At 28.7% G+C, this 576,716-nt stretch overlaps 13 protein-coding genes, 2 long non-coding RNA genes and 2 pseudogenes across 28 annotated transcripts in view; 9 read left to right on the top strand and 8 right to left on the bottom strand.

Annotated features, from left to right (window-relative positions):
* The first annotated feature begins 23,862 nt into the window (after positions 1-23,862).
* On the top strand, positions 23,863-77,691 carry pot (zona pellucida domain protein papillote). Its single transcript, XM_015519638.2, has 6 exons — positions 23,863-24,302; positions 70,938-71,194; positions 71,338-71,475; positions 71,570-71,709; positions 72,418-74,187; positions 75,475-77,691. Exons 2-6 carry the CDS (start codon positions 70,946-70,948, stop codon positions 75,962-75,964), a joined length of 2,787 nt encoding a protein of 928 aa, XP_015375124.2. The 5' UTR covers positions 23,863-24,302; positions 70,938-70,945; the 3' UTR covers positions 75,965-77,691.
* Positions 77,692-80,542: 2,851 nt separating this feature from the next.
* Positions 80,543-91,447, bottom strand: LOC149057702 (uncharacterized). Of its 2 annotated transcripts, none has more exons than XR_016190812.1 (4): positions 91,345-91,447; positions 83,299-83,398; positions 82,437-82,539; positions 80,543-80,647 (listed from the first exon to the last, which is right to left on the bottom strand). It is a non-coding gene; the product is annotated as an uncharacterized LOC149057702 (long non-coding RNA). The 2 variants fall into 2 exon arrangements; XR_016190811.1 differs by having other exon boundaries at positions 83,234-83,398.
* On the top strand, positions 89,739-460,566 carry LOC107166611 (GTPase-activating Rap/Ran-GAP domain-like protein 3). Of its 3 annotated transcripts, none has more exons than XM_089222594.1 (23): positions 89,739-90,115; positions 131,296-131,601; positions 346,865-346,934; positions 359,421-359,507; positions 369,433-369,514; positions 369,719-369,837; positions 373,672-373,736; positions 403,333-403,399; positions 403,468-403,570; positions 416,145-416,243; positions 416,456-416,559; positions 416,758-416,869; positions 418,426-418,578; positions 420,113-420,231; positions 426,957-427,254; positions 441,806-441,904; positions 442,056-442,216; positions 444,754-444,867; positions 447,604-447,838; positions 450,063-450,146; positions 450,813-450,931; positions 451,060-451,177; positions 454,617-460,566. In XM_089222594.1, the coding sequence occupies exons 2-23, from the start codon at positions 131,348-131,350 to the stop codon at positions 454,850-454,852; spliced, it is 2,898 nt and encodes a 965-aa protein (XP_089078720.1). In that variant the 5' UTR covers positions 89,739-90,115; positions 131,296-131,347; the 3' UTR covers positions 454,853-460,566. The 3 variants fall into 3 exon arrangements, with proteins under 3 accessions (XP_089078720.1, XP_089078721.1, XP_089078719.1); XM_089222593.1 differs by lacking the exons at positions 89,739-90,115; positions 131,296-131,601 and adding exons at positions 326,662-326,995; positions 339,174-339,733; XM_089222595.1 differs by lacking the exons at positions 89,739-90,115; positions 131,296-131,601 and adding an exon at positions 222,188-222,600.
* On the top strand, positions 123,621-128,885 carry LOC149057703 (uncharacterized). The gene has a single exon (XM_089223477.1). It carries the CDS (start codon positions 123,621-123,623, stop codon positions 128,883-128,885), a length of 5,265 nt encoding a protein of 1,754 aa, XP_089079603.1.
* On the top strand, positions 181,559-182,001 carry LOC149057704 (large ribosomal subunit protein eL34 pseudogene; annotated as a pseudogene).
* Positions 266,750-272,285, bottom strand: LOC107169619 (homeodomain-interacting protein kinase 2-like). The gene is made up of 3 exons (XM_089222046.1): positions 271,874-272,285; positions 269,377-269,783; positions 266,750-267,047 (listed from the first exon to the last, which is right to left on the bottom strand). The coding sequence occupies exons 1-3, from the start codon at positions 272,283-272,285 to the stop codon at positions 266,817-266,819; spliced, it is 1,050 nt and encodes a 349-aa protein (XP_089078172.1). The 3' UTR covers positions 266,750-266,816.
* Positions 460,567-462,359: 1,793 nt separating the features above from the next.
* On the bottom strand, positions 462,360-469,074 carry LOC107166610 (uncharacterized). Of its 5 annotated transcripts, none has more exons than XM_089222638.1 (7): positions 468,365-468,558; positions 468,091-468,288; positions 467,326-467,470; positions 467,100-467,255; positions 466,219-466,359; positions 465,648-466,133; positions 462,360-463,271 (listed from the first exon to the last, which is right to left on the bottom strand). In XM_089222638.1, exons 3-7 carry the CDS (start codon positions 467,452-467,454, stop codon positions 462,717-462,719), a joined length of 1,467 nt encoding a protein of 488 aa, XP_089078764.1. In that variant the 5' UTR covers positions 467,455-467,470; positions 468,091-468,288; positions 468,365-468,558; the 3' UTR covers positions 462,360-462,716. The 5 variants fall into 5 exon arrangements, with proteins under 5 accessions (XP_089078764.1, XP_089078762.1, XP_089078761.1 ...); XM_089222636.1 differs by having other exon boundaries at positions 467,326-467,703; positions 468,365-468,557; XM_089222635.1 differs by lacking the exons at positions 468,091-468,288; positions 468,365-468,558 and adding an exon at positions 468,643-469,074 and having other exon boundaries at positions 467,326-467,703.
* A 107-nt stretch (positions 469,075-469,181) lies between these two features.
* Positions 469,182-475,663, top strand: LOC107166609 (nonsense-mediated mRNA decay factor SMG7-like). 2 transcript variants are annotated; one of them, XM_089222633.1, is made up of 18 exons: positions 469,182-469,387; positions 469,452-469,647; positions 469,725-469,809; positions 469,871-469,999; positions 470,121-470,242; positions 470,327-470,491; positions 471,272-471,454; positions 471,561-471,750; positions 471,814-471,988; positions 472,101-472,235; positions 472,576-472,651; positions 472,717-472,827; positions 472,894-473,018; positions 473,114-473,235; positions 473,316-473,647; positions 473,797-473,914; positions 473,979-474,137; positions 474,204-475,663. In XM_089222633.1, exons 2-18 carry the CDS (start codon positions 469,616-469,618, stop codon positions 474,288-474,290), a joined length of 2,346 nt encoding a protein of 781 aa, XP_089078759.1. In that variant the 5' UTR covers positions 469,182-469,387; positions 469,452-469,615; the 3' UTR covers positions 474,291-475,663. The 2 variants fall into 2 exon arrangements, with proteins under 2 accessions (XP_089078759.1, XP_089078760.1); XM_089222634.1 differs by having other exon boundaries at positions 469,182-469,368.
* A 4,196-nt stretch (positions 475,664-479,859) lies between these two features.
* LOC107171335 (paired mesoderm homeobox protein 1-like) lies at positions 479,860-494,096 on the top strand. Its single transcript, XM_089224670.1, has 5 exons — positions 479,860-480,332; positions 486,338-486,513; positions 490,317-490,491; positions 491,537-491,662; positions 493,840-494,096. Exons 1-5 carry the CDS (start codon positions 480,125-480,127, stop codon positions 494,001-494,003), a joined length of 849 nt encoding a protein of 282 aa, XP_089080796.1. The 5' UTR covers positions 479,860-480,124; the 3' UTR covers positions 494,004-494,096.
* A 977-nt stretch (positions 494,097-495,073) lies between these two features.
* Positions 495,074-498,826, bottom strand: S2P (membrane-bound transcription factor site-2 protease). Its single transcript, XM_015515371.2, has 6 exons — positions 498,412-498,826; positions 497,934-498,227; positions 497,763-497,866; positions 497,424-497,664; positions 496,550-496,730; positions 495,074-496,433 (listed from the first exon to the last, which is right to left on the bottom strand). The coding sequence occupies exons 1-6, from the start codon at positions 498,484-498,486 to the stop codon at positions 495,838-495,840; spliced, it is 1,491 nt and encodes a 496-aa protein (XP_015370857.2). The 5' UTR covers positions 498,487-498,826; the 3' UTR covers positions 495,074-495,837.
* A 159-nt stretch (positions 498,827-498,985) lies between these two features.
* On the top strand, positions 498,986-506,249 carry Snx3 (sorting nexin 3). 2 transcript variants are annotated; one of them, XM_015515380.2, is made up of 5 exons: positions 498,986-499,337; positions 499,438-499,745; positions 499,818-499,913; positions 505,337-505,461; positions 505,688-506,249. In XM_015515380.2, the coding sequence occupies exons 2-5, from the start codon at positions 499,584-499,586 to the stop codon at positions 505,791-505,793; spliced, it is 489 nt and encodes a 162-aa protein (XP_015370866.1). In that variant the 5' UTR covers positions 498,986-499,337; positions 499,438-499,583; the 3' UTR covers positions 505,794-506,249. The 2 variants fall into 2 exon arrangements, with proteins under 2 accessions (XP_015370866.1, XP_015370867.1); XM_015515381.2 differs by having other exon boundaries at positions 498,986-499,175.
* Positions 502,157-504,872, bottom strand: ida (anaphase promoting complex subunit 5 ida). The gene is made up of 2 exons (XM_015515375.2): positions 504,060-504,872; positions 502,157-504,000 (listed from the first exon to the last, which is right to left on the bottom strand). Exons 1-2 carry the CDS (start codon positions 504,609-504,611, stop codon positions 502,270-502,272), a joined length of 2,283 nt encoding a protein of 760 aa, XP_015370861.2. The 5' UTR covers positions 504,612-504,872; the 3' UTR covers positions 502,157-502,269.
* Positions 506,250-508,338: 2,089 nt separating the features above from the next.
* Positions 508,339-537,142, top strand: Naam (Nicotinamide amidase). Of its 3 annotated transcripts, XM_015515377.2 has the most exons (12): positions 508,339-508,595; positions 514,173-514,318; positions 523,433-523,667; positions 523,756-524,073; positions 530,382-530,511; positions 530,577-530,633; positions 531,086-531,190; positions 531,282-531,416; positions 531,478-531,606; positions 532,030-532,198; positions 533,417-533,559; positions 536,201-537,142. In XM_015515377.2, the coding sequence occupies exons 4-12, from the start codon at positions 524,039-524,041 to the stop codon at positions 536,297-536,299; spliced, it is 1,002 nt and encodes a 333-aa protein (XP_015370863.1). In that variant the 5' UTR covers positions 508,339-508,595; positions 514,173-514,318; positions 523,433-523,667; positions 523,756-524,038; the 3' UTR covers positions 536,300-537,142. The 3 variants fall into 3 exon arrangements, with proteins under 3 accessions (XP_015370863.1, XP_015370862.1, XP_089080732.1); XM_015515376.2 differs by lacking the exon at positions 514,173-514,318; XM_089224606.1 differs by lacking the exons at positions 514,173-514,318; positions 523,433-523,667; positions 523,756-524,073 and having other exon boundaries at positions 508,340-508,595.
* Positions 536,552-539,344, bottom strand: LOC149057705 (uncharacterized). Its single transcript, XR_016191160.1, has 2 exons — positions 539,073-539,344; positions 536,552-536,905 (listed from the first exon to the last, which is right to left on the bottom strand). It is a non-coding gene; the product is annotated as an uncharacterized LOC149057705 (long non-coding RNA).
* Positions 539,345-547,397: 8,053 nt separating this feature from the next.
* Positions 547,398-547,871, top strand: LOC149057706 (52 kDa repressor of the inhibitor of the protein kinase-like; annotated as a pseudogene). The gene is made up of 2 exons (XR_016190916.1): positions 547,398-547,703; positions 547,770-547,871. The product of XR_016190916.1 is annotated as a 52 kDa repressor of the inhibitor of the protein kinase-like (transcript).
* Positions 547,872-548,896: 1,025 nt separating this feature from the next.
* On the bottom strand, positions 548,897-562,540 carry LOC107166612 (annexin B9-like). Its single transcript, XM_015515354.2, has 7 exons — positions 562,297-562,540; positions 559,314-559,490; positions 559,002-559,206; positions 553,739-553,818; positions 550,255-550,504; positions 549,875-550,056; positions 548,897-549,790 (listed from the first exon to the last, which is right to left on the bottom strand). The coding sequence occupies exons 1-7, from the start codon at positions 562,318-562,320 to the stop codon at positions 549,740-549,742; spliced, it is 969 nt and encodes a 322-aa protein (XP_015370840.1). The 5' UTR covers positions 562,321-562,540; the 3' UTR covers positions 548,897-549,739.
* A 10,667-nt stretch (positions 562,541-573,207) lies between these two features.
* The window catches only part of LOC107166615 (putative E3 ubiquitin-protein ligase RNF144A), a 19,665-nt gene continuing 16,156 nt past the window's right edge, over positions 573,208-576,716 (bottom strand). For both annotated transcript variants that reach the window (XM_015515360.2, XM_015515359.2), the window contains exons 4-5: positions 576,036-576,355; positions 573,208-575,961 (exon numbers count right to left, since the gene is read on the bottom strand). In XM_015515360.2, the coding sequence (XP_015370846.1) occupies positions 575,713-575,961; positions 576,036-576,355 (569 nt within the window). In that variant the 3' untranslated portion in view covers positions 573,208-575,712. The remainder of the gene's footprint in view (positions 575,962-576,035; positions 576,356-576,716) is intronic.

The raw sequence follows: 576,716 nt of genomic DNA on the forward strand, positions 1-576,716 counted from the left end.
GGAAATTTTACGCACACTCATTTTTCGACAAAATCTTTTGATGTAACTTTAAAACAAATGACCATAGATACATGAAATTTTCACCGAATGTTTATATAAGTATATTCTATCCACCATGCAATTTTCAAAAATTTTTGACTTAAGTTGAACTATTCATAGGCATTTGAAATTTTTGATCATTATTAGTTTTTTTAAAATTAATATCGATAAAAATTTATTTGTTGGACAGAAAAGCTTGAAAATTTAATACAAGGCTCTTAACATAATATTGCTACAATAGCAATTGAAAAATAAAATAAATTCATAGTCACAATTTTTTTATAAGCATTAAAAGTTTGAATTTTGACAAAATACGTAAAAATCACAAAAATTCGCAAATTATTTTAAGCTAGAAATTCATTAAAAATTTTCATTTTAAATCTAAGATTTGAAAATTTTTAATAATCTATAATATATCCTAGACAGATAAACCTCCTTCGCTCAGAATCGTTTTTCGTATACAATGATATAATATCATTGGATTCAAATTTAATTCCATCCATCACAGTATTGTAACCTACTGTACAGCAGAGCGACATCCACGACTTACCCGCCTTGTTTGTTTTAATAATATTTACGGATGGACAATAATAATAATAAAAACAATAATAAAATTACATTTCAAGTTATTCGATTGAAAAAAATTCAATCGACAAGGACGCTGTTCTGTATACAAATATAATATATATTATATTATATTATAATATATATTATATATATATTATATTATAATTTATATTTATATTTTATTATAATATATATTATATATCTTCAATATACCTATCACATAAAAATATAAAATTATGATATTTTATTAATATATAATAACCCGGTATATCCTGACGAAATATCGTCGTCACTGTTGATTACGTTACGAAATCTGTGAGTTGATTTGTTTTTTTTTTTTGGCAAAACTTAATTTTCTTTATCTCACCACGAAGATTTCTCTTTAAAATGGGTAATTTTTTATTGTTGTTGCCCGGATTGCAAAGATCTATCGATTTCCGTCACCACCAGCCCGCGCCACGCCGTTCACGACTGTCGCCTCCTACGCCGCCCACCAGAGTTTCTCTGTGATCGTGTCACGTCCACGCCGTACGTAATACCATACAGCATATACCTAACCCGGATCTGATGTTGTTTCGCCGGGTGTTTGGGTGCGTCATAATATTTTGTTCATTTCGGATTTGACTCCGCGAATTTTTCTATTTTCAAAATAAAAATAAATCGCAACTCCGACAAACGTTTTTACTTTTTAGTCAAATCGTCGCCTTTTGACTTTAATATTATTTTCGATTTATAGACAGTGGTGCTCGGGGTGGTTAATTTCATAAAACAATACGAGTCTAGACATGAATATAACATCGCATTTATATTGTGTCCATCCAGAATTACGATCGATTCCCAAGATAATAGACGTTCTCTCTTTTAGTTCTCTCATAAATACATTATTTTCTATAGGTACTACCTATAGGTTCGTGATTTCCCGTACATTATGCTATAGATCAGTTTATTTTATAAATTATTGTTGATAGAGCCTAAACCATAATATTATATTATTACACCTCGTCTTACATACAAAAGGGCGTTAACTACATTTTTCATATAAAAGAAAATATTATACATTATGATGTCTCATATAATGTCTAATTGTGTATTAAAGTAGGTAGTATAGGTACATATTTTATATATCAAATAAAACTTATGAAACTGTAAGTATACTTAATGGAAATTAATAATTTAACTCATAATGCCTCTGGATATTTCAGTACCTCCTGGTATGAAAATAAACAAATACAATTATTTTTTATATGAACATAATGTTACTAATATTATACTAACCATTATACCATTATAGCTATAGCTGTTCTATATCGTTAAGTAATTTTATTTTTCATAAAAGTAAACTCTCGGCTCTAGTTATCATTGGGCGATATTGATAAGACTAAACTACGAGGTATAACGATGCAAAAATCATAATAAGAGTATTTCTAAAATATTAGATGATACGTCGGGAAAAGTAGAATAATCTTATTTATTAGATTGGAGGTGATGATAAATTTTTTGAAGCGGTCGAGTGATGCTGTTAGTGATTTCGGGAACATAGAAGGTTCTTTGTCTTGGGCGTATGTATAGGTACTGCAATCAGTGAAAATATTATTATGTACCTATTATTGTGACATATAATTGAATAACCTTACAATATTATAATACAGTTATACGCAGTAAGTTTTGTCCCCCTCGAGGATGCCTGGGCCAAAGAATTTAATTTTTAATAAATAAATATTCTGTAAAAATACTCTATGTGCCATATTAATTCTTTTGATAATAATATTATAATGGTGATAATATAATATGACGTAACCAATGGCAACCATTTAGATTCCATTCAAGATTTTTCTTTTATCGTAAGTCGAAAATATATCATGATCAAGCTACCTTTTAGCCACCTATAGGAGTTGTAAAAATAAGCTATAAACACCTTTCAAGTTTAATTGAACTTAATTGAAAACGGCTCAGTACTTTTTGAAATTATTAACTTTGGACGAGCCAACATTTTCTTTTAATTGTGTAATCCAACTTCGCTTGTACAAAAATAAAAAAGTATAACATATAGCGCTATAATATATAGATGTATTTGGGCTTCGGTGTACCTCAGTTCATGGGCAAATTTGCGTCGGTATATCTCGCACTGTGAACTAATTTGGCGGAGATGAATAGTTCATCTATTGGATATAGGTAGCACTTGAAATAAATCGAACTTAGTTAAAACTAAAACTTTTCTGATATCTCCAAAAATGGTTTGACATTTTCACAAAGTCAGTTAATTACTGTTTGAGTATCTATATATGCTACAAGCATACAATCAACTATCTTATTTGTTAATCTATTCATTTATTAACATTTGTTTAGAATAGTGACCATTTATAAACAAAAAAATTTTCAATTTCCACTACCAATCTAAAATACCTTATTTGAGCATCACCCCGGGGGTTGGGCCTAAAAATCATCTCTTGGAGAAGATCAGTGACGTACAGAAACAAAGAAGAATGGTGTGTATAAAGATTGTACTCTGTTGAACATTTATATTAATATATTATATATGTATGACGTAGTATACACTACGAAAATATTAAAGAATAGATGAATCCGTAAAATTTGAAATTTATTTTTAAACTGTTTTAAAAATGTATTAACAGTATGGATACGTACATAAATATACATTAGGTATAATTGATTTTATTAAAACATTTTGACATGTTGAGCCCACAGTGATACCATTTTAAAAACTTGAAAATCCTTCGTTTAGATAAATTCAAAGTTAAACACATTTTGGGGTGACTCGTAATAGATGTTATAGGTACGAAACTCAAAAAAAAAATTAATTAAAAAATAAAATAAATAAACTCAAACCCTAACTTCTTGTCAGGTGGCACTGCTGGGAGCCTTCCTTTTCTGTAACTAATGTTATTTTTTTTTCTTTTTAAGTCACCACACTTACTTATTATACACTGTATGTATAGATTGTAAATAAACTTTTATCGTCAATAAAAAAAAAAAAAAAAAAAAAGGTACGAAACTCATGGTTTTAAATTATGACTGTAACTAACCTAACTTAACCATAGGGGGCTCCAAGAAAAATCTCTAAGAAAAATCCTGGTTACTTCACTTAATTATGATGTAAAAATGTAACTAATTTAATGTATATTATCATTTATTTATGATAATCCCAAACCATTGAATTATTTTACCATGCATTACATTTCAGGCAAGTTTTCTTTAATTTTGATATCGTTGATTAAAATACTATTTTATTAATACAATTTTTTTTTTTAATAATGAATGAATTTTAAGTACCTACAGCATTTCTCTGTTTCTCATGTCAAATTAATAAATGTATTCTGAACTTTCATTACAGTTACTATATACATATATATATATAATATTCAATTCAAAGCTGTTAAAATGTAAATAAATTCGTATTTTAAATGACTCAATTTTTTTTTTAATTTCCGGTTGGTGAATTATATTTTGCGTGATAAATGCGAACAATAATTAAGCTTAGTTTTTAAATTTCCCAAGTTTATAAAATGTTAGTATAGATGAACTTTTTCTCATTCACAAATTACTTTTGAGTAAGACAAGCATTTTAACCTAACAGTTATTTGATGTAGCATCTGCAAGTTAAAATTAATGCTCTCTAAGTTTTAATTTCTATGTATAGTGATGAAAAAAAATCAGCTTATTTCAACATAATAACGTTAAGCTGCAATATTATGAGCATACTTTATATTTTTTTATGTATATAAATTATTTAAGTAGTATAGTATAGATTTGTTTGAAGAATTCGTTTTTTTTTTTTTTTGTAATTAATTGATTACGTCATAATATTATGTTCTATAAATATATAACAGCACAACAGTTCATAATATTATTATAAATAAACAATATCGAACAATAAGTTTTGTTCATAAATAATATTTCAATTTAAAAGCTTCATAAATATCAAAGAAAAAATATTTTGTAAAAAATTGAACTCAATTAATTTTTAATACGTAATCTACTTAAACTCACGTGGTATTATAATATTAATGGATAGTTTATGCTCATTTTCTAAAATATAAAAAAATAATGAAAAGCTATGTAATATGTATGTTACGGTCTTATCGAGAATAATAGAGTTCATTTTTATTAGCAACTACTTAGTTTTAACGTTTTAGACTTGATTAATTTAGTTTTTTAACAGTTTTATGATTAAATCGTGTTATTAAAAATGTTATACTTATTCATCAAATAGCAATGTAATACACGATACATAATTGGCACTTGAACTACAAATTTATAAATATCTATACGAGTATTAAGTACAACATTTAGGTACAAAATTATGAATAATAAAATAATGTGAGTCAATAAAAAATTCTAATTAGTAATAAATTGTTTTACTATTAATAGCATTTATTTAAACTAAAACTTTTCCACTGATATTATTTATTTCATAAACTTATTTACTATATTATATTATAATAGTTAAAATGATCAAAATTTCATCTTTAACATTATTTCAAAATTAAATAATCAAAATATTTCAATCGACTATACAATTTATGAACGTTTTCACAGTTATTAATATAATAATACAGCATACTTAAGAAAGTTTTTGAAAATTAAAAATTCCAGATCATATAATACATTTACATTTTAATGGGGTTGCCCATTGCAATTTAATACGTGAAAATGTAAAATACAAACCAACCATTCATTGTTGTTATGAGATGAATAATACATAATTTCACGTCTTAAATCTCTACACTTGGACTTAAAAGTTTAAGCAGTCTTAGGAGAAGGAACCTACAAACTATTTCAAAACTTTAAAAAAAAAACTTAAGTGTTTTTATTACAAAAATAATAATATAATAGCAAAGAATAATCAATTATATACTTAATATAAATAATTCTTACATTAATAATTAATGTAAGTGATCAATCTTAGAAATTGTAATAATAATAATAATGAATTAATAAATAAATACATGGTTATATTGAAAAAAAAATATTTTACAGACTTGATAGTTTTTTTTTTTTTTTTTTTTTTTATTGATCAAATAAAAACTCGGCAACTACATGGCCATTAGTTACAGTTGTGGTATGTTTACATGGTTTAAGATTTTTACAACATTTTTTTTTTTTTTAAATGGGATTACAATATTAAAGATAAGTTATAACAGTATGGTTTCTAAGTATTTATATAAGAAAGAAAAAAACAAATGTGAATCATTAAATTAAATTGTAAAGACCTGTTGACTTCAAAAAAAGGATCATCTTATTGTTCTCCACAGCATTGGGTCCCAATGCGATGTCGAGGGTCGTGTCCAATCCGGTGTTTTGACGTTCTTGCTGGTATTTTAGGCATTCTGTTATTATGTGTTTCACTGATATTTGGACACCACATACTTACTTGATAGTTTATATCAGTGTGAAATGTAAATCGTTTGTACTGATTTATGTGCTTGATGTACCATAAAAACGGGAAAAAATAATCTGAGAGTAAATAATAATTCTCTGTTATCGAATGTATTATATATTATTAAATATTAATTACAGCATTTATAATTTTACTAATTATTGAATTTATACTTTATCTTCATTGAATAGCGTTTAATTATATATTATTTAACCATTTATATAGAATTTGTGATTAAAGTTAAACAATTTGTCAGTGAATATTTATCTAAAATATCATTGAGATTATAAATATGAAATTGTAGTTTCTTATTATATATTATATACTGTATAGAAAATTTAAATTATTATTATATATTATAATATTTATGATTGAAAGTAATACGAAGGTAATTTAAAATTCAGTTACTTTCATATTACTAATTATTATTATTTTACCTACTTACTATTCCTTACACATTCGCACATTCTTGAGTTAATCGAAAATTACGTTTTATTATTGAACTGTAATGCATTTAATTGTAAATTATATAAATGTCCTATAATTATTTATTATACCGAAGAAAAAATGTATTTTAAATAATCACCTCTGTTATTATTATACCATCATTTCTTATAGTTTAATATCGTTCATCTTGCAAATCATTCATATACGCATTGATCCTTGCTCTTGACTCCGACAATATCCCTAGAAATCTTTTGAGAAAGCGTTATAAAAAGAAGCTGATTATACAGAAACTTATATTAAATAGCTTTAATAATAGAATAAATACATTTAAAAGAAAATTACGTACCTAAACAGAGTTAGGTAATACTGGGTAATTCTCATTGGCTCGTCTTTAATGTTCGCATAAATCACATAGGTAACTACACATATTTATTTTGAATATATAAACAGTTTTAAAAAAGAACTATTTATACATTTTACATGTAGTATTGAATAAATATTTAAGTAAAAAATAATTCTTAAATATGTATATCATTTTGTATCCGATATTATAGCATAAAACTAGGATTAATGGTAGGTAGATATATTATAATACGTGTTTAAAAAAAGGCATGTTCTTAATAATACTAACAATAAAATAAATTATAGGTACCTATACTATATGTATATAAATATATTTAGATCTATGTAATATTTTTATATTATTATAAACTGTAATTTTTTTCATTCTTCCTAGACAGCCATAATAACATATATCACTATATATATATATAAATATAAGTAGGTACACGTAACAATTTTTAAATAGCACATACCTACTGACTTTAGTAGAAGGGGCTTTTTATTTGTATATTTATCATTTTGCATTTAAACTATAATATTATATTATAATAATATATTTTATAATGCTTCAATAATGCGTAGGAATGTTGCTCTTTAAATGCCTACAAAATAATAACACGTAGAAACGGGCAAATTAACACTCATAACTAACTCTATTGACAGTTCGAATTATAAAAAAAATAAAATAAAGATATTTTTATTAGTATCGTGTAATACTGTAATATATATAATATATTATTGTAAATAACATGAATGTTCTATTATTTTATGAAAGTACGTTTTATTTAATTGCCCATAATAACTTTTGTATCCCGTTCACTTAATATATTACATAATTATCATTATGCTTTATAAATTATAATAAGTTAAATTTGGATGATATATTATTTTTTTTGCATTGAATTTGGCTCTGAAATTGTTTTTGTCAACCTATCCATTCTTATAGGTACAGTGCGTGTATCCCAATACCATTATCATAATCCATCGAATAATATTTTTGTTTATTTCAAATTTATATATTTAATGCATCAGTTAAACACTAAAGAATTAAAAAAAACTTAATACCTAGGCACCTATCCAATGAAAAAAAAAATGATAAAGGTGAAATAATTTAAAATTTAAAAAAAAGTGTTCAACCTTAAGAAAAAATAGTTTTCAACTTAAAGGGAAAAAAGTTGAATTTTTTGTTGGTGCAACCGCTTATTTAATAAAACCACACGTTTATCCTTTTTTTAAATTCGATTTATCTATATATAAATCTAAGACGAAGAAATAATTATGATTCACTCGGTGTATTGGGTAGACGAAAATGTATAAGATGTCCACTATTCTTTTAATTGTGTCCAGAAAAGACTGGACTCCTAAGAAGGAATACCCAAAAGTCATATTCAGATATTGCAGATGATATAATATACTTACATAATAATGATGATAAAGATAATAACACTGCAGTGTTGGCGCGGAATGTATCGCGTCATGCATTTACGCTGACCATTAGTAGCAACGAACGTATCGAATTATAATATATTACACTCGTTTAATGTAATACATAAATCGTATCGTAATATTTGCAACAGCAGTCGACGATCGGAGACTTGCACTGTGCAATGAGTTTATCGCGCGCGGCCCTGTGGAAGTCGATGTGCGTGAAGTTGGCCCCCCCACCTTTGCAAATTTCTGTGAAAATTATGTAATCATTTTGCAAATAATTTGCAAATATTTGCAAATTGGTTTTCAGAATTTGCAAATAAATTCCCCACACACAATAAAAAAAATAAGATAGGGGGGGCCAACTTCACGCAGCCCCCCCTATATGTAGATAGTGGATCCAAGATACTACCAACATTTTGCAAATCATTTGCAAATATTTGCAAATTGGTTTTCAGAATTTGCAAATAAATTCCCCGCCCGGTATAAAAAAAATAAGATGGGGGGGCCAACTTCACGCAGCCCCCCCTTTTGAGCAACGAACTTCAAAATGCTACCAACATTTTGCAAATCATTTGCAAATATTTGCAAATTGGTTTTCAGAATTTGCAAATAAATTCCCCGCCCGGTATAAAAAAAATAAGATGGGGGGGCCAACTTCACGCAGCCCCCCCCTTTTGAGCAACGAACTTCAAAATGCTACCAACATTTTGCAAATCATTTGCAAATATTTGCAAATTGGTTTTCAGAATTTGCAAATAAATTCCCCGCCCGGTATAAAAAAAATAAGATGGGGGGGCCAACTTCACGCAGCCCCCCCTTTTGAGCAACAAACTTCAAAATGCTACCAACATTTTGCAAATCATTTGCAAATATTTGCAAATTGGTTTTCAGAATTTGCAAATAAATTCCCCGCCCGGTATAAAAAAAATAAGATGGGGGGGCCAACTTCACGCAGCCCCCCCCTTTTGAGCAACGAACTTCAAAATGCTACCAACATTTTGCAAATCATTTGCAAATATTTGCAAATTGGTTTTCAGAATTTGCAAATAAATTCCCCGCCCGGTATAAAAAAAATAAGATGGCAGCTACGAATTGTGCTGACATTTTGTAAACAGCCCGCTAACTTTTTTATAATTTCGAGTTCAAACTCATACCAATCGTTGGTGTTTATACGTATGTATAGTTTATAGTATAGTATAAAATTATATTATATAATACACAATTGAAATAATATACTAGGTACTTATAGAAGTATTTTACATAATAATATATCGGGCTACTATTTAATATAAGTTTAATAAATTGAGCATAAACATAAAAGTAATTGTTTCTTACCTACCCTTATAGTCTTAATACATGATACTATTATAACATTAAATATATATATTAATTAATTATGACATTTTTCAGATCTACATCCTATCTACCTACCTATAAAATAACAAAACGAATCAACCACAAATTTTAAAGAGTATTAATAATTTAATATTTTTAAATCAATAAATTATGCTTATCAGATCTTCAAATTTTATTCATTTTAAATTTAGGTTGTTAATTTTTAATTATTGAAGTTAGAAAACGTTGTTCCTAGTTTTTGCCATTTATTATAAAACGTCAGGTCCATACATCAAAACAAATTAACACCACCGGCAATTTTCTCATTTTGATGCAGGATCCTGGAGTCATGTCACTATCATAGAATTGGTAAAAGGAAAATTAAAAAAAGACAATTGTTTTAATAGTTTGTTGATTCGTATTACTTTTATTTATCTTGTAACAAACTCATAATATAAATTTAAAATTATTAAAATATAACCATTTTGTCTTTTTGTTTTATAAAAAAAAAAAAAAATAAGCTTCTCTTATTACTATAGTTGACTTTTGTACCTATAAACATAACTTTTTTTTACTCTTTCACATATAAAATTATATGTGGTTTTATTTTTGTTGAAAATGGGGTACTTTTTATTTTTTTTGCCAAATCATTGTGTATCTCCCATCTATTTACGCGGCGTACATACGCTACATAATGATCATGTCCATAAGATACTGCTCCGGATAATATATATCTAAAAATTATTCAAAACAATTAATTAAATAATATATTATTTTAAAATAATTATAGTTATAATTTAGTATTTGCCTATAATAATTGTATTTAATGCTCGGACCACACGATTCGTTATTGCAGCATGCTGCATTGGGTTTTCTTGCGGACCGTTTAGTTTTAAATATAACAGGTTGTTAAGGGGATCGCAGCAGACGTATTTTTCATACGTTTCAGACCAATAAGCGGTGGTAAATTACACATACTTCGAAATGTCCGATTTTCATTTTTTATACATGTATGAACATTGACAAATAATCTAGGCTTCTTAGGAAGTCGATTTTCAATTTTCAATTTAAAAGGACCTTAAAATAACGATTTTTTAATGAGAAATCTCATGAAATAATTGCATTACATTTGTATTTATTTTGAGCACATCTGATTTTAAATCAAAAAAGTGATTCCTAAGAAGCATAATTTAGAAGTTTATAAATTCAACTATTTTTTCAAAATTACAATCGAACATTGGGAAGTATGTTTAATTTACTACCGCTTTTAGTAGTTTTTATAGTCATGCAAACAAGAATATATTTCATTATTCGCGATGAATTGACATGTGCGTGTGCGTGTGAGAGTTTCTTCCGGCGACCGGCGCGGTTGCCCGAATCGGCGTGACAGTGATTCTTGGAAACAATTAGCAGATAAGGATTACTGGAGAGGTATAGAAGAATAAAGCTAATGGGTGAAAAAAATAATCAATAATAATAATATTTTTCCAAAATTAATTAAATTTCACTACATGTTTATATTCTCATTTTCTATACACCATATAATTTTGAAAATATTTTAATTTGTTTTGAGCTGTTTACACACTTTCAGTTTTAAATATTTTTAGTTTTTTTTTTCTATTAATATCAATAAAACTTTATTTGGTGTGCCAAAATGTGTGAAAAATTAATACAAGGCTCCTGTTATATTGTTTCAATAGCAGTTGAAAAATATTAAAAATACATAGGCACATTTTTTTTTATAAACTTTTAAAGTTCGAATTTTGACAAAATTTATCAAAACCTCGAAAATCATCAATCATTGCAATTAAAAAATTATAAAATGCTCAGTTTTTATAACTAAGGATTGATAATTTAAAACAAAGATTCTCATAAATAGTTCAGACCGTAATCAAAAAATCTAAAAAATAAATAATAAGAAATTTAAAAAATATTTTAAAAAATGATTTTTATAATTTTTTTTTAAATTCTTTACTTAGTTTCATTTTTTATGATTACAGTTTTTTTTACAAAATTTTCGATTTCTTATCAAATATTGATTTTTTATTGAATTAATATAATAAATACATTTTTTATCAAGTATAAATGTTTTTATTTAATATATATTTTTTAGCAATTTTATAAAAATGGAATATTTTTTATTCATCTTTAACCTTCAATATATACCTTGTAAAAAATTAACTGAATAAAAAATCAAGATTTGATAAGAAATCAAAAATGTTGTAAAAAACACTGTTATAATAAAAAATGAAACTAAATAAAGAATTTAAAAAAAATTATAAATTATAAATTTTTTATTAAATATATTTTTTTATAATTTGCATTATTTATTAAAAAATCGATTTTTATAAATATTTTTTTTTTATATATTTTTTATGAAATTGAATAACTATATGGTGGGAGGAGGACAGGCTCCAACAAATTCCAACAAATGTTCAACAAGTCCGTTTGAACATTGTTGGAAGGTTTTTGAACGATTTCAATAAAAATGTAATGCTAGGGGTGAAGTTGGCAGTACAAAATACATGGTGGGATAGCTGAAAAGTGGGGGTCCAACAAATTCCAACAAGTTTCCAACAATGTCCAACAAGTCCATTTGAACATTGTTGAAAGGTTAGTTCTGCTAACATTGTAATGCTAACTTCACATAGGTAAAGGATCATGCCACGCGGACTAATGAATAGTGATTAATTAAATTAAATAAATTTAAAACAATTAAATTACTAATACCTTTTAAAATTTGTGATAGGTTCATATTTTTATCTAGGGACACCTATCGTGTAATAACAAAACCTATTAATAATTAAGTAAAAAAATTGTCTTTTTAATTTTCCTTTTACCAATTCTATGATAGTGACATGACTCCAGGATCCTGCATCAAAATGAGAAAATTGCCGGTGGTGTTAATTTGTTTTGATGTATGGACCTGACGTTTTATAATAAATGGCAAAAACTAGGAACAACGTTTTCTAACTTCAATAATTAAAAATTAACAACCTAAATTTAAAATGAATAAAATTTGAAGATCTGATAAGCATAATTTATTGATTTAAAAATATTAAATTATTAATACTCTTTAAAATTTGTGGTTGATTCGTTTTGTTATTTTATAGGTAGGTAGATAGGATGTAGATCTGAAAAATGTCATAATTAATTAATATATATATTTAATGTTATAATAGTATCATGTATTAAGACTATAAGGGTATGTAAGAAACAATTACTTTTATGTTTATGCTCAATTTATTAAACTTATATTAAATAGTAGCCCGATATATTATTATGTAAAATACTTCTATAAGTACCTAGTATATTATTTCAATTGTGTATTATATAATATAATTTTATACTATACTATAAACTATACATACGTATAAACACCAACGATTGGTATGAGTTTGAACTCGAAATTATAAAAAAGTTAGCGGGCTGTTTACAAAATGTCAGCACAATTCGTAGCTGCCATCTTATTTTTTTTATACCGGGCGGGGAATTTATTTGCAAATTCTGAAAACCAATTTGCAAATATTTGCAAATGATTTGCAAAATGTTGGTAGCATTTTGAAGTTCGTTGCTCAAAAGGGGGGGCTGCGTGAAGTTGGCCCCCCCATCTTATTTTTTTTATACCGGGCGGGGAATTTATTTGCAAATTCTGAAAACCAATTTGCAAATATTTGCAAATGATTTGCAAAATGTTGGTAGCATTTTGAAGTTTGTTGCTCAAAAGGGGGGGCTGCGTGAAGTTGGCCCCCCCATCTTATTTTTTTTATACCGGGCGGGGAATTTATTTGCAAATTCTGAAAACCAATTTGCAAATATTTGCAAATTATTTGCAAAATGATTACATAATTTTCACAGAAATTTGCAAAGGTGGGGGGGCCAACTTCACGCACGTGTGGAGTCGAGCGAAAAATGTCGTTTACCCACTCGCTTGCTGGATGCTCGCCGCCGACCCGATTTCATAATCCCCATTTAATAATAGGTATATGGGTACAGCTGAAAATGCGCTAAAAATTAATAGGCGTTTCGACCGCATTTTATACGAGAATGTATAATATCGTGTGTGTGTTTGATATCATTATGATGTGCCTGTCGCTGCTGCAGGTGCAGTGTAATATTTTATTTTACGTTGTAAATTGTAATTATCGCGCGGTACACGCTGCGCACAATCAACTGTGTATGGTTTTTAATGATATTCACGACGTGTTATGTGTATACAGCAATCGCGAGTTGTGTTGCAAAGTGAATGGATCCATAATGCACTCGGTAGATAGAAATAGATGTAATAACTCGCGGATTTACGCTGCAGCGAATAAATCGTCTCCCCGCTCGTAATTATAATAATATTATAATTTATATTACACGCATTCGGTCGTGTCGGAATAATATAATTTTACGGTGTAGCGTTACGAGTGCGTGGAGTGTTGTATTTATTATATTACTATAATATAGTTAATATAGGTACTCTAATTAATAATAACCACGTGTGTATAGAAACGTGGTTTTAGGAGTAATAGGTGACAACATTTGTGATGCGTATGATAGGGGATGTACAAATTTTGACATAATAATGATTTGGCAGTTGTTTCAAAATGAAAATGTGTTATGTGTGTATTTTTCATAGTAAATTAAAAATTATTAGATTATTGTTGTGTGACTGTATAAACGAACCTCGGTTATACAGGCCAAAGCGACCTGTTATATTAGCGTAATCGGTTTTCAATTTAATAGTCCATACACTTGCACCAACATGTATAGGGAATATGCTGAAATCCAAATAAGATTGGCTACCAAAATTATTGTACTGATTACTAATTAAGTAAAAATTACATAATATAATCCGCTAAGAACAAAACTGATATGTGTAGATGCAGATTTGAAGTGGAACTGCAAAAAAAAAAAAACAAGCTTTATTGCACTAAAAAGTTGAATTATCATACACTTAAAAATTTTAATGGATAAGTATTTTTTTATATTAAAAGAAAAAAAATGTTTAAATTTGCTTGTAATTTTACGGAGAACAGGTATGGTACATAATACTTGTTATAATGGCTATATTCAAGTGAATGAGAAAAAAAAAATTAAAAACATAATTTATTCCTCATTAATTAGATACCATTATGGTTATATATACTTTATATGTTGACCGATAAAACGTGTAAAGAGTTCATAAAGCGAATGACGATTGTCTGGATAAAAATAGTTACAAGAACGGCTCAAAAAGCTTTTACATTTAAATAATTTACATATTATTATAATATTATACGGCAAATGTGCTCATTATTCACGCGGTATACCTAATGAATGTTAAACGAGTACATAATATGTACATGTATATTTATATACAATAATATTTCATATACGTGGTGTTACAGGTTAGAGGTAAGTATATGGTGTAAAATGTTTTCACAGTTTATTATAATTTGTTAATTAACCGTACAAAGTCATAAAACACAATAAGCCATCATCGATTAAATGGCAAGAGAATATAAACACAACACACTATAATAAAAATTCCAAGCGCATGTTTGAAAATCACCTGTAATAAATCAATATAGGTGGGCACTGCTTTGAATAAGGTGATTTCTCACTCCGTCGTGATAACGTGAACGGTGATTATTAAAGTATAATTTAGAAACTGTGATTCACTGAATCTGCCAGTTATATAGTAATAGTGGTATACCACAATATTATCATAATCAAATATAATACATATAACATTCCATATATGCCTACCAGAGAATAGAATCCAATCCTATATACTCAAGGCATGTGTTAAACCTACAGCAGTTACTACCTACTTACCATTTACTATTTAGTTAATCAGTACATTATGTCATATAAACATGCTTGAATAACTACACAAACAAATTGATTTGACAAAAATTATGGAGTTTAAAATAATTATTTCCCAGCATTAACGGTCCCCGTTGTCATGGTACAGTGTGAAGTCACCTTAATAATGTGTTAACATGACTATATGACATAAAAGCGCTGAAAATGCGTAGACTACCTATTAATTAATTTACAAATTATCGTGACTTAGATGAAATCGGGTGAATATCCATTGTCGTAAAAAATTGAACTTCAAACGTTCATAAAAAAGTTAACTTTCCTATTACCTATCTTTTTTTCGTTAATATTAGGAAAACTTATGATCGCTCTTATAATAACTTATGAAATCTTAAACATATAAACAGAATGTTTTAATCAATTTCTAAACTTTTGAGGAATTAGATTAACTTTCCTTCCAGAAAAGATGTTGTAGTAGTAAAATATCCAATAATTTTTACTGACACAAAAGGTAATAATCGGGGGATACGCAGACAAAAAAATATCACACATCATTGTAAAATCAATGAATTCACCACTCCATTGAGAATTTAAAATGTATAAAATGTACAACGTGCAAAATCGTAAATCATTTTTTATAAATTTATCATTTAATAGGAAATAGGAGCTACGTAAAATTAGTAACAACGCTAACTTATATCAATGTTATAATAATTTTATATGAATATAATAAACTACTTGGTTAAGATATAGGCACCGAACGTTCAGCCTATTATTTGATTGTTTTATTTCTTATCTCGTTTTGGCGGTATCGTTGATAGTGTTAACCACCGATACATTATTATACAGCCCTATGAATACTTACCTATATATAATTCGCTGTTAGCAATGTACTGATAATAATATTAATAACGTCGGTAACAGCAGGAATGTTATATTATAAATTATAATAATACATATGCATAAAGTGTTATAATACCAATAGCAGTAAATCCACCTATAATACTTACAGTTGCATATTATTATAGGCGTCTAGTAATAATAACAATATGTAACAACGTAAGGGCTCTGTTTTCGTCGCCGTTACATATAATAATAATCCGACAATCGATACGATAATATGATAATATTACGATGCCTATTATACGACCTATCGTGTGTACCAATAGAAAACGCGTCTATCTCGGCCAAACAAAATAATAATATATTATGATTGTCGCCGCCTGTCAGTTATTGATTAATGTTCGAGAGACAAGTCGGACTGAACAGCAATTAAGCCTACGCAAGACTTCGTAGGGCAATGAGTACCTACCCTATCAATGCGTATTATAATATAGGTAAACCGCTCGACGTCGGAGCCGGTGCATCCGCGATGATTACGGCGGGCATCGAGATCTCAAAAGACGAACAATTATTATTTTATACACGCACTATTCTTAATATTACATATAATACAGCGTATTGCGTATGGTCCGCTTTACGAGCCTCGGTCACCTCATTGACTTACAAGTTACAACCAAAAGCATTTCTTCAATGACTCGACGAGTTTTCAAATCGTTAAATTACACGCGAGTGTGCTGCTGTATAAAGGAGACCCATTCCGCGTGGGTATCTGCCCATGTACCTCTATTATTATTATTATAAATTATTATGAATAATATTATGTATAGTAATATAAACAAACGGTGTGACGGTCAAACCATTTGATTGGATAACGTTAACCATACAACGACGGTTTTAATGATTTGCCTACCGTGTTATTACAGTGCTTTATATACCTAAATGATGCGTACCTATACAATACAATACATTCATATACTCATAAATCCACTTGTCGCGTGAAATCGATTATTCATCGTTATACAATTATATTGTTGGTACCTATACATATACTACCTACCTTCGTTGTATATAAGTAGAAGCATATTATTTGTTTATAGTTTTTGGACATCGCAATGTCATAGGGAATTATATAAAGCCGTGTTTATGACTTGTGGGACGAATAAAAATGTATGGTCCAATATGATTGTAGATTAGTTCAGACGAAATATAAAAATATACGATGTGGTGTATAGATTAAAAATTAAAATCTTGTATAATTACCAATTAGTAATAACCTAGCTAGTTGTTACCTAAATGTTATATTATGACAAAATTTAACTAATTTAAGTAATTTAACCTTTTATCAGCATGAAAAACAGTAACCTTAATCTAATCATAAAATAATTATAGTGTACAAATATTGTATTATTGTTCTATAATTTATTGTGTCTCCAAATTGATCTATGATTTTCAAATTTATAGGGAAATATAATATCTAGGCCTTAAATAGGATTTTTCAATGTTTAACTTTTTAAATAAATATATGTGCATTTTAAAATATTGTTAATTTATATTATAGGTTGAATATCGGATGATGATTTTATGATCATTAATAAGTGTTATAGAATATGATCAGATATTAATTTAACAAATTTTTATAAGTAATACAACATTTAAAAATTTTTATTCGATGTTTGATTGCCAACCTTTAATCGATTCGTGACACATGATATTATCTAGCTCCCTTTAAATTATTTAATAAGACATCGGAAAAACTTTTTAAATTAATTATTAAACGTATATTGCATTAGGGCTTAGAAAATAAATGACACGCATCTTATCAAATATTCAAATTCCACGAATCTATACTGAACCTATTCTATATGGTGAATTATTTAGATTATATTATATTATGTAAATTTCTAGGATTTTTTGTGATAAATATATTAGGTAAAAAAACGATGAATATTGATACATATAAAAGTTAATCTACAGTATAAACACATTATGATCCATAGTCCAAGGATAATGGACCTGCCTAACTACTAATTAAGTGACATTAATAATTATAAATAATATATATACACACATTGACACATTTAGCGTTACCTTGTACCTACAATTTGTAAATTAATGCGTTTTAAATGTCAAAAAAAGGTATGCATATAAAGTCGTTGTAGCATTTAATAGAATTAAAGTAGATGCTCAATATTTAAATCTATATAATACTCCTAAAATACCTTGTTGGTGAAATGTCTGCGTATTTCAGTATATTATTACTAAAATTATACTATTAGGTTTTCGGAATTTATAATATAATAGTGTTATGTCTTTAGAGATTGCAGATCAGACTGTTTTGTAATCACCATAAAGTTCTGTGATGTAAAATTAGAATAATCCTTTTATATACAATATAATTATATGTGTTACATATTATAATTATTGTATATATTGTGGCACATACACATATACCGTTGAACAGTACAATGTTATTTAATCCATTCAAAATTATTTCAATCAATTTAACAGAATACAATGACATTTAAACTAGTTCTGAACAATTAAATTAAATGTATATAAATGTACTTCATTCAAACTATCGTACGCAGTTCAATAATGATTTCAAAAATACTACTCATCATTATCGTGGTTTAAAATTGTTTTATAAACGAATATACGTAAGATATTCACACTAACACTTCTCTAAAATACATTCACGGTGAGTCCATCTACTTAATAAATATTTGCAGTTGCCTACGTGCAAATAATATCCGTTTACTTATTTTCAGGAACAAAAATATTAATATTTTATCAAGAGGATGTCAATGCAATATTTGTTTTCTCTCTCAGATCCACACCAACATAGATAAAATGATTTCACTTAAAATCTTTTTTTTATAAGTTTTGAGTAACCCTAGAGTAAAGTCATCTATTAAAAAAAATATTGAGGTTTTTTAAAGGTATGATATATCAGTTTTATATTTTATTATTATTTGACTATGTATTCGACTTTAATTTAAATGATGTTTAAATTGTTTTGAGACAATATTTAGATAAATCGATGTGTTATTCTCTCAAGTATATTATTCACTTTTGATTTTGTAACTAAAAAATAATAATTCTACTTAAATTCGTATTGTCTATTTTGTGCATGGATCAGAGACAAAAAACATTGTGTCACTCTCTTAATATAAAAATCTGCATGATTAAAAATATATTGGTCGTTAGAAGAAAGTTATGTGACAGTTTGCATTAAGAGGACGCCACACCCGCATGTGTTGTCTCCGTTCTACAAACGTATAACATAGAAAAATCTGTTTAGCGCGGGACAACTGTTCTCCCTCAATATTTATAATAGATTTTTCAAAATTTCACAACGCATAGTTAAGAACTTTATCTGTACCATAGCGTCGTTTTTTTTTTTTTTGATAATATAAATATAATTAAAGTTATAAGCTTAAGAAAATACATTTATTTTTTCATTAAATTACTTAAAATTATTGGTTTGTGCTATCAAAAAAATAACGACGCTATGACACAGATAAAGTTCTTACCTATGCGTTGTGAAATTTAGAAAATTCTATTAAAAATATTGAGTGAGAACAGTTGTCCCGCGCTAAACAGATTTTCGATGTTACGCACTTGTAAGACGGAGACAACACATGCGGGTGTAGCGTCCTCTTAATGAATTATTATAAGTAATAATGTAGAATGTAAACTATCAAAATATAAATATTGTTTTCAAATGTAAGTATAAAATATTATGTTATTATAATAAACATGTCCTTAATGTTTTACAATGTTACAAATAATATTATATAGGTACTTGTGGACGTTATCATAATCTTTATGATTATAGTTTATACATAATGTTTATTGGAAAAAAAAATAGAGAAATTTGCTTATAAGCATTAAACTGTCTGGTTGGTCTTCATGGTATAGTCCCCACATATTCCAAATCTGTTATCATAAACGATAATCCTATTATCCTTAGTAGGCACACTGAGTTAAAACACTGAAAAACTACTCGTTCAAATTTTGACTTTGATACGTCGAAATATTCGGGCAAATTATCCGCTAGATAATTTAAAATATAAAAGGAGGTTTTTTATTCGCAAAACAAAGGTTTGCATCACTCCACGTAATTCGTTATTAAGTAAGGCAGTAGGTATTTACACAAAATCTCAAGAGTATGAAAATTTGATCTTTAAGAATATTTAAAATGTACTAAAATCTTATTTTAAATAACTGCATTAAAGAAGAAAATTTGGGGGTGACGGGTGATCATGTATAATGGATCACACTGTATACCTAGTACCTACATTAAATTGTATAAGGGTAAATAATGATGGAGACTGTAGTACCTATTATTATTCTTTGTTGTCAATGTGTCCGAACGAATTTATTACGTCTGCGGACATAGGAAACGTTTCAATGCAAAAAAAAAAAAATAATAAACAGCCGACGGCGAATATCATATTATTATTATTGTTGATGCTGTTTCTGTTTGTATATGCAGTCGTTATATCACGTTGAATCCGTGTACATGTATTGGGTACCTACTACACACGACTGGGCGATATTATATTATATTATGTGCTTACAACCTACTATATGCGCGTTGGACGGAGGAAACGCCCTGATACAACCCGCGCGTATATTATGCATACGTAATAATCTTTACGGATCCGAGTGCAGTGCTCTGAGCGAGAACTGTATAATGTTGAAAAAAATATTTATATATATATATATAATATACATAATATTAGTGTACTTAGAATAATATATTATATATATAGGCCTCCTCCACAGACGTATTACGGGGCTGTGAACTCGACGGTATTTTGCATATATACCAACCGATTTGTATCGGAAATCGCAATTATACAGAACAGCTGATGATAGATACGAATCTGGTTCGTGTATCAGTTCGTTCTAAATATGAAATGTTTTCTGTTTTGCACGTTTATCAGACGCAATAACGTGCTGCGCGTTATATAAACGCATGTGCCCAACTGTTTTTTTTATTATTAATATATTACCATTATTGTTGTTGCATATTTTGTAAAAAGTAAACGAGAAAAAGTTATTGAATTGTGCCAACTGCACGGCGGGACACATGCATGTCATATATCTTATCCCATGGTATATTTAATATCATATTATATGTGCATATTATATTATAATATAATAATATATGGATGGAATATCATAATCGTTAATTTGTAAAAAAATATTATGTAGAATAAACAATCTTATATTGCACTATTTTATCAATTTTCAACGTATAATAATTTTAGTGTACCTACATAATACAATATATTGAACAATTTCTCAAGTCATTAAATTGCTCTACAAACATACTGCAGCGCTGCATATATACCGAATGTTTTAAATGACGTATCGCAAAAATAGTGGGAATTGGGTCAAGTTATTATTTTAAATTTAAAATATCATTCAAGTTGTACTTTTCACCTTTCAAGTAAAAGAAAAAAAATGTATACTTAAAAAATATAACTATGAGCTTATTTGCATTTCCGTTACCAAACAATTACCCATTTCTTAAATTAATAATTAAAATAATTCGAAAATTGCTAAACTATACATAGAATACCTTAGGTTTATATATATATATAGTATCTAGATAGGTTCTTGTATGAGCTATGGTTTATAGTTTCGGTCACAAATTACTTGTATCGAGTAGGTATTGGAGACAACGTTCTAAACTAAAAATATAGAAAATCAATAATATTCTAATGTAATGTGATTATGTGAATTGCTTTAGAATGTATGTAGTGGTAAAATTAAATATTTGTTTTATTTTTGATGGTAATATACTCGAAACGAGATTTTTATATTAAATTGATTAAACGTCGTAGGTTAATTTGTAAATGGATACGTATGTAGAGAATTTTATCAATATAGAAATTAGTGTTGCAGTGTGGACTTTTCAGTTTCCTTAAATCGTCATTAGAATTTTAGGAATAAAAAATTTAAAGGGCGAGAACATCATACCACACGTTTATTACAGTAAATCTTATATTAAATATGCAGAACATAGTAGATAAATATTTCGAGTTAGAAACGGGTGTCGTAAATTTTCTGAGTGTTTTGATTTTGTTTTTGTTTGTTGTTGACTTATAATTTAAATTTTTTTAATGAAATAAAATATGCTTAGCGCAAACAATAATTAAATATTATAATGTTATACATTACAATGTATTTGTTCGCAGACTGCAATTCATGGGATATAATGTGGCGATTACACTGGATGCAGTTGAAGGTGGAGAGACTCCATTGTATAACTTTACATTGTATATTATATTATTATATTATTGTATGTATATTATATTGCGTTATTGCACATTAATTAAAAAACCGTAAGAATCGTAAAAATACATCTCACAGTTGTGTAATTTTCATACTTGATTTCCCCGACTGTAACTAAATGTTTTCAAGATAAATTAAACAGCTGTGTGTTGAATGCAAATTGTTAGATAGGTATTCGTTACCTACCTTGAATGCGTTTCGATAGAATGTTTAGATAAAAGTTTAAAAGAAAAATTCATAACCACGATAATCATTATGCGTAATGTGGATTAACGTAATTGATACTGTTAATTAATTAATGAGTTTTGAAATATGGTGTATATGAAAATAAAATCAACAAAATATTATATTAGTGATATAATTTGTATTTTATAAGTATACCTAAAATACCTGTTATTCACTTTTAACTCATAAAATTTAAGTATATTCCAAAAAATTGAATTTTTAGTAACATGTTTTAAACTTTGATTCAGATTTTGTATATTTTTAGAAAATTTTAGATTTGTATGACAGCCATTATACTATTATTTATTTACATATAAAAAAAAATCGAAATAAACGATAATTTAAGTGATAAAATGAGTGGATGTTTGTGTAGTTATTATGACACTTGAAAATAATAAAAAGTTTACTTGTATAACATTTAATACTCAATGATGCATAGCTGTATCGAAAAACTGTCTCGACAATCATAAAGAATTTGCTTGCAGGTGCTTTTCGAAGTCGTATTTTGAAATGTACAAGTAACGTTCTGATTCTACAGTAAATATCTCAGGAAGCTGCAGTACATTGTGTAAAATATAAAAAGTACCAATTATAAAATTTTCCGAAAAATATTTTTTTTAACTCATCTAATTTATGCATAGGTATATGTATGTATATTCTATGTATCTATTAGTGTGTAAAAGTGTTTACTTGCTTTGAATATATACTAGAGTGTGGAAATATTAGTAGAGGCATTTTTGGGTATTTGATAATAATATACATATACAAAGAAATGTCCCATATTATCGCCAAAAAATAAGACCAACAAATTTGTCGATCGCGCGTGGAGAGTTGAACGAATGTCCAATATATGTATTATTCAGTTAGGTGACAGCAAGTCCGTTGATATATTGTTATAAAATCTGCCAATCCATAATGACGATACGGTAGCCCTCGTAATTTGTGGCAGTGACGAAATGCGTGATAACGTGGTCATAAAAACACGGTTATACCTGCAGTAAGCTTGTACCTGATACTGGGAGCGCGCGCGCGGCAGACATACGGTCTGCGGCGAGAGGCCAGGTGAACCGGTGGCAACGGCGGCGGAGATTCACGGTGGGGGGTTCGCCGCCGTGGTATCAAAGAGTCCGCCGCAATACTGCACGCAGTACTACCCGTGACGTTGCGCCCGTCGGACACGCGTGTTTTACGGTTTTATTTTTTGAACCCATCCCTTCATCACGACCACCCCCCGTCGGATGCACTTGGTCTAGGTCTAATCGGCCAGTTCCGCCGCCGGCGGGTAATTTCTCCCAACAGTGCATCGCGATAGTGTTGTAAAAAAACAAAAAAAGCGAAATTTTGTTCGATCGTCAAAAAATTACGTAAATCCCTAGTATTATAAATTGTACTGCATCGATTTTCGTTTGGTCGCGTTTTCGTGGTACAGCAAGTAATGATTCAGATTTGGCGGCCGACCGTGGATTGTTGACGACCGCCGCCACCAATCCATATAATATTACCGTAACCGCGGGTGTGCATCGCAGCTATTTCTAATCCCGCCAGGGACTTATTGAGGATCAACGTCGCTCAGGTAGGTTTTAGTTTTCGCTCATGATAACGTGCCCTTCGAGGGTGGTTTATAATATACTAGTATGTAATATATATATTATAGATATTCACTTCGATATATATAGGAATATTATATTATACACGTTCGGATAAGAAGTCCATCCCTAGTCATAGAACACACCCCAATGTCAGCGGATGATGATTTCGCGTCTGAGTATACAAACGTGTAATATATTATACATAATCCTCCCGTGGGTGTATGTATAATAATCGAATCAATATGAATACTATACTTTAGTATATTATGCACGTTTATGATCATTCTGATATATAATATGGTGTTATGGTATTATGCTGTTTTATATTAATACAAATAATAATTTTATCTTATAAGAATATCATATAATATTCACTGCGTAGTATTTTATTACGTGTATACGCCTTTAAATTTACCAATTCATTGTCAATATTGTATTTCGATATTGGTTCTTTAATACCTATTTCATAGTCCTGATACAGTTATACGTCTAAGTTTTAAGTTATAATGATAAAAGAAAAAAAAAAATGTTTACTTTTCGGAAATATCGTTATCTTTGTTTGGAAAAGAGCGCATGTCTCGCTATATATTGTATACACCTACAATTCTGTCACATGTCTGCATACTCCAAAGAGTTTACGTAAGTCTTTTGATAAGATATTAAATAAGAATCACTTTTTTTTTTTAAATTAAAGTTTGGCTATTGTATTTACACATGTTTTTCTACAAACTCAATTTTACTGTTAAGAATATACCATTTTAAAAACCTATTAATTTGTGGGTATACCTAGAATAAAATTATCATTTAAACTAAAAGGTATGAAAATATGTTACCAGGAAAAGTAAATATATTAATTCCGGTTGAAATGTGTTAAATATATAATATTATACAAAAAAACATATTAATCATTCATGTAAAATACAAAATTTAATCGTTTTACTAAATTTACACGAGTTGGTGTATGGTATTTTAGTGATATGAAAATCTATATACCTAATCACATTGACCCTAAATATATTTCGATAAATGTTTTTTTATTATTATTATTAAATACTGACACAGTTGTTCCTCAGGGCTTTCGGATTATTATCCACACGATAAAACGTGACGTTATTTTTACCTCCTTTTATTTCATCTGTGAACAAGTTACTGACCCCCGCAGACAGTATGTGATTAGGTTTTATCAAGACACGAACGAATATTTATATAGTTGAAGTGTACGAAAAATGGTTAGCAACAAATTGCTAATAAAAAAGCATTAAATTAGTAAATTAAAAAAAATGTTTACGTTTCAACTGTTTAATATAATATTATAATATCAGCGTCTATATTAGATGTATGTTATTATATAACCAAATGACTACAACTGCATGTTGGAATATATTATTTATCGATTGTTTAAACAGTTTGAATGTCTGGGATTTGGATATTAATAATAATAATGTAATATTGCTTTAAAAAAATGGCAATTAAATTTTATGAATACCATTTTTTTTTTCTAAAACACTAACACACACTGAAATCACATTTCTGAAATGTATAGGTCTTGCGTAAATAATTAACGCTAAAAAATTATAATACATTTGTTATATAAAATATTGATATCGATTTTTGTTAAATTGTCTTATTGTACGCACATTTATCGATCAACACGAATTTTACGCAATAAAAAACGTTGCTTCGTTACGAAAAATAAAACCCTCAGACATCTATATCAATAATACGATCTACTTAATATTTGACAAAACGATTTCAATAGTGACACGCACAATATTCTCGACGGTAGGATAAACGCAAGTATTATATACCTATGTATTTTGTATCGCAAAGCTCGTTAGTCACAAGATACACAATATTATTACAATAGTCGAGAAACGCGACACAATCGAGATAGGTGGGCCACTATTATATGCGTGGCGCCTTTAAATGGTCGATGAATCGTATGGTTCGCGTTCCAAATATTACGTTATCGGTGTGCCGGAAAACGACAAAGATAAGAAAATGGGTGCGATCTTTTGGCATATGACGTTCTTTTTGGTTTTTTCACAAAAATTACCAATTTTAAGCCCGATAACTGCGTTCTTTCGATCCAGTTAGATCTACGACGAATGGGAGAGACTTCTTCAATTTTTAATTCTTACTACCTAAGCGTTTTTTCTTTCTTTCTTTTTTCTGAATTCCCGCAACGCGTATACGATTTCCCTATTAGTTTTATGTTTAAAACTTAATAATATGATGTATAGGTTCGTAGTGAAACATTTCCCGCCGAAATCGGGAGACACGGACCGTCCTTTTCTCGTTCCCACGGTAAGGTCAGCGTCGCGCGACCGGTCCGAACGGGGGCGGTTACGACGGCGATGTACCTGTACGGCCTACGCTGCAATTACATAACGGCGGTGGCCATTTGCGTTTAATTTTATCGCATGTATATGTAATAAATATATGATGTACTGTCGCCTACAGGAGCCGTCTCGACGACCGACGGGTATTATCGTTATTATTATTATTGTTACCGCGGTAGTACCTATATAGTAAGGGCATAGTGCGCACCAGCAATTTATAGTAGCAGTATCAAAGTGATATAGCTATAACAATAATATTAGAGTAATAATAATAATAAAAATAATAATAATACCTACGACAGAGTACATAATATACAGTAATATTATGGTGTTGGTACGGAGAAGACGACGTGCGGGGTAACTCTGGCCCTATATGTAGGTATATACACCGATGTATATTCCGGCTGTTCGTTTGGATCGTGTCTGCTGTCTAGTGACTATACAGAAGGACGGTGGAATAAAGTATGGAAAAAAAAAGATTACATAGGTACTGTCCGACAATAACATAATAATAATAATAATAATAACACTGTCGTAACGTGGCCAATATCACAGTGTGGTAGACGGGGGAGGGTCGGTCGTTAGGAGAAAAAAAACGTATATAATAAAATAAATACGGGGTGCGGTCGAAATGGTAACGATCTGACACGCCGGGCGTGTGGTCTTCTTCGTCTCTATCATTATATAAATACGCATATTATGATATAGCGGTACACACGTCCATATACTGATATATATGTATATGAATATAATATCATTATGTATATAATATATAGGCGCAACTGCTGTGAAAAGTTAGTCAAATAACACTATACAACTATAAGATAAGACTATTCGCGGTTGTACCTATTACGGATTTTTATGGATTGGTTTTTTACGATTGCTCAATTTTTAAGTGAGTTGTGAATGATGTATATATAGTATGACCGATTTATTCGTTACGATTTAAAAACTCTAAATTCTCTTAAAAATCAAAATATCATATAAAACTGATTTTCAAACTCGGATAAGTACCTATATTGTTTTTACCTATAGACATAATGTCACAATATATATTTTTAATTTACGAAAATTGGTTCGACTGAACGCAAATTTGCCACACTGAACGTGTGCAAGGCAGTGCGAATGCAAAACGGAATAGTTCGAATAAGCGTGCAAACGTAAAACAATTTCTTCATATCGATCATTAACTATAAAAGGCGCCAATCATATTATTCGTGGGTTCTATGGCAATGTGTTGTTTAAACTTGTATTAAAGACGAAATTAAGTATTTTTGATGATAGGTATAGAGATATGTGAGCAGATCGTCAGCTCTTAAACCTAAAATTACGAAGCATATTAATTTAGACCATATTATATACATTAGATAATTAGTTTTTACTTTAAATCAATATGTACTGAACAATTATATTAAATAATATGTTATATTTATACGTGAGATGGGAAGGGGATAGACGCACAATGCTTAATCCCTGGTCATAAGACTTTATAACTAAACAATTAACAAATTGTGGGCTTTTTTTAAAAAGCACCCCTATTTTTCTTTGAAATAATTGTTGACGATATTCCGATTTTGACATTTCAAATTATATTTTATTCTTCTATTAGGTACTTCGAAGACGATTGGTCGAAAAAATACATCGTATAATATTATAATGTACAACCTACCTAGTACAACCATACATCTACGGACAATGAGCTGTTGGTACATTTTAGTTTACTGCACAATTACCGATCTAAATTTGTCACTTATGATAAGTTATAACTTATAATTATTAAATAATATGTACACATAAAGCTATAATAGTTGGTAAACAGAAATGTATCTATTGACGGCAGTGTGTACTTAATATAATATAATATGATACACGTAATTTATATTAGGTATCATTATTATTTCTCGTAGATTTCCGATGCCCCTGTCTTACAGTACTATGGATCTTTATTCTCTCTCTCTCACTCTCTCAATATATGTATAATATATTATAGTCTCGGCTCGCCGGACCGGACGGGAAATCTAGGGGCGTGGTTGAAGGTCGGAATTGTAATATTGAAAAACCGTACCTGCATTTATAATAGCGTTTCAAGCATAATATATACATAGTATACCTACATTAAATTGTTACGTTAGCGCCTAGTTTTGTGCGAAATCACAGGATGTTCGATTAAGGGCTTTAATGGTTTTCGAGGTCTGCAAACGTCAAGTATTTGTAATCACTTTTTGAGATTTAATTTGAATCAGTGTAAAATCACACACGTTAAAATAATTATTTGACACAATATTGGTATAATATGGTACGGTACAGATCTTCTCTAGTTAACTACTATTGAAAATTACGACGCGCCGGAAACGACGAACCAGAAACATATTATATGTATACATAAACGTTTTGACTAATAAAAAGTACTCGAAGACGAAATAAGTATAATCTAAAAATCTGACGCACATATACTATAAAGATAAAAGAAGAGAGGTCTAGCGATTATTTTTGTAACATTTTATACGATATCACGATAAATATTGTTATATTATAATCTCCCGATGTTACGATTTCCGGATAATTCTTCCATTACGGTTTTTTTAATTTTTATTTTACTAGGAAAATGTATGACTTTCGCGTTTGGTTTTTTTCGTATATATTATTATGAAGGTCACCGGACACACTATATTATATACACAAAATCTTCATTTCCGCAAAAAAATATAACATACTGTTTTTACATAATACTCACATTTTGTAGTTTAATGTGTATTGTTAGACGCATTTTTTTTATTATGTATATCAATATAATTTGTACGTGTCCTCGTTGCTCTATATTATTATTATTATTACCTACCCATAATGATGAACACGCGATCGATTTATTTATTTGATTACATAACATCGATACGATTTTACGTGAGCTGTCTACTGTATGACCGTCAACAATTATATATTATTATTATTCTTTCCGTCAATATCTGCCGTAAGCACTTTTTTTACGACGACCTTGCCGCCGTTGAGTCACTCGGAGTCTCGGACAGTATATTTTAATGATCATATTATATGCACATGTATAAAATTGGACCAAATACGTGGAAGTTCAATTTGTGATTTATAATATGACGTTTAAACGACTGTTGCATGCATTGCGGTTGAAACCGACTCGTCAACATTATTTCAATTTGGCTTTTACGCATATCATTATTTTAATATCGTGTGTGGTGTATCTTCACTCGTAGTTCGTATAATAAGTATTACGTGTCGAAGCTTCGTTATAAACAGTTGAGTATATGAAAATGGAATATTGTCGTATTACTTTTTATTCGTCAAAAAACGAGACAAAACGCTAGACTCGAACCGCGTGTTTTTACATATAGTTTAAGACGTCACCTGATGACGTCTTTTTGCTTTTCGCTTCCAACCAGCAATACACCTTACATTTATAGAATAATAAAATATTATTTATGTTTATCACAAGATCACGCCCGAATTCCGTCGAAACGGGATGGCACGCGTACGACTGGAAACGGCACCGAAAAAAAAAAAAAGAGTTAATAAAATAAACCGAATTGTGTATACACTTTTTTTCTGGTTCACCATACGGCAAAAAAACAATATAACATCACGGAGCAGTGTGACGATAACGTTTTTATGCGTTTCTGAACTATTCTAAACAGGTGGCTGGTGTGTAATTTATAATAGTACCTACATACATAATATTATTATCATTATGTATATATATATTATACTGGTAGCCGACGGTACGTCTATATTATTATAATATACGACTATAGCGCCGCGACATTTTGTTTTCACTGCGGCGTTGGTCAATGTATTACATACCTATACATAATATTAATATACGTGTTGTACACACTTATACAACAGCACATCAACAGGTGTGGTCCGGTTGACTGTGGTCACGGGCGACATACAAACAGGCAATAAGATATTAAATGTCGGACACGCGGCTTTGTGCATCGCGTGATGGCTGTGCGGATACGTCATCGCACGGTGATGTCAACCTTACGTTGAATATTAGTAGGTCACAGTTTTTATTTTTTGTTCTACACCAGTTTCAGTGTTGTGGTCCGCGATGTCCTGAACCTGAATTCTATTTGCTGGATGAATGGGGTGGGTTGGAGGGTAGGTTTGGGTTCTAGCAGTGCAACTCTTTCTCTACAACAATGCGTGTAGCGTGTCGGTATATACAATTGTACAAATCTAGTGATTTGTGACCTGTGTTTTATTATTTCATTGTATATTTTATACGCGTTGATTATAACTGAAATAATATATTGACTATTGAATTTCTTAAAAAAAAAAAAACACGAAACATCGATAACAGAGACTTGACACATTTCTCTCGTCTAAAAGGTTGTTCACCAAAAAATTAAAACTGTATTATATTAACTATTAAGCATGTTAAAAATTTGAATGTTTGCGTCGTGTCCACAAGGACGTGTTTTCGGGACTATTTGCGCGTTTGACTGACCTGCACCCTATATTAACGATCTGTACGACGCATCTATATATACGGTTATCCTATGTACCATTGTACCAGTTATTATATTTATTTCGACGATCGATTACGTTGCCACAATTCGATATTGTCTCGACAGTGAAATATTATGCTCACACGCGAATAATACAACACAAATAAACTACACTGGTAAATGATTCCGACTTTCATGGTGTGCGTGGTACGTGAACATAACAATCATGAAATACGAGTAAAACTACACACTATAGCAGCAGCCCTGCATTACTGCAAGTATTCAAGGTACAATAATACAACATACACATATATATAATATATATACAATATACATGGAATATCGCGTTAACGTGTTCATGTCGTGTTGAAATGATAACGGGAAGTGTATTGATCGTCTGACAATTATTATTAATCATCAACAACGAAAAGTGAGAATGCCGAATTTAATGATTTTGCATATCGATCGGTTTAAATAGGAGTACCTGTGTCATGCAGAAATGGTAATTTATTATTATCTAACTGCTCATCATGATAGACAGACAACATATAAATTACAAATTTGATTCACATTACAACCATCCCAATTACGATATTTTATTGAACATTTTTTATACGTATACATCATCATAATATATATTATATATGTATACATCTCAATAATACATACAATTTCAATTATTCTACTGCGATATATTGTTAAAACCTATAAAAATTTACCAACATGGTTGTGCGCAGCGTATTGGTGTGTATACATTACCTACAAATAGTAAGTTAGACATGCGAATGATTTTAGGAATTTTAACATTTTTTCAACTATTTGAAATTGTTTTGACTTTTTTTTATATAATTGATGATTTTATTATAATGTGTATATAGAAGGTATGTGCGCGTGATGATCAATATTAATATACTCATGATGATCTACAATTTTAAAACTTCTCCCAACCAAAAATTTAATTTATTCTACATCAATTGGAGAAAGGGTAAAATAAAAAAATAACGCTAATACGAGCACAAACTATAATTTATTATTTATGATGTGTACTCTTGATCAACAATATCGTATATACATATATATATTATGTAATATTAAGTACATCGAATAAACTTATTAAATTTTTTTTTTCGTCGAACGAGTTGAATATTTTTTCGAAACGCGTGGTCGTATACCAAGTATGGACTCTATACGACATCATGTTATTATTTTTCAGACGTTATAATATTATTATTATATCGATATACTGGATATCACGCCTGTCTGGCGCTGAGGTGGTCGTTTCTCATGCATATATATTCATTTACCTATTCACATTTGTGCATATATATCCATTAGGTACAGTTCTCGATATATTATGTTACAAAGTGTATCCTTCACAGAGTATATATACGACGATGACGGCGGTAATAACACTAACAAATAAAATAATAATAGTTTTTATTATTATTGTCTTTATTACTGTAGCCGTATAATATCGGACATCGCGTAAAACATATCGTGTTGTCTTGTACGGCAGCCGCGTACAAGATCTACGATAAAATGGCCTCCGACCGTCCAGCCCGACGGATAATGATAATAAAATGTATGTTACGTGCGCATAGCGCATACCTATTAGAATAATATACGATGTGATGTGTACCTACGGGCTATACGGAAAACGCGGTCTCGACAATTTTCCGATCGGCCGGACGATTAATATGCCATATTATAAATTATAATATTACACAGATGCATCACGTGCAGGCAGCATGCCTATCTGTTGTGGTGCAGCCGATAAAAGAGTATTTCGATTAATCCGGCGGCGACCGAGACGGACGGCGTAATTCGTTTATTAATTTTTATTCGTCTAGAAAAAAAAAAAAAAAATGAAAAAAACCAAACGTCACGATCTCACGATTTTTGGGTGCTCCGGCTGCAGGGAACCGATACTGTTATATTGTGTTATTATACACGCCCGGTCCGGTGATTTACCCGAAGGTCTCCGACCAGCCCAAGTATACGAAACCTCCGCGTCACCCTGAATAATATCGTAGTTATTATACAAATATGCCGCGACGAAGACGACGGATCTCTACCACGGAATACAATATTATGTGGTGATGAACCGGAGGAGACGAAGACCAGCTGCATATTTGAAGCACACATTCAAGTCTTGGAAGTCCTGAACTCTGAAGTCACCGCCTCACGTATATATATACTATAGCTCACTACCGAGTACCTACTATACCTACCCATGTAACTGTTATACATATATATATATATATATATATATGGTAAAAATCGTCTTTATAATATGTGCGCGCACTGCATGCAGGGCCGATGAACCGCGAGTTGGTTGAACTTTGATCTTTGCTATGGTGATTGTTGTTGTGGGGAGGGGATCTACGCCACCGTAATACTATTAATATTATTATTGTCGCGTATAATACGAACGTCGCCGCGTTTTTATATTTTATATTATATTATTATACAAAGTCACCGGAGTCCGTATCCTACATAGTTTTATGCACACATATTATAGAGGATACCGCGTGGCGAATATAAAATTTTTTTACTTATATACGTAATATATATATATTATAATATATGTGCTGCACTATAATATTGTACCGCGGTATGCGACAGCGATTGCGCTCGGTTCTATTATTTTATATTTATTATATATATATACCTATAATATAAGGTACCTGATCAAATCCAAAGGGGGTGGGGGATCGAAGGTATAAAAAAAAATAAGGAGCACGTCGTAATAACAATATTATACGCATATCTCCTCCTCGGTGCACCGTGCAGCTCTGCGGTCGGGTGGGAACATCGGGGCGTGTGTGTAAACCGAGATAAAATATCTGGTTAGATAATGCGCTAAATCAACCAGTCCCGACCATGTTTGGTCATACCGAACTAGTCTCCTCCGGCTCCATATTATACGCTCGCCACAGCATATTATAAAGGACAACCACTATACCAATACGTATATGTAATATGTGGGTTTTTGTTTTATATATTTTTTCGATTGCGCGCATGGTAGTGCAACACCGTTTGGCTGACACACGGCCGAAAACCTGTATGTTACTTAATATTTCTTTATGTTTATGTTTATTTTTTTGAAATAGTGCGCGACGTTTATATGTAATAAAAAAAGATAACAATAAATCCCAAACAAAACGCGTCGCGCTCCTGCGAAATCCTATTATTCATAAGTAGTATACATATAGATAGGTACCATTATATAATATATATGGCTGACACGGCAATTACATTGGTTGTCGCGTCGCGTACTCATTTTCCCGATTATCGCAGCGATCCTCCTATACCATAATATTATGTCCTAACATAACAATCACAATCCGTATACCTACGCTTTTTGTTGTATATTGATATGTCAAAATATCCAAAGTCTTTGACGTGGACGTGCCCACCATGTGGTCGAGCCCATTAAAGTTATTCTGCGCAGAACTCGATAGTGGCTAACTCTTGAAATATTTACAGTTTACACTTTAATACTTTATAAAAAGCGCATCGTTATTATACACATATATTTTATAGCTGCTGAAAATATTCAAAATACGATGATTTGCTTAACCTATTGGATGTGAAGACTGTTTATTTTGAGTGTTCAGTTTCAAAAAAATTGATTATTCTGATCGAAAAACTTTCAAAGATCTGGTGAAGAATAAAGTCACTGTAAGGAGTATCCCACAAAATCTCCATAGTCTCCTCAGGAAATTGAAATATGGTCTGAGTATAATATTTTGAAACCTTCTTATACTATAATAGTGATCAGCTTACCTAAATGTTACACAGCTAATTGATAATGAAACATATCCACTGCAGTCGTATTCACTTTATATGCTTGTATATTGAACAAAAATATTTCTAAAACAAGTAGAATCATTATGTAGGTAGTCAATTTTCAGTTGTTTCCTTAAAACATAGTTGGGTAATTGCATAATGATTATAAAATGTTATTTTATACTTGGAAAAAATTCAATGCTTCTCGAAATAATTGAGTGTGTAGTGTGCACTGTTAAAATTAACTTGGTGTATATTTATAAGCAGTATAATGATGGTTTCGCTTACTCACGAGTTCCCGGTAAATGGAATGACTCGAATATTATTATGACGTGTTATGTGCGGTGCACCTATATAACAACATAATGTAGGTGCGTCTGTAGCTCTGTACGCCATAGTGCCATACGAGTCGAAATCGCACTTCATATTATAAACGATACACATATTTGCAGTTAAATCGACTACCGATAAACTCACCACATATAATATAATATTTTAAACTTGCACAAAAAGATAAAAAAAATAATTCGATTAAAATTATCGGAAATTTAAACACGTTATACATGTTTAAATAATTTTGAAGTTGAAAGCATGTCTCTCGCGATATGCCAATGTGTACACCTTTAACTCCAGTGTTTTCCGATTCTTAGTAGATTTACTCAGAGTATATTGGTGCTACGATTCTAGTATATCTAGCTATAAGTGAACGCTCGTTTTCTTCCATTCGTAGATTGATTTACGTGACAAAACTGGCGAAGAAAGATTAAATGGATTAACATCGTTAATAATTGTGCATATAGAAAATTTGATTTAATATTGAAATTGTTTGGTTACATAAATGTTTATATAAAAAAATCGTATGTTTATTAAAAAAAGTTCTACTTTTCAATAATTGATTTGCAAAAACCCCCAAAAACTTTTTTCCGGGCACGTCACTAGTTTACTGTATAACTTATAAGTTATCTCTAATATGTCCTGAATATATCCTTAATATACAATATTGTTTGATAATAATATTAAATACGTATGAGGATCTTGGAGAAGACTGGTTAGGTACTGTTTAATTTTTTTGTATTATTTAACTATCAATCATCATCATCATCATCATCATCATAAAAATGTATACACGAGAGTAGCTGGTTAGATACTCTTTTCGTCAGTAGCTATATATAGTGAAGACTGTGAATCAGAAGTCGGACTCGTCGAAATCCATCGATGAACTTCTATAAAATATATCCATGAGAGTTGGAGTATTTGACGTTTTAAAACTGAAATTACACCGTCACACACATACACACACAGGTACCGTGCAGGATGCGCACCGCACATATGCACATGTTCGTACTATTTAAGTCAATCAGTAACGTTTGCCATGTACCGTATACGACATACGTATAGATATTATATTATTATGCATTATTGTCGGCGGCGCCCTAAGAGACGACCACTGCGCGGAATGATACGAACGGATCTCATCATCAAAAGTCGGAGGATATGACGGTCGGTAATGGTTGCCTGAGTGTATCAGTCAGCTGTCATTATATATATTAAAATAATAACATGCAACATATTAAAATAATAATTATAATGATATATACGTAATTATTGCGGACCACTGCAGTTCGCTGGTGTAACAGACGGGTCATTCCTTGTTCGTGAAATGACTTGCGAGTCCTGCACCGGAGATTGACGGCTGCGACGAGCGTATTATATTCAAACATAATTATAATATCTAATAATGATAGTGATAATGGTATGTTGTCAATTATTATTAAAAACGTAAATCACATTGTAGGTACTTAACACGACGACCGGGTTAGACGTCTTCCGGCAACGCGTATGTACCGTATGAAATACGTCAAACACATAATATAGAGTATAGACGACCTGCAGATAACAACAACCGATCGGCGTCGGCTCGGTGTGACACGCGGGCGCGGTCGGGTTATTATATTAATATTATAAATAATTAGCGTTATCGCGTCATGTGATCTGCGCGCGTGTGCCGTATTAGCGCACTCACCATGTAAAAATTATCATATAATTATGATGTAATAAGCATAATAATAAATATTATAATATTGTACCATTGTCGGCGACGACTTCAAAAGTGACACATTTCTCTCGGCCGGAAAACCGACGACGGCGTTCAATTATACCTATAATATTTTACGGTTGTTGTCATCGTCTTTCGTGTAAAACGGGACTAAAATATTATAACTGTACAATCACCCTGCACTGCTTCAACACGAGAATGGTACCCGAAATCACAAAAACAAGACACACGACATAATTATTATATTCTGCAACGCGTAGTGTATACCTCTGTTGGGTCTCATAAAAAAAAAATTAGGAATCTATTTTTTAATATTTTTATTTTGACACGTTATGACATTTTTAGAACGTTTGTACATGAGATTGCAGTAGATTTTTTTTTGGAGAGATTTTACGATTTTACTACGAAATTTAAGTTTAAATGATGCCTATATACTTACGATGAGTTACTATATATTACCTATATTATTATTCGACTTAACCGGTCTTGTTCCGTTTTGCAGGTGGTTCAGCAAACTTTGAACTGGGATTTATTACGATATGTATATCATATTATTATTTTGAATGGTATACTATTATGATGATAATATTTTTTTTTTTACGCCCACCTATAATAATAATATATTATATTATATATATATAAAATTAATATTCGATATTATTGTTGTAACCAGCTGGTTAGGTATATTACATATTATATAGGTATTGGTATCTCCTACTACCTACGTATTATTATTATTATTACGAGTTTCGCGACATTGGTAAAAAAAAAAAAAACAAACAGAAGACTTTTTAATAACGAGGTAAAAATTAAATCACAAGTCAAGGTCGGTTAAAATATCGACGCGCGGACTCGACAACATAATGCTGCACATTATGTTATATATATGTGATATACCTATAGGTATAGTTATTCCAGGTCGTCGCGTGTAACGCAAATAGCCACCAGTCTCATGGTCAACCCTTTTATGCGGCGGCGCTGGTTGATTACGTATACTGTACCTGTATATTATATACAGCTGGATTCTGTTCAGCTTTGACGACGAACAGATTGATTTTTTATTGGGCTTTTTTTTCTTCCTCCGGCGCAGTAATCCGTGCGAAATCTTTGTAGGAAGTCTGCACCGGTGAGATGCGTTTACACAAAACGCCAAGGATATAACATACCTCGTCATCATCATCATCATCGTCAGCCATTGTTCTGTCGTTGCCGGGAAAACACCGCACATAGACACGTTTTTATAAAATAATAATAACAATATAAAATACATATTATAATACATTATAGGAAGTGTCGGCGGTATAATCATCAGTGTGCTGTAAATAATATTATATATAAATTATTGTTGTTTATACAATGTGCATATTATATTGTATTTGTATATAGCAGTCGCGTATTAAAACGCGTGGTGCGGAATAAAAACAGGAGTTGAACCGAAAAAAAATAGTTAGTTCGGGTGAAAAACAAAAACACCTGACACGATTTCTGAATTAAAGTGGCCTTTATGGTATTACAAATTAGGTATATTATACGTGCGTATGCAATAATAATGCAGTGTGATTCGTTTAACTCAAACAATTCATTCAGTGGTATATAAAAATCTTATATTATACTTCATCGACAATGTAAAAATCCATTTCTGTTGATTTACAATTTGGAATGTTTTAAATGTATGCCTGATATATAATTTTTGATGTTTTTATATATACCAGGTTTATATAGGTATATTATACCTATAAACGAAATCTATAATTTCCGTTATGATAGTACTGTTTCTTTTGTCATGATGGTTATTATTGGTGTAGGCACTGCTTACCTTTAAGTTGAATTATTTATTTATCTGTATAAAAAGTTTTTGATTTTGGATATTTCATCGTTTAAGCTGCAAGTGTATCGTTGGATTTTAAACGCATTAGTATTTCTGCTAATCACTAAAAAATGCACAGTACTCCAAAGCACCCCTGGACGTTGGTCCTTAAACATTATTGTTGGCGAATTGCCTGCAATGATCTATTTATGCCATTGAACTCATTTCAGAACGATATTATGTCGTTGACATCATTTTTGTTTTACTATTATCAAATGGCGTTTTATAGGGAACGCTCATTCAAAATGAATTAATCATATTGATATCATATACAAAGACAATAAGACAATGCATTTTATTGTGTGTGTTTGTGAATACCTACCAACAAATATCTGCCGAAAAAAGCTTATATTATTTCTGTTTCGCGAGCACGCGCTGCGTCGATATCGATATAATATAACGAAGTGATGAGCCGGCTTAAAATGTTCCGCACAAGTATGATTATATTATGTATATTGAACACCGTCTAAGTCTGCGTGGCGAGAGCAGGAGGTCTATTATTATTATTAATTATATATTATCGATCTCATTAATCGACGGTCTATTGTTTCGGCGCGACCGCGTGCAGAACCGAAATGAAAATATTATTATTGCGTTTCTCCGCCAACTCCCTCTTCTTCCTTCTCGGGTTCTTCCTCCAGTCGACCATAGGGGTGATTATACGCTTGCGGCGACCATAGTAGGATACATTATTATAAGTGACACGGCTCATTGTGCTCGAACGTGTGTATGATATTATTATTATAATAATATGAACACTGTTCTATGATATTGTTATTATATTATACATGTATACTCACTCATCGTTATATATAGACGACGAAGACGACCTGAGCCGTCGACCCAATGCAACGCGTGCACGACCTGCGTACGACCGACACGTCACGTGATTAGAAAATAAAAATTCTTTTATGTCCTACATGTGGGTATATCTACGTCAAACAGCTTCAGGATGAACGAGTGTATGGTTTTTGTTTGGGGATTCTTTTAGAGAGGACTTCGCCGTCGCAAACTTTGATTGGACTCCAACGGGCGAGCAGGCGCTCGTTATTCCTCACCGCATGCGCCAGTAATTATTATTATCATTATAATATGATGTAATATTAAAGTCAGCCTGCAGGTGTACTTGTTGTCGTCGTCGTCAGATCTCAGAGGAGCATAATACTACTGCAGGTTTTAGATCCTATTTTATACCACATGACCTGCATTATTATATTGTGGTCCTCACACGCGTATAATAGACAAATATTGTTATAATACAATATAATTATATGGTGATATCAATATGGTGTCTATGGTTTTTAAAATGTACGAAATAATATTGCTTTTGATTTGTATAATGAGCATCTTGTGGTTTCTGTCACTGTGGAATGCGGCCAATCGAACGGGTACAATAATGGATAGTAAGTTATTGGATTTAGAATATTCGTAATTTTGTAGACAGTTAGGAATTATGTGTAGTAATTCAAACCGTATTATAATAGCATTATAGGTAATACAATATAATAATATAATGTGTTATAATTTATAATATGGCGTCCGCTAGATGGAAAATAGTACAATTGTCGCTGGAATGTCACTCGCTCTTGTCGTTGGCACAATAAGACAATTAATATATTTATATTATGTATCAAGTTTACGCGATCGTTTAGATATAGTAGGTATATAAATTGCATAGGTAATGATATATATTATTATTATATGTATAATGTACCTATATACTAAATTTATGATACTGGAAATGATTGTAAATAAATGTAAAAATAGTACAATATACCGCAGTTACACATTACCATAATATTATGATCGATGTATCGGATTGCATTTAATATATTCATTTATAGGTAGGTACTCACATAATATTATATTATGGTCACTACATGTTGTAGGTGATGGTAAACACTTACGGCCGAAGAAAATACGGCTGTCGGTGATGGTTTTGCTCGAGTACCTATAGAATATACAATCATCACGAATAAATGTCGCTATTACGATTTTTCAGAGGGTCAACAACATTTTTGAAACGTTCACTTTTACCGAATGTGTGCCGCCGATTGGGAGCAGTTCCTTGTAAGGACAAATCGCAATAACGTCGCATTACTATTATAGGTACACGCGTACAAATAGCGTTGCAGCTAATATATAATATAGCTAGTTGTCACAATTAAAATCGGTCGTATACGTTCAAAAAACCTCGAGAAACACGAATCCGTGAGGGCACGTGAATAACTTAGGTATATATACGTATCTATACATTATTATATAAACGCGAAAAAGCACGCGCAATGGAACGGATGCAACGCGTTGCGACCATAATATGTAGGTATATAAATAAACGCATTACAATAACTTTAAGTGTACTAAATTAAGGTGGCCTGCCGTTTTGCAATATTATGTCATAACTTATGACAGTTGTATTTTATAAGTACACCCGGTGTTCGGGTAATAATATCATTTAAAGTCGGTCAAAATATATATAGTGTAGGTAATGGTCTCGTTAGCACACAGAAATATTGGAGAACGTGTATGGATTTTATTTCGAATTGTATAGTTGGTATAGGATTTCGGTAAAAATGGTTCTTCTGTAGTCGTAGATTATAATCTATAATAGACAATTTTCGGAGCTGCACGCAGGTATGTACTATATATATAAATATATATGCTTAGCTATATGTTCGTAACTCTACGCGCCGTGATAGGAGGAAAAACGCAATTACATAAGTGGAAATCCATGAGTTTATTTGCTGTAGGGTTTATTTTCCGTCGGGAAGTGAAACACATTATGTATGTAATTCCTACAAACGAGAGTTTCTATCGTCGTGAGACGGCAACGATAGTTTCTATATGTATATAAAACATGTGCACGCATCACGGATCAGTACTTCCCTCGTTATTCAATTGAGCGGCTATATTGTATATGTTATATACGTAGGTATGTATATTGTGTACAAACACACATTATTTTATTATATGCCTACACAATTATTGTTTTCTCTGCTTTCTTCGTCGCGCCCGTCCAGGAAATTTGCGGGAATCCGAAAATGATTTTGCCGTTTTATTATCCGATGACGCGTTTTTCGGTTTCGGTTGTGACTACGGCCTCCACGACGGTGACGAACGCTGGCGAACAGTCCAACATAAATCGCAACTGTATAATAATGTTTTAATATTATATAAGATAATGTTAAGGTTTTTTGTATTTGTCCTTTCGTCACTTTATCCGCTATCATCACGAGTGCAAAACCTGCTAATAAATTATTGCAGCGCCGCGCGTCGTCGGTCGTGTTGAAGTCACTTGATTTTTATCGATCAAGATCTAGGGAGAGGAAACGATACACATAAACAAACGGACACCAGACACGTCCAATTTGTATGCGTCTTGCAATCGGCTGCATGTTGCACGCACCCCTGACCGATGCACCTGCAAGGTTGTTGTTAAATACACACACGCACGTAAATATATATGATGTAGTCCGAGAGACGTTGTATTATTATTATTATTATTATTTGTATTATTGCGTCGTACGTCTTAGGTACAGTATTGTCGTCGTCCTCGTAAGTTATGCGCCATCCGATGCGATGGAATCCGAGAAAAATTGTACATAATAATATATAGCACCGAGCATAGAATGAAATATAATAGGTATGCCGGACACACGTCGTGGAGTTGGGAGAGATAAAAATATGTAAAAGAACGAAATAACAGTTTACGTCCAACACAACGACAGATTTAATATACAAGTACGTAACCGTAATATTAAAATGGTACGCTCATTATATTATATTATTATTTGTGTAGTGTGTGTGTGTTTTACAGAAATGTAGTCTGACGTTGGTTATATATTCGTATATAGTGGCATAGTGTGGCGTGTTTAACAAAATATGAAAATCCATACTCGCGCTGTACTTGAGTATTGAAGATAAGAATTTAACTGATTTTTCTAAAATATAACTGCCTCTAATTAAAAGATAAAATAATAAATATTAAGTAAAATATTTTTATATTTTAAATATAAAATGTATCAACATTTGGCAATGTTATTCCAAGTTTGATAATTTTAGAAAATATATTATTGATACTAATGTAATATATTATTTTTTTTCTCATTATAATTGAGGCTTCAACTACTAAAGTCATTAGTCTGATGTCATCTGATAGGACTAGGAATATGTATCTACGCGTATTATGTCAGCTGAAGTTGTAAGTGTTTATAATCTTTGTTATGGTCCTTTATTTTGACTCCTTTATTTGGATGCGAAATTTTCTCTATTTAGACGAGGTGGCCGAGTGGTCTAACACGTCGGCTGTGGCTTAGCCGGACCGGGTTCAATCCTCGACCATCGGGTGGCATTTTTCTCCGGGCAAGTCATGGTGTCCGTAGAACAAGTGCCACCATCCCCTACTCCGGGGTAAACCTACGGGTGCCCCAATAGAAATTCTGCCAAACAGGCGTCCGAACTAGGCCTTCAGGCCTACTCCCGGACATGGCGCCATACGAAAAAAAAAAAAAATTGAGAACTCATTACATAATGTGATTTTTGATTGTTTTTAGGACATGCTTTTATATATGCATTAATAACATGTTTTTTAAACAAATTTTTTTGAAATCATAAAGATCCTAACCCTATAACTACTGCTCCATATAGTATTATAATATATATATATATAACTATTTAATAAATACATAATTAAAATATAAACATACAAAAATGATTATGGGTATTTTATTTTACCACTTGTAAATGCGTGACTTCCACCCTAAAAATTGTCACATAATTTACATTGATATTATCGTATTGAAATTTGAAACATGACTGTAAACACGCTGTATCAGCGCATCAACAGAAACATCAGCTCTGTAAGAATTTGTAGATAATATAACATTTTAATAAGATTATTCATTGGATACGTTAATGCTGCAGGACTCTGTGCTCTCCGAGTTTTCTTAACACGCTTGTGCACTGACCACAACACCGCCTTTTTGTGTGTTTACTTGCATAATAATGTTTCATTAAAATTGTTATCTTTCCGTCCATCGAAAACAGACGCGTCTATAATATATCTTAATACATCATAATATTATTATATATATACACGTGTACCTTCATTTTTGGTACCTAGTTATATATTTTCGACACAGTGACGTTTTTAATCTGTCATAATTATACAGTGCCTGCACTATGATTTTTTTCAGCCGAAAAGATCTCTGGTGTGATGTAAGAACGCTGGAATTGGAGTTTCGGTACGTGATTTGCGTAGCCCAATAATTTACGATTTAAATTAATATTTTATGAAAATATATGCTATAATATTTAAAATTGTATTCATATATTTCTGTTCTGCAGATATAGAACGATTATTTTTTCACATTTTTCAGTTATTCAGTTCTTAGATTCGCTATCTGTACAATTTTGTATTATTTAGTTTTTTTCTTTTTAAATAAGACGACAGTTTTTATTACCTAATATATTATTTTATGTATTAAGCGTAAATAGATTCTTACATTCGATGTGATTATAGCATGTTCAAGTTTCACAAAACGTTTGCCAAGGCCGTATTTGGGTGATTTTAAAATTAATATAAAATATTCTATATATAGTTTCGGAATCACAGTGATCTCTGTATACAATCCATTTTAATTAATAACACAAAGGAAGGTCAATGATTATCAAATAGAAATGATTGTATAGGTACATTGAATCTTTATTAGTTCATACACTTATAATATATAGTATATACCTATATATAGTTGTGGATTAACACTACTTACCACATTATGTATAGATTGGTCGAGCGTCGGTGTTCTGTGGCTTTTAATAACGTGGAATAATAATAAAGTTGCTGATTTTCAGATGAAATTACCGGTCGTTAAAAAAAAAAAAATGTATATTTACCGAAGTAATCTTTGGTCATCAATTTTCTGTGAACCATTTCGTTTCAACTTTTAAACCGTTTGCTATATACATTTAATATAATGACGTATATATAAATTGTAAGTATCGTCTAACGTTTGCCTACAGTCCAGCGTATATGTATAATAACCCGTTGGAATGTTATACCTATTTCACATCGTCTCATTACTTGTAGTAAACATCGTAGGTAGGCATATATAATAGGTTCGTTCTAATAGCCATTGTTACTTAACTACTTGTTAAGGAATTCTGATTTTATACGGAGCAGGATTCAAATCGATGTGATTATCGTGTTTATCCTTATTCTGTTTATTGACGTTTTCGTATTCATTTAGTGACCGATTGGCCAATATGTTTTTCCCCATGATAAATACTTTTGTATATTAAAATTATATTATTATTAATAGTAGATTGTTCTTTAAAAAATTTAAAATGTACCTATATTTTATAATATACTTCTACGTATGCAGATATATTATTTACTCAAGTTTATGCTCAATATGAATTCATACAATTGTGCAGATGTCCTTTTATGCCATAAATTAGACATGCTTATGCTAAGTATATCGAGTTTTCGTAGAGTGTCTCATAAATATAAAAATAAAAACCTATAAGGAAATCGTAACTACGTTTTTAATTCGAATGGGACGTAAACCGCGCACGGGCGTCCATAATTATTATTGTGAACGGTTTATTGTCGTTGATTTAGGCGAAGTAATGGAGACGAACATTGAACTGTGGTTGAATATTATAATAATAATAAAATAATATGCAACAAGAATGAAAATAAAAATAATAATGTAACATTTATTACGTTATTATATTTTATTGTATGGCTGGTGACGAATATATTATAAATCAGATGAGCGTATACAAATGACGGAAGATAGCTCTATGCAGTGCCATGATAGTTTATATTTGCCGAAATCTCTTGAGATCTAAACGATAATTATTTAAGAAAATAATATAAATATATATATTTTTATATAATTTTGTTTTCGTGCAAATTTACAAGGACCCAAAGTAGGATCGTGTGCCATAACCGCCAACGACGTCTCCGGGGTTTGATGACCTCTCCAGTGACGCGATTTTAGAGGCGTGGGTCGTAGTCGGAGATCGGCAAGGATTTTTCGGCCTACGCTGCTGTTACACGCGTATATTATACGAATATAATATAGTAATAATAATAATAATGTGCATTTATTTCACGAAACACCACACTACTTCTTTTTCACAATAATAATAATAATATATTATCTCGAGTGTCTCCGGGACGTTGTTTAGCATAAACGTTATTATAATAGTACTTAAATGCTTGTACCTATATTATTGCCCACGTACGATACCCGCCGATGCCATTTGCAGTCCGTTGTCCCCCCACGTGCGGTAATATTATTACGAAGGTTTTCGTTGAGATTTTTTTCTTCTTTAATTTCATTTATTCGCACGTGGGTCGTGGCCGCGCTTGGCTGCCGCTCCGGCGATTATTGTTTCAATGTACTTGGCGAGGATCGAAAACATATGTTACATACATAGGTATTATATACCTGCAATATATAGGAAGATACATTGTACATACGGGCGAAACGGGTTTCTAATTTACTAGAAACAATGGACGGCCGCCACTTGGAAATTAATCGCGTATTTACATGTTGCGTTCGTACATATTATACAATTGTGTATTATTTATTTATTTAATACTACTTCGATTTTACTCCTAAATGATAACAAAATATAATAATGTGATTAGCGTATACTATAAGTGTTGTGTAATTATAGGTTTCCATCCCTTTTAAACAGATAAGTACGTTAATTTATGAATGCTAAAATATGTATAAATTGGCACTCCAGTAGGAAAAAGTCCTGCAATAGCATGACCAATATGACCAATGACTTGAACAATATTGAAATCGAACCATGGATATATGACTATATAGTTATTGTTTGTAAGTTGTATACTAGACATAAGCAATAAATTAAGCAAAAAGAAAACAATTGGTAGAAAGTGCGCTTTTGTTTACATGTTAAAAGCCTATCGAAATTTAAAATCGTTTTAGTGGAATGATTTGCTGTCGAATAACTTCTTCGTTTGTTTTTCAACAATAGTAACAAACATGTCGGTAAATTATAACTTATTAATAGTTATTATACAGATAAAAACAATGTTTATTTTCTCATCATATAATAATTGTAAACATATTTTATCGGGTTATATTATATTATGTTAAATAGTGTCCATATACATTGTCGCCAAAACGGAAAATTGTTGTTGAAATTTTGTTCGGTGTAGGATATAGGATATTTTGGTCTGAAACTGCGGTAAATATTCTGTGATTTTTATACTGTTATATACTTGGATTTTTTAATATATATTCATCACTATACAAAATAATAAAACTGTAATTTAATTCGCAAGGAATTTTATTCAAATTTCTTAGACATTTCAAATACCAATAATAGTAGGTATATCGGAATTCGATAAAAAAAAAAAACAAATACCAACCACACTATATAACGAGTGTTTATAAAATAGTGTGAACGTTTTGACGTTTTGACGTTTTTATATTATATTATAATATTATTGAATTATATTATAATTTAAAATATAAAATGCGTTGGTTTAGTTAAATTTTTCAAATAAATTCCTCTATGAAAAAATCCTACATCTATACCGTGGATACTATTATAAGTTATAATAAGGTATCGATTTCAAGTTGAAACTTTCAACAAAAAAACACTCGAAAAATATTATCAAAACAATAAACAGATAATGCGCAGATTATAATAATAATACTATTAAATTAAAATTATAAAATTGTATATTCAACGCTTAAATTTTAATAAAAATAGGTTTTTTTTTTTACTTAACTCGGTTAACTTGTTCGGTTTTTCAATGTCTATATACTACTGGCGGCACCGATACATATCGTCATCGATATCGGTGTATAATAATATAATATTGGTACCTATTATAAATCGGCTGCTATTACAACAGGCAAATATGGCCGAGTAATAAAATTCTGCAAAATTCCTTTGACGTTCATATTTTTCAACGTAAAAAATGTGTATCTCATCGCTCTAAGGGCTAACGAGCTGTATGTACAATATTTTATTATTGTTATATGCTAAAGCACTCGTATCGTATCGTTTATGTATGTACCTAATATTAATAACAATTATTTTACAGCATACAATATGATATTATAATATGTGGCTTGGTGAGGCGCGGTCGTACGTTCAATCAGTGAAAACGCACTGAGCGTACGTACCGGCCGTAGTTGCTAGCTCTCGGATGGGTGACCACTGACTACCCGAGATTTTCAGTAACCTATCCTAGCCACACTTACACAAATAATAATTTTTACAATCCTACCGACATAAAAACCTACAAACAAAAATATAAAAAAAACAACCCCCACCGTACCACTCAACATGCAATGGCCTATGTAGCCCCACGGGTTCCCCCTAATAAAAAAATAAAAATGTTATAACATACTGCTATAATAATAATAATAATAATAATTATAATAATTATTATTATGATGGTCCGTCACCGACGTTGTTTTCATCACGCGTATAATATACCATAAATAATAATATTAAAATGTAAAACATAAAAACGCAATATTTGTATATAATTTTATTATATTGATAAAATGTATGCGGTTTCAAAATTATACCGTGGAAACGAAAAATATCTGCATCGGTCCGTTTGTACATCAACGTTGTTATTATTATAAAATGTGTTTGTATCGTATACACAGAGACTAGCGTATAGAACACCACCTGAGGTAAACGTATATTCTGTATATATATGTATAATGCGTAAATATTGTACGTTCTCGCGGGTGTACATATTATTATATTATTATTGAGGAAGAACGGCGGCCGCGGCGGCGCGAGCGTTGCATAAGTAGGTCGCTGCAATTAGCAATACAGGCGGCGGCAGCAGCGTTGGTTGTAGGAAAAAAATAAAAAGTGAAAGTGAAACAAAGGATGAAGATAATACGGACTATACACGGGCGCGTATATTAAGCATAACGTGTGTGTGTATGTGTGTAATTTTTACGATTTTTTTCACGACGTGTATGAATGGGTTTTATTAGTTTTTTTTTTCAATAATATTCGTCCTTGAACGGTTATTACAAATTTGCCGGTAATCTCTGTAAAACGTACCGTTTCCAATAAAAATAATGTTAGCCACGTGAGCGTCGTGTTATACGATGATGTTATTCGGAGGTATTCGCAAGTAGGTACATCGATTTACCAGCTGCTGTAAAGTACACACGCACATCGCATCACACTATAAAACTACATAAATTCATGTTTTTTTTTGTCTACTATGAATTACGATCAAAAAGGTTCGAGTAGTTGACTTTTATTATTATTATTGATTTCCTATAATAAATGCACGTCATGACAAAAGCCACATATTATTATATAGCCACAAATATAAATAATGTATTATGCACGATGCAGAAAATGTTAATCGTATATGTGCTCTGAGACAACGTGCATAATTAATACCCACATAGGTATAAACTATTATTGTAGTCGTGGGTACAAGACCCAGTAGGATTATATAAAAGCGTTTTGTGATGACCCAACCAACCGGTCGAATTCATCATAACACCCACAAATCGTATTATTTAATATTATTAAATATTATTACTATACTTACTAGAATAGAATTATTGCGGCAGTTAGACCGCCAGCTAGACTCAAGATGGTTTTGCCACATCGATAAAAATTTTGTTTTTCACTATTTTGCCTATACACACCGTACAGACACTACAGTCATTGTAAAAGGTAAAACCCGACCAGCTTACGTCATGTACCTACCTCTACTCGCTAGTCGCAATACTCGCATTTTTATAATAATATTACAATTACATTGAGTACTCATAGTTCTTCCAGTTGAAGGATTTTTCATCCTGGGAAACAATAAGTATTTATCCTTTTAATAATATTGTCTTTACACTCTACAGTTTATAGGTATCACATTAACTTATTGTTTTAATTCACGGTGTAATTCTCCAAGCATACAATCCTACAAAGTTCTGTCGTTTATACCTATATCAAATTCTTATTGTTTCTTATTGTTTATTTTATAGTATTCTGTGGTGTGATAATCTTTTTTTTATTTTCTAATGAAAACAACCTTTTTTATTGTAATAATTGTGAATAGGATAATTTCTTAAAAACTTTGATCTAAATAAAAATTCAAATGATCGGTATTTTTAAGTTTTAAACTTTAAAAGTACGTATCGAGGGAGGATAATGTGTATAATAGTTTTACATAAGATAGGTATATTAAAAATATGTGATATTTAGTCTAACACTTCTTAAACTCTGAAAACTGTACGAATTATAAAATTATATACTATAATATTGTAATGAGATCTTCTAAACCTGTTATCATTGACTATTATTCTCAGTAGGTACTTTAAGTTAAATAACTTAGAAACTAGTTGTTCAAATTTTGATTGAATTTACTCACTTACAATAAAAAAAAATTATATCAATAATAATTTACAAAAAAAAAGGTGGTTTTCATTGAAAATAAAGAAGTTTTTATTGTTACTAGACAATTCTTAAGCTGGGAATTTAGATTAAATCCAATTATTATTAGAATAATTTGAGATTGTGAACATATCAATACTTTATATAGGAATCATGTAACATATTGTAAAACAAAAAAAAATTTAAATTTAAAATTAAAAAAATATTATTACCATGAACATTTTGGAATTTCATATTGTTATATACCGACGTGATAATAATATTGATATAATAAATATTTACAATGACAACATTGGTAATAACTAAGGAATGATTATAATAACTATATATCGCTGAGTTGAGTGTGTTTGTCATCAGTATAGTGTTCGTAATAATAAACCTTAAACGAGATATTGCATAATAAATATATAATTTATTTTTTAAATTCAAATAGTATTTATTTAGCTTTAGTTTATGTATATTTTTTTTTCACATACAAATGGTACCTAACCTGTCGTTTATCTATCCGCGTAAGGAAATGTTGACGAGCGTGGGCCGTTGCATATATTAATATAATATCGGCGGCCGGCCCTCGACGGCATGTACATTAGTAGGAGGTCGTCCTCGAGCGGACCGAACAGATGGCCAGAGACGTCCGTCTCGTTCACACAATAAACAACATGCTAGCTGACACATTCGCACACGCACACTGTGATGCTTGCGAAAGTTAAGGCTGTATTACTGCTTATTATAATATCGTATATGAGTAAATATATACTATAAATTATCATACTATTTGAATGGGTACTCGGTAAGTAGGTACACAAATTTCGAATTGATGACCGCGAAATGTGGAAAAGAATTCAGTTCGAACAGACTGCGACGTGGATATCAAATCAATATTACGTGGTGTCGGTTTGGAGTAAAATCAGAAAAGTCGTGGGGTATGGTAAAAATAAAAATAAAATACCTATGTATACGATAATTCTGCTCTTTCGCCACCATCCGCACAAATGAGCAACAGGTATAATACGCCACCCATTTACAACTTATCACGGCTTACTTTCGTCATGTTTACGAGAGTATTTACATTGTAATTATATAATATGCTGTGATTTATTATGTATTTATTTGGGTTCCAAAGCGGCAAAGCGGTATATCTATTAGGTTCTATACACCGGAAAAGTCGATAATACTGACCATATTGCAGCAAACTGTGGTTTTCGTACGGCCATGTCTTGTGCATCATAGTATTATTATTATTATTATTATTACGGTTTTCACAAAAACCCAAAAAACTATGTAGATTGCACCACACAGTATTATGAATACGAAATAAATGTCGGAAAGCATATTAAGAGTATTTTTTTGTACGCGTGTCACCGTAATTAATATTGTTTTTTCTCCAATTAATATTTTCTAAAAGTTATTATACATTGGAAGTAATGGTCACATTAATCAAGTTTTTTTTTGGATTATTTTCCATTTATTATTCAAGTACGTATTAGTTAAATGTAAATTTTGAAACATAGGCTGGAAGTGCAGGAGACAAGACTGTGCGAAAATGTAGTATTATTTATAGTTGTTATAGGTCGGTGGACATATAATATTAAAGATATATCAGATTCAATGTACTGCGTGCAATAAAATAAAATGTTGCTATAATAATAATAATAATAATTTTAACTCATTATATATTTCAACGTATTCAAGTTACGCAATATGTAGGTACACTTATATTACATACCTATTTTATATCATAATTTTTGAAAGGTTTAGAAGTGGTTTCGACTTTGTTATTAGTCAATAAATAATAATTAATGATAATGTAAGAGCAACACCCCTTCAATTACGCCAAATTAATGTTTTCTATAAGCTCACAGTACTAATAATAATAACAATAATAAAATATAACGTCTAATAATAATAATAATAATAACAACAACAATAATAAAATATAACGTCAAATACGTAATAATAATTTAAAAATCACATCATATAATACATGCGTATTTTACAAATTATTTATCACTTGTTATTTTATAAAACTGATAATTTTGCAATATGAAATGCAAATTTCACTAACCTTTTTTGCCAGACTTGTAAGAATGTGGCTAAAAAAATACATTAGGCAAGAAAGTTTTATTATTATTATTAAAAGATAAAAAAAAAACACAACCTTATTATTATTATTATTATACTCATATAATTTAGGCATTTATTGTTATTGTTATTGTTATTAAACCTTTTCTGTTATTATTATGTAACACCTTTTATAAAAAAAATTTAAAATTATTGGGACACAATATTCTTCGTGGATGATTAATAAAAATATTATCAAAAATTCTTATTATTAATCAAAAATTGAATTTTTTCCGAAATAAAAAATATTTCATAAATTTGTCACCGCATAATATAACATTTTTTTTTAATTCGACACTGCGTCATAAATTGAAATCGCACTACGATTTAGAACTTGCCCCGATTTTCGGTATCTATAATAATATATATTATGTTTGTATGCCGTCTCGCGGTGTTAATGTGTCACAATGCGATCGTGCTTGCACGTCTTTCATATACATGTAATGGTATTGTGCGATTTTATTTTATATTTGTCCCCAGCGATCATTGTTTTGGGTGCAGTGTTACGGTTTTTTGTTTACTATTATCAGTTTTTTTTTGTACGATTGAAATTCGATATCATTGCCTCCTCCCTTCAAGCAGCTATTGAAATAACACCATTTATGCCGTTATAACATAAAAAACACGTTTTTTCCGATTTTTTTCTTCCATCCAACAACGCATGTATGGGTCACTTTTCGAACTGATTGAAGTATTTAAACGCACAAATACCAACGCATATATAAAGATAATGCGAATATGATACAATATTTGCTTCAATTACAGTTGGTTTGAGCCTTCATGGACAGATTTATAGCTGAAAATTATAATTGTAGGCCTATCTTAAAACATTATAAAACCATTTATTTGAATAATTTACAACTTTTGGCAATAAAATGATATGTTGCGTTAAAAAATGTATAGATTGCTCCAGAGATTTCTTAGTTGAGGCTTGATATCAAAAATAATAATATTATGTACCTTTATTTATACATTGTGACATTAAATCATTTGTTAATGGCAATTATAAAAATTACCACATAAATATCTATGTATAAACAATATTAATTAGATAAAAATTAAAAAGAATTATCTTGGCTAGTAATTTTCATAATTTAATTATTATAGGTACAAATTAAAAATAGAGAGTTATTAAATCATTATAATATAATATGATTTATTTTATTTTCAACTTTCCGGAACCATTAAGGATATGGCCTGAACAATAATGAATACGTGAAATTGTACTTATATGACGTTTAACGAAATCTATGTTTAATGTTTTTATTTTAATGATACAAAAACACGACGTATAATATATAGATTGTTTCACTGACGCATTCAACTAACTTCATCCAAACCCCAATAATTCGTCTTCTTTTTATTATTTCTTTTTCGACTTAAATTTTGAAATACCTACTCTTGCAGTTGTTCGTGTTCGGAATACCATTTAACAATCGTTTGCTGACGTACCCGATTATGACGTGATGAAAATTATTTAATGCAACAAACGTCAAATAATGTATATTGTATAATGAGTGGTTGATATATTGTATTTACGAGTCACACGATGGGATTGTTAGATATGCATATATGCATATGAATATTTTAACTTTGGTACTTGAATAACTACATTTACAATTTTCAACAAAATATAATTAGCACTGTACACTTGCTCGAAAACTAGGTAATGTATAGTATCATAATCGTATATGTTAATTAATTGACATATTAATTTTGTGCGTCGAATAATATTATAGAACAAATTATTATGCAACGTAGTGTGAAGAGTATAGGTAGTCTGACAATGAGCAAATTAATTATAATATTCCCGGTTTTTGTGATGATGTGTTCAATTTATAGATAATATGTATATATATTATCTGCAGTGATTCAATTTTTTATGTACGTTATACAGTGTCTTCACCCATCAACCATATTTAATTAATATAATATATTATACATAAGTAAGTTGCCAAAAATCGAAAGTGGTCAAACTCGATTCTCGCGCTGATTGACATAACCACTTTCGCAGCGGCTAGTGCAGTGTTGGTATATGGTCATATACACACGATGTGTGCGAATATGAGACGGACAAAATAGCCGCGTTTTTTAAAAATAATCACGTGTTTCGAGCTTTCAAGATTTATATCTTAAGAATAATGGCGCGTTAGGCGTTTATGGTTTGGTGTGGCCGGGGGTGAGTTAATAAGACAAGGGTGAGGACGTTGATCAGAGTAAAGGATGTCCGGAATTCGTGGAAACAACAAATAAATTATAGTTGGAGAGAAAAATACCATTTATATTATACATTATTACTATTATTAGTATTGTCGTCATTGGCACAAGCCGACTTTCTCACGGTCCACTGGTTGCGTTCATACACTATCGTTGATGTCACGTATGTGTGCAACAAAAGCGAGGGGAACATGCCGGTGAAACATCTTTTTTTTTAATACGGCTATTTAAATTCCCGGTTAGGTTTTTTTTAAAAATAATTTTTAGAAAAAAATGTAAAAAAAAATAATAATAAAACGCTTGAGCGAACGGAATGTATCTCGGCACCGTCGATCATCGTATATAAAGGCACAAACGAGCATACCGTTCAAACGGAATGCTTCAATAAAATAATAATTAATAATAACCATAATCGAAGTTACGTTTCGCACCTATATTATGCATGAGTGACGTCTTGGATATTATTATCGTATATTATTGTATAGTAAGTACACATAATATGTACTTGTCATTTATGTATGTAATATATTTTCACACGTGAAATAAATAATTAATATTGTTTTTTTTAAATGTATATGAAAAATTAAATTGCAATTATTGTACACATATTATAATATACCATCAGGTGATTAAAATAGTAATCGATTTTGAATACAGAAAACACCAGCGAATACGATAAATATACGCTCTACCCATGTGGCCATGTGTCCAAATATTTAGTGTTATTGTGTATTATCACCAAATAATATTATCTTACTCATCGCTGTATTTAGTCAAAATTGATTTTGTTTGAAATTGTATTATTGTTTTATGTTAATGAAACGCAGAAAGTAGCTCATATATTATTTGTGTATGTATTATGTAGCGAATGAAAAATAAAAAACTAATAATACATTTTCATCACAATAATATTATTTAATTCCTTATAAAAGCCTTTCATTTATACTTAGATTAAGACTAAGTACGTCTTAAAGGATTTTCTTTTAATGAGGATTTTTGTGAATATTTTTCAAAACTTAACAGGTGGTATAGCACTTGGTGTATAAGTGGTTGGAAGCCATGGCTGATCTATGACTTAACGTAATACGCCGTATTAAAGTACTGTATAAGTACTAACTTCTAATAATATGATTTTGTATACTATATAATATAGTTAATAAACGACGATCGCGATTCGCAGTGTTTATAAAAATGACTAATAATCTGGTTTTCGTCTTGTTATCTCTGGGTACCTTTCTGCAAAAATAAAATTTATTCATATTATATTAACGCGTAATTACCATAACAACAGCTACCGATTATAAAATCATGAATTCATGAATAACTCGTTTTTGTTTAAAAAATAGTCCAGCCGCGGGTGGCGTTAACGAGCGTGGTTGTTAAAAAGTGCGTTACACCCGAAAACAATATTACTATTATTAATATAATTAAAATGCGCGTTTAATACGAGATTATTTATAAACGTCTCGCTCGTCGACGTCGATCTGAATACATAATATTATTATACTTACCTATATTATATATAATAATTATGTTTACACGTATGGCGGCGCTGTACTCATTTTAACTAGGTACCTAATGCATATTGTATAAATTATTTTAACCGACCAGAACAAAAACATCGGCAACTGTGGCTGCGCGGAGTACCTTTCTGCAGGAAAACACAACGTCCCGTGGCCAATCTTTACGCCTACGGTTTTTGCACACACACATAAAATACTCTTTTAAATACACACGACATGAGGTGTGGCACAGATTCTCAATATATAATATCCGCGCAACAACAACAAGGTCGATAGACTTTTTACACGACACACACACACACACACTGCACACTGCACACTTGTATTATATTATTATTTTTTTTTTTTACAAGTATTATCACGGGTTCGCCGACTTCCTGGTGTCGAGAGACGACGGTGCAGTGGCGGCTCGCATTTATCACGCATTGATGTATTATATAGGCATACTTATATTATAATATATATAGATACGATTGTGATATTATGCTCGACAGACGCGCGTACCTCTATTATATACATAATAATATTATAAATCGTATTATAACGCGCGCGCTGGTTATTATAATATTTATATATTATTATAGTAGGTAATATTATTTACGTCCGCGCTATGGGCGAAACATCGTGTTATGTAAAAAAAAAGAAGCGCCGTTTTGCTCGGGTTCTCCCGCAACGGCGCTGACGAACTTTCACCTATCCCCCCTCCCCCCATCGCACCGACGAGTTTTGCCGTCACGCGCGTTTGTTGTGCGTACTATTTGTGGTGGTCCGTGACGGTTCGCTGTTCCTTACGTGTGTACGATATAATAACTCACAGCGCACACTGTACTTATACTGTGAAATAATAATAGTAATAACAATATTTATAACGTTTCGAGCACACACCTGATGATATGACGGCACGTGCTCGCGTGAGTGTGAGCGAGTGTGTGCGCGATATGATTTACGAAAATAGGATTGGAATAATGTTTTATGATATTGATCTGATGTAGGCCGAAGACTCGCGGAAGACTTCAACGCATTTAACGCATATAATATAATATACGGTCGCGTGTATCGAAGCTTTGATAGTTTTCCACGTGACGACACTACTATGGCATGGGCGTTGCACCAACGCAGTGGTTTTCTCGGAACGATATTGAATTGCACGAACGATAATCGCGACCAAGAAACACTAGACTTTCATAGTATTATTATTGTGTTTGTTGGCGGGTGGATTGGCGGGTAAGTAAGGAAATAGCCACAAACCGCAATACTCAGCAGTAGGTATGTATATATATATATATATATATATATATATATATATATTATACAGAGGTATACGTCACAATATAGGTACATATTATTAGTATGTATATATAGCCGATTATGCAAACGATATAATATTATAATATATACATAGCTAGTCTCCCGGGATGCTACAGCCATGGTTATGAGCACCGAAAGTCGGAAAGTCCTTCAAGACACAAAGCAGTTTACGATATTGTTATCATAATAATATCGTTTGCGTAAATCGCTCCCACGTTGTATCGGACTACAGATGGGAGTTTACACTGTTTTCACGTAATATATATAATTATAGTAATAACAAATAGATTATAAGTGATTTATTTTGTAGCGCAAATGTAAATCTTACAGCAAGGATATAGTATAGATGATATCCAGTTCAAAATATGAAATCTTATATATATAATTCATACGAAGAAAACACCGAGTAATATTTTGGATTCTAGTGATGTCGAAGTTTACAGATATTATAGTATAAAGTTAGTTAGGAATAAACGGCGCGTAGTCATTCCACGTGATATTGTCAAAAATGTTCTACTTTAGGCGGTTTTTGATCCATTAAATGTGTTAACATTGTTATTGAAAAAACAATATTAAGTTCGTTGTAAATAATAATAAAACATTGTACGGTTATGGAACGGCGTGCGGCTGCACGTGCATCATATGTTTTAATGCATCGTATACAATATAATAATATAGTATACGCCTCTCCGTCCTGACACGAGTCAGGAATTTTTCTGAAGGGTTACGACATCATTCAATCGTATCAAATGTATAAAAACTATATAATCCCAACTCTTGACTCTGCTGTTTCTTTTGTTTTAGTGCTGCGATGGATTGCAGTAAATACAGTGACGAGGTTCGATATTGTAGTTATACCTGTAATAGTTCGACCGCATACCAATAAAACACAAATATTATATAACTGTCGAGATCGATCGTTGAAAACGAGGTAAACGATCGTGAGGTCGACTCCACCGAAAAAAAAATATAATAAAACAACGGATAATACCCCACTATTATCTATAAAACAAGAAAAGAATGCGGTTTTTCATTCCCCCCCCCAACACTCCTTTTCCATGAGTTTACGTTTTGTTCGTAATATCCGAGTCCGGAGGCGGCGCCGAGTTGACACTATTTATATGGCGTTGTGTTTCTAGGTACCTGCTGCTGCCTCACAGTTGAGCAACTCTAAGTGCATAGGTATTATTACACCGTTCAGTTGACGTTTCGTCACAAGACGTCGCCGAAGATCACAACTTTTCGGCGGCAGCGCGTTTTCGGGATGAGGTCATATACATAAATTTTATTATCGTCGAGTCTCAGTGTAAATATGCCGGACGACATTTGCATGACAAACACATACACACACACAAACATAAGAGTTATTATTATAATAATACTATAATAGCCATCGGGCGTGTTGTACACATACATACGAACGGAATGACTAATGAACTATGTATAGTGCTCGCGCTCGAAAATTGACTTGTGTTAAACCGAATGACTCGACGACGTCATCGTAAGTCACTTACAACACCCAACCCCCTCCTACCGAGATCGGAGCCGAAATAATACTTTAATAATATAATGATTTCGGTCGTTTTGTTTTCCGTATATAAGATACGGTTTGGGACATTGAAAGCAACAAATTAAGGTTTCAATATAACGGTTTTTTTGGTTCATACCATTACGGATAGTATTTTAATACCGATTCATAATCCATTTTTTAAGAGTTAGAAAAAATATATTAGGTATACCATAACTATTATACTTGAAAGGTGATATAATAATTTATTCGTTGTAATATTATAATGTTAAGTCTGTATTTTATTTTTATTATACCTTTAGCGTGCAGCTGTGTACATATCATATGTACCTATATAAATTATAAACGTACTGAAATCATGTGAATTGTCATTCAATTTTAATTTCATATCGTTGAGAAGCGGCTGAAGTGAACAAATATATTGATTTAAAAAAAATATCTACCCCATAATCAACCTATAATATTATTAGGTATAACTATTAATCATATTATTATTAATTATGAGTACAGCTCGCACGTGGCTGCGACTGTAGCTGGTTGCAGCAGGTATACAGAAATACCTACTCCCCGCTGAAACTCTGTCGATTAATATTGTTCATAAAAAATAATAACAAATACATATCGTTTATAATAATAATCGGCGATTACCGTTTACAATAATTATTTATTGTATATCGTTCAATAACGTCGAGAGCGGTTCGGTCATTCACCGAGCCCATAATATTCTAAATAGCGTTATTATACCACATTTATCCCATTAAATATTATACCTATTAAATTTTTATATGTTTTACCACCATATACCGGGACACCGGGTAGTTATAACCACCAAAAACGAAAAAAATTGTAACAAATATGAAAACAAACAAGGCGTTTTCGTGACATTGTATTATCGTTCAAGCATATACAGGCGTGGTTGTGTGATCCAAAAATGTGTGCGTAGGAGTTTGATCATAATATTATAATTTATTAAAGGCGTTTGCAGAAACACACACCTATGAAGTCACGTCAGCCCCCCACCGACTAAGGTTTTCTCCAAACCTTCACCAATATTTTGCAAAATCATTTTTAGAATATCACCAACAATTTAAATTTTTCTTATTTAAGCGAGTGTCAATTTAATAGACGTGTCACGCGTCATGACCGTTTTAAATTGCATATTATAATTTTTTGACGTTCATGATATTATTATAATCTTTCCGATTTCTTTTTTCAATAATGCACCTGAACCCGAAATTGACGATATCATGGACTGAGATTTTATACTTACATACTCGTATAGTCGTCGTTGTTTGGATCGATTAGTCAAAATGTCCGTTGTTTTAATGATTTAAAAAATATTGTCTCATATAATATTATGTCGTTGAAGGAACGAAACAGTAATGGATAGACTATATTCAATATTCTGGAATATCCTTACCTAATTTCTGCATAATACTATTACATCCTGTTACAATTAATAGCATATTGGTGACCACTGACCAAACACCCACTACGTTTGCAGCAGTTTCACCCTGTATTGTCATATAGGTATGTTGTACACCACTACAGGAGATCAGGACAGGGTAACGACTAACGATGAAAATAATATATTCTATACATTTTATTACACGTTGTTATATATCATTAATAATATTTAATGTATTTTATTTCTGGCTTACGACAATATTATACTGGTTTGAGTCTTTGTTGTTTAGTGTTTACCCATCAATGATCAATTCATCACGAATTCCTATCTCCACATATCCGAAGATAAATAGAACTCAATTATAATTCGAAAGAAGAATGCTTCCACGTCATAATATATACGTGGGTTTATTATTACTCTGTATTATGTAATTTTATCATTATCATTATTATTTTTTTTATTCATAATTTTTGATTTATGTATCTACACTACATATTATACACAGTGCCTCAGTGATTCGTGAATGTTAAATATATTTCATATAGTCACGTTATTTAGATGATGTTACTTCTTACTCGTATATAATGTCAGATCTACACTGAATACAATCATCAATAATATCTTTGTATACAAACGGTAAAAAATATAACTCAATATATAAATATATGTATGTTGCATGGCTATCAACACATAATCGGATAAGCATCACATCGCACATTGTAAAGGGGTAAATATGTGATACGCGTAGTATTTGAAATGAGATATTTTTATCTTATTTTACTGTTTTCCGCGTGACACGCGACTGATTTATCGAGAAAAAGCTTGTGCGACCGTATGTTAGAGTGCATTATATCCGTCGAACGAATCGCGTTGTAAAATTTATATATTCAAGAAGACATTTCGAGGTTATTCGTATATACCTTTATACAATCACATGTAGTTGAGATATAGGTATAGTAATAAAATACGATGTGTAAATTGTTTGCGTTTCGAATTTAAATCCGAATGAATTGTAAACAGAGACGACGTGTTGCATATTTTACATGTCCATGCAGCAGTATTGTTATGTGTTAATTGCGGTTAAAGGATATTTATTTTTCATAACGCGTGTTTAACAAAGAGAAATAAATGTAATTGCATCCGTACTTAAAACTCGCGAAACATTCAACCTCCAAGTTGTCGCAAGTGGGTGAAAAGTTTTGGAGGGAAATGTCTGAAGCAACAATTTTGATGATGATATTATATTTGAATAAAATATTATCTACAATTGAATTTCATTACGATATAGTATAAAGGTTCGCATAATACATAAACGTAATTATATATGTACAATGCATTCATAACGTATAATCTATTAGGTATATTAATATAATCTTATGATTGTTTTATGATTCGACGAACCGCGACGATCGGATTCGTTTAATCTATGCGATAGAATAACATATTACAAGCAGCCCTTGTCTATGAGAAGGATAAATAATATATCCAACTTATAGCTATGTGATCGATTACGTGAGCACGCCTGCCGCTGGATGTGCACATCATCTGCACCGCACGTACTGCATATTATATAGTGCGCCGTAATAAGCGTAGGTCGCGGGCGAACGATCTTTGAACCGCCCGACTGTGCCGTGTGGACGTGTCGACCGGCGGAGACTTTAATGCACGCTGCGATGCTGCAATGTTGCTGGCTTGCTGCAGCAGCTGTAGTCAAGTATAATATAATAATATTATTTTATCACAAGCACTCATACTGCTGCAGGGTATTCATCTTGTTTGTACTCGTTTGCCTTCTTTCTATATATGTATATGGATATGTATAGGTAATACAATATGCACACTTTCAATCTGCGGCTCCTGACCTGCCTAAAACATTTAAAATAGCATTAATATTATTACTTATCTATTATTCAATTATTATACTTATTAGGTATTTATTATTTTTTATTACATTTACATGTTTAAATTTTAACTTAAATTTATTATCACCTCTTTAAATCATATTGTCTTAGATTTTCTATACTAATATTGCGAGACATCCTGTATAGTGTATATTGTTATTTTAATATTACGAGTAGGTATATCAGCACATATTAGGCGCAGCAACCTTGGATTGTATACATAATAATATTATATTAGCGTAAGTTTGTATATATTTTAGCTTTACTCTTGCTGTTCAATATAACATTAATTTATGGCACCAAAGAGTTTTATGAAAGCCCATATAAAAATCATTAATACTATATAACTGCTTATTATAAATCGTTTTTTTTTTTTACTTTATACAAACAGATATGACTGCTATACCTAGGCCTACCTATTTAGGTATTTAAATTATTCTTTAACCACTATTTTAAAGTAGTAATTATTTCTTGTTAAATTATAATTTATAAATTTTTCATTAAGTTCAAATATTGAAATATACCTACGCAGCTGCAGGGTTTTAATTGATTAACTTTATATATAATATAATAATATGATTTAATATAATAAGATACGAAATTCTCTTGTATATAAGTTGTTTACATTTGAGACAACCGCGAGTGTATAGTATTTAATGGGAATACCCACGTATAATATATCTAATATTGTTTGATATTATAGTATTTTATACACACTATAACTACCTATCGTTTATTGTATCATAGTGATAAATTGTTAATATACACACCCTGCTTTGCACTTAATAGTTTTAAACTAATTAAAGTCGTCCACCGCCTCGGGCGTTACTCTTTTAGAGACCATTCATCACTACCCACTGGTCGCAATATAAAAGTCTAAATTTCTCAAATTATTCTCTTATCGTCGTAAAATAGTTACCGGCGGTGTTCACAACACCGCTGCACTATTGAGTCTTTATTTTAACTCCGATGGCACGGTGTGTATATATTATTCTCCAATTATATCCGTCCGGAAGTGACACTTGCAGATTTAAAAATAGTATTGAATATTAATGTATAATATAATATATGCATTATATTAATATTTTATCGGTACAATGGTTAGGTAGGTTAATTGATTCGTGACCGCAACTCCCCCGCGCACTACCCGAGAAACGTTTTTCCGTAATAATTCTTCTCTTCGTTCTATACATTAATGTCGATCGTGCAGCACAACGAGAGCTGAAATAATAATATCCTCCCGTGTAAAACATGTAACCGAGACCAATCGTTGTTTCCTCCCGTTCATCCGATGGTTGTTATTTTGGGGTCAAAAGCCCGTGCCGCCGCGTAGAGGTCTCGTTGCAGGTGAAACAGGATGATCGTCGTTTGCTTGCGTCACTAAATATTTTATAAGATGTAATAGGTGATGTACAGGGTGTCTGTCTGTTTAGTTTATCTTCAGATTGCAGTTACAATTGTGCCTACTGTAAAGCGCATATATATAGCTACGCCTATGTCTATAAATGTAAATCACCGACCTGCAGCAATCAAAACTTTAAAAATTACATAATTAAAAGAATACTTAATATACATACGCTCAATATCTTATTTAATTAAAATGTTTACAATATATACGTACTGTATTATAGTTCTAATTATGATTGCGAAAGAAAAAACGTATTGTCTATATTATTTTATTACGAACTTGTAAATAATGTAAACTACAGTAATAATATGGTGATATATCATATATACTGTTTTCCGAAATATTAATTGGAAAAAAAGTTGTTGATGAGCATATAGACGTGGTGGGACACCCTGTTTATTATGCTGCAGTCAATACCGACTATTATTATTATATAATTAAAAAAAAAAACGTATAACGAATACGCGTTTCGTTATTTTATATATATATATATATATATATATATATTATATTATACTCGTTGCACGGCCGGAAATTCGCGCACCGGCGAGACGAAAAAACCGTCGGCGCGCGACATACGTATTATTATTATTTTATTCGTCGTGTTTGGGGACGTGTCTTTTTATCTCGGTGGAAATAACTCGTCGCTGTCGTATGGCATATTGCAGGCAATATAATATTTTAATATTATACTGTAACATACCCGCGCGACGTGATGAGAAAACCGTTTAATACAATTATATTATACGAAATGTAATCGTATTATTAAATATTATATGGACGTTGTCATCGTCGCGCGAGTCCTGCGAAGCAACTGAACACGTACAATATAATAATTTGTAAATGAGTCGTGGTTTTTTTTTTATGTGGCATCGTACACCATAGTACCTATACATTTGCACTGCACTTAGTACGATATAATATTAATAATAAGTACAACATGATGTTATTTTCAACAGTTTCCTCAGAATATAATATATATAGGTACGTACGTGAATTGCTATAATAATATTCCCTCTGTCCCACTCTCGACATCCAATTTCGATAAAACACCGAGATGATATAACTCTCATTCGAAAGGTGTTGTACCAATGTGTAAATTATTATCATTACCTACTATGTATGCATCGACGTTTAATTTTTTTTTCCTAAATGCACACAATGATAATATTACATTGTCATCATTATACAAAATTCGTTCAGTCGGGTATAATAATGTACGACGTCACGATGTCAACTCTGACGACGCACGAATCGAATAAATCATATTATAGGTAGAGCAGACAGAGCAGTATTATTAAATTATAATCGTTGAAACATTGCATAACGCGAGTTTATTGGAAGCAAGAACGAGGAAAAGAATGACGGTACCTATATGCATATAATATTATTGTGACCGAAGAGTATAATAGGTAACAGGCAAATGCTTATATATATGCGAACAATACAAATATTGTGTCCACAAGACCTGCAGCAGTTCCTGTATAATATATAATAATATAATGCGCTTGTAAGCAATCGATTGTCCGTCGTAAATCAATCGAGCGTAGTAGGTATACATAATATTATTATCATTATATGCCTCCAAGTTTATGTTCCAGCTTACAGGAGTAAAGTACAAACGACATTATTACACGACCCGGGGAGGAAAAACTGTAATAATATATTATTATAATTATTACATTGACTATTGTCGTATCACGAACAATGAACATAATAATATATTTTGTTATATAATATAATATAACACCGCGATTTTCTCGAGCTAACATCATCACATAATATTGTACGCGTATAGCAAAGGTGTATATATTGTAATAAAATACTATTAATTATAATCATTGAAAATGGGAACTTGTATTTGTGTCTCAAAATTTCGTTTACCTAAATCGTAAGTAATATGATGGGAAATATTGTTTTTGACAATTGATTTTTTATTAAAATAGGTCATAAGTGTGGTTTTTTTCGGGCTAATGAAACATTAATTTTTCAAAATCGTTTTCGTACCTAATCTATAAGTATAATTATAATGATCGATTTATAAAAATATTTTTAAAACACCATATTATATAATACACTAATATAAATTTAATATGTTCGAACTTCGAATTGGTATATAATAAAATGGTTCATAAATTAGATAGACATTATTAATTGATGTATCACATTATATACACTTGTGATGACATTTTAAATTTCTGATCTTCTTTTAAGCCATAATCGATCGACTGTTAAACGTTTGTCCATCCATGACCTATGATAGCATGTAATATGTAATAACTAATGATGTTATTTATACCATAAGGTGCATGTGTAGAAACGGAATTTACCGTAATAATACAACGCGTTACGTATCCTCAAGGACGTTTTCAGGGTCACCTCATCTGCACGGTTTCGTTGCAGTATTGAGTATTCGTAATATTATGCATATAATATGAGTAAAGTAACATGTTGCATGATACGCACGATATTGACAGATTTTTGATATTATTCGTGTAATAATAATTATCGTGAGCACGTCTATTCATAACGTAAAATCGTCTCGTCTGAATATAATAGGTTAGGTATACCTATATATAGGATTTGACTACAACTCTATATGAATCACGGTACAGTAACGATCGACCCTAGCCACGGTTCATACAGAAATCCTATAGCTGTGTAAAACATCATGTAAAACGTGGCAAGATGGCTTGTTTTACCATATAGTCTTTTCCCGTTTTAATTTTTAAATTAAAACGCACAAACGACGTAGGTACCTATAGTGTGATTATAATATCGTATTATAAATGTATTTAATGTTGTGCGATACGCTAAAAAGAATTAGTGATGGACAACGTTTAGTTTGTCATATACTCATATCATATTTAAACGAGTTTGTACTGCATCGATTACATCATAATTTAGTAAATTTACCCGTAAAATAGTGGCTCATTTTTTTATTTTTATTATCAATCGAATTTCAATCGAAAATTCGAGTTGAGGAAGAAGGTGGCTTTTTTATCCGATACACGAATACTTTGAGTATATATTTCTAATGTGCAGAGATTATAATTACTATGGATAGATGAAAGGATGGATAATGCACGGAATCGATTTTTAGAGTTTAAAACAGTGATTGCGTTGTTTTAGGTAAGGGAATAAATGCTTTATTTGAGAATCAGAATATGAGACCATATTATGTAGGACGTAGGTATAGTAATTAGTTATTAGTCATTATAAAATATATTATGTACCCCATGTTCGGGAAGTGCCTCGATTCGACTGACTGAGTGACTTAAAAATAGCAGAGAGAATTTATAGCCAAATATAGGAAATAATGAATAATAATAACCTAAAGGTTCGGACGAAACTGAACCGGCCAAGACTAGCCGCGAACAATTGCGTAAGTGTGGTAAAATTGAATTAGAGAGTTCCATTTTATGGGCCGGTCACGCTTCGATTTATGATAACTGTTTACCCATATTATTATACTTATAGTGAGAATATGCATGTATATATTATATATATGTATGTATAGTATGCAGATTTATTAGATAAGACAGTGCAAGTTATTTAAACGGTTACAGCATCAATATCGCTATATAACATTTCGTTTATAATATATTTAATCATTCAGTGTATGTACCATTATTATTATTATTATTAAGTATATTATACGAACACCTTTACACTTTAATAGAATGATTATTGTTTTTATATTACGTTTGGCCCCTATATAGGATACAGCGAAATATATTTTAATGTGCAACATACGAAACGAAATTATACTCGATTAGTGCAGTATAAACAACTGACGAAACCACGAATGTCGATAAACAAAGATCGAGTAATCGCTGTAAGACCTGCGTTTAGGTAAATCGAACGTTTTACACGCTGTCGCCGCTTATTATTTAGTTGTTGTGTAATCGCCATATAAGAAGGTCGTAGGACCACGCGACCACATTTGACTAGAATTTATTATTTCCTACAACCACCCAGTTATATTTTCTTCTCGTAATAATAATTTATCGTAATACCTACTTATGTATGTGATGTGTACAAAATATAAAATACAAAAGTTTATTTGTCACTGTCATGGATGAAATTTGCTCCGCGACGAAGCTTCGAGGTCGTAGGTCAGGTCAGACAGAGGTTGGTCCTTTTTTAAATTAAAATCGGCGAAAAGATCTACACGAAAATCGATATTATATACACAAATGTCTACCTCTGTAATAGGCTTCGTCGGTGAGCCATCACAAAGTGATATGGTAGACGGTTGTATAGGTACATGGACGAACATAATGATTATGTTCTATACAATTATTCAATAGGATATTATAATTCGTATTAAATTATTACGCGTTATAAATGTTAAATTACTACCGGTTACTAGAATTAAATTTGTGTTGAATTTATTGAATCGTTGAAATACGGCTAACAATAATATTACTCATACCTAATTTGTTCGAGCGTTGGCTGGTGGACAGAATTCGAGCTATAAACTTTGATCCTTTCCCGCTACAGGTTCTATCGTTTACGACGAAATTACTAATAATTATTAGTACAAAAAATAGTATATAATTATTGTCGTAATATAGGAGGTCGTTATTTTATAAACGTACATTATGCACTTCGATGTTCGCATCACTAAAACTACATGATATAATATAGGTACTAAAACTGCACGTTATACAATAACAACAATATAATAATATTATTATTATATCTCGATCGTAATAATGTTGTGTAATTATATGGGATACACAGACGGACGACCGTTTAACTGCAGCACCGAAGCTTCGTCGTCGGTGGCGGAACCGAAATTTAATAGTATTACACTACTCACGGCGACCGTGGCAATGACAATAACAATACATTATGGGCATTAATGCAATAGCGTAATAATAACATGTGTGCAGAAGAATAGGACGGGACGTCGCCGTAAAAAAAAAAAAAAACATACACACGAGTATAATTTCTTTCCTACAATTATCATTACCATTATGAATCGTACGTGCGTATCCAACATGAATTAGTCGTGAACGATGTGCCTTTTGACTCGTTGTGTACGTAGCTGATCGTCGCGTGTATAGTTGGATTTTGCGGATAGGTGAGCGGCTGGGTGGAAAGTGGAGGCGCTTGGACGTGGCGCCCGCGAAATAATGTATATCGCTCGGTCGATATCATATAATTATAATATTATAATTTAGTTAATATGCGGTTTTTAGCGAAATTTTTTTTACCATTTTCGGAACCTTGTTTTTATGCGTATTATAATATATAACTATGGCACACCGCGCCACTTCTTGATCTTGTGGTGCAGTCGATGATATGCGTTATCAAACCATCAAAGCAAAATACAGTAAAGGTAGCGCATATTATATATTGACATAACTTATTTTTTCTCATACCCAACAAGTTTCAGATAGTTATCATACCTCTGGCCTTAACCATAATTTGTGTCATCCCCCCTCCACCTGAAACAAGCATAGCTGGTAAATATAATAATATTTTAAGAATTGTCCTGCAAATGAGATTATAATTATCTCTCGGTGACTATGTATGTATTCGATGAGAAAATGCGTTGCGTGATGATGTATCGTCAAAACAGTCATCGCGGAAGATTTTCATGAGCATAACGACGACGGTAAAAATCGCGCGTTTTTTTTCCCATTATTTTCTCGTATATTATATAATCACATCGGAACTGTCGTTATAGTTGTGTGAGGTATAAGAAATGAAGAACTTTGGTGTTTAAACGTCATACTCAGAAATCTATATAACCGTTTGAATAATTTTCCTCGTAAAATCGTCGATTGTTGTAGTAATGTCTTATTGTGATATAAATATACATGTATATATACCTAGGTATTATATTAATACTATACAAGTATCATATAGTTATATGTGGTATCACTGTAATGTCATAATTAGGTCGAAAAATTCTATTTTATGCGTCTTAAAAACAGTACTAAACGATTCACAATCGATTTAACTTATACGCTGTGTTGTAGGTATATACAAACAATAATGTTATCTAATATTAATGTGATTATGGCACTATTTTGTCCATAAAAAATGTTATTTTTTGATACAGCGGCGGCGGACTAGTATTATAATTTGACGGATTGAGGTACCATTTACACCTGCACGACACCGATTGCAACGAGTAACGATTACATCGGCATATTGTGTTTAAAATAAAAATAAAAATAACCAAATTATATGTGGTGTCAAGTACTCGATAGTTCGCAATAATTGATGAATATATAGGTTTCAACTTCAAAGCTTTAAGAATGCATTAGTTCTACAAGTAAAAATCAAAAATATGCACTATAAAAACACCATTTATATACGAAAAAATCGTAAAAGTTATAAAATGTGCCCTTGAAATCGAAAAATTTCTGACCACAAAAATATATTACCTTAAAACGTTATTGATATTTAATTTGTAAAGTCGGGAAATTAATTTACAGCTTACTTCTCGGTAATTAATCTTTTAAGTCGTACGTAAAACAAAAAACAAAAAACTTGCAAATGTAAAAATTAATATAGTTCACACGCGATCACTACCAAATAGTAGCATACACGCCCACTATAATACAATATAAAAATGATATAGTTGTGATATAATATTTCAACGTCCAACACATTTTTTTTTGGAAGATTCGTTTTCGTGATCGCGTCGTCCTCCTCGAAAGAGCGTTGATGGCACCTCTGCACAGCAGTATCGTATAATACTATCTCTCGGATGTGTAGTCAAATTGCTGATAACTGTGTGTGTTATCGTAAGTTCGTGTGTGTGTGCAAGGATATACTAGAACAGTTGGCACGAAATCGCGTGTACACATAGACACGTATTTTTAACTGCGGGAGCCTGCGGGCGTGCGCGGGGTGTTGTGCAATGTCGCGGCGGTATATGCTCCAGTGAATGGTAAAAAGCATGATGTACATATATATGTATATGGTATACAGTAATCTGCCCTTGACAAGATAGACGTTTCACTTTCGACTTGTGCCGGTCGCTGTGTTTATCACTGCGGTTCGACGACGGTATAGGCAGGAGCGTTCGCGCGAATAAAACAATCTTAACGCACCAGGCGTGTAAATAATATTATAATGATGTAGCGTCGTCTCTAGAATCGAAAATTTGAGTTTGTTTATAAACATATCTCAACTAATAATCACGAATCAGTTACCTATAGAAATACTACCTCAACCCGTTTATAATAATATTTTTGTTTTCCAGAACTGAAAATGTCTAAAAGCGGCGGCGTGTCACTGTCACTGCGGCTGTTGCTGCTGTCGTCGGCCTTGGCGACGGTGGCCGTAGCCCAGTCGAACTATGATCAAGTCGAAAACAGCATCGAATTCCCTAGTCCAGACCGGGGCTTGCCCGAGTCCACGGTGCTGGACGGCAAGGTCACCAAGCTGGACGAATTATCGCCAGTGATATTTCTGAACAGGACCAAAGCGGCGTTAAACTGTGCCGCTGGATTTATGCAGGTTAGCCAGGCATATCATCTGACATATAGTATTATGTTAATAAATAATTAACACATACATAATTATTAAGCGTTAATAGTGATAGGTTTTGTGGTTATTGTATTGGTATGCGTGATTTACATTGGACCGTGTTTCATTTTCAGATTGAACTCAAATTTGAAGAACCTTTTTACGGTAGGGCTTATGCGGACTTCGACCGGAGTAGCGCATGCATGGTGACTGGCAAAGGTAACAACACGGCCAGGATCGATTTGCCGCTAAAAGGATGTGGTACAAGACAAGTACGCGAGAGAAAATCCAATTTAATTATTAAATATATTATTTTTTCCACTTGTTATTTAAACAAATGTTTTGTCTTGTATTTTATTGATTCAGGATCCACAAAGAGTTTTTACCAACAACATTGTAGTGAGATTCCACCCCTTCCTAGAAATGGATGGGGACGAAGTGGTAACTATAGTGTGCAGGTATCCACCACCCATTGCTCCACCACCAGCTGGTATTCCTAACAAAATGTAAGTGCATATTATATATAAGCGTCAAATGTATTTTTTGTGTAAAAAACAAGTTCTTATATTTTATTCTTTATAATCTATTCTAAAATTATAAATACTTATACGAATTAATAACATAATAGATACATATTAGTATTACCATTGAAAACAGGCAGATACTTTATATTTAATAATAGTTAAGTTAAATATTGATCAAGGTTACATGACAATACCTCATTTATAATACAGATAGTTAATACAACTGACTCGACATTATTTTTATTTAAATCATTGATCTTTATAAACTAAAAATGCATTGAAATGCAACAGAAACTAATTAAGTACCAATACAAAAATAATTTATGTATTTTGTTTTATCTAAAATAATCAAAATTACCAGGCCGAATACTTATATTCATTATTCACTGATAATAATTATTATAAGCTTAAATTTAGTTTTTTTTTTGTGTCCAAGGATTTATATAAAAATGTAGCTACAAAATGAAAGGTTAGATGCAACGTGCATTATATTATAACGTATATATTTTAATGATGTGAAATACATAGTAAATGTATTTAAATTCGGATCTTTCAAGGATCCAAATGATAAATGTATTTAACGATTAATAATGCTCCCCACGTAGACAACGTTTAGACATACAGCGTGTACAGTGTGTACATTTATCCGAATTAAAATATCTAACTTAAAATTTTTTTCTTATGTAATAGTATCGATTTACCATCGACGCCACTGGAACCACCACTGAAGGGATTCCAGATCCTGTTGATCGTGTGTGGTATCTTGTTCTTGTCACTGGTCTTGCTGGGTCTCGGTTGTTCGTACTACTGCCTGCGCAACCAGCAAGTGCAGGTGGTCCGTCGACACCCACTGTCGACCATCGGCTCTGACAAATTGTCTGACTCTAGCCTGTCCATGTTTGATGGGCTGAAGATACCGCGTGCTCGAGCCCCAACCCTGGACAGTTCTTCCGGTTCAGAAATGGCTTTGGTCAGTGCTGGTGACACGTTGCCCAGCGACTACCCGTCCGAATCACCCAGTTCCGGGCACTCGGAAGCGGAAGACGTTGATGGCCGTAGTTTGAGACGATCACCGAGTTCTGGTGGATCGTACGAAAATCGGGCGTTCCAGCAAGAGTACTACGGAGAACGGTACCAACATTTGCCGGCGCCGACCATTACGCCACCACCACCACCAGTACAACCTAAGTTTGACGTTCAACTTCGAGTGAAACGCGCCCCACCCCCCACACCCAGTCCTACTCCACCACCATCCGAGTCAGAGGCGAGCGTGGCAGCGTTGGAACGGAACCTAACTACTATTCTAGAAAAGGACGAGACGATGTCGACAACTACGACAACAGCAGCGGCTGAAGAACGGTATCGGCCGGTGTACTCGACGGTGGTGCGTAAAGACAGAGATGAGACCGAATGGTATAGGACGGAAGAGAACGTGATGACTACGGATGCTGATATAAGAAGGCCAACACCACCACCTCCACCAACGGTGCAACTGCATACTACGGACAACAGCCATCGCTATGCCACCACATCCAAGTACACGACCGAGATGCAAGTAGACGTCATCGAACCGCCAGTGGTGCCGACTAAACGGCCGGAAATCACGTCACACACGGTTGATGACGTGTTCCTAAAGACAATTACCGAAAAGAAAACAATCGAAGATATCGAACGGCATCGCCGCGAGGTGGTCGAGTACAAGCCGCGACCAGTGCCGCCGCCGGCCAACTGGGACGTGACCATCAAAAACTATCCAAACCCAGATGCGTTGTATCCGCAATCAGGCGAAGACACGGCCACGGACTGGGATAGTTACTCCGAGGCGTCGTCGGTGACCGGTTATCCACCAACCGGCGTCGATCGCCAGTCCAGGATTCAGTCGTACAATAGTAACGTAATGTCATCAGCCACTTCCGAAGAGAATAACATCAGGTACCTGAGCACCATGGACGTGCCGGTGCCCAGACCAGACAACTGGGAATCGTTGGTCCGAGTTCTGGAACCGGAACCGGAGCTGGAACCCAACGCCAGGTACAGGGTCGAGCAAACACTGACACTGGAAGACAAACGTAAGTGGAGGCAGATCATCACCACCGAGTCGACACTCCGACAACTTATCACCGAAGCCACCGTTCGGGAAGACTTTGAGCGCATCCGCAGCGATCCCAAGTACGAGAGAATATTTGAACCGGAAAAATGGGACGTTATTATCCGTGTGATCGCACCACCACAGCACTACGATCAGAAGGTCACTGGTTCGTCTAACAGGTACACCAAGAAAAAGACCGAGTTTGAAGGTGCCAGGACTAGAAGAAACTCGCTGCCCACCGTTTACGAGTATGATTCTGATGGTGGGTCTAGCGTGAGGACGTTGACGGCGGTCGACGACCATGGTCCGATGGGACCAGCCCGATCCAGGAGAACGTCCAGGTCGAGTTTTAAATCCGACATGGATGTAAGGTAAGATATTGAGTTAATAGTCAGGTATACCTACACCTCCACACTGAGTGATAATGGTATTTGAAAGTGTGGTTATATTTTTTGGAGAATTAGTCCAGTTCAAAATCACGAGATTATTATTACATTAAATTCTTGATTTAGCTATTTTTTTTTTTTAACGTCATGAGAAATCGAACAATATTCTATATTACATTGTTCTATTGGACAGTATGTGAGATATAATTAATTCAGCAAAATTTTACGGTCAAGTTTTGTGATTAGGAGTGATTTATTTGTGAATGATCTGCTTTTCCAACTCGTGGTCATATCCTGAGGCTAATTCAGAATGGTTAATCATTAAAAAAGAAGGAGGATAGTTTATGTGTGAATTTATTGGCAAAATAAACTATAGCACATGAATGATTTATAAAAATGAATACACATCAATACGTTAGAACCTGTCACGAACACATTATCATTATAAATTATAAATACATTTAAGATGCATTTAACGCGGGTGTATAAAAAATAAAATTGACTGCTCTACATTTAGATTTACACATCAGACATTATAGTGATGGTATATTATTATTATTTTGTTAATTTGAATGAAACCTTTACATACATTGAAAAACGGATGCTGATGGATACTTATAAGTTATAACGTCATATAATATATAGTTTGCCGAATGTGTTATAGTAGTCATCATAAATAATAATCATAATATAATTTAAGCTTATGGGGTAATTTATACTTATCACGCGAACATTATATAATATCAAACAACGCGTGTCATTATCTCGGTAATGGAAAAATTCCAATCTGCTCACATTTCTTAATCTCCAAATCCTTCTTAGAGGGTTGTTTTGACAATAATTATTGTTCAATGGGTTTGACTTGAAAAGAGGATAATTTTTGTATTTTTTGATAAAAAATATATGTTTAATCACTTAGAAAGGTTATAGTAGGTAGCTTATAATTATTTTTTTTAAAAGTAAGACAATCAATGTTATTAAATACCTATTGAGTATCATAGAGTTTAGGTTATCAATGAAAAATCTTTGCTGAAACAATTTAGAACACGATTAATAATACTATATCGTAATCGCGAATAGGAATAATATATACTTAATATTTATACCACACAGGTTCATTTACAAAGTTTATGTTTTATCTAAAGTGGTAAGTGTGAAGATGAGAGATAGAGAGAGAGAGAGAAAGAGATAAAGAGAATGTTCCCGAAATGTATAATATAATACTACAAAATCAAGTAATTTTTGGTTTGTTTTTTATTTTCACGTTCGCAGGTCGATGAGTGAAATGACGGTGGACTTCCGGCGACCGGAAATGCCGGACAACTACAGCGACGTAAGCTCGGCATACAACTACAATTACCAGCAGAATCAGCACCAGTACCAGTACCGTCGGGGTGGTTCTTCTTATTACGCTGACGATGACGGCGGCAGTCTTGTCCGGTCGCTCAGCCAACCGTCGCTTGCCCGGTCCGCGTCCGAGTTTACCGAAAACAACTGGGGACTTCGGATCCGGTCGTACGAGGACGGTGACGACCTGAGCAGTCCAGATCGCACGCCGAGGTCTTCGTTCAGATCGACTCACGGTCCGCAGCAACAGCAGCAACAGCAGTCGTATTCCACCGAGACGGAGTTTGACGGAACTCGTGCTACCACCACGAGCACGCATGCCACTAGTGGCCGGAGGAGGATGTTCGGTGGCCGTACAGTGTCCGCGGCAGAGTGGTTCCATGACTCGGACGAAAACGATGCCACGTACAGATGAACGAAACCCACCCGCCAGCTGCAGACCACATAATGTATATTATATATATATAATTTTAAATAGCGAGAATTTACCCTCTGCTGTGCTCGCATATATATATATATAAATTATATGAATACTAAATAATGTGTACCTCATGCATATTCTACATCCCCTTCCCCCCTCCCCCCCTAACACTCTGTTCCCGAAAGTCGTTTTTTACTTCTTTTTCGATTTTCGTTTTTTTACGATTATTAATTTTATGATTATTATTATTCTATAACTTTACATATTATTATTATTATTGTTGTTATTATTTCGACGGGGCACATTGTTTAGCGTGTGTCCCAGCTGGCCAGGTGCAATAATACACGTACTATATGTCATATAATAAATTATGTCGATCGAAACCTCCCTAATCTGTCCCCACTCCCGTACGAAGCTCATTATATATACATGTATATGTATTATGTATAATCATAGATATATTTTTATATAACTTACACTCAACTCGCGCGACATATATTATTATTATGATTGTCATTATATTGATTAATTGTTTTATTAATTTTTACTAACTATATTATATAAATTCATCATAATATTATATACTTACTATACGATAGATAATGCATTGAACGCGTAAAACAGACTAAATATCGATGATATATTTCATCGTTTCATCGTCGCGTCGTCAATATGACGGAAGTTTATCGATATTATGATACAATTATTATAATTTTTTTTTTCTTAACAAAGTTAGGTTTACAATCAGGATACCACGCGATCCGCAATGTGCCAAACTAATTAATATTATTATAATAATATATTTAAGCCGTTGGATTCACACACGTTTCGTTTACCCTTATTCTACACACGCGCAACAGTCTTATGCCGGTTTTTTTTTTATCGTGAGCAGAGCCATTTCGATATCGGAGGAAATCGTTTTTGAAATAATTATTTCATAGATTTTTTACATTTTCTTAGACATTGACTGGTTTACGAACGCCCTTATAGAGGTATAATATTTTAAATACAATATTCGAGTGTGTTTTTATACGTTTAACGTTGACATTTTTTTGGTCTTTTTCTTTATGTACATTACACTCATTGATTTTGCTGCGATGAATCGTTTCGTGTTCCTAGCCATACTATATAAAATAGACGAATATTGTGTTAAACCGATTTTTTATTTTCAAACTAAACTGTGATAGTGTGGGCCTAATCGTCTAATCAAAATCGAAACGCGAATGGCCCATGTCCGTGTACATCCTTCAAAACGTCTACACAACAATAAATCATAATTTTAATAAACTATTAACCATTATATATATATATATATAATAAATAATAATATTGTGCTTTGTTTAGCTCTTTTATATTCAACGAGGATTCTATACTTTACGCTTTGTACCTATTATACGAGTCGGTTGTTGACTTGTTCTATTATGTAACAAGTACCTCCTATTAAATACAAAAGTGTCTTAAAAGTCATATTATTATTACAGTTAATAACTTATTAACGATTAGGTTGTAAGTTTAATGACATTTAAAAAAAGTTCAATAAGAAATTTCATTGTTCACTTGTACTAATTTTTTGTTTGTATTTTTTTTTTTTAAAGTGAAAACTGGAAACTCTTAATTGACTATCAACAGTGCATAGACTATTAATTATTATACATTGTTAATAATATTGTAATATTTATAATGATATGCAAAATAATAAATCAAAATATTTATCATTGTGAGATGATCTTCTGTATTATTTTAATTTTATCTAACCTTTTTTTAAACAAATAACTTAATAACTTATGTAATTCAAATGTATAAGTAATATAATTTTTAAATTGACATTACCTATCTATAATTTGATTCATATAATATTATGATAAACATAAAATTCACATAACAAAAAAAAAATCATAATGATTAATAATAAAGAAATATTATTGTTGTATTATTTTATGATTGTCACTGACAGAGTGTGTTATGAAAATACATAATAATTAATAGTAATTTAATTACGAGTTACGACTATAACAATACCATGTGGTTAAAACCACCATGACGTAACCCAATTTTGAATCCCTTTCAATAATATTTTCCTTTACTGAATTGTTCATAATTCTCAAGTTAATTATCTAGTTAACGTTTTAATTATACAGTGGTCAAAAAGTACATAAATACGAAATTGGTTTTAGTGCACTAGTTGTGTAAAAAATTGATAATATTGTTGTAAGCTGTTGGAAATTATATTACGTAATAATTATTATTTATAATGATGTACTGTGATTTTTAAAATCTTGAATTTTATGAAATGTTTTTTTAAGTACTACAGTATTCAAATGACGAATAGGTGAAGATTGGGCAAACGAGGCACATCGTTTATATAACAAATAAAAAACTAAATAAAACAGCACTAAATAAATTAAAAAGTGGATAGTTGTTGAATTTGACCAGTGGATTTTTTTGTAAAGCGAGTTAATTAAATTACGGTTTGAACTGCGAATTCTTAAAATTAATTGTATTCAATAAACGTTCACGGCGTGAAATTAAATCACGAACATCAAACGATAGATCGATTATAAATATTTTGATAAAATATATTTAGCCTTTCACAGAGTATCTTGTTTCAGTGGATGTATATTTTATTGCGGTACCTATACCTAAGTTTAAAAACGTATTGCTTGCTCAATTCAGGTGAAAAAAATGCGTAACGTGTTATATGTAGTTGTACTACGTCCAACTATTTAGTATACATATGCATAAATCATTATTATACTATACCTATCACTACAACCATTCTTAGAGTTCAGACTTAAACCTCCTCGCTCTAAAGTGGATACCAACTGCATTTATCTATGTTTCTGGTAGAACACTTTAAACTAGCTCGATAAAAATAAAATTTATTTAACGTACCTATTGTTTAACGCTATTCAGTTTCTTGAATACTGTGTAATAGCGTAACGGTAGTATGATATTACTGCTACTATATAAGTAAGCGATTTCGACATCTAAGCACGTCAAGTCTGAGGGTCATCACCTAAAAGTTTTAGAAGATAAACTTTTATGAAATTTTTACTATTACTTGTTAAAAAGAAACCCGGTAAAAAGTTTTTGGTTTTTTAATACTAAGTGTCAAATTAATGTCCCCGCAATTGGATCGTATTGGATCAAAATACGAGAACGTAGAAATTGATACATAATTTATTTAAAAATTTTATATCAATCTCAAATTGTATCAAGAAAAATAGTTTATAAAAATGTTTCAAAAACGAGCCACGTTCAAAATCGATGAAAACTTTTCTTATTTATTTATTTATTTTTTTTGGTCTTGAGCCCTAAAACTATGGCCATTAGTTGTTAAAGAAAGGATTAAAGAGTGGTTAGTATGGTTGGTATGGTAGATTGGCAAAACGTGTGTAAGTATGGCATATTTTTCGCCACTATGAACCCGGGTGGTCACCCATCCGAAAATAAGTGACAGCGGGATGTGCTTACTTCCAATCATTCAATTATTGCATTGTGTAACTAATTGCAGCTACAATGTCAAGACGTTCTTTTGTTCAATTGTCACACTATATTATTTTTCTCTGTCGGACTTAATTATCTATACTAAAATTGTTATTTTTTGCTCCTTACATTATTATAATAAGGAAAGGAAAAATAATCTGCATTTAGTTATATTTATTGCCTATCGACGACGCCTTGAAGTTTAAAGTGCATACAGTATATATTATAATTTCGTATCAATTATTTCTTCCCGCAAGTCTACGACAAAAATATTAATTTTATGTTACAAGAAATAATCGATTCAAAATGAGTTATCTAATATGTAACTTAAAAAGGCACTTTAATTAATTACAAATAATTGTTGTAAATATTAATTATAGATTGCAAAGATGCAAATTGCAAAAAGTCAAAATCTACACATTTTGTATTTAAATCAAAATTCACTCTAGACGTGTGTGAAGTATCTAGGTAATAATTACATTCAAATTCTAAAACATCGTTAACGCAACAATATAATATTATGTTTAGATAAATAAAAAAAAATATTTAGCATAGAGATATTTATCTCTTTGAGACTAAAGTAATATGTATCTATAAGTGCATTGTATTTTTTATTTAACATTTTAAGTAAACTTGAAAATACTTTTCCATAGAACCATAAATAGTCTACGTTATAAGTAGGTAGTTTTTGTCAGATATCAGTAGACTCAAAAAATAATTGTTTTTCCTTGTCCATTAAAATTTGCCGAGATTCAAAATACACCAAATTAATCTATTTATTATTTCTAATGAATACGCCTATAACATATCAATATTTTTACAAGGTGTTAGAATCATAAATTACTTTAAGTTAAACTCTCCGATCATTTCAAAGATTAGAAAAGAAAAAAAACTATTTTTTCAATATTTTGTTTTCATGCTTCAATCTGTTGTTATGAATACATGACAGCAAATGTTTTACAGAATAACCTTTTAAATATAAAAAACTTTTTTGAAAATTATTATGTTATAGTTTTATTTTGGATATCATATACTTATCTTATAAGATAAGCATTTAACAAACAAAAAAGTAATTAAGTTGAAAGTCTTCGGTTTCACGATCCAGTTCATTGTAACATACGCTGATATTTACAAAAAGGTTATCACCGTCACATGAACCAACATTTTTATCTTGTTCTGAGCCCAAAAAATCTGTAAGCATTTGAATTTTTATCGTTTTAAGCATAACTCATAGTAGGTTTGCCATTTTAAAAACTTTAAAATGATAATTATTTTACAAATTCGCATTTATATTAAAATAGTTTTTAAAAAGCCTAAGCCCTAGTTCTAAATGCATGCCGGGATCAAAAGACCTCTTGGCTCTTGGGTTCCACATGAATATAGATATTGAATTTTAATCTACCAATACTGTATGATTTGTCCTTTGCATACGTGAACCCTAGGAACGTGGCCTCTAGCTGTGCACCCGTAATCCGTTCTTGCCCGAATGTATAACCAACAAATATTAATATCAATCGGCCATAATATAATTTATAATTGATTATGGTTTTCCGACCAAATGGAGAAATATATATTTTTTTTTTCAATCACCTCTGTGACAGTACAGTGAATAATGAATGTTAGCGATAATCGTTTGCTCGAGTTCATGTCACTGTTTTATACATAACGTCCAACTATTTTAAACCTATATAAAATATACCGCGTGTTTATGGAAACAGGATACTTTTAATCACTCATCACCCTGGAAATATTTTTCAATTCTGGTTGCGATATAACGTCATACAATTTTATAGCTGGACTAACGAATCGTAAATTTCTATCAATTTTTTAACTATTGCATGCGCATGCGCAACACAATTTATTATTTACTATTTATGAGTTATTTTATTATTTTGTTTTTTAACGTTATTAAATTATATAATTTTTCATGAAAACAGATATTTTCAAAAAAGGCTTATAATTAGCAATTATTCGTTATTAATCTAATAAAGAAAGTGCTTGTAATAGGGTGTAATACAAATTATAATATTTTACATACTTATAACTCATTCAAAGATCAAAATATAAAAAACGTTTAACAGAACTAAAATATTTTTTTTAAATAAAAATTTGAAAATAAGTCAATTTACACATCACCATTAAAAATGGTAAATGAAAATTTAGTATTTCGTATTAAAAACAATATGACTATAATATTTACAATATTTTTTGTAAGGTTTAAACATTTTTTTGCTTTTAAGTAAAGATTTTTTAGGATAATATTTTATTCTATCAATTTTAATTAAAAATATACATTTAAAATTCCATTAATTTTGAGGTTATTCAGAAAAGTAAATAAAATTGTTTTTATTTCAGTATTTGTGAATCAAATGTAATATTATAAAACTTGATTTTTGTTGATTTTGTTCACTCAATATTTATTGGACGTATGTAAAAACATTTCCGGATTTACAATAAACTGACTCTATAAATAATAACGACCTTTCGTTATTTCCGTTATGATAAAGTTGTTGGTCTCGTCTGCAAAAATAGTCATCCAATAATGTTCTTATGCATTATTGAAAAGTTCAAAATACACATTCCAGCCGCTATGAAGCAACAATATTTATAGCTAAAAGTTCTACATTTATGGTAAAATAAGTTAATAGGTAATATAGTTATTAGTTTATATTAAATTATTTACATTAGATTAGTCTATAATTAATTAATTAATAAGTATAAGTATTGATTTTGTTATAAGAAAGTAGATTATTTGCATTCAAAAAGAAACTCTTTATAGATTTTTGGTATAGAACATTTCTTTCTGGTATTCTGGAATAGTAATATTGGCTCTAATATTTGAATAGTGGACAATTTTATTGTATTTAATTGTTGATTGTACGTTATAATTCGGGCTGGGAATTCATGCCCTTAAAAACCTTATTTATGCTCTAAAGAATCAATAAATATGCTATTAAAATATACTAAAAAAAATTATTACCTTCACTGGACGGTTTCTTCTCTCAAGACATTCAAGCTATTGCACTTAATTAAACATACATTATGCTTATTGTACTTTTTTTGTGGTATAGATTGTATAAATTCTAGATTAAAAAAAAAAAAAAAAAAAAAATTATACTTGTTATAAATTACAATTAATTAAATAAAAAAATGTAATTATTAATAAATAATAACACTATTTTTTAGATATTATGATCTGAGATAATTGTTTTCTTTTATTCAGATTTGTTTTAATCTTATGTTGAGTTTTTATCTAAAATTTTTCTCAGCACTAACCCTATTGTCATATATTTTAAAATACAAAACGGATTTATCTGACGAAAATATTGTTTCACCGAACTCTTTTACAAAATCGTTAAGCCGATCGTAAGGTTTTGGTTTAGGTCCAGGTATTTTTTAATTAATTTTAGAATGGGTTCACTCGAAAGAAAAAACACGGAACGAAAACTAAGTACGCGCAACGTCAACTGTCAACTTTTACTATTCACAGCCCACGAGACCGTCTGGCATCTATCTACAACTGGTCATCATAGTCTATAAAATGTTATTTTAGTATCATTATTAGCTATTGGGAATCACGCGTGTGCTGTACCGATAAGTAACAATTCAATTATAATTTATAGAGATCGGTGAGAAAAACAAAAACACACATTTTAAAACATCTGGTCCAGGAGATCGATTTAAAATTCAGTTTTTTTTATAAAATTAGAAAAATTTACTTCTTCATATAAATAATTTAATTCATATAATTCATATAAATGATTTTTAAAGACATACTTTAAAGTTTGAGATTAAAATATTGTAAAACTGAATTCAGTATGATCTGTAGAATATTACCATACATCAAATTTTAAAGAATGATCAAATTATTTGGTTGATTATTATGCAGTGTAGGATCATTATTCCCGTAGAGTGTATTTTGTAGACAAAATTGTATTGACGCTGGATGTTTTAGTAGATGTAGACATGTACATTTCACATGAAAAAAAAACACATTAACATTATTTAACAAATATTATGTAGCGCTTAAATTTTAACACTGTGATTAATATTGTGTAAACAATGTTATACAGTGCCGGCCTAATTAATTTTTACGGCTTATAAATACTAGTTGAGGCGATAATACTGTTAAATAATCATTTTCGTTTGACCGATGGACTAAACAACTTGACGAATGACGTAGCACCTACCCTAACCGCACACTTAAATATTTTATAACCATCCAAGTGGATAAATAATTTATTATACGCTTGCGTGTTGAATGCGGAATATTATAGTATGAATCGACAAAAGATAAATTAAGCAACACAATTAAAGGTGTAATAATATTAAGTAATATTTCACTATACTATAGCTAAATTATATAACTATTAAATAATAAAAAGCGGGTAAGTGGGTATCGCTCTTCTGTACATTAGGGGGTGGGGTAGACCTCTGACTGGGGTAGGTTAAATTTGAATGATAGGTACATTGTATACGAAAAACGATTCAGAACGGAGACTGTTTATCTGTCTAGGATATATTATAGATTATTAAACATTTTCAAATCTTAGATTTAAAAAGAAAATTTTTTATAAATTTCTAGCTTAAAAATAATTTGCGAATTTTCGTGATTTTCGTGATTTTTACAAAATATGTTGTTAAAATTAAAATTTTAAATACTTGTCAAAAAAAATTGTGCCAATATATTTCTTTTATATTTCACCTGCTATTGTAAAAATATGATAAGAGCCATGTATTAAATTTTCAAATCTTAGATATAAAAGTAAAATTTTTTATGAATTTCTAGCATAAAATAATTTGAACATTGCCGTAATTTTTACGTATTTAGTCAAAATTTGAACTTCAAAATGCTAATAAAAAAAATTGTGAGTATGTATTCTTATAATTTTTTAATAACTATAAGAATATCTTATGAGGAACTTTGTATTAAATTTTCAAGTATTTTGATTGGGCCAAAAAAATTAATTTTATCGAAATTTCAAAAAAAAATTTCAGATAAATTGAAAATTTCAGTCGTCTATAAATATCTCAAAAAACGTCAAAATATTTTGAAAATTAAATCATGTAAAGAAAATGCCAATATAAATATCTGATAAAATTTTCAAGTATCTACGACTTTTACTTTTTGAATAATAACAAATATTTAAAACCGTTTGAGGATAAATCGTTATCGTTACGCACTTAAAATTTTTCCTATAATGATGCTTCGAGTTTTCTCTATGGCTACTTGAAGGAAAACTTATGGAAAACTTAGTGTTGTATTTTTAATCTTTAGTTATAAACACAAAAAATTTTATAATTTTTCAACTTCAAAATTACTTGCAAATATTCGCGTTTTCGAAAGATTTCGTAAAAATTTGAACTATAAACGCTTATGAAAAAAATTGTGATTAACGATTTTTAATTTTTTTTAGCTACAATAAGAACAACTCATAAGGAACCTTGTATTAAATTTTCAAGTTTTTTTGGTCATCCAACATTTTTTTATTGATACTTCAAAAAAAAAATTCTTAAAAAATCGAAAACTTCAGTGGTTTATAAATAACTCAAAAAAAGTCAAAATTTTTTGAAAATTAAACTGTATATAGATAACACTAATTTAAACATTTGGTGAAAATTTCAAGTATTTACAGTGATTAGTTTTTGAATTACAACCATATAAAAAAACTGTTGGAGAATTTTAACTTTTGACCTCTATAATGCACCAAGGATAATCACTTTTACATGCGAAACCACCCCCAAAGTTTGAAATTGAAGCATTATTTCGACTAGTTATGCTGTACACAGACACACAAAAAAAAAAACACACACACATCATTGTAAAATCAATACATTCATCACAGAATCTAAAATAAATAATTGTATTTTAACGATGAAAGACGAAAGTTCTATACGCTACGAGATGTATGACTTAAGTACATATATATGCAATTATATGATGCAGTGAATCACAGAATTCATTTGGTCACCTTAATATTAAATGACGCAGTGAACCTGTTACAGAAACACACAATGGAGTGATTTACATTTACGATGAGAATATGAGACAAGTAATACGCAATATATTTACATACATTATACAATATATTAAAGGAGTACAAAAGCACAAAAAACAAGTTTCAAATTTGAAAGAATGTTATTTCCACCAAAAATGGTATTGCTTCAATATTTCTACTAGCATCAAAGCTTCAATTACCAGAATAAAACATTAAAAAAATAAAGTACAGATATACATATCTGCAAGTCTTAAATCTGAGAAGGAAATAATAAAAAGTTTTAATTGAATCCGAAATATTGACTTAATGTACATTAATGTTTTAATCATAGTTTACCATAAATATATCTTTCGCGGATATAGTATTAATATCAACAAATCATAATGAATTATTATTAATATTATTATAGCGATGAACCTCCCACGCGTGCGCTTCGCTATTGTGACATTTGATAGATAATTCATATTACAATATATTAATATTAATAATAATAGGAATAATATGAGATCTCAATGTAATATACAATTCGTAGTGCGAATGGATTATGTTTTAATATTCAACCCTAAGACGAGCCAAAGACGAGGACTGGATAATATGCCATATTATTAAACGAACGGATGCCCAAACATCGGATTAAAGTTTGTAAGGTTGTGCTGTGTATATATTGGTAATCAAGCAGAAATCCTCGGCTAATCCTGCACTATTGTATTCCCAATAGAGGGCTGAATCTATATTATAATAACGCAATGATATTAACGAAAATCATAATATGTACCTCATATGAACTTCTTTCTCGATCCCTCTTCATATTATTATGCAGTAGAAACATAAATCCGTAGCGGCGGATTACACTATCGGGCAATATAGTATTATTTTGTAGGTATTATATTATGGTATAATATATCTAACAACGAAAAAAATGAAAAAAATAATTCATGTTCCTTACTTTGGCATTAAACGGTATAATAAAGTAATATATTAATATCATTTATTTATGCAGTGTACATTTTAAGCGATAATAAAACTATGAAATTATAATAATAATTTGCATAATATGTTTCTCATCGTGAAAAATATTTAATGTTTGGTCAATACCAACCTGTTTACTAATTGTTAATATTAATACCAACAAAATTATATTTTATGATTGTAGTAACAACTATATAAGTATATTTTGTTTTGCTATTTTTGATTGATGATTTATAATTTTTCTTTGATTTTATCTTAATTATTTATATGAATATAAGACATTATTTTTCTAACTAAAATTTTCGTATTTTTTATATTGGTTACAAATTACAATATATTTTTTATTTATATTTATTTGTTTATGTTATCTCTTTGCAAAACAGAATTTATTTTTAAACTAATTTCATTTTTTATTCTTTTGAATGATAATATATATATTTAAACTCCACGATGGGTTGATTATCTGATAATAATTGTTAAGTATAAAATTCTATTTTTTAACAAATAATGTGGCCGGGTTAAATGTATTTAAGTTTAGATGAACGGAGCAGTAGACTAACTCTAAAAAACAAGTAACAAGCAAGTAACCAAACAAGTAACCAAACAAAAAATATCTATTGAATTAAATTAATTATTTTAATCTAAAAATAATTCAATTCGAAAACTCACTCAGCTGCAGTGATAGAAAGAACATACCTTCTTTACGATTTAAAAACATAAATATAAAATGTAGGTACCTATACCAAATAAGATATCAAATCAATCTACACTATTTAAATTGCTAACAATATATTATTTTTGTCAAATGTTTAGGTAAGAAAAAATGTCTATATTGATAGGTATATAACAGTAGTACAAAAGTACAATACACTATAACACTGTGAAATCGAAATTCACGTCCATTATTGTCGTTGGCGATTTTTGCACTACTTTTTATAATATAATCGTAAATCGTCCATTGTTGATTGTTGTATTATAATAAGTACCTACCTAAAGAGTATTTTTAACGAGTTTTTTTTAATGTATTTACATAGTTGATACAACAAACAATTATTATTATTATCATATTAAAATGTATGAAATTAATATTATTCGATCACTAAATTACACCATGTAGTATGTCAATATTAACGTGAATAATATTAATTATATTTTGAGTGCATTAAAAAAAATTCTGTACGCTTCAAAAATATTTATTTATTTTTTAAATTCAGATGAGCATCAAAGCAAATATTATATTTTGCTAAAATTTAAAATTTATCGGAGCTTCTGGTTAGGTAAATAAACATATTTTTTTCGAATACTGATGGTAATAATTATGGTGCATATGTTTCCGTGTTACATTCGAATCAGATCTACCATACCTATTATAAGGTGCTAGAGTACGTTATAAGTTAATTCGTACACTCATATTATAATGTATTATGAATGTTGTAGTTATGTTTTTTTTTTTATAACTCAATTTTTAATATTGCTGGTTTTATTGAAGAACACCGGATACGTCTTAATATGCTTTATTAGATGTTTCAGTGTTCTTGGAACTGCGTCGCGTCGTAAAGTAGCATTGTTAACTATTAGAGACACATCCTTACGGAAAGTCAGTGGCAGCATCACAGCATTGAAGACAGTAATATGTCGTTTTGCTAAATTCGTTTTCTTGGTATTGTACTAAGCTACCAAGTTATGATTATAAATTATAATATTAATGCTCCAAATTTAATATAAATATACATTTATTTTATTCCAATCTTGAGATAATCATACACGAATGCAGTTACACAATTATGAAAGTATGTTTTTCCAGTAACTAGTAATTACTATCATATTTTTTTAAGTATAATTAGTATAATATTTCAATAAATAAGATCGCATGGCATTGTACTTATAAAGACCATTACAGTAACTGGTATGATTTTTCAAAAATTTCATAAATATTGTGATATTTTCTACGTATAGATAAATCTTAAAATAGTGATTTTTTGATTTTTTATTAGCAGGTAAAATAGAAATATTAATATATTATATTATGTTAAAATGTATAAAATAAATTCAATTTTTAGTAACTTATAGTCCTATTAAATTGTATATAGTTGACATGTGATTTATATAATATGATAGGTAACATTAATTCAATAATTTTATTACTAAAAATTCTGTATTTTTAAAGTTTTTTTTTTTTCATTAGATTAAAAAAAAAATTGTATAGTATTGTATAGTTTAATAGATTTATTTTATTATTTACATTCGGATTTATGCCCTTTGGATTAATACAATGTTCCGCATGTATATATCATTCATTGTCAATATGCAGTATGTGTCTTATAGTTTATCACAGCGTGTCTTAAACTTTTTTATCCGTGGAACCCTTTTTGATGTCCACTTTTGTTGTGGAACCCCTACTGTTTTTAGGATTATTTGAAAATATATTATAATATTAAGTAGAAGCATAGATTATTGAATATAGAGTTAGTTGATAGATTATGGATTATTCCATATGGCTTATATATCATTATTTAATATACAAGTATTTTTTTTCCATAGTGGATATTTTAAAGTAATTTTCTTGAACATTTTTATAAAATGACTTAATAGCTTCGCGGAACCCTAGGGTTCCGCGGAACACAATTTAAGAAACGCTGGTTTATCACATTGTTTATACTCGTACTGAAGCGGCGTTTTTCGTATTTAAGTAAAAAAATGCTGAAACCTTATATATATAATATGTCAGTACAAACAGGTTATAAATACCTTTATAACACTTAATGTGGGGTCTGGAATCGTAGTTTTTTTTTTAGTTTCTGGTGCCAAGGCGATATGCATTTGCGTTCATTATGCATAATATAGGTAAAACACACACTCTTAAAATGGTGACTTTCTGAATTTTTCCAAACGAACGATAATAATAATGACTATAATAAAAATAATAGTTATACACGTAGTATAGTTCGCATCGTTCCCGAGCGCGTATTTGACGACGACCGCCTGCGGCATATCTACATAATATATAATAAAATTTTGATTATATCACATTTTTCAACCATCCGACCGCCAGTCACCAAGCTGTAGCCGGTCGCATAGTTTCGGGAACGGTCGGTTGTCGAGGGTTGTGTGTATGCTTGTGTCGGGCGGATGAGCGGTGGTGAATAGGAGTCTTGACGATGGGAAGGTGTGATCGACCAGGTGGGAAAGTACGTTCGGCAATCGCGGGGGTGCGGGATGGAGGGGTCGCTGCCGATTCCGCCGCTACCTGTTACACCGAAGTCGTTTCCGAAAGGATTTCGTTTCAGTAGCGCCGAATTAACGGTGTGGATCGCGTTGCGCGCCGCGTCGTACGCGTAGACGATTATCATAATAATATTTGGTCGTAGTCATACAATCGTCGTCGTCGTTTCTCGTACAATTATTATAAGCTATCAGTTTTGAGGTTTGACCTACCCATATTATAAGTGTTTTAAATGATCGTTTCATATTCGAGCAAGTGTACGAAAACAATATTAATCGTTCGGTCCGGGGACCGGGGGGGTCACGTTGACTGTAGAAAATAAAAAATAAAAACGACTTTCGATAAACTGCGTTGTGAAAAATTTTATAACATAGTATTTTATTTACAATAAAATAATATATGACGTATAAAGTGTGTGACTTCGTGATATCTGACTTTTACACCGAAAAAAGACATAGGCGACACCAGGTTAGTACCAAGAAGCAGCTATTGTTTTGTATTTAATAATGGGTAATTTATAAATATTATAATATTTTATGTAGGAAAGAGTGATTTCTTATTTTTATAAGGCTCGGTCAGCATAGTTTTTCAAATATTTTCAAATTTCAATTTAGTTAGTATTGCAGCTATGTTTTGTGTCTACTCTGTAGGTATGCGTGCGATCGTTTGATAATGTACATTCCGAAAATGAATGTAATTTAATGTGTAGTAATAATATAATGTATTGTACTGTTTACTAAACCATTTATACTAATTGTTATGCCATGTACCTTAGCACAATATAAATGCGGGCGTATAATTACAATTCCAGATCGCATGATGCATTACAACTATTACTATATAAGGTTATACCATACGATATTCCTAAAAAATAAAACCTGATTGGGAAACCGTTATAATAATATGACGATGGTGGATTATTTTTGTTTAGTATACATCTAATATATAAAATAATATTATTATATTTCTTTTAAATTATGTGTAAAGCAATGAATGTATTGATTTTACGACGATGTGTGTGTTTTTTGTTTCTTTTTTGTGTACCTGGATACACTTTTTACTGTAGAAAAATGCTTTGGTTTTCAACTTCAGCATCTCTTCTGGTGGCAAAATAGATTTAGCTGTTAGTTTAGGAACTCAAAAGTAAACAATTATTGGGAAGAATAAAAGTAAAATCAGGAAACAATCGGAATTTTCATCTAAAAAAGTTTTTGAAAAAATCAATTTAAAATTTTTTTTTACTAATTTAAGATAAAAATTCCTACTTTCACAAACCATGGTTTCACATAATAAGCTTTTATTAGCAGAATTAAAAAAAAAAGTTGAGCTTTATTCTATAAATATTTGTTATATGCGCCTGAAGTTGACGTCAAAATCGCGAATATTTGTAAATTTGTTTGTAGTTAAAAGTGCATTACATTTTGAATATTCAAAGCACTACATGTCTACATATGAAAATTGAATTCAATGTTCTTCGTGAGATTTAAATACAGTGTTTCTCGTGAGATGCTATTGTTGGAATTCGACACTAATGTTCAATATTATATTATAATCACATAATCACACAATGGTATTTTTTCAAATTCAATGTTTTCCGCAAACACTACTTTAACATAACGAATTACTGTTATAATAGTAAATTAAATTATTTTGATATGGATTTAAATATTATATAATAAAATGTAATATTGGCTTACGGACCGCCGTATTCGACCAAATTCCGTTCAGAAGTTTTTATCGTACGCCATGATTGATCTCTGAATTATTGAATTATAATTTAACACAATATACATTGCAAAATGACTTACTTATTGACTACTACATTCACCCGACATCTACAGTATAGCAGAGTGGTTTATATCCTCTCCCTCTCTCTTTTTTTTTTTTTTACATTGAAATTAAACGCGTCGGAAAACAATTTAGTATCTGAACGTGAGACGTGTGCGTACACGCAAAATATGTAAATACGAGAGCGATCCAAGCACACCTGGGATCAACATTTAAAAACCAATTTGTCCGTCGGTGCAGTTAGCATGTCATGTTCTATACCTACATGTCTATTATAGGTATTGTGGTCGTGCGCTTACGTACGCATTTGGCATATGTGCGTTTTATCGTGACCTCAGTTGCGATCGTGTATGTGCGTGTCATTTTGTTTCTAAATAATTATTATAGAATAGAGGTATTACGAATTGTAATTTGTACAGGTAAATGTGTGTAGTGCCGATTGTTATACACGAGTCGGAAAAAAAAATAAACCATTTGACGAGTTATGATGCAGGTGTAGCTATGGAAGATTTTTTTTTCAAACAATCGATTACATAAAACACCGACTACCGATTCTGAAATAATGTTATACGTGACAATATATTGTGCATTATAAATTATGTTATAATATTTACCATGTGTAGTTTTAAAAACCGTATTTACGCATCGCATCGAATTAAACAATTTTTCGTATGGTGCAGATCTTTGACGCGTCGAAATCGTATATTTCCGTTTCCCGATTTGTCCGATGTATTATCTGCCGATTATGATCAAATTAAATAGTTTGTTACACCTAAACCACATACGACCGACATGTTTTGTACACATCGCAAAGTCCTAAACGCTGTACACGACATCTTTGGACACTCGTGGGATTGGGGTGGGGATGATTCGCAGGTAATTATAACAATAATTATGTTTTCGTAGCGAAAAATCAGACTCAGCATGCGTCATTAAAAAAATATCCTTACCCATAGGTACCCCATGTGTTATGGCCTGCAGTGTAAACCGAACACTGTTATAAAATAGTTTATACCATAGTTACGCTCAGGTGGTACGAAAATAATTGATAAACCATGACTACGTATATATTTATTTAAATTTTCCACCTCCGATCCGCCATAGGGTTTCATACATATGTTATTATGTACATATTCATATACGTATATATATATATATACTGTTCATATTTTATGTCGAGCACTCAACCACGCCATGTTGCCCGTTCCGTTCCAAGTACGTGACTATGGCTCACATATTGGATTTTTCCCAGAACCATCTCGCCATCGACTGTTTAGTCGATCTTCCACACCGCGAGAATGTGGACCAAAAACGGAAATACGTTAGGTGTTTTTTTTTTCAGTGTGTGGTGATAAATAATCCAAAACTAAACACGCATCATGCCCTTCAAACGTATTCGAAACGAACAACGTAATTTATTAATTATCATATTATTATTATTTTTTTTTTTTTTATTTAAATAAGGCTTCAACTCCTGAGGTTTATCATATTATTATATGATATAATATCGCGAGGGACGAATTCGATGACATCACGTGAAATCTCTAGGATATGATTTCTAACATTATAATAGCATGTGACGCTATGGTGTCCACGCTTAGTTTGATAATAATATATCGGTGTTATATACATATATAATGTGAATATCTGGTTTCATGGCGGTCACTATATAATCGTCATAGAAATAATACACTAGGAACGTTGAGGTGAAAGAAAATCTGACAATGATTTGCATATTAGACGAATATTGAAGAAAACGATAATACGTTATTTGATATTTCGGATTATTATTATTATTGTTATTATATTAAAATCCGCGACCCGAGCTATATCTCGATTGCCGTAGTCAAATTGCCTACACAACGCGCCGTTCAATAACGAGGAATGGTTTTTCAACTGTAACCGAATACGTGGATATCGCTTGGTAGGTCACATATACACCCTAAAATCGTAAAAATCATTACTTTTTCAATACCCATTCTGGAATATTGGATGATCTGAGTCAGCAAGGCACTTCTCTGGAACCCATTTGCACCTCGCGTTGATTTTGGGAATTTGCACATACATGGTATTGTACCTAATAAAATATTATGGGACATTATATATATAGATAAATATAATATTATCAACAATTCTAGTCACTTGCGATTTTGGTTTAAAGTAGATGGCTTCATTTTTACTTTATATTATGATTATAAGTTCCAACAACTATTTCTATTTTCCACGTTTTTTTTTAAACTATATTTTTCTTTACAAAACGTGTTAATTATAATTGATAAAAATATGTAATAAATTTAGAACTATTAGATGTTTTTCGTTTGAGTAATTTAATCTATGACAAAATTAGTACTTTGTGTATCTCAAATATATAAATAATAAAATAAATATGACGAATACTGTCATGCAATAAATTTAAAGTCATATACTTCTATTATGTTGGTATTTTCATTATTATACTATACTTAAGTATATATTAGAATACCAGAAATAGATTTAAACTTTGCTACCCTTGGCATTTTTTTTGTCGCTCCTATTAAATACTTTTTCTATCCATGAATATATTTTTAGGATCTTTCATATACTTATGTTATATTTTTATTGTACTTACCCACTTAACATAAATATTTGAAAAATACATTATGTCTTATTCGTAATTGTTTAGGTTAATACTTCATAAATAATTTTTATCACGAACATTAGATATTTATTCAATAGTACAATATAATACGAGTATTTCGTTATAGTTTCAGCGTTGTTTTTGAAAAAAAAAAAAAACAAATGCTAATACATGCATTATGAGTAAGTATTCGTAGTACATAATATACACTAGGTAGACATGAAAATATAATTTTAATATTAAATAATTGTGCTTATTGTAAAAACATTTTACATAAATTGTACAAATTAAAATAAATATGACAAAACAAAAGTTCGGTGACGCATCGGGTTTCTATCTATGAATCCTTATTAATATATTAATTTTTAATATTAATATTAATCCTATATTAATCGATCAAAAGAAATTGATTATTAATTACACTTAATTATTTAAAAAAATTTACGGCAGAAGAATCTATGTAACATTGTACATTGTATGAAACTTTAATTGCGAGTAAAATTATTTAGTAAATTGAATTAATTTTATATGTGGAAATGAGTTGAAATAATTAATTAGATTTTAAAAACTTGCGACCGTCGACTGAAGGTGACATAATATATTTATATAATATGTTTCAACGCGTGAGGTAGAGAATATAATATAATAATTATAACATCATCCACGTAGAAAACAACAATTTAAATGGATCAATTCTCTTCTGCGGTCCTGCGAATCTCCAATATTATAATGTTAATATTGCACGCACTGATGACAATTATTATTGCATTTACTGTCGGGTGGCAATTCAATGAACGTGGAATTGATTGTCTATACTCTATTGGCTGCTTATTTACTCGTTTATAATAATATGTAAATTGAACATTCACGTGCAGGTATACAGATATGAGAAATTGTGCGTCTCGGTTAAATTCAAACGGAACGCGTGCGCCTAGTTTCGATTAGTGTTACAAAACATGCTATGAAAGTGTGCGCAGTCTGTATTGGAAAAAAACGGCGTTGGTGATCATACGATTTCCACAAAATATTTTTTTTTTTTCTAATAGTGATTTATAGGTTATCTAATATTCATGCTAAACAAACCGATTGTCTTGTAGTACTATATTATAATCATGTATGTGAATACGCTGTAAAGGTAATGGGACACTGCATTTTTAATATTTTAATATTTGTAGTCCTGCAATGAGTAATGTTACCTACAGTAATATCATCCTTCCGTACGTTATATTAGAAATAAAATGTAAAATGCCAAAGTAGTCTGTACTAAATATCCATGGTCAATAAGTCAAACGGATCAAACGAATAATTCAAGTAACGAAAAAATGAACAGCTTAAAAAATATTTATTTTTTTTTTCCGTTTTAACCGACGACGCCGCGGGATCTGCTTTCGCATTGCTTCCACGGCGCAGATTAAAAAATATTTATAACAATAAATAATAATTATTTTTATATAAATGTGAAATGAAAATAAAGATCTCGGGAACTATTCATTCGATATAGTTATATGGTTTATTTTTTCATGATAAAGTGTATCGTGGATAAGGTTCTAAGCGTATTTCAATCCCTATATGTATCAAAAGTGTAGTTTACACAGGATTTTTTTCAGTTCACGAAAAAGTAAAATTTACCATTTTACACAGTGTGATTATTGTAGACTGTAGTGAGTATTGCGTTGAAAAGTGTATAATGTATATTAACTGTATTCGTTTTACTTATTTTAGTATAATGGAGTAAAGTATTTATAATCAAATATGTTTTAATGTAATTTATACTTACTTGAATAATATTAATGCTTATTTATGTTTTATTATTATGCATACCTAAGTCATAATTTATAATATAATGTTATTAGTATTTGACTGTCATACTCATGTAAGCTATTTATTATTTTTATGTTATTATATCTATTAAAAATGAATTATTATTATATTGTTTATATACATTATATTTTTTTATTTATATACTTTTTTTTCATTAGTTAGTTTTTGTTACCCTGAATTTGTATTCTTTGGATAGAATATTTTGACCTAAATTAGTTCAGTAAATATCTTAATATAGGGGTTTCATTATAATTTAATAAACCATTAATTAACTCGTATAAATGAAAACGAATAAATGTATGTTATGAAATAATAAAACATTGAAATTATTTGGTTGAATAATATTGCTAACTACTGTTTCATCAGAAAAAACCTTATGACCTGTTAGCTTTTATCACATTTTCTTACTGTGTCTAGTTTAATTGATACAGATTTTTTTTTATTTGTTGAGTGATAATACAATAATACGATGAATTAGTGTTATTTAATTTGTTCGGAAAGCAAAAAGGACTATAGATGTTGGTACGTGAAAGCACAGAACAGCAGGCGTTATAGAAGTATTATCAATGCAATTATAGATAGGTGACACGCCAAATAAAAAGTTTCTATAAATATATGGCAGTCGAAACTCGATAGAAATATGAATAATTTTTTAGTAGATTCAAATTAATTTTTTATTCCTCCAATAGTAGAGTTTTCTCAAAAAATAAATATTATTTGTGTTATTGAAATTTCAATAATTTATTATAATAGTTAATTGGATAATAATATTTTTTACACCTACTTTTATAAGTGTTGTACTTTTATATAATGAATATTATTTTGTAATGATATTAAAAATATTATGATTTTAGATTTATGATTACAAATATTCACTGAGTCAACTCATATATAATTCAAAAATTATAATAATAATATTATTAATAATAATTTAATAAAATATATTATATTTTGTGGTATCAATCTTAGGTAGGGAACTCAAATAAAAGATCATTTTTTAAATTATAGCTGGCCAGAGCACAGTGAGCAAAAAAAAAAATAAAAATATATTAACAATAAATAATTATAATTTTAATTTATTTTGTATAGTTTGTAAGAATTATATAAAAACTATCAGTAATAAATAATGGATTGATTTATAGATCATAATATCATAGTTAGTCATTATGCGTGACTACAAATAATATACCTAACCGTAATATGTTTTGAGATAACCTTCAATAAAAATTTGTTTTCAGGTTCTAAATTAAGTGACAAAGACGTATATGTATTTATAAATTATAAACATATAAATAAAACTGATAATTAGTTTTCAAGTCATTGGTGCTTTTTGAAAATCATGCTCTTTGAAGGATAATAAAACAGAATAACTTTCACAATTTTTCAAGTTTTTGGTGGGTTTTGTAATTATTTAGAAATCTAAAAAATTTCAATCTGGTAGCTGATTTCTTGATGATTTAGGAAAAACCACGAAAAATTAACTCGATGAAGTAGTCGACGTTAGCTAGCAGCTGCTTCTAGGGATGTCCAGTTTTTTCAGGATATATAGATTGAAGAATATCTACAAAAATTTCATTTATGTACACATTTTGAATCTAGATGATTAATATTTATGAACTTCTAATTTAAATGTCACCAGTTTTATTGATATACGGTCCAAGTGGTCAGATTAGAACCTGTTGTTTGAAAAAAAAAAAGAAAATGTTTCTAGTCATAATACGAAGCTAACCTGAGGGTGAATAATATACAAAGTATTCGTATTTCAAATAAAATCCGATAAGTTTCACGGATTATTCGGACAAGAAAATAATGCCAAGATATGATTGTTTATTGTGTGTGTGTTTGTGTGTGTGTGTGCGCGCGCGCGCGTGTTAGATATTTAATAATGGAATGTGAAAAACTCTATTTTAATGTAAAATTGTAAATATTATTGCAGTAGGTGCATGTTATGAACCTCGAGGGGTATTTTAATTTAAGATCATATAATCGTTATTATACTACGGAAGTCCAATGAGGCTAAAACAATCATCTCTATCTGTCTCTCTCTCTATCTCTCACCCAGTTTAACTGCCATACGCATTTCTATGATATTTTTTAATACGATCCATTAACGCACTGTACCTACATACTGTAGTGTACTTAAATGAGAAACATAAAAACCAGGAGTTGCACTTTTGTATTCGTAGTGGATGCTATAATAGGTATATAAATTTATTAGACGTGGACTCGGGTCAGGCACGTGGAGACGAACACGTGGGGACAGATTTCACGGTGGGTTATAAAAATGCGTATGACGACGTAAAAATCATTTTTATTTATGTGATCGTAATTGTTTTTTTTTTTTTTATCTTCTGGAATTTTCGCTAGAGAGTATTATAGATCACATAATAGACGGAGAAAAAAATAACGACCTACGATTGAAAAATCAATAAAATCTGTCATCTTTAAGATCATTGTGGTGGCATAGTGTACCTTAAGTACTTAATCTCTCGAATAAAACATCAATTCCATGTTGAAAAAAAAATTTGTTTCGTTGAATCGGAGAAAGTAGTTAAAAAGAAAACTATAATCATACACTCATCATAAGCTAGTTGAAATTAAAAAAAAAAAAACTTGTTGAAATTAGTCTTATTAGATAATGACAAATTTTGATGTAGTTAAATATTATATATAATTTTTGTAACATCTACACACCTACGTAATTGTTATACATACTAAATTTAGATTCGGTTGATTGTTAGAAAATAATTTGAACTTGTAAAACGTCCAGTTTAGCATATTATATACATAAGAGGGTTATGGTTATACTATTTCTTAGAATGATTTTTTTTTTTAAGTTTTTATAAGTTTAATCCCGTAATAACGAATATTTGAGAATGAATGTTGAAAATGTATTAATTTAATTAGCTCGCGTGCTATACGGAGTTCTGAAGTTACGACATAAAATCATTTAAATTTGTTCTAAAGCAAACAGTTTGTATTTTAAAAGTATAAATTATAAAATTATCTTTATCTATACAATAACGCTGTAGGTAATGAAAGAACCAATAGTTTTTTAAATAATTTGTTACGTAGGTATTACAGTAAAAAAAATCAAGGGAAACGTGTCAGTAAAACGTTTTTATAAAACTCTCGTAATTTAAAAAATAAACATAGTTTACGGAGCAGAAACGGTGTGCAGCTTTTTTTTTTTTTAAACACAATTATGATATATTGATAAAGTAATATAACTATAATATCTATATTATATTATTTAAAACACAATTTTATAGTGAGTGTATCTAATAAATATCCTATAAATGTGATGATTCTAATAAAATAAATTAAAATAACGATGGATAAAATATCTATTGTATTGTAAAATATTAAACATAATTCATCGATTAACAAGTCGATTTTTTAACATTAAGCACTCATTATCGGTAAAAAGAAGTTATACACATATTCGAATATTATAGTGCAACATAAGCAGTATAATAATAATTACAGACTAATGACCTCAGTTGTCGAAGCCCTAACCATAAAAAAAAAAGCGGTTAAGTCGTGGATGTCGCTCTGCTGTACAGTAGGTTACTGTAATGGATGGGATTAAATTTGAATGCAATGATAGGTATCATTGTATACGAAAAACGATTCTGAACGGAGATGATTTGTCAGTCTAGGATATATTATATTTCAATATTGTCATATATTCTATTTTGAAACAAATATTTTATTTTTCAATTAAGACGCATTTTGCATAAGGCACGGTTAATTAATTAGTGTAGTTATCATAATTCATAATACCTTATATTATCATAGATATACGAATACCTGGTTTGAGGATAAATCGTTATCATTACGCGATTTCATAAAAATTTAAAACTGAAACGCTCAAAACATTTTTCCTATAATGACACTTCAAATTTTCTTTATAGCTATTTGAAGCAAAACTTATGGAAAACTTGGTGTTAAATTGTATAACCTTAGATATAAATACAAACAATATTATGAATTTTGAACTACAAAATAATTTGCAAATATTCATGGTTTTGACGAATTTTTGTCAATATTTGAAATTCAAATGCTAATAAAAATTTAATTTGAATTTCCGATGGACATTTTTTTTGTGATAAAGATTGAAAAACTTGTAAGGAGCCTTGTATTAAATTTTCAAATCTTAGGTATAAAAGGAAAATTTTTTATGAATTTATAGAATAAAATAATTTACGAATTTTCGTGATTTTTACGTATGTTGTCAAAATTAAAATTTGAATGCATGTAAAAAAAAAATGTAGCTATATATTTCTTTTATTTTTCAACTGATATTGCAAAAGTATATTATGAGCCTTGTATTAAATTCTCAAATCTTAGAATTAAAAAGAAAAACTTTTATGAATTTCGATCTAACATAATTTGAACATTGCCGTAATTTTTATGTATTTGGTCAAAATTTGAACTGTAAAATCTTATAAAAAAAATTTGTGACAATATATTTCTTTTATTTTTCAACTGCAATTGTAAAAATATATTATGAGCCTTGTATTAAATTCTCAAATCTTAGAATTAAAAAGAAAAACTTTTATGAATTTCTATCTAAGATAATTTGAACATTGCCGTAATTTTTATATATTTAGTCAAAATTTGAACTGTGAAATCTTATAAAAAAAATTTGTGACAATATATTTCTTTTATTTTTCAACTGCTATTGTAAAAATATGATAGGAACCTTGTATTAAATTCACAAATCTTAGATTTAAAAAGAAAAACTTTTATGAATTTCTATCTAAGATAATTTGAACATTGCCCTAATTTTTACGTATTTAGTCAAAATTTGAATTTTAAATGCTTATAAAAAAAATTTGTGACTACGCATTTCTTTTATTATTCAACTGCTATTGTAAAAATATGATAGGAGCCTTGTATTAAATTTTCAAATCTTAGATCAAAAAAGAAAAATTTTTATGAATTTCTATCTAAGATAATTTGAACATTGCCGTAATTTTTACGTATTAAGTCAATATTTGAACTTCAAATGCTAATAAAAAAAATTGTGCCTATGTATTTTTATAATTTTTTGATTACTATAAGAATAACTTATGAGGAACTTTGTATTCAATTTTCAAGTATTTTGATAGGGCCAAAAAAATTTTATCGACCCTTCCAAAAAAATTTTCAGAAATATTGAAAATTTCAGTTGTCTATAAATATCTCAAAAAAAGTCAAAGTATTTTGAAAATTAAATCATGTAAAGAAAATGCCAACCTTAATAACTGGTAAAATTTTCAAGTATCTAGGACTCATATTTTTTGAATAATAACAAATATTTAAAATCGTTTCAGGATAAATCGTTATCGTTACGCTATTTCGTAAAAATTTAAAATTCAAACGCAATTAAAATTTTTCCTATAATGACGCTTCGAGTTTTCTCTATAGCTACTTGAAGTAAAACTTATGGAAAACTTAGTGATGTATTCTTAATCTTTAGTTATAAACACAAAAAATTTTATGATTTTTCAGCTTCAAAATTACTTGCAAATTTTCGCGTTTTCGACAGATTTCATAAAAATTTGAACTATAAACGCTTATAAAAAAAAATTGTGCCTATGTATTCTTATAATTTTTTAATCACTTTAAGAATAACTTATGAGGAACTTTGTATTAAATTTTCAAGTATTTTGATAGGGGCAAAAAAATTTTATCGACACTTCAAAAAAAAATTTTCAGACAAATTGAAAATTTCAGTCGTCTATAAATATCTCAAAAAAAGTCAAAATATTTTGAAAATTTAATCATGTAAAGAAAATACCAATCCTAATAACTGGTAAAATTTTCAAGTATCTAGGACTAATACTTTTTCAATAATAACAAATATTTAAAATCGTTTCAGGATAAATCGTTATCGTTACGCTATTTCGTAAAAATTTAAAATTCAAACGCACTTAAAATTTTTTCTATAATGATACTTCGAGTTTTCTCTATAGCTACTTGAAGGAAAACTCATGGAGAACTTAGTGTTGTATTTTTATTCCTTAGTTATAAACGCAAAAAATTTTATGATTTTTCAACTTCAAAATTACTTGCAAATTTTCGCGTTTTCGACAGATTTCGTAAAATTTTGAACTATAAAAGCTTATTAAAAAAAATTGTGACTTACGATTTTTAATTTATTTTAGCTACAATAAGAAAAACTCATAAGGAACCTTGTATTAAATTTTCAAGTTTTTTTGGTCGTCCAACATTTTTTTACCGACACTTCAAAAAAAAATTCTCAAAAAAAGTGTAAATTTCAGTGGTCTATAAATAACTCAAAAAAAGTCAAAAATTTTTGAAAATCAAACTGTATATATATAACACTAACATAAACATTTGGTGAAAATTTCAAGTATTTAAAGTGATTATTTTTTGAATTACAACCATATAAAAAAATCGATTTGGTCGAAAACTGATTTTGCGTAAAATTTCTCGTTTTACTGTCATTTTTTTTTTGTTTATCTCGATTTTTTTGAAAACTGTTGGAAAATGTTTACTTTTGACCTCTATAATGCACCAAGGATCTTCAATTTTACATCGGAAACCACCCCCAAAGTTTGAAATCGAAGCATTATTTCGACTAGTTATGCTGTACACAGACACAAAAAAAAAAAAAAAAAAAAAAAAAAAACACATCATTGTAAAATCAATACATTCATCACTTCGTTCAGAATCTAAAAATAATAATTAATTGTAATATTTTTGCCATGTAAACTTACCATTTTTACATCAAAATGAATCGATTTATAACTGTATTTAAAGGTATGATTGATGAATATAATATAAACAGAATTACACATATTGCCGGTAACATAAACATATCGTGATTTACTGATATCAATATAACCGAGTCATTTAAGTTTTCAGGGTTTTGTAAGGTCATTAAAATTCAAACTTTGGAAAGTTGTTATTTTAAAAAAAGTCGAAGTTGCATAATCATTGAGTATGACTTAAAAAATAAAAATAATTTATTTCAACTAGATAAAGTTATTAGGAATTAAAGTTTTTACATAACATTGAATTGACCAACTCAATTTAATTTTGTTTTCGTATTTTAGCCCACAAAAATCTATCCAAATATTATTATTATTTTTTTTTTTTTTTTTTTTTTTTTTATCGTTCTAAATATAAAACTATCAACGTTACCATAAAACTTTTCAATGAATGATCAATAATTCTTAGTGTGTGTTTATATCGTAGATATTTTCCAGTGTGCCACAGAGTCCTATACTCCTGTGCAGCGATTATTAATGTTTGTTTTTTTCTCTTACCTCTTTTCTTAATGAGATGACTACCATCAAGCGCATATAGCATACACACAAAACAAAACAGGATGGTTCTTATATCATAAGTAAGGGCAATTTTAGTCTTAGTTTATAGTTTATAAAAAGAAACAGAAAAAAAAGAAATAAAATGGTATGTACAAATTCACTATAAATCCCAAAATATTTTTGGCTCTTGAAAAAATAATCAATTTTACGGTTCGTTCGCAAATATGACTGCAAAGAAGCAAATATAATAATTATAATAATATAATGTATAATGGTACATAATAATATCTAGTTGTTGCCTTGTTGGTTTTAAATATTTTTTTCCGTCCTAACTTACAAACGTAATATAATTATGTTTATTTCGTGCAATTTCCAATTTCACTAATTAAAGTAGATAGATACAAATCAAATAATATTTGATAAAATTGCGTGAATTCTGCGAGTATTTGACAAAATAAATTTCAATTAAATAATATTTACTAATATACTACTACTATATACATATAATAATACATATACCTAAACTGAAACGGGAAACATTGTAAATATACTTAAAAATTAAATCCCTGAGTTTAATTTATGGAAAATAAATATATTATTGGTTGTAATGAATCATATAGATTATTTACAATCTGCTAAAATTTTATTTTTTATTTACAAATTATACTTCTATTTTTAGTTTTAAAATAAGAAAATTTGATCAAAAAAGAAAAAAATAATTACATGAAGTTCATATAATCATATAAAATATCCATTGATATAACTCCAAAAATATATCTAACATAATATAATAATATAGGCAATAATACAATTATTATAATAAGTTATTGAGATATCTGAATTCTAGTATTTTATAAGATTCTAAGTGGAGTGATGATGTATTGATTTTAAAATGATGTGTTTTTTTATCTATCAGTTTTTTATCTTTCGCGGTAGAAAAATTAATAGATTTTCAATTTTAACCTACCTAGCAGAATACTACAAGGAAAATAAACAAATTATTTGTTAAATACATATTACAAAAAAAAAAAAAAAAAAATATTAATCGTCTTGTCAGATGGCACTGATGAGAGCATTAATATTTAGTTGGTTTATTAGTAACCTAACCAAAATTTTTATTAATGCATGGTATGGATCGTTGATATATATATATATTTTTTTTTTTAATAAAAAAAATAATATCATACTGATATTTTGTGTAGCTATCAATATAATGACGTGTCTATAGTACCTATCCGTGAAATCGTCTGTAACATAATTGACACAGACTTTAATAACATAGTATTATTAGGAACAATGTGTATATCATAACCTATATATATCATAACAAGTACTATACTTTTCACAAACAGCTTGGATGAAACCACCTATTACACTACGAATATGTTAAGGTTTACACAGGCTATCTAGACAAACACGTGATTGTTTGCTTATTAAATTAAACCAAAACAGAGGTTTGTTTTTATTCCAAATATATACAGATATATATTATATAGATAATTTTATAATGACGACATGCAATGGAATAATTTTGTGTGTTAAAAATTATACTTTCCACTCTCAAATGTTTACCTCAATCTTATTAGAATTTCTTTTCTATATTTTATTACATTATTTTTATGTATAAATGACGTATTGAAACAGGTGCTCAATAATGTTTCAACATTTCGTGTTTCCGAGTGAATTAGTTTTGTGTGACAATGGCAAGAGACATTATGAAGTAATAGAGTAGTATTCAATATATTGGTGTCGTCTACGCGATGGGTTATAAAACTTTATTCATTACTCAGTGGCATTTGTATTTTATACCTCCCCCCCCTTAAAAAAAATTAACAGGAATAACTAGAAAAAAATAATTTACTGTTTGTAAATGTGTTTAATCAAATGGCATTTTGAATAATTTTTTTCATGAAAATTGAAAAATCAGTAAATTCTAGTTTTTCTTTGTTTACACTGAAATAGGTAAATTTATAATGCGGATATTTATTATTTTCTATTTGACGACCCTCACCCACATAGATCATTAGGTGTGTACTGGTTAGTATGGACGAAACACTTAGTTATATGAAGGGCGAAGATTCATTGTCAAGAACCCAATAGTGGTCACTGATCTGGGAGCCAGCGAAACCAAACGATGCTTGGCCGAAATACAGATTAGTGATTACGGCCAACTATCATTATGCATATTCAATGATATGTTTTTATTTCAATATAATAATTGTTAAGAATGTCAATAAGTTATTATTGATATACAAATTAACTATTTTAATTAAGTATATTGACCACGAAACATGAATATTATTTATATGAAATGATTAATGTTTATGCTAGATTTTGCATCGCAGTATATTTACAGTGTTAGTATTCAATTATTCAAATTATTGTTAATTCATTGAATAATTTATCATAATTTTATTGCATATTTGAGTATTTGATTTAATATAATTGCCTAAAACCTAGGTTTAATTATAATACATTTATACATCAAAGCGCTAAACGCTAATCATATTATTACAAATAAATACCTACAATGGTGTAAGGTGTTTGTTTGACAAACAATCATTGGTACAAATGTTTCATGTTTGACTTAACTCAGATATTCGATCAACATAATATTATTATAATACAAATATGTATACTGTTAAGATGCACATATGCTCCATGATATATCTTGCTCCGAATACAGCAAACTAAACTGAAGCTGAAATAACAATATTATATACATAATGATTCACCAAGCATACTCACTTTTTTTTCTTCAATAATGTAATTTTTCAAAATCTGATTTTTTGGAATATTAAAAAAAATTTAAATACCTCATTTCCAATTTTTAAGATATTTTGTACTTGTATATTATCTTCTTTTCAAATGAAAACTCTCCTTTTCTACTGTAAATATTATTCCGTCGATAATTTTTCTGAAAATTTGACGTATTAGAAAATAAATTCGTACCAGTAGTTTTTGAGTTATTTAAATTTGTGTTCTAAAAATAAAATGTTCATGACCTATAGTGATTTGAACATTTTAGTCATTAATATTTATCTATTGATATCGAGTATTTGTAAAAACGATTCAAGTATTATTATCCTTAGTATAAACATTTTGATTCCCAAAAAATTATCATTTTAATTTTGAATTAAGTATATCTAAATTTTTTTTTTAAAACATACAGTTAATAGTTTAGATCAAAAAAGAGGGTTCTCATTTGAAAAATAGAGTTTGTATCGTCACAAGACATTTCTTTAGTAGAACAAAAAAATCAAGAATTTATAAAAATTATCTTGGAAAAGCTGCTTACGAACTGAGTACCAGTATAAACTTTTATGACAAATTGAGTCCCGCGTTGTTTTAGGATATATCTCAATTGAGTCCAGTTAAATTTTAGCTATAATACTAAAATACTAATTGAGTCCATGTTTTAATACGAATTTAGTCCTGCCAAATTTAAGAATAAAAAAGCGGGTAAGTCGTGGATGTCACTCTGCTGTACAGTAGGTTACAAGTGGGTTACCTACTGTAATGGATGAAATTAAATTTGAATCCAATGATATTATATCATTGTATACGAAAAGCGATTCTGAGCGGAGATGGTTTATCTGTCTAGGTTATAATATAGATTATTAAACATTTTCAAATCTTGGATTTAAAAAGAACATTTTTTATGCATTTCTAGCTTAAAATAATTTACAAATTATCATGATTTTTACGTATGTTGTCAAAATTCAAATTTGAATGCTTTTAAAAAAATATTGTGACTATAATATTTCTTTTATTTTTCAACTGTTATTGTATAAATATGCTAGGTGCCTTGTATTTAATTTTCAAATCTTAGATCTAAAAAGAAAAACTTTTATGAATTTCTATCTAAGATAATTTGAACATTGCCGTAATTTTTACGTATTAAGTCAATATTTGAACTTCAAATGCTAATAAAAAAAAATTGTGCCTATGTATTCTTATAATTTTTTAATATATTTAATATTAAACTACTTATTTAATATTAGAATAACTTATGAGGAACTTTGTATTAAATTTTCAAGTATTTTGATTGGGCCAAAAAAATTAATTTTATCGAAACTTCAAAAAAAAAAATTTCAGATAAATTGAAAATTTCAGTCGTCTATAAATATCTCAAAAAACGTCAAAATATTTTGTAAATTAAATCATGTAAAGAAAATTTCAATCTAAATAACTGGTAAAATTGTCAAGTATCTACGACTTATACTTTTTGAATAATAACAAATGTTTAAAATCGTTTGAGGATAAATCGTTATCGTTACGCTATTTCATAAAAATTTAAAATTCAAACGCACTTAAAATTTTTCCTATAATGATGCTTCGAGTTTTCTCTATAGCTACTTGAATGAAAATTTATGGAAAATTTAGTTCTGTATTTTTAATCCTTAGTTATAAACAAAAAAAAAATTATGATTTTTCAACTTCAAAATTACTTGCAAATGTTTGCGTTTTCGACAGATTTCGTAAAAATTTGAACTATAAACGCTTATAAAAAAAAATGGAGTAATGATGGAATTTTATGATGTAAAATTAGGAAAAATGGGCTGTGAACATGTTGAATGAAATACTCTGTATCTTGATATGTATATAAGCTATTATACAAGGCACATCAATACAACGCACTGCAGGTATCTACTTACTTGGTTTTGAATTATTACGATTCCAAATCATTGCTGTTCAAACATTATTTGAATTCAAACGACCCAGTCAGCAATATGAATGATATTATAATATAACCATTTTCATTGCATTCAGTAGGTGTATAATGTATATAATGTATATGAATTGTACATAGCAGAAGGTATTATAGACGCCTTACCATCACTGTACGTATGCAGGTGACGTGTATTATATAACATTTAATTTAACAGTGTGTATCATATTAAAACATTACTATATTTTAATAAATTTTACAAGTCTTATATTTTTCATATGTAATTTTTATACTCGCTTATGTGAGTTGAAATTACTAGATATTGTCGATATTGAAATAAAAAGTACATATAATTATGTACACAATTATACAAAAACTGTTAACTTATGTCATGTAATATAATTCATTATAATATTTTTATATTATTGATAACGCATTTTAAAAAATAATGTACCTATTATTTAGAAATCAGTAACCAATTTTATTCTTCTCGATGTAAATGTTGTATGTTTTATTCAGTTAAATTCACTGTTTTAAATTCTGAGCAGAGTTATGAATTTATTGATTTTACAATGATGCGTTGTTTTTTTCTATTTTTTATTTTACTCTAGTGCAGTAAAAATGAATGGATTTACTTCTCCATCATCTTTTATGGTAATAAAGTGAATCAGTAAGTACATCGTGAAGTCAAAAATAAAAATTCCAGAATTTTTTTAATTATTAAAAAATTTAGAATTTTAACGCCAAAAAAGTTTTTTACAACATAAATTTTCATATTTTTTATAACTCAAGAATTCATAACCGTCAATCAGCCCATTATTATAAAAATAAATTATTTTTATGTTTTTTTTTTTTTTTTATTAAGAATAAAGGCTTCAACAGCTAGGTCAGTAGCCTGCGATTGTATTTACATTTAGGATAGTTTAGCTGTGATTAGTGATTACCTACATAATTATGGTGTTAGTAGTTTTTACAGAATTATATATTTACATTTATGATGGTTGTACAGTTTTCACTTAATAATACATTTTTGAGTCGATTTCAATGGATTTGAATAAGCTATTGATCAGGTATGTGTTGTGTTTTCCAAGTGTTTCGTCCTTCAATGAAGGTTGGCGGAGTATGATTCTTGTGTTCAAGAATAATTATGTATTTTATTTTCAATGTTTTTGACCTTGTATACTATATTTTATCGGAACTTAAATAAAAAAAAAAATTAAATGTCTAATTTCGCTTAAAATGTGTTAAATTATTTCTAAAAAAAATGTATTATGTCTAGAAAATGATAACATAAGCATATTATTATAGTATTAATACATCCATTAATGTTTTTCACTTAAAATATAATAATTATTTAACCTAGGTTAGGTTAGGTTAGGTGTTATTTAAGTCTTATTCATTAAAAAAAAAAATATATTTTAAAAGTATTTAATGAGGGTTTATTTAATGTTTTGGGTCTACATTATATTTTGAATAATGTGTCTGATGGATTTTGATTGATGCTGTGAATATTACATTTTATTATATACCTATTATATTGGTTTCTATGTTTATATTAATTGTATGTTCAGTTACAAATTATTCATTATTATATAAGAATGAAAAAAACTCTTAACTGGAGAATGTCCTCATAAAGAACACAACGGCATTCGTGCACCTGGATTTTGGATAGTCGAGGGTCAGCTTGTGCTCGTTCCAAGGGACACAATTAAACTATTGCACTAACGTGGTAAATACCTGTATCAAATTTCCTGCTGCTGCTGATTTCACCTCGACTGTCAACGCTGCATACATCTCATCATCTTTACATTTGTCTGTTTCGTCTGAAGCAATGCCGACATTCAACACTTACAAACTTGACACATACATCACATTTCATCACACTCATGCTTGATGACTGCTACTGTGTCCATGCGTGGATTGACTAACGTCAATGAGTCAGTAATTATTGACAACTATTTCGTTATTTTCATCTTTGCAGGGGACTTTAATTTTTGAAAAATTTTTTTTTACTAACGTTATTTGTATATTCATCGTACAATAACAATGTTTATGTTCGTCTATACATATTGAGTCACCACAGAGAAATAGCTGGCATTGATAAGTTTACCGATCACTGTATACCTAACCCAATGGTAACACCTCCTTTAGTCCTTTACTAATTTAATAGGTCTCTACACCATTTTCGCTTTAGTCTGCGTGGTGGATTTTTTGGGAGGGTGAGGGAGGACATGTGTGATATTCAAGTATTGTTATGAGTGCTTAAATGTTGGTGAAAACGTTTATACATTGTTTTGGCTAGTTCAGTGGTAGTTAATATTTTTAAGTCATTGTGTAAGGTAGAGTTTGAAACGTACCAGGGGGCTTTGGTTTCTAACCTTAGCGCAATTGATTGAAAAGCCTGAATTGGTCTGATGTTCGAGGGCTTGGCTGGGCCCCAGATTGCTATTCCATAAGACCAGACTGGTCTTATGATTGACTTATATATAATAAGTTTGTTTTGGAGTGGTATTTTGGTGTTGAGGAGTGGTCGGAGGAGGTGAAGTCCATTGTTCGCTGATTTTCTTTTTTCTTTTAGGTGGGGGCCCCAGGTAAGTCCGACTTATTAAACTTAAAAAACATTAATCACTTTTTTAACTTGATGACAGTTTTCTAATTCAAACTTTTTTTTTTGGAGCGTAAAATGCAGAAAAATTAGCAACGAAATTATGCCGCATCATGAAATTCCATGACAATAGAATGTAAATAAAATTCAAATCATATAAATTCAATTGTTATTATTAATTTTATGTATTTATATATTTAATAATAATTATAGCGTGGAATAGTGAGACGGAGTGTCATTTTAATACACACTGTAATCCAATTCAATTTTTAATTATTATGTAATAACCATGTATTTAAAAATAGGTAGTTTTAAATATCAAAATGATTGAAGAACGTAATGATATAGGTATTATATTGTTATATTTTCAATACACTTACAAGTACAACAACAAATAATTTAAAAGGTTATTTGATTGCAACTTGAATCTTTAATAAAAATATTATCTCTAAAATTAATCTGATTCTGATCTAAAATTAATATGAAAGTAAATAAAATAAATAGAATAAATAAAAATAATTAAACAACAATTTATTAGTTTTTTTATCATGAACCTTAAATAGTATCATGCAAATCTCCATGAATCAACATTTAGAAATAAGAAATATTTTTATTAGTTATAATCAGTCATTATTTGCATATCACGTGCTGGGGAATCTAGTAATGATGTCACTTTGTCGAACGTTTTACGAATATTACATACGCAGGTACTTTGAATTTTTTGTATGCGACGAGTGATGATGCATACATAGGTAATATACGAAATACGCGTTTGAATTATTTAAATAACATAAAGGTTTACTATTGAACCAAAACGTTTGGACTGAAATTCAAACGACTAGTTTTCGAGTGTGTGCGAATGAAAATAAAAGAAATAAACAAAATAGTTAGCAAATAAAAAGTGACTGTAGGTAACTAAAAAATAACATGCTATTTCGTGTTTTGCTCGACGACCCGTCAGATATATAAAAATATTAAAAACATATACTATTGTTGGAGTCGTTAATTTTTCGTTTTGATGGTACATTTTATTTATTATATTATAAACAAAACCTATTTAAAATCAATTATAGTGAGAATATTTAAAAAGAAAGCATATTGAACATGCGTTCAATATTGTAATATAATTTATAATTTATGTTATTTTCTCTAATACCCGTGAACAATTATTAATGTTTACAATATAATTTTAATGATGTGCAACAGTTTTGTAAAGTATTTTATTTGTTCATAATATTAAATGTGTAATGCTATTTTAATATGCTTAATTATTATTATCGTATCCACTTAACATGAAGACATAAAACGTCCTATATTATTATAACTTAGTATTTATAATCAACGATAATACGTATATTCGTCTGATCAGAAAATCATCCATTATCCTTGTTTTCTTTTTTAAATACGTTCTCCGTCATTTCTTCTTATTGCAAAATCAATATTTAGCATAATTACCTATCTAACTATATTATTACAGCAAAAATTTTTATACTCAATCTCTCACGTGTTACCAAGATAATTTGTTTATATCTCGCTGTTCATCAAAGTCAACTGTGGATTAACCTTTATTATGGTAATGACATAATTACGTTATTGATTTCATCGTTTTTTTTTTTCGGAAATCAGCTACGCTTGTTTATATAATAAGAGTACCGATAAAAATAATAAATGTGATAGCCACAATAGCTGTTGGCAACAATTTATGACTGGCCGTTTTTATAAAATCGAATTTACACGATTTTTAAGAATTACTCATTTACCACAATTATTATTTCTGGCATTATCAGTAAACCAGACGGACACACATTTTGCTTGACCCATGCTTCGAATTCGTGACGATTTCAATTAAATAAATAAATTTTAAAAAAACAACAGGAAACTAATAGAGCTGTTAAAATAATACGAAAAGATCAAATACGCGTAACAATAAGATGATCTTATTATTATTATTAAGGTATTATTAAAACACGCAGTTACTTTTCTTTCTTAGGTTTGCGTTCTCTGTTACCCGATTTTATTCCGTATATATTTTAATTTACCACTCAACTAAATGACAGATAAAAAACTGAAATAAAACAGTCTTTTTGAGTATTGTAAAATGTATATATTATGTTTCTTATGTCTTTTATACTTTTTTTATGATTTACTGTTTTATTATAGACTTTTTTTTTTCTCAAAACAATCGTTTTTCATTAAGATTTTATAATTTGTGTTTTAGTTTTTACAATAGGTATTTTTTCAGTCGATTTCATTATTCATAGTAAGTAAGTACTTAGCATAAAAGCGACGTATAACAATAATAAAACTTATAAAACAATACTACAAAGAAATATAAAAAATACATGCCCTATGGTGAAAATGTGATTCTCCAATTGGTTTCAATTATATTATAATAGTTCTTGATAAATGTTTCTAATAATATGTTTTCCATAGCTTATAGAAGTTTAATACATGGGAACGAAGTTTGATGACATAATTCTTCATTGAGCTCAAAAATAAATAAAATAAATAGGTACCGTAAAAACTTTGCAACGTCAATTCTGGGTAAAAAGTGCATATTTCTCTTTACTCGACGATCATTCAAATTATATTATAATGTATACTTGTATAAGCTATAAGTGTTGGTACAATGTACATTATTTATAAAATCGATTAAAGATAATACATATATTTTTTATAACTTTAAGGTACTATAAAATAATGTTTATGTAGGATTGGATTAAAAAAGAAAAATGTTCAAACATGGGCACAGATAAATCAAAGCCAACGTAGTTTTTCCTGTTGTTTAAACGTTTAAATCACGATTAATATCTCAAAAAACTATTTTAGGTGAAATCCATAATAATAATTATTATTTTAACAACACTTAGCGTTAGCGTGTTTATTGAACGTTTTTCAAATGTAAAGTGTGCATAGTAAAATAAATGTGTTAATACTTTTAAAAATTTAAATGCATTAAATAATAATATTGAATTGAATCGTATAAATACATTTATGTAATAATATTAATTTCAATCTATAATTATTTTTTTGTATTAAATATCAAAATGTATGCGAACATCTAACGTACTCGACAGTAATTGGGGCGATTGTAAACTCTCCCGATTTTAATGGCATGTAAACTCTCCCGATGGTAAACTCTCCCGTGTTTAGTCCAATACTACCTGACGGGAACATGTAAACTCTCCCGGGTCTAGTTCAGTACTACCTGAAGAGAACATGTAAACAATGTAAACTCTCTCAGGTCTACTTCAGTACTACTAAGCTAGCTGGGGAGCATGGGGTATTATTCGTTTTACACAGTTAGAATTGGTTGAGCCATTATAGTCGATATCGTTTTAAATATTTAAATTAAAAATACTCTAACGGTAATTAAATATTTAAATGACAAATACAGCTTAACACAAGATAAATACAGATTAAATACGGTAATACAATTCATAATAAAAACTGTAATCACAATCTCTGCAGTGTAGCCAACTCATAGAGTAGCAATAACATTTAAAATAACTCGGGAGAGTTTGCACATTTATTTCAGGTAAACATAATATTTTTTTTTTCCGTTTGAACCGACAGCAGGGGAGGATCTGTGTAGGTAAACATAATATTTACTCGGGAGAGTTTACCATCGGGAGAGTTTAGTGTATATAGTTTACTAGTTTTAATAATCGGGAGATTTTACCATACAATCGGGAGAGTTTACCACCGCCCAGTAATTGTATAGTGGAAAAAGAAAAACAATTTTAAGGTGTGCTATAAAATAAAAAAATCTTCATTGATCATCATAATATTGTTTTACACACACCACAAAATAGTTCTTAACTCCCGCTTGTATAATAGTCTCACACTCATTCGCAGGTTCACAACAAGATTAAACAAAAGCATTTGTATAGTTTTATGTTATAATGTATAATGTACAATTGTGCAGAGACTGGAATTTATAATGATGAAGTCCTTTGATGATCATTTTTTACTTAGAATCTAATGACGGTTTCTGCAAAAACGTATTTAAATTTAAATAATAAAATAAAAGTTTTAGTCGTAAACTAAATATAGGTATTAAAACACAGGAGAACTCTTAATATTATATACGACACAAAATAAAGCAGTTATAAATTATAATTATTATAAGAGGACGTAAACGTCACACTATTTTTTTTCTCTCCATATGCAATATATTAATGTAGAAAAAAACGCAAAATGTTTTTTTTATTTTTTTAATAGTTTTTGATTAAAGTTGAACTATAAGTATTAATAAGCAATAAACTATTACAAACATTTTAGAAATAACATAATCGAGTGTTTGATTTACAATTTTATCTAAATGTTGTCTCAAAAAAAATAAAAATAATTTCTATTTCAATGTATAAAGTTCATTTTTTTAAAAAGGTTTAGACAAAGAATAATAATGGATTAAATACAAAAATATTACAATCTATGTTTTTTAAACTAATAATTACTAATTTTACTGTATATTACTAAAACTCAAAAACCATAAAAAATGTATGTTTATGACAAAGCATTTTTTTTTCGGTTCTCTCTCAGAGAAAAAAAGCAATTAGTAAACTAGCAACGTTCTTTCAAAGAAACATTGTTGAAAGCTAAGTTTTTATTAATATAGAAGATTATATTATTAATAATGATGAAACTGTAACATTATTCTTTCGTGTCGTTCCATCAAAACCGTTTAAATTTAAATGTATTCATTAATATTTTTTTTTCATTAAAACGTATAATTTTGTTATTAAATAGAGGTGTTTTTAACTCTAATTATATGGAAATAATTCACATGATATGCGAATAAATTTTCATATTAATTCAGTTAAACGGGATATAATATGTCTTGATAAAAATAATTTGTTCATGCCAAGTTATACGTGGTTTGTTGTACACAATCAAGTCTTAAGTCATCGTTTCCGTTAGTGATGATCAAAATTGGTTTTGCGGTCTCGTATAATTTCTGGAAGTCATTTGATTGGAAATACGTTTTTATTTTCGTTCGTTGCTTATGTGACTTTTTAGTACTTCGGTTTTATCTTAGAAGTCGTAACAAATAACCTAAAAAAATCTATGTCAGGTATTCAATTTTTCTTACATATTTTGTGGAAATAGAAAGAGTTTTGCAAGAGTCTTGTAAGAATCTTATGCAAGAACAAGATCAAGACTAAGACGTTTACAAGATTAATACCAAGACCAATACAAACGTGTATACCCAAGACCAATATTTCATGATTTTGAAATTCTTGGTCTTGTTTTGATCATCATTATTTTTGGTTGTATAATACAAGACACAAGACACGTATCTCCTTATTTCCATCTGCACTGGATTGAAATATTATTAATCTCATTATTATAATATATATTTACGATCGAAAACCCACAATATCTACATAGATTCACCACCATAAAAACAATATGTTTGCTATTAAGCTTTGGTCCTTTTCTGATGGCGACACGAGCGTATGTAATCGATTATACCAACTATACCTACCGTACATCATTATAATGTGACTGGGTAAACGACACGTACATATTTAATGATAAAAAGTTTTAATTTTTTAAAAAATACCATACGGGTACAACAAAATATTATTATGAAGGTACATTGTAATGTCAAAAATCCATAATAATATACTATACCATTATATACCTATATATGTATACGCGCATTACAATAGTCACGGCCGGAGGGACTACTATAAGCTTGGGAAAAAAAAAAATGTTTTTCGATAATATTTGTCTAAACTTATGATATTCGGATTCTATTATGAGGTCTCCGAAATCGAACAGGCATAGTATGATAGTATATTATGTATATACACTGATTATATTTTTAAATCTAAGCATTATGTCATAAAACCATTTATAATAAATTTACATTCACCCGGATTTGCAACAAAGCATTTCCAAAAAAATTACTACCCGTAAAATTATATTACATGAATATTATTAATACAATTAGGTATATTATTTTAATTTTCCATCTCTTGTTTTGAGCAATCGATTCACGTTTGTCAAACTTCTTGAATTCCTATAATAATCAATATAATATTTTTTATCACTTTTAAATTGTTCGGTTAAAAATAGTACCTACTTATAAATTATTAACATTATAAATCAATTATTCTCTATGAATCTTTAGTTTGTTATTATAGGTTCAAGACTCTGAGTATAATATTGTATTAGTATATATTATATATTATATACTATATACTATATAATATAAAATGATACGCTGTTGTTCTTATGGTCTTATTAAAAATAATAAAACGAATAATAAACATTTGTGTATATCATATATTTTTACTTCTTTCATCATAATATAGCTAGAAAGTAGAAATAAAATTACGAATTTTTATATTTTACAAAAGGATCGATGAGATATTCATGAATTGCATAGTACATATCGAGTAGCATGTTTGAAAACATTCAATATTGAATGAGTCGAATGAAAGATTTAAAATAAAAAGAGTAGGTACTTTAAAATATGTCTGTTTAGGAGATTAATAGGCTTACATAGCGTCTCGTGTTATAAATATACAGGATGTCCCATGAGGATTTACCCATTGAGATATCTCACGAAATAATGGAGATATAAAAATTCTGGTTTCTTAATAAGATTCACAGAGATAAGAACTACTATTATTTCATTTTTTAATTTATTTTAATGTTTTTGTAAAATTTTTTGAGCGGAGCGAGGAATGTATTGATTTTACAATGATGTATGTGTTTTTTTTGTGTCTGTCATCAAGTTTTGGGGCAGTAAAAATGCTTCGATATTAGACTTCAGTACCTCGTTCGATCAGAAAGTGAATGTAGTTGGTACATTGGGGGGAGGGGGGGGGGGTTTAAAGTAAAAAAATCTCAATATTTTTCTAAATAATTAGGATTAACAAACTAAAAATTAAGGAAAAAACGGGAATATTTACGCACAATCAGTTTTTGACAAAATCGATTTTGGTTTTAGATGTAACATTAAAACAAAGGACCATGATGACATAGATCCATGAAATTTCCACCGAAAGTTTGTATAAGTATATTCTATACACCATGCAATTTTTAACAAATTTCGACTTGAGTTATTTATAATAGGCACATATGCAATTTTCGATCATTATTGGTTTTTTTAAAATTAATATTGATAAAAAATTATTTGTTGGGTAGAAGAAGTGTTGAGAATAGATAACGAAAATTCCATCTAGATAAGATACAAATAATTACATATAAATTTAACTAGATACAGATAAAGATGAATAAATTTTAAATTTATCTAGATAAGATAAAGATAATCTAACTTTTATCTAGATAATATTCTAGATAAAAGTAATTTTTAATATATTTAAATAAATAAATATACTTATTTCTTTACCCGAGTGCATAAGCGTACGCATACGTATTCAGGGTAGGCAGTTGATTACTCTGTAAACATATTTTAGTTATACTGTATTATGTATTCTATAAAGATAGGGACTAAAAACTGATTGAATGTGTTAGTGATTGTTACTGTTTAGTGCAGGTTAAAAAAATTACACCCCTCACACAATGTCATTAGAATAGAACTTAAGTATATATTTGAATACTTATGTTTATGTATAGGTAGTAATATTATTTATGACTACCCTGCGGATCATATAGACGCACATTGGTATGAAATTCAGGGGCTGATAATTTTATTATTTTATTTATAACTCATATTATATTTTATCCAAACTAATGAACCACAATAATTTACATATGATTAGTGAAATAAATTGGGGTTACTTAGGTGCCTTCTCTATGTGCACCTATGCTGTGGATAATGTCTGAGCACGCTTATGCCTATGTGGACATACAATCATAAGAGTGCGCAGATATTACTGGCTTGGTAGTCATACATACCACATTGACATATAACATTAACAAAAAATTTGGATACGGTAAACTCATTTAACTGAATTTACCATAGTATGAAAGTTTACAAAGTAGTCAAGTACCTACCCTAACTAGTTTTTATTTATCTAGATAAGTAAATATGTCATCTAAGATAACCAATAGATAAAAGTACTCAATAGTTATCTATATGAGATAATAGATGAGCAATTTTTTACCTAGATAAGTCTCAACACTGGATAGAAGAGCTTGAAAATTTAATAGAAGGCTCATAACATATTGTTACAATAGCAGTTGAAAAATAAAAAAAATACATAGCCATAATATTTTTAGATTCAAAGTTTGAATTTTGACAAAATACGTAAAAATCATGAAAATTTGCAAATTATTTTAAGTTAGGAATTCTTAAAACATTTTCTTTTAAATCTAAGATTTGAAAATTTTTAATAATCTATAATATATCCTAGACAAATAAACTGTCTCCACTCAGAATCGTTTTTCGTATACAATAATATTATAATATTATTGAATTCAAATTTAATTGATTATTAGTTTAGAAATAATTAAATAAAAATAGGCGGGTAAGTCGTGGATGTCGCTCTGCTGTACAGTAGGTTACAAGTGGGTTACTGTAATGGATGGAATTAAATTTGAATCCAATGATATTATATCATTGTATACGAAAAACGATTCTGATCGAAGACAGTTTATCTGTCTAGGATATATTATAGATTATTAAAAATTTTCAAATCTTAGATTTAAAAAGAAAATTTTTTATGAATTTCTAGTTTGAAATAATTTGCGAATATTCGTGATTTTCGTGATTTTTACATATGTTATCAAAATTCAAACTTTGAATGCTTGTAAATAAAAATTGTGACTACGCATTTCTTTTATTTTTCAATTGCTATTATAAAAATATGATAGGAGCTATGTATTAAATTTTCAAATCTTAGATATAAAAGGAAAATTTTTTAAGAATTTCTAGCATAAAATAATTTATGAATTTTCGTGATTTTTACGTATGTTGTCAAAATTCAAACTTTGAATCCTTGTAAAAAAAAATTGTGACCATGAATTTATTTTATTTTTCAACTGCTATTGTTAAAATGTGTTAGAAGCCTTGTACTAAATTTTCAAGTTTTTCTACCGAACAAATAAATTTTTATCGATATTTATAGAAAAAAAAAAACAAAAAAAGTTGAAAAATTAAAATGTCAGTAAACAGCTCAAAACAAATCTAACATTCTAAATATAAAAACGGGTTATCTGTCTAGTATATATTATAGATTATAAAAAATTTTCAAATCTTAGATTTAAAAAGAAAAAAAATTATGAATTTCTAGCATAAAATAATTTGCAAATTTTCGTGATTTTTACGGATGTTGTCAACATTAAAATTTGAATGCTTTTAAAGAAAATTGTGACTATGAATTTCTTTTATTTTTCAACTGCTATTGTAACAATATGTTAAGAGCCTTGTATTAAATTTTCAAGCTTTTCTGCCTAACAAATAAATTTTTATCGATATTAATAAAAAAAAAACTAATAATGATCGAAAATTTCAAATGCCTATGAATAGTTCAACTTAAGCCGAAATTTTTTGAAAATTGCTTGGTGGATAGAATATACTTATATAAACATTCGGTGAAAATTTCATGTACCTATGGTCAGTTGTTTTAAAATTACATCAAAAACCAAAATCGATTTTGTCGAAAAATGAGTGTTAGTAAAATTTCCCGTTTTTTCCCTTAATTTTTAGTTTGTTTTTCTTGATTATTTAGAAAAGTATTAAGAACTTTTCACTTTTGACCCCCCAAAGTACCAACTAGATTCACTTTCTGATCGAACGAGGTACTGAAGTAAAAAATCGAAGCATTTTTACTGCCCCAAAACGTGATGACAGACACAAAAAAAAAATTAAAATAAAAACACACATCATGGTAAAATCAATACATTCATCGCTCCGCTCAGAATATAAAATATGTTTTTTAACTTTTTTACCAAAACATTATAATATGAAATAATTGTGGTTCTTATTCCTGTGAGTCTTATTACAAAACCAGAATTTCGATATCATCATTATTTCGGGAGATATCGCAATGGGTAAATCCTCACGGGACACCATGTATGTCTGTAAATATTGATCCCATTACTAATGTGCAAAGGACACTGTTATCGATATTAAATTTTATTAAGCCTAGTTTACACGATGCTAGTTTACTAGCGACTAGTGAAACACCATACTATCTTACTATCTCACTAGTATATAGTAAAATAGTTATTTCATATACACGATATTCAAATACTAGTAGTTACTAGTAGTTAAAGTACCACTAGTACCAGTAGTCAGTACAGCCTCATGACTGGTCATCGTGAAGTACCCACTGTTGTTTGATTTAATTTGTTTATGATATATTCAACAAGAAAATTAACAGAAACAATAAATAATTAAAACTTATTATAATATCTGAATAATGAATATTCGGTATCGACGTATCGTTTTTAGTGTTTTCACAAACTCACTGCTGTTGTTTTCACACACACTACCGGGGAAATACAAGCTACTAGTTCAAAATAAACAACTATTTCCCAATTACATGATACTATTTTTACTCGCATCGGATAAAATAGCGTGCTTATTTGCTAGTAAAGTTGAAATATTTTAACTTAACTCGCAAACTAGTTTAGTATCAAAATAGTTTGCTAGTTTACTAGCACGCTCAACTAGACAATGCTTTTTTACTATCAGATAGTGAACTAGCTTACTAGTCGCTAGTAAACTAGCATCGTGTAAACTAGGCTTTATACATTGGTACAAAGATTATTATTTCTTTCCTTCAAACAGTGCGTGGCTGTTAGTTAGAATTTCAACAAATTTTTACGATATCGAACGAAAGGACAATATGTACAGAACAATAGAACATAGGTATATAACATTTATATTATTGTCTTAACACTTTGCGGTATCGTGGTCGTATCTGCAGTGTTAAAACTGCAATTAAAACAATTTACTTTATTTCGATTGAAATCGTCTTTGGAAGGTGATAAATGATCGTACAGCACTTTCAATGCAATTATATGTTTCAACCCTCTCACGTTTTATTAATTTTATCGACGAAGATACTGTTCTTTTGTTAAATACTCCACATGGGTCATTGACCCAGTATTATATTTTAATTACGGTTGTTTTTAATGTTTTATTCTCGGCCCAGCTTCACATAACATAATAATATACATATATAATGTATGCATATACCTACAGTGAGTTGTTACTCTACGCCAACTCTCATTGTTAGTTAGATTTATTGCATAGAACATAATATTATTATTTCATGTGTTTTCTCTTATCGTATATCACACATTATAGTGTGGCTAAATTCAAAGAATCCACAAAAAAAAAAAAAAAAATTGCTGTATTAAATCTTATACAGCCGTTATATAAACTTCGATGTTAAAGCATATTCAGAACTTACCAAGATAGATTTTAATATTTTCCAATACGTCTAGAGTTATATAATCGACTTGACGAGTACATAGTTTTATTTATACGTGATTCGTTTTTTGTAAACATTATTGTTTCACTTGAAAATATTTATTTTACTCTTGAAAACAATTTTCTAAAGAAATGTATAGCTATTCTAAGTCCTTGTGTAGTTCGGAAGCACGATAAGGGTAGGTACTGTTTATTGACCCACGTATAACGTATATATTATACAGAGTGATTCACATAGCATGCTTACATTTCTTTTCTTATTTAACAATAATTAATGTATTCAAATTTGATATTTTGTCATTTTTAAGTTTGTATCTACTTAATGACCTTATTTTCAAATGCTCAGATTTAAGTCGATAAAATAGCTGTTGGGTACACAATCAATTTTTTGTATTTTTGCGCGATTGTGTGCGATACGTCCATATCGCAATGTTGTCACCCTGCAGCTCCGCCGCCGGACACTGTGCAAGCGGACTTTGTACCCCCGGGGAGGGGACGGTACCGTCGCGGTCTAGCCGTCGGTCACCGGCACCAGCCGATACTCTCGATAGTTGATATACGTTCGTTATTGTCGCGAAGTCGTGTCGTCATTTTTTTGTGCCTTTCAGGCCAGTCGTAAAACCACATGGTTTACTGTCGCGAGCAACGCGAAACCGATGTGCTGTCGCCGTACGCCATCAGTGTTTTAGTCTAATACACCTGAGCCTCGCTGCTCATTAACCCGTCGCGCACGTTTTGTGTTCAGCGATTCGGGTTTGTCGGTCACCCGTGCCGATACCACGACTTATTGTCGTCGTCGCCCGCGCGTCATATATACGCCGTGCGATTAAGCCGTGTTCCCCACGTGTTCGCGCGCTTTGTCGTTTCCGTCCGTCGTATTCGTCCATCGAATCCTGTCGGATCCGTCGTTGTGTGCGTCGTGTTTACGCCGCGCCGCCACCGAAGTACCTTGTACGGTCCCGCGATCAGATCATCGCTACCGTCTCTCGTCAGCTCGCCTAGCTGCGCAGTACGAGAAGTCAAGTTAAGTCCATATCCGTGATACCGGACGTTTATACGCGTCGGCTCGCAACATTACGCGGTCGTCGTCAGTTTTTCGATCTCGCGTTGTTAAAATCGCCAACCACGCCGTTCATCACGCGGTAAGTCACGGGGTCGTTGGCCAACGGTCGAAATCGCCCAAATCGACGTTCGATGTTTCGTCGCAGTCCGTTTGTAATCTCCGTCAGCTGATTGCCGTTCCGGGCCAGCAGTATCAACCCGCCGTCTCATCTCTAATCAGGTCCATTATCAGGTCGTACACCACCTTTTGTTATTGTTCTTTTTTTGTTATCATTCGCAACACGCGAAACGTTATTATTAATTGTTGTCGAATTATACATTAGTTTATTGATCTGCCGATCGTATTGTGATCGCGCATTATTATTTTACTAACCCTAGCTGTTAAGCCGTATTATCTGCAGAACGTCACAAATAAATTGTTCTGCCACTATTTGTATAAATATTATTGCTGTCGTAAGTCATAATCTTTCACCCTTCATACCTAAACTCAAATACTAGAACCAACCCAATATACAGTCCACTCTCTCCCTCCTACAGGGTTCCCGACGGTACGAGGTAAGTATTCACACGACCGACGCGTGTCGTGTTTGGCCGCCGCCAGGGCGCACACACACACAGACGCACACGCGTCACCCGGCTAGATGTGCAGCCGCATCGCACATTGTTTGGTCCATCGGGCCGGATAGTGTTTTTGTGTGTTTACTTCATTGCTATCATTCACTATTAAAAGCTCACACATTTGTTTTGTATTGCTGTCGTCATGCCACCAAAAAAGGAGGAGGATCCAGAAATTGCTTTGACACGAGCTCGCGCCAAACGCGATGTCGTATTGAAAGCAATTAAACGTATGCACGCTACAGCATTAGAGGCACGCGCTGATTGCGACAAAGTACCATCACTTATTACTCACGCCGATGAGTTGGGTAATCTTGTCAAACAATTTCAACATCAACAAGATGTTATTATTGATGCATTACTCAGCCTGGACCGTTTTAACGAATTTGAACAGGATGACTCGGTTTTTACGTTTATGGATTCCATGCGTCTTGAAATCAAAACAATTGTCGCGAGTGCCGCGAGTGCCGCTCCCGCGAGTGTTTCCGGAATAAAATCGTCGTTCTTCGCGCCCTCGCCACAACAATTCGTTCCGTTACCGAAAATCCAGTTACCTACCTTCGCTGGTAGTTTATTGGAGTGGCGATCGTTTCGCGACATCTACGTGTCTCTCGTACACGACAACACGAACATCGGCGACGCGGAACGATTTCATTATTTATTGTCGTGCTTGTCGGGTGACGCTCTCGCTGTTGTCAAATCAATACCGTTGTCCGCAAATAACTATGCACTCGCTTGGGAAGCATTGTCCGCGCGGTTTGATAATAAGCGCTTGTTAGCTTCGGCACATTTAGACAAATTATTTGCATTCAAACCTATTGCTCATCAGTCTTTACCAGCTTTGACATCGTTTATTAATACGTTCAAAGAAAATGTAGCTGTAATCAAGGCGCTCGGTGTCAATGACCTCTCAAGTTTTTTATTGTTCCATATGGGTTCCCGTGTTCTCGATCCGACGACAATTCAATTATTCGAATCTAATGCGTCGAGTTCTATTATTCCGACATTTGAGGAGTTACTAAATTTTGTACAACAGCGGTGCAGAGTATTAGAAAACATAAAAAATTCTAGTAAACCTGACAGTACCGTAAAACCGTATGAAAAATCTAAGCTGCCGTTTCACAAGACGGTTGTACCAAGAAAATCAGTTTTTGCCGCTACCACGTCTACGTCGACCAAGTCAAGATCGAAAAATTGCCTGTCATGCAATAAAACTGACCACAGTATTTATCAATGTCCAAGGTTTCTCGAGATGACCGTTGAGAAGCGACGAGAATTCGTTTTGTCGCGAAAATTATGTTTCGCGTGCATGAGTCCGAATCACGTGTTGGACACGTGTCCGTCGACAAAGGGGTGCCGCATCTGTAGTAACAAGCGTCATAATTCCTTACTACATCTTAACCACGATCAAACATCGGCCGCGGTCAAAGCCATTCAAGGTAGCAAGGCGGTTGCCAGCTCAGGCCCTTCCGTCGACCAATCGAGTTCGTTTGCGGGTGCTGCGCGCACCAACTCCACAGTCGTACTCGGTACGGCTATAGTTCATATCAGGGACGCTTGGGATCAAGTTCATTCTGTTCGAGTGCTACTCGACAGTGGTTCCCAAATTTCGGCCATGACAACCGACTGTTTCGCTCGGCTAGGGTTACCCAAACGTCAGTTTAAATCCAATATTGTGGGTCTTGCTCAAAGTCCAGTTGCTCAAGTACAAGGTGTCACAAATTGTCAATTTTCATCGCATTTTAAGCATGATTTATTCCCGTCGGTTGACTTAGTCATTCTCACCCAGATCACCGCTGCCATGCCATCTACACGGTTGCCGGCGAGCGTACGCGAAAGGTACCGACACCTTTGTCTCGCCGACAATGATTTTGACATTCCGTCGCGCGTTGACGTGTTATTCGGCGCCGATATCTTACCAAGTCTTGTTCGCCCGCACGCGGGCATCGAACATCACCCCGGCCTACCATCGGCATTAGAAACTCAACTTGGTTGGATAGTCTTCGGATCATTTGCTACACCAAACTCGTCATCTGTATCCGCGTTGACCACCACCGTCAGTCCGCCGTCCATTGCGGAATTATTACAAAGGTTTTGGTTGGTCGAAGAACCCACCGCACCATCGTTGCCCACTACGGAGGACCAATGGTGTGAAGAATATTTCAAGGATACTACCACTCGCGATTCGACAGGTCGATTTTGTGTCGCTCTACCATTTCGTCATTTATTTACCGACTCAACTCCAGGTCAAGATACATTATGTCACGGTCTCGGAGATTCGCGCTCCATAGCGTTGAAACGATTTTACAATCTGGAACAACGGTTGGCCAAGGATTCCGTTTTGTACTCGGCTTATCGAAAGTTCATGTCCACATATCAATCGTTAGGACATATGGTTCCAGCCCCGGCACCTGGCACATATTTCATCCCGCATCACGCCGTGCTCAAGGCCGACGGTGACATGTCCAAAATACGCGTCGTGTTCGACGCTTCGTCTGCGTCGTCATCCGGTCGCTCCTTGAACGATGTATTGTGCACCGGACCGAAGTTACAAGTTGATTTACGCGATATCTTACTTCGTTGCCGCATGCACAGGTACATTTTGTCCGCTGACATTGTCAAAATGTATCGACAAATTTTAATTCGTCCACAAGATCGGACATATCAACATATATTTTGGCGTAACTCGCCTAGCGACGAACTCGTCGAGTTTCAATTATGCACCGTCACGTACGGTCTCAATTGCGCGCCCTATCTAGCCATACGCTGTCTGCACGAGCTCGACAGCCAGGACGGTCATTGTTTTCCGCTAGCAAAACATGTCCTCACTCGAGCCACTTATGTCGACGACATCGTTATTGGCGCCGACACAGAAGAACTCCTGTTACGTCGAAAAGGGGACATCGTCGGATTACTGCACAGCGGCGCTTGTGCACTCAGCAAGTGGACTAGCAACAGTGCAACCGTCCTCGAATCTGTTCCCACCGAGGACCGTGTACAGTCCATGTCATTCGATCCGCGTGAGGAACACGGCGTCAAGGTGCTCGGCTTGCATTGGGACACAGACACAGACCAATTCGTATATCATACCAGTATACAACAAATCTCGTCCACGAAACGGCAGGTGTTGTCCATCATCGCGCGTTTGTTCGATCCCATCGGTGCTCTGGGCCCGATGTTGTTGTGGGCAAAGTGCTTCATGCAGTCCTTGTGGTGCAATAAACTCGGATGGGACGATGTTATGTCTGACGAGCTGCGAACTATGTGGCAACAGTTCTGCACGGAGTTGCCTCTTCTGTTCGATTTAAGTCTACCGCGTCACATCGACGCCACCAGTTATCAGGACATCCAGCTGATTGGCTTCGCGGATGCATCCGTCAAAGGATACGCGGCTACCATTTATCTCCGTTTTGTCCACGCGCCCGACGACATAGCCGTTAAGTTCGTCACTTGTAAGACCAAAGTTGCCCCGTTAAAAGGTTCCACCGTCAACGAGGAGCTTTCCATACCCCGACTGGAGTTGTGCGGGGCTCTGCTATTGGCCCAGACGCTCAACCACATACACTCCGTGTTGTCATGTGAAATTTCGATATCCCGTTTGCGAGCATGGTCAGACTCATCGGTTGTTTTGTCATGGTTGACGTCGGATCAAAAACGTTTTAAGATTTTTGTAACCAACCGGGTCGCCAAAATACATCATCTGCTACCGGACTGTGTTTGGAACTACGTAGCAACGAGCGACAATCCTGCAGATCCAGCTTCCCGTGGGCTTTTGCCAAAATCAATGCTGTCATCATCTATCTACTGGAACGGTCCTGACTTCTTACGACTTCCTGAAGATCAGTGGCCCCAATCGAAATTTGTTCCGCTCGCTCCGGAACAGCTGCCAGAGACCCGGCCGAATGTCATCACGACGTTGGTCGTCAATGTTTGTCCACCATCGCTAGAATTTATTGCTCGATTTTCGTCGTTCGCCAAAATGCTGCGCGTATTGTCTTACATTTCGCGCTATTTGTGTCATCGTTTACGTCGGGAACCTGTTCGTGTCGGTCCAATTACGTTTGCCGAACGGGAAAATGCTTTATCAATCGCCGTGCAACGCACGCAACAACATTACCTTGCGGACTTATTCAAGATGTTAAAAACCAAATCCATAATTTCACCGCCGTCCCTGGCGCAATTGGCACCCTACGTCGACGAAAAGGGTATCATCCGAGTCGGAGGCCGTCTGCGTTACTCCAATGTCAGTCATGACGCCAAACATCCGATTTTGTTGCCGCGGTCTTCGCATTTAACCGACCTGATCATTCGTCATTACCACCTGTCGTTTTTGCACGGTGGCTCAAAAATGATATTGTCCATGTTACGTCAAAAATATTGGATTTTATCGGGTCGCGTGGCAGTTCGTCGTGTCATTTTTTCATGTGTGCCGTGCACACGCCATAAGGCTGTCCGCCCTCAACCAACGATGGCTGACTTACCATCCTACCGGGTCCAGCCCCATCGACCGTTTTCACATGTCGGAACGGATTACGGAGGACCGTTCCTCGTAAAAGAACACCGTCGTCGAAACGCGCAGTCGGTCAAGGTCTACCTCGCGCTATTCATTTGCATGTCTGTTAAGGCGGTCCACCTTGAAATCGTGTCGGACCTCAGTACTGAAGCCTTCCTCGCCGCCTTAGACCGTTTTGTCGCAAGGCGAGGGATTCCATCCCACATGTACTCGGACTGCGGCACCAACTACGTCGGGGCCGCGCGCCAGCTAAAAACGTTGTTATGTGACGCCAAGGCCCGAGACCGTCTGTCGTCGCATTTAGCTTGCACGTGGCATTTCAATCCGCCTGCAGCGCCACACTTCGGCGGAATTTGGGAGGCTGGCATCAAAAGTGTTAAGTTCCACCTCAAACATGTCATTGGTCATCAGGTGTTGACATACGAAGAATTCTATACATTGATCACACGCATTGAGGGTATTTTAAACTCGCGTCCGATCACGCCGATCTCATCCGACCCCCATGACTTGACCGCATTAACGCCAGGACATTTTTTGATTGGACAGCCGATTCACGCCATGCCCGAACCAGACATCACCGATGTCAAGATCAACCGGCTGAACAGATGGCAACTCATCCGTCAGTGCCATCAATCGTACTGGAGGAGGTGGTCACGCGAATATCTGTCCACGCTACAAGGCCGCCAAAAATGGTTCAAGACGTCCACAAACCTCTCAATCGGCGACATGGTCATCGTCGAAGCCCCAACCCGTCCACCTACCGAGTGGCGTCTCGGCCGTGTCACAGATGTCCATCCAGGTGCCGACGATGTCGTTCGCGTGGTGTCGGTTCGTACTCAGGACGGCGTGTACAAACGCCCGGTCGTGAAACTCGTGCGTCTACCGGTCGGGCCCTGAATCCCGTCCTTATGTCCTTATATTCTATGCCCTCATTGTGTAAATTATTTATTTATTTATTTTTATTTTTTTTTTTGTTGTTATGTCTATTATTATTTTTTTGCGCCTCAGTAGCTCTCTGGCCTATTTTATTCATGTTAATCATTTAGTTGGGCAGATGTTAACGTGCTAAGCCTTTTGTATTATTCCGATATGTACTTTGTTTTGTATTCATATTTTTTTTTTTTTTTTTTTTTTTATTATAATGTACGATCTGATTGGTCTGCTACGTCGATCTTCATGTGATGGTTTCTTGAAAGACACCTGGGTCTTTCAACGCGGGGAGGAAATGTTGGGTACACAATCAATTTTTTGTATTTTTGCGCGATTGTGTGCGATACGTCCATATCGCAATGTTGTCACCCTGCAGCTCCGCCGCCGGACACTGTGCAAGCGGACTTTGTACCCCCGGGGAGGGGACGGTACCGTCGCGGTCTAGCCGTCGGTCACCGGCACCAGCCGATACTCTCGATAGTTGATATACGTTCGTTATTGTCGCGAAGTCGTGTCGTCATTTTTTTGTGCCTTTCAGGCCAGTCGTAAAACCACATGGTTTACTGTCGCGAGCAACGCGAAACCGATGTGCTGTCGCCGTACGCCATCAGTGTTTTAGTCTAATACACCTGAGCCTCGCTGCTCATTAACCCGTCGCGCACGTTTTGTGTTCAGCGATTCGGGTTTGTCGGTCACCCGTGCCGATACCACGACTTATTGTCGTCGTCGCCCGCGCGTCATATATACGCCGTGCGATTAAGCCGTGTTCCCCACGTGTTCGCGCGCTTTGTCGTTTCCGTCCGTCGTATTCGTCCATCGAATCCTGTCGGATCCGTCGTTGTGTGCGTCGTGTTTACGCCGCGCCGCCACCGAAGTACCTTGTACGGTCCCGCGATCAGATCATCGCTACCGTCTCTCGTCAGCTCGCCTAGCTGCGCAGTACGAGAAGTCAAGTTAAGTCCATATCCGTGATACCGGACGTTTATACGCGTCGGCTCGCAACATTACGCGGTCGTCGTCAGTTTTTCGATCTCGCGTTGTTAAAATCGCCAACCACGCCGTTCATCACGCGGTAAGTCACGGGGTCGTTGGCCAACGGTCGAAATCGCCCAAATCGACGTTCGATGTTTCGTCGCAGTCCGTTTGTAATCTCCGTCAGCTGATTGCCGTTCCGGGCCAGCAGTATCAACCCGCCGTCTCATCTCTAATCAGGTCCATTATCAGGTCGTACACCACCTTTTGTTATTGTTCTTTTTTTGTTATCATTCGCAACACGCGAAACGTTATTATTAATTGTTGTCGAATTATACATTAGTTTATTGATCTGCCGATCGTATTGTGATCGCGCATTATTATTTTACTAACCCTAGCTGTTAAGCCGTATTATCTGCAGAACGTCACAAATAAATTGTTCTGCCACTATTTGTATAAATATTATTGCTGTCGTAAGTCATAATCTTTCACCCTTCATACCTAAACTCAAATACTAGAACCAACCCAATATACAGTCCACTCTCTCCCTCCTACAGGGTTCCCGACGGTACGAGGTAAGTATTCACACGACCGACGCGTGTCGTGTTTGGCCGCCGCCAGGGCGCACACACACACAGACGCACACGCGTCACCCGGCTAGATGTGCAGCCGCATCGCACATAGCAACTAAACAATTTTTCAAATCATATGGGTACCTTTTATAATTTATGTTTATATAATAATATAGAAATTATAACATATTTTTATTTAGTGTCTCAGGTGTGTTAAGAAATCCAGAGCGAATAAAAATAAAAATAAAACTACTTTCGATAAAGATCTCATCTTAAACGTGCTCTTCACATGACATGATTAAGCGATTGCATATTATTTACAATGTTTGTTCTTCTGTTTGTTTGATTGTCGTGGTGATTTAGGGATTAACAAAGTAAGTACACTAAAAATATAAGTCGCAGATTAATTCTGTTTTCCGCCTCTTTGAATATCATACTTGTGTTGAACCCGCAGATTTCCGATAAATCATCTTTATAAAAGAAATTTATCCTATTCAATTTAGGTTCCATCTTACGTCGTCGCTACGCTAATGAATCTAACTTCACGTTTTCAATGCTTTTAAAAACATTTATCAAATCTATGTTATATGCTCGTCAATATAAAATCTTTGGCTTTAATGATATGCATAATATATATATATATATATATGAGTTTCATCATAAATCGTGATATAATCAAAGTTTTGTGATACACACAGATCGCTAAAACATTTCTCACTCTATCCTTGAAAAACAAATTTTGAAAATTCAGGAACTCTGTCTTATCCGTAATTTTTTTCACCCTTGATGTCTGTAAAATAATATTCAACTATTACTATACTGGCTCTTTACAGGATGCAATCGTAATAATAATATAACGACGACCGTAGCAGAGTCAGGGACGCAATGTCCGGTGGCAGCACCAGTGGCGGTGGAAACAGTCAGCAACACAGGTTGGACACGATGACTATGTTGCGTCGGAGAAACCGCGGTAACCGTGGTCGGTTGGTCCGTTGGGAACGCGTATCCGAGTGGACCGGAACCGCACACGTCACCGCCTGGGACGTGATCGTCCGAGATTCATTGCTACACATCGCTTGGCCTATGTCGTTGGGATCCGAGCCGGTCGGACCTCCGCTGGACCAGTTGTACATTACCGGGTAAGTGCACCAAAATTATAATCACAATATAATATAATATTAGAATCCGACGATTTTGCATCGAAATCAGACGCGCACCAAGGATCGGGTGACCTCTGCGAGTGTTTTCTCGTCAGTCATGGGGTTAGGTGCATTTTGTATTACATGTTTCTGTAGAGTGTGCCATCGGAATTGAGATTCATGACGCCAGTGATATTGTGAACAAATAATTATGAAATTGATGATATGAATTTGTACCACATCACCGTTTTTGATTCGAGGAGGTGTTTGGATACAATAATAATTGTGCTTCATACATTTCAGTAACTACTTATTATTCGATTTGTAGTTATTTTAGTACCAAAATTATAAGTCATCATCCATTACTTTAAGTCTCAAATGTATCAATTTGGTAGCTGCTGATTCCTCGGTTGTTCTCAGCAGAACGCAATAATTTATTTTCGTACAACTACTAAATATTTTCCCTATATAATTTTTCATATAATCGAAAGTTAGTTAGATAATTTTCTAAAAAAAAAAAAAAAAACACTTTTAAAAAGTTTCATTATGAATAATTTATAACCACTTGCTTATTAAATACATCATGATAGTTAATTTCAATAGCAATATTCTTTGAGTATATTGGTGCGTACCAGACAATATAAGTAATATGTGGTTGTCATTATAACATAATTTCATAAGATACTTTATTTCTATACGTGTAATAGCGTTAAGTTTTTTAGTTTTCTATGATTTGATAAAGCATTACTTTATTAATTTATTCAATAGGTACTCATAAAAATATTTGTTTTCCGTTAAATAGTTTGGTTTTAAAAACATATAAGTGAATACGGTAAAAATTTTCTAATTTATTATTCTTGAAGATATTATTTGCTCACAGCTTTTTTTTTTTTTTAAATATTTCTATAATATATTATACCATTTATACCTAACATGAATTACCATCAATACCTGTTAAATATATACAGTCTGCCATCATGGTTAGACCGGAGATTGATATTATTAGGAATATTTTTGGACATACTTGGGTACTCAATAGAAAACCTCAATGGTTAGATAAATTAAGCTTTTTTCCCCTACTAAAGATCAAAGATTTTATTATAAAACACATTACCCTCATCAATCATCATCCTATTATACTTTTTGTGTAGGATTATATTATAAATCTTATCGAATAGTTAATTAGTTTGGTATATATACCTACTATAAAATACTATATATATATATAGGTAACCAAGTGGCTACTTCATAAATATAGGTACTGCAGTGTCAATGTTTTGAAAGATAATCATCAAAGAGTAAACAAACATCCTAAAATGATTAAAGGCATAACAAAAAAAAAAAAAAGGGTTATAAAATGTACTCCAGTATTAAAGAAGATTTTGAAATCGTTAAAGTAATTAACGTTTTGTGGAAAGTTTATGATGATTTTATAATAAGTGACCAATATTTTTTTTATGCGCTATAAATATTATATTATATGCCTATACAGTTATATATTATGTTATTATAAATCATAAATGAGAACTACATGGCATTAAGTTGCCACGCTGCAGCTGGTTCATAAAAAATATCATACAGTAAATTATCACCATTATCTAATATCTTATTTGGTATAGGTTTTTTCCTCAATATAGTTTATTTGTTTGTATTATAATTTTTAATTTTTATACTATCAAATAAATTATTTAAAAAAAAACCTAATAAAATTATAAAATATTAAACTTGCCTGTTCTATTACCAAGTACGGTTTTGAGATGTAGCAAATAAGCGGATATAAAATATTGTTATTGAATAACATTTTATATTATACCAACTAAATAATATTTATCAAATCTATATGATATGATATTAAATGATTGTATGGAGAAAAAAAATTAGATCAGCCTTTATCAGAAAGTATTTTTTAAATATTAATAAAGCCACTAGGTGTCTCTAATGAGAGATTTCCTAACATGGTATCTTTAGTTTATAGTTTTTCTTTCTTTTCACCATAATTATTACTTATTGTACATCCCTGTATAGATCGTAATATTTCACAATAAATTCATATTTAAAAAAAAAAAAAAAAAATATTAATAAAAATATCGTAATCCCTTACCTATATATATATATAAATATTAATTATTTTTTTGTTAACATAATAATGGTAGATGCTATTTATCCACGTAATATACGAAATAATATATGAATAATTAAAAATAATTAAAACACAAATACATTAAAATCGTTGTTGTTGAAAAAATTGATAAATAAATAACTGATCAAATTTTTAATCTCATAGAATTCAGTGGAATAAAAATATGAAACGGAATGTTATATGATTTATATTGAATTATTATGTCAGCCCTGAATAATCAACAATCAATAACTGAAATGTGTGACTTGACCCAACAAGTAAGTGATACCTAATCACAAAAATAATTCTGTACAAATCGAGAAAAACATATTAAGGAGATCCTCAGAAGTAATTTATAATTATAACTAAATAAAAACTGATCGTGTTCTGAGAATTCGTGTGTTTCAAGTTTCAAGTTTTAAATTTATTTATTTTTATTACCTATAGTTAAAATATCTCACTAAAAATGGGAAACGAGTCCATTGCCCATAATCTTAAAATATAGGTAGGTAACGGCTTATTAAAATTATAAACCATCTTATTTAGCATAGTACTTTTATTTTTATTTTTTTGACCATTAAAGGTGTGATTGTAATATATCTTAATACATATCTGCATTAAGTATAATATGTATATTATTGAGTGAACACGATTTGGCGGTTAATCATTCTATGAACTTTAACACACAGTGTTAAATTCAAATGTAGCTCACTTGTTTGAAAAGGTTGGCGAACCTAACCTAATCTAAGGATCTTAAGATCTTGGACTCAACTTGGATAAGCGCCTCACTTGGAATAGCCATATCCGTATAAAAAGACTTGCCTTAAATGCCCGTCTTCGCACACTACGAACGCTACTCACAAATAACAAACACTCCAGTTTAAAAATAAAAGTTCTTATGTATAAAACATTACTCAAACCTCTATGGACATATGGTCTTCAACTATGGGGTACAGCAAAAGCGTCCAATACTAAAAAATTCAACAATTTCAGAATATTGCTCTTCGGAAAATTACTAATGCTCCACCCTTTGTTTCGAATTACACTATACATAATGACCTGTCAATTAAAACCGTGACAGAAGAAGCTATACGTTTCTACAAAATCTTTCATGCCCGGCTGCAAACACACCAAAACCCACTCATTAAAAACCTATCCATCCTAACATTACCTGGCAACCGTGACTTGCTAGGGAACTAATATCAAAAATAAAAATAAAATAAAAAATCAGTATATATAAACATAGCTAGTTTTATTCAACCTCCAGTCAAGTGCCATTAGTGGGTGGCTTCTTACTCTGCATAATTGTACAGATTGTATATATTATTGAGTAAATAAAAAAAAAAAAAAAAAATGTTTTAGAGTGACCATTTATGAAATATTGGTGGAAGAATTATTAATTAATATTGGCCATTGTATTCGAAAATGAAATAAATATTAGTTGTAATTATATTTTATATTATTGATAACAAATTGTATTAGTGTTTTAGTATTATAAATTTTAAACTCAATGACCCATAAATCAAACCGGACTTTTTTCCATATAATCATTTTCTGGTCGGACTTTGTTTTCCCATATTGACATTATATACACACTGCATGGAAATATTAATGTGGACTATTTCAATGTCTACCTATGTTATTTTATCGAGTTATCTGTGTCAGCTTATAACAAATTAGATATACAAATCAACTTACACCAAAATTATGCTACATAACAATATTGTGCAATAGGCTTATAATTTATAAAGTTTAATGTGAATTTTAATTTAAATTCGGATTGATACACATTTTTTAATTATTGCCATTTTTACTTGTGATATTATATACGTTTTGTTAGTACACCTTTAAAAATAAAAATAATTTAAGTATGAATTAGTGGTATTAAAATTATTTAATTATAAACATTTTCAAAACATATATTGTTTCATTTAATTATTTATATTTAATTTAAATCGCTTTTATTATTTTAATTTTATAATTTATACATTTAGGGTAGGTTCAATTTGATTTTTATTAGTTGACGTAGAACTTCCGATTTATTGATTATTATTATTATTTTTAAATAGTGAATGTAGTATTGTAAAAATTGTTTAACCGATGATTAGTTAGGTTTTCTTTGTTATATTTATTGTATTTAAATATTGATAATTAATGGTAGATAGCGATTAGTGTCTCGTGCGATTGTTGATGATTATAAAATAGTTACAATGTTTTTGTTTTATTGGGATTTTAGGTTATCCGATTATTATTTGTCGTTGATAATATCTGTATGATGTTTTTTCCGTTTTTTTTTTTTTTTTTACATAGCATACAGTATGGTAAAGCACATAGTCGGAAGAGAATAAATAAAATATCGGAACGTTATTGGACACGTCATGTGTTACAACTTACAGATAACAGCGTTAGGGCAACTTTAATATATAATCAGAATTAAATTATCGTAGATATTCTCTCTTCAAGCAAAAACCGATAAATAGAAGTCGCTTAAAGGCATGATGAAAATTTCAAAAGACAAAACCAATTATGTATTTGAAGTTTGAACGATGAAAGGCTCTAAGAAAAAACAAACAAAAAAAAATCAAAAAAGTTCAACATAATAATAATTATAATATAGTCAAAAATGTTTTTTATTTATATTTAAAATATTATGCACTATAAGATAAGGTAAAAAAATTAAAACATATAGCTTTAATAATAGGTATATAATATTATTACTTGTTTTATAATTTATACTTACTAAATTTTCCATGTTTTGATCAATCAAAATCTGATCCAAACATACTTATAATTAAAATGTAATTTTAGAATAAAAAAATTAAATATTTTTTAATTACCCATTTAAATATTTATAAAATAGCAATACAATATTAAATTTGAATTATTATATTTATGGGTAGTGGCCAGTGGGTATATGTAAAAATTGTCATTACATAGTTATTCAACCACAAAAACATAATATTTAACTATGAAGAATTATGTTAAAAATATAAGTAAATACTTATTATGTAGTGTAAAAATATTTTTTTATCAATATTTTTGAGTGTTTTTTATGATAATATTCTAATTAATACATTAGCTACGAACGTGTGACATAATATGAAATATTTATGGATATCTATGGGTATGTCCTCGAAACACTGGTTCGACGAGTTTTTAGTTATTTTATTATTAATACGGTTATTTTTATTATTATTATTTAAGGTCGTTATCCTCATATCCAACGGTGCACCAAAGCGTTAGGTCGTAAAAATAAATTGCCAGATAAAGGCGTGCTACTATAAATTGCATTGGGTCAACATATTTTATGTAAAACCCACAATATCCTCGTTCCACCGAGTACCTACTATACGTATGACATTTTCAAACGTTATGGTGATGATTGTTCAAAAATGGACTTTGGATTGGAGCAAGATGATCATTGAGTGAGTAGGTGAATGCAAATATAATTTTATATAACAATTCCATAATCGAACCACGTGGAATTTAATAATTTTGATAAGTCATATCGGCGCTGAACATTTAAACTCAATATATTTGATTTGATTAGTGCATAATATTATATTAACGATGAGACTAAATCAATCGAAGATAAAAATGACATAAAAGATAAAACTATTATTGTATGTTGCACAGTTACACGTATATTCAGCACACAATACTACACTAGAAATTTTTTTTAAAGCAATGTGTCTTTATAATTTATTAAATGAAACTGATACAAATATAATTAAACTATAGCTTGTAACTCGACAATTTATACAATATTATGTTTAATATTTAATGAAAAATAAACGTATTTAAATTGTGTTTTTTAAGTTTCTATTACTAAGAAAATAAAATAAAAAAAGTTTTTTCTATAAAGATATCAAGGCTGGGCATTAACGAGTTAATAAGTTAAAAGTTAAGTTAATTTTAACTTATCAACTTAACTTAATAGTTTGCTGTTTTAATTAACATAACTTTAACTTAACTCATTTATATCTTATTAACTTAAAATCAACTTCAATTTTTTTTAATATTACCAGTTAAGTTAATTTTGAATTTTTGTTTTATCTAGAATATATTTTAGTCTATAACGGTTCGTTTTATTATTATTAACTTAACTTATTAATTTAAGTTAAGTTAACAAAAATTTGTGAACTTAACTTTAAACTTAATTGATATATTAAAAAAATTAATTAACTTAACTTTTAATTTAATTGAACAAAAAATTTTTAACTTAACTTAACTGAGTTACAAAAAATCATTAACTTGCCCAGCCTTGAAAGATAAAGTATTTTTCTTCTGAAAAACAATGCCTAATTCATCCAAGTTCAATTTTCTTGCAGAAAACTTTATGACTGATATATCGTTTTATTAAGCCATTATAATAACATTAAAAAGATAATTTGATTTAAGAAAGAATATTATAAGTTCAACTGAATACCTTATTAAGATAGTGACTCTCTCTAATAATATAAAGTGTAGGTTTTTAAAAATCACATTTAGAATAAATATATATATCAATTAGGTTTTCCCTAATCAAAGGTTTATATAATATGTTCATAGTTTGCAATGGTGTATTCAGATTTTTTTCTGAGGAGGGAGGTGGAAGGTACAAATATTTTTGTTATGAGAATTTTGAACAATTTTTGAGAGGTGGGTACAGCTCCCTAAACTTCCAAGATACGTTACTGATCGTTGGTGAAGGGCAATGTTACTGTAAATTGTGTAAGCATCTTAAAGTGTAGAAGAAAATTATTCTATTATTCTGTTGAGGTTTAAAATTGGTACCTACGGATTACTTTAAAAGCGAAAACACTTTTTATCTTGATGCTTATCAACATAATTTTTGGAAATACATATTTACATTATTTGAAGAATTATTATAAGATAAAATTAAAAAAAAAAAACATTACTTAACTACTATTTTCTATAGTTAGATTTTTTTTTTAGTTTTTAGTTTTCTTATGGCAACATACATAATATTTAATTTCATAATCCTTAACAAATTATTGTCTATGCTCTATACATTTACAATTTATTTGATTATTTGGCTGACAAAAATCTAAAAACACGCTTACTAAAATATAATTATATTAAAATATGACCGATTTTGATTCAAAACAGTTAAAAATCCAAAATAACCACTAAAAACTAAAAAATTACAAAATATGCTAAAAATAGCAAACACAATTTTTAATTTGACTTTTCTATATCATGAAACACATTTTAAGCTTACTCTGCTATCTTTTAAGCATCTCCTAAGAAATATACATATGATATTAGATCCCAACCAAGTATTTTTTGTTAGTATGAGTCAATTTGAGAGACACAGAGGTGTCCTAAAAAATGCTTATCTGCTTCTCCCTTCTAGGGTTAAAAATTTAATGAATTACAATCAATTAACTCTTTAATATTTTCAAAAGTTAAATCTTTTGATAAAATAAGCATAACTTGCAAAAGATTCACCAAATGTATTGGTACATCATTATATCATCAACTAGTAAATTTTTTAAATTTTTAACAACTAGTTACAGTTAGTATAATAACTTAATTAACACTGTAAGATGATCAATAAATATCATAAGCATAATCTTATTGAATATTTATTTATTCAATAATGAATACGTTACGAAAAAAATATGCACATTACATTTAAATCATGATTTAGCAAATTTATAAGGTAAATTAATGAGAATATTAATAAAATAAACTGTTTAATTTACTCTATTTAACTTTACTATCTATTTACCATCTTTTTTTTATGAAACAGATCGATTAAAAACTTATTAACAAAAAAAAAAAATACTCTATGATTTAATATAAAAATAAATACATTAACAGTTTTTTTTTCATAAAATATTTGTTGTTAGGTTACCTATATATAAAAATATTACTAGAAATATTATTAATGTGTAACGTGTGGAAATTTTATAAAAAATTATCACGCTTTTTTCTTCATAAGCACTTTACTGTTAACTTTTAGAGCTGTATACGCGTTGTTCGTAATTTTTAACCTACAACTTCACGTGCTGATCTTTACATACTTATAATTTTTTCATCGAATTTGATCATTTCGATCGTATGCAGCGGGCACTCTATAAAAAAAATGTTTTGTTAATAAACTGTTTTTATTGTGTGAACAACACATTAAGTCACCGTCGCTTTACGTAATAACAAAATGTCAATACAACGCGTAGGTGTGTATGTACAATAATATATACTGTATTGACGTATCGCGATCGGTGTTCAATTTTTGTTGTTTTTATTTTTTTGTATTTTATTTTTTTTTTTTACAACGACCGTAGCGTGAGATTCCTGCAGCGATGCGATTAGAGTGTATCGGAAGCGTTGTGCGTCAATGTCACAAGAGAACTTTTTGAATGTTTTTCACCAACGTCGTCTATATTGTGCGCGTTATATTCACAATATATTATATAATGTTATGTACCAACTATACTGTGCTTTTATTTTATATTTTTTTAATCGTTTCTCGAAAAAACTAGACGATCGTGATAAATCATAATATTATTATTAGGTACTTATGTATGTACCATTAAACCTTGAATGAATAATAACTTCACTGCGGTCGGTTTGCTTCAATGATTTTCTCTGGAAAAATATGCTTTTAAAAACATAATTACTGTGAAATATCTATAATATTATTAATATTTGATTTAATACGTGTAACATCATTATAAATTAGGGAACCGATTTTATCATAATAAAAAAATCAAAATTTGTACTTATTTTTATTTAAATATGTAAAACAAAATATATGTAATAATCGCTTAACAGAAAAGATAAGTATCAAAAGTAAGTATACAATTAGTATATCTCTTATCTAATTATTAAAACAATGCGAAACTAGTAACTAAATATTCTCTAAGATTTAAAAATGTAAAATGGTGGCGATTCGGTCGTAAAATGTTTTTGTATTGACTGAATGAATGTTCCACATCAACTGTCTTAATGATAGCATACTTCATATTTTACTATATCAAGTGGAGTGGGTTCAACATCCAATAATTCTGTTGGATTTAGTCCTTGGTGTATATCTCTAATTATTTTTAAATTTTTTAGTCCTTGATTTTTTTCTATCACATATTTACATTTTTCTCTTACTACATTTCCTATGCGACCGTGATATTTTTCTAATTTGTTTTGTTATTCTTCAATAATGCATTAACTTACTGATAAGGACATATTTCGAGTTTCCAGTATGTATTATGAATCAAAAAACCAAGATTAGCAGAAATGTATGTTAAATTATTATTTTCCAACAAAAATATATAGTATTAAGTACGTAAGTCCATTTAGAGAACGTAAATAATGTTTATCGTCATTGAAAGTTACAAATATTATTATTTTAGGCTTTCATTGACAGCGTATAAATAGACTATAGGGTATGTTAATGCCATTCAGATAAGGCAAATAATCTTTGATGTCATTGTAAATTGATGAAAAAAACCAAAAATACCCAAATATTTACGAAATATTCAGTTATTTACAAAATATGTGAATATATGTATTTTTACCCAAATATGTAAAATAAAATTGTGCTTATTTTAATAAGAATTGTCTGAATCGTGCACATTTTTTATCAGATTTTTAATATCTCATTCCAATAAAAATATGTATTTACAATAAAATCCGTTCCCTAATTATAATAATACATAAACACACAAACAAGTGCTGACAAATGGAATTTGTGTGCGTTACAATGATATATTAACGGTGTTAATATTTTTAACTGCGATTTACGCCGATTTCCATGAAATATATTTTAAACGACAAACTCAATAAGTAATTACTTATGGTCAGTCATGTTTCTTTACCGTAACAAGAAACTTTATAAATATTTCACTAGAGCATATTATGTTGAAGATTAATATTGTGAAATATTCAGATAATTATTTCTTATCGTTTATCGTGATTTATATATTATACTAAATTGTAGGTATCTAATCGTAATTTGGGTGGTTCCAAATAAATACTTTATTTCTTTTAAAAATTGTAATAGGAATTAAATATTTAAATTTAAATCGAGTATGTAAATGGAACTTACAAAATAAAAACATATCAAATTATCTATACATATATTATAAGATGAACTTAGATTCATTCAAATTATTTTTACATATTGAAATATGATAGCAAAAATTAAAACAAGTTAAACTTGTCTCAAATCTTTCAAGAATTATAATACTATCAACAGTTACAAAACACTTTAGACAAAGGACTCGGATCCGATTTTGACACTACCATATGCATTTAAAAAAAAACAAACTGAATTGTGTAATCAAATATAACATACACACAGGGCCGTAATTAGGGGGGAGCTACAGGGTACTGTTGTCCCGGGCGTCTGAGTAGGAGAAGGCGGCTAATTTTTTTATAATTTAAATTTGTATTTTGAATACTGATTAATGAGGAGTATTTTTTTTGTTGCCCCTTGCTGTCAAATTCCTAAATACGGCCCTAGTTAGATCCGAGATCGTGACGTGTCGTCGTTACCAATTTTTTTTTATTTAATATAAAATATTTTTTTTTGTCTAATTTCTAATTTTGCGTAGACAGAAACCCAAATATATTTATTAATTATTAATTATTTTATACTCTTAAACTTATTTAAAGTTATATAATATTTACTTAATTTTTTTAATTTATTAATTAATTTATAATATTAGCTATATTTTTGTATTATTAGCGATTTTAATTGTTTCAAGTATGTACCTAATGATAAAAAATATACACTTATAATTTTATAGGTAAACATAAATTTGGAAATGTATTCTATATTTAGATAAAATTAGACAACAGAAAGAATAAAAAATTGCATATTAAATTACGAATAATTTAGTTTTATTAAATAGAAATTATTTTTATATAAAATGTTAAGAGGAAGATGTCCTACTATTGTCTTACTATTGTCATGCTATTATATCGAAATGCATGGGAAAAGAAAACCGGTATTATCATTGAGTATGGTATTATTTTGAATATTTGATTAGGAATTCTCGAGTTAAATTTGTGTATATGGTAGAGAGAGAGAGAAAGTGATGGTAGAGTTTTAACGTTTTAAGATATTCATTATTTTTTTTTAAAGAGCTCAAAAAATTAAAACTAAATATTCCAGATGATGTAGAACTGTCCAATTTAACATCAAACCTTTTCGTATTTCTTTTTATTTGGGCAAATAAAATCTAGTCACAAAATGAATAATGTAGTAAATCACTCTAAGATGATTATTTTATATACCTTATATCGTACAATGTGAGACATATTATACCTTTTAATGATTTTTAGTCATTAACATTTGATTTACACACTTAACAATACGAAAAAAAGAAGAAACTAAAATTGCTTGTGTATACAAAAATTATCTTTTATTAATTTAACAAATTTATAATCAATTACAAAATTCAAATATTATAACAATTGATCGAACAGTTACATATTATGTATAAATTTATATAGGTACATGTTTCAAATAAAAAAAAAATGAACATTCAGTTTTGAAAAAATATTTTATAGCAGTAAAAAAACATAGCAAAGTTGCTATTATCATAAGGAAAACATTTTTGAAGATACAATATGTATACATTTTTATTAATTAGCACAAAATGGCTAAATTATTACAGTTTTACAAGTAAAAGATTTTCAAAGTCAAAAAAGGGGTAGGAGGAATGCTCATGGTCCAAATACAAAAAGGGGAAACATTTAAAAAAAAAAGAGAAAAAATAGTACAAAATGACTATAATTTAAATATTGCATGTACAAGATTTAGTCGAAAAGGGGGGGAGACAAACAATGTAGAAGAATCTATAAACAACAACAGTATATACACAAAAAAAAGTTATAAAATTAAATAAAAAAAAAAATACGTCAGTCAGGAGACACAAAAACAAGGAGGGGAGGATACGGGATGGCGATTGGGTGCGGATTTGTAACAGTTTTGGCCACTGGTCACCTCCACAACGTTCCACGACCGGTCCCACGGGTAGACGAGTGTCACGGGCGCGTTTGCTCGGACGCGTGACGACCTTGCCCAGCCGGCGAGGCCAGACCGAGACGGCCGCGGGAGCGATGGTCGACGGCGACAAGCAACGGCGGCTAGTGCGCGATGTTAGCGCTTTGATGGTTGACGGCGAGACGACTCTAGCGACAGACTTGCGGCGGATACCGTTGGAAACGAAGCGAGAGAATCGAGATTTGGCGCATGCGGAGTGGACGGTGATCGCTATGCGGACAAGCGACCCGGCCGATGTGGGCTTACCGCGGGACGAAAAGGCGAGAGCCATCGGACCACCGCACGAGCGACGTGCCGCGATCCTTGACAATCGGTAATTTTCGTCCTGGCGTCGTACCTTCAGCCGCGTCTTTGTCCTGCAATGACCGTCGCCACGAAGTCTCACGCCACCGGACCCTGAAACGTTCATAGTTTCCTCGGGTCCGGTGCCGCTGACGTCCGTGTTCCTAGCGCATAAATCTCTATACCACTTACCCCGTGCCAAGGTGTCCGCCACTGCCATCGTAACGAGTCGCCATCGCCGTCGTCATCATCGTAGGTACGGTCGGGGCGGAATCGTTGCCCTCGCCGTTGCCTCAACTAACCACCGTGCCGTCGACATCGTCGTCCGTCGATCCACGCGACCGTAACTGCCGGGCGCTCGCCAAGCCGCCAGAGGGTCTCGCGCGTCAACGACGACCGAGCGCGCTACGCTCGTGAACCCGTCGCTACGTGGGTGGTCGGGAAACGCGTTCGGGTGACTTACCGTCGTGCACCTTCCGTGCTCTTTCCCGTATCCTCCCCTCCTATACGTCGCCGTCTTCCTGACGACATCTTCGGCCCTTAGGGGACCGCCAGACTTAACGTGGGTCGCGGACGGTTTCTCTTCGCCAGCAACATAGACGTCGGAAAATCCGCCTGACGCCTTTCCAGCACGAGGTCTTGTACCTCCGTGGCTGGTCGGATTTTCCGGTTGTTGCTGGCGGGTCCAGCCTACCTACGACCTCACCGCTGTCTGGCTCTTCAATGCCCTGAGCCGGCTCAATTTCGTTCTCAGCTTCATACGTCTTCTTCACCGTATCGTCGAGTGGGCCGTCCTCGGTAATCGGAGTGGGTTCGACAGGCCCCAAATCCAAGGACGGCGCGTCGCCACTCGACAATATTGCACTTCTGCCGACCTTGTCATTGGTGTCATTAGTAAATTCTGCGTCGTGCGTTACGTCTTTGAGGACCACAGTGGACTCCACGGGTTCCGACTCTTGCAACAGCTCGACAAGTTTCGATATGGTGTCTTGGTCGATAGAATTCAGAAAAGTAAGGAGCCAGGTGTGCATGTTGTAGTGTTCGTCATACAATCCGTCCATGAAGCCCACAACTATTTCATGCAGGATATGGACTAGTTCGACTTGTATTTCGTGTGTGTTACGGTAATGAGTAGCCATTTTTTAAATGTGCGTATGTAGTCGCTGGTCGAATTGAGAATTGCAAATGAACTAAAAACGTCCATTTCAACACAGAGACCGATAAATTTAAAAATCTCCTAGACGAAAACGTTTGTTACTAGCCAGCGAGTACGATAGGTAATCGTTCTTATCGGCCAGCAACATTAGAATTCCGAGCGCGTTATTTTCCTAAACTTTCTGCAATATTAGCGATTTAAAGGTACCTTAAAGGTAACTTATACTATTATATAGGCTTAGCTATGAAAACCAAAATACAGAAAAAAATGTATAATGTTTATAAAAAGAATAAATAAATTAATGTTTATACTATACTATTATAACATGATGTGTAGGTATAGAAATTTTTCTTAACTAAATCTTTAAAGGGATATGGATAAAAAATTAAACCGATCTGGTACATCAATGTTATAAGACATATGCATATAACTATATTATATTAAATATATATTTTAAGAAAGAAAACTTTGAAATCTCCAATTTATTACCATGATATGGAGAGTTATGTACAAAAAAGAAATTATGCATTTTGAATAACTGTGACTTTAAGTTTGAGCGCACCTATAATACATAATGTATTGTAGTACATAAAGTTTATATATACAATATTTATTTTTATATAAAAGAGTCTATAGAATACTTATTTACTTAAATACGATGTTTTTATTTAAAAAAATATAATAAATTAAAAATATATGTATTAATATTTAATATTTGTGTTATTACTAACGGTACTGGGGCTTAGATTATATACCAACTATGGATTACGCCAAAACGTATTATTCCAATATAAAAGATTAAAGCCGATATTAGCGACGAGTCACCGAATTAGGTGTTCAATATGTGCATGCATGATGTAATTCGTCACTTATTTATCCACATGTTATATTGTTATATTTTGACCTTGGGTACTGCCTATAGATAATTATGTGACGAAATGAATCACGCATCCCCATATCGAACACTTAATTCAGAGACTTGTCTCTAATATTGGTTTCAAAATAATACGCTGTAGCTCTATCCATACTCCATAGTATGTGATCTAAGGTACCGGGTCTCGCTACCTACACTAGATCGGTAATTGGTATTCGAAATGTAGCAGCTATAGATTATTTGACTGTAAATGTTTATAGTGCTTATACATTTACAATATTGATTTAAATGTAATAAATCATGTTTGACTTCCAAGTAGTAGGGTAGTAGTACTAATATAACTGTTATTACTTATATCTGACTAACAATCGATATATTGTATTAACTCAAAATAATATCGAAAACGTAAAGCGCAATTGTTCTTTAATATTTAGTAAATTTTAATAATTTTTTGAAAACAAATATTATTATACTAAATGATTATTTTGAAAATTCCAAAAATTGAAACTGCTTAGAAATGTGTTATTTATTTTCAAATTTACGCCATCAAATTGAATTTTATTATAGTTTGCTGTTTTCCGTAGAAATTTGAATTGATTCATCAATAAATTAATAAAGAAATATATAATAAATAATATTAATAAAAACATTTTTATAATAAAATATCATAACTATAAATATATAGTTATACAATTATAATTTATAACCTATTATGAATAATAGGAACATAATACAAATGTTCACAAAGTCTATGCACGACCTTTTCAAAACATAACACCACCATTCAATATAAATAACTTAATGTATAGTAAAATCCACATATAGTCCTTAATAACCTAGATTTTTAGGGCGAATTCAGTACCTACTAACTTTTGAATTGTGGAGAAGGGCTTATTTAGAATTTAGAGATACTAAGTCCCCTAAAGCCAACTTCTATTTGAGACAATGGTCAAGTTTTTTAACTTGTTTAAGATAAACTTAATAGTGATTTGTAAGTACAGCCAATATATACATTGCTCACAATTATTATTCTATATAGGCAGTCTATACATAACATATATTAAAGGTTCTAAAAATAGTGTTGTATCTATATTTATTGTATTCTAATATATTGTCCTGAGTTGTCCATTCTTTACCGTTATTTTATTTTTTTTGTCCCATGTAGGTATTTACGTAAATATTATTATGGTTTTTAATTTTTATAGAGGAAAATTTTTTGGAATTCAAAATCACGTTTTTAGTGCACAATGATGTCATCAAAACCAACGGTGTTGTTAATACGTGATGATTTTCCAAAAAAAGCGATTTTATATCGATTTATTACGTACAAGGTATTTAGATTAATTTTTAATTTTAATTTTTGCGATGAAATGTAACTTTATTATGGTAATTATTATTCATAATATTTATAAATAGTCAAAATGTACAATAATTTTATGTTTGATCTTTTAAGTGAAACATTTAAATATTATAAGTTTATTGGATTTTTATACGTAGAAATAGTAAGTTTACAAAAATGGAACGTTAATTTATTAGTGAAATAAATTAAAATATGGGAATTAGAACGCTTCAGTTTGGTAATAGTACAATGTGATTTAAAAATGTATGAAAAGTGAACATTGTTTATTTTATCGTTTATGCCGAATATAATTTCAAATAGCTAGTGTGTTTTGATGTGGTTTAAAAATTAAAGAATTATATTGTTTGGTAATTATTTTATCAAGGAAATATTCGTTTTGTACATTGCACTGTAGTTGTCAATTTGTCATGAAACGTCATAAAGTCAATCACTAAAATCTAACAATGCGTCTAATGGATTTACGTCATTTTTACTATAAAAATGAATACTATGGAATATCTCAATAAATGTTAATATTTATGTTTTTGGAAACGAGTATGTTCAAATTGTTACCCTTAATATTCGATCAAGTTGACTTGACGTCCATGAATAAATATGGTGTATGTTTGAGAAATATGGCGATCATTTTGATAGAAATGGTAGCTGAAATCGCTGTGAACCTTAACACAATAGTTTTTCAAAGCAAACTGCGATGTTAAAACGTAAGTGACTTAATCGTTTTTTGATTTTGAGTAAATATTGCTTTTTATATTTTTGTTAATATATTGAATTTTAAAATCGTTTAAAAACATACACTGTTTTCAATTAACAAATAGACAAAAGACGTGAAAGCGACCTTAAGAAAAGTGTGTAAAAACTAAAAACTAAAAGAATACACCGGTAACCGTGAAATTTTTTGTAAATTGATGATAAATGACCACGGTTATAATTACTACTTTAAAATGATTAATAAAAAAAATCAAATAAATATGAATCTATAAATCAATCCTTTTATTTGGTTTTATAAAATTATGTTGGATCCAGGGCCGTAATTAGGGGGGGAGCTTCAGGGTACTGTTGCCCCGGGCGTCTGAGTAGGAGAAGGCGGCTAATTTTTTTATAATTTAAATTTGTATTTTGAATAATGATTAATGAGACGTATTTTTTTTGTTGCCCCTTGCTGTCAAATTCCTAAATACGGCCCTGCATACACAATGTGTTCACCGATTTAGGGAACACTGAATTTTTCGGCAGGATTTGTTTGGAATAAATCGATTTTTTTTTACAAACTGGTGGTATACGAATACACATTTTTTGATACATTTCAAAATTTTTTGAGAATTTGGTCTGCGCATTTTTTTTTTAAATAGCAACACCTATTTTTAACACCATATTCGCATAGGCCTATTTTTTTTAAAGTAATTTTCATGTATCAACTATGGCTCTTAGTTCAATATTGACTGAATAAGAGCCATGTCAATTTTATTAAATAATACATTTTTAAACATTTTTAAACATTTATAAAATCATTTATAATTAATTCTTATTGGTTACTTTTTGAATATTTGTACGTATTTTTTTTTTCTAGAAATTTTATAAACAAGACTAACATAATATGGATACAACATTATTTATTAAAAATCGAATAGGTACAAATGAACAATAGTCATTTTCTAATTATACAATAAATTAAATAAATTGTTCGCTGACCAAATTCTCAAAAAATGTTGAAATGTATCAAAAAACGGGTATTCATATACAACCAGTTTGTAAAAAAAATAATCTATTTATTCCAAACAAATCTGGCCGAGAAATTCAGCGTTCCCTAAATCGGCGAACACACTGTATAGTGTATATAATATATATATATATATATAACTCATGACCATTGGCGTTTATATTAATCATTTATTTATAACAATAAATGAATAAATAAAATAATAATTACAATTTTTTAAGAAAATTGAGGTATAATCCTAGTCCTAGCAATGTAGTCATGCTGCTGCTATAACAAGAGATGAGATAGAGTGAGGTATTTAACATAAAATATTATAAATGCGTACATAGGCAAGTGGATATTTTTTAGAGTGGTTTTGATTATATCAAATTTAAACATAGCTTAATTTGTCTCGTATGCATAACCACATGTAAGTTATTTAGAATTTAAATTATAACGAAATATAGTGACAGTAATATTTTAAAACTTCAAGGTATATAAGATACATAAAATATTTAAATCAATACATATCAAGATGTGTAGGTAAGTAACATTTTATATACGTGGCTCATCTAAAATTTATAAAATCAGAAATAGCGTTTTTATTAAAATAAATTATTTTAAAAGCAAAAGCAAAAATAAAAGTTTGAAATTGTACAAATAAACGTGATTTGCGTATATGAATAATAATGTTATATATATATAGATATATGTATTCATAAGTTGAATTTTTTAAATGTAATCAAGTCGATTGATGTGTATTTTATAGAATATGTAATAACGTAATATAAAACTATAGAGATTAAATGTAGAATTTAATCGGCTTGTATACGTAAAATGATGAAGTACGTTAAAATATGTAACACATTGACAGCATGTATATGTTTACTCTTAAGGTATAACATCATAGAAGTTCTCATAAATAGCTTATACTAAACTTACTTGATAGTTGAAATATCATAAGTGTCAGGAAAATAGTATTAGATAATCATATTAACCTCTCGCTGAAAATTACATAAGGTGACAGTACGATTTAAAACTATTAAATTATAGAATCATAATTGATTTCTGATAATGATGAGAATTGAGAGAGACTATATGAAAACTATGCATTTCTGACAGCAAAAATAATTTATTATTCATAGAATAATATTCGGCAAAAGATTGCGAAAATCAATATTCATCAATTGGGTATATTATAGGTTTTGGGGAACACTTGTAGAACTTATACAAATATGTAATATCATATCATATTTATGAAAAAATCTAATAAATAATATAATATGTTAAGAAAAATGAATTCATAATTTTAGTTATAGCGGGATAGCGTAAATCATCATACTTTAAATAATTTAACAAATTCATCACCTAGTTATCCGATAAAATTCATGTAAATATCAGCAGATTATCGATTCGATTTGGCAACGTTGCAAAAAATCAAATAAAAAAATCGATCGTCCTCGATCATTTTACCAAAACTTACATTCTTAATCGTATTTTACCACTTGTACTTTGGTTCTTTGGTTCATAGTGAAGTCTAAGGTTCAATTGAAATATGTGTCATACTGTGTTTGATTTCATAGGTAGTAGTAGTTAAAACCTACAGCTTTTTAAAAATGTAAACACAGCTCATTAAATCCACAAATTATAGCGGAAATAATGCATATGTACGCATTAATATGTTATAAGTAGCCAATGCCACTTTTTGGGCTCCGTTATAATACAATATACAATATACATATAGTTACTGTTTATTTTAGGACTAGGAGCTACTTAGAATAATAATTTAACATATATTGAACTGTTTTTATTACCTATACTTATGTAGTTATGTATGTATGTATAATTAATTATACCTCTTCTTAATTATAAAGTGTGTTCAGAGGCGCTTTCTATAATTTTCAGGTAGTTATCTCAAAATCTTTCACCTGATACACGACTACACTCCTGTTCTACATACGCTATGTTTAAATTCCTTAGCTGATAGGAGAGCTAATATAAATAAAAAATTTCTCCTGAGAATTATTCACGGCACTTATGATGCGCCGTCTCCTATCTTGTGTTCAATTTCGAATTCCCCGACATTCCACTCGCTCCAATGATCCATTTGTCGTCCCTTTACGTACCTCCAATTAAAGTCTCGATCGCCCCATCGACCGTCTAATGCGTTTGACAAAATGAGTCCACCCCCTTTCTAGTTATGTCTACCCCAAAGCACCAACAATGTTAGTCCAAATTATATTATGTTCTGTGTATTATTTTGTAAACAATTATATGTTATCTGTATTATAATAATAATATTTTATGTATGTTTCTTTTGTAAATCTACCTTTGTAAAATTTCCCTAACGGGCGTTAATTAATAATAAATAAATAACATAATTATAATCTGACGTGAAATTCACTTTTATTGTAGGTAATGAAAACTGATCAAATTATGGAAAACGAACCAAAGTTTGCTCATCCGTTATTTTATAATAATACGTTCAACACTAAAAAAATACATCGACACAATATGCGAAAACGGTGTAGATGATAAAAAATATGTATAGTCAAATTCTCGTTCAACGCGGTTTGTGTGAACATGTTGACTGTGTATATTTTAAATCCACATTGAATGAATATGACACAGAGTTCAAATTGATTCAATGGAAAGAACTTGCAACAAAATTATAAACAATGGCCGAATTAAATTCCTTCGGTTTTATTATTCACATACTCAAACAGTGTTTTAAATTTTAATATAAAGAGTAGTCAGATACCAAACTCTAATCCTCGTTAATCCGAACCGTATTATGAAAATTATTTGATAATAATATAAGTACGCTTTAATATGATCATGCCTGCAGGGATGGCTAACCAACCTACGGCGTTTGTGTCATTTTTTATATGAATAAAAATCATCATAAATAGAATAATATTTTGAGCAGGGTTTTAAATTGGAATTTATTTTTCACAGAATTAATTATTTTTTACCATTCCCCATAGTCTGTAACCGGAACTACATACATTAGCACTGAGGATAATATGTATGAATGTTTATACTCTTATGTATGAAAAAAGTTTCTCTCGAATGAGTTTATTATAATAACAAACACTGCAATTGCAGCAGAACAAATCTAACACATTAAAATTTAAAAGATTTAATGTTCTTGCATTCTGATACTCTTCAACCTATACCTTAGGTGTCATATATATTATAATATTTGGAAAGAAAATTAATGTAAGCGTACTTATGTATATGTATAAAAAAAAAAACTAACAAAAATTTTCTTTTTTGTATATAATACTTTTTTAGTATACTTTTTGTATGAAATGTATTTTAAACAAGAAATGATCCTTGTATAAAATATGTGCACAATTTTCATTTTATTTATTATATTTAAATTATAAACTGAATGTGGGATATTCTCGTCAAATTTATAATTTATTCTATTTAAATTTTGCATATTTAATATCATTAAAAAAAAAAAAATAAATAAATACAAAAGAGGAAACATGTTAACCTTTACTTAAATATTACGATTATACAGTTATATACATCTGCCGTTGACGAGCTTACTATGTATGTATGTATAACTGTATAAGTAGATAAAAATATTATATATAAACTTGTAATTTACCAAAATATGTTTTTTTTTATCACGAACAATAATCTTTTATTTGTATTATATACCAAATATAGATGAGTAAAAAACAAAAATCAATACAACTGTTTCTATAAAACCGAGATACTAAATTAAAATACTATACTGAGTTATAAAATAACATAATCTTTCTACTCTTATAAGTTCATTTATAAATGTAGGTATGTATGCTGAATTTTACTAAAGTATTAATTAACGTTTAGTGGTAAATAATAATAATTGTTAAATGTTAAAAATCATATTCTGTGATATATGAATAAAGTTTAAATCTCAAACATAATATTCGATGTCTATGTCAATAATCTATATAATGATTATTATTATTTTCTATTTATTTATTTATAAACCCATTGCGAACAACTATCGTTGATGTTTACAATAAATAAATATAGCTATGTGGATAAAGGACCAATGACACATTATTGATATTAAGTATCGGGTATCCATGTTAAAGAAATTATACCTACCTCTCAATATGTAATCATTATTGTAAAAAAATAATAATAATAATAAGTAAAATATATAAATTTAATAAACATTTGGAGTCGTTTGTAGTTAGTTTTGTGAGAGCAGGTAGGTTAGAACATTTGTTCTAGATTGTTAGAAATTTTTTAAGTTATATATTGTATGACTTAGTAGTTAGTATCATAAATTCATGTTCAACTATATTTTTTTATGTTGATTCATACTAATTATACTTAATTATTATTTGTGTTTGCAGACACAGAACAGCTAGTAATAAAAATATTTAATAATAATAGATGTATAATTATTAATTTGACTTAATTTTCATAAAAAATATTGTGGTCGGGAATGGTAAATGTTTTCTTCGATTTATGAATAAAATACAACATTAAAATAGAAACAATTGATAATTATACTGTTTATAATGATATGTTTACAATTACTTTTTTTCGGATTTAAAAAAAGACTTTGAATTTATGATAACAACACTGAAAATGTATGCTTATTATACAATAATCGTTATATAGTATAATACACAAAATACTGTGTTAATTTTTTTGCAGCGTATAGTATACCTTCAACTATGTATTTATTTCATGAACCTATTGAGACTTATTATGTATTGTACTATAAAGCCTACCATGCGTCATATTTCTATAACCTAATTAAGACTAATTGATGGAAATCAAATAACAATAAAAACACTTAGGTACTTTTTGACGAGACAATATAAAAGGTTTACGCACTACCTGACACGGTATTCCACGGTTATGTTGCGTGCTTTAAAAAAAAAGAATGCCTTGTGAGTAATTTTGGACCATACCGATGAACGTTTATCCAACTGAAAGACTGACACCCATTTATTATTCTCGTTAAAATGAATAAGAACCATTTGACCGAGTTTGAAATCTTTTGGAAACTCAACTCGAAAAGCAGGAGCTTCATTCTGAGAACTCACCTGTTTTAGAGCAAAAAAACAAACAAACAAATATAAACGAACCATCATAATCCACCAATTTTAATCATACAGTTAATCACTTCATCATTACAAAATGTGGTAGATAATAAATAACCAATGTTATTTACGAAATGTATATTTTTCCAATAATTTCCTTACGCACTTATTACTTAATTTTAATATTTGTTGAAAACACATCAAATACCGTGATTAAAATTTTGAATTTCAAAATACTATATAAAAATAAGCAATTAACAAACCGAAATATTTCCTAAAAATCTCATAATATACAATTATTCAACCAGTGATCAAAATAATAATAATAGGATTTATTTTTAAACGAAACATATAATTACATATTATTATGACAGACGTCAATTTATATTATCACATCATTCCTTAATGACATACCCGTATAGAACTATTTAAATTAACTTCGTTATTGAATGAAAACGTTAAAGGCCTTAACGGTCGTATTTTTAAAATTAATTGTCGTATAATGTAGTTCACATTCCGTCAATCGAAAAATGTAATACTGCAATTAAATATGCAATATATTTGATATAAATGTTTTTCCGAGAATGTATGACTTTTTTAATATCATATCATGTATTGTCGAACCCAACGCAACGCTGCTAAAAATGACTACAACATAATTAAATGTAGGTACTGACGTCAAACATCATCTCCTGTTAAATAAATGTACAATTAATTTTTTTTTAATTCATAAAAAATGTTTATCTAGGATATTTAATATAATATTTAAGATATTTTATATCAACGTCGTAATTTACTATTTAATTAGGTTTAGGATAGCTTAATTTAGACATTTTTTCACGTTTATGTTATATTTACTGGTAGGTATATGTATTAATTCGTGACTATTGATGAGATTACTATCTATATATTTTGTTTTGTTAAGAATTTTTTATAGTGAAAATATTGGGAGTTTCAATAGTGCATCCAGACTACGGTATTACTAAAGTGTGTTGAAAAAGGTCATATTTTTTCAAGTAGGTACCTCGACAGAGTGGGTCCTAATTATTTCATTTTTTGGGCGATTGTAAACTCCGCCAGAATACCGGTCAAGATGAAAAGGTAATAATAGGTCTATGGTAAACTCCGCCAGTTTTTTTTTTACCTGGTCAGAGCTCACATTGCCACGTGCCTTCTCACATTGTCAACATTAGATCGATTCATTAATAATTTTATCTTCATATTATCTAAAATCAGGATTTCTAATGATAATATGGGCAGTAGGTAAGGAATACGTAAAGACATATAGGTACTTTGACGTATACTTTTTTTACTATGATTAGTATGATTTAAATATTTAATGTGAACGATATGATATTATACTATATTAAAATTTTTTTTTTTTTATAACATCATATAATATATTGATTTTATACTAGTATTTTATACTACTATTTGATTTTCTTCACTGGTGGAGTTTACATGAACTCAATTTTACCTGATTTTTTTAGTGACGGAGTTTACATGAACCCAATTTTACCTATTTTTTTTTCTGGCGGAGTTTACAATAAAAAAGGTACTTATGGCGGAGTTTACATGCGCCCAGTTATTTAAGAGTTACACAGCGTGCATTACGGTGAAATCAACTGGCTTTCACCCCAAACATAATTGGTTATACAAGTTATAATTATTTATATATTCTGGTTTATATTCATTTTTAAGCGTTTGGGTTCTTATATATTATTTAAAATTCAACTAGAATATTCAATTGTTGAGCCTGTATTTTAATTTTTTTAAGCCGATTAGTTTATCTTAAATAGAAAGCTATAGCTGTGGACTGAGGTCAAACTAACCAATTGAATATAATTTGTCTATAACAATGAAAGCTATGAAAAATGAAAAAAATATAAAAACTCAAAAATACGTTCCCGTTTAATTGTCATAACTTAGTTTATTTATTACGGATATCGGTGATAGTTGACCTCTCACCATCGATATTGTTTGTATTCTAAATTATTAATACTTAAATGGCTCCGTCAGATCATGTCTTAGGTGAATTCTTTACAATAAATACATTTAAAATTCAGGTAATATAGAATTATTGTATTCTCTTGTGTTTATTCGTTTTTCGTTCTTCCAATAAATCAGAGGATTCATTTGCGCAACCGAATTAATACTAATGGTATACATCGTAGTGGTTTATACAATAAAGTAATTTATTATAATATTGTTTCAATATTATCAATATAGCTTTGTCAACTTTGTGGTGACATTAGTTCTTGATGAATAAATCAACGTACGCGAATATTATTATGTAATTTGTACACATTGTGTCGGCTCACATCGTTTGATATTAATTCAATTTCACATAAGAATCATGGTATCTAGGTAGGTCGTAGGTATAATAAAGTATTATCATTAAACTTTTCAACGGCGTTGTTGTATTTCCTAATTACACGATTAATTATGTATAATATAAGACGTATCCAGATTTTTTTAGAGAGGACAGTTAAAAATTAGTTTAAAAAAAATTTTATGTAAAAATTAATGAATTTTTTTCAATTAACAACAATTTAGGTTACTACTACCTAATCACCACCTGCCTTGGATACACTACTGCATTTACATTTTATAATAATATTTTTATATACATATATTAAAAATATTTTAATATATCATATATTAAAAATATTTTAATATATCATATTTAATCCTTTTTGTAAATTCTGTGATTACATTGTTAAAATAATATTATCTGCTACTTCCCCTGGGACTGTTGCATTGCGCCGGATGTCATTTTTGAATTCACGCGTTTCAATTAAATCGTCTTCCGGCGCACTCGTAATAATAATAATAATAATAATAATCTATATGTTGTATAGTATAGGTGTTAAGTATATGTTGAATATTCCAAACGAGATTTCGTTCACCTAAAGAGGAGGAAATTAATCGTTATTACCGATGAGGGCGCACCAGCGGTGGTTTAGCATGCGTCTGAAGATTTTTATACGCAATAATGATATAACTTTATACACAAATAATAAATAATAATAATATATAGAACAATAATATTGTACAACGTTTTGGATATTCCTTGTATAGACAATAAGGATTATTCTTCAAAATATACGACGTTCTATTTTTGATTACCGAACAAAATAAGGAGTTGGTAGTTTTGTATTTCGGTTTGATTCCGTTCAAATCCACAACCCAGATTCAATTAACGATACCGATGATAAACCGAAAATAGTAAGTTTATACACTAATCTAAAGTTAATTTTATTTAATCGTTTTTGATACTACCTATATAATTGATTATTAACATTACTAACTGTTGTAGTCTTACGGATTACAAATCCCTGGCTTTACAATTTTACTAATTTCGTGTATTTAAACAACAATAAAATTATAATATAACTAATGAAAACTAATTTTCTTTTTTTGTGAACATATTGCGCTTCAAAAAATATTAATTTTGCCTATCTTACTACGATTGTTATTAAAAATTATGTGCTTCCGTTTTTAAGTAGAAATCATGTTTTACCAATGACGTCTTAAAATCACAACGACAGATCGTCATTAAAATACATGCGTGGAAAAAATCTTCGTACGATTAAAATAATCAAAACAATCTATTCATTGTATGTATTTTATTTTTATTTTATATATCTTAGTGTGAGATTTTTTATACATTAATTTTAGTTACCTATTAATATTACATATTCATTTTATCTCTTATACGTCATAACTTTTAAAAACGAATTACTTGAAACTTTAAATTACAAAGTATAACATTATATTTATCTTTGCTATTTTGTAAATTTCCATTTTGAATCGTTCTTACAAACTACCCTAAAACAATTCTTAATATTATAAAAATAATACGAACATATAATGATAAAATATAAAATAATCCTTTTATAAATATGCTTTTATAACTTAAATTTCAACTAATCATTTTAATCGTACGAAGTATAAATAACTCGCTTGAAGCTTATATAAACGGGTCGTAAGATGCCGTGATTTTATAACGTCATGTGTAGAACGCGACTAATATTTACACAAGTAATAATAATTGTGAAACAACAGTTTGTTTTTTGAACACTAAAGTTATTCTTACTTGAAGCACTTTATCTTCAAACTATAAAAAAAAAATCAATTTTCTATTAATTATTATTCAAGTATTCTAGAATATTTTTTAGTTGTACAGTATTAACTATACATTAATTAATACTCTACTGAGTCTACTGTATTGTTCCAAAAAAAATTGTGTCTATGATGAGAAATGAAAATACAACATATTTTTAAATACGAACATTATCACAACAAATCCCTTTCTGAATTCTCATTAATAATAATGTTCCTGGTGGTCGGGCGTCAATTGATGAACAACGTAATATTTTTTTTCGAATTTAGCATTTTGACTCTTGCAATTCTTAATATTTGTCGCAGGAACAGAGCCGATTCTTAAATTTAAAGTCAACGGGGTTTGCGAAAAAAAAAATCGAAATAAATAGGTTTGGCGTGCAGTGTCATAACGATCCGATACAATATATAAGCTGCTGCCGAATATCCGGTATCTCTATTTTATTTATTTTTTCTTTTTACTTCCACGGGAATTGCCTTCAGATAATTGAACGTGTTCTGCCCGATTTTTCTCGCTATTCTTTATTAACGTACGTCATCACGTGCGCACACACCCGTCGAATGAATCTTATATAATATTGTATCGACCTTTCGCTAAACCGCAAACAACTTTTTGTGGCAACCCAAGTGATAACCAAATGTGTTTTTTCATCATAATTTTTTACCGATCTGTATGTACAATTTATAAATAATTGCAATTATATAAAAAACATGTTTTATAGTAAATATAAATATGTATAGAGTATAAATAGGCACTTCATCACACGCGTTATTGAAGCCGTACTAAGTCTGCAAAATAAATACATGAATCTATGATGGTGTATATTTTTTGTATTCTTTCGGTTTTCAAATATTTGTCAGAAATAACTACAAGCTTTTTCTTTAGCTACATTGTCAAATACTTGGTATTTCCATACATTGATTTTTTAGGCAATTTTTTTAAACATACACATAAACAATTCAAAAATATAATCATAATACTGTTTCATTTTTCTAGGTCAGTCGTTGTTTAATTTAATTTTACAGCACTAATGTATACAAATTCTAATTTAAACTTTTTGTGAGAATTTAATTTTTCTATAGTTATTGTTTTTTAGAGTTGCATCAAAAACTGAGTTTAAAAAATATTTTCCACAACAATTAAAACTATTTTATTTTTTCTACATTTATTTTGCCTACTTTTTTTCGAAGGAATTAAATAATTTCATGCAAAATCGTCTTTTATTTTAAAATGACACTATATTATAGTATTATACATACGTATAATAACCTACCTAAGTGCATGGCACACGCATTCCGGTTTTGAGGAGATAATATTATTATAACGAGGATGGTCTATTATTATAACCGTTTTAAAATGTATTACAATGTATATCAACCATCATACTACCAACATATTATTATAATGTTAATATTATACCACCTCAATACGATTATTTGATTAATGTTTGCCTATTTTATGAATGCAGTTCGTTATATGTACAACCATATGTAACGACGGCATGAAATGATGATTTAAAATAATGCGATATGAACGACATTTGTTGTTGTTCAACGAAACTATTCGACTTATATAGGTACTCCATTCAAATGATAGGTTCATTTTTTTTTTTGAGTGTCGTTACGAATCAAAACTCACGATTTATTTCCCTGAGATTTTGCGTTCAACTGTACATAATTTCAATGTAAAAACTTAACATTTCACACAATAAATCACAGTTTTTTGTCCGCACATTATATTCCATTGAAGTGTTCCGTATTATACATATATTTTACGTAACTCTGAAATGTAATTTACATTACGTGATAGTAAATGTAAGCACACTGAAATATATTATTATAATGAGTGATAGTTTTTCGTTTTTATAAACGACAAAGATTTCATTCCAAAGACGAACAGGAAGACGGGGTTTGTAATATAAATTAAAATATATTGTCGTGTATGGAAATAAGTAAATCGGGATCGACCTGGTTAGAGAGATTAATGGGTTTGTGGACGTGGTTGTGTCAGTGTTTTCCGGAAAATTTTTGTCAATACGCGTGCCCGGAGCACCTACACAAAGTTCCAACATTTTTTGAGGTCACGACACTGCCGCAAGTGGTACATATTATTTTATAGCAAACGTTATACAGCATAGATAGGTTAGGTATGTACCATAATTATTTGATTATTATAAATCATTTGTGAAGATACGAAGTTTTTTATTGAATATATTGTTATTGGAATTGAAATTGTAAGCATTTTTTTTTTTTTTTTTTAACAGAATCCAAATTTGTTTGCGTTTATAACAATTATATATTTATTATGCTTATGCAACATAACTCTGGACAAAATTAAAGAATAATTAGATTAATTTATTTTTTTAGCTATGTGAAAAAATTTTTTCGATACGAATACATCGTTTTTCAAACATTTATTTGTTTATTATTTTAACTGTATACGAATGTTTAAATGTAGTTATCATCATTGTAATTATTATATAGTTTCAATTATACCACTCGTAATATAACGAAACATACTAATTAACACGCCGACAGGAAAGCAATTTAATCATAATAATTAGGCATTTATATTATAAATTTCTACAGTAGCAAAGGATGCAATGCATGTTTAATATTAATAATAATAATATGTCATAGATGATGTCAATAGATGATTTCCAAATATGATATTAAATTTTATCAAAACGCTTATAATTGGTTTTCTAATTTTCATACCTAATTGATGATCATTAATAATTAATTGGCAATCTCCAAATGGGACGCGAGTCCTGATTCCACGTCGAGAACCATTGCTCTGCCTTATACACATTTTCAATTTATTTTTTTTTAAATAAATATATATATATTTAAGTAATATAAAACAATATGCACAAGTCATGTGAAACAGGAAATTTTGTAGTATTTTCTGAGATCTTTGATGTATCGATGGCACTCTGTTAAAGATATGTTTTACTGTAAGCGTAAACCCACAATATAAGCACTTAGGAGTTTTATTTAATGTTATATTATAAAATAAAATAATATTATTGTTTGGCTAGTCGCTGGAAACTTTTATTTTATGTGTTAAATCGCATGCTTCCTTCGCACCGAGTGGTTTAGAAACTCATGTTTGAGACTGCTTATGGAGTATTACACCTTTTTTATGCAATTATAAAATATAAATAAGAATAAAACATTAAAATAATATTTAAGTAGAAAAATACAGTCTTCGTAAAATTAATAACATTATTACGTTATATTTGTGCGTGTGGGGTAGGGAAGGAGGTGAGATTTATGTTGGTTACGCTAGACTATAATTATTTCTTAATTCCGTGACTTCAAACAAACTGCACCTGCAAAATACAAGCCCCTTTTCTGTGATCTGCGTTTGTTATTGTATCAAATTTTTTTATACTTAACTTCGAGATTATATTAATCTTTGAGAATATATCGATAAACTAGTATTCTATTACTATTTACTATTTAATACCAAAGGACGAGAAACAATTCCGACAAATATATTAGTGGTGTACCGTCAATACTGTGTACCAACTGGTCATGAATAAAAATAAAAATATGTATTATGATTTTCAAATTTCTTTGACTATGCAAAATTACTTTTCAAATAGCTGTGGTAACCCTATTTTATTCCAACAAGTAGTGCTAGCTAGGGATTTTTTCTGTATTTTCGTTGGTTTGATAAAATCATTATAACGTTCCATTACGAAAGTTTTGACTAAATATACCGTAAAAACCTCATACGAACATTTTATAATTTATATAATATATTTTGTATAATTTATCGTTTATAAATATTTCACTAATATTTACTAATATTATTTCGTATATATTACAATATTATAACGATTCCTTGAAACACGAGTGTTAAAACGGTATTAATATTTTGTCAGATAAATAATTAATAAACAAACACACGGGTAGTATACATACTTAACTACCACCTACCTTCACGTATGTATACTTCATATGTATACATATATATATAATATTATATATATGGCGTATGGCCATACGGGTGGTATTAAGCTTACAAATTCACACACATTCCTGTGAGAAAACCCGTTAGGTATGACACATTATATTATATAACCTAGATTACTGAATGTGCCAAGATTTCTGCATTGAGTAAGATCAATAAAAGTAAGGTATACAAATGATCGCAAATTGTACCTATTTCTTGTGTTTTTTTTTCATTTATTTAATTCCAAATGTATTTTAAAAAAAACTCTTCGTATTTCGAATACCATTGCAAACTACCGATGAAAAGGTTCTCACGAATCATACAGTTTGGAATACTCGAAGGAAAATAAAACTACATACGTATATTTCTTATCAACTCTCTTGCCTAGTGGAGTAATTGACCAGACCTAATATTTTTGATTTCGTCATGTTTTTAAACTATTGAATTTGACACGATACTATAGGTATCACTTGAGGGGAGAGGGAAGATGAAATCTGAAAATTAATACTGAAAACATAATATTAGGTATTATTTTTTTGATAATTTCAAATACGTTTCTGTATTATTTATACATAGTTGTTATGTAAACCATGATAGTTTATAGTCATTATTCGTCACCACCTAAATAATAACACATATTCGATTTTGTATTACAGGCGGTATTTTTGTTTATATTTTCTTAAAACTAATATTTATCATTAAAACGCAGCGTTGAATGCTTTGCGTAATAGAAATCATATTACCGACTACCGTAATAATAATTAGTGAAATTAATATAATATTAGGCAGTACACTATTCAAATATTGAAATATCACACCCAGTATTATGTTCGGGACTTCGGTCATAGCAGCCATATGGATGATAATAGTTTTTAATAGTAAAATACACTATACTGTATCGGAATTTAATACATTTTTTCTTAAATAATCTGAAAATGTTTCAGTATACCTATAACATTTTCTTTAAAGCTATATTATTAACAACCCATTTTGTATTGTATTTATTATTTAACTGTTTAATTTTTAATGACAAAAGGTACACGTTATTCATTTTATATTCCAAAACCGAATGATTTTCTAGATATATATTCCAAACCCGAAAATCTCATCACTCTCATGCAATACTCTTTCTGAAAACCCTATACGTCGGTCGAAACGAAAATGGGGTATGAAATAAATCCCTAATAAAATAATTCACGTTGGGTTCTATCAATGGATGGCCTTCCTCCTCATATTAATCATGTCTCATCTGTAAATTTATCATCATATTTACTTATTGTGCACCACTAGCATAGATTGTTTATTTTTAAATAAAAAAAAGATATATATATATATATATATTGAGAAACTATAATATCATATTTTTATAAATCAATAAACCATCTGTATCGAATATGATCAGTGGCAGGGTGAACATTTTTTTCCTATGAAACAATGACCTTAAACCCACCGACCAATTTTTACATACTTTTTACTCTAATTTACACTAATTTTAAACGCAGGCATTTTTATGTGCAGACTATAATTATGAGCTAGTTTATCTATAGGTCTTGAAGACTACAAGAGTCATTGGGATAACCACCACCCCCAATATTTTTCATAACGCAGCCGTTTAATAAAATATTTATTCACGCCATTACAACTGAATATGATTAGCGACGTTGGTTATCAGATCGAAAATACACATAACAAAATGAATGATATACCTTTTACAAAAAAAAATTGTGATAACGGGGGGATTATGTTATAGTATCATTATGCCATGACAAATCTATAATGGGTGAAATCATGTCAGAGATTACGCGTCGGGAGTTACGTTGGTCACTATAACAGAAGATAACACGATATTGCTATGTATCATAAGGCTGATGTACGCGTCCGTTTTTTAGCACTCTGGCTCCGAAAGTTGTTGAATGCAAAGAATGCAAAAAAACGGACGTGTGCATCGGCCTAAAATGGTCGTTTAAAATCGTTCGTGCAGAACTTACATTAAGTGTGTGGTTATCGCGTATATGATATGAAAATAATATTACGTGATTATATATAATAGGTACGGACTACATATTGTGGCACGTGTGTATAATTGTATCGTTGTGATAAATTGCCACTACTGGAACAGAACTGATAAGACGTTACTGAATGATATTCAGCTGCATTATGCGTGCGCCATGACTAGGTATAAATACTAGAAACTCGGCGACTGCCATCAATCAATGAACGATAAATTGCAGTAACCGAATTAATGCAAAGTCGTTAAATATGCGCTTTAAATGTACGTTTTAAAATTGTATACACTGTAATGGATAAGAATATACAGTGGATTTCGCTTAATGTGGGCACTGATTAATATGGGCATCCACTTATTGTGGGAAAACATATCTGGTTCCAATACAAATGTGTATTAACAATTTTAAATAAAACCACGTAATATAGACACTCGGTTCGGTTTATGTGGGCAATATTATTTTATCATAGCGTTAGAATATACTCATAATTATTTAAAAAACGGCTAATTGTATTTAATACATTACATTAGTTTTATTTACATACCTAGTAATGATATAACTTTTTTTTCAATTACATATATGATAATACAAATAAAAACTTTTTTGTTATAATTTTTTTAAACTAATTTTGGTTTTTATGGGCAATCACTTTATGTGGTCAAACAGAGCTGGTCCCGAAGGGCCCACATTAAGCGGAATCCACTTTAATACAATTATTATATTCATGCAAGACCAGTAAATAATAGTGACGGAAGATAACTATTATATTAAACATACTTATAAATAGTGGGAAGAAATCATAATATAATTATGATATTAAGCAGTAATAATATAAAATTCGTGGAACAAGAAAAAATCAAGGGACAAAATTAATAAAATAAAGAAAATAATAAATTATTAAAATGTCTTTGAATGTGAACAATATTATAATTAAAATCATATTATATACTTATTTTAAAAAAAGGTAGAAGAAATAATTAAACCAAGTTACAATTTCTTTAAAAAACCATTATCTATTCCACTAATTGGAAAGCTATTGTTCTTTGACGAAAAATAAATACAGAGTGATCCATCTAAGAGGGTACACTAATTATCTCGAAAAGTATTAACTTTTTTGAATTTTTTTTAAACTTTTACGTTTATGTTTTTCTTAAACCGTAAAATATGTTATTTTTTTTCACCATTATATTTATTGGTGAAACCACTATCAACTTTTGATTTTCAAATCGTCACATTAATAAAAATATCATAAAATGATAAAACCATTTTTATCATGAATTTACGCGTTAAAATTTTTATTTTTTGTTGATTGCTTTTTGAGATACAACTCTTCAAAGTATTGGTAGTTGAATGAGGTGTTATAGTCGGTAACCATGGCATTATTAATACTATTTTTTCATTTGTAAAGACTAGGAGCTATAAACTGATAAATTCGATACCGTTTGACCTAATAGGTAACAATATTGATAACTGTTGTAGTTTGTACTCATTAATTGAATGTCCTATTATACCCATACGCCAATTTGACCATTAAAGCTACGTCTTGTTGACCTTGGCTGTTGCGGTCGTATCGGATACCCTCCATTGTCTTCACTACATGCCAATATTATGAAATCATTACAACACACATACCTATATATTTATATATTTATAGGTATACTGAAAAAAAGAAGAGAAATAATAATTTGTATTTGATCGTAAAATTATTTTTTTCCTTTAAAAAATGCAATACAAAGACATGAATACAATAATAATAATTATAAGCCGTTTAAATTTTTTCTTCATATGACCTATTTGGCAGAATTTCTAGTGGGCACCCGTAGGTTTCTACTATGCTCGGGTGAGGGCGGAAGCCTCTCTTTCCAAACAGCGTGAACTGTCCGGAAAGCGATAACGCCCGTGATCAGGATTCGAACCGGCTACGGTGCGTGTCGCAATCGACGCCTTAATTCGTCTAACTACTACACCCCCCGTATCGTTTAAATGATTGAATACTTCAACGGAGATTGGAAGTTCCACGCATGTCGAAATAGTCATATTATAGTCACATAAAAAATAAATAAAATTTTAAAATTTTTATTATAAGAAAAAAATTAATTACTATAAAATGTAGTACCGGTACATCAATTTTGCTATCCTCTGCAGCTAAGTACCAGTTTTGCCTATATAATGCGCCGTGTTAAAATATTTGAAGCGACATTGTCATATTGGACAGTGTACATACTACACAGTTAATCTGTTTAGGGTTCAGACCAGTGATACCCAACTTATTTTGTTCAGCGTGACACTTTGGTAAACAATCATCTTTAAGTTAGCCACCAAATATATATATTTTTTTATTTAATTATTATCATTATAAAATAAATAAATATAATTTTACTTTTTATATGATATTTTGTTTTATTTAAAAACTTGGAACGGGCCACACAGAATACCTTCGTGGACCGATGGTTGAGAATCACTGATTTAGACGAAAAATACGTATATTAAAACGTATAGCTATTCGTTTTATTAATAAATCAAATTTCCCAGTTCAAATATGCATTAATATGAGTCGTTTAAATCAAAAATTGCCTTATTATCTCACTGCAACATTTATAATTATTGCTGTGTATAGAATTAGAACTGTAATGCCTGCATCTATATATATAGGGTAAAGAAAAAATGTGTTGGTAGGTTAAACAAATAATCGAATATATCTATAGTAAATTTTCTTTAATCAGATTTAAAATTCAAATTAACCTATACCCACAATATATTACACTCAGTAGAAGACTTTACTTCTAATTAAATTAACAGTTGATTATAAATGTTTTACTGGATATTTAATATTTTTTTCTTTACAATGAAATGCTAATTAATAATTTGTTTTAAAATGTATCGATATTAATTTGTTTATAAAATATACAAGATTTTGATATCATATCATTCATGTATATTTTTGTTTTTAGTATTTCATTTATTTTAATGATTTCATACAGTATAATAATCAATATATTATATTTAGTACTTTATTTTTTAAAGTTTAATAATGTCGTATAACCGTATAAATCATAAATAAATGTATAACAAAAACAACTATATTCTTTTCATATCATCACATTGATACAAAAAAATTATTCACAGAAAACCAAAGTTTATTTTATCTTCAAACTTGGTCTTATATAATTTATTTTACCATCTTCCTATTATAATATTTAATTTATTAAAAGAGTACTTTTTTTATTTCGTGGATAATTCGTGAAAAAGTTGGTGAGATTTTGCAACTTAGCAAAATATATTTTGCCATACTTAGTTTGAATCTAATACGGCACATCTAAGTTCATCGTATTTTAATGGAAATTAAATTTATTCGAAAGTCTAATATAATAATTTAAATTAAACACTCATAAAAATAATACAAAACTGCTGGCGAATTGTTAATTCAGATAAAACCTGATGCATTACAGCCGCAAATAAAACGATTATTTCTCTTTATGAGGCCACCCTGAGAATAATTAATATCTATAAGTTTATTTTATAAATACAATATGTATATTATAATGTTGGTCATTATTATGATTTTTTTTTCTCAGTGAAGAATTAAAAAAAAGCAGATTGCTGAAGACTTAAGGACAAATAATATAATATATTATGTAAAGTGCTATTTAATTATTGCCATGTAGTATATAATTAATTTCGTATGAGTGATATTAGTATCCGAAAGAATATTAGCATCATATGCCATTAAAAAAAGTATCACCAGAAATTTCAATAAAAATTCATATTTTAAAGTTTAAAAAATGTATAACAAGTTCATTAAACTTTTTCATCCAAAAGAAATGTTGTCTTGTATTAAAGTTACTTTTCAGATTAAATGTTTACATAAATAATATGTATATTCATGTTTCATATTATTTTAAAGTTTTTAACTATACTTCACTTTAGTTTTTGCAGAATATTTAATAATCATATCATATTTACATTAATATTTATAGATATTTTTTTTATTTGTCTGAAAACTTCATCACGTTAAGCCTTTTAACGAGTTTTTGTCATTTAACTTTGGGTAAACATTAAATTTAAAATCTTTATTTCAAAAAGAATATTAATATTTTTCGTTGTTAGAAAAAAAAACAATTTATATTTATTTAAACATATACTATATAGATAGTACATTAATATATGTGTAAATTTATATTTGAAAATGAATTATTTATGTATGTTTGTACTGGTTCTCGAAGAGTAATTGGTATTAGTGATTTGTAATAATAAATGTTATTTATTGCTTTTTTAGTGTCTAACGTCATTTTTAGTACCAGTAAAAGTACTTCATTCTTCATCTTCATGAGTGGTTTCTGGTAGAAAATAAAATCTAGTTGGTATTTTGGGTTAGTAGAAAGTAAAACTTAAAAGACTTTTAAAGATTTATAGGAAAAAAAGAACAAACAAAAATGGAATTTGGAATTTTCACGCATTACCTGATTTAAACAAAATTAATTGTTTTTGATTGCTATTTCAAAATTAGCAAATGGAATATTCTCCACCAGATATTTATTTATATTGAAATTTTCTAGTCTTATCATTTAAAAAATAATTTGTCTTTTTGTACCTACTGTTTATTCGAATTTCATATATTTAACATTGTTATTTTTTTTTCAAAAATATTAATGCACAAAAGGCTTGAAACATAATATAATAACATTTTTTATAAATTTTTATCTAGAAATTTAATAGAGAGATCAAACATGTACATTTATATAATTGATTGAAGGTCAAGTTTAGTTTAAAAAAAATATACTCTATAGTATATTCGAACTTAGAAAAAATTTTTATTCTCTAATTATTTATGTCATTTTGATATTGATTAAGAATATTAATACTATTTCCATAATTACAATATTACTTAATTATGTATAGAGCTTAATTTTTAAAATATTTAGACTAATTTAAACTATTTATAGGCTTTTCATTGAAAAAAAAACGTGTATTCATATTTAATTAATTTTAAATATTCAAAATATCTACATTATCATTTTTTTTTTAACTTTTAAAACGACGAAACTTTTAAAAATCAACAAAATTATCAAAAAGATACATAGCAATTTATATTTTCATACATTTTATGTTCAAGTGTCAACAAAATAAGATATTTAAATTTTAAATGAACCATAACAATTTAAAAATATTTGGAATAATATTCAGTTATTCTTTCTACACACTAGAAAATAGTATTGCAATAATGTTTTAATTACAAAATATATGATATATAATTTTGGAAAATAAGAAGTTTCAAACTTTAACTTAACTTATTGTATTAATATATTATCATATAAATATAGAATTAAATGTCATTAGATATTACTCAAGATAATATAAAGAAAGACCGTATTTGTTAAGAGTTATTTCACAATAATTTATCACTAAATTCTAATTGATTATACCCATTACTATTAAAATTGCGTGATCTATGAATAGGTGGATAAAAGGCTGAACACCTTCTTTTCTGCATAGACTTTCCCAAATTCTTAAACCGCCTTAGTTGATTGAAATATTTTCAAGTGATTATTTTCTCATGTGTTTCAAATATATGTATTTACACACATATTATGAATAATAAAAAAGCGGGTAAGTCGTAGATGTCGCTCTGCTGTACAAAAGGTTATAAGTGGGTTACTGTAATGGATGGAATTAAATTTGAATTCAATGATATTATATCATTGAATACGAAAAACGATTCTGAGCGGAAACGGGTTATCTGTCTAGTATATATTATAGATTATAAAAAATTTTCAAATCTTAGATTTAAAAAGAAAAATTTTTATGAATTTCTAGCATAAAATAATTTGCAAATTTTCGTGATTTTTACGGATGTTGTCAACATTAAAATTTGAAAGCTTTTAAAGAAAATTGTGACTATGTTTTATTTTTCAACTGCTATTGTAAAAATATGTTAAGAGCCTTGTATTAAATTTTCAAGCTTTTCTGCCTAACAAATAAACTAATAATGATCGAAAATTGCATACGCCTATAAATAGTTCAAATTCAATCGAAAATTTTTGAAAATTGCACGGTGGATAGAATATACTTATATAAACATTCGGTGAAAATTTCATGTACCTAAGGTCATTTGTTTTAAAGTTACATCAAAAACCAAAATCGGTTTAGTCGAAAACTGATTGTGCGTAAAATGTTCCGTTTCCCCCGTAATTTTTAGTTTGTTTTTCTCGATTATTTAGAAAAGTATTGAGAATTATATATTAATAACTAGATTCACTTTCTGATCGAACGGGGTACTGAAGTCGAAAATCGAAGCACTTTTACTGCCCCAAAACGTGATGACAGACAAAAAAAAAAAAACACACACACACATCATGGTAAAATCAATACATTCATCGGAGCGGAGCGCTCAGAATCTAAAATACATAAATACACAGTTTTTATCATACAAATTAAACGGTAAAAATCTATCTTCATTTATTTTAAATTTCATTGGCTAATCAAATATTAAAACAATAAAATATTTTTTAATAAAAATAAATATAATTTTGTGTTATTCAATAATTGTACATGCAGACATCAGTCGTTCTTAGAATTTGCAATACGCATTATGTAAAATGTTATCTATAAATACAAACTAGTTAAATTTGTGAGCATAACATAAATAATCACTTGTTGGTAGATAAATACTTCTATGATTACCTAGAATTGTATTTCATGGCTACAACACGATTCCACATTTATCTCAAAATATGGTTTTACATATTTTACTCATGAAGATATAATTATTCTGCATAATATTTTTTGAACTTTAATTACATAGTATAAGTAATATTGCATCATGAATCAACACAATACTATTAAGGACTATTGTAATGTTTAATTTTCTGCACGATAATAAATATGAGAACTTATCTATATAATTGTACTGTAATATATAAAATAATTATAACAATAATATCTATATACTCCAAATTTAATTAAGTACTTACCAGAGAGAAATATGTAGAGGGAAAGTGACAGAGCGAGAGTGAATTCATAAGAGTGAGTGATGGAGAGAGAACATCTACGCACCTATACACCACATTTGCCTACACAAAGCGCCGTCACTAAAATTATTTTGTTAATACTATTATTATTATTATTGTAGATAATTTTGTGAGAATTTAATTTATAATTTTTTCCCCTAATTTAAGTATAGAATATTATTTTTTTTTTTTTTAATTTTTTTTTTACAAGTAATATACAATCTGTATCATTAATACATAATACAATAAGAATATATGCTAAGAGTAATATGACAGGAAAATAATTTGATGAAAAGAGCCACCCATTGATGACACTTTCTGATATAGAATATTATAAGAAAAACATTTTACATAAATAAGTACTTATGTAGCGTAAGATACATGATTTACAAACAAAGATAAACCGAATGAAACGAAATAATTTATTGGCTGTGACAAAATGGTTTTACACCTCATTAATTGATCACATATTAAACTTTTCAGTAAGTCTGTCATTATTAAATTGTATTATTATTATTATTATTAATTATTATTTAGAAAAAGAACAAAATGAAAAACATAAAATCATCCTCTATTATTCTGATTGAGTGTTATTTAGTTAACAGTGAAAGTTATCAAAAGAAAATAATGCACGTCACCATTGTGGCATTACAGATTATCCTTATTTCATTTCCATCCAGAGAACAATACATGTAAGTTATTGACTTAACTATGATTAAAATAATATATTTTAATCATATGTATATAAGTTTTAGTATTTATTTTAATTAAATACATGAATTCAAGACTAAAACTATGACGTACATTATTTAAATTTTTATAAATAATAAAAATAAATTATTAAAATAAAAGTTGTCACAGTCTTATGTCCACAAAACTCTGCATAATAGTTTTTTCAAAGTGCTTTGTATGAAAACTTTACACGTAAAAATATAATTTAAAGCATTAAACCATCAAAATAATACAAAATATTCGAAATAACGGTTGACCTCGAATAATCTGATTTATATTCCCATAACCATAGACTCACGTATTCACATAATACGTTCCAATTTTTTTATTCGATTTAATCCAAATTGGGTCATTCGAATGCATATATATTATTATAACTGCAGACAATACTTTGAGGACGTTGAAATAGTACTGTATGAGTCAGTTATTCACGAAAAAATAAATATTTCATAATTATAATAACAATATGGCAGGTACATTATTATATTATCATTATAATGGTTATGATATTATTTTATTATGTTTTGATTGCACCAAACAAAAATAATCAAAAAAGTATTGTTTTTATAATATTGTCTGTTTTTTTTTTCGTGTGTATATTACATCATATTATAGAGCAACACAAATGCTGGAACGTATTCAACATTGAAGAAAATTTTACAAAAGTCAAATCTAGTTGATACCTTGAATAATTTTAAGTTGAAAACATTCTATTTTTTAATTATTTTGAAAAATTGACAACAAATATCGAGAAAACGGTAATAACGCTACATCTTTATTTATTATTATTATCTTTTCAATGTTTTATTTTTTATGTATTTTTTGATAAATAAATAAGAACCACCCAGGACATTTTTAGTTAATTATTTAAATCAGAGTTTTAAAATTTAAATATGTCATGAAACAAGTTTAATTTTAAAGATGTTTTCGTTCTTGCATCATAATATTATTATTAGATAATGATTATAATATAGCATCATTAGATCCCCGATTCTCAAAAAAAAAAAAAACAATTTATCACATCGGTACGAGGTATGAAAACCTCCATAACCTCAGTTGTAGAGGGGAAGTTGTATCTACGGTCGTTTGAAATCCTAGGAAAACATAACTTTAAGCCTAGGCGCACATCAACTTGTTGTTCATATTTTAATATACATATCATTAAGTAGACGATTTTGAATATTATACATAAAATACAATCTATGTCATAAACAAATAAGTGATACATATACGTAATACTAAAATACATTTTATTAAAAACAAAAAAAAAGATTAACGGAACAAAATTAAATAATTTGCTTATGTTATAATATTTTGCTGCAATACATAAAGTCTGTCGTTGTTAAAAATATTGTATTATTGCTATCAGTGAAGGAAACAGTCATCCGAGAATGTTGTTCGTCATGATAATAGGTATACCTATATATTTCATGATTACAATAGATTGGTTTTAAACGACGCGTATGTTGTATACAATATATTATAATGCATATACTATGATGGTATATAGTTATTCGTATGTATATAGTATATTTTACCTTTATATAAGAAATGTCTGGATAATATTTTGAGGTTAAATCCAAATTGTGTTATTGAACTCAATAAACAGTCAGTGTATTACATAATACAGTTATTTGAAGATTCAATAGATGAAGAATCTATTAAGATATATCATATTATCACAGTATATAAGGATTACAGTTCTCCAATAAATCCAAAATCCAAATAATCTCGAGTCAATACGATCGCACGGGTATGACCTATTTTATGTTCACAAAAGCAATTTAAACCGTTTCCATTATTATGTACGTATATTTTGTTATTGTTATTGGTACAAACTGTGCTATGTTATTTATGACACCACGAGTTCGAGACCCATCGTCCCCAGATTTTATATATTACCAATCGGCATCACCCAGTTCGATCGTCAGACTGAATAGCAATATTTTTGATGAGCGATTGTTGACTACATTCTATTTATATTTTGATGTATTATTATAACCATGACAGTCTACGCAAACTTCCATCGATATTCGAATATTTTAATACTTGCTATGCCTAACTTGTTGAAATTTCGTATATGTGTGAGTTCAAATGCGAATACTCGTTTTCCGACGAATTAAAAACTTAGTTAACTGAAGAATCATAATAATATTATTGTTGAATAGATTTTCTGATACAGCTCTCATTATTTCTATCCGCATGAGACTTAACTGAAGCATTCTCGGCACGCCAATAGATGGCGTACCATATTTATACCCACTACCTTATTGATGCTTTAATAGTATTCTTTTTTTTTAACAAATTCGACATCGAGTTCGCTCTTAGATCTGGTCGAGTGGTATTTTTCTCTGCTATTATAACATTTAGTTACAAATCTATATCAGCACATGCTGATTTGATCATCTGTTTGATTCGTTAATCCATTACGTAAGGCTATAAAATTCATATTTTAAATTGTTTTACACTTAATCTGTATTCCAAAATATCGTTTTTTGAGTAAACAATAAATATTATTTATTTTTATACAGCAGCTATCTTAGTTGTACTCGAACAATGCCTATGTCCAGATACTATAGAACACGAGTATAATTGAGTCACACTAAAAGGTATTCTTTGATTAGTAGTATAACAATAAAATAAATAATCATACTTACCTACTAATTGTATTGATCATTGATAATTATCATCTAATTAGTGGAATATTTAAGAGTTCATTACACAATAATAATACAAGCGCATTGAATAAATTTTCATATGACTAAAGAGGCACAAAACGTAGTCCCTGATCAATGTGCTACTATTATTCCAACAAGGAAATTTTGTGGTTATGATAACGATTTACCTAAAAAATATGCACATGATTACAGATAATAATTACAAAATACAAGCAACAATAGTATAAAGGTTATAAAGCATGCGTGGATTCCTATTGATAATATATTATTGACTAATAAACTATATAAATTGTGGATTGATAAAATAATTAAAATATTAATTAGCCAAATACCTACATAACAACATAAGGTCATTAATATACCACAAATCTCCTACCATTTTTCATTATTGTGCGAAACATGTTCGGATCAAACAGCAAGCACCCAATAAACAGTCACAAATTTGCCAAAAAAAAATAAAAATACTATACTCAGAGACTCAGAACGTATTTTGTCACACATGCGGTGTACAGGTTCTACTCCGTTAGCTTTTCTTAGTTGATCGTCACTATTTTTGTATTAAGATATTTCTGTAGGCCGATCGGAGATGAGGTACGTTTTATTTCATGCAGAGTTTAATACTGATTGACCATGGTAATACAGAAAATATAATAATATTTAGTTTATCGATAACATTTGAAAGTGGAGCCAAAATTATAGGAGTGAAAAACCACAAACTATGATTTAAAAATACCATACATCGTGAATTAGCTTCAAATTATTATTATATGGGTATTAAAAATTAATTACAATTAAGTGAAAAAGTGTTATTTTTATACCGTGCATCGTAATCACGGAGTACACGTTGTCTGTTCAGGATATTAAGATTTACTTATTTTTTTTACTTTTTCTCGTATAATATAATATAATTTATCTTTATTATATAAAGTAGTAATTAGAGCTTGGAATTAAATATGAATAATTCCGACTGTCTGCGGCAGTTCCCCTTTGTATAATTCGGCAAACGAAATGCACGTAAGTACGCCCATATATATAGCGTTTGAATTGAAGAGATATTTATTTGTCGAAATCCTCAGTAGTCTTCGAGAGATAATCTCCGAGGGTGGTACGAGAAATATATGAGAAGAAAATGCGAAACTCTGTATAGAATAAGGATCACGTAATGAAAATTTGTGAACGGGAAAAGATTAACTTAGAAATTAAAACCCAGCCCATCTGGTTTCCCGTTGCACCTATAAATAATATTATATTCCATTATACGAGTGTGCAGTTTACATGCTTCCATACATTCACACTAACCGACTTCCGTATATTGTAGATAGTAATTTTAATGACATATATTTATTTTTTCGTTTTCATTAGAGCACACGCTGTTGTATAAAAAATCGTATGGTTCATTCATCGGGTCTAAACACGAAATACGTCAATGATAATTTGAAAATAAAGATCCTGATGTTATTGCAGTTCGAATTATTTATATGAATCGACACCGTTCTCAACGAGGCATTTGTAATTTATTACATTAATACAATTTCATATTATACATATTTTTACATTGTATAAAATTAGAACGATCATAGACTATTATAATAATACCTGTCACTTTCAGAAATATTAAACAACAATCCTCAATCCATTACCAACATCATACAATTCATCACAGCCGCCAATCTTCTAACCAAAATTTAGTATAATTTAGATATAGATATAATTCATGTAATTTTTTTATATATATTTCTCACTTTAAACCCAATGGCCCATGTTGCCGAGGGTATTATTAATGAAAAAAAAAAAAATAATAATAATACCTGTGTGTGTGTGTGTGTGTTCAAGTGCACCGCAATATTACAATATTATAAAATATTTGCTCTGAACTTTATACATTTATACGTATAGAATGTCCATTGTGTAAGTCACGTTTTAAATTTTATGCGGAAACGAAAAAAGAAAAGATAATAAAAAAAATAATAAATAAATAGATTTTGTAGGTTTTGTGGGGGATTAATCTTTTATACGCCGTTCGTTGTTCATTTGACTGTTTTATTTCAACGGGTTTTTAAATACCTACCCAAGTGCCTATCCCGGGTAGAACGATAAACTAAAATTAAAATTTCTTACTCTGAGCGGCACTATTTCTTAATTATCGTTCTCGCTTAAGCAATAACCTTAGTGTAAAGGTTGTGTATAATTACTTTTGTTCAAATTATCTTCCTTTTGTTTCGTTTTAATAAATCTCTTATAATATTGTATACACAAAACCCTACTACTATACTGCATGTACATGTCAATATAATTTCGATAAAAATAAAAAATCCCTTAATCTGTTGTGTTATCCAAGAAATTCAAAATTATTGATAAATATAAAATGTCTGTTTTTTTATCATATACTTCTACATATGTATATTAAATAAATTAAACAGATTTAAAAGTGGATATACGCATCAATAATTCAATAATTTTAATTTATCATAATAATAATATATTATCTCAAGCTTTCTTAAAAATCGAATTTCTGTAAGTTTGTCCTCAATTCCTCATACTAAACATATTATGTTTGTGTAGTGAATGCATTACTAATAATATTGAGAATCGCTCTAATACAAATATTTTATCTATGTATATGTTTTATTAATATTTATATTATAAAAACATTATTAACGTCCGATGTGTGACATTTATTGTGTAAAGAGTTACTGCCCCGATGTATTCAAGTTATATTATTATTATCATATTATACACAATGAAGTACTTTCACTGAAAGATCTCTTCATTCTGTTATTTCCATATCATTATTTTTATGTAACATAATTTATCACCAAATAAGTATATGGATGAATTTCCCCCCCAATTAGTCCAACTGCATTCGAAATACTACTAATTAATTGTAAAATAATAGCAAATGTTTGCAAATTGAGTTTCGCTAATTGCAAATTGGATAATCAATTTAATTAATTCCAAACAAGCATATTGTTCAACTTTGTAACAGGTTACCTGTTAGAAAGAATTTTGAGGAAAACACAAATCTTCTTGTTTTACACAACTTTATCCTTTAGACAAAAAAAAAAAAAAAAAAACACAAATGAAAGTATATAATAATATAGTTCTGTGTTTATCTATTCGACAAATACACCGCTTTGTGAACAAATCAAAATGAGATGAACAATTCTTTGGGGTTTTTAACGTAATTATATTTTTAATAAGACATTTTTTTGCTCATGACAATCAGATTTTAAATAATATTGGCTAACCATTATAATTATCTTCTGTGTTACCAATTGAAACCAGAAATATATATAAATAAATCAACTGATTGAAAGATTAACCAACACAACCAGACGCTTCAATTTGATTTGTATCTATGTAAGTATGTGTGTGTCTGTGTTTATAGATTATACATGGATGGAACTATAATATTTTATTATGTATATCATAATATTATAATACAGTCATAAAACGTGGTACGATTATACTAAATAATGACCAGTAAAGAAAAATTACGTAGGTACACGCACTTGGACGCATATAGGTCGTTTGGAGAACTCGGGGTGTTATAAACCATTTTATGACAAGTAATAGTAACGAAATGACATGTTGACATAATAAAATATATCATTATATTATACTGCACTTAAGTAAACAAAAACGTTTTAAAGATTTTCCGATTTCTCTTAGCCTTGGTCATTCCAAGATATGAAAGAACGGCAGTTATAAAATGTATGATTTATTCATATTTTTACGTTTAAAAAATAGAATATAATTTTGAATGTACTCTCAAACATGTGGTGAAAGGGTATAGTGGTATTCAATAGCCACTAACCCATCATATTATGATAAAATTACTCCTATTTGTGTCAAACAATAATAAAAAATAATAATAAAAAAAAAAAATATGTAACGGAAATACTACTATTATGTCAAATGTATGTAATACGTCAAATCATGATCCGTCACTCGTCAGCTGTTTTCTGATTGGTCAGTTGTATTGCATATAATATGACATATATTTATACATTTGTGAATTTTATAACTCATCGTTACGTTTGGTTTATATTGATTACTCCACGTCTCTACCATATATATTTTGTTGTCAGAGTTTAAGTTCCAAAGACAAGCAACTGGAGACCAAAAAAATTACCACCTCGTTAAGACTCTATAACATTATGAAGTTGCGTTGATTAAGAATAAAATCATCAGTACATGACAATAACTAAATTCATAGTACAATATAATAGCAGGTCAAATTTTACTTTAGCATCAGGACAATTCTTTAAATTGGCGTAATTGCTCAGTTACAATATAACGACTATACGTACAGATTTATAATCATTATTTTGTTTAAGCATCGATATAGAAGATTAAATCCATAATCAAATACAGATTAGACCATTATATTTTAAATTACTTTCATAACTTACTTTGTGTATGCCTACAAAATCATGGTCTCTTTTTATGCAAACTCAACGCAAGTACCAATAAACGTCACGTACTCAAGTCATTATAAAAACACATCAATCTGAATCTGAAATAAGTTATAAATATTAGTATGACTGTTTGCAGTTCTGAAATAATTACGTTATTACTCTACTGTAGTAAATCAAATTTGTGATAAAATAATCAGTAAAAATTTAATATTTGCTCTTAGTATCAAATTTTACCTAAGTGTGTTTAATGAGAATTTGATATTTTCGTCAACTCTACAAATAAATAAATACTCATCATCTAGACACAATTTGGTAAAAACATAGGATTACGATGTATTTGAAAAAAATTACTATGCATAAACGGTATGATACATCGCAGTAGGTACAAAGAGATTTGTATTATTTTTTCACACAATTACACTTTATCGCTTTGTGATAAAATCATATTATAATTTCTAATAAAACAAAGATAATTCAATTAGGTACTCAGGAATATTTAAACATGAGTATCATATCACTTCTACCTACACGGGCAATAAAATTACACTCTAACACAGAGCATAATATATATATCACTTTATACATATTAAAAGCAAAACTATGCACAATTTTTTTTTTAAATTTAGTACATTCATTACCAGAAGACTACCAGGATTACACCATGATTCACACCGATGGATTTCAAACTGAAGCAGGTGTAAGAACATCGTTAACTTCAACAACACTATAACAATTACCAAATGCTCTGATTTCTGTTCTATCTACACAGCAGAAACCTATGTTATCTATCGTGCACTCGAAGTAGTTAAACAACTCAAAATATACAAAGCAGTCATACTGAGTGATTCTGTAAGCGCTCTAAACAATATTCGCAATATAAATCAACTCAACACCATATCCAGAATAATACATAATCAGATTTCACTACAAAAAATGAAAATTGAGGGAAATTGCGCCTTATACATATTTCATAATAATATGTAGGCACATAAAAATACATTCATTAGTTTTATAACTTCACTGTTCCTTTTTTATAACACCGAGTTTGATTATTAATTATTATTATAGTTCATAAAAGTATATCGTACTTGATTACTTAATGAACTTGGACAAGCGTAAAGATTTTTTTATAATGACTTATTTTTACCATGACCATCACAATGTCATACTCATCTATTATTTTTATATTTTTTATATAAAGATAATATAATAAAAATATTTAATTGATATACATTACAAGAAAATATAAATTGTAATAGGTTATATATTATTATAAATATTATACTATTCACACGTTTTTTGAATTGTTAGATAATAATTATGCATGTGAAAAACTTATTACAAACATATACACACCTACCTGAAGTGACACGGTAGTTGGCTGCAGTGACTAACCTGCTGAGGTCAAGCATCGGCTATAATTACTAGTTCTCAGATGGATAACTACCTGGGTTTTATAGTGGTGAATCCTTGAACCACATAAACATGTTCAATCGTATCCCACTCCACAGTAAAAAAAACAGACTTATAAGTTAATAACCATTACCCAATGGCTTATGTTGCAGCATGTTAAAATAAATAATAATTAAATATATACCTAATGGCTTTTTGGGCCTATAGAATTGTATTAAATGATTTGTGTGCGTTTTTGAAGAAGGCTGCATTTAAAAAAGTTTGACTTCTTGACTCATAGCAACTATCCAATGTAAAAATGGTTATCAACAATACAAGAAATTTTAATCTCAAAAAAGTTATACTCAATAATATGATTACTTTACAATTAAAAAATTTAAAAATCAATTATTCTTACTAAAAAATAGATATGAATCTACTTAAACTTAAATAGTTAAATACGATCAAAAATAAAAAAACCAAATAAATCTAAAATTAATTTTAATAAACGATATTATACTAATAATTATGACTATAAATTGTAGACAGTATTTATTTCCATAAAATAAATAGTTAAATGTATCAACGTTACTTAAGCCTAGCCACATCTAGACGATATATTAACTTTGATAACCCACATACCCGACTTATAGGTTATTTTAAATAATATATCGACATGTACTACATCCACATAAATTTTAACTTAAAAAACTTTCCTTCAAATACTTTTCTTATAGAGAAAGGTGGTTGGTGATTACATACACAACTTAATTTATGCCAATATGAACTTACACAATACAACTCTAGGTTAGATTATCTAAACACTTGAAAATAATAAAAAATCCTTCCAATTCAAACGTCTCTGTCGAACAACTAGACCCCCTTTTATATCTCAAATAATTCTGCATTAACATTTGATATTCTAACTGTAAAAATGTAGCCAAAACCTTCTACGTACAATTGCACTCCAACCTCCACAATTATCGCAATCTTCTCATCTTCGAACTATTAAATCTTTAGAAGACAATTAAATCAAAATTACTTTCATTACTTTTCTCCGTCACTGGCACAATAAAGGACCAACCGTGGGTCAAAGTGTAATATTTAGGAGGCGGCTTTCGTACAATACCAAGAGTAACAGGAGGCGTATGGTACGCACTTCCAGTGGGTGGTTAGTATATCAATTGGTACTTGAAGAAGCCAAAGCGTGTACCCAAGTGTGGCTAACTGTAAAATAAAGTTACATGGTATCAAGCCGGCTAGGGCCATCGAGAAGAGTCGTATGTGCAAGCGTAAGAAGACAGTAAAACGAGCATACGGTGGAGTTTTATGTCATAGTTGTGTCCGTGAAAAGATCCTCAGAGCATTTTTGGTCGAAAAACAGAAAATTGTTGTTAAAGTTTTACGATCCCAGAAGAGTTCAACTAAAACAAGTTGAAGACTAAATGAGTAATTTTACTTAACCAATTTTCAAAATAAATGTTAATTTTATAACAGACTATAATTTAATTTTTATCTATTGAATTATTTTTTCCTATGCTCTATTCTGATATTAAATGCCATTGAGCATAAACATATGGGCATCCAAAAAAAAAAAAAATGACGAGTTATATGAGTATAGTTAGCAAACAATATGTTAAACTAAAAAATGTATAGCTAATATGAAATAAATAGTTATTTATTCACAAAAAAAAAAAAAAAAAAAAATTGACACTGTGAAATCCTAATTGACCAAATTGATACATTCCGTGATGTTTTGTTAATGGCTTCACTTTTCAGACAGCGTGAAGTGCCCGGAGCTTTTGTTTATTGTAAACATATTAACTTACAGATTGTGAAATAAATTTATAATAAAATAATGTTGATAACCTACTGCAGTAATAATATAAATAATTGTATATAATTAAAAGTATATAAATGCATAATGCAAATGTTAACTAATAATAATTTCACATACAATTCGCATAAGCAAAATTAATTGGATTTAGATAAATTTAAAAACTTCTCTAGTTATATAATTATAAAAAATTGAAGCATAATTTATTCCAAGATACACGTCTTTATCGTGGTGTGCCTTTAATTTCTGTAGTTCAGTACCATTATAATATATAATCACGATTAATAGTATATAATATATAATTCTTATTTTACTGTGTAAAAACTTTTTACAACTTTTCGTAATAACATTAAATTTTCGTCACACGAACAAATTATTTAATTTACGAGATTCCTGACGAATAACTGAATACAATATTTAGTATCGAATAATATACTAAAATTTACAAACTATGTAGTTATATGTTTGTTAAATCCTGTATGATATTGAAAAGCTGGAACGGACATCTTTGTACTCATATTGGTTTTAAAAGCAAATACTAGAAAAAAAAAATTAAGGGCTCCTACTAAAACTTTAATAATGTAAACCAAAGTGTAAAATAATTAGGTATAACATTTTTTTCCTTTCATATCATGCGCTGTGGAAACTATTGATGATAGAATAAGACATTATACTATAATTTTAAATAATATATCAATATCTACTAAAAACTTCAATATACCATATGTCCAACTATTGTAGTTATGTGACTTTAACTACTTTTTTACATATTAAATGTTGATAGAAACTCTAACCAAAATTACATCATGTTATCCAAATAAATCGTTTCGCATTTTCGTATTTCAATCAAACAGAAATGTACAAGAATTTTAAACAATTATATATGTAAACATAAATGATAAAGTAATAAAATCTAGAGATAGCAAAGAATTGCCAGGACAACAAGTTCATTATATAATTTGAATGTATAGGTGTAAAGTATTTGATAAACCATTATTTTCTCCTTATTATTAAAAAACTGTCTTGTAGTGGTACATCTGAAAAATGATAGCCGCAGTATGAGCTTACTAAATAAAACCATACTCTATGCTTCAGAAGTTCTGAACTAATTTTGTCGATATTGCCATTATGAAATATTTTTAATCTGAAATAAAATGTCACCTACAATATTAAATACTTGGTATAAAAAATTTAATACATTCATGTTAAGTCCATTTGCATAACTATAAGGTTTTAATGTGTATAATATTATGTATCCGAAACCGTGGTCAGTGAACATTACCGTAAAAAGTAAACTTGTTTAAACCACACGTGACTTTGGTAACGTAGCCTAAAAGTTTGAAATGATGAACTTTTGGATTTAAAAATTGTTAAGTACATAATAATATATTTTCTAAACGTGTACGAACATAATTTACCTAAAACTCAAACGTCAAAAATTGACAAATTAACGAATACTAGTAAATGCATTATGATAACATAATAGTAAATACCTGACTCGATTAATATATGCACTAAAATATGCACACTCATTAATAGTCGCACTAAGACTATATGATATAATAAAATATTATCTAATCCATAATAAGCGATAAAATATATTTAAATAATAAATTCAAAATTTATAATAATGCATCCGGCTTTTGATTCGCGTTAGATATTATAATCACCATTATTATTTTGGCGTTGAAATTTGAAATCAATGGTTTTGTGAATAAATGTATCTAGGTATATATAACCCAAGTCCTAAAATCAGATAAATTTTCTTATTAAATTATTTAAACATATGTATGTATGTTTTGTTTGTGAAATAGTTCTCTACCATCCCAGCCTTCATCAACTATAGCATTAAAAGGGGAATCGTAAGTTCCTACACGAGAGTAACAGGTAGACAATTACATACCTTAATTCCTACATATGTGATGTATAAGTTCCTACACGGAAAAAAAAAAGGTACGTATGTTAGTTCCTACACGGTGGAAGACAGGTACTTATGTTAGTTCCTACACGACGAAAAACAGGTACATGTGTAAGTTCCTACACAGTAAAAAAAGGTACACGTGTAAGTTCCTACACTAGGAATATTATAAGTTATCAATCTAATAACAGTTATATCATTATTTTTAAAATTATTAAATATTATATAGAATGGATAATTTATATTTTTATTTTTTTCAATAAATGACGAATTATTATTAGATTATTACAATTATTATTTTTAAAATTATTAAATTGATAATATTTATAAGGTAAATTATTAAATATTATAAAGAATTATATATTATATAGAATAAAGGGTTAATATGTATGACAGTATTATAATATGATATATCATTATAACTAATATCATATCGATAACTTATAATATACTTAGTGTAGGAACTTACACATGTACCTATTTTTTACTGTGTAGGAACTTGCACATGTACCTGCTTTTTACTGTGTAGGAACTTACATATGTACCTTATTTTATCGTATAGGAACTAACATATGTATCTTGTTTACCTGCTAGGTCTCGTTTAGGAACTTACATTCGCCCCATTAAAATCTTCCATGACAATTACATTATCATGCGGTTTAGTATGTTTCAATAGCTTTATACAATGCCTACATACAATTCTTCCATTTACAATTCTCACTCTATATATACGTACTTATATAAACTTGTATAATTGCAAGGTTTTTGTTGTTGATTCCATTTTGACCAAATATTGTCTACTATTATAGGTCATCACGTTTGAACTCTCGTACCCCACTTCTTATTGAGAGCAATTCCAACACCGGTTTGTCCTTTTGTACTGTTTGTATGAATAACTCTGATATCGTCCGAACAAAAATCATTTTGCACAACCCTGCTAATATGCCTATATCTAGTTTTTTTATTTATATTTTTATATTTTCCAGCTTTCCTGTTTTCAGAATTGTTCATATATTCCACATTTCTATTCTCTGTATTTTGTTCTAATCACATGTATCCTGTAGGGTAGCTCCCACTCGGAAATCCTAATGGGGAGCTATTTTACGTCCAGACAAAATTTTTACACTGCGAAAATCCATTTTAGAAGAAAAAATATTAGTTGCCTAACCAGGGATGTTAATGTGGTGATTTCCCCTTGTCTTACTCATTGCAGTCAAACCCCTATTTTAGGGATTTTTGGGCAAGTATAGATAAATCTCGTTCATCTACACTAAGTATTAGAGGCGCTGCTACCCACTCCTGAGGGTAAATTAAAAAAAAGGTAACCACATTTTGTGAAACACTGTATAAAAAAATCATTATATCAATTTATTCGTTGTATTCAGGACACTACCGATTCAAAGGAGCTGCAAATAATTAGATGAATTTACTTGTTTGTTATTTTGATATTTATTGTTTTCAAACAATACGTATCTTTTAGTGATTATATATAACTTTTCTTCATTTTACGTATCCGAAGATCATTATTTCTCACAGAATTGATTGGATTTTTTCTTTTTCGAGACGATATTTTTGTTTTTTTTTTTTTTATATATCCAATCAACTAACCCTAAAATATTCTCAGAAATTTGCCAACACTAACGAAAGTCGTATGATGTAATTATAATACAATATACAAAACTCGATAGTTGAAATGTTAATTGTATATACTATATAACATCTTACTATATATATGTCGGCTCTTTGTGATGGATCGAGATGGATAATATTTATTTAATATAAAATCTCAGTATAAATGTATAGTGAAAAAAAATAAAAATAAATTTGATATACTACGAAGTAATTTATTGTTATGATAACATACATTTTTTTTATACTTTATACAGTATTATGGCTTCCCAAATGTTTTTAGATTTTAAATGAAGTGATGAATGTATTGATTTTACAATGATGTGTTTTTTTTTGTGTGTGTCTGTGTACAGCATAACTAGTCGAAATAATGCTTTGGGGGGTGGTTTCCGATGTAAAAGTGAATATCCATTGTGCATTATAGAGGTAAAAAGTAAACATTTGATTTTAATTACCACAATGACTAGAATTATAAACTAAATTATAATTTTACTCTAAATATGTACATTAATTGATGTAGGTATAATTAGTAGTTTAAACAATATCATGACATTTGTACAGTAAAATTAGTACACGATCAGTAAGTTAAGATGATTGAATAAAACGTGGTTTTGAGAGAACTGATGAGTATAAAGACTATGATGCAGACTGCTAAATATAGTAAAAAAATATTTTTTTTGTACTTGTCTGGTGAACCTTACAGAATGCATTGTGTTATCAAAAATAAAATAAAAATGTTTTAGTATTTCCTCCATAACATAAAATAGTTTACTCATATCTTAATTAGTATACTAATGAGTATATTATTTTGGTATACCTACACCTACATACAACACAAGATTTATTTTAATGATATTTAAGAATATTTAGAACCTAGTATAAAACCTTCGAGTAGGTTGTATATTTATTATAAATTATGATGATTAATCATCAGTATATTGTATTTGAAAATTAAATTAATTCAAACTTATGCAATATTTCAAATGCGTTAAATATTTCAGTATTTTGATATATTCTTCTTCTTGGCCTATTAATAGGGGCGATTAAGGTCTTTTGCAACTTCCACAATCCTTTTACATTCCGTAACCATCATGTCGATGTTAAAGATGTTGTTTACTTTGGACAGGTCTCTCTTCACCTAATCGAACCATCTCTGGCGTGGTCTCCCCAGAGATCTCTTTCCAGTCGGGTTCCCTTCTTTATGAGGCATCCATTTACCCGCTACATAAAGCCTGCCCATTCTATTCTCTTAATTGAATGAATTGGTATATACTTTGATTATTATAAAATCTTTGTAAGTCGTCATTCCTTCTTCTTTCAAATATCTAAGAACCCACTGTCCCATATATTTGTCTCAAGATTTTCCTCTCGAAATTTGAGACTTGTAAATGTTATAAAAATATTATACTATAATATATATATTATATATATATATTTAAATAAGTCTTAGTTTTACGTATAATTTTTATAATTTGTCTTTTATAATTTCATGCTATTATAGAAAAAAATCACCACGCATAAATGAAGGATTTTTTGGTTAAATTATTGATAAAATAATCAACATTAATATTTGTATAAGAAAACAATTTTATGTTTCACGTTTTTGTCAAAAAAAAATGAAAAATGAAATATTTCATACTTCAAACACTATCAATAACATGATTACCTTTCAAAAACAGTTGATTTTTTTTTTGTATTACATAGTATTATACACGTTTATATTATAAACTTTGTACTATGGTTTAATGTCATTTTATATAACGTAAACATGCGTTAGTGTTTTCTATTAGTAAATTACCAAGTGCCATTGGAGACAAAAAAAAAAAAAAAAAAAAAACGATCAAGTCAATTGACATTGATTTATCACGTATATAGTTATCAAATTGTATAAGGCGATCGAATAACATCACCTGTGGTAGGTATATTATACTTTTCAGTCTAAACAGACGAGCAAACCATCGCCTGTATATAGATTAAGTATGCCGAACTCTTATTATAATATGACTAAATATTAAATCGAGAAGAATCAAGTCGATCGAATTCGTCGGTAATGATGTCAAGTGTATTGTGTGGATAGTGGATGGAGGCGGATAAGGAGCTTGAAGAGAATATAGTCATTTGATTGGGTGTGTAAACAGTATTAATATTATATTATGCATACGCATTATTCAGTATTCAACCAACTGTTCGATTCTATAGTGTGACTCACAATTAATGATAACGTCTTAAATAATGAATTTATTCAAATTCAAATTTTTTAACAAAAATAACCAAAAGGTATAAAATATATGTAATAATTATATTTTTATTCAGAAAAAATTTATAAATTAATAGAATAATATTAATTACTTTAACTATCAAACCGTTATTATAACCCCATATCTTTTAAACTCGCTAGATATCAATAGTTCACAAAGTTAAATAACTAAAAAACCATTCGTTCACATTTTTTATTAAGATACATCGAAAGTTTTAAAAAGACGTCTGCTCATAAATATTAATAGAAAAAAGATCAATTCTCGTTTAAACAAAAAAAAGTTAGTATTGCTGCAAGATACTACTTAAATGGCATAAAAAATCAAAATACTCGAAATAGAGGTCCCTTTATTTGAGGTATCTACTTAAAAATTCTGAAAATCAGAATAAATGGGGATGTGTATGCTTGGTAAATCACCCTGTATAATATAATATGTACATAGTGTATTAGTACCTATACATAATATGCTACTGATAAATACACTACCTACCAGCTGCATATACGACGTACATCAGAGCAAAGGTCTTAGATATTAAGTGTCAAATTTCCATACATAAATAATGTATTGTAATGCGCATTAATATGTATAATTATTAACACTATGTATTGAATTGAAAATACCGGAACCGACATTTATACAAAATATATAATTTTATTCAGAAATTAATCAAAGTTAAAATTATTTACACAATACTAACAACATGAAATCTTACAGATTACAATTGATGGATTTCAGATATTATATTGAGGTGAATCACAGATTCGAGATAACTTTTCACCACAAAATAAATATATATTTTATTATAACATGTTTATATACTATATATTATGTGCTTTATACTATCTTATACTCTGGTTTAAACATCAACTCAGAACAATTATTTGTGTAGCCAATAAACAAAAATAAATGTAATGATGTAACTGCACTGCTAAAATTTTTTTGTATTTGATGTAAGTGGCAAGCTGACAATGGGTCTGTAACAAGTTACCATTTGTTTTCCAACGAAGAAAACAAAATTATAATAGTGTATAAAGAACTATATTTTTATACCGGTTTACTGCTTTGATTTATCATAATTTATAATAATATTACCAACGATGTTTTATAAATTATAATTCATCTCTAAAATTGTATACAATTTCTGATTAAATATTACATTAATTATTGTTTCTACTACTAATACACACAAATTACAAATGTCCCTGGGTTAATAATTTACAATTGGATGAGGTTCGAACCAGAAAATAATTTTTATAAGTTAAAATTCCCTTCAGTATAATCTGATAGGCTTTTGTGAACAGTGAATAAAATCAACTGTGTATATTATCATCATTGGTATAAAAATAATAATAAAGTTTTAATATTTCATGCAAAAATGTTATGAAGCAATAAAAATTACTTTAATCAATAAACAAAATTATCAAATTCATTTAAACTTTATCGGGAAAATGACTTAACTACTAAATCATTATGAAAAAATTAGCTTGTACAATGCATATAATACGTAATAAGAGCTGCGTTGTAATATATAGTTTTTGTGAAGAAAATATTTTTTTTATTATTGTTTTTGTTATTGTTGTTATTGCCATTCTACTCGGCCGGTGGGAACAGTTAACTGTATTACTATTCTCCGAGTGTTTTCATTAACAAATTACTTATATACGTCGTGTGTGCGTACATAATATTGTATTTCTGTGGAAAACTTTTGTTTTTTTCTTTCGTTTGTTTCTCTTTTTCGTCGTTTTCCACCATACGCACCGTCGTCTCCCGGTCGCGACCGTAAACCGGAGCTCCGGTAAATCAATACGACGGCGGCGATGACGGCGGTAGTGGCGGCAACAGCGATTCCGGCCGAGACGCTTGGAAATCTACTACTCAGTGATGGGTTACCATCTCCAGATCTCTAAGAGATATATATATATTTATAAAGAGAGAGAGAGAGAGAGTGAGTAAAAGAGAACTATTTGCAGAGTACCTTAAAAATATACATAGGGAGTATAGAAACCGTTTAAGTATATATATTTTGATTTGAAAATCATTGTAAAGTTATTTTATGGGGGAAAGGGGTGGGTAAAAATTCGAGCGAAGACCAGTTTTGGACCCGTCTTTATGATTTTTTTGAACACGATCAAGTTGTCGGTTGGTTTATGACACTGCACAATTCATAACTGTTATGAATTACATAGGTACGCAATTGTGGACCACTAAAAAGATGTTTTCCAAAAAATATTTATTTATAAATAGTCGTATCTATGCTATTCATACAACGGTCTTTGAAGTTCGTAGTGCATAAAAAACGAGTTTATATGTTACATATGTTTCACACCCGTATCATTGAATTTTAGCAGACCAAGATAGAAATACTCGTACATCTTATACATTAACAAGTTTAAAAATTTAAATTTGAAATTAATATTTTGTTAATTTTAGAAAAAAAAATGAATACGCCTACTTTTTAATCTATATATGTATATAATATACGAGTCAATTATCACTTAACAACTCATTCAATCACTGACATATTCATCAATTCTTCTCAAAAACGTATACATTTTACATTTGAAATAGTTCCTCTAACGATATAGATGTTCAATAAGAAAGGTTTTCTCGATATTGGTATTTTAAAGAGGTACTTAGTCAAATGGGGATTTTGAGATTCACGGTGAAATTTGAATTTTTGAATTTTTTTTTCGTACCCCTACAATTTGTTTAGGTACTTTAGCAGATCATGTACAAGTATATGCATAAAATTATGGCACCAATGCCTCGTCTAAAAAAAAAAAAATCTATAACCTATAAAAAAATTTATGTGTGTAGCTTACAATATATTTACCCAAAAACTACTCATTTTAATTCGAAAAATCTCAGAGATGATAGAAAAGTTTAGAGAGTAAGTATTTTAAGCCCACTTTAAAAAAACAAACCAAGTACTAAATCCGACCCGACTTTCGGTCGTCTATCTAGGTTGAATAATTTCACAAAGCTAGGTAGACTGACGCCGTATTGTCCATCAACTGAGGTACACTAAAATTGAGATTCTTTCAAACCGAGATATATATACTTATATAATATATATATTTTATATATATACTTATATAATATATATATTTTATATATATACTTATATAATATATATATTTTATATATATACTTATATAATATATATATTTTATATATATACTTATATAATATATATATTTTATATATATACTTATATTCTATATAGGATTAGTAATAAAAAAAAAAAAAAAAACAGTACACAGGTGAACACAAAGCCGGGATATTCAGCTACTTAGTTTTTATACATTAATTGCATATGAATATTTAATAATTTCTACCTAAAATGAATAATTTTATTATATTACATAACATGTGTATTGTATCATACGAAATTATTGAATGTATGTATTTTCTTTTTCTAAAAACTTTTGTAAAATATAATTTTTCACTATAAAAAAAGTTTTTGATTACCTATTATTCCCTGTTTTTGTTACGTGCGGCCATTGTGCTTTCTCAACAACAGCGAATTATTTTTTTTGTTTAACTTGTTTAAACTTAATTTCATCAATACCACAGTGTTCTGCAGATGGAAATGGTCCCAGCTTACTATATCCAGTGATGTGCGTCTAGTGAAAGCGATAATATTAAATTACGTGCAAGAAAGTAGTTGAAATATTCTACAATTCTTCTAAGAGGACAAATTCAATTTTAATTTTTTGTCGCATATGTCAATTTCTTCTTACAACAGTTACAACTGATAGCGACCAGTGAGTTCAACATCTTTGAATTCACCGATACGGTATTTGTTTAGTTATACACAACTTCAGACTATAATACTTGTGAATTATAATGTTTGATAGTATAAGCTTACAGATCGGATGCGTATAAAAATGCTGAAAAATTGTGTGAAAACAGAATTCAGCGGTGACTTTGGTCATGAATAATATAATAATAGAATAATATCAACTCATTCAACTCTGACGAACAGAGACTGCAAAATGACCGTGACGTCACGATGAACAGTTGAAAAATATATAAATGCTGCAAAAGCACTATCAATCGGTAGTTTAAAAACTGCACCGCTCGCTCGATAAGTTTGGTTTTTAGATTTATTGCTGCAGAGTGGCTGCAAGCGAGATTGATTTATTCATGAGTTAATCAACGCAATTTACCTGCCAGCTAAGGTCCATTTGACGTTACATATAAAAACCTTGAAAACGGCCGTCGTGCTTTCGACGAAGGGATCAGCGTCATTTTTTTCATTTTTTAACTCTTGGCCGAACACCATGATTCAATTTTTGTCAGATATCAATCAAGATTGCCGTTCAAAAACACAATAATACACTTACTCTTATAATTACATCACACTTGAACGATTGTACCCATACCTGCACGCATGCCCATTATACAATTATTAAACCTAACATCATAGACAATTATTATATACATATATATTTACTAAATGGACAGAAAAATGTCAAAGAAATATTATTGCAAGCGTGAGAGATATAAAATATATATGAATACAATTAAAATTATTGTTTTAAAAGAAGAAAAGGTGTCACATGATTTGGCCATGATATATTTACCATTGCGAAGTTGTGAACATAATTATTTTAGTTTTAATAGCCATAAGGCTTAAACCTAAGTATCATATTATACTGCGCATCATATACCTACTAAATTATAATGTTACATGTGATGAAGTATGATCATAATTTATTTAAACTTTATAAATAAGTAATGGATTATTCCAACTGTGTTATTGATTTATTTTATATTTTAGAAATGTATCCCGAAAAGTTTATAATTCGTGTATAATGTATACCATATTATTATATGTAATTAACAAAATCTAAATATTGGTTCAGAGTATATATAGTAATACTATAATCGATAGATCAACAAACATTTAACAATTTATAGGTATTACATACTAAAAACAAACAGTTATGTTGATTCAACCTGTTTATGTTTGTGGAGTACGTATATTTTTTGATTGGTACCTTTATTATACTCAAGCGTGTTATGCTCTCAAACATCGAATTCGCTCAATAAACGAACGACAGACAAGATGACGATGTAAGCTGCTGGTATAATGTAAACATATTCAATTAACTATGTCTGGACATAATATGTGTTAAGTGATTGGAAAAATTTAAAAAAAGAAAAAAAAACGCGATAAATATTGTATCAAATAAGTAGAAAGGATTTTTAATTTAAACAATAATCTATTACTATTATTGCTATAATATATTATCTTTCCAGAATAATTCGGTATAATTTTAACGACTGAGTTATAATAAACAATACTGTAACAACACTATCTTACACGATTACTTCAATGAATTTATAACAAACACATTTTTAACACATTAATTTGAGTGGTTTTGATCAAATACTAAGTATAGGTCTAAAATTATGTATATTAATAATAAATATTTTATTTCATGTTATTGTCATTGTTAACCAGTGGAAACTATATAGATAAAAATTCAAGTAAGTGGATGTCGCTCTGCTGTACATTAAGGGGTGGGGTGGACCTACTGACTAGGGTATGTTAAATTTGAATGCAATGATAGGTATCAGTGTATACAAAAAACGATTTTAAACGGAGATGATTTGTCAGTCTAGGATATATTATATTTAAATATTGTCATATATTCTATTTTGTAACAAATATTTTATGTTTCAATTATAACGCATTTTTCCAAAAAACATTTCATGTAGTTATCATACCTGGTTTGGGGATAAATCGTTATCGTTACGTGATTTCATAAAAATTTAAAACTCAAACACTCAAAACATTTTTCCTATAATGACGCTTCAAATTTTCTCTATAGCTATTTGAAGCAAACTTATGGAAAACTTAGTGTTGAATTTTTTAACCTTAGATATAAATACAAACAATTTTATGAATTTTGGACTACAAAATAATTCGCAAATATTCATGGTTTTGCGAATTTTTGTCAATATTTGAAATTCAAATAATAATAAAAAAAAATTGTGCCTATGTATTCTTATAGATTTTCAATCACTATAAGAAGAACTTATGAAGAACTTTGTATTAAATTTTCAAGGATTTTGATTGGGCCAAAAAAATGTTATCGACACTTCAAACAAAATTTCAGTTGTCTATAAATACCTAAAAACAAGTCAGAATATTTTGAAAATTAAATCATATAAAGAAAATGTTAATCTAAATAACTGGTAAAATTTTCAAGTATCTACGACTTATACTTTTTGATTAATAAATATTTAAAATCGTTTAAGGATAAATCGTTATCGTTACAGTATTTCGTAAAAATTTAAAATTCAAACGCACTTAAAATTTTTCCTATAATGATGCTTTGAGTTTTATCTGTAACTACTTGAAGAAAAACTTACGGTAACACTAACATAAACATTTGGTGAAAATTTCAAGTATTTACAGTGATTAGTTTTTGAGTTACAACCATATAAAAAAATCGATTTGGTCGAAAACTGGTTTTGCGTAAAAATTCCCGTTTTTCTGTCACTTTTTTTTTTGTTTTTCTCGACTTTTTTGATAACTCTAGGCAAATGTTTACGTTTGACTTGTATAATGCACCAAGGATATTCACTTTTCCATCGGAAACCACCCACAAAGTTAGAAATTGAAGCATTATTTCGACTAGTTATGCTGCACACAGACACACAAAAAAAAAAGAAACACACACATCATTGTAAAATCAATACATTCAGAATTTAAAAAGACAAATTCGATTTTTATGAGTCATCAAATCTGTGTGTAAGCCTATCTTAGAGATGTGAATTTTGAAAATTAGATTCTAAGTTTTTCGTTATCCACTTGTACATGATAACTTAATGATAATGTGTACTACATTTTACACAGAATTATTAGTGAAATAAACCTATAAAAATTTTATTTTATTAAAATACATTTTAATTATTTTGAAGCAATACATAGTTAGGCTGTTTGTCTATGTGGATATACATATTATAATATAAAAGATAGACACACACGAAATTCTGTTGAAATTGGATAAAAAAAGTTTATTTCTATCATCGATTAAAATTATTGTTTAAACAGCGATAGGAACATTATCAATATATTATGACCAGTTAGTTGAATCGTAAAACATCAAAACAAATAGCTACTTAATTATAGTTAAATAAATAATAATGTTTAACAACAACTATCTTTTATACTTAAACAATCATTCACATTATTAATAATAAAAATACTTACAACTCAGTTCGGTGTATTATTTATGTACAATAATTTCCTACAAATGTTAAATATGCACTTTTCTAAGCAATCACTTAAATAAACATAAATCATTCATCTTTTTAAGCTCATAATACGCTTAATGGCCCTATAAATGATTAAAAAAAATTATAAAATAAGTTGCATAATATTATAATTATAACACTGATGACAAATCATTCAACTTCCGAGTATATAGACACAATAATAGTCATCTAAAAACTTAAACCGTTATTTCTGACAATGATTGACGATAACATATTGCAGGTACTAATTTTATTTAACCATGAAATATTTAATTTTCATCACATCCAATCAAAGAAAACCACACAATGGCCTCCAAAAGTGATTGACAATAACTTTTACTAAGAACGCAAACGCAAATATAATTTGTTCTCCTGCGATTAATTATTATACGTTTACAGATCAACTAAACACCTACGTATAATATGCGTAACTTATAAAGCATAGTAATATAAAAGAAAGAATAAAACGATAATAATAATGATATTAAATCATACACTTAACAAATACTATTTAAAACTTTAATTTTACATGGTATTTAGGTTTTTATTTAATTTGATTTAATATCTTCGTGGTAGCAATATGCATGAGGTCAGATTAACCCACTTCCTATATTTTACAACTAATCAATGTTTGTTCTCTTAATTGTTTTTTTTTTCAATTCGATGTATGCCTGTGATAAATTAGTACATAACATAATGTTGAATATAATTAAAGACCGGATTTTTATTTTATTACAAATTTTTACTGAGAGTATGCAGCTCCAATCGGATAAGATTTCTCGACGATTCATTTACTTATGAACTGATATACAAAAATTTTTAGCGCATAAAAAAGAATATTTTGTACAAAAAACACGTTTTAAGAATATATTGGCATATTGGGGCTTAATTTGAATGTTTTTTAAAAATATAAAGGCTTATAAAAAAAATCTAAAAAAAATTGTATTATATTATATTTATCTTGACGAAGTGATGCAAAGCAATATTGATAAGAACATAGAATTGATAAGAAAATTAACTATAAATTATACTCTAGATATATTAAAAAGAAGACTAATTCATTGTTAACTCAGCAATCAATTTTTACTAACCAATTAAATGAAAAAAAAACATGGTGTTAACGTCTTATGAAATCTCATTTTTGTTAGCCAAGTGTGGAAAACCTTATTCTGATGGCGAAATCATTAAAAAAAGTTTCGATATTTTTGCAAAAAATGCAAATGATTCAAACATTTCTACGTACGTAAATGACATTTCTTTATTACGTAATACAATTATGAGAAGAATTGACGAAATATCCTCAGATATTTTAAAACAAATTTCGTGTAGTACCACTAATTCTAAATATTTTTCTCTTGCGATTGATGAAAGCTGTGATATTACGGACAATCAGCAATTAAGTATATTTATTCGAAGTGTGAATTCTAAGTTTGAAGTGACGGAAGAACTTTTAGGACTTGAAGTACTCGAAACATCGACAAAAGGTACAGATATTTTTAATAAACTAAAATGTTGTGTTGAAACTTTGTTGTTAAAAAGTGACGATTTAATCTGGTCAAAACTTGAAAGTGTATGCACAGACGGTGCTCCATGTATGATAGGTAAAAATATTGGTTGTGTAACACTATTTTTCTGAGTGGAGACACACGATCTCCAAAAATATAACCCTAATATGCAATTGGAAATTATTGAACTTCAAAGTTCAACAGTTTTAAAATGCAAATATAAAGAGTCATCTGAGATAATAGAATTTTGGAAATGCCTACCCGAGGAAGATTTTCCAGAATTACATAATGTAGCGTTGAAATTGGTTTGCAGATTCGGCTCTACATATATATGTGAGAAAAGTTTTTCGCGGATCACTTTCATTAAAAATAAGTATAGAACCAAACTAACAAATTCTCATTTGAAAAATTTAATGCTTCTATCTTCAACTAAACTTAAACCAAATTATGAAGAGATAATATTCATTAAGCAAATTCAACATACCTAATCATTAAAAAAAGCATTGCAATTGAACTGTAATAAAAATAGTACCTATGAAAAAAATCTAAAATTTATATTTATGTAAACTTTGTAAACTGCAAATAAATAAATATTTTTTAAGGCACATTCTCAATTTTGTATACATTATTTGGCACAATATAAAAAAAGGTTGGCCACCCCTGCTCTAGATCTCTTATCTTATAGGCTGAGTATGGTTTGTAGTTTATACCCAGTTTATTAGTACATATTATTATTTTCTTTTTCAAATTCATAAATCTGAATTGTAGGTATGTGCTATCACACGTCTAAAATACAATTAAACAGTATAGGTAAGATACCAATATATTATCATATTATGGATTAAATATGACTGGTTGAATAATTAGGATTAATTTAAATACAGTGAAACCTCCTTTAACGGACACCTTCCAATAGCGGATACCTCCAAATCGATGTTGTACGATTGAGAACGTTTTAACTTTTTAGCAACACGATTGAGAACGATTGTCGGCAGATCAAAGAAACAATATTTTGTACCTTAAAATCAAACGATTGAGAACGATTTTTCGAGCGACGTTGTAATTTATCTTAAATTTTAGTAATAATTTCTAGGGCTGGGATTTTGATCCAAGGACATATTTTTCTTGGTGTTTTGAAATGTTGCTGATTAAAACTGATTTTTTGTATTTTTTTTTTTTTTGTATTTCTTGACAAAATTCACCTTAAATTTTTTTATAAAATGAACGACTTTGAAAAGTCTAATGATATAAATATAATCAACCATTATAAATAATGGAATAAAAGATAATGAAAAGACTTTCGGCATGTTTTCTTTTGATTTTTGATTTTTTTTCAAATTTTTAATCTTAAACTGACAAATAAAAATATAAATAGGTTGTAAATAAATATTATTTTTTTAAATTTTGATCTTAAAAAAATGCCTTAAGCTGACAAATAAGTAATAAATGTATTGATTTTACAATGATGTGGGTGTTTATTTTTATTTATCAAATTTAATTCCACGTAAACTTATTCTGTAACCAAAAACTCAAAGAAATATAGTAAATTAGAGATGTTACGAATCATAATATTTAAGGTCAATCCGAACCCGAACCGAACTTTTCTTTACTATTAGTAATCGATATTTATCATATAATATATTGTATATTTTATATTTTTAATTAATGTGGCAACGTTGCATAAAAGTTAGCTGCAGGTAATAACGTTCTCAATCATGTTATTAAAAAGGGTACAGCCGATAAAGACCGTTTTCAATCGTGTTCTACCCGACGGACAGAATTTTGGGAACGATGAAATGTGTACTCACTGTATTTCCTCTCTTAATAGCTAGACCACACATTCAAAAAACGTACGACATTTAAGCGACCGAGAGTGTCTGGTATTTAGAGATTTCACTGTATCTTTTTTTGATTTTTTTAGTACATATTTATTAAATTTTTACGAAAAATAACATTTTTCATTAAAAAATTATTTTGATGAAATTATAGGGAAACATCTTATTTTAAAGATTTTAAATCCAGTCTCTAATTATAATACTAAGTTTTTGGTAGGTATCTAACTGTTATGTAATTACATCATCGGTTTTTTGTAACTAACGGCGATTAGGTAATATTATATAAATATCTAGTTTCTTCCAAGAATAATATTTCTCAACTGTAGTGAAAACAGATAAAACATGACATGTGTATAGGAACAAATTAATATGTATAGCTGTAAACCATTGTAACCTTATTTAATTTATTATATTCCTCTGACATAATGTAGAAATGTATTGATTAAACAATATTTCAAAATAAAATGTGCAGATATCTTTACAGTGGAAACGGGATACAGGATGACTATGCATTTTTACACGTCAATAACTTAAAATTGTAAACTGTCCCCATCGCGTAGACTTATCTTTAAAAAAATTCCTGACAATTGATCATTATGAATGTAACTAAGAAGTCAATGGTCACAAATCACGATACGCTTTTAAAACAGAAGATGAATATAAGTCATAAAATATGTTTTGTTAGGATAAGTGGATTTATTGATATAATATACGTCAGTCACATATTGCACAAAGTGGTGTGTTTAGGGTGTATATACCATATACACCCTAAATATACCTATATACCAGAATCACAAACTTCACGTGGTGAGACATCCGGTATATATGTATAAATTATTCGGCAACTTAATTCAAATCTGCACAATAGACGCGGACGAATAGAATGTACTATATAGTATGAAGCGAGTGCATGGTAATATGTATTATGTTGGAGAACAAAAAACATTGTCGCGTTAATGCGTTATGCAAATTTCGTCCGGGCCCCCCGGGAGACTTTTCAGAACTCCAGAGCAATTTTCGACAGCGACGTTCATGGTAATGTCATCTTTGTACTATTTTAACTTCAGTGGGACGAAATTGATTACATAATATACCAACTATACGTACAGTAAGCTGCAGTGTATAGGTAAATCCGTAGAAATGCGAAACTGTTTATCGCAAGCCGCACAGTCGCCATTTTTTAATGAACATTATTTAAATCGTTGTGTAGACCTTTTACTTGAATGCATCAGTGAATTTATTCATACATCATGTAGGACGTAGGTACATTTATTATTTTATCCGTATAGAATTCAATTATATTACCATAATTTCTTAATTTCTTAAATTAAATTCATTATAAATTGATTAAATTATAATAAAATTGTGCTGTATACGCAACGATACTTCAAGGTTAGGTATCTAAAAGTGTACATTCATACAAAATAGTTAGCCTGAGAGTCATGAAGTCAAATCCACTCCTTTAACGGGCCACAAGTTTGGTAAAATAAAAAATAAAAAAAATCATCCCCACAATCACTTCACTCCTTCCGAATAATATTTAGGTAATGTCGAATAATACAATAATTACACACTACCACAGTTTTATAAACACGTTTAACAGTTTAATTACCGATAACATTTTTGAAAAATATTGCATGTAGACAATATGAATGCATTCGATGAAATCATATATTTATCTTTTAATATGTTATAATCTTATAACTCATAATACTCTATATACTTCTAGGTATAATATTTGTCCATTCAATTCAAAATTTCTGCATTTAAATTTGTATGACTATTTTGATGCATACGATGGTTAAATTAAGTTTTAAATGCGTTATTGAATACTATTTTATTCCACAGTTTGATAGCATAACGCATAATATCGTACTGGTGTATTTGTGCGGAGAACTCGTGAGGTTATGATTTAATTTTTAAAACTGCAAATAAAAATAAAAAGTTTTTATTTTTTAGAACATAATGAGATGCAGGTATAGCCAATTAATATTTTACACTTCTATATAAAAATATAATTTGAAATATTCAAAATAAGACTCACTAACATACACTGAAATAGTGAATCGCCAACAAATAATATTGATATTATCATTGTAATATACACAATAAATAGTTACATAGTATGTCATCATATTAAATCAATATAACAGACAATGGAAATATATATATTGAATATTATTTTTTTCACACTCTCAGTTGTACATATTTTCATGCATTTTATTTTTGACCATAACATAGCCATTTATAAAAAGTTTGTTGTTTAACAAGAAACACTCCATTATTATAAAATAAAATACGACAATGGCACTTATTCAATAAAACATTAGAGCATAACACAAATGAATAATACTAGTTCGATGTATTATCTCAGATAAAAATGTTTTGATAATTCAATATTGATATTATTTGAAAATTGTAGATAGTAGTTTCATAATATAATTGCAATAAAAATCCCTTTAGTCGGCAAATCGGCCATCGGCTTACCAACCTATTCCCGTTTTATTTATCTTTGGTAAATACCAAATAATACTACTGCTGTAAAGTTAAAAATTATCTAAATTCATACTATAATATAATTAATCATATATTTTAATACATGCGTGTAACGAGTCGATAGTTAGTATTGTTTGTTCTAGTTGTGCCCTTAAAACTTAACCCAATTGTCTTATGTTGTTGAAGTCGTTGCACACAGTTTTAGATTTCCTATCGTAAAAATATGCGTTCGTTATTCTGAAATAATTAAAATATACTTGTTTGAACTATAGACAATGATAAAAATCTTTTTAAAATTTCGTTCAAAGCTTTTAATATTTTATACTTGATAGTTTTGCACCGACGAAAATTAATTAAGTACCAGTAAAAACTTTTAATTCTGTAGATTGTGTAAGTCAGTCGTTAACTGTAAAAAGCAGCGATGGCTTTTATATTCTTAATAATATAATGTAACAGCGAAATATCACCTTAATTTCTTCGAAAAGTGTTATTTTATTTATCGTGTCATTATTACCATATTATACATACCATAGATATAGATAGACGTATCATACCATAATTATAATGATATTATATTGATATCACATCATTCATCATGACATATCAAAATGGCAATTCGTCTGTAGAATTGAAATTGGCGAAAATAATTTTAGATGTTCACACAACTATATATTTTACTCGAATCCTAGGAAACTATATACAACATAATATTATCTATAAAATGAATGTTGGTCAACATTTAAATTTTTTTGAACTTCGTATACACACGACCAAACGCAAACACACAAAAATATTATTGGACTCAATGATTTTACAATGCTTAATTTAAATGGTAAACGTACAAAAATGTATGCATGTTGTCCGGAAATTGTGCGAAACTCAGTGAATAAATCATATTAATATGCACAAGAGTCTTACATGATTATTATCTTCAGGAACCATGCATACTAGTTTTTTTGTCATAATACCTATATTTTATTTAAAAGAATACCAACAAAATATTCTACATATTTAAAAGTATATTTAGAGTCGTTAATTGAGCCAAGAGTTTGTTTTACGATACAAACCAGTAATATTTAATTTCTTAAGATATTATACTTTCTAGTTTGTTGCTATGTTTATCATTATTGTATAACAGTGGTGCCCAACACCATGGCCCACGGGCCACATGTGTTACTCGAAGGTATTCTAAGTGGCCCGTTACAAAATTTTAAATAACACAAAACATTCTAAAACAAGTAAAATCATATTTATTTATTTTATAATAGGAATGACAATAATTATAAAATAAATATATATATATATGTATATATATATTTGGTGGCCCGCTTGAAGATGATAGCTTATCAATGTGTCACATTGAACAAAAAAGGTTGGGCATCACTGTAATGTATAATGTTTAAAAAGATTAGTTTCAATAACATAAGTTAAATGTCACTAAATAAATAAGTAAATATTTTAATGCATTTTAATAGATAAGTACTACATAAATTATGACATTATTATGCAGAATTATTTGGTAGGTATTATTTGAATGTGTGAACTAGTTTTTTTGTTGGTCGATAACCATTGAAGTATTTTACACACAACGTACGTAGCTATTATTGTTACCTATAATAGTTTCAAGTTATATTATTGTGTACACATATGTGTTTCCATTCACGTGAGTGATAACAATTATAATTATTATCAATGATGTATAAAATAAACAAAATTCATTAGCGCTCTTCCGTTAACTTTCATTCTTGCATTCTCGGACCCAACCTCGTGTGCATAAATTTACTGTGACCTATGAAACTCTTGGCAATCTATCGCAAAACTATAATACCTGTCAGCAATGCAACAAAAAATGTACAAAATAGGTCCTAAATGTACAAATATAAGTATACAAATATATCTGAATGTATAAATATAAGACTAGCTGGCTTCAGCTGTAGGAAGAACAGTGATCATATCCACACCTATAATAATTATTTAAATAATATAATATACAAATATACGCTGATTGTGTATAAGAATAAGAACAATTTTTTTTCATGATAACGCGTTAAGTAATATATACAGTTTAGTTTACTTGTGCTTCTTAAGTTCTTAATAGCTACATAGAAATGGCTGTTAGGGAGGGGTATGGTCGAAATATTGAGATACCTATCTATTCCGTTAAATCAGAGAGATAAGATATACTATAGCTATATATTCTTCATCACTATATACATTATATAATGTATTGTTGTAAGTATATATATATATATATATATATATATATATATATATATATATATATATATATATATATATATATATATGTAACATATAGTATACACACATACACACACGCATAACATTGTATTCATATATAATGCATAGATACCTAACGTACACCGTTTTCTATATCGAGGTATAAAAACGCCATTATTTATATTGGATTACATGAATCGACTGATTAATATCATCCTATTAAATAAAATACAATTCTGTCTCATCCACGTTCATACACGCGCGCGCGCGCACACACACACACACACACATTATGTTACAATAATATGGTAATAAGTCTTAGTTTAGAACTCGGTAGATACAACGACGTGTTGGACGGCTCGGGAGTACTTAATATTACAATTGAACGTGCGTATTTATATAGAGTAATAATGAACATGGTATAATATACACATTTTATACCCTAACCTATATTATTCGATTGGTAGCCAAATAATATCATAACAGTACCTGCAACTGGGTATTGTAGGGCCAAAATCTGATAAAACGATTGAAATGTATAAATATAAAATTATAAAATTAAAAATGTAAATAGAAATATATTAGCTTAATTTGTCATTATTATATTGTACGATTAACACGATTGATTCTAAAAAAAATAAAAAGTTGACTGAAAAATATAAATCATTTAAATAAGTCATATTGCACTATGAATAAATACTTTTTACCAACGATAAATATTTCACTTAACTTAAATTTTATCCATTATAAAATAAATTTAAAATTATCATTATTCATGTTATACAGCCACCCATATTATATTTAATAACTATATATAAGTGTATAATATATTAATTATATGTTATTGAAATTACAAATTTTTAGGTGTGTATAAGATCCGTGGTAATTATCACTAAGCTGTAAAAGTTATTTTTGCACTACACTTTCTGTAAGAAGTGAACACATTGTAAGATTCCAAATTGTATCTGTATGGTCGGCTACTTAGTATCAAACAGCAGCCACAAAGATAAACGTAGTTGTAAATGTTATATTGTTGTGACAGTTTTTGGTAAACATATTAAGAATTCATAATAAGTTTATAATCAAGTGTTAAATTTTATTCAAATTGTAAACAATACTAACTAACATTTTAATTGCTTTTATTTTCATTAGGTGCAACATATTCACGTTATAATAATATTATTATAGTAAGGTAATTGACAGTGAGTTTTTGTTATTTGTTTTCAGCTTTAAAATTTAATAGTTTGTGGTTTTTTAATATTATGCAAACTTCTTAAAACAACGACCACATACCGTCACTCAAAGGAACGAAAATTCGTCACATCTCTACGTGCTCTATTAACCTTAAAAATATTTAAGCTGAACCAATTTTGTGTTTTTTAATATCAGAGTTAATTAAATTAAATTTAAAGGAAAGAATATTTTAAAGGATATATTGTGGAATTGTATTAACATTGAAATTTAAAATGTAGTTTTAAACATTTTAAAATTTTAACATTAAAAATTAAGTTATAACTCATTTTAAATTTAATAAAATATTCATAAAAGCCTATGAGATTGTCTATAGATGATCATATAATTATTATAGCCTTTTAGTTTGACAAGAGGTCACGTTCACAATACTATTAAAGCAAATACTGTAAAAATACAGCATTGGTTTTGCTGAACACTTGATTGCTATGATATAAGTGCTCGTAAGACAGAGTGGCGTTCATTAAGAGGAATCGTAGTTCGTTGTCCGTAGTGATGAGTAGTGTACATTCGTAATGATTGTTTGAAATTGATCAATTAAATACTGAATATCATGCTAAATTGTGATAAAATAATATAAATATTACACAATTACAATAAAATGGTATGGCATGATACATGCCAGTCTAGCATTCTATTTAATATTATTATACGGCGTTCATATGGCAACATCAACGCATTGTTTGAAATGTTCGGTTTTCATGGATAGGTAAACACCGTGAGCTACTATACCCCAGGGATAGACGAACTCATGTAGCACATCTTTATCAAATTTTAAATTATAAAACGCAATCATATTGTAGTTATATCAATCGTTATCGTTATTATTTAAAGTATTTTTAATTTAATTCGTAATACAACATAATATGTAATTTTTAATTTAAAAACATAAATCGATAATGTTTTTATAAACAAACATAATCGTATTGTGTGGTAAACTATTATTTTATTTAAATATTCAAAAATATAGACACTTTTTTTTAATTAGATATAATAATATTAAAATATATTATAGTACCTATATTAAATTATCTATTATTAGTGATTTATTTTGCTTTGTTTTTTTGTATTATATTATTTTTATCGTTTCTTCAAATGTACGAAATTGTCCTACAATACACTAGAGCAGTTAATGTCATAATAATGTAATATTCAAATATTACGTTGTAAGAAATCGCTGAACCACGTGTTTACATAAATGCGCATTAATCCAAAGTAATAATAATAATAATAATAATTGTAGGTACATACAGTAATGTCATACACGTAACGAGTCGTTTTGTGTACTCAAAATGCGAGTTTTCGCAGCGACAACTGTTTGAAGTTTATAATGGCAAAATATACAGATGTTCGTATTTACAGTGAAACATATAACACCACCATCTAATGGTTTGAACTTTGTTATAAAGTTCGTGGTACTTCAGACAAGTTGGAAGTACATTCGTTGTACCACGAGGCTCACAGCTTGAGGTATAACTACGCAGATGAATGCTATAAAATAGTGGGCGTATACAAAGTGTTATACCACATGTTCGTCCAACACTCGATGACCACTGTTATGTTCTCAAATGTTAAAAATACGTTTGACACACAATTTCTGTTGACATAACAATAATATGTAGATACTTAAATTAGACGTAAGTATTCGTTTTGGTTCACCGGAACTCAAGATTATAGTAATATGTAGATAGTTTTACATATACCTGGAGTATTGAGAAAAAGGATTTTTTGGCTTAACAAATATACTTAGTTGTGACTATTCATATTATACGAGTTAAAAAATAATAAATAATAAATAATAAATAATATGCTGTTATTTGATGAAGCTTGATCTTCGGGAAACATGAGTTTAAAAAAGGCGGGTAAGTCGTGGATGTCGCTCTGCTGTACAGTAGGTTACAAGTGGGTTACTGTAATGGATGGAATTAAATTTGAATCCAACGATATTATATCATTGTATACGAAAAACGATTCTGAACGAAGACGGTTTATCTGTCTAGGATATATTATAGATTATTATAAATTTTCAAATCTTAGATTTAAAAAGAAAATTTTTTATGAATTTCTAGTTTAAAATAATTTACGAATTTTCGTGATTTTTACGTATGTTGTCAAAATTCAAACTTTGAATGCTTATAAAAAAAATTGTGACTATATATTTCTTTTATTTTTCAACTGTTATTGTAAAAATATGTTATGAGCCTTGTATTTCATTTTCAAATCTTAGATTTAAAAAGAAAAACTTTTATGAATTTCTATATGAGATAATTTGAACATTGTAGTAATTTTTACGTATTTAGTCAAAATTCGAAATTTATAAGCTTATAAAAAAAAATCGTGTCCATGTATTTTTAATATTTTTCAACTGCTATTGTTACAATGTGTTAGAAGCCTTGTATTAAATTTTCAAGGTTTTCTACCCAACAAATAAATTTTTATCGATATTTATAGAAAAAAAAAACCAAAAAAGTTGAAAAATTAAAATGTCAGTAAACAGCTCAAAACAAATCGGAATAATTTGAAAATTTTATCAAATATATAAAATGCCTATATAAACATTCAGTCAAAATTTCAAGTATCTGCGGTCATTTGTTTTAGAGTTACACCAAAATAAGGAAATCGCTAACAGTGAAAATCCAATGTTGAAAAACTTTAAATTTCAAATGCTCATAAAAATTTAATTTGCATTTCCGGTGGACTTTTTATTTGTGATAAAGATTGAAAAACTTGTAAGGAATCTTGTATTAAATTTTTAAATCTTAGATTTAAAAAGAAAATTTTTTATGAATTTCTAGCTTAAAATAATTTGTGAATTTTTGTGATTTGTACGTATTTTGTCAAAATTCAAACTTTTAATGCTTATAAAAAAGAATTGTGACTATGAATTTATTCCATTTTTCAACTGCTATTGTAACAATATGTTAAGAGCCTTGTATTAAATTTTCAAGCTTTTCTGCCTAACAAATAAATGTTTATCAATATTAATTTAAAAAAAAACTAATAATGATCGAAAATTTCAAATGCCTATGAATTCAAACTGTTCAACTTAAGTCGAAAATTTTTGAAAATTGCTTGGTGGATAGAATATACGTGTCTATGGTCATTTGTTTTAAAATTACATCAAAAACCAAAATCGATTTTGTCGAAAAATGAGTGTGCGTAAAATTTCCCGTTTTTTCCCTTAATTTTTAGTTTGTTTTTCTCGATTATTTAGAAAAGTATTAAGAACTCTTCAATGTTTTACTTTTGCCCCCCCCCTCCCCAAAGTACCAACTAGATTCACTTTCTGATCGAACGAGGTACTGAAGTCAAAAATCGAAGCACTTTTACTGCCCCAAAACGTGATGACAGACACAACAAAAAAAAAAACCCCATCATGGTAAAATCAATACATTCATCGCTCCACTTAGAATCTAAAATAACGGGAAAATATTGCTCACAAATTAAAACACAAACATTATTACTTTACTAACCACAATATAATATTGTATTAATTATACAGTTTTACAATATAGGATACATTATATTATATATGTATACGATTGACTAATATTTCTTTTCAGAAAAATTAAAAATTGTCTTTTCATAGAACGCAATATTAGGAAAACTATAATAATAATTAAGACTTATAATATTATTCTCTAAGATAACTTTTTTTCATTAGTTCTTTATATAACATTGACGAGCGTCACGACTCGTGAGGATTTATTTTGTTATTCTATAGCGTTGACCGGAACCAACTTCGTGAGTATTGTATGTTAGATATATTATTCTTATCGCACTCACACTTTTAAAAGAACGGCAATATTTTTCAATTTGAAAGCTATATATATATATATGTATATATATATACGTATATATATGTATATAATTCTCGTGAAGCGATTCTAATTTCGGGTACAGCATGAAGTAGTTCAGTTGTTTTAAGTTTATGTTTATATCCAACGGCACTATTTTGTATTGGATGTCTAAGTATAAATAATATTATATAATATATTAGTATTAATAATTCAAAATCTATAAATGTGTTATCGTATTTTATAAACTTGAAAAAATTTCTTATTTTAATCATTAAAACAAAACTTCGATCCAAACTGAAAATTAAGTTATTGTAAATTAATAATAAAAAATTAAATATGAAAATTAAAAAAAAAAAATTGAAATTTTATATGTATCTAGGTAATAATGATAAATATGAGTGTTGAGCAGGTGGTTGATATCAGAAAAATTTAATCTTTCAAAACAATAATTGGTTACCTAATATTTTTAAATTATAGCCAATAAGATATTCCTTCGAATATTACTTCATCTCGTAGTATTTATATTCGATAATAAAAGAATTTCATAATGAAAATTATGATAATAATTACTATAAAATATTACCTAAATAAGATCATTTTTGTCGTCATATAATTGTAGTGATTTAATAATAATAAATTGTTTTTGAGATCTATCTTCATCCACCCATCTCTTCAGACCATGATGAAAAATCGGACTAACACAATATTTTTCATTATAACTTAAAAATAATTGTGTAAGTTTTTATGAATAATTTATTGGAATGGATGAAAAATTATTATATCAAAATTATAATTTTATTTTTATTTGTTCGCAATTTAATTGATTGTACGACTTTTCATAACGAATACCCATAGTCGTGAGAATTATATTTTTGATTTTTTCAAACTGACATGTTTTTCAAATATTATACTTTCTAATTTTGATATTTTGTGTGGTATCATGACTATATCAAGTCAAAGGTCAGCCTTGCTTGAAGACTATTAAACATTACGCGTTAGGGTCATTTCCACAAGCAGTCTGAATAATTACTTAGGTCCATTTTTTATGACAGCTGAACTGCATATAATTAAAATATGATATAATATTATGCTGAAAGGACACTTTTAGTCTAAAATTGGAAATATCCTTATTTCTTATAGCTTTTCATGCGCATTATGTAACCAGATCCTTTTGGTTGCTTTCGAGCGCCATAACTAACACATAATATAACTAACGTAAAATTATTATAATTTCTAAATTCTTCCTTTAAACAATTTGATAATATTATATCCACAGTATTTTGTATAATTTATTTTTTTTTTTTTTAAATACATTGTTGTTTTAATCCGACAATGTACAAGTTACAAAAATAAAATGTTTAACATCTTTGTTATAAGGAACTACTAAGCATACTTCATAAGAAATAGATAATATTTTTATACAATATCAGGAAGTCATAATTGTTAAATCAAAATAACATAAGAAATCATCAACATTCATAAATCCCATCATAAAATCAAGAAGATAAAAAGTCTAACATTATAGGATTATTATTTATTAGTTATTAACATCGCATGTACTACATATATGGAATATGTAGAATGTACGAGTACATTGTACATAAGTTATTGGTAGTAGGTACCATAAAGAACCTATTGGAACTATTTCGAATAGGTATATTGTAAAAATAATGTATACCGTATACTGAATCCTGATATGGTTTAAAATTACTAGTAAACATTTTGTATACATAAACTAAAAACTGTATACTAAAAAAAGTAAAATATTATAAGAAAACTATACACTGATTTTATTTTTCAAATCATCAAGGTCATTATAATAGTATATATTATTTTTTAATTATTTTTTACAGTGTTAATTATTTTATTAATATACTAATAATTGTATTTACTATTGATTTTGGATTATTCTAGTGATATACATTGTACATAGTATAGTATTACATAGTATTTATAGTATACCTGTTTTGTGTGTATGTGCAATGGAATGATGAGTTTTGGGTTGTTTAAATTAAATTAAATCAGATGTGGTCGAATTGACGTCATAATATCGTCTTGATAAATGCAACACGTCGGTGATAATAAATCGACTCATAATAGTAGGTATGATAATCGATTTAGAGTTAATATTTTTTTTTTTTCCATCAACTAGAAGGTAAGTAAATCAATTTATTTCCTTTCTTTCATAAATATATTGTTTTCTACACATAATATTATAGCCATATGACATAGCGTGTTCTTAAAATAATATGTCAAAATAAATAAATTGTGTTCAACAATATAATATGTAATAATCACAACTAATATCTCAATTTTCGAAAATTGGATTTCCGTGAAAATCTTTACGAAATAGACAAAAATAAAACACCGAACTGAACTTGTTATATCATATTATTATCATATTATATAGAACTGTTTATTAGATTTATTACAAACGACCCTTTTTCACTGGTAACGACAACTGCTATTATTGAATTTGAAATGTATAGTTATTGCAACATAACACATATGTATATTTAATTTATTTTATATAGGTGCATATTACTGTATCATGTGAATAAGCTGCAAGTATAAATGTAATAATTAGGTGCCACGAAAAAATGCAAGTAAAATTGCATCGTTCTTTACCAAAAGGTCAAATGAGGTAAGTATACTTTTTTCATTAAACATTTTTATTTTGTATGCCAATCAATCTCAAATAATTTAAAATACTCTCTATGTATACAAATACATGGCTCTAGTATAATATAAATCTGTCATAAATACACAAAAATCTTCAAAGGAGAAAGAATATTAAATATTTTATTAAAGATAACTACATTATATAAAATGGGTTATACGCATCAGTTACAATATTTCTTTCATTTTAATTATTGCAACTACGCAATATTGAATATTAATTTAATTTAATATAATACATTAATAATAGTGTTTTATAGTTAAAGTAATTTTTTTCAGGTTATCATTATTGATGGCATATATAGAATTAACAAAGTTGTAATTTCTGGGATCGATAAAAACTCACGGTGATAAACTACTCGTACGCACAATATAATTTTTAATAATGTAGCATATTATTATTTGGTCATAGTAATTCTCATAAGAGTTGTGTTATAGACTATAGTATAGGGTTTGAATTTCTATCTGATAAATCGGTTAAGGAGGGACGATTGTGTCTATATAGGCAATATCCCCCTTTGAGTGCGTTTACGGGCTTGTATTGATATTTGATCATAACAACACTTTAGGTGTTATCATAACCCATGTGACGTACTTAAATTTTTTATATTATAATATCATGTGTCTATTTGCGGTCAACATCTACCATGGTTCCTGTATATTACACTGTAGGTACGTAGTACGTTTTGAAGTAAGTTTCCCAAGCGAGGTCACGTATATTCATTTAAATTCATTGAGCATAGACTGGCGTCTATCAAACATGTGATTGTTCCATACTGAAAATTAAATAAATTATATTATTGTACATATCAAAATTAAATTTGAATAATATCAATTGCTTCTCGTACCTCGTTGCCTCTGGTGCCTTGTATGGAACTTATATCAAACAAAAGGAACATTAAATTATGATAAAGTACTCATCGATTTCTTCGCAGACGATGTGTTTGAATTTTATATGTTTACAATACTATTATATAATATTTTAATCCGTGTGAAATACGTATAGGAATGAATTACTATCTTTACGGGTGCATCCATCAAACATGTAGGTAAACAGGATAAAACAGTATTTAAAAAAATATTGTTTCATTCTGTACATATCACTTTTAAGTTATAATAATATGATATTATGCTATTTAATGTGTTTACGTGTCTATAATAAGTAGAGCAGTGGACCTACAGTTTGGTATGGCTATGCCTGTACCAGTGTACCACTCCACTCCGCTTATATTTTCTTTAAATAATAATAATTAATGAACTACTCACTAACTAGTACTTATATGAAATTTGATTTTTACATAATGCAATATTCTATTTTGGAATATAAAATCTAAAATTCTTCTCGAGAAAATGAGAACTTAAATTTAAAGGAATCACTATCTGTACAGTATTGTGGTACTGTCGTAATTTACATATATATTTCAAACTCACTAGCACTAGTACTTTATTCTAATACAAATCGAATCTATTTGAACATCCGTATAAAATTAATTTAGCTGATATTTTTCACCCCATATATATTACTGTCGACCTCATAACTTTAGGATCATATTGATTTTGTGCGGGAGTTTGAATAAATGTAGGTACATTACCTATAGGTATATAAATCTGTGTAAACTCGAATGAATTCCTCAATGCATAAACTTACTATTTCGTAGCGATGCAGTACCTTCTAATAGAATATTAGAATAGTTAACTATATAGTCCATTGGGCCTAATAAAAAATCGTTATCGTATTCAATATATCGTTATTCAAAAACAGAATAATTCATGTGAGGAAGTTTTCAATAATTTAGTTTTTACTATTATATGTATAATGTATATGTTACGAGCAAAGTAGGAAATCCGGGCATACATAACAATGCCCCAACATTTTGGCCAAGAATGATCATTTTAATACTCAAATTTGTCATACATTGACCGGGCATTGTACTAGATTGCCCAAGCAAAGTGATCCCTACCCAGATTCAAGTGGGCAACGTGAATTATACAGTGCGCTGCACACTTTTATATCAAATTGCATTTATACGCAATAATATCACTACAAAACTATAATTATATATTTTATTCGTACACGACAACGCGACAGCTGCAATAGTACTACCTAACCAAACCGTAATCTAAACGATAAAGTGATCACACAGTATTGTAGATAATATTTCATAATCGAATCGTTAAATTTCTATTCGATATTTTCTAATGATTATTGTAACGACGGCGACGTCGGGTAGTCTGACATTGGTGGTGTAGGTAGTGCGGTTTCGTGTAGTGTTATTTTTTCTTTTGGTCAACGTTTTTAACTATTTTCTAAGTATTTGTGTGCTATTTTCTAACATAAAATGGAAAAAAAGTTTAATGAGAAGTTTAACAATTTACTATTAAACAAAAATGCAAATGCTGTATTTTTTGTCTTTGCAACTCAAAGTGTCATAATAATAGTGGTGTATGTGGTAATAAATAAAGCAAATAAATAATAATTGTAATTTAATAATAAATAAATTAAATATTAAAGCTGTGCAACTTTATTTATTTTTAATATCTTTATTTTTAATTTTTTATATAATATTCAATATTTAATCTACTGTGCTCAAATCTAATTGGGCACTGTATACAATGCCCGGGCAACGTTAACTTATTCCAACTTTGCCCTTGAAAATCGGGCATTGTGCACAGTGCCTGGTCATTGTGCACAATGCCCGACTTTCTACTTTGCCCGTACCATATACATGTATAGTGAATACCTATATACTACAACTATGTAGGTTATCGATTAAGTTATCGATTGTAAAAGAAAAAAAATACATAAACTTTATCTTAAATATTAAAATACCTATCTTAGAGTGCAAAATTAATATTTATACGATTCGTTTTGATAGGTTAATTTTTAAATATTTGACGTATCTGATATTAGTCACACTATGTATAGATTTAAATATTTTAATAAAACATGATATTTGAATGAGTGATGGGAATGAGGTTTATTAACTGCTTCTGGACAAGAATTGGTGAAATTTTTGTCATCTGACTTTTACTAAACAAAAAAAATAAATTTAGTAAACATCAAAGTATATAAATCATTAATTTTTACTTTTTGACGATATACTGCCGTTACTACATACCTACTGATGATATTACAATACTATATATTATTATAATCGTAAATCGTAATGGACAGTTATTATATTATTCTATTTATCGGTGAAAAATTCATAACTGATTTTATGGCACATTTGTATACTCTTAATTAGGTATTATGATAAAATATATACTTTGTGTAAAATGTAATATGATACTAAACTTTAAGTCTTATCATAGCTGTCACAGTTTAGTGTAGAATACTTAGGTAAATAATAATTAATTGCAATTTATATAAAACAGAGGCTTACAGTTAATTATGAAAAATATTTATTAATACAATTAAAGGTTATTGATATTTGTACAACAGTCGGTTTTTAAAAATGGTAGGTACTATTTAGAACATTTTGATCAAGAAAAGACGTAACAATTCGCAACAATATTATATACTATTTCGTAGTTGTTGACACGTAATGAGCAAGAAATTCAGGTAACATCGTCGATAATATGAAAAAAAAAAAGAGAGAATGAACATTATATTATGTATTTATATTTTATATAACAACGTGATGGTTGTATTTGTATAAACAATAGACAGCAGTATACACTAAAAATGATAATTATACCACACATGTATTATATGATACTAATTATGTAATGGCACAATATATATTTTTTTTTCATCAAAGGCTCTCCTTTGAATCTATTTCGTTTCGTACAATGACAAGGTTATAATAATAAAATTAATAATAATATTATAATGGTTGGCAGTATGATATTTTATGTACAATAATAATATTATGTGTTACGGATGTTTTGCAATAACGCAAAATACTAAACTAAAACTTCAATTCACTCGGTGCTGTGAAATAATAACAGACCTAAAGAATCATGATTAACGAAGGTACCAGCTATCAACTATTATATGTTTATACAGGTACATATCGTAATATAAGTACTGATGTTAAATTATAGTGTGTAGGTGATAAAAGAAAAAAAGTTAAACTTTTATTATAATGATCGTAATAAAAACTAATAATGTTGATGACGTTTTATGGTTGTTTTGTTAAATATTTTGTGATATTAGAGAACTAAATTTACAACTTGCAAGTCCCGAAGGGAACGAGTGAATTAAATTTTAACAGTATAGTATATTTTATTATTATTGCTGTTGTATTTTCAACTACCACAAATTAACTTTAAACCAAACAGCATTATATCGATGCAAAAGCGCCTCAAATGCATATTGATTAAGCCATTATACTTGTTTTTATAACGGATTTTTTAATTGAACGATGATTAAATGAGGTGTAAATACTTATATAGTAAAAACAATACCTATAATATTATACATGGTTAAATGGTAGATAATTAAATTCAATTTTTCTTTACCATATTTTTATAATATGATTAAATATTATAGAAACATCTATATTCATAGATTGGAAACTTAAATAATACCAACTTGATTATTATATAATTTAATATTATGATGATAATGGCAAAGATAAAAATAATGATGCTATGAGAAGGGATGCATTGTTGTGTAGTCTGGAGTTGTAAAATCTACTGCTTATGTTTATGTTTACAAGTTCTTACAACCATAATATGAAATCTGAGGAACAATTTTCGTGTAAAACAATGAAAGAGATATTATCTTTTGTTGGGTTTAAGTTTCAAACAAAAAGATGTATCCCCATGATTAAGGCCTTTACAAGTAGTCAACATCTGGAAAAATACAAAACATTTACACAAAAAACGGTTCTAAACGGCCGTAGACATATTATTTTGAAAACAATATTATCAAAAACAAAATTGTTATGTTTTATTTTACTATTTTTACAGCGTCCAAATGGTTAAAACCATGCGCACAATATTTTATCAGAATAATATAATAGGTAGTATTTGAATCCAAGACCGGAAAATATTTTCATGGCATTAGATAATATAATAATATATGTAGAGTACAAGGTGCATAAAAAACCATTCATATCTATCTAGATCGAAAATAACAAAAATTGTATTTGCTTTTTTATTCGTTGATTATATTATGTACATTAGGTATGTATGGATAACGGATAAAACACGAATTTCCATTATTATATAGCGCGTTTTATATAGGTACATTGTTTTATATTTTTTTTTAGATCGTCTTTCATTTCGTTGTTTGAATACCAAATCGTTCTTCGATATCCCATACACACCAATGGTGGTGAACAATCACGAGGTATTATTGTAAAACTTTTCATTTTTATTTTTTATCCTAAAAAAAATCGTTTTCCTACGCACGCTTACTCTACTACGCACATTTATTTTGTAGTATAAATAAAAACTGTTGTTTTCATAGAAGAGCGTATTACCTACCTATAGGATATAATATTCGAACATACACGTCACGCTGCCATGCAGAGAACAATAACATCAGTAAGGATATACATACATGACATTACAAAAAATGGCCTGTAGCTCATGTTTGGTGCTAGTTACACGCCAGTCTGACATCGGTTTCTTCGTACCAAGCAAGAAAAAATCATATACTATTTGAGATAATGAGTAATGCATTACAATAATACATTGAGATAATATTCGATCCGTAATGAATATCAACATTTATAAATCATACAAAATAGGTAGGATAAGCTGTATATATTGTAAATATATTGGCTGAAGATAATAAATATTTGACACAACTAGAAATACAGTGATATTATTTACCTATATATGTATTATTATTTACAAATTACAACTAGGGCCCAGAAGAACTATTAATTTAAAGAACTTAATAAGTTGATTATGTTGGTTGTTTAACCATGAAAAAAATATACATTATATATTTTAAAATTGTAAAACTCAAATTTTTATTTTATTAAGTTATAAGTTATAATACTATATACTATGCAAAATTAACTTTTTAAATAACAGAGAAGGTCTTAAGTGTAACTTATAATTTATTCATTCATTGTATTAAATGTATATTAGACGATACGAGACGTCAAAGTTTTTGATCATTAAAATTACCCCAAATAATCATTTTAATTAATGTTTGAATTTTGTTTTTGTTTTTTCCAATCATTTTAAATAGAACTTAGAAGAAAGAGATGGAATGAATATTTTTTCTACTGCAAAAAGTGTTTACACAAAATAAAATAAATAAACAAGAATTATTGAAAATCAACATTTTTATCGTTCCACTCATAATCTAAAACATTATTAAAAAATGCAATAATCATTATTTAAATGTATTAATAATATTACAAAATAAAAGTAATAACACTTTTGTAAACAAATAATATAGTATTATAGTTATTGTTGTCAATTTTTATGTTCCTGAGTCGATATGAACTAATATGGCAAAAATATAAATTTAGGATTTAATATGTGTGTAATATTATAATGATTAAGTCATATAAAACGAGTTGATCAAACTTTGTAATTATGTCTACATAAATTATAAATATAATATAAATTGCATTAATATTATTTTAGTTCAACTGGGATGGTTAAAATGAATAATTATTGGACATAGTTTTTATCTTTTTTTCTTATTTTTATTTTCGGCTATCAACCGTGATTTTACTCAGTCTTCTTAAGGGTACTGATGACAGAGGAGGTGGCGAAAGTGAGGGAGGCATATCATAGAGGTCATATCTATTCCATCATCTTAAATATCTGTATCACGGTAGGCCCATTTTATCAGGGTCCACCGAAACGCCAAGACGAAATACAAGCTAGCTCGTCGTTCGTCGACCGTGTCTCGTGTTGCATACGGTGACCCAAAATCCGTAGATAATGTGCAGGACACGTGATGTATATCGTGTTATGTACATGCCATGGTAGGACTCGCAAGTATAAAATGTATAGACATTTGGCACGCACTTCTTTAAATCGTATTGAACACTGAAATGACCGCCAACGGTACGATTAGATACTGCAACACAGCCGGCATATAATAAATTTTATTTTTCTAGTGATTTTTTCGAATATACCTACGGAATTAAAAAAAAATTTCGCATGCTTCGTACGATGTTTGTTTGGTGTCATTAACTTTGTTTTTATACGATTAACCTTGTGCCGTTAAAAAATTGATTTATATTTATATGATTTAGTAAGACGGCCGTAATGATAACATAATTATGACGAGGTTGGATCATTTAATATTATTGTTACCTAGTTGAAATCTATCAACGTATACAGTAATTTAATATGTGCCTATAAAAGGGCTAAAATACGTATAAAATTCAACCAAAAAAATACACATTTTATAGCCCGAAATTAAACCTCTCAAAATTTTTTAATGTATATTATGTATGATATTACAGAAATAATTATAACTTTACATTAGATCATTTGCCTGGAGAGGGTTATTTATATTTTAAGAGATCTAAACACTACGAACAGTTAAAGCAAGAGATCCTGTTTGGTTCTTGTACATCATATAATAAAATCCAAATATTCAAATCGTCCGATAAAATGTTATTATAGTATACTAGCGTGTGTCTAATAATTACTTTATAATAATTGTAGATGTAAATATTTCTAAATATTTTCTGCTCAGTGTGTGTACATTTTACTGTCAGTACTAACTCAATAATTCTAGATGTTAATTAATACGCTGAAAAGTTCGCTCTAACATGCAGTCAGGACCCGAATCCCTGTTCGACAATACATTGCATTATATTTCCAGGAACATTTCTACTTTTATTTGAAAATGTCCTGATGTAACTATTAATCTATTAATAGATTTCATCTCCACGTCACATCATATTATCATTTGTGTGACATAATATTATTATACTGTACGTGACAAGTTTTATTTTTTGTTGCCACAATCACAACTGCTCTACTTTAAGCATAGAATATCGTAGGTACTGCAGTAGAGTCGTCCAAATGTGCGTGGACAAAACCCACACTGACCCATTATTTTATCATTAACGTACTGACACTTAGCGCGACGTCCAGAATTGTTTTGTAACCTACCTATATTATTAAAATATATTATGATCGTAAAATAAGGGAAACTGCAATGTAGGTAGGCACCTATTTCATAATAATAAATAGGCTTAGGGACTTGTAGCTCTAAAAAATACCTAAATATGCACCAAAAAATGACCAAATATGCTCTAAAATATGTGCCAAAAAATAACCAAATATGCTCTAAAATATGTACCAAAATATAATCGCATACCTATGTAAAGATATGGCCCCCAAAAAAATAGGTATAACCGTATAACAAATATGTGGTAAAATTAAATATTTATTTTATTAGAGACTAGAGTTTATATTGGGTATATAAGAATATTATTACTTGAATTGAAAATGATATAATAAATTGAATTTTTAAAAGATAATTGGTTTAAATTTTAGTGTTCTTCTGTGTCTTCCGATGCTAAAGTAAAAATAAAATGATGTTTAAATATTTAAATTTTTTAATTCTTATTATTTTATTAATTTATTTACCTTAAAAATTACACTGCACAATAAGATATTTCCTGATGTTTTCAAACGTGAATCTACGACGATTACTTGACAATACATTTTTATAGATGGAAAAACTTCTTTCAACATCTACAGACGACATTGGAGCATACATAAAATAAACCAGATCATGACTTGTCAAGTCTTCAGGCAATCCTTCCATATCTTCAACTTCACCGCTTAAAATTTTTGAAATTTTAAATAAATATTTGTACCCAAGATTTTTTTCTAAAATCTAATTTAACTTCTTTACGACTGCTTTGCCTTTTGTACATTTTTAGTCAACAATTTTATTTTTCGCATCTTCGACCGTTTTTAATGAATCGGATAATTTTATTCCTTTCTTTTCAAAAAATGTTATAGATTTGCGTAAAAATCCGAAATTCGATTTAATAAATACCAAGTTACACGCTGTATAGGTTATTCTTTTCCAAATACTTTTTGGCTGTCTTAATTGAAGCGGCGTCATCGCTGTCGAATGTTTTTATAACTGTCTGAATGTTCTCCAAATTTTCGCAATAGTATATGGTAGCATTTATCCAAGTTCCCCATCTTGTTAGTATGGGTTCAGGCTGTAAAGGAATCTCGTTTTTTGTCATATTTAAAAATGTTTTTATACGTAAGGTAGATTTTCGAAATACTTTTTTCACTGAAGATACTACCTTATCTACTTCCGAAAATTCGTCACGAGCTTTTTCAGTGAGCTTGTGAAATGCATGTGCAAGGCAGGTAATATGAATAACTTTTGAATAAAGTGTTTGTATAGCTTTACCCTCCTTAATCATATAAGGGGCTGCATCGCTCACAAACAATAATACATTGTCATGTTCAACTCCTTCAGGCCACAATATCCCCATAGCTTTATCAAATAATTTGAATATTGTTGAATGGCTAGTTTTGTCAAGTTCCTTGGAATGCAATAAACACATTTGACCGGCGATATCAATCTCCAGTGTTCCAATAATAACATTTTCTACAAAACGACCAGAGGCATCCGTAGTCTCATCAATTGAAACCCAGATTTCCGTTTACAATCACCCTAATTTTTAAAATAGTCTCTTAGTAAATATCATCAACGTAACTTTTACGAAGTGTTGTTTCACTAGGTATATCTTCATTCGTGTATTTTTCTAAAAACCATTTAAATTCGTTGTTTGATAATTTATTTAGGGGAATATTTGACGAAAGCAAAGCCTTGCATAAATCTTTGTTGAAATTATTCTTTTTGCCCAGGTTGGTGTTTAAAACAAACTGCTGGTTTACCTTATTTATTTTATTTTCTTCCCGTTTAACTGCTCTATTATGCTTGTCAGTCCTTAGATGCTGGACAACATTGAAACGTTTGTCACTTCCAACTTTTATGTCGCAAAATTTACAAAACAAAACACTACCGTCAGACGAAAATATGTGTCTTTAAATTCTGAAATATAACTTTGTAACTTTGACTTTTGTACTTTCGGCATTTCAACAATTACTTTAGGTTTATTTAAATTTATTTTGATTACGAACTTATTGCGTATAAAAATCTACACTAGTGAAAAGCACGCGACATGCGAAACAACGACGGATAATAATCGACTAAACTGAAATAATAACTATTTTCGACTATCGGTCGATATCGAGCAGGCGATACGGTTTTATAGGATTATTTAAGATTATATCTACACAAAAATTATAACCAGATATGAATGGTAAATTTTCGGAATAAAAGAAGATAACCAATTCATAATATTATATTACGGCTCCACGTGGAGCCTCACTGATTACTTTCTTCACATTAGCCAATAAAATAATAATATTATGTTCTAAAGAAACCTTTTCGTCACCGACTCGCGGTCCTGTGCGATACAAAAATGTGCCGCAGTCAAAGTGTTAACTATCTATAGCTTTCAATTTGAAATTTAAAAAAATTGCCAAAATATGCAAAATAAGCATAAAAATGTTAAAATAAGCACTCTCCTGCAAAATCTATCAAATATGCAAAAATACGCACATTCGAATTTCAGATCTGATATCGTGGCACCGAGGAATAAATTTATTTCGCACTCTGCTATATTTAAAAATAATTAAACAAAGTATGCAAATGCTACAAGTCCCTAAGCCTAATAATAAACCTAAATCAACCGATATAATATGGAATATCATGATGTGTATCATATATGATATGAAGTGTGTGCATATAAATTTATCGGACAAGATGATGTGTGTGGATCGAGAGATGAGGGGTTTGGAACATCTGACCCGGTCACGAAAAAAAATATTGGATACGACGACGACGACGACGACGATGCCGATGGCCGGAGGGTGAAGCGGTGACAGCTACACGGCTAATTCCCGCGCGTGAAACGCAAGCGCATCGACTGCCGGCAGCGTTCACAACAAGTGTGCCGCGCCGTCGGGTTCAGTACCGCGACCGGCTTTTTCCGAACTCGATCTCGTCCGCTGTGTATGTGAACACAGAGCTCATCGCCTCGTCACCGCCGTCGTAAGATTAACCACAATGTTGTCTAAATATTGCAACCATGTAATAGCATAATTTACGCAAAATATTTTGTGTAAACGCGATCGTTCTTTTTTTTTTTTTACAACTTTGATATTTCCGTCCGTCACGTTTTCGCGAGAAGATTATGAAAACCACCGTGTCGTCGTTCGTCCGATGAAATCCACCGGTAGACTGCATCTGCAGAGGAACATCAAACCCGTCGTCGGGTCCGATGGACCGATGAAGCGGCTCGGCGTGGACCTGCACAACCAGGTCGGGTTCAAGGGACACAAGTACGACGTGAGGAGTTCGAGTTTCGAGGGTTCGGGCAAAGTGTTACCGTGGACCGGGTAAGTCAACCTTGCACATTTATCAAAATGCACACTTATCTAGGTAAAAGATACATTATTATTGGTGTGCGCTTGCCTGTCTTACGGGTTTTTGAAAGCGAACGAATTTGGTGAGACTAGAGGAAGTGTAAATTATCCACGATTTTGAAATCCTAAAATTAATAATTCAATTAAGAGTCCGTGTTTTAAGTGTCTTATTATGTATTCCAAAAAGAAATCATAAACTATCAGTATTTTGAGTATTGTACTATTTTGTTTTTTAATTAAATCAAAATAAACACAAAATTTGTGTTTTTTAATGACAGTATTTTAAATATCATGTATCGCTTAACTTTGAAAAACAAATTGTTTTATTTGTACAAAATAATGAATAGACAGATTATAGAAAGAAAAAAACTATTGTTGAAAAAGAAATGGTATGTTTTTAAGAGTCTTTAGATTTTACTGATGAGTAACTAAGTAGCTTACATAGAAGTATAATATTTTGTTTAAATATGTTTAAACAATGAAAATATTATTTTAAATTATAAATATATCATACGATTTTAATAATTATATTTGTATGCAAAGTTTAGTAATAACAGATATAGTTATATAATAATATTTACCACTTATATCACTCTTATAATTTTCATAGATTATATTATCAAAGTTCTCAAAATATCTCATAACTTTCTGTATTATGTTGTGTGTATATTATAATATTAGATCCGTCATAAATCATAATGAATGCATGTTACATATTTATTATTATTTAATATTTATTACAACGAACACAACATTTATTATAAAAATTGCTAAAATCAAAGTTCCGTAATAATTGAACGACGAATAACTTGCGTTGGCGCCAGAATATATTATGATATTGTTGATTGCCGCAGCTATAGATGGGTAGCATTATAAAGATTATATGTTGTTTTTGATAAGCAACAGTAAGCTGTCAATATATACTATTATTTGGTGTCGACCGAAAAGTATACTAACTATTTCATTCATTAGCTCCAAGTTTGACATTGAATCATGATTTGACTTAAAAACAAAATTTCTGAAATAGAAAAAGGGATAGAAAATTGGAAGCCACGGAATACGGGGGTTTATTCAAAATTCTATTATCTATAAATTTACGATTTAAAATAAAAATGTATAAAGGTGTACATATTATATATTGTGATTTATGTTTTTGAAATCTAAAGATGAAAAATAACAGTAGATTGAAAAAATGGACCTGGATTTAGAATTTACACAAACTTTAATCTGTTTTCCAAATCATTATTCACATCACCAGATCGAACGGATCACATCAGATAATGGAATTACAAACAAATTCCTATGTCGCGTGCGTGACCGACAGAGGTAGCTTATCACCGTTTACAAAACTCAAACACAATATATCGCGTGGTCATTCGAGTATATATTATATAGGTATGTATATGCTATATAGTCAAAACGAGATTTAAGAATACCCAAAATAAATTACAAATTACAACTATGAAATTGAATAAAATTATATTATTAATACATTTATAAAATGAGACATAATAATATTATTATAAGTTTATATCTAAACAGTGTTTGAAAAAAAGTGGCTAAGTACGTCTTGTGTTTGCCTTAAATTGATGTATAATATTTCAAACATAGCCTAATATTTTTTTTAAATAATTCGTCGTCCATAACTATTTTTTTCCCCCATTCAATGACATAATCGTTTAATAATTTAATGCGAAATAAAATTCATTATTTCGCTAATTTATGTACGTATAATAGATATCATTTTAGAAATTCTTACGATGTACCTATCTACATGGAAACATTACAGCTTTTCACACAATAAACCGTTAAAGATTATTATTGTATTTTAGGTTATTTCTTATTGTCACATTAGAAATATGAAATGCACATACCCGAAGGAAATGGAAATTAACAAAATGTCAAAGAATCACGATGAGTAACTTTATTACAATATTGTAATTTTTTTTTAAAAAGTTAAATATATGCTTACAGCTTTAGAATTTAACTGTACTTGCTGGGAATTTATCCTGTAAACTTAATAATATAAGTTTCCAAAACTCTCGTTTGAAATGTTCTGAAATATCTTCCGACCTTATAATCTTGACATCCAACCACTAAGGTATTGCTTCAACAAATTACAAAAATAAGCTGGTCGTAGGTATAGTATAATACCGCGTTTCCGGACTTGACAACTACGGTACAAAATATAACTTATAATATTTTTATATATATTTTTTCAATACTTTACACGTACTACAATTGTTTCAGTGGTCAGGTGACAATAATTGTCACCGTGACAATTTCAAAATTTCTATGTGAAGTTTGAAGTTGCATGGAACTAATGTTCTAATAATATGGGCCATATTTAAAACATATAGAGACACTTAAAATGCATCACTGTTACACGAATTCGTGACTATAATACTATATTATTATTATAATGTACTCTTAATAATTAAGTTTTAATGACTTATCCCGTCCTTCAAATTATAATCGATTGTCGAAGAAATGGCCACTGGCTTAATTTTTTCTCAAAATAAAATTAATTAATTCCGTATAGTTTTCGAGTATAAGAAAAATGAAACCCTCGATACAACGTAAATGTATTATTATGTAACGTATCTATATAATTTTTAATATGTTATATGTTTTCCCTTCAAAATGGTGCCAATCAGTAGAACATATTACAGATATCTTGAATGTATAACACGTACAAATAGATGTTGCGCACATTTTTAATAAAAAATTAAATATATACAATTTTATTCTAGATTTAGGTAGAAGTAACATCTAATAATTTAATGTACATATTATAATATGACCAAATAGCAGATGACCTTCACTGCCTATGGGTGCCTGAAATTACTGTATCACATAACATATTTATGGCAAAATCAAACTCTTTTGAGCAAAAGTATATCATATAGCTAAGACGTTTGCTATATCTTCCATCGGATTCCTCTGATATATTATTTGAAATGATTTTTTTGTCCGTATTCTAAATAGCCAATTAAAATCGAAATCGAATCGTTATGTATCGCGTTATAAACCAAAGGATGTTCAGTTATTCGAAATCACATATTTTAATCCGTACTATATTATGTACTCGTATATAATATATACACACTCATATTACACAGAGAATGTAAATCCTTTGTTGTTGTGTCTCCCCAAATAAAAGTTACCAACTTTTAATCAAAATTGGAATATATATTTTGTTTAACAAATTTACAGAATATATTTTTCATTGCCAAAATGGATAACTCAGTATAACCCTCCGAGATCGTTTTAAAATAGATAATAATTACAAAATATGCAATTGTATAATATTATATATAAATGTATGGTTTTTTTTTTCATTGTTATTGAGCGTTCAACTTTAATATAATCGATTCGTCTGACGTCTATAATATGATTTTATGTATTGCTATATTATACATTATTATACAAGCTCTATCTATAGAATCAAAATTTCATTGAACGTAACATGGATTTTTTATCAAATTATTAAGTAATGTTAATATATACTATATAGTATTTACAAATAAATTCAATTATATTAAGCATTATATTCTCATATAAAACGTCATAATATTATCTTTCAGTGATAGTGTAATAGTCAGTGTTATGAATTTGAATGTTTTTAGGATGTGACTTTGTTCAAGAATATTACTATTTTTATTACCTATACAACAATACATATTTTATACTTATACAGTATTATTAATCCATTTTGATCTCCTAAATTGGACTTTTTAAGACCGAAAGCCAGCTTGCAGTGTTCATGCAATATTTAATAATATTATTATTTATTCCAATTTGAAAACCAACGGACACAATATTTTTCGATTGGTTTTTATTATTTTTGTGCTCGGTAACATAATAATATTATTTAGTACATTCAATAATTCAATGTATGTATTGTTACTGACAGTACCAAAGACAGGTTAAAAAAAAAATTATGAATTATATACAGACAAATGAATACAAATTCAATTTTACAATTTCCAATATATTTATAATATTATTTATACATTAAGACTCGACTCGAAAAGTTGAAAATATTGGGTTAGTTCGAACATACAAACATACTAATAGTCTGTAGTTGATTCGCGGTTTCTCGAACAAAAAAAAAGAAAATATAAACACGTATACATATACAACAATGTGTAGTAAATCATTTAATAATACATAGTACGATTTACGATCACAGTTTTTTTTTTTATTATTACCGTTTGAAGGGTCCGAATTATGTTAACACAAAAATAACTATGATATTTTTACTGTGATTTTTCTCGGAAGACCGATCTCATAAAGAGCGATTTGCACAATATCACGCACTTAATATAATACGCATCATACGTGAAGCATAAAATAAAAACTCTCAAACCATAAAATGTAGGTCACTATTTTTATTTATTGTCAGAAGACTCGGTGTTATAACATATTTTATCATTTATTATATTAAGATCCCTCGGATAATTTACGAATTTTATCATTGATTCTCTCTTAGCATAGTAGCATCTATATAATACGTTGATCCATAATTGTCTATATAAAATATAAAAATGATCTTTCGTATTATGCTGTACATTTGTATCACGTTCATAATTATTATAAAATAGATAATATTATATTATAGTCAGTAGGAGTAAGTGGAGCGTTATAAAAATTTTACATTTTATTAAATTACAGAAGTATTATCATAACGTTTTATTTCGCAGAATGCTGTAAGCTGTAGATCAAAGTAATCAAACAAAACGGAAGAAGATAATCCTACCAGATAAAATATAATATCGTAAAGAGAGTGGTAGCATTTATAAGTATATTATTAATATGTAATATTAAAAACTTTATATTATACAATACAGTCTAGTATGCTACATATTATTATACTACGATACTTCAAGTCATATCAACAATAAGCCAACGGGACGGTCATTGTGAAATATTATATATTATCGGACATAATGCACCTCAGTAAACGACCATTTTATGGATTTTAACTAGTTAGTTCTAATTGTATGGTTTTTCGGCGTGATGCAAAAGTGAAATTTTTAATTATGTTTTATAAAAATAAACATAGGTATATACATATATAATTATATGACTTGGGATCTAGTCCCTAAAATTCACGAATCTTTCTACGAATTTCACCCATCAAAATGGTTTAAAATAATATCTCCTACTTTTTAATTTTCTTCTCCGCGTTTTCATATCACAGCTGTTACTCCACGCAGGGTGTATTATTGCAGAGAATCGTAGTAGCAGAGAATCGGTTATACCTCATATTTGAAAAATCCCACTAATTGTTGGGTTATACATACAACTATCATAGCTTTCGTCAAATTTTTAACTAAAAAATATTTGTGGAATGTTTGTAAAATCATAGATGTAATGATATATTGGTACTGCTGTCGTCGGTTTGTAAATCCTAATATTTTTTTTTTGTGAGTCAGTGAACGGAAATTATGGCTGGTAGTGGTTCCTAACGCGTGGTGAATATATTATTATTCAAACAATCCGTGATTACTGTTTATGTTATGACTTATGATAATCTTTTTTTTACTGTGTGTAATTATTATTCTAATTATTCTAACCGTGAAATAGAGCAACAATATACGCAAGTTAATATTTTATTACTTCTAGATTTACAACTGCATATAATGTTATTTAACTTAGTTATAATTACCTTAACTTATAAGTACTATAAAATATTGATGTAAATCCGTAACAAACGTTGATAACAATTCTTTTAATTAAATGCAATTATAATAAATTATAAATGGTTTTTAACTTAACTATTTTAAAATTTATGATAAAAATAATTTAATGATAGATAGTAAAAACAAATTTACCGAATTAAATTTTAAACTCTCAAAAACAATTAGTAATATAATTATATAGACTATAAAATATAATGTTATTGTAATTTGACAGTAACCCAATTATTACTATTTTGATTCAGAATATTAAATACTATTATTATAAATTATTATTCGTAATATATTTATTGTACCTTTATTAGTAACCTATTATTTAACTGTTCTGTACTGTTGTAAAGTAAATTTAAATGTATATTTTCTAACTTATATCACAATTCAATAATATCAAATGAAGTATAATTTATTTTTTACCATCATAATATTATTAATTGAAAGTAATAATATATATTTTCCAGAAGAAAAAAAAGATTACTATTTACTCTCGGATGCCATAGAAAACGCGCATCTCATATGAAGATTTATATACATTTTTTTTTAATGTGTTTTATTTTACCACGAATAGGTACATCGTATATTTATTTCAACATACAATGTAACATATTATTATGTATGTAAATTAAATAAAAGATGATGAATTTCACACCACAATGTTATTGTAATGCCGTCAGAAACTTTATCTATATATACGCTTAACTCATCAAACAATTTCAGAGTGTAAGACGTAGGTAATACGCTTATACACAACGATAATAATATTATAACAGTACCAATGGCATACCCAAATAACCAACTGTGTAAGGACTATTATTCAAGTGCGCATATAAATGCACCGCGGTACGAGTATATTAAGTTTTACATAATACAATATTAATATACAATATATACATATTAATATAGTTACCTATACAGCTGAAGTTGAATATAATACTCTCTTGCTAAATTAATTACCGCTATGTTCTAAAATAAGAACATATTGCTGAACGATATACGTGTATCAGTGATATAATGTATATATTATAGCTTATAAACCTTCCTAAGTACAATACAATATGTATTATTTTATTATTATGTAATTTATAAACGTCGGGTTTCAAAGATTGAGTATTATTTGACAAATTTGGGTATTTTTTTAACGAATCATACCGCTATCTAGCTCGTGGTATAATGACGTATTGTTACGAAGTTTTTACGTAGGTATCAAAATATTTAGACGAACGTTTATTTTCAAAAGAAAAAAAATATAATAATTCGTCGAGGCAAAATTTAATAAACAAATGGTTTTTTTTTTATCGCATATAATATTACAAATTTAATATTTACGATCTTGGTGGTGTTGAATATGGCCCGGGAATGTTCAAATATTAATAAAATAATGTGTATTATCCCCCGAAGTTGCGTGTACCTAATACCTATCGCCTGTTTACTAGAAGAAGTAGCAGCAGCAGCAGTATAATTTTATTATTATTCCGTCGCTACATCAGCCAGCGGATAGACCCTAATATAATACTATAATGATGCAAACACCGAAAACGCCCAGAGAGGATGAGGGATGCCGCACGTCACGTCGATTTGTCATCTTCTCTGTATGTGTGCTTAACGTATAGGTGTATTATTATTATTATATCACAAGCCAACGTGAGTTATCATATTATTATTATTATGACAATAAATTAATTACCGTAGGGATGCAACTTACTACCTAGTGTACGATATGTGGGCTCTTACTGGATCCCGAATTTAAATTTAATAAACAAACTCGTGGCAGATATAAGCGTACTGAGCAACGCGTCTTATCGAGTGTGTATCATCAGCTGTATGACTGTATAAAAGGGTATATGACGCATGATGATGCGTTGACACTGTACTATTATACTACATCACCGAGTGGAAAGTAATACAAAAATGTAATATCTTGAGGAAAAAAAAATTAAATGCCTTCCGATGCAGTTTGAAAGACCTCCGTGTGGGTGAAAATTTGAGTTTTGTTAGTGGCAGAAATAAGCGTATATGCATTACCGAACTGATGACTTTGAAAGGTGCTGTCGGCATTACAGACAAAGCAAACATTTTCTGTGCCATAAAAAAAGGAAAGAAAGAAACAAAATACCAAAAAATCAATTTTGGACGTTTATCGTTATTATTCTAGGACAGTTACTCGTTTAAAACTGGAATTTTGTACATTGCGAAAAATACGAAGAACGAATTATCGTTTTAAACGTCCATACGTCTGATTATACGAAGGAGGTATATCAAAGGTGATAATAATATATACAACTCAAAATCCAAAAAACACGAGAATCGATTTTTTTTACATGATATATAGGTAGGTATTATCTATATATTATATAAAAATGGTGTGAATAATCAAAAATGTATTCATCAATTGAGAACGGCTGGGCCGATGATACCAATTAAAAAAATATTTTCACCTCATTGAAGCTAAAAATGCGAGACATTACGTATTATATGATTGAATGTAATAATTTAGTCCTGTATTTGATATGCCTGTTTTAAAAATCTGTAATGGAGATTAAGATGGGGTAAATTCATGGGAAATTTTGAACATCACTATAGCTACGCCGGGAATTTTAAGACAAATTAAGCTGCACGAATTTCGAATCATACAGAATTGGTATTTTTAAGGAGCAACGAAGTGCACGGAAATCAAATAGTAATAATATAATATTTATGGACATATGATTTTCCATAATGATATGTTTGCAAGTGGATGTGTGTACGTCATGTATTACATATATATTAGGTATAGGTATATATTTACTATTCTCAATTCTCAGAGACTCAATTTATTTCATTGGGTAAAGCAATCATAAATACATAATAATACACACATTTAATATTAACATTTTATTATAATACTGTTGTAAAGCAAGAAAAAAAAATACAAATACAAATACAAATCCTGCGATCATAAATCATGTCGCAGTACTTACAGCTCACATGTCGTTTTCTGTAAAAGCATTCTTTACGATGCACTACGATCTATACACCAAACACTACTATAATACGTATATGATATTATATAGCATATACACTACTTGTTCGTCGTGTTGATGGGAAAGGAGGGGGAGAGAAGTTTGAGAAAATTGCGAATTGATTTTCGTCAAATCGTCAGCGAAATGATTTGCCTCCATGGCGCAGGTCTTACGACGATAATATTGCGCAATTTTGGTGAAGCGTACGAGCCATACCTATAATGTACAGATGGGCTAGAAAAACGGTGGAGAGGTGCTTGCGGAATGGCATGAGCCACGGTGATTGAGTTCAACAGAACGAAAATTCTTCTCTTTCAACTATATAGGTAGACATTAGATACATAATATTATGCAATATTATGTACAATAAATTATATTAAAATAATATAATGCACGTAAATTGTATTATATAATCTTATACGCATCTCGGTATAGCATTATGTATGTATCAGTGTATGATGTGAGTTCCGAGATAACTTTGGGCGCAAGAAAAAATTGTAAACATGAGGAAAAAACCCTATGGGGAAAAAGGAGCAGACCCTTCTTGCCGCCTCCGCACCGTCGTGTGTTATAGTTTCACGAATGTGTTGACCCGGTTTTTCTGCGTTCGTCGTTCACGCGGACCGATGGCAGGGTCCGCACAACAACGACGATGAGCTGGTTATTTATAAGTTATGTTAACTTATGTATCTTATACGACCTACCTTTTTTTTTTTTTTTATTCTCTTCGACCGTAGAATAACGTGGTTTAAAAGTTAAAACCTTTCTTTTTTCCGAATAAATCGAAAACTTTCAAAACGCGCGAATACATAATAATATGAGACGTGATATATATATTTTTATCATCACTTATCCGCGTAAACATGTGTAAACATTATTTTATTGTATTATACGCTGCTGTATGCAGGTAATTATCATATATTTATGTGAATACGACGTAACAACCATAAACTTAGGGACCATAGAGCATTTTCCAACCGAACATTATAAAATATTTATAATTTTCGAAAGGAATGAATTATTGCTGTGTAAAATTTGCACATGCTACCCTATGTTATTATATAGGAAATTCGACAAACCTACGTATTATCAGTTTAGGATAACAGTAGTATGTTTTGGTAGGTTCTGTATCACCGTAAATCCCGTATATACCGCATATCCCATTACACCGCCTATAGTTCTATGCTATCATAAAATTAGTACATGATATATATTATACTAGTCTAGAATTTTTTTCAAACGTCTTTCGTTTTTTTTTTGTTCTGGCACCTTGTTATTATGTTTTTTGCAGGCAAAAATCATTTTTGTATTTTGGTAAAATTATTGTATTATGTATTTTGTTAGTCCATAACTTTAAATTAAAAAATTAAAAAAGGAATACATAATAATATGGTGCAGAACAATAAAAAAACAAAAAACGTTTTAAAAAAAATTCTAGACTAGTATAAAATATATCATAATATACTAATTTTATATCTATGATAGGTAGGTATCCATAATAATGCAATAACGAGAGTTACCTCAAATGTAAAATAGTCGTGTCAATATTTTTATGCCACAAATATGACATCTATGAATACAAAAATTAATATTTAATATTATTATATTATATATTTGTAAGTGTAAATAAACATATCATAAGTTATACGTTTATGGGTATTAGATTATAACGGATTTTTACAAAAAAAGTTGAACATTTTAATAATTTGAATCAAATCATCAATTAAAACCATACAAATATTAACATTTCTTATACTCTAGAGGGTAGGCACCAAACCTAGTGGTATAAATAACTGAAGAAATGTTTTCAATCACTTTAGCACAGGCATAGGATTTACGGGGTGTGATAACTGTTGTAATAATTATAATTATTAATTATATTAATTGAATTATTATAATGACTATGATTAATGTTAGACTTTGTAGCATTTGTTATGCTATATATTATTTCTGAGGTTCTAGAGTCTTCAAAATCTTCAAATTGTATAAACATACAACAGGCATTGGTTTATAACTACTTTTATAGTTAGAAGAATTGACGGGTGACACCACTCCAGACATTTCAACGTGTAGGAAAATCATGAATTTATCATCAGAGAGTCGGGAGATAAGTAACTCCATAATATTTTTGATATAGAAATCTATAAAAGTGTATTGGTAAACTATTTAATGTCTAAGAGGAGGGAAGTATATCATTATAATAATTATCCCTTATCAGGAGTGGTATAACAACGAATTGAAGTGTGTATGAAAAAATGCGCATACGTACTCATACCGCTCCTGATAAGAGGTAGATTAATATCTATTTTAGAAATTAATAAAGAAATACATTTAAAGCTGGACCCTACCTCTTCGATATTAACAGATTATCAATTTATTTACGATACTCGGAGATTACTAGATGTTCAATTGGCTGTCACGTTAGCCGATGCACTTGTATATTCAAATAAGCAGTGGGGTTATTTATGTAATAAATGCTCCTTCAGTGAATGACCTTCACCCACCCACACTATCCATTTGAATATATAAAGTTTTTAAAAATATACCCATTAATTAACTATGTGACATATAAGTTTATAATAAATAATTGCTTCAAAATATAATCTATTATTAATTAATTCATAAGTATTTAACATAATTTAGTATATAGTTGAAATTTATGCATATATATATATATAAGTATAATAATGATTATATTATATCATTGATATATTTACCAAAGACAGCGTTGTTTAAAGAAATCGCGTTCAAATTCATTGATGGCCTTCCTCCTCATTTTCGTATTCAAATCTATGTATTTAGCAAGCCATGCCGACTGATGGAATTCCAAAACCCTATGAACCTGTAATTTATCGAGGTTAATAAAGGTTTTTTTTCCTTAGGTTAAAATCATGTATTATCTATTACTTTTTCCACTATCAAGCCATTAGCAATGGCCTGCTTTAAATTACGATAGTGAACAATGTATCTCTCTTTCCGCTCCAACGTAGCCATTAATTTGTTCACTTTTGAGCCACCAGAAGGTACAGCATTCCGTGGTAAGAAAGGGAGATCGTTGTGCGTGTCATGTAGGTTGTCGGGATAAGCGATATCAACTTCGTAGATACGTCCAACGTTGGATTTGTCGGTCATACCGTCCAACAGCTCTAAAGAGCGATCCAAATCACCTTCGTACCTTTGTACGTTTACATGCAGAGGTCGTGGAAATTCTCCATCACGTCGGCCAGAAGGAAAACGTCGATGTTAAGGTATAGGTCACTGTAGTCACCGAGGGTTGGACACTTGAAACGACACCACACCTCCGTCGCGTACACGTAGTCCTCGTCACTAACGTGCTTCTCCAGTAACATACTATAAAACTCGCGTTTCGGTGGTAGTCCGGTCTCCTCGAACCAAACGAGATGCCCATAGCAAAATAATTGTATTCGATACCATATTTAGCGAAACCTAATCAAAGTGAATTATAGAATAAGAGGGTGTTCTTATGACTTACTCGTATAATTTATACTATGTACTAAATGTGTTTTATAAATTAATATAATATTAATAATATTTAATTATTCATTGTTACGGAACATTATCAGACGACAGAAACGGTCCTTTTCAGGACCACCAACCAACCACAGACTACCATTTAAGTAACCGCATTAACAACACCGTTATACACACAACGACGTTTATACTCGAACAGACGAACAAGTTTGCTGAGTGAAAACAGCGCAGTTGAGATTAGGTGACCATAACAATGAGGTTATGTCGACTCGTCATTTCATATCGCCTGAATCCAATAAAAGCTACGGAAATCTGATTGACGTGTATAAATACCGGTACAGCAACCGAGAACATTCAACAAAAATTCAACCCCGTCTCAACGACAACAAAACTAACCATTCTTAAACTTTACATCGATCCAATCCTAACGTACGCTGGCTCTTCGTGGGCTCCCTTCATAGGTCCCTCACAATGGAACCGCATTGAATCCGTCCAAAACATCGGCATACGCACTATAACGGGTTTGCCTTCCTTCGTTAAAAACTCGGTCCTTCTAACATCCACTAATTTCAAATCTATTCAAAATTCTATTCGTTCCCAAACCAATTCAATATTCTACAAAAACTCTTTCTCAAATAACGACCACATCCGACTTCTAGGCAAAACTCACACTCCTCCAACTACTAATACTCAAACCCTACCCACTCACCTGGGTAAATCAATAAAACTAACATAAACCTTCCAAATAAACTTCCACCCACTAGTAGAGGCATAAGCCTGGAATAGTAACGGCATAGCCACCCCCCCCCCCCACTCAAAGCAAAGCAAAGCAAAAGAACATTCATTCCAATTCCAAACCTCAACTCTTCAACATCTGAACAATCAATTACGAAGAACTGGAATCATTTGGAAACTCAAGTTAACGACGATCATCAGCCACGACGTACAACGCACAAGCCGTTATCCGCCGACTGCCGATCACCCTGCAGTGAACCCGTTGCCGGGCACCAATACCGCGATCCACTCAGCGACTCACGCCGCACGGACGGAACACGACTGTTGTCTACCGGAGACCGCGGAGAAACACCGAACGGCCGGCCTTGTCAACAATACTATCGCCGAGCATCAACAGTGGACGTACGGATTGCCTACCGGCCGAGCATCCGGCGCTACGCTTATTCTCACCGCTTAGGGTTAATCGGTTGTCGAATACGCCGGACGGAACACACGATACGAGCCGAGTTATCCCGGAGGACAACGCGGACACCATCGACCAGGCGGCAACGACGATCGACCAGGACGATCCCGTCGATCCCGACGATTGTAAATTTGTTTGCAGTAACCGCATTAAAATTTCAATGACTGCTGCTGTTCAACCGCGATTACCCATAGCCGAATTGTATTCAATTGCTATATTTAATGAAACCTAATAAGGACGAATTATATTATAAAAAGTTGTGCTTATGACTTATAATCTATACTACATACTAAATACATAATAAATTATTATTATATTGATAATATTCAATTATTCCTTAATATTTAATTTTATTCGTTATACAATTTGTTATTGCTATAGTGTATTTTTATGGTAATGTTAGTGAGTAGTAATTCTCGATTATTAATATAAATACTATGAAATATTCATTTGAGTAATGAAATATATATTATGGTAACGTTATTTGAATTATTATTATATTCATTTAGACTAGTTTCATTTGTTTTTTTTTATCAATATAATACAAAAAAAATCGATATTTATTATTCGTGTTTACTTACTTATTTTATATCTAACCATTCTAACCTATATTAAATTAAATACATACCATGTTTTTTCTGCACGTGGTCAACGAGATGATCCCGACGGTTGAAAATTTGACTGCATTAACCACATGGAAATTTCATTTGTTCATGCGATTTTGTATGTCTCAACATATTACACTTAACACTGAAAACTTTATCACAAACGCCGCACTTGAACATTTTTACTGATATGTATATAACACCGGGTTAAGAATAAAAGTAATACTGCTTTATTCAATAACTTGAAGAACAAAATGATTCCGTTGAGTTAAATCAGACCTCTTATATATGATATTTCTTAGTCTCCAGCTATAAAACGTGTGATAAATTTCTATTTTTCATAATATATCATAATATATTAATTATATCTATAATTAAGATATTAGAAAACTTGTTCCATCCTACTAATATCAATGCGATTTTCCCCAATGTAATTTGTTTGAATGTGTATATTATAGAAAAATACTAACTCATTATATTATTGTTATTGCTAATGACATTTAAACAACACTCTACATATTTATTTTGAAATACATAAACGATCATGGTTTGATAGTTTTATTTACTAAAAGTTAAAAGAAAAACTTCACCAGTTTATAATTATCAAGGGCTGTTAGCGCTTCAGCAGTCATTAAACGCTAATTAATAGTGTGACACTTTCACATATCGATATAACATTTCCATAGGTTTCATTCACTGGAAGTCGTAAACGATGTATAAATGTGTAATATATACGTCTGATAATTAAATATATGTATTTTATTGTATTTTCAAATATATAAAAGTATGAACGATAGGGGTGGAGGTAAGACCTGACATGGACTATAGGCATGGATGTGAGGGGAGTGTCAAGGCCGGGAACGTTCACGATATCATAGAACTATAGGCGGTGTAATGGGATATGCAGTATATACGGGATTTACGGTGATACAGAACCTACCAAAACATACTACTGATAACATTACAATATTCGGGTGCATATAATAATTCTTTCTTCTTCTTCATTGGCATTACAACTCTTCAAGAGTTTTTTGTCGCCACCGACACCATATTCCACTCCTCTCGATTTGTATTTTTTCTTCTCAATTTAATATCCCTAGTTTCTCTATGTCCTAAGTTTCTCTAAGGGGTGCATATAATAATATATTAATATTAATTATAATATATTACAGCTATAGCAATGTTAATATTATAATGAGAGACTTTACCGCGCGACCGTCATGGTATATATTATATAATGTTGCCGTACAAAGTAACTAGATTGTACAAGTTTCATTATACAATTCGCAATGTGTACAATAATCACTGTACAAATTGCGAAATGTACTTTCATTGTTCAAATCTCATGTTTTTAAATTTTGTGATTTGTTCGATGATTGTAGTATACTAATACGTAAAGACCAGGTGTATCTAATTATATATGATATACTAATATGTAATATTTGTAAAGAAAATACATTTAAAACATACCAGTTATTAATTATTATATTGTAATTTATGATTTTAAATTTTGTGATTTGTACAATGAAGGTACAATTCACGATGTGTACAATAATCACTGTACAATTCCGGACATTGTATGTAACATATACACCGGCCGACCAGGTACGTGCGGTTTATCGTTTATCATTTTAAAGTACTCGCGAATTCCTCGAGTGGTATTAAATTATAAATATTATATTGTAAATGACCATTACTGCGGTATCGGTTGAAAATGACGTAAATCCAATGGTTTTAGACAACCGAAAATACAATGCGACTTGCATATCAAATGTGCTAATATTATATACGTATATATAATATTGTTTGTGCTATGTACGCACTTCACTTTGTAATAACAAGTGGCACTATGTAAGGGGGAGTGAATTTAATGATTATACCATTCATGTGAAGCGTACGGGGAAATGGGGCATATTGATTGATCAGCAACCTTGGGATAAGTTAGGTTAACAACCTAACTTATCCTTAGATATTATAGGTTTATATACACTATTCCATCATAATATATTATGTCAATGAGTAGTTTTTGCGGCTGCATCCGTATTGGTTCCCATACCCCTGGAAATTAACATCTGAATTAGTTCCCGACATTCAAAGAAAAACACACATCCAAATTGGTTCCCGATATTATAGGTAAATGGAACACATTCGAATTTGATGCTATATAGCTGCACTGTACGCCCGTAATATGAACTTATATACTATTAAACGATACGCGTACATACAGGGCTGGGCAGGATCTAAATACAAGATAAAAGATACTATAATATTTTTCAGTTTAGGACATTTAGGCGTATAGCCATTCATGTAATTAGGTAGGTCACTATAAAAAGTGAGATAAAAACTGATAAATTATATCGGTACAATATAATCCATGCTAACATAATATTATTTAAAAATGCGATTCAAATCATTTTATGAAAAAATGGCTACGCTGAAATATACCCACGCCGAGATGGCTACGTCGAAATGTCCGGATCCGAATATTTTTAAAGATATATATATATACAATATACATGTATCTGAGATACGTATAAGATACAACATACTTAATATATTTATTTATTTTTATTAATTTCTTAATTATTCATCTTGGATACAATATTTTATCATACATAATTTATATTATATTATAACTTATAAATGTACAATAATACGGTATGTATTGATTATTAACAATATAATTTCAAATAACATTAGATACGCTTAAAATAATAATACTAATAATAGACAAACGAAATATAGTAGGTAAATAGATTTACAGTCTGTAAACAAAATTACGTGCACAATAAGAAAACGTTCTAAAATTGTGATTTATATAAATATTTAATTATATTATTTATATTCCATGTTTTGAAATAAATTCCTGGTTACCTTTTAAAGAGACTAATTTTTTGAAAGTATCATCTGACATACTAGATCTACATGGAGAATGAATAAGCCCAGCAAAAGAAAAAAGTCGTTCAACAGCTACTGAAGAGGTTAGGCTTGTATCATATTTTATAAATAAGTTTTTTGTATTTTTGGATAATTATTAAACAACTAAGTGTTTTATTTTTATCATTTAAAAACTAATTCAAGTACGTTACTTGACTGTTGTCTGAATTGGTCTGGTTCAGAAGAAAAGATAATAAATGATTCTGACTCTGACTCTGCACCTGAATGGGATTCAATTTCTGAACTACTTTGTTTAGCACTACAATCAATTTCATTATTACAATATAAGTTTTGAATTTTTTCTTTCTCTCGATCAGTTGTTATTTCTGGGAGCCAACGTAATTTAAATGTAGGGTGAAAACATGTAGCTGAAATAGCATGATTAGCTTCAGGTGTTAAATTAAAAAACGAATCAAATCTATTAGACAAGGATAATATTAATGGAGATATCATAGAAGACAATTGCCTTACAATTATTTTACATTAGAATTTACATTTATAATTTCATTAGAATTTAAAATTGTATACAATTTTCCATCTAAGCATTTTGGAATATTAACAATTGCATTATTTTGGTTATCCATGTTCTTAACAAACAGATCCTTAGATATTAAATTAATATTTACAAATATTAAAACAATGCACATAACAAAATATAATATTTTCGCCACTTTGTCAGAGACTACACGTCTACACAAACACCGCACAGATACATAAATACGCACGAGACAGACAGAGAATATGAACCGACAGTCGTCAGTCGGCGACCGGTGATCAACGAAGTTTTATTGCTTATATATAATATTATTGCCAGACACCAAAATCACTTTAATAGTTTAATCTAATCTTAAAACATATTATTACTTATTGGGCAACTAGAAAACTGTTATATAAATGAAATATGAAACACATTTTTTGAACGTATCTAGTATCTTAATCATAAAAATATACTAGATGTAGATATAATAGTCAATAAACTATAAAGTATTTAAATACCCGATACAAGATACATCCAAATTATGTATCTCAATACAAGATACAAGATACAATTGTATCTAAAATACGTATCTTAAATACCAGTATCTAAGATACTGCCCAACCCTGCGTACATGTGGGCAGATATTTAGATGGACTTATATAGGTTTATGGAGATACCGTTATCGCACTGCGATAAACACTTACAAAAAAGGCGAAATCCGATCTAATAATATTATTATAACATATTTTCCAACATTATAAGTACAATTGTACCAAAAAATAATTTAGATAAGAACTGTGTCGTGAACTAATCGTTGTTGTATTATACTGATATGGACGGACATCTAATCGATACCTACTCGTTAGTTATACTCGTCTGTTGTTAGTAGTGTACGTATAGCGATTAAATTTGTACTTTTGTTTCCGTTTAAGTATCAAATATGGAATTCATGTACAGTGAAAGAAATAAAAATGCTTTTTCCCGGGAATCCATTCGGAATAACCCAGGAAGCAATTCGGACATACCCTTCGTAACAAGCCGGGAACCAATTCGGACGTTTTTGCTACACCACATTAAGCAAAACTGGCCCAAGAACCTCCTCCTAAAAATAAAAAAAATTATATAAAATGCAAAGTACAAAATATACATTTTTTCTCATAAAACAGCCTAGAATTATGAAGTAAAATCATTGGATTCTTCCTTCCTTTCCATCAAGTCCTTCTATAGTGTTGTATACTAGTACCCCTCTCTTCATATTACCTTTATATATAATATATTCTTCTTTGTTCTAAAGAAAAAAAATTAATAATATGTGTAGATACTGACAGTACAAAAACAGTACCGTACTGTTTTTGTTGAGAAAATATTTAAATTTTTTCACTCTTAATATTACTTGTATAGTACTTCTTTCATTTTACTTCTTTCTGCTTTCCACATATGTCCAAACAATTGTATCCTTTTGGTTTTTACAGATCCAACGCCATTAGGGTGTTTAAATATATTCCTTAATTCTTCATTGTGCCTAATTTCTTATTGCTATTGTGTAGAAACATTGTAGTATGGTCCAAATATTCTTCATAAAACTTTTCTTTCAAATAATAAGTTTTTATTGTCATATACTTTTGTCGTAGCTCATTTCTAATTTACCAATTTCAAAATGCATTCAGAAAATAAACGAATATACATTGGTTTTAAATTTGTCGAAATAGTTCAATAATTATTTGAATATCTGTGCCGCTATAAAGTGCATTATCATATTATTATTATTATTATTATTATTTAAATTAAGCTTCAACAACTGAAACCATTAGTTGTAGGTTGGTTGGTAGGGGCTGGAGGTTTCGAATACTACTATGTTTGGCAGAATTTGTAGATGGCACCCATAGGTTTCCGCCATGTCGGGCAGGGGATGGCGGCCTCTCTCTCCAGACACCGTGAATGCCCGAAGAGAGGTGCCGCCCGTGACCGAGCACCGAGATTCGAACAGGTGACGCCTTAAAACGATTGGCCACTCTGTCCCTCTATTATAATATTATAATATTATTATATTATTATACTAGGTATATTTTATTTTTATATGAATCAACAAAAGTTGAATATTATATTATAATATATTGACAATTTTATTAAATTTTTATAATATATATTAATTGTAACACGTTATGATACATATGGTATAATCATATATAATTTGGTGCACAATCGTGTCGCAATTAAAGTATGTACGTACTGTATACAACGAGACAATGAAATATAGTCTTTTATGAGATGTATAATATATAAATGTTTGCGTTATGGTGGCTGGAGGTGGTTTAATACGAAATTCATGTGCCACTGTACACATACACACACTCATATTTATATACTATATGTTATATATAATATTATGTATGCACTATATTATTATATTATTTAACCATCGGATAATGCAGGTAAACGTCCGTCGTAAAAATGTCAACGACCCTTTACAAATATTATATAATAATCGTGTGTGTATGCTCGCGCATACTTTTACACACGCTCTTCGTTTTATACAACAATATTACTTTGTTTTGTACCTACTGTCGGATGTTGGTAGTTTTTTATACGCACTGTAGTAAAACAAAAAAGGGAGAGAGAATAAATAAAGAAAATAGTGATTATATGTGTAATACACATGCTGAGCCTTTTTTACACAATGCTTCGGGTACTCGATCGATTTCAGTAAATTGAATAAATCCAATCGCGTCTCAAAAAGTAAAAGCCCGGATGGAACAATAGCCGTGATGGACCACGATGCGTCGACAAAGGTAATGATTATGGTCGATTTTATACTTGGCGGGAAATGGTCAAAATATATTAAAAGAACTTATCGTAAGTATCCTCAGACCAGGTTCTTCAGCTAATAAAATAAATTGTACCTATTTCATGTATACCCGGCCCTGATTTTGCAAGCAATATATAAATATTTATGATAATAATACTATATGAGTTAGACAACTGATTTTCATACTAGTTATAATGTTTTTGTTTTTAATAATATTCACATAGCATTGCGCTCCAGAGAAGATAATTTTCATCCATCACTAAAATATAAAATATGTTCGGCTTTTTTGTTTTTAAACTTAGACTTTGTCTCAAAGTAAACAAAAAATAGTCTAGAAGATTGTTTGTTTAAGAAATGCACAAAGCATTGTTTCTATTGATTTTTTTTATATAGTTTTTACTTTTTAGTTTAGATTTTTAATTGTATTTTTTTGTAATTCGTTGATGACAGAATATATATTTGCATCAGTAGAGATTAGTACAGTTATGCATCATCATGTAATAATGAAAAAATAGTCGTACCCGAGATTACGACCGAAATTATTATTAGGTACCTGCAGCTAATAACTGGCTGAGGTTACTGTCACGAACCTTTTCGTTAACTGCAATATAATTGACTAGGCGAGTTTACAACTTTGAAGGTAAACCGTAAACGTGAGCCGAAATCGCAAATATGATTTTGCTTTTATGACGTAAATATTGGAATACGCAGCATGGTATAATTCAATTGAATTTTTCGCTTACCTACATATTCTTTATATTATTATGTCAATAAATATAAATACAAATTATGCACATTATGTTGGGAGTGTTTTGAATGGGATTTTACACTTGTCGGAATATTGGTTAATAATATTGTACTACACAAAAAAAAGTATTTACATATAAATCAGATCCCTTAGTTATCACAATGTCACTCGTGACGTATGTGAACCGATGCGTTTTATTACAAAATAAATTCGACGAAGAGTAAAAAAAGACACCAATGTTGGGTTTTTGATTTTCGGGCCACACGTCACATTACTTCAACCGCAACCTCTCGCAATTCTCTTCACTCGTCGAATGCTTGCAGGCATAACAGCATTTCATATAACATCATATCAACGTCTAGGGTGATTTATCCAACTCACAATATATACCATTGGAAATATAAGGGATGTAAGTGTTGACGTCTCATAAGCCACGACTGCTAGATACTTATACACGAGCTAAAAATGATATTTTTTGCCAAGATAACGGGACAAGTCCCGTGACTATGGCTGTCCCGTGCGCCTTACCTGAATCGTATCGCATAGCCCCCCCCCCCCCCGTGTCCTTTAGTCTATAATCATATTCTCTTAAAAATTGTGTGTTACCAATTACCATCATACTATATTTACTATAGGTGTTGTAAATTCCTTAAGAGGACAGGACGCCACACCCTCATGTGTTGTCTCCATCTTACAAGTGCGTGACATCGAAAATGTTACGCTCGGCAGTTTAAATTAAACTCCGTTAGTTTAAAATTTAGAATGAACTATTATATAAAAAACCTCTAATAAAAATTAAAAGCAACATTATTATAAATAGGTTACTGCGGAAACTTTTTACTATATTTTAATTTAAAAGCAAGGTATGAGTATTTTTAAAATTGTAAATTGTTCGTATTCCTTAAAACACTCATAACTCGTTTTAAAACTAAAAAGTAATGAAAAACCTCGGTTAAAACCTATATAATAATTTACCTTTAATTTTTATAAGAAGTCAATTCACTCTAGAATGTCTAGATTTTAAACTAACGGAGCTAAATTGGAAACTACAACTTTTTCATTTAAATAATATAATATAGAACAGTCCACTTCCATCGCATTTATTCTGATGATGCTCGTAACCGTATACCAGCGATCGCCTGTCGCAGCTGCTCAAATCAGGTTGCCCTTTGCACAGTTACATTTTTCTATCATCATCGCTTGTTTTAAATATTGTAGAAAAATGTATATAATTATACAATAATGTGTTCTGATTTCTTAGTTCCTATACTATATTCTTAAATAATTATAAGTTTGAGATAAACTGATTTCAAAATGCTTGATGCGCATTGGTACCTACTTTAAATATTCCCATCAGAATTATCCGACATAAGAGAAAATCGCCATTACCAAAGACTCTCGCATAACAAAGCGTATTTCCACGTAATCATCCGATCATTAACTACATGTTTCAAAGCAAACATAGAGGTTGTTTTTTTTTTACTTTTGCACCGTTGCAGAGACTAACAAGCTCATATTATTATTTGTGTGCCATCGTATTAGATTCTTCTTCTTGTTATTATTATTATCATCATCGTGCTATACGATGATGAGTCTTATATACGTTGTATTAGTCGGAAGAAATTCCAAATGGATCCATAGTGACACGACAGCCGGAAATATGATGCTTCCACTAATATCACCGTCCCGACGTAGGAGAAGACAAAAGTTTAATATAATATTATTGTCATAATACGCTTGAAGTTAGAAAAGGAAAATAAACACGCATCATTATTCATTAACGGATATCAACAAAACTGAAACCTTATAATCAGGATTGAAATTGGTAATTTGATCGGTGAAATTTTGATTATATGTGATAAAAGTATAATTTTCGATACGTTTCTTTGATACGACATGCAGACAATAATAATATATAGAATTTCAAATTACTCCATGACGTCGTATATGATAAAATTTTAAGCAAAACCAAAAATATCTTGCACCGTTAAGACGTTATAATATCGCAATATTATATAGTTTAAAGTAAACTAAAAGTACTATAAACTTAATACTGATATTATTTCTACTTCGGGAAACATTTTTACAGATATAAAAATAATTTGAAGTTAACACTTAATGAATATTTAAATTTTAGTAAAAATATTACTATGCAAGTAAATGTCTAATGTTCCTAGTACCTAATACATTCGGCTTATTCATTGCAAATACAAGACGAGACAACCACTTTAAAATCAAAAGATAAACAACAATAGCACGCTTCTTGATATTTTTCCACTACAAGGAAAATCTATGAATTATGAATATTATTTTTTCCAATATGTAACCACGAAAACAAAAATCGGTCAGAAACAACAAACGTGTGCATTAAACCCAAAATCATATTTATGTTTTAAAAACCTTAAATTTAATTTAATTAATTAAAAAAATAAAAAATTATAAATTAAATTAACTTAATATGTTATTAAATTAAACTATTCAAGCTAACAGAAAGTGTCATCAATGGGTGGCTCCTTTCAACAACATTTCATGACCTGTTAACTTTTAGCATATTATAATCCAATTGTGTCTAGATATAATTTATGATACAGATTGTTTATTTATTGTAAAAATAAAAAAAAAAAAATGTTTAAAAAAAATTATTTTTGACTTAAGCAGTCTTTTTTTTATTCAACAAACGGCGATAGGTGAGTTGATTCCCGAGACCTAATTTATGTATTAGTTGATTCCCGGGTCATTATTAGGTATGTACGAGTTGATTCTCGGGTGATTAGGAGGTAGGTATAAATTGATTCCCTATTGTTGTATAATCTCATTACCCGCAGATACCAATTTATAAAAACAAAGTGATAGACATTTTACCAAATTACTAAATTTTAGATTCTGAGTGGAGCAAGGAATGTATTAATTTTACAACGATGTGTGTGTTTTTTTTGTGTTTATTTTTTTTTTTTTTTTTGTGTCTTTTCAGTTATCATTATTTTTTTTTATTTTTTCCTATTTCGATTTCGGTTTCAGATACCGGTATTGATTTTTTCCGATTTTGGTTTCGGTTTCGGATACCGGTATTATAATTTTCCGATTTCGATTTTGGTTTTGGACACCGGTATTAATTTTTTCCGATTTCTGTTTCGGTTTCGGATACTGGTAATGATTTTGTCCGATTTTGGTTTAGTTTCGGATACAGGTATTGATTTTTTTCCGATTCCGATTATGGTTTTAATATCGACTTTGGATTTAACTGGTATCCAACATCAATTTTAAACCCAAGATGATTATTATAATTTTTTATAATGACATAAAATACTGGCGTAGGAACCTACTCGCCAGTCACCAAACATTGCGTGGCGTACGATTTAGCGTCTAGTTATATTAAAAATGTATTCTTTGACAAGTCCGTGATACGTAGAAATAAAATAAACTATTACTGAAAAATTAAATATAATGAAATACTTAGGTTCTAACGGTTTTAACGATTTTAACCGGTATTCGAAACTGGTATCGAATATCGATTTCCAACTCTGCAAAAAAAAAAAAAATAATAATAAATAAAAATTGAATGATTTTCAAGATATGAAAAAAATAAAAAAAAATTAAAATATTTTTGAGAAAAAATTTTCAGCCAACCTCTTCGTGGTGTTTCTTGAGTTATGCTAATAGGCTAAATATTTTACTAAACATTTAAAAAATTATATAACGACCCGGAAATCAACTCGTACGCAGCCCAAAATACATTCAATGAATCACGTGTATTCGTTACAATTGTATAGGTAGATATACCTATATTCAGTTATTGAATTATATATAGGTATATTGCATGAAACGTGCTGCTTAACTGGCTGAACAACAGACCAACTGCCGAAACTCGAGTAGGTAAAATATGATACCGTTGCGACCAACGGCATTTATACCACCACACAACGGTATAGGTCGAGACTATACCATAATTTATATTATTGCGGAAATTCGGAATATTTAATGGATCGTTTAAGAAACACGACGGTTGACTACATCTGGAACATTATTTTATATCTTCTTTTACCCATATAATTTCCCACATATAGCTCATTATCTCCACTTTATTTTTTATCGCAACATAATTGCATTTTCATAAAAGTATTATACCTATGCACAATATTGTTGATATTATTATAATGCATCATTGAAATAAATAGGCCCAGTGATCCGTGTTAATTAATATGTGGACTACGTATACAAAACGACGACATTTGGCCGGTTAAAATTGGCGAATTCAGCTTCTAAATATATATATCACATTATCATGGATCCACTATATATATATATATATATTTTTTTTTTATTCGGTTTCATCCTTAGATCACGATCGTGACATTAGATAAGTTCTATACATTCTGTGTGTATCGGCTGCAGTATTTCTCGATTAGAATTAAGATTTATTAGTTTGTGTGTATCTCGTTCGCCATAATAAAATAAACAAAATTTCTATAGGTAGCTGCACTGACTACGCGCGTAATACAATTTCGCGACGATTCGATGTAAATATAAATACATCCGACTGAGACGCAACCGCTTTGGCCACAGTATTACATTGAATAATTAAAGAAAGTTCTCGGCGTCGTACGATTAACGTGATTATAACGTGTGCGATAGTCAATTCACTTTTAAAAAGGTTTACTGCTTAGTAGGTACATACATGTATATGCAATCTATAATGTACGACGCCTATGTCATACCCCACAAAGAGTATTTAGAATATGAAACGGGATGGAATGGCACAAAAAAGTTTTTTTTAGTCCAAACACTCCTGCCGAAATACGCCAATGGTAGAAATCATTTTAGTCATCGTAAGTATAAGATTATACATTTATAACCAAACTATAGCTTATGGTATTTTACATATTCCTAGTTTCGATCCGTCGTACATCGACGCGTGTTTTCGTTGTTTGATCGATAAACTATCGGAGGTTTTTTGTTGGTCCACTTTTTATTAAAATGATTATAAGATTCCAAAATGGGTAGTGAAATTTTTTTTCAAACCATATTTTTAGCGTTAAATTTATGGAGAAAAAAAACGAAGTTCTAGGCTCTAGACAGCGTTAATTCCCAGCCAAGTGTCACCAATGGGTGATTTCTTAATTCAAGATATTCATGTTACTATTATAATATCATATATACGTATTGTGCTATGTTGTATAGATTGTGTAAATCAAATTGTAAAATAAAAAAATTATGGAGCAAAGCTTCGCTTGCCGGACACTAGCAGAGTACGTTCAATAAATAACTATAGTTAATTATACACTGAAAATAGTAAATATTCTAATTACTTGTATATACACATTTTAATACCTAACAGAATTATACAACTTTCTTTATAACAATATTATTCGTCAATTATTTTGTATAAGAAACATAAAATGTTTATAAATATTATAAGAATACGCAAGTTTTTGTTTCTCATATATTACATAAACAGTTGTGAGTTTATAACTGTCTGAAAAGTTGTACAATTTCTTACTGAAATATTATTTATTTTTTTTATATATTTTGTTATTCACATTAAAATGTACCAACTCAAAGGTTCTGGCCTCTTAACTCCACAACCAACGGAAAGTATTTGAATAAATATCGTAATCATATTTTAACGGAGCGTAAAAAAATGCATTTTTCTTAAGATACGAAATATATTTTAAAAGATATTTGAAAAAAATTATGAATCATAGCATTTAGAAATCGATTCTCAGCGGAACTCAGTGCACAATAATTCTATATATATAATATTCAATTTATATATGGTGCGTGTTGATGGGACGTTTATAAAATATTAACTGCTTATAGAAATAAATTGAAATTACAAAATATTTTCAAAATGTAATGATGCTTATTAATTGATTGTTTTCTATTCATTTGATCATTTATTTAACGCCAAACAAATTTTAATGAAAAGATGTAGAATAAATAATAAGGCATCAATATATAAGCTTCAAAATAATAGAATAATGGGGAATATGACTATAGCAATATTTTTTTTATTAGCTTTTAACCAAATGTTTTAATAGCTCAAAAATGAATTTAATATATTATATCCAAAATAACGATTTAATAAATATTAATTTTAGTTATAAATATAGTAATAATATAATAATAATAATAATAATAATAATTAAATAATGTGAAATCATTTAAGATATAATATTTAATTGGAAAACTTGTAATTTGTCATATATTAAAAATTATAGATACTGTTATGTATATAATCTATACATTTATATCATGAAGCTAGTATATACATAATACTAAATTAATAGTAAGGTATATAATTAATAGGGAGTAATTATTATGAATGATTATAAACTAATATTGAACTAACGAGAGAATTGTTGTGCTAATAATGGAGATGATTATAGATTTGAAAATATTATACACTAGTTGTATAACCTACTTAGACTGGTAAAAAATTAAAAATATAAAGCTATTTAAGATGATGCATCTCAGCTTTAGTTCATCACAGATCTCGCTAAAATTGGCTAACTGCCATTGATATTTTGTTTGACACGGCTTCTGTGTAGATTTTCACTTTAGGCTGGATACGAGCTTGGTAGTAGAAAATTGATTAGGTCACCTCAGAACCTAAGGAAACATTTATTTTTGGTTTGCATTGTTTGAAATAAAATAATATTTTTTGTTTTGGGCTAGTCGTAACTTTTTAAAAGACGGATAGTCTCCGAGGTTGACGAAGTGTGCGTCGGAACATAGAGCGCATTTGGCAAGTAACTCCCGCGATTTATTACAGTTTTCGATGAAATGATCTATACTCAAACTATCTTAAAGTAGTTGTAATAAGATGATATAAAATTTAAAATCTTAACTTCATAACAGAAAATAGACTCAGCTTTGAAAGACAACAGAATATGCCTCGGTATATAAAAAAAAAAAATACTGAACAAATGGTTACCAAAATTACAGATCTTATGAATATTGTATTAAATCACTTTGATTATTAGTTGAAAATCATAATCGTAGTTTAAAAACGACAATAAATTTAAATGCGTGATGGGTTAAAAGGAATAAGTCAATTTTGCCTTTTGACAATTAATCGGTTATCAGGCTATATTTCATACAAACATGTTTTATAGTTTTACATATATTTCTTGGATTTTATTAAACTAGTTTAATATTACCATAACATTTTACAAATGGGGTTAACTTCCTTTTCATTTCACGCATGTCTCTAACGATTTATCATCTTAATCGCGTATGGAACCACACTATATTACAGTTATAAATTTTTAATATCAAAATCTTGTATTTTTCTGATATCAAATAGGTAATCTATGAAAAAAAAAAAATTATGATGACGAATACAGAGACTATTTTTTGTTTTCTGAATAATAGTAATATTGACTTATTTATCCTTTTTATCCTCATACCGTCCAAAATATGTTTATGTACTTGGGACTGTTGGAATTGAAACACAACTAAAATCAGTGTGCTTATAAAATATTATTGATGTTTATAATTTTTAAGTAAATAAATAATAATTGGTAAAATTTTCTAAGATTATTGAACAGTCATAATAGGAGGACATTGCTTTTTGAGTATATTACGAGTCAGATACGTACCTACATTAAATGTAATATAATGTGCGCTGAATCTATAACTATATCTATGTGCAAATCAGTCGCTGTTTGAATCTATAATATTAATATATTATATCTGATATCACGTAAACTTTTGTTAAGAAGCCTTCCATCTTCCATCTTCCATCTTTTACTAATATTGTTCCGATGTCAGAAGATGTATAGTTTATTTGTTTTTGAATGTATACACTATTATATTTTCAATTTATCATTATTTTTTATAAAAAGAAAACACTACAATATCCGCAACAAAACAACTCAAACAAATATCATACATTTTAATAAAATATAACACAATAGTTTAATACAAATTTTAACGTGAAATATATATGTATTTTTTTTTTAATCTTAAAAGAATAGGCAACTTTGGCCATTAGTTATAATTTAAATTTGGTTACAGTATTAACAGTTTTGACGACTAATTTTTTTTAGGTAGTACAACATTTTTTTTTTTTTTAATATGATTTATTGAATCTGTTTCAAAAAAGAACAACTGAGGTAATAAATAGTAATCATTACAACATTAAAGATAAAGTATCATTACATTTTACGATATAAAACTTGTTTAAATATTATTATTATTAGATTAAATTGTAAAGACCTGTTGATTTCAAAAATTGTATCATCTTAGTGTTTTCTTTGGTTTTGAGTGATATGTTTTACTGTTAATTGGACACCACAGACCCTCAAGAGGAGGGGGGGGGCTTCGTTTGCTAAATATTTTGTAATAACGTATATTGGTGTTTACATTGATGTTAATGTATTATGAATAAAAACATTTCTTTCGTAGAATCGTTTTTTAATTTTTTTAATAAAAATACATGAACGATTTCTCATTCCGAATGCAGACAATTTTTTTATACTTTTGATGTACAAAAATTTTGAAATAGTATTAAATAAGATAACTAATAAAATTCGGTATTATAGCTAGTTATATAGTAAGTGCAGTGTGGCGTTATGGAGTGCCATTAAGGTACATCTTACAACTTAGATTCATTACTCGAATCATTATGATTTAAACAATTATAATAAATACTATAAACTATTGTAAAATATATAATTATTTTATCGAAAACTATATATTTTAACGACTTCAAACTATATAATAAATTATTTTCAAATACTTTTAGATATAATGAGTATTTACTGTTAGAAGAATCGCCTTATTTATTTAATATCTTTATAGGTAAGCATCCAAAGTGCTTTTTCTATCACATCACAATAAAACATGAATATACATTAAAATATATTTTTTTATTTGTATACAGTATTATGATAATGATAACAAATAAGCGTTTACATATGCAGCAGAAATTATTGCGTACAACTTCTCTACGATCACGTTCAAACATAATAATATATTTTTAAAAGTTAATATAGTGCTGAGGTCGTAAAAACAGCATGAAGCAAATACTATATATAAATAAAGCGATCATCGGTGTTTGGAATTATATTTTTAGTTTATCGGCAAAGGGAACTTTAAACTTGCATAGTAATTTCCAGTAAAAATATTACGCTCTTGTATAAATGTAATTATAACTTGCAATAACCATTCATTAAAAATATTATTCGATATATGTATTATAAGTATTCGTATACCTGCGATAGTTTAATAACATTTTTATGAATTTGTATTACAACTTAATATCCGTTTTTATTTCATTGATTAGGTTTGCATTTGTGAAACATCGTATATATAACTAAATTTAATATATTAACTCAAATAAAATTAATTAAATATTTCTATATTAGCTTCGTAATAAAATATTATGACTATACGTCTATACAACATATTTTCATCAATAAATCAAAATAATTTATTAGCTGAGATGTGGACATAAGGAGTTGTGGTTTTAGGATGACTATGAGAGTTAAATTACACGAGTGGTAATAACAGTGTCTATCAGTTTGAAGTAATTTGTAAATTAAGCTTTTCCCCGATAGCACGTATCAAAACATGGCTGAGAACTAAGTGATCCGAAACTGTTTCAAACAACTGCGTATCGTCAAACGGTATTGATAATGAAGATAAAATTATTGAAAAGTTTGCTGAAAAGAATAAGGTAATAATTTTATCTACGAGTATAATACGAGTAGGTACCTACAAATTTTTTTATGATATTTTTAATACTAAAATATACCTAATGCAATATATAAATAAATTCATATTGTGTATGTATGAATACGTCTGATTAAATATACAAAATTCATCATCAATATTTACTACAAATGTGTTAATTAAGACTTGCAAAATCAACCTCCCAGGTCCTATTGAAAACTATATTTCACTGCAGAGCGCAGATACTACCAAGCGATGACGACTCAACCATACAATAGGTAGTAAGAATATAATATTTAATTTAAAGACGCGTGTAATGATGTGCGCTTAAGCCATCATATCTTTTTAGATTCAATATATAATAAAATAATTATAATAATTGTTAGTCATTAAGAATAAGATAAGATACATACACAGACACACACACACACATACAATATTAGATATAAGGAGCTCCGTCTTTAGTCACCGGGCTCAGACACGTTATTGTTGTCTATTTGTATAGACGGTTAAAAGCGAGCATTAAAAGACTACGCAGATCGTCTATACAATAAGATATATTAATTTTAAACGTTTAAAATATATGTACGTTAAGGTGTGTTAAAAAGGTTAAATAAATTAATAAGTATTATTTTAAATTAAAGAAAAAAAGTGTTTTTATTGGTCATCGCATTTAATACCTCAGATATTGACTACGGTTTCAACAGGCAAGGATCAGAGAGGTAATATCACTTAATTTATAATATAATAGTTCATGAGTAATTGATTTAAAGACATATAACAACCCACAGTTATTTAAGGGTCAATTAAATCATTACACGCGCGATAGTTTTCAATGCAATGCACTCGTTCATTTGCTGATTTAATTTCTTTAAACGACGGCCGACGGGATCATCTTATTTTTATTATTTTTTATTCCGTAATGTTCTATCAAAACAAACCATAGTTAATGTTGTACCAAATATTACAATCTAAATATACGTGATATGTTGACGTTGTCAATGATGTGAATGAAAACTTACTACAGACACAGTTAAATGGATGTAAATGAATGTGCAGTTAGGCTGTACAATCTGATTAATATGTATGGCACAGTATTCATAAAAACATAGTCAAAGCCATTCAATATAGCAACGAAAAAAAATTAAATTTCATCACCGCTTCGATCGTTATATTTTTTCGAAGCAGGTTGATTCGATTTAATCACATTATTTTCAGAAAAGAACGACGTCTGTCATAGTAGAAAAAATTAATATCGTTCTTTATACTAACCGAACTGAGTATTTTTTTTCATTTGTCACTGAGAAAACACAATCAAATACGAAGTTAGGGCAATATATTATTATTAAGTATATGCATATTTAATATAGGTATACAAATGCTGAACAAATAGAATGCAGAAAACGAACAACAATAATAAACTATAATACATGAATATACCGTCTCGACAAAGATTTTGAAGTATTTGGTTCACAATATTATCATATTATTATTGTACAACATTGTGAAGACCTCTATTATATTCATACAAACAGTGCGATTATGCGATCAGTGAACAATAATTTTGTTCGTTAACAATAAAGTATTAGTATTTTTTTTTTATCGAAATTTACTTTGAAAAAATGTAATGAACACGCAAATTTAACTATTTATATCACCTTTGTGTTGGCTCCGATGAAATTAAAATTTACTTTTGCACCACGCGACATCATAAGTTACTACTTCTACATCATCATTCGTCTAATATGATATTATAAATCCATATATAAAAAATTAAAATACAAACTAACATAACCTAAACTACCGTTCTAACCGTTAAAATACGTGGTAATGTTGTGGATTTTCACAGATATCTATAAAATGTGTTTACATTAAATATTATGATATTCAAATGTTTCACGCGTTATAATCAAAAAACAACAATAAAAATCGTACTTGGGTCGACGAAAGAATAATGCGATACGTATTGGTGTAAGATGTGGGCCTAATAATATAGGTTGGTATTTTAGGTGTGTTACCCTGGCACCCCAAGTTCAAAATTTCGACTTGAAAACTGTTTGGTATTATGTTATTTATTATGTAACATTTTGTAACCACAAAAAAAAATTTTGTAACCCCATCGGTGCCCCGGAAAACGGCGATACATGTTCCGGGTGCCAGGGTAACGTTACCCCAGCACCCCAAACATTAAATAATTAAAATTTCGACTTGAAAACTGTTTGGTATTATGTTATTTATTATGTAACATTTTGTAACCACAAAAAAAAATTTTGTAACCCCATCGGTGCCCCGGAAAACGGCGATACATGTTCCGGGTGCCAGGGTAACGTTACCCCAGCACCCCAAACATTAAATAATTAAAATTTCGACTTGAAAACTGTTTGGTATTATGTTATTTATTATGTAACATTTTGTAACCACAAAAAAAAATTTTGTAACCCCATCGGTGCCCCGGAAAACGGCGATACATGTTCCGGGTGCCAGGGTAACGTTACCCCAGCACCCCAAACATTAAATAATTAAAATTTGGACTTGAAAACTGTTTGGTATTATGTTATTTATTATGTAACATTTTGTAACCACAAAAAAAAATGTGTAACATACCCTGGAAAATTGTGATTAAATTAATTAAAATGTTTAAGTATACAAATCTATCATGGCTTTATCGTTTATATTATTTATTTTTATTATTTTTTAATACGTCCCATATAAAACGTCAAATAAACATAAAAATGTAGTGCAAGTCTTATGAACAAATTGTTCGGTACGTACCTATCGGTCGTATGCGATAAGGTATGATTTCAGATCGGCGATCATTTCGCACGAAATTCGATAATCGTCGGTATACGTAACCGGCGTAACGGACGTATTCGGTCGTCCTTCTCTTTTTCTTTGTTCTTAAATGTAAAAATTATTTAATTAATATAGCACATATTATTATTAGTTATAAAATATAAACGTTAAATAAAATCGTTTTGTGATTCGAAACACTTGTTTTCATAACGCGTAACACAAATATTAACTGGCTTACTTATGAATCAAAAATAAATTTTAGCGAAGCACTGTGAAAGCTCCATGCGCTGTGTCGATGTGAATTTTTTAAATAAAAAACAACTTAAATTGAATATATTTGTTTATTTTTAATACAGTACTAATTAACTTGAGCATTACATTGAACTATTAGATATTTTCTTAAGTTGGGAATTAAAAACTTACTCATTCATATAAATAATTGTCAAATATGCAAAATATGCAACTATACATTTTAAGTATAAACTCGTATTATAAGTAAACAAATTTATATATTACTTGACTATGTTTTTAATGATTATTTAAAAACATTCGAAATCCTAAAATTTCCGAGCCCTATTTTTTATCTGCATGGTCGCATAGTATAAGATCAAGCTATCTTATATTATAGAATGGTAATATAGTATACAATTATATTTGCTATTATATATATAATATAAATTATAAGGATATTAGGTATTGTAATTTGTAACATAAAAAATGCAAATAATAAAAAAAATGTATAAAATGATAGGTAAAATTTATAAAAATAATAAAAACAATAATTATAATTACACTCACACAAATCTAAAATTAAGCACTTTGGTCAAATACTCTCTTTGTACCAGGTGAACTATTATTTTTAATACAATTTTTATTATGGGCAAATGGTACCTTTGGTTGAGGGTAACTGGTCAACACCCGGTCTGTACGCATATATAATATTATAACTAATTATTTTATGATAATATTGTAAATAAAGTAATTTATTATAATTTATAGGTAGGATGCAATCATTTTCCCGAAAAACTTGCATTTTAAAATGCAAAATATAATAAAATTATAAAATAAAATAATAGATGTACATAAAATGTTTCAAGTATCACCACACAAATATAATTGTAAAAAAAATTGTACCTATGCAGTATATGTATTTTCATATTTTTAAATTAACAATAACAACTTAAAGTAGAGGACCTTGTATAAAATTGTCAAGCTTTTTAACATTCCAAAATTTTGAGCTGTTATCTTGTACATTTAACTAAGTAACGTTACCCTGGCACCCGGAACATGTATCGCCGTTTTCCGGGGCACCGATGGGGTCACAAAATTTTTTTTTGTGGTTACAAAATGTTACATAATAAATAACATAATACCAAACAGTTTTCAAGTCGAAATTTTAATTATTTAATGTTTGGGGTGCTGGGGTAACGTTACCCTGGCACCCGGAACATGTATCGCCGTTTTCCGGGGCACCGACGGGGTTACAAAATTTTTTTTTGTGGTCACAAAATGTTACATAATAAATAACATAATACCAAACAGTTTTCAAGTCGAAATTTTAATTATTTAATGTTTGGGGTGCTGGGGTAACGTTACCCTGGCACCCGGAACATGTATCGCCGTTTTCCGGGGCACCGATGGGGTCACAAAAATTTTTTTTGCGGTTACAAAATGTTACATAATAAATAACATAATACCAAACAGTTTTCAAGTCGAAATTTTAATTATTTAATGTTTGGGGTGCTGGGGTAACGTTACCCTGGCACCCGGAACATGTATCGCCGTTTTCCGGGGCACCGATGGGGTTACAAAATTTTTTTTTGTGGTTACAAAATGTTACATAATAAATAACATAATGCCAAACAGTTTTCAAGTCGAAATTTTAATTATTTAATGTTTGGGGTGCTGGGGTAACGTTACCCTGGCACCCGGAACATGTATCGCCGTTTTCCGGGGCACCGATGGGGTTACAAAATTTTTTTTTGTGGCTACAAAATGTTACATAATAAATAACATAATGCCAAACAGTTTTCAAGTCGAAATTTTAATTATTTAATGGTTGGGGTGCTGGGGTAACGTTACCCTGGCACCCGGAACATGTATCGCCGTTTTCCGGGGCACCGATGGGGTTACAAAATTTTTTTTTGTGGCTACAAAATGTTACATAATAAATAACATAATGCCAAACAGTTTTCAAGTCGAAATTTTAATTATTTAATGTTTGGGGTGCTGGGGTAACGTTACCCTGGCACCCGGAATATGTATCGCCGTTTTCCGGGGCACCGATGGGGTTACAAAATTTTTTTTTTCGGTTACAAAATGTTACATAATAAATAACATAATACCAAACAGTTTTCAAGTCGAAATTTTGAACTTGGGGTGCCAGGGTAACACACCTTGGTATTTTGAGTATTAAACTCACCACTCAGAAGTATGTTAAAAGCACATACGATTCGCTGTCAGTTTTTATTCCATGCAATATAATCAAAAACTAATATTTAAAATTATAATTTTATAACGTGATATAATGTAATTAATAATATGTGGTTCTTGCCATTGTATCTGCTGAAATAAGTGGTGTGATTTTCCCGCCTTATACCCAACCGAATCTTCAATATGTTACTTCTACATCGTTTTTGGAAATTGGAGAGACTTGAAGGCGCTTAGTCCAAGTGTATATTTTCGATTCCAGCGATATTGTGTTGACTTCATAAGCCATGAACCAGTCTCTTACTAGTCGTTCACGACACACCGGCCGATATTTGATTGAATAAAGCACTTTTTCCGCACCATTCACATGAACCAATCTAGTCCATAATTTTACCCACAAACATAAATATCAATCGAAATAGAATCAACGGGAAATTTGTATACAAACAGCCTTGTTTTGTCGTACCTCAGTTCTACGGGTATATTTTTCAATCAATATTGTCAGTTGTTGTTATTACTCGATTTTCATAATAATATTATAATATATCTACCTAATGCAAACATTAGCATTATTTAATATTATGAATCGTAATTTTTAATTGAACTTAATACGATATAAAATACAAAAATGCGGTTTTAAATATTAAAAAAAAAAAATCATTCATTAAGAATTGCAAGTTATTAAACGTGTAATAGCTCACCTGTTGAAAAAATTGGAGATCATTGCAAAGTAATGAAAAACAATATCGAAAGCGGAGCAAAATCATTTTTTTTCGTAGTCATTTTGTATCTGTACCGTTATTTTGGGAACCCCACATTGTTTAACATTAAGGCGTCTAAGATACGCGAAATCTTATTTGTCCCATGCGTCACTAATTGCCATACGTCCAACCGGGTTTAATGTTTTCCATCGATTTTGTGTCTACCGCGGGTCGGAACGGGAGATTCCTCGCTTTTAAAACTCGGTAGTGTTTCGGTGGACATGACTGATATTTACTTATGCCAATACGACTCATATAATACAATTATGTAACCGTATTTTCAAAAGTTTAGAAGTTGTACGTTATCGCGGTCGGATGAATTGATGAAATTTGATTGTACGTTATATAGGTACATCGAAAACGATAATATTATGATTCGAAATGCAGATATCACTGCGTGCCATTTAAACAAAAAATAATTTAAAATTGTGAAAATGTGAAAATGTGAAATTCAAAAATAACGGATGGGACATTTAAAGTCGGTCATAAGTACTAATTTTACTTCAGTCCCTCCCCCCCCCCCCAATGCAATTTTTTAATTTTTTTTCCTCCAAACATAAGTTTGTACGACACTTGTTATATTCGATAAATCCGTTTATTCACTTTTCACATTCACCCAGCCACCCCTCTAAAATTGCAGCTTTCATTTTTTCAAGAGTGAGTGGTGGCAGAGAAAATTTTTCTTGTCTCCTTATATATTTTTTAATTAACGGTTGAACCAGTAAATCACAAATTTTGAAAATAGTCACACTAATGAAGCACTAATGTTATGCAAGAAAAAATAAATAATAAAATGTACACATGTGAGTGCTTGAGAAAATTATCGTCTAACTTCACGTAAACTCAGATGTTTTAAATTTGATAAAATAAATTAAAGATAACTACTTGTATATTGTATTTAAAATAGAAACACAATACTGCGTCGAAGTATAGGTTTATTGTCTGTTATTTTCATTAAAAATATATTTTACAACTGTTCTTAATGAATTCGATTTAAACATTAGGTTGTTTACAGTATCATTTATTATTATTTTGAATTATTATAATATTCGAAATAACTTACTGTCTCATTGTTTACTTAATAAAGTATTTTTTTTCTGTATTTACTATTTACGTAGGATAATGTTTTCATCCATGAATCCGCAGTCGAATTTTTTTTAGATTCTAAACGAAGTGATGAATGTATTGATTTTAAAATGATGTGTTTTTTTTTTGTGTGTGTCTGTGTACAGCATAACTAGTCGAAATAATGCTTCAATTTCAAACTTTGGGGGTGGTTTCTGATGTAAAAGTGAATATCCTTGGTGCATTATACAGGTCAAACGTAAACATTTTCCAACAGTTGTCAAAAAAATCGAGAAAAGCAAAAAAAAAAAATGACAGAAAAACGATTTTTACGCAAAATCAGTTTTCGACCAAATCGATTTTTTTATATGGTTGTAATTCAAAAATTAATCACTGTAAATATTTGAAATTTTCACCAAATGTTTATGTTAGTGTTATATATATAAAGTTTAATTTTCAAAAATGTTGGATGACCAAAAAAACTTGAAAATTTAATACAAGGTTCCTTATTAGTTGTTCTTATTGCAGCGATGTTTTTTCATTTCAGCTCTAAAAGTACTAATATACATATTGCCTCTTATTACAATAACATTTGTAACAGAGCTTAAGAGCATAGACCTAATTTGGGGAAGGGGGGGAGACAAGGTGGGCTAGCTCTCAGATATTCAACTTAGTTTGTTTTACTTACCAGCAAATATTATTCAAGTTATAGTAAGTAATATTTAGCAACATTGATACAAAATTAAAAATATAATTTAATAATTAAGACTTAAATGAAAAATTATTAGAAAACTGACCTTAGTTTAAATTAAATAAAACTTCGTAGAAGTTATTTTTTTTAAATTCGACGATCATATAATATTTTGTATAAAACGCAAGATACATTTATAAAATGAACCCAACATAATTAAATGAAACAACATAAAAATATTGATATAAAATATGTATAAAATATAAATAACTTATTCTGGTATTTTACTTTTTAATAAAAAAAAATTTTTTTTTCCCTTGAAAATGTATGTCATGTAGTATTATGTATACATTATATTATATAAAAATGTTGTACTCTGAAACTATTATTCCTCATTATTTATTTTCTACAATTTATTGAAATTCGATCAATACAAGTTACAATAACAAAAGTAGAGATGTTCAAATGCGTATTGAATTTATGGTAGGTACCTATTAACATTGAAATAGTAAGAATATTTGAAAATATTTGAAAAATGAAATTGTTATTTAATTTATATTCTCACAATATCACTTAAACGCATACGAGTCTTAAATAAAAATATTTTTTTTTTACTTAGGTACTCTTTGAGTAATTGATGCATTTAATTTTAAATCAAATTATTACGTTTAATTTAAAATATACCTTATTAAACAAAATAGGTATCCTGTTAACATACCATTAGAATTAATTAACAACTATAGTAAATGTTCTCAACTATAAGTTGACATTTTACTATGATTAATGTATTTCTTGTATTATAATGGGAATGTGCAAACCGTTCAATTTTTCGTGAAAAATAACAGGAAGGTCAAATTATGTAATATTATTTAAATATTTAAATCGATGTTAATTAAACGACTGTGCATAGTGATGATAATATCATCGGTATTCTCATTGTGAGTCTACTGTCTCGTTGAATTCAAATTTTATGCAGTCATGAAAACGAACAGTTACAATGTCATCAGTTAAAATTACTGGACTAAAATTGTTGAAAGACATTTTTAAAATAACTCAAAGTGAAAACAATAATTTTCACGCATAACATTATTCTGGGTTAGAGTTATCCTTATATAGAGAGTAAAAAAAATTTTTCTGAGGTTCTGTTAATGAACTGTCTCCTCTTCACGTTATTCATGTTTGTATACCTACTTTGTTATCCCTATTTCTTATTGTTTTTTTTTATTGTAAAACAGATTGAATATTTAATAAAAAATAAATAAATAACATTATTTTCCAGAAATAAAAAAAAAATTGACAATTTTATAATGTACCAATCAGAATAGCGTCGATGTACTACGCAGCTTTATCATCATACAACTATATCCTAAAAAATTACCAATCTCAAAAGTAAATATATAGAACATATTGTTTTGACTTACAAGTTTTTTGATTAATATTAAAATTGGTTGTACCTGTAAGCTTACACATTGATATAACTTTTTTTCTGAAAAACAATACAAACTTTTGTATTTAAAATATGATTTTTGCTTTGCATCAACTTTTGTTTTTCTTTTAATTTTACTTTTAATAAATGTTATAGGAACAATTAATTATTATAATCTTAATAATTAAATATTGAATAAAAATAATCAAATTTCACGTTGCAATATATTTTCGGTTTTTGTTGCATATATTTTTTGCCTCTATAAGGGCGTATTTAATTATTACTATAATTAGTGCATCCAGATTCAGGCTTAACTTATAATCTAATGATTAAGTTGGTACTCGTTGAAAATCTTATGTGTTATATGTTACTCACAAAAATATTTTGCTTTGGGATATGAAAATAAAAACATACGATGTTATATGAAAGAGTATTAATATTATCAATACAAAAAATAAAAAGTCTTATATGACTAAAAATCATTAAAAAAATGTATAGTTTTGAAAATTTTAAAAATTTTAAACATTTTGAGGAAAAGATTATTTAATTTTAAAAATAACCACCTTGTACAATAAGATATATATTTTATTATTGTCGCAATGTATTGTTTTAAATTAATTATTACGTTGATGAATGTATACAATATCATGTTATTCGTTCACAACAAATTTACTCTACAGAAACAACAAAGTACGTCGATAACAAAAATGACGTCATAATAATAATAATAATACGAAATTATTCTTTCGAGAATCTAAAAATGGATGTTATACCTACAGTAGGTCGGTACAGTGGATAGCGTAATTCTCGGTTTTCTCGACAAAAACAGTAATTTACGTACCCAACCCCCCTCGGAGCTGTTTGTTTAAAACATCCCGGACGGACTCTTTTGTTGCCACACGCTCGCGGGTTAGTATAATATACCTATATATACCACTGCACCACGAACATTATACCGTAATATTATTATTATATACACATGCCCTCACATATGTCGGGGTATAGCTGGTTATACCAGTAACCATACCTAGATAAATTGGGGTACTTTTTCGTTTGGGAACGGCGTTGCTGCAGCAGTTAAATTTATTTTCTGTGCAGCTTGATCTTTGACAGGTTCCGTAGGATCAAAACTAATATTGTCTATATTATGATGAATTACAGTAATATTATACTCACACGACGCACGGTATCATATTATTAAAATAATATACACGTATTTTGCAGCCCAGTATAAAGATTTTACCGACCAGGTAGGTTATGCGTATATTTTATGAAATTGGTCAGTAAAATTTTTAGACCGTTACGAGACTCCGAGAGATCGCCTGTGAAGAAGGTGGTTTCCGTGGTGGAATTTTTAAACGCGCCACCGTGACACTATATCGTATATATATATATATATGTAGATGAGTAACGATGTCGATGATTATTATCTGTGAGTATGCAGGAATTTCAATTACACGCGTATTTTGTCGATTGCAACAACCACGCCATTGTCCATAATTATAGATTCCGAACAAAGCGATGAATACCAATGTTTATTTTACGATGGCTTGTATTTTATTTTATTTTATTTTTGTGCTACATAAAAGCATAGTATTACGTATACTATAACAACGCTTAGATTTTAAACTTTTTGGTGTTTTCTAGTAGAAATTTTGATATATTTGGTGGGTATATTGGGAGGGGAGTCAGAATTAAAAAAACGTCCAGTATTTTACAATATAATAGAAAAAAGGCGGGTAAGTCGTGGATGTCGCTCTGCTGTACAGTAGGTTACAAGTGGGTTACTGTAATGGATGGAATTAAATTTGAATCCAATGATATTACTTATATATCATTGTATACAAAAAACGATTCTGAGCGAAGACGGTTTATCTGTCTAGGATATATTATAGATTATTAAAAATTTTCAAATCTTAGATTTAAAAAAAAAAAACATTTTTATGAATTTCTAGTTTAAAATAATTTGCAAATTTTCGTGATTTTTAGATATTATTATGTTGACAAAATTCAAACTTTGAATGCTTGTAAAAAAAAATTGTGCCAATATATTTATTTTATTTTTCACCTACTATTGTAAAAATATTTTAGGAGCCTTATATAAAATTTAAAATTTTTAGATATAAAAGGAAAATTTTTAATGAATTTCTAGCATAAAATAATTTATGAATTTTCGTGAGTTTTACGTATGTTGTCAAAATTCAAACTTTGAATGATTGTTAAAAAAAAATTGCGACTACGCATTTCTTTTATTTTTCAACTGCTATTGTAAAAACATGTTAGGAGCCTTGTATTAAATTTTCAAATCTTAGAATTAAAAAGAAAAACTTTTATGAATTTCTATCTAAGATAATTTGAACATTGCCGTAATTTTTACGTATTTATTCAAAATTTGAACTTTAAATGTTTATAAAAAAAAATCGTGCCTATATATTTTTAATATTTTTTAACTGCTATTGTTACAGTATTTTAGAAGCCTTACATTAAATGTTCAAGTTTTTCTACCCAACAAATAAATTTTTATCGATATTTAAAGAAAAAAAAACCAAAAAAGTTGAAAAATTAAAATGTCAGTAAACAGCTCAAAATATTTAAATATTTTGAAAATTGTATCAAATATAGAAAATGCCTATATAAAGATTCAGTCAACATTTCAAGTATCTGCGGTCATTTGTTTTAAAGTTACATCAAAAACCAAAATCGATTTTGTCGAAAACTGAGTGTGCGTAAAATTTCGATTATTTAGAAAAGTATTAAGAATATTTTACTTTTGCCCCCCCCCCCCCCAAGTACCAACTAGATTCACTTTCTGATCGAACAAGGTACTAAAGTCAAAAATCTAAGCACTTTTACTGCCCCAAAACGAGATTACAGACACAAAAAAATAAAAATATTCATGGTTTTGACGAATTTTTGTCAATATTTGTACTTCAAATGCTAATAAAAAAAAATTGTGACTACGAATTTATTTTATTTTTCAACTGCTATTGTAACAATGTGTTAAAAGCCTTGTATTAAATTTTCAAAAATTTCTACCTAACAAATAAATTTTTATCGATATTAGTTTTAAAAAAAACTAATAATGATCGAAAATTGCAAATACCTATTCATAGATCAACTTAAATTGAACATTTTTGAAAATTGCATGGCAGATAGAATATATTTATACAAACATTTGGTGATAATTTCATGTATTAAAGTCATTTGTTTTAAAGTTACATCAAAAACCAAAATTGTCAAAAATTGATTGTGCGTAAAATTTCCCGTTTTCCCCTTAGTTTTTAGTTTGTTTATCTCGATTATTTAAAAAAGTATTAAGAATTTTTCACTTTTGACCCCCCAAAGTACCAACTAGATTCACTTTCAGATCGAACGAAGTACTGAAATCAAAAATCGAAGCACTTTCACTGCTCCAAAACGTGATGACAGACACACACACAAAAAAAAAAAAACACATCATGGTAAAATCAATACATTCATCGCTCCGCTCAGAATCTAAAATTAAAGTAAAACCTAGAACATTATTTTACTCAAATCCTCTTTTCGACTTGTTTTTGGATTCAAAATATTTAACACATACGTTATAGTCATTATAATTTAATGATGAGATGCACGTTGACTTGTCACCTACAATAGGTACAGCATAGTGATTACGTATAAGTTCCAAATTTTTTGTTGAGATTTTCATCAATCTCTTATTATGTTCCTTTTTTCTCAAATCTTGCTCCTACATTTGAAAATGTTCTATATTGTTGTACAAAACATTTTATTATTATTATTATTAAAAATGTAAAATGAATGTACGAAGTACCTACAGGCAGGCAATTTAGATAAACGGGACAAAATGGAAGTTATTTCTGGCAAATCGCCACCACACGATTGTAGGCACAAACGGTAGGCGCATTATATTATCCTAGAGTCCCTGTGGAGATTAATATTCAGACCGTTGTACTTTCAAGGGATAGCTATATATATATATATAAAATATAGGTGATTTCAGGATGCAAAACTTCGAAATTTCAGACTTTTTTCCATACCGTGCAGACAGATGTGACCGAAAAACATTACTTATACTCAAGTATAAACCACGATCTACCGAACTATTTATTAAACAAAATGATCACTACACAATAACGCAGCGTATAAATGGTACTGCACAGTTATCTTTATTACTATCACATTCGACGTCTTATTTTCAAGATGATAATACCTATATCGTAGTGTTATACAATAAATACGCGTACAATACAAATAATAAATTATTATTAAAAAAAAAGAAGCTTTCACCGAAAGTGCACATATCGGTGGGCAGAGTTGGCTGGTTTTTAAATTAAAAGTGTGGAGGGACCCGGTCAGAAAAACATTGAGGTTGATATCGAATTAAATGTCTAGCATACACGATTTCATAAGTTTAGCGTGTTTCTTGGTCATCACTGTGCTTGGGTACTTGATGAAATGCATGATCGTCAGGAACGGGTGAGCGAGTGCATCGACCGCTGTTATTCGCGTTTCCGGCATTACAGTTAGCATTTTGTGCACCAAGTCCACGAACCAATAGATGTCCTCACAGTATTGCTGGTCAGATTGTCCGGTTATGTCATGTTGCAAATTCTACAAATGAAAATAAAGTGTTATAAAAAAGTATGCATAATGTTTTCATCCTTACATGAAGATTTGGAACCAAAAAGGTATAAATATGTGACCATGTATTTTAGTGTCACCGTTTAAAAAAGCATTTTTTATTTTTATTTTTGTGACGATTAATTTATATTAAGTGTTGAGATATTAAAATGGTTAATATTCATACACATCTAATGACGTTTATTCAAGAAAATTTTAAATATATAAAAAAGTTATAATATTTTGTAGAAAAGTAAATATATTTTATATTTCCTAGTACAATACGAAATAAGTTAATAATTTTTATAATAATTATGATAATATGAAATACAATTTTATAAATAAGTATAATATAGGCAATGATTTTATAAACTTTTATTTTTCCTTAATTATGTTGTTTATTTTAAAAATTAGTTAAAAGTTTAGTTTTGCATTTACTAATTTATATCTCAATATATTCTTAAGAGTTTTATTTTTTAGAAATACAATAAAATCTTGCATTTATTTATAATATTATATTGAATTATATTTTACAATCATTGACTATCGATGCATAATTTTTTTATTTAGACATTTCAGTTTTGCGCTATATTATCTATTCATACAAACAAAAATCGAACATTTGAATCATATTGTTGTAATTGAGTTTGTTTGGGACCATCAAGTTGCACATATTTTCCCGACGGTATGCATCACAAACAATAAATATTATTGTGTAGAATGAAGTTTTGAAAAAACTTTATACCATCATTCTTAATAAAAACGATGTCTTGAATAAAATATGCTGTCCTAAGTAATTCTTACGAAATAGCCCAAATTCGAAATGGCTTTTAACGTATAGCTCATTTTATTTTTTTTCGCTCATATTTTCTACTCACAAAACGGATTCAGATTCTTGCCAATAACAATGTATGCAGTTGGAAACCATTTCTTTCTCGTGAAAACTTTATAATAATGGACCACAAACGATAGAATAGTATATACATATTAATATTTTTATCAAACAATTCCTGCGTATTACAATACCGTATCCTGCTTTTAATAATAATGCATATAAACAGCTGGTACGTATTAGACGTTTCTCTTTTCGGAAAAAAAAATCAAATCATTTCAGTAAGCAAAATTCGTTATTGATAATGTGCTATACAATACAGGTATACGATGAGGAAAGCTTATGAAAGATGTGAAAAAAGTATAATATTTGACGAAACGAGTATTGAAAAACGTACAGGGCGCGTTTTAAAAATTTAATTTAATTTTTATAAATAAAAATGCGTGTTTTACTATCATAATATCATATAGTATCGTATACTTTTAATTCAAGTAACGTATACCACCTGCGTACATGGCTACATCTATAATAATTATTGGTAATTAATCGTACACACAATATGATTAGTGAAATGTATGCTGCAAACACGCTGAAATAATATTATCATCATGACTTGATCAACGCACGCTAGTCATAATAATTTATTTTTTATTGCCGTTTATTCTACAAGCAGTAGGCATTTTATAATAATTCTCAAACATATTCAAAAGTAGGAATTCATAAATCATAAAGTACTTGCTCTAATCGTCTTTGTTAAAAGACGAATTATTAGTCTTACTGCGATGATGGGATGAAAAAAAAAACAGTACAAAATACGTAGGTACAATTTTAATGTTTGGTGTGACTGCAGATTACAGTTGAACTCCAATATCGTATTTAAAATTTAAATATCCAACAAATGAAATATACGACTTAATATGTGTAACGTGTTATGGTTATTTAATTGTAGAAAATCTTATAATGAATATTATTATGACGTATAGGTATAATTATATGACTAAAACAAATGGAGGGTTTACATCAGCCTAATTTTTTTTTTTATTTGGCTTATTAGTTACTACAGTAAGTTTATTGTGCATCAGTACTTCAGACAAAGTATTAAACTAAATATTATAATCTTTAGATTGTTATACCTAAATGAGTTTTAACTGATGCATATATTAATATACTGAATGTCAGTAGTACTGTATAAAAATTGTACGAACATTGTGGCATCACTAGTATCTAACATAATCTATGCCCGATGGAGTAGGAATATTTTCATAATTTAATTAAACTAAAAATATTTTCGAATGTTTTAAAATACTAATATTTAACAGTTTATACATATGATGTGAGTGTTAGTAAGTTATAATTTAAAATCAGTGACGAATAGATACTTATGGAATTGGTGCAGCTAAGGTGGGTATTTTATAATAATATGATAGCAACGATAAGCAACGGAAGTGTAACGGTATTGTGATAATGTGCCATGTAAATGATAATCACCTGAAATTGAATCCAACCGACGGTGAGTTTCGTTTCGAGGATATCTTTTGATAAGTCCGATATCAAGTACTCGGGCACTGGAAGTGTGCGTATGATCATTTTGATCAACAGTTCCTCGTCGTCGACGTCGAACAGCTTGACGCCGGTAACAATTTCCGGCATGATGCATCCCAGGGCCCACATGTCCAGACCGTGATCTAGATTGCCTTGGAAGCACACCTCGGGCGCACGGTATGGGATCACCTGGAGCTGCTTCTGGTACATGGTGTGCACGTTCTTCATGTCGAACGCCCAACCGAAATCGATAATCTTCACCAGAATATTATTCCCTGTCCCCAATTTGAACATTATGTTGTCGGGCTTTAGGTCGGCGTGTACGATCCCCAAATACTTCAAACCCGCCAAGCCTTAATACGTGTGAACAACGAATACGGATAGCCGACGTACCGAACAAATTGTTATCAATCAAACCGAAACAAAATCAGATCGATATGTGGTAAGACGTTATGACACAAAAAAATCTTGCAACTTTAGTTAATATTAATTCTTATTTTTTGTAAAATTATATTGAAATTAAATATATTGGCTTAAAAAAAAATCAAACACCTTATTGAGACTTCATTTTAGTTACAAACAGCATTAACTATAATAGTATAAAAGTGTTTATAAGAACATGTTTGAGTTTGTTTTGGGTATCAAATTTAAAATAATAATAATTAGATTTTAGAATGAAAAATATTTAGGTAAAACTTAGATTTTCCGAAAACAACCTGATCAAGAAGATGTTAAAACATTATAAACTAATTTGTCATTTGTTCTGTCTACGGGAACAAACACTCGCTATCTGGTACATAATAAATCGTGAACGTAAGGTTTACTATCGTAAGGCCAATCGTCGATTTTGTGTAAAGTCGGCATTACCCGGGAAAGATTGATCTTACCCAATTTTGGACATTATCCGTCCAAAACGAAATATAAGAATAGGTCAATTTGAACCTTATCCTGGTTAATTTTTGTCACAACGTTATCTTCGTGACTAAAGTACATGATGATGTACTATGTTGGAACATATCTCATAGTCTTATGGTATATTATAACAGTGTAAAATCTGTCATTTTACAACTGATAGTAATTTCTTTAATGATCTAATAATATATTACATAGGTTAGATATATTAAATGCCTAAACGGCTAAACATATGATATAGACATCATAGTCGATATTTATTTTACTCCGTTGTTATAAGCTGATCTCGAATGTAAAAAATTGATGTGCTCCGAGCAGCCAAATTTATCCTTCGGGTTAAATTATTAAATCAAACCTTTGAAAATAATTTGAGGTGAGATAAACATGTTCAAATCCAAGATATGCCTAGTTGGAAAATGTCAAAAATAAACATCATCAATGGTTAATTGTACGAATAGGACTTCTATTACCAAAGACTAATAACGATAATAAATCACTTCCTACATTTTCTATGTATATATTATCAAGAGTATCTAAATAAAAATATTATAAAAATATTAACTATAGAGGGACATTGAACAAATACAGTATAAAGATTAACCGATATAATAATAATATTTGCTATTAATATAATATTAACGATGTTTATTATACACCATGTATTATTACAGAGCGTATTATAATAAAATTTAGACATCATTAAATCAACTAATTAAAATAATTTTAATTAAAAATGTTTTAATTAATTAATTAGTTAATTTTCTAATTATCTATACCTACCTACCCAACTTACATAATAATTTAGCTTGAGTGACTAGTTTAATAAATTAGTTTTTCAAATAATTAGAAAAATTAAGTTGAAAATATAGAGTGACATTCCCCGCGATCCCTCTCATGTTTCATCAGTTATGCCAATGTTTTTTTTTTTTTTTAACAGTTGCTTAAAATGTCAACTAAAATAAATTCACAACCATCCACCAATATAATAGGTACACAATTTACATATTTAAAAAAATAATTTGACAATTTTTCTATATCACAAGTTACCTACCTACATCATAATTTATCTTTTATACTTTATTTCATTCTTACTACAGAGCCATACTATAATATATACAGAGACCACTTTAAAATAAATCATATGAAAAACACAGATTTTTAGTTACTCCACTCAAAATTAATTTTAAATATTTAAAATATTAAATCTCCATCATTCAATATCAAGATCGAATAGCAATATTAATTTATCTCTCATCATCGTGATTTTTGCGAAACCGTTATCATAATATAATATTGTTACAACAAATCTTATTCGTTTCCCTAGATCGGCAGTTAAAGTTGTAACCCTTAGGCATTGAGTTTTATCTTTGGAGCTGATGAGATAAGTCACTGTGCCCCACGCCTAGTACTTACTACTTGCACATATTATATACACCACTGTGTACTACACACTATGTACCTACTTAGCTCGACGTGTTACACATAATATATTACCTACCATTACATTTTGTTGTTGTTGTTGTACACGTACCTTGTGCGATTTGTCTGACAATCGGCCGACAAATGCACATTGGCAACGGGCCGATGTTGTGCAGCACGGCCTGTAAGGTGGTGCTCAGTTTCTCCATAACGAAACATATCATTCCCGATTTGAGTCGAACAGTGTCCCTCAGCTGGACGTATCGGGACTGTAACCGGCTTAACTTAACCCTGTTCAAAAATTCTAGTTCCTTGAAGTACAGTTCCAACCATGATTTACCGGAGCCATAATTATTCAGCGCCTTGATCACCACCGCGGTGCCCGAGACCACTTCCGATGCATTGTAGACACGAGAGAAACTTCCGGTGCCGATCATTTTGTGCACCATGTACGACGCGTTGAAGGACTGGATGATCGTATTCTGCTGGAGAACGTTCCCTTTATTTGTTGCGGTCGACGCCATCTATTATAGTGATATTTATTATGGTAGATAGTAGGAAATCGTAAATATTTCAAAACTTTTTTATATCAAAATTCTAATTCCAAGACCAAAATACATAGAATTTTTTGTAATTGAGAGTTTCTAGTATTATTGAGTTTCAAATTATAACACAATTACCAAAGCAGAATGATTTTATAATGTTTAGCAGTAGTTTATCATTACGATAATAAAATCAATTAACCACATTTAATTACCAAATAGATACATAAATAACCTCGTAAAATATTTGGAGCGCTTTTTCTACTAAAGTCAAATGCATCACTGTCGAAATAAAAAAAGAAACAGATATTTTTGATTCAATATATTTTTCACTCAACTTGAATAAAAAAAAAAGGTTAACACTAAAATATTATGTAAATTTTTTTTTACGTGTAAAACATGAACTCATCCGCTCAATCTCCTCATCTAATTTGTCAGTAAAATTCAATAAATTTACTCTTTAAACCTTGAACAAGAATACAATCCAATAAATAATAATTTATTATCAATGATGAACGAGATTTTTTCATTTTTACTAAAACTACATTTAACAGAACATTTTTCATAGTAGAAAATATTGAAAAGAAAAACCCATTTTTATTAACCCAAATTAATTTAACTTTATACATAATCGTTTATCATAGCAATCATAATATTCAAACATATCTGAATTACACCCCATGAAGGAAGTATTTATATTTTTATATAATAAAGAAAGTGATTAAAATAATAGCATTAAAAACAATTTGGGCATGTTGAATAAAGTTGTATTTTGTCAGAATCTTTGTACGATATAAGCACTTAGAATCGATTCTTAAGAGTGTTTTGTCCAACTCTGTATTCCATCAATGTGCATCAAAAGAAACTGGAGGTATTTTTTAAATACACGAATAATTTTATTATGTATTATGTATGATAGATATGGAATAATCTGAAAACTATTAAACAAAACGAGTCCTAACAAAGAGTCACAACACAATAGAATATCTAAAAAAAAAAAAAAATAGAAATTAAAATCGCTTTTTAAAATGTGTATTAGTACTTGGTTATATTGTTTATAACCAACCTGCAATTATTATTAATTACTTAGCCGAGTACATCCGACACATTGCTCGATAAAATAATAATATTCGTAGGAAAACGAAATAACAACCACGACTGGCGAACATATAGGTGACAACTATTAACAAATATATTATACGGACACACAAAAAACGGTTGCTGTCATAAACCTAGATGCGTTAAATGCGGTGAAAATCAACTCACGGAAGACTGTTCCAAAGACTGCAACAGTCCCGCCAAATGCGCCCTATGTAGTGGGGACCACACTGCCAACTTTAAGGGATGTCCAGTATACGAGTACAAGGCAGCTTCCCAAAAACCTGCTCCAAAAATTCCTCCAACTAAGCGCCCTGAATTCAAAGATAACTGCACAGCAAAATCTTACGCAGAAGCCACCAAACAACAACAAAACACACATACAGAAAAATTCATCGACACCTGTTCCATGTTTATATCTAATTTAAGCTCATTAATCAATCCTCTTATCTCCCCACTCTACGCAGTACTAAATACTCTCATTGCCAAAGGCAATATTTCCCCATAATTACATTTGTCTGGATTCCCGATTAAACCTTTACATTAAATCACAAATATCATAATTAGATAAGCAAATAGCTAATATTTATATAAATATATGAAATATCAGAATATTATTGTAATCTTAAAATCACCATTGTTAACATTATCCTTAGTGTACTTTAAAAATATTTTAATTTTAATTATCATGTTATAATGTTAAAACTACTATGTAAACTGCAAAATATCCGTAGATTTAGATAGCCTAGGCTAGGAATATCTTATGTTTAAAATAAATTTTAAAAAAATTTAAAAAAATTAACAAATATAATAAATAATATATTTACCATACGACAAATAATATATTTTGTGAATAGTATTATTATTAGTTCTGTTATATTATGATTTCAAGTTCTGCGTATGTAACTCGAAATCTTGATATCTCGTTTTTATCTGATTTTGAAGTTATAATATATAAATTAATACGTTCGAATCGTTTATATTGGCACTAATGGTTATTATAACTATACAAAATAATAATATAATATGGTTCACCGTGGTGTGACAATGCCGAAAATGTTTTTATCGTTGGCGATAATGCTCGTTCAGTAAACAGAGATCACTAATGATGGTAACCAAGTGAATCAATAATAACTGTATCGATGTAACCAGACACTAACCACGGTACACAATATTGAAGCGATTTAAAATAATAACAATAATATTAAAAATAACTACGGATGTGAATACATAGTCGGCAATCTTAACTCAAAGCATCATATGTAAAACTATGCAATACATTTGTATACACTGTAATATCAACCCTATTAAGGTACACTTTATACGATTCATCTATTCGTCTATACTGGCTACATTCTGCACAAACGTTATTTTTATTAAGTTTTATTTTAATATTATGAATTACAATATTGAGAAATAGAAAGTTAAAATTTTTATTTGTATTTTTAAGAGCCTAACCCAATGTACTTAACTACTTATAATAGTGTACGCAATATACAAGGTGGACCATTGATATTTCACGTTTTACAGAGTCAACCTTGCTGGAAAAAGGGAAAAACACAATGTTGCCTATTATCGGTCACGTAGGTAAATAGTTAATTGCTTTCAATTATTAGGTAGATGGAAAGATAACTATTTACGAAACTTAAACGTAAATCATTGTATGTTATAAAATAACAAATAAAGTTTACTCAATGTCCACCACTAGCTCTATCACTTCCACGAGCAGTGACACAAAATATTTTACCAACGAGATAATATTATGCCACGGTCTTTTTGGGGAATCAGCCTATATAAACAGCTTACATGAAACAACCACAGCAAACTAAAATATAAACTATTGAAATGTCCGTATTATGCTTATGCTTAACGTTTGCTTTCAAAAGTTAGTGATTTAGAATTAGTCTAAAGAGAAATGGCCATTTCATAAAATCTCATTAAGCCTATTTTTTAGTCTTACACAGATGATTTCAACGACTCTTCAATATTCTACCATGTATTATTGCATACGATCTAACTCTGCGAAATGATTTGATTTCAGTATGAAAACTTAAATACTAACGAAGAAGCTCGCTTTTTTTTTATAGTTATGCACTTCCATATAATCTACTTCAAACTCATGCAAGTTCCTTATGAATGATCTCTCAATCCGATAATAACATAAAACCAACAGCGACCGTTAAAATGAAAGTGGCATCGCGATGATCTGCTTCAAAATAATATTTAATCATACTACAACAAATTAAATTATAAATTAAAGGGGAAAATGTGCAACAAAAGAAAAATATATAAAATTAATCAAGTGAAGAACCACTAATGGGTGAATCCTTAAAAAAACTCTTCCACGTCTACCTATTATTATTTTTTTTTTTTATTATATAACTTACACTCGGAAACTATGGCAATTAGCTGTTTTTTCTAAGGACTTTAATCGTTGTGTGTATGTGGGTGAAATAAAGGTTGGTTTTTGGACACTCGCATGTGTGTGTAGCAAAGATTTTACACTAAGAACCTAAGTGGTCACCCATCCGAGAACTAGTAGCAACATCCTGCGTTTACTCTCAGATTCACGTTTTGTGATTGATTGCAACCACCACGCTATGTGGCTCAAGCCACCATACTATGCTATGAACTAATAATTGTGCATTTTGTATAGAATGTTTATTTCAAATATTTCAAATAAAAACCTTTTGTATATTATTGTAAACTATAATATGTAATATATATAGTTGAAATATACGTATTAAATGAAACCTAGTTATTCTAACTAGTAATTTTAATAACCTACAATATAATGCATTTTAATTAATGTATTCGTTTTTAAGATCTTTTTTATTATTATTAAAGTTGTATTAAATGATCTAAAACGTTTTTTTTTAATACCTATATAATATACACACACATATATATATATATATATATATATATATATATATATATATATATATATATATATAAGATAAATGTACTAACTATAATATAATTAGGTTTAATATAAAACACTTTATTGGTCAATCAACCTTTTGTTGATACTTTTGAGTTGATAAATCAAAGTTTAAAAACTAAAAATCATAGTTATTTTGTTACATTTCATATTATTTTATAAACCTGTAACACGTAGCTATATATAGGTGTGTTGGAAAAAATATTAAACATCTTAGAAGATGAAGTAAATTCTAAACCCTTCCCACATCATTTTCTTCGCAATAGCTTTCTAAACATTATATTCTGTTATGACTTTTTCACAATGTAATAATATTTTTATATAATATCACAGCTGTAGTAGTTGTAAATTAAAAAAAAAAACTATTTTCTCAATAAAACTGCACATCATATTACAAATCACAGTTGAGCTTTTATTATTATTATATGCAAACTACATAGGCTAAACAATTTTGATATAAAAAACAATTATTTTTTTTTTAAATTGCTAATATTCTTGAAGGCCACAGATGATCAATGCACTGAATGAAATATTTTTCTCGTTCACAGCCGCTCGACTGCTGTTTAAACTAATATAAGTATTATAAACATATGTCTCCAGTGCCCTCCTACCGTAGATAATTTCATCAGTACAAAGTTTCAAACTTGTAAATTCTACAAACATACTGAAATGATGGATATGCATTGATGGCCAACAATTTCAAGATATTTACGCATAAAAAAGAAAGAAAAAAAACTAATATAATATCTCCATTCCCGGACCCCCCCCCCCCCCCCAGACGCCTAAAATGCAAATGCTGTCGGGATCTGCTATCCCTCACAAATTAAACCTACTATAATAAATCGGAAAAAAAGAGAAATAAATAAAAGCAAGCTATGAGTATCATTAATGGATGATTTCTCTATACATGTTAATACATTACTGTAATTTAAAATTGTACTCAGAACACATAATATACTTATTATGCCAACAGGTATAGATTGTATATTTTCAAATGAAGAAAAAAAAAATATAATATAATATAATTTAAAATGAATGGCAATGTGACAGTATATGGCACTTCTAAGTATCAAAGGTTTTCAAAGGCATTAGCCGGATTTTATTAATTTCAAACAAACTACAAATAAAACAAAGAGATCGAATAATAAACGTTTTTTGATATAATATTCTATAGATATACTATATTTTATTAAATTATCTATGTATAATTTGTGCACATTGTCACACAAATACTATAATATTAAATAAAATATTATTCAAAAAAAAAAAACGCGTTAAATACCGGTAATCATCTGCGACTCCATGAGTCGAGAAATAATGAAAATATATTAAACCAGATATGATAGTTTTATGCCTAAAGTTACTTTAAAAATTTACATTTTTACGAGTATTTTACATCAACATGTGTAAACTTCATTGATAACAATGACTTTAACGTGACTTTTTCGTAAACTAAAAGTTTCAACTCGGATGAAAATCGGACAGTTTTATGATGTATTCGTCGTTATGAATTTTACTTTCTAGGGAATTTAATTAAATTTAAAAACATATACATATATACATGTTGAAAACATTATACTATAACTATGATATTAATTAGTAGTACTTTCTTCCTATAAAATATTTTTACAAATTGAAATTCTCGATGTTTCAATAACCTTCAGGATTCTGTCAAACGGGTTTTCTGTGAAGAAATGGATTTATTAATGTATTTTTTATCTTCGTATCAAAAACATTTCGTTATTATCAACATTAATTATTATTATTTATTATATATATATTTAATTATTATTATTAACAGATTATTACGTCATCGTCCCCGAGAGCACTTTATCATCTACTGTTCAACATCCACAATTTGTTCAATATCGTGTTGACATAAAAATATGAACGCGAAACATGATTAAATATTGAGACTATGACTTTTAATACTATGTAAAGTTTTCACGAAAACCTAAACGAACGTCGTGGTGTGGTAAAAGAGCATTTTCATTTATAAAATCGAATCTTTTAAAAGAATTCAATGTGATCTTATTCGAAAGCTATAATACTGCACCGGATATGTTGCTTCAACTGTACGTAATAATTCTAGAATTCATAGACTATGATTTTTTTTTTCAGAATCATTTTGGTATCATAAGTATTAAAAAAAAAAAAAAAATACCTCGAATTTTTCCAGCCAATTTTATTGTAAGATTATTTTCTGCGTTATCCTAACATATTATAACAATATTTATTATGCTAATCAGCATAAATAATCCATAGTGAAGCCCAGTGGCGCACACAGGATTTTTTTTCGGGGGGGGTTGTTCTATTAATAATTTACTATAGTATAGTCCTATGCTAAAAAATGATAAAACGTTGTATCAAAATAGTATGACCTATATTTGTACATCTAATATATTTTATGGTCTATATTATAATTTTTTAATTTATTATCAACAGTTTAAAGGTCAATGAATTCAAAATGAAAATAATTAACTTGTTTTAATAGAACAATGTATGCAATAAAATATATAATTTTATAAATTTAATGCCAATCTCTTGTTTGATGTTTTTCCCATCTCATTGACTATCTCCTCGGGCGTTATTGTTATATCCCTGGGAATATTTAACATTGATAAACCATTAAGTCTGATTTGTCCAGTTGTATTCCGTAGATAAGTTTTTATACGTCGTAATGTGGAAAATGAACGTTCTCCTGATGCTGTTGTAACTGGTAAAGTGATGAAAATTTGAAGCAACTTTGAAATAATTGTATATATTTTTGAATTACATTGGAAAAATAAATCTGTTACAGTTATTTTAGATTGTTCAGAATGTTCAGAAAGTTTACGTTGATATTCAAAGCTATTATGCCATAATTTTAATTCAGCAAAGCATGAATATTCATTTAATATATTATCATTCTTATCATCATTTAAGATATCTTTGTAATTTTCTAGCAGTAACTTAAATTTATCTTCAATGTCTTTTGTAACTTTAAGATTAGGCTTTGGTATTAAACAATCAAAACTTTTCAAAATGGACTGATGTTCTAAAAACCTATTATGTAATTGCTCTATAAAATTATCTAAAAATGGGATGAATACTCCTACCCGGTAATAACTTTCCGGAGTGTCAACGTCTACATTAGTTCTGTGTGTTTGCCGACCAGATATTCTAGGAACACAAACAGCAATTTCCAATGTATTGCAAATTTTTTCAACTGACTTAAATATTTCATTGAATTCTTTATCAGCATTTAAACGAATATCTTGTAAAGTAGTTTGTGTAGTTTCAGCAAAAGAAAGGGCATTTTCTAGATCCAAATTTTCTGTTTGTAAAAATTTGCTTAGTGACACTGATATTGAAAACAGTTTAACAAGAATCATCATTGATATTTGGAATTTAAATTGGTGAATTGATGCAAGGAGTTGATTTGCCGCTGATGAAGTATCTATATCTTTCCACAAAGAAATGTCTTCCAGGGCAGAAATAATTGCAGGTTGTAATTCATAGTACAGTATGACGGCGTCATGGCGTTCAACCCATCTTGTAGGGCAAAACTTTTTCAGTTTAAAAGATTTTTCATCTGATAAAAGCTTTTTAATAGCATCCAAAAGTACATTTGATCTCTTAGGGTATGAGAAAAAATTGCATATTGTTTGCATAGTTCCCATACAATTCCTTATATCAGGGATTTTACAAGAAGAAGAGATAGCCAAATTTAGACAGTGGGAACTGCAGTGTATATATAATGCCATAGGGTGTTTTGTCCGTATATAAGCTTGAGTACCGTTGAATATTCCGGACATAGAGGCTGCCCCATCATACCCTTGTCCAACTAGATACTTTGTATCTATACCCATGGATTGAAGATTTTTTAGTATGGTATCTGCTAATGCCTTTCCACTTACATCTTTAACCTCAATGAACTGTAAAAAATCTTCCCTTAATTTTTTTTGACCAAAATGAACATACCTCACACATAAAGTTAATTGTTCTTTATTCGCTATATCGCTTGTTTCATCTGCCAATACCGTAAATGATTTTGCAGCATTAATATCATGCACAAGCTTTTGTAACATTAAGCTATTACAGGCTGTTATAATTTCATTTTGAATACGCCAACTAGTATACATAGCATTTTTAGAACAAGTTACTAGATGGTTTTGAAGATTTTGGTCACCTGCATCAACTCTAAAACGTAACAACTGCCTAAAGTTACCATCATTGTAAAGTTCATCCTCATCACATCTAACCAATCCACCATCTTTATGACCACGCAAAGCAATACCCTGTCTTCCACAAAACATTACAGTTTTAATAATTGGAATAATACGGTTTCTATTTTCTTCTATTTCTTTCCTTAGAGCATTATTTACTTGAATTTCAATAGATTCAATTTTGTTATTTTTAACAGCTAAAAAAGAATTATATTTATACAGACTTGTTTTATGATATTCTGTTTTTGCGTGCATCTCAAATACCCCTTTTGAGCCAAGTGCTTTCTTCCAATTATCAAATTTCTCTGATATTAATTTCCCTGGAGTTTGATGCATACCTTTACCAACACCTTGCTTAAGACTAAAAAATATACATACTTTGCAGTATGCACCATTTTGTATTTGAGAAAAGCATAACCAATTGTATTTTAGAAGCCAAGTATATTGAAATTTTAAGTGTCTGTTTCCTGTTGTAGGGAATTTATATCCAGGTGTAGGAGCCCAAAGATTATTCAGTGCAAGCAATTTTTCGCTGTCAGAAACCTTTATAAAATAATTAAAAAGCACAATAAAGCAATGTCTCACATTTTAAAATTAATAAACTTACTGAGTTTTCAATATAAAATGAGATATCTTTATTGCAATTAAAATCATTCTTGTCATTTGTTGATTTATCATCAATAACATTAATCAGCAGACCATTATCAAGCTCCTACATTAGAAGCAGTTATTAGCAAACAGCAATAGCGCATACAAGATTTTTTTTCCAATAAAATTAGAAATTTAAAGCATATAGCATAGTATATTAAAATTAAATTCTCAAGAATTTATTATATAAATGATACTTGGAAATATGCATAATACTATTATTTATTAAACAGATCAATGTATTTTTAATAATGAATAATCAATATAGTAAAAAGAGTGATAATAATTAAGTGAAGCCACAATGTCATAAACTACTAAACAAGCATAATATACTCAAATACATTATATTATAAACATACAGATAAATAATATCTTAAAATTAATAGTGATCAGCGCCATAACTCATAAGCATTCAAGACTCAAGTTAATAACTAATGTAAAATTAATATGTAATTAATGTAAAAAAATACCTACTTATCCACTATATTTATTTTTAATTTAGATCTGTAATCTAACAAATTCTAGCCTATAAAATATATTAATTAATTATGTCATAATCATAAAAAAATTATTGTTTTATGATTCAAATGTTTAACTAATCAATTAAATTCAACTATCTCTATTTTAAAAATTATGATGAACTATGTAATAAATTTCTCAACATATCATTATTTTTGGTAATTATGTATTTTTTAGAATTTAAATTAATCTTATTATAATAAATTTAATTATTTTAAATAATTAAGTAATTGGCTAGTTTTATCAAAATTAAATATGGAAATACATTGATTATAGGATTCAAATGTAGGTACCTTTTAATGTTAACTGTATGTAATGGTTCATATATTATTTAACATAGTCCAATAATATCTACATTGATATTGATTACCTGATCGGGCTGATCCTGACTATTAGACATATCATCAGATATTTTTACCTCAACTTCCTGACTAACTTGCAATGAGTGATCAACATTTAGCTCCTATAAAATGCCATTTAATTTATAATAAAATAAGTACCATTTAAAAAATTCTTAGAAAAATTTTGAAGTTAGTACTTAAATAATTAAATAAATGAAATAAAAATGTATTTCTTAATTCTTACTGTTATTAGACTTGAAGTTGAGGGTTGTTCATCATTTTTTTTACATTTTTTATTAAAAAATGACATAATATTACCATGGGCAATTCTTTTCTTTTTTTCACTCATAACTTAAACATGAAATAAATTTAATATTAATTGTAATACTAATAAAATTTCACATTCACACAATTCAAAAACACGTTATTGCTTATCAGTTATCCTTATTAGTTATCACACTATAATTGAGGCCATGGTTGTAGGTGCCCGTACCCGGTAACAAAAAAAAGAGCGTCTAGACCGTGGTCTAGACCATAGAAATACGTCATAGAAAAGAGAAGGGCGCTGCCACGGATAGTATATTAGTATCTATATCCGTGGCGCAGGCTGCCCACTAGCAAATTTTTTATCAAATAACTTGCTAACGGACAGCATCCCTTATCAGCACTAACAAAATCAAATTAAAATAATATGATATTATTTAAATCTTATAATATATTTGATAAGAAATAAGGACATAATAATTGATGAGAAATTTATTCGTGGGTTGTCTCCCTCTCCAGACGCTCGTAATGAAGGAAGACATTTCGGGGGGGGTTATAACCTCCTAACCCCCCCCCCCCCTGTGTGCGCCACTGGTGAAGCCACACATAACCGTGCCTTATGAAATGGAGAATTCCAACTAGTTAAGATAAATTATTCAAGTTTACTACTACATAAAATCGGAGTCAATATAGTTGAGTAATGTTTACCATTATTGTGTAAACAAGAGTTCAATATTTGACCGAGTTTTAATTGTTCAAACCTGACCAATACTTTTTTTTAATAATTGCATTATAAATTAAAATATAACATAAATTGTATACTTTATAATATCATAATTATACTGAAAATTTGACAATCTAAATTGAAAATTTTCATACATTAACATAATTGATATAACCAATAACTACAAAGTTTTCAATAATACTTCTAGAAATCGTTCAATGTTATAATAATTAATTTGTGATGTATTTTTTTTTTTTAGGATTTCCACTGCACAACCTTATTCAGAATGTATTTAATTTTCAATTAAAATTAAATTACATTGATTAATTTTATTATACTTGCCTGTAATAATTTATTATCGTTTCTTATTCTTCAACACTTAAAGACAAATGAACATTTATGCAATAAATTAATGTTTGTTTTAAAAATATCATTATTATACGTAATTATAATTATATATAACTGGACAATTAATTAGCAAATTCCTCGATTGTTTTAACTTAATCAACCGACATTTGTCTGTCAACAAAATACTCATGAAATAAAATAAATTAAATTATAATTCTAAAGAATTTATCAAAAAGTAAAAACTGAATAATTCAATGTAAAAGTTACATTTTAACTAGTTACTTTTTCCCTGAGCGAAAAATGTTTGTATTTTTGATGAAAAAAAAAAAATACTTATACTTTGTGTTAAAAATGTATGTTAATCTACAAAGGGTCGTTAGAAGATGAATATCGCTAAATTAAGGTCAGAAATAAATTTACATCAGTTTCGAAATTAGAACAGTGTTGGGATAATTATGGGATAAGTCTTATCACGCTGAGCGAACGGTTGCTGACGAGGAAGGGTTCAAAACAGTGAGTTTCACAAAAGTAGGACAACGGGTTTAAATTTAAATCGACTATAAATATGGAAGCTGTAAAACCTCAGGAAAACCGATTTCTGATTATGTTGAATGAATTAAAATCCATACAAAATTGAAAAAATCTTTATCGTAATTACGTCATTATAACCCTACCAACCAGTATAATTATACTCGTATATATAATAATATGTGGTCACTTACACACCCACATAATCCATGCTATTTCAGTTCTTTTTCAAAGTTTTCACACTTTTATTCCTTCACGGTGCAAGTCCAACAGCATCACAAATTAATAGCAATCATACTCTGAAGGCTCTATGACAATTTTTTTAGCCCCGGATATCAACACAGCTGATGTGTTTGTGTATACAAATTTAAAATATAGATATAAATTTCGCCCGTAGTATGAGTGTGAAAAATTAATGTGTGAAAGCGTTTCAACTCCGACTTTGGTGTTCATTCTAAGTGTTTTGAATTGTATAATATACTATGCAAATATTACGTATACAATGATATTAACTACGCGGTTAACACTCAACACTTGTCTCGTTGAATCAAAAATTCAAAAACCATAATAGAATTATAATAACTCTACGTATAGAGTTTTCTTTTTTCCACATACTCTTTTTAACCGATATTTCGTGTGTTTTCCTTTGTTATTTTTTCACCCTCGTGTTCAAACACATGTCTATTTCGATATTTTTCTTTTTAACGTCTACCAATGTTTTTAGATTTATAATATCTGAAGTGAATTTTTTTTTTTTGTGAACATTTAAACGCCCTAGTAAAAAATACTAAGGCAACAGATAACATATATTTTGTATCGACTTTAGGTAGTTAGGTATAAGTCAATTTTATATATCATATATTTTTTATAAACAAAAAAATACATTATGTATTAGAATGTCGTAAAAATCTACGACAGTGCATATTTCACCGACAGACATGTAATATAATAAGGGCGAAAACAATAATTAGCTGGGAATTTATGATACAAGACGGGCATTATATGGATCTTTTGTAGAATTTCGAACGTACCTCATAAATACCCGAAAATTAAATTGTGGACATGATGTCGAGCGAACACTATTTATTGACACGAATCATTGGTCGTTTCATCACTGTCGAAACAATCGTATCAAACTGTGCATTATAATATAGGTACGCATAAATGGAACGATGGACCGCGTTTGATGGCGTAATGGGCCGTGAAGATATTCCAGTCGACTGTCAATGGTCGTTATATCCGCGTACGAAGGAATGGCCGATAAGCGTGAAAGTCGGTGTCTGGCACATTATTACTGATCGAGGAGAGCTGCGAGAGCGAGATTAAATTGTAATTTCACAGAGTAGTACTCTTGAAAATCCGTGAGTTTAACTTGCGACCATCGATCACGTCGTCGTCGTATATTTTGTATAAGGTCAGAGCTGAGTGTGAATATCGTATTGTATATATTACGTATTCATATATAGCTGTATAAACTTATAAAGACATCACGGACGGTATACATATGTGTGTCACAACTCAGGTATATATCGACCATCGTTTAAACTTGAAAGAAAAATGACGCAATAATTGCAGTTTGAACAACAAGTTCAATATAAATATATAATTTGTTTCGCGAAAAAATATGTAAATTATGTAAAATGCGTCGTTATGAGATATTATTATTTAGTTATTCGCTCATATTTGACGAAACATCGATGAAGTCTCAAGTGATTTTACGTAGATTAACTACTACATGCACATAAAGTTTGTTTTATAAGATCTTGGGAGTTTATAATGTATTTGTTATAATTATTATATTATTATATCCATCCATTTCGTGGTTGTCAAGTTAATGAAAAAAAAAATGATCTCGCGAGTCAACTAAGTTAATTTTTGACGTTAATAGCGTTAAATTATAAGAGAAATAGAAACAATAACAATAAATTATTCACTTATAAAAAACATTTAAATTAAATATGGTGACAAATAAACTTAATAACTTACTCATTAAAAAAATAACTTTTGTTTGTAAAAACAAAAAAATGTACGTTGTACACTTAAAGGTATCTTCTATTCCATATTGTTATAGTTTCATAGTGGCCTAGGCATTTGTTTGTTTGTTTTCATTATATTAATAATATAATAATTGCATACAGAGTGACTACACAAAACATTTTATGTGTTTGTGAAACACGTGCGCCATCTATGAAAAAAAAAATTTTTAATGTAATTTAAATGCTTTAAGTACTTATACCCATCACATTTATATATTCCGTATCATTGAAAGCGAAAAACACATGTCCGTTTGTGATGTTAGAATATAATATTATTGTATTACATTTGTTACGGAACGGCGGAGTGGATAAACACTACGTGTACCTACTTACCTCTACTTATTTATACGCGTGTAGTGTGTTCGCCGTTGTTAATTCGTTCTTTCTTCAAACCAACAATAACTGCCTTTATTTATACAAAAATTATTAGTAACATTAAAATAATAATTACCATACTACCTACGTTGTACGAACACTCGTATTTCACATGTATGTGTGAAAGGTAATTAGCTGCGTGAACGTAAATGGTAGCATCTGTCGCGTTGTCAATATAATAGTATTATACACCGCGATAGTTAAAAAATAATTACAACAATGCTGCCATTTACTGTGACAAAAGCATCGTTTTGGGTTCTTTAAAAACCTATAATTAATCACAAAACAATTATCATAAAGTCATCTACAACATATATTATTATGATACACTGTATTGTTTTTAACAACACGTTTTACCAGAAAAAAATGTATATACATATATCTATTATATACATTTTCGGCAATATGGGCCATTAGTCTTACAGGGAAAAAATAATTATATTAAATGTACGTGAATCAAATGGTTTATCAAAACATTTTATGACACAACTATTAATAAATCAATGAGTACCTATACAATAATATCCAGGGTTCCATCAAGAGTATTTTTAAACTAATTTTAAATCGAAAAAAAACTGTTTTATACGATGACTTCGTGTATTGTTCAAAAAATGTATGATTCACTAAGAACAATGCTAACTTCTATCTTTTCTTTTAATAACAAATACATTGAAATTTGGATTTTTAGCATTTTAAAATATTATATTTAAAGACAAAATATTTAAATTCTTGAGACCATGTTGTATCAATACAATTTATGTTTTTCAAATAAAAATCTATTTTTTTTTTCTACAAATGATTTATTGGATATTTTTTTTTATATATATTAAAATAGGTAATTATTTACCTAATTCACAGTTACAACTAAGAATAAGGATAATATATATTATATGACTTAAAATGGTTTTCTTTGGTATAATTTAAATGTAATATTGCATATGATATTTATTAAACTTGTACCATATATACTAATTGCAAATGATAATAGATTATTATTATTTACTAAAGTATTCAAATCACCATGCTAATCCTCATATTTTTCAAATCTATAAACAGTCGATAATAAATCAATATGCTTCACAAAGTTGTATATAATTAAAAAATTTCTCGTTTGAATTTGATAATAGATAATTACGTTAAAATATTCATAAATATCATCCACCGAATAATTTAATGATGTATAATATTAAGATAGAGAGTTCCTATTTTAAAAACCTAAATTTGTATCTCCAAATAACACAGCTTAAGTAATATGAAAATCACAAAAATTTGAAAATATTGACCTAAATAACATTAAAAAAATTCCGAAAATCGGATTACATTTTTAAATAAAAAAAAGGCAATTAAACACTGAACTTTGAACTTGCTTGGTAAGACATAATATGAATTAAAATACAATGGCATATTAAAATGTTAAATTGTCAATTAACTTCGTACTTATGTAAGAATCTACCACATTTTCGGGAAAAATATTGATTTTTATTTCGTACAATAGTAAAGTTACAAAGTTTAAAACCGTTTTAACTATATAATAGGTACCAAAATTACGTAACATCATTAAATACCAAATTTAAATTAAAAATAATAATTTATCACCTTTATAATCATGGTCCACTCGCTGTTTATAGTAGGCAGGTATCTAGAATGTTTTTTATTAGAGTATATTTAATTAATTTTCTAATTATGAATTTTTAAATGATAAATTTGTTTACCTACAATAATATAGTATGCAATACCTACGTAAAACTATTTTATATATTATTATCTGAAGATGTTTCAGATTTTTTTTTTTTTTATTTATTTTAAATGAGCCTCAACAACAAAGGTTATTGGCATTTAACATTAATATTTTTTTGTTTCAGACTTTATGTTTCTATATAAAGACGATTATTATGAAAAAATATTTGACAAATTGTTTTGTATTTCTTATATAGCATATTATAGACTATGATCACAGTTTAAATACGAATAGGTATTTTATTTCTTACATAAATTTAATTAAAGTAGGTATAGGTACCCATAATATGTCCATACATTTTAAATCATATTATTTATAATGTACACGCGAGGATATTATTTTTATCACTGTAAAACTCTCCGCCCAAAAAATCGCCATAAAATTCCAAATAATAGTTAAAATAATATCCTTGTGGCACTTTTATAGAACTTTCTTTGCGAGAAAACGTGCAGAACTTTCCCGGTAATCACTGTACATTCATATAAAAATTTTCCCGTTCCTGTATATTAACGGCACTAGATATATTTTTTTTGAACTTTTTTCGACGAGCGCTCTCAGTGTGAACCACATTGTGAGTTTGTGTTACAACATTGATTTGAATATTATTTTCAATACATCATTTGAAGTTTTACAGCAATAATACACAATAATAGTGGCCAACATTTTATTATTGTTATTATTTTAGGTAACGTATTATTTCGTACAAACCTATATGTTATGATAAATTGAACGTAAATCGCATGTCGTGTGTACATCTATATTATAACGGTTACATGTACAATTCCAAAATCCCATAAAGTTTTTATCAAACTTTCCGAGTTCCATATGATGGTATTTACTGTTTAATTTTTAAAAAATATATGCGATTTCTGCTAGGTTGTATAATAACAATAATATATTAATTGATTTAGTATTTTTTTTTTCTTTTTTGTTGAACCATTAATATTTGTAACATAGTATGTAAATTCTAATTCATAATAAATTTTACTGAGTGTAACATATTATTTTATTCGACCACAATGTAAAATTCGGCTTCCGATCATTTCGGTTACTGTTAAGACTGTACCGTAGTCACTATTCTTGACGGCTGTGGTAATTATTTTTTATCGGGGCCAAAACACAATATAATATAATATGTGCACGACATCGAGCCCAAAAATTACGAGTTTTTAGATAACTGTAATTCGGTTTATGCGGGAAACCCGTCCTGTAACGTCTATCATCCATGTGTTATGTTTATGATATATAGGTACACTGATCGCTCTAGATATTGAGAACAAATTCATTGATGTCTCGAATAAACGCATCTGTTAAATTACGTTAAAAGTGTATTTATATTTTCAATTCTAATAATAAATACACATTTCATATTATAAAGTATATTAAGTTGGTCAAATAAGAATACATTTACGTAATTAATTGGATTTAAATAGGAAAATACTCTGGAGACTACTTCATAAATAAGAATACCTGCTACAATAATCCATTGTAAGACATTATATTTTACCACTTGGTCTGATAATATTTGTGTATTTCTATCAGTTATCACCGCAGTCAATGATTTTTGAAAACCTATTTTAACAATGCGTGTTACTTCATTGGATAACTATTGATATGGTAATTTATAGTAATATTATTATTTAAATTCCTTAAAACTTAATATTAAAAAATAACACCCATTTTGCCTCAGGTTGCACGAACAAATTGAACAATTATTAAACATAATATTTTAACGAAGTAATAGGGAACTACTGATACCTTAAGCATGATTTAGTAGACTATAATTGTTGCATTCAATTTTTTGATCCATTAAATGTTAAAATAATCAATCTTTTACACAACATGGGTAGTAGGGCAACCAGCATTTGTAATGTTATATTTTGTAACATTCGACGGAAATTTTCTATTTATGATGTACCTAACAAAATTGGCAAAATTTAGGATTAGCAGTTGAGCAGCAAGCGACGGTATAATATGTACAACCCAGTAGTATGTACAATTTTCATGTACTTATAATCATAATATTTGTAAATGTTATATTTACAAATTAAAGTTTTAATAATTTGGTGCATGTACCTAATACCTATACAAGTTCATGAGTCACAGTGACTATTAAAACGGAAAGATGAAAATTCCACCTGTATAATATTATAATATTTTACAATACGCTGAATACTATGAGTCCATTACCAAAATTATTTTACACATTCATGATACCCATGTATGATGTATTGTTATACCTAATAATAATATAATACCTGTATAGTGTATATTTGTTCGAGCTATTTTCATACAGAAAAATGGCATGAATATTCGAATCGATAGTGCACGTAATTTGAAATGCAAATAGTATACGTTTTCGAGGTTTTTGTGCACTACTTCAGCCCGAAATCGACGCAATTTATTGTTATTTTTCAGAGCAATAAACTAATATAATAATATCACATACCGGCAACTCGGCTGTGATTATTATGCATATATTTTATGAGTACGCCATACGAGTTTGCTTACAAATTATTATATAAAAAGTGCATATGTGACATATACATATGATGTTTTAATGTGATTGTGGCTCAAACTACTAGTCAAATCTTACATAATATTATACGTGTGAAAGACCATGACGTAACTATTTATTTATTAAATGATATGATCACATAATAATATATAAATAATATATATATAAGTTTATAGCTTTTAAATATCGTGTTCTCTGTATTAAAAATTATCAATATGTTTTGTTATACCCTTTTATTGCGTGTACAGGTGAGTAATGATCTTCAATAATACAGATATTATAAAAAATTAATATGAAACCTACAACTACAGGATTTCATTATTATTATTATTATTGTTACAATAATATTATCTACTAACGAGACCACGAGGGAGACCGCGTTGAAGGTGAATAGACAGTGTACAGGAGGGAACTTATGAAATCGAGAGAAATAAATTGGGGTATGGCAAAAGACAGAGAAAAATAAAAAAAATTATTAGTTTTAGCAGCAAAAAGCCTAAATGATTTGTAAAACTAAAAAAAAAAAATCTTTTGACCCGTTGATGAGTTGTGTTGCAAATTACTACCACCTATCGTCTTCAATAGTTTGGGTACCAGATTTGAAGCATATATTATTGTATACCATTTCTATATGGAAAATACTTCATAGTAGGTATAGATTTATAAAAAGGCATTTTAAAACCTTTGATTCAATTTCAATTTTATATAATATTATCAGCTGTCTGGTAATGAATTGACATTGCTAGATTTTTTTTTTTAATACATTTTTTACCATTGCTATGCTGTTTCTGAATTTTGTCATGAGTTTTCTGTCTTGATTGAGGTTTTATTCGATCAATTCCAGTATACATTTGAAGCACTGCTGTGTTATATGAGATTAATAGGCAATTAAAAATTACTATAAATCTTATTTTTATAAATATTTATAAATATTAATTTTATTAATACCTGTAAGACCCAGCTATGTGTCATTTAAAATTATATTTAATACATTTAAGTGGTAGTGTAGCTTTAAATAAGTTTGAAAAAAAAATTAGAATTGGCTCAATATTTATAAAGATTACTCTTCCTTTTAAAAAATATAGCTGATGATAGAATAAAACCAAATAATACAAGAGGTATGGTCTTTAGCGCTATAAGGTATATCCGCCAAATATTAAAACAATAAATTGATTGGTACGAATGACTACATCAATCTAAATGTAACGATAGCAATTAGAATCATTCGAATGTTCATATAAATAACTAGGTAACAGAAAACCAAATATATCTATTATCAACATCAGGGTTATTTTTTGAAAACCATGATGTATCAGCTATACATATTATTTATACGAATTTGTATAAATTAGAGTCATTCGTGTTAAATGAGTTTAGCTTTTCGCAATAGGGTAATGGAAAACATTTTCCCAATTCTATTCCACCTCAAAAAGGCGGAAATGCCTAATGAATTACTCCGAACACACTTCGTGGTGTAGGAATAACGCACTTCTAAAACAGCGCTATAAGTACAGTTATATTTGTAATCCATTATCTATGTTGTAGCGTCTGCACTTAAAAAGCACAATAGGTATAATATTCATTGTCACAAACTTGAAATATTTTCTTTAAAGCGCAATAAAAAATCGATTTAAAATTATATATGGGTCCCTTTATCGACACTATTTACAACGGCATACACCCACAAACTTCATATATTTGTGTGTATAAATAACGTACAGAGAAAGAACTTGATTTATTAAACAAAACAGTTCGTCGAATATGCGTATATTTCAAATTCTGCTATAAATAAGTCTTCTCGCAAGGACATAAATTGCCAACTATAATATCGATAGTTGAGTTATATAACCAATATAATCACAGTGCAACGCATATTATGATCCGAGAGTATGATATGATTTGACAATCGTCGAGTTTTTGCACGGTTGTTATTGTTTTGTATGTTTAATATAAGGAACAAGTATCTATTTACACGTAAATTCAAATAAGTTAACGATTAACACATTAATTGCCATCAACAATGTTTGTGTGAATCGTCATTGTTGGAAAGACTAGATTATAATCATTGTTTCAACTTTTAAGTGTATTTTCATAATAATTTATAACAATAATACACACGCGTATACTCCTATTGCTCAGTATTTAATTATTATACATACATATTATTTACAATTCCAAGGTTAGTACCTACTTCATTTCTATAAAATTAAAATATACACTCATACGAGAAAGTAATTTTTCTAAGTATGGTATGCATGGCTTAAAATTTATAGTGCTAGCTTTTTTTTCATTTTTTAACGTAAAAAAATAATAAAATGGAGCAGTTACTACTTAGCTCTAATTATTTTTATAAAAAGCTATTAGGAAATTTACTATGCTTACATATACTTTTAAGTTTCAATGTCTTGGTTTTTGCGTGTACTTTAAAATACTTACGTGTTCTTTATAAAATGCGATTGACAAATTAATATAAAACGATTAAATTATTTATTATTATTTTTAATTCTCATACATACCTACATACATATTCATAGTATGTAGGATTATAGTTACCTAGTTTTTGAGCAATGCATTGAAGTATTAATATTCGAAAGAAACGTCTATAGGTGTAGAAAAAAAAACGAATACTAAATATTATGAATATTTAAATTGTAACTACCTAGATATTAATTACAATGTGTTTTACCTAGATATGGGCGTACATTATTTTTATCTCATTAATAAAAAAAAAAAAAACAAAATTTTTGATATTATTTAAAATCGACAATAATTTACTATCGTTAGCGACGTTAGTTAAATTTTAATAGCTTTATCATACAAAAATATTCTAAAACTATTTTCAAACTGACAATTATAGTGATATATATATATATATATATATGTGTATATATTGAGTGACTTTATCGACAAAAATATTGCAGAACTTTTAATTTGACCACCCTTAAGGACCTATGTCTTGCCACATAATAGTATATATATATAAATAAACCGAAGACCAAAACCGAGTAACCGACCAGAGAGTTTCATTACTGTCGTTTTACGGGTAAGTACCTAAAATAAAGATGACCACACTAAACTGAACTGACTGGAGCTAACAGTTGAAATCGGGTAAATGTCAACTAACATGAATACGCGTATATTTTCGTTTTAAAATAACATGTATATACAGAGCGATTTTATAATGTAAACAGACAATCCTTATTTTAATTTTCTTTGGAGATAAATGTGCAACTCTAACTTTGTGTTGAATGATTTATATCTTTAAATGTTAAGTGTTTAGGTTTTTTTTAAAGTATACATTTACTTCCTCATTTAATATTTTAAATAATGTTAGGAGATAATGTTAGAACTGCTTTTGTTAATACCTTTCTTAAATTTCCTAATAATTTAACGTCAGAAAAAAAAATATATATACATATAATATAACAATTTTCGTGAAGTGGGGGTGGAGTGCCCGAGCAGACTAAGGCGTCGGTGGCGACGCACGCAGTCGCCGGTTCGAATCTCGGTCACGGGCGGAATCGCTCTTTGGGCATTTCGCTGTGTCTGGAGAGAGAGGCCGCCACCCCCCAACCGGGCATGCCAGAAACCTACGGGTGCCCATTCAAAATTCTGCCAAAAACCCACATGTTAAAACCTACGGTACCTTCCCCTACAGTTCCCCAGGCTAATGACCTCAGTTGTCGAAGCCCTAACCCTAAAAAAAAAAAAAAATGTTCGTGATAACGCATTAGTGTTCATTATTAATGAAATCACTCTGTATAATATACGTGTAATTTGTAAACCGAATAAGCGATTCACTTCAATTCAGAGTGTCACATATTATTCTATGCGAATAATTATTAAAATATGGTGTCGTTATTTCCACTTTGTGATTAAATTTCTAATTTTCATTAGCCTTGATATTCCAAACAAAACATTTAATATTATTATATTACATTATATTTAACATATAATCGCAATAGCTATTATGTTCCTACATTAAATTATAATTTTATTATATCATACTATAATCGCGAGTTTGATGCGATTTGTTTTAGGCATTTTTTATGATTTTATGACGTAGATCTATCTATCTTTATGTATTAGTATGAATTTATACATTTTATGCAACACTGAAGGTACATTTTACATTCATAAATTCTGAGTGGGGAGATGCATATTATATTGATTTTACAATAATATGTGTATTATTTTTACAAAAAATCACAAACATTAACAAACTTTTTGTCTTTCAAAAGTTATAAAATGTTTAATTATTTTTTCAAATGAAAAATGATGAGAGATATTTTTTGTTGTTTTTTAGATTTTGTTCCTTACGGTTTAAAGTTCGGAAAATTTTAGTCATTTTTGAGTTATTTATAGACATTTTAATTTTGGGAGTTTTTCTGTTGTAATATTCTTTTTCATTTTTATAATATTTCCTAATTATAAATTATAATTATATAAAATACTTATTTATATAAATCGTTTTTAAGCTGTTCTTATAACGCTTTGTTTATCACCATAAAAAAAATAAAATTAAATAAAAAAGATTCCCTCGTCCGCTTAGTAACGTTTTTTATCGAATGCAATCATTGCATTCAAATCGAATACAGTAAAATTACTATCTTGTCCGAGGACCGAAGGGACGATGGACAAACATCCACCACCGAAATGCTGACCAATTTTTTTGTACCATTTTAATACGTTATTATGTTAAACTTTTTTTTTTAAAACTTTAAAAACATTTATTCACTTTACCTTTCTTTAATTATACATAATTATTAATACATTTCTCAATGAAATTATTATGCTAAAATCCTATATAAAAATAAAGTAGTATGATAAATAATAATTAATTTGTGTAAATTTGTGAAAATTTGATTATGTTTTTACTTGTATTGTAAATTAACATTACAATACATGAAACACAATTATGTTAGTGCTTTCATTTAAAAATGTTTTATTTAAAATGGATCTTACGATACGCATAAAATACATTTTTGATATGTGAAAACAACTACTCTCTGTACCTGCAATTAAATGTAACTTTTCTTTAGTGATTAGCTGACATAGAAGTAACAAAAGTTAGAACAAAATATACGAAAGGGCTTAAATTCGTACCATTATCGTCAGTTCCGAAAAATAAAACCATACGATTGTAAGCCTACAATAGCTTCTTCCAGATTAAAAACAACCATCCCTAGACAACACTTTAAAATAATCTTATTTTTTGAAAGTTCACTATAACATATTATTATTATTATAGAAATATTCTCATAATGAAAATATTTTTAAAAAAAATCTCTAAGATGTTTCAGAAACCATTATATAATTCCTAAAATTCCTAAAATTCCTAAAAAGTATATCATAAGGGATTCCCATTCATTGTACGTGTGACATTATTTTCATTACTAACATAGTAGTATAATACTCGTATATCGTCGGAAACGATTCACATCACACTTACATGGATGTACTCGTCGCTATTAAAACAAATTAAATAGTGGCAAAGTTCCAAGAAGCACGTATAACAACCGTAAAAAAAATGGGCTAATATAAAAACCTAATCAAAGAAACACGTTAAAAGACACAGTCATTGCGCAAAACTGCTTAAAAAAATAAAAAAATAGCCAAATAATAAAAATAGCATACATTATACATTACATAATATAATACACTGCACAGACATTAATTTTACGTCATATTTTTGTATATCAGTATATTAGTATGTAATTTTTTGTGTTACGACGAAATTAGACAAATAATGTAATAGGAAATAATGATAATGAAAAAATAAAATTTTCTTAATAATATAAGATAGATAATATAATTATCAAACTCGTATTTATGTATATTTATTTCAAATAATATGTCGTGTCATAAAATTATCATCTTATAAACCTTAATTAACTCGTACATGTACCTTGTCTCTCATGCGGCGAAACACCTTCAGTCAAACACATCATATGCTTCTACCGTGAACACAACGATGTTAGAGTCAACCTCAAACTAGCTGACAATCTCTACGAAGCTCTTGGTCCTGACCCCGACAACACTCAGAAGATATTTACCTTTTTAAAATTAACTAAATTATATAACCTAATCTAAACACACCTTCACACCCCAAGCTTGAATTGTATAAATATCCCTCCTTTATCACCATATGTTAAATTTAACTTCAGCCAATAATCTTTGTTGTTGCGGCTTAATTTTAAATAAAAAAAATAAAAATAACTCGTACATGTATATTACGAACAATATTTTTCAGCACAAAAAGTTTTCGTACTCAACTTCACGAACCAACGAGGCCCTATCAGTGGGACGTTAAAATATAAAAGGGCCAGCCATGTAGAGATACTGTATATACCTAGTCTAAAAGTTTTGAATGACAGAAATTAAAAGAAACTACTTGGTACAAATATACTAGTATAAAAGCGTGGCACACACGCAAATATCATTTAAAAGTTTTTAAACATAATGTTCAATAATATACGTATTATTTTAGACGTTTTTGAAATTTAAAAATAATAAGTAATGAAATATATACATATACTGTATTGTTACATTGACTATATCGCATGTATTGATTTTTTTCGTTAATTCTTTCAACATTTCGTCAGCTTTAATAACAGTATAATATAGTTGACCAATATCTCATAAAATATATAAAAACAGTGTTCCAAAGTATTTATATATATTTTTAATAATATACTTTTTCTACGCACAATTATTATCGTATCGGTTAAAAGTCAAAATATTAGCTTACGCATACAACAGTAATATAGTATAAAAGAGCGCCAGTGGTCGAGATTTATGACGACGATGAGAAGATTTAACGGCAACGTAAATTTTAAATCGTAAACTAAAGGTCTACAGATCTGTGCACGAGATTTCGAATGCGTGGTGTATACATTAAAATTGCGTTCACGGTGCATGAATTATATTATATTATAAAGTAGCGTTCGCGGGATGAATGACTAAAACGAAGAACAAGTTTTCGAGCTCGAACAACACTAAAAACCGTAACACGTACTGTGTGTGCAAATAATATACGACGTAGGTACACGTATATACACTGCAACTGTAGACATTCGTACTTATCTATATACAAATACGACATGTGTATAATCATTGAAAACTTCGCGATCGATTTGCACCGTTCGTGGCGCCAAAAAGAATTTCTCGGATACCGTGAGCGAGCACTTTGGGTCTGTGTGCATTTCGAGAATACGGAATGAAATTTAAAAAAAATTGTGTTTATATATTATATATAACTATAAGTATTGCACGGTATTATATTATTGTCAGATAATATTGTCAGCGTACTAATTTATATAAATATTTATATCTCAACATACAGTTCCGAACATTCCGTGATAAATGGTACCTGTATGTGACTATACAACATGATGATTATGATATTATCATAATAATTATATCTATACATCCCGTGTGCACTAAAAATATAATTCAAAGGAAAATTGTTACATAATTTTATAGCTTAAATTTTGAATTTTTGAAATTTATTCCAGAGAAAATAGACGATTTGTAACAACATTTGAAAAACGATTCTGATTTGATAGGTAGGTACTTATTTATTCTGATTGAGTTATTGATTTTTACTATATATGTTTTAAGAATTAATGTCAAAATATAGTCATTTCACTATAAAATTCACACTTTTCTAGTAGGTATCTTTATAGTTGTATACATCGATTTAGCATCGATTATATTTTTCATCTTGGAACTTATGTAGAGAACATATTTTATTTCTTTAAGTTATTATTCTAGCTCAAGGAAAGAATATATCATTGTAAAATGAATATATCAAAAACTATAAAAATGTTACTGTTTTGAAAACAGTGTTTTCAGAAACTTAAATATAAAACAACAAATCATTCGAAAATAAATTGGCTTTTATAGTTATTTCTTGGAGTATATGTCCAAAAATAACTTTGAAAAACGCATATTCTTTTCTCATATATAGGTACTATTACAGGTATCATCTGTGATATGTTTTTTATCAAAATACATTATAAGTTTTGATTGAAAGTGATCGTAGAATTATACAAACGAATTGTATTAAAACAACTTGTAACTTGCTTCATAGGTATTAAAACAGTTTTAAATAACAATTGAAAACATTAAGTTTCTTATAAAATATATATATATATATCAAATTAATAATTTGCTATTAGCAAAACAAAAAAACACAAGTTAGTATTATTTATCCAAGCAATGGTACCATGAGATCGCAATTTTACTATTATCTACAGTAAATTAATAATAATTAATAATAAAATACGATAAGAACATGTTTACAGGTAAAATCCAACCATGACACTGATGTAGCTAAATTGCCTATATAGATCGCCGTGACACTTTAATATTGCATTATTAAATTAAGTTTTTCTCCATAATAGGTATGTTTACAAACAGTAAATTATAATATGTAGGTTGGCGTTGCGTGGTGATTGCAAACAATCGTGTGACGCGATCTAAGAGAAAGCACCAGCTGGGACACAGGAACAAGTTTGGTGACCACCAGGGCTCTTAGTGGCAAATCCTTGTAACCCATTTACACACATGTTCAAAGACCAACAATGCCTTCCCCTAAGTAACATAAGTACCTACTAAAATAGCTACTGCCATAGTTGTTGGGCATAAGCTCAATTAAAAAAGAGCATTTCTGTCATTGAACACCGGTCTTACAACGAGAAAAAAAAAGTACAAGATGTATCATCAATGACTATTATAATTGTATAAACATCCCTAGAATAATATAATGTTATTGTTTATGCTATACAAAATAAAATGCAAGAAAAAATGAATTCTATGCATTTATTTAATTATCTTTCAAGACTCTTTAAATATTTTTACAACAAAAACACAACAATAGAGGCCAATTATAACGACTAAAAAATAATTTACTTATACAAACACAACAGCATTTTTAGAATATAGTTAACTCGCCGATTTTGATCATTTTAGAAATACGTAAGATGGTTGATAAACGATAATGAGTATGACGAAAAAATCTGTTGAAACGTTTTATTAATACGGCGTGCGTTTTCAAAATATATTTTGGTTTTACGGCGTATAAAAATGAAGAATGTTCGACAAATCGTGTACAAAACAATTTATTTTTTATTTCCTCAGTGCATTGACAAGCTGCTGAAAATAAACCAATATTCTATAACTCCATCAATTTGTGGTTAAAAATCAGTATGCTATTATTTTGTTCTATATTTTGAATTCCTACTTCTACCACATATACAATAATATTATAGACCTATATTATTTATTACTATATTGTAATGTAGTTCCGTTATGAAAAAAAAAAATCAACTGTAGAATATTGTTTCTTTATACTATATATTTTGCATTAAGATATTCCGACCTGTAATATATAAATCCAAAAATGAATTTCCCTGTTTTCCATTATATATACCCTCAATCAATGGCACATTTACATCTGATTAGGAACCATTTTTATGGTTATACGCCGTTATAGGTCAATTATTTTCAATTCGATTGACAAAATCTATATGCATATACCATGCAAGCTCTTGATGCGTACTTTTGACCTTATTATTGCATATTCACAGCCGTTTTTGATGGGTCAAATATTATAAGAGTTCGAACGCTTTTTTTTAAATATTTATAAAACAGTATAATATATATATATAAACGAGAGACCCTCTGATGCAGTGCATTTAGATAAACTTTTCGTATAAATTATAAAACGCATGGGACTCTACGTCGTTAAAATAACGTAAACTTACTTCTTAACTTTACACATGAAAATCAATCTTAGTATATACTATGCACGAGATAGACATAACGGCATAAGACGACAACTTCCATTGTGGCAGCTTTATATAACTTTAGTCCCGTTTAATGTTACAACTGTAAATTATATAATATATATTTATGTACATTATAAACGATATTATCTACTCTGTATGTTTTTTATATTTTCTGGTATGGATAATTCATGTGAACATGTAATGATGTGCTATGATTGAGTGCAAAAATTAATATACACTATGCTTTATATTATTATCAATCAAAGTATACACTTGTTATAGAATATGGAGCTAGGTAGTGTATTGTATATATTTTTAATTTGTATCCGTAGTTATATCAGATCAATAATTTAAAGTATAATGAAGTCGTGTAGTATTATAATTTTAAATTCTGAAACAAGTATTACAATTTATAAAGCTAATAAATATTTAAAGTATGTATTGGAGTTATATCATGTTAATTGTATTTAACTTAAAACAACACAAAATATATTTAATCTACTTATAAAATAAACTATATAGAAAAAATAATGATTATTATAATCCATGTATTTGACATACAACACGGACTTCAAATTCAGAATAAACATGTATTAAACTATTTCATTCTAACGTTAAAGTTTGTTTTTCGTACTCAATATCGATCTGTCACGTGCAGTGTGGAAATCTAGTGACACGAGTACAAATCCAGCACATACAAAAAAGACGATTTGAAAAAAGCCTGTGAAAAATGTCCTGGCACTATATCGTGTCATTTTGGTTGTTCTCTACTCGGATATTCTGACAAAATGGTTTTCGGAACTGTGTACAGATACACGCACGGTAACAATGATGTTTGGCATAAACAGCTTATTGTAGTAGGGATCTTAAACAATTTTATCGTTGTCGTTTGGAAAAAAAGTTATTCATTTTTAATAATTTCACATTTAGAACTAGGCTTTGTCGGCTTATTATATATATATATTTTTTTTTTAATACGCCTAAAGTTAAAATAAACCTACCCATCTATCGTCCAAAAACCACAAAATAAAATAAAATTTTTTTGAATGAATATATTTTATGCAGATGTATTCATGCATTAATCCACAGATATTAGATAAGTACAATTTTTACGTTATATTTATAATTATTAATTGACAACTTCCGATTAAAATTATTAAAAAAAACTAAATAAACAAATACTGTGGGTCTAAGATTTACATATTATGTATAATTTAAAGTATTTAATTTAGTTGTGAATGTAGAGACTTATCCTTCTCCCTATTTGTGGTATTTTTCTACCAGACAAGCAGTATTTATAATATTTTAACTGTAGAAAAATACTATTTGTAAGAATTGATATTTTGCTTCCATCATTCAACGTATTTTATTTCAATACAATATCATATTAGACATTTTTTTATAAATTAAGCAAATGTTTTTTTTTTTTATGAAAACTTTTTACGATTTGAATTTTGTATAAATCGTTACATGTTTTAACAAGTAATTTGATTCTACACGATTTACCTAGTTTGTTTTAAGTATTACAACAAATTAAAATATTTATGCAATCTGATTATGATTATTTTACACATAGGTACCATTTTTATAATAAATTAAAATGTTGTCGTCGTTAAATCATCATGTGGTATTCGCTACGTGACGGCATAAATACGTTTTGTATAAATACTATAGAATAATATATTTATACACTATAACCATTCGGTTTCCTAATCCACGGAATAAACTTTCTATTATATTTAACAGGAAATTAGTAACAACGAAACGTGAAAAACAAAATTAATTTGATTTCGTGTAAACAGCACTGAAACACATCGTTACTGTTACTAGTAGTTTGGCGTGCATTCATATATAAACTTTAGATATAAGGTACACAGCTGTGGTACAAAAGTAATTTTAATTTAAAAATTCGTCAATTTATTTGACAAACACAAGCAATAATACAGTTCAGATCGATTACAGTGGACAATTCAAATCTATAAGCGCCTACAAGTACCTTTCAACAATAGCAAAATAAACCTTGTCCGATTGCTTTGCATTAAGTTGACGGACGACGGACAATCGGCAACCCGACGGTAAAAGCGAAAATAGACAATTTCGAGTTAGTGCCTTGTCAACATGGATACATATATAGGTAGTATATAACACTTCTCATTTATATTGGTTAAAGCCATTGTATTCTAACAGACTTAACATAATTTATAATTGGACAAAGTGTTAATTAGATTTATATTATGCCTTGAAGTGCGAATGAATATTGTTCACTTATAAAACGTGTCTTTCTATTTTTTTTTTCTTTTGTCAGGCGAGAAAGATAGTACCCATTCAGTATAAAATTATAAATATACGTGAATGTGGTATTTTAATTTGGAGATACTGATGCACTGATGCAGAACTATTAAGAAGGAATATTTTTGTGATAACATGGTGGCTTATATTTAATTACAGCTTACCTGTGATTTTTGAAATTTTAGTTCCTGTTAAAATGATGCCCTATGTAACGGTCTATTATTATATCATTTTCGATTTTATTGCAATTTTACAAAATATTTGTTTATTGTTCACGGACACGTTTCGAACTGAACTTTTTTTTTATTGATCATAACGGCTGTCAACTATGCTCATTAGCCATTAGCTGTTTGTAGGTTTATTACAATAAGGGATGGTACGGCTGATTAGCACGCGTCATGTATGTGTTTTGAGGATTTGTCACTAAAAATCTGAGTCCAGAGACTATAGTGACACTGGCTGGACTAACGGAAGAGTATATTATATCCTCCTATCCTATGACGTAGATTGACCTACTACAAAGCATTTAAATGCTCTCTATCTAGATCTTAGCAATCTAAAAATATAAGTTTAAGCACGCTTTTGACAAACGAACAGAGCAATACGCATTTTTTTTTATATGCAGTTCAAAAAAAAAAAAAAAAACAGAGTATTCTGATTTGCCCATTTCACCACATTCAATCAAGTCTTGTACTAATTTATAGACCAAGAATTTGTTCTCCTTTCTATGAAAACGTTGTTTATCGTATAATAATAATATATTAATATTCTTTTAAAATACAATACTAGAATTGAGTAGAATTTCATTACTGTTATATGGTTAAACTTTTATAAGATTCAAAATTAAAAATATTCTCTGCCACCATACTGATGGAACGTGAGTTATCGTTTTGTCTTGGTTAATCAATCAAGAATTTATTACAGTTTCCCGTTTGCTCGTTAAACTATATCTACAGAAAGTCCAATATCTAATAATAAACTGATATATTATGTATGTATGTATGTAAAATATTTACTATATACATTTACAAGCTAATCGATAGTTAATACTAAATACCGTCGTAGCGTACGAGAAACGTTAAAATAATTATTTACATACAGCAATAACTGATATTAAATTTTGCGAAAACTTTCGTAAAATATTTAATTTCTATACACACAATATCTCAACGTATCATTATTTTAAGCAAGGCTCTCCAAACTTTGGTGAAAATAATATAATGCTAGAAGCGATAATTTATAACAGTAACTTTCTCATCTGGAAAAATGTGGAATTCATTACAATTGAGTATCCAATAAATAGGTAATGGATATTATAGTGGATAAGAAATAATATAATAATTATACAATATATTATTTTTATCATCATACATATTATGAAATCAGATATTATTTCGATTAATATATATTTTTTATTTTTACTATAGTTTCAACGCCTTTGGATATTTGATAACGGTGCATATTTCAATATTTTATAAACAAAATTACAATTGACACTAAAGTACAAAGAATAGATATGTCATGTAGATAGGTATCATCATTTTTGTTACCAACGAATAATTGTAATACTTATTTTTAATTTAAAATACAGTTGTCGATCATTTTTGTCAATAGAGTGCTACATTTTAACAATTATTATAATTTATGCAGAGTAGCATTTTGATATAAATATATTAACTCAGAATGATATTTTGTTTTGGTGTCATTCAAATACATAAAATCACAAACATTACGTATGTGACATATATCATGTAGAATTTGTAAACATTTAAGTATAGATGTAAGCGGAAAATGTATATAGGGTAAAAATAAGTTTATGTTGCAACCTACCAATTGGTGTGTACGAAAACAAGCAAAGCGAGTTGGCGCACATAAATTAAAACGATTAAAACTTAAATAAATATTAAAATATTTTAAATTTCTGTAGTCATTGCACTAAGAACGCCATATAATATAATGCCGACATTTCTTTTCTTCTAAGAAATTTTGTAAAACACACACTTAATATGTCATTACAGGAATGTGTAAATTTTACTGTTTGAGTTTGAACTGAAAACGTATATTTTGTTTCATAATCCAACAGTGGTGGGTCTTGAGCATAATATGAATAAGATTCTACAAAGCCACCGCATTTCCAAAATAATAATAATAATAAAATGGTGGTAGCAAGGTTATTTGATTATTTTTTCATACGCACTAGTATGCATGCAGAATAATAAAGCGTATTTTTCATTTTTAAAATATATTAAAATAAATCAATTTTACACAGTATTTTAGACACAATCAAAATGTGTACCATCATTTTTATTATTCCTTAATATCTATTATAATTACATATGCATACAAAACGAGTTAACTACTGCGTGACAATTTTTGTGTGCAAGTTTGAGGAAATTTGGTTTCGGTTTTGGTTAATATTCGTAATTAATTTTTTTTTCAAGAGTAGGTAAAATGATAAAATTAAAACAAACATGAGGAAAAAATATTGGATTTCCAAAAACAAAATTGTGTTATTTTAAAACTCACTCCTCATCTATATCAGTGGTCTTCAAGCACAATATACCATAATATAGATTCTATATCAACTAAAGAACAAATCACTTTAATGTTACTCTGCAACAATTCTTAACGCATAAAAAGAATGTCATGCAAATGATAGCTATATTTTATGAACTTTGAACTTTATTGCAACAGCAAAATAGATAATACGAACATAATGACGTCGGTATAGCCTGTTTCTTGTTAATTATCATAATAATCATGGCAATTTATTGTAATCCAATATAATCAACGATCAATAATATTATACAGCAGTTGAAAATGGTTTTTTTAAAATAAAATCCTTCTGACCAGATAGTAAGTGTGCTAGCAGTTAATCATTACAACATCTCTGTCAAATTCATCACCCTCCCGTGCTAACAACGCGTTGTCGTTGTATTAGGATCATGTTACGATAAAATCAAATCGCGAATGGGAATCTTTTGGATGGTCTTCCGAACACACCACCTTAAGATTATATAGGCTAACACGAGATTACAATACCTTCAATTTGGTGTTATTATATATATATAGTATGATTGCAATCTTTGATTTTCTTTCTTTCTTTCCTTCGGGTTGTGCCTGCGCCAATCTCAAAAACCAATAGCAGTATTAATCGAGCATGCAATACCTATCGTGGAAATAAAATCTAAATAGGTAATTTAAACGAGGCGCGTACTGACCTCTGCCCTGAATACTGAAAACCCGGGTAAATGTTTGTAAATAATATTTTAGTTTACCTCGGATTGTACCAATATAATAATAATAATAATTAATAATAATATTATATTGTATGGAGTATTGGAGTTAGCTGCGAGTCTAGTATATAGTAATAGCCACATGGATCTTCACATAATGAATTATTACCCATAATATAATAATAATAATAATAATATAATGTAGACCAACAAAATAAATACTATATAACATGAAACGCCTATTATGCAAATTGTACCTTCTAGTATAATCCTACGCGCAATTACATAAATTATCGTACCATAGATGTACAGTGCACATGGTTAATAGTAAAATGTTGGTATTATTAATGATCCACCGCCCACTCATTATCAATAATATCTACATTGATTGAGGTCAACAATAAAATTATATATTATTTATACTCATATTTAACCAAAGAATTATTTATTTATTGTTTGCCAAATTTTCTTATACCTACCACCAGCAATACAAAGCTCATGAAAATGAAGGCTCGTCCTTTTTGCAGAAAATGAAGGTTTGAAAGTTATAAAAATCATTATAATATTATATTATTAAAAAATTTTAAAGTATGTATCATTACATATATCAATATATTTTCTATAATAGTATTGTCCTTTTTTTAGTTTATACCAAACACACATTTTCATAAATTCTTTATAGAATCTCTTTATAGATGCAAATATGTATTACATAACATTACATATGGAAATCAATGAGAATTTATAGAATCAGATGGTGTTTTTTTTTTTGTAATTTACCTTTTATTTTTCCGAAAAATACATTCATATAAGTACATACTTTGACGATATTTTGAAATGTGTAGGGTTTTAGTTGATAATAACGTTTAATTTCCATACATTCAGAATATCAATTTTATTTAGATACAAATAATATAGCTAAAAACCTGTGTTGTCGAATCCTTAATAAACTTTGAAAAAAAAAAATTGAAAAAAAATATTATAATATTACTATTAATACTATACATACGTTAACCTCTGCATATTCCATGAATAATGCGTTTTACTTGAAGGCTGTGCACTGCACAGTACAGTCATAGAAAATGTTGGATATTTTTAACCGTGGTTAAAAAACGTGATATTCATCGAACTATTACGATCATAAGATTACCGTTCAAATAAATGTCCTACGTTGTACATCTATGATATTTGTACAAATGTTCTGAATTAAACGCTAATCTGAATAATGCATAAAACATCATAGGATTAATTTTTAGTTTAAAAATTTAAATTTTCATTTTTATAAATTATTAAAATCCTTTAATATTATTCAATATATTAAACTCAATCACGATTGATAATAAATATGATACAAAAGATATTTTCAAAACAAATAATTGAATTATTAAAAAGAATTCTAATGATTTTTTCATCTAATAAAAATTAATGCACAGTCATTGTTCACATATAAAATATTATGTCAAACACACTTTAAAATATTACTAAATATATTAGGTACCTATATAATATTATATCGAAGAATTTTTTTATTCTATATTAATATTAAGTACTTGCAAGTATAAATTGTTCATAATTTTCAAGTAATATTGGTCACTTATTAATTTATTAACTATTTATTTCGACTTATAGTTTGTATAATATGATATATTCAATAAAAATAGTTTGCATAATTTTAATACATATTGAAACAAAACAAAAATCGTAGACAACAAATTTCTCTCAAATAATATTATGCAGTAGTTGAGATCTATAGGTCAACAGAGAAAGATCTTACAAAATGTTTATTAATAAAGGTACACCGTGTCTTAGTTTTTTATTTGTCAGCACACTGTGAAACGATTGTATTATTGTGAATTTGTATAACGTATGCTTTCAACACATTACTCGATGGTAGATAAAAATACTGTACACATCAATCACATAAGTAACAGACACAAAAAGTATACAATTTAAGGAGCGTTTCTCTTGTAGCAGACATCGAGATTACTAATTGATCTCTATTCGTTATTTATATTAGTTTAGACTTTAGATTATTGACAAGCGAGTGTGTTAATTATTGGCATCTTAATCTTCTATACACCAAATATCATTGGGATAACCGATTAAACCACGTAAATAAATCGTGCATATCTAGAAAAATATTTTATAATATCTTTTATTTCCTATAAGAATCCTTTCACCACTAATATAACACACTACACACAAATAAACATCATAAACGCATCTTCACTCTAGGTTCTGCAGCCAAAATATCAAGACACATAATATTAATTTCTCCTGGGTTTGAGGCGCGACAATGTAATATGCAAGGAAACGGGAAACCGGAACTCCACCCCTGAATTGAATGCGTTAGAGCCCGGACGGATCTCTTCACGTGGCGATATCTTCTCGATCTCGCCCATTTTAAATTGTCATAACAAAAATTATCCAGACATTTTTAGTATACTTTTGTGTGGCTATTCTTAAAGTTGATAGATGCGAACATACGGTCTTAGTTTCTCATTTTATTTAAATTGACAAAAATAGTGGCAGCGGCGGGGATGATGCCATATTAAAAAAAAAAAAAAAACGGATTTCTTGCAGAAGGGACGTGGAGTTTAAGTTTTGTTATCACAAGTAAAAATAAAATAGATTTCAATCTTATCAACTATGGGAATATCCGAAGTAATATCATATTGCAACCCCTTCTATGTGTTTTTACGAAATTAATAGGAAACCCTAAGACCAACAATCTTCCAATTTATAGGAATAGTCGTTTAAATGCAGATAATTTTGTTGAACATCTCAAATGGATTGTTCAGAGTATATTATGTAAAATATTTATACGCGCAAGTCATGTAACGAATATAACCTTTATATTTTTTGTACTGAACAAAACGCGTTCGTTAGAAGTCGTTTAAATAACGTAACAATGTTTCACAATATTCAATGGTAATAATATATGTCACAAACCAATATAATTTATGTCATATAGTACAAATTACGTTTAGGCGATCGAAATCACCTGAAAATAGATACAGTGTTAAATACCATCGTTATCGTGACATGTACTCTCGTTTTGTTACTCCAGTTGAAAATGATTAGAAAACTGATTTTCACCATGTATAAACATTTACTTATGTACCTATATGGGTTATAATATTATTATTGAGACGTTTTGGTATTTAAAACATAATATTATATAAATAAAATTGATTTTAACGCAAAAATAATTTTCATTATTCTTTGTTTTGCATGAATTTTCTGTTATATAATAATATTATTTAATAAATAAATAATATTTCTAGCCATATGGTATATTGTAGACCAAACGAACATTTTGATACGTTTCAAAAGTTATTAATAATTTAAGATTCCGCATAGTTTGTGAAAATCTGAACAAACTTACAGTAATTATTAATGACAAAACTCGTTTCTGCGATCAAATTTATGAGCTTTCATGGTTTATATTTTATAAAATATAGTTTAGAAGTAATAATGTACAACTCTTATAACCTAGAATATATGACAGATGCACGTTATACTATTATTACGTAAATCACTGTGCCATAAAATAGGCATTATTCTCAACGACACAATGCAATGAGATACTAATAGAGATACCAATAATTGTATAATTTTTAATATTTTTTTTATTGGTCTTGAGACTGGCAACTATGGAAATATTCATTTTAGGGGTTACGGTAGGACTTAGTGCGGTAGGTCAGCCACACGGGTATATGGGTGGTGCAAGGAACTTGCAGATAAAAACTAGGGTGGCCATTCGTCCGGGAACAAGTGGCAGCTGGTTGTGAGTACTTTCAATCACATTTGGTGTTGGATTGGAGCAATCACGCGTGCAAGTCACATCAAGCCATACAATTATTGATATTACAATACAGGTAATATCATGAGTGTAATATGATATTTACGTACTTAATATCTCGTAAGATTTTAATTTACACGTACATACAAATTTTTTAAAAAAAGGGGAATTCTCAAGCTTGAGTTATAAATATTATTATATTATGATGTAGGATGTAGGTACAAGTGTTTAACACAATTTCAAGTTATTTATTCTCTTTCCGTGTAGAGTTTTATAAAATGTACATAATTTATATACAGAATATACAATAGAAATTTATTTTATTTTTTTCTAATGCAATAGTTTAAGTAGAATTATATAAAAATATATTACAGTTTCGTGTCGTACACAATATCACTTTAAATATGTTACCCCACATATGTTACAGAATCTGTATATTATTAACTTTGTCTTTATTATATTTCTTAAATATATCAAAGTTTAAATGAATCTAAATCTAAATTAAAGTGGAAAAAAACAACAAAAATAAAATACTTATACTAAGTGTCTTCAGTGAAGTGAGTATTTTATTCGTGTGCATTTGTACATATTATTTTTCTAAGTATACAAAGTGCTACAGTGTTTTTATTTGACAACTTTACAATTTACAGTATTCAGATATTAACAAGAAGAAAGAAGAAAGTAATAATTCACACTCTAGTCTGTATAATGCCAATCCGTTTATTGTACTTAGGGGGCTAGTCGTATACATTTTTGTAATATATCCTATTGAAACTACCACCCAGTCGAGATTTAACCCTTAAGTAAACTTATACCGTTGTACAGCTCACTCTTATTTCGTTTGACGTATATGAAGTGTTTGAATTTTCAATGAAAGAAAAATATAGTTTTGTAAAAAAAATTATAATGTATTGTAGTATATTTATTCACAATATTATATTCAATGAAGATTCTACCTAAACGGCAACGAAAAATATAGCATAATATAAAAAAAAAAAATGCACATTCATATTTATTGTAATCATTACAGCAGAAGAATTTATGAACGATATAATATAAAAGTGTACTGTCCAACATATTACGATAAAAATGTACAAGAATAAGTATTGATATTAAAAATTAAATATTTACTTTGTAATGTATAATAATATATGCATTTCATTGCATTTGTAAGCGTTTCATTAAAAACTATTATACTATAAACATTTTTATAATAATAAAAAAAATTAAGGAATCTTAATGATTTTTACAAATAAATAAATTACTAGTCGAATACTGCAAATCATTCAACTCCGTTAACCTAAATTTTAACTAAATAATAATCAATAATGACTTATTTCTTCCATACATATATTTTGAAATAAAACAAATACTAATGTAACATGCCAAATAAAGAAAGGCATAATTTGGGTTAGACCATTAGGTCATGGTGTTAATATGTTTAAAAGGGACGAATAGCCGTACTCAAAAAATCGTTAAAAAATTAATTTATTTATCAGTAAAATATATAAATCACGTTTTCAGTTTAAAAAAAAATAATGAAATACGATGACATGTAGTATTTATTAACGTATTAAATCATGATGTCTTATAAAATCACGTAAAAATACCAAATCAATAATATACCACTGTCTTTGCCTCAATAATTAATTAATTCAATTAAATAACGATAATCCATTTAAAATAAATAGTTTTTTTTTATTTTTCTGATCAAGTTGAATATCTACATGAAGATCCATATACCTATTTATGGAAAATCTATCGATTATTTCCTACCTCTAAAAATGAAGGGTAAATTTGTATTGAAAATCTCGATAAAATAGAAAATCTTCGTTTGCTGTGAAAATTTTTGTTTCTTCTCTTCAATAGACATATACTTTTTGTAAGTTAAGCTATGTAAAGAGTGAAAACAATAAAATACGAAACTTGAATAATTAAATTTTATTTATGCGCATATGCGTGTTCAATTTCCAAACTAAACGGATAATTATTTTTTGATTTATGTAATGCTAAAATCCTGCGTCATTGATCATCTGTGGTTAGTCCTATAAATCATATATTTTTTGACTAGTTTTGACTAGTTGAATCTAATACGTGATATAAAATGTTTTAGCAGTAGGCTATATGGGAGCAGGGGATAACTAAAGCTCATACTGGAATGACTAAAGGTCTAATTTAATTACTTTGTACCATCCTCAATACTTATCATTATTTATAGAACAATCAAAAAATATGGCCTAACAAAATTTGTACTGTTGTTGATTGTTAATATATTGTACTCATTATCCAAGAAAAAAATAACACTATAATAATAATACTAAATTGATCAATTTTGTTAAATAAAAAATATGTGGTATTCAGATGATATTATTATATTACTGCAGTTAATAATAGCCAGCATTAAAGGTATTATAAATATTTCATTATATTACATTAGATACTTAACTCTCTATAATATACATCGTTTTTATACTACGTGCTTTACTTTTTCTATAATAAATAAACATTTGCGTTCGAGAAAATACTGAATTCAAGAACCCCACCACTACTGATTTATTAAGAAGTTCTAATTATTTTAAAAATCACGACATAGATATTTTTCATGTTACTATCTATGCAGCTTTGTAAATGATTATAAGCATGCATTGCGCAAAATTAATATAATAAATTCAATGAAAAATAACACACTTAATTATTTTATAATTTAAAATTGTTGATGTTGCAAATATTTATTGAATAATTTAAAAAAAAAAAATGTAAGATTTATATCAATGTTTTTTAACAAGTTTAAACATATCAATTTAACTTTGTTTGAACACATAGGTATCTTTGTCTACGATATGCATTAAATGAAAAACTAATTTTTTTAGGACCTAGTGACAACAAAGTGAGCTGGGTTTTGGTCTTTGGATCGATATTCTATAGATAAAATTCTTAAATATTTATTAAGACCACATTTTCAAATCATTTATTTTTTATACTACTTAGGGAGTGTCCTGTTGCAATAAAACTTCAAATTTCAAAATGAGAACCTCCCCCAATTTACAGAAAGTTATCTAGAAAAATTGAATAAAAAAATTTTAAATTTAATATAATATTATTGAAGATATCTATTACAGTGGTGTCTTTATAAACTAGTTGACTAAACTTTTTATATGTATTTTATATAATTAAGTATGATGTAATTGTTTAATTTTAATATTATTAATACTATACATACTAAAACTATAGATAAATTGATAAATCTGTGCTAATAATTGAAAGATACTCAACATTTAATATGTCTTAATAACTAAATTAAAAAAACTAAATCATTTTTAATTCAATTTGTTCTTTGAAATATAATAAGGGTGACATTCAAAAATAGAAACAAAATATTAAAAATGTATGTCAATAAGTAGAAAGTTATTAGCATATATAAAAAAAAAAATGAAAAATCTATTCGAAATAAACTGTTTATAATATTAAAATGTTGGCATAAATGAATAATTTTATAAATCACCAAATCAATATACTTTTCCTTTATCGTTTTTTCAATTCAAACAAAAATGAAATAAAAATAAAACTTTACGGATTAATTATATCTATTAATGTTTAAAATATACAAATAATAAATTAATTTGAATATGTTACGAATGAATATAACAGGTAATAAACTAATAACCTCATATATAATATGTTTAAGTTTTCCATAATATATTGAATCAATGTTGTATATAACTTTTTTTGAATTCAGAATTGAATTTATCTACATACAAAATCTCTAAGACCACATTCCTTAATATTAACATCATGACCGAGTTAGGTGTTTTTATGTCTCATTTACAATTTGAGTTTTTGATAGATTTACGTTTAAGCTCATTTTAATCAATTCTTAATATTATAATGTTTAAATCATTTCAAAAATTGTGTTGTGAGAAAGCAATTGATGCAACTCTCCAAAAAAATTTAATCTGAACTTTCACAGACTGAATATATAACATAAAGATACACCAAGTCGCACTGAGGTGAAGGTATTTCGTTTATTTCATCGTTATTTACGATATGACCTAATAATAATATGATTTATGATTATTATTCGTATCGATTGGCCGGTGCGATGTATAGGAAATTTCGGTACATCCGGCTTCGTAACTTAAACGGTACCTATGGGCTATGGCTTATTGTTTCCGCACCGTTATCGATACAATTGTAATAAATTGTGTTATAGATTTTTAAAGTGATGACCACAACCAGTAGCTATCGTGGATGCACGTGGTATGTTTTATGAAAAATGACGACAGCCATTTTACACAAATACATTTCACAGAATTCCGTGACAGGAGACATACAACTGTTTTATAGACTTAATACAGTTAAACCTTTAGGATAAATATATTATTCAGCTTGTTTCGAATGTTATATTAGTAGAAATGTCATTTCAGCATTCAATTTATTTTAATAATATAACGTCGTATAAATTATTGAGAGTTAATTTCACAGGTTTACGAACCTATAAAAACAGCATTTTATATATTTATTTATTAATTATGCAATTGATTATTATAACATTTACTTATTGTTTTTATTTTCATTTTTACTGTTTGAAAGAGGACGATTGATAATAATGACATACACAGATAAAAATAAAAATAAATTATGTAAAAATGTATATAAATGTATATAAATGTTATAAATAATATTGTTTTAGAGGATAAATTAAATCAATATTGGGGCAATAAATAGTAAACACTCCTAATAATTTCAAAATTTCAAAATTTATTTCTAAGAAAAATTAAATTTTGATTGGGTTTCCAGGTTCCAAATTACCTTAGGTTCATAATTTCTTGAAAAGCTTTCAACTGCTTACATAGTAACATCAGACACTATAAAAGAACATAAACTCACTAATAAATTTCTAAAATTTTGGATACAATTCACTGGATTATTAAATTTATTTTGGACCACAACCAAAAATATTTGAATTGCTTTGAAAAACTTTTATAATTTCCTTGGAAATAAAATGTATTAATTTGAAAATAAACAGTAAATCAACGTGTTGTATTAACTAAGCAACGAAAAGAACAATGCCCATATTGTGTGCAGAGTTTCTGACTTTCTGTAATAATATAATAATATCGGTTAGTGACTTAAAAGTGCAATTTAATTGCTGTCATTCATAAAACTTTGCGAATTGCATCTTGAGCACCCGATAGTAAGTTAGCCCATACAGATATTATATTATTTTTAGTGAATTTAAAATTACTTGCTTATTATTCCCAATAAAAAAGAAAAATCCGATAAAATAATAAGTTTTACATAGTTTATTTGCGCATTTCTATTTTCTAGTTTGTTTAATAAATTCTGTATAATTATATAATTATTCTGTTGTAGTGCATTATTTAATATTTTATTCAAAGCTGAATCGCAGGCGCAGCTTACAACAAAGTAATATATATATGTAATAAGTAGGTACTATCTATTCGTGCGTGATTTTTTTTTTTTTTGTGTGTGATATGAAAAAATATGATCATTGGTGAATCATCCATGGATATTTAGTAAAATATTTGAAGAGTTTACTGCAATTATCCGAGTGGTAACCAAATTTTTAACAATTCGTTGCATCAAGTGTGCTTAATGAAACAATAAAAAAATTTTAAATTATTCTAAAGTAATGAAATACCTAATAAAATAGGTATCATAATGTACAATTATAGTATTATAGTGAGGTAGTTTTTTCTATATTTTGTAAAGATGTCAACATAGTGAATTTACCAAAATCATCATTAAATTGTATTACACCAATTATATATTATGTAACGATACCCAGTCGGAGGATCAATGGAATGATGAATATATATTATTAGAATAGACAACTCTTATTGAACTATTGTTAGATTGTATAAATATATTCAAAGTCCAAATAATCGATTAAATGAGATTTGACTAAGTCCAAATAATTGAAATGTGAATGAGCGAGATATATATTTGGTGTGATCTTCTAGTAGTCTAGTCGCTATTCATCTTTATGTTCATCTGATGATCGTGTCGTCGACGATCTTCTCTCGTGGAGAGAATCCCTAGTCCCCGTTACATTTACTATCTACTTATATATCACATTCATGGTCAAAAAGCGAGCACGTGCGGCTACACGCGCCACACACATCGGATGTTCCTTGTTCGTATATTTTATGGTATGATATTAGTTTTACGCAAAACACACAATTCTTGCGCGACCTACTTTAATAAATATTCATATGAGTAGGTATATATTATAGTGTCGCGTGATTTATTATTATTATAATCGTTATTACGCTGTTGCACGCTATCACTATTATTATTATATTTGTATTATACTTATAGTAGAGATTCATAAGTATAGGTACAGCTAATTGCTTCAATTATTTAATATAACTAGCTGACCCTCATGCTCGTTAAAAATACTGACTCTATACCTATGATTAAAAACTTTTGTTTAATTCGTCATTTATATCCAGCTAGTCAGAACTTCCCGTGACAAATTCCTGTGGATTTACTCTATCTTAATCTTCATTGAAGATTTTTAACACGGTCATATAAAATACCAGACTAAAAATTATATTCAATCATAATATTTAATATTTTCTCGCATTTTCAGCTTTATAAACGTCAAACAATTTTTTTAAATTGTTACCTAATAACAAGTTGCTAATTTTTTATTCATCCATATTAAATTATATAGCCAATAGCAACCATATCATAAACAAAAATATATATATTATTATTATTATTGAAATGGTATGTAATTCTGGCAATTTTACTTTTCCGTCAGCACAGCACATACATGGTACCTCATTCTTAAATTCAATGTTCCACAATATATTCATATAATCTATCAATTTTTCCAATAACCACTCTTAGATTAATAGTGTAATTATAATTATAAAAAATTTCATTGCAATTGGTCCAACAATTGAATTGGGAATATATAAAGGACAAACAGACAAAAATGCATGTTTATAGAAGTAGCTAGATAGATAGATAAGAGGTAGGATTTTTGATGGGCTACAGAGCGCACGAGTTAAGCTTGTACAATGAAATGAATACTGCGAAAACAGTAATAAATAAATAATTTTGATTTCATATTTAAATATTAGATATACGGAATTTACTGGGAAAATTCTCCAGGAATAGTTTTCTTACAAGAATATTTACAAAGACCATCCATGCATAAACTTACGGTATACAATACATCACGGCACTTGCTCAGAATCCATGAAATTTTCATACGTCAATGGTTATTTTTAAAGTATTTTTTAATAAACCATATTTTCATCGTACAATAAGTCAGTGCTGTTTGATGGATGTAAAGATATTTTAAACACATAACATTATTAAGCATACTTATTATGGTATTTATTTTGGTCATGCTTATTTATAATCTTGTTATTTATAATATAATACATATACTTCTGCAATACCTATAATATGACCAAATTAGAAAAACTATAGATATTAATATATTATGATACTATTTTTGTCAGCTGGTTAAATAAATGGTTAACTGGTGGAGGTAATTACTTAAGTAACTAGAATTAACGGTGGTATGCTTTATGCATACCTAATATTACTTTATTGTTAGTAGTAGTAGCATAAAATTCTATAATCTCAGATTATTTTTAACAAACAGTTAGAGTCAAAGAGAAAATAATTATGAAATATACTTCAACTAGTAAGGTGAAGATGGCAAATCAAGTAATTCTATATAATATTAATAAGTTTAAGTAGTGCCACTGGGCACCCTCTTCACTCACGTCATCAAGCTTAGTTAAAAAAAGTCCATCAAAAGAGTAAATTTATTTATACCCATATCTCTAATAAAAATTATTATTTATAAAAAAGTTTTTTCACTTACTTAATTAGTATTTCAGATAATTTTTAAGGTTATTTTTTGAAGTTTTCGTGGCATTTTTGCACTTTTTTGCATTTTTTTAGGGCATTTGTGTGTGTTTTTTAGGTCATCAACATCCTAACTCTACTCATCATAGTTAAGTTATTATTAAGCTATTTGAATGTTTGAAATTAATCATATTTATCTCATTCTCGTTCAGCATAGATAATTTAATAAATATTATAAAAAATATTATATTAAATCGAGTTAATTAATATTTAAAAATTATCTAGTGAAAGATATATATTTTATTTTAATCAATAAATGCCAGAACATTTAAAATTCAGGAATTCCTTTATAGACTCTGTCACTCATTTTAATAATGAATTATTTCTGATTTAAAAGATTTTTATTGCTTATATTTTTTCCTATCTTTTTTCCAGTTCCATCCCTTCATTGTTTTCTTATCCTAATTTATTTAATATTTTTTTGGAGCTCGTAAAAGTATTATAATATATACCATGTATAATTATATATATTATTCATTTTTAATTATACTTAGAATTATTATTATTATTTGTTTTAGATGTATTATAAATGTTATTACTTTTTCATATTTTGTTTTTGCAGATATAATATATTTTAAATAACCCCATAATTTATTATAATACGTATAATATCTTGTATGGATATTAAAATAATATATCATTAACTATGTTTTATTATATCATCACTTAAGATGCAACACCATATAGGTAACACATAAAATTCAGCAATCTGCACGTTTACCCCCTCCCCCTTAAATATAATTTTAATAAGCCCGTCGATGTTTTCAATCTTATAAATATTGTCAATAATAAATTATTAAAATATAATATGTACATGCAAATAAATATAAATTTAATAAATCGGTTGATTTTTCAATCACACTTTTTCACTTATTCTATACGATTTTTTTACCATCCAGGTATTTCTTCGTGAGGTATCCTTATTGTTTTGTTAGGAGAAGATTTCATAAATAAATATGATCCGCTTTGCAATTTTAATAATACCTCAATTATTATATGAAAAGAAAAATAAGCCACAACATTGATATTTTAAATGTCAATGATAAGATTCAGCCGCATTTTTAGTCCATATAACCTCATCATCCGAAATGTCAGCCCACATTTTAGATGAAAATATAAGTACTAGAATTAATTTAAGTTTCTAAAATGTAATCGCTAAATTTAGAAATTGTTTAATATTCAGGTACGATGGACATTAAATCTACAAAAGCATCAGATACTTCGGTGCACGGAAGAAAATTTAAGCCAAATAAGACTTAAACCAAAACACTATTTTAATATTCATTCGTAATATTTTATTTTTGAATTTGAAAAAACACCTAAAACTTCATTATAATATGCTGCTTTTTAAAAATCAACTATGAGTTTTTTTATTGAATATTTTAAATTATATTTTTCACACAATTTTTGTATATGTTTCCTCATTGATTCATAACAATTTGAAGTTTTACTTGGTAGTAGATAGTAAATTAAATTTAAATAGTTTCCACATCTATGTATAATATATGTATAGCTGGACATACGTAAAATGTACCATCGACAGAGAAAAGTGAACTATTGTGAAGCTGGCACATGTTTTGAACGTTCGATTTAGTTGTCAGAAGAATAATTTTGCTTTCTATATTTACGTAACAAAACGTTTCATGTCTATTTATTAAAATATTTAGGTTACTAACTTGATAAATAGCTTCTTCCAATTATTGATGCGTTTTGTTAGCAATAATTTACGTCTTTGTTTGTTTGTACATTTAAACGCGAATATTTATAATATCATTTGAAACCATTTCAGTACTTTCAGAAGCATACAACTCTTGATGCCTTATTTTCGATGGTCTATCGGTAATATTTTCAGTAGTTTTTATTTTATAATTATTATGCAAAATAGAACATTTAACATTATAATAATTATTCACCATATATCGTGTAAATGATCATTATTAACAAGAAAAATTGCAGTCATAGATTCATTCATCTCTATTTTAGCAGAAAGTTTTTTAAATTTTTTTTTGTACACCTCATTGACATTACCAAAGTTATTAATTATAACCATATCTCCTAAAAATCTATACCTATTTTCCTCTTTAAATAAAATGCACACAACGTCTTAGTAAAAGTTATTGTAAAACAAATGACGCTTACACAAATGCTTACGAAGTAGGTACTAACGATAATATATTATAACTCAAAACTGCTCAAACATTGTCTATGTAACAATCAATCGTAATCAGATAATACATTTGTCAGTTAAAATTAAACTTTGGAGTTTTTTAATGATATTGTTCTAATTTTAATATCTGTTTTTTAATATTCATAAACCTGTGTGACACACAGAAACCTAGTATATTTGCGCTTTCGAACGATACGACATTTTTCTTATCTCATTTTGGCGATTATGTGTTCCTCAGGAAAAAATTCAAGAATTTTAATTAATAGGCTTTGAGTGAAATTCCAAAAATACATTAGGTATTATTGGAAACAATGGAGGTGATTGCTGAATTGTTGAATCACTTTGTATATTTAGCGAGGATATTTTAAATTATTATCATCGTCATTATATTTAAATAAAAATTTTACTAAAAGCAATCTAAATTATAATTATATAAGTTTTTATTTTAATAGTTCCATTTCAAAATTACTATATTAAGTATGATGAATTCAAATTAATGGTCGATTAATATTCACCATTCAAAAAGGTATTTACAGTTAAATCTTTGTTTCTCCTTGATTATATACATATTGGCATATAAAAAGTAAGAGGTACCATTATTGAGCCACAAAGTTAAAACAATTATATAAAGTTGTACTAAAAAGTTTTTTTTTGTAAGTTACTTAACTGAATAATGTTAGAGGGTAGCTATAAGATTTTAAAGATAAGTTACCTTGAATTTACCACCTATTTCAGCCAATACAAATATAATGTAAATTACTTAATATGAAAAATTGTATAAAAATTAATTAAACAATAATTTTGAATTTGTACAATATGTTTTATAAACCTGCATTATTATAAACCATTCAAATAATAAATATTATTTTTATATTAAATTAATTTTACAAATTGTGTGTGTACGTTTCCTATGATTTACGCGCATATTAGGTAAGGTGCACATTGATTACCTACATTATCATATTATATTGACGGATCTATGGTAGAAATAACAAAAATTATTTACAAATATATGACGCTTATTTGGAATGTATTGCATTTAAATTTTTAAAGATTAAGGAGATAAAATAAATTTTTCCAGGTTTGGAAAATCCAAGTACTCCTTGGTAAAATAGTCATATGAAATTACGTACATACCATATCATTAAAAATTATCGTTAAGCAATATTCATTTGATGTACATAAACTATCTTACAATATTACAGTAAAATTTATCGTAAATATAAATGAATCACAATTTACAAAGGATTGGTCGACCTTGCAGCGTTATTACGTATATCTTTATGGGGAGTGGCGAATGACAATAACAGATGACGTTGAAATTCGATACAGTGTGCTTAACACAAATTCAGTGATCAGAAGAACAAAAACACGCAAAACCGAACATTTTAATCATTTGATAACGGTCATGAGCATAACAGTATATGAACATATAAAGTACCTATATTCTTACCACCTCATTTTAAATAAACTTTGATACAGCAGCTCCCAAAGTAGATAAGTGCATGGCTTTTAAATTAATAATTTTAGTAAATTAATTTACGCATTTAATACTAAGATAAAATAATAAAAATAATACTAAAATTATATAGATATTATTAGCAGATGGCTAAATTGCATAGGTATAAACAATAATTTTCTCTTGTTTAAACGGACTGCTTATATAATTAATCACTTAGCTTAAAATGTAAAAAATAATTGTAGACTTATAAGATAACAGTTTATGAACATATTACCAACATATATGTATATATATTTTTTGAATATGTATGGTAACATTATTATGTGTTCAAGAAGATTAATATTAAATATAATGAGCTTTTTTTTTATCATAGATAAGTACACCTATGTAGTCTGCAGTATTAAATATTTATACTTATTTTAGTGAAATAAATGCTAGAATTTAGAGTACCTCGCCATAAGACAAGTAAAACTCTTACTGAAAAATAATTGCGCGCAATAACCTTTTCAGTATGTTTGAATTTGCTTGTACGTACAATTGAATTTTTACGATAAAATAAATTTTATAACGGGGGTTTCAGCCACTAACGCATTCTAAGATCAAGCATCGTCCGATGTTGCTAGTTTCCGAATGGGTGACACCCTGAATTATCGCCACACATACACGTGTTTCTCAACCAACCAAACCAAATCGTTTTTTCGTTTTAAATTTCATCTGGCGTATTATAAAACTATATAAGTACAAATAAAATTAATTTACACATGTAATAATAGTATGAACTGTAAACAGTGTACATTCTGTTGACACTATACCTAGATGAAAATAAATTAATTAGTTTTAAGAATACTTTAGTGCGTAAAACATATGTTGTAGGTACACTTGTTTTTAGATCCATATTAAATAGCTGTTTGTAGATATAGTCAACATAAATACTGCTATACACTGAACGGTAAGTACCAAACATTATTTATTACTATGTACAAACATAACATATACCTAACACAAATGTGAATAGCAGCCAATTGTACTCAGTCTATGAATGTTTATTTAATTGATCTAAATACAATAAATTACAAATTTTATATTTTAAAGTCACTTAAAAATGTACAAACGGTGTGTCTTATTTAAGTATTTAAAATTAAATCAGGATCTTAACAGTTTATGTAATTTGTAAAATAACTTTAAAAACAAATACATAAGTATTGTAACATAAGAATTAGCATTTAGAGGACGTATATACATATATATCACACATAACATAAAAAAACGTAATGAACTATACTATATTATAATGAGTTTAATCTGATCACATTTTTCAAACAAACAATTGTATTAGGTACGGTTCTTATATATTTAACTTATTTGAAAAAATATAAATGTAGATATAAGTACCTTATATTATATTAAACAAACATTTTAATAAGTATAATTTAATTAGATATTATTCAATGTTATGTTTTCAATTATATTATAACGTAACACTGGTTTAAAAAATATAATACACTGGGAAAAGCATATCAAATTATAAAGTATCTTTGATGTCAAAGCTATTAATTCTAAAAAAAAATAACATTTTAACTTGAGTAAACGTTCCATTTCATGGAACACATAGTATACAAAATTACTTTCCAACTGTTTTTGAGTTCAAACGGCAAAAGTTTATAAAAAACTTTTTTTAGATAGTAAATAGTTATCGATAATGCACAGTTAGACGAATTGAAACGTATAATTTACAGTTAAAGTATTAGTGTTGATAAAACTTCTTAGAACATTGAAACGAATTATCACGAAGAGATCCTATGTTATTTATTTTAATGATAACAATATATTTCAACTTCAAACAATCTTATTTAATATTTCTCTTGTCCCCATACTATGATAAATATTATCAATATAATAAGTAACTTATTCCTAACTTATTTCAATATTTATCTTTCTATAGCAACATTATTTTTCAAGTGGTCAGTAGCTTATACATAAGAACCGTTGCTACATAATATTAAATAATTCGAGATAATTCAAATGAATAATTAAAGGGTGAAAATCTAAAACGTACTATTGCCAAAGTATTTTTTTTTCATGAAAAGCGATTTTCTGTTTCTCAACATTTCCAACAAAAACAAACCATTTATAAAAATAGACAAGTCATTTTGAAGATAATACAATTTTATTATTATTATTATTAATATTTAACAATATGGTATTTCTGTTTAAAACGATTTTAATGTTTTGAATATTCTAGGATTATATTTTTAATTTAACTTTAAACTTAACTAAAATTTAAAAAAATGAATTTTATTAGGTGGGTATTGGATTAACTATTTTACTTCCCTATACCTACAACACGTGTGATAATGTGATAGTATGTTATGAGATGATGCAATAAAATTACCTTTTAGAACAATTTATGAAAATAGTTCGTTTTAGTATAGTTAATGATTAGTGCATATTTTTTTAACATGGGCAATAGTACGTTTTGATGTAACATTAAAACAAGTATTACGTATTGATTATTTGAATATAATTTTTATGTGTGGAAAATTTTCATTTTGGATTAAACAGTCATTTTAAATAGTGGATTTGATCAGGAAGTAGTAGTTTTGATATATTCTGACGGCATCAATCGATTTAGCGATGTTTTTTCAATATGAATTCATATCTAAGATCTTACTCTATTTTTTCGATTGTGGCATTAGTACGTTTTAGATATCCACTCTTTAATATCGTCACCATACTCAGTAGATGAATAAAAATAATGTTCTAAAGTTATTGTTTTGTAGTTAAGAAATTCAAAATTTATCACAAAATGTAGCAATGGATCTTATGTCAGTTAAAAACTTTCATTTGAAATGTTATGACAAAGTTTTTAAAACTTCTGAGTGTAGATCGATATTTTAACTCAGATAGCTTAAAGTGGTTTTCTATTATTCAAATGAAGTTTTATAAGTTTAGTTCAGCTAAATTACGAATTTTTACGAATAGAATTAAAGAATGTCGAAGTATTTATCTAATTCAATGTAAATTCATGACAAATTAGATAAGTACCTTCATCTTTAAAAATATCATTATTTGTTGAATAACTTACGTTTATAGATTAACTTAAAATAAATTGGTCTATTATTAAAATTATTAAGTTACAATGATATAATACAATACCTAATTAATGATTTAACCATAATTGAATTGCTCTTGTAGGTTTTTCTTGACTTAAATGTATATTTAATTATATTATAGTGCCTTAATAGTATTATTGCACTAAACATTTGAAAAAAAAATGTTACAATTCATTTGACATGTGAAACAAATGTCGTACAACTAAATTAAATTTAGTCAAAAGTTATAATCGGATCTCATTAAATTCAATCAAAGTTGACTCGTACGTGTTTGGTTAATATCTAATTATTACATTTTATAGCTAGTTTAATCTTAATAATGCAACTATAAGAATTAATGTCCAACATCTAAACCTTCACTATAATGTAGTTATTAGATGGCTTGTTGTCATGGGCCTTAATAACTTTAAAGATGCCTATTTCTATCTTGCTTTATGCGTGTCACCAGTCAAACTGTCGAAGTCTTACGTTACCTATAAATTACCACAATGTATTACATTACAAAATGATAGGTACGCTATCAATAAAAATAAATTACGGCAACTAATATAATTAAGTTTTATGTTATTCAAAATATTCCCATGACTCATGAGTAGGAAAAACATTTAAAATGATCATAATATTGATTTTATAATTTATTTTTATAATTTTATCTAAATAAAAAAAATTTCTATGCAATATAAGTTCAGTAGAATACTAAATATTGTATGATTTCTTTGGTGGATACATGCAAATAACGAATTAAATAATTATTCACTATACATAAATTATAAGTCAAAACTTAAAAATAACACATCCAACTGAGTTAGAAATTTTAATAATCAACCACTTTAATCAATATTTTTAAAAATTACATTAAATAGTTTTTTTTTTTTTTTGAATTCTTAGTAGGTAAAAATATAGTAATTTTTAAAATACTAAAATTATTGCTTCGGCACTTGTTATTGAAGAATAATAAAATCATTATAATAAAACTAAGTGCCTATACAGTATTGTATTTTATTTTTTATGTGTAGATAATTATCAATAACGTAGCCATAAATTAATTATATAGGGCAAATAATATTCAACAATTCACTAGATAAATTTTCATTTTTAAAAGATAATATGTAATATATTCTGACTATTTGTTTAAATTTAAGAAAGCTACTACTTTGTAGAAGATTCCTATGCCTATGGTTTTTTTTGTGTGTATTACAGTTTTTCTAATTTAATGTTAACTATTTACGAGGTATGCTATAGTCATAACTACTAACTATATATTTATTTCTAAATAATAAAATAATGATTACAATTTTGATTGTTATTTCTGGCTCAAGAATAAAAAAAAAAAAATGTTGGTTAAAAAAAATCCAGTAACTATATTATTGGCTATATATATAATTATAATAATTTATAATATACAATCCTTGCACCATAGTATATCAAGAAAGTATCTTTAAAAGTAATTAAAGTAAAGATATGTTTAGTTTCGAAAAATGTACTTTTTTATAAAAGGCTTATTCAATAATTAGAAAATTAAATGACTAGAAATATTATCATTATTATTATTTATTTATTTATTATTATTATTATTTTTTTTTTTTTTTTGTGGTATATTATAAATAAAAATAAAATAAATATTTGTGTGTTTACTAATAAAGTAATTACAAAATAATTCAGATATGTTTTCAAAATTATTATTGGAGTACCTAAAGTTCAAGTTCGTATGTTGCAACGCGTATTATAGGTATATTTTTTCACAAAAAATAATAGTATGGAAGTATGGAAGTAAAAACACTTCATACAATTCAATAATACCTACATGGTTCGTGTATATAGGTACTATAAAAGTATAAAACAAGCATACCTACTGGCTTTAGGAAACAATGCGAAAATCATTGAAATCCCAGCTGTTGTAATAAGACAGTGTTTTAAACGAAGTGTGTAGTTTTTTTGTTATATAAACCCAAGTTACACGACGTGGCTCTAATGGTTATATTCCGATTTAAGAGTACCATATTTGTGGCCGAATGAACGGTGTTTCTAATACAACAATCGCATTCAAATAATATATTATTATATCAACGCGTTAGTAAGATTATAATTTTTTTTTTAAATCGGTCGTATAGACTTAAATAATGTTGGCGACATCTGTTGGCGGATTTCGGCTACAGGGTAAACAGTTGGTTCTTCACTGACGGGCGCGAAAACAGTCGGTGTCGGTCGTGGTCCAATAGGTAGCGGCACGTAGGCGTGACGCCACGGCGTGCCGGCCGGCTGATGATCGGGCGGCACTCGCACGTGTACCAGTGAGAACCCGCCGTTGGTTAACCGCTGCCGTCCGTATCGCGATCACTCCCGCCGTCGACGAAGCATTTTATTTGTCCCCAGTTCGAATAGGTCCGCCGCCGGTTTCGTTGTACGCAAACGGATTGTAAATCGCGAATTATTAACTATTGAAATCGTCATTGGAAAATACCGCACGTATACGTTTTATCTGTGTACATGTAGGGTACTAAGTAATCGCCTGCTCACGTTCTGTATTTGTTTGGTTGTTGCTGAGATGATTTAAATCGGATAAAAAAATATGTAATAAAAAAATTTAAAAAAAAAAAACAAAAACAGTAACATTACAAAGGTACGTTGACACTGCAACTAATGAATGAGAATGCATGGATGACTCCGTTTTCGACCAAAACCATACCCTCCCCTTTCGGCAGAATCAATTTTGACCAAATTTAAAATAATAAAATAATGATATAAAATTTTTGTCAATAATTATTAAGTATAATATTGATATAAAAACAATGTTAATATTATGTAGTATATATATATATATATTTTTACATTTTAAATAATGTTATTATTTCATTTTATGCAACTCATAATAATGTTGATAATTTTCTATAAGTATAACATAAATTATATAATATTAGTCACTATTACTAATATTTGCCATTATTTTACAACAATTAAACACCTATTAGTTTTTATTTTTTTATATAACATACATCATACATATTGTGACACATTAACACAAAACATAATATTGATGTATAGATGATATTCTTATAATATTTAAAATAATTTTCTATATTTTATTTTAAATTTATCGTATAAATTGTTGTTTTGGTTGAAAAGGGAATCGACCTATTTTAAATTTGGTCGAAAAGTGAATCGGCCAAAAAGGGGAGGGTACGTTTTTAGTCGAAAACGGCCATGCTCGAATGCATAACATAATTTTGGGTTATCACCGGGTCACATAATAATATTATAATAGGGACGTCTTACATATCTACGTACCTTATATAACACACGAGGGTACACTACATTATAACATAGACGTATCGCAGTATAATAAATAGCTGTTGATAAGACGGCCAACGGATTGTCCTAGAAGAAACTTTTAAATAGTTTATCACGCGTGCATTCTGTTTTTGTTTAGAAAATTTCAGATATTTTCAGAAAATTTTAGATAAACAACTCTTTAGGGTTTCATACCGGACAGCTGTACGTGCCTGCTGTAGATACGCGTGAATATAAGCTTTCGTCTTACTACAAAATTACATAACACAATATTTAGATGCAGGTCTCCAAGCACACATTTTTTGTATTCAATTTTAATAAGTTTTCTTATTTGTTTTAGAGCATTCCATTTTTTTCCTAACATACTTTTGTGTGTATATCATATAATATTATACCGTGTGTTCAATTTTAAAGGTAACAGGAAATATTTCGAACGCATGACCTTGAATTTGATTCTGGTTTTTTTTACAGGATACAGGACATATAAATACATATTTTTTTGATAAATTTAAATTTTTAACTTTTTTTATCTACGCATGTGCAATAAAATACAATTTTCTTAAATAGGAACCATTATTTTTGACACTGGATTTGGATTGCTCAATTTTTTTTTTGAGCAACTTTGATCTTAAAATGCGATATTTACGAATTAACTAATTTAAAACTTTCGACCGTCATAAAAATGGCAATTTTTAAGATATCAACAAACTGTAAAGATCAAAAGTTGCTCAATAAAAATAGAGCGATCCAAATCCAGTGTCAAAAATAATGGTTCCTATTTAAGAAATTTTTATTTTACTCCACACGCGCAGATAAAAAAAAGTTAAAAATTTAAATTTATCAAAAAAATATCTTTTTATATGTCCTGTATCCTGTAAAAAAACCCGAATCAAATTCAAGGTCATGCGTTCGAAATATTTCCTGTTACCTTTAAAATTGAACACACATATAATTTACATATCCCTATATTTGATAATGTATTATCTACCAATATAATACCATAGTATAGGTATCGTAAGAAATAATGTAGAACATAAGGAATAAATAATAATATAGAAAACTTCCCGATTTTGGGTGTTTTATATTATTCAAATGTTAAATTTCCTAAGGGTTGGATACTTTTCTCGATAATATGTAAACACCATCGCTGTACAGTTGTTCACAGGGGCTGGTGTATAACTGTATGTATGTTAGTGGCGTACTTAGGAATTTATATTGTGACTGTATTCACAACTAGTTAAATATAAAATACAATGCCAAAATGATATATAGCCTGTTACTTGAGAAGTTAATTATGAGTTTCATTAACAAAATAATATAATATCTATTTAGTAATTTTGTTTAGTGCATTTACGTACAAATAGTTGAACATATTAATATTAGGTAGGTCATAAACTCATATCCCATAGACATAGGTATACACTCGAAAAGTGAAAAAATCTTTACTTAACAACTACAACCTCACGTAACATTAAATTTAAGTTTACCTCGGATTTTTTTTTTAATTACTTACAATCTTACATTATATCTAAGTTATCCATCCCATTAAATAATTATATAAGCATATATAATATATTTAAAAAATAATGTATTACCTATATAAAAATAGAGCATATTATGTGAAAAATATAAAATTATCCCATTTTGGAAAAAAACATTATTTCTTGGTAAGGTAAAATGTAATACTCTGTATAATATTATAATATGTTGATACCAAACTAAATTTTAATAATTTTAAAATTCCCTCTATCAGTGGTTGTTATTTCCATTTAACTAATGTGATAATTATATCAAGTTAATAATATATTTATCGAAAAGATTATGTATTTATGAACAAATGTTTGAAATAAAAATACACATATTGAATTAGTAAAATTCTATTTCATTTTATATCAGTTGAAAAAATTGCTCAATATCAATCATTCGCCAAAATGACACTTGTCAATACATAATTTATTCAAATGAGTGCTTTATAATAGTTTAATATTTACATTGGGTCTTGGGTGTATGTTCAAGTGATATGAAATTATTATTCATTGCATTTATATACTTGTTATACAATATAGCTAAACATATATTTATATAGGTAGGTATTATAACTGTCAATCTTGTATTTACTTATGGCTTGAAAAATATTCTTCCTAACTTTTTTTTTTTAATAGGCATAATGGTGCATTCAATTGTTTTATACTTTTTAAATTACGTTATAACAAATAAGAATAATAATTTATATTTTTAGTTATTATTGTTATTAATATAATTATAGTATTAAACTTTTATAATCAATAATAATATTAATTTAGAATTTATAGGCCCATAGGTATCTTATTTGATTAATATTTTTTAGGTTATTATTTGTACCTATTACTTGTATTTTGTAATGGATTATTTTAACACCTTAAAATTAACAAGGACTTTTGCTAAGTATATTTCAAAAGCTTTAACCATTATGATCACCATTATAATAATGGTTTTTTTTAAACTTTCTAAAATGTTTATATATAAATTTGGTTTTATATGAATTATTGTAAGACTTTACTACTCGACTTATATTATTATCTATCATTTTTCCATACTACACACTACATAATGTCTATTGATTATTTAATGTAATATTTGCATTAACTTAATTTGCATCACTAAAAATAAAAATAGTTTTTACCTTTTTAATTAAAGGTTTCTAACCATCTATTTAATATTTTCAAATTGTAAATAGTCTATTATTAACAACTCATTGTGTAACTATAATAATAGTGACATAAATTGTACAATGATTTAAAAAGTGGAACTTATTATATTTTGTATTATACCTGACGTTTTGACAGCTTATATATTCCTACCTGATTGACTTGTGGATCATATTTTACTTTATACATTTTAAATTTTTAAATCATAAAAACCCAATTAACATATTTATTTTTTTAGTAAAATTTAAAGTATTATACAGACATTAGTTATAACTTATTTAATTTATTAGAATTAATTTATATAAATGTGTACAATATGTACAAATACCTATCATTAATACTAAATAATTAAAAAAATTATGGAAGAATAACTACCAATGGTATTAAGATCTGACATAAGATTTGCAATTATGTATTGGTTGGGTCTTAGTTAAATGTGTAATAACTATTTGATTCTAATAGATATTAATTATTTAATATCTCTACTATTCATTTTATTCTCAGTATTTTTTAAGCATTAATTGTAATTTTCGTACTATAATAATATAAATTTCTAACTTTTGACAATTAATTAGTTCTTAATATTATTAAATTAAATGTTTAATTTAATGTTAGTTTATAATATGCTTGATTCTTGAATGTGTGTAACTTTCTGATTGTAGGATCTTGAGTGTAATTTTTTAGTATCTTTTGAAAAAAAATGCCAAGTAAAATGTATTGAATCATCAATCTTAGTTGACGGAAAAAGATCATATCTCCATGTATATCTATAAAAATAAATACAATGCCAGTATACTTATTGTTTTTCCCTTACAAAGTGATAGGAGAATGGAATTTTGAAAGTGGTTCATATGACATGTGATTTTTAAGGTTTACACTATCAGATTGAAATACTCAAGTTCCATTATTCACTATTTTATACATATACTTTTATAAAATACATCTTTCACCAATCTAGACATTTTACAAGATAAAATAAAATTACTCAATTAATCTTATAATAATATAGCCTAAATTTATCTATAACAAATTAATTAAAAATTAAAAATGTTTAATATTATTTATACTTGCGTAAGTTCAAATAAAGTACTATTAAATTATTATTCTATTAAATTTGATAAATGCAAAATATATTATCTTTTTACGTATAACTAGGTATCTAATTGGTACTCATCCGTTTCTGTGTGGAGGACAAAATGTTGTAATAATGTTCAAACATGACATATATCATCTTTTGTTAATATTAAATTATATATACATATATACATTTATCACTTCTTTTTTAAAATACGAGTTAAAGTTTAAATATATTTTAAATTGTAATATCACAAACAAGAAAGGTTTTCAATAGTTCGTTTTTTTTTTTTTTACAACCTCGATACTTGTATTTTATTAGTGTCCCCTATCCTTAACGTCCTTGTGTATATTATATCTCTATGAGTGTGTGACAGGTTGCACAATGCACTGTTATTCAAAAAAAAAAATATATTATCATGAACAATAGTCATATACCTCAATTTAAATTTGAAAATAGTACATTCATGTTTACCTATGAGGCTATAGCCTAGTATAATAATAGGTACATACTATATTATCATATGTATAGTGTTTAATAGTGCTTTAATTGTCGATAGGGAATTCTTTTTTTGTTGTTCTATTTTAATAGTATGCCGTGTGTATCTTCAAAGTGATTGCGATCGTATGCAACTACGAAAAGGTGGTAATTTATTTGTTTTAAAGAACGCATCAGTTCGTTTATGTCTGTCATTCAAGTATTCTACATTATAGACGAGGAAATATAATGCAATATCATTTGCTCTAAGATATTTATATAATATAATATATATTTTTTAATGAGTACTAAATAGGTATTTTAATACTTAGCTAAAATTAAATAATTATACTATTAAATTAGGAAAAACTAAGGTACAGCTAAATTTACTTGTTTTTTCCGAATACCAAAACCAATAAAGTAATCTCATAATATATTCAAACAGAAATTAATCCGTTTAAATCAATACTATTTGTTGGTATTGTTTTATTTGTTTTTCCTAATGTAATAAATTCTGTTACCATTAACTTTGATTGGTTTAAGGTAGAAAATTGGATATAGTTAGTACTTTAGTGAGTCAAAAATAGAAATTTCTTAGTAGGTACATTTTAAAATAATCGGTAAAAAAAAAACAAAATACGAACATATTTTAATATAATAATAATAATTTAAAAATATAATATAAATGATTGGTAAACATTGAATCGTCCTCGCTTTTTTAACGTATATGCACGATTATTTATCATTTAATTATATTTTAGCGCGTACATTACAGATTGACTTATCTACTGAATTACAAGGTACACTTGAAACTTACTGTACTTAAATCAGAAGTATAACCTACTTTAAGGAATCTGTTAAAACTGTCTTTTAAATTAGTGCATCCGTACATTAAATATATTATTATGAATCTGCATATCAATCATTAAACTTTACACAATTTAATACAATAGCATAAAATAGTTGTAATTAACCTTTTTTTCCGATTTATTATATTGTAATTTGTGATTGATTACACAAGTTAAACTTATTAGTACTTTATTTGAAGTGTAATACTGTAATTAATAAAGTAATAAATTAAAAAATTACATATCATATAGAAATAATTAAACCTAATATTAATATATTATAATAATTACAAACATAAAAGATTTATTTGACACATATTTTATTTGTTTCAAACTATTATTTACATTTAAGTTTTAAAAAAAAAACTGTATACGATACAAAATGGTATTCGAATTACTAAGGATTAGACTTTTAGTAGTTGCATGTTTATTGTTGTTTGATGGTTCAATAAATATCGGAATCAAATAAAAATTATGCTTTCGGCATATTATAAAGAACTTAAAGGAAAAGTCATTGTATTTTGAATATTTTAAAGTTATTACTTATTAGTGATTATTACATATTTATTTATTTTTGTTATTAATCTAAATATAAGTTGGATGTCATAAATCTAGTTTTTTTTTAATTTTTTATACGTTTTACTATAATTGTATTTGTTTTTGTTAACTTTAAACAATTTAGCTTTATTAGGACTGCTCCGCATCCATAGTTTTTGGTATTTTATACGATACTCTAATTATTACAGACGCCCTCATGAAAAAGTATTATATAATACCTATAAGTAAAAATTAAAAACAAGAACAAGTTTTTTTTTTAAATCTAAATTCTTTATTTTACTCATCATATTTATAATTTATCGATGGTATTCCATCTGATAGTTCGGACACACTTAAATGTTTCAAAATGATACATTTTTCATTCTTTCGTTTCATCCATACTTGACCACCACCATTTCACCAAATCCATTGGAAATCTCGTAGGTGTATACCACTATTGTTATACCATATCAGTGTGAATTTAATGAGTTTATATGTATATATATATACCTATATATAATATGATATCGGACATTCCAAGGATTCCATGGGCATCTCCAACGGGGTAATAATTGTCTCTGGTATAAGCGGTGGAAGGATTTGAAGTACCTCGTGCGTGCCACAGTCGAACACACAAATTAGAGTTTCCCCTACACCTTTACTCCTATTATAGACCTCCAGCCCTCTATTAAAATACCCGTTCTACACACCACTACCACAGTTATCCGACACATGACAAATGGGGTTCTTCTCCTGAGATATACCTATATAACCGCGTTTCGCAGATTATTTCGGCTCGGCTGGCAGCAACACTTGTTCGCGGTCGCACGCAGCGAGCAACACTACACACGCACCTATATAATGATAGTAATAATAATAAGAATAATACTTTTACTTCTTCGTTCTATCTATTCCATTCGTTCTCTCAGCCCACCTCGCCGCCTCGTCATATATCGGCAGCGAGGTTTTTCAATAATTTCAAATTACGTATCGGTATTATTATAATAGCTGACAGTTTCGATAAAACCCAAATGCCTCCCATATAATGGTTGTCTATTGTTATAATAAAAATATATACTTACGATTTTCATTCTCAGCCTAGTTTCTAGTTCCATCTCGGATATAGAGCTTGATACATTTTTTATTAAGTTTGTATGGAAATAGAAGCTTGAATAGCTTTATCATAAATGTTCTTAGGATTCATCTCTTGTTCTAAAAAAAATATTCATTTTTTACCAACATTATATAATTTATGTTAAATTTTAACGTTTACGAAATGTTTACATAATATTTAGATTTATTACAAATTAGTGCCTAATTAATGATTACCAATAATCAATATTATATAAATGCAATTCAACAAGAAATAACAATTCAGCCTATTAATTTAATAGCGATTTCAAAAAATAAATCTCAAAACCACTCTATATTGTTATTTTTCATGAAAATAAGCCAAAATACGTAGATTTATGTTTCTCATTACGATTTAGGTACTAATGCAATAATATTTATCACATTTAGTTTAATAGCTTTACGTGTGGATACCGTTCGTATGGGTTTTTCGGTCGCGTAAAAGTGTTTGTAACACCTGAGCTACAACTCTGCAGCGCGCGTTGACGTGTATAGGTATGTATAGGATTTTCAACGTAAGTCATTCATTTTCTCAGTTGATTTCTGTGTTTTTTCTTCATCCAAGTACATTCGACTCATAACGTTGGTCTCTGAAAGTTAGTTGGCTAATATATAGTGGACTCTCTCTTTTTTTGTTTTATTAATACTGAGTATTGTTTCTTTCAAGTTAGAAAAAGAAAGATATCACCTAATGGCTAATATTTAAGATGATTGTTGTTGATTATTTTGATTACCACCATTTCATACAAGTATCATTGTAATTCGAACTATACTTATAACAATTTAAACTTTTTAAGAAGAGTTATTTAAACACGTGATTTTGTGAATAAAATAAAATATTCGATATTAACAGATAAATGTTTTCAGAATGAAAAATATTCTACTTAGACACTGGTGAAATTTGTAATAATAAGAGAGGCGAATTAAAAGATGAAAGTTCACCACAACAAGGTATAATAAAAATATAATATCATGATTTCCAACTATTTCAAATTATTCATAAAAATAATATGATATACACAAACACTTTTATCGGAAAATTTGACAGAAAAAATTCCGCCGCCTTTGTGCGAATGGCATTCGCTAATTCCTTGACGGCCTGTTTAACTGATGATTTTTCGATTTTATTCTGTCATATACAACTATCCTACGCACCTTCATCGAATTCCCAGTGCATGTATGGTACTGGCAAAAATATTTTTATACCTCACACATTTTAGTGTTCAGTCCGCGTCGGCTCGTCGGACGTAGATAAAAAGCGGTTCGCGTATATTTTCGACGAACGTAAAATGATTTTCTCCGTTGCTGGCAGATTGGTCTTATTTTCTATTCCATTTTTTTTTCTCTCGTTTTCCCTGCTTTTTTCGTCCTTTTTCGCTCTACGAGGAAATATCGAACACTCGCAATCTCCCAACACCACCACGTCTTTCATCATATTATATATATTATACCTATTATGTACCTTTTATACGTTTATACATCATATCCTTAAAATATATCGTCAGTTTGATCGAAAAATGCCCTCTAATCAATCCGCTAACATATTTAAACCTCATATTTTTTCACTAAAACGAAAGAACCACCGCTGATCCACCACGACGTACAATAATAATTGTTTGAACGGTATACAATACATGGTTTGCGAAACGTATTTTAATAATATCATCAAACGCTCGGTTTTATAATAACATTTAATTGGCTTTATTTGAAAGATTTCAATCTATACAGTGTGTACAATAAGTAATATTAATAATTTACAGACAGTTGACAACGTATATGCACATGAAGAGGAAATCACATATTTGAGACACCTCTTTAATATAACTATATTATATTACATCGTGGCTGTACCGTGTTTTGATTAAAAATTGTTACGTTTCGACTCCACTTCAATCATCGAGTGCAGATTGTAATACTTAATGTTAATCCTACTCGATGCCGTGATAAATGTGTTATCTACAGAATATCGTGTTATATTTGCCTGTATATGGATAATAATCCGAAACACTTTAATTCTTCTGCCATGATATGTTTTAATTGTTTACATTTCCTCTTTGAAATATCCAATTATTTTGTCAGGTATTAATTTTTTATGATTACAATATTGTCATGAACACGGATACACTTTTGTTAAGTGCACAATCACAATAGAGTATATTATTATGACGTTATAGTAGGTATTATTATAATATAGTAGTTAATATTCAAGCATGATGATAATATTAATTTATTGTTATTAATAAATAAATTTTGTTTATTCAAAATACTCATATTTACATTTGTTGTAAATTAAATCTTACGATATTTATGAACTTGTCTAAGAATTTGGAGATGTTGAGTAATTTATATTTGTAATTCATATTTAATTTTAGTATTAACTAGTATTAATTAGTTTTTCATTTTAAAAATTATATAGATGTACATTTTTTTTTAATGAAACATACAAAATATACATAATATATATAATATATATTTATATTTCAATAGCGTTTCAAACCACAACTTACTAATTTAATGAAAAAATAAAGCTTTTATTTTTTTTAGTAACCAATGAGTAAATTTATCTAATGATTTATGGATCTAAAACTTATTTGTCTGTACTTTTATTATATTATACACTGTATAATTACAAATATGAAAGTTAAGTATTTAATAACATTTATTTTTATTACATTAGATGACAATAGTATATTTATTTTTCTTATACCGTATGACTGTTTATAGTATTTAATACTCTAGTATCTATAAACAAAATTATTATAATCGTTAGCTTTTATGCTGAATTTAGAAATTAGTGTATACCAACCAAACTAATAATAATGATTATACTTTAATACTTAACATTATAATATATAATTCCTATATTAAATACTGGTTTTTACAATGAGCCTTTGTAAATGTATTTTAAAATTGGTATGAAATTCGTTTAGTAAGCTTACCTGTTAATCATCCTTGACATTTATATAGTTTCGTTTTATTTAAATTAGTTTGAAAAAAAATCAATTTCCGTTTTAACTCCACAAAAGACAAAAAAATAGAGTGGTGGGGATAAATAAAGTAATAATAATAATTGACAAAACAATGTACGGAGTTAATTATTTTGCGGACATGTCTGATGGCTAGTAAAGCACGTTTGTAGAAATAATCGTCTTATAGAGCATATAAAAGTAACACAAAATTCCTTCATTAATTTCAGGAACAATAAAAAAATACGTATTCATATTACCTATATGACATATTAACGTACCTATAGGAGAATAGTTATACACATATGAGAAAAATGTAGCGTGTCTATAAACTATAAAGTTTGAAAACCCTAAAGTCTTATATTTTGAAGATCAAACATCATGATCACGGCATGCAAAGATTATTTAGTTTAATTAACAGTCTATTTAACAAATGTATACACCACGCAGTTGTAAATGGTTATTATTATCTTTAAGTTTTAATCCAGAGTCTTAAAAGATAAAATTTGATTCTTATTCTACTCTTCTTGGTAACATGGCTGCATGAGAATGGTTATTTTAATATTTTAATAATTAACACCACAATATCGCAGTTAAAGACTTGTGTATCGACTAAGTGATTGGTACATGATTTGTGCCCTAGAAAAAAAGTAGGTTCATAAAAATAGTTTCATTTAAATGTTTATCAATTATAAATATATATTACGAAACAATAAATATACTTGAGTAAAATATGTGTATATATAATATATAAATATTAATGGACAATTTACTCGATTTGAATTATTTATTGACATACAATTTTTTTATAAATTTATTTAATTTGTAAACCAATACCTTATCAAATATAACGTGAATATGGTAAAATAACATAAACAATAGCCTTTAATCAAAATAAATACTGAACATTTAGCTGGTCGCCTATAGCAATTTGTAAGTAAATCAAGAGGTAGGCAGTATTAAAAAGTTTGGGTGACATAAATTAGTTAATTATTCGACCCTATCTTCTAAAAAGATGTTTTTAAAATTTGTATAATATTACCATCAATTTATCATAACTTCATAACTATCTTTGGACTCTTTCTCTGATCTAATGTTTGGTTAGCCAACCCATGTAGTATACGAATATATGAGTATACGATATGAGTATGGGACATAAATTCATGTAGATAATGGACTACGACTACCAAAATATTATATTATAAACAAATATTTATATTTGTATTGTTGTGTCAGCTTTAGTTTTCCGAACTCAAAACATTGATAATAAACTGGCCCACTTGTTTATTGTCTGTCCATTCGGTAAACGAGTTGCCAATACTTCCAACATTATTAAACTGCTGATTTTTATATCCAAATATATACAATGTAATTTATTGCGCCAATCGAAGCGAAAAAATTAGTTTGGTTTGATTAAAATGAAAAATGAAAATTACAAACTACATTTATTTAAGATATCAGTCCAAAAGTTGTTTATTTATATTACTAAATGTATAGGTAGTATAGTAATATTAAATTATTTTTGAATATTACTATAATATCGCATAACTTTTATTGAGAAACTCTACATAATAATATAATTTTTATATATTTCAAGTAGTGCCTACTATAATTAGAACTCAATAATACCTTCGTAGATCTATTTAGAACCTATTTCAAGTGTTTATTAACTTTTTTAAAGTATTTTACCCAAATTTGTTACCTATACCTACCTAATAAGTAATAATACCTAATATATTACAACATATCAATAACAACATATGTATAATCGTGTGTATTTTGCGGATAGATTAAGAAAACGGCGAGGTTTAGCGCGGAAAACACAAACAAACGAAATTCGAAAATCGCCGGAAACTTGTAACGGCCCGTCCCCCGTCTGTGACGTTCAACCGATTTGTGCACGTGCCACGTGTCGAAACACCCGTCCGATTGTTATTACCGTAATATCGTCGTAGCCATTCACGTCGTTGTTGTTGTTGTTGTTTCCAACACGGACTCGCGAACGTGGCGGCGACGGTCGTCCGTCGGAGGCGGCGGCGGCGGCGACGGTTCGGCAGGCGAAGCCGAACGGACGTCGTCGTCGACCACCATGAAGCTGGTGTCGCGTCTCCGGGGCGTGGACAGCAGGGACGTCCAACAGCAGCCACTGCCACCGCCGTCCACGTTACCGGGTGGCCGGCGGCTGAGCGTGGCCGCTGCCCCGCCCCGCGCCGCGTCCGCCACTGGCACCTTGGCGGCCAGGGACCGGTCCAGGTCGTTGTGTGTCGAACGGCTGGGCCTGGCCACCCTTCTGCACCCGGCCGCCATACCGGTCAGAGAACTCAACAGGAGGCGGGCCTCGTCCGCACTGTGAGTATTTTCATTTAACTATAGTTTTTAAATTGCCGTTGTATAAGTGCACGAAAGTTTCATGACGACACTCTGTCTTTGCGAGGCCGTATACTTAAAATATTGTATGTTTAAAATTTAGGGAAAATAAGAGCGATGTGTGTTATGATAATATAATAAGTAATGATTTAAGGTTCCGAATTTGCAGAATATAAACATCAATACTATGATTATGATTTATGACTTACGAGTTACGACCATTATTGATTATAAACAGTACTATAACATAACTATACCATTTATAATCAATGCTTATTGACTTATGTTTACTTTATATTGGTAATTCGATCCAATTGTAATATTAAAATACGAAAATATTATACATTCCTTTATAATGACTCTTACCCGTAGTCCATACTATCGGCTCTGTATGAAACGCCATAAATAAAACAACAGAAGATTACATATTTTTTTCGAGAAAAATATTTTATCACAATAAGTAATTTAGATATCGTTCATTTCTTCAAGATATTTGTATTGCATTCCGAAATATTTTTAGATAATCAAGAAGCAAGCCCCAATTTAATCACCCGTAAATTAAGTTTGGAGTAGAAAAAATGACTCTTCAAAGTTGATAATGTCTATATTTATATATATAAATAATATATAAGTATCGTCATAAATTACGTACAATGTTATTTATTTATTTTCGTTATCATTTTTGATTCTATTGTAGGTGTTTTCCCTAAACTCACACTAAAGATTAATATTACTCTGCAAGTATACAAACACATTTACCATACAATTTATCAAAAAAAAAACCGTCTGCCGGCTCTAAATGGACTTTGTAATTTAGAGTCGTTAAAGTTTTAAGTTATAAATAGGTTTTACACATAAATGTTAAAAAAAAACCTTTTTATAAATAAATTGAGAGAAAATATAATTTAGTAATGAGTACAAGACTCGGTAGTTATTATCTGTTAATAAACTTTATTTTTAATTTCAAATAATACAACTAAACTTAGGTGTCTGTAAAAAAAATTTCAACTTTAAAATTAGTCAACCATTTGAGGAACCTAAATATGTAACATGATCGTATTGTTGAAAATTTTTTTTTATTATTATTATAATAAGCCACAACAACATAGATTATTGGCTTTTGTTATACATAATGTAGTATAATATAAATATATGTATAGATAAAAAGTGTTACATTTTATACGTGTATAGAAAAGGCAGTGGGATTTCTACAATCGTGGGTGTGTGATTAGATTAGGTTATATAATTTAGTTAATTTTAAGAAAGTGAATATTTTTTGGATGTTGTCTGGATCTGGGCCTAGAGCTTCTTGAAGATTTTCAGCTAGCTTGAGGTTGATTCTAATGTCGTTGTATTCTCGACAAATTATATTTAAATAAAAACAAACTGAAAGACCGGGTATTTGACATTCATCATTTTTTTCATATAACTTTGTAGTGTCTATTAGACATTTTTTTTTTCTAAATAGTGAGCCCTCATTACTTGAATTCTAAATCTTAACAACAATGATCTTGATTGATATTTTTAAAACTATTTTCAAAGTAGGTATTATTTTACGTTTGGAAAACTACTATGGAAATTATTAAACATATTTTTTAATGACATTTTTATAGATAAAAGATACTATTCTCAATTTATGGTGATTATTTACTGTGTCATAAATTGAATTTCATTAAAATACACATTATTGTAAAATGAACATTAATAGCTTATTATATTAATTAGGTAATCAAAATGCACTGATTTATAAAATTATACATATTTTTAAATACTTTTAAATTAAACATAGTTAAGGTTTAAAATTGTAAGTAGATAATTTAAAATTAATTTGACACCATATTATATTGTGTATTACATAATATATAATGTTAAAAATTAATAGTAAAATAATAACGATTTTATTATTTGTATCTATTACCTACTTCCTCAGTTGTTGTTATTATTCTTTTTTGAAATAGATTGAATTAAACATTGTAAAAATTATACATATATATTTAAGTTGTATTCCACTAATAAAATAAAGCTTTTCATAATTAATCCAAGTATAATTAAAACTATGTAAGTATTTTAAGTAAGAGATAATAATTATGTTCATTTTATAAACGCTTAGTAAGAATTGAATTTAAATGTTCTATTCTAGTATGTCTATTTTATATTTATTAGAATATTGACATGATAATTCATTAAAAGTATTATCCAGAAGAATTACGTATATATAATATTTCAATTTATTTTAATTAAAACTTATAACGTAGAATTGTTGTGAATTGTATAGAAAGCCAAATCTATCTATGAAAGCCAATTTGGAATAGCCCTAGAAATTATTTTATTTAGATCTAATAGTCTTTATTAGATTGCGCTATAGTTTTATCTTAAACGAATCTTTAAATTATACGTTATACCAAATGTCCATCACTATCATAGTAGACATAACACTTTAAAATGATTGGACGAACGATGAGCTGGCTGGCAATATTTTTAATTATTATTTATTATTACTATTATGATTTTCTTGTTAGTCGTAGCTTGGGACTACTTACCAGATTTATGATAAATCCATAAAACCGTTTTCAATTCCCACGGTGCATAAGGTTATTATACTTTTCAAAGTGATGTTTGGATCGTAAAAAAAAATAAATATTATTCGCATTCAAAAAGAGAAATATTATACCCTATAGTACACTTTAATAAAATTGCGTTATCTGGGATATTGATTCATACTAAATATTTGGCATGTCACCAAATGTTTTAAAACCTCAAACTAATATGTTTCTTATTTCCTTCTTACGTTTTTTTTTATATAATATATAATGTTGTCTTAAATACATAATATTTTTTTATGTTGAGCAATATTACTTGTATGCCCCTAATCTTAACCAACTGAAAAATTATTTATGCAATTATTTATCATTTAATTAACAAGAATTTTCATGACACATTTTACAATTTGCATGCATTTGTTTTAGGTGTATATCAAAGATTAGTAAGGGAGGGGTCAGTAACTTGTGTCTCAAACCCCACCAGTATCACAAATTAATTTTTACGAATTTTTTAAACAAATATTTAGATTTTAATTAACATGTATTTGTAAAACTAGTATTGAGTATTGACATTTTACCTGTTGGCCCACAATAACCTTTGCCCTAATATTTACATATTGTCCCACATGTTTTGTAAATTAATGTTTAATTACCGAAAAATAAATATAAATTTGAAATTTGAATACGTAGTATACTGAATATGATTAAGATTTTAAGTATTAATAACTAGATTATGGGTTGTAATTCATTGAAAAATAACAGTTATAGTCAAAAGTAAAATTTTAAATACTTTTATTATGATTGTAATTCATAACAAATAGTATTTTTTTATTTAAATAAATAAATTATAATTCATAGCACGATTAATATTTAGATTTGTCATTTTGCAAACACATTTCTATTGGATAATGTTTATTTTTAACGTTTTTTCATCGTAAAATAGTGACATACTGAATCAACTATGCACAATAAATAATCCTATAATATAAAACATTAGGCGTATACATATTATTTTTTTTTTTTTGAATCTCTCTAAATGCAAATATACTTGAATCGTTAAGAATTTTATTGAGTACATAATGTTGTATATTTTATTATGGTATCAATTCAAGTGGAAAATTTGAATTTATTTATGCATTTTTATAACAAAAATGCATACAAGCGTAAACTCTCGTGTACTTGATATTTTCCTTTGAATACTCGATTTCGTGTTTTACAGCTTTGCAACATGTCATGGAGTTATGAAAAAATAGTCAAATTTTTGAGTATGGTTAATTTTTTCACAGGCAAATTTTTAATAGTAGTTACTACCTATACATATTATCATTTTGAACTCAATTTAAAATATAATTTAATTAGTTTATATGCAATTAATATTTCTGAGGTCATTCTATAATAACTATTATAAATTATTTTTTTAGTAGTATTTAATAATTATTATTTAGATTTATAAATTAAGAGTTTTAGTTTTACCATATTAAGAATATGGAACACTATAGTGTCCGTTTATGTAAGTTGAACTATTTTTTCTTTAATCAGGTTCAATAGTTTGAGTTATTCATTCATTGTTTTCATTTAGATTAATATATTATTTTTAATCGACAGTTAGTACAAATACATATGTTAACCATTGAAGTTTATAAAATCTCATTTTTTTAAACTTAAAAACGAATTAATTTAATTTAATTTAATTTCCACCAGTGGCACCATATACATTTATAAGTAGGGTTCGGAAGTTATAGGAGCCAAAAAAAGCAAAATATGCAAGAAAAAATTATAAAATATGCAAGAAAAAATTGTAAAATATGCATGAAAAAATTTGAAATATGCCAAAAAAATGTATTTATTTACCTATTAAAAGTGTGTTACTTATTTGTTAATATACATGAAAAAAAATTCTAAATACGTCTATTTAAAAAAATGTTATTATTTAAAAATTAAAAATATGGTGCGTTACCGATTGGCGTTTGAGATTTTATTGAATAGTTAAATAAATATATTTTCATTATTTATGAAATACCAAATAAATATATGTTGAATAATACCTGTTAGGTTGTTTTTCGCTTTACTAGCGTTGTGTTATGTAACATTATTTAAAATAAATTGGTTAAGAATGAAAAAAAATTTGATATTTGTAGAAAATATTAAATATGCATACAAATATGCGAAAATCAATGTAAATCGACGAAATATACACTTTTTCTCTAAAATTATCGAAATATGCAAAATATGCATTTTTAATTTTCAATTTTTAAACTCAACATTGTATAGCTCGGATTTCTAGCTTGGTCTGCTATAATTTGAAAGCATACAGAACAATATGTAACTCCTATAACTTCCGAAGCCTATTTATAAGCTATATAGTATACAATATTATTATTATTATTTATTGGTCTTAAGTTAATTAATAATTTCTGCTTCGACAACAAAGGCTAGCATTACATTTAATATCATGCAAAGAAAAAAAATATACGAGATTTACAATATTATTATCTACCTATAAAATTAAAATTATAGTTAAGTATGTACAGATATATTATATTTCAATACATTTACCTACATATCCTGTAACCTGAATGTAACCTGGCTCTGCGTAATCTTCTTCTAGCATACATGCACTCTTTTTGGAGTTTTGAAATCTCTGACGACCACCAGTAGCATGGCTTCTTCCCCCAATTATATTATGTCCCATTCAGCAAACAGCTATTGCACATACTACTAAGGAGTTTGGAGCACTCTCTGGAGTTATTTTCCGCCGCTGGTGCTGCAGCATTCATGATGAAAGAGTCTAGTTTTTCTACATTAATTTTCTTCCAGGCCCATCAATTGCTTGCTGATTGATGACTTCTAGCCTCTGCTTTTAGATTGAAAAACACGTATATAACTACCTACCTACTGTTATAGATTCTAACCTCATTAATTATAGAAATTATTGATATGAAATAATTAGATTTTACGATAACAAAAGAAATAAACACAATGGGTACACTATATATTTTATACCCGTATGTATATATAGAAGAAATTAAAAAATTCAATGCAAAATATTGCAAAAAACACTGTTTTATTGGCTTCTTGTTAAAGTTTTATGTTAGAAAGAACTTTTTTGATAAACTGTTTTACAGCTTTACTGTTAGGTAGTATCTTATTTATTTTCATTCTTTTTAAAAGAAAATTATGCAAATAAGCAAAAGTGGTTGATTTGTTTTACAGCACAAGTTTTAATTAAAAACAAAAAAAAAAAAATAAGTACAGTCTATTTTTTTGGTGAACTTAAGTGAATACTATAATTTTAAATAATATCAATGTAGAAGATTTATTATCAAATGTTATGAATCGCAATACATTATTGTAAAGTATTTGCTTATTAAGTGTTTTTATTTAATATCTAGAAATATTTAATTGTCAGCACACTATGCCTATGTTGTCACAGGTGTAATACATTTAAAAAAAAGTAATAATTTTCTTATAAAAATAAAAATATTTTATTATATTATTGCTACGAATATCTCAACTCAGATGAAACATGATAAATATATAGATTGAAATAGTTACTCAATCACAATATTTATCACCATAAATTAGCATAAGCTATGATTCATAATATTCCAAAAGATTTTCCTTCATTGATTATAATTGATTCGTCTTATTAATTATGAGTAACTTCATTGTTATAGAACTTAACTTTTAATGTTCATTATGATTATCTTTGTACTTCAAAATGGACAAATTTTTGTTAGTTGGGAACATATATTTATTCTTCAAAATACTAGCTATAATGCTACATTTACTCAGCTCAAATATTATTTAATTTAAAATAGAAGTTGGTATAATATTATACGAATAAAAGTAAATTAAACCATATTTATTTGATCAATTTTTGTATAATATCGTATATTAGTTGCCATAATATTTAAAAAGTTGCTAATTTATTTATTCATCAAATTTAAATATATGTAAATTTTTACTAAAGCTGTTTTAAATTTTTATCTCATCATAATATATTATAATATGTACACATAGGTAACTTGTTACTTGTATATTTTACAATTTGATAGTTACTAGGATTATTTAGATCACCGTGATTTTCTTAATTGTAAAGTTTCTGTTATATTATTTTTTATAACTTATATATATTTCTTACAATATTAATTTAAGTTTTCTACAAATAAATTCTAGCTAGGCCAAAATAAAGCGTTGGTACAATGAATATTCATTAAGGGTTATATAATAAATAACTACTAGTTAGTTAGTTGGTATAATTATATAATAAATACTATGTAATACATTAATATTTTTTTCAATAGTGCGATTCAGAAATATAATTTCATAAAAATTCAAAGTATAAGTTATTAAAAAAAATAACAAACCTGATTACGAATGACAGGTATAGAAATAAAAATAATTTTGTGTTAAATTATAAGCAAATAAATAAATACTGTGTAAATTCTTATTTCTCTAAAAACAATTTTTTTTCTAAAACCTACCATTCAAAAAAAAAAAATATTGTAATTGAAACAAAATCACAAAATACAATATATTCTAATTTAAAACAATTATTTACTTTTTTCAGATCGTCTTCCAATGATCTCATATCTCGACGTGGTGTGTTCAGCAGGCGTCATTATGGTTCTGTTGAATTGGTAAGTAAATTTACTTATCAGTATTAACTATTAAGTAATATTGGGGGATATATGCGGGAAAAACAATTATTAATACTAAATAAAATTTAATGAATCTATAAAAATGAATTAAAATTTAAGTGCTTTTTAAATCCAATTTAACCATGTGTACAAAGCACATTAGGGAGATATTTCAGAAAATAAGAAGAAAAAAAGGGAAATTGAAGAGAAATGATTAGATTCGTGATACGATTTTATAGGTAAACATAATACATAAGGTAGATATTTTTGGTTGTAGGTATGTAGCATGTTGTCGTCGCCACTTCTTGTTTAAAATCTGAATTACTGATAAAAAATACTACAGAGATGCGTATATACTATACAGCATCTACTTCTAGCATTGTAGTTGATTTAATTCGTTCTGAAAAAAAAAAGGCTTACGTTTGTGACTACAGTATATATAATATATATATGAGCTATATCAGAAACGTTTTAGTGTGACTGCTCAGAGATTTCCATTAGTCGCTTTATTCGTTGTAGCTTCCACCTCTTACACCAATATTGCTATCTCCTCGACTAAAATCTTTGAAGGGGAAAAAATAATAAATATCCGTTTTATATCATAACCGTTTTGGTAGCCATTGGGTATGAGAGATATTTTTATAAAACCCTTTTCGAGGCCAACGCTATAAAGTCAACTTCATACTCACTACATTTTTTAAATATATATAATAGTATAATATTAAACTCAATAACAAAGTAGGTACGTTTTATAACTATATTAAAATAGCATGAACATTATTTAATCAAGGAAACAACTATGAAAGAAAAACTGTTGAATAAATCACGGTATTATAACAGTTTATATCGACATTTAAAGATTATTTTACTTTCTTGGAATTTTCCTCTGAAATGAATTTAAAAGAACATTCGATGCCAAAATGTATATTTGGTAATTCGTCACATAAGTCAAAAACACGACTGTTTTATGGTTTGTTGGCCTGTGAAACGGTACTGGCAAAATGTTGTATAATTATATCTGTTTCATTTCTGAACTTCAACAGTCGTTTAAACATCTGCGACATCTGTGAATCATAGGTAACTACTTAGAAACATATATCTGAGAACTTGACTGTCTATGTTTTACTAAAATTAATAAAATTTGAGCTTCGTTTGTTGATGATAAAAACCTTCACTATGGACTTGACAAATCAATTAACCACAAAGCATGCAATCGTTTTTCACAGTATTTTGTGAGTAACTATCTCATCGTTTCTATGTCTGAATTCGAAGTCATATTACTGTGGTATAGTCAAATGTTTTGTGTTACCTATTGACAATCATCTCGGGTAATACTTTTTCTTTCTCAGTATAGTTAGTAAGGCAGGAACATATAAGAACTTCACTGAATACCCTATATCTGATGAATACCCTACAAAACCCATTTTCTTTCTTCAGTGAAATTTATCGATGGCTTCGTACTGACATAAATAGACAGAACCAAATTACTACAGCTACATCTTAAATTGTGTAATCTTAATTGTCATGTTCGGTTGAAGGCCGTTCAATGACACAATACAGTTCTTCGGTGTTGGATTTCGTTATTCGATCATTACACACGTACGCATATCATTCTAATATTAATAATGTATACTATACTATGTACAAAATGTATTGTCTTTTCAATATAGAAATAAAATATTTAACATACTTTTTTTTATCGCACTGTATTATAGATTCAAGGAAATGGAAAGTTAATGAATTGGTTTTAGAATAAAAATGTTTATTTTTTTAAATTTTGTATCATATTATCTAGAATGATTGTTCAAAAAATGTTATGTAAAAATTATAGTAGCTCAAAGTAGTGTAGGTAGCTATAAAATACTCAAAAAACGTAATTTTCTAATTATTTCAAAGTTAGTTTTGCTTGATAAAAAAAAAAAAGAAAAAAAACATTCACCTATTTTGAATACAATTAAATTTAAGTTACACCTATATATTTAAAATAATTACGTAATTATGTAATAATTTTTTTTTAATTTTAACTACCTATCAAATAAACACTGTGATAAACTTAACTTATTTTAGAATCATTTTATAAAATATATACTAATACCTACACTGTTTTGATTATATTACTGTAATACTGTGACTTGTGAATCTAAATGAATGTCAAACATGTCATAGCCATTTGATTTATAATATAATAATCTAGTTAAATATAATGCGCATACACAAAATATACCCGGTCTAGAATTTTTAATGTTTAGTTTTATACATTTTATTTGAAACAAAAATTAAGCTCACACTTTATATTATATAAACAGTGTGATATTGTATATTATTTCAGAACGTGACTGCTGTTTGTCATTCTTCGACAACAATATCGTCTATCTTTTAAACATTTAACACACATAGTTTTGTCACAACCTATTTGATAATTGCATTGTACATGGCAGTAAATAGTTTGTTATTGGTTCGGTAAATTTTTACAAAATCACTAATTAACGGCAGACCCACTAACATTTTATGATTATTATTATTATCAAGCAATATTTTTTTTTATAATGATTATAAGACTAAAATAGTTACATAGTATTGTACAAATAGTTCATACATTATCTTAATTTTAATATATACATAATTATTACCTATATCATGACATATTGACCTTTCGAATTAAACTATTTATTTATTTTAAATTCACAAATACTATTATTTAATTTAATATCAATATATAAATAGAAGTACCTAATGGATTTTTCAATAAATCAATAAAAATTACTAAGTTAGGAATATTAAAAATATAATATAGAGAATTCAGCACCTAATTTAGTTTGTTATTATTAAGAATGACTCTTTTTTTGTTAGATTTGAACCTGTAGGATTTTTTCCTTTGTCAAGAAATTTGAATATATCATTATAAATAATTAGATGCCTAATATTACTATTAGCAAATCCAACTTTTATACATTATTTGTGATATTTACCACAAAATTTGTGTTTTTATCAAGATTGGAGTGATTTAACATAACAATTCATTAAAAATTGTGGAAAAGCGTTCAAAAATTTGCATTAAAGGAAATTTTTCGCCATTTATACGTTCATGACTTTTTGGAAATGCAATTATCAAAGTTAAATAAACCAAGGAAGATTGTTAAAATGTTTGATTATACTTATGTATATTTATATTTCCTAATATTAACAAATTTACTTAAGTTGTTATGGTAAATAAGAAATACAATATGTAAAAGTTAAAATAAATCTTTTTTTTTCCTCAGAGATATTTTTTCGAAATCTTTAATTTAAAATAAAGAATGCTAAAATTAATTAATAATTTAATAGTTCAATAAAGTGAAATAATAATAATACATAGTTTCATTGTTAAAATATTATAAATTAGTATATCCATAAACGTGTATGCTAAATTAATTAAAATAATATACGTGGGTGTATGAATTATAATAAAATATTAATTAATATTATATTAAATGCTAAATTATCCATGTGGACGAGATAAATAAATAAATGACTCTAATTATATTTATGAGCCTGATTATAATGCTCAGGTTATTTATTATACGTTCTTAAATAGGACCATCAGTCACACGAAAACAACTCAACGAAAATGAATGAACTAATACAACACATGAATAATGCCTACAAATAAACCTATTAATACATAACTATATTCAAGAGTATCTGAACAGGTACGTGGGTACACTAAAACTAACAAAACTTAAAAATAATAATTTTACAATTACTTTTAATTCTTCTATAATAAAACCATATTATTTTTTAAAGTAATCAGTCATTATTTTATTTTTAAATAAGTTTTTCATAAATAACTGTAAATGTCAAAGATTCTTATCATATTATAAAGCTAAAATTTTGGTAATGTAAAGATTAGGTAAAAAAAATACATGAATAGTAGAGTAGAAAATAAAATCTAAATTAAACAAAAAATCAATGTACCTACCTACTGGTTGATACTTCATTTCACATACAAGCAGGAAACTATAATAACACAAAAATAAATGCCTTATAGTATATCACTGAAGTGTGTTGAGCTAAAGATAGTATACTTTAAAATTGACAAAATATAATTTTAAATAGAAATAAAACGAAATTATTGAAAATTCTATTTCGATTTTCAAACAGTACACTTGGGATTATATGAAATCATTGATAGGTACATTATTTTAGCTGTGTATAATATTATAATTTATAGGTAATAGATTTTAACATAATTCAAATATAATATACATAGATTAAAGGTATTTGCAAAACAAATTTAGAACTTTCTGAACGATCATTACTTAAATGAATATTGTTTGTGTATTTTAAAATTTTCATTCTAAGTAGTTGTCTAAATTATGCTAAATGGCTTCGTTTATAATTGTTAAGGATTCCTAGTCAATAATATTTTGCTCGGACATTTAAGTGCTATAAATAAATAATAAATCGAAATTATACTTTATTACATCAAATTCGGAGTTAATGTGACTACATGATGTTATTTATATTGAAAATGCATAATTAATTATTATATATGATGAACAATATTTATTTAACCCTTATGGTAATTTCATAGAAATTATAATGTTAGTTTTGCACTTACGAATTTATACATACATACATATATTTTATGTATTGTATACTTAATAATAATTTGCGAAGTTGTTGGAAATTTATATTTTTACCATAATAAAAATTATATTCAATATCTCCCTACTTGCTTTAATAATTTAATCGTATATTTTCTAAACATTAAATATGCCATATTTGTATTATCATGTTTATGTGAGATTTACTAAATAAGTAAATAATGTTTGACAATTTTTACTAAATTTTAGGTTTTGAAAAATTCACGTTTTAATTATTTTATTTGAAATCTTTCAGATTTAAAACGTATCTGATAGTAATGCCAAATTCTGTTGATTACCTATATCAACATGATTTTGAAATTTCAGTGATCATATAAAAATAAAAATTATGGTATTGACATTTAGGATTGGCAAAGTTTGTGTAGCTAGTGTTATCAAAAAAGTTTTACGAGTTACTTACCAAAAACTTTACACTTATATAAATATTATGGTTGTTTAACTTATCAAAATAGATGTATCATAATGTGTACAGTGTATTGACATATTATAAAACCACAACATCGTAACATAATTATAGGCATTGACAAAAAATGTATATTTACTCTTGAAAGACGTTCGAATTTGTCTAGTCGTAATTCCGATAATTTAGTTTCTCGAGTATTAGGTTGGTAAGCACTAAGCACAGACATTGAAATAGCATGGAATTGTATTTTGTGAAGAGGTTTTTCTATGGTATGTCGGAGAGTTAATGTGAAGAACTCAGACAAAAAATGTTCACTCCTATCTCGTAACTTTGGTATATATTTTTTTGTGTATACCCTTGAAGTCTTTGAAGATTGATGATTCGTTGGAACCGTAAATCTTTAGAACGTAGGACATAACCACGCTGAGAGATACATATCTAAACGGTCACAGGTTCTTGATGCTTAAATGTTTGCCACTTAAATATGGTTGAAATTATGTATACCACTAACAGGATCCAGTCAAGGATTTTGGTTAAATTATGTAGCAACTAAAACGTACTTTACATCGCACTATCTCACTATATTCAGCTTTATCATCATTATTAATGATTAGGTAAAATTATATAAATATATAATATTTTAAAAGGAATATTAAATACTTGGAGTTCTTATTTAATATTAAGTTAAAACTTAAAAACCATTCAATTGTTTTTGTCAACTTTGATACAAATAATCTTATTTTAATATAAATGTGAATAATAGACAATTAAATGAGGCAATTTTTATCAATTAATATAAATGTTGTAATAATACAAAAACTTTGAAATTTTGAAATTTTTTAAGTTAAAAGTAAAATTCATTACAAGTGGTACCTATTTCAAAATATTTTCAAATAAATAGCATAATAATGTACCTAATATCTTCTTATTTTTCTGTTAGTGCTTTCTAGCTATCAAACGAAAATAAAAATAAAAATATATAAATAAAATAAAATAATAATATTGAGTAATTATTTAGAACAAATCATTGAAGAGTGAATAACTCCATATAATGTTCATGTACATACAATAAGTTATCTAAAATACATTCACAACAAGGTATTACAATGCTCCACTAAAAGTATCAATAAGATAAATCGTAAATTAATGAAAAGCATCTCAATAATTATCTTTATGGTGTTGGGTTATAGATTCATTGGTTAACTTACAAATCATTTTTTTATACTCAAAAATCACGCAAGGTTCGAAAAAAATTATTGTGGTACTAAAAAAAACATGACTCAATCGATTTTATTAGGAGAAGGGGTGCTTGAAAAATACCCAAATGTTTTGATCACTATATAAAGCAAGAATTTTCAAACTTTAAAAGCAATGTAACCCTTTTTACCAATAACTTTTTTAGTGTACCCTTTCTTAGTTACTAAACTAAAATATATATAGTACAATTTAAAGACTTACATACATTTTAAACCTTAACCATATCACTTAAAAATTTCGAGTACCCCTAACGGTTACGCGTACCACATTTTGAGAGTCCCTGATTTAAAGGGTAAGAATTGAATTGAGTGAATAATAAATTATGGGACTGAAAATAAATCTATACCTATAACACCATTGGTCCATGGGAAAAAATTTTAGCATCGCCCCAGTTTTTTTATTTTTAAGATGATAACTGCTGCACAAATAATGCACAAACAAATGTATGCAAGTTGTATACTAAATATCATCAAAAAATATGTATTATGCCATATTTTTTAGAGAAACAAGGGTAATATATACGTTTTATAGTGCGCACTGGATCTATCATTAAATTAAATTTGTAATAAATTAAAATTGTAGGATTTTTTAACTATAAAATCATAATTCTAAAATAAATCATATTTCAAGATGAAGTACATCCACTGCGAGAGACTCTTCGTTCTTTTATTTTTATCGAGTAAACTGTAAACTTATAATTATTTGGCTCTAAAATAGATGGCTTAATGAAGAATTTTGTTTAAAAAAAATAAAAAAGGTATTTTTAGAGTTGAAAGAAAAAGCCGAGGACTCTTCGATATATTATTTCTTTTAATAGACCATATTTGCCACAGTATGTATATCTATACATTACTATTCAAATACGATAAACTCATTCATATTCATAATTTAATTTAACTATCTGTCCCCTTTACTATACATGTATGATTTTTTGATAATAAAACGAAAACCTATTTTTGTATTTTTATGGTTGTTAAATTTCGCCGTTTCTTTTTATAAGCTGAAACATGTTCTAGACATTTTAGTTCACACGCATTTTTATCCGTTAATTTGCATGTAAATCATTCAAAATGAAAAACAGCAAAAAAATCAATAAAATCAGCTGCAAAAACTAAATTATATTATGAAGAATCAGAATTAATCAAATTGTAATCGCACTACCAAACTAAGGAACTATTATTTCTACTATTTATTCACGTATACCCCCTAAAATGTATTCATAAACGCAGAACTAGCTGATTGCCATTTTGATTTTTTGCTTGATTTAACTAATATATGTTTTTAAAATTGTATGTAACAATGTTTATGTAAACACTTTTTGAATTTTTGTTTTTGCTTCAATTTGAGTTTTAATTTTAATAGCAACACGATAGTGTAAATATTATAAATCAAATATTTAAAAACTTTAAATATACAAAACATATAGGTACACATAAAACTTATTCTTCGTAAAGCAACTAAAAAATACTTTGAATAAATTGCACATTTCTAAAATATCACAGCATTAAAAAAAAAAAAAAACATTAAAATAATAAAACAAATTCATTTAGATCATTTTAGCTTTAGATAATTAGTTATCCTTTCTCAGCATCAAATGATTAATTAATCAAGATAAATATTGTCGTATTATGCTTAAAATAAAAATTATAAATAATTACGCTTTTCGGATTATAAAAAGTACCTATATATTTTTAAAACATTTAAAAAAAAAATAGAAATCTACCAAATGTCATCTTATTTTTCGTTATTTTAAAAGATTAAAAGTATTTTATGATGACAACATATTCATTACCTTTTCATATAAATTCATAACATTATATCATTTATTGTAACGTGATATATGTTTAAAAAAAAAAAATTCTAACATGTTTATAAATTTGAATTTCGAAGTGACTTAACTTAATTATAAACGATTGATGACAGATTCAGTACATGTACTTATATTACGCATATATACAGTTGTAAATGTCTTCTCACTTATTATATATTTCTATAACCAATCACATATTAGTCGTATCTACCAAATACTCGTATGGTCTGTATTGTCTTAAAATATTCAATATACATAAAATGGGTTTAGTTATTTAGGTCATGGTGTTGAAAACATATTCACCGGAAACATTTACACAATACATGTGTGTGTGTTTATGCATATATTTAAATATTATATATTATTTTAGTGACAGAGATTTTAACCAACTGACAATTGATAATATTCCAACATAATAGTAGGTATTATGATGTTGTGTTGGAATATTTTCTGAATTCTGACGAATTTTCAAACGGAGATGGAGATTCTATTTCAAATTCGAGTAAAAGGGTTATCGATCGAAGTCGACGGCGTGTGTGAGAGATAAGGAGACATCCCTTCTCCACCACCGATGAACCATTGCTCCACCACAGTTGCATTCGCTCGTATTGTTACCACTACTGAATTTCAATTCATTTTTTTCGCTTTCCTTTTCTTTGACAATACCGAATTCACTCTATTAGTGTGCGCTCACGTCGCTACCGTACGTCATTAACTTGCCTGCCAGCGTTATACGCACGACGACGTGGACGATAAATAATTATCATTATTTGCATCCGTGATTAATCCTAACTGTCATTAACCGACCCAGTAGTACAGCCTCCTCTCTCCATTGTTGGTTTTTCGATTTTTTTAAATTTCACGAACTCATAAAATATTTGTAATGATATATTATATCATATAATACCCCTATGGAAGGGGGTTAGAATACTTCCACGGCTGATCAGCCTGTCATAAAAAGCGACAAATTAGGTTGCGTCAGGTCGACAGCCGATGTAAAATTTTTGTCGAATCTATATGAGAGGTTCAAAAAATTATGTAGGCGTGTTTTCCCATCTCAAATTTTCACGGAGAAAGCAAGTGAGAAGAAATGTAGTAGTTGGGTGTGGAGTTAGTCTGAGAGATTTGGTGACCACTACCAGCCGGTTAGGTTAGGTTTGGTGCGGTAACCGCTTCATCAATCACATGAGAGGGTCTATCCAACGCCCGTGATGTCAACGGTGTAGGAAAAACATCACAGATTTGGGAAGTAGATCCATGCCCGAGTAAGAAGAATAGGTTTAAAGTGAGATATGGTACATGGAACACTGACAGGTAGATCCAAATAATTAGTAGAAATTTTGCGAAAGAGAAATTTGAATTTCTGTTGTGTACAAGAAACGAAGTGGAAAGGAGAAAAATCAAGGGAGATTGGTGAAGGGCACAAAATAATTTACTCGGGAAAAATAAATACAAGGAATAGTGTAGAAATAATAGTATTATATAAAGACGTGAAACCAAAAGTAGTAAAGGTTTTCAGGAAAGTGATAGAGGAAGAAAACGTGTTGAATATAGCTAGTGCATATTATGATCCACAAATAGGATCTAAGGAAAGTCAGAAAGAAGTGTTTTGGAGGGATATGGATGAAGTAATACAGAGAATACCAGGAGCGGAAGAGATTGTGATAGGTGGTGATATGAATGGTCATGTAGGCTATGATAGACTGGCTACAATAGAGTACATAGAGGGTATGTATTTAGTCTCAGAAATGATGCAGGAAAAGAGTACATGATTTCGCTACAGCGTACGATTTAGCCATTGTGACACATATTTTAGGAAGAGAGAAGAACATTATGTTAACTTCAAAATTGGAAGGAATAAGTCTCAAATAGATTATTGTATGGTAAGAAGAGATAATTCTAAACAGTGTAAGGATTGCAAAGTAATTCCAGGAGAAAGTGTGACAACACAGCATATAGTTATGAAGATCTAGCGCAATAAAAAGAGGGTAACCAGAGTTTAATTGAATATAGATTCCAAAGAGTAAATCAGAATAGGCATGTAGTGAATATGGTGGGTGAGGCAGTGGACGAGATTAATAGTTTCAATTACTTAGGATCTGTATTACAAAATAATGGTAGTTTTGACGAAGATATTATGCATAGGATTATGCGTGGGTGGATGAAGTGGAGAGAAGTATCAGGTGTTTAATGTGATAGAAAAATCTCAATCAGGTTAAAAAGTAAATTTTATAAGACAGTAGTAAGGCCGGCAATGATGTATGAATCGGAATGTTGGGTTATAGATAAAACAATGTGGAGGAAGATGTGTATTGTGGAGATGAGAATGTTAAGGTGGATGAATGGAGTGACGAGAGAAGACAGAATAAGAAATGAGTATATTAGAGGTAATATAGGAGTGGCTCCAATAATAAATGACAAATTGAGTGAGAAAAGGTTAAGATGGCTAGGACATGTTGTAAGAAGAGAAAAACCTGAGGCAGTTTCAATGACAAAGAACATGAGTGTGGATGGAAAAAAGGAAGAGGTAGACCGAAAAAGAGATGGTTTGGTTTGAAATCTAGAGTGCGATATGAGAATGACTGGTGTTTGTAAGGAGGATTCTAAGGATCTTAGTAAGTGGAAATTGAGGACCAGAGTGGCTGACCCCAAATAGTTGGAAGAGAAGGCGAAAGAAAAGAAGAAGAAGATATACATATAACGATATAACAATCGTCGAGTACACAGCCACCGGAGATATGATGCCGTGTTATTATATAAGAGAGCGAAGCACTAAAATTCATAATATATAACTATTAACTATGTATATATGGGTTGCTATTTTTCGGGTTAATGGTGATGATAGCGATATTGTCACGTGCATTGTGTGTACGTATATGGAGACGATGAAAGCTCGATTTCTCGCGGTTGCTGTAAAAGATTCAAATGAAATGCTGGTGACAGCAGCAATGGCACAAGATATTAATATTATATCTAAGAACCTTTTGTTGATAATAATTGTTCTATCAACGAAACAAAGACCGACGATTGTTTTATACAAGTACGATTATTTTATAATGCGTTATTTTTATTATATTTTTATCAAACAGCTGACATTCCTATTTACATTGGCAATATATCATGGCTAAATATATATTATGTAAACATCAAACTCGTTCCTATATAATTTAAACACTCTTTTATGCTCAATAATATATCGGGGTAGGTATAATATAGGTATAAGCGAATACCCAAATTATATGTACCGATTATGTGTTTAAGAGAGTGTGACACTGTGATTCATTTTGTTGTACACAAATATCACAGACCGTTCTTCGAACAAAGTAATAAATGATGTATACTCGTTATTCAGAATGAACCATACATACATTGTAATCCCGACTTCAAACCATGTTTTTAATACATTTTATATACTACTCGTACATACTTAGTTTAGATAGATGAATAAATAAATTTGTAATGAATACATTTCTATATAATGTATATTCATTTTTTCTAACAACAAAACTTATTGTTCCCTTGAACGTTGGTTTTAGAGTAATTTCATTTTAATAACGTTTATTTGAATAGTTATATTTGCAGGATATTATAATATTATTGTGTTGAATTTTAATAATATAATTAATAATTATAATACATTATAATTAAACACAACGTAGATTAACCAATACAAATTTACTATAAGTAACAACGTATGAACTTTGATAATAGTGATTATATGTTTTTCGGATTTTCGAGATTTCAATCAAGTATACTAATTCATTTTTTTTTTTTTTTTTTTTTAATTAAGTAATTTCCAACAACGCGCGGTGTTGCATAACATACATTTTTAAAGTTATTCAATTATACAGTAAATTTTAACAAAATCGTTTCTAATATAATAAAAGTCAAGTGATTAACTATGTTTCAATCCAACATTTAAAGCACTTAAAAGTATACACCTTGTCAGTATCAATTTTTATTACCTATAATGTAATCATAAAATTTGTCCATGAACATTTTATCGGGTTCCCTCGTTGAAAGTCGTAGATAGTCAATTTTTTTATTATTAATACGTAGTGTGTAAAAGTACCTACTTTCTCTGAATTTTAAGGGATTTTTAATTTTAAGTGCCGTCAATTCCGTGTAAATTATGTTTAAAAATTTAAATTATAACATTTCCAAATGCAAATAAAAAAAAATTTAACGAAATTGAAATACCAGAGACACGTCAAGTCCTATTGCTGGATACGGTTGTGATTATCATATTTTTCTAACAATCAATATAAATATAGCTTTACTTAATAATTACAGTTAATTTAAATAAAATATATATATATATATATATATATATAATTTTAAATACTCTGATATTCTGATTTTAATTTTAGTTGCCTCAATTGGATGCATCTGGCCAAGATCCAGGAGGAAGAAGATTTCGAATTGAAAATGGTGACTCTCTCGGAGAAAAAGAAGAGGTAACTAAAAACTACATATTTATATAAATAATTATAATCAAATATTTATAATTTCCAAAACTTAAGTTGTTATTTCTAAGTAAGATGTATCAAGCTTTCATATGTAGCCATACGTGATATGTGTATGTATAAAAATGTTTTTTTAATTAAGTTTACGAAGTGCAACATGTTCCGGATGTATAAAGCTTTTTGTTATTGAAACTGCCACTACCTTACGCATCGTGGACCAATCTGATTATATTATGTTTATAAATCAAAATATAAGCTAATGCAATATAACCATAAATGCCATGACCATTGTTCTATAATGAAGAAGATATGAATGATTTTCATAATCTTGTAGAGAACTTATGTTGTTATTAAAAAGTGCTTGTCTAAAATAATACAGTATAAGTGAATATTTTTACATTATTTTTAACTAAACAAATTTGTATTTTTTCGTAAGGTTACATTTTGTTTTACGAAAAAATATACAATTATAGGTGTTCCTGCAAGATAGTGGTAATATTGTGTTCTTTAGATACTAACAATTAATATATTAATTAATAAATTCGTGTCAATTACAAAAAAATATACAATAGTTTTCAATCAGTATTGAATTGTTCTGCATTAATTTCATCTCAAAATATATAATAACAACATTATATTACCTATATTAAAATAATTCCAAATTTTATTTTGGTAATCTCGGTCGATTGTTTATACAAGCAAGATAATATAGTATAATATATTTTGTATATAATAATTATACAATTATTGTATAAGGACATATCAATTATAATGTATAATATTATACACATATACCGATAACTTTTTCTGTTTATTTTAATTTTACTATTATATATTTAATACTAAGCAATTTTTTACAATTACACAAATAATGCTAACAAATGAAAATGTGGTTAAGCGAGTCACATGAGCGAGTATATATTTTTGTTTGAAGGGATTTCTTGAATTCTAAAATACGATCCTTAGAACCATACTCGCTGGGTTTGATTTCTTCATCGTTATTACGACGTTTTTCTCGGTTTCTCGGAAACTATAAGATACAGAAAAAAAATACCTTCTATCTACGTCGTATCATCAAGATTTTGACCATTTTTTACTCGAATAATTTATGAGAGAAATAATAAATAATTTTCTATTCTTAATTTGTAAACATTTTAAAAATACATGATATAAATAAAATAAAGTTTGAATAGATGCATTAATGAATGATGAAAAAAAATCCAAAAATAAATAGAATACAATTTGGTTTCATTATGAATCAGATTTTCTGGCATATAAATTCAAAAATGTAGGATATGATCTCATTAAGTTCAGATATTAACGTTTTGTTTGCTGATTTAAAAATAAAAAATGAATTTATATTGTATATATATATTTTTTTTCAAGGTGGTTGAACAGTTTAAAATAAATATGGTTCTAACTATTAACAATAATATTCTCTGTTTTGACTGATTTCCATCAGCGTTAATTTTGTACCATTATAGAAAAAGTAAATAAAAAGTAAATTTTTACTTTTGGGATTAAACAATCAACATGTTGCGTGAAAAATAAAGAAACAGTCTAACTTTTGTTTTATCAAAATGTTGACCGTAATCTTCACATATCATGCTTAATCCAAAAATAGACTTTCTAGAACTTATATGCTATTGCTACAATTTTATCGAATTATTAGTCAGTAAATTAAAAATGTTTAGATTAATAAATTATATTCAAGCTTTAATAACTGATACTTATTTCAAACGCACCTTGGTTTATAAGGACCTTAAACCTGCACAAAGACCTTCAGATCCAGGAAATCATAGACCACATAACAGCCTACTGGTGTACACCTGGATTTTATTTTATTTACTCAGTCAGTAATTGCCCTTTAAAGATTTATTTAAAATTGATAACCATAATATTATACAGTCTTAATGAATCATTTAATGTCAAACTATTTATAAGCAATGATAAATGATAGTTAATTTAAGAGTATGGAAGTGAATCAAAATATCAAGGGCTATCTCCAGACATTTATAATTTCCCCCTACACGCTTATCTAAATATTGAATGATATTATGATATTATTATAATAATAATTATTATTATATATATAATAATTATATATATTATTATTATATTATTATGATATTACATTCATAAGTAATACTATTGTGTATGATGTTCGTTTTATTATAATAACTACACACTATTTTATTATGTATTTTATAATTTATGATCCAAATAAATATTAATAATCGTTATTATTTACGCTTGTATTATGATCATGATGTACCTACACACAATTCATATTAGATAATAATATAAGATAAGATTATAATATAATATAATATAATATAAGATTATATAATAATAATATAAGATTATATTTCAAAATCCTGCATATAATCTTTAAATATACTATAAGTAATCTACTAATAAATATTGAAATATAATTATGTTTTAAGTTCGTGTCAATACTTAATTCAGAGTTAAGTTATATAATTTTATTATATTCGCATAAAGAAATATATAAATATAAAATTATATATATATGTATATATATATATATATATATATATATATATATATATATATATTTATTTATTGAGGATAAAGACTTCAACAGCTAGATACCTATATGTTGATTACATAATATATATTCTTAATAAAAACTATTATAACATGTATTTGTATTATAACCGTGGCATCAAATAACATAATTATTATTGTACCCTTAAATTTAGTATCCAAGATGAGCTATCCCGTTTTTTTGTTGATGATTGAATTTGAATCACATGTTTCAATAACAATTTTATTTATTGATTTTATCTTATATAAAAATAACATTTGTTATTTATTTATAACTTTTATTGAATTGGGGCTTAGTCAGTCATACGATTCCTGGAAATCCCCCACGGCGTCTAAAACGAAATTGGTGCAGAGATCTTAACGATTAACAAAAAAAAAATAATAACAATAATAATAATAATTAATTAAATAAATAAAAAAAATATATATCAAATGTATTTAAGCAAAAGGAAGTGCGATCACTGAATGGTTTCTTTCCTCACCATATTCATGTTTTTCTAATATATTGTAGAACATATTCTTATTATGCCTTTGTATATAGATTATAATATAACCTATAATTTTTTTTTTTTATTAATATATTATATTAAAAAAAAAAAAAAAAAAAAATTCAATTGGAACCAAATTTCGCACACATGTTCCTCGAGACTTGAATAGTGGCTATAAGGTAGCTCACTAAAGAATTTCGTGAATTAAGAAAATCGAATATTTTTATATATATATCATAGGGTTTTCATTAACTACAGAAGTAAAAGTGATTTACGTGATATACATATATGTTCATAAAAAAATATTAATGTATTCATCTATATATATTAATGCGGTATTGCGGGATTTTATATTTGTTAATTTCTTGAGAGATTTGGGTTAAACAAATATTAAATAATTTATGTATATTACTTTACAGACTCAAGTCAAAATTACAGATTAGTATTAAAAATTACATACAACTATAATACCTGTAAACATATTTTTATTTATATTGTAACCATCTTAATTTTTGAAACCATAATACTATATGATTTAAATATATTAAGTATAGATTTTATTTAAAATTAAATTGATTTTTCCTTTAAAACTATCCAACGATTATAGATCATTTTTACAGAGATTTTCCTTCCATAAAAATGTTCTACATTGTGTAGCATAAATTATAAAAGATCTAAATAAAATGCAAATTACACAGGTTACAATAATTATATTATTACTTTATAAGCATTTTCATTGCTTTATAAATTACATTTAAATATATTTTATTTAGTTGAATAAATTTAATAAAGTGAATTTAAAAATGGAAAATATAACTACTATTATATAAATAGCCATTTTTTGTTCCAAAAATAATTAACTAACGTTTATATTTAATTATATTAAGTGAATGTTCAAAAAGATAAGGATATATTTCTTTAATACCTTTGTTGTACTATATTCAAAGTCTTATATAACTTATTAGTATTTTTAGATTTAAAAAAAAAACAGTTTAAAAACCTATAGGTATACCTTACTACATCTCTATGAAAAAAAAGGTTTATTTTGTATTTTAATTTCTTTATAGAGCTTTAACGTGGGAACTGTTAATGATTTAATTTACAAGTATTTAAATTATTTTATTTCATTCGTGATTATTATTATTATTATCCCAATTCCTCAATGGCCCTTGTTGCCGAGGGTACCTATAAATATAGATATAAATATTTTTATTATTTATTATTGTTTTTCATTTATTTATTTAGTAATATATCAGCATATTATTTAATATTTATATTACATCGAAATTAAAATTAACATCTTCCCAACAAGCATAACTTGTGATAGGGGGTAGTAAGTTTAAGTCAAGAGAAGATATGATTAATAATCAATTAAAAATACATAAAATAAAAGAAAAAAAACAAAACAAAGAAAACATAATATTTAGCAACTTATAATAAAATGTAGATAATTATATATACTTTACAATGCTTAAGTTTACAATACAATATTATTTAAATCAAACTAATGAATATACCTAATAATTAATATATTGTTTTTTTTAATTGTTTTGAAATGACTTTAATATTTATTTTTTAAAAGATTAATTCTTACATTAAAAAACGTAATGAGGACCATATATGTATGTATGCTATTAACTATTGGGAAATCAAACAAAAGGTAGTAAGTAATTATCATAAATTTCGTGGCAACTATCTAAATAGGACCACTGATAGATGGAATTTTAATATAGATTCCAATATAATAGAAATCATCCTACTACAGATACATACACGCATTATAACAAAAACGAATACTGCTGTATAGTCATAAAAATAAAATTTTTGTTTTTTTGTTTTTAATCCATCATAATAAACTTATAACTAAGAGAAAATCATTAATATATTATAATATCATCATATGATATAATAAAATAACAAAACTGGTCGATTATAAATTCACAGTAAAATAATTTAAAATGTGTTTTGTGACAATAATATTTATTGTTAATATATTTAGGTAGTAGGTATATTTTACATGTACCACAACTCACAAGCACGGTGTGGAGACATAGCAAATATTTGGAAGTTAAATTTAATGTGGTATACACCGACACGCATACTATAAAATGTAAATATTATGTACCTACTCATGATAATGATTAATTACACATTGAATACTAACTTAAACCAAGGGTTCTAAATTAAACTTTAATATCGTTATTTTCGCCAAGGTAAAACATGATTGGATAAATCACCGATTCTTGTATCCGTTTTTTATACACGAGTCCGTTCGTATAAACGTGTATACACATACATATATAATATGTGCGAACACGTTTCTTCATGGAATATCATCATATGGAATTTGCATTTACTTCACACTACCAATCAGTTTCCTACCAGGCCACGGGCAACCGTGAGTAAAGAAAATTGCAGTGCTGAAAAAAATAAACCAGTAAAAGTCAATAAATTTTCCCCATAAACCATTCACATCTCCACTGCGATATAAGTACAATTTATATATGTGTGTTTCTAGTGTCTGAGTCAATGTCAGTTTGATAGTTTCGATTTCGATTGATTTTAATAGATCTGTATAACATTTTCCGCGTGAAAATTGCTAATTACAATGATTCGATAAAAACAATTTTGACTTTTCATTGGATCGGTCGGTCCGTCCATCATGTTATGTGCACAAAAGTAGTAAATAAAAAATGTTCTGTACATCTTATCAATTTAATAGCATCTTTTACCAATTCAATTATACCTCACTGCAGACAACGAAAGAATTTCGAAAAACCAATTGTGTAGCACACCTATATAATATATTTTAATCCATTTTCATATTATACAAAAACTCTGTTTAAATTATTTGCTTTACTGTTTATTTATTTTATAAACGTCGTAATTTATTTCGTTCCGTGATAATGTAGGATTATCGAACCCTACAAATTCCATCGGGTACGATGAAATATCACACCCACTTTTTCTATTGATTCACGTCTGGAGTTTCGAACGCAACTCGAAATTTGTTCTTTTTTTTAGTTAAGGATGCAGGTAATCTTGATACTATCTTAATAATTCTATATGACTAAATGACACTAAAAGACGAAAATCGTAGTCCAGCACACGATTTCATAATTCATTTATGTCACTATTTGTATCGGGTTTATGTTTAAAATTATATAATTTTGGCACATTTTGACGTGTTGGTTTGATACGGAGCTGAAAGATTTTACAGTTGAATACGAGAATTCAACTCTGTCTGGTTTTTGATTTGAGTGTCGTTTCAACCTTAAAATGAATAATTCTAGATTGGTTAACACCCATGAACAAATAATAAACTGTCATATTTCAGTATTTTGGCAGTCGCAGATTGCTAGCTTTTTGTTTCATTCAACACGATTTATAATATGGTGGTATTGGTTATTGTCACATGACAATCAATTGATAACTACGGTTAGATAAATGGAATACTGTATCAGAACAACCAAATGTGCCAGTTTTGTTATCTATTCAAATATGGATTACTATTAAACTGGCGCATAAAACATAATTTCTGGTGTTTGGTGTACCAAGGGTAATATGATATATGCTCCGTCGTGTCACATTCGAAGTGGTGGGATTTTACCTACGACAAAAATAATACAAATTATGTATGATATCCTTGTAATAATATACGATTTACGTAATTATTATAGTGAATTATATCTGAAAATCACTGTTTTTGCAGTTAATCGACGGACCGAATCACTGATTCATAGTATAAATCGGAGTATTCGACATTTCGGGATGTGGTACCTTATCGTTATCGTGGATGATTTCATCGCATAAAACCCACAGTTAGCACGGCGTCGAAATCCCCGTTCACTCTTCAATGAGTGTGGCCTATGTCGGGTCAATCGGAAATTGGTAGTTTCGTATGCATGCGTACAAGAGCGATTTCAATTTTCATTTTTTATTAAAAATAAATACGTCATCGTGTACTATGTTTGAGGAAACGCAATAGAGAGTTTACAAGTTTTTAGTATTATATGGTTGTTTTTAAAAATGAGTTTTTTTCCATCTTAATCTATAATTTAACATTCTAATATTACTCGTATATATTAATAAACAGTAGAATATGTTTCTGACTATATTTACAAATTTTAACCATTTTGGTTTTATTATATTATAATACCACATAGGGTTAGGATAAGATAGTGAAAAAATCGAAGCACCGACGTAGTATATTGAAATGTTTGGTTCGTTTCTTCACTTTCGAAACTTGTGACGTAATTTATACAGAGTAAGGATTGATACTTTTTTTATTTCTTTTTTTTTATTAGATAAAATAGAATATTTACAATCTGGTAATTTACATACAATAAGTAAATTTGATGATATAAATAAACAATAACATGAATGGCGTGAGGAGGGAGGCCCACCAGTGTGGATACCCTCTAGGATTGATACTTAACATTAAAAATAATATAAAAATGCTTAAAATTATACGGAAACGGTATTTTATTTTTATTTTCACAATAGTTTTTGAACTTATAAGAAGGTACTAATGAAAAAGTGAGCCTTGCACTCTTCCGTAATAATAAAAATACACCATTAATCTTGTATAATATGCGATAGATACGTATAGATACGTATCTATTGTTTATAATACATTATTATTTTTTTAATAAATTAAATAACTGTATAATAGTTATAGTTATAATAATAAATTGGTGTTACTCACCATACATTCAGCTATTTTTAAGTGATCGATATTATCCTCGTCTAACCACAGTTACGCTTATTAAAAACAGTACCGATTCATGTTAATTATATGTTCTAAATATTAAATTAACATATTTACGTGAACCAAAATACTTTTTTAAATATTTTTCTAATTGAACATTTTTTTCAATTCGGATTCTTTCCCCCTGACCTAGTTACGTGAATAGTGTTTTATTAATCATTCTCATTTTAACAACTATGAATATCTTACTTATCTCGAGTGCGTAAGTAACAAATGGATAATAAATCTTCCTTTTAAAGAAAATTTACTGGAAATTCTGCAATTAATCAAAGGTATCAAAGGTCTTTCTCTTAAATTAATGTTTTATATTACAACATATAAACTTTTTAGCTAGAGTATATTGTATATGAACTTATTACTACTTAAGAAAATTGAGAATACAGTAGAATAAAAAAAGAAATTTAATGTTGTACATTTCATGATACAATCTTTATTACTGTACAATTGTCATAATATGTATTCAATAAACGTAAAACAGTTATGGATGTTAATGGATAGTATACCATTAATGCTTTTACACAATATATGGTATAGTGATATAGCGTTTAAGTATACTGATGAGTGATGTAGTATTTTTAATCAGAGCTCAAGTCTCAGGGACAAAACATTTCAAAAACATTTATGTGATAAAAAAATTTAAAAAAATACTATTGCTAAAACAATTCTGTTTCTGCTTGTTTTTACATTCATAAAAAGTCGATTAACCAATTATTGAAATGTGTTTGATAATCATTCAATTTAAAAATTTATAAAATATACATTATATACTGAAGCTAGCATATATTATATAATAAAGTATTCAATATTATTTCTTTTCAAATAATTTTGACTACCTAACTCAAAGGCTGAACAATTTTAAAACATACCAACTGAGCTCATATTTTGAAGTACAATTATTAAATATTTTAATAATATGATATGACTTTAAAATATTTTCACTCAAAAAGATCAGTTGATGAATCGAAACCTTCTTAAAATTCATTTTTATATTAAAAGGAAGACATTTTGTAATTCATCATAATTAGGATTGCAGATTTTAAAATCACCAAACCGGGACATTATACATCGAATAAACTTTTTTCTATATAATTATATGGAAGTTATTAATATCCGTTATTTTTATCACTATATCTCTTAATTTTTAAATAAAATCCATTACAATATAATCTCAAATACTATGTACAATATTATTCTACGTTTTATTTTATTTTATTTTATTTTTTATTTTTTTTATTCGTGGTACATCTTCAACTGCTAAGGTTATTAGCTTGCAACAAAATTAAGTATTTAGTACATATAGTAAAATATAGTTTTATTATTAAATAATACAATATTAAAGTTATGTTCTCTCGGCTTCCATTAACCGGTACAAATTAATGACCAGTGGGGCAGAATGATAAACCTAAATTCATAATCACTGAACATAATATTACAGTTTAAGTTACTACATACAATTTTGAACTTTCTGACGGTGATATTTATTTTGATTAATGTTTTGAGGCATGATAAATCAATAATAATAACGACAATACAACACAATGGATCAACTAAACTAGAGGAAAAATGTGCTTACTAGTTACAACCAATTCTAACCTAACTTATATTCTTATCGATGTGTTATTTTAAAGATCCATCTACTTACCCACGTGTTTTAACTTCATTTATTTGAATCAGATTCTACCTCTAATGTAAACTGATGATATCAAATGTTTATTTTTGATATATATATTCTGGGCTCGCTATTATATTTTTAAAAAAACAATTCGATAAATACATATACACCTATTGACTTTCTCCATTAAATTTGTCAACAACCATTGACGAAAAAAAGAGAGAGATAGAATTACAAATTATTTACAAATATTTTTTCAATTAAATCGATTTTCAAGGGTCGAAAAAAGTTTATTTTATAAATGCTTTATTGAAGTCCAAAATGATACATTTATTCCTATCGAATGGATGAAAACTAAATTACTATAATTATATTTGTGATAAAAATTAAACAACTGTGTTCCCTCTTTCTGACTTCAAAATTAAATAATTTTTCTTTAGCAATAAATAATTTTTATTAAAATACATTTTTCAGATATTTGGATCACCTTGTACTCCAGTTTTGGAAAATCCGGAATTTCAGACAAGATGGTACTTCAAATACTTTTTGGGAAAATGTATGTATATTTTTAAACCATATTTTGCTTGCTTACGTATTAAATAACATAAAACTGAAACTATCATAGTTGCACTTGAAACTAATAATCAAAAAAAAAACTTATCAACTGGTGTTTTTAATATATTTTTGACCCCCCTAAATTTGCTTAAATTGTTTGATATACAATATGTATCCTTAAGAATATTTTTAATGTTTTTCACAGTGCACCAGAATTATGTTGGATCGGATATGGATAAGTTTCCATTTTTTTTATCCGTTGTGCTGACGGACGCTAATCATCAGTGCGTACCTCAGTATAGAGCGATATTATGGCGCAAAACGGTAATTATTTTTAATTTGATATTATTGTTATTATTATTATTATTATTATTATTAATATTATTATCTTTGTAAATGTTTTTGAAAAAATTGTTTAGATTTAGAAACTAAGTTTTTCCAAAGCCTTTTTTTTCTAATATGCTATGATAATAAAATTATACAACGTTTGAAAATTTCACGGAAAATAAAATTTTGAAATAGGTAAATAATAATTTATAAAATATTTCAATTTTTTTAAGATCCTTTTGGAATGTAAATAATTTTATGAATTCGAATTTATTATTTTCGTGAAAGTAGAAATAAATAGAAATAAGAAATTAAACATGACGTAACCAAATAATATCCAAGACTAATAAATGAAACTTAAAAAAAAAAAATTAAATGATAATTTATTTATTAACAATATATTTTAACTTTTATATTTAGAATATGGAATTAACTTTGTGGATTTAAAACACAAATTATAAAATAAAAATAAAAAACATCAAATATAATATATTATCTAACACACCTACATATTCCGAAATCCAAGTATGATTCACATTCGATATTAATTTATTATTATTAATAATTATTGCTTCATAATATATAAAATAACACAATATATGAAAAAAAATGAATTTTATTAAATAGCGTACTATTAAATTTAACACGTCTGTTTTATATTGTTATAATCAATTCTAAATGCTGTTTCATAAATGTTAAATGGTTAATACCTATGGGCTATAATCAGTCGTCAGTATTATAAAAATCCTTTATAAAGTATAAAAAAAAAAAGATACTTGGCTTTTCATTAGCGTAGCCTAATAGATAAAAAAAAAAAAAAAAAAAAAAAACGTTTAATACTAATATTATACAAAGTAATAATTATCTACAAAAACAATTTTTATTACGCATTTTCCTAGACAAAATTTTATTTAAAATGTAAAAGCTTACATGATATAATATTACGTATTTATTATTGATTTCAGATTTTAAAAATATATTAATTTAATTTTAAGGCATTTGGAATTCTTTTTAAAACCTACTTATAATCGATTTAAATAGCGCATTCTTATAATAAGTACAAAAAATTATCAAGTTAATTTGTATTCATTAAAAAAAAAACACATGTTAATTTAATTTTGTAAAATATTGTATTAAAATTCACTATAGTTACAAACATATTTTTAATCCAGTATATAACATATTAATCAAATTATGTAAACTATCATACTGTTAAAATATTAAACATTAAGTTAATGTTTTTGATATATATTTCGTAAATTCCATATTAAAAGCATCTTTAACTACTGTACTTATCCTTAACGACTCATATTCTCGATGACGACCAAACACATAAACCGTATAAAGGCCTATAAAACATATACCTGATGCTGCAAAATATACATTTTTATTACACTCTTAGATTAATGTTGTGAACTTTAAACTTAATACTTATATTATTATTTTTCATACAAGATTAAAGCTTTAAACAAGAATATATTTTATAGACCTGAATTTACAAATATTTTATTTCGATACAATATTTGGAAAACACCACATAACTTATAAATAATATATTTATTTGAAATATCATATTTTCCGATTGCTTGCTGATTGGTTTTATGATTAAACTAGATTGCCAATATTATGGTGGCTCGGGTTCAAAATGCCACTCAATACCACATACATATTAAGCTGTTCTGTTCTGTTTTTTTTTTTTTTTTTTAGATGAGTTTAAATCAAGTATAATAAAACTGAAATGACTGTCAGCACTAGAATATATTTACTGTTGGATACTAAAATTAAATTCACATATTTTATCAAAATCACAGTCACTTAAAAAAATGTAATTAAAAAAAAAATGTAAACCCCAATTCAAATTTATATACCTATAATTTAAATAAATTTGTATATAGAAACAATAAATCTGAAATAACTTTTCTTATTTCAATTTAAAATAAGAATGTATCCTTAATAATAAAAAAAAAAAAAAATTAAAAAAATGAGAACTTCAAATATTGTATTCGAATTTGCCAATATAATTAATTAAACCATGTTGAACGATGTAAGGTTTTTGTTTCTTTAATTTTGTAAGCATATATGTATTATTTATTAAAATGTAATTGCATAGTATTTGATTCCTTATTCAATAATAAAACATATTTTCACGAGTGCCGTGGTACGTATAGCCAAGTGTGGCGTGGTGTCTTTAGTCACAAATGTGTTCCGATTTCCATCGACAGCCGATGCTATAAGTTCCCGAATGACCATCCGGGCATGTACAAACAAATCCTTGACACACATTCACATGTTCCAAACTAACTGTCTCCTTCCTACAATAGCTAGTAACCATTGTCGCTGGGCTCAAGATCAAAAGATCAATAAAAAAATAATTAATATAATATTTTTACGAATTACCTTAGATGGTTTTTTTGATAAGATATATTTGTATGTATTGTGTCTTTCAGTTATATGACGATTGTAATAATTAATTTGAAATACAAAATTCATATTTTTTTTATTTCAATTAAAAAAAAAATTGCATTGTGTTTGACATGTCAACCCGGGAAAGGGGGAATTATCGATTCCGCCGAAACTACCTGCTTAGGAAAAAGGTTTATATTGATTCCGCCGGCTATTAATTCCGCCGGCTACTGATTATAAAATCTACATATTGATTCCGCCGGCTATTAATTCCGCCGGATACTGTTTATAAAATCTACATATTGATTCCGCCGGCTACTGATAGGTTAGGTTAAAATCAAATCTTTTTTTCGTTCACTTGATATAATAGTAAAGTTCATTGTAATTAAAAATGTAAAAAAATGTAATTAAGATCCTAATACAAATGTGCGAGTGTGTGATACTGTATACTCGTGGAACAATTTCGATAACTAGATCAATACTGTCGAATGTCGATACTGATTAGCAACTATGCGAGAAGTAACAAGGGAAGTCCATATTTTAACAAGCGGAACCGAGCCAACATAAATATACTATTATAGTCTTATACTTAATCTTAAAGATAAGATTTCAGTTAGAGTCATAGGTAGGTAATCAATATAATAGATACGTTATTATAGCAATACGTACGGTTTGAAATAAAATGTTTTCAACACGCATAATATTATAAGAAACCCGATGGTTGTAAAAACATTAATTTTGCACGATATCAAAAATAGATTTATAGATTTATAAAATTTATAAATTCACTTATTAACTGTTTCCAAATATTACCAAAAGTAGTTATACACTTTAATTTTGAACTATATAGGTACAATTGTAATATTTTTATACAATTTATACTATATACAATTAACAATATGATATATTCAAATGTACATATTAATTAAATACTAATATTTTAATTTATAGTTGTATAATAATATATTAATATAATTATACTAAATAGACTATAAATTTTAAAATACATATACAAAGGGGGGATGAACAGTGTCCGGCGGAATCGATGTGTAAATATTGTAAACGGTAGCCGGCGGAATTAATAGCCGGCGGAATCGATATGCAGATATTATAAACGGTAGCCGGCGGAGTCAATAGCCGGCGGAATCGATATGCAGATATTATAAACGGTAGCCGGCGGAGTCAATAGCCGGCGGAATCGATGTAAAATCGGCGGAATCGATATACGCCCCGGGAAAGGTATCATTTCTAAATGTTTAATTATGGTGTAATTGGGAATAACCAATTCTATCAAGTAATAATATACCATTAAATAATGACGAAGATTAAAAAAAACTTGTCAAAAAGACCAATGACACCTATCCCGAGTTTATTATTATCATTGTGGAATAAAAAGTAATGTGGATTTATTTTTATAATTATTTTTAGGGAGCACAAAAAATCCTGTTACCTCATACACCACACAAGCCAATGACAGTCAAACAAATTTTGAGGTAAGAAAAATATATTATGCCGTTATAAATACTTAATTAAAAAAGTTGGCGTAGTACATAATTTTATAGTAAATATTAATTGTAAGCCAACGACTGTCTGAAAAGTATTGCTGTGACAGAAATTTCAGGTAAGCGCAGTATGTAGGCACTGACCATGTCAGTTGGGTTTTAGAAAAATAAGACGGAGTATTATTATTATCACGGGAGGATTCGTATTGTTAGGCCATTTTATAAAATACTATAATAACTACTAATTGTATCGTAAGATTTTTTTTATCAATTTCAAATATAAAAAGTAATACAAATTAGTTTGAAAGTGTCTGTTGAAATTATTTGTGTACGGACTTTTTCCGACGTTCAATATAGAAAATCGGTTTTATTTCGTAATTTAGGTGAGGCCCTAAACTTGAATAAATATATGAATAAATTACTTAGAAAGTATATACTCAGAAATTCTGTACTTCACATTTACCTAAATAGATAAACACTACCTAATAAATATTATTCGTTTATATTCAGCAATTAGCAATGATAATTAATTTTAGTAATTTGTAATAATTATTGAACTAAATCATTATTTTAGGCTGTAACAGTAATCTAAATTAAATTTTGCTCTATGATATCAGTTTGTAAATTATGTCCAATGGCCATTCTATATTTCCTGTATTTAAAATTATAAATATTTTAGTATTTTATTCTAAAACATACATTTTAATTTTCCTTATAAGTATCAATAAATTGTCCGTAACAAAAAATTATAATTTTTTCGTTTGTGTTTTCACATAACTAAAAATTGAATCATAGAATTTCAATTTAGGTATAAACTTAGGTTAAAAAATTTTACAAATCACGTCTTTGGCAAACATTTTTAGTAAAAATGTATGATTATAGTGTTATCATTATGTGGATATTCGATTGTTTTAAATTTATCAATTTAAATTTTAAATTCACGTTTTATCTAATCTTAAAGTAATTTGAAATAGTGTTACCTGCCAACTTAAAAAATATTATATTATTTTGTCAGAAATAATATTATGAAATTATGCGTAATTAAAAATATATTTTAATTTTTAAGTAATGTGTTATTATAAAAATGCACTATTAATTTCAACGATTTTTTTTAAGATCAGTTGGTATAATTTTCAATGAATTCCGTTAGTTAAAAAAAAAAAACACAATATATGATGTAATTCTAAAAATATTTTATTAAATACTATTTTCAATCATACATAATAATTATTAATAATTAGTTGATCATAAAAATGTATATATACTCTAGCTAAATATATGTAAAGCTTTTACAACGACGTGTCAAAAACACAAAATGTTTAGCCATATAAGTACCTACTTAAATTTAAATGGCAATTATTTTAAACAGTTTTTATAAATTATTAATATGACAAATATAAAGGACTGTTTATACAATTTCCCTTAAAAAGAACTTCAAACACCTTCGTCAAAACTGACAAGCTGTACAGTAAAGTACTACCTGTGTACCTACTAATGTACTGATAAAATAATATCTTGATATTTTTTTTCTTTCTTTTGAATTTTACGTATACCCTCGGAAATATAGGTCATTGGCCTTAAATCGAAATAACTAATTACATATTTATGTAATTACTAAATCTAATTGTTAATTATATTTTTGTTTGGAGATTGGTGGCTGTATTAAACTGGATGATATTTGTAATGGATTTAGGGTGATTGCTTAGTATTTTTGTTAGTGATTCGGGAAGGTTGTGGCTTGTTCGGATATTGTAATATGTTCGGCATTTAGTGAGGATGTGGCTGATGGTTACTTTGATGGACACATTAAAGGTTCTTCTTTGGTCATTAGGAAGCTGTGATAAATTTGAGTATGGCCATTTATAAGTCTAGTTATTATGACCTCAAATTTTCTGTGGATTTCGATAGGGTATTGTCGGAACATAATACGATTTAATTTTTTATAGTAAGATGTCCACTTCGGATGTCATCTAAATTATTGACATTTATTTGTTATAAGCTTTCGTATGCCACTGAATGGAATGATTTGTGTTTACGATGATAATGGGAAGGTGATTGCAGTTTTGGCTGCAAGATCGGCGAGTTCGTTTTCTTTTATGTCGGAGTGTCCGGGAATCCATAAGAGTTTAATTTTGACTTTATTGTGGTACTGTAGCATATAAATTATATTCTGTATATAATATTATGATATTATTTATACACCTACAAAGTCATTTAAAAAAAAAAAAATTATTTCTTTGATGTTTATTTAGTTTATTAATTATTCATTTCAAATTATAAATTATTAACTATATAAAAATTTTTTCTGTTTTGACAGTATTTTGGAGTCTTTAGATGTATATAAATATTATTTTAGGTTATTTCTCTAGATAAACATACGATTTTACTGTTTTCTAATAATTTTTTTCCTTCTTACCGTTACATTTATGATGTAGGTACTTTGATATATTGCGTATTTTATAAGTTATAACTTAAAATTAAATTCGATAAACTAATTATGTGATCAGAGATCATACGCTATGTTATATCATAATAAATTATGAATGGTATAGTAATATACTATTTATCTATACATATATTATATATAGTAAAACCATATGAAACTTTACAACCCAGAACGTTAAATATTGGTGGTCCCAGTAGACCATTTAGAATCACACATTTTCGTGATTAGATTTTAATTGGGGTGTGACATTTTAGCATTGTCTCTAGAGAAAATCTAATATATTTTATGTAAAATGGTTTTCTGTTCTGTTAAAACATAAAAACAAAATGCATATACAAATACTCAGTCTTCTGTTCGTAATAATTTTTTAACTATATGGCCTATATAATAGTTAACGTGAAAAATATAATAGATTCAAGATTTACCAATTAACAATACTGTATTTTTATTGACAACAAATTTGAAAAGTCAATACTACATTTCGTGTTAAAATATAGAATGGAACTTATCTTCACATAGTCTTGTATTCGATTAAAACCTAGCAAGTGTTTTTAACTTCTTAGTGTCTATTTCAAAATATTCAATACTAAATGCGATATTACTATATTAGTATATTAGATGTATTTCGTTAAATATTCTTTCATATTCCTGCACCCAGTTTTTACCTTTGAGAATTCTTAATCTTCATTATTATTGTTATTATTATTTGTATCCTAATTTCTCATATTTGCACACAATCCGTAATTATTATAATTATTATAATTATTATAATTATTATTATAACCTACTTATGTTAAATAATTCAAAATTATAAAAATTATATTTCACTCACATCATGCATTCATGTCATAAGTCTTTAGCCAGTCAAAAAATCGTTATAGGTAGTGTTTTTTCAGCTCTTTCTCACAGCCAAAATAATATTAATAATTTTGTAGATACTCATCAGTCATCATTAATACATAATTGATTATTGCAAAATCGTAACTCTATATTATATGCTTTAAAGGAACGTAAATTAAGCACACATTTGTCGACTACATAAGTGTTTTTTTTTACGGGCGACGAACTTATGATTAAAAGTTTTATTTATTCGCACGTCTACTTGATATTCACATGTGCAAAACGTCTATTATTTTACAATGCACCGTAAATGAGATTTTTCCAATACTATCAATATTGTTATTTCTTAGAAACATCTTACCTGTTGGCATAATACACAAAATACCAGTACTAACAGATTTATCATCATACTTACTTGTTCTTTCAGATAAAACCATATGAAAACATTACAAACACAATAATAACAAGAAGTCTAATAGCATTAAATTTGTAAAAATTTTATAGTTTTTAATAATACGAGAACGTTCGAGCGGGAATTGTGTTTTCACGGTTATTTTACGATGAAAAATGAAAACCTCCACCATTTCTCTGAGATAATAATAATATTATTTATTTTATTTTACGTATATGTTTATATTATTATCGCAATAACGAAAAGAGTAAAAAAAAAAACTAACTAAATCAGAGACCGCAGCGTTATATCAATGGGAAATCCTCACCGGGACGTATAATAATGCGTTTCTTCATCAATCTAACGCCGCCCCGTCGTGGTGGTGTGCTCGCAGAAACGGCCACCGTAACGACCACCAGTCCCCAAGGTGCTTTGATCACCCCTCCACTCATACGCAAAATCAACAGGTATATTGTATTATATTTTATCCTCCAAACTAAGTTATTCAAATCGTTCGTGCGATTCGTTTATATTTCATAACATGTGCCACCAAATTTCCCCGATCTAAGGCAAATGTACGTAGCTACCATAGGAAATTACCAAATAAGTCATAGCCATTATTTGGACATCATCAAAAAAATAATAATAGTAATAATAATATAGTGAAATATCAATCATAATTAAATATTATTTATTGCAATAGACACATGCTTGAAAAATGTATCATAAGATTTGTATTCTCAAGTAGTAATGAAAAAATTGTATTGGGTACTTGGAGGGAAAGGGGGGAGCCACCTTCTTCCCAAAGATTCTGAGAAAATATTAAAAATTAAGTGTATTATATAAAAGGTACCAAAATATGGTACCAAACCTAATACGTGATTTTTTTCTATCATTACCAATAATTTATCAACAAATATTTTTTCTAGAAAAAAATGAACCAAAAGTTATCCGATACATAAAAACTTATAAAATGTATATATTAAGCAATGTACTTACAGGCAACAAATACAGTAATAATATTATACTCAACTTATTACAAACAAGTAAAAACATGTACGACCAATACTGTGTTAATACAAAATAGCACGACACATATTATCATATAAAATAAATATCCCATTCATGTGGATCTCTTCGTTTATTGCTGTTTAGTTTTGGGATTTACAAAACAATACATTTAGAAAGTTGTTTTCCTATAATATTTAAGTAAAATAATACTTTATCCTTTATGGAAATAAAGTAATTCTGGATTTTTTTTTTAATTTACAAATAGAAACGTTTTAAACAAAATTATGTACTTCCATATTTTACACATATTTCACTGCAACAATACATTTAATTTGAGATTTGACTAAAATTATATTATAAATACGAAAAATATACACTTTTAAAAACTTAATTTTTTAAACCCAAAAATTATAATTATAAAGAAACTAGCTTCATTAATGATGCTTGAAACTAAAAAAACATTAGTAGCATATGATTTTACCTTACAATTTTGATTACTTTGATGTGTTTCAATTAGTTTTTTTCATTTTAATCATCTGGTAACCAAAAACTTAAAAAATTTAAAACTGAAAAAATTGTTTCACTCGCTTCAAATTTTCTAGTTTAAACCTATATTCCGTTGTTTTTTTATAACTCAAGGTTTATATAATTTTGTGTTTATACTAACTTATTATTTTTACCAGCCTCTCTTCAAAATAATACTCTGGAAACACCCATTTATATTCTAGTGTGTGTATTGTGTACGCTCGAGAGGTCATATTTTATTTTCAATTTGTTCTTTGGGTCTATCTCATACAAAGACTTGACAGACATAATAATTTTACAATTTCTGTCCCGTACAATTTGTACATGAAAAACCACCTATGTAATATAAATGTCAATTAATGATTGAAAAAAAATAGGTACTGATGAAATAATTTTATTGTGTTCTACAATTTGTTAATAATTTTAATTTTGAAATCGAATAGTTAAACTATTATTGATTTTCTAATGCGATATATTGTACGCAAATAATAATCGTATATAATAAATTATAATATTATGTTATGCGGATATGCTCAAAAAAGGTATGAAATTCTAATTGGTACTAAAATATACTGTGAATGTGATATTGTATACGTTTTTGATTAAAAAAATTAATCGATGTTTATTTTTCATTTTATTTAAAAAAAAAAAAAAAATCTACCACCTTATAGTCAACAATGTATATACACTCTATAAACAACTTGCTTGGTATTCTCTCATATGGGATCAACTAGGAAATTTTGACGAAATAATAATAATAATAAAAGACCGTATAACATGTTTAGTTTTACTTTTCCCAAGTGCATTCCGAAGAAAAACAAAATAGAAATTTACATATTAATACATTTTCAAGTTTCCCTTTATGAATAAAAATATGTTACTTTATCCTCTTTATCTGTATTTTTTTGTTTACCATATAGGTATCAAACATATTTCATCGACCAATAAACACAAATAACTATATATATGATAATGGATGATTTAGTGTGAAAATAATCTGTTACCGTAACGTTTGGTAGAAATGTTAATTATAATTCCAAATTTAAATACTAGGCTGTTTGATTATAGTTATTAGAATACTAATAACTAATCAGGTAATGAATAATAATAATTATATAATAATTCAATGCAATATTTTTGTTTTATTATTATTATTGGTAACAGTTGGCAGCGTGTGACATTGTGTTTACTCTATAAAATATTATAATGATAGTTCTGACAAAACATAACTAATTTAAACTGTATAAAGTAATAAAATATATGACATTATGTCTTATGATAACTTGCTCTTAGGCGAGGCAAGAATTAATTTTACGGATGCCAAAAAAAGCATTGTTTGTAAAAAATTCTGTATACAAAAGTATGAATAAGATTTTCTGCCTAGTGTTGGTGGTAGTTTGTGCACTGTGCATATAGTAAATAATCATCAGTGTGTGTATTTAGACTTTAGACGTGGTTATGAAATGGGAAAAACATTGTTCTCGCCCACAAACACAGTACATCAAGTCAAAAAGATTAGCATGTCACGTAATAATCGCATATTATTTCGTTGTAAATACATAAATTTTCATTCCATCATACTAGTTATGCAATTGATATAAAACGCCTTAAAAATCAATATTTACTTTGGTTTTAAAGAAAATTATTTTAAAATTTTCATATGAAAGACTGTATTTTACTGTTGAATACTCGTATACAAACATATATGAAACGTTTTTGAGTTTTTAATTCCTATTTTAACAAGTTCGTGTTCTAATTTAATTAAAATTTATTTTTAGAATCCAAAAAAAAAAATAATATAAGAACAACCCAAATTTGGTTTCAAAATTGACAAATTCCATATCACGCAATTAACTTGAATTGCATTGTTTGAAATTTGAATTGAAATACTCGTAGGTTTTTAGCATAATAATGTATCCGTTATTTTGAATCTTAAAGTTTGAACATTTTTTTTCGTTCTCTTGGTGACATTTGGAAGATATAAAATAAATAAACCTTAAATTAAATGAAAATAGATAGATACGAAATTTTTATTTAAAATCTATCGGTCAGTAAAAGTCGAGGAATGAAAACTTCTGAATAAATTGTTTTAATCCTCTATTTTACTCCTATCATTATAATTCATAACTTTTGTATATACGTAAATTGAAAAAAATACTGTTATAGTATTATGGCTGTAGGATGCGGGAGCTATATTTTTATTTTCCAGCAACAGTACAATAGTTAACCAACCAAAGCACTAATTACTTTTTGCTTGAATCCTATTCTATAATACTACGCTAAAATCTTGACTTTATTAGGATTTTACGACTTAATTACAAATTCACTCATACATAATAATATTATCATTGTTCACAGTGAGATGGGATAAGTACCTGTAATAAAATAATTATTTTGTTAACTATTTCGTATTATACGAAATATCATTTTTTTTTATAATATTACTTGTTGTTTATTAAAATATATTTATTGTTAGAAAAATCTTAATTTATTAATAATTATTGTGATATGCATCGCTTGTTATCGTATAGAATAATGCAAATTACTAGGTTATGCATTATACATGAATTGATTACTTAACCGTTTATTATATTCTGTTACGGTATATCGTTCATGTGAGTATGCTACTTGTTTCAATAATCTTAGGATAATGTTCATCTCATCCTCGTGTAATAACTTCGTAAGTACTTAAATCTCTTATAACAACAATCTCTTTTAACACATATTAATATTAGATAGTATTATGTTCAATATTGTTTTAAATAAAATTGAATATGAAATAAATTCCTAATGACACATCATAAATTAAAAATATTTTGTTGGTGTTTAATAACTTAATTTTTTTGTATCTGTCCATGCTAAATTAATATTTGATTTGAATAATTTTGTATAAAATATATCAAAAATTGAATTTATGAAATATGAATTTAATTATGTTATATAGAGTATATTTACTATAGCGTTACCGTATAGCGTCTGAGGTGCAATGTGAGGTAACCGATTTGAATTTTAAAATAATAAAACTTTTTTCTTTGTTCTATTAATATTACTTTTATTCAGTTTATTTCTAATGCATATTAACATATACTTTTTACTAACTTATTAATTTATTTTTAATACACATATATGTATATATTTTTAACTTTAACAATATTACGTCTTTCTGTATAGACGATCTGCGTAGTCTTTTCTACTCGCTTATGATCATCTATACCAAAAGAACGGTGCCAACCCGTCTGGCCGGTGACTAAAGACGGAGCTCCTTATATCTAATGTTGTATGTGTGCGTGTGTATGTGTGTATGTGTGCATGTATGTATTGTATGCGTCCTATCTTATCCTTAATGGCTAACAATTATTATAATTATTTTATTATATATATATTAAATATAAAAGATATGATGGCTTAAGCACACATCATTACACACTGATTCAGTTAAATTGGATGGACCTGGTAGATTTAAATTTTTTTAGAGACGAAGCTCGAATTCTTCCTAATTATCTATGTCATGGGTTCTCGACCTTTTGAGGTCCACGCCCCCTTTCAAACTATTTTATAAGTTCACGCCAACCCCCCTCACTACTATAAGATTGATGTATGCAAACGGCAACGTTTCCATTTTTCGTGTTTTTTTTTTCAAAATGTTCACCCACCCCCCTGAAATTTTGTCACGTCTCCCTTGGGTGGACGCCCCCCCCAGGTTGAGAACCCGTGACCTATGTAACTATAAGCTTATATTTTATTTTTATTACAGCACAGCAAACACATTTCGTCCCGATTCTTGATAGTCAAGTACGTACCTAAACCGGCCTTAAACTATATAATAAATATCATTAAATAAACTATAATATAGGTATACTAAATCTGTTTTGATGACAACATTGTTTGCATTATTTATAGTATCTAGAAATTTTTCTTTAATTTAATTCTAAATTAATCTAAATACATATAAACTGATATCTTGTACACATAATATAAATATATAACCTAATACATATTAAAATATATATTATATTTTTTTAATTTGAAATTAATTTTCATAAGGCGTTTTATTAAAAATTAAATATAGTAGATATAAGGTAGATGAATAATACATACGATATCACTCGTTTGAATGTATAAACATTATTTCACACGCATTAAGAATGGAAGTACAATAGTGGTTTGTTTTTAACAGGTAGTACCTAATATTCGAATTTTAATTGATTTTAAGAAATAAACCATTTTTATTTTGATTCAAGTTTATCTTTATAATTAAAAATTAAAGATGGTAATTTCACAACAATTCATAATTGTTTACAAGAGGTAATATAAGCATTGTTTACTTGTCCTCCATATATAAATAAATTTAAATATTATTAAAATAAATTGAGTCAGTATTCAAACGATGCGAATAATTGTAAAAATAGGTAGGAATGTATTTATTTTTAAGCCCGATAAAGCGATTATAAATTAGTATTAACAATACAAACCGTGTGATCTGACTTATTTTTTTTTTCCTACGTACGTCGCGTCATTTTCGACGCTTGGGTTTAATTTTAGACATACGTTGTTTTTAAATGCATTTAATTTATTCTTGTCATGTTTCTAATTGGGTACAACATTTGTAAGCAAACTAAATTGTATGGACTGGACCCAGAAATATGGATCAATTAGTACAAATGTACACACCATTTTCTGGGCACCAATATTGCTTCATGAAATTACACTTCTTGCTAAGGTTAAATTAATTTTAGAAAATACAGTAAATCACATTATAATGCCTATAGGTACAGCAAATTCGGAAATTGTTATCATTGATATTTGAATTAAAAAATCATAATTACTGTTGATATGAAACAAATTTAAATATGTTTTAAATTTTAAATCCAAAAATAGATAGTTTCAGTTTTGTTTAATATATAAGTATATTACTACTAAAACGTTTGACTAATCAAACGAAGTTATTTTATAAATTTTACGTTGAATATATTTAAGTGGTTTATGTGATAAAAATTAATTTGTTTTAAAATAAATTAAAATGTATTGCAAATGATTTAATACTAAATTCGTTATTTTTGTACATAGTATTTTTTTTATAATATGATCTCACAGTGGTTTTCCCGTTAAAAATGTTAGCCAGTTGTTTATTACCTAATTAACTACTATAATATACTGGTTACAATCTTATTGTAAATTAATTGTAACAACGAAATAATATTCTCATCTATCAATATTATGATAACCATACTATTTACTTCATAACAATTTAACTATTATTGTTTAATTGATTTCGAAAATGGAATTTAAATACTGTCTTATTTCTAAATAGGAACTTATAAATTTATAAATTCTGTCGATTATTATACAAGTACACACTGTTCATTATATTTAACCATTGACTTCACTGTGTCTTACATTTATAAAAACCAGATTTGATTGCATTAATATTATGTCTACATTAATGAATTTCTCATTACAATAATTATTTTATAACACATACACCATATCATTAAATGCAAGTATAAATATAAGATTTTTTTTATCAAAATGAATTAGATCTTGTCGAATATTTACCGTCTTTGATAATACTTATTAGTTATTTTAACAATTTTTGAATATTATATCAGTTTAAATATGATTTTTATTTTTGCATAACAATCTGTAAATAATAAAAACATAATATTATTTATTATTATCCAATGAATATGATATTAAAGTGCAATAGAACTTTTAACGAGTATATTGTTCATGTTTAAAATGATATTACGGTTGAAATACAAGCTACGGGTACTTAACGAAAATGAATTATGGATTAAATATATGAATATTTCTCAGTATGTGGTAGTTTGTGGGCAATTTTAGTTTCTACGTAGAATTTAATGCTACTCTTTGTCCAAAAGTCTCCCGTTAGGATTTATAATATGCCAAAAATACGTTATTATAACACGCGCCGCGGTGGTCTATACATCTGTGTATTCGGTACAGTTTAAGGGGATTTTAGGGAATTAAACTATTCAAAATTACTTCACATTGATTAAACATTAACAAACTTTCAAAACCCGAAAAAAAGAATGACATTATTAAAAGTAATATTTTTTTTTTTGTAGTTATAATACTTAGTAGCATCATTCTAAAATGATTTCACTATTACTGATAGAAAAAGAATCTAAAATAGAATTTATTTAAAAACTTCTCAGATAATATTATAATCATTGGCTCTTTATTAAAAAACAATTTGCTGCATTGTATATAGCTGCTGGTGACAGACAATTATTATGATGTGATCAGAAAAAGTAGAAGACTTAAATCTGGGATATTCGATCCACATTTTAATATATAAAGGGGTATAGATTAAAAATTGGTTGGTAAAAACTATTTATTTTAAAATTGATAGTCACTTATTTTAACTGTAGATTATCAAATAATATTAAATATATTGTGAGTGAAGTGGGTACCTTGTAAAATATCAGTATTACACCAACGGGTGATGCACGCACAGTATATTATAATATTTATAATATTTAAATATTGATTTTCATAAGCGGTAAATTAGCAATCATGTTCAATGATCAATAGTATCTATTGCAAATTTGAATGTTAAGTAAAAAATCTTATTTTTTAATTTTTTTCACCACTATAATTCGCATGCAGTTTATTAATTTCCATAAATATAGATATTATATTCTATTTTTCAACTCAATTCTTAGATTTGTATAAACATTTGTGTAGAATTGTAATCTTAAATGTATTTTTCTTTAATACAAAATAAAAATCATTCCATATTTATTTGATGACATTAATTTATTAACTTCACTAGCAGATTATTATTATTATTATTTTTTTTTTTGTCGTCTTTCAAATACTTGGTGGAAACACTGCCAACCGGAAACAAATACACTCTAAATCGAAAGTGAACATACAAAATCTTAAAAGTTATATGAATACCAAAAAAAATTAAAACGACTCATGAATACTGATAAAGTGATAAGCAATAAGCTCCAGGTGGTACTGACCTCGTAATGTCCTATGTATATTATTGTGTGTGTGTGTGTGTGTGTGTTTTTCGTGTGTACATCGCGTAATCCGACTCGTCAGATTTCTCACGTGAATACACATAGGTAGTGTACTGTGTAGTGCATTCTACAGATAAAATTATTTTCCGTTCGATGGCATGAACTAGGAAAGAAACTTATTTTATTGTTTTACTCCCGTATTTTATATACAATTATATTGTAACGATAATTCCTAAAACTCAGTCGGTTCTCCAACGGTGTTTTTTGAACAAAATATGGTCCCGATACATCATTTCTTCGCGTCCAAAGTATATGAGTGTGTTTATATTATGTTCAGTTCAAATTAAAAACTGCACACATTTAACCAGCATATTAAATTATGTTTATTGATTTTCCAATCAGTTGTTTCAATATATAAGCTGTTGCCGTGTTTTGTTCACACACCTCTGAAATATGTTAAAATTTGATGACTATAATATCAAATAATGTTGGTTTGTCACAAACAACACGTTTTATATTCTGTTAAAATATATTCGATTTTATTCTAAGTATTCTAGGTAAAAGTGTTAAAATATGTTTTCTTGATATCTGAAGTTATTTGAACAAATTCAAAACAGTTTTCGACGGGGGTTAATTGATTTAATTAAGTAGTATCGGTATCTGTGTTATATTTCTTGAATTAAAACGAACTTGGAATAAGTGAAAATTAATTTTCTTCTCAGTTATTATCGACGAACACGATTTTGGTAGACGTATTAACAACAGTTGTTAATTTCATGTTTAAAGTTATGCAAAAAATGACTATTAAAATGTTTTAAAAAATATATAATATACCTATAATAGATACTATACACAATATTTCATAACACGATAGTAATATATACAATTTTTTGACTAATATCAACACAATATAAAACACAATAACATACAATAAGAACTTAGCCATATTAATATTGGGCCATAAAGAAATTTATTTCTCTCGAACACAACAATAAATTATAGCTATTCAATTAATTTTTGTAAAAAAGCAATCCGTCTGAATATGTTTAACTTGTGCAGTTTATATTTAAGTCAATCTAAAATATTTTTACAGAGGCATATTGTACAATGTCAAATATTTTAGAACATATATTGTTATATTTGTGCACTAAAATAAGTGTCTTTATCCAATAAGAAAAAAAATATATAAAACGGTTGTTTGTTTAATCAATAATATTTGGCAAAGTGATTAAATCTACTTTACATGAAAATATAAGCACAACTTTTTTCTTCTTCAAATAACACACTTATCATATTATCTGTGCCAATACCAATAAGAGTTCAATTGTTTCGAAATCGAAATGTTTTCATTAGGAACTGTGTTATAGCATTAAATTCTATCAAAAAATAATAATAATTAATGGATGCAATCATCTCATGTGTGTAACATTTGACATCCTAAATTTGTGTATATTATTCATTTATAATAATCCTCAGTCGATATCGTCGTTGTATTTGTGTTAATCACGCAATTAATAGCTTTGAACATACCTAGTTGTACCTATAACTAATATGATATATTCATGTTCCAAACGCAAATGTCATAAAAATATTTTTTAAATGTTATGATTTAAAATATATATACAATTCTTGTTAAAGGATTTTTATTCTTACTTCATCCCAGTGAAGCATTCATTATGAAATATAATAATAGTTATTAATACGATTATATTATATAAATTAATTTTTTTATACACTTAAGGTAATATATAACTCTCGCACCTATTAAAACGTGTTTCATCCACGGTCATGTGATGATAAATTATCATATTTATAATAATAATCATCTTTAGTATTAATCTTAACTAAAAGTGTCCACCCGACACGAATTATATTAATATCATACGATAGCGTGGTTCATTATTATTTATTAAGTTTAATCGTGCTGTATCAAAATTATTCATAACAGTGATTTGTAGTTACCTATATTTCACTAGTTAATAAATTTAAGCTTGAGCTATTCGGCTGGGAGTTATCGTCTGATATAAAAATTGTATTAATATTTCATATTATCGTGAAACGAATGCATTTTTATTTAGACCAATTAAGAATAGGTCATAACGATTTTAAATAAGTAGGCCATAGCGCATGTACCTACTCAATCTCGAAAACAAAATGGTCAGAGTTCCGTATATTTTGTTTCTTTAATTATATATTTTACGCTCGAAGTTGTAATCGTTTTTATTTGGACCTAAAGTTTAGTTTTTGAAACGTTTTCATGGCTTAGAAAGTTGTTAGACGATTTCATCATTCAATCTTACATAGATTGCCCACTCAAAAGTTGCTGAAAAGACACATTATAAAACGTGATGTAACTTGGGCATGTGTCCTCTGCGTAATCACTGTTCGGATAAAATAAAGAAGACGTGACGATGATATGTCTGGGATTAAAGTTAAGAGTTATCCAATCGGATCTGATATATATAGCTATTAACTCTGTAATGCATGCGTGTCTATGTCTGGACTTTGGACTAAATGTGCGTAATCTGGTGAATCAATCAGATATAATAGTTGTGTCGAAATAACATGTCAAATCTGAACAGAGTTTGTATGAAAAGCGGGAGTGCCGCACTTAGCCGAATTCGAGTAAATGTATAAGCACCCGATAAAAGGATACTATTTTTAATATAATATAATTAAATCTCCAGCTGGTTATTCTGAGCGATTTCTAATGTGATTATCAACCAACTAAATCTTATCGTATTGGTATTATTTTTGAAAAAATAAACAGTAGCCTGAAATTCAAATTTATACCAAAATACCTCCTCAAGCGCAACTGGTGAAGAGATCTTCTTAACTTCTAAAATATACCATAGTATTCATACATTTTACCTTAAATCACTGTAAAAAGTGATTCGATTGTGAGTCTTCCTTCAAGTTATTCAAAGCTTAAAATATTTTATATTATTCTTACTACACCATGTTTACTTATTGTATATAGTGTACAGATTGCAAATTTTCAATAAACGCCAAATATTTATAGGCATATGAAAATTTTCATTTTTTACATCACACACTACAGAGTACAGACTGACGTAAATTATTAATATTCTTCAAGACAATTTGTTCTCCTTTTCCTCCTATCCTACCAGTAACCACTATAAAAAAAATCAAGAAATATTTTAATTAGAGGTTTTAATAACAAAATTTATGGGTTTGGAGAAAGGGATGACCAAATAAGTGTTACTCCCATCCTGATATTTCTAAATACACTAATTAGTCCTTTCAGGCGCATACCTATACTTACTGTGTGAATTACTAAATCTGGTCCTATTATTTATATTTTTTGTGTGACATGCAAAATAATGGTATTATACAGAAATAGTTTATTGCCTTAGCATTTTTTTTTTTTAAATTATTTGCATTGACACTGTATTTTACCTACGCATGTACGTTCTTTATATTTCAGGCCTGCACTGGTGCGATTGTTTGATAAATAAATATTATATCAAACAGTACAGGTGTCTTTCTGTTCGACCATAACGCAATAAGCAGATGACGTGCGTTACAATATTGAATATAATGTATATAATAAAAATTATAATATTGTATGCGTCCTGATTGGACGTCGTCGAACTTTTCGGGGGACGCTAAAAATAAATAAAAGCTGCGTAGATCCAGTACACCAGTGTAATCCGATTTGAATAAGCGTGCACGTCTTATATGTATATACACGCCGCTCATCTACATGCATAACAAATAATATTGTGATTATCCTGACTAAAAGCGTATAACAATATATCGTCTACCTGTAGATATATTGTGCATGTACCTATATGTAAATCATTTTAAAGTGCATTGGCACAAATAGCTGGATGGAGCATTCTTATTTATTTTCACGTCGCACATTATTTACATAGATATCGTAATATAGCACGTGTAATTTTATTATATAGTGATATGATATTATATATATATTATATGTAATAGTATAATCACACATCAGTGTAAATAGATAATTTATTGAATAATGGCCACCACTCGTGGTGTATAATAACGACAATTATAACGTCCGGTGTAATTAAATGCGATGAAAATAATTCATATCGGGATTTTTATGGTATTTTATTATTTTCGATCTGACACCGATTTAAAAGTTACTCCGCGATCACTATAATATCAAATATTGTTATAATAATATTACTATTATTGTATGTCTGCAAGAGCCATATCTATATAGCGTGAGGCGAACGATGCATTTGACTCGTCGTAGTTCGTACAATTTATGATATTTATTTACTTAGATATATTTTTATATTATTTGCTGCAGATACGTATACCGTATACGTACCGATGTACCATATTTAGTTATTTTGAGAAACACCGTAAATAAGATTTGATTTGTTTATATAAAGAAAAAAGTCATTTTTTAACTGTTGGCTAGTGCTAAATAACATTATTATTTACGCATTATTATTAAACATAGTTTAGTAAGCGCGTCTTTAAAACTAAGTGGATAATTTATTATTTAATTAATGAAACATAATATCTAAATAAATACATTTATATAGACCATATAGTCTTCTCTACTAGGCTCTAGGTAATCGTGATATAGACTTCTTAAAAGATTTATGGTTTTTCTCTATTGATAAAAACGAACTCGAGTGCGTTGCACAAATCATTTGCCAACTTGAGCATAAAATATAATAAAGATATAATTGTTAACGAAATTATTGAAGAGTTAATGTATATTAAACATGAGACATTATCAGTATATTTTACAAGTATCGAATAAACTTTGTTTTTGTATTTACTACGAAGTACGAATAATTATAAACTTCGAGAATCTTTTCAGAATATTGGAATTACCATTAGAACTTTTGCCACAATACGTCCACAATTACAAAAGCCACATATAAAAGAAGTTTCAGTTAACTTAAATTAATTAAAAGAAAATTTCGATAAGATTTATAATGAGCTAAGTGAGATTACTTAGCATGTGAGTATATAATGTAATTTCAATAGGAACGAAGATTTTGAATAAATTGAATTATGATGAATTGACTTCATTGACATTAAATCAACAGAAATAATTCGCAAATATTATCTATTTTTGTTTTTATTAAATACTTCAAATGGCAAAAACAATTAATGTTTTGTTTGTAATATATATATTCATTTTGGTAAATATTTATATAGTAATAATATAAAAAAATCAAATCTTATTTTTAATTAAAATAATTTGCAATCTACATATCATACAATATAATTAATATTTCGAAGGAGCTGGATATTATATCGACTGTCCTATTTGGTTAATATATAATACATATTGTATTATACTATAACATATTATACATGGTTGGGTGTTTTGGTCTGGATCCAAATTGAGTGTGTGTTTTTTGCGTAGTTTGAGGAAGTGAGAGAAAGAAGCATTTTGAACAGGATTTCCTCAAATATTTTAGAAAAAGTTGGGCAACGACTTATAGATATGTATGAAGCAAGATCTTATAATAGTTTGTTGAGTTTAAAAAAAAAAAAAACTAAATCTAAAATATTATTTAGAATATTTAAAATTGTTTTGATATAACTTCTAAAAATCAGTTAGTTGAATTTATTTGATTCATTTTGAGATACCATAAATAAGATTTGATTTGTTTAGACAAAGAAAAAGACGCATTTCTTAACCATTGGCTAATGCTAAATAATATTTTTCTGTACGACTCTGCAGGTATCTGTCTATAACAATAAAAATGTATTATGTTAATTATTTATTTGTTAGATTCCAACGTCAGTAGTACAACACTGATTATACTGTTATATTATTGGATTGGAAAAATGCATTAGTTTATTTATTTATAGTGTTATGATTTATAATTTAGTTACTTGATTTTGTCCTCAATAATATTATGCTTCTTTCATGTGCGTTTTGAAACGCTATGCCATAGAACTAAAACTAGGAAGCTGTAGTACTACGCCCTATATTCTATTTCTTTGACTACTGAGAAAAATGTAAGGTTCGACTTATAATATTTTACCGATTATCATACTTATAGTTGATCAACGAAAACGCAACCAACATAGTTGAACAGCTATTATGGTCTTTTTATTCCCTTTTGCTATTTTTGCGTCACCGATATCGAATTCAAAACACAATAAAAAGGTAATTTGTAGAGATCAAAAATAAAAGGCTGAACGGATGTAGCTTTTTGTCATTAGAGATAAATCAAATTTACGTAAAATCACAAAATATCATCGATTTATTGAGACTCGTTATCACGTTTATGAACTCCAGGAAAAAATAGAAAAAACTCATAGCAGACACAAAATTATAACTTTATTTATTTCAATCACAAAATTATACGTCAACCTATTTATACTCCAGAACTTGAGATGCTCATTATGCTTTATTAATAATCTTATCAAAGTTAAATTTATTTCTATAATTTATTATTATATTTTTAATATTATATTAGGTTATGTTATTATAATATCTTTCACGAAGGTTCAACTTTTCTTTTAACTCAATTCATTAAATTAAAACTTTTTTTATATATATTATATCAAATTAGATTGTTTTTAAGTCTTTATTTCACTTAAAATTAATTACCTAACTTCAAAAGTAACTGAAAAGTATTAACTTTAATTTATTAAGTATTGAATGATTATTTTCTGTTAAAACGGTCGGGCAATGAATAATTGAAACTGACAAAATTATAAACTATTATTAATTTTTGAATTATGCATTTTTTATGAGTCAATTCATTAAAACATGCCTTACTGTAATAATTTATCGTGGTATGCTAATAATAAATTAACACCAAACTAGATTTTATGTAATTGTTTATTTATTTATAATATTTTATCAAATCTCAATTTTGCGTTAACGGTTTAACTATATTTCTATCCTATACTTTACTTACACTGGATTTCAAACGTTCATTAGTTCCCCTATATTTGTTGCAGCAGCTAGTGCAGCTTATGCCATATAACGAACTCGTATAATTTATGTTTGAAGTACGGTTACTGTGGTTTGTTAACGGAAAACCTGTAGCGGAGCAACTGCAGTAATGCGAAAATGAATAAATAAATATAGGTGCCTAACCAAAGCACTTTGTATACGCCACGCCGCCACGGAACATTTTTTCAATTTAAGTTGAAATGCAAATTGAATGACACTCATTATAAATTCGTGTTTAGGTGTAATTTATTATATATTTATAATTTATATACATCGTTGTATTGAGTAAATGGTTTCTCCTTCTTCACCATCATAATCCGAGATTGTCTTGTACCTATACTCGTGTTTAAAAAACGCGTTGGTAGAAAAAATGATACTACGGGCACTTCTTCTTTCTCATCGCCACTCGCTCGCTACTATATTATGAGGTCGACCATCCTTGTTTTTTTTTTTTTTTTTTGTATGTATGTTTATGGTTCAAATTGTATACTAGAAAATGATTTCGGTGCACAGAAGCATAGCGGAAACATGATAAACTTGCGTTTGATCATTCTCTCAAATAATTTCTAGTCTTAATACTTAAAATTTATTTTTAAACATTTTCCCTAATATATAGCTGCAGTGTAGGTGTTATAATATTATACAGGGTGATTATATGGTGTTTGTGTGTATACTCCACCTAACATACACCTCCCAACTTTGGCTATATCTTGTAAACGGATTAACGAAAAATGAAAATTTAAACGTGAAAATTCATTGAAAAAATAGCCTTTTTAGTTTATGAAATTTTAAGTATAGGTCGTCATTTAAAAATCAAAAGTTGATAATGGTTAACCTGATAATTATAAGGGTGAAAATATTTAGAAAATATATAGTTCTAGAACAAGATGGTTCTAAAATTTTGAAAAAAATAAATTTGAAAAAGTCAATAGCTTTTGATAAAAAAAATCACCCTGTATTATTATCGTTTTGCTGGAAATAAAATCATAAGTATTACACTTCAATGGAACAGTTTTATTTGGATTACTCACCAAAACTTTTAATTACATACTTTTATTCTTCCAAGGACTACCCATAACAATTATGTGCAATATCACAATAATATAAATAACTTAATTTTTATACGTAACATTATAATAACTATTCATTTAGGGTGTAACTATATATTACAACTAAATTACTTATTGTAGGTATAAATTAAATTAATATAACTTCAGTTCAGACTCAAAATGTAGCCAGTTGTTTTGATTGCTATAAGTTAAAGGCGATTTTCATTATTTTTCACACTCAGTCCGTTGGTGTTTTCGATTGGTGGAACCAAAATTATGAGTGTCTGACGTGCGTATATTGTTGATTTTGATCCGTGTTCGAAGCTTTGTCAGTTTATTAACAGCTGGAATCGTTAGTCATTATTCGGTGGAAAACGGAATATGGTGTAATATCTATAGTAACTAGTTACGCCCATATTATGTATTTATTTAATATATAGAATCCGGCTATTATTATTATAAACCAACATACAACACTCAAAATCCATATTGCCAATGACATGATCCATGTACCGTGGCTATAAAAAAATATAATTATAATTATAATTTCAGTGAAATCCAATATACACCTTAATTTCAAATCATACAATACACAACCAATTGAACTACAATGCCTGTTCTGAACATTGCATCAATACCTACTGTGCAGGGCGATTCACTATAAGGATGCCTCACCCCAATTTTCCTCGTTAATAATGAATTTATTTAAATCCTGATGTGTGGAATTTTTAAGTTCCTAAGCTAAAGGACTATAATATTTTGAATTATTTAGACTTATTATACATTACATACAATATATTTAGTCTCGTAGCGATACAACTTTTTTTTTCAAATAAGAACCAGCTTTATTTACAGTAAGTTATTAAGCTGCAGATATATGTTGATGTAACTAAACGAAAATCCAAGCGAGTGGTTTTTTTAGTTATTAAAATGTATATTGGTACTCCTAACAATTAAATTTTTTAGTTTTACAAAAATATAATTGGATCTATTATTTATATTTAACTTCGACTATTTTTAATTCTAAATGTATTAATAATATTAGGTTATTACTGAACGGTATAAAATCGTAAAGCTCTCCATATTTTCATAACCCATTATCATGGATCTACTAAGTATATATTTGAATGCTTTAAAAATCAGAATTTGAATAAATTTATTATTAACAAGGGAACTAACGAGGGGTGAGCGCATTCTTGGTGAATCGCTCTGTGCGTAACATTATGTGGCATATATATTATTATTATATTTCATGGGTCGTCTCGAAGGCCTCCGTGACAAAGCTGAGGTTATGGGTGGGTTCGACATCCATAGGCACGCCCATCGAAATTTTAAGTTTTTATTTTAACTTCCTACATGCAATTGCTGTTAAAAATCACGGTTTTGGCTTTAAGAGCAACTGACACTTTTTTCTTGGTTACTGCCTTATTGTCAAGAATGAAAAATGGTCGTGTCGTATTTATAGAGAAAAACATTTATAATGCAAATGTTATCATCATTTTTCAAAAAATTATATAATCTTTTAATGATATTTCAACCAAATTACTGGTAGGCAAGTAGGTATATAGAAACAGACCGAACATTTGCCGCGATGATTGAAAGACGGGGTCATGCCAAACAAATTCACAAGAGAGATAGCTTGAGTTTTATAGTGAAATTGGGAGAAATGATACTATCCCGAGGAAAACCAATTAACAAGCACCGCCTGCTTTCACGCGTTATCATTCCTTTAATGCTCCGTCTATTTTTATCAAAAATCTATGCTTATAGGTGCAAAAATAAAACTAATTGGTTTGTATTATGTATAATATTTCATAAATAAAAAGATTTTAAGTATTCAATACACGCACGAATTTATTGAATGATTAATAATATCGTATTGCGATAAACTTTTTTGAATCAAATAATAAAAAAGTAATTTTGAATTTTAAATCTTATATATAAAGTTAATTTTATTAATTTCAAATAAAAATAGAAGATGCATAATGTATTGTTCAGTTAAAAATTAAATCATGTTCAAAAAATATTGATGACAGGTATAATGTGTGAATAACCAGGTATTAAAATAAAATATGTATTAATAGAGTATAAAATATTATAAGACAATAAAATTATGTGTAGATAGAATCTACACAAAACAATTAATGCTAAATTAAATTTCATTTATTTATTTTTACATTTTTATTTCACCAGCACTGTGTAAAAACGCTTTATCACGGAATATGGATCGGACATTTAAGCGCCAACTGTATTTTATCGCTAAATATATATTATTATCGTCGTCGTGACTTATGGCGGATCGCATTCGAATACGATGACAGATGAGTGTGCTATGGCTCAATTCGATTTAATCGATATTATCTTAAACGTATAGCTTAGCTATAAGCATATATAGCCGAATGAATCGCGAGGAGATGTGAAAAAAAAGACAAGCTCGTCTCCATAAATCAATTTAATCGCCTTGTGTATAATATGATACACGGTGAATCGCTAAACATTATCCACCCTGCACCGAGGGCCGTCAACTAAGACTTTATTATCACTCAAACTCTCAGAAAGCTTTGAAGTGCCACGGTGGTGGTTGTATATAATATTATAATACCTACTGGCGCGTGCGTTAATGATGCCATTCACATTTGACACAAAATTTTCATATTTCCAAACTATACCACATACCTCTACAGGGTGATTCACCAATAATTCTCAGCCTCTTTTATTCTTTAATAATGAATTTATTCAAAATCTGATTTTTGGAATCTTAAAAATATATTCAAAGACCATATTTTTAAATTCGTAAGATTTTTGCACCACTTAAAGAGTTTTCTGTGGTGATACAAACTTTTGATTTTTCATATTAAAACCCCCTCTTTTTACTGTAAACTTTTAGCGGATAATTGTTTTGAACATTTTGATGTATTGAAATCAAAATTCAAACGAGTTATTTCCTAGCTATTGAAATGATTGTACTAAGAATAATAGTCCTTAAAAATTGTTTTGCATAAGTTACTTAATATAATAAGTATAAATTAAACGTATTATTGGAATTTGTATTTATAATATTTAGGTAGTTTTTACAAATCATTTTTATACTGATAGATTAATACCAATGACTAATATTTTCAAATCCACCATAGATCACATATATTATAAACCTATATCATGGAACTTTTTTCCTTAGAACACAAAGTTAAATAACTCAAAAACTACATAAGAATTATCCGCTTAATAATTTACAGTAAAAAATTAGGGTTATCATCAGAAAAAAAAAAGTTTGTATTGGCCACAGGACACTCCTTAAAAAGTGGTAAAAAAATCTCAAAAATTCGAAAATATGGTCTTTGAGTATAATTAAAGATTCCAAAAAATCAGATTTTTAATAACTCCATTATCAAAGAAAAAAGGACGAGAATATGCATGGTGGATCACCCTGTATATTATATATTTTAATATTGTGTATTATTCAGCAGCTTCACGGGAATTCCGATACGGTTCGTAAATAATAATCGCGAGTATAACTTTATGATAATATGCCAACGCCCAACACGGTATATGATGGTTATATATTATTATTTCACTTCAAACAAAATAATAAACTTGCAGATATCATCAAACCTCAGTCAGCTGCAGCTACTGTTTCGACGTATATCATCGTAGTCATGACGAAATAACAAGGTATGATCACAACTTTGTAATACGCATAGTACTTTTATTATCAGAAATAGGAGTGGGAGTCTTCCTCGGCTTTTCATTGGTCCTTGATATTATGCCGGTAAATTACTTTAAAATATAAGCCAATCAAACGACGAGGATTTCTCCTGCCCTATTCTGCGTAGTCTAAACGAAATCCAGTTTGCTGTGATAATACCTTGTTATTTCGTCATTGGCATAGTTACAGTTATTTGCTTAATAAAATTATGGTTTACTTAAATCGAAACGTCGTCGATAGCGTACAAATTTAAAAATCACAATATCGGTCATCGGACACAATTATTATATAGCCATCGTTGAGGTTATTCAAATAAGTTTTTTTCACGTCTGCGCTAAAAGTTTATTTTTCGATGACGGTTAAAGCGTCGGAAAGTGACCTTTTTCCGTCCAGTGGGTGGTAAATTAGGAATCCCCAAAGCTCCTGGTGGTAAAACGGAAATCCCTAGAAATTGCTGATTGTATCATGCCTGCACATCCAGGCGCTGAAATCTATACCACGTTCCATACAAAACTTAAACTTTTGATTAGGTACATTTTATATTCATATTATTATAACCTCCTTGCTTGAAGCGTAATCACTAATCAATTTAGCATATTTAATTTTCACTGTTCCTCTAGATAAGCGCACTGTTACCGTTTATCTTATCGACCTGCAGCTTATAACTTATGAATGTTATAGGTACCAAAATAAAATAATATTTTCTTCAATGAAATAATGTTCGTAAAATGTATGTTTAGACTTTTTTACTTACAATTATATAAATAATAAACAATATACGTGCGTATATATAATGTATAATATATAATATAATATGCGTTGTTGGGAAATTAATTAAATTAAAATACCAGAAAGTATTGTAGGTACATATAATGAATAAGAGAAAAAGAAGGATGATAATTAATAGTTATGGACTTCAAACATCATATTTTATCAATATAAAGAAAAATACCGAAGTTTTTTTAATACTAGTGTACCAAGCGAAATAGTATGTACATTAATTATCATTAGCGACACTCAAAATATATTGACAATCACTCTATACAATATGTCGCCCACATTTTGTATGACGAACAATAATGTATATAACAATAAGTTTTACGTATTCGGATATACAAATCATATAATTCAATGATGACATGTTCTTATTTTTAAAAACCATGTAAACATTATTGAGAAATCCAACAAGCCAAGGAAAAAGTGTCGAAATATGTTTTGGAGATCAACCATACTATATATAATATGAAACGGAGTACAGTCGGAAACTTGGCCGCCACTTCATGCCAGTCAATTGCATATCATCTCTAGTTGACGCAAGTGAATCAAGCAAATGTGGGAGATACAAAGTGACCAAATACTTAAAATAAATTGCCAGTAATATTACTAATATTATTATGTTTGCATGAATGTACACTGTACATATTATTATTCGGAGAATAAATCGCAGAAAATATAAACGATCAGCCACAAAATAAGTACTACAAAGACAACTGCAACAGACAACATTTTGGGCGGGTTGTCAACTTTGAATTTGAAAATACCGGGCCAAGGGTACAAAAAGTCATCATTTTCAGTGCCACATACGACAACGACATAATAGGTACAAGGTAGTGCATATTAATCATACTACTTATAAAAATTTCAAAGTTGACGATAGACATCTGAAGTCATTAAGATTATAAGATTTATTAACAGTATAATATCTGATAACCAATTTCCCAAAAAACGATAAAATATTTATATCTAAACTCTTGATCAGATATGGGAATACCGGTTTTTTATTATTTTACAATCATTACATTGAAAATACAGGCTTTTTATAGGTTAATACTTGCAACCGGCTTTTTAAGTTTATGGATGTAAAATACTGGCTGGTTGGCAACTCTATGGGTATCCAGTACTCACTACCAACTTATTTTCGTGAATATTATTATTAAATATGTATTAATATATTATAATATTGCTATTTATTACATTATTTATATAAAACATCACATTAATAACTGTTTGGGAAAAAAAAATTGTGTAATTTTATATTATCGTAGAGGTCACTCTGGCATGTTCATATCTTCCGTTTGCATAGAGTAGCTATACAATATACCTCTTTACGTCATATTCTTACTATGATATTATTATGTATAATTATATTTCATTTGGACTTGTATAGCTTATACTTTCGCTGGTTTATTTAAGACAGGTACCAATACTTTTGACTTAGTTAACACTCTTGGAACATTTTTAACAGTAAAGCAATCTAGTCTGTAATAGCAAACATACTGATATTTTAATACATCAATTGGTTTTTTGTTTTTTTAAGTGTGTTCTTAGTTAACGTGAATATAATGATTATTTTACTTGATAAAATATGTACGTGGTATGAGACAGTTTCACGCAAAAGTCTTCGTGGAATTCTGTTTCGTTTCTGCAGAAGAATATGTTACTATAGAATTATACGTAAGCATAAAATAAACTTATCCTCTCTTGGTGATTTCTGTCCTCATTATCACGGCGTTTACCACGGAAATCCTGCAGAATGTTAAGTAAAATGTATACTGTATTACTGTTAAAGCATGATAATGAGAGACTAATGATGTTTTTAGTAAAAGAAATTATTTTAATACATGTGATTTTATGATGTGGAGCAGTGAGGAAGGCATATAGGTATATACGTATGAGACAATAGACAAAAAGAAATCCCGACTAATGTCATTATATCCACTCGTGAGGTCCTCAATTATGGTGTTATTATTTTATAATCTCGTCGCGATTCAAAACTGCAAAATTATAAAATTTCGCGAATAAAGCGTTGTCGTTGAAACCTAAAATACGACATTATTGCGATGGAGAGGAAAGAGATGAAACAGAAATAGAATATGAAGAGAATGAAAAATTTCAATCTGCCAACGTTACCGCGGTACATAAACACAAAACCATGTGTTGACGTAAGGTATTGATACCTGTTGTACATTGTATACTGTTGAAAAACAGATTCGAAACCCTTTTTAGCGTAATAACCGCATACAAAAGAGAACGTCTATCGTGTAGGCAATAATATTTGGCATTTCTATTTTTATTTATGATATCATCATCATATTATTGTTAATATTGTACCTGCCCATTTTACACACTTGAGTTGAGCCTTTCGGCGAATAAAATATGTTTTATCTTAAATGTTCCTATTCCATGTGAGATGTGAGTAAAACGATCAACTAAAAATAATTTCGAAAATATGTTTCGATCGATATGAGGCGTTGTGATGAAATTAAATAGTCTTATCCAAAATTAAAATCAATCTGGGAACAAAATATCTATAATAATAATAAAAATAATAATGTATCCTATTATAATAATATCTATCATTGCTGTTTAATCGTGTATATAATGTGCAAACAAACACTGTGTATGCACGATAATATTCATATATATATATATACGATAAAATAATAGGTACTACCGTCCCACGTCATCGCTTGTCGTATAAAATGACGTTGGATGTAATGTTTTTGTTTTTTACGACTCTTCGGGACTATATTAATGGATTGTTTCAACCCTGCCCACGGTGTCGTAGTTGAATTTCCCGAAAGACACGCCACCGGGTCTGGAAACCTGCCGAGTGTGAGGCAAACGCAAAGACGGATTACGTGAGCGATAAACGGACGTCGACGTGTTGATCGATCGACTGTCGACGACGAACTCTCAGTAAGTTTTTGTATGTGTGTGTGTGTGTGTGTCAGTTATCGTACACTGTTCGGTCGGCGACACGAAGTCGGATAGGATTCGGTCTGAAGTTAAGTAATTGAATGAAGAAAACTACGACGATGATGATACGTATTATTGTCACGGTGATCTTCGGTGGCGACCGTTTTGCGATGTACGTTGTAAGATATTTCAGGCTATCATAAAAGTACATGTAATATATATAATGTAATGCACCAGCGAGGACGTCTGTCTGTAGATATTTTAAATTTTAAATTTATTGTTTATACATACGCGTCATGGTGTATTAAATCGTCGGTGTGATCATCGTCAATTCTATGGCACGACATTTGAAATACCCTGTTTGAAGTACATGCCAACGATAATTATTATTTAGGATTAGAATTTTATTGCGATTTATTAATTTTGATTTTTTTAACAAGTTGAAATATTGCAAGGGAAAATATGTTTCAAATTATACCTATACACTTCACACTGATTGGCTCAATTTTTATTTTTAACTTTTAGAACTTTTTTTAATGATTTGAAGGGATTAAACATACATTATCGACCCCGATGACGGGATGTAGACAACAAATAATTGAAAACAAAAATTTCAAAATAATTTATTTGAAAAATAATCGAATTTTATATATTTTATCGTTGTTGTTTCTTAAATACTCCAACAAACCACCGTTACTATTAAGATTGGTGCCTTGATTGTATGTCAACCTTATCATAATTAAATACAGAAATCAACTTATATTCCGCATTGAGTATCCCAAATTCAAAAATCTCATGTTTTTAATTAATTAACGCAAGATAATACTTTTATGAAATACACTTGTACATAGATATTTCAATATTTGTATCATCACACTGGAAATTACCTTAAATGCATTCACGGCAAATGCATGTTGTGAACTGACTTACAAGTCAATGATGGTTATAAGATTACAGTCGAGCCAAAAGCTCAACAATTATGTTAGGTATATAAATAATTTCATATAATAAGTAATTCAAATACTCGCGAAGTCAATTCAAAACTAAAATTGTAACGGTTACATGGTTTAACATACATATTTTGAAAACCTTTATCCTCAAAATTAAATCCATTAGGTTAAAATTGTGAAAGGTATTTTTAGCATATAACTCCCCTAATCTACGATGTCATGACTATTATTAATTACCACCGGTAGGTCTATGTGCGAATCAGCTACATTCTTCAAGTAATTCAAATCATATATTTTAATGAATTTAGCGTCTTGGCACTCAAAAAAAGTTTAACTTAACTATACGCCAAGTTGCTGTTCAATAAATGTCATATTTATACGAGTTCATCATATGTTTATCAATTATGAAAACAAAAGTACTCAGCACACACTAAAATGGTATTATGAAAGATATTGGTTTTTCTCAAATAATTGTAAAGAATAAATTATAAAATACTGAAAAATTAGTAATTTATATTCATGTGTTTTAAACTTTTAAATCATAATTTTAATATAAAACGATTAAAATGAAAAGTTCATTCTACACCCACATTGCTAATCATTATCAAAAGCTACATTTTTTTCTAAGTTTGATAAAATTATTTGTTATTAAGAAGTTCATGTTTGGTGCGATACTGTCGATGTGTCAAACTTTTCAGTAGATAATTCTTAATTCTAATACGCCACTAAGAAATAAGATTGATAACTACTTCGACATAATTTTTAAAATCTTATAATGAAGTGTTGAATATTAAAATTAAGTTATAATAAGAACGTTGAAATTATTAAATCACCAATCTACAACCTATAGAAATATCGTAGTTTAATACAAATAGATACTATGCGTATAAGCATGAAAAATTGTTGGTAAACATTAAACACCTTATTACTTATTGTTTTTTATTGTAAACAGATTGCATATATTTAAATTAAAAAAATATATATATATTAAACATAAAACCTATCAATAATTATTATGTATTTGTATGGTTACAGTAATTTTCCGGCTATGGATAAATTAGAAAAAGGCCCTAAAGAAATATTTTCACCAGAAATTCAAAAGGTAAGCATAGCGAATGATTTTTAGAATGATCAAAAATCTATGACCTTTAAAAAATTTTATGTTTGCAGGATTTGTTGCTTTTGGAAGAGCAAGAAGGATCGGTTAATTTCAAATTCGGCGTACTGTACACAAAACCCAGCCAACTAACCGACGACGAGATGTTAAGTAATGGTAAGTGTTTGATAATTTTAAATAATATAATATATCACTTATAGTAAAACATTTCGTCCCAGAGATGGTATATTCATTAAATCCATTTTTTCAGAACCCATCTGTTAAGAATAATGTTTTTTAATGCAATTAAATAATATACAATTATTGTAACACGGCGTTCTTTAATAAGCAATTAAGCTACACCCCACAAGTAAGGGGATACTTAACTTTTTTCGTACATTTCCATCATAAAATTAAATTGGCCAAATCTACGCGAAACCACAACACTATAACATCAAAGGTTTTGATTTCAACTAATTTAGTGTCATCTCAAGCTCGTCAAATATTCATTTATGCTGTTTGCAGAAAGCTGAAAATGTATTACAGAGTTTTTAAATTGACTGTTGACATCATTGGATTACATATTATTTTATTTCCGTCACGTTTGATCTTTTTTTTAGTTAATAAGGCTTGAAGTAAATAATATAACCGGGTTGTTTTACATATTACAGTTATATTATTTTATCACAATTCACAATAGTCTTAATTCTATGGATAATAATTCATGTTTACCATGTAGAAGGAATTGATATTTTAAATTACTTAGATTAACTTTGATAGATTTATATCCTTGAAAACGTCAAAATATTTCCCAAGTTTTCCTCTCCAAGTGCTAGTATTATGGTGATTGGGTTCTTAAGAATTCGTCTGAAGCTGCGTTCAACTTGGATCATTCGAATATGACGTGGTACTAGTGGTTAATGGTATGTCACATTATAGTTCGCAATTAGACGTTCTCCTTTGATTATAAGATACAGGTGTCTTAAACAAGAGTTTCCAATACATGTCTTTGCTTGTGCACTTAGAGAGTCACTTATAATGAGTATTTATTCGTCAGACATTGAATTCACCGCGTGTGAGATTAAGTGACTTGGCTTATGGCAAAACAAATTCTAATTTCAGAAAGAGATTTGGAACATTCAGATTTTTTTAGATATTTTCTACAAAGGCGAATGGACTGAGAGATTTTGATGTGTCTTTAAAGATTTTGATGTGTCGGTGGTATTCTTCTACACTTATTATTTTAAAATTATTGTTTATAAATTATAGTTGAAGTTGAAAAAAGATTTTCGTTGAATTTGAGTGGTTAAGTATTGAGTTTTATATTCCACTTTCATAGATGGGATGACGGGTGGGTGTTGTTATTAAATATAAGTGGTTTGAAGTTCATTAGGTCTGATAAAGATTTGTATTTTTCATTGATGGTGAGAGAAATTTTGTGGCTGCTGGATCAGTTTCAGAGTGTTCTAATTGAAGCTCACATTTTTATATATATTTTACGTTAAACGTGATTTTTTGAAATCTGATATAAACATATAATATTATTATCAAACAAACTTTTATCGCTAATTATTAATGATTTATTGTTAATACATTAGTGGAGTAGTCAAGAAACATAAAACATTTTTATCTCTATTTCAAATTACGACCGAACGACTATTAAGGCCCAAACTTTAAAAATAATACCATCTCAAGTATTAAAATTCCTGCTCTAAATATCTATATAATATAAATTATAAAATATAAGCTAATATTATGATTTGCAATTACAGTTGATAGTTTGAAAGTATAAATAAGAATAAGAAATATAAGAAAATATAAAATTATTTTTTTTACTATGAAATGAAATATGACATGTTCCAAAGTTATATTTCACCACACTGCTGCTTTGACACACAACGTCTACGTGTCTAATACGTGTGATATTTTACATATGTTTTTTCAATAACGTGGTGGAAATATTGTATACATTAACGTGCATATACATGGAATACATTATTATGTAGATTCTGCATGCATGGACTCTTTATAAGCTCGTTGTAAACTTTTAATGGACTTGATACACGTGTGTCGGTCCAAAGTTATTTTCTAACAACTATAATATTATTATATATTGTATATATTTTTAAAAAGTTTTTTATTCACGTTGACAGCTCCAAATAATAATTGACTTGTAATTTTTTTTTACTTTTCAATATGATAATAATTGGGTTTTCAGGCTATAATAAATGTAAATCTGAAAATAAATAATGATACTCATATTATTGTTATAATATACAAATTATTTATTAAACTAGATGATTTCTAAAACGTTATTTTTCAACAAAATATAAACGATAATTATTTTCCTCGTCAATCTGAACATTACTAAATAAGTAAATTCTTATACAGAATATTAACCGATATCTTCGATGAGGTTCACTTTTAAACTGAACAACCTAGTAATATTAAATAAATTAACTCAATAAATAGTAATTATTCATTATCGAACCTAAAGATAATATATTAATTGACAGCCAGTGTTCTTAAACCATATGAAAACTTTACCAAGATATGGATCAATGAACAATATTCTACCAATTTGCTCATACAACTGTAATTGATCCAATAAACTTTATGTTTACACATTTTTTTTTGAATCTTCTATTGGTTATTTTGTATGTAATGTGACTGTGGAGATAAATTTTACAATTGAATTTAATAAATTATAATATATATCAACCTAATTTTTAAACTTAATACCATGAAAACAAAATGATTAAAAAACGTGTAACTTAAGATTGAAATATAATGTATGTAAGTGTTATGTAATATAATGAAATATCAAGAATTTATATTCCAAGTTGAGTGAAAAGTTTCTCTCTTGTATATCATAATAATATTATTTGCTATGTGTTTTCTCGGAAAAACTTTGTATACACTTTGCAGGCTATTTATAGGCTTTTCATCCACAAAATCATCTACAAACATGCCTTATTCCTTCTATAATTTGATATGCGGCGTCTCCCTCAGTCCATCGGCCCAGACTATATACCCTCATGACGGTTAGATTACTATAGACCGTAAGTTGTCCAACATCTGCATCATCATTCGTTCCGACCCTTGTTTTAACCATTTTCGTCATGTGACACATCGTACCCTTCTCGTTATCGAATTTAAGGCTCGACCTTCGAGGAGATCGTTTTGTGCCAAAATGTGTACATTAGAACGATTATTTTCAGACACATCAATCCTACATTATAATTTCCATTAAGAAGACTTAATATTCGTTAAATTATTTAAGTTTTTATATTAATTTATCAATACATTTAGTCGTACATAACAATATCATAGACTAAGTCAACGTTAAGTAATTGAGACAAAGTACGTTGTTATAAATTATTAACTGTTACCTCTTCGATATAAAAATGTATATACTATATTTTCCAAGAATATTAACATCAACTAGACTATAAAACATATTTTTTTTAATTGTTGATAATGCTAAATATAAAAGACGATAAATGGCTTTAAATAAATCTTGTACCTACCTAAGTTTTTAAATGTTGGTAGAATATATATATTTTTGACCCCATAAACTTGGTTTTACTCTTTTACGTGTAAGCAATATTTAAAGTGACGAAAATAGGAATATCAAAGCTCATTAAAAAAAAAAAAAAACAATGTTAATAAGAATTGAAAATAATAAAATACGAAATACAGCCATATATATTGTTAATCAACGAACTATTATAATACTATATAGTATAGTGAGTTATGATATTGCAATTTTTAGTATGCAATTTTAGTGCAAACATTCCACTCGACGAGTATATAATACACACTAATAAGCAAAGCAATATAAACGGGCGGTTGTAAAAAGTAGCACAAAAAATTCAAAGTCCAAACTGATAAAGCTTTGTGGAATATAAAAATATATAATGGAACTCCACGTAATATATTTACCAGATTTTTTTCAATATTCATAGGTAATACATTTTACGATCTCATGAAATAAAATATTTATGTCAATACGTTTTATACGATTTTTTTCTCTTTTTATTAGGTAAATAACCGATACTTCTCATCTTGCATAGGTGTGAACTGCGAATTGTAGTGAAACCTACGTTCCAACCTTGTTGATGTTCATAATTATTTATCATAGTTTAATTACAATTCTTGATATTATTACAGTCGTTTACAATCTAAAAACATCATAATTTAAACCGATTTATTATTTGTGATGTGTATTATATGATTAGGTATATTGTACCTGTAATATTAGATATTTTAATCTTAAACTCCGTAAATTTTATTGTTTTATATAATGGCATTAAAAGGGAAATATTAATGTGGAGTTAAATGAATATTTTCGGTTAGATTCATCGCTTAAATTAAATATAGCTGAAAGTGTTTACTACACTTAAGAATAATCTATTATTAAACGAAACCATGATTATATGATCAATTAAAATATTATTACTGTTGGGAGCGTACGTAAATTAGAGTATTATTATTATTATTATCGGCTTAACGAATGTTCGCGAACCGTCGTGCGGTGGCGTGCCGGGTCGCGAACATTCTAGAACCTGTTTCGTTTTTAATAAATATAGGCGACATAGACGACCCCTAGTCAGTCATCAGCCATCCTAGTACGCGAGCGATTTGTAAGTAATGTTTGAATAGAAATAAACTATTGTAGTAAGAATTCGTCGATCTTTTTGTTTGTGTGTCTGTACGATCGCCGTACACACACACCAGCTCAGGTGTGGGGTACGTTTTAATGAAATTCATTAATTTACGCACCTCCGTAGTCCGTACGATACCGCAGTCAACCGTAAGTTTTTAGTCTGTGTCAAACAGTAAGCGTCGTTTGACACATGACCAACGAAAGTCAGGGCGTAGTTACGAGATCACGTACGTTAGCAGCAAGTCGTTCAGTAAGCGGTCAACAAGTAGAAAGTATGAGTTCGTCAGGAAAGGGTGAAGAACCGATTTCGACACCGGCGACCGGAAGTACGTCGTCGAATGACACTGGTGCAAATGGAGCGGCTGCACCTCAGAATGTTGAACCTACGGTAGACACGAAGCAAATGTTGGAGACATTGATGGTTCAAAACCGTATGTTAATGGAGCTGTTGAATATGCAACAGACAAAGTCGACAAACGAAATAACGTTCGCACCGGATTTTCATAAGTCTATACCTGTATTTGACGGACTAAATCCTGGATTTCAAGCTCTTGATTGGCTGAATACCGTCAACAGTGTAGCTAATTTAAATCAATGGCCCGACAACTTTAAGTTGCAGTCGGTGCGCACGAATCTGGAAGGACCTGCCAAGCATTGGTTTTCGTCACGAAAAATCGTAAGTTGGATCGAGTTTGAAACGCAGTTTAAACGGACTTTTGTTGGAAAAGTTTCAATCGGAGACAGATGGAAAGAAATGGTACGTCGTGTCCAACGCAAAAGTGAAAATGTGCTCGAATATTTTCACGAAAAGGTTCATTTGTGTTCGTTACTTGAATTAAGTTTTCAAGAGACGAAAATGCAAGTGCTCGAAGGTCTGTATTCAAAAGAGTTAAGCGTGCATTTGTTAAGCCGCGACCACGCAGATGTCGACGAATTGTTAAATGATGTTGTTAGTTTCGAACGTTTGGACGCGTCACGCGCGTTACGCATAAGACAACTTACGTCAACGCCGAAAGAACAACAAATCCCTAGGACGCCCACGTTTACGCGTACTTCAGGATCTCGACAGACCACTGCTCCGAGCTCAAATGCTGGCGGACCTGTTAAAATTTGTTTTAATTGTGGCTCAAAGTCACACATTGCATCGTCGTGTACGAAACCACGTATTGAGAAAGGCGCTTGTTATCAGTGCGGGTCAACCACGCACCAACGTTCGAAGTGCCCGAGTCTGACGCGCACAACGTCGACGAAACGCGAAGATGCATTGAAAGGTGGTACAACAACAGAAGGAGATTCCGGAGTGATGAATGTGAATCAAGAACGACCGAAACCAGAACAGGATCACCCGAAGCCGTATGAAGTTGTTTGCGAGTGCAGTTTTCCCGTGGACCAAGACACGTCGTGTGGAATTACGTTCGCTGCGATCATTGATACCGGAAGCCCGATTAGTCTACTAAAACGTGAGTTGTTACCTTATAATTATGATGTTATTAAACCGTTGGAAAATGATTGTAATTTTTCTGGTATAAACGGTACAAAGTTAGAATTGTTAGGTATTTTTGAAACCGAAATTGTTATTAATGATAATAGATTTAAGTTACGTTTTTATATTGTACCTGAAAACACTATGGTAATGAATGCTATATTAGGTAGAGATTTTATTACTAAACCAGGTGTAAGTTTGTGTTTCCAAAATGGTGTTGTAAGATTGAATTTAATCAATGACGTTAATCAAGCAAAAGTGACAGACGGTTTATACCAAATTTTGTGTGTGGATTATGAGCACGAGTTTGAGAGTGTGAAAGAAAAATTGAATGTGAACCCGAAAATGGAATTTACGTATGTAAGTGAATTGGTAGAGTTATACAAAAGTGAGTATGTTTTAGGTAAACGATGTGTACAGGATAGTACTGACCCGAATTTAGAGATGAAATTAGTACTTAAACACGATCAACCTATTTCCTACAGAGCGCGACGCATATCATATAGTGATAGAGAAAAATTAAAAGCTATAATAAGTGATTTGTTGAAAGAGGGTGTGATTAGGCCAAGTAGAAGTCCATACAGCAGTCCAATTGTACTCGTACGAAAGAAAACAGGTGATATTAGGTTATGCGTAGACTATCGTGAGTTAAATAAAATCACCGTCAAAGACAATTTTCCTGCACCTCTTATTGACGACCAAATCGATAAATTGAAAAATAAAAAATATTTTTCGCACATAGATTTAAAAAATGGGTTCCATCATGTTAGGATGAATGAGAAGTCCGTCCCGTTTACCTCTTTCGTAACGCCGTTAGGGCAGTTCGAATATTTAAAAATGCCGTTTGGATTGGCAAATGCACCTAAAGTTTTTTCGAGATTTACACAACAGATTTTTGCCGATTTAATTGATAAAGAAGAGATAATACTGTATATGGACGACATATTAATCGCGACGGAAACTGTTCTAGATCATTTCATTATTTTAAAAAAAGTGTTTAACCTCGCAGCCAAGTTCGATTTGAAGTTTCGGTTAGATAAATGTTCATTTTTGTATGATAGTATAGAGTACTTAGGATATGTGATAAATGAATCAGGTGTACGTCCTAGTCCTAGAAATATAGATTCCGTTACAAATTATCCTGTCCCCAAGAATCAAAAACAGGTACGACAGTTTATCGGATTAGCCAGTTATTTCCGACGATTCATATCCAATTTTTCGTTAGTTGCTAAACCGTTACACAATTTACTGAAGAAAGACACTCAATTTGTTTTCGGTGAAGCTGAACAATGTTCGTTCGATACGTTAAAGAAAAAATTGTCCGAAACGCCCATACTTAGTATATATTCCCCGTCAGCTGAAACAGAATTACACTGTGACGCTAGTTCGTATGGTTATGGCTCAGTACTGTTACAAAGGCAGTCGACCGGGAAACTCCACCCAGTGTTTTACTTTAGTCAACGTACGACAGAGGCCGAATCTCGTTATCATAGCTTTGAATTAGAATGTTTAGCAGTAGTGTATTCAATTAAACGATTTCATGTTTACTTAGCTGGAATACATTTTAAAATTGTGACAGATTGTAATAGCTTAAGGTTAACATTGGACAAGCAGACTATTAATCCCAGAATATCCAGATGGGCTCTTTTATTGCAAAATTATGATTTTGAAATTATTCATCGACCTGGAACGGGAATGGGACACGTTGACGCGTTGAGTAGGTGCCATAATATTTTAATTTTGGAAGCCAATACTTTTGAACAAATATTGGCGATAAAACAAGGAATAGACGAAAATATTGTAAAAATTCGAAATAATTTACAGGTTAGAAGTGATAAAAAATTTGAATTGCGAGAAGGTCTAGTTTATCGCAAAGAGAAAGATAAGTTGTTGTTTTACGTACCACAAACTATGGAAAATAATGTAATTCGGAGTTGCCACGATGACATGGCACACGTAGGAGTAGAAAAAGTGATTGAAAATGTTAGGCGAATATATTGGTTTCCCGAAATGAAATTAAAAGTTCGTAATTATGTACGTAATTGTTTGAAGTGCATAGAATATTCACCGATAGCAGGCAAACGCGAGGGGTATTTACATAGCATTCCGAAAGGTGACCGCCCGTTCTTAACTATTCATGTTGATCACTTAGGACCGTTAGAAAAAACTAAAAATAATAATAAATTTATTTTGGTCGTTATTGATAGTTTTTCTAAGTTCGTACGATGTTATCCGAGTAAGACGACAAAAACTGAAGAAGTGGTATCACATTTAAAAGGATATTTTTGTTCCTATTCAAAACCAAAACGTCTTATTTCCGACAGAGGTACTGCCTTCACGTCAAATGACTTTAAAACATTTTTGGTGTCGGAATCCATTGAACATGTGTTGATAGCAACCGGGACACCTAGAGCAAATGGTCAGGTTGAGGTCGTCAACCGTTCAATAGTGCCAATGTTAGCAAAAATCGCAGAACCGAATGACGAGTGGGACAGAGTTATATATAAAGTTGAGTTTGCAATAAATAACACCGTACATAGATCGACCGGACAAACACCTAGTAGATTGTTGTTTGGTATTAATCAAGTAGGAGATGTGAATGATGAACTGAGACATGTGTTAGAGGAAATAAATGAAAATAAATTTGATTTGCTGGAGATCCGAGGAAAAGCGTCCGAACAAATTGTTAAGACACAAACGAAAAGCGAAGAATATTATAATGATAGTCATAAGGAGCCTATAAAATATAATGTTGGTGATTATGTCATGATAAAGAATGTTGATGTGACTCTTGGCGTGAATAAAAAACTCATACCTAAATTTAAAGGACCATATGTCGTGAGAAAAGTACTAGATCATGATAGATATGTTGTCGGAGATATTGAAGGTAACCAAGTTACTCAAAGGCCGTATGAAGGTATAATTGGTCCTGACCAAATGAAAAGTTGGGTAAAAATGGCAAACATACCATAGCGTATCAGTTTTTTTTTCTCTTTCTTTCCTTACGCAGTACTTATGTTGATTATGTAAACGTGTAATATAATATGTATTGTATTTATTTTTTTTTTTATATTTATTGTGTAAGATATGTAGGCATAATGATTTTATATATATATTTTGTGTCAGATATATTGGTGTAATGATTTTGTATTTTTATATGATTTTGTATTTTTACATTTATTTTGTATTTGTATGTTTATTTTGTATAAGATTTAACAGTTTACTGTATAGTTCCATGTTCGGGACGAACAAAAGTCAGGAAGGCCGAGCTGTTGGGAGCGTACGTAAATTAGAGTATTATTATTATTATTATCGGCTTAACGAATGTTCGCGAACCGTCGTGCGGTGGCGTGCCGGGTCGCGAACATTCTAGAACCTGTTTCGTTTTTAATAAATATAGGCGACATAGACGACCCCTAGTCAGTCATCAGCCATCCTAGTACGCGAGCGATTTGTAAGTAATGTTTGAATAGAAATAAACTATTGTAGTAAGAATTCGTCGATCTTTTTGTTTGTGTGTCTGTACGATCGCCGTACACACACACCATTACATATTATATTGTTTGAGATTTATGCGGTTCAAACAATGGAACTTCTTGTAAATTACTCGAACCCGCGATCCGTGATTACAACACTATATATAGGTAACTTTGGCTGGTATATGTGAGGTTTCCAGCACATTGAGTTAAAATCATATTTTAATTTTGTTGCAAATATAACATAAATACTTATCAGAATTCAGAATTTGATCTGGTTTGCATTAAATAAAAATTATTATTATACTTTTATTTATTGCTAAAAATCATAATTAAATACAATCTTTTTTACAAACGTCTAAATATCATTTGGCAGTACTGTTTTGGCACGGATAATTATCAAATTATCAAAAGTAATCGAAATGACATAATTGATTGATTAATGATAAATATACAATATCAACTTTTAATAGAGTATCTAAAACATTCTAACTTTTGGAGTGTGTACAGAATTCGATTTGACAATTATTTGGTTAAAGTAAATATTGTAATGATAAACAATTTTTAAAAATAAAACATTGTGTGAAAGTAAATCTTCAAGTATTAAATGCATACTGCTCCTAATCATCGCAAGAAGGAAGGTAAAAAGAACAAAAATGTTCTTTTATGATATGATTCTGTCCAAATAAATGCTTAGGTATATACAGAAAATATAATAAAATAAATATTTTATTAAAAAACTATATGTAAAGCGATAAATTTGTCATAAAATAAAAACTAGGATTTACAGTTGAAAAGTGAAAACAGACACTTTCTTGTAATAAATTCATACCCTCGAAGAATTGAGATTTCTGATCCTCTTTATATATATATATATTGTATACCCGTTATTTTTCGCCCTTTAAAAGTGCTTTTGATATTCGTTCATTTTTGTATCGTTAACCCTTCTGTGATTGTTTACTCAGCCATGTTCGTCCCTAATGTTCGTAAAAATATCTATTGAAATTCAAACGTCACGTTTATTGGTATTTTCTCGCCAGCAGAATTGTTTTCAACTATCAATAGAACAAAAATAAAGAGAAAAACTTCATCATTAAAATATTTATAATTGTTATTATACTATATATTTTGTTTTTATCGCGATCAGAGAGTGTAAATACGTAGTCTAATAAAAAGATGTTATTTTAATGCACTGCATAATATTTTGTCTTTCAATATTACAAATTGTTGTCATTTTTATTTAAATAATACAAGTGGTACCTATATATGCGTAAATATTGTTCATTTTGAGTAGTATAATTTATAGTACCTACTAACTTCCCATATTATAATAACACCCGCGGACATGATACTATAACATAAAATATACATTATTATTCTACAACCGATTATACAACGTTTCTACATTAATATTGAAATTTGATGAACATACTTTAACGTAATTTATTAAAATTAATGTTTAATGTTTGTACTTAATTCATATATATTATATATTATACATACACACATAAACATATAAATATAATACATTATATGATAACTTAAAACAGCGCTTTGGATTAGTATCTTCGATGGTAATATTTTGATATCATCATGAAACATTTCTCTCGAGGATTATGTATTCAATATCACATGTTTGTGTATTTAAGTGTATATAGAGAGGTAATGGAAATTCAATTCAATGAATTCATCCCTATCTATACATTTTTGTGCTGGTGTGTGTGCACATGTGTGTATGACATTGGAGTATACATAATTATTATTTTAGAGAACAAATTAAAAAAATTAAAATTATTTTTTTTGTTTAATACGCATGTCGTAATAATTATTTTACCTTAAAAAATACGATGTAAAATACAGTGACGTTTGTTTAATGCTCGACTGCTTGTCATATCCCCCACTATATTTTTTATTCATGTAAATTTAAAAAAAAAGAATTGAATTATTCGTACATCCAAGACCTAATGATTTACAGATTTTAGAGCTAGGGACGTGATCGCAACAAATTTTAAATTCACTCATATAAAACAAATAAAGCTAAAATCATGCAACCTAAATCAGCCATTGTACAGGGTGATACGTTTAAGTGGGTACACTAATTATCTCAAAAAGTATTACTAAGTAAGAACTCGTTTTCATTTTTTTTTCGAAACTTCTAGGTTTATGTTTTTCCAAAACCGTATAATATTTAAATTTTTTCCACCCTTATATATATTGGTGAAACCACTATCAACTTTTGATTATCAGATGGTAACATATGATAGAAATATCATGAATTAATAAAACCTTTTTTTTCTTGAATTAAAATTTTTATATTTCGTTGATTGGTATGTGAGATACAGCTCCTCAAAGTTTTAGTGGTTTTTACTATTTTTCCGATAATTTTAAAGACCAGGAGATAGTGATAAATTCCATATCAAAAAATGATTAGACGCCTACATACCATGTACCGTCTAGTTTTATCGTTAACATATAAAGACTACCTTTATTCTAAGTTAAACGTAGTGTTGATACATAACACCATTTAAATGGATCACCCTTTATATTATACCAAAGTAGGTGACCAGCAAGCTAAAATTCGATTGTAAGTGTCTTCTATCGGTCGACCGAAAACAACCTACACAAACATTAAAACACAAATAATAACTGCCAATAATCGTATAAAACAAATTTAATTATAAAATATGCAACCTAAGTGAATTCATGCATAGGCAACACTTAGGTACGTGCATTGAGACTCAAATATTTGTTTGGGTAAATAATTTGAATTGTTTTTTTTTTCGTTTCTTCTTTATGCGGATGGAGAGAGAGAGAAAAAATCCGCATTATTTAAAATGTTGTGATTCGCCCAACTGTTATGTTTTTATAGATTAACGATAATAAATTAATTAAATTCGGTGAATTGTATAAGTAGATATCTGGCCGCTTTTCCAGAATTACCCACGTTTTCAAGCTGTATTTCCGCCGAACATTGTATAGCTATTACCTAACCTAGCATTGTACACCAGCATACATCACGCGAAATAAAATTCGGAATAATATTGATAATGTAGCCTGTTTAAACATTTATATTGAGTATAAATATCATGCATAACAATATAATCGTATTTTATTTTTTCGTAGAAAACGGCAGCGAGGAATTCAATCAATTCGTATCGTTGTTGGGCAATCGGGTACGACTGAAAGGATGGGACAAATACCGTGGAGGATTGGACGTAAAAGGTAAGTGTGCGCAACACCCCACTGAGTGTGTTTTTCGCAAGTCTTATACATAATATAATATATTGTATACCTACGCCTAACTCAACCGCGGAGACAATAATAATTATAACGGCTTTCGTTTGCTATCACCGTTCCCTCTAAGCGTGTACTTACCTACATTACTATACGCCATGACAATATTATATTGTATATAATTATTATTTTACACACAGGTGACATGACGGGCGAATATTCGGCGTACACGATATACGAAGGCCACGAAATCATGTTTCACGTGTCCACAATGTTGCCGTATTCCAAGGACAACCGACAGCAGGTAAACATAATAATATATAATGTTATGGTAGGTACCTATATATCACGAAAAACGTGAACGAGTGTGAAAGAAAAGCACATAAAAATATATATATATATGTTTATAAAAAACAAACACTGTACACACAACTGCTACCACCCCGTATGTTATAATAATATAATATTATTATAATGGTTGTCGTCTTGTCAATTTGAACAGGTGGAACGCAAACGTCACATTGGAAACGACATCGTCAACATAGTGTACGTGGACGGGGGTGCGACGCAAATGTCTCAGTTCAACCCCGCGTTCATCAAGTCACAGTTTACACGTATCCTTTAAAAACTTAAATCATTTTAAAGCGGACGATACGCGTCCTTGGCGATATAGATAATATTTTTTATTTTATTTTGTTAAAAGTACGGGCTAGGCCCCAATAAACACAGAATCATTGTATGAGTACGCATATTTAAAATATAAGTGAAACACATTACATCAAACGAATTTAGCGAATTTAGTCTAGAAGAGGAACGACGGATCTTTATTGACGATTCTCATTAACCTTGTGAGAGGTTCATTTCTCAAGTAATTGATTTAGCAGTGGGGAATAAAAAAACAAAAATATTATTGCTAGAGTTTGCTATTATTGTTACCTTTATATATTTATAAGTACAAAGGGAAAAGGAAAGTCAATAGAGTCAGAGAGGAGTTCTATAAAATATATATATATATTATTTTGGCGATGACGTTAATCTAAGGTGGAGAAATTAGCAAACGTAGTAAAAGAGAGCCATAATATAGTATGCGGTCTACCGAGGAATTTAGGACTTTATAGTATGTGGTTTATCGCAAATAAATAAATTAAAAATTATATCATATTATGGTATAAAACGTTCTAAAAAAATTAATAACTTAAAAATATAAAAATAAAAGTAAAATATAGTACTTATTGGTTATAAATTAAAATGTTTGTCTATGATGTCTAAATTGTTGTCAAGAAAATGATATATTATATTGTTTTATGTTCATTTGGAACACAAAAAGCATTATCCTTTCTTTAATTATACCCAATTATCATACATATAATAAGCCGAAAGAATATAAGAATATAACTTACTACCTTAAGTTTTGTGTTGTTTCACATCCCTTTCTTTTACACTGTAACATTTTCCTTTCTTTACCATTCACCTTACGTAGGTACGAATAAATTCATATCACTTGCACTTCAGACATTTGGCATTTTCATTATTTGCCAAAACATTTTTGTTAATTAAAAATTTTTTGATAGATTCTTCACTACTTATAATTAAATACAAACATTTTGCCAACATATTGAGCGACTGAGTATGAATTGTAGTGTCGCGTAATAAGTGACGTACTGAGCGTCTGAGTCCATATTTTTACAAAATGTCGAAACATTGCTATTAAAATCATAAAGTACAAAGCCATAAGGTAAGTGATCACCAGAGAAAACGATTAAACCGTATCTATTAATAATAATCTTAAGCCTCTGTAAAAACCCATTGGCCGCAGGTAAACCGCGCCCTACAGCGGCCGGTAGAACGCATTTACCAGTAGACCGCATACTACAATATATTCATGACTCATGAGGTACCTACGCAATTCATGTTAAAAATATATTATAATGTACTTATGTTATTATTATAGATTCACATCAACAAATAGAATTTCAAAGACATATTATTATGATATGTGTAATGTACTATGTAATATTATATAATAATTTATAATATTAATTAAATAATATATGATATATATATATTTCATACTAATTTTTTACACATTTATAACTCGTATGTAAAAATACACGCAATATATTATACTGCAGAGATTGATACACATTTTCCTATGTACTTTTCGCATCAGATGTTTTTGCGCTGGTTGCATACGATTCGTCGGACAACAGCTATAAGCTAGTAGTTTACTCCGAAGAATCTGTACCGCTCTTTGGTCCATCGTTACCGTGTCCTCCAGTCTTCAAGGTGCCTCAAGAATTCAGAGAGTTTCTTATCGTCAAAAGTAAGTGATGATTGTGTTTTCAGAGTTTTTTTTATTTTGTTTTATAAAAAAAATAATTTTCGTAGTAAAAAAAAATATATTATATTTATGCTATAAAGGGCATAAACACCTATCCTTAAAGTAAATTTTACTGTGCCAAGGAAAATCAAAAACTGTAGTGAAAAAATAAATAATCAACTTATGACTTCTGTACTATAGGAAGTAAATAATTTTTTCATATAAGTAATCATTGAAGATATATATACTGTACATATATTTTTCGCTATATGGGACAAGTTTATCAGATACCCATAATATATTAACTATAACAGTGAATTAGAATCAATAATTTTTTTTAGAATCAAACATTTTTTTAAATTATCATTGCATACTTTTGTATTCTATATACATACACGTTGTATAAATGTATGTCTGTGATTATAATGTAATATTTAAATAGGTGATTGTATTGCTTAGAGAATACTTTAGGAATTATTCAAAATCATTACCATAAAGTCATATAAACGATAAAAATGTCGTGATAATCTAACATGCTGCTGGTATGCATAAAAATGTCAGTACCAATTGTCCATAATATGTATCGAATCCCCAAACGTTACTTAAAACACAAATATTCTGATAAATAAAAAATGCACAATGAAATACTGCACAAAGATTTTTATTCGCACATTATATTATTTTATAAGTAACTACATTTAACAGCCATAAAATTGTATTATTATCTTCAGATTGCAAGACACAAACTACAACTTAAAACATAAATTAATACTAAAATAATATAAAAGGCATTTATAATAGATTCCCAACTATTAAGCTTAAGTTGGTATTATTAATATATATACCTATATATATATCAATAACTTTTCAAAATAATTTTCTTGTTTTTTATCGAATATCTATAATTAAATTTTAGTTATGCTGACAAAATTAACATAGCTGCAAATATTGGGTTAAATGTATTCCCACAACACCGAAACTAAAAAAAAAAAAAAAAAAAAAAAAAAAAAAAAATATTGTACATTGTATAAAGTAAGATTCAGAAGAACTTTTATTGATAGTAGAAAAACTGCTTGTTTAACAGGAATTCGAAACGTTATAAAAAGCCATCACTCTAACAATTATTATAAATATTCAATTGCAATCAAATTCATTTTTATTATTATAGTTTTCGTTTCCTAGGGTTGTTTTCAATGTGAATATGTTTATTCCCCCATTGATAAAATCAGCACACTTGGGCGATTTAAAATATATTATAAACTTATATAGAATAAACTTTAACATTGATGCAGACACGTAAAACAAATTACGTTGCATGGTTTCTTGTGCATGTTTGATTTTAATGTATAGTAATCAATATTTCTAGTAAAAAAATATAAGTTTCAATCTATATATATATATATAATAATTTAATCTTTTAAAAATTAATTCAATAGGAAATTAGAATTACGTTTAGAATACAATAATCCTTTTCATCGCAATTTCAGCTGTTGGGATAACAGTAATTTTTATTTTATTTAAATTTTTTCTGTTCCAGTGATAAACGGTGAAAAAGCAACGTTCAATACACCCACATTTGCAAAAAAACGAGAACGAACTCTCGACATGCTCATCAAAGATCTATATTCGGACTACATGTCGGATTCCAGTAAAGTGGTAAGTTTTTAATGAACCTAATATATGAAGTATAATGTACTAGTGTGAAAGTTTATACTTATACTTAAATACTTAAATATTGATTATGATATTTTTGGAGCTGAAGAATGAACAATAAACAGTTATTCCCGATCAATTACAGATATAATCATCGGTAAACTACTCTGTATAACGAACTGATGTTAACGTATACTTTGAACATTTTAAACTCTTGAAACGATTTATCTACACTGTGATTGCGTAAAATGTGACAAAAGTTTAAACATTTATCTGTGTCGTGTATGCTATTTTCAATGTATAAATTATACTACAGGGTTTAACAGGTCTATTTGAATAATGGTGATGGTATGCATTACATGATCATGTTAAATAATGATAAAATATATGTATTTATTATTGATTACCTAACCTTTTAATGATAACAAAACACTGATTAGCAAAAAATAAATTTGAATTTTAACAAACTTTGAAAATCGTTTAAAAATCAATTACATAGTCAAATTAAAAGTTTTAAACGTCAAAACTATTTTTCAATAAGTACTTATTTATAAAATAGCTATCTTGGATTATAAGAAAAAAAATTAATGCAACATATAAATTATTTAAATTTAGTATTAAAAAAATAAAATAAAATATAACATATAAAAATTATAACACAGAGCTCTAGAAACCATGACAAAAAAAATTTAAAAATTTCGAATAGAAAAAAAGTTATAGCATTAATCTAATAGACTTATTACAGTGTTACACCTTACACCCTATATATTACCATAAAAAATAAAAACCAAGCAGTTTTAACCATTGATGTTTATATAAACTATAAAAAAAGTTGTTATGTCATAGGTATCTTCATATTTGTTTTGTAGCCTTAACAGTTTTAAGAAACACGAAAAAGAGTAAAACTTTAATTTATTTCTCCATAAATGTTAATGGTTTATAGCAAGCAAAAATATTTTCAAGTGAATTTTTTAGATACTTTCAGTAAAAATTTCATGATGTTCAAGATGTAACAGAAAAAAACTCGGATAAAACTGACTTTTGGGAAAACTATTGTTCAAATTAATATATTTTATTTATTTATTTTATTTAATTTTATTTTTTTTTTTTTGTACATCAAGTCACTCATCGCTACATGTATACACATTTTTAAGTTTATTTTTTAGTATTGAAAATAAAAAAAAACTTAATTTAATAAAAATTCATTTGGATAAATTTAAAATAGCCTATTTGTGAATCTGATGGTAAAAAGATTTATTTAAGTCAAGAAGTTTATTTTTTAGAATTAATTTTTTGAAATTCAAAATAGAATAATAGATGTCTGAACCAAAAAACATATCTTACGCTAAAAAAAAATTAAAGTATCAAAAAATACATTTTAACTATTATGATATTGATTTATAATATTTTCCAAATAGATAAATACGATCCAGCATAACATAATAAATATATTAAACGCTTTTAAGAAAAATTGGACATATAACTTTTGGCCTCTTAGCCATTAATATTGATATATACATATTATAATATATGAATTTTTAGAAAAATATTTTACTGGTTTTTTTTTGCAAAACTTTTCTAAAAAAAAATCTTATAGAGAAATAAATTACATTCAAATAAAATGTCTTGTAAGTTACGAAAGTATAAATAAATAAAATAATTATTGAATGTACATGGAAGCTTGTAATAATATTTTTATACTACAATAATATAAACTAAAGAAGCTTTTTACTGCACCGTAACTTTAGGCGTCCAGGGCAATATGATTAAAAATATATCCAATTTTGTAGTGAGGTGATTACACCCTGATGCTTGTTCACTTAAAGTGGACCACTCGTCGGCGTTTGCTGGTCGTGCGATGTAATATTATTTTACGCGAGCGTTTTCGACATTTCGGTCGATCAAATTAGATATTTTCATTATAACCACTACGGTGAAACAAACAACTCCGAACATTGTATATAAATATAGCAAAATTCGTGGAAAATTTCAACAGTTCACCATAGCGAATAAATCACTAACGAACATCTTGCTCTGGTGTTTAATATATATTATATTATACAATAAATATACATATATATATAACATATTCATAATAATATGTATAACGTATCAACGTTATAATACAATTATTCGTTTACTGCAGTAGTGGTACCAGGTTTATGTACATTTTCAATATACATCATATATACATATATATCATGATATTTAAATTATTTTTTTTATAATTGTACATAATATACCCTCAGCAGCATAGGCCATTGAGCTTAAAGCGAAATAATTAATTACATATTTATGTAATTACATACTAAATCTAATAGTGTTAATTATATTTTTGTTTGAAGTTTGTTGGCTGTAATGGACTGGATGGTATTTGCTATGGATTTAGGGTGATTGCTTAATATTTCTGCTAGTGATTCGGGAAGGTTGTGGCTTGTTCGTATAATAATTATATTGTGATATGATCGACATTCGGTGAGGATGTCGTTGATGGTGACTTGGACACAGCCTGATGGGCACATTAGAAGTTCTTCCTTGTCCATTAGGAAGCTGTGAGAAATTTGAGTGTGGCCGATTCTGAGTCTAGTTATTATGACCTCAAATTGTCTATGAGGGATTTCGAAATATTTGTGTTATATTTAGTTTTATTGAAACCAATAATAACAGGTTCAATCATCAATGAACACTTTTATAGTATCTACAGCCTCTCGCAAAGTACGCGACTCGAAGCACATACATAATTGGGTACCTCCTAATCTATATTTTACTATAGGAAAATACAGATAACACAATTGTTACCCACTCAATACATTATTTTTCCGTACCTACACGAGTGAGTGTTTAAGGCGGTATTCATTTAATCAATATAAATATTTTAAGCAAACATCTATATTATAACGAACCAGTAAATATTAAATCAGTTCTCAAATCGAAATTCGTGATTCAGCAAACTTTCGTTATTTGGTATAACCATTGGTTACAGAATATATTATTCTATAATCAATGGTATAACCTACAAATTTTATCGTAAATATTTTAACGCCGCCAGCTCAAATGAAAATACATTATAAGTTCATTAGTTAACATTCAGAAAAGTTGTGATACTACGACATGTATAAATAGCCGCAAATAATTCATATACTAGTAGGTGACTATAACGTACAATTATTGACTATGTATAAATATAGGTTAGATAGGTACACCACATACAGAGCAAAATATATTTCTTTCTCGATAGTTGTGATCTACACGCAACTACAGGTTAAAACCAAACCAAACATTTAAACTGCATTTCGTTTGTAGATGTTTAATTTATGTATGATGATATCATACATAAATAAAATAAATAAATGGCACGTACCTACAACCAAATTTTCGTGCATAATATAATGAATACAAACTACATATTTGTAGAATATTGCTGGACACTTATCTAAATAATATCAAAATTGTATTTTAGTTAATGAATATAAAAATACATATATTTAAGTGTACAGCATATTAAAATAAATAAATAAAATGAAATATTTGTTCATTTGTTATTTAAAAAAAAATATTAAAGCATAGAGGATATAATATAATATTAGTGAATGGTTAATACATATTTACATAAGTCACAAGTAATACATACTAAAAAATATTTCGGTAGTTTTTCATAAAACATACTCAAATCCAAAAAATATATCGAAAGCAAATAAAAGAAATTGTTCAAGATTCGGATAGTCAAAATTTCGAATTCTGGTGCTAAGCTATGGCGGGAATTTGCCCGTATAATAATAGTCAATAAAATATCATATATATTATATAGTATTATCGCTTCATATTTTAATAATATTACACAACAATATTGTATCGTAGGTCGTAGGTAATAGATATAATGTCCAGATTAACTTAAAATATTCCTAATTGGGTGTGATATTGAGATGGTAATATTATTTTAAGACCGTTATCGTCGACAGTATACTGTAATAGGCGTGATATCGTCGGATTCGTTTTTCCTGCTGATCATATAATTTTCATGGCACGTGGGTAGAGCTCTCCTCGCCCCGTCAGCCATTAATATACACCGATAGAGGACTGAAATATGTGTAATATTATATAGGTATAGTAACGATAACCGAACGACCAACAACACAGCGCGGACGAGGACAACGCGATACGCATACGGTGCATAATTATAGATACAATATTATTATTATGTATTATAAATTATAGTATTATATTTTACCTAAGTAGGTTTATTACACGCTATACCGAAAGAACAGTGTGGTTATTATGATGATGATATTGTTCGATTCGGGTTGGGGGTGTATGGTATGTGTTAAATTGCACGTTACAGAGATGGATTTGCAAAATGTCCACCACGGGCAACATTTTTTTTCCTCCATCAGCCAAATTATCTTATGGTCCTTGATTAACTTCGATATATTTATTTTTGAGGGAGGGGACAGGTGGTTCTATTTAGGTAACAGAAATATTTAAAAATTATGGATTAAAAAATATTGGCAAGTAGGGTACCACCCTGCAGTATTGTAGGTTTCGAGTGAGTCAGTGTAAAAGATTTATTTAATTTAAATTCAACGATCTATTATCATTGTATACGAAAAACGATTCGGAGCGTAAATATCTTTTTAGAATTTCAACTTAAATCAAAAAGTGTTAAGTATATTATTAAGAGAACGTAATACCCTGATACCCACATGTGTTGTCTCTGTCTTACAAGTGCATAACATAGAAAATTTTACGCTCAGCAAACCACGTTTAGCTCCGTGCAGAGTTTAAGGTTTAAAGTGAATTGACCTCTTATAAAAATTAAGGGTAACATTATTATTGAAAGTTTCTCATAGGCTTTTTATTATTTTTTTTTTTTAATTTTAAAGCAAATTATGCGTGTTTTAAAATTGTAAATTATTTGCATATCTTAAAATACTCATAACTCGCTTTAAAATTAAAGTATAATAAAAAGCCTATGAGAAGCCCTCGATAATAATGTTACCTTTAATTTTTATAAGAGGTCAATTATTCACTCTAAATTTTAAACTCTGCAGGGAACTAAACGTCATGTGCTGCGCGTAAAATTTGCTATGTTACGCACTTGTAAAACGGACACTAAACATGCGAATATAACGTCCTCTTATTAATTCATGATATCAATTTTAATATTATAGTAATTTATTTCACTGTAAATATTACTGTAGGTTTTTGTTTCAGTATAGACTAATCTTTATGAAGAATCTTGTATTTTCAGGCTTAACTGCTTAAGTTAAAAATTATGCTCAACATATATAACCAACAAATTATTAACACAGATAGTGTGACAATAAAAGTTATTGTTTATCTATATACTTAATCAATGTGATATACGTCGTCATATAAATACAGTAATCCCTTGTTATTCGCGGTGGTTTCGTTCCATCAAAGTTGTGTGGATATCGAAACCGCGGATAACGAGACCATAAAGCAATGTAAAAAGAGAGATTAGGTTTTATTTACATTGTATTTAATTTTAAAAATTACAATACAGCTAATATATTTTACAATTATGTATTTGATTAATTTTTTTTTATTATTATACGTGATTAATTATATAATTTATTAATTATCCATCATAAACACATTATGAATAATGAAAAAATCACTGAACAAATTAACGATATAAGAAAATAAAATAAAGTCATAATGTAATGCCTATATCTGTGTATTGTGCTAAACAGTTCCCACCCGGTCCTAGATTTTTTCTAGGCAAAAAATTGCCATATTTATTTTACACATACAATTATTTCGTTATACATGGTTATATTATTATGTATTATATTATTCTGTCCAAAATTCGTTAATTACTATTATTTAATCTATAATATTAAATTATACGACCGTCGTTAAATTTAAAAAAAAATATAAAGTTTATTATCTTTCGTAAAGTTTTTACCACTATAGTACCTATCTATATCTACGAATATACTCATATCACTAATTACATTATGTGTTGTGAAATATGTACATTAAATACTCGATTAAATATATATCAAAACTATTAATATATTATAATGTAATATTAAATACCATCATTAGTAAGATGCGCTTGAACTGAAAAAAATGTGGATTATATTCCTTGAATTTTCACTAGCTGCATTGAGATGTTAAAGGTTAAGCCAATAATAACATTTAAATGGTTTTTAAATATGAACATATTCTAAGTATTATTAATTGCGCTTTAGCAAAAAACAAAATTTGCCCATGTGATTTACGAAACTTTTGTGAATAAAAATATTAAGTAGGGATTTTTTCAATCTTTTGAACTTTAATAGTATCACATTATTACATTTAATACAATAAATCTATACAAAGTAAATTAATTAAAAATATATATATATATATTGCTATTTTTTTTTAATTGTATTAAATAACTTAATAACTTTTAAAAGGTTTGTGATTTCCTATTATGCTCCAGGTAGGGTCCAAGGTAAGTATCGAGATTTTTTTATCTTATCAGGATAGGGACGTAATTAGGACTAAGCATATTTCATTATAGTTATCAACGTGACGAAATATGTATTTGTTGACTTGTTTTAAAAGAATAATATAATATATAATTATTATAATGTGCCATGACTCGAAAGCCGTAACGATTCCGGTAATCGCAGAGAATTATCACACCATTCACACCCCCTAACACTCTAGGGACTAGTATCGAAATAAGTATCGTGACAATAATTTATTTGTCGCAGGCAATGTTGAACAGGCGAGCGTTTAGCGACGTGTTGCCGGATCCACCACGCAGCTCGCGGCGCAAGGAGGAGGCTCGACAGGTGGAGTTCGTGCGGATCGGCCAGGCGCTCAAGCTAGACACCATCGTCAAAGGGGACGCGCCCACCAGTCTGGCCACCACGGGCCTGTTCAAGCGGGCGCCCTGGGAACCGCAGTGCTTTTACCCTGACTTTGGCCATGACATCGTGTGCGGTGACTCGTGGGCCGACAACCGGCTGATCATCAGCACCGACAACAGCGGCGTGTTCGTAATCGAAGGCAAGTATATAGTATAGAATGCACAGCATTGCAGTAATATTGCGGTCGTACTACATGTACCCAGGTACCCTAAACGGTTATGTAGATGTTAGATCACATAATCTGCATCTCGATCTCCGTCGAGAATAGAATATAACTACCTACCTATTGCTAAAAGTAGAAGAAAACGATATTAAAAATTGCTTATCATGTTATAGGTATATTCAATATTATGTTACAGCCAATGATGTAAATCACGTACTAACGTAAATGCCAGAAATCATTAATGCCTAACAATAATGGGAGATGGTAAACTGCGGCAAAATTAACCTTTTTCTAAAAGTCGATATGTAAACTGCGGCGAAAAAAATTAAGATTTTACAATCTGCGGCAAAACCGATAAGATACATTATGCAAACTGCGGCAATTTATTTTATATACCTTCTATGTATATACCTACCATATACGTATATCGTTTAATTTGTCTTGCGTACAAATTGGTAAGGTAAATCAAAATGTATTTTTAAGATTTAACGAAACATATATCGGTAATATCGGTTCCTTTACATTTCATAATACTAGTGGCTTAGAAAATTACAAAATTTGGGTCTATCTAAACTTTACATTGAAGGAGACACAGATGAAGGAAAATTTTTAAATTATATTTTTGGTCTCCCGTTCCTTGACCCTGACGAAGTCCAAGATTCGTTTGTTTTTGATTTAATTGCAGATATGCCATCTAATAATAAAATAGAACAATTTTGCGATTATTTAACAGAAACTTATGTGAAAGACTTATTCCCTCCTTCTTTGTGGGCATTAAAAGAAGAAGTTATAACAAATAATGTATGTGAATCTTTCCATTCAACATTTAATGCGTATTTTTATCATCATCATCCATCACTATACAAATTTATAGATGCTCTACAGGATATTCAAGTTGAACATATATAAAAATTAGAAGTGTAGAAGAAGGGGTAATACAAAAAAGAAATAAAGCGACAACGCAAAAATAAAAAATTTATTAACGAACAGCGAAAAATGAAAGAAGATGGACGAATTTCAAGATATGAATTTTTGAAAAATGTATGTCTTAAGAACATGCAAACGACAAAATGTTAATTAGGTACCTATTGTATTATTATTTTATTTTTTAAATTTAGTTTATTTTTTTTGATTATAAGAGCCCTATACGATCTTTTAAATATTTTTTAATAATAATAATAATATTTTTCAATTTTGAAAATTGGTTTTTCTTTATTTTTACGCCTAATACTTTAATAGTCTCTAGATAAATAGATGTCATAACTCATATTATACACGATATGTATATAATTTAGTATATACATATATAGAAGGTATATAAAATTAATTTCCGCAGTTTGTATAATGTATCTTATCGGTTTTGCCGCAGATTGTATAATCTTAATTTTTTTTTGCCGCAGTTTACATATCGACTACTTTTAGAAAAAGGTTAATTTTGCCGCAGTTTACATACAGCCACAATAATAGACCCTATCGACAATGGCTAGGAACTAACGCAGATAACATAGACATTGTTGCAACGATCTAATATTTAAATATTTTATTAATACGTGTTTTACAATTATAACGACTAAAAAATTACATTAATGTCTACTACTTGTCGACAATGTCGATAATTTTATTTGATTAAATATTTAAATTAGGTTGGACATTCAATACGATGCTACACAGTCCCCAGAAAATAGATAAATTAAAGATTGAGGAAAAGTTATTGAGCAATATATGCTCTTATGCGGCATTCTAGTAGTTACTCGTGCACATGATATATTATAACAAACAGATCGTCTATTATCGCAGTTTGTTTTGTTTACCTAGTACCTACTACTAAGTACACTGGTACACGTCATATATTATATGGTATGGTCGGTTTTTTGCTTTAATATATTACTTTTAACTTTAATAATCTGTTAATCGATTTTACAACGAACTCCCGTTTCTAATTCAACAAGCAAATTCAATAAACGTTTTTAGTAATTTTGGCTGAAAAGGCATGATTTATCGTAATTGCCTAGAAAGTATTGCTAAATGTATTATTTTCTGGCATTAACTATATTCCCTATTCAATAACCATGCTCATAAAATACTTAGCAAGTTACCCATTTTTTTTTTTATTAGTTTTTCAAGACACGACATCGGGCATTATATAACAGACTTCAATGATAAATAAAATCCTAAAAGTCTCGTTGAATTCGGTCACCTTTACAAACCAGAAAATAGACACCACCCATATTTTATGGAAACGGGCGCAAACACTCTCGTTATACGTTTTCGAGGATTTCTAAATTTAAAATATGTTTATTATCGTTTCGTTGACTCGGCCAACTTGACACGATCATATTTGATCTTTCAACCCTAAGAACACATCACACCGTGAATTTTTGACAACGATGGTCATAATATTTAATAGTCGGTACTCGCCCGGAGAACTTTTGAGGTCCGGTGAGACGAATTGTAATGTCTGCGCTTAACTTTTTTTTAGAAACCCATTTATTGGATTGGCCAACTTGACTGCGTCTCATAACGTACACGAGCGATAGCTCTCCACCATTTCATATACATAATATAACCTGGTCTGCTACATATAATATCTAATTTTGTTTCAAATGTTCCTTCTAGTCATTACTTTGTTACAGAATATACCGAGTAGATATGCGCATCATTACCCTACTCGAAAAATAAAATAAAATACCCGTGTACTTCTATGGGTGTACAACAGTTCGTATTTTAATATGCATGCTGTATTTCTGTACAGAGTGATTCAAAAGTATCTGATTATGAATTTATATGACTGAGCAAGCGTATACTATTGAAGGTAAACGACCTATACACCACGTCATTATAAAAATAAGATGATCAAGTTTATTTTCGTTACCAATGTTTTTATTTTATTTTTCATTGTTGACAAACGTATCTTGTGAGCGTTTCAGCGTTTGTATAGAATTATTGGCGAACTGCCTCCAGTTATTGTTGTGATGGACAAATAAAAAAAAAATACTATAAAGGCCACCGGAGGTCCAGCGGAGTCATATTGACAATTTTTAACACTTTGCGTTATCGCTTGATTATTTCAGAACAGTCATCCACAGTAATATTTTCATTTGAACAATTAATATGCATTTTTAAAATCAAGTGAAGACTTATAAACTATCCTGTATAGTGCGCAATTTGTCGAAATATTAAAAGGTTGACATAATTCCGTTTATTGATGTCATTATTTTTTTTTTATTATTCTTTCTCCGTTCAGGTACGCTCTAATCATCGTTCTTCTAAATTTCGTAAAGATATATCATTTGTTTTGTTTTTTTAATAACAACTTTATTCATCGAAATCGGTGGTTAAAATACGTATACACAGCAATAACAATATAATTTTTCAGATACATACAACACGTATTTCTGCTGAAAATTAATTAACGTGAAAGTCGTGTCGTAAACCAATCGTATAGTCCCTGCAGCTGTATATATAGAGTGTAATTTAATTATTAATATCGCAGTACTTATGATAGTGGCCTCGTATAATACAAGCCCGCAGGTTGCTATCAAAACATATTTTGTGATTTCTGTTCAAAATAAATTATACAAACCATACGTCAAGAATAAAATTAGTAACAATTGATTAGGTTCAAATTATTGGCGTAATGTCATTTTCTAAATTTTATTAAAATTAATTATTAAAAAAATATGTATTCTTTTTTATTTATTTAGTTTTCAATAATAACTGAAATTCAATATTCTATCCAATTGTCCAGGGTTTAAATTCAACTTAATGATTCGGAAAAAACTACTGTCCAAAGCACGAGGTTATTTTAATTCTTCGTTCTTCGAGCATCTTTATTTTTATTAGCACTTTAAATGAACCACAAACAAGTGTACTGAACAAAATACAAGAAGCAAAAATTATTTACAGCCAAAAATTTAAAAACAATGAAACTAAAAATGTATTTTATTGTATTAAGTAATTATGTGTAATAGTAGGCACCGTGGCGCCAAAAAAGGTGTAACGCTATATTTCCTAATTACACCCATCTACCGAAAATTTAAATGAAACTGAATATCGGTAGTGTTAAATTTAAATTCACCTCAAACTTAGATTTTTCATTTCTCATTATACGTTCCCTAACAAGATTTAACCACAACTGGTAAAAAGCTGGTACACAAATGGTATCCACCATAGGTACCACCCGCCCCTTAAAAAATATATTAGTGGTTTAGCGTATATATATGGGTCCTCTGGATTGGTAATCAAAATATTGTATAGATATGTAATTTTAAACGTGTTATTTACGTGAGTCGTAAAATAATACCTGAGTTAATCCAAAAAACGTGGTAAAGATATATTTCTTAATTACCTATGTGAGACAATATTTTTCAATTCATAACTACTAGGTAGGTATGGAGCCAACTGCAGTGGATTATAGTTATTAATTATGAACGTATTAGATAATTAGATAACATATAATATATTTTAATTGCATATTTACATCATATCATTTATGTTTTTAATATATATATATTATATAAGTTTATTGTGAATCGAGGTTATAATCTGTTGCAGGTTCCAAAAAATGTACCATTTTACTAATTTTGATTGCACTAATTGAATTATTAGGTGACTGATAAAAAAAGTGTTTTTAGATTCTGAGCGGAGCGATGAATGTATTGATTTTATCATGATGTGTTTTTTTTTTGTGTCTGTCATCACGTTTTGGGGCAGTAAAAGTGCTTCGATTTTTGACTTCAGTATCTCGTTCGATCAAAAAGTGAATCTAGTTGGTACTTTGGGGGAGAAGAGGGGGTCAAAAGTGAAAAATTAATACTTTTCTAAATAATCGAGAAAAACAAACTAAAAATTAAGGGAAAACGGGAAATTTTACGCACACTCATTTTTCGACAAAATCGATTTCGGTTTTTGATGTAACTTTAAAACAAATGACCATAGATACATGAAATTTTCACTGAATATTTATATAAGTATATTCTATCCACCATGAAATTTTCACAAATTTTCGACTTAAGTTGAACTATTCATAGGCATTTGAAATTTTCGATCATTATTAGTTTTATTTAATATCAATAAAAATTTATTTGTTAGCTTGAAAAGCTTGAAAATTTAATACAAGGCTCTTAACATATTGTTACAATAGCAGTTGAAAAATAAAATAAATTCATAGGCACAATTTGTTTTTTTTTATAAGCATTCAAAGTTTGAATATTGACAAAATACGTAAAAATCACGAAAATTCACAAATTATTTTAAGCTAGAAATTCATAAAAAATTTTCTTTTTAAATTTAAGATTTGAAATTTTTTAATAATCTATAATATATCCTAGACAGATAAACCGTCTTCGCTCAGAATCGTTTTTAGTATACAATGATATAATATCATTGGATTCAAATTTAATTCCATCCATTACAGTAACCCACTTGTAACCTACTGTACAGCAGAGCGACATCCACGACTTACCCGCCTTTTTTCACTTAAAATTATACCACTAATTTTCTGGTAGATAAACAAAGCTATTTATTTTCACATCAAACCATCATGGTTATAATTGTGAGAAAGGAAAAATGTGTTTTAAAGAAATTCTTATATTTTTCCCTTCTAGTTAATGGTTAAATAAAATAGTATCATGTAATACAAAAATAATAATATATTTTGTATATTATATATTTATGTACATTGTGCATAATATATATATATATATATACAATATACTTGTATTATATTCACACTTTAGCAACCATACCATTAGCGCACTGTGTGGGGTAACTTTTGTTTTCACCGAAAGGTCAATAAGGGCAAACATTGTAAGAACCGGGGTTGGTAAATTGAGTCCCAAATGACGCTAACTCGGTAAATTGAGTCCCAGAAAAAATAAGGTAGTAACTAGTAGGTAATTTGAGTCCCAGGGAAAAACGATTTATATGCATTTAAAATTTAAAATTATGCACTACCTACTACCTATTTTTCCCCGGGACTCAATTTACCACTTTCAAAATGTACCAAACTTATCTAGGACTCAATTTACCTAGCCCCGTAAGAACAGTGTGCGGCGTTGAATCGTTAAATGACCCTGTGGCTGCCGGATGAACGAATCGAATCTGATAACCGTGCGACGTTACAAGACTCGACACTCTTCGTGTATCCGTATTCCGTCTATATATACCTATTCACAATGCTATATACAGGTTTTAAAGAGAAAATAATTTATGGGCTTTCTGTATGTGTTTAAACACGATACTGACTAAATAATAGACATTTAAATTCAAGTTACCGCGAATTTTGAAGAACCGCACCACACGTGTCCATCGGGTGCTCGTTTGCAAACTCATAATTTATCGGTGTGCCAAACTTACAACGAACGATAAAAACCATTTATAACTATTATTGATTTATGTGTTCTCATATTACCGGAACTGTATGTGTTCAGTACACATTGCACGTAATTACTATATTTTACGTGTAACGTTTGTGCTATGTATATATTAATCATTGTATCATTGCTATTTTCACATAGCTGGTCATTATAATCTAGTATAGAAAAGTATAATTTATCTAGTACATAATTTTTAACTCAACAAATATCAACATTTTAGTGCTATTTTTAACTATTTCTTAAGTATTTTTGCCTGTAACATACATTTTAGATTCTGAACGAAGTGATGAATGTATTGATTTTACAATGATGTGTGTGTTTTTTTTTTTGTGTGTGTTTCAGTGTATGTACAGCATAACTAGTCGAAATAATGCTTCAATTTCAAACTTTGGGAGTGATTTCTGATTTGAGAAAAACAAAAAAAAAATGACAGAAAAACGGGAATTTTTACGCAAAACCAGTTTTCGACCAAATCGATTTTTATATGTGATTATAATTCAATAACTAATCACTGTAAATACTTGAAATTTTCACCCAATTTTTATGGTAGTGTTATCTATATACAGTTTAATTTTCAAAAATTTTTGACTTTTTTTGAGATATTTATAGATAACTGAAATTTTCAATTTTTCTGAAAATTTTTTTTTGAAGTGTCGATAAATTTTTTTTGGCCTTATCAAAATACTTGAAAATTTAATACAAAGTTTCTCATAAATTATTCTTATAGTAATTAAAAAATTATAAGAATATATAAGCACAATTTTTTTTTATTAGCATTTGAAGTTCAAATATTGACAAAAATTCGTCAAAACCAAGAAAATCTGCAAATTATTTTGTAGTTCAAAATTCATAAAATTGTTTGTATTTATATCTAAGGTTAAAAAATTCAACACTAATTTTTACATAAGTTTTTCTTCAAATAGCTATAAAGGAAATTTGAAGCGTCATTAGAGGAAAAATGTTTTGAGCGTTTGAGTTTTAAATTTTTATGAAATCGGGTATATATATTATCTATGATAATATAAGGTATTATAAATTATGATAACTACATGCAATGTTTTTGGAAAAATTGATTAACCATGCCTTATTCAAAATGCGTCCTAATTGAAAAATAATATATTTGTTTCAAAATAGAATATATGAAAATATTTAAATATAATATATCCTAGACTGACAAATCATCTCCGTTCAGAATCGTTTTTCGTATACAATGATACCTATCATTGCATTCAAATCTAACCTACCCTAGTCAGAGGTCTACCCCACCACCTAATGTACAGCAAAGCGACATCCACTTACCCGCTTTTTAATTTCATATTTCACAGCGTAATACTTTTCTTATAATTTTATTAGTGCCGACGAGCGGAGTAAAATAGAACAAGGGTTCACTCAGTTAACTTTAAAAACTTATAGGTCATAAATTATAACTAATTAGCATCGTGCTTGAAATTCGATTTTTATACATTCAAATTAACTTTGATAAAATATTATCGACACAAAATTGATATATGTTTGTGATTTTAAAAAGTTTTTAAAGTTATAAATTAAAACGATAATAGATAAAAATATTTTTTAAAACCATTATTTAATCATAAATTCAAATTATTTTCAAAAAATGTTAATACTTTTCAATTTAAAGGGTCTACTGTTAAAAAAATGGTTGTATTATGTCTAATTCCGTATCCTTTTTTTAACAGTAACATAATAAATTAATAAAATTATTCACGTAATATTCACATGTTATGGGCAAAGGGCAAAAGAAAAAATGCCCGGAAAAGGTTAGGGTAACGTTAACTAATCACAGCATTTGGAGAAAACGTAATATTTCAAATTGTCAACCTATTTTTGACCAACTTCAGTTGAACAAGACTGTAGCAATTATACAATGTAATATTCAGGGTAATATTCACTCTGCATTTACCTCAAATCAAGACAAGCATTATAAAATAAATATGAAAATGCAAAATACATAGGCTAAAATCCATCTGTTCTATGCGGGTGAACCTCTAAGATCTGTGAAATAATTTTATTCAATTAATTCGAATGATCGTGTTTACAAAACTTGAAGGTATTCGCCGAACTTCAGCACTACATCCGTTATATGGTCGGTGTGCTTGGAAATAATCCTAATAAAGTGACTTTGAAAATATTTTGATACTTCCATGCCTTCTTATAAACTTGTATGGTAATACTCGTATAATTGTGATAAACATTTATCGTTTTATCTGTAGGTATTTTTCAGATAATTTGTGTCAAAAGTCAATAATAATAATAATAATATAATAATACTCTTATTAGTGATACATGAAAAATGACTCAATACTGTGGTGTAGCTAAATTGACTATCTAAATCGCCGTGTAATCAAATTTCTAGGATCAAAATGTATACATTTATATTATTTTTTATTACCAAGTATAATAACTGACTCCACCAGATTAAAATTCGTCTATCAATCTATCATTCTACGTTTTTTCATTATATTATAATACAATATGTTCTGTTGAAACCTCGTCAAAACCGTTTCATTCATTTCAAAGCCATTCCTGGACATACGGATAAACAGGCATACAATCAAATGTATATTATGTGCGTGATTCGTGGAATGTTACATGAATTAATCGTGTACGTTTAAAAACACAACATATTCAGTTTAAATAATATATCTTTTTGTGATGCATGAGATAAACAAGTTACTGTTTCGACATCACTATTCCAGGCCGCTGACTACTATAGTTTTGTCTGTACGTTGATTATTGGGTCAGTGCATCTTCTTTTAATATAATATATACAGATTAAGCATATTAAAATGTAAAATAAATTATATTATTATCATATGTTTACGATACTATAGAATAAAATACCGTACCGTAACCTTACTGGCTTTACCTGTGTAGGTATATAACTCTATTATAAAGGTAGTTTTAATTTTAGCCTAAAAGTTATATGCCTACTTGAATAATTTTTAGTAAAATCAAACATTAACCTTTAAGTTTAAGTTTAACCTTCAAATTATATTTGAGGATTCTATTAAATCTTGAGTAAGTAAATTACTAGAATTTTAATGTATTTATATATATTTAATTAATTTAAGCAACTATAAGAACTGTTCATCCAAACATTTAAAAACACGAAGAAACCACTATAAAAGTCTAAACAATGATAAATATAATTATCAGTTTCAGATAAATTAAATTTATATTGGAACATGAAACATATTCCAGATAAAGCGTTTTATTGATAAATAATCTAATGTAAGATTACATATTTTAAAGTCTAATTAGTTAGTATAACTATTACTAAGCGTCCTACAGTTCAACAGTAAATGATTCACAGATGTTTACCCGTTAGCTTGGGTTTTGTTTCGTTTACTGTTGTGTCGTGTAATTCCTTTAAATAATAATTAATAACTCAGTTAGTTTTAAACCGAAAAGTGGACTGTATTTTACCATATTACACCACACATCATAAGATAATAACAATAAAAATAAATGACACAAGAATATCATACAAATGTAAAAGGGGATGTAGGCGCCCACCTACTATATAATATAATTGAACCGATTGTTCGTAATTTGAGAGAAAACTACATAATATAAGTTATAATACCTAATACAAAGGCCGCGAAGGCAATAATAATAAATCAGAATGTAAATAATGATATCACAATATTGTTTTGTTTACAGATAATAATTGATAAAAACCGCGTATCACTCTCGTGATACCGCGTTACCGGTTGCCGCCGACCGCTTGACTGTCCTTATGACATGACCTCCAACGCTTGCTCTGATACTATTTTTACGCACCCGCGCATGATTAACAATACTGACAATAAAATACCAACCGAGTCGTCCGCTCGCACTCACGACAATAAAGGCTTTATGCCACCGATGGCAAAGGCCTTGCACCGTATTGATCCCGTGATCGAAATATTATAATAATATTACATCCGATGTCGAAAGGCGACGCGACACGTACATATTATTACGCGACCGCGGCAATGACAATTGACATTTGACAACGACGTTGGGCACGGAACGATAGACGAAATACTACTAAGTAGTAAGTACTAAATACTAATCGGCGGTAGGCCTGGGTTCGTAGTGGCTGGCCAGGGAGCCGGTTTGTACTATACGGCGGCGGGTTGGTGGGGCTCTTCTAGAAGCTTCGATATCTTATCGGAGTATACACGGGACAAAAATAAATTGTTGTCGCTGCCGGAATCGGCACCGAACATTTACTATTATTGGTCGTATGTTAAATTAATCCATCTAAAACTGCCGATGAACTATTTAATTCATAATGGTTTAATTATTTTACGTTTCATCCGAGGTTTGACTTCTTACGATTACTGACACGTGTAATTCATAGTTAGAAAAATAAAATGCTTAAGAGGACGCCACACCCGCATGTGTTGTCTTCGTCGTACAAGTACGTAGCATAGCAAATTTTACGCTCAGCAGATCACGTTTATCTCGGTTATTTTAAAATTTAGAGTGAATTGACGTATTAAAAAAATTAAAGGCAAGATTATTGCCGAATGCATCTCATAGGCTTTTTATTATATTTTAATTTTAAAGCGAGTAATGAGTATTTTAAAATTGTAAATAATTTTTATATCTAAAAATACTCATAACTCAGCTTAAAATTAAAATATAATAAAAAGCCTATGGATGCACTCGGTAATAATCTTGCCTTTAATTTTTTTAATAGGTCAATTCACTCTAAATTTTAAAATAACGGAGATAAACGTGATCTGCTGAGCGTAAAATTTGCTATGCTACGTACTTGTACGACGGAGACAACACATGCGGGTTTGGCGTCCTCTTAACAATATTTATATTTTTTTTTCTCAATCGACTGCCTAATCACTATCCAATGGCTAGTAAATATCGCAGGCGTTTAAAAAAATACAATTTTACAATATTTAGTTATTCATATTGAACATTGAAACGGGATATTTTTTGATTTTTTCACTCAACCGTGTTACGAGTGTATTATAATAATAAAATAAATATATATATATATATATATATATATATATATATATGTATATGTAAAAATAACACTAACTTGATTCAACGCAATCGCGTATATTTTTCCTAACATATTTTATCCAAGTACAGCAAAATCATTACATTTTCTAAACATTTTGAGGGACACAATATTTATTTTTAATACATTTTTTTCTGAGTTACATAACTGTGACGTTATCAATAATATTTTATATATTTGTAGTTGTAACAATAATGTGTTAGTAATACTTTATTTTTAGCTTCTTGGCGTATAATATACTACCTATTTAATCTATATTTTGCTATAAGAAAACACGGCGGCCCGCCCTTCAGTTTATTATATTGAAAAAAATATATATATTATATATATTAATCTCTGTCCACTTTTCGAACAAGTGGTTCAAGGGTGAACGAGCTGAGTGGGATGTCATTAAATGGATGATAATAAATTATACTGGTGAAGACGCTTCCTTCTCCTGTCCATAAATATCAACCGAGTGTCTCTAGCCTTTAAATCACTTGTTCAAAAATAAATAGCGATGCATCAAAAGATTAGATCAGTCCTCTATCGCCCTCGCCGAAACTATCTCTTATATAATGTTATTTTGTCCGTGTTATAAATAAAAAATAGTTTGTGTTGAAAAATTGAGTAGCTAAGCCCCTTGTTTGTTTTATACCTGCAACTACTTGTAATAAAAACTTTCTTAATTTTTATTTCTAATATTACAGTTTTAAATTTCAATTTTATTCTCGAGTAAACATTAATTTAACAAAAATCTTTACATTTTTTGTTCTCGAACTCTTGTTTGTTTAGAAATATATTTAATTTTTTTTCTGCTTATTTTCTTATCATGTCGTATATTATTATTTTTCCTTTTTTTTTTTCCATAAAAAAATTAAGATGTATATTGGTAAAATACTAATTTTAAACCTCAACAATGGTGAGACATTTTAATAAATCTAGACAAAGATTAAATATAATTGTAAAAAACATTCATATACTCTTTTATTGAAAACAAAATTTATCAACTCTGTTTATTATAAAAAATAATATGATAATCATTTTACTTTAATTTTAAAAATAAATCAGTTTTCAGTTTTGAGTAATATTATATGTGTTTGATTAGATTATAAGAATTCATTTAACCACTTTGAGAAAAACAATTTCTTTTTGAAATATTCTAAATTATAATATAAATATTATTATTGATATATTAATAAATATTTTTAAGTCAAATTAACTATATTTGATATTGAATACACGGATTTTACTTCATTCCACGATAACATAAGATTCAAACCATTTTTTTTTTGTATCTATAGCTACATATATGTAAAAGCACATTTTTGTTTTATAATTTAAAAAAAAAACTATAGTACCTAGTACCTAATTACTATTTTACTTTATGGCATTACAACTGACAATAATAATTACAAAAACTTATTTTGATTAAGTATTTAATTGAATAATTCTGTATTAGCTTGATAAGGCCTTACGCTATATACTTGTTAAAAAGTGCTATATGCATTTTCTTATTTAATCATAAAAATTAAATAAAAATTAAAAATGTATTTATTTAATAAATGTGTGGTTTATTGTCAGATGATTTCATAGAAATTTACACGGTGATTTAAGATCGGGTTAATTATTATATTATAATGTTGTAGAAAATTATAATATATCATGACTTTTTAGTTAGATTTATTTTATTATTATATTGAGTTCGAAAAATAGGTAGGTATCTTACATATTATAAGATTAATAGTGAACATTTGTAGCTCGAATCTTTATGTCGGATAACTTGATTAATAATTTGGTTAAAATAGTTTCGACATAATTTGATATCACACGATTAAATGTTTATATTCAGATTTTGATTACACACATTTTATTTCGACAATGTTATGCTGTATTTATGAAATTTCAGAAACAGTACAACTAAAACATAATTGAAGAAAACAAACGTATATATGTCAATGGCTCACGCGAATCAAAATTGTTTTTTAGGTCAAAAGCTTAAGTTATGTTAGTGGCAGATGTGTTTGATTCGAAAAACAATAGAAACAAAATACGTGATGTGATTTTATGGTTAGGTTAGGTACATGCAACAATTTAATCATTTATAATAATGTTGTATTGCACTGCATTTGTGATACTAAAATTTAACTTCGATGGCAAATATGCATTCGTTTTCTTCAATACAATAACTGATGTTATTGTTAAAAGTAAAATGTATTTTTCTTGTTGTATAATATTCAAAAATATAACTTGAACCAAAACCAATTACTCATAATTTAATTATTCTATAAAAAAAAAAGGTTTCTTGAATAATATATTTTTAGAATCTTTCATTTAAAAATTAACAAAATTATAACAGAAGGTATTTTTTTGCGCAGAATAAAATCATTTTCTGGTTTCAACATTAAATTAATTTAAATAAATTTCGTTTGAATTAGGATTTATTTTATTTGCACATAAGTTAATATTTTTCCACTATAACCACATACAACAATGGCTTCAAATCGAATTATTAATTTATTGGAAATATTCAGTAAAAGTTATTGTTCTCTCTACTAATTTAAGCAATTTGAACTAATATACCTCTATATATGTCTTAAAAATCTATCAACATTAGGTATCTACAACAGTTCTTAACTATTTTATATACAAATCCTATTAAAAACACCAACCATTGTACAGTCTTTAATTCTAATGGTTTATGATTGTGTGAATTCGATTTTCTCTGGTAGTCGCACGATTCCGAGTGCCGCGGGAATTAAATTTATTTAAAACCTTTAGACGGATTTAAATTATTTAAGCCACACTATTATTCTATACTACATCAATACATTATAGAATTATACACTTTCAATCTATTTATGTCTGCTAAACCTTTTTGCACTAAATGCATATGAACCTTTCTTTGAAATACACACGCTGCAGATCTATATATCTATTTCTACGACTTACATTCTGTGGTTTTCATGATGCACTCAAATTATGATACAACTGAATAAAAACTGTTCATCCGTCGTCAAATAACATTTTCTAGATCCTGTCAATATTTATATCGACATAATTTTGTTAATCGAGTTTTTGACCATAGTGTTTTATTTTATTTTCTATCGGTTCACAGACGGAGTGTCTCAGAGACAAATCTTCGACAAGACCATACAAGCCAATCAGTTGAACGTCGTGGAAGCCCACGGTATTCTTTTGTTCAGGACCGAAAAAGGTGCGTATGTGAATTATAATAGTGAGTGTAGGAACGATAACGTTCGACGAGTATCTCTGTCGTTTTGAAAATGCGTGGAGTTATCGGACCGGTCAAATAATGTCGTTGTCGTTTACGGTTGTTAAACTTTTGTTTTGTTTTGCGGTTACAGGACGCGACAGTAAGATATACGTGTTCAGACTGTCTGAGTTCGATGCGGACATGCAGACGGAAGTAAAAAGCAAACCGGACCTCAAAGACCATAAACTAGAACGCACGAGGGGCTGCAGTATGTACGCGATTAGTAAGCCCGGAGGTTCGAGGCTCAAAATGGTAAATATCATTACTTATTGTTGTTGTAGGTACTGCGAATTTCGTTTTCACGGACAACACAACTTCTTATTCGATTTTAGTTCTTGGACATAATAGTATAAATCAATATAAATGTATACATTATATTTTTATAGAATTTAAATATAATGTAAGGTGCAGTTAAAAGTGAAAAGTGAAAAAAAAAAATATTATTATTATATTATGATACCTTAATATTGTTTTATTTTCTTATTATTCTCGTAAAAATCACCCTGTACACAATACAGTATTTGTACCCATATAGTATATAGTAGGAGTGGCCAACATGAATACGTTATGAGCCACATGGATAAATACAATGATATCAAGAGCCAAAATGTTAAAAATACATTTTATAATTTTTATAATTTTATCGTTCATGATTAAAAATTGTTTTTTTTTTTTTAAGACACGAGCCGCAAGTTGGTCACCCCTGGTATACAGGGTGTCCCGCAAGGATTTACCCATTGCGATATCTAACGAAATAATGGAGATATCAAAATTCGGGTTTTATAATAATAAGATTCACAGGGATAAGAACTACAATTATTTAATTTTTAAATTTATTTTAATGTTTGGGTAAAAAGTTAAAAAATATATTTTATTTCCAAAAAAATTAAAGATAGTCATTTTGTAGAGTTTATTTTTCTGAAAATATTGACGTTTCAACATTTTATTTTCATTAATTTCCTGATTTTTAATATTTTTTCTAGTTTTGAAGAATTAAAATATGATTATAAATTTATAACTATTAGGAACACGGAAAGTATTCGTCCGGCCGTATGAGAATGCGCGCGGCGCAGCGCGTCACAATGTCACATGTTTGATAACATTACAGTGTTAAATAATTCGCAATTTTTCTCGAAACTAAAAAAAATATTAAACATCAGGAAATTAATGAAAATAACATTTTGAAACGTTAATATTTTCAGAAAAATAAACTCAACAAAATGGCTATCTTTAATTTTTTTTTGAAATAATTAAATAAAAAAATATATTTTTTAACTTTTTTACCAAACCATTAAAATAAATTAAAATATGAAATAATTGTAGTTCTTATCCCTGTGAGTCTTATTACAAAACCAGAATTTCGATATCACCATTGTTTCGGGAGATATCGCAATAGGTAAATCCTCACGGGACACCCTGTATAGTACACCACTCATCCGACATATTTTGAAACACAACAACATATTTTCTTTGGGGAGATATAATTACGTAAAAGTGTGTAAGAACACGCAGACTACTAATGTACAAACACATATGATAATAGTACAAGTTTGGCTTTTGGTAGTATCTAACCTCACGATCAAATTACCAGTGATGAACGTGGTTACCGTGAAATTGGCGAACCGCGCGTTCGTCATAACTCGTAAGGCACATCCACAGTATAATAGACGTTATATCTATAGCTATACTGTATATAATGAGCATGTATATTTTTTCGGTGAAAATAATCTCTGAAGTAAAAGCGAAATAAACAACGGTTTTAACAGTATTTATGTTGGTTAATTAAAAGTAAACATTTTTTTTGTTTATGCCCAAACTATATTATGCACTCATAAATATACAATAACCACTATAAATAATGCAGCGTTAGGGTGTTTTACCACGTTAGGTTGTACTATAAGGCAAATACCACAGAGCCATAGACACAAAAGGGGCTAGGGTGTACTTAGCGCCCTCAAATATCTTGATAGCCTCCCCCCACCTACCAAGAATAACTTAATTAATTATGTATTTATACTAGTATAATGTTTCGTATACTTCAATGAATAAAAAAATGAATATATAGGCTAACATAATACTTGAACGATTTTCTACTTTTTGACTTAGTATAATATTTTTCAATAAATGACAAATCAATTAAAAACTGTTGATATTATCAATATATTTACAACTAAAGATTTGAAAAAAAATTCATTAATTAGGTAGTATTACTTATTATTAATGATTTATTTAATAAATTTACTAATATCATTATATTAAACACAACTTTTAAATCATAGAATAAGTATAAATGGTTAAGGGTAACTAAACTTTGTTTGGAGTGTGTAACCCGGAATTATTATAGTTTACATAAAATATACAAACCATGCAAAAGTTTTATCCCGTCATCGCGTGACCAATACTGTTTACTATATAAAGTATACGCAAATACACATATTAAACAGCACGCCATCATCGGCGATAGAGCGAGTGGTGTTGAATGCGATAGTGCTAGGCAGAGAGAAAGAGAATTCGAAAAAAGTTAATTTACCGTTATTGCTCGAATTTTGGCCTACAAATTCTGATGTTGCTCATATATCGCCACTTCGCCAGCACCGTGCATTATGATATATGATTCAGGTATACATAACCAATCGTATATCATAGGACGTAGGTGGACGGGTGGAACTTGTCCGATATAATTTTTGTGTATATACACGTCATGATTGCAACCCACCGCGTTTGGAACATGAACTATCGCCACCACCTCGTATGTGGTCGTTGTAATATTTCGGTTTTTTTCCCGACAGGTAATCTGTGTGAACCGCAAACTGACGCTGATGCAGTGGAAACACTCGGCCGCCTGGACAGCTTGGTGTCCGGCCAGCGACACGGACACGGTCGAAGGGTTCATGTATCTGAGGGTAAGCATAATTTTGTGTTGTAAAATACATGCATAAATCAGGTACGATACTTGTGATAATATCGTCAGGACTCGGGTGTCCAGAAAATAACAAGAATAAGTCAAATAACCTATTAGTGGTGCACGCGTTAATTCGTTTTACGTGTTGTATTTGTTCAAATATATTTTGATTAATGATTGGCATTTATACATATAGAAGTCGGATGTAAAGTTCGTTAGTTAACGAGCACGAAGTTGCAAACAAAATTAATTTGGGAAGCAAACTTCACACTAGGTCCTAATATTTATCCAATTCATTCGATATACATAATTGATAGCTAATATTAACCCTATTACGGACTATGCGTATAATACATTTTACCTTAAATATGCACCTTTATAATTTATTACAATTGTGAGATATATATCTTTATCACAGTTAATTAAAATTACAAAACTCACCTAATTTTGAAAAATGCTGATACTGCCGCTGCACTCAGTGCCACAACATCCGCACAAAGTCGATTTCCCTTGTCAAGAACCTCCGTGCAGGCATCAACCCCAGGGATCTATTTATAACACCATAATGAATAATTATATCCTATAGGGTACTATGTATCATTAAGTTTGATTTAAGATTTTAAGCAAACCGGATTGAAACTTGATTTGATTTATATTTTTTGACACTTTGATTATAAAATTATTGTTCATAGATTCAATTGAAATATTAGTAAAACAAAAATGTCTTGTTAATATATGTGTATACAATTTCAAATTAGTTTTGGATAAAATCGGATTTCGCTTTCTAATTTATAGCAATGCTTTTATCTTATTTTAAAACATTTATTAAAATAATTCACTATACTGACTACGCTAATTTCGTAATAATTACGATTTGTGTTATTTTAATTGGTACAATGGAAAAATAATACAATTATGTAGGTATCATTCTGTAATTTTATAGTAACTATCTCTATTTTTAAATTGAACACGCACGCTTTCTTTTTATGAAATATTTTGCTTTGTGTTTTTAACCGGTCATGCTTAGGAGGTATTAATTTTTGTGATTGTGGTATATCTTGTAGACTTAATTAGGATTTTGTGACCGCCACAGGCACGGAAATAAAATAAAGCAATTTAAGTCCCATATCCGTATGTAATATGACGAGACCTCGTACATTTTCAGTTCACGACCGTATTAGGTGTCCCTAAAATTCTGGTAATGGTGTATTCTGGATTACCAGAATACAATTAAATACTTAGGTAATATAGTAAATACTAAATACGATATATTATATTGTACAGATCGCTTAACCAATTTTTAAGGAGGTCTTATTTGTGTCTAAATGGATACAAGGTGTATATTCCAATGAGCAATGACCCAATGGACATAGAATTACTAAGAGTCCATTAGAATAAATGATAAATTATATACTGCTAAAGATTAATGAAAAAAAAAAACTCATTCATCATTTTTATAAATAAGTATTTATTGAAGTTTCAGAGTGAATAAATGAAATAATATTTTTTAATGACATATTTTTTTATTGTTGTGTTGGTAACTCATAGGCATAACCTAATGGTTCAAAATGAACTTTTTTTGAGGAAGAAAGGGGTTTAAAATAAAAATGTCCTATAAATAATTTTTCAAATAATTTGCAAAAACTAAAAACTATTTGAAACACAAAAACTTTTTAATACATAACACTATAATAGTTGTTCACAAAATTTAAATAATCTTAGATATTCAACATTTTTATCTAATATTTATGTCAGTATTTTCTAAAAACTATTTAATAAAATAATAATTTTTTTTTTTTTTTTTAGTACCTACCTAGCTATGGCTTCCCCATATATTTTAACTATAGCAATTCACAAATATTGAATTAGATCAATTTTTTATAAGGTTTTGAATATCAAATTTTGGAAAAAAAATATTTTAATATTTTAATCAAAAATCGACGATTTTATTCCTTCGAAAATTGTAGTTATTTTGTCGTAGGTAATACAAAAGATATTAATTGCAGGACTAGTTCTATCCATGGCACCATAGACTATTATTTTCTTTGAACAATGGCATTTTCAAAAGATTTAATCAAATTTTAATCTATTTTACCATTCTACAGTACCTACGTCGTTATTGTCTATTTAATTAAAAAAATTAATTTGTGATGATTTTATCAAAAATTAATTCAAATCCAACTACTGTATAACTAATGGAAAAATAAATTACTTTCAGTGTTATTAATATATTATAAAATATCCTTAGAAATATATCACATCATACCCACTCACAATTTTTTTTCGCGTGTACAATGATTTATTATTGAATTCAATTTTAACATACTAACAATTACTGCAGTTATCTATACTTAATCATAATTCACATGTTCAACATTTAATGTACAGCAAAGCGAGTTCCATGGTTTTTGTTGTATATATTTATTATATTTAAAACCAATAACCACAGGATATTATAATGTTGTAATATAATGTAAAAAATCATACTTGAATAGATTTTCTAAACAATGGTTTGTGGTGGCACCACACAATTTATGCTTTTTAATTTTTTTACTCTCGATTATTTTATATTGTACTATATAGAATGCTTTCGCTGTTAGGCAATCTAACTGAGTAAGATATTAAACAACCTTACAGAAGTTTGTTTATTGGACACCCAGTGGAAATTTATTAAGAAAAAATAAATCTGAAGTACGTCTACGATAGATAATTCAATCATTGTCGATATGTTGTACAGGAATTCCAAATCGCCGAACAGCCGTCGATCATCACGTTGATTGAGTCAGCCGTCGGTGCCAACTCGGACACGTGCAGTATATGCGTCGGATACAAACATCAGTTTGACATCATCACCGACGGATCGGGCACCGCCCGCCGGTTGTTCGCCGTCCAAGAGGGTACCAAAGCTCACCTGGTGTCGGCCACCGATCTCTACGAGGACGAAGAGCCCGAGTTGCTGTTGTGCTATAACAGTAACGACCTATTTTTTTTCTTTCGAGCACACACACTTACACATACACGCTTACACTTACATTAGCAACCATATAGACATATAGGCGCAACTAGACCTCTAAAACGTGGGGTGCTATACTATTAAAAACATAAAATTGATGTTATTTCATTATAATTATAATAGTTAGATCTAAAATATCAAGGGGTGCTAAATTAGAACTTGGGGGTGCTAAACACCCTTTTGCACCCCCCTAGTTGCGCCAATGCATATAGACCAATTTTATAGCCAATTTTCTCAGTCGACGTTTTGATTTTCGTAAAGTTCGTTTCAATTTTATTAACTCGAACCGAATATATTTCTGGTCATATTATTACGTAGATCATTATTTTATAGTAATCATTAATAATTATTATGTATATTTATGTATCGATGATTAGTATAAGAAAACAACGGTTCGTTGCATAATTCGTTACACACTCGCATTGCCTCAAAAATATTTAAAATTCGAATTGAAAGCAAAATATATTATTTTTTTCAACCACGAAATTAAATATCAAAACTAATTTATTCGATAATTACGTTTAAAAACCACCCATTGTTAACATAGAATAAATTATATCGCTAAATATTTTGCTTATACTATAAATCAAAAATCTATCGTTTAAATATAATTCGGGTATCTCGTAACCATCACCGTGTTTACCTCTGGTACTTATTAGTGACAAAAATCCTTCTTAACATATTATTATATTTATTGTCAATATACATATCCGAGCAATACCAACATGTATAGGCACAGATGTAGGTACAGGAAATTCGATGTTTAGGTTTTACTTTACAATATTTCCACATCACGTTCTCCATTTTTATGAATCGGGGTTGACAGATCAATTTGAGTACCATGATATATAAATAAAACATATTATCGGATAATTCAAAGTAAAATACTAAATAAATAATGAAGGTAATGTTTAATCGGTATACTGCGTTCTCTATTGTAACTACAGACACTAATTCGGAATTTTTGGTATACCTCATTAGTGAAATAAGCATGATTATATGTTTGTATATAATTATAGTTACGATCTCATTCATAATGATTTAATATATATATATATATATTTAGCACTACAGGCCATTTAGCTCTTTTGCTGTCAATAATAAATTCTTCCATTCCTCACTATTGTGATTCAATATAATATAATATTATTTATATTATATATTAAATATAAATATAATAATATATACCTATATACATATAGGTTTTAATATATAGGTTTTTTATTCAATCCATATTATTTAGCTGTGTACCTACAGTTTCCTCGTCCTCATAAAGTTCGAACGGCTCTGGCAATACACTGCCGATTTGTATGGAAAAATTATACCCCCCAATGTGCGTCATATTTTTCAATTTAAAAAATAAAATAAGGTCTCTCAAACTTTATAATGATAAAATATAATTTATCGGTGGGCGTACATTATGATATCGGTGGTCGGGAGGTATGATATAGCGTGTCGATTAACCGTCTCACCTCTCCCTGACAACACTGCTCATCATGATCATGCCACGCACACACCACAGTCCAAAAAACATCGATAAAACCAAATATTATAGGCATGCGAAGAATTATATTGCAATTTATATTGTGCGAGATAATCCATTTGTACCAAATATATGCTGATTTGTTCAGTATAAATAGTCTTGGGGTGGTCAAATAGTTTCCGTGCAGAATGGAATGAAAATACCGAGACATTCCGTTAACAACTGTCCACTGTTGTCAAAATAATTAACAGTAGTCACAGATTCTTCTGTACTCATAGAAACTTTAAATTATTACGAATAAAATCAAAACAATTCGTTCAATATTCGATATTTTCTAAACCAAAATATTAGTAATTTTCTTCTTTGCAGGGTAACAAAATTAAAATTATAAATTACCATTTTTAATAAGAAATACGTTTTTTCTTAGAATATTACCGGGTTAAAAGTAATTTCAAGATTTTTTTTCTTAAATCAGAAAAATCGACTGAAAAATATACACACATACATTCATAAATACATACATTCCTGGGTGGATGCACACACACAAATACGTCACGTATACATTTTGATTAAATTCCACGTGCTTAAATTCATTACAAGTTCTGTATATGATTTATTCACGTTCGAATTCTTTCTAGCATATTAATATTGGCTATACATATAATGAGTTTATAATTAATTCACGCTTTGTGTTTTATAGACACTTGTCATTTTCAAAAACTCAGCGAGACGAAAAATACGACCGAATTTGATTTCCATTGGAATTCCATTCCGAAAGACATAGGTAATTATAATGAATCATTTGTGTGATGGACTGTATTATATGTATAAGCGATGCGTATAATAATTATGCATTGCGGTTTGGCGTGTCGGTGAAAAATCAATCTTTGCAAGACCGCAGAATCGTTCAGTTGAGTTCTGTAAAACGTCTAACGGTTTTTACATTTTATTATATATTTTTTATCCGTCTGACGTGACATTTCACTGTTTCATTTTAATGTCAATTGACATTTTTTTTATTTATATTTTCACCTACATTTAAATGTATGTTATAAATATACATTAAATGATCATATTATATATTATATTATATTATACACTATGTGATTTTTTTCAAGAATAATTTTCTAATTAGAAGGGAACATCTGGATACGCCAAACATAGTATGGAATATAATATGTGCATATGTAACTTAAATTTTCCAAAATTATTATCTATGGTTGAATCGCTGTAGTAATTGTTGTTACTATTCTTACTATTTTAACTCAATGGAATAAGATAATATGTCTATTTTCCAAACGGTCATAGCATAATACTGCAATAGTATTATTAAATAATAAACATGTACCTTATAGTGAATAATAATATATGATACTTAGACATTAAATATTTAAATTATATAATATTATATAATATATTATATTAAAAATAAAATCATTTGTTTCCGCAGTGTGTTCTTTCCCGTATATCATAGCATTTACCACGGATACAATGGAAATCAGACTTATAATCAATGGCAATCTAGTTCAGACAATGGCTATGCCAAAACTAAAATTAATTTGTTCCAAGGTACTGAGTCATAGACTATTATATTGATTATTTTAAACCAAATTTCACATTTTGGAAAAAATATTTTTTTAATTACTTAGTATTATTGATATTATATTTTACTAATTATTACTTTTTTTTAAATATAGAACGACATATATTTTGCTACTACTGCTCCAGAATTTTTCCACGGGAAAATGGAGAGACTCCAAATGGACCAACAGAAAGCAGAACGAGAAAGCATGTCACCACCTGCTTCGCCACATTGTAATTATGTTTATTTAGTTATACAACTAGATACAGTTAAATATATAGATACTGGATCTTGGAACATGATAAATTATATCAAAAAGTGTATTTAATTATTATTATCATTATTATTATAAAATATTTTAAGGCATTATAAGTACAAAATACTCAGATCGCTTCAATAAACACTATTTCAGCAGTAATTTAACAATACGTAAAAAGTAGGTTTAAGACTCATATTCACACGAAACAATAAACTTATCTTATACATCATGTAGTCTATCCTTACCAACACTCTCAGATTTTCAACGAAAAATAAAAAATAATTTCATAAGTTCGTCTAAATAGTATATTATTATAACCAGCTAATAATATGGTCGATATAGAATCAATTAACGAACAAACAATACTTAACATTTTCACTGTACTATCCAACTTTGAAAGGTGTGGGATAAGGGGTGAAGAAAAATCAACATCCTCGTTGAACACATAATACGAATCTTAAATGAGGTAAATCAAAAGTCGTGTAAGAAAACGAGAATCTTAACATCAAATCACAAAGGTTGGAAAATCATACAGTAGCTATGTAGGTATTACGTTCCATCTCTCCGTGTACCTTATTTAAATCAGATGTATCAAACGGGTATTTCTTGTTCTTGAAATTGATTTAATACCGCTGAACATACTTCTACAATTCTGTATTAACATTATTTGATCAATATCTAAAGACCCGCGGCGGCCGTAGGTCTTCGTTTCGAGAGTCTAGCGAAAATACATTTCGATTTGAATACGCACTCGTAAAAATTCAATTCAAAATTGACTTCAATTAATTTGCCATGTTTGATTTATTCTACGAAGTTTATTATGCTTTTTGATAAAATAATAACAATAAAAAAAATAAAAAAAAACAATACCGTATTTATATGATGTATTTAGAATTTTCCCAGCGGAATATTGTAAGAGTAGGTACTTACTCGGTATAGCGGCCAAGACGTCATTAAACTGTTTCGACAACAATAGTGAATGCACAATCAATATTAGCGTATATTTTATTTTAGTCATATAATTGAAATATTTTGTTAGCATACCCGCAGTGTAACAGGTAAATATATATGACATTGTATTCAATGCCTTACCATTTCTCGTTTAAACCGAGAAAATGTATTCAAAACTGTTTTAGGCATAGTTACGCATGACCGAGATTACAGAAATGTGCATACTTAGTTTGTTGTCGTTTTGTTTTTTATGTATCATAGGTATGATAGGTAAGAACAAAAAATAATTGTAGCAGCCAAAAATACTTTTAAATGTCTGGGAAAACAATAGTATTTTTAATACACGTTAATACGGGAAAATCTTTAGGTATTCATTTAATTCCCACTGTTTCGGTGATGACTTGTTTTCGAGATAAATCGTACTGTACTTGCACTGAATTTGCAAGTACCAACACATTATTATGTACAATAATTTTTCAGTAGTATAATAATGGCATCAACATAATAGAGTAAGTAAAATGCAACCAGTCTTAACTATATTTATTCGATTAACATCAAAAATCTATAGTAATAACTAATAATAAGCTTAATTGAGACGAGGCGATGTTCACATTGTACTTATTATAATAATATGCATACATTATTAATCATAATAGTATGAAGTATTAAGAACATATCTTGCCATCTTGGGTACAATGGTGATAAAAATTCTGAAAAGCAGTCTGCATTAATTATACTATCAAACATATATTTAATGAGCATGACCTAAAAATAAATACTACCATAAATACAATACCATACATGGAATATTTTAATGAACTATTTTTTTTTTCTTATAAATAAAAGATACCAAATAATTTTTAAAAAAAAATTCCGCGGATTCCGATTATTTTATAACCTGTGCAACATGTACATAAGCACAAATAGAGGAGACTTAGGAGGTATTAGTATCCCCAAATGTTAAATTAGTACCTCAAATAATGTTAGTGTTTATGTATAAAAAATTACTCCTTACAAAACAAAATTCTAAAATGAGAAAATTCGTAGCTTAAGCACCCTTAGAACTTTTATTGAAATTGCGCCTATGCATATGGGATTTCGATTAACGTTAGCTACTTAGAAAATGTTGACGTGGAGTTCAAACTTAACGATTTGAATGGAAAATTTCAAAGAAAAATACTCAACTATTTCCTCTAACTCAACCGCCTATGCTACGTCCAGAATTCTAATGGATACCTTTCTTGTCATCTAAATGTGTAACGAAAACTTGTGACTAACTTAACATTATCCTACTTGAATTTCTTTATTCCTTATTCTGTCCCTCTGTGAAAGTTACATACTTCATAGGTGCACTTATAAGTTTTATTAGAATACCTTATAAAAATACATTATTGATATATTGATAGGGAAAGACTTTGGATGAATATATTACCAACCTTTTCTCTTAAAAAATAAATACAGATTTAGCACATCCTCCTGCGACTTTACGCGTACCTATGTAGTTCTGAGAAAATAAATAATATCTGTATATATATATATATATATATATAATACATATTATCAGTGCTGTAGTCTTAAAAAAAAGCAGAGGGTATACTATAAGTTATAATATTAAACATTCATACTATCATTAGGTATCACTTTGGTAGAGGGTAAATAACACAACACACATACATTAATTGTGAAAATTAAAATTAAAATTAAACATTTTTTTCCAAATAAATTTATTGAAAAATATTCCATAAATGTTGTCTGGATTCCGATTTTGTTAAGTTATTTCTTTTCAATATTAATAATAATCTAATGACTTTTATATTTATATTATTTGGTAATTTCATTACAACAGAGAGTATACGACCTTAATCAGCAGGTATACGGAGTTTATTAGAAATAACCAGAAAGTATACGGCGTATACCGTCGTATACCCTCCACTATACAGCACTGCATATTATGTATTATATGAATTAAATTTCGGATTTCGGATTATAAAATATCCGGAAGGAAAAAATATTTTATAGATTTCAGAAAATGTCGATTGGTATTTAATAACTAAATTAAATTAAATTGATCAATTATTAAGTAAGTCTATAACCTTGGAAATGATTGAATTAATCAAATCATAGTAACTCATTAATCATTACAATCGTTCAACATTATAAATACAATGACCAGGCAATCGAAAACTACGCTTACGAAAATCTAAACCACGACCGACATCCGACAAATCCCAATCCACACACCGAATACTGTCTGGAATGTCTATAGTCCATTCAAAATTTGTTGATGACTCGGCGGCCAAGTTGTGCGCATAGGCGGCTGATCAAAACTGGTCGCCGCCGAGTCATCATCTCATTTTGAATAGACTATAGAAAATAATATTTTTATTGATTTGCTATAAAGTAAAAATTATTAGTGTCCGTATAGAAGCAGGTAAATAATGCCAGACGCTTCGTGTTTTCAGTGTCTCCGGAAACTAAACCATTGCGCCTGTACCGGATACCTTTGAACGCGCTCACCGGCGTGGTCGGCCCGTACGACCGAAAATGCGTCAACGAGGCCGACGACTCGAACGAGAACAAGACCGTCGAGAACCTCAAACTGTCGGATAGCAAGTCCAGGACGTCGGCGAGCAGGAGTTGCACAGCTTCGCCGACAATAGGTCTGAACGCGACTAATCTGCTGCTGCACAAGACATGAACGTTCCGACGTTTGTTACAATCACAATATAAATACAAAAATACTTTAACGCGTAATTGCATGATATTTTCAAAACAAATTATTATTACCGAGCATCACTATATCGGTGGCATATTCGAGCGGCAATCTGCCACCTTCATTTACCAGTCATGGTTGACCCGCAGACCACCGGCGGTACATTTTTTTTTTTTTTATTTAATTAAAAAAAAAAATTATTTCCATTCCCGACGCCTATGCGAAACCGCATTCACTTATATAATATTATAAACATTTTTATACTACCATCGCGGAGGAGGAGTGCGTCATATCATTATGCGATGCAAATGCACAATAAGTACATTCGTATGCCAAAACCGCTTGGATACACTACCTACTATACAGTCTTTTAAACTATTTTTGTTATTATAATAATAACTATCATTATTATTAACTGTATATTATATTATTTTCAAACAATTATGCTATATGATGAAAAAAAATATGCATTTAGCGTTTGAAAATATAAAACAAAAAATAACGCATAAAATAAATAAACATTTACAGAATTTTATTACATTTAACCGTTGCGAATCGTTGACTTATACGAAAAATGACTTGGCTCGACCCATATGATGCATAGCATACCTTACGGTACAGTGTATCGAAAGCACCGTACGTCTTCTGATCATATTAATTTAAGGATACAATTTTAAACTAATATAAATGTTTAAACGCACTTCTTTACTATAATAGTCAATATCTTAAGATAATGAATTTCTGTATTTTATGTTTTAATTTTTTATACACAAAAAGTTCACGAATATTCTAAAAGCCCTATACCTGTAAGTCTTTCTTTGTACCCTAAATTAAATTTAAATTTATCGGCTCGGTTTTTGAGTATCAACAATTATTTTTAATTCTAAAAACGTGATCAGATATAATTTTTTTTATTATTATTTAATTTTATGATTTGAATACTTTTAAAATGTTTAAATGTACCTCTAATGTTATACTATATACTAACGTGTTTTAAAAGTAAAGTTCAACAAATTACCTACGTCGCATCACCTATAGAATTGTTTAAAAATCATACGTAATAATATTTTCTGGATTAAAAATTAGTCTCCCTTGTATTAATATAAAAAACTTTAAACATTATTATTACAATTAAAAGAAACGAATATATTCAAGACTCCATGAAAAAATATTTAAGTATCATACATACTTCATAAAAATGAATATAATATTATATATACATTCCTCCGTTTCTCTGCGTTATATCTACAATATAAGATTATGGAAAAAAACAAATTTTTTTTCAATTAAATGATAATTGGATATTATATTTTATTTTTTAAATTTAGTTAATAATATTTAATTTAATTATTTACTACTTACCGTTATATTATTTCGTTTCGTCATTGGATTACTTGACAAAGGGCTACTATTATAATATCTATATAACACATACCTACAAATAATATTAAATAAAAATTCTTATTATATTCATAAAGTTAAATTTAAATTTATAACATAATGTCTAACCTTTAAATAAAGTTCCACTCGTAAATATTGGACGCGAATATCTTGACTCAGGATCGTGAATTCGGATGGTTATGTTTTGATAAAATTATGCACGTGATTAAAAATATTAAACGGCCGAGCTCAATATTTTTTAATTCCTTGATAAGAAATACTATTTAATGTGTATTAAAATTGTTAATTTACATACAATAACAATGCATTTTTCAAAAATGTTGAATTAAAATGTTACTTCCACACCACGGCATTATATGCTTTTAAGTTATATGAAAACTTTTCTGTACTCTACAACAGCGGTTCTCAAACTTGTTTTTTCGCGTACCACTAAGTATATTATCAATCAGTACCACTGATGATTAAAAATATCGACAATATCAACGATTATACCTATACGATATCTTATTTATTGACGTATTTTCCGTTATTTAGTATTTCCGGCATTAAGTATTAATCTTTTTTTTTTATATATGATTTTGCCATGTTAGTCTTTTATCGAGGTTTAGTTCTAAGTATTTAACAGTGTAAATATCAGGGATAGGTAAGTTATTTACAGTTACGTTAGGGCAAGGCCCGTGTCTTTAGGTGAAAGTTGTGTGAATGGATTTGTTGTTGTTTAATTTAATTTTCCGTTTGGCATACCATTCTGAGAGTAGATTTAGGTGGGATTGTAAATTTCTTGAAGCAATTAATGGATCATTATGTAAATATGACTTTATAGTGAGTATAATCAGCAACAATAGTATTTTGTGTTGAAGGTTGATCTTGATCGTCAGCATAAATATTAAATAAGATAGGAAAAAGTACACCTCCTTGGGGTCCCTGCACTAATTGTGGCTATATTTGAGGTGGCGAAACCTTGACGTATTTGAAAATGTCGGTCTGTAAAATATGACTTCATTAGTAGAAATATTGTAAGAGGAAGAAATTTACGAAGTTTAAACAGAAAACCTTCATGCCAGACTTTGTCAAATGCCTGGGAGATGTCTAAAAATGCACAAGTACAGTAGCATTTTTTTTCAAGAGAGTATAATACCTCTCTAGAGATTGTATCAATTACTCTATGTAAGGTGCTGTGTTTGGCTCTAAAGCCAAATTGTGAGGACGGGAGTAGATATTTTGATATTATGTGCGGATAAATACGTTTGAGAATGAGTCTTTCACAGATCTTTAAAAAGTATGGCGATAGACTTATAGGTCTGTAGGATGTTGGGAGGTCAGGAAGTTTATCCGGCTTAGCAAACATAATTATTTGTGAAAACTTCCAAAGAGTGGGGAAGTATGAGAGTCTCAAATAGCATTGTAGATATAAGTGCAGTATGAAGGCTTTGTTTGGTAAGCAACTAGCAACATTAGCCGTTATTAGATCAAACCCTGGAGATTTTTTGGGGAGAACAATTGGAGATCATACATTTAACTTCATTAGGTGTAAAGTATTTTTCTGGGCGAGCACTTGGTAAGGTAGAATGTAAATAATTTTCAATATCGATAATATGTTGCGGAATATGGATGTCTTCATCCGGATATAAAGTTTTAGAAAGGTGGGCTTTGAATACTTCTGCTTTTTCTGCATCTGAAACGGCGGGCGAGTTGTCAGCATTTAACAGCGGGAGTGAAGCAGTTTTTTATTTAAGCAATCGCTTGATTATGAATATTCGAAATATCGTCCGAATAAAAAATGACATCGTTGTACTTCCTAATAATATATGTTTTCATTGGAAATTAATATACAAAATTGAAAAATGCTGTCAAAAATTAATCATGCTAGCGTTGTTGTAAGTGCAGTACCATGTTTCCTATATCACAGTTATTTTAATATTATTTTCAACAACCCATCCGCGGGGGATCCTCCGTTCCTCCTAACCACCTGCAGAACTCCACCAAAATATTTTCAGAACATAGAACGTTCTTCTTCTGAGGGAGTTTCTGTCTCCGGATATCGCGATTCAAATTTTTACCAACTATTTGCACACAACTCTTGAGCTGTAAATTTGCACAGCTGTATAGTCGCATACCTATCTCTACTCGTCCGCAACTGCATTATAAAATACTATCGCCGGAAGTCATATATAATGATCAAAAACACACAAAAAACCACCAAAATTATACGCACAATATTATGTTTACATCGTTTATTTTTCATTTTATGATGTATCGAACGCGTTATAATATTACTTTTTATCCGACTGAATTATTATTATTATTATTATACATACTATATTATATAATACTAAACACAACTGTATACAGGTACTTCTTCTATATATTTTGTTATTATATTATAATTCGATTACGTTTAAATTACGTATTATTTATACACGGTCGTCGTACACAACAGTTAGGGGGGGGGGGGGGAGTTATAATTTTTATAAACTTATAAACTGCGGTGACCGTACTGCACAAGGGGGTGTGGATTAAGCCATTACCCAAATTTCAGGAACCTTTTTTTAATTTTTAATTATCGAAAACCGTAATATGTCGACAGCAGAATTTCAACGACAGCTTTTATAACTTTATGAGATAAACTTATATCAAGTATATAATGCTACCTAAATAATTGTACCTACATACATTATAGTAACAATATATAACTATCGACCCACCACCACCCACATACAACCATTTTTTGAAGGCGTTTAATAATTATTATGGTTCCGTATAAAATCGTTACGTTTACCCCCATTTAATGGATTAAAATATTAAATGGATAATATACGGTTTTATCCGACGAGACCGCAGACAACATAAGTCACGTGTCACACGTTTCTAAAATTTCGAATTTCTCCGCGTAGGTGCCTACTCATTTCATTTGTTCAAATCAACTTTCGGCAGATAATCATTATAATACACGTCCGGTACATATAGAAATCCGTATCCTTCGCATACCTCCACACAGGGTTTCAACCTTTATGTAAATATATACCTTAAAGATTTTGATGTTTTTTTTTTAACGTTTGGAGTTACCTATTATATTATTATTAGTGTAATATATAATATTATGTTAATATTTACACGATCTATATGCGTTGTTGTTCTGTCGGTGACACGATGTCCCGTCGAGTATGCAGCGCAGTAGTCGAAACTTTATATATTTTATATTATTATTATTATTATTATTATAACAATTATTAAACAATATTAGTTTATAAAAGAAAATCTATCTTTACTGTTATAGTGTTGGGAACGGATCCTGATATAACAAATATAAAATATTATTATTATCATTATGTTATTATGTTTAATATGTGTGAAAAAATTATCATATCGTTGTTCTAGTAAGTATAGTTATGGCCGAATAAAGGTATACTTGTAAGTAAGTTCAATATTGAAACCAAAATTTATAGTAATGCCGTTAAGATTTAATAAAAGTACATATTATTATACTATCGCATCGAGTGGCAGTGTATAAATTCTATTTCTGATTTATATTCATATTCGATACCTATAGCGGGTTATTCAGATATACAGGTAGGTACATATATGGACAGATTACATATTATGTTAATTTCTTATTTCCACAATAACCATACCTACCTATTTCAAATGACATTTGACAATATATACAGAATGGTTCATGAATCATGCACACTAGACTAGTGGGTTCGTCATTAAACAAAATATGGAGATGAGTATGCTGGGTCACTCTCTATATATACAAAAACACAACTAGTGAATACCATATTCAAATTCACGCGGCCTTCTAAATATTTTACTGGTTAAATGTAGGTAGGTACCTAGCAACTGTTATTAAGAATATTTTTTATTTAGGACTATTATACAATTATCCCACCTCTGCATGAAGCAGCCACTCGACGTTATGAAATTTTAGATAATTTACCTACATTATAACCGATATATTTTTAACTTATTGTGTGTTTACGTGTTTAGGGGTAATATATAAGACATATATTACTATATTATGTTTAATCAAAATGAATGTCAATTTTTTCCATAATTATTACACTATTATAATAATTTTATAGCGTTGTTGTAATTAATAGTTTTACCTTGACTTATATTGTGTTCCATTATACGATTTTTTTTTCCGTTCGACGATGACATTTATCTCGAACTGATGTTTGTTACCATGTATACGTTTTCTTTAATTTGTAAATCGACGATTATCGATATTACTTGCGTTATGCTATAGAGAGTACAGCATAATCGTTATTAAAATATAAAAGAATATTAATTTATATCGGTTGTTATTTCGAGTTGTGTACCTATATGGCTGTATAAGTTATGTATGAACATTGATCCTTGTCATGTCATGTACCTACCGCTTAAACGTTATTTAATATGATTTGTCTATATTTTATTTACCATGTTATCAAATTAAAACAATAACAATACCATGTTCTAATGAGTTTTACAACTTACTACGTTCATATACGATGGCGTTTAAATGGTTTAAAAATGTAAACCGATTTAAAAGTTTAAACGCTCACACTATGTAGTTTAAGAATTTAAAACCGATTTAATTCCAAACCGTTTTAACGCCATCATATAAACGTAGTAAATGATAAGGTAACTTATATTATAACTATAACACTATTATAAATTTATCATGCATTATAATAATATATATATATATATATATATATTGTACAAATATTATGATTAAAAATAAATTTCAAAAGCGTATATATTTATTACTGAAATCGATCAGCTGATGTTTTATGCGTGTTTTGAACACGAACTCTTTCCAATGCTCGTTGATAGATGTTGGTTTTTTTGTAGTTTCATAACTCGTATAGTAGATTCTTGGCTTAAAAAAAAAATTGTAATTGTTTCAACATAGATATGCAACAAATGCACTATGCTGCAGGTATCTGAATCGAACAAGTATCTGGTCGGTTATGGAGAATGTGCACGTAAAATTAAATGTCAAGGGTCGCGTGATTAATGATGCGCAAATGACTAACTCCGAAGTGATCATCAAAATAATGTTCGGACTGCGAACCTTCGTCGGGCAAGTGACAACAATATATAACCTACAATTAATGTACCATCCAATTTACCTACCCTTTAGGGTTTAAATCATATACATATTATAATCTAAGAACTAGCCAATAAATAATACCGAATCACTGTAAACGTGATAGTTAACTGTAAATCGTCAACATGCAATATATGATTATGATACGATTTAAAGTTTAAACTGTTATATGAATAATTATTTTTTCGTAGATTTTTAGGTTAAAATTTTGTCGGGAAAACAGAAAAACCTTACAGAACGTCACAAAACTTATTACCAGCAATGTAGCTGGTATACTTAGTATTATAATATACTAAGTATCTATTTACGAAATTAATTCACTCAACGAAGCACTTCGATCGTAAAATTACGTGACGCTTTAGACTCGAGTGCTCAAGGCTAAAAGTTTATAATATATATGTTTACCGTACAAGATACAACCCTAATTACACCACTGTCACCACAAATCACAATTACTGCAATAAGTCATCAAACCACAGCAAAGGTAAACATAGTTACTAACAGACACGCAGTTACGGGGGGGGGGGAGCTGGGACCCTCCCCTGAATCCGACACTATCCGTCTAAAAACAACTCGCTCCACACTGTATATACACATTTACTGAAATAGAATATTGATTTCAATACCACCAACTATAATTGTAGATAGATAGGCATATATCTGAACGTTATTTTTCGGTTTCGAATAAGCAAACCGAACTGCTTAAGAACTTAAATAACCCAAAACCAGGCACTGTAGTGAGCCAAAAAGTATCACTTAACTTTTTACTATAATAGATATTAAATGAAAGTTAGCACCTGCTGAAAATTATTTATTTTTATTAAATTTATTCGCGGCCTCGCAGGAAAAACGTTCACTGATACCTACCTAAATAGCCACATTCGCAATTCCATAATATAGACGACATGTGGGTGAACACTATTTTCACTAAGCCAGATGTCCGATATTGATTTAGTGGAAATCTGACATAAATATTAAATTAAAATAAAGTCTAATTAGAAAATTTAATTTATTAAGATAATTACACATAATTATTGGGACACGACATGCCTTTATACAATTTATTTAAACTATACATTTTAACTCTATGATAATAGAACATTATTAACACCATAATGGCATAATATAGGTAAGTTCATATTACCAATAATTAAAATAATTAAGTTATAATAATCATGCAATTATTTATATTTATATAGATAATAGATATGTACATGTATGATAAATATTGTAAAAAAATAAGAATGATGAATTTAACAATAGCCTAAGACTTAATAAAATAAACATAACATTTTTCACCAGGATAATTTATATGTAACATTCGATTAAATCACTATTGACCTTCAATCAAAGGATTGAACTACTTTCTGTTTCGTTTCCGTTTTCTGAGCTTTCATAACTGTTGGAGACATCATAACAAATGTCTTGTAGTTCTTTTATACTTACATTTTTATACTGTGGAGATTTATTGTTAACGGGAATTACTATGTCAGAATTCTTCATTTGTGAATTGGTCCGTCGGGGCGGCTTATTATGGACATTGGTGTGCTTGAGCATGTCATTCTTTTGGGTAAAACCACGTCCACAAATTGGGCATTTGTATGGTCTTTCACCAGTGTGCGTACGCATATGAACTCGCACTTTTTCAGGACGCCCAAAACGCTTAAAGCAGACCTGACACTGGAATGGCTTCACTGGCTCATGGACCATTTGGTGTTGGCGTAAATTTGCTAAACAACGAAATGTAGCACTACACATCGGACATCCAAATGGACGTTCGCCTGTATGAATACGCCTGTGTGTGTCACGTGTCAATTTTGAATTGAATCCCTTGCCACAAAATTCACAATGATGAGTTGTCTCTCCTGTATGAGTTCGTTCATGGTATTGTTTTGATGAAATCTACAACAATGTTATTATTCATAATAATATAAAATATTTCAAAATATTATATTTTCAATAATTATTTTCAATAAATATTGATGTATAATACAGTACACTATACTCCGTCCATGCATCTTTGGTTCTTTATTAAAACTTGAACTCTAACTACTATTCTTTTTTAACCATCCTGCCATTAATAAAATTAAATTCTCTGCTGTCTTGCTATTATTTCCTATACTCTATCATCCTTTCAAGTTCATCTTACCCTAAATATGAGCAAAACTACAGCAATAATTGTGAGGTAAAGAGAACCTGCATTTCCTGTACGACTCAACAAGCGATGAAATCATTAACAGTAAGTAGTACTCAAATCAAGGGGTTTCAACTGATCTCTTGTGTTAGCCCACCATAAATTCTTGAACAATGATGATCAAAATAAGAAGTTATAATTTACCAATCTATGAAATCCAAACGAGAGATTAAAATCTAAACACCCTAGGAAGAACAAACAATTGATTAAAACTTGTAAGATGTGTGGAAGAAACAACGACTAGCCTGGTAAAAATGTATCATCAAATCTACATATTTTGGTCTCTCAAGAGCATTATAAACTGCATTAAACTAAATCACTAATTCAAAAAATTAAGATACATAGAATCTACTCTTTTGCAGCAGTGGTTAGAGTCTATCTATTAAACTATCTTAACATACAGTCGAAGATATTCTAAAACAAAGATTCATATGACTATCTCACAACATATTTAAGCAATACACATTTAGGTCCCAAATTGTACATCTAAATCCATAAATAAATTTATTATAAAATAGAAACCCCTATGTACACGAATATCTCGAAATCTAATTAGCGGATTTTATCATGTATCAACCAAGATTTAATCTGCCACGTGCGAATTCAGTATCGTCTATCTTGGTCAAATTACTTAACAAAGTGAGGTACGATGTATACATATCTAACCAACACCAGGCACGTATCCAGGAGGGGTCCATGGGGTCTGGACCCTCCCGACAATTTTCAATACTTTCGTATAAAATTACGATCTTTAGAATTGAAATCAAAATAAAATATTTTGTTATTAAGAAATATTTTTTATTGTTTTGTGGTATAAAAATAAACCATTATAGAATGGTTGAATTTCGAATTATATCATTTATATCTAAATTTACCAATTTACATATTGTCTGGTTGCACTACCGCTCCATGCGTCGGGTCGACCACAACGACAACCAATTATTATTATTAAATATTATACTATTATTTATTTCTATTTTATTAATAGATTGATGTATCGTTATCACTTAGCCGCCCGCCTTGTTCGGAGCGTGCGCTGAATTATTATAATATTATAATGTTATTATGCTTCAAAATATTTAATTTTGTTCTTTTATTTTTTTTAAAACATTCTGACAACGAATGACGATTCGAATAAGATATTATTTTTATCGCGGAAAGTCTACACAAGTCAACAACGTCATATAACGTTAATAATTAATTATCTATGAAAAAAAATAACAATAATAACATTATTATGCGGGCATGTGGCATTTGTACATGTTATCGAAATTTGCGTGTTGGCTTTGCGTTTCATAATTTCATGAGATATTAATCTTCCATTGTTACATGAGCATTGAGTGTAAGTATCATAAAGTTTTAATCTTTCAGTTTATAAAAAAAATAAAAGGTTTTGAATATCAATCATGTATAAAAAACCATTTATTTCAACCCCCCCCCCCAAAAAAAAAAAAATAAAAATAAAAATAAAATCCTGGGTACGTGCCTGACCAACACTGATTTCCATGTTGACTGAGATACACAAAAACTAAAATAAATCAATGACATAACACTATATTTAATATTTTTTCAAGGGTGAAGTCGAGTTAGGCTAAAAATTGATGGTTTATACAAAGTTAATAGACTCAAAAACAACTGAACCATTTTCAATATAAGTTATACAAAATACCAATAGATTTGTTGAGATTTTTTGGGGGTAGTGGTGTGTGTTTAAAACTTATTTTTTCAACCTCTATAAATAGCCAAAGATAGTTCACATCCCTATACATTTTTTTTCAGCTATAGAAAAATAATTTATTTTGATATTGAAATGTTTGCCATCGGTTACAATGTTACATATTATATTGCTATTATAATTGCCAAATTGTATATAAAAAAGGTATTATATACATTTTTTTATTTATAAAAAAAAAACAAATCTTTGGTACATGTAACATTGGGTGGGACAACTAGTAAATAGTTGGTTTTAACTTTAATAAGAAGTATGAGGTGAAATTAAATTAGTTTAACCTAACCAATTTAAAATCATTACATTGTAATAATACCTTTGTGCACATAAGTAATTGATATTATAAAATACTGACCTGTGAAAAAGTTCTGTCACAAAATTTGCATGAATGAGGTTTCTCACCAGTATGAGTCCGCTGATGAATTGTGAAAGAAAGTCTATTTGCTAACACTTTTCCACATTCTTGGCAAGTAAATCTTAAACGATCATTTTTATGTTTGGCTAAATGATCGAGTAGTCCAGACACCCGATTGAACATAGTAGGGCAAAAGTCACAAAGATATTCATGACGAGTGAAGTGTGTAGCAATATGACGTTCAAAATGTAACATAGAGTCATATTTAATAAAACAATGGAAACATTCCATTTCTCCAGGATTATGTTGAATGAATATGTGACGACGCATTTTGGACTCTGAACTAAAAACACGTTGACACTTGGCACATTGAAATTTACCATTCTCATCATCATCCTCTACAATTTTTTCCATGTCTAACTCATCAACTGATGCGTCATCAAATAGTTGATCAGTCCCAATATTAACAACGTCCACTGGTTCATACTAAAATAAAGGTAGCATTATAATAATTAATAAATTAAATAATAAATCTAATAAAGTACATAGCAATAAAAAAAAATCGTAATACATCTAAATATTCTTCTTTAACTGTAACAACTCCTCCAGAATCATCTTCATCAGCAGAATTTATATCCATAATTTCTATTGATTGTGTATTTTCCTGCTCCAGATCTATAATATTTTCATCTTCATTATTTACCAGATTTACCTATAATAATAATAGTAAGAGGTATTATACTTTTACAAAGTTAACAAAAGCAAACAGTTTGCTGACTGTTTACTGAAACTAAATATCATGACTAAGATATGATTGCAACTTTTTGATACACATATCATCCCACACAACTTCTAACTTGTAAGATAATTTTAAAAACATAAAATTAAAAGTGCCTGTATATGGTATACAAATCTAGTCATACGGATAATCACTAAACTGAAATTTTTGTTCTCATAAAATGTATGTAAGTATAAGTATAACCACGTAGGTACTTCCACATAAAATAGAAAATAAAATCAAAAGTAAAGATAATTATGTAAAATGTATGTAATTTATTAATTTTAGCGTATTTATATTATAATTTATAATTTGTACCTATTGACTTATTGTATTATTTAATATAATGAATAACTTGCACAACCCTGGGTACTGAAAACACCAAACCGTAGAAAAATTGGTAAATGATAGGAGCAAATATTTTAATAAACAGTAAATAGTAACTTAAAATCGTCAGAATAATTTTTAGCATGCCGTTCCTAGGTACCTACATGAAAATGTGTTTAATATTAATACTGAAATATTGCCAAGTACTTACCAAAGATAGGTTCACTTAAAAACTATGTCATATAATTTATTATACTTCTACATACAAATATAGTAAAAAGCTAATATCTAGTGATGTAAATTACATAAATTATTTAAATATAAAAGAATAACAAATAGGTGCTTACAAGATTATAGGAATTATTTTTTATTTGTTTTTTTTTCATAACCTCTTCTAATGTTTTATTCATTTCAATAGTTGATACAATCAAGCAATGACAATTTTCTAACCGACTGATGCACACATTACATAATTTGAGTGGTAGATTATCATTCTTGGAAACCTATAATTTAAATATGGTAAGACAAGGTTTGAAACATATAATTTAATCAATCAATTGGTTTCTAGTTAACTGTAATAGGAAGATAGGTGTTAATTTTTTCTTCTAGCTGTAAAGTCACTCCATCACGGCCAAATATTTCAACATCTGCTGTGTTACCACAGGTGCGACAGATATCCCATTTATCTCTTTTTTTGTTCATTATTTTTCTGTATAATCTAAAACACATATACACGGTTTTAAGCACAAAAAGTAGTTATCTTAAACATTAATTTTATCATTTATGATAATATATTATAATAACTAAAACACATCATTAAAAGGACAGTGAATTATTTTCAAACCATTTTTGATAAATCAAAATATCAAACAAGAATAAAATATATTCTGAATTAAAGAATATCCTATATTCCTATATTATGGTATATAACTCGACTTTCAGAGCTCAGACCTGAAATCACAAATATCAAATATTACATTGCAGTGTATAACAAAGTTAAACTACTCCCTACTGTTTTTTGGAAACATATTTGGAACCATGTTATAAATTATAACGCACAATATTAAGATAATTGATTCAAAAACTCTGTGGCAAAGTACAAATCTATGGGAATCGTTCAAGCTTAGCACTCGATCATGACAAGTTATCAGCATTTTAAAATGATAAATGGCTTATAATTTTTATTTATAAACTTTAAAATGCTCATAACCCGCTTAAAAATTGAATTATGAAAAAAAAACTTGTCTTCTGATTGATATTTTTATTTCTAAATTCGATAAATCAATCAATTCTATAAAATTAAAAATAACAGAATTAAATGAATTATTCAGAACGTACAATTTGGTATGTTATGTATTTGTAGGATAAAGGCAACACATGTGAGTATGACTTCCTCTTAAGAAAAGTGCTTTTTCTTAAACAGCCTGTTAATATTTATCAATCAATGTAGATCGCTATTCACTGACAGCAATTTAATGCATTTCATTTTTTTTTTTCAATTATCCTTATAATATTAAAATAATTCATAATATCAATCTAAACAGAAAGCATGTACATCGTCATTATTACTTTGCCAATTTGACACTTAGGCAATTTGGGGTTCGCTACTCACAGACCACAGTCGCAACCCCAAGTCAAAAACTCGAAAAGTCGAAAGTCGTTAAAAATTAAAATAAATAATAATTGAATAGAAGGCAGATTTTTATGATAATTCCGTTTTGAATAAATCCAATGAAGTTTCAAACGTCACAGAAATCGCAGAAACTTCAAAGACATCACTGCGATGAGCGACAATGCAACGGCGAAAAAACACAAAGAGCATCACAACGTTAAACGTACGCCCATACGTTTTGGCCATCGTATAGTTTATTTCTGTTGTCTTTTACTCACCCAAGGAGAATTGATAATCCAACGAGTGGTGGTTTACAACGGTACCACAGTCAACCGTCCGCAGATCTATTTTGGACTTTCCAATTCCAATGGTGATTCTTGGCTGTGCGTCCGATTTAGTGAAAATTCACGGTAATTGCCGGAAAAAACACGTTGATTTCGTTAATAAAACGTATTTCAGTCGGGGTTTTGAAACGCTAGAATCACTTACACGGAGATTATGAACCAACTTATCATTTTTAATTCGTAATCATTTACGTACAACGCTAGTTGTTGTACAAGGTCGCCATGTTCAACGATGAAGCGCTATTATTGTTATTGTTGTTGTTGTGGTCGTCGCGAAACAGTGTGCCCAACGAGCATTCGCTATACAGCGGCGGATGACGGGAAAAATCCACATTATTAACAGAATTCGAAAAAAAGTCAACCGTGCTACCGAGTGAGCTTATAGTTCATAAAATTAACACATTTCTTTTTTTGCCACCTAGGCGTTTTTTTTTTTTTTTTTAATTCGTTCAAACAACTCTTATCAGCCGGTGTTCTCAAAGTAGGTATTTATTTTGATGATGATAGTCCCGCCGAAAATGAGCGTTCCTCACGATTATTATCTATGATTGTGTAATAATAATTAATAAATGATAACGCGAGTGCCATGGACCGATATAGTTACTACTCACTAGTCACTCGTCTCGTATTTTGTAGTCGTAACTAGAAACAGTGTTTCGTGTATGTCACTTGACGATTGGTATGAAACACTACTAATCCTTTGGTTTTAACGATAATAAAACCTGATGTCTTACGATTCGTAGGTAATAACAATACCAATTATTGTATTCAAATGCACGAATGCCGATGATGATGATTGGTCGTTGATGGTGCCCTACGGTGTTTCCGTCCTTCGGCTCAGTGAGATCGTCAACTGAACGAAAAATACATTCATACTGTTCCATGTGTGGGGGGACACTATTGCACCATGGTGTCCATTGCGGCCATCCAAACCTTAAAGTATGAATGCCCATTTGGGTATTGCTGCTCAATAAAAGTTGTAGTTATTAATTTTGCCTATGCATTGTCTCCTCCAGGAAAGCCGATCAACTGAAAGAACAAATATGCACATCCAAAGACATAAACAGTCCCGAAACATTGGCGTATCAACAGCAGTTGAGAGTATGCACATTATACTGTTGCTTGTCAATTGTTTAAACCACAATTTATTTCTAATTTTCAGATTATCTACCAGCAAGTATTGACTTTGGACTTGGAATATGCATTGGATCAAAAAGTTGAACAAGACCTATGGAATCATGGATTTAAAAACAACATCAACAAGTTGCAACAACTCGCCAAAGACAAAAAGGTACCATTCAAAAAATTAATTAAGTTTACTGAATCAAACTTATGTATCTATACATTAATAGTTTATGAATTCCCTCCCTTGTATTATGTATTTTTATCAATGATTTTTACTTTTTTATTAGAATGCCAAACGCAATGAATGGAATGCACTGTTCTTATCGTGCCTTGAGTCTGCGTACGGCTTTTATCTTATGCTTTTGCACAGCATATGCTTGACATTTGATTTGGATCTGCCATTTCATAAGTATGTAATAGCTTTTAGCTAATGAGTAATAATTATGATTTATGGTACTCAATTTAGTTAATTATGTATTATTAATTCCCATAGAAAATTGTATGGATTTTGTGACACGGATGATAAGTCTTTAGGTTCAACATATTTACGAAAACCACAAAAAAGTTCATGCAATTACATTTGTCAATATTGTTTGGTGCACCTGGGTGACATTGCTCGTTATCGTAATCAAAATAGACAAGCTGAATCATTTTACAGGTACATCTTTTGAATGTAAATAAATTATATACATTGTTATCTACTTAAATTAAACCTCCTGTGTTCACATTTTATCACTAAAATATTAAAATAATTATCTCCCTAGCTATTATTATTTAATTATTATGTTATATTTTAAAATAGTACCTATAAAAAACTATTTTTTGTTTAAGTGTGTTACAGTTAACTCAGTTCCTTGTAAAATCATCTTTGAATTATAACAATAATTATTTATAAAATGTGTACACTTATTCCATTAATCCTTATCTAGTAACATCTATACTAATATAAATATTACTATGTAAAGAAGATATTATGTCAATTGAGGTCCAAACCTCTGAACCAGTGGTATAACTTTTTTGTTTCTATCGAGTACTTATGGTAGGGGCTGAGGAAATCTGACACTATCTACTAGTTTTTATTCACCGCTTGTTATCTTTTAATTCTAAATAGAGTAGGTATAGATATTACTTAGTAATATTAAAAACAAACAAACTTATTACTTATTAGGTATCAGTCTTATTAAAAAATTGATAAAAACTAAATTATAAATCTTGTTTTTTATAGGAAACTTAACTTAGTGGCACAGTATAAGATAATCATAAAATATACTTAATAATGCATGACATGCCACTAAAATAATATATTTTTTTGAATAAGATTAATTAGGATAAAAATATTAAACTTAATCAATAATAAATTGACATTCAAATAAGTTTGATGTGTATTTAGCTTAAAAAATGTATATTATTTTAATTCAAATAATTTACTTTTATACAGACATGCCATTCAATTGAGCCCTAATAGTGGACAACCTTACAACCAATTGGCTCTATTGGAAGCTTCACGAGGAGATAGTTTGAGCACTGTATTTTATTACATGAGAAGCATTAATGTTAGACACCCATTTCTAGCTGCTGTCAATAATCTAAATTTTACGTTAAATAAATATATTAGCTCTAGGTAAATATATTAAAATTAAAAAAAAAAAAATTGTTTTAAATTCTACTTATCAACTCATAATTTAATTATTTAATATATTAATATCAATATTATATTGTTTTTTTAGTCAAGACATGCTGTATAAAACAAAAATCACTAGTACTGAATTCATCCAACTATTTCTCGCATTCCATGGAGTGTTGATGTCAAAAGATGTAATGAAACGTCAAGTTTGTGATGGATACATAAAAAGTCTTTCCTTATCATTTACACCACTTATTGCTACTGAATCATTTTCATCATTTAAATTACAACAGGTTAATATTATTATTGTTATTGTTATTAATATTTTTATATCATATATATTAAATTATTCTTAGATGGTGGCTATTAATATGTTGGCATTTAACTATATTGGAAATGAATCTACGACAATTAAGATGCAGTGTTTTCCTGTTGTTGATTTACTTGCCACTTTCCTCAATGCTTTTTTACTTCCACTATATACAATGAAAGAAAGTCAAAATATCTCAGAATACTATACATTACCTGCAGGTAATAAAATAAAAAAAATACTAAATTCATTCAATGAAAAACTTAGTTAATTTTTTAAAACCATCAATATCACACATTGTTACTTAAAAATGCATAATAATTTATTTTCTAGTCAAACTAATTCTGGATTGGATAAGAAGTGATATAAGTGTTCTAAATTCTCCTGGTTTCAAAAGTCGCTTACAAATCTGGCCTGGACTTTGTAAACTATTAAACGGACTATCAAATGATCTAAACAATGACGATTGTAAGTTAAAAACTATTGTAATAAATAGTTAATTTAAATGACTTTTCTTATTATTGTTCATTTAAATGTATTGCTATAATATCAATATAAATATATTATAAAATATATCAAGTAATATAGACTGACAACTGTCTCCTCTCAGAATTATTTTTTGTATGCAATAATTTTTCATTGAATTCTTATTTAACACATCCATTACAGTGACTTACTCAATAAAAATACACAACACCAACACCTACTATACAGCAGATCAGTTACCTACTTACCCAGTTTTTATTTAATATAATAAATCACATTATATTGTAACAATGTATTTTAAAAAATGTTTCATTATTATTAGATTCTCATATTCCTTTACCAGAAGATAGATTACTTCAAGGCTTTGTTATGTTAGAATCAGTACATTCTAAACTCATGTAAGTCAAATCATAGTAATTTTTAAACATTAATTGTATAAGTATATAGTATTATTCTATTCTAGATTAAATCCCGATGATACTACAAAAATAAACATAAATGCTCTGCGAGCTAGTCGTTTAATTGATTTTGGTTTATGGTTTTCATCTACTCCTTATTCATTAATTAAAGCAATGTAAGAATATTTGATTATTTTTAATTTGTATATAATTAATTAGCTAATTCAGTATGTTTTTGTTAGAAAAAAAGATAAAGGATGGAATTTTGAAATAATACCAAATAGTTCGGCCAACTCTCATTCAATTGATCTTGCTGCTGATCTTGAAACATTATCATCATATCAACAACGGCAGTTGCTTATTTCAAGTATGTTATTCAAATTGTCATTTCCTATAAATAAGTTATATTAAATAATTAAATAAACAACGATTATTTACTTATACTTAATATTTTATTTTTAGGTGAAAGAAGAAGTGGTATTTTGAAACCTCAATCCTCTAGTAATTCAGATATAAAACCAGTCTTGCGTAATATTGACTTTGATTCAATGTTAAAAAAAAATCAAGATACTGAAGCCAAACAAGTAAATATCTTACTGCATAGTATAAGGAAATATATATTTTAGATTATAAATAATTGTTTTGTCAATTAAATAATGTGTAGGTAAAATTTCGATCTCCATCTCCAAGTTCATCATCTAGCAGTGAAGCTAAATGGTCATTGGAAGATCTTGATCAGACTTCTTCGGAATTCGAAAAAGATCAAAATGCCGCAAAACCAACTCCTATTGGGTATCAATTGCCACATCCTTTCAACAACTTGAACTCATCTCAGCCTAATATTAATCCAATTATGAATACATTTGGTCAACTGCATATGAGTGGTTTTCCATCATCTTCTGAAAGCCAATTCAGGTTTGGTCAACCATTACCAAACTTCTCCACTTGGCCACAACCACCAGCTAATTGGATTGATAGCATTAAACAACCTCAAAAGTAAGAACTCATTGTTAAGAAAACTAATTTTCCTAAATACATTAATTTTATTTGTAGAATATTGATTGAATACTTTTCTCAAACTTTTTAATTAATAATTAATATAGTACTCATACAACTAATAGTTTTATTCAACTATCATTTTTTAGCAATCAACAGAATCATCCAATGTTTCCATTTATGCGCAACCAAGCTCCAAATAGCACTTGGTCAAATGTTAATGCTCCTCAAGTAGCTCATAATTCACCATTGCCAAGTAATTTAAATGTAAGTATTAAGATTTAAAGTAAATAAATAATATTAATTACCTGTATGTTTCTATGATTTTAAGCATTTTAATGTAAGAGATGATCAACAACGTAATTATTACAATGGTGTTAACAACAGTCCATATTACTCACTATTTAATCAACCTAATGTTATGATACCTCGTACAATGGATACAAGTCAAGAGCCCAATAACAGATCATTTGCTACTTTCCATCAGCAGGTATTATTAGTTAAAAATGTATTAAAATTATTATACTTCTTTATATGTTATTTTTTTTTTTTACAGTCATTATGGTCAGGTCCAGGACCATCACCACTTGAACGTTTATTAGAACAACAGCGTGGTCGTGATGCCTCAGAAGGAGGGAAATAATAGAATGGATTTGAACAGAATTGAACCTAATCTGAAATATTGATAAACTGTTCATCAATGATTACAAAACTATGAGTCTATTAAATTTTGGCTAAAAATTGATATTTGGTACTATGAAAATAATATCTTAACAATTAATCATGCTTAAGCTACAGATTTGGCTTCATGAAAACTATTGGGTTTGCCTTTTACATGATTTTCATCTTATAGTAGGTAAAAAGACAAAAGTTATTGTCTTTTCTGTAGTGAAAAAATATAAAACTTTTTTAACTGATTCTTAAATTTTCAAAAGTTTGCTACAAATTAATTGACATCTAATGTATTTTTTTTTATAACCTACTTTGGTACAAAATTATTTCTTACTGGTATTTGTTAATGTTTATTATTTATATTTGTACAATTGTTTTTATTTTAATCCTCAATCATTTTGTAGACTATTGAACTGTTTAAGTTTATTGAGAATTTAAAAAAAAAAAAAAAAAACATTTAGATAAATTTATAAATATTGTCTCCTTTGCTGCAATATATTTATATCTCTTCAATTCGTTAGATATTTCATTAAAAGTATTGTTTCAGAGATTTATTATGTATGATATACAATATGGAAATTAATTTAAATTTTGAAACAATACATTTTTTCTTGTTCAAAAATGTAATCATAATTTTTGTTCAATATTCTAGACTGATATGTATGCATAGTTTTTAAAATGAAAGAATACACATGTGATGTTTAATAATTCATATCTGACTGAATTAAAATTATATTTATGACTGTATTGTTATTCTGTTGTTTTTAGGGAAAAACTTTTCTCATTCTAATTTTCTATGAATGATAATTGTTATTTTATACTCGATTGAAATAGTCAGTTTTTTTTAATCGAATAATTTTTTTTATTATTATTCTTTATTAGATTTATGTTTCCCAAACAAATTAATACCTATAAATTGTTAAATAATTTTACATAGAAAACTAATAAATTATATTTTTCTTTTTAAATTTTAATATAATCAAAATGATAATATTATGTAACATTTGATTTCGACTATAAGTTAAGTCCTTAAAAACATTTTTTTTTCTAAAGTTCCTGTTCAGAGCCCTCGCCCCCACCTTGACTATTTTTAAGCTGATTTTTATTATGTTTCTATTCTTATTATATTTTTATTTTTAATATTGTTTTTTTGTTATGTAGTTCATTTTATTTTGTAATGGTGTAATTAGAATTATTGTATGATACATATGAATATTCAAAAATTACTAGCATTAGAAATATATTTTCTAGGAATCAGATAAACAAAAATAATAATAACATGTTTTCATGACAAATTCTTGTTATACTTCAATAATAAAAAAAAATGTTTCGCAATTTTCTAAATACTGCTATTATTAAAGTTTTAATCAACATCCATATAATAGATATTTTAATTGCTATTAACTATTATCATTCATTGTATAAAAATATATTTTTTTAATTGTTAAAACTAGTTTTATTCAGAAAAAAAAAAGTTAAATAAGTTAATGATTGTTAATAATTGTTTACTAACTTAAATAAATAAATAATTAAGATCTGAATTGAATATTTATATACAAAACAACATCTACACTTAAATAGTTTAATAATTAAAAAACAATTATTCAGAAGGGCCAGTGAAAATTACCACTTCTCAGCAATCAGTTTTATTACAATGATATTTTTTTATTATTATTATTGAGAATGCGCGGCAACAAATTACCCAACAATTACAAATTGCCCTGTGTGTAGGGGTTAGTTTTATATATTTGATTTTTGTAGATTTTTAAGTTGTTACGGTTGTAACACGTTTTTGTGTATGTGACGAGGATATGTTACTAAAATCCTGGGTAGTCACCCATCCGGGAGTTAGCTGCTGTGGCCAATATCAGTATGTACACAACGAGAAATATTCAACAACTACTATACAACAAAATTGTTTCCTATTTTCAGTCTTTTTTTAAATTAAATTAATTATTTTAACAGCTATCACTGGGTAATTTTAAAATATCTAATTATTATCACCGTTAAGTTTTTTTCCTATCTTTAAAAAAAAAAGGTCCGTTTCTTTCCTGCCTACCTAACTTACACATTTAACTTATATTTATATTTTCTTCAATTATTGCAGTTAACATCTTTTCAGCTTTATTCTGTACGCATGGTATATGTAGAATATCTACATTGGCCTCCCCTACATTACAAAATCGTTTTACCGCCACTGTTGTGCTGTTGTCACTTGTCAGTACACCCATGATTTTCATCATTTTCTTGAGCTTCGTCAAAACCCAATAAACATTTACTAGATTCTACGTTATTTTTTTCGCAGTATGTACACACCCAGTGGCGTAATTATGGGGGGGGGGGATTTGGGTGTCGTATCCCCCCCCCATGATCTTTTTTTTAAGATTGATTAACTACATACCTAGGTATGTACTTCTTTATCTAATAATATTATTATTTTTTTTTTATATATAAATGTATATATTGAAATCAAATACCTCGGCGAATTAATATTATTATAAATAGCCTATATTTTATACATTATAGAAATAATACAAAAAAAACAAATCTTTTATGCTAGTTGTACATAAATACTTCGTACCTAGTTCGTTTTAAATGCAGCCACGCAAGTTTATAAGTATCACTATTGCAATATGAATATGTTTTGTGTAAGTTATGAGTTTGTTTATGCATTGTGTAGTGGTACTAACCACCGAGCAGTAAAGTATTATTTTATCGTGGATCGACAACGATCGAAAGACTATTGTAGTATTGTCATATCTGTCCTATCTTATCCTATCCTAATATTTTTCCGTAGTCCTATTGAACTAAAAATAACTTATCGATTTGTACACTTAATCGGAATTTATTCCATGGGAGGGGGGTATAGATAAAATGTTAAAATATTTTATCTCCCCCCCCCCAAACATGGCCAAATTACGCCACTGTACACACCTAGCTTTTTTTTAATAGCTAATTAACCAAATGGGTTCAAATTCTTTTGTTAGATACGCCTGTATCGAAAGTTTAATTTTCAATGCCGGTTGAAAGTTAGAAAATTATATTTTTCCTTAGGTACACTACTAAGTGTAAATATATGTTTTATTTTCCGACAGCTTAGCGGAAAAGTCGAAATCTCCCGCAAAAGAGTTACTGCTGTCCAAATGAGAATGCCTACGCATAACCTAACCTATATCGTAGATAGATACATTGTTATTTGTTACCAATATAATATCAAATAATGAAATAAGTATACTATCTAATGACCAATGACTGGTTAGGTATAAGCAGTCAAGCGATTATAGATATAGGTACCGAGAACATCAATACAGTCGAGATAAGGTAATTCGGGAGGTCCGTAAAAAACCGGAAATTAGTTTTCAAGAAAATTAATATCAGAACGATATTTTTCATTAACAATAAAAAATTTTATATATCTGTGTTAACACTATAAATTCTACAAGACCTTTATTTAATGGGAATATTTTTATCAGGAGTCAGGAGATTATTTTCTCGAAACCATCCTACACAGAACTACCGTATGAATCGGGACAGTATTTTAAAGTACGCCAGTGACACCAATTTGATGAAATTGTGTAAAAAATTTACAATGATGCCGGCGAGGCCAATCGCTAGCTGCGCTGCACTCGGGCAAAAAAAACGAAAATATTCCTCGACTTGCTATGCAACACCACCTTAAGTTGGTCACAGGGTAACCGAAAGTATGTCAAGTGCTTATAAAACTGCTCTGACAAAATTTGTCCGGAAAAGTATGTTTCTTGCCAATATGAATCCCAAAAAATTGTGTCCCAAATCATATATTTTTAAAAGATACTTCCAACGACTTATAATTAATTCATCAAAGTTATTCCTTGATAAATTCTGTCCTGAATAGTACGGGTCCCGGTAATTGTTATCTTGCGCAGGCCCGTAATTCGTTTGCCTATATATTTGTTACGGTCTTACGGATTATCTACCATATCGATAAAACCGTTTTAGGAGGCGGCAGAAGCGTGACAAAAAGTAGAATATGTGGGAAGGAACTTTCAGTTTTGAGCTATATAGATAGGCACCCCTCATTTGTGGCTCGTGGTACTGCACACGCCGATTGAAAGAGCTAGCTCGCCGTTAACGCATTTCCCACACAATTTAATCTTAGGTAGGATTTTATGAAAATTTCATTTTCGATGCTGGTGGAAGCGTCGGTTAGATAAAACTTTTTTCCTGTCCACACTTGGGGTGGTTAGATAAACAAAGGTGAGCATTAACTAATTAGTTTATTTTGTAATCAATTTATGAATTTAACTAGTTTAAATAGACAGTTAAAATAACTTAGCTTTTCTCAGTAGATATAAAATAAAGCTATAGAATGGAATATTCTAGAAAAGCGTTGGGTCAAAAATGTATAGACTATATATCTAAGTCCAAAAAACTTCAACTTAATGCCAGTAAATATAAAAAGGTAAATATACATCACACTATCGCAGAGGAGAATCGTATATAATTATAGGAATTAGGGGCGAACGCAGGAAAAAATTTCGGAGGGGGTTTTGAAAAAATTTAAAGTAGGTACCTATTCATAAATATCATATTATTCATACTGTATGTCTGTATTACATCACTTTTCTATATTTTATTTTAGTCACTTATACTAAATACATAATACATATATAATATACATATTACATGATAATATAATATCATAGATAATAATTAATAACTAATTATTACAATTTGTAGGTTAGTGTAGCCTGTGGATTATAATATAACCTCATAAGCTTTTAAAAAGTTAGCCCTCCTATTTTCTAATTTTGTATGATGTATCTGCGTTTAAGATGTGCTCACGGTTTATGGTGGGGCTGCTGAGTGCAAACTATATTCAAGAACGCTTAAAAAAAGGGGGATGATGATGTATACAAATATTGAGATGTATATTACGAGTATTTACAGGTGTGAATAAATAATAATAAATTATTATGATGATTAATATGAGTGAGAGTCACAAATAAATAATAATATTAAAATATTAAAAATGTCACTCGCGGTAAGTTTCACAACCATTTTCAGTTTTCACTCAAACTGCCGATGTAGACAAAATATAAGGGTACCAATATATATAATGATTATAATTGTGTTAAAATTGCACATAATATTATATCTATATTGTATAATATGTGTATATAATTATTATGGATATGATACTACGTATCTTCTCATTATGTCTTCCGAAAAGAAACCCGAAATAATGAGGTACAGTGTTCACGCTGAAAAAGAACCACTACGTATATATATATATCGTACATATGTATATATGTAAGCCTATATATATATATATATAAAGGTTCCTATACGAGCACAGTGGCGGTGGTCGCTTGTCAGTTTTTCGAACAGACACCATAATTCGCGCGGACACCCGCGATTGGACTCCTACCAAAAGGCCGCCGCCGCCGCCGCCCCCTAAATAATATCGTCTGCTCGTCGATCGCACGCACGCGCGTCCGCTGTAGAGGCGGTCTCGTTTTTATATATTATTATATTATTTTTACGTGTGGATGCCACTGAATATCTTACGTCTCGAGGAGTCATCACAGTACGTCTTCGCGTACCACCGCCTCCATCTCGGCAACTATAGCTATAATAGTATATAGCTACTCTTGATCAATATAACGCATAACATAATAATTATGTATAATTATTAATAACTATCGACAGTATTATTATTATATAAAAAAAAAAAAGTAAATAGCAGTGTTATAGGAATATATATTTTATAATAATCTACAATAATATAATAACGCGTTGTGTGCTATTTGCCGCGATTTTTGTATGCGTTTCGAAAGTGATTTCGTCCTGCACATGCTCGGCGAACAGGGCGCCGCCGTCGGCGGGTACGGTAGGCCCGAGGAAGAGTACGCGTCCGAAAACACCAAAAGGTTCACGGTGGACTCGCTTTTGCAGGTCCGAAGGCCGGCCACTGCGGCCGACGGCAGTAAGCAGCCAGCGGCCACCTGCATGACACCTTGCTACGAAGTCGGTAAGTACCTACCCATGTTATAATGTATATCATGATGGGTGATCGAGGATAAAATGTGTGAACCTGGAATTCGAATTTTGGAAGGCCATTATTTTATCATGAATTATACAGTTCATTATAATTTTTTTTAAATTTGAAAAGTATTTTATAGTATTATAACTTTTAATAATCATAATGACTTTTTTGGACCCCGCGGACCCCCTCCCCCCCCCCCCCGAAAAAAACTCTAAATTCTACGGACCTCTTTTAGCTTAATAAAATAGCTTTTTACATATAAATACCGATCCATTGATAATTTTTTCACCAAATTAATATAAAAAAAAACTTCAGTGGGAAGTTAATAAAATAATATTGCAATAAATAACGTTCAAATTTTTTTGCGGGCCACCTAAATTTTCTCGCGAACCACCGGTTGGCGACCGCTGGTAAAGAAGACTTACCAGCTAAAATATATGGGCATCATCATACTGACATCAAACCAAAAATGTATATACTATTTGACTAAAAGTTGATCAGGAAAATGATTATCAAATGATTCACGAATTGTGGGGATAGAGGAGATGCCTTTAGAGCCCACTCCCGAGTCCATTTATGTATATAATATACACTATATACAGGTATATTATGTGTCTACCGCACCTGCGTTAAATTCTATTAACTGACTTGCAGTAGCACCATGTAAAGAGATGTTTTTTCAAAAAATCGATAACCATTATATATTTTTTGTTTATTTATACATCTGATATTTTGAAAAAAAAAATCATTCTGCAAATTTTTGCACCTAACCTAATTTATGAAATTTACTTATGGAATATTTGAGTTAATTTGTGAGTCCATTCTAAACAAACCTAAAAACACATTACTCGTTACGATCGTAATTTATGAATTTTCATATGCTTTTTCCACAGTGCACAATATTATGCCAATTGCCAATGCAGGCTATATTAGTAAATCGGTAGTATATAATATAAAATATTTAATAACTGAATAAGTTAATTTACAATGAACACAGATATTATAATTCTTACTTTTATTTTTGATTGTAAGTCAGTTCATTAAAATATCAAAGCTTGGTTGGTTAGGTTAGGTTAACCCAAAAATTGATTTAGTAAAGTAAAATTCACAGTTGTACCTATATGTTAGCAACCAAGAGCACGAATGCAATAATAGTGTGACTAGTGTGAGAGATGTCTTTTTATATAGACATCATTCTTAATCCTTTTTTTCTATAGACTGCTCGTATAGTGTTAAATATACTATTTTCCATCAAGTTCAGATAAATCGTTTATATATAGGTACTATATTATTATAACATCTAAATGCATTTAACGTGTTGCAAAGTGTCAGAAACTTTATTACAACACGCAATTCATATAATTCACAATGCACTATAACGTCTAACGGTCTAACACGCATGCATGCATTATATATATACAGAGTGTAACGAAAATGTACGACAATGTATAATATTAACAACACACCTAATAACGTTTATCCTTATTAATTTTTTTTTTTTTTTTTGACAATATTTTTGTTATATGTGTATTGAAAAAAATGTAATATTTATCATAATAAAAGTTATTACATCGGTAGTTATATAGTTAATTTTACTTAATTACATCAGCTATTTCTGCTACATATTTTACAGGCATCCTGTATGGCTGCAGTATCATATATATTATATATAAGCTTTTGAACGAAGTGAACATAACAATATAACTTATCGACGTGTCAACAAAAAATGCAGGGACAAATTACAGTTGTTAATTATTTGATAGGCTTTTAAAGAATATTATTTTTATAATTACATTAAAAATAACTTGATAAATTAAAACCAATAAAAAAAGTCACTTTGCAGCGTAAATTCTACAAAACACAAAACTTAAAGTTTTATTTAAAATGTAAATTTGTTTCTGATAATTATATTGAATCTTATTGGGAGTACTGCATGGAGTAGAACAAATATTTTTAGAGAGAATGTTTACAAAACCCAATGCCTTACGGTATAAAACTGCAGTGTTCGATTGTCACTATATATAAATATTAAATATGTATATATTAATTTCTGCAATATTGTCGACGGTACTTTTATTAGATCTTGTTAGTTACTACTACATTTCGGGCATTATAAAATTATAAAACAGCTGAAATAATGTATCTGCTGGATATACAGTGGATACTTAAAAGTTAGCAAAGTCGGTGTATTATATTATACATACATATACTGCATGTCTGCACGTACCTACTACCTACCATACCAATACGCATGTGATTATGTTATTTTCTTATAAGCGATACATAAATGCGCATAATATATAGAAATCTAAATATTTTTTTATGTTATTGTTTTGACGTGCATTTTTCACCGAGATGTATGGTGATGAATCGCTCACAATATGGTCAGCAATTATTTCGCATTCACAGACGTCTATGGATTTAAATTTAGCCGCTGCTGCAGGAACGAGCTCACATAATATGACTGCACGGCTGTAAGTCCTGTCGCCGTATTACAACTGCAGTGTATTAACGTGTCACATCTAATGCACAATAATAAAATGTATATATTTTATTATAATTTAAGTCTTGTTGTTGTTGTCTTGCCACCGCAGCAAGGTGGTGGCGGGAGAACTACCCCTGGTTGTTTCTTTTTTCGATTGAAGCAGAGCATTTTACAGAGTTTACGACGATTAGTGTAAATTTCCATTGTTTCGTTATGCCATCTCTTTTTTTAATGAGTGCTTTTCGAAATTCTCAAAAACTGTTGATGCAGGCAAGTTATGTCACCCATATGCGATGATTTCATGCGAATGAAACTATATAGCTATAAATCGTACATATAGTTACTCGTACGGGGCAAGTGGCGTAATTAAGGGTGGATGAGGGGAGAATAGGTCCCCCAAAAACTTTTATTTTACTGCTAATATTTTATATTTGGTGCGGTATAGGTTACTGTGTGAGACCTACAGATTTTGCTAAAAACATAACATATATAATCCTTCATCCCCCCCCCCAAAAAAAAAAAAAAAAATAAAAAACAACTAAATTTATAATAACGCCACTGGCTGGGTATATATAGATTTTTTAATTTATATACATGGATAAGTATATATATATATATAGTATAAAACTGCTCGTGTTATTATAATTTAAACATTGCTATATATTGAGTAGACAAATGATGCGGAAAAGTTCTCACGTTGATATACATAATAATTCAAATAATTCAATATAATAGGTATAATATTATTTATTTTATTTACTATGCCGATTATAAAGGATTGATAAATGTTGCCTATATAGCAAGCTAGCTAAGCGCATTCGTCACCACCCGCCGTATGTATCAATGTATGGATATTTTTTAGATATCTAAAGCTACAATGGAATAAATGCATTTTATCGCGCATCTTATGTTTTTTTTTCTTCTCGCTCATCCACGTTTTCGACGTCTCGTTGCCCGTGACTTAAAGGTCAGGAATCCGTGTTTACTTGCCCCGACGATTGATCAAACGATTTTTAATTGCTCGAAGCTTGCCAAATGTATATAAGCGAACTATCTTCTCCTCAATAATGATCTACCTTGTCTGTTGCTTTTTCTTTTTTATATTGGCATGCGAAATGCTTAAAGTAGGTGTCTATGTATTATACTGTTAAATTGCATACTGAATAATATCTATTATAATTTATAAAATGCACCAGTTGTTTTCGCAAGTAAATTTCCTATTAATTAATATACCATTTTATTAAATTAATTGTCATAATATACGCTGTAGTGCCTAAGTATTATTAATTTGATTATTACGTTTACATATCATATTATTATTATAGGTACCTATATTATATTTACTTCTGCAGTTATTGTCGTCACACGCCAGATTTAAGCCATACAATTTATATCATCATTAATACAATAAGTATTGAATATTACGACAGTATTGAGACGAAAATAAAATATTTTTGTTATTTTAATGTATGCATACCTACCATTTGATTTATTTGATTATGCTTGAGATTTTTATGAAAATTATATTATTACTTATTGCATATTCGAGTTGTATTGTTCATACAGTTATATTATAATTCAATATCCTCAATTTTCTTTATACATAATAGATGTAATTGATGACAAGGACACCAAGGAAAAGACAAAAGACAAAAAACAATAACCAAACAAGGAACTTATATCGAACATTTTCAAAAAGTATTTAAAAGAACGGTTCATCACGGTGGCACATGGAAATGCATAATAATTTAAAAACGTCATGCACACGCCTTGCCCGGGATGTTGTTAAAATGCGTCTGATTTATGTTTTCGTTAATGTTATTTATTAGGCCGGTTAACTAATATATGGTTAATAGACCAAAACACTAACGTCGTCATTTGTGTCATTGGACATGTTCCATTGCATTAGTCTCGCGTAAATTTAAACCTCTCGACTATGTGTATATAATATACATATACCTACGTTATTAAATTAATTTTTACCCCATTAATTAAAAATAAAACATAATTGATAATAAAAAACTATCACGGTTGAAGACGGGTTGTGAGTGGGTGAGAAATTATACTAACATTATATTATGTAGGTACTAAAATTATTAATGTAAACAATCAAATAATATATGATTAATTTATATTAAAGCTTGTTAAATAAAAAGAAACGAGTAAATTAAAGTATGTTTGCTAATTCAAACAGATGTTTTAAATTACATTTAAAAACACTACTAATGAGTTGCTGAAATAGTGAAATACATTCGGTCTTAAAAAACACATAAAATATTTTATTCATCTTATTAATTACGATTCTTCATTTTTAACTTTGGATATTTGACAAAATCAATTTAGTTGTATCTCATTGGTTTATCTTAATAAAGTACCTATAAAACGACAAATAATTTCCATACAGTTAATTTTAGTAACAGTTTTCTAGTTCTACACATCATATAAATACATTATTGTTAAATACCTACACTTGGTGTTAGTATTAATATATATATTACCAAGAATAAAACTGCGTATTTCATTTATCTAGTCATCCTGATACACCTTGTATGCATTGTACAATATAATATATAACTATATCATAATCATTGATAATTTAAAAAAAATTGGAAGTAAGAACATAAACAATGATTGCTTTATAAATATAATCATTGTTCTTAAAATGGTTATATGGGTATGAAGAATGAACGAAACATTATTACATGACTTCTCATTGGGGTAATTAAAATAATAATAATATTTGTCCATAGCGGTGGAACGCTTTAATTTCACGGTGGGCTTAATTTATATGCACTAATGAAAATATTTAAGCCAATTAAGGCTTATTTTACTTCATGTCTTCATCGTTTGTGGGATGTAAATTTCAAAAAGTTTAAAATAATGTGCTTTTAACACAGCAATGGATGCCTGAATATATTTATATATACACACCTTGACACCTTCGACCTATAATATGTAATGTGTTAGAACAGATACAGGAAAAAAACTGTATTTGATTTAACAAAATCAAAAAGATATACTTAAATAGTTGGGTACCCGGCCAAAATAGTGAAACAATAACCGCGAATTTTAAAAAAGAGCGAAAATATACGATTAGGCATTTAATTAGTGGAAAATAATTTTGAAAAAAACAATTAGGCATTTATTGAAAATCAGCGTATAGTTTGTTTCAAATGATTAACTGCAGTAAGCTAGTATATAGGCATTAGGTATGGCACCGGCTACTCCAGATCCTATTTATTATGTAGAACTGATTATAGCATGCGGAGTATTTTGGGTATGATCAGTAATAAATGCCACATTACCACGTGTCCGTTTATTCTTCAACATTTAATAAAAAATATATTTAATTTATATACCTATGTGGCAATGTGATTATCTATTATTATTTATTATTACCTATATATAAATATATAATGTAATATAGAAACCAATATCTGGTGCCGGTGGCAAGGTGGCCGTTAGTTATTAAGCGAATATAACATTTAATACATTTTTTTCTTAGAAACAAATTCAGAAACTGACAGTCAACGGAAAAGTAAGCCGAGAAGAAATCGTACAACATTTTCGAGTTGTCAATTACGAGCATTAGAAAAAGTGTTTGAAAGGACTCATTATCCAGACGCGTTTGTCAGAGAGGAACTAGCAAGAAGAGTGTGTCTGTCAGAAGCTAGGGTTCAAGTAAGCACATAATATATGAAACATATACCTAATAGGCAATAGGTAAATAAGGTTCTTGTAGAATAAGTAAAAATAAGTAAAATTTTAGGTATACTAAAATATATTAACTATTTAGTATTTATCTATATATAAACTTATCATATACATACCTAATAATATGTACAAGTATGTACATGGGTAAATCATAATAATATGTTTTTACGAAAATCGACCAATGAACGATATTTTGGGACAGGTATACATTATATATTGTTGGATAATAGAATATGTTAAAAACTTTTCAGTTTTCTTTATTATTTCTAAGAAAAAAATATCAACTTAGATCCCTGCTTTATTTTCCTCGTTAATCGATGTTTATTTTTTACTTTTGATTGTTTGAACATGCCATTTATACCTATAATACTATTATGGATTTAGAATTTTAATAATGTTCACTAAGAATGCACACAATTTATATGACATAATGAAATAAATATAATTTAAAATTGGTAATATCAGACATAGGATTTTTTAAAGGGTTGTGTTGTTAATAATATTTCTGAAATTGCATAGGTACTATAAACTATCACGAATTCTAAAGAAGAGGAGCCTTTCGTAATGTTACATTTTCGCAGAGGAAAACATTTCGAATAGGAAGGTTGTGGACGCCTTATCCCCCTTGGGTGTGCATGCACTAGTTGCATAATATAAACTCGAATACAATTTACAAATAAAAATAATAAGGACTTTTCTATAAATTTAAAAAATTTTAGTATGCAAAACTATATATTTGTAAAAAACTCATTAATATTAGACATTTGGTAGGTATCTATATAAATGAGTATGTAAAAATAAATCATATTACCTATCACAAAAGAATAGAACTTAAAGATAATTCAGTTCTAACTACAGTTCTTAGTACTATATTATACTGTCTAATTTATATTACTATATATTGCCTAACGATTTGTTAGGTATGACTTTAAATACATATATACTATATATATTAATTTATATTATTAATATATATTATGTAGGTACTCATATACATGTATCCATATTCGGATATTCCATAGACATGTTTGTATTTTGACAAATATTTTTAATTATTTAAAATAATAGGACCAATACCTTAATAAAAATGTTTTATTGTACGATAATTTGAATTTGAATTCAAAATTAAAATTATTTATATGCAATTTTTTTTATTATTATTAAACAAAGTCCGCGGTAGCTATTGGACATACAATTAGTTGTTAATAACGTGATGATGGTATAATTAATATTATAATCTTCAAGCGCTGTCAATACAAACCACAGAGCTTATTCTATTCGTGATCCTAGATATATACTTGGACCGGGGGCGCACTTGTTGCGGGCGCATCCGTCGCACTTTTAATCCGGCGCGTTTAGTTAATTGACAGAGACGCGATCATCCCATATCATCGTGCAGTCGCATATACATAATATACTCGGCAGTGACAGAAGAGCACGTGGCCGACGTGGCGTGTGGGTTTCGTGTACATATTATACATACTTACATATCAACTCTCAAGTCTCTGTCTCACACATCACACACGTGTTGACATGTGTCCCTAATTTGAACGGTCGGCGCCCGTTCAACAAGTATATCTGATGCATGTGTGTGTGTGTGTGTATACGAAATATATAATCTATGTATAATACCTACGCACGGTAAATCAAAGGAAGTTCGGTCTGCGGAGTGGAGACTGTCAAGTCCGACCGGTGGAATTCGCGGACCAGTGATTTCGTGACGTGCAGGCGGAGGGCTCGAGTCCAAGATGAGACGTTCTGCGCCCGGCGAAACACACGCACAGAAGAACGCCGCAGCAGCTAGCTATATCTACAATTGTATTACTATTATAAATAAGCATATGTATAATATAAACGTGGTGGATTGTTCACCGCGAGCTTACACGTGTGCGGAGGTCGAGTCCGAATCAATTAACGTTCGAATGAGAGACGTATATTACAACATATATAGATATATACCTATATATCTGTGTGCGCTATTCAAGTGTGTGTGTGTATCGTGTGAGTGTGTGTGTGTGTGTGTGTGTGTGTGTGTGTGTGTGTGTGTGTGTGTGTGTGTGTGTGTGTGTGTGTGTGTGTGTGTGTGTGTGTGTGTGTGTGTGTGTGTGTGTGTGTGTGTGTGTGTGTGTGTGTGTGTGTGTGTGTGTGTGTGTGTGTGTGTGTGTGTGTGTGTGTGTGTGTGTGTTGCTATTATTTTGTATATGCGCGTGGAAAAAATAAGCGTGATGCATATTATATATTTTATTATTTATACATGCTGTAATAAATATTAAATACTTATACCTATACTTTCTATTATTCTCGAAGAAAATGTGCACAAAATATTATATACCTATTAAACATATTATATGTATATGAGTATAAGTAATTATATAGGTGTGGCACTTGGTAGTTGCCAGTTGGTATTCACATTATACTAGAAGTGTAATAAAAAATTCAAGAATACCATCCCTAATCGCAGCATCCCCTAATCATCGCCGTTGCCGCCACCGCATCATCCACCTGGTTAGGTTAGGTTAAGTTAGGGGATGCTGCAATGAGGTGGTATTCTTGAACTCTCTTTATTATACTACTAAAGAGTATAGAATTTTTCGTTCAAACAACACCAAGGTGGGCAGTGGATAATTGCCACATATAATCATATATCTCCGCATATGTGCAGTGGAATAGAAAATACAAATAGTGTATTATACACACATATTTGCGTTATTTTATTTGTGATTGCAAACGTTTCCTATATATATATATATATAAGTTATTGGCACGCTTCATAATATGCAGATTAACTGATGACGTTCAATTAATAAAATTGAGGCAGTTTTTTTCAAAACTGATTTTTGATTAAATCCATCGGCCATCATGTTATATTCAATGCTCGAATTGGGGGAGGGGTACCGCAGAGAGACGGAGCTCCCCTACTATTTTTTTTCTTTAGACGGGGGGACGGTTTCAACTAATGTCTGAAATAATTTTTATTAAAATATAGATTTTTAATTAATGTAAATTATATAAAAATCGTACTATTTTTTCATAGCAAAATTATTTTTGATATTATAGTTTAATAATTTATTATATCTTTTCTAAATGGTTTAATATCTACGTTCTAAAACATAGATATGGTACTCAGTTACAAGTGTGTGATGATGGTACTATTTAAAAAATCCGTACAAGTAGAACCCGACTATACGAAATTATAAAAAAATTCATAAAACAAAATTTTCTTTTATTATTAGTCAAAGCCATGGTTGGTTTTTAACAACATAATATGTGTATTATGTGGGCTGAGGATTCGTCACTAAATAGTAAATACTCGGGTTCACCCATTCGGGAACTACCAGTGATATTTGATCGCAGAACACATTAGCGAGTGGCGTCTGAAACCAATCACTGGTTTGGCGATTGCACACCATCAAGCCCTTATATGACATTATTTCAAAGATGCATAAGCATAACAACCTCTGAATTATACATGCAAATTGCAATAATCTTCGTTAAATGATTCTTAAAAATAAATATATTATTTACGCGGGTTAATTTCGCAAATTTTTAGTATGATCAATGTAATATTGTAACGAGTCCACGCTCGTTTTTAAATTTCCAAATGGTTATTGCCAATAAGTGGAATTGATAATCAACATAATATAATTTACATGGATCGAAATTAAATTAGCAGTCACTAAAACATACAGCAAATGACATACATCTGGAATGTATCATGTATGGTATATAATATTATAGACACTAAATTCAGATATTGTGCGTCCGATCAGGTTTGGTTTCAAAATCGGAGGGCGAAATTCAGACGGAACGAGAGAAGTAGTCTGTCGAGGAACAACCCCACACTAACGACCATCACGCCTGGTTGCAAGTCTCCGAATGTTGAACAACCCCTTTTACCCAGGTCGAATACGAACGTCGTTCACCCAGAACCTCCGTTTACAGCTGGTGAGTAAAATACTTATCAAATAGAAAGGTACACTATTATTATACAGTAAAAACGAACTATATATAACAAGGGTGGCGAACCCACGGGCCAAAAGTAGTACGTTTGACAAATTTCAATGGCACTCGAAAAATCAAAATTGTGATAGATAATGATTTTCATATAATGTAGTTGCTAGTAAAAAAGTCAAAGAAACTAATTGTGTTCTATTTAATGTATACAAACATTGAGTACGTGAAAAATTGTCAAATCCTTGATTCCAAAAATTTAGACCCAATAGAGATTCGCCATCCTTGATATATTATAATATTTATAAATTAAGATTTAGTCATTTAGAAGTGGGTGATAATATTAATTAATACTATTAATATTGTATAGTCAAAAATAATAATTGTAATAATCATATCAATATGTTATAACATAATTATAACAATAAAAAGACATGAGTTTTTTAAAAACTATTTTATTATATACATAAAAATAAAAATATCACAATAATTATAATTTAACTTTTTAACTTGTTTCAATGTCAACTGATTTTTTTGGTTATTTTAAAACAATCATTATTGTCTATTGCATATATAATCTTGGTAATGCATCAAATCGAGTCTCGTGTCTGTATCGATAGAATATGCGGAGCAATTGAATTGGCTCCCCAATACAGGTAGCCAATATTTTACCCTTACTAAGTACCTTTGAATTGGCTCCCTACCGTTTTTTTTTTCAAAAATTTATTGATTGCCAATATGTTAATAATTTAAAGTACGTATAATTCGTAATTCGTTACTCAAAATTATATTAAAAAATTAAAAAAACAGAAAATATTTTACCGAAGTGCGTCATTATAAAATTTATACATAGAATATGTTAATCTATATTATATATATAATAGTACGGCGGTTTGTAGTCTGGAAATATACTCCTAACCTTAGATGAGGTATATAAGTAAGCTAGATGATGATCATTGAAAACAAAATATGAACAGGATTTTTAATTGTATTAATTGTACATTTAACCTATGCTAAATAAAACATGTCTATATTATAGGCTCCAGTTTTGGCGGTCTCTTGGAGTACTCTGCAGCGTGGAAATCGAACGGATTATCACAGTGTGGAATGTTTCAACACTCATCAAGTTACCCAACTTTCTTACCTGCAGCAGTCTCTACTACAGGTATATATATCGATAAGCTCGATTCGAGTCTAATTATATAAATGTGTTGTAAAATTTTAAAAATTGTTGAATTTGGATAAACATGATAATATTATTTATTATAATTTTCGATATGCCTATAATATATTAAGTAGGTAATGTGTTATACATTATATGTATAATGTATATATAATATAAAGGGCAAACTTAAAATTAGTGATGAGAACTGCGTACTATAGATACATCGTACATGCTAGGCAGTGCCAGATTAATACCAAATATTTTTCACCTAGGCAGAAAAAAATTGTACAGCGTATTGTAAAAAAAATGTAAAAATGTTTAGATTTATATCTAGATATCTGTGTGTATGTTTTTTCAACATTTGTTTTTGAATCATCGTAGTCAAACTCCAAACTATACTCTTACTATTTAATAAATATGTTTAAAATTATACAGTTGCAAACGTGTAATACAGTATTATTAATACTGACTGGTTTTAGTAATTAGATTAGACAGTTTAATATAAAAACTTGGACTAAAAATAAAATTAATAAATCGATAATTACATAATAATGTATGATACTATGATATATTTAAAAAAGTATACTAGGTATAGTGGTATACTATTAGATCACAGAGCTAGGTGTCCATATCGATATCGTTTGGTCGACAAATAGCGCTGTATTTTATATTTGTTCTTTTTTCTTGGACAAAGACGGTCAAGACGGATATAATATAACTTATAACTCATACATCATTTATTAGTTAAAGCGCTATTTATTTTTGTTCACTATCAAAAATGATAATTCGTTCGTTTGGAAGTAGGTATAGACCATCCGGATTTGGCAAGATAATCAACTATACCTATACGTATATAATAATATGAGCGAGTCTTAGTTTTAAAAATCTACCAACTACTCGTAGTACCCACCTCCTCATAAAAATTCACTCTATCCTAGACACTCTAAGTAGTCCAAGTACCCAACTATTCCCTCACACCGTATTAATGCAGATACTTATTTTATTTCTTACTCCTTAGCGGCGCATTTGATACTTCTGACATTCTCACATCAATCTAATCTTCTCATTTTTATATTTTTTGCAAGCCATCTCGTATGATACAACTACCTATCTACATTTTAATAATTACTTTACTAATTTATTGTAGATATTAATATTATCTAAATAATTGTTAATTTACGTCAAAGTACCTTCGCTGGTTGATTTTTCTCTCAAGCCTGCACTACACTTAAAGATAATATTATCCATTATTATGGTTATTGTAAAATTTTTTTTGTATAGATTGTATGAATTCTAGCCAAAATAAATATATATAAAAAAAGAAAATGATATACTATATATAATACGGGGTGATTTATGAAGCGTAAAACACTCATTATTTCAAAAAGTGTAACTGTTTTTGAAAATATAATTTTACATAGCTTCAAGTCGTTTACAAAACCATGTTTTATTAAAAAATTATATTTTTAACATTTTTTTATCCCTATAATTTTTTAAGTTTTTTACTTTTTTGAATGACAACATGTAGTATTAATTTGATATTCCAAAACAGAATATTTTTCTAAGTAATTTGATATATAAAAATTGAATTTAGGGCAAGTAGTTTACGATATATAGATATTTAATGTTTTGATGAGCGGAGTAGAGTGGTACGGGGTTACCCCGCGACATATCTGTCCACTACTCCGCTCATCCAAACTTTAAATATTTATAACTCATAAACTACTTGCCCTAAATTCAATTTTTATGTATCGAAGTACTTAGAAAAATATTCTGTTTTGGAATATCAAATTAATACTACATGTTGTCGTTCAAAAAAGTAAAAAACTTAAAAATTATAAGGATAAAAAAATGTTAAAAATATAATTTTTTAATAAAAACATGATTTTATTGTAAACGACTTGAAGCTATGTAAAATTATATTTTCAAAAACATTTACACTTTTGGAAATAATGAGTGTTTTACGCTTCATGAATCACCCTGTATATTATAATATTTATGTATTTTTGAATTTCATAGGTACTTTTAGTTTTTTAATCTCTAAGACATTATCTCACTATACCTACTACTTTGCTATAAATTATGTTCCTCATCAAATGCTGTACATATTCTGCAAATAAAAAATAAACATTTTAAACGATTATTTCTATATGAACACGTTTTATATTATTCAACAGGTAGTCATGCCCATGGTAATCCTTCGATGTCGATGGTTTCAAACTGTCTGGTACCGAACCACCACCATCACCACCATCACCATACAGGTTATATGGTTTCCACTAACCTGGCGAACATGAGAATTCGTCCTCAAGAATATTATATGGACACACCTCACATATAGTAGACTGGCAGACCTCATTTACTACAAATTACAGCTCGTCTACATGTATTATTATTATTATATTTAAAATATACTTAATTTTGTTCGCTTTTACTTTGATTGTTGTTCATTATTATTTATAGATAGTGTCTCATTTCCATCTCCATTGTCCACTTCAACAACATTTTTTATTATTTATTTTTTATTTTTAAAAGAAATTTACAATCTATACCTTAGGCACAATGAGTAAATGTGAAACAGAATATATATAACGTATCAAAACAATTAATATTAATAATAAAAAGAGTTTACAATAAATTATATAGTACATGTTACGTTTGATGAGAGCAGCCACCCATTAATGACACTCTCGCTAACATTTTTTCTAAATAATATTTTTGAAAAAAGCTTGGCCAGCGGGTAGTGGGTACCGCTCTGACGCACAGTGGGTACCTGTAATCAACGTACTAAATTTGAATTCAATGATATAAAACCATTGCATATTTGCATATATGCGAATGACGAAGACCGTCAGCCTATACATATACTTAATACTTAGTAAGTGTACTCTATGAGGTTATTGCTATTAAACTACATAATTCATTTTACTAATAATTCAATGATTGTCGTCATTGAAATCGTCTATCACTCTCCTTACGTATAAGCATTGAGTATAGATAGTATCTATACTCAATGGTATAAGCTACCTACGTTACAGCTTATATCACACTTACTATACGGAGAGATAAGTGTGTTTGTATGAGTTGACAAGGTTTCTTTCACGCGTCTTGCAGGTAACGACCCACCGGGAAACCCATGGCACTCAATGGGTGACTGATGACACGAACCTGAAGAGGGCCCTTTTCCGACTGTAACTTTAAGTACCATATAAGCACTAATACAATTTAGGTCCAATTAATGTTTGGTCGCGAAATCAATGCATTTTAAAATTCCATTGCGTGTATAAAGCAAAACACCCGCGTGATACTTACTTTCCCTTTTTGGCTGGTTATCGTGGTCAATTGTATTTGTTCGTGAATCGTGAGTAAAGTGACTTATAAACTTTCGGAATAAAAAAAAACAACACGGTGTAAAAATGAAACCTACAATTTTATTGAAGGATAATTACAATTTGCAAGTAAGTACAGCAGTAACAGAAAATAATATAACTATAATTAATTCAAGTAATTAATATTATTCATTCAATTGAAGTTTTTTAACAGAAGTATCATTTAAATTAAACTTGTTAGTTAATGATGGACGAAATTACAAATAACATATTTTATAGGAATAAAATTCTATAAATATATTATTATCATATGAGTATCTACTATTATACATAAAGGTACATGTTTTATTATTTTAAACTTACATAATAAATAAAATAAGACTAGGATGGATATTTCACAAATATATTTGGTAATTTGGTATCTAAACATAACAATTTATATAATTTATTTTTTATTATTATTAAATATAAATCTAATTCAAAAGATTTTAATATTTTATAGTAATAACTTCAGTCATTAAACAAATATAATAAAAGTAAATTATAAACTCTAATTTAAAAAATATTTTATAAATACAATGTATAATAAAATATTAATTCTTTAAAAAGTATAGAACAGGCTTCTTAAGATTACATTATTATATCTAAAAAAATGTCCCATTTGAATAAGTCACACAATATAAAATATATAATAAATTATTAATGTCTTATCAACTTCAGTGAAAACGTATTTTAGAAAATAATAAAAATAAATACATTTTTGGAATTTGGTATGAATCATGTTCACCCTTAACGTTAGCAGAAAGTAGGAACCATTTATATTTTTAGGTAAATGGTACATATTGTCTAGTTTATAATTTTTATCAGAGACCAAAACCCTAATATCATATATATAAACAATATTAAAGAACCAAAAATTGTTAAACAAATAGAAATTGCTAATCGAACACTCAAATGTTCAACGTGTTCCTTCAGCATTGTATTCACTAATACCCTCGATATTTTTTCTCCATCAAAATAAAAACATGGTATTACGTTTATGACAGCTAAGCCCCCCGCAAACATGATTAGATATTTACAAAACTTTTCAATAGATTCGGGTATACTATATGGTAGATAATCAGTCTTGGGTACATACTGGGTAACAGATATGTATTGCAGTTCTAGGGGCTGTCCAAGAAATAAGACTTCGTTTTTCTTTAGACGTTTAATAACCACAAGTTTATGATTCTTACGAATTGCAGGGTAATAACAATGAGCTGATGAACACTGGTTATCAGCATCACACGACGATGTTGACCTTTCAATAACTTTTCTTACATTTAAGCAGGAATGATTTGGTAGTTCTTGAGGGTTGGACAGTGACTCAATATACTCAAAACACAAATTGCTCTTCGAGTTTGGATCACAACAGTTTATTATATATTCATCTACATAGTGTACTAAAATAATTATCAATCTTTGAATTAGTAAATATTGAGTAATAATATTGATGGTAAATACTATTTATAATCAAAGATAATATAAAAAATTTTGGAAACCATCATTTTATGTTTACCAGGTTTTGTTTCGTCGTGATGTTGAATAAATTCTGGTGATAAACAAAATCCGGAATCTATACTTGTCTTAGAGTGATTTAAGCAATCTATCCACGAATCAAAATCGTGCACATCACAGTTTCCCAATTTGGTAATAATATCACCAGTCACTAGACCTCCTTGCCCATTAACACCCGATCTCTAAAAACAAAACAAAATTATTAATTTATAACAGTTTCCATACATTATTTTATTTGATAATTATACGCCTTAGAGAGCATTGGTTAAAATAATACAGTAATGGTCAGTAGTGGCGTGAATAATTATTTTATGAATCTAGGGCTTTCATGGTAGAATGCTAAACTAGTGTATAATTTGTGTTCACGTGGTCACATATGACCAGATTTTTAAAAATGAGTGAAAAGTAATGTATAAAATGTGAACAAATTGGTGGATGAGTATTTATAAGAAAAAAAAGTAACACCGCTGGTAGTGGTTACAGGTTCAATACAGTATGTTATTTTTTTTTACATAAGCTGAAGTATACAGGCTAGACTAAGATTAGTTAAGTCAGCAGGATTTATTTATTAATAATGTTTTTAAATTTTATCACTGATTTTTTGTTTTTGGGCATCACAGAAAAACATATTATATGTTATATGGTAACACAATATCACCCAAAATCAAAAAGGAAGTCTTAAAATTAATAATAGAATATTTCAAACTATTACTATTTATGTTATATGGCATATGTATAAAAGATAATACCTATTTTTCAATAAATATGATGAAGTCGAATTTTTTTGATGAGATTGTCTATAATACACAGTACACACTACACATTATTATGTTTATAACAACCAAGAGCAAAATATTTGTTTTATTGCTAATTACCTGATTTATTTGGGTGGTCATAACACCATGTCCAACTAAGAAAAATGGAAACAACATATATGGTAAGAGCCATAAAACAAGATAGGCCATTAGAGCTTGAACTATGTTATGCCATACACCAGCCGACATAACTCGAAGCTGTTTGCTACTTGGCAAAGAGGTTATGTCATCCAAATAGACATATGCCACGGGTAATATCAAAATGAACATTAAACCAATGCCTTCCACATGCATGTCTTCCCTGTTCACAATGAAAACTTAAGTTTAATAAGAGTATAAAGGACAAAATACTTGCGCAAGTGTGAGTAATAAATAATAAATCTTATAAAAATCAAATACCTGATTGCTGCTAACGCATGTCCTAGTTCATGGAAAACTGTTGAAAACATAAGTGCAAAAACATAATAGCTTAAGTCTGATATTGGTAAATTTATCCCAGGTACCTAAAAATACATATAGTTAAGAAATACTTTTTGTAAAATAATGGATTTTAATGAACATTTTACTTACTATTGGTTCAAGAAATGTATCTTGATGGTTGTTTGATGGTTCACTAGTAGACTCTGTGAATATTTTTTTACATAATTGTGCAGAAGATACAATAACCAGACATATAGATGGTATAATTAGACAAATAGTAATCCAAGACCCAAAAGTGAACCAATTGGTTTGGAATTTTGGATACCAAAACGACATTTTCAGTATTAGACGATTCAATGATGTTGTGTACCATCGTAATTGAAAAGGTCCAACACTTAGTCCTGTCTTTTGCAGCAACATCAAATATGGATAGTGTGAACAGGACTAAAATAATAACATTTAAAAACATTATAAGTAATAAAAACGTCTTTTGCTATAAGTCATCAAGCTAATTGCCCAATCTCTTGTCTCAAGATTGGCAATCAATTTATCATAAACCAGAGTCACTCATCACATAATGTAAACATCAAAATTATGAGTTATAAGTTTATAACTATCCTTCACCCACCTTGAATGTGAAGTCTAAAAACAGAAGAGCTACGTAGAAAACCACAACTATAACAATTAAGACGAAAATGTCCATGATAGTTGTTCGGCCAAAAAACGTTCTAGTAAAAGTTGCTTAATTTATAATCTTTCGGTGACAGAGATGTCAATAACAGAACAGAAATATTAGTAGGTGCCGTCGATTCATGGTCAGTCAGTCAATTTCAATGATGAACGTCGTTCGAAAACCCTAAAAAACAATTTACAGACGAAAGCTAATTCTTCAATCCGAATAATCGAATATTGAATAATAAAATAAATATTAGTCATCAACTTTAAATCGTGGCAAATGGGACAAAATGCCAAATGGCAATATTATATTGGATATGGATTAATGTGGGTTCAGACTTTCAGAGTAAAGTTGTTTGGTAAATAATAAATATTTATTATCACCTTATCGGCAACAGCCCATTGCCGTGTCGCGCGCGCGCTCTCACTGTTATCAACGCCCGTCTCCCATTATCAGTTCAATCAGTGTCTATTCGGTTGGCTAGCCTGGCCATGCGTGTCATCCAGTCGTTATCTCGTCTGTCGATCATTTCCCGATTTCCCTGACCGTGGTCAGTGGTCGTGTTTGAGAATTAATTCCTGGATATTATTTAGTTAATACACTGTTAATAGTTTTAACTGTTTTAAGTCGTATTATTCCTACTCGTTACCATCAATCGTTTACGCCGTTTACGGGCTTACGCCGCTCGTCTCAATTGTCTCATTTCCCTACTAAACGTAATTTGGTCTATTATTATTATTATTATTATTGCTACGAATTATTTGGTGTGTGGTTGCACTTATAATAATATTATATTAGTATTGTAATTCAATTATTGTGTTATCACCTCGTAAGTCGTCTACAAGAATTCTTCAGATCAACAGGAAATACCAATTATTGTGCGAACAATTTTTTTAGATTCTGGTTTTTTCTTTTTTTTTGTTTATTTAAGTTTGCCGGTTTTTGTCGTTACGTCATCGATTGCTATTCATTCTTTAGTGTATCAATACCAAGGACGCCTAGATACACCTCTACCGCTCGAAAAAAAAAAAAAAATTTTCGCTCATTTCGCGATTACCATCGCGGCGCAACGCTCGGCTGTACTGCCGAGTAAGAGACGGCCATAATAATATCAATAAAAAATTATGGTTGACACAGCCGAGGCCACCAGACGGTTGAACGTCAAGAAGCAAACATTGGACGATGCATATGCAGCTCCAGCCAATTTCTTAGAAATTGATATACTAAACCCTATAACGCACGGTGTAGCCAAAAAACGATACACTGACTATGAAGTTCGCATGCGAGTAAGTTGCCTTGTATTGAGTGTAGAAAAAATATCTGAGTTCTTTCATGTGACTTTTTTTTATTGTTTTTAGACAAACTTACCAGTGTTTAAGGTCAAAGAATCCAGTGTTCGTAGACGTTACAGTGATTTTGAATGGTTGCGCAATGAACTAGAACGAGACAGTAAGGTAAAGTGTTTTCTTGCTTGAATTAATAACTAATTCTCATGTCAATTTTACATCATATATTATGAGTAAACCTATGTGGCTGTATGTTATGAGTTATAAGTTTAAAACCAATAAATTATTATTGTTATAATATTTGTACCTAGAACATGCTTATCTAATTAAAGAATGCGCTTGATGAATTTAAAAAAAAAAATAATTCTATATAATTTAACTAGACTGTGTTAATTGGAAGGTAAAACAAATTTTGAAATCAAAATAATTCTTCTGTATAGTTTTTAAAATGCGTTTCCTTGAATTTGTGTTAGTTCCAAATATCAATAGGTAGCCAAACAACTTAAGAACTGATGTTGATATTATAATATGTATTTATTATGTAGTAAGTTATTAATTATGTTTTTTATTTAATTATTTTAAATTTGAAGCATTTATACAATAGTCATTGGTAGGGCAGAGGACTTGTGGCATTTGCATTTTTTTTTTGCACATTAACAAAAATAGCAGAGTACAATATAAATATGTTTCATGTTTTCACAAATCTAGTTTTAAAATTGCATTTATTTCAGGGTAAATTTCTTTGATTTTATACTTTTTGGGACATATTTAACTTAGATAATAACTTTATAAATTTTTCTCATACAATATGATTTTTGAATAGCCTTGGTGCACATTTTTCATAAAAGTCTGATAATTTTGATGTTATATTTTAAACCTGAAACATATACTAATTCAAATAAATAAGTCAAAATATTCTTGTTTTTACTTTTAAAATATATATTTTAAGAATTTAAATGCATATTTTGTTACTTTTTATGAATACAAATCCTCTGCCCTAATCATTAGTAATAAATACAAACACTTAATTTTAATTTTATGGATAAAATTTAAATCATAAAGATATAAAGATTTCAATTATGCTTTTTAATGTAATTTGGATATCTAAAGGAATACCTACATTGGTAATTTACAAATGCTTCTAGTGATTAATGTGTAAGTTTAAGACAGTTTACATCAGTGGTTCCCAACCTATGGTCCGCAAGACCTCATGAGGTGGTCCGCGAACCATACCTACAAAATTAAAAAAATTTTCCTTTGGGGCGTAATACAAAATTTGTTACTGTTTTTTCTGGACTTCCAACGAAGAAGGCACTAACTCATTCTTGTTGTATATAACGTCTAATTCTTAAAAGTGAGGCAGTCGAAATATTATGTAATTATTATAAATTTTGTGTATTCTTGTTACAAAAAAGGTCTTCCTAGTTTTTGTAAGATTGAGGTGGTCCGCGACCTATTAAATATAGTTGAAGTGGTCCGTGGTGGTAAAAAGGTTGGGAACCACTGGTTTACATTAACAAATTGTTCAGATGGGAAGAAGAATATCATAAAATTATTAATACTGCGTAACTGCTCTAAAATAACTTATAGTTTTATTATTATTTTAACAAGTAAAACTTAATTTACATACACAATTATACGAACAAATTTAATTTAAAATTTATATTTTCTTGTTTCTTTTTTTTTATACTTTTAATAATTTAATAATTATAATCAAAGATTCATACTCAGATTTATTTAGTGAAAAAAATATATTCATTAATATTTCATTCAAACTGGCATTTTATTAGCACGACTTATCAATAATATGTTGTAAATAATTTATTAATTAGCCTCATAATTAATATTTCCTATAACAAGTAGATACTAATAATTATATAACTTGGGAGCGGATTTCAATGAAAATAGCATTTTTTTTCCTGAATGTCTTAGAATGATGTTTTACTAACACATAATTATTTTTGATATATCAGAGAACCAAAAAATGTAATTTATTTTAATTAAGTTTTTAAAATTTAAAATGTGTTAAGTGACTCACACGCTAGGTGATTAATTGCACACGTCCTGATCTTCAGAAATGTGGAGATTAATCGCTTGAAATAAAGATTATTAAATCTATTTTTATCAAAAATATGTTAAATTGTATTTTTTAAAGTCAAAATTCTTTCTTTTTTTAGAACATTAAATTCACTCTCTAGATATAACCAAATAATATGTGTATTTATTTACAATTATACATTTTTTCTACTATTTTTAAAAACGGAATGCCAATCTACTTAACTTTGTTTAGTAAATCTATGTTTTATACATAGTATTAAAAATTGAGGCTTTGTTGAGTACTTGTATACTAAGTTAATTAATAGACAAATAAAATGGTTTTATTTAGTTTCAATGTAAAATAACAGTTCACATTTCTTAGTTACAACTTACAATTTATTATATTATTACAAATTCAATACAATATTGTAATTTAGCATAAAAACAATATATGAATATGTTTAATTATTTTGTATTGTACCATTCATTACTGTTGAACTTTGTGTTCTTCCAAGTGTCTAAATTCCATTGCATGCTTGTTTCGGTTTTGTTTCATACCCAATTCGTCTGCTATTAGTGCTTGTAAATAAGTTATTTCTTTTAACTCTGTTATTGCTTCTATTGATCGAAATTTCTCTGCAATTTTATTTAGTTTATTATAAATTTTATTTAAAAACTCTGGACAGTGATCAAACTCATCAACTATGTTAGCCATCATCTTTGCTTTAATAATTTGTAAATCTGTATATGCCTTATCATAAACATTTATGCCACAATAAATATGTTGTTTTGTCTCTTGTAATAATCTCAATGCTTTATGAGGAAAATCATATTTCATTAAAACAATTGCTATTTCAACATTAATGATTGCAGTCATATACATTAAATGATATTCAATAGCTATCAATTTTGCATCCATGAGTAGATTTAATGCTGCACTTTCATTTGCTTTGGCGACAATTAAGTATGCCCGCAATCTAGTTAATACTGTGTTTTCTTCGTTTTTCTCCATTAACTCTTTTACCATATTAGTTGCAGCCACAAAGTCTTCTTTTTTCAAATACATCTCTCCTAATCGTAATGCACTTTCTGTTACATTAACAGAAGCCATTTGTTTAGCTGCCAATTCTGCTTTAGGCCATTCTTCCCTATTCATAGCTAATGTGAAATTTAAATACTGTTCAGCCATTATCCAAAATTTACAATGAGTGTATGGAAAAATATGGGAAACTTCATTAATTAATATGGGAGCAAGGTAATAATCACCGTGAGCTATCAAATCATTAATGATATTGCACATAGCTATACATTTACTCTCTATATTATAAACATCCTTGTTACATTGATCGTGTTCTAAGACTAATAAAGAATGTATTGTTGATATACGTTGATAACCATATGTATTCCAAATCGCGGCTTTTTGTACATTGTTTGTCATCCGCAGATCAGTTAAACCATTGAAATAATTATATATTTCACTTTTCTTTAATATTTCAAATATTATTGCTGGAGTTTCAGAATTTTCAACTAAATATTGAGCCATAGATTGTAAGCTAAATGAAGTAATCTGATGCAGTTCTAACTCTTTGCTTCTAGTTACAGAACATCTCAACATAGTTGATTTGTTCTTTTTACTCAATGTGTACATCCACATGAGTGCATCCTGTAAACAAACATGATCATTTACTTGATGAGCCATTGCTATACTTTCTTTTAAATAACTAATAGCTTCTTCGTTATGATTGAAAAATGCATTCAATATGGCCATATTGAGGGATGTGTATTGATAACCTCTACTTTTTTCATCTATGTTTATAACCCTAAAAGTCTGTCGACTAAAATAGTGTTGTACACTATTTACTGCTCCACAATATTCTTTCACCCTTAAACAATTTAGATAACTTAAATAATGTACGTCAAAATGGTCAGGATTGGCTCGCAGAATGTCTTTTAGTTTTTGTTGTAGAGTTGGAGGATCAAGGGCAACAGATTCATTAATTTTCAATAGTTTAACTTGTTGTGCAATAAACAGTTCTACTTGTCGCGGAGACCAGGAACGAGCTTTGTTATACTTACTATTTTGATTATAACTTGCTTGATAATTTATGTTTATCATTTCAATAATTTCATTAATTGTCTTATTTATTTTTATCATTTCTACAGCTTCTGGACTAAGTTCTTCTTTGTCATTTGATCCTACTTTGCTAGTTGAGAGTCCCTGAAAAATTGTATTATATTAACATCATTAAACAATATTTAGTTTGCTATAATACTTACTTGAATTTTATTCAGTATTGGACTGCAATGGGTTTTTACTTCCTTTATAACGGCTTCAGTCTGTAAAAACTGCATTTTATTGAAAAATAGCATTATACGCCGTAAAAATATGCCAACGGGACTACTGCCATTAACAATTTTAATTTGATGTACTTTAGGTAATCCGTTGTCAAGTGATGTACCATCTAAATTTTTGAACATTTCTGCTATAATATTCAGATTAGTATTAATCATATGAAATACTTCTAAGTGAAACGTTTCAATGAAGGTTTGAGGTAGTTGGTATTTTCCACATGATATTAAATTGATTAATTCGCCAAACGTAAGATCAGGGCATTGAATTAAGTGTAAGGCAAGCATACTAAATGTACGATGGAACTTTGAGGTTTGCACACCATCTAATGGCTTGTCAATAGGTTTTGGAAATCTCTTTGCATAGTCTCTTATGTAATGAGTTATTATTGTTAGTACTAGAATGTTATGTGTAGTAACGTTTTCTTGAATCTCATTTGCCGATGTGTTTGGTACAGCTGTAAAATCTACTGTTGTCATTTTTTCTTAATTTTTGTTACAACAATTGTAAGAAGTCACTTGAAACTACATGAAACTAGTTTTTACTTTAAAATATTTATAAACTACGTAATACTCATTATTTACTAAAATCGCAACACTAAATTTAATTAAACAAAACATAAAAATTATAATTTAAATAGCTAGCGCTTGCAACTTAATACATACTTGAATAGTAATAAATAGAAAGCATTCTAAGCGATTGCTGAATAGACACCTATGTCGAATACTCAAATGGCGATTGCCGAAAGCCGAATGGCGAATACGGCGGAATCGGGAATAGTCGGAATACTGACTTTTTGTTATCGTCGATCAGTTTGGGCGTAATCTCTGTAATCATAATAAAAAAAAAAACTGTTAATGTAAAATTTACCATTATTATGGTAACACTGGCAACCCAATGAGATTGTAGAATAATATTTTACATCTTGAGCGGGAATGATAAATCTATATATTTTTTTTTTAATTGCTATTTTATCTTGCGAGAATTATATTTTAAAATAATAAAATATATTTAAAACCAAATAATGTAAATATAATAAACTATAACTGATATAAATTATAATTTTTCATTATTATGTAATTACATTTTATTATCAGTGAAGTATACTTAGTATTATCTTAAATCGTGGTTTAACTGAATTAGTTTGAAAAATAAGCTATACTTTGGTTTCGTTTTGTTTACTAATAAAAATGGATTTTTTCAGATTGTTGTACCTCCTTTACCCGGTAAGGCATGGAAAAGACAAATGCCGTTCCGTAATGATGATGGTATATTTGAAGAAGAATTTATTGAAGAACGGCGAAAAGGCCTTGAAGTTTTTATAAACAAGTATATTTTTACATGTTAAATTTAATATTAATTCCATACATAATATTCCACTATCTATATTATTCATTATTAAGTAATACCGACATAGTTAATTAGAATGTACAATTTATGGTATTTAACAATGCTACTAAATATATTATATTATGTATAGATATTTATTAATTATTATTGTTATGTATGATGCTCTCCATCATTAATTACATATTTTTTGTATTCTTGACTACAGAATTGCTGGTCATCCATTGGCACAAAATGAAAGATGTCTACACATATTCCTACAAGAACCAGTAATTGATAAAAGTTATGTACCGGGTAAAATCAGAAATACTTAAGTTAGGGTTAGTCAATATCTCCACCGATTATGCCTCTAAATGTTATTTTTATTTTATTTCGCCAATGAATTCTACATAATTTACAGAACATTTGTTTGTCCCAACAATACACTAAAATAGATACCTTTTTTTTATTAGCAATTATTAATATTTTTTAATAATCTTTATTGTCATTTATATTTTATTTTTATTTTTAAAAATCTCATTATACTCAATCGTTGATTTTAGAACTATGTTACAACATCCCTATATGGAATTATGTTATTTTAGTGTCTGAATTACTGGTATGTTTATTGTTTATTGATTATTAATATATTTTAATGTAAGTTTAGAAACATACCTAATAAATTTAATTATGAATGGATATATATAACATAATATTATTATTATATTTAATAAATTATAAAAAAAATAAACAAATCATTTATATTATATAAAATATTTTTGCTATTAATATTTTTGTATTATTTTTTTAACTTTTGCTTTAGCCCACGTCTATAAATATTAAAAATGTATCTATATCTGACATTTAATTCTTACTATAATAAATCTAGGTTGATCCAACTGTTGAATTTTAGGCAAATGATTGTATACAAATTTTGTCAACTTGTATTTTACTTTTATATCTACTTAAATTCCAAAAATTATTCAATGTTACATAACAAAAGTATTGTTTGTAAAAAATAAATTAATATCGAAAGAACAGCTGATACTACAATGAATGACAGTAAAAATGTATTACCGCATTAAACGCCACAAAGCCATCTGTTTAGTAGATAAAAGGTAAATGTATTGAAATTGATTGTTAGCGTCGAACCCTCTGATCAAAGATATCACAAATGATTATTGTTTTCCAGTCTACTACACATATTATGGTGTTAACTGAAAAGTACCATTTATTTTTATTTATTTCATGTTTAGCTTTGTCTAATCACGTTAATACGTCGAGTACCTCGTAATATTTGTCCATTTGACGTGGGTTACTCGGAATCTTCATTAAATTGTTTTTGTTATAACGTTGATCATCCATGCGTTGACTTAATCCTCCAGAGTAATAAGTTGTTTTTTCACTTCATAATTTATATAATTGCTTTGTGTTTGAATGGTAAATATGCAATAATTATAAAGTGAAGAAATATTTTATACATGTAGCAATGAATATTACCTATGTGGCTTTGTATACGAATTATTAGTTACTACGAAAAGTATTAGGTATGATGTCAATTATTTGAATTATTTTCGTTTATAAATAAGAAAAATAACCACGAAAATGATTTAAATAATAAATTAAAAACTATAATATAAGTTAGTATAAGAATAATATTTATTATTTGTCAATAATAACTTTCTATTCTATCTATATCTTCAAACAACATAATTACATAATATGAGCAAAAGCAATTGTCGAGGTGTCGTCGCTATATCAACGATTTCATGGGAAAAATTACCATTACTTTGTTATGAATAATCGAAAAAAACTGATTAAACTCTTCAAAAAATAAAAATAGACATTTCACTGAATAACAATGACTAAAAACAGAAGTATTGATCTGATAATTGGGTAAATTATAAAGCCATTAAGATACCTGAACAAATTTTCGACCATAACCACCGTTGTTCTTAGCGAACACCGCGAACTGTAAGTTGTCGACTACCTATGCAATATGCAGCTCTCGAAACAAAATGTTCAACGAATAGCGACTAAATCATTTCAAAATGGAATACTTTTCATTCAACACATTGGTTATTTTTGCATTTTGAGACTTCCGTTTTCCCAGTTAAGTTATGCGTTATACCGTATACGTAAGTCAGAAATGTCATCCTCAAAATGGTTACAAATGTTACAATAAATCGAATGTTATTTTTTTTTAATTATTATTATTATACATTCAATCGGAATTAATAAGTGTCTTTATTCTAAAATCTAAACAAATTAGGATTATAGTAAATTAAACAAAATTAACATACTGCAAAGTCTAAACTTCATAACTACTCCAAGTACCGAAACATTAAATATTTCAATATTCAAGTACTTAATTGTAAGATGAGTTTCAGATTTTAGTTTTAAGTTAAATTCCTGTATTTCGTACTTTTAATTTTTGTAGCTTTTAAAAGTGACAAAACATCGACATGCCCATTATAACCTAAATTTTTGATATCTTTTTATGTGAATTAAAATTTTTTTTTTAAATTACAAATGCATATATATTCGGTTTAAATAGAAAATTCGAAAATCTGGAACGACAAAATCTAGAAGAACTTCTCATGTTTATTTTGGTGGAAAAATTATATTTCTACGACTACCCAAAGCTGAGGAATATTTGAAGTACGAATTTATGTTTTTACGGCCAACGCCGAATATTGTTACCAAAACGGCCTCTTAAGCTTTTTGAATTTTGGTTATCATTTGAAAATTTAGTTACCGTGGTTGAGCTACTGTTGTTATCTGATTAGCATCCTACCATCATTATATCGTTTTCATAACTCAACGATTTGAACATGATAACTGATAAGGCACTTTATCACATATTTGATAATATATTTTGTATTTTGTAAATTTTAGAACTTTTTTTTTAAGTTTTTAACGGTTTAATTTTTAAAATCGAAAGAAACAAAAATATAACACATGTAAAATATAGTGGAATAAATAAAAAAGAGTATAACAATTTGAGAATTTAAATTACAGAAATACCACCACCGTAGCCCGCGTAGGTACCATACTACATTACTACCATGTCAATTTAATGTCCGATGGTGCCTCGACGCACCATAATCCATCGTTATCCGTAACCCAAACTTTCCGTGAGTATATCTTATGCGTTATAGTTTTACTAAAAACCCGTATTACTTAGTGCTTAGGATTAGGATAGAGTTGTGTTGTAGGTACTCACTATAAAAAATTAAGATGATGCTAAATCCGTAAAATAACTTACGCCACTACACCAGTGGTTTCAAGCATCAGGTTTTTATAGTGGGTCACGACTCACAAGTGTATAATATACATATTATTAGTACATGATCTTTGTGAATACAAAAAAATATAAATCTTCCCAAAATGATTGATCAGGTAAAAAAAATCGTTGTATGAATATTATAAATTAGAATATCTATTTTTTATTATTTTTGTCTATAATTTAATGTTAATAAAATACGAGAACTATGTTTTCTAACTATAGGTAATACGTTTTAAAGAGTTGCGAAACGTTGAGTTTAAAAATTTTTAATGTTAGGGTTACTGTAATATAAGGTTGGGAACCACGACTAGCCCACGATAGATATTATTACATAGCCATAAAATATTTTTGTTTAACTACTGGTAATTTTCACGTATTTTCTTCAAAATCTTATTAGACTTAGTCTGCATAGACTGTAGAGGTTAAAATTAATCCCTGTAGTGAGTAATGAATAAATATAGTATATATTTATGTGGATCATAATAAATTAATACATTTATATCTATCGGTTCTAAATCGGAAAAAAATATATTTATATAGGTATCAGTCAATATTGTCGATTTGTCAAAAATACGAAATTGTTGAAATTCGTGATTTTTAAAATATTGTTTCCGATTTAAATACAAACAAATTAATACATGGTACCTATATGCATTCTTTAAATTTTGAAAAAGCTAAAATGCAAGCTGTCCAACTGTCAATTATTAGTTATGTCGAATGTTGTAAACATTATTCACGAATTAGTAATTACGAATATACAATAAATTTGAATAGTATGTACTAGTATTGATTATTTACAGTATGTACGTATAATCAATGGTACCTACCTAATAAATAGATTAGTAGAGTCACCGTCTATTATTCGTATTATTATAAATGTCAAAAAACTACGAATTTGTTTGAACCGTGAACCAAGAATACGCGTTTGTAATGTATGAAATTTTGAATTATCATACGTATATCATCATTTTATTCACCGATTATTTAAATAATAACTACCTATACATACAATGTCATATTGAGAGTTTTGTCATTTTGGACTTGAGCTACATGCAATTGTATGTTTTTTCCTTCTCACATATTTGGATTTTTGGCAGTACCTAATCTTTACTAATCATAATAGTTTGAAGTTACTGGCGAATTTTAGATCCTGAACTGAACAATGAATGTATTGACTTGACTATGTTGTGTTTTTGTTGTTTGTGTACACGATAAGTTGTCGGTCGAAATAATGTATCGATTTTCAATTTCAGTTGCTTTTTTGGTTGGAAAGTGAATCTAATTGGTGTATTGGGAAGTTCAAATTTTGAATTCCTAGTAGTTTTCAAAACAAAAACAAATAAAAAATTAAGGAAAAACGGGATTTTTTACCCAAAATCATTTTTTGAGAAAATCGAATTTTGATATTGGCGTAACTCTACCGTAGGTAGCCTTACCTAACTGTAGACACATGCAATTTTCACTAAATATTTATACTGACATTTTCTATAATTACTTGATAACATTTTCAAAACATTTCAAATCTTTTTAAGTTATTTATAGACATTTAAAATGTTCAATCATTTTAGTTTTTTTTATATAAATTACAATAAAAGTTTATTCGGTGGGTACAAAAGCTTCAAAATTTAATACAAGAGTCTAAATAATTGTTACAAAGACAATCAAAAAATATTAAAAATAAAAGTTCAACATTTTTTTCAAAATAAGCATTTAAAATTCGAATTTTGACAAAATACGTAAAAATCACGAAAATTCACAATTTATTTTGAGTTCGAAATTCATAAAAATGTATTTTTTTTAAATTTAAGGTTTAAAAATTCAATACAAGATTCTTCATGGGTTTGTCTTTTTTTATTAAATAAAAAATATCTGCCGGAAAGTCAAATTCTTATGAGCATTATATTCACTCAATTTCTCTTGTACCGATATTCATATTTTTTTGTTATTTAAAAACGAATAACTGTAGAAACTTTAAATTTATACCAAATGTTCATTTATTATCAATTACTTGATAATATTTTCAAAATATTTTAACTATGTTGCTACATTTGAAATTTTTCTTTTTTTAGTATTTTATTCTATAAATGTCAATAAAATGGTATTCAATTGGTCAAAAAACTTGAAAATTTAATACTAGGTTCCCCATAAGTTGATATAATATCAGTTGGAAAATATTAAAAATATTAGGCACGTTTATTTTTATAACCATTTAAAGTTAAGTTTAGTTGTTAAAAATTTATAAAATGTTTGACTTTTATAGCTAAAGATTGAAAATTTAAAACAAGGTTCCAAGTAAGTAGTTAATTCTATGAAAAAAAAATCTAAGTTCAGATTTGTATGAAATTACATATTAAATAACCAAGAATAACAATTTTAGTTATATTATTGTAATTTATAAATATTATTCACGGGAACTTAAAATTTCTAGAGTATGCTTTATATTCTAATTGAAATAGGTAGTGTCGTTAATGACTTATTTTAATACTGTATAATAAATTGTATATACCTACTATGAAAATGACTGAGTGAGTCGGGTGTATCGTGAATTTTATTTGATTAATTTGGAATTTATTTTAAAAGTACCTAATTTTAGATTCTGAACGAAGTGATGAATGTATTGATTTTACAATGATGTGTGTGTTTTTTTTGTGTGTGTCTGTGTACAGCATAACTAGTCGAAATAATGCTTCGATTTCAAACTTTGGGGGTGGTTTCCGATGTAGAATTGAAGATCCTTGGTGCATTATAGAGCTCAAAAACAGTTTTCAAAAAAATCGCGAAAAACAAAAAAAAAATGACAGAAAAACGGGAATTTTTACGCAAAATCAGTTTTCGACCAAATCGGTTTTTTTATATGGTTGTCATTCAAAAACTAATCACTGTAAATACTTGAAATTTTCACCAAATGTTTATGTTAGTGTTATCTATATACAGTTTAATTTTCAAAAATTTTTGACTTTTTTTGAGTTATTTATAGACCACTGAAATTTTCAATTTTTTTGAGAATTTTTTTTTTGAAGTGTTGGTAAAAAAATGTTGGAATTAAAAATCGTAAATCACAATTTTTTTTAATAAGCGTTTACAGTTCAAAATTTTACGAAATCTGTCGAAAACGCGAAAATTTGCAAGTAATTTTGAAGTTGAAAAATCATAAAATTGTTTTTGTTTATAACTAAGGATTAAAAACACAACACTAAGTTTTCCTTTAAGTAGCTATTATAGAGAAAACTCGAAGCATCATTATAGGAAAAATTTTAAGTGCGTTTGAATTTTAACTTTTTACGAATTAGCGTAACGATAACGATTTATCCTGAAACGATTTTAAATATTTGTTATTGTTCAAAAAGTATAAGTCGTAGATACTTGAAAATTTTATCAGTTATTAAGATTGGCATTTTCTTTACATGATTTAATTTTCAATTTGTCTGAAAACATTTTTTTGAAGTGTCAATAAAATATTTTTGGCCCTATCAAAATACTTGAAAATTTAATACAAACTTCCTTATAAGTTATTCTTATAGTGAATAAAAACATTATAAGAATACATAGGCACAATTTTTTTTTTAATTAGCATTTGAAATTCAAATATTGACAAAAATTCGTCAAAACCATGAATTTTTTTTTGTGTTTGTCATTACGTTATGGGGCAGTAAAAATGCATTGACTTTTAACTTCAGTACCTTGTTAAATCAGAAAGTGAATCTAGTTGATACTTTGAGGGATCAAAACTAGAAATTCTTAATATTTTTCTAAATAATCAGGATAAATAAACTAAAAATTAACGGAAAAACAGGAAATTTTACGTACAATCAGTTTTCGACGAAATCGATTTTGATTTTTGATGTAACATTAAAACGAATGACCATTGATACATTACATTTTCACTGAATGTTTATATAAGTACCTATATTCTATCCACCATGAAATTTTTAAAAATTTTGACTTAAGTTTAACTATTCATAGGTATATGCAATTTTCAATCATTATTTTTTTTTTTTTTAAATTAAAATCGATAAAAATTTATTTTTTCGGTAGAAAATCTTGAAAATTTAATACAAGGCTCTTAATATATTATTACAATATCAGTTAAAAAATAAAAGAAATTCATTTTTACAATTTTTTTTTATAAGTATTCAAAGTTTGAATATTGACAAAATACGTAAAAATCACAAAAATTCACAAATTATTTTAAGCTAGAAATTCATTAAAAATTTTCCTTTTTTTAACCAAGATTTAAAAATTTAATATAAGATTCCTTACAAGTTTTTCAATCTTTATCACAAAAAAAATGTCCACTGGAAATGCAAATTAAATTAAATAAAGATACATTTATAAATCGATTACTTCCTAAAATATATTATTCTTTAATGTTAATCGCAAAAAAGAAACTATAATCTCAACATATGGCATTACGTGAAAACATTTCAATAACAATTGATGAAATAAAAGAAAAAATTCAAGCTATTCCTGGAGTGAAGCGAGGACTACACTTCAAACAAATAAAATGTGATTTTTCCAATAAAAATAAAGATCTGGTAATTCTACCACAAATTAATGCTATACTATTAAGCGAAAACGTTCAACTTGATATTTATCATTATCAAGACCCAACAAGTTGTCTTGTTACTTAGTTGTTTCAAAAATGCCCCAACCACTTCGGTTGGCTTCGAACGATAGTCGTTTTTAGCATCTTAAAATATATTGACCAATAAACGTCATAGTTTTACTGAAGAAAAACTGGGATGAGTGTATGGTTAACAAAAAAAAATATTTTAACTTATATTTTATAATATATTTTTACAATATTTTAATATAAGTACCAATATTATAATATTGTATGCATTTGTGATGTAAATAATTGAAATTGTCTTTTTTATCAATTTTTTTTTTCATTTTAATAATAAATACATATTTTTAAATATACAGTAAAATCTCTCTATAAGACTATACATAATTGACCGTCTATTTTAATGGAATCCTCCTTATGACGCGCGGGTAATGTCATTAGGCCCAGTACAAAAAATATATGCAATTTCTATCTCTTTATAACCGAAAAATGTTTGATCCCGCATGCGATTCCGTTATATAGAGATTTCACTGTATATCAATTATATTATCAATTTAAAAGACCTTTTTTTAATATCATTGAAATATAAAAGTAGTGACTTAAATAATTGAAATTATATTGCATAAAAACCCTCGCTCCACCAATAATATTAACTTATTTAGTTAATATGATTTATAATTGGATAAGCTAATATTGATTAGGAACATTTTTGGTACTGAACCGTATTAAAGGATTATAGTAAAGGATATTATACGATCTAATTCTCAAAATTATACCTTAAAATTTATACTCTTATAATTTAAGGAAATAACGAATATAGTATAATATTATAAACCTAATTTTTTTTCTAAAAAACAGTGCATCACGACTGACAAAACCTAAAAGAATTGAACCATGATGTAAAGTAATAAGTATCTACTGCTAAATACATGGACCATTACGTGTAAATTATATATTTCCATATTCCATAATACCTAGTTATTGCAGTCTCGTAGATTCAGTAGGTAAGTAATAACTACTATTACTACTAATAACTTATAAATATTAGGTTTATGTTTAATAGAAGCTTAAAAAATATTAAAATATTAACGATATTAACAATAATAACAAACCGAGCATGCTATAACGGGCCAATAATCATTCTTATAATTTTTGGACCTTGTCCAAGTGTCAAATTCAGAATATTGTCCTGAACCTAAAACGTATGTATAGAATTTTTCTTGTTTTTTGGATTTGAGCTAATGATGTTCCAATGTATGTCTCGTATATATGATGAGTACATAGGTAATAATTACCAAATTTAATGACTTCACAATCAGAACTCGCGTAAATTATCTCCTATTTCCGTCTTACTAATTTGCGTTCATGTTCAGCAGAACCAATATTGTGTTGTTAGCTTTTATAGTGAAGTAACGCGTGTTATCATTTATCAATGTGTAAGTAGGTGTAAGTACCTATGTAAAATATTACAACATTGGAATGATCATGCATCATAATTGATGTACCTATAGAAATAAAAATATTGATATTTCAGTTCCTAATTGCATAGGATATTTGGTTAGATTCTTGTGGATTTGCCTAACTATTGGCTATTTAATATCCAATAAACTGAAATAATTAATTTAAAATATATTTTATATGCATATAGGTCTAGGCATAGTCTAGGTACGTCTATCAAAAATAAAAAATATTAAATGTAAAAGATTAGGTATGGTAATACCATTGAGTATAGATAGTATATATATATATATATATCTATACTCAATGGTAATACTGTCGAATGGATGCTATTAAATACATACTACAGTGAAACCTCTCTATGACGGAATCGCATGAGACCAAACAATTTTTCGGTAATAAAGAGTTTCCTGTCATAGAGAAGTAGAAATTGCATATATATTTTGCACTGAGATTATTGACATCTTAAGGAGGACTCCGTTTAATATAAAGCATCCGTTATAGAGAGGTTTTACTGGAATAATAACCTGAATTCTTACCTGTTAAGAATACGCCACACCCGCATGTGTTGTTTCCGTCTTATAAGTGCGTAATATAAAATATAAAATTATTATCTTATGTAATTAAATCTTAAAATATTTATAACTCTCTTTGAAATTAAAATATAATAAAAAGCCTTGGTGAAAACCTTGATGTTACCTTTAATTTTTATAAGAAGTCAATTCACTCTAAATTTAAACTGCTGAGCATAAAACTTGTTAAATGTTACGCACTTGTAAGACGAAGACAACATAATATGCGGGTGTGGCTTTCTGTACGATTATGTATATCATGTTTATTGCCTTCAAATAATTGGGACTATATTTGGCACTATGAGAATAATTAAACCTCGTGTGGAATTTTCTAAAACTAAATTGTATGATGTATATAGTTGCTCTTTAATTTTATACGTAATTATAACTTTATAATTTATAGATAACATGTTTTTTTTCATCGTAGATATAAAAGTATGTATTTTTTGAAATTTGATCTAAAATTATATCTACGTATCATATAGGCAATGGTAACTATTCTATACATATAATACATTATAATTGATAAGCAGAGGTAAATACAAGTACAAACACTATGGACAATTAACTTTATAATAATAATTTCTTAAATTATAACAATATTTTGTTTCTTATTATAGGTAGTTATTTATAATTTATTTACTTTAATTGAGAAACTATAGGTATACCTACCTAGATAATAATACTAAAATGAACTTTGATATAATTTCTAATCATGATAAAGAAAATTCATTTATTTTAATTATTAATCCGAACATATTCATATACTATAATGTATACATATTGTTTAGGATTTAGTATTTAGTTGTTTTACTTTTATAGTAAAACGTACTATACGTTATCTATTTATAAAATGACATTAAGCATTTTTAACAGAAATATTAATCATTCCAATTCTTTGCAAGCTAATAAAATATTATACAACGCATTAATGTAGAATTTATTATTTATTTTCAAAGAACCAATTTCATGCTAAAACTTCTTTAAACACACGAAATACAATCAATAACGGTTGAGGAAAATAAATTTGTGTTTGACATGATAAATTCTCATTGAAAAGTTTACGGTATACCTAGACCACTAGCGTGATAGGTTGGCGTAAATTTTTTTATTGACATGATATTATTTTCTCTATTTTAAATTTTTCAGAAAAGTTTATCGATTTACCAACAGTTCTTGTTATATTTAATATGTGAAAGCCAATATAATATAACTGCGAATTTAACGTATAATGTATGTAAGATCAAATTAAATACAACATAATATACGATGTAGGTATTATCTATAACAGTAGTTGGCAACCTTTTTTTGACACCTCGGTCATATTCATAATTAAAAAGAGTTCGCGTGCCAGATTCAAATTCAAATTTTGTACTACAAATACTATAAAATGTGAAAATTACAGTTTTTAATGGAAATAACAACTGTTTGGTGAAATACTTAATGTATTTTTCATTGTTTATTATTTTTTAAATTTCCACATTAAAATTACTAGTGCCCGCTCAAAATACATATATGGTGGAGATGGTCATCACTCCAGTAATTTATTAGAAGAGGTAATTTATCTTGCTATTATTAATAATACATTGGGTTGTTAAAGCCAAGACCGGCTTGGCGCTGCAGTAATTTGGAATAGCGCGAAATTCATGTAGGTGCGAAATTTCTAGCCCCTGCTCAGTTTTCTCAGCAGCATAGACTTACATAATTTTATAAGTTACACAGACCCGCTAATAAAACAAAATTCGTAAGTTATAGCTTACTTTTTAATTTATATTCGTACCTATTATGCGGAAGCTATAGACAAATATTATTTCCCACAGTTTTCTGATGGCCTCCGAGAAAGAACCTCTAATATGCATATCCCGCGGTGTTCAAGTCGTCATTATATATCTGGTATAAAAGTTACAATAAATAACATACGGTTAATCCGATAAATAAAAAAAAAAGCGGGTAAGTGGATGTCGCTCTGCTGTAAAATTAGGTGGTGGGGTGGACCTCTGACTATGGCAGGTTAGATTTGAATGCAATGATAGGTATCATTGTATATACGAAAAACGATTCTGAACGGAGATGATTTGTCAGTCTAGGATGTATTATATTTAAATATTGTCATATATTTTGAAACAAATATTTTATTTTTCAATTAGGACGCATTTTGCATAAGGCATGGTTAAACAATTTTTCCAAAAAAATTGCATGTAGACATGTAGTTATCATAATTCATAATACCTTATATATACGAATACCTGGTTTGAGGATAAATCGTTATCATTACCCGATTTCATAAAAATTTAAAACTCAAACGCTCAAAACATTTTTTCCTCTAATGACGCTTCAAATTTTCATTATAGCTATTTGAAGCAAAACTTAATGTTGAATTTTTTAACTTTAGATATAAATACAAACAATTTTTTGAATTTTGAACTACAAAATAATTTGCAAATATTCATGGTTTTGACGAATTTTTGTCAATATTTGAACTTCAAATGCTAATAAACAAAAGTTGTGCCTATATGTATTCTTATAATTTTTTAATCACTATAAGAATAATTTATGAGGAACTTTGTATTAATTTTCAAGTATTTGATAGGACCAAAAAAATTTCAGTTGTCTATAAATATCTCAAAAAAGGTCAAAATATTTTGAAAATTAAATCATGAAAAGAAAATGCCAATCTAAATAACTGGTAAAATTTTCAAGTATCTACGACTTATACTTTTTGAATAATAACAAATATTTAAAATCGTTTGAGGATAAATCATTATCGTTACGCTATTTCGTAAAAATTTAAAATTCAGACGTACCTATTTAAAATTTTTCCAATAATGATGCTTCGAGTTTTCTCTATAATAGCCACTTGAAGGAAAACTTAGTGTTGTGTTTTTAATCCTTAGTTATAAACAAAAACAATTTTATGATTTTTCAACTTCAAAATTACTTGCAAATTTTCGCGTTTTCGACAGATTTCGTAAAAGTTTTAAGTATAAACACTTATAAAAAAAATTGTGACTTACGATTTTTAATTTTTTTTTAGCTACAATAAGAACAATTCATAAGGAACCTTGTATTAAATTTTCAAGTTTTTTTGGTCATCCAAAATTTTTTTACCGACACTTAAAAAAAAATTCTCATACAAATCGAAAATTTCAGTGGTCTATAAATAACTCAAAAAAAGTCAAAATTTTTTGAAAATTAAACTTTATATAGATAACATTAACATAAACATTTGTTGAAAATTTCAAGTATTTACAGTGATTATTTTTTGAATTACAACCATATAAAAAAATCGATTTGGTCGAAAACTGGTTTTGCATAAAATTTTCCGTTTTTCTGTCATTTATTTTTTTATTTTTTTGAAAACTGATGGAAAACATTTACTTTTGACCTTTATAATGCACCAAGGATATTCACTTTTACATCAGAAACCACCCCCAAAGTTTGAAATTCAAGCATTATTTCGACTAGTTATGCAGTACACAGACACAAAAAAAAACACTCACACATCATTGTAATATCAATACATTCATCACTATCCGTTCAGAATCTAAAAGTAACTAAAATGTTCGTTTGAATATAAAATTAAAATTCTAATTTAAAATAAGTATAACTACAAATCGGTGAACATATATTTATTTTTATTTTATTTTTTTTGTGACAATATATGAAATAATAACGAGAAATCTCATTTTCAATGTTCAATTGTGTGCCATAAAAATTGAAAATCATATACATTATCAGCTGTAATTATAATTTTCAAATTGTCGTGATTTTGTTTAAATTGCCGTATAAGTATTCTATCCAATAAAGTGAACAGAGCAGGACGGATTGGTATATGTATCGGCCTGCAATTTACATAATATTCACTGGGCCAAAAATACATCTAACATTTTATCTAGCTTTAATATGTTAATAGGTGGCGACTGCTAATCATATTTTAAACATGAATTTATTTGCACCCACACGCATACGATCGGCACAAATTTCAAGCGACCTACCGAGATTTTCCTTTTCTTGGTAGCTGGCTTAACTAATCTGCCACTGATACTGAACTATATTACACTGTATAATACAGCGGAACCTTGATAACACGAATCGGTTGGGGGCGAAAAAAAAGTTCAAGTTATTGAAAATTCGACTTATAAAGGTTCGAGTTATCGAGGTTCCGCTGTATTTATACATAATAATTATGCTACATTGTAAATCGTTCATAGTTAATAAAACATATTAATTTACATTATAATTATTTTTAAAGATTTTCTTTTATGATTATTTATTTATGTATCTAAAAAAAGTAAGTTCATGACTTCATGTTAAAATGGTAAGATTTGCATGTGGTATTTTAAAAAATAATAGTACCTGCGTGTGTAATGTGTATCAAGTAATTATACAAATAAATATTGGATTTTTTACCAAACTTTTATTCTGACTTTAATAATTCTTTCGAACTTTTATTCGCCAGACTTTTAGGTACAATATCAGCTGATAGACATCCTGATATTTTAGGAACTATTTTTAAAAACAATTCTAATAATGTGATATACAATAGTATAATCATTAAATCTTTTGCAATTAACTATGACATTATAAATTTATTGAAAACAATAGGTATTAAATATATTATGTTTACCTAGTACAATAGTTAGTAGTTTTTAATAAGAATCTAAACCTTTAGAATAATTCCTTTTTGAACTGTAAGAAAATTTAGCGAAAATGACTCATTTTTATACGTTATGTAGAATTATACCTATATACATAATACACACACACATATATATATATGTATGTAAATTCTTAAAGCCGGTTTTTTACAAATAATTTTCATTTGCTTTTTTTAATATTTAGAGATACATTGATCTTATTCTTGTGTACCCGTAGTTTTGCTGCAATTTGCCGGTGAGTTTTGTATTGGAACTTAAATGTACTCTCTTAGTTTCAAATTATTATGAGTATTAACACCAAAGACTAATGAGTATAATGATCATATTTAGTACCTAACCCGCAAAGGCAGATAAATGTCTTTAAAAATTATATTTATATACATAATATATTATATAAACATATTATGTCATGACTCATAATATATTAAACTGCGTTTTGGATTTGGTCATTTGGAAATGGTGTTAAACGCACAGACAAAAAAACATACTCACACTAAAAATAATAAATACCAGATTAAATATTTATGTCACTCAATCGCTAATGCCTTAATACTAGGTTGTTAAAATAAATGTATACATCCGTGGCTCACAGCTCAGAATATCAAATAACGAATTTTCATCTTATTATTTTAGTCATTATTTCGTGATTAAAAAAATCTTGGAGTCTGCAGGAAGATTTTCGCCAATAAGTAGGAGTTTAATTATTTTAGGGTAATTTTAAACTATTTACACTGTTTATTTGCATATTATATAGGTATGTCAGTTTTGATTTAAGTTAATTCTGGGAATAATATAAATATATGATATTAAAATAATAATCACCACATACACAATATGCATAATACATTTTTGCAAAAATCAGTTCGATCTACCGAAACAAAACCTTACCGATTGGAAAATGAGTCCCCAATAAAGTTAATACAAAATATTATATAAAATATAAATAATATAATATACATCGAAATTAAAAATAGAGGCGGACAGTCTCCGTTCTGAATGGTTTTTCGTAAGCAATTATTTATCAGTTTATCACGCATACTGCATAGTAAGTCAATGACGAAGTACACGCAAAACCTACTATACAGCAAATCGACTTCTCTAGTTTTTACAATATTTATTGCCTTATTGGTATAATTGTTGTTTTGACTAAAACTAAAACAATTACATTTGCGTCAATAATTTGATAGTAAAAACCATCAAAGTTTTGCCATCTATAATAAACTGAGTTCGTGATATTCCGTAAAATTCGAACACGCAATTCTGTAGAATACTAACACTTTTTATATATCATATTATTACATTGCGTCAAAATAAAACTAAAATCCTTGAATGTGAAGGGTAAACTTTTTGAACTTTGACATTTTATTATTCGAAATCTGTTCCTCTATTTACAGTATAGCATATAGATAGATACACTCATATTTATTTTTATTGGTAAATAAATAATTATTAATAATAACAATAGTAATTAGTAATATTCGTAATTTTATGTACATACTCGTACTTAATAATAATATAATACATAATAATTAAATATAGTCTATTAAATTATTTTTAAATATGAGAAAATCAACAAAAAAATACTCTCCTATTTTGTTATATATATATGAAATACAAATACACTATATGCATATAACACTTAATTTTAATAATCGTACGTACATAATATCCTACCTAAGATACTTATTAGTTATTATAATTAGTTGCAAATAGATGATTCCTGCTTGAATCCCGCTATTTTGGTATAATAGTATTTTATATTTAAAATATTTACTCATTTGTTTATTAAATTTGAAGGTATACTACTGTATGTATTTAATTTATCATGAAGTTTAAAATGTTATTTGATGTTATTAAATCTCTGAATCCCCGACGTAGTTTTACAAAAGGCGATTTGCATAAATGTCATGTCCAACAAAACATATTTAATAACGCAACTATTAGGTAATTCAATTCTTATTTGTTTAATGCATTAATGATCATAAATTATTATTATTCGATATAATTTTGAATTTCTTATTGACATCAATTTTTTTCTACATATTTTATGTAGGTACTAACACATAAATTGTCATGAGTCATTGTTCTAAATAGAAAAAAACAATACGTAATCCAAGATGCAGACTTTATACATTTGAATTGCACTTGATCTCATATTAACTACTTATATATCGGTCATCGTTATTAGTCAAATGCTTATAATTTGTAAGCGATTATCTTATTCATCAATTGTGATAATAATCTGGTCAGTCTAGAGCAATAATAACTGATAAAATACACGTTGTCAAAAATAATTCCTAATTAGAATTAAACATCAATATCTTTAACTGTGAGTAGATTAAACATGTTGAAACGAGAAAAAAAATTTCAATTAGTTATTTGCAATCTTAATACCATTATTTTAAAATGTAGTTATATTGTCTAACGTGTAGAACAGTTTTATTTATCGCAAAAACCAAATAGATAATATTACGTTTAATTAAAAATTATTTTTTCCAATAATGACTACATGGTAAATGGTAATTATTATTATTTCTGAGAGTAATTACTATTAAGCATACATCAATCTAAAATATAACATAAATGTAACTTAATATCATTTTACTTTTCAAATAATTATTTAACAAAGTCAACTATTTATGGTAATGAATAATAAATTATGAATTATGATAATAAAATATATAAATTAACGAAATTGAATTGTATAAACACACATATTTATATTAAATAATTCATGGGGTTATGAGTGTTGTGACATTCATTTTTCAATCGATTCATCATTTCAGTAAAATGTTATAGGTAATTAAAATAACGATGACATTGGAGTGTAAAAGTTATATGATAGGTATATATTATTTATTTACTTTTTAAAGTCGGGAATTGGTTTTACGTTTCAGTCAAATCAATGGTCTGCAGTCTGCAAATGTTACTGATTTTAGTATATTCATATAGTCTATAGACGTTGATAAATATTGATGAATTACGGTTTTGTTATCAATAAAAACTTATTAGATCTGTAACCTAATGCGTAGCCCATGGCGAAAATGTTTTCGAAAAAAATATGCGCACATTTGGTTACATAAGCTATAAACACGCGCTTGAACGCGATAATGAATAATGTGTTATGCTGCAGTGTGTGCCGGCTTGTATGTGTGTGCATGTGCGCGAGTGTGTATTGCGGAAAACGATTATAACGAATATGGGTAGCTTAAAAAAGTAATGAAAAGAAAAATCGGTCACGTGAGAAAAAAAAGAAATGAAAAGGCGGAGTCGAACCCATTAATGAAAATCCCCGAAAACGAGTGTGGTGACTGGTAAAAGCGGGGGGGGGGGGGGGGGGGGGTAAAACGTAAAACGGGCGTACGCGATAGCGGTGTATTATTATATTTGCATTTTGGCGGTACCTTAATGTTTATAATATATTTTTTAGATACAAATCGTTATGCTTTTCGTCTTTTCACACGAACACGACTGCCCGACAGCCGGTCGTCGCTGTTACTCCACCCCCTCTCCGACCCACAGCTGTCTAATCGCCGCCGCGTCTGCCTACCGTCGACGCGCGCTACCGCCGAGTTTTTCAAACGAAACGTCCTCGTTGCCATGTGACACATTGCAAGCGCGCGTCTAGCCGTCGTCGTCGTCGTCGTCGTCAGTACCAGTTACAGGTTTGCGTGCACATACGAAATATTATTATTGTTGTAAAACGTTTTATCGATTAGGTTCGTAACAATTTTTCCCTTCTGTGTTTTTCAGATATCTCTTCGAAATCACACGCACACACGCGTCATAATACATTATTATTTACAAGCGTACACGGTGAGTAGTGGCGGCGCCGCGCCGTTCGGGTGCTCTCGTCGACGACCGCAGTAAAAATAGACATTCGACATTTCGACGCGGTCACGCTGACCACGCGACAACGACGAGCGGGAAATTTGCTACGCCGTTGACGCACACATCACTCGCAGCAGGTACAACCACCGGCTGGCGGTTCGACGAACAACCATAGACACGCCGAGCTCGCGGCACCGGCACCATTATGGACGCTTGCTTTAGCGCCTTCGACAAGGACGGGTAAAATAATACGTCATGTTTAACTACCGTGTGCTGTGCTCAGTGCATTATTATTTTATTGTGTAACTAGGAATACAATCGCTTCGACGTCATGGTATTGTTTAGAATTTTTTCCCTCCGTAAAATTAGCCCCTAAAAATCTCTTTGCGCCCGTATCGGCCCTCGTTGCACGCCCCATGACATGTACCCGCGGGTGATGGAATTTTATGGGAAAACAATTTAACCATAATATTATCACCTGTTTTTATTATAAAAATAAGAGGGGAAAAGCTTCTCGAATTAGTGGTAGCCCCTCTCCGGGCTCTCCTACAGGCTATCCCGACTCTTTGCTCCTGTCTCCTGTATTTTTTTTTCGCACGCTGATGTTCGCTGTATATTTAATCACTTATAATGATTTTTATTATAATTTTGTATCATTAATTAGTCTTCACCGAGTTCAATGACAGTTATTGTGATAGATACTTAAACTAGAAATTCGTTGGTCCAAACTGGTGTAAAGTTATGCCACATGGTACAAATACGTCATATCGGTGTGCTTTTTGTTAACGCCGGTTTGGGTGAACGATTTTGTCGTCTTCAACGTGGCTCTTAAAATGTTATACTTCTTACTATTTATGATTACAAAAATACAAATAATGATGGATTTATTAATAAATATCAGTCTGATGATTTTGTAGGGTTAGTAGATAGGTAATCATAATATGATTCGAGATATTCAGTAATTCAGATATTGAACAACCGATTTGATTGTTTATGAACTGACAAAATAATATGATTTATTCTATTTAATATTATATAACTACTGAAGTATATTTTGACCTTCTAAATAATTTAATCGCCAGAGATACCTATTTATTTAATTAAATATTTTTATTGTAACTTGCGAACATATTAATTATTTTAATTATATCTGTATCGTAATCTGATAAATTATTAAAAGGAGTCTGATGTGCACGGTAATTAGCCGCAGTAACTATTGTGTGCTGCTTTCAAGCATAATCCGACGTCACTAGCTCCCGGATGGGTGACCACCCGGGTTTTCTGAGATTAATCCTCGTCCCGTAAACAGCACATACCGCTAACCGTAGCCCTCTCCCACACACAAACAAAATACTAATGACCATAGTTTTCAAGGCTTAAGACTATTAAAAAAATTAACAATGATATTTAAACTTTCTATTTAATAACGCAGATATAAGTACCTGCTATTAATCTGATAAATTATTTTAAAACACAACACAATTTTAGTAAGGGTTAATAACTTAATTGTATGTATAATAAACTTTATTATTATTGTTGTTGATATTAGTTTTATTAATTATTAACAAACAGTTATATTTTTTTTTCATATAGCAGTATTTTTAAGCAATTTACATCCAAAAGTAATAAAGGTATGTCAAAAAAAAAAAAATAAAAAAATATTGGGCCCAGCTACTTTTTGCCAGTGATAATTTAAGCTGACATGGTTGGTACCAAACTACTGAATCTTAAGTGGTGTGAGACCGCGACAATTTATTAGCAAAAGCTTATATTTATTAAAAATTCTAATGAATAGGTATTATAATACAGTAATCGTTTATTTGGTATAAAGAGGTACTCAACAATATTTTATATCTATATGTGGTATCTCGAGGCGTTGTATAGCTGCATCATGGTATAATAGCGGTATGATGTTACCTACTTATTACCGGTTATTTGAGCGCCTGCGAATTTTTAGATTTTACAACACGATAATTGGCGAAATTTTAAATTTTTATCTTAGGAATTTATGTCTCATTTTTCTTCATTGTTGTCTCGCCCTATCTCGGCTATTATTTTTACAATAAATCATTCACACCTACAAATACCCATCATGCAGTGGCTTTAATTACATCCTGCCTTTCTTTTTTAAACATTATATATTTCACGTATTGTACGTATTCTCCGTGCCCTTTACCTATATTCATACATAAACATTATATTGAACCATTATACCAAATATTCAAGGATTTACGGTCACATATTATTCTGACGAGAATAACACGCCTTCAACTGCACAATAAGTATGTATACCTGCTCAGTATAGTCAGTGTAGTATATATACCTACTCCTATTAGTTATTTTATGTTAAGCATAAGTATAGTATATTGTATATGATGCCTATGATGGTATATGTATAGTTTGAGTATCTTCAATCTATAATAGGTACCTATACTATAGTACCTATATACGACACGTGACCTACGTGTGTATTTTTTGAATTGTTATTGAGCTTGACATATTAGATATTTAGCTATTTAGCTGTATTTCAGAGAGTAATATTGTATTTATTTTTGTTAAACGATATACCTATTCTGCAGCACAATCATAGGCGGTCCTACGGGTGCAACCACTGCAGCCTGTGCTGCACCTAACATTTCAACCGTCCTCAAGTTTTTTTTTTTTATCAGTTGACATAATAATATTAATTATAATTATTCATAACTGTTTATAAAAATAAATAAGATTTAAAAGTCCAAGTAGAAAAAAGTGGGTAAGTCGTGGATGTCGCTCTGCTGTACTGTAGGTTACAAGTGGGTTACTGTAGTGGATGGAATTAAATTTGAATCTAATGATATTATATCATTGTATACGAAAAACGATTCTGAGCGAAGACGGTTTATCTGTCTAGGATATATTATAGATTATTAAAAATTTTCAAATCTTAAATTTAAAAAGAAAAATTTTTATAAATTTCTAGTTTAAAATAATTTGCGAATTTTCGTGATTTTTACATAATATGTTGTCAAAATTCAAACCTTGAATGCTTGTAAAAAAAAATTAAGACTACGAATTTATTTTATTTTTCAATTGCTATTGTAAAAGTATGATAGGAGCCATGTATTCAATTTTCAAATCTTAGATATAAAATGAAAATTGTTTATGAATTTCTAGCTTAAAATAATTTACGAATTTTCATGATTTTTACGTATGTTATCAAAATTCAAACTTTGAATGCTTATAAAAAAAAAAACTGTGACTATGTAGTATTTCTTTTATTTTTCAACTGCTATTGTTAAAATATGTAAGGAGCCTTGTATTAAATTTTCAAGCTAACAAATAAATTTTTATCGATATTAAATAAAAAACTAATAATGATCGAAAATTTCAAATGCCTACAAATAGTTCAACTTAAGTCGAACATTTCATGTATCTATGGTCATTTGTTTTAAAGTTACATCAAAAACCAAAATCGATTTTGTCGAAAAATGAGTGTGCGTAAAATTTCCCGTTTTTCCCTTAATTTTTAGTTTGTTTTTCTCGATTATTTAGAAAAGTATTGAAAAATTTCTAGTTTTGACCCCCCAAAGTACCAACTAGATTCACTTTCTGATCGAACGAGGTACTGAAGTCAAAAATCGAAGCACTTTTACTGTCCCAAAACGTGATGACAGACACAAAAAAAAAAAAAAAAACTCACATCATGATAAAATCAATACATTCATCGCTCCGCTCAGAATCTAAAATGGAATAAAATGTTGTGTGTGTGCATGTATGTATTTATGTGTTTGGTAATGATATTGGGAATTTGGGGTATAAGTACATAGGTACCTATGTGTATACTAAAATTTAATGTGCTGCACCTGATGTAAATTCCTGGGACCGCCTATGAGCACAATATGCGACATCGATCTTGTCGGTCCTAATATGCATATACCTATAATAAGTAATGAACTAACCACTAACTAATAACGGCCAGTTTTTGTGAAAAATATGGTATCATTTAGATGTTATATTTTATAATTTTATATTATATTCATACAATTTGCAATACTATGTATTCTTACATAAATAGGTTCCCTGAATATTTAAAAAAATTAATAATATTATAATGATTCAACTTACTATAAAGTAGCATCATTATATAGTTCCTAGTAGTTGGTATAATCTTACCAAAAATATCAGTGGTGAACCAGAATGGCCGTGTTGAAATTATTCAAAATTCAAAATAATTCTGTGATAAGAGAAAAATTAAAATAAATATGCTTTGAGTATAAAAAAATGAAAGAAGTACCTATATACACAATATTTTTAAATGTTTGTCATTGAGTATTGACCTTTATACATTGTAGTTAATTTATGTAATTGTATATTAATTATTTGTTTTTTTTTTTTTTTTTGACAGTTAGAAAATGTATTTTAAATGTTACACAAAAAGTTACATTAAACTGTAAAGGTGATTTTGAATAATACTAATTATCTGGATTTTTAAAAAATTATATTATTTTTACTATTTATTATTAGGTATTAATTTTTTTTTAAAGCTTTAATGATCATTGATCATTAAATTAAACACGTATAGGTAAGTCATCGCTTCTGTATATTTATTATTTACATTATTTATACATGCAAAGTATTTAGAGTGTTCACAGTATTTCGATACTCTAAAATCTATTGAACCTTGAGATGTATCGAATATTGATTCACAGTGTACCTATAATTTCTTGGCAACAGCTATATAAGCACTATTTATAGTATAATAGGTGAGTTAATCAGTGCTTTATGAGTTACTTTAAAGGTGGATAATGAATAAAACACTAGCAAATAACAATTCAATGATTTTTATTTTAAGTAAAGAATAATAATTATACTTCTGTATAAAATGACTTAATAAGTAATGTTTTTGATACGATGAATGATATATCTAGATTTGGTGCCTAATTATTTAAAAATGTCGAATTTCGTGGGTCTGTAAAACGTTATTTAGTTTATAAAAAAAGTATTGCATTAGTACTATATGAGTACTAAATAGTTATTTGGATTTAATTTAATATAATTAAGTGGACTGTTGGTGTATTTGACTACCTATATTACATTAATGCGAGTATTTATGTATAAAACCATACATGCATGTATCCTTGCTAATCTAAGCATAATGATCGTTTGAAATTATCCCACAAAAACGTTAATTGATGAGGTATATTTTATATTAATTTTGGGCTTAAACTAAATCAAAATGTCGACTTGAACATATTAAATTTGTGTAAAAGTATTATGGTTAACTATATCATAAGTGACAACTGGAAAGTTTAGTATTAAATATTATATGTATCACAACTTACAAGTTTGTTCTGCGTTATTCCTTATTCGTAGTTAATACAAAATGATTGTCCCGTTTAAAATTTATTGGGATTATGACTTTTTAAGTTTGAATATAAGTTCCTGTAATAAATTGGGTCAAATTAGATATATGATACATAAATATCGATGCGTGACGTCAGAAAATCCAAATGAATAATTATTCAATGCATATATATATATATATGATGTTTTGAATACTTACATTGTAGACAATTTGTAGTCTACATCACTATAGTCGTGCGCACAAGGCGTCGCGCATCGTATAGGTACTGCGGAGCAGTGTGCACCATTAAATATTTATACCTATAGCTACTAATTACTATAAACATCTAGAGCTCTATTTATTTATTTATTTAATATATAGTTTGATTATTTATTTCTATACATCACTGGAGTCTCAAACACTTAATTACTTACACTTAAGTTTTGACCCTAAAACTCTGAAAAAGCGTTCAAAAGAAGCCCAGAAATTAAAATTTACTACGCTATGTTCATGTATGTCGTATGTATGTGTATAAATATGAACTTTGAAGTTTTCATTTAGAGATTACATTGCAGGCGTATAAAACAAGTTATTACATAAAAACTTATTTTACCATATAATCAAATGAAAAATAAACATTGAAAATTAATTATTAATTATTTAATGAAATCGATAAATGAAAGACTAATTTATAATAAAGTTAGTTTTAAACACGCATTTATAAATTATAATAAATCAGTAAATGGTTAGGTCCTACTCCTAAGATTGACTAATTGAATATTTATGACATTCATTGGCATTGTATATGTGGACTATCCGACTATGAACACCTATAATCTATCATAGTCTATACAAATATAGTACATTATATACAAAATTAATTTAAATCAAACAAATGTTGTCTCAGTCTTACTACTCTTAGTAATGCAAAACATAACAAAATAGACGTTTAGAGGAATCCATTTATCTGTTTTTTAATATTAAAATGAATTTCCCTATCATCAAATTAAAAGGTAATAACTCAGGGTACAGTGTAGGCTTTTTTTTATTTTAATTTTAAAACAAGTTATGAGCATTTTAAAATTTCATTGTAATTTTACACATGCGGGTACGAGTACGACTCCTTCTTAATATTACTACTTATTATGCATGGAAATACCAAAATGAATTGATGGGAAACTATTTTCAGGTGTACATCCCCTTAAAATCTTTGTTTTGTTTGCAGCGATGGTTTTTTAAATATCGAAGAATTCGACGGTATCTGCAAAGGACTCTTCCGCAATGACCGCGGAATTGTGTACAGTCTCGATGTCCACACCCTTAAACACATATTTAACATATTCGATACGAAAAGGGTATATAAGGCGGATAATGAATTAGGTAAATAATTATTGAATAATTTTGTTCTCTTGGATTTCAGGACGGTTTAATTGATCGACAAGAATTCGCTATGTGTTGGAATAAGTGGATTAAGACTGTAAGTATAAGATTGCAGAATGACAAAATGTAATGGTCAATAAAATGTAATTTTATTTTTTTATTTTATTCTGTCTATAATAATTTCAGTTGCTTATAGGTGAGGTATTTAAAAATGCTCGTGCAACTTCTGTAAATTCTTCTTTTTTATTTTTATTAGTTATAGCATATATAGCTAATTCGTTAAGACGTTGATACGTATAGTCATAGACTCACTCGTATATAATATATGATATATTCATAATATATTCACTATAGTTTCACTACAGTTGAAATTTAAAAATATAAAATATAAAAAATAACAATAATACACAGTCAATGGTGAGTGGGCTTCAGTATGTTAGCCCTCCCCCTTCGTACGTCACTGATCAATAACCTTATAGGATCTACTCTCACAACAAAATATGAATCCAGTATTGAAGATTGCAACTAAATTAATAATTTATATTTCAGATTATAAGACCCGTCAACATATTTCTCATTATAGACGTCCAAAACGATTTCATATCCGGTTCGTTGAACATCAGCAACTGTTCTGCGCAACAGAACGGATTAGAGGTATATAATATTTTTATGTACTAGAAAAATAATTTAACTTTCTCGTTTCACATTGTTATATTGTAAACAATAAAATGCGATTTTTCTTCAGATTATCGAGCCTATCAATCATCTGTTGGACACTGTGAATTTCGATTCTGTATTTTATTCGTACGACTGGCACCCGATCGATCACATATCGTTCATCGAGAACTTATCTTTGCGCCCTCTAGATTCGTCGTCACCAGTAATAATAAAAAAAACACCAAAAACAGGTTTATTTTAACACTTGATGTGTTTCATTTTAGATCAGAGCCGACAACGCAAAATTATATGACACCGTGATATTTGAGGGATCTCCGAAGATAAAACAACGTTTGTGGCCAAAGCACTGTGTCCAAGACTCTTGGGGCGCTCAGCTCTATAAAGACTTGAAGGTACGGTGAAACTTCCATAAAACGAATATTTTTTATAATACATATTTAACCATATAGGTACGTTTTCAAGCATAATAAAATTTTAACTACATTTTTTTAATTCTATTTAATGAAGTTTTTCTATAGAACATTTTTTTTTTTTTTTTTGGCCATAGTCTTTGTCATAATATGAAAGTTTTAGTGTATATATACTATAGTGTATATATACTCATATATCATAATAATGCCAACTCTGTCCAGCGAGAGAACGCGCCGCGTGCCGAGTAAATTTTGGATTTTCTACGCATCCCCAAGCGACATCCAGCCATAGGGGAACCAGTTTTGATGGCAGTATGACGTGAATGGATGCGCAAAATCGACGCGTTATCTCGCTGGACAAAGTTTATAGACCCGAAAAGCTTACAATGTTTTTCATTTATATAGGTGGTGGACAATGCAGTAAAAATATACAAAGGAACGATATCAGACGTAGATTCGTATTCAGTGTTTTGGGACAACAAAAAATTGACTCAGACCACATTAGGCACACAGTTGGCTCAGTTGAACGCGACCGACATTTACGTGTGCGGATTGGCTTACGACGTTTGCGTCGGTAGGTATATTAATATTATTGTCTATATGTATACTAAATAATAGTTCATCTGTGTTTTTATTAGTGGTGAAATGAACGTAAAAGCGATATTCTTAATAAAAATGTGAACATTATCCATGTTTACGCGTATACCTACTCATTGTGTCGTATGACCATGCAGATTTGCGAATTTAAATAACTAAACTAATTTTTGTAATATTTTATAATGTGGAGAATTATTTATTAATTTGTGTAAGGAACTTCCAAAACTCTTTGCTTAACCTGCAAAATATTCCTAAACATTATGCCTATATGATGTCATAGATATTTGTATTATTTAATAATTCATACATACCTTCATAAGGGCAGACTAACTATTGACATATTTATTTGTATATTATTTTGTATAGTAGGTATGGTTGCATTTCGATTTATTTCAAAATTCATCAAATTTGTATGCTCAATTTTTATATTCCTCATCCATCAACATTACAAATACACATCATGCATATAGCATATTATGTCCACCTAACAATCCATAAATTATAATACATTAAATTAACATAATTTAATGAAACAATCGACTCAAATTTTAAAAATTTAGTTACCTATGTTAGTCTGGTAATGATTTTATGCGACATAAAAAAATGTATTATGTACATTTAAAATCTTGCACCAAACCAAAAACCAGTTGATGGTATATTGCCACTCCTTACATTACCCTTCCAAATGACGTATCTGATCCTGTGTGTACATTTTACAACAAACAGTACTTACCTAAATACTAAAATGTATTTTTAACATTATTAATGGTGTGTATTATTAGTTACGTCTATGTCCGTTTCGCCACTGATATTTTTTTATTATTATTTATATAAAATGTATCTAACATACAAGGTTATTGATAGTATAAAATATAACATATATGATTTGTAAGCGTAAATAAATCACAATATTTACAACAAATTACAGTAATTTACATCGATAAATAAATAAATAATAATACGAGAAAGAATAATTAATTAAACTAGGCGTAGTATTTTAGTATTTCCCTTCGCCACTGATCACTGATTGTCATTGTAATTTATAAATTTGTAAACATTATAAAATCGTTATAGCAGTCATTGTGGTAGTTTTATAATGCATGACGATTGTTTATTGTTGTATGACTGTGTCGTTACTAATGTTACTATAGTCGTTTCATGTTTCCGGTTTTGGGGATATTTTTAATTTTTTCAGGTGCGACTGCAGCAGATGCGTTGTCGATTGGATACCGAACGATATTAATCGATGATTGTTGCAGAGGCGTCGATTTGAGCGACATTGAAACAACCAAAAACAATGTTGTCAAAAATCACGGTGTCATTGTTCAGTCGAACGAGGTGAATTTTTATTTTATTATTTTATATTGAAAAAAAAACATACAAACAAACAAACAAGCAAATAATAATAATTTAAGGAATTAAATGGTATCGGTGATCCATGGTACTATGCTGTCAGTCCATAATAACAGTACCTACGCTACACACAGAACTATGGTCGTATTTCCAAGGAAAATCATAGATCATCATATCATATTCTAGACTTAAGAACAGATTTTAACTACATATCTCTCGAATTCTCTCCGATATTTTTGTATGGAAAAGTCAATGTCTACTATATATATATATATATATATATATATATATATATATATGTCTCAATGAGTTTTCGATAGGTTATAGGACAGTTTTCTTATATAACATGTTCTGTGATGGAGAGTTCAGGAGCGTATTTGGCACCTAAGTATTATTAATTTTCTTTTATAAAAAATGACTTGGTAAATTAAATAAATTTAATTTAATGAATATTAGAGGGGAAAAAATGTAAAATGATTTGATGATTGTAAATTTGGCCTGGCAATAACAACTCTTATTCCGATTGTTCAGCTACCTAGTGAACTTTTGATGTGTTGATAACATTGATATTATTAACATCAATAACATAACGCAGAGGGAAACGAAGCTTGGCACCAGCACAAAATGATTCTGAACAATAAAAAAACTAATATCTAAACATGAAAATAGAAAACCGATGTTACAGTGAACAATAATTGTACATATATTAGTATCTACAATTGCGTTGGCTTACAGATTTGTATACAACGCAACACATCATTCATAAGCTTAATACCAATGGTTAATAAGACTATTATTTTTAAATTATAGGTGATAGGTACATATTGTTATTAATTTTGAAAATCATTTGACATTGCAATCAGAGGACACACGGACACTCCAATGAGAGGTACTGATGAAGTACCACAAAATCATTTAAATCTTCCAAAAATATTATTTTTTTTTAATTTAATGAAATAGTTCAAGAAGACCTGACTTGATTTTTGATTGTATTTCAAAATTTTTGTTTTATGATTATAAGCCGGCCGTGTTGTATTCTCAACATATTCTTATTAGGACAATACAATTTCCTGATATTAACACGTTTCACTATATCTTATCTGCTGCGGCTTGCAGCGATTTTCGGCTTACGAAATAATGGAGATATCAAAATTCAGGTCTTATAATAACACTCACCACTCACAGGGATAAGAACTACAATTATTTCGTATTTCAATTTATTTTAATATTTTGGTAAAAAAGTTAAAAAATGTATTTTTTTAATTTAATTATTTCCAAAAAAAACTAAAGATAGCCATTTTGTAGTTTATTTTTCTGAAAATATTGACTTTTCAAAATTTTATTTTCATTTATTACCCCATTTTTAATATTGTTTTTAGTTTCGAGAAAAATTGCGAATTATTTAAAACCGTAATGTTATCAAACATGTGACCCACCGCGCCGCGCGCATTCCCATACGGTCGGCCGAATACTTTCCGTGTTCCTATATAATAGTTAAAAATTTATAATCATATTTTATTTCTTCAAAACTAGAAAAAATATTAAAAATCAGGAAAATAATAAAAATAAAATTTTGAAACGTCAATATTTTTAGAAAAATTAAGTCTACAAAATGGCTATCTTTATTTTTTTTTTTGGAAATAATTAAATTAAATTTTTTAATTTCTTACAAAAACATTAAAATAAATTAAAAATGAAATAATGGTAGTTCTTATCCCTGTGAAACTTATTATAAAACCAGAATTTTGATATCTCCATTATTTCGTGAGATATCGCATTGGGTAAATCATCAAGGGATACCCGCTGTATATCACTCTACACATCTTATTCGAGAGGAGACATGTGTAGCCTTCATTCTCAACTATAAAGTATATAGTTAATAGTATTTGAAAATTTTAAATTGTGATTTTACATTTTTTTTTAAAGTAAGTTATATTTTAACGTATAATTGTCATAACTTACCTCCAAAAGTTTAAACTATTAGGGAAAACAATCATAATTGTTCATTAGCGATGGTTTTCTTTGGCTAGGTTATTGACAAACAATCATTGTTAATAAATATTAATATTAATATTAGAAAAAATTTCAGTTTCGCGTTTTCATACATAGGTATTACTTAATTAGGTATTGAAATATTTCAAAACGGAAAATTTCACAAGCGATATTTCATACTTCAAACACTAATTGTTAAAATTTGAAAATGTGAAGAGGCCTAAAAATTTGTATGCATTTACCCGCAGACCGCAGTTAATAAATCATTCGCCACGCCATTAGTTGCAAAAATAAAGCAAATGATTTAATTCCCAATTTTTAAGGACGATGGTGACGGCTCATCACCTATTCTTATCACCCCAATTGTTATAATTTATAAATAAGTAGTCGACAAAAGTACTGTCAAGTATCAATAACTCAAATTTTGAGAATGGTTAAAAAAAGTTAAGTTTATTTATCTTCGGATTATACTTACAGCACTTATGTCTTATAATAACATTGAGTATTTCAATTTAAAAAAAATTTATATGGGACAGTGATAAAAATCGAGTTATCGAAATTCGGTTGTTTAATAATATATCTAATTTTAGCAGTTGAGCGTAATATTAATGTAGGTATTTTTTTACCCTTCTAGATAAAAACAATGGTTGAAGGGCGCGACAGGAGGCCTGAATTGGGCTATAAATTGGCGCTCGAAATCGAAAAGTCAATGAAGAAAGAAAATTACAAATAGGATCTTTGTATTCGTAAATAATTATAAGCTTAAAATTATAGTAAAACAATACTAATTTAAATGGAAACTATGTGTAAATCTCATCAGTTGTTCAGTCATTGTCACAGTATTCATTTGTTCTTGTTATTTTTAGGCATCAATAGGTCTCTGGTGTATAACTACTTACTTGGAAACTAAGTGTTGTGTTTAGTCAATAAGCCATATATTTTTTCCACAAAAGTTAGGCTTAATATATTTTATAAAAAAAAATAATTTGTACATGTGCACTGAGTATATTTAATATTTGTAAAAAAACTAAATTTATGTTAGAATAATGATTACAATAATTGCATACTATAATATTAAGTATCAAACAAACATTCCAGCCTTATATTTTATACATATACCACATTGTTAACTATTATTTTTATTGTTTTTTTTTGCATTTAATTTATTATTATAAGTTAATTCTGTTGAAGTTTTGTCTTGAGGCGATTGGTATGCTTCAATAAATTAGCAACATTATATCTTAAATTGTTGAGTTGCAACACAGACATTCTGACACTTTTACTAGTGTTGTTTTCAGTTAACGTCATAATTATGTGTTTCTCTTTTTTTGGTCCTTCGCTGAAATTAATTATAAATTATTACAAATAACATTAAAAAACATGTAAGCAATCACACTTAGACTATTTAAAATTGCAGTAAATACAGCTTTCATTGAGTATGAAGATGATTAACTATCAAATTTTCAACATCACATTTTTTTGTTAGTAAAAAATGTTAATGTAAAAAGTCACTAAGTTAACTGTACAAAGAAATGTATAATAAATACAAATATTGATCATAAATTGAGATTCATAATATATATTGTAAATTATTTTTAATAAGTGATAAATGTTAGATACTCCTAAAATGATTATAATTAATAAAAAATGTAAAAATAATAACAAATACGCTAATAATTTGCAAATAATGTTTTATATTTATTTTTATTTTATTTTTTTAAATATTTTAATTTTAGGAAAATTATTTATTTATATTATAAATGTTGGAAATATGCTGTGCGCATAAACAGCTTGTAAGTAAAATATTAAGTTTTATTTGCAAAAATAATTTATTTATAAAAATGTTTAGTAATATGTTATTTTATTTTATCCAGAACTGGAAACATTGCATGATTTAAGTTACAGATTAATGAAATGATACGTATATATATCATAAACTACAGTGAAACATATTCATCACTTCAAATTACAAAGTATAGATCACACAATGTATAAATAATAATACAATTTATGTAATCGTTAAAGCTCTTAGTGATGTTAATTTGTTGACACAAGCAAAAAGAAACCAACTGATTTTACAACCATTAAATAAATCATCAATGAAAAACTATGTATTACATAAGGTTTTTCTAATTTGATAAAGTTATAGTATGACACTATGATGTATAATATACATAAATTGTTCCTTATATCTAAATAGTTAATCAATTATGTCTCACCATGATCAAAACCCATGGGTAATATTTATAATTATTAAAGTTATTCTTATGATTATTCAATTTCAGATTAGAGATTCTACAGTTCTTTATATATGAGTCATCAATATCAAATCATTATAAAAGCATGCAGCCATAAAATGATTATATTTTTCTCTTTGATTATACATACATCTAAATAAGAGTTGTGATCATAATACTCACTATAGCTTTTCATATTGGTTGTATGATTATTACCATAATTTATAGTATCATGGTTCTATGATATTATGAATTTTGTATTTTCAGACAACTCGCGACATTGAATATTATAGTTTACTCAGTGATTAAAAAAATGTGACTATTTATGAATTTCAATTGTTTACTAATTATACCTTTTCATATTTTGATTAGATAGATAATAAGCATATAGTTAAGCTAGAAACAATTAAAGCAACAAATAAATACTTTTTTTTATTTAAACTATTTTTGCTAAAAACAAACTTAATTTTTTTAAACGTATTTTAGAAAAATTGGAAACTATAACTACTCTCAATACCTAAATAGATTAATAATAGACTGTCACAATTAAAATTGCTTCTTTCTCAACCAAATAACATTGAGTGGTTAGCTTTAATATAAGAGTGAGTTGAAATATTAATTAACTTAAAGATAAAAACACTATCTACCTATGTCTGTACTTCAATTTTGTAAAAATTTTTAATTTACAAGTGAGTCATGTTTGTTTTATTAATTATAAATTTTAAATTCAATTTTCATAAAAACAGTTAGATAGTAAGTTATAATACCTAAACAAACTAATAATATTAAAGCAAGAAAGCTAACAACATAAAATTGGTTGAGCTTAACGTAAATTTGCATACAAGTGCATATACATATTAAACTCAATAATAAAAAACAATAAATTAAAACATACATTTTGCAACTATGACTAGTTATAAAATGTTAAGTCATCAATTTTAAAAATAAGTACCTATATTCAGCATTATACAATAATCATAATCTAGGTAGGTACTGACAATAATCAACAAACTAAATATATTCAAGAAATACAAAACATAGTCTTTATCTGATCAATAAAATACAACACATTGTTTAATTGATTTCTGCGTTAAATTAGGAAAGTAAATGTATGTTATTATAATCAAATTTAGTTGTAACTTGGAATTTATAAATAATACCTGCTTATGGACAGAGTTTATTTGACAGATCAAAAGTTAATATCGGTATAGGTAACAGGTGAGAAATCGGAATTTAAAATCGCCATAATTATTAAAAGTGCATTAATACCTCGTTGAAATGTTGACATTTTCGATTATGTAATCGGTTGGAGCTTTAGTATAAACTTCCATTTTAAATTCTACGCGAGAATTTGATTTCTTTTAAACTAAGTACATCAATTTCCGGACGAAATTAGTAATGATTACTAAGAAAGTTTAAGATATAGAAAGAAAAAGTTTCAACTAAATAGGTACACCTCAATTTACAGTAAATCAAACATCAAACACATAAAATTTAAAATAATCATAATTCGAAATATAAATATATTATTAAACCTACAATAATTTTTATCATCGACTAAACGTTATCTTAATATTCAAACTGTGATCACAGCTGATTGTTCTATATGATAAGCAAACTCGCATGTGTTATCGTCACGATTATAAAGTTATATAAAGTTATTTATAGTAATTATAAAGTTCTTTATAATCGTGATCGTGGTTATCGTAAATCGTAATGAACAAAATATGAAGTCGGCCGCCATATTTATACATGTCGAGTGCAAACCATAGTCTGTGGTGCAAACAAATGATGTGATAAGAATATGATGAATTGATTACAGGAATTAAAAAAAAAAAAAAAAAACAGTAAAATATTGTCAAGTTGTAGACTGAATATTTGATTTTTTTAATTCTACAAATGTTTTTTCTGAGGGTTTTAAGTCAGTATTTTTTTTTTTTTAAAACCGTTGAAATTATAAAAGATATCATTAACTTAAATTATTCAATTTATAAACATATTGAAAAAAATATTTTTAACGTTTACAGTATTTAATTTGAGAAATTGGTTTGTGACTTATGTCTTATGATGACCATTGGCCGTTTAAAAATATTCGTTCAACTTTCTGCTACATTGAACAAAACCTACAATTAATGTAAAACGTACCTCTTGGATTTTAATTTTCAATGTCTCCACTTGTTCATGTTTATGGGTGTTTTTAGTAGATTCTTCATTTGACTAATAAAACTCCGCCAAACCACATTTCCACTATTATACACTCTAAATTGTCTGTATTTAAAATTGTCTAGTATTAAGCACTTGCCCCCTTTATTACTCTCAATTATTTTAAAATCCATTATTTTATGTGTGATTAAAAATATTTTAATAATTTAATAAAACTGCAAAAAACCACCAAATTCCTATAGGTAAGCACTGTATAATATGTATACTGTATAAGTACACAAGAGGCAAGACTGACTAATAAAATAATTACGAGTGGTGAGTGGTGACTAAAGACTTAAAACATGTTAACATGATTATTGCAGTATATCTCATAATCTTATCTTATCTAATCCGTTAGTTAACACTAAAAATAGTGTGTGCCGTGTGGTTTTAACCACCATAAGTCAAAACTGGGTGTCCAATCGACTTGACTGTATTTGGAAGTTATGCATAACATTGGGTTCTAAGCTCTAACCTTCTAGGACACTTTATACGGTCAGCTGTCGGCTAACGGTTTAGATTGCAGAACGCGGACGCTTTTGTAGTTTTGCACAATATACATAAAGCATGTACTAAGTATAATATAATTTATAATTAATATAATTTCTCAAATGTTCAATAAAAACAAAAAGCGGGTAAGTCGTGGATGTCGCTCTGCTGTACTGTAGGTTACTGTAATGGATGGGATTAAATTTGAATGCAATAATAGGTATCATTGTATATGAAAAACGATTCTGAACGGAGATGATTTGTCAGTCTAGGATATATTATATTTAAATTTTAAATATTGTCATATATTCTATTTTGAAACAAATATTTTATTTTTCAATTAAGACGCATTTTGCATATGGCATGGTTAATTAATTAGTGTAGTTATCATAATTCATAATACCTTATATATACGAATACCTGGTTTGAAGATAAATCGTTATCATTACGCGATTTCATAAAAATTTAAAACTCAAACGCTCAAAACATTTTTCCTATAATGACGCTTCAAATTTTCTCTATAGCTATTTGAAGCAAAACTTATGGAAAACTTGGTGTTAAATTTTATAACCTTAGATATAAATACAAACAATATTATGAATTTTGAACTACAAAATAATTTGCAAATATTCATGGTTTTGACGAATTTTTATCAATATTTGAAATTCAAATGCTAATAAAAATTTAATTTGAATTTCCGGTGGACATTTTTTTTTGTGATAAAGATTGAAAAATTTGTAAGGAATCTTGTATTACATTTTCAAAGCTTAGATTTAAAAAGAAAATTTTTTATGAATTTCTAGCTTATAATAATTTGCGAATTTTCGTAATTTTTACGTATTTAGACAAAATTTGAACTTTAAATGCTTATAAAAAAAATGTGTGACTAAATATTTCTTTTATTTTTCAAATGCTATTGTAAAAATATTTTAGGAGCCTTGTATAAAATTTTCAAATCTTAGGTATAAAAGGAAAATTTTTGATGAATTTCTAGAATAAAATAATTTACGAATTTTCGTGATGTTTACATATGTTGTCAAAATTAAAATTTGAATGCATGTAAAAAAAAATTGTGGCTATATATTTCTTTTATTTTTCAACTGATATTGCAAAACTATATTATGAGCCTTGTATTAAATTCTCAAATCTTAGAATTAAAAAGAAAAACTTTTATGAATTTCGGTCTAAGATAATTTGAACATTGCCGTAATTTTTATGTATTTAGTCAAAATTTGAACTGTAAATGCTTATAAAAAAAATGTGTGAATAAATATTTCTTTTATTTTTCAAATGCTATTGTAAAAATATTTTAGGAGCCTTGTATAAAATTTTCAAATCTTAGGTATAAAAGGAAAAGTTTTTATGAATTTCTAGGATAAAATAATTTACGAATTTTTGTGATTTTTACGTATGTTGTCAAAATTAAAATTTGAATACATGTAAAAAAATAATTGTGGCAATACATTTATTTTATTTTTCAACTGCTATTGTAAAAATATACTATGAGCCTTGTATTAAATTCTTAGAATAAAAAGAAAAACTTTTATGAATTTCAATCTAAGATAATTTGAAAATTGCCGTAATTTTTACGTATTAAGTCAATATTTGAACTTCAAATCCTAATAAAAAAAAAATCGTGCCTATGTATTTTTATAATTTTTTAATCACTATAAGAATAACTTATGAGAAACTTTGTATTAAATTTTCAAGTATTTAGATAGGACCAAAACATTTTTATCGACACTTCAAAAAAAAATTTTCAGACAAATTGAAAATTTCAGTCGTCTATAAATATCTCAAAAAAAGTCAAAATATTTTGAAAATTAAATCATGTAAAGAATATGCCAATCTCAATAACTGATAAAATTTTCAAGTATCTACGAATTATACTTTTTGAATAATAACAAATGTTTAAAATCGTTTGAGGATAAATCGTTATCGTTACGCTATTTCGTAAAAATTTAAAATTCAAACGCACTTAAAATTTTTCCTATATTGATGCTTCGAGTTTTCTCTATAGCTACTTGAAGGAAAACTTAGTATTGTATTTTTAATCCTTAGTTATAAACGAAAAAAATTTTATGATTTTTCAACTTCAAAATTACTTGCAAATTTTCGCGTTTTCGACAGATTTCGTAAAATTTTTAACTGTAAACGCTTATTAAAAAAAATTTTGACTAACGATATTTAATTTTTTTTAGCTACAATAAGAACAACTCATAAGGAACCGTGCATTAAATTTTCAAGTTTTTTTGGTCGTCCAACATTTTTTTACCGACACTTCAAAAAAAAATCGAAAATTTCAGGGGTCTATAAATAACTCAAAAAAAGTCGAAAATTTTTTAACATTAAACTTTATATAGATATCACTAACATTAACATTTGGTGAAAATTTCAAGTATTTACAGTGATTAATTTTTGAATTACAACCATATAAAAATATCGATTTGGTCGAAAACTGGTTTTGCGTAAAAATTCCCGTTTTTTTGTCATTTTTTTTTTGTTTATCTCGATTTTTTTTAAAACTGTTGGAAAATGTTTACTTTTGACCTTTCTAATGCACTAAGGATCTTCAATTTTACATCGGAAACCACCCCCAAAGTTTGAAATCGAAGCATTATTTCGACTAGTTATGCTGTACACAGACACAAAAAAAAAAACACACATCATTGTAAAATCAATACATTTAACACTTCGTTCAGAATCTAAAAGCGGGAAAGTGGATATCGCTATGCTGTACAGTGTGTTACTGTAATGGATGGAATTAAATTTGAATCCAATCGTATGCCTGAATGTATAATACAATATCAACATTGATGGAAAATCTTAATTAAAACATAACAACTAAACATAATTATGTATGCATTAAACACTTTAAAAATTAAAGCCCTTAAGTACATTGTTTGTGTAATATTTATTTTTCCTTAAAATATTTGATATTTTTTGCTTTTTATAATAATTTATAAATTAATATTATATTGTTAACCTTAATTATCCCGAGCATAATTGTTTTGTTTACTTTTTTTGTATTAAATTTAATAAAATAATTTGAAGTTTATATTTGAATAAATTGTGTACACCTTGCAGTAAGGTAATAATCATTGTTGTCATCTTAACTACCTACTTCTAGTATAAGAACTTGAATCGATATTCGGGTCTGCTTTGATTAATTGTGCACTTGGAACGCAGTTTTTAAATCGTTGGATTTAACTCCTCTACTTAATTTTTCCCAATTCGAGCACTGCCAATATTACAGACATATTATGCATATAAAATATATACAGGGTGTCCCGCGAGGATTTACCCATTGCGATATCTCACGAAATAATGGAGATATTAACTACAATAATATAGGATAAGAACTACAATTATTTCATTTTTTAATTTATTTCAATGTTTTTGTAAAAAATGTAAAAAATATATTATTTTATTTAATTATTTCCAAAAATATTAAAGATAGCCATTTTGTAGAGTTTATTTTTCTGAAAATATTGACGTTTCAAAATTTTATTTTCATTAATTTCCTGATTTTTAATATTTTTTATAGTTTTGAAGAAATAAAATATGATTATAATTTATAACTATTATAGGAACACGGAAGGTATTCGGCCGGCCGTATGGGAATGCGCGCGGCGAGGCGGGTCACATGTTTGATAACATTACGGTATTAAAAAAGTCACAATTTTTCTCGAAACTAAAAAAAATATTAAAAATCTGGAAATTAATGAAAATAAAATTTTGAAACGTCAATATTTTCAGAAAAATAAACTCTACAAAATGACTATCTTTAATTATTTTGGAAATAATTAATAAAAAAATATATTTTTAAACTTTTTTATCAAAACATTAAAATCAATTAAAATATAAAATAATTGTAGTTCTTATTCCTGTGAGTCTTATTATACAACCAGAATTTCGGGAGACATTGCAATGGGTAAATCTTCACGGGACACCCTGTATGTTTAAAAATATAAAACTAGGTTTTACTGGGGATGCTGGGATTTTAGAGTTACACCAAAATAAGAAAATCGCTAAATATGAAATCCAACGAAAATCCAATGTAAAAATTTAAAATTCGAATGCTCATAAAAATTTATTTTGAATTTCCGGTGGACTTTTTATTTGCGATAAAGATTAAAAAAACTTGTAAGGAATCTTGTATTAAATAGATTTAAAAAGTAAATTTTTTATGAATTTCTAGCTTAAAATAATTTGTGAATTTTTACGTATTTTGTCAAAATTCAAAATTTGAATGCTTATAAAAAAAAACTGTGTATGAATTTCTTTTATTGTAACAATATGTTAAGAGTGTTGTATTAAATTTTCAAGCTTTTCTGCCTAACAAATAAATTTTTATCAATATTAATTTAAAAAAAACTAATAATGATTGAAAATTTCAAATGCCTATGAATAGTTCAACTTAAGTTGAAAATTGCATGGTGGATAGAATATACTTATATAAACATTTGGTGAAAATTTCATGTATCTATGGTCATTTGTTTTAAAATTACATCAAAAACCAAAATCGATTTTGTCGAAAAATGAGTGTGCGTAAAATTTCCCGTTTTTCCCTTAATTTTTAGTTTGTTTTTCTCGATTATTTAGAAAAGCATTAAGAATTTTTCACTTCTGACGCCCCAATGTACCAACTAGATTCACTTTCTGATCGAACGAGGTACTGAAGTCAAAAATCGAAGCACTTTACTGCCCCAAAACGTGATGACAGACACAAAAAAAAAAAATAAATAAATAAAACACACATCATGGTAAAATCAATACATTCAACACTCCGCTCAGAATCTAAAATATAATCGATGAATAAATCAGTTAAATAAACACGAATAACTCCAATAGTACAAACAAAATAACTGTTGTCCTTATATATAGTGATTTAAAATGATTTTTTGTCACGCCTGCACCGAAAGTTTGGTTTTCGACAACGGTTGAAGCGTTCGAAAGCGTCCTTTTTCCGTCCAGCGGGCGGTAAAGTGGAAATCCCCAAAGTGCCGGGCGGAAAAGAGGAAATCCCCAAAAGTGCCGGGCAAAAAAGAGGAAATCCCCAAAAGTGCCGGGCGGAAAAGAAGAAATCCCCAAAAGTGCCGACCGCCGGGCGCGTATCCCCTGCACAACCAGAAATTAAAATGTATACCTACCACGGTTCTTACAAAACATAAACTTTTGGTTACATCTTAAATGTATAGTATAACCTCCTCGCATGACGCATAAACATTTAAACATATTTAATTTGCACTGTTCCTAGATAAGTGCGTCGAACGATGCGTTAGTAAATGTCTTCCATGAAATTGTTTTTGTAGAATAGTCTATAATTGTTGCATAGATCCCTGCATAACCTTTTCCATGAACGCAGGGGCGTGACAAAAAATAGTATGTGTGGCTCGCGCGGGAAGGCCATTTCAGTCTTGGGCGAAATGCGGCACACGACGCCCGCGACTGAAATGGCTCACTTCCCGCCCTTGCCACACAATATACTATTTCATTAAGACTTTGGCCCAATAAACTTTTATCCACGTAAAACGGGATTCCTATTATCAGAATGAGGCATGAGTGTCCTTTTAGCGTTTGGAAAACTCAACAACAAGTTTCGTGTTTGTCGTGACGTGTGTCATATTTGTTTCTTGTTCAAATAATTGTAATTTAAAAAGACGTTTATAATTTAAAATAACGTTTTAAGTATTAATATTTGACGTATGTATTATGAATTATATTTTAAATTTATAATAATCTTTCACAGTTATTTTATATTAACGTAGAAAAAGAAACGCCAAATGTATAAGTAAACTTAGCTTGTAAATGCTGACAAACAAAAATGAAAATAAATTTAAATATATTACATTTCTCAATATTGTCAAGATAAAATAAAACAAATTGATAACATTTTTACTTTTACTTTTAAAATGGGAGAAAAACTTTAAAAAGTTTCAGTGAGCTTAGAATTTCTTTCGTAAAGCTCAAATACAATTTTCAGTCGGAATATAGAAAAAATATTAATTTAAATCGTACGTCGTTGAAATATGTTTTTTCTATTGTATAACTTAGTCAGAACGATTGCATCTTAGGATTTTCCAACGTAACAACAAAATAAAAATAAAAATAAAAATTGTAAATCTTTCAAGAATACCTACATTTTCAGTATACCTTATTAATATTCGCAGTGTAATTATAATGTTACCATTCATGTACGTAGTTCGCTATTTTAAGTTTTAAATAAATATATAATACATATTATCCTTTACAGTACATTCAACTGTTCAATATTTTATTTTTATTTTATTTATTAACACATTACACAAAACGTGACTAATATATTGTCAAAATATGATAGTCGTTATAATTACGCGCGATTTATGATAAATCATACAAATATGTTATTCATAGCATTATTTAGTACTTAACAAGATTTAATGATTTCCAAAAAAAATTCGAAAGACTTAACGTAATTGTTGTACGTGCTTACACTACTGGTTTCAATTTGTCCATTTGTCGTGTGTGTATGGCAAACAATAATATATTAATAAATTGTAATAACAGATGATGATTTAAATGATCCATTTCACAAAATACGTTAAAATGCAAATTTTTCTTTTTAAATCTAAGATTTGAAAATTTTTAATAATCTATAATATATCCTAGACAGATAAACTGTCTTCGCTCAGAATCGTTTATCGTATACAATGATATAATATCATTGGATTCAAATTTAATTTCATCCATTACAGTAACCCACTTGTAACCTACTGTACAGCAGAGCGACATCCACGACTTACCCGCTTTTTTAAATATGAAATTATTTTTGTTAGGTCATTGTATACGAAAAACGATTCTGAGGCTCTGAGCGAAGACGGTTAAAACCACGAAACTACATTAAACTCTTTTCATTCATTATTTTCGAAAGAAGAATTAGATGATGATTTTATGACATTAGTCAATAATTACCAAGATGATCTGGAAAATGGAAACCCTGCAATTTTATTGGCTGAATACAAATTGTGACAATGGTGTTTAAAAAATTTGAGCGAAGAGCCAACTAATGCACTTCAAGCTTTATCACTTTGTAATAATGATATTTATCCTAATATATACAAACTGCTTCAAATACTAGCCACATTACCAGTTTCAACTTCATCGAATGAACGTACTTTTTCAAATCTTAAGAGAATCAAAACCTACTTGAGGAACACCATTGGAGAAGTAAGTAATTAAGGAAATCATTATTCATATTTTAAAATATTAAACATAATTTAATTAATATTTCAGAAAAGATTAAATGATCTAGCTATGATGTGTATTCATAAAGATTTGAAATTAACAGCTGACGAAGTTTTGGACGAATTGATAAAAAAAAAAACGAAAAGTTGATTTTGTATTGTAATAACTAAAATGCTATATTATAGTTTTTCGTTTATGTAAGAATTAAATTATATTTAGTTATTATTAATGGGTTATACTTTTTTGTCATTATGTATTATAAGATAATGTTAAAGGACCCCCCCCCCCCTCCCACCAGAAAAAATTCCAAAAACCGCCACTGCATTCAGTAATTTTATTGGGCCGTTAAAATATAGGATACCAGCTCATTAAACTATAATGGGCCGATTTCGGCTCTTTAAATTTTAATGATTCGATAATTCTTCAGTTATCACGTAGTCACTGTGCCCTGTAGTTAGAAGAAGGCACTCGCTATCATTTTACCTTTATATTATACCTTAAAAAATAAAAAGTCAAGTTCCGAATGTTCCGATACAAGTTTGTCAATTTCCGATGATGAATTTGTTCTGGATATTTTATATTATTTACCTAGACCAAGGTTATTTAGTGATCGATCGAATCCTTTGGAGGAATTTGACGTCATTGATTTCAAATGTCGCTTTAGGCAAGTTATTTTAAAAACGTATTAAGTATAGGTACTTACTACCTGTACCTATATATGATATAACGTATGAATATATATATAGTACTTAAATTGTACCTACTACCTATACAAATTAACAGCTGTTGACATGATCTCCAAAGATGTTATCACTTTTTCTGTGATGAGCTTAAAATTCTACACAAACTTTGATATCATGTTTAATACCAATATATTTTTATTGTACGGTTTGTGCAACCCAAACGCCCCTGTAAAAATATTTAGCGGTTCTATAAAATTATTCATTAAATAAATTTAAAGTTCGGTTTCATGCAACCCGACATAAAAATTTTAGTAAGTTTATAATATATTGGTCAATACAAATGGGCCTCTGTGTACCGTATTTTTAATTTCCAGGGCCGAATTTTGATCCCAATCCGTCCTTGATTCCATAGTAATACAATAATTATTAGCTATTTCAAAAATATTCAATAAGCAATAAAAGATAATAAAATAATAAAACTGATACTATCGCTTTCACTATGTATATTTTTTTTATTTATTTTTTTATTAGAAATAAGCCTCGGCAGCGATCTGCCATTGGCTGACAGTTTACATTGTTTAGGAAGAATTATTATATACATTATTTACATACACATATTACACATATTACAACATAATAGATTATAACCTATTAATAAGATTGGTCTTGATCAAAAAGGATATCATGCGAGATGCGACTTATGTTGTCTGGGTGGAGGGCTTCCGATATAATATTTGATACCCCAGCTTCACGTTTGTGTCCGATTCAAAGGAATGGCATTCAGATATCAGATATAATATGGTTAATTGACAGGAGTGTACCACAACTGGCACAAATGGGTGGTTCTTATTTTTTATACTATGTACCAATATACCTATATTGTTAAATTATATTTTAGCATTTAATGCTAAATATTATCTAATTTGGTCCAAAGAAATAAAGGGAAATAAAAATACTCAAAATTATTTCACACAAAAGCAGTAGAATTTAAAATAGTGATATTGTTAGTTTAAGTACAGCATTTAATTTTTAAATTCTGTACTACTGCCACTTTTATTGAACACCATCATGTTAAAATATTTTGATCAGACAATATTAAACAATAAATAGGTTTATAATGTATAGTAAAATTAAGCAATAAGTATAAAAATCCAATTGGTTTACGCTAATTTAGTTCCTATACGTATTTTCCTTATAAAATTAAAATGAATGTAAGCATAATATAAAATAATTGATGAACCTTAATTAAATAACAATAATATTATTATAATGATTTAAAAAATAATTAGATGCATGAATGTAGTCACCCGAAAAAAATTTAAAATTAACCGTCGTTTAAGCGATGATTTTTAACAAAAGTTTCTTGTAGTCTCCAGAAGTATCTCCCTGAAAAATAGCGAATGAATCAATATAAACGACTTATTCTAGTAAATTCAAACATTAAGTAAAAAATTTGAACAAAAAACTTACGGTTACCCATGACTCCAAACTTTTACCGTACTTCTTTTCGAACGCTTGCTTTATGTCTCCTAGGTCGATTTCCGATCTGGACACGATGATTCTTATCAGTGTTTTGTCATCTGTTCCCAAGCCGGCCATACTTTTGTGCAAACGTTCCGCGAAGAAGTCGACTTTACTCTTCACGCACTTCACTGAAAATGCAACGCCCATAGTTAATTTAATTTTCGTTACATAATATAGGACTCATAAGTATTGTATTTGTTAAGCATCACTAATTTTTAGAGAAAGTACTATAGAAAAAATATAAATATTTAGTATGTGATCAAAAATAATATTTTAAAATCTCTATGATGAGAGTAAATAAACATAAAGCTGCAAATTATTCACACCTAAGGACAGTAAACCCATGCAAATATCTCCAGAAAATTCGCTTTTGATTGATTCTTCCAAGTCCTTGGAAGCCAACTTTTCATACTCCACAAACACGCGCCTTAAATGCTGGTAACTTTTAGTAACCAAAATTCTGTTGAATTCCGATTCGTCCGTGCCCCATTTTATTTTTTCTCCTGCGTTGTACAAAGCCTCGGCATCTATACGCGCCGCGTTCTCATCAACAGTAGGCGTTTCGTCTCGGTTTCCCTGAAAAATTAAATTCTCCATTCAATATTTAAAAAATTTAAATCAATTTATTTGTGTAACAAAGTCAACAATAGTTTTTTATAATGCAATATTATTTGTAATGTTTTTTAATTTCACTACGAGAGTGGTCTGAAGCTGAGTTACATTAAGCAAGTATTGATAGTTAATATTACATGAGCACATTGCATATTATAATAATATGTGTAAAAAGCAATAGATGATCCTTTAATACTAGCTGTGGAAGTCAATGGAAGTATATTTTCGTAGGGGTTTTTTGTCTAAATCTATATTAATATGATAAAATTAAGAATCATTTATTTGTATGTATTAAATAATATAATTATAATTATAATTATTTATAATATAAATACAATATTTTGTCCATATAATTTACAAATTTAAAAATATAAAAGCCGCCGCTAGCTGATAAGCGCGGTCCACCGATAAAACCGGTTTATGGTTAGGTATACTATACCATTGATTATAAATACTATAGTATTTATAATCAATGACTATACCTATTTTGTTATGTTATTAGTTTATTACCAACAATTGCAATTCAACTAGTATACAATGTAAATTCTGGTTTCCCACAAATTAATAATTATACCTAGTATCTGCATAATATGCGAGTTAATAATATTCTCGACACTAAATGGTACACTCAGCCCAACGTCTCCAGAAGATCCGAAATCATCAATAACAGAACAAGAATCGGTCATACCAATCTCACCCACATCCATATCATAAAACATGAAGAACAACCTCTCTGTAGCCAATGTAACGAACCGCTCTCAATCAAACATATAGTCCTAGACTGCCCGCTATATGTCAACGCAAGAAACATCCTCAACCAACCTTCAACGATGGAGGAAGCTCTAGGAGAACACAACACACACTTGATCCATACCTTCTTCAAATCCATCGGCATAGACACAAAAATTTAATGTTAAGATAGAACTACACTGCTAAAAATACAATGTAAATATTCAATATCACTGTAAAATCCACATATACCACAACTGTAATGTAATCTTAATTTAGAACTTAATTATTTACTTGTATATTTAATTATTAATGATAATGTAACCACAACCACAGGCTAATGACCTAGCTGTTGAAGCCTTTAACATCAATAAAAAAAATTAAAAAAATAAAAAAATAAATAAATATTCTCGAACAAGTTCACAAAAACCTCAAGATTGTTTTATTTAATTTCGGGGGGTGTTTGAACACTCAAACCCCCCCCCCATACCTACGCCCATGGTTATTTACTTATTAGATAATAATGATTAGATACTAATGATATTATATACTTTACTTTTTTTTTATTATAATACGTATCTGATATACAAGGTCATCAAACTTATTGATAATATAATATAAAATATATAATTGGTAAGCATAAATTAATTACAATATTTACATCGATAAATAAATAAATAATGATACACGAATAATTAGTATTTTCTTTTTTTTTATTATTCATTGATATTATTGGTGTTGAGAAAAGGCTTCATGAGAAAGTCCACACTTGAGACGCCGAAGGACAGGCTTATCGCTGAGTTTGAAATATTTTGCGCTTTTGGCGTTGTTTAGTTTACCAAAAAAATTTATCTTGAGATTATGTGTGTAAGTTTTAATTGTTGGGAGTTTGAAGTCGGTTTGTTAGTGGTTGACGGTTGTAGGTAGTGCTTTGTTTCTGATTAACCATGGCGCGTTGAAAATTATACGTAAAATCTTAAATTGGAAGACTTGAATCTTATTTATGTGAGTTTGGCACAGTTTACTCAGATAGGGGCAGCATAGAGAACTAAAAGTCGTAGAATTTGCTTGTAAAGAAGTATGGAGCAATTCTAGCTTAAGGCAGTTTAACGGTTGATTAAGGGGTAAAGGATTTTAAGTCGTTGGAAGCCTTGTTGTAGTTTTGAAGAAATGTGCGTATTTCGAGTTAATTTTTTATCTAAGATAACTCCTAGATATTTTAAAGTAGGAGAACAGGATATGTTGTCGCCATTAAGTACACTGGAGAGGGAGGAGTATTAGGACGACGAAGAGTAAATAATACTGCTGTACTTTTTGAGGGATTTAAGATAATTTTCCATTTTTTCACCCATATATTATACTTTACTATATCACTATTTCTTAGCCTTGAATCTGCCAATTTTATTACGATTTGCTATTATGATTTATGAAAATGATTTTCAGGTCTTATAAAAAGATTTCATAATTAAAATCCAAAGTATAACCATTTAATGCGTATTGCGTATAGGTACTCTGGTATAAAATGTGGGTGTAATGTTTTAATAAACTTACACGAGTTTTATGTTTCTATATATAGGTCCATCATTTATTATGAAAAATATATGTGTCTGTTTATTGACATTATTGACAATAACTCTGTATTCATTCAATATTGATTATACTTAACAATTCTGTAATATCTTAATTAATCACATGAATATTGAATAATAGTTAACATAATATAATGAGCAATACGTGTCTGAAATCTGAATGTCCAAAATATCTTAATGACAGTATATAAATATATTATAATAGGAATATAATACATATAGCCTCGTGATCAGACCAAACACTAACCTATACTTGTTAAAAAATATTTTTCATCACATCAAATCACAATCGGCCGATAATATGGCTATGGGCAACCATAAAAATTTCCGCAGTATGCTCGATGTCAATGAAAATGTTTAAATAAAATATATCATTATTTAAAAATCCTGTGACTCACTCCTATAGCTTCCATAGTATGCGTCATATTATGCGTATCTGAACTCTTTACTAATTGCGCATAAACTAAGTACCTATAAAATATTATATTTCAATATTTCAATATTTTCTATTTGTAATTAGTAATTACACGTTGATGACATCATATCGTATACAGACGTACAGTATAATAATTATGTAACTAATGCAGTAATGCAGATCTATTAAACTTTATAAAAAGTACTAAAATCCATTCAGCTCAATAATATTTTAAATTTTAACAAAAACAGAGCGTAGTTGATTAATTATAATGTAATACCTATAGGTACCTACAATCTTAGTAAATTATACGAATACCTATTTAAATTTATAATCTATTCTTCAAAGTAAAATTATAAACAATATAGTACAATAATCATATTAATGATATTATATATAATCTTATATAGGTACATGATAAATTGATAATAATAGCAATTATAAAATATATATGTGATACCTTACCATACTTAAAGATACGCAAAGACGCTTGAAATGGCCAGATGTGTCACCTTTAATATCCTTCTCAAGATTGTGTCCGTACACTGAAACCATAATATATTTTATCGTTAGTAGATGTTCAAAAAACTTTTACAAATACAATTTAATAATATTATTATAATACCTTTAAATACTTATATATTTTAATAATAATAAAGTTATAAAATGAACATTTTTAATTTGTAAAAAAAAACTCGGTCTCGAAATCGTTAACAATAACAACATGTGCATGTGTGATAATAATTACCAAGATTATTTTTAAATAAGCCTGAAAATAATACACTTCAGAAGCCTGAGATATCGAGTTACTTTCCAATTCTAAAATGTCCAACATACCAGTGGTATTACAAGAATGACGATGATAAGGTGTAGAAATAGCTGCTTTAAATTCCTCGTTCTATTTTAGCTGTATTAGATAAACACGTGTACAATAGTCACCACACATACACATTATATGATTGAGTTTATTATATATTATTGAATGGTATATACATGGAGCAAAGAACGAGGATTTAGCTGATCATACATGTTGAAGAATAATATGGTTTTATCGTATGGAGGTCGGAATCGATCATTGGTTTAGGGCTTTAGGCAGGTATAGATATAGATACCTAATATTTTTATGTTTATAATACAACATATTTGGTTTCAAATAAATACACGATAAATTATCATTATTCATGTTCAGTGCCGGCCCAAGATACGGGCGAACCGGGCGGTAGCCCCGGGCGCTACTTTTTTAGGGGCGCATATAATATACGAATATTTTATAAATTTTAGCGTAATATTTATTCACATTGACAATAATATAGCTAAATGACTAAATTATCTATGATAGAATATTCTGTTATATATTTTTTTTTATAGATTTTACTCCACTTTCCAGTTTTTATTATTATATTACAAATTATTAAAAAATAATATACAATGATATTATATTATATTCATTAACTCGGGAAAACCAAAAAAGTATGTGTTACAGCCGATAAGTCTATAAATTGTATCCAAATAAGTTTTGCAATCCTTTACCTTTCCATAAGTATAATTTTAAACAAAATATGTAGGTAAGTATAAAAAGTATTAAATGTATTATGGAGCCTTTGATTAAGGGCGCCTTTCAAAAACTGTCCGGGGCGTCAAAATACCTTGGGCCGCCCTGTTCATGTGTGGCATTTTTTTTACCCTTATAGGTAATTGCGTTTAAACTATTGTGACGTACTGATACAGTGATATGTACCTACTACCTATAGTAGTACCTACCAGCTGTTACCTCTAACTAAATTCAACTGTATATTGTATAACCATAATATATAGCATTATTTCATTATTAGTTTTTTTGAATGCGGCTGTACTGACAATATAAATTTATAGTATATGCCTATTGCATAATTTGATTACTAAAAAAGTATATTATTATAAAAACCACTCACGCCGCAGTTAAAATTTTAAACACTGGTGTAAAAAATAATTGCATATTATACTGCAACCTCGCTATGCCTTAGATAGATACGTACAACTATAGTAAATAACTGCAGTCGTGCCATATACATGGGTAAGATATATCTGATATATAGACACATTCCACGCGGGAGAGGAGCGGTCTTTTGGTTAATTTTCCTATATAGTTTCAAATGGATGCCATATAACTACATATCGTAAATTCGTAATGATGTCCAGTAATTTTATTACAGCTCTTAAATAATAAATGGCGACATGACGCTCGTTCGAGCAATACTTTCATCAATAGTTATTATTATTACGTATAATGTATACGTATGTACTAAAGTTTGTGTATAATATGCATTATGCATAATATGCATTCGTTAAAATAATAAAAAAATGATTACGCATTTATATAGACAACTGGTTTTCGTGAATGGGTTTTTAAGTTTTCATTTTCATTAATAAAATCAATTACGTTTTGGTGTGTGGAAACACACTGCCGAGAATAATATGATAATATATGGATTTAAAGTTGTCCAAAAAAGACGGACATCGTCGTTAATCATATTATATATATAATATTATTAGACATGTAAAATGTAAAATTTTCGTCAAAGGTCGATGTACATTTGACAATGATTGTTAAAACATGAGAACAATCAAAAACGTGATTTGAAAAATATCGTAATACATATAATATCAATATGAAATAAGGTGACAGCGTTAGATATGAATTAGGGTAGATAATTTTATTTTCGTACACCATTTCACGAACCAGCGTGTCATAATAAATGTGTAATGTATATATTATATTAATGTTGGTGTATTTGAAGTTTAAATTATATATATTTATATTTTACTATAATTTATATTTTTAAAACAATATTTCTGCTTAATCTGTAATTTATGTATGATAATATTATAATAATTATTATGACTAATATAAAATATATTTTGCCAGTTTTTTCGAAATATTACCATGGTAACTGCAGTTAGTTTTAACTTATAAGTTATAAGTAGTAAGTAGAGCTCAGATCTATATGCATTTAAAAAGTGTCAAATATGATGCGAATATGCAAAGAAAAAGTGGCTAAATATGCAACGCAATTATATGCATTATGATACACTTTATAAAATGTGTTTTTTTTTATAAGAACCAAACTTTTACACAAAAGAAAATTCTAAATATTTTATCAAAAAAAAATATTATATCTACTGCTATATATTTCAAATCATTTAAATCAATCTAAAACTAATGGAAAACTTTAAAAAAAATATATAAATCTTTTAAAATAACATTTTTGAAACTATAAATATTTTTAAACATTAATAAAATAAATTTTAAAACTTGTCAGAAAAACACTTAAAATTAAAATATTAGAATAGGTTTTAATAATTTTCATAGCACAATTAAATTTTTTCAAACGGGCTAAACGCATTGACGTACAGACGATGGTCGATGACTGCGTATTAATTAATTGCCACCGGGCAGCCGAGAATTTCTGACGGTCGGTGTATTGGAATTTAACTTACTAAATAAGATTTATAAAAATAACAATACACGAATACACGGTGTGATTATTTATAAAATGATAACGACATAGCATGCAGGGACGCGAGTGTATGTTTGTTAATAGTTAATTTATTAAAAGCCATTATATATGCATGTTATAGGCATTTATGAACAAACATGCAATAACCCTCGAATTATACAAAATGTGCAAGATAAAATTTGGTGTTTAAATTTGGTATGATATGGACAATGGACATTTTATAACCCCCATTGACGGGCATACACTTAGTACAAACATGCTAATGCATATAAATCCGGGCTCTACGTATATAACTTATAAGTATAGAATTATCTAGATAATGATGCCATTATGCCAACAAATTCATGTTATATCTAGCACACTGTTCATTAAATCATTAATCAGAAGTTAAATGCCTTAAACATAATAATATATTAAAACTATTGAAACAAAACATTGATTATGGTCTTTAAAACTCTCATTATTATAATTATTTATTTAAACTCTATTTGCCAAGAAGGCCAAGTTTGGAGAATATATATTAAACACTGGAATATTATAAAATGGAGAAAAATTGTTTTTGAAAGTATCTGGAGTTAGCGATATTTCAACTCCCACCTAGTAAAAGAATAGTTCCATCATCGTTCTACTTCAAGGATATAGGTTCACAATCTAATAGCTATACTGCAGGTGCAGGAACAAATATTTTGTCAAATATCAGTAATAATACTACAAACATTCTCGTGTTAATAGTATAATTATTAATTAAATTAATAAAAGAACCTTTTTAATTTAGATCTTATAAGTTGTGTTGATGTAATTTTTAAGGAATTTGAATATTTATAAATATATAATACTAATAGAAACTTCCAGTTTGATAAGTTTTATTTAAAAACATTTTTGAAATGAATAATAGTTTTAAATTATGTGAAGACAAAATCACCTTATTTACAATAATAATAAAAACAATAAAATAATAGACATAATATTCTTTGAATTAGGTCAAAAACCGAGTACAAAAAAAAACTTTACAGTCAGCTAGACAAAATACTACAACCGAGTGTTAGTCCAGTGGAACCCTATTTATTATATAATATGTGGCTCAATATAAGGTCAGTTCGGTATAATCGTATTATAACCATAAATTAAAATCAATGATAAATCATTACAATTTTGGTTGTAGCTAGGTTACCCCAAATAGAAGAATATTTTTCATTTCTTTGTAATTATTTGAATACGTTTGTTGATTATAATATAGATATTTAAATGAGTTAGCTATAAATAAATAATTACACTTTTAAAAAGCCATTTATGTCGCTGTAGTAATAAAAAGTAAACGCAATTTTATAATGATCCCATTCCAAAAAAAAAAATAAAAACATTTCCAAAGAAGAATTGCAATGTAAAGAAAACATTCGCATTGTAAACGTTGTAATTGGTACCTATTTAAAACTATAATAAAAACCAAAACTGCAATATAATGAATAATGTCAAATGTCAATTGGTTTTTTTAACCGTCATAGGAATGCTTTGAAAAAACAAATATTTAAATTCATTAAAGTCATTAAACATAATATATTTAACAAATAAAACGTCTCTAAATACACTTAATTATTGATTGATAACAATGCCAAAAATAAAATATGCCATTTCTTCTCGATATTATTAATAGATCTAGTACAAATTAAAAAAAATATATATATATATATATATATATGTAGGACCCGTGTATAGAAACGAGTATTATTTAGATATAGGTGAGCAGATAATTTACGACTATCCCAATGCCATTAGGTATGGCGTAAATTATTTGAAACATAATAAAAACTTAATACTGGCTGTAATAGGGGCATGTTTATCTTTTTATGTTGGTTGCATAATGATAATACATTATCAAACGTAGAATAGAAATTAAAAACGCTACCTAAATACAATAGAAAAGTTATGGTCTATGCCGTATTTCAAGATCGTTGTAATTTATTTGTATTAATTTTCGTTCTATAGATATATATATAAGAAATTTAAATATTTAATGTTTATGTATGTGAACGTATATAATTTCAAAATTCATAAAAATTACGAATTTAAATATTGGCATCAAAACTCAAAAGTAAATATTTTACCAATTAACATAAGTTAAGTAGGACATTATAAGTATATGCAATTTACTAGTAATTACAAATTGCAATATTCATGATAGGTTTCTAATTTTCCTTAACAGTCATTCGGTTCTAAATAATTAGGTTACTTACGTTTTTCGTAACATTCGGCTACTGTCCGTACACCAAAATTGCTCAAGGTACACAATATCTCCACGAGCACTTCCTCGTGGGTGCCTATTCCGGAGATAGCGTCATGCAATTCCTTTGCGTACAAGTCCGGAAGTGGCGTCATCATCGCCAACACAGTGTCCTCGAAGTGTCCACTTAGTTCGTTTTTCAATTCTTTTTTAAGATCCTAAACATTGTTTGCATCGTGATAGCATAAACTTCATTATGTTAATAAATCTCAATTCATGATTTAACGATAACAGCCAAAATGTAAGTTTTAATGTATATTTTTACCTTTCCATATAACGTCTTGAAGGCCTCTGCGATTTCAATGCGCTGCACAACGCCTCGATTGGCGATAACGTCAATTATGACTTTTTGGTCACATCCAAATCCTTTCATAGCCTTTTTAAGAGCAATCGCATCTTCTTTTGCATCGAAATTTGGTGATGCGAACACGGTAGGAGTACACTTTAATTAGATAAAAATGTTATCAATTAAATTTATTATTATTATAATTCTCATTTATCTTATGACTAAATATTTTAGTCGACAATATAATAATAATAATAACTATACCAAAATTCATTATAGTAACAATGTTTTAGCGATTAAAGAAAAAAAAATCTATAATAAATACAAACTATATTTTATGTGACTGTAAATAGTGTAAATAAGTGTCGTGTACAAATATCACGTTTTCTTATTACAAGATTCTCATAATTTTTAAAAGAATAATAGTTAACAAAATACACATTGGTTATTTATATTATTAATTATAATATTATAATAATTTGGACATAGAATATATTGTGATGAACCATATTCTCATAGTGATAGTATCATGTTCATGAGTAAATGCATTAACATTTATATCGATCGTCGCCATCTGCAGCAGCTAACTTATTAACATTTTCATCATTTGAAATCAACCATGACATATTTATTATCTCGGAGAACTCATTATACAAACTGTGTTTAGTGTTTACTTTGAAGTATGACTTAACGCTGATGTCTGTTAGCCATGGCTCAGAAAGTGAAATAATATATTACTCTTCATTATAGTAAGTATGCAGTAAAATTGCTAATTGATCGATTTTAGATTTATTATTAGTTATTACATTTTTAAATACCTATACTACCTGTACCGGCTGTACCTGCATCAATAATTAAAGTGATCATCTTTGAATTAGTAACATAATTTTAAAAAATAATAATATAAAGTGAATATTATAGGTATCTGCAGTGGAAAACATGAATTAAAAAAAAAAAAAAATGCCTTATAATTTGTATTGACTTATCTTATATCTATCAACTACGAGTACTTACAAACCCGTCATATGATGATTTTTTGTGCAATAGTTGCAAGTTATCATAGCAAATCCTAAGGCGGTACAGAATAATAATTGTTATCAAATAATTTACTTATAATAATAATTCATAATTATTCATGATTTAAAACTTTTAATGTTTTAGAAAATTAGGTATACAATTTTGTTTCTCTAACATAGGTGCTGTACATATTTTGGGGCCATTGAAAGTAGTTTTCAACAACATAATTAATATACACGTTTACACGCATGTAATCATTTATTATATTTGGACAATGAATATATTTATTACTATTTTATAAATCATTAAATACACGATAATGATTTGCATTTAAGATATTAAATTACCATATTATGTAAGACTATCAAAATAAAAATACCTATATATACGATACTACTCATAGTTATTATTATGCATACTGCAAACATGAATAGATTTTACTTAATTCATGCTCAATGCTTTTTTTTTAGATCATCGTCAATACTTAGTTAGGTAGACATTTAAATATTTGAATTTTTAATAACTTAGTCGTGTTATAGTCGTATCATTAATATCGTATAATTTATATAAATTCATAATCAACTGCATTCAATTATTTTATGAAGGTTAAGTTTAATAAACGGTGACAAAATATTTATTTTCTACTCAACAGATGTCGGTTTATAATAGTATACCTTGAACCTACCAATAAAAGAAATAAATGTTGCACCTTATTTTTTGGTAGGCGTGTTCTATCAATAATTATACAATACAATACAGTAGTTATATTGGTATGTTAACTAACCTACTAAGTGTATAGTTTAAATCTTTTGAAAATAATTAATAATAATGTAATACGTGACATAACCAATGACAATAATAATCAATAAATACAAATAATGAGATTCTATTTAAGACTTTGATCAACAAATTAACTTGAATGATTAGACCATTAGAGTAATGTTCATGAATAAGATCAACGAATTCATTCCGATAAAATTAAAAATAAAACAACAGAAAGATAATCTGTTGAATTGAAAAAGTTCGACAAAATCTCTAGCTAAGCGTCAGTGTCTTAACTTGGTGTGTAGGAAATATTATCAATAGTCGGAGGTTATGTCCATTAACATTTTGTTAAATCATAACCTGTTTCCTCGTCTCCTTTAAAAAAAGTCAGTAGGTGTTGTAACTTGTAAGTACTGTTTATAATATATTCCATAAAAGAGTAAGACAATAAAATTGTTATTTCGGATCGGGTGAAAACAGAAATGGAATTAGTGTTGAACTTCGTTTGTTGAAAATATTAAGTATCTAGTGGTTATATTGTTAGCGAAGAATGTTAAAAAAGTAACGCCCTTTTTTATCATTCAGATAACTATATAATTTTATTTTAAATGACTAAAAACTGCGTGCTCTCCCAAACCTAACTCCTCTGACATACCCACGTCATATCCAATAACACGAGTACCTATATTTACAGTGAGGGGCCATTGGACCAAGGGGTGCGGATAGACATGACACTGAACGGGCATAAAGTATGCGAATACGTTATTAATATAATATTATCAAATTCTACTATACTTTTAGAACTTTAGAAGTGACCACTATAATTAATAGACATTCGTGTGACTTATTATTAGAAAACCGCGATGAGAAATTGAACAACTTATTCAAGTGCGTAGTAATATTTAAATTTAAAAAAAAAATGATCGCTAATAACTGCAATAGCAATTTATTGTAAATAATATTATTTTTAGATGTGTACATGAGTACATGACATTATATTACATAAATTGTATATGTGAGTATTTGTCGTATGTATATCGTTTGCGCAACCTATGTAGATACTATAATATATAATAATTATTTATTATTATTATAATACGCCGTGTACTAATCACTAATGTTCTATTATACTTAGCAATAATATATTCAATATTGGTATAAAAATTCTAGCGCCACTTACTTTTGTGGAAACGTAATTGGCCATGTCGTAGTGTCTGGAGACTTGAACGGGACGCCGCGACCACCACTAGTTGTAACGGGACGAAAAAATGAAAATCGGTCGACAGACGTGACGGGGCGGAGATCGTGTAGGGGAAAACGGCCGAAACTCTGCGGTCACAATAAGTTCGGTGGCGACGTCGAAGATTGACGGCGTATCGGGCGCGACTGAACCGCGAACCGCGACACACATTCGAGACTCGAGTACCCGCAACAATGTATTATTATTATTGTGACGAGAGTTTGAAACTATACAGAGCGCTCGCGCGCGCATGTGCGATGATGTCATAACGAGCGTAGGCATATATATGATACGCACGTTCTACGAATATATAGATATACCGTCACTAAACCACCGAAAACGGCCGCCGACGTAATTATTATAGTTATTAGTGTATACTACCTTCAATTGGCCGCGGGGTTTTTTACCGTGCCAAGGACGCGCCCAGTACCATCAGTGACCACGTTATAAAATTATGTACCTATTGTGTGGTTACTAATTATTATTATACTTAGCATAAGTATATCTGCAGGTATCCGGTACGTGTATATAAATCGTGAGTATACCGCGGTTAATGGTCAATAATATGGTCGTCCAACACGAGCCCGCCGCAGAAGTCTATACAACATGATGACACTGCATGGCGCGTGCAGTATTGTATAGTACGTATCGGTGGCGTACGCAGGATTTTTCAATTAGGAGAGGGCTTGAAAATAAAAATCACTCAGTTGTCTCAAGGTAATAAGTTTTGAAAAATAAAATAGATAGGTACGTTCTTAGTCACACAGACACAGTAGTTTTACATATATATATGTATATATTCTATAGTCTATGATTATAATAATAATTAGGTAAACACGCGTTAAAGATACTATATTAAACCATGGGTAAATATAAAAACAAATAATAATAATAAATATGGTCAATGGGGGAGGTGTCCTGGCCGTTATCTCCTCCTGCGTACGCCACTGGTACGTCGGTACGATATATATAGGAACCTTCACGATATGTATAATATATTAATATTATACACTAGGTATAGCCATCACCTCGACACAATTTTTAACTCGCGTATAGGTAGGTTTATCATATAGTTAAATAGTCGCGGAGAAATTCGTATAGAAATCTCAGATTTTGCGATCGTCGTACGACTGCACGATCATGACATAGTATAATATTGTAGTTATTGAGCTCTCGGTGTCATTGCCGACAGATGATCGTCAACAGTTTTATAGATGTTGATACTTGATATTAATATACTTTTTTTTTACGATTTCGAGTCGATCGTTTGTATATCGTTGACGACGGCAGTATAAGTTTGACACTGGTCACTTTAGTACATCATAGTATTAATTTTGATTGCAATTTTCCCGAATTTTCGTTTACTTCTATAATAATTGTTTATTAAAAACTGAATATTATTATTACCTACCCTATTACATAATATAATACCATGTTGCACCTTCATATAGTCGGTATAATGATTAATGAACATTGTTGCTGTAATAATTACGCGTAAAAAAGATGGTATAATAATAATATAAGGTATGGTATGCCGTTGAAGTAGTGCATTTTAATAAATAATATACATTGTGTATTGTATTGACCACGTATACATTAATACACTAGATTAATAATACGTGACGCCTAAAAGACTGGATTAAAACTATGCGTGCGTCGTATGTAGTAAATATTAATTATATATTAAATAAATATTATATATATAAAGTATAATATACGAAATATGCAGTGCACGCGCGCGTTGGTCTCGGTATTATATTAATATGATACATACAATTTTGTATTATACACAGTTGTCACGCGACCAGAAAGAGGCGTGAACTATTAGGTTATTATATACACAATTCTGGAAGTATTGTGAGTATAATATCGGTCACTATTTTTTTTATGGTTCACTATATATTAATAAGTTTAATGCTAAATAAAACACAACGCAGCCGTCGAAAGCCTGTATAGCAGTATGCATTGTGCAGTGTACAGTATAGACGTATTATAATAGTGTTAATATATATATATAGTAGCTGTTTGATAATACAGATATGGAGAGTTCGTTTCGAAACGATCAGCGAGACTAGACTTAAAAGTCAAATAGAATACGGTACAATTTCTGCTGGTGCATGATAATAGGCAAACGTATAATTGCACCAAACGAAAAGTAAAAATTGTAAATTGTGCCCGGTATTTTTCAGGTAAAAAATTCTTTCTGTGCAGTAAATTGTGCCCAATAGAAATATTATTTTTATGATAGTTATTTAGGATTGCCCAGAGGACACCACGATGAGGTGGCTTTTACTGTCCTCCAAAAATGTATTTTTTTGGTTTGCTTGGTTAGTTAATAAAAATAGATTTTTTTTCTAATATTATGGTATTATATTATGGTTTTATATATTTTTTTCTTAAGTTAAAAATGTCAATGGTAAAAAATACAGTTATAAATTATCTGCATAGTAATGCAATATCATTTTCACATATTCAGCCTTCGTAATAGTGTTTTCATTAAATAGTTGAATAATTTTTTCATTTTTGAAATTAATCAGGTTTATTTATGCTATCAATTTTTATATAAATTTCAGATTGTAACTTCAATATTTTATCAATAAAATTATAAATATGAGAATGAGACGTATAAAAGCTTTTATTAAAATAACCGTGGAAAGATTCACAGGCATTATATTTGTCGGTGTTATAATGTTGCGGAAGCTATTGCGCACAAATATTCGGAGGAAAATCAGCAAATAAAATATACGAGTTTAAAATATAGCAAGAAAATTGTCTAAGTCGATCATCTTCATGGATCGTAGGCATTAATTCATTGTTAATATAATCGCAAACATTTTACTATGGTCGCAATTTAGTATTTACTATTACCCATTTTAGACCCCGAAAAATCTAGGGTGTAATTTACTATAGTATTTTTACTACCTGTTTAATGTGGGTGCAATTTACAAGCACTGAAGCACATAATAAAATTGGTAGGCAACTTATATTACCCAAGTATATGAAAATAATGATTAACAAAAAAACATCACATATTTACTATGTACATCATAGATACCTATATGTTTGTGTACACCGACACTGTATTTATTTAAGTATAGCCTAAAGTCAGTTTCCCATTTAGAAAAGAGCCGAAAGAGAAGTGGTTGAAAAGTATAATCTAATAATCAATATATTATTCATTTTAAAAATATTTAAATACTTTAGTTTATTACTTTACTAATAATGATGCATAGTTCTATAGTGAATTTCAATATTGGTGTGAACGAAATACTTGCAGATTATTAATATATAAATATCTTTACATTTCTATGCTGCAAATAAGTATTTGTGATTTTCTGGTGATACGGTAAAATATATAATATTATTAGGTTTTGTTAAAATCATTTTAAAAAATGTATACATACTCTTACGACGTATACATATAGGTAGTTCCTACTCCCCACCATACGTTGTAGTCACTATAGTTGGTTACTGTTATTATAATAATTTATTGTGATCAATGAACTGATTATGCTTTCCAAAAAAATGTTTTAAAAAGGTCACTTGTGTTGTCATTAGATAATATGAGACACGCCTGAGGAAAACTAATAACCTAAAAAAAAAACGTATCTAACTTAATAAACTGTTACGATGTACAATAACCCGTTGTTGAAGTGAAAGTCAAATTTAAAAATGAAGCTTCACCTACATACGGAAATTATTCAACTATAGTACACTGTACACATAATATAAATAGATAATATAATATTGTATATTGTAATATAGTAAATATATGCATCTGCATTCTGTGGTAGGTATACCGACATAGCAATAACTGCAGTGACCTAAAAACTTAAGATACGAAAGAATATGATATTGTTACAATATATTATTATTTATTTGATTATTGATTTTAACTTTTCGAGGAGACCGTTTTGTGCCAAACGTTAATCACCTACTACATAAATATTTCATTCAATTTAATATTCAATCCAATATCCAATATCGTAATGTACCTACAGAAATATATATACTGTTTACATGTATATACGACTGAATAATAAATGCATATTTTCAGCTATAGACGCTATAGTTATATACGTCATGTTAGTGTTACCAACATGGTTATAAGTTATAGATAATATTATTATAGCCGTGGCCCGTGGTTACCAATACAATTAAAAATAATAAAAATAATTTCAAATGTATAATATTATAATATAAGTATAGTATAGTATAGTATATAAGTATAGGTAGGTACTTAGTAGTTTCATAATTATTACTAATTCCTACATTTATCATATAAATGAGTTATATCTACATCGGGCTGTATAGTTATATATATATATATATCCATACTTATTGAATGTATTTATATGAGTATATGACTATACTCGTATATGTATATCCACGAACTGCAGTAAACACAAACATTTTTTGGTTTTTTTTTACCACGTTATTAGATATTTAGATTTATATAATGAATTAATGAATATCAGATAGGTACTATAGTAAAATTATTTTTATCATAATATACCGATAAATGTATAATATTTTATTTCGTAGCTTATTGTACCACCAGTGACCACCATTCATAATCATAAACTATCAAAAATATAATAGTATAAAAATTAAATTAAATATTTTGAAAAATATATCATATTATGCAGTCCATGATGTTAGGATATAAAATGGTAAAATAATCTTTTGGTGAACATTTCAAGTATCTTGTGGTTATCCGTTTTTTAATTACAACTAAATAAAAATATCGTTTCGATTTATCTTTATTTTACCTGTAAATATCCAATCGTAAATATTTTAACTTCAAATGCTCAAAGAAAACTCATGAGGATTCATGTATTTAATTTTCAAATTTCAAATATAGAATAAAAATCTTTATAAATTTCTAGCTACAAGAAAATTTGCAAATGTTTGTGGTTTTTATACAAAAAATTGTTATAGTAAAATATTGTGCCATTGTATTTTTGTATTTTCTATATTTATTTTATGGTAAGTAGGTATATAAACAACGTGAGAAAAATCTTTAATTCAACTTTAAACTTTTTGACTAACTGAACATTGTAGAAAAAAAAACTATACAATTTTTAATGTTCCTTACAAACTCATAAATTGTCCACATATTTTGAAAATTTTATCTTGTAGGTACAGAAAATGATAATATAAACATTTTGTGATAATTTCAAATTTCTACAGTTATTCGTATTTGAGTTACACCACTAAAACTAAATCGATTTTGTCAAAAGCTGGTTTTGTATAAAATTTCCTGTTTTTCCTACATTTTTTTTTATCTTTCCTGACACTTTTGGAAGTAATTACTTAATAATATTTAATATTACTTAATAGGTATAGTTGGAATTTTCAATTTTGTACTAGATTCAGTTTTCTATCAGAAACCACTCACAAAGTTTAAAATCAAAACATTATTTCAACTATCTATCGTAGTATACACAAAAAATACATACCTACTTAAAGTCTATAGGTATCTAAATACTATAGGTAATAGGTATTATTGTGAAATGCGAAATCAATATAAATTATTTTCAGAATCAATATCAAAATAAAATATGATAGTTTTCAATAATTTCATATATCATTTTTTTTTTTTTTTTTTTAGTTAAACTATAGCCTATAGGTATAGGTCCTATACCACATAATATATATGTATAATAATATTTGTTATAAATTTACATTTAATAACGATTCTACTCGTATCTTACATCTGCCGTCTCCTGTCTACACAAGTAACGCTGTACTGCTTTGTTCTTCGTGGATACTCCGAGCATATTTTCAGTTCCGCATATGGTGGTTATTTATAAATTTTAAGTTACAACTACTGATCGCTATCGTTAATGGTAGATTTTCTTTGAACTTCTATTTTTTCATGTATTATACAAATACAAAAATAAAATAGCTTAAAAGCGTAACATCCACCGCGTTTATACCACGACGCGCTGTGGACTGAATACCTACATATTATGAGTCATTTTTTTTCAAATAATTTATAGATAGGTACAAGTAACAAATATATGTAGCAAATAACAATAGACGATTGAGCTTATATATATGTACGGTTTCAACGGATAAATTCAATTACATTATTAACGTAAAATAAGTAAATCCTCCATAAAATTTATTAAGTAAAACTTTTTAATTATTATGAATAAAGTTCAATTTGAAGCCTTCCAATAAACCATTATATGAGAACACAATACAGGTATTTAGCCATATATATGTATAGATAATAAACGTATTTTACGATTATACATTACTACATTAGTCAGTACTCAGTAGTCACCATTGGGTATACAATATGTATACAATATAACCACCTACATAAATTCATAATTATTTAATATAAATGCTTTTTTTTTTATAAAATAACGTTTTCTCATGAAAAAGGATTTTACTAATTAAATGAGTAATAGAAATAAACATAAATTGGCAGGAAGTTATTGTTAGAATTAGTACTTAAATTGTTCATGCTTCCGTTAAGTTTAAAAACGACGAAAGCGACTATAACTACTCTGGTTTGAGGGGAGTAATAATTTTTACTTGTATAAATTCTGGAAGCACTAATTGAGCACTAAAAAATTGTGATATAGCAACGATTAGAAGTTTCCATACACACGGTAGACTACCAAAAAGTCCGAGGTAAAAAAGTCCTAGGAAAAAAAGTCCGTGGTTAAAAAGTCCTAGGTATAAAAAGTCCGATATAGGTACGTCGTATAATTAAGTAAAAGGAAAAAATAATACCTAATTTAATTAAAAAATAATTTTAATATATAATTATATTTTATTTGTATGATTAATTATTTTGATTGTTTTATATTTATTTATATATTATAATTATTATCATTGATTTTTCTTGATAACATAATATTATACCGGATTTTTTTATCTCGGACTTTTTAGGCTTAGGACTTTTCTACGGCGGACTATTTATGCCACGGATTTTTTTTCCTAGGACTTTTTTACTTCGGACTTTTTTTCCGCGATTCATGCACACGCAGCGTGAATTGAATGGGAATTTTATATGATCGTAATATAAGTCTATACTTGGATAGACTGATTAGAGCACTGATTATTGTTTTTTTTATATTCTATATAGAATTTAGCACTATAGCGGAAATTAAAGTGATAAATTAAAGCTATTAAAAGTATAGGTATTTGAATTATTTTATTGATGTATAATAAAAATTATCAGTTAGATAAATTTGTCTTTAAATCATGTTATATTGTTTGATGAAGCCTCACTGTGAGTGAATAAAATATTATACAGTATAATAAGCGGTGCAACATTTTCTGGTCTCATATTAGTCACTACTCAGATGTGATGTTTTCCACTTCCACTGTATCATAATTTATGGGTACTGGGTAGCTATAGTATTTAGTTGACAGTAGTATTTATATTGTTTTAAATTTTATAGATATTATTGTTTGAATGAGAATGACATTATATTGATAATAATGTATGTTGACACAGTTATACAGATGTTTTCGTCAAAATCATTCGTAATATTTGTAAAATAAAAGTAATTGACACAGAGTTATGTAGACGTGGTAACATTCAAACGTTGTGAATAACTACTCACGGTGACACACTGTATGTGAAAATGTTAAATAAAATATATTTTTAACAATCAATTATTTAATAATTTTTTTCTAAAATCAATAAATTATTATTGTGCCGTATAAATAATATGAGGTTTGGGATTATGAATGTATTGTTTCATTTTCCCCGAGTTAATATGCTGTTAAAAAAAAAATAATTTAAAAATATTATTGTTTTTTATTTATTTATATTTTAATTTATTTATATTTATTTTTAATTTATTTATTTATTTATTATTATTTTTTTTTTAAATATTATATTATTGTTTGTGAAAAGTAGTGGACAATGTATTTATTGAGCTTATCACATCATAATTTTTAGATATCTTTTATCTGTATGTCTTTCCTTTATAGAACACTTAACTAGTCCAGATAATTTTTAAATACGGTTCCATATTATGATTCCTAGTTTATTTGTAGTTTCAGTGTCTCTACTGGGTAGCTTTTGGGAATAATAGTAATTTCAACGTCTTATTTATAATTATCGCATAATACAATGTACCTACCTACTTGTCCTATCTATATCTACCAAGTATTCTTATTGAGCATTTTAGTTCCTATACAGGTCACATATTGTATAACACATATTTTGGAAATAAAAAATGAAAAATATTAAAATGCAAACATTTTCAGAGTAATAAGAATAACAAATATAATACTGTAATATAACACTTTTGCAAATAAGTTACATATACTGGCATACTGCTATAGTGCTATATGATAATAACAAATGACCAGTCGAATTTATACATACACCGGAGAAAAATAACCATTTTTGGGCACCATAAATTATCATCACAATTCGCAACTAGCACAACTTCCTTTAAAACTTCGTTTAATTAATTTTTTTTATTATTATTAAGACGTTACTAATGGCTATGTAATTTAAGTTTAATTATTCACTTAACATTTAGAACTATACACAATTACTAATTTGAAATGTTTAGTCTGTAAATGGATATATATATTTAAAAAAAAAAAACATTAATAAGGGATTGAGAATGGTCTAATATTATTTTATGTAAATTTATACCTAAAAGCAACGCAACAATTGGACCATTTAAGATCTACCAAATTAGTTTCTGTATAATAATTAAATAATTCGAAATGCGATCTAAGTTAAAGCGTTGCATGTGTGTGTAGTAGGTACAAAAATATAATATATATGCAAAATGCATATATTACAATATTACCTACAGGTATGTAATTATATTGCCAACTTTGAGCTGTTTTTGTATGGATTTAAAAATGGCCGCATTAAACTTGGAGACATAAACTTTATGGGTTAAGTGATTATATTGTAAAAACTTGAAGCTTTTGGAAAATATTTATTTAAAAGCAATGTAAAATTGGAGTGTGGAGCTCTACAATCATTTTTAAATTTTTTAGAGTAACCGTACCTACTAATTATTTTTATTAGTCTATAATAAGAATAAGGGGACCTTTTCCTTTTACGAAATATATTTTGGATGTATACGCATTACTTTTATATTTAATTATTATTTAGCAAAATCGTATTGAGTATAAAATTTGAAATTCAAATTTGATGATTAATAATTTAAAAGAAATACAAATTTAGAGTTAATAGAGGTATACGTATTTAATTAATTAAAATCAGTGTTGTCACAAAGCAATGATGACTATTGCTCAAAAATATTAATTTTATCGATTAGAAATATAAAATAGGTTATTAATCATTATATAGATAGCTATATGCTACTGGCTATCTGCTGTAGTTATATTGTAATTATTATTTATTTTGGGGTTGATGATTGGGGGTGGGGAACCTCTATGGTTCTATTATTACACTACTTTTAGGACTGTCGATTGGTCATAGCCGTTTTCGACCAAAAACGTACCCTTCCCTATTCGGCCGATTCACTTTTCAACCAAATTTAAAAAAGACCGATTCCATTTTCAACCAAAAACAAAATTTTGAAGTGTTCACTTGCCAAACGTTACTCACGATCGATCAATCCGAGAGAAAATCCAAAAATGAAAAATATATAACAGATTATCAAAACGGACAACTTGACAGGTATAGTAAATTATTTATTTATTTATTTATTTATTGGCCAAAAAGGGAGTCTTTTTTAAATTTGGTCGAAAAGTGAATCGGCCGAAAAGGGACGGGTACGTTTTTGGTCGAAAACGGTCTCCCCATCGACATTGTAAATTAATAAATTGTTAACGTATAAGAATAAGAATGTAAGATGGAATAAAATAAAAAAATAAATAGGCAAGAAACAATAAAATGATCTCTGTCCTCTTCTACTATAAAGGCGAATTTGCGTATTGCATCTTGTTTAACTACCTAGTAAATAAGTGAAGAGTGAAGTAGTAATTTTTATATTTATAGTTGTAATTTACTATTATATCGTAAATGGACTGATAACAGTCGTAAATAACTATACCTAATTTTAAGACATTTCGATTTACTTATTTATCTTTTTACTTGTCTGTCAAAGTGTCAATCGTATTATATAATATGTTTTTATAATATTATATTTGATTTTGATTAAATAATTTTAAAAATTATTTAAATTCATAACATATAGGTAACTAATGTAATAAAAACATAAAATGGTTGCTACTCCTAAAAATGTCTAACTAAATAATATAAATTATAAATATTAATATTTTCAAGAGTAACTTTTCCTATACTTTACGACGAGGTAACAGAAATTATTATATCTTTTTTTTTTTTAAGTACCAATTCACTTTCACTATTTGTTGAATTAGTCGCAGATAAAAAGCTAGCATCAAGTTATCATAATAAATAATCGCCAAACAAAATTCGTTATTTTCTTAGTTTTTTTACAATTAACTATAATAGGTACCTACAGATATATTTCATGAATCTTAATTTAAAACATAAACTTTAATAATATACCACTAGTATTTTCAGATTCTGAATGAAGTGGAAAATGTATCAATGTTATGATGATGTTGGGAGGTTAATATTAAAAATTCTCACAACTTTTATAAATTAATAGGTTATAAGAAAAAACAAAAAAATATGAACATTTGTTTTAAGTTCATATTATTAATAAATATTGCCAATCTTTTTTACCAAAAAGTTGGACTGCCTTACTCAAAATAAGTTTTCATTGTATTAGTACATTGGTACATTGATATATAAATGTTTCTCTATAGCTTGTACACTTGACATATACTATACAGCAGATCTTTTATAAATTTGAATATTGATTATAAATTTATAATATAAACATCATCATATTATAATATAAATAATTTTGAATGCAATATATTACATAACAAACTGTTTAAATATATATATATTATATAATGAGTTATTCATAGGTATATTATGAAATAGAAAAAAATTAAAATTAAAACTATTTAAAAATAGTTTTTAACATCAAGGTGACTAATATTATTGTACCAGCAATTAATTGTTTATAACTAATTTACAGCGATCCTCCTTTTCAAAGTGAACAATATATCATTGTTAATATAAAATAAACTTTTGAACATCTGACTTTTTGGTAAGCATTTGTTACCTGTTTAATATTACAATAAAATAGAAACTTTTAACTTTTATGCAAAGTAAGTAAATTTAGCTTCAAACATAAAATTTATTTACTCACAATACTATTGTATGATGTCTTTTAATAACTATATAGACATATAGCCATAATTATATATAAAAAAAAAAGTAGTAATAACATTCAGCACCACAAATCCACCTAGTCAATTTTTATAAGTAGTAACAATACATAAATTTGTTCTACAGTTCATAGTTAGTAGTACAAGTTACCATTTTAAAACAATTTTTAAATTAAGTCTAAAAAATTAACATATATTTTTTAAACAAATATGATATATTAATTACATTCTTTTATAAGCACAATATTTTAATAATGCAATTTTAAAGACAGCTTTTTTTTGTGATCATCACGTAGTTGACAGGTATGTGGTTTCAATATAATATATAAATATATGTTTTTTTAATATTATCACAGCGTTAAAACGGAAACAAATTAATCTAAATAATATACATAAGTATGTATATAACATTAACTAATTACATATATTATAATTAGATCTAACAATTATATAGAATGTAATATACATATTATTTTACATACATACAAAAATTAAATTAACTACAATGATCCAATAATTTGGGTAATATTGTTTATTATATTAAATAAGAGATCAATATATTATAAAAAACAATTTAACAGGTCAAAACTAGTGGTTACATTGCAAAAGTAATAGGGGTATAGCATATAGCAAAAACTAAATAAAACTTAAAATATTTCTGATCACTGGCATTAACAATGGAATGAAATTTAAATTTTCTTCTAGAAAAAAAATACATAAATTTATAATTTACAAACAGTAACATTAGAATGATAGTAAATTTTAATTTTCTTAAAAGTTATAAATTATTATGAACAAAGAAATATAACAAACTACTAGGTGATCCAATATTTAATATTATTATTTCGACCATAATACAAGTATAAAAGATAAGGTATCAATAAGAACTATAATATTGTATTCAAAAGTCTACATGGTAGTTCAAAATATATCATTAGTTATTGACCATAATACAAAATAAATTAAATTTTGACCAATAACTGAATACATACAAATAAATAATATATTAATAAATGTTTTGTTTATTCTCTTGGAAGTTTAACTGGTCAATTGTATTATAAATGTCTCAAATATTTATTATTATAATTTACATTTTTATAAATAAGCTATAATTAAAAACCAATATCTTGCAGTAATTAGATTTGTAATAACTTCCATCATTAATTATGAATTATCATTTTAAAAATATCTATATTTAACTAACATAATTTTTAATAACAAATCAATGGTTTTTATAGCCTTATTTAAACATGTTTTCAATAAAGTTACTATTAGTGATTTATAAATGTGGTTTTATTCAATAAGATAAAAATGTATTAAAAATTCAATTTTAAATAAATAAAATGTATAATACACTCTAATAAGTGTCAAATATCAATAAAATATATTTTTTTAATTAATTTAACATATCGATGATTTTATTAGTTGTAGTTTAATCGAAATTCGACCTAAAATATATTTTTGAAAATAGTTTTAACTTAAAAACTAAATAACTGGATTTCTTTAGGTTGGTTTAAATCGAATATAAAATATAATATATTATTAGATTTTTTTTAAGTAAAGAAAACAAAAAATAAATGAATTTAAAATGGGAAATAAAAGAGATATTTAAATTTGTATAAGAGATAGTAAACATTTAATCTTAGTTAAATATTTTATTTTTATTTTTTTTATCAATGTTAAACAGCATGAATGTAAAATTTTAAAGTTAATAATATATGTTATATGTAATATGTATATTCTATTTAGAAATATACATGGATGTATACTTAATTAAATTGTCTATAAATTGTATTAATTTTTATAATTAGAAATATGTATAGGTATAAAATGTTTAAATACAAATAAGAAAGTGAAAAGACAAAAAATACTTAATATTTTTTAATAATACATTTTTATAGTCATACCACTAGTAAGGTGAATTTGTCTGTGTTATAAAATAGATTATAAACACATTATTATTACAACTAAAGCTTCACACTGTAAATAAACTTGGTGACTAGGTGGCATATTGTTAATGAACATCATTATTGCATGATTATTAATTAATTAATCCATAACATTTATTAATACAAAAACAAAATTTAGTTATTTGATGATGCATAATTGATTGGGTCAATTTGGTTCATCCATTATATCATCATCAGGATCATCTAATTTTGATCCACTAGTGCATACCCGACATTTACAACAAACTATACATGGAGCAGCTAGTAATAACAATGGACTAGCAACAAGTAGTAGTATACCAAATCCGGCAAATATACCAATCACTTGGGTACGATGCCATATCACGGAAGCTCTCGAATGACCTAATTTGTTTTTACACGGACCTTTGTCATAATGTCTTAAAAGGAAATCATCCTGAAATTTAAAAATGTAATAATTGAATTGTTGAAATAAAAATAGTGCATATTGTAAATAATTACTAAACTTACATCTAAAGAAGCAAGGCAATACCAACAAAAGACATGTTTACATCTTTTACATAACATTTGAGCACAGCCTTCGTCCTTTTCAATGGGTACACTACACATGGGACAACATTTAATTAAATCTGAATCGAATGTAGGCATGTCATGTGTAGTTGGAGGTGGACATGGTTTTCCAGGATGCCATGTTGCTCGACATCCAGAACAAAATTCGGTTTGACAGGTAGGACATATTACACTATGTGGTCGAGAACGATCACCAACATCACAAACAGTTTCACATCCTGGTTTTGGACACCACATACGACTTTTATCTAATTCCACTTCTGTTAAAAAAAAAATATAAAAACAATAGTTAAAATTTAAAATAAGACATTGAAAGAAAAAATTAGAACATTTAATTTTACTCAAGTTATTTAACTAATGAGCAGATAAATTTTTAAATGAACCTATTTTACAATCAAATATAATATACTATTATTAGGGGCGGAGTGGCCTGCCGGGCAACCGGGACAATGCCCGGTGGCCTGGCTTGCTTATATTAGAAGTGGCCTGGTCCTGGTGTGATGAAAATAATTAATATTTAAAATATTTAGCTGTTTTTGATGATTGTAAAAACCACTAAAAACAACGAAAACAAATTAATAATGTGATATGTGAACCACCAATTATAAGTAGCAAATACTC

The sequence above is a fragment of the Diuraphis noxia genome, unplaced genomic scaffold, assembly GCF_037042655.1.
Source record: "Diuraphis noxia isolate RWA-SAM2 unplaced genomic scaffold, SU_Dnox_SAM2 contig0003, whole genome shotgun sequence".
Classification (NCBI taxonomy): domain Eukaryota; kingdom Metazoa; phylum Arthropoda; class Insecta; order Hemiptera; family Aphididae; genus Diuraphis; species Diuraphis noxia.

Excerpts from the sequence above, each read along its gene's own strand:
- pot (XM_015519638.2), top strand. The coding sequence starts at position 70,946 with ATGTCTAAAAGCGGCGGCGTGTCACTGTCACTGCGGCTGTTGCTGCTG. Across the intron at positions 71,195-71,337 it reads GTGCCGCTGGATTTATGCAG|ATTGAACTCAAATTTGAAGA; the intron begins GTTAGCCAGGCA and ends TTTCATTTTCAG. Across the intron at positions 71,476-71,569 it reads AAGGATGTGGTACAAGACAA|GATCCACAAAGAGTTTTTAC; the intron begins GTACGCGAGAGA and ends TTATTGATTCAG.
- LOC149057703 (XM_089223477.1), top strand. The coding sequence starts at position 123,621 with ATGCCACCAAAAAAGGAGGAGGATCCAGAAATTGCTTTGACACGAGCT.
- LOC107169619 (XM_089222046.1), bottom strand. The coding sequence starts at position 272,285 with ATGGCGTCGACCGCAACAAATAAAGGGAACGTTCTCCAGCAGAATACG. Across the intron at positions 269,784-271,873 it reads TGTCAGACAAATCGCACAAG|GCTTGGCGGGTTTGAAGTAT; the intron begins GTACGTGTACAA and ends ACACGTATTAAG. Across the intron at positions 267,048-269,376 it reads TCGGTTGGATTCAATTTCAG|AATTTGCAACATGACATAAC; the intron begins GTGATTATCATT and ends TTTCATTTGTAG.
- LOC107166611 (XM_089222593.1), top strand. The coding sequence starts at position 339,474 with ATGAAGCTGGTGTCGCGTCTCCGGGGCGTGGACAGCAGGGACGTCCAA. Across the intron at positions 403,400-403,467 it reads TTTCACCAGAAATTCAAAAG|GATTTGTTGCTTTTGGAAGA; the intron begins GTAAGCATAGCG and ends TTATGTTTGCAG. Across the intron at positions 403,571-416,144 it reads CGACGAGATGTTAAGTAATG|AAAACGGCAGCGAGGAATTC; the intron begins GTAAGTGTTTGA and ends ATTTTTTCGTAG.
- LOC107166610 (XM_089222635.1), bottom strand. The coding sequence starts at position 467,481 with ATGTGTTTTAGATTATACAGAAAAATAATGAACAAAAAAAGAGATAAA. Across the intron at positions 467,256-467,325 it reads ACACCTATCTTCCTATTACA|GTTTCCAAGAATGATAATCT; the intron begins GTTAACTAGAAA and ends TTTAAATTATAG. Across the intron at positions 463,272-465,647 it reads GTGACAGAACTTTTTCACAG|ATTTCATCAAAACAATACCA; the intron begins GTCAGTATTTTA and ends ACATTGTTGTAG.
- LOC107166609 (XM_089222633.1), top strand. The coding sequence starts at position 469,616 with ATGGTGTCCATTGCGGCCATCCAAACCTTAAA. Across the intron at positions 469,810-469,870 it reads CGTATCAACAGCAGTTGAGA|ATTATCTACCAGCAAGTATT; the intron begins GTATGCACATTA and ends TCTAATTTTCAG. Across the intron at positions 471,989-472,100 it reads ATACTATACATTACCTGCAG|TCAAACTAATTCTGGATTGG; the intron begins GTAATAAAATAA and ends TTTATTTTCTAG.
- LOC107171335 (XM_089224670.1), top strand. The coding sequence starts at position 480,125 with ATGCGTTTCGAAAGTGATTTCGTCCTGCACATGCTCGGCGAACAGGGC. Across the intron at positions 480,333-486,337 it reads GACACCTTGCTACGAAGTCG|AAACAAATTCAGAAACTGAC; the intron begins GTAAGTACCTAC and ends TTTTTTTCTTAG. Across the intron at positions 490,492-491,536 it reads AGAACCTCCGTTTACAGCTG|GCTCCAGTTTTGGCGGTCTC; the intron begins GTGAGTAAAATA and ends TCTATATTATAG.
- S2P (XM_015515371.2), bottom strand. The coding sequence starts at position 498,486 with ATGGACATTTTCGTCTTAATTGTTATAGTTGTGGTTTTCTACGTAGCT. Across the intron at positions 497,867-497,933 it reads ATACATTTCTTGAACCAATA|GTACCTGGGATAAATTTACC; the intron begins GTAAGTAAAATG and ends ATGTATTTTTAG. Across the intron at positions 496,731-497,423 it reads TGACCACCCAAATAAATCAG|AGATCGGGTGTTAATGGGCA; the intron begins GTAATTAGCAAT and ends TTTTGTTTTTAG.
- Snx3 (XM_015515380.2), top strand. The coding sequence starts at position 499,584 with ATGGTTGACACAGCCGAGGCCACCAGACGGTTGAACGTCAAGAAGCAA. Across the intron at positions 499,914-505,336 it reads AACTAGAACGAGACAGTAAG|ATTGTTGTACCTCCTTTACC; the intron begins GTAAAGTGTTTT and ends GGATTTTTTCAG. Across the intron at positions 505,462-505,687 it reads CTTGAAGTTTTTATAAACAA|AATTGCTGGTCATCCATTGG; the intron begins GTATATTTTTAC and ends TCTTGACTACAG.
- ida (XM_015515375.2), bottom strand. The coding sequence starts at position 504,611 with ATGACAACAGTAGATTTTACAGCTGTACCAAACACATCGGCAAATGAG. Across the intron at positions 504,001-504,059 it reads CAATACTGAATAAAATTCAA|GGACTCTCAACTAGCAAAGT; the intron begins GTAAGTATTATA and ends ACAATTTTTCAG.
- Naam (XM_015515377.2), top strand. The coding sequence starts at position 524,039 with ATGGACGCTTGCTTTAGCGCCTTCGACAAGGACGG. Across the intron at positions 531,417-531,477 it reads CTCTAGATTCGTCGTCACCA|ATCAGAGCCGACAACGCAAA; the intron begins GTAATAATAAAA and ends GTTTCATTTTAG. Across the intron at positions 533,560-536,200 it reads TCATTGTTCAGTCGAACGAG|ATAAAAACAATGGTTGAAGG; the intron begins GTGAATTTTTAT and ends TTACCCTTCTAG.
- LOC107166612 (XM_015515354.2), bottom strand. The coding sequence starts at position 562,320 with ATGGCCAATTACGTTTCCACAAAA. Across the intron at positions 559,491-562,296 it reads CCAATTACGTTTCCACAAAA|TGTACTCCTACCGTGTTCGC; the intron begins GTAAGTGGCGCT and ends ATCTAATTAAAG. Across the intron at positions 559,207-559,313 it reads TCAAGACGTTATATGGAAAG|GATCTTAAAAAAGAATTGAA; the intron begins GTAAAAATATAC and ends AACAATGTTTAG.